This window comes from Hemitrygon akajei, chromosome 6 (genome assembly GCF_048418815.1).
Source record: "Hemitrygon akajei chromosome 6, sHemAka1.3, whole genome shotgun sequence".
NCBI lineage: Eukaryota > Metazoa > Chordata > Chondrichthyes > Myliobatiformes > Dasyatidae > Hemitrygon > Hemitrygon akajei.
In genome coordinates, this window is record NC_133129.1 from 174,169,043 (window position 1) to 174,666,435 (window position 497,393).

At 41.7% G+C, this 497,393-nt stretch overlaps 3 protein-coding genes and 1 long non-coding RNA gene across 5 annotated transcripts in view; 3 read left to right on the forward strand and 1 right to left on the reverse strand.

The window, feature by feature from the left end:
- The window catches only part of LOC140729700 (apoptosis regulator BAX), a 25,244-nt gene extending 24,507 nt beyond the window's left edge, over positions 1–737 (reverse strand). For both annotated transcript variants that reach the window (XM_073049785.1, XM_073049784.1), the window contains exon 1: positions 547–737. In XM_073049785.1, coding sequence (XP_072905886.1) covers positions 547–607 — 61 coding nt within the window. In that variant the 5' untranslated portion in view covers positions 608–737. The remainder of the gene's footprint in view (positions 1–546) is intronic.
- Positions 738–98,072: 97,335 nt separating this feature from the next.
- On the forward strand, positions 98,073–386,549 carry ano1a (anoctamin 1, calcium activated chloride channel a). The gene is made up of 27 exons (XM_073049786.1): positions 98,073–98,281; positions 135,355–135,539; positions 183,973–184,260; positions 202,511–202,609; positions 205,800–205,951; positions 215,572–215,626; positions 231,143–231,194; positions 231,568–231,623; positions 233,755–233,796; positions 273,285–273,349; positions 278,433–278,567; positions 284,443–284,603; positions 311,287–311,369; positions 311,486–311,497; positions 314,035–314,109; positions 314,826–314,903; positions 320,830–320,904; positions 331,035–331,236; positions 336,683–336,794; positions 337,783–337,840; positions 337,943–338,043; positions 347,733–347,878; positions 362,434–362,586; positions 370,384–370,436; positions 378,757–378,941; positions 384,582–384,687; positions 385,953–386,549. Exons 1-27 carry the CDS (start codon positions 98,224–98,226, stop codon positions 386,241–386,243), a joined length of 3,078 nt encoding a protein of 1,025 aa, XP_072905887.1. The 5' UTR covers positions 98,073–98,223; the 3' UTR covers positions 386,244–386,549.
- Positions 386,550–407,506: 20,957 nt separating this feature from the next.
- Positions 407,507–410,264, forward strand: fadd (Fas (tnfrsf6)-associated via death domain). Its single transcript, XM_073049787.1, has 2 exons — positions 407,507–407,958; positions 409,440–410,264. The coding sequence occupies exons 1-2, from the start codon at positions 407,643–407,645 to the stop codon at positions 409,709–409,711; spliced, it is 588 nt and encodes a 195-aa protein (XP_072905888.1). The 5' UTR covers positions 407,507–407,642; the 3' UTR covers positions 409,712–410,264.
- A 17,985-nt stretch (positions 410,265–428,249) lies between these two features.
- On the forward strand, positions 428,250–437,846 carry LOC140729703 (uncharacterized). The gene is made up of 3 exons (XR_012099401.1): positions 428,250–429,825; positions 433,591–433,641; positions 435,707–437,846. It is a non-coding gene; the product is annotated as an uncharacterized lncRNA (long non-coding RNA).
- Positions 437,847–497,393: the final 59,547 nt, after the last annotated feature.

The window sequence follows — 497,393 nt, forward strand, 5'->3', positions numbered from 1 at the left end:
ATCCTTACTACCGACACCAAGCTGCAAGTTAGGGAATCCCACATGAGGACACCCAAGTCCCTCCGCAGTTCCAGTCTCCGAATTCGCTCCCCGTTCAGATCTTGTGGGTCGTGGAGAGACCGGAACAGACTCAGCAAACACACGGTGCAGCCCAGACAGCCTAGAAATCAGGATGATGGGTCCCGGACCCGAAATGTCAACTGTCTACTTCTCTTCAGATGCCTGACTGAGTTCCCTCGGCATTTTACCGGTCAAGACCAGGTAAGGGGATCAGAATTTTATCCTCCAAGGCCCCGGGCGAACTAGATGAGTTTACCTCCCAGTTGGTGAAATTAGTTAACTCCAGCCCTACTTAAATACTGAATTTAAAATTACAGCGATTTACAGATCAACGCCTCCGATTACCAGCAGCTAGGAGTCTCAGACATTTGACCCGGTACAGTAGGGTTCCCGGCAACTCTGCTTCATTGCAGGGGGACGCCGGGCTGGCATCGGCAGCAGCCCATACCAGATCTACCCCGTGTCTTGCCCACTGGATTCACTCACCGGGACCCGGCGCTACCCTCCGATTGTCCCCACTGCCCGACGACCCATTGAAGCTGGCCATGGTCCGAACGCGGCTGCTTTAACACCAGGAAGCTTCACAAATAACAAGCTGCTTCCGTGCTGGAGTCTGTGTGAGATCACTTCTCACGTCACCGCACCGAAGGGGAATTTTCCCTCCGTCCAAACTTAAAACTTCGGTAACTCCTGGCCAACCCCACCCCGCCTTCCATTGGTTGCCGGCTCCGGGTTCGGCCCCGGTTTCCCCCCGTTTCATTGGCTCACAGAACTGTCAATCAGCAAGCTCTCAAGTCAAGTCCCAACAAGTCGGAGAAAATGGTTAACTGTCCGCTCTCTTTTACACACATGGAAAGAAGAAAATTCAAAATTACTGCGATATAAATAAAAACATTATAAGAAGGAATAGGTCCTGACAACTGATAAGGAAATAAGAAATCTACAAGAGACTGCAAATGCTGGCATCTGCAGCAACATTCAATATATGTAGGAACTCAGCAGGTCAGGCAGCGTCTGTGGAGGGAAACGGACATTCAATGACTGGCTGTACAAATGAAGGGCTTTGACCAGAAATGTTGTTTGAACACCCAAGTTAGTGCGGTCATTTTGGTTGTTATTCTATTATAGATTTATTGAGCAGGCCCGCAAGAAAATGAATCTCAGGGTCGTATATGGTGACGTGTATGTAGTTTGTTAATAAATTAACTTTGAACTTTTCTATTTTTCTCCATGTACGTTGTCTAACCCTCTTGAGTTCTTCCAGCTTTTTGCATGTTGCTGAAGGAAAGAAAGAAGTTTGGGTTCTAAAAAGATTTGTCCAGCAATGTGCTCAAGCCTTGATCGCTGACCCAATTTAACCACCTAGTCAGAAGCCTTCTAGCCATAACAAGGATTACCAATCAATTCTCTGGCTCAAACCCCATTTTAGTCCTGAGTGCCGATGAGTGTTGGCCTTTTATTCCTCTCCATAGATGCTGCCTGACCTGCTGAGTTTCTCCAGCATTTTGTGTGTGTTTCTCTGGATTTCCTGTATCTCTTGTGTTTAGCATCTGATAGTAGCAGTTTTTTAAAAAAAAAACTTGGTAATTTACTACTGTCACATACAACTATAAGATATAGGAGCAGAATTAGGCCATTTGGCCCATCAAGTCTGCTCCACCATTTCATCATGGCTGATCCAATTTTCCTCTCAGCCCCAGTCTCTTGCCTTCTACTTGTAACCTTCAATTTTTGTCTTTTTTCTCTCCCATTTAGAAAATAGACTACACTTTTATTTATTTCTACCAAATTACATGACCATATACTTCCTGGCACTGTATCCCATCTGCCACTTCTTTGCCCATTCTCCTAAACTGGATCCTTCTGCAGCCTGTCTGCATCCTCAACAGCACCTGCCCTACCACCTGTCTTTGTATCATCCATAAACTTGGCCACAGGGCCACCAATTCCATCATCCAAATCATTGACATACAATGTAAAAAGAGTGGACCCAACACAGACCCTGGGGAACACTACTAGTCACCAGTAACAAAGCAGAAAAGGCCCCCTTTACTGCTGCTCTTGGCCAACTGCTGATCAGCCAATGCCCTATCCAAACTAGAATCTTTCCTGTCATACCATAGGCTCTTAATTTGTTAGGCAGCTTCATGTGTGGCATCTTGTCAAAGGCATGCTGAAAATCCAAGTACACAACATCCACCGATTCTCCTCTGTCTATCCTGCTTGTTATTTCTTCAAAGAATTCCAACAGATTTGTCAGGAAAGATTTTCCCTTAAGGAACCACATCCTTAACAATCAACTCCGACATCTTCCCAACCTCTGATGTCAGACTAACTGGCCTTTAATTTCCTTTCTTCTGCCTCACTTCCTTGTTGAAGAGTGGAGTGACATTTGCAAGTTTGCAGTCTTCCGAAACTATCCAGAATCAATTGATTCTTGAAAGATCATTACTAATGCCTCCACAATCTCTTCAGCCACCTCTTTCAGAACCCTGAGGTGTACACCATTTGGTCCAGGTGACTTATCTACCTTCAAACCTTTCAGTTTCCCTAGTAAAGGCAACTTCACTCACTCCTGCCCCTGACACTCTTGAACTTCTGGTGTCTTCCACAGTGAAGACTGAAGCAAAATACTATTCATCTCTTCTGCCCTTTCCTCATACCCCATTCCTACTTTTACAGCATCATTTTTCAGCTGTCTGACAGCAGCTCCAAGATATAGTGAAAACCTTTTGTTTGAAAGCCAGATAGACCATGCTTAGTAGACAAGGGGGAAAAAAAAAAAGCAGAATTGAAAAGGTCGGGTACGGGCCAAATCCAGGTGGCAGGGCCCAGGCCCGAGAGCATATCAAAGCAGTGGTGTCTGCGTCCGAGATTAAGGAACAAACCGAGGTCTGCAAGATTTAAGCACCGGGCCAAATTGTAAAGGTCAAAGTGTTGGGGTCAGAGGCAAGGGCCAGACAGTTCAGGTTTACTCGTCTGGGCACCGTACTGAGGCTGTGGCCTGCAACCAATGAGCGCCTGAGTCATCAGTGGGGATGACTGGTTTCATGCCTGCGGGCTCCCTTCCGAGAGCTTCAGCTGTTTGCTTGCTTTTGTTTTATGCATGGCGCATGTTTGACAGTCCTTTTTAAAAATAGGATCTATTGTTCCTTTATTTTCTGGCTGCCTGTAAGGAAATGAATCTCAAGGTCATATATAGTATACGCACTTTGATACTAAGGGTTCTCTGAAATTTGAACTTTAAACTTTAAAAATAATGCAGGCCTGTGTGTTACTAGAATATAAAATGAGTAACAAGTCTTAACAGCACTTTACAGGAATATAATTAGATTTTAAGAACAAGCTGGCATTTGGCCAAACTCTGCAAGTCAGGAGGCACACTGTGAATGCGAAGGGAGAAACAAGCATGTGAAGTCCAGGATTTCTTGTCAGCACGAGGAATTCTAGTGTCCACCCCATCGCAAACATTAACTCCACAGTTGTTGTCTGTCCTGCTGAATTCCTGCAGCATTTTTTGTATTTTTTAAATTTCTGCCTATCGCAAATAGAGAAGGTGGATGGTTAACAGTCTTTTTCTTTCCAGGGTAGGTGTGTTCCAGACTAGAGGGCACAGGTTTAGGGTGAGTGGGAAAAGATTTTAAAGGGGTTTAAGGGGCAACTTTTTCACTCGGGCAGTGGTGGACGAAAGATTCAAGGATTCAAAGAACATTTATTATCGAAGTATGTATGCAGTACAGAACCCTGAGATTCGTCTTCCCACAGACAGCCACAAAACAGAGAAAACTATGGAACCCATTCAAAGAGAAACATCAAACCAGCACCCCCTACCCCTGTGCAAAATAAAACCAAATCACACAAACGGCAAAACAAAAGTGAAAAACACAAAATATAAAATACAAAATCGAAAGAGTCCAGGCATGTTTAGTTTAGCTCAGTTCTAGTTCAATCTAGTGCCAAGTCATTCAATATATGGTAAAACGGCCAGTAGGAGTGGTAAATACGGGTGCAATTACATATAGTCATTTCTACTATAGCACAGAATCATGCCTTTTGGCCCATCTAGACCATGTCAGACACGGCAATGAAACCCACATCAACTACTTGTATTGGCAGCTCGTTTCACGTTCACACCACCGTCTGAGTGAAGAAGATCCATCTCTGGTTCCCCAAAAATGTTTCATCTTTCATGCTAAGCCTTTGGCCTCTAGTTCTAGCCTCATACAACCCCAGGGGAAAATGCCTATCTATACAGCACATAATTTTGAATGCCTCTTTAAGAATTCCCCCCATTCTCCCGTGCTCTAAGGAGTAAAGGCCTGACCTATTACAGTTTTCCCGACAACTCAGGTCCTCAACTTGAAAGCATCATCCTCCTAGTTATCATCTAATTGTTCTAATTATTGTCAAATTGTTCTAATTAATGTCGAACACCTTCACTCCATCCACAACAAGCAGAATCTCTCAGTGGTCAGCCATTCTAATTCCGCTCCCCATTCCCACCCTGATACGTCAGCCCAGGGCCTGTGCTGCGTCAATGAGGCCACTCTCAGGATGGAGGAGCAACACCTCAAATTCCATCTAGGTAGCCTCCAACCTGATGGAATGATCAGCCATTTCTCCAGCTTCCAGTAAGTTTCTCCTTTCCCCACTCTGGCTCCTTTCTTACCTCTTGTCTTCCCCTCACCTGCCTATCACCTTCTCCCTTACCCTTCCTCCTTTCCTTTCTCCCATGGTGCAATCTCCTCGCCTATCAGGTTCCTTTGTCTCCATCCCTTTACATTTTCCACCTATCGTGCCTCCCCTCAGCTTCTCACTTCACCCACTGCCTCACCCACCTGGACTCACCTATCACCTTCTCGCCTGTCCTCCTCCTCCTCCCTCACTTTCTTATTCTGGCTTCTTTCTCCTTCCTTTCCAGTCCCGATGAACGGTCTCAGCCCAGAACCTCAACTATGTATTCCCTCCATAAATGCTGTCTGACCTGCAGAGATCCTCCAGCTCTCTATGTGTATTACTCTGGACTTTTAGCGTCTGCAAAATCGATTGTGTTAATCCTGACAATTACAATGTTTAAAAGACATGTTGACAGGGGCATGGACAAGGAGGTTTAACAGTATATGGACCAAATGAAAGGAAGATGGACAACCTCAAGTAGACAACGTGGTCAACTTGGGCAAGTTGAGTGAAGAGCCTGCTTCTGTGCTATATATCTTCATGAAAAAATGACAATCCCTCTGTCCTCTCCTTCGTACACCCTTCACAGCACTTTAAAATCTGTTTGATTTCTAAGTTTTCCATTGGCTGGAAGCATAAAATCATTTTGCTTTCTAACTTGCTGAGTATTTCCAACATTTTCTCAACATCTCAGGTTGCGAGCATGTCTGTTATGATGTGACCCGAAGCTTGGTCAAAGCAAAAGGTTTTAAGGAGTGGCTTGAAGCTGACGTGGCATCTATGTTTGGGGGGGGGGGGGAGGGGAGGGGTGCGGGGGAATTCCGAAGGACAGATTCCTGAATGATGAAAGAGACAGCTGGCTAGAATGCAGCAAAAGATGTTGGTATTTCCCAGAGTGTGGAATTGTCAGGTCATGGAATCTTTAGAGGACTGTGGAGCTGAAGGGAGTGACCAGGTTGAGTGTTAAAAATCTGAAGCATTAAGTTAAAGGAACCTTCTATTTAATGTGCTCAAGACGATCAGGAGCACTGTCCACGTGTCTGATTGAAACAAACTGAAGCTTATGTCACAATGACATTTTTAAAGATTTTAAGACAATGGAAGCGAGCCGCATTAAACTAAACATTCAACAAATTGCATTTCTCCACAGACCTCACTGTACATCTCGACTAGCCGCACGCAAAGACATTAGGACACGTGATGTTACACTGGTCACAACCTCGTGTTTTGGGGTTGCATTTCCAATGCTGAGTCTCCATGGGGAAGAAGCACAGTCTGGGCTCCTTCCACCACCTTGACACCATGAGTCAGGCGGGGCTGCCCCTCAAACAGGCCTATCACCACAGGGCTTTGGGCTCTGTCTCCCTGTTTTGTTCTGCAGTATTGAATGTAACAACTGCGAATGTTTTTTTTTGCACAGTTTTCTTCTTTTGTATATATATTTTTTATTATGGATAATGTTTTTTTTTGGGAAATAAGAAGTAAAGCCGGGCCCAGAATGGGAAAGTTTTTGCCCAGCCGTGTCCAAAGTGACAATGGGAGGTGACTTTCTCAAGTTGCTCAGCCTCTCTTTACTAGGTTTATTCCCAAAACTCACACCTCGACCACAGACTCTCGAAAACCACAAAAATCGTACTTGCTGGAAATGGAAAATAAAACAGAAGTTGCCAGAAATACTCAGCAAGATCAGACTCCTTCACTCAAGAGGCTGGTGCTACTGTGGAATGAGCGGAGTCAGGTTTAATATCATCCGACATTTATGTGACATTTGTTAACTGCCAGGGAAAATGGTAAATGCGGATTCGATTGAACATTGAGATAGGTTTTGATAAGTACATGAATAGAAGGGGTATGGAGCATTATGAGCAGAGTGCCGGTCAACATCCTGATGAAGGGTCTCAGACTGAAAGTCGACTGTTTCTTCTCTTTCGTAAATGCCTGACCTGCTGGGTCCCTCCAGCATTTTGTGGATTTCCGGTTTCTGCAGAATCTCTTGTGTTTATTACCTCTTCAAATAGATGCAGCATCACCAGTTTTTAAAAAAAAATTTATTTCAGGTTTCTTTATTTCACCATTCAGATGCATACATCAGGATTCTCTTCATCATCTACAGATCTGCGTTCAATACCATCTTCCCCAATCAATAAGCTCCAAGACCTTGGCCTCAATTTCTTCCCTTGCAGACCCCAGTCAGTCCAGATTGATAACAATATCTCCTCCCCAATCTCCATCAGCACAGGAGCACCACAAGGCAGTGTGCTCAGCCCCCTGCTCTTCTCACTCTACACTTATGACTGTGTGAATAAGCACAGCTCCAAAGCCAAATTCAGGTTTGCTGACAGCATCGCTGTTGTAGGCCGAATCAAAGGTGGTGATCCATATAGGAGGGAGATTGAAAATCTGGCTGAGTGGTGCCATAGCTACAACCTCTTACTCAATATCAGCAAGTCCAAAGAGCTGATTATTAACTTCAGGAGAAGAAAACCAGAGGTCCATGAGTCAGTCTTCACCGGAGGATCAGAGGTGGAGAGGGTCAGCAACTTTAAATTCTTCTGGGTTAATATTTCGGAGGACCTGTTCTGAGCCCAACACTTAGTGCAGTTACGAAGAAAGCACGACAGCACCTCTACTTCCTTAGCAGTTTGTGGATATTTGGCATGACATCTAAAACTTTTGACAGATTTGTGTAGATGTGTAGTGGAGAGTATATTTATTGGCTGTACCACAGCCTGGTCTGGAAACATCAATGCCCTTGAAAGTAAAATTCCACAAAAAGTAGTGGATACGGCCCAGTCCATGATGGGTAAATCCCTCCCCACCGTTGAGCACACCTACATGAAACACTGTCGCAGGAAAGCAGCATCCATCATCAGGGATCCCAACCACCAGCAATGCTCTCTTTCCACTGCTGCCAGCAAGCCCCAGGACTCACACCATGAGAGTCAAGAACAGTTACTACCCCTCAACCGTCGGGCTCTTGAACCAAAAGGGATAACTTCACTCAACTTCACTTGCCTCATCATTGAAATGTTCCCACAACCAATGGGCTCACTTTCAAGGACTCTTCATCTCGTGTTCTCGATATTTATTGCTTATTTATTTATTATTATTATTTCTTTCCTTTTGTATTTGCACAGTTTGTTGTCTTCTGCACACGGGTTGAACGCATAAGTTGGGCGGTCTTTCACTCATTCTGTTATGGTTATTATTCTATAGATTTATTGAGCATGCTTGCAAGAAAAGGAATCTCAGGGTTGTATATGGTGACACGTGTACTCTTATAATAAATTTACTTCGATATTCTGAATCTCAGATCTCTGCTGTGTTTTTTTAAATTTTCTATTTGTTATGTTGTTAAACTAATAAAGGAATGTCACACTATGCTACTTCTGGTAAGATGGTTGCACACAAATATACAATGGGTTCTACAGGGCCAACAAAGATGTTATTGTCCTTTTAAAATGTATTTTATATAATCACAAGACCCTCTAGATGTTAAGACTTAAAGTACTGCAGGCCTACCTCATTAGCGAGTTGCTCATTAGTGGAGAAACTGAAGGAAGTGAACTTGGTGAGGATTGTGCTACAGCCTGCTTCAGAGAGGCATTGGAGGAGTTGGTACGTGAAGGCGGTGTGTAGTCTAACAGTGTGTGATCATCTTAGTCACCTTTCTTGTGATCGCAAGACCCTGCTGGACATGATTAATGTGGGATGCTGTAAGTCCAATTCACTGGTTTATCGGCAGGCCACAAGGCTGCTTTGTGGCCTCAATATTAGCAAGGTTCAGGACTCAAGCTGCGGTCTTGCCTGTTTAGGCCGCCCAGGAGAGGCAGAGGCATCAGAGTCAGCCTGATTCACCAGAATACTGGAGGCAGTGTGGCATAGCATCCATGATAGAGTCAGTGCAGCCCCATCAGTGTTCGCTCAGCAGAAGACGAGCTGTATTGTGTTCAACTGCAGACTGCTGCAACATTCATGGACTCAGGGACTTGGACTATATATTTTTTGTTTGTGACTGTATTTTACTGCAATCTTATATATGTTGTATGTGCCTTATGCTATAGTATGTATGCCTGTTGGTACTGTGTTTTGCACTTTGGCCCCGCAGTAACGCTGTTTCGTTTGGCTGTATTCATGAGTATTCATGTATGGTTGAAAGACAATTAATCTTGAACTTGTAGTAATCCTAATGAATTAGTCATCTCCATCTTGGGCACTAGCCTCCGCAGTATCCAAGACATCTTCAAGGAGCGATGGCTCAGAAAGGCAACGTCCATTGTTTAGGTCCCCCATCACCCATGACATGCCACCTTCTCATTGTTACCATCAGGAAGGAGGTATAGAAGCCTGAAGGCACATACTCAGCGAATCACAAACAGCTTCTTCCCCTCTGTCATACAATTCCTAAATGGACATTAAACCCGCAGACACTACCTCACTTTTTAATATTTTTTTTCTGTTTTCCACTATTTTTAATCTATTATATATATATATATATATATATATATATACATATATATACACACACTTTAATTGGTTTACTTTTTTCTTCTTATACTATCATGTATTGCATTGAACTGCTGCTGCTAAATTAACAAATTTCATGATATATGCCTTTGATAATAAACCTGCTTCTGATTCATTCAACTCTTATATATTTAATTGTGAAATACTTCTTTCTACCACATGAGGGCACTCTCAGTTCACTTTACGAGCTGTTCCCCGCTCAAAGGACTCGACTAATCTATATTCAGAGGATTTCAAATTTTTTTATGTGTCCCTGTTAGCAACATTTACAAACTAGACAAATAGATTTTAAAACTAACAAAATGATACAAACATTAAATAAGAACAAATGATTGAACATATAAAGTAAATTAAGTTTATTAAGGAACAGTATCAACAAGTTTGAAAGAGTGCAGAGAAAATCTATATGGATGTTGCCAGAATTTGAGGACCTAAGTTATAGGGAAAGGCTGAATAGGTTATAACTTTCTTCTCTGGAGTGCAGGAGAATGAAAGGTATACAAAATGTTGAGAGGTATACATTATGTTAGGATTTTGTTCCCTAAAGCATAGGACAATGAAAGTGGATTTGATAGAGGTATACAAAATTATCAGGAATATAGTTAGGATAAATGCAAATAGATTTTTTCCTCTTAGGTTGGGAGAGACTAAAATTAGAAGTTTTGGGTGAAAGGTGAAATAGTTAAGGGGGTCTACGGGAAAGTATCTTCACTCAGAGGGTGGTGTGAGTGTGGAATGAGCTGCCAGTGGAAGTGGTAAATATGGGTTGAATTATAACATTTAAGAGAAGTTTGGATAGCTACGTGGATGAGAGAGAAACAGAGGGCATGTAGCTGGGTGCATGTCTGGTGCTCGTCTACATGACTGGATGCATATAGATGGGACTTGGCAGAAGATCAGGCTGACGTGGGCTAAATGAGACAAGTGTCCTATTTCTGTGTTATAATGTTCTACAACTCTATAACTTTAGTGCCTACGCTGGACAACAATCATTTTACTTCCTGTAATTTTGGGGGCATCTTAAGGATTTTGGGCTGCTGATCATAAAAATCACCATGAACTTTCCCTATCAGGCACTATTTTTTTGAAATTGCCCATATTTGTTATCTCTATTCGTGATTCAGCTCATTTAAAATGTTGCCCACAATGTAAGCAGAAAAGTTTTCTATCTTGTCCAGGCTTGCCTGAGCATTCTTAGACAGGACAGATGCTGCGTGGCAGGGCAGGTTTTAGCAAGGCTATAAATTTCCAAAAAGGATTTCGGAATTTGGGACAGATGTTTCCCAGAATAACTGATGCCAAGATTGAGGAAAGCATTTTTGTTGGTCCACAAATCAAACAGGTCATCAATGACAGGCAATTCAAAGAACTTGTAGTGGGACTGGAGAAAATCACATGGAAGGCACTCAAGGATGTTGTTGAAAAGTTTCTTGGCAACTACAATACTACTGATTAGCAACATGCTTCAAGCATACAAAACCATGCAGTACAGCATGTCACTAAAGATCCATTTTCTGCATTCCCATTTAGACATCTTCCTTGCAAATCTTGGTGCTGTCAGTGACGAGTATGGTTGAAAGGTCCCGCCAGGACACTGCAGTCATGGAGAAACGGAATCCATCAGTGCTGCCTGGTTATTGTCGGACACTTAAACAAGAGGCCTCCGACACCGAGTACAAATGAAAATCATCAACAAGATATTTGTAGCTTGGTTGATCTATTGTAAAGCATCAGCACCGTTATGCAATTAAACACATTATATTCAATAAAGGTTATTTTTTTGTTTCTCCAAATTCCTACATGATACAAGTTATCTGAAATTATATTTGTGTCCAGCTTCAAGCAGTCTATCATAAACACTTTAAAAAATTCTGAGGAAGCAACACTTTGAAAAAACTTTGTTGTCCAGTGTTGCTTGTATTTACGTTTTTCCACAGGCTTGACGATTCCCATTACAATGAACTGTTCGTAGGTCAGACCTGACATAGAGCCAATAGAAGATACAAAGGGTATCTGGTTCCTTTTTTCACAGATCACAGTTCGGCCACCAGGTTCGACTATGAAAGGGAGATCCAATCAGCAGCTGTCCTCCTGCTGAATTGGTTCATTTGCAGGAGTGCAAGACCCACTTGGGCCCAAGTGCTAACTTGGCATATAAAAGTAACAATATAGATAGATAGATAAATAGATAGATAGATACCGGTACTTTATTCATCCCCATGGGGAAATTCAACTTTTTTTCCAATGTCCCATACACTTGTTGTAGCAAAACTAATTACATACAATACTTAACTCAGTAAAAAATATGATATGCATCTAAATCACTATCTCAAACAGCATTAATAATAGCTTTTAAAAAGTTCTTAAGTCCTGGTGGTAGAATTGTAAAGCCTAATGGCATTGGGGAGTATTGACCTCTTCATCCTGTCTGAGGAGCATTGCATCGATAGTAACCTGTCGCTGAAACTGCTTCTCTGTCTCTGGATGGTGCTATGTAGAGGATGTTCAGAGTTATCCATAATTGACCGTAGCCTACTCAGCGCCCTTCGCTCAGCTACCGATGTTAAACTCTCCAGTACTTTGCCCATGACAGAGCCCGCCTTCCTTACCAGCTTATTAAGGCGTGAGGCGTCCCTCTTCTTAATGCTTCCTCCCCAACACGCCACCACAAAGAAGAGGGCGCTCTCCACAACTGACCTATAGAACATCTTCAGCATCTCACTACAGACATTGAATGACGCCAACCTTCTTAGGAAGTACAGTCGACTCTGTGCCTTCCTGCACAAGGCATCTGTGTTGGCAGTCCAGGCTAGCTTCTCGTCTAACTGTACTCCCAGATACTAGTAGGTCTTAACCTGCTCCACACATTCTCCATTAATGATCACTGGCTCCATATGAGGCCTAGATCTCCTAAAGTCCACCACCATCTCCTTGGTCTTGGTGATATTGAGACGCAGGTAGTTTGAGTTGCACCATATATACCTGGTGTCTAACATAATAAAATCCCAATGAACCTCACACAACCCACAGAGTACCGTAAGAACTCAGCTGGACAGGCAGCATCTAGGGAGGGAAACGAACTGTCGACTTTTCAGGTCAAGACCCTTTATCTGGACTGGATAAGTAAAGGGGATATAGCCAGATTATAACAAAAGAGAATGGTATTTTTTAAAAAATGGTATGTCAGTTATCTGCCCTCTAGCATTCCAGTTGAGATGAAGGGTCTTGACCAGAAATGTCAACTGTCCATTTCCCTCCATAAATTCTGCAGACGTGTTGAGTTCTTCAAACACTCACAAAATGCTGCAGGAACTCAGCATTGACGTTTCAGGCCAGGCACCCTTCCAAAGAGTTTCGGCCTGAAACGTCAACCGTTTTCCATAGATGCTGCCTGGCCTGCTGAGTTCCTCCAGCATTTTGTGTGCGTTGCTCCTGACTTCCAGCATCTGCAAACACTTGTCTCTCCAACGTATCTCATAGGAGTTCATCGTGGCAAATTTTACATCAAGGTAGATAAAATGTTGTTATGTGGACAAAAGCTTTGTTAAAGAGTTAGGTTGTAAGGAATGCATTAAGGGAGAAATAGGAGCCGTAGAAACAGGGGAACACACACAGAATGCTGGAGGAACACAGCAGGCCAGGCAGCTTCCATGGAAAAAGAGTAAACAGTCAAAATTTCCAGCATCTACACATTTTCTCATGTTTGTGGACTGCTTACTCTTTTCCATAGACGCTGCCTGGCCTGCTGAGTTCCTCCAGCATTTCCTGTGTGTTGCTCGGATTTCCAGCATCTCCAGACTTTCTTATGCTTATAGAAACAGGGAACTTTTAGACCATGAGACGTAGAATCAGGATCAGATGACGTAGAACATAGGAACAGAATTAGGCCATTCTTCCAAAATCCATCGAGTATAGGCCAAGAGCAATTAAACACTCCTCATGTGTTAACCCTTTCATTCATGGGATAATTCTCATCAACCTTCTCTGGGCCCTCTCCAAGGCCAGCACATCCTTTCTTAGACAAGGGGCCCAAAACTGCTCTCTAGACTCCAGGTGCGGTCTGACCAACACCTTATAAAGCCTCAGCATTACATTGCTGCTTTTATATCCTAGTCCTCTCGAGATCAATGTGCAAAACCCAGAGTTTTGGGGCTAAACAAGGTACATCTACTGTTGGAGGAGTCGTCTCTGGCAATGAAGTGTAAGAAGTCAGGAGTGGAGAAGCACACAGATAAAAAACAGATTAACGAAGGTGAGGAATGAGACAATGGTGGGATATGAAAGCAAGAACATAAGTTACTAGATTGGAATGTTGCCTCACTGTTTGGAATTAGTCCACTGTGTGCCTACTAGTTCTGTTAGATCAATTAGTGTCAAGAAGCTATCATAGAGCTACAGTACATATTCCTGCCAGAAGATGGCAGATTGTTAGATTGAGTCTCCTGTCACGTAGGAAAGGATTATTGTTTCCACATGCTCTCCAGTCTTGATATTACTGGATCTATCAGTTTGTGGAGAATAGGATCAGACCCTGTAATGGCTCTTTAGTCAAGTCATGGAAAAATACAGCACAGAAGCAGGCCTTCAGCCCAGCTAGTCAGTGCCGAAACACTGAAACTGCCTAATCCCATCCATACCATAGCCCTCCATACCCCAGCTATCCATGTACCTATCCAAGCTCCTCTTCAACATTGAAATCAAGCTTGCATGCACCACTTGTGCTGGTTCCACTCTCTCACCACCCCTCCAAGTGAAGAAGTTTCCTCTCATGTTCCCCTAAAAATTTTAACCTTTCACCTTTAACTGATAATCTTGTATACCTCTATCAAATCTCTCCTCTAAGGCCTTCTGAATCTAAGAGTCAATTTCTGTCTAACTGCTAACACAAGTATCAAAAGGGACATTGAACCCTACCTCACTTTCTTAATATATATTATTTCTGTTTTTTGGACAATTTTTAATCTATTCAATACACATATACTGTAATTTATTTATTTATTGTTATTATTTTTTCTTCTATATTATGTATTGCATTGAACTGCAGCTGCTAAGTTAACAAATTTCATGACACATGCCAGTGATAATAAACCTGATTCTGATTCCAATTCTGATATCCAAAGGCATAAAGTTCAAAGTTTAAGTAAAACTATTTATTAGAGTACATACATGTCACCACATACAACCCTGAGAATCTTTTTGCCGTGGGCATATTCTGCAAATTTACCGAACAGTAACTGTAAACAGGATCAGTGGACAACAAACTACAAATGCAGGTGTAAATAAATAGCAATAAATAATGAGCATGAAATAACAAGATAAAAGAATCCTTAAATGAGAGTAGTTGACTCTTCTTGTTCAAGAGCCTGATGGTTGAGGGGTAGTAACTGTTCTTGAACCTGCTGGTGTGAGTCCTGAGACGCCTGTACCTTCTACCTGATGGCAGCAGTGAGAAAAGGGCATGGCCTGGCTGGTGAGGATCTTTGATGATGGATGCAGCTTTCCTACAGCAAAGTTTCCTGTAGATATGCTCGAAGGGTGGAAGAGTTTTACCCCTGATGCACTGGGCTGAATCCACTACCTTCTGCAGGATTTGCCACTCAAAGGCATTGGTGTTCCCATACCAGACTGTAATGCAACCAGTCAGCACACTTTCCTCTACACATCTATAGTGGTTTAACAAGGTTTTTGAGGGCATGCCGAATCTCCACAGACTCCTGAGGAAGTACAGGTGCTGTCGGGCTTTCTTCGCAATTATATTTATATGATGGATCCAGGACAGATCCTCTGAGATAGGGACACCCTAAGATAGTAACAGGGAGCCCTGGGACTTGTAAACTATAATTTGGTGTTATTGGTACTGGAATTGGTTTATTATTGTCACATGTACCAAGACAGAGCAAAAACCATGCCTTGCGGACTGTTCATACAGATCAGATCATTACACAGTGCTTTGAACTAGAAAAGGGACTCCCAACCTTTTTAAGCAAGGTGTCTGTGGACCCCAGGTTGGGACCCCTGAACTAGGATAAGGTAAAGGTTCGACAGTCCACATGAAAGGTGCATAAAATGAGCTACCTTTAATCAAGAGGGCTATCGAGATTTTAAAAGCAATGTTTTGCAGCAGCTTCTCTGAGCTGAGGAGCGGCCAGTCAGCAAGGTGGATTCATTAGAGAGGGCCAATAAAAATAATTCAAGAGCAAGTGCAGCCGCCATTGTTTTGGAGTTTGCCAATGGCTTTGGCTCATCAGGTCTGGGTGAGGTCAGGTTTGCTTGAGGTTAATTGTCATGGAAGTTACTCTCTCACTGTCCTTATTTGTTCATTCCTCATCTGTTAGGGCACAGTAGATCGGTGAGAATGGCTCCAGGGACAGTGTTTTGTACTCTGTGTGGGATGTGGGAAGCCTGGGAGATCTCCAGTCTGCCAGATAAACACATCTGTACCAGATGCACCCCGATGCAGCTCCTGAGAGAATGCATTAAGGAACTGGAGCTGCAGCTCGATGACAATGGCCTCAATTCATATGGGAGGATGAGGAGGCGATAGGCAGGAGCTACAGGGAGGCAGTCACCCTGAGGATGCAGGAGACGGGTAACCAGGTGACTGTCAGGAGAAGGAGGGGAAATGCACAGCCAATGCAGAGTACACTTGTGGCCATTCCCCTCAATAATAAGCATACAACTTAAGCTACTATTGAGGGGAGTGACCTACCGGGGGGAACCACAGTGACCCGGTCTCTGGCACTAAGTGTGGTGCTGTGGTTCAGAAGAGCAGAGAGGTGAAGAGGACTGCAGAGTTGATAGGAGATTCTTTAGTCAGAGGAACAGAGACGAGGTTCTGTGGAGGCAATAGAGATACCCAGATGGTATGTTGCCCCCTGGTGCCAGGATCAGGGATGTCTCGGTTTGGGTCCGTGGCATTCTCAAGGGTGAGGGTGAGTAGCCATTAGTCTTGGTACATATTGGCACCAATGACATAGGTAGATAAGGTGAGAAGGTACTGAAGAGAGATTTTAGGGAGCTAGGTAGAAAGCTGAGGAACGGGATCTCGAGGGTAGTAATCTCTCAGTTGCTGCCTATGCCAATTACCAGTGAGGGCAAGAATAGAATGATTTTTCAGGTGAATGCGTGGCTGAGGAATGGATGCAGGAGATATATCCCAATATATCTCAAAGAATATATCTCAAGGAATATATCCCAAAGAAGAAGTGTTCTAAAGGCAAGATAACATAACCATGCTAACAAGAGAAGCCAAGGCCAACTTGAAAGCCAAAGAAAGGGCATATAATAGAGGAAAATTAGTGGGAAGTTAGAGGATTGGGAAGCTTTCAAAAACCAACAGAAGGCAACTGAAAAAAGTCAGTAAGAAGGTAAGGATGGAATACAAAAGTAAATTAGCCAACAATTTTAAAGAGGATACCAAAAGCTTTTTCAGATACAAAAAGTGTAAATGGGAGGACAGAGTGGATATGGGACCACTGGAAAACGATGCTGGAGAGGTGATAATGGGGGACAAGGAAATGGCGGATGAACTGAATGAGTATTTTACAGCAGTCTTCACTCTGGAAGACACTAGCAGAATGATGAAATTTCCAGGTGTCAGGGGTCATGAAGTGTGTGAGGTTACCTAACCAGAGAGAAGGTTTTTGGGAAAATTGAAAGGTCTGAAGGTAGATAAATCACCTGGACCAGATGGTGTACACCCTGGGGTTCTGAAAGAGGTGATGGAAGAGATTGTGGAGGCATTAGTAATGATCTTTCAAGAATCACTAGGTTCTGGAATGGTTCCAGAAGACTGGAAAATTGCAAATGTCAATCAACTCTTCAAGTAGAGCGAGGCAGAAGAAAGGAAATTATAGGCCTACTAGTGGTTGGGAAGATGTTGGAATCGATTGTTAAGGATGTTGTTTCAGGCTCATGATAAAATAGGCCATAGTCAGCATGGTTTTCTCAGGGGAAAACCTTGCCTGACAAGTCTGTTGGAATTCTTTGAAGAAACAGCAAGCAGGCTAGACAAAGGGGAATTGGTTCATGTTGTGTACTTGGATTTTCAGAAGGCCTCTGAGAAGGTGCCACTCATGAGGCTGCTTAACAAGCTAAGAGCCTATGTTATTACAGGAAAGATTCTAGCATAGATAAAGCAGTGGCTGATTGGCAGGAGGCAAAGAGTGGGAATAAAGGGAGCCTTTCTTGGCTGGCTGCCAGTGACTAGTGGTGTTCCACAGGGGTCTGTGTTGGGACCAGTTCTTTTTATGATATATGTCAATGATTTGGATGATGGAATTGGTGCCTTTGTTACAAAGTTTTCAGATGATGTGAAGATTGATGGAGGGGCAGGTAGTTCTGAGGAAGTAGAGAGGCTACAGAAGAGACAGACTAGGAGAATGGGCAAAGAAATGTTCATGCTCTTTTGTAGAGGAAATGAAAGGGTTGAATATTTTCTAAATGGCGAGAAAATACAAAAATCTGAAGCACAAAGTGACTTGGGAGGCCTTGTACACAATTCATTATAGGTTAACTTGCAGGTTGAGTCTGTGGTGAGGAAGGGAAATGCAATTTTAGCATACATTTCAAGAGGACTAGAATATAGAAGCAAAGGAGTAATGCTGAGAATTTATAAAGCACTGGTGAGGCCTCACTTGTATTGTGAGCCGTTTTGGGCCCGTTAGAAAGGATGTGCTGAAACTGGAGAAGATCAAAGGAGGTTCACAAAATATATTCCAGGTTTGAGTGGCTTGTCATATGAAGAGCATTTGATTACTCTGGGCCTGTATTAACCGGAATTCAGAAGAATGAGGGGTGATGTCGTTGAAACCTATTGAATTGTGAAAGGCCTCATAGAGTGGTTGTGGAGAGGTTGCTTCCTATGGTGGGAGAGTCTAAGACCAGACGTCATGTCCATCCTTTTAGAATGGAGATGAGGAGAGATTTATTTAGCTAGATGGTGGTGAATCTGTGGAATTTGTTACCACATACTGCTGTGGAGGCCATGTCTTTATGTATATTTAAGGCAGAGTTTGATAGATTCTTGATTGATCAGGGCATGAAGGGATATGGGGAGAAGACAGGAGACTGGGGCGGAGAGAGAAAATGGATCAGCCATGGTGAAATGGTGGAGCAGACTCGATGGGCCAAATAGTCTAATTCTGGTCTTGTAACTTATGGTCCAATCGTCATAAGACAATAATATTCCAGAATAAAGTGTAAAAGCTACAGAGAAAGCACAGTTCAGGTAAAAATATAAAGTGCAAGATCATAACATGGTAGACTGTGAGGTCAAGAGTCCATCTTATCATAGAAGAGGCGTGTTAACAGACCGATAGCAGTGGGATTGAAGCTGTCCCTGAGCCTGCTGCTTTCAGTCTCTTGTATCTTATCCCTGATGGGAGGGGGGAGAAAGAGAACATCTGGGTGGATGGGATCATTGATTATGCTGGGTGCTTTACTGAGGAGGCAAGAACTATAGGCAATTTCACCCTCAGTCAGACCCTGCGGGAAGAGAATTTCAAATGTCAACTTGTGTTGCCTATGAGCAGAGTGCACATCAAGGTTACTTCTTAATGTCCATCTCCAGTTACTGTGAAACCACAGATCCTGGAGGAATAATGACTTTCAGAAGGGGAGGATCTATAAAACGCGTAAGTGTCAAAGTGCTTACTTGAGTAAACAATTCATTCTTCAAATTTAAGCAGGCTTGCAAAGGCGCTACCAAAACATTATTGGTAAAGTGGTTTATCTCTGTCATATGTACTAAGATATAGTGAAAATCTTTGTTTTGCATTCATCCATACAGATTGACTCATTTTGAGAGGACTAGAATATAAAAGTAAGGATGTAATATTAAGGCTTTATAAAGCAAAGGTGAGGGGTCACTTGGAGTATACTGTATAGTTTTGGGCCTCTTACCCAAGAAAGGATGTGCTGACATTGATGAGGGTTCAAAGGAGGTTCATGAAAATGATTCCAGGATTTAAAGGCTCAAATGCACCTTGTCAAAATCTCTCAGGATTCTTAAATATTTTAGTGAGGTCTCTCACGTTTCTAAACTTTACTTATGCAAGCTGATCCTGTTCAGATCTTCTGCATAAGACAACCTTCCTATGCCAGGTATTGTAACATCCAGTTCAGGTAACAATGCATAAACATCCCTAAATTAGGAGACCAACACTGTGCACAGTATTCCAGTTGAGGAGTCACCAATACCCAATGTAATCTGCTTCCTTCTATATCAGCTCCCTGAAGCAACGTGTGTTCAATTTCCACCACTGTCTGGAAGGAGCTTGTACAGTCTCCCTGTAACCACGTGGGTTTCCTCCAGGTGCTCTGGTTTCCTCCCACCGTCCAAAGACATACCGGTTGGTAGGTTAATTGGTCATTGTAAATTGTCCCGTGATTAGGCTCGGATTAAACTGGGAGATTGCTGGGCAGTGCAACTTGAAGGGCCAGAAGGATCGATTCCATGCTTTATCTCAATAAAGAAAAATTGATGGCACTGGGCCTCTACTCACTAGAAATCAGTGGAATGAGGGGTGACCTCAATGAAACCTATCAAATAGTGAAAGGCCTTTTATAGTGCATGTGGAGAGGATCTTTCCTATGGTGGGGGAGTTTCAGAACAGGGGGCACTGCCTCAGAATAGAGGGATGTTTAGAATGGAGATAAGGAGGAATTACTTTAGCCAGAGAGTGGTGACTCTATAGAATTCTTTACTACTGGTGGCTGTGGAGGCCAAGTCATTGGGTAATTTTAAGGCAGAGGTTGATAGGCTCTTGATTAGTCAGGGGATGAAGGCAGGAGATTGAGAGGGAAATGAAAGTGGCAGAGCAGACGCAATGGGCCAAATGGCCTAATTCAATCCCATATCTTATGGCCTTATGGTCTAATTCATTGCAACAGAACAGCAAGGTGAAACAGAGGAAAACCAATAACTGACTGGAGAAAATCATGAACACAAGAGACTCTGCAGATTCTGAGGAAATCCAGAGTAAAACACCAACAAGAGAAAATCTGCAGATGCTGGAATGCTGGCGGAGTTCAGCTGGCCAGGAGAGAAATAAAGAATCAGGGTTTTTGGCCAAGAACCCTTCATCAGGGTCAGCAAGAAGTAGAGTCAATTTAACTCTCAGCCGAGTGAATGCTAGAAGAGGATTTCAGATGTCAACTTGTACTGTCTACGAGTGGAGTGGGCAACAAAATGACCTCTCAGTTACTTGAGTGTCTGTCTGCAGTCACCGTGAATTCACAGGGCAGTAGGAACCATTATTTACAGAGGGCAATTTGATGAAGGGTCTTGGCATGAAATGCCATTTGTTTATTCTTCTCCATAGATGCTGCTTGACCTACTGAGATCCTCCGGCATTTTGTGTGTGTTAATCAGAATGCTCTTCTTCGGTTGTCCATCAAATTTGACGTTGACTGAGGCCTGGGCAAGGTTGTATGGAAGACCGGCAGTTGCCCAAGCTACAAGTCTCCTCTCTCCACGCCACCAAAGTTATCCAAGGGAAGGCCAATACAGCTTGGCACTGGTGTCGTTGCAGAGCAATGTGTGGTTAAGTGCATTGCTCAAGGACTCAATACGCTGCCTCAGCTGAGGCTCGAACTAGCGACCTTCAGATCACTAGACCAACGCCTTAGCCACTTGGCTAATTAGAGTGTAGAATGTAGTGTTATAGTTACAGAAAAAGTGCATGGCAGGTGAACAATAAGGTGAAAATTCATGACAAGGTAGATTGTGAGGTCAAAGATCCATTTTACCAGAGAGGAGGTCCATTTAATAGCGTAAAAAACAGCGAAATAGAAGCTGTCCTTGAGCCTGGTGGTATGTGGTTCAGATTTCTGCCCGATGGGCGAGGGGAGAAGAGAGAATGCCCCGGATGGGGTCCTTGACTTACCAATGCAGTGAGGTGTAGTCTGAGCTTATTGACAGAGAGCTTATTTTCACAAAGTGCTGAGCTACTGTACGTCCACAGCTCTCTGCAGTTCTAGCAGTAACACGCAGTGCAGTTGCCATGCAAGCTGTGATGTATCCAGATAGGATGCATGTATAAAAATGGGTGGGCATCAACGGGGAAATGCCACATCTCTTTGGCCTCATACCATGTGGTTAATTTCATTTTCGCTCTTTTGTTTTTTTTTTGGGCTAATGATGACCTTGTGTGACTGCAGTAATTTTACAAAGCAGAACAAAAGTGTCATCTGTGCTGTGGAGGGCATGTCAGCAAAAACGACTGAAGGGAGCTTGAAAAAGATTTGGAGGCCAGTGGATTTCCATCAGGCTTGAAGCGAGCAGCAATCAGAATCAGGTTTAATATCACCAGCATAAGCCGTGAAATTTGTTAACTTTCCAGCAGCAGTACAATACATCATAATAGAAAAGAACCTGAGAATTACTGTAAGTATACGTGTGTGTGTGTGTGTGTGTGTGTGTGTGTGTGTGTGTGTGTGTGTGTGTGTGTGTGTGTGTGTGTGTGTGTGTGTGTGTGTGTGTGTGTGTGTGTGTGTGTGTGCGTGTATAAAATAGTTAAATTAAATGAATGGTGCAAACATAGAAATTTTAAAAAAGTAGTAAGGTAGTGTTTGTGGATTCAATATCCATTTAGGAATCAGATGACAGAGGAGAAGAAGCTGTTCCTGAATAGCTGAGTGTGTGCCTTCAGGCTTCTGTACCTTCTTCCTGATGGTAGCAACGAGATGGCATACCCTGCGTGATGGGGGTCCGTAATGTTGGGCGCTGCTCCTTGAACATGTCTTGAATGCTGGGGAGGCTAGGGCCCGTGATAGAGCTGGCAAAGTTCACAATGCTCTGGAGCTTACTTTGATCCTGTGCAGTAGCTCCCCCCATCCCAGCTCTCCATGCTACATTTGTAGATATTTCTGAGTGTTTTAGGTGACATTCCAAACCCCCTCAAACTTCTAATGAAACACAGCCGTAGTCATGCCTTCTTTGTAAGCTGCATCAATACGTTGCACATGTCAAAATCTTCAGAGATATTGACACCCAGGAACTTGAAATTGCTCACTCTTTCCACTCCTGATCTGTCTATGAAGATTGGTGTGTGTTCCCTCATCTAATCCTTGCTGAAGTCCACAATCCAGACAACAAAGCAAAGCTCTTCGGGTATCGGGCAGGCTTGCCTTTCCTGGGGCAGCTTCAAAATGAGCCAGCAAAGTGTAAAGATGACCCCATGGGGTCAACATCAAGAACTGTGTGTCTTTTTTTTTGAAGCAATTTAAAATGTACTACTTGCATGTGTAAGCATCAACTTGACACAGTTGGTGGCACTCTTGACTCAGCTATTGGAAAGATTCCCGTCCCAGGAGAGATTAGAACAGCAGACTTCACCGCGCTAATAAAGGGTTGCTGCAAAGCCCTGGCTTTCAAATGAAACTCTAAACTGTGTCACCATCTTCTTGCTGATCTGGTTGAAAGATCCCACAGCACTGTATCTGTGACCAGTAAAGTTCCTGGAAGCTATTCAGTCTTCAAATTTTAAAGTTCAAAGTTTAAAGTAAATTTGTTCTCAAAGTCGATTTATGTCACCATATACAGTACAACACTGAGATTTATTTCTCGCAGACAATCTCAATAAATCCAATAGCCATAATAGAATTAATAAAAGGCCACACCAACAGGCTGGACAACTAGAGTGCAAAAGATAACAAACTGTGCGAATACAAAAAGAAAGAAACATAAATAATACTAATAATAATAATACGAGACAAAACATGCAGAAAATGTCAAGAGAAACCAAATCCAACACATTACAGGATCCTGCAGCAATTTAACACAATCTGATTACTTACACAGGCACAATCAAGTGGCAAACATCATTCACCAAAATCTTGCTTTAAAATACAAATTCATAAAAGACACCATACCTTACTTTAAGTACAGGCCTGATCCAGTTTTAGAGTCAGAATGCTACAAATTATATTATGGCAGATCCGTTACTACAGATAGGACAATCCATAATAACTGCCTGGATATAATAATATGGATAAACAAGCAAGAACAACTTATTTAATTGATATCGCTATTCCAAACACACATAGCTTACAGAAATCAGTAAGAAAAAAACACCAGAAATATGCTGAATTAAAACAGGAAATTGAAGGGCTATGGAACAAGAATGGGGTATACATTGTCCCGATAGTAAGATCTACAACTGGCATCATCCCAAAGTCACTACAGAATAGCATTAAACAATTAGGGCTACACAGCAATAACTATGTAAATCTTCAGAAAGCCACAATACTAAACATCACGGGAATAGTCTGAAAGCTCCCAGCAATAGTGAGCTGAATCTGCTTATCTGTGACAATACCTCAGGTTTTAGCCAAGGAAAAATATAATAATAATAATAATAATAATAATAATAATAATAATAATAATAATAATAATAATAATAATAATAATAATAATAATAATAAATGTGGAGAACATGAGATGAAATATGTTTTCTTGCAGGCATTCACATTAGAACAAAGGAATATAGTAGAATCAATGAAAACTACAAACAAACGAGGACTGACAAGCAAACAATGTGCAATTGATAACAAACTGTGCAAATATATGCATAAATAAATAAAACTTCACCTAATTGTTGAATTGAACCCATGTCCACTACTTCCTCTGGCATCTCACTTCACAATCTCACCACCCTTTAAGTGAAGTGCTTCCTTCTCAAGTTCTCTTTAAACATTTCACCTTTCACCCTTAACCCATGACCTCTCATCCAACCTCGGTGGGAAAAACCTGCTTGCATTTATCCAATCTATAACCTCATTATTTACAGTATATACTATCAAATCACCCCTCATTCTCCTACATTTCAGGGAATATGGCCATAACCTATTCAGCCTTAGGTCCTCAAGTCCCATGCAAATGCAACCTTGCAATTTTTACTTTTTAAGTAAAGACCTCATTCCCAACTGAACTGTTTGAGTAGTTCTGCTTCCGGCATCCTTTTAAATACTGCAGATCATTAAGCTCATGAAAAATGAGATTTTTCATCTTTCTCATTTTATGAAAGGCTTTAAATCTCTGCCCAGTAGTTACTTATTTACACGTGGAAAGTGCTCTGGCTAAATGTTTGAAAGATGAAATCTCTCAAGAGCACTCTTGCCCATCAACACTGCACTGAGCTGGCTGCCAGTTGGTGCAAATCATACAAACTATAAAAGCAAGCAAGAGCGTTGGGAACGGAAGTGAGTCTATAGACCCAAAGCTCAGAGCGGCCAGAGAAAGCCCATGGCCCCAGCCTCAGTTCATCACACAGCGGGGCAGATCACCGTGAGGCATGCAGATACGAAACCTGGAGCAGCTGGAGCTGTCTCACAGCCTCAGCTTTAGTGCAGCAAAGAGCAAATCAAACATTATGAAGCAACGAGCAGAACCGGCCTGACCCGCGACTCCAGTCCCGACACCTTGCCGTTTCAGTCCATCTGGCCCGGCGCTTAAATTGTCCAAATACCAGGCCGCCACCAGCACTTGGACCTGGGCCACCTTGAATGGATGTCCAGTTATACTTGGCATTTCTACCCCAGAGAAAAGATTCTGTCTCTCATAATTCTATAAACTTTTATCATTTATATCACTTATACTTTTACCCATTTTCCCTCGGGATCAATAAAGTATGTCTGTCTTGTCTCTCCTCAGCCTCTGGTGCTTTAAAGAAAACAACCCACTTTAGTCCAGTCTCTTCTTATAGCTGCTTATACCTCTATTCCAGTCCACATCCTGGCTATCCTTTTCTGTACTTTTTCGAAAGCCGACACGTCACTACTAAAATGGAATTCTTTTTGAATACTGCACAGGGCTTTCAGCGTTCTCATAGAATTGGAAACCAATCTCATTAGTTAGTGGGACGTGCTACAGGTGATGTGATGGTAGCTACCCGGTTGATGGTGGGAACATTGCTCACTGGAGTTCAGAAGAATGAGGGGCGATCTTATTGAAGCTTATTGAATGTTTTACAGAGTCAATAGAGTGGGTATGGAGAGGATGTTTCCCATGGTGGGGAACTCTGGGACCAGAGGACACAGCCTCAGAATAGAGGGACATACATTTTGAATGGAGATGAGGAGGAATTTCTTTAGCCAGAGAGTGGAGAATCTGTGGAATTCATTGCCATAAGCAGCTGTGGAAGCCAAGTCTACATGGGTATTTAAGGCAGAGGTTGATAGATTCTTGATTGGTCAGGGCAGGAAGAGATATGGGTAGGAAGCAGGAGATTGGGACTGAGAGGGAAATGGATCAGCTATGATGAAATGGTGGAGCAGACTTGATGGGCCAAATGGCCTAATTCTGCTATGTCTTATGGTTTTATGGTCTTAATAAATCAATACAACATGAATGCATTGTTAATATTATCAATATCAATTTGTTTACATATGTTGCTTTTTCTCTTGATGTGAATACATATCAATAACCACTGACACCCAGTTTTGTCAATAACTAACAAAGTTTTCAAAAATAACCACAAACCGTAAATATCAGACTGAAAAGTCATGTCTAAAACATGCTGTGACATCTTATTCAACAAGGAAACATTTATTATTGAATTAAACAATCAATTGTTCAACATTTTTATGCCCTTTCATCTTGACACTTGAAATGAGGTTAGTAAAAAGCTAATTAACTTATTATCTTATTCTTATCAGTAACTGGTGCTGAAATGCTGAGGACTGGTTGGGTTGAGTTATTCTCTGCTCTTGGTATTTTGTCATCTTACAAGTAGACATCATCAGTATGCTGTTCATTTGTGGTGTGTCCTCAGAATGCTTGGCCTTTATATACTTGGCTTATATGCCTTTATATGCTTGGCCTATTAGGTGATTGGTCATCATTATGGAAACTCACTTGTGACATAGGGAGGGGTCTCGTCGCTGATTGGTTGCGTGGCGAACTTTGTGTGATGTGGTCTGGAATTTTGCCCACATTATCTCATAAATAGGATTGAGATCTATATGTCTGTTTACAGAATTGTTTGTGGAAAACCATGCTTCGAGGAATTCTCTTGCATGCCACGTGTTTGACATTTGATGTTTATGGATCCTCGTGGATAGTTTCCTCCCAGTTAGGCCAATGTAATATTTGCTGAAGTCCACTGAGAGACTATAAGACTGCATAGCCCAATAACTTGAGAGAATATATGGACCCTTTTTGAAAGTTTTTTTTTTGCCTTTTGCCATTGTACATGCTTTTCAGTACCGTGCAAATGGCTTAGGCTCCTTAGGTGTTTTATATGGGTTTCAGATGATTATGGTCTCTCTCGTGCCCTGACCTCAACTTCATCGAGGCTGTCTAGGGTTACCTGGAGAGAAGGAGAAGCAAGCAAGGCAGTGAAAGTCTGCAGAAGAACTGTGCCAAGTTCTCAAAGATGCTTGTGACATCCTCAGCTGATTTTCCTATAAAACTGCACAACAGTGGACCTCAGAGAATTGATGCAGTTTTAAAGGCAAAGGGTGGTCACACCAAATATTGATTTGATTTTGTTTTTTTACTGATTACTGCTCTTCATAGTAACTTTTTTGATATTTGGAAACATTTCATTTCATTATTTTTGGAAGCATCTTTGCTTTAAAGAATATTTTTTAGATGTGCCTAAGACTTTTGCACAGTGCTATAGGTATTTTAGGTATTATTCATTTGAACAAACAGTGAAATTACTTTTGTATGTTCTGCTTATGATGTTATTTAAATCCACACTTAGACACTTGCTGGAGTGTGTAGCACTGAGCAGCTGTCTGTCGCAACGAAGCCTCTGTTGGTCAGGGTTGACCATGGATTTTGTGTCCTAGCTGTCTAGATATTGCATATACTACAATATGAAGAGCAAGTTGTTGCCCGTGTAGCAAACTCCCCCTCTCCGTGCATCTGATGAACCCAAAGGAATGGCAGAGACCGATACAGTTTGACACCAGCAGGAGTTGCCAGTCAGCATTGAGCTCAAGGGACATCAGCTCCGGATTGTTCTCTTGGGGTTTACTCTCCATGAGTAGGCAGCAGAGTTTTCCTTCTCTGAGATCAGATGCCAACTGTGGCAGATGAGCCCCATCTGTCCGAAGTGACTGGTTTTAAGGATCCAGAAACCCGCCTTTGCCCCTTCTCCTACCAGAAGAAACGGCTCTGCCAGGCTTGGTAGCTGAGTCACATGTGAAAGCCAGGAGTTAGACTTGCTTGTCAGAGGTTATTTGAGATGCACGCCATTGGGAGCATTTAATAGGTACTGTGAGCTTGTCCCCATTATCATCCCCAGCAATAACAACAGCTGTCTAAATATAAACAGCACCATCATGATGCAGAAGAGGTTTAACAAGATGCTGCCTGGATTAGAAGGCAGGTGCTGTAACAAGAGGTAGGACAAATTTTCTGTGGAGCAACACAGGCTGATGGGATATCTGTTAGAGGTTTATAAGATTATGAGAGGCATAGAGAAAGTAGACAGCATGCTTCCTCAGGGGTGAAATGTGTAAAACCAGATGGCATACATTTAAGGCGAGAGGGGGTAAATTGAAAGGAGATGTGAAGGACAAATTTTTTTACACAGGGAATGGTGGTTGCCTGGAATGTGTTGCTTGGGGTGATGGTGGAGGGAGATACATTAGAGATTTTTAAGAGACGTTTAGATAGGCACATCAAAGTGAGGGAAATGGAAGAATATGGTCATTCTGTAGACAAAAGGCATTAGTTTAGTTGGCCAATTGATTACTAATTTAATTGGTTCAGCACATAATTGGCCAAGGGGCCTTTTCCTGTGTTGTACTATTTTATGTCCTATATGACAGAAAACTTGAACATCTAACATCCCAAAGGCGCTGATTAAATATTAGAACCATGGCTCTCCTCAGAGCATTGATGGAGGTTGTTTGACCCACCACTCTTCTGATGGCTTTCTCAAAATGTGGGCCAACTTGGTCCCATCAATTTACCCTTAGGCAGTTGGCACATTTTTTGACTGCTCCATATTTTGTGCTCAGCACTTCTTCAGCATTCTTTAGAAATCTGTTGCCTTTGGTTTAGATTCATGGGATTCACAATTCGTTTTTCCTATCTGAAATGTTCTGACTAATGGGTGACAACTAATCCCAGGTCAAACATCTTACAAATTCTGATCATTAATGATTTATAACTTCCAGCACGAATAGTTTTTAAAGCCGAGACATCGTTTTTCTTCTGGAAGGGATGGAGGTACACACTTCAGAGCAGATTAATTATTCCGTGCCTCAACTTTGTAATGTAAATGTGTTTGTTTAAGCAAATCAAGTTAACAGTTCATTATTCATAAATGCAGCCAATTTAAATATTATTGTACTTGGTATGCAGGACTATTTCTGTAAAATATCATTCTAACAGGGGCTTTAACTTCCTGGTAAAATCAGAAGGATCTTGTTTTGTTTTATAAATATGAGGTTTACACTGAAAAGTCTGTGACAGTTTTACATTACAGATCACATTTAGACTAAAAGCATTTTCTGACAGTAGATTAGAATGGGACTGGGTACATTTCCTGTTATTATTCCTGGGAAGATGAACTTGTGATCTGTCACCCAGATTTAGGGAGAAAGAACTCCCTTCACCTTTGCACGAATGCATTCAGCATTACCAAAGCATAGTGCCTTATATCAGAGTCTGATAGTAGTGGGCTCATGATAGTAAGACCCCCGCACTGGAAGCTAGCATTGAAGAAAGACTGCATTGCCAGATAGGTTATGTAATAGCTTCTCTGTAATGTTAACTGCTGAGGTAATGGTTTCTCTGCAGCAGAAATGTTTGGGTTTGACTAGAGATAACGGGACTTTGGAATTCAATGGCTATCCGATAAGAGAAATGTTATTCTTTCCTGTGTGTCTGGGAGCCGGGGTTTTCGCGGGGTTTTTCGTCAAGGAGAGAGGAAGAGGAAGGATGCGTGAGGAGAGTGCTGGTAGACCATCAGACAGCGTATACTGGGATCTGAGGGTCCGAGGGTCGGCGACGTTCGGTGGAGATCGATGGTGGAGGAATGCTTACTGAGTGAGCTCCAACTGATACTGTGACTTTAATTTGGGCCCTTTTTTTTGTTTGTTTACTTTCATACTAACCCTATATTCAGATTAAGAATCATAAAGTCTATCATTTAATTGCATATGGTGTACTGTCTGATATTTTGCATTGTGGGTTTGTAATTGGGGGTATCTTATACAGCATCCACACAAACATGAATACGCAGTTTGGCGGGGCCGAAAGCTGATCCCCCTAGAAGAACACAAGCGGGCCGAACATGAGGTTTACAGTTGTCTTTAGATTGGGGAAGAAACTTGGCTTTGGCTGTTCACTCTAAATGTGTGTGATGTAATTGACTTGGTAGTCACTTTCTTTTCCAACATTTGGATCCACTGAAGTCAATGATAGATATTCAGACACCAAAGGATTCAAGGAGATTGGATGGGAAAGCGGATGGGGCATAGATTCAGCACTTCTCTACAAAGGTCAAAAAGTTCAAAATAAGTTTATTATCAAAGTACATATATGTCATCATATATGACCCACAGGTTCACTTTCTTGTGGGCAGACTCAAAAATCCATAATAGAATAATAACCATAATAGAATCAATGAAAGACCACACCAACTGTGCTTTCAACCAATGTCCATAAGACAACAAACTGTGCAAATACAAGAATAAATAGTAAATAAATATTTAAATAAATATGCAATACATATTGAGAACATGAGATGAAGAGTCCTTGAAAATATGTCCATTGGTTGTGAGAACAGTTCACTACTGGGGCAAGTGAAGTTGAGTGAAATTATCTCCTTTGGCTCATGAGCCTGATGGTTGAGGGGTAATAATTGTTCCTGGACCTGCTGTAGTGAGTCCTGAAGCTCCTGTATCTCTTCCTGATGGCAGCAGAGAGAAGAGAGCATGACCTGGATGGTTAGGGTTCCCGATGATGAATGCTACATTCCTGTGACAATGCTCCATGTAGATGTGTTCAATGATGGGGAGGGCTTTATCCATGATGCACTGGGCCATATCCACCACATTTTGTAGGATTTTTCATTCAAGGGCGTTGGTGTTTCCATATCAGGCTGTGATGCAGCCAGTCAACATTCTGTCCACCACACACCCATAGAAGTTTCTCAAAGTTTTATGTGTCATTCCAAATCTTTGCAAACTCCTAATGAAGTACAGGTCCTGGGTATGATATTTTTTATTCACTCCTTTCCTCCCAGATGAAGGAAGGTCAGCTAGCCTCTGGTGGACAAAGGAAACATTTCAAAGTTTACATCAAAATCAGTCTGAAGAAATTCAACGTTACGTCTAAAAACTGGGAAGACATTGTACTCATCTGGAGGGAACTGTGCTATGAAAGAATAACCTCCACCGTGCCTGCAAAGAGCAATCAGCAGCTGCGAAAGGAGAGACGAAAAGACCCAGCCACCAGCCACATCCACTACTTACTCTTGACCACACTGCACCAGAATACGGGGGTCTCAGATTGGCCTCTGCAGCCACCAGTAGAAAACCCTTTAGGTGAACATCATACTCCACTCGAGCGATTGCATTACTAGTGTCAGTGATAATCAGCCTGATTCTGATTGTAATTCTGGTGGCACAGGAATGAGCTGGTCTAATATCCTACTTGCACTTCTGTTTCTTAAAAAATTCTCATCACTAAATTATGACCACACCTTTGTTCAAATGGATGTAAAATATCCCTTGACTTTTACTGGTAGAATAAGTAGAATGATTTTATCCAATGTGAGAAGCATGTTAACAACATCATTGGTAACTTGATAAATTGGTTCGTTATTGTCATATGTACCCAGGGGCAACTCACTCAACTTTAGTCCCCACCGGACACTCAGCTCTGACCTGTAGCTCCAAGTAGCTGTATGCAAGTTACAGCAACCACACCATGGTACACTGCTTCGACACGCGGGCCAAACGAGGTGAGGGTAAACCTGCCGCCTCACACCCTGGTGAGATAGGGACATGCCTGCCCTAGTATGTGAAGTGAGCTCCAGCAGGCTGGGTGGATGAGATTTACAGTGAGATCCAATGGCTAGGAAGATAGTTCTGCAATGCTTCATATTCACATGACAAGGCACAGAAGATGTCATGGTCATCCACTACAACTAAGCAAGACCCTAGTTTGTCACGCTTGTTCGAGTCACTGGATGTGGACATCTGAGGTTAAGAGAGTGGAACTGCCCCAGTGCAGCAATTTTTCTACTTTAGAAACTCTTCCCACAGTTTTTCAGTCAGTGTTGGACACATTGGATAACCACCAACAAGGTACTCTGGAATACTTAGTTTTGAATGCCATCCATACAGGACACTTCATTACATCAGTACATTGAGGTAGTACAAGAGAAAAGTAATAAGAAAATTTGGAATAAAGTGTTTCAGTTACAGAGAAAGTGCAGTGCAGGCAGACAATAAGGTACAAGGTCATGATGAGGTAGATTGTGAGTTTTAAGCTGCTGAGAGAATAATGTGACAGAATATATTAATTAAAGAAAGCCACAATACTCAGGAGTAATGTGAGTTCAGAGTCAGGATGTAGGAGAAGCTCAGAGTCTGGTCAGTGTTAATGGTGAGAAAAGATAGAGTTACGGATGGACATCGAGATTTATTACCATGTTATTACTTGTTGTGTACTGTTGTGAATTGTTGTGTATTTAATTGAAATGCAGACATCTGGTTTCATGATTTGTAATCATCTCAAACCATTGTGATTAAATGAAAGAAGTTTATTATTATAATTTCAGCCAAATTCCAGTCTATAAATCTTTAACTTTTGATGATGGAATGTTCACTTGCCAGACTTATTGATTCCATTGCATTGGACTATTGTGAGCAGTCGATACACTAACGAATATAGCTTCACTGCTCATCTCTCCTTAAATAAAATTCAGTCACCAACATTGGAATGCCAAGTGTTTTGTTATAGTGTTACGGTTGCCATTTAACTTTGCAGTCTTCTTCTGGACATTCATTTGGAACATAGACCATAGAACAGTGCAGCTCCTTCAACCCCCGAGGTTGTGCCAATCCTTTAACCTGCTCTTAGATCAATCCACATCCTTCCTTTCCACGTAGCCTTCCATTTTTCTTTCATCCACGTGCCTGTCTAAGAGTCTCTTAGGTATCAATAATGCATCCACCTCTATCAGCACACTGCAGGCATCTACCACTCCCCGTGTGAAAAACTACCTCGTACATCACCTCGATAACTTCTTTCCAATCAGATGTTGTCCAATCTGAAGAAGAATGTCTGTTCTACAGTTTGAACTGCCTGTTTTAATAGATGCCAAAACCAAAGTCATGCTCCCTTGTATTAGCCACTTCTGCCCTGGGAAGAAAAAGCCTCCACCTATCCACTCAATTTTAGCACCTTAAACTCTTATACACCTCCACCAAGACACCTCTGATCCTCCTTCACTCCAAAGAGAAAAGTCTTAGCTCGCTTAGCCAATCCTCATAAATCATGCTTTCCAATCCAGTCAGCATCCTGGTAAATTCCCTCTGCACCCTCGCTGAAGATTCCACATTGTCCTATAATAAGGCGACCAGAATTGAACAGAGTTTAATCTTATTTCAACCTTCAACAATCTATTAACTTCATCGACAAACTGATTTTACTGTTTTACTGACGTGTAATTAACGAGTTATCTATCTAATTAACTAATAAACTAAATATTTTCTCATTCCGTCCCAAGAGGGTTGATGGGGGTTTGCAAGATGAGCAATATAAGATGGCTGATAAAATGTCTTCTTATATATCTACACAGATGATTCAAAAGATCTAGTGGCAGGTCACATAGGGGTTTCTGTTTAGGTTCCTAAGTTTCAGGAGTCCATTAAGAAAAGATTATCAGACCAAGTATAAGTATTCACATCTGAGATGGTTGCTATCATTTTAGCCTTAGAATGGGCTGTAGAAATATGCCCTGATTATGTAGAGTACTTCTGCACTCTTATTTGTTTCTGGCTTTGGCATCTATTAAAACAGGTATTTTAAACTGTAGACCAGACAGTCTTTTTTAGATTGGACAACATTTGTTGGAGTTACAGGATTTAGGCTTGAGTATCCAGTTCTTATGGGTCCTTGCCTATGCTGGGGGTTGAAGAAAACAAGGTGGTAGACATGCTACCAAGTAATCACTTAAAGTTAAGTATCTACAGTAAATGTAATGGTGACTTTGCACAGAGCAGAGGTAAAAAGCATAATTACAAAGTCTATTCAATCACTGCTGCCATAAAGTTGGAATAAGGAAAAGAAAGGATGGCATTTATATAAAATTCAGATGGTGGCAGGAACTCAACTTGGAGGTGGGTGTAAAAGGCGGGAAGAAGTTATGTTTACACGTTTATATATTGGATATAAGAAGCTGAATAGTTTCTTGTTCAGAAATAATATGCATGGTACTGTCATTTGTAGGGAGTGCACTTGTCAGCAAACAGTGCAGCACGTATTATTTGAATGTAGTTCCTGTGATGTACAAAAGAAACTCCTAATTGCTAAATTGAGATCTTTGGGACAGACACAGTTTAACATGGAAAGTTTGTTCGGATATCACTGCTATCGTAATGCATTTAAGTGCATATCTGACTTGTTAATATTTTAATTTTTATGCGGACAGGAGTTTGGTGGGTGTGCTTCCAGTCTCTTTGCTCCACACACCATCTCAGTAGTTCATGGTAGTGCACTTTCTGTGGTCTGCCAACACCACTAAACTTTAGAAGAAGGAAATCATCAGAAGTTCAGATAAGCCAAGTTGAGGGAGTTCTTTCTGTGATTCAGAGGCATGGGGAATAGATTTTAAACTTCTGGTCAAAGACACAAGGGGAACCATACGAAAAACCTTTTTTTTCCTCAAAGAGAGAGGCATGAGGGAGATTTGCCAAGGTGCTGCCTGGGTAGGAATGTTTCATTTCTGAGGAGAGACTGGGTAGGCTGAATTTGTTTTCTTTGAAGCTGGAGGGTCAGGGGAGTTAAATGATGGCAGGAATGCAACGAGGGCCATGAATAATCAGAAACTCATCTGCAGAACAGAAACATCAAAAACTGGAGGGCATAGGTTTGGGATAATGGGTAAGAAGTTCAGTTATGATCTTTTATCCAGTCTGTGGCTGGAATCTGGAATGTACTGTCTGTGTGAGTGGTGGAGGCAGGTTCTCCAACAACATTTAGTAGGTGTCTGGGTGAGCACATGAATCACTAGGGTGTGGAAAGTCTTGGATCAAGTGCTTATGAGAACAATACAAATGGGTACCATCAGGTTCAGGAACGGTTACTACCCTCAACTATCAGGCTCTTGAAATAGAGGAGGTAACTTCTCTCAACTTCACTCATTCCATCACCAAAACATTCCTACAACCTTTGGACTCACTTTCAAGGGCACTTCATCTCATGTTCTCCATATTTATTGCTTATTAATTAATTTTTGTTCTTCCTTTTTGCATTTGCACAGTTTGGTGTCTTTGCACACTGGTTGTCCACACTGTTGGGTGTGGCTTTTCATTCTTTCCATATAACCATATAACCATATAACAATCACAGCACGGAAACAGGCCATTCCGGCCCTCCTAGTCCGTGCCGAACTCTTAATCTCACCTAGTCCCACCTACCCGCACTCAGCCCATAACCCTCCACTCCTTTCCTATCCATATACCTATCCAATTTTACCTTAAATGACACAACTGAACTGGCCTCTACTACTTCTACAGGAAGCTCATTCCACACAGCTATCACTCTCTGAGTAAAGAAATACCCCCTCGTGTTTCCCTTAAACTTTTGCCCCCTAACTCTCAAATCATGTCCTCTCGTTTGAATCTCCCCTACTCTCAATGGAAACAGCCTATTCACGTCAACTCTATCTATCCCTCTCAACATTTTAAATACCTCGATCAAATCCCCCCTCAACCTTCTACGCTCCAATGAATAGAGACCTAACTTGTTCAACCTTTCTCTGTAACTTAAGTGCTGAAACCCAGGTAACATCCTAGTAAATCGTCTCTGCACTCTCTCTAATTTATTGATATCTTTCCTATAATTCGGTGACCAGAACTGTACACAATATTCCAAATTTGGCCTTACCAATGCCTTGTACAATTTTAACATTACATCCCAACTTCTGTACTCAATGCTCTGATTTATAAAGGCCAGCGTTCCAAAAGCCTTCTTCACCACCCTATCTACATGAGACTCCACCTTCAGGGAACTATGCACTGTTATTCCTAGATCTCTCTGTTCCACTGCATTCCTCAATGCCCTACCATTTACCCTGTATGTTCTATTTGGATTATTCCTGCCAAAATGTAGAACCTCACACTTCTCAGCATTAAACTCCATCTGCCAACGTTCAGCCCATTCTTCTAACCGGCATAAATCTCCCTGCAAGCTTTGAAAACCCACCTCATTATCCACAACACCTCCTACCTTAGTATCATCAGCATACTTACTAATCCAATTTACCACCCCATCATCCAGATCATTTATGTATATTACAAACAACATTGGGCCCAAAACAGATCCCTGAGGCACCCCGCTAGTCACCGGCCTCCATCCCGATAAACAATTATCCACCACTACTCTCTGGCATCTCCCATCTAGCCACTGTTGAATCCATTTTATTACTCCAGCATTAATACCTAACGACTGAACCTTCTTAACTAACCTTCCATGTGGAACTTTGTCAAAGGCCTTGCTGAAGTCCATATAGACTACATCCACTGCCTTACCCTCGTCAACATTCCTCGTAACTACTTCAAAAAATTCAATAAGGTTTGTCAAACATGACCTTCCACGCACAAATCCATGCTGGCTACTCCTAATCAGATCCTGTCTATCCAGATAATTATAAATACTATCTCTAAGAATACTTTCCATTAATTTACCCACCACTGATGTCAAACTGACAGGTCTATAATTGCCAGGCTTACTTCTAGAACCCTTTTTAAACAATGGAACCACATGAGCAATACGCCAATCCTCCGGCACAATCCCTGTTTCTAATGACATCTGAAAGATCTCCGTCAGAGCTCCTGCTATCTCTACACAAACTTCCCTCAAGGTCCTGGGGAATATCCGGTCAGGACCCGGAGATTTATCCACTTTTAAATTTCTTAAAAGCGCCAGTACTTCCACCTCTTTAATTGTCATAGGTTCCATAACTTCCTTACTTGTTTCCCACACCTTACACCATTCAATATCCTTCTCCTTAGTGAATACCGAAGAGAAGAAATCGTTCAAAATCTCTCCCATCTCCCTTGGCTCCACACATAGCTGACCACCCTGATTCTCTAAGGGACCAATTTTATCCCTCACTATCCTCTTGCTTTTAATATAACTGTAGAAGCCTTTCGGATTTACTTCCACCTTATTTGCCAAACCAAACTCGTAACTTCTTTTAGCTTTTCTAATCTCTTTCTTAAGTTTCCTTTTACATTCTTTATATTCCTCGAGCAATTCCTTTACTCCATGCTGCCTATATCTATTGTAGACATCCCTCTTTTTTCGAACCAAGTTTCTAATATCCCTTGAAAACCATGGCGCTTTCAAACCTTTAACCTTTCCTTTCAACCGAACAGGAACATAAAGATTCTGTACCCTCATAATTTCACCCTTAAATGACCTCCATTTCTCTATTACATCCTTCCCATAAAACAACTTGACCCATTCCACTCTCTCTAAATCCCTGCGCATCTCCTCAAAGTTAGCCTTTCTCCAATCAAAAATCTCAACTCTAGGTCCAGTCCTGTCCTTCTCCATAATTATATTGAAGCTAATGCTATTGTGATCACTGGACCCGAAGTGCTCCCCAACACATACATCTGTCAGCTGACCTATCGCATTCCCTAACAGGAGATCCAACACTGCCCCATCTCTAGTCGGTACTTCTATGTATTGTTGCAAAAAGCTATCCTGCACACATTTCACAAACTCTAAACCATCCAGCCCTTTTACAGAATGAGCTTCCCAATCTATGTGTGGAAAATTAAAATCTCCCACAATCACCACCTTGTGTTTACTACAAATATCTGCTATCTCCTTACACATTTGCTCTTCCAACTCACGCTCCCCATTAGGTGGCCTATAATACACTCCTATCAGTGTTACTACACCTTTCCCATTCCTCAATTCCACCCAAATAGCCTCCCTAGAGGAGCTCTGTAATCTATCCTTCCAAAGCACCGCCATAAGATTTTCTCGGACAAGCAATGCAACACCTCCTCCTCTGGCCCCTCCTACTCTATCACACCTGAAGCAACTAAATCCAGGAATATTTAGTTGCCAATCACACCCTTCCTGCAACCATGTTTCACTAATAGCTACAACATCATAATTCCAGGTATCAATCCACACTTTAAGCTCATCCACCTTTCTTACAATGCTCCTAGCATTAAAATAGATACATTTAAGATACTCTCCACCTCCTCCTCTCTTTTCATCCCTAGCAATGCATTCAAATTTATTATCCTTTTCTTTCTTCTCCCCTACAACTTTCTATTATGATTATTAGATTTATTGTGTATACTCATAGGAAAATGACTCTCAGGGTTGTATATGGTGATGCATATGTACTTTGATAATAAATTTACTTTGAACCTTGGGGTAATTAATCTTTGGCAGGAACATGATGGAATAAGGGGCCTGTTTCTGTACTTTATGGCTGTGAGTCAATGACTCCATGAGTTGTTATGATCTGAAATTCACTAGTTGAACGATGATGGAAACAGAACAAATCAGTGCCTTTATTAGAGAATTAGTGGCCATTTCATTAGGTACACCTGTACACCTGCTCGTCTATGCAAATATCTAATCAGCTAATCATCTGGTAGCAACTCAATGCATAAAAGCATGCAGACATGGTCAATAGGTTCAGTTGTTGTTCAGACCAAACATTAGAATAGTGAAGAAATATGACCTAAGTAATTTTGACTGTGGAATGATTATTGGTGCCAGATGGGGTGGTCTGAGTATCTCAGAAACTACTGATGTCCTGGGATTTTCATGCATAACAGTCCCTACAGTTTACAAATAATGGTGCAAAAAATGAAAAAAAAAACATCTAGTGAGTGTCAGTTCTGTGGGTGAAAATGCCTTGTTAATGAGAGAGGTCAGAGGAGAATGGCCAGGCTGGTTCAAGATGACAGGAAGGCAACAGTAATTCAAATAACCACACAGTAGTGGTGTGCAGAAGAGTATCTCTGAACACACAACATGTCGAACCTTGAAGTGGATGGGCTACAGCAGCAGAAGACCGAACATACACTCAGTGGCCACTTTATTTGCCCCACTTGAACCTAATAAAGTGGCCATTGAGTGTATATGAAGCATTGAGGGGCAGTATAGCAGTTTACACAATCACTTTACAGCACCAGTAATCACTGGCCAGGGTTCAATTCCCGCCACTGTCTCTAAGGAGTTTGTACATTCTCCGGGTGATCTGGTTTCCATCCATGTTTCAAAGGCGTATGGCTAGGATTAGGTTCAGTGAGTTGAAGGCATGCTGTATTGGTACCAGAATTGTGATGACACTTGTGAGCTGCCCCCAGCACATCCTCTGACATTGTTGGTTGTTTCCTAAAAGGTGCATTTCACTATACAGAATGTTTTGATGTAGAGTACCTGTGACAAATAAAGCTAATCTTTAGAGTATATTACAGGGCTATAGGGAAAGAGCAGTGGAATGGTACTGAAATTAGGGAAATGCAGACTTTATGGGCAAAAGCTTTCTTCTCTTATCTAATAGCTCGATGATTTTATGAGTCACGTACAGAATACTATCTCAGAGCAGACTCTCATTTGGCTCAGTTTTGCTTCTATGTCTGATTGTGTTATGGTCCCTGCAACACAATTCCCTAGATTTTGTCTTCACCAAAACTATCCTCCAGAGATGTGTTATATTTACAGCAGTCGTGTGATCACCCAAGTTTTGTATGATGTTCTCCTATGAGTCTGTCAGTGGATTCTCTTAATGGAGAACACCTGTGCATGACTCTTTTTAAAGTGGGGAGGCTGATGCAAGGGCAGCCAGCACACAGCCCTTGACAGATCAGGGTCAGGATCCAGTGGCATGGAATGTAAGAGGATTAGGGACCCTCCACTGCTGCAGCCTTCCTCCACTTCCACTGCCATTGGGGCGCATCATCACCTCTGCCAACTCCACCACTGATATCTTGATTGGATATCTCTTTGTCTGGAACTTCCCCCTTGACCTTACCCCCATGAATCACCCTACTGGGAGCGAAATGGCTAAACTCTAGATGGCATATCTACTGCTTGATTCAGAGGGTGAAGTCTGTTCTTTGACAGTTCTTAACACCAAAATTAATAACACAGAGGACTAGAGAAATGAGACCTTGCCCATTTAAACAGTAATTGGTTACCATCATTAATCAGTACGTATTATCATTATAGCAAACAATATCAAAATAGGACCAATGAACACAATGATATTTGTAATAAGTGTACACAAGTTTCAAAATCTATGCTTAGAAAAATCTATTTGGTAATAGCAAAATCCTTCCAAGTTTCTCTAAACATTTCCACAGAATTTTGTATCAATTACATTAAATTTATTTAGCCCATCAGTCATACATTTCATTCCAATGAGTCTCAGGGCTTAGTAGGACATACCAGCAGCCTTTGATCTTCTCCACAGGTCTCTAGGCAACAAATAATGTTTTTACGGTAACAGGAAGTTGCCCGTGACCAGTGTCCATGTATGATAAGTGGTTTAAAAGTCTGATGTCTGTGATAATGTAAGCAGTTAGACCTTAAATTGGTGCTGTGTGTCAAGCTGACATCGATGGAAGGAATTCTTTTATTTTGAGGGTGTTTCTGGATATCACAGCCTGTCACACAGCTAGAATATGACTGAACACTGCTGAGATGCACCAGACTATTTATTGACAGCACAGTTCCACAAACAGCAGTGTGAGAGTCACCAGAAGTCCATTTTCCAGTTACATTAGGTTTGAAAGTTGCAGGGAAGAAACATTCCTACTCCTTGAAACAAACGTATTTAATATCAGGAGGAAAAAAACAAGGGGTCATGGGTTAAGGCTGAAAAGTGAAATGTTCTACACACACAGAATGCTAGAGGAACTAGAGGCAGCATCTTTGGAAAGACAGTAACAGTCAAATTTTCGTACCGAGACCTTTCTTCAGGACTGAAAGAGAAGGGGGGAGTTGCCTGAATTAAAAGGTGGTGGAAGGGGAAAGAGGCTAGCTGGAAGGTGACAGGTGAAGCCAGGTGGGTGGGAAAGGTCAAGGGAAGAAATAATCTGATAGGAGAGGAGAGAGGACAATAGGAGAAAGGGAAAGAGGAGGGGTCCAGGGAAGTAATAGGCAGAGTGGGGAATAGAGGAAGGGGAACATGTTTAAAGGGGACTCCTTCACTCAAAGGGTGATGGGTGTGTGGAATGGGCTGCTAGCCCAAGTGGTGGATCTCAATACTGAGAACAATTCCCTTAGTTACGTTGATGGGAGGGGTACGGAGGGTTATGGTCTGGGTTCAGGTTGATGGGATGAGGTAGAATAAAAGTTTGCACAGACTAGATGGGCTGAAAGGCCTGTTTCTGTGCTGTGTTGTTCTCTGTCTCTATGCTCTATCAGATGCCAATCTGAAATCCAGGAGATTCTGGACATGCTTAAAGTCCAGAGTAACAGGAACTCAGCAGGTCCAGCTGCATCAGTGGAGAGGACTACAGAGCTGACGTGTTGGTCTGAGATGCTTCATCAGGACTGGAAAGAAAAGGGGGAAGAAGCTGAATAAGAAGGTGGGGGGAAGAGGAAGGAGTTTAAGCTATGTGGCAATAGGAGAAACAAGTGAGAGGGATGAAGCTGGAAGGTGGAAGGTAAAGGGTTGGAAAAGAAGGGATCTGATAGGAGAGGAGAGTGGACTGTAGGAGAAAGGGAAGGGGGAAGGAGGCACCAGAGGAAAGTGATAGGCAAGTGAGGAGGTGAAAAGAAAGAGGGGAGATAGAATGGGGAATGGAAAAAGAGAGGGGGGAGAAAATTTGAATTTCAGTTAAAAAGACAGTTCAAAGATTCAAAGGTTCATTTATTATCAAAGTACACAACTCTGAAATTCTTCTTCTCTTGTTAGCCATGAAACCGGGAAAGAAAAGAAAGGCAGCACGACCATCAATCCCCAAATCACTCGTCCCCGCAAAAAAACCCAAATAAAACGGAACAGGGATATTAACCACCAAATCCCCATCCCCTGCACAAAACAAAGAGAAAGACTGGGCAAAAAGCACAGAATATAAAAAAGCTAAAAGACTGAAACAAAGTCTATAGTCCAAGTCCATAGCCAAAATGCAGAAAACCTGGCTAACATTCTCTGAGCATAGTGGCAGCCACTCTCCTCTCCGGTAGCAGAGCGATCGGAAAGGCAGGTAGCGGGCACTCATCTTCGTGTTTGCTTCGATGCTTCAATCTCCCTCGTCAGCGCACAATGGGAGCTTTAATCGGCAAAGCGGAGTCAAACTTCAGCTTGCATCCCATCCACCAGCCAGCTAGCCCCGAGGTTCACTCATGCTGCCTCTGTCTCTCGGAATTCTCTCGGAGAATGTTGAGTGCTGAAGCACCCAAACGATCTCCAAACTTCCGCACTCTCCTTGATGTTTCAATCTCCCTCGTCACTTTAATCGGTGAACAACGGAAGTCCTGAAGCCTGCCCGCTATGAGGTTCGCTCATGCTGCCTCTGTCTCCAGGAGTCCTCACAGAAAATGCAGAGCACTGGAATACCCAAATGATCCCCAAACAGCAAATCACAGGTTCCAACATTTCCAGAACCACATCCAAGACAGAAAACAAATGTAAAAGACATGACAGAAGTGAAATATATGGCTTCATGATCTATCCAGGAGATGTCAACCAAAGGAGCGAGCGTTTTATGCAGGCACTGTTTCATAAAGGGGTCCATGGTAAGTATTGCCTCAAATTCTCAGCTTCCCCACAGACTCTCCAGTGGGATCCAGACACACAGCATTCTGACAGTGTGCTGCATACTGAATAGCAGCTGATTCTGTACTGTGGGTACAGTGAGCTTGGAGTTTGCACCCTGCTATCGGCCAGTCCAGCAGTCAATACCATCAGGCGGAGGACACAGAAGCCTGAAATCACAAGTCACCAAACTCACAGGTAGTTTCAGATTCAGGTTCAGATTCAAGTTATCTGAATATCATCAAACTCTTGAACAGATCTCTCATACACTAAAAGATGACTACGTGAACTCTTGATCTTCCAGTTTCCTCACTGAGGTCCTTGCACTTACTTTGTCTACCTGCACTGCACCTTAGTTGTAATTGCAACACTGCACTTTTCATTCTTTTCACCTTGATGTAATTATGAGGGGTATTGATTGGGCAAGTACAAGCAGGGTTTTTCCACTGAGGTTGAGTGAGACCAGAGCTAGGTCATGGGTTAAGGGTCAAAGGTGAAACAATTGAGAGGGAACTTCTTCGATCAGAGGGTGGCGAGAGTGTGGAACAAGCTGCCAGTGAAAGTTGGGGGTTTGGGTTTGATTTTATTATTTAAGAGAAATTTGGATAGATTTTGGATAGGGGGGTACGGAGGGCTATGATCTGGGTGCAGGTTGATGGGACTAGGCAGATCAATAGTATAGAACAGATTAGATGGGCTGAAGGGCTTGTTTATGCAATGTGGTGTTCTATGACTCTATTACTCTAATTATGTATGGCATGATCTCAATGAAGGGCGCTCAAAACAAAAGCTTTTCACTTTACCTTGGTACATGTGACGATAACAATATGTTTAATAAGAACCAGGTACATTAGCAATATTTTTAAGGAAACTAGGAAAATACGTAAATGGGGAAGGTTTAGATGGGTATGGGGAAAATGTAGGCTAATGACATAAACCTAGATGAGCATCTGGGTCAGTATGGACCAGATGGGCTGAAGGGCCTGATTCCATGCTGTAAGACTCTATAACTGTAATATATACATCCACTATTAACATCAGCAGCAGTTAATACCATCTACAAGACATATGGCCACAGCTGATCAAGACTCTTTAAACAGGACTCTCCAGACACATCTACCAGCCAAAGCATAGGAGCACCTCTGCTTGGCAGACGCATCTCATCCTGACTTGGAAATATAGCACCATTCCTTCCCCATCGCTGTGTCAAAATCCCTCCCCAACAACGCATACTCTCATCTCAAGGACTGCAGCAGTTCAAGAAGGCAGCTCACCACCATCTTCTCAAGGATATTTAGCGACAAGCAACTTGCTAGCTTGGCCTGCAAACCCCACATCTACTGAATGAATATTAAAAAAATAATCAAACTTTATTAGAGACCTGTAGTGTGATGGATACTCACTGTCCAGGGCCAGGGGTCTTTCTTTTCTTTTTTGCCAAGCTCAGCTTTCTAAAGGTAGCAGCTGACACTTCTAAGGATCAAAGAATTAAGTTAAACTTCCAACCAATATTCTTTGTTCAGCTTTTTAGAAGCGTGCATACATTGTGCTTACCAACAGCGCCTACTGCCATCTGAAATGAGCACAGGAATCATGTGAGGCAATCCGTCCAAATACACATACAAGCTACCTATTTCCGTGTTTTTGTTCTCTGGACAATTCTAACATCTGCCTTTAAATAGTAAGACTGGCATTTATCATTTAAAACATCATCTAGCTGCAATGTTCTGCACATCATTCGTCTGCTTGAAAAACCCGAAGGGGAAGCATAGTTGGGGGACTTTGAATATTTTCCTGTGTGAGGAAAAGCAATCCATTATTTATTACTATTTATGGTGTTAACAGTGGCTGTTAACTGTGTCAATAGCCACTTCAGAGGTTTGAGCACAAAGATTTAGGGCGACATTCCAATACAGTATTATGGGTCCGCTGCACTGCTCATTGAGTTATACAGCATAGAAACTTGATGTAAAAGGAAGCCAATCTTCAGTTCTTCATGTAACTGGCAATAAATAATCAACCTGAATTTTAAAGAATAGCTTTGTAAACAAACAGTACTGTCTATAGAGCCACAGATTTGCTGGGCCACAGCACCTTGGCTGACAGCTCAAGAGACGTGAGGTAAGACAATGGGCTGCGTTAACTGGGCTTGTTTCAAACCAGACAATGCCAACTAAGTTGTTATTATATTAGATTGATATTAACACTTAGCATATCAAAGAGTTAATCCATTAATATTTGGAAAGTTTGTGTACTCAGAAAATTAGCTTCACAGCATGAATTGTGGGTACCTGGAAACTTTGTCCCTAGAAGCTTTAAGACCACCTGTGTAAAAAGGCATCAAAAAAAACGTATCACATGGCTCTAAAGTCACCCAAGTGGCACAAAAGCTGTATAACTATAGAGAGCAGTAAGGCTTTTTAAGAACTGACCAAGAACATCAAGAAAAAAGACATAAACTAGAATCCATTCCTCTGCTTTCAATTTCTCTGGCAGACGATTTGTTCATCTGCAACTCATTGGTATGTCTTTTTAGCTTATAGCCCGTGTTTTGGAAATCCATTGAGTTTTAGAAATCACTTATAATTTGGAAATCTTTTATAAGATACAAATCCTCTGAAAGTTTTAAATGGGGTTTTAAAGAATTGTATTTAAATTTAAATGTGTATCACTGAAAACAAGGGAATTGTGTTTAAACTACATTGTTAGCTGGAAGTGTGTAGGGAGCGGAGACCTACCACTCAAACACAGGGTATTGGCATAGATGATAAATAGGGAGGTGAACTAGTCTTTAAAGATTGGGTAGCTACAGTATAGTGAGGGAACCCTAGCTATTTATATCCAAAGGGGCTTAAGATCTTTGTTTGAGTTTAGAACTTTGCGGTCAGCAAACCCAATATCATCACAGTAGGAGGTAAAAAGTGAGATTGGAACAGAGAAATCGGTCGGTGTACAGCTTGAAGCTTAAGGATACATTTGTGGACTGTAAAGGAAAGTTTAGCAAAGCAACTTCCCCAGTCAGTGTTTTGTTTCTCCAGTGCAGAGAGACCACAATGTGAGCAATGGGCTTCATTACGCAGTAACAGCATGCAGGAACTGTCTGGAGTTGGTTGAGAACAGTTTTCAGATGTAAATAGTAATAATATACTGCTTGAGAAACTCAGCTGGTCAGATCTATGGAGAGGAATAAACAGGTGACATTTTGGGCTGATGTTCTTCATCAGGACTGAAAAAAAAGAAGATAGAATAAGATAGTGGGGGGGAGAGGAGAAGGAGGAGTACAAGCTGGCAGGCGATAGGTGATAATACACTGACATGACTTGTTTTCAGAAGATCAAACTTGCCGAAGAGTAAATGCAGATCCTAAATAGCAGGGCCTTCCAAACCAAACTTCAGGCAGTTGTGGACAGGCCTTTTGCTGGTCTTGAACCATAGCAGATCAATTAAAAGGATGTAGCAAGTGGGCATGTAGTTGACTGATTGTGTGCTGAATCGATGGGGCCTACTACGTGCAGAGGGCTCTCTCATTTTACTCATGTTTTTGTCTCAGCAGGCTCCGCTCATCACTGTAACTTGCCCAGCAGGCACCATTACTAAAATGACTCCGTAAAATCATTCAGTCTTACTATTCTGCTCTCATTCTTGCTCCAAGCATAACTTACACACCTGATTCAGGGCTTCAGCCTGAAACATCGACAAATAGGTGCAGGATTAGGCCATTTGGTCCATTGAGTCTTCTCCGCCATTCCATCATGGCTGATTTATTATCCCTCTCAACCCCATTCTTCTGCCTTTTCCTTTTAACACTGACTAATCAGGAACCTGCTTTAAATACTGTATACCAAATGACTTGGCCTCCATAACCATCTGAGGCAATGAGTTCTGCAGATTGACTGCCCTTTGGCTAAAGAAGTTCCTCATCTGTTTTCAGACTGGATGCCCCTCTGTTCTGAGGCTTGCCCTTTGGTTTTAGATTTCTTCACTGTAAGAAGCATCCTCTCCATGTCCACTCTATCTAGGCCTTTCAATATTCAGTGGGTTTCCACTTTGAACCCACCGACTTCCAACAGCAGATGGGCTGTTGTTCTAAAATCCAGCATCTGCAGCCTCTTGCACCTCTTAAAAAGAGCAGCTTAATATGTGACACACTGGGCCTTTGACTGCCCCAGTGGACTCCCAGAGACTGAGATCGTACATCTGAACCAAGGGAAATAACTTCACTCAACTTCACTTGCCCCATCATTGAAATGTACCCACAACCTATGAGCTCACTTTCAAGGACTCTTCATCTCGTGTTCTTGATATTTATTGCTTATATTACTGTTTCTTCTTTTTGCATTTGCACAGTTTGTTGCCTTCTAAACTAGTTTTGGCAGTCATTCATTGATTCTGTTGTAGCAACTATTTAATAGATTTATTTAGTATGCCCACAAGAAAATGTATCTTAGGGTTGGTTGCATAGGGTAACATATATGTACTTTGATAATAAAATTTACTTTGAACTTTAAGGGGTAGAGTGAATGTCTTTTTCTCTGCATTAAAATGTCAAATACCGGTTGCAGCTTGAAATGAGAAGGGGGAAATTATAAAGGAAGTTAGCAAGGTAACGTTTTGTGTATATAGAGTTGTAGGTGCCCGAAAAGTGCTGCCATTGGAAATAGCAGAAGTAGACAGTATTTCAAACATTTTAGAAGCATTTGGGTCAACATGAACAACATAATGAACAAAATAAACCAACATGAACAAGCAAAGAAAAAAGGGAAACAGATTATGTGTAGATAGATGTGATTGGTTAGATTGACATCATGTTTGGCACAAACAAGGTGGGCTGAAGAGTCTCTCCTACACTACTGTTTTATCTTCTGTGTAGGGTTAACAAACTTACTTACTTTGGTTTTGTGTTATTATAAACAATAGTAAAACACAAAGCCCATGCTAATTACTCCATTCAAAAATCTATCGAATATTGAAAGACATAGACAGAGTGGATATGGAGAGAACGTTTGATATAATAAGGGAGTCTAGGATGGAGGGCACATCCTCAGAATAAAGGGAGGTATTTCTTTAGTCAGAGGGTGGTGAATCTGTGGAATTCAATACCACAGATGGGTGTGGAGGCCAAGTCATTATATATATTTAAAGCAGTTGTTGATGGGTTCTTGATTAGTAAGGCTGGCAAAGGTTATGGGGAGAAGATTGGAGAATGGGGTTGAGAGGGATAATAATCAGACATGATTGATTGGCAGAGCAGACCTGATGAACTGAATGGCCTAATTCTGCTCATTTCTCTTATTGTATTCCAAGTGATCTGGGTTTTAACGGCCTGTGACTACCAGAGGATTCAAAAATAGACACTTACAAATCATCAATCCTGATAGACAGTTTAAGTGTTTGAATGGCATTTTTTCTGACACTTCTGTGCTTAAAATAAACCAAAGCTCAGCTCAATTAAATAATATTGCATAATTGAGTTAAACATGGACCTGTGAATATTGCCAAAATAATTTCTAGGGACAACAACTGGTCTGTCATATGTCAGCTATGCAATGAGGTACAGAATAGGATTTGAGATCAAATGCTAGTGGAAAAGATGTAATCATATCTTGGTGAGCCATTAAGCTCTCACACCTCCCATGTACAAAACATTTGGAGTTCTTAACGATCATTTCGTCATTCTTTCTTTTATGATAGTGTGGGATGTACATTCAGTGGCCACTTTATTAGCCCCCTCCTGTATGTAATAAAGTCACCTCTGAGTGTATGCGCATTGTCTTCTGTTGTCGTAGCCCACCACTTCAAGGTTCAACATATTGTGCATTCAGAGATGCTCTTCTGCACATCGTTGTTGTAATGTGTGGTTTGAGTTACTGTCACCTTTCTGTCAGCTTGAGCTAGTCTGGCCATTCTGCCCTAACCTCTCTCATTAACAAAGTGTTTTCACCCATAGGATTACTGCTTCCTGGATGTGTTTTTTTTGGGGGACTTTTTTTTTTGCACCATTCTCTGTAAACTCTAGAGACTGTTGAAAATATCAGGAGATCCATAGTTTCAAAGATACTCAAATTACCCCATCTGGCACCAACAATCAAAGTCACTTAGATCACATTTCTTCCCCATTCTGATATTTAGTCTGAACTGCAACTGAACCTCTTGATCATGTGCGATGCTCAGGATGTTGGAGTTCAGAGATCAATTCTGACCAATTCTGTAAGGAGTTTGTACATTCTCCCCATGAACATGTGGATTTCCTCCAGTGCTCAGGTTTCCTCCCTCAGTCCAAAGACAACCGGATAGTAGGTTAATTGGTTATTGTAAATTGTCCTGTGATTAGCCTAGGATTAAATCCATGGGTTGCTGGTGGTGCAGCTCAAAGGGCCAGAAGGGCCAATTCTGTGCCAAATCGCTAAATAAAATGATTTTATGCTGCCACATGATTAGCTGATTCGATATTTGCAATATTTGTACCTAATAAAGCAGCCAAGGAGTATAATTCATTTATTAATCCACCTTAATAGAACCTGGCTGATTTTCACAAGGTGTTCATTTCTTGTCCCACTAAGAATGTTCAAATTTATTTATTCACTTGTGTCTTATTATGGGTGATGGGGTAGAGATACGCCTCTACCAAAGGGGGTGTAAGGCCCTCCATCCTTCCATTAGCTTGCAGGACACTCTTGGGCAAGGTGTAGCACCTGCTTAGCCCCCCCCCCTCACCCCTGATTAGGGTCACGTGAGGCCATGGGAGAGGGTGGTGGATGTTCATATGAGCAACTGGTGCATATCACAAGTCCTGGTAATGCGTCCCCTGATGCCAGACAGAAAATCTCTGAAGTGTATTGATAATGGCTGGGGTCACCTGTCTTGTAAAGGCATTCCCAGAAAAAGGCAATAGCAAAACACTTCTGTAGGAAAGATTTGCCAAGAACAATCATAGTCATAAAGTGGCAACTAAGTGTATGTTCATCGTCTTCTGCTGTTATAGCCCGTCCACTTCAAGGATTGATGCGTTGTACATTCAGAGGTGGTCTTCTGCAAACTTCTATTGAAATACATGATTATTTGAGTTACTGTTGCCTTCCTGTTAGCTTGAATTAGTCTGGCCATTTACAAAGTATTTACTGCATAGAACTGGTCATTCAGCCTGGCTGGCCCAAGTTGATGTTACTGCATCAGAAAAAATCTCCACCACCCTTTCCCTCCCAGCTCAAGTCCTCATGAAGAGTCTCAGCCCAGAACATCGACTGCTTATCCCTCTCCACGCATACTGCCTGACCTGCTGAGTTTCTCCAGCATGTGTGTGTTACTATTATCTGAGTATCATCTCCTTGTGGTGGTTGAGAAGCTTGTGCATTCCCCAGATTCCGAGAGCACAACCCTCAGGAGTTTAGCCATCTGGCACTCAGTTCCTGGTTGGGTCACCCCTGACGGCAAGCGGGAGATTCCAGACAAAGATCAGTCCAATCAAGACCTCAATGATGGACGTTGCTGTTATGTCACTATGGCAGTGAAGGTGGAGGAAGGCTGCAGAAGTGAAGGGTCCTCAGTCATCTTACACTCTATGCCACTGGACCCTGACCCTGATATGTCAAGGACCATGTGGTGTCCTCCTGTGCATCAGCTTCCCCACATTAAACAATGTCACACACAGATATTCTTCATTAAGAATTTCCTCCCTAACATCCCATATTAAGTCCCATGCCGATCAGCAAATATTGTGAGGTCTATCAGAATATGTGGATTCAGCCACCAATTATACTAACCATCATATTCGACTCAAGTGATCACATTACTGCTACTACTACCAATTAGTTCAAGTTGTTATTGTTTAGAATCACTTTTGAGCGGTTTGCTCAGAGCACGAGTTCTTATTTTTGCAAACCCATATATTAGCACAACACAGCAGGTTTACCAATTCTATTTATTTATTTATTGGCATGCAGTGTGGAAAAGGCCTTTCCAGCCTTTCACGCCACCCAATAATCCCCCAATTGAAACCTAACCTAAGCATGGGACAATTTGCAATAACTAATTGACCTACCAGTTGGGAGGAAACCTATGTGGTCACGGGGAGAACCTACAAACTCCTTATAGGCAGCACAGGAATTGAACCTGGGTCGATGGTACCATAATGCGTTGTGCCAATCACTACGCTACTGTGCCATACCAATTTTCCCTCTGATACAAGAAACACTTGTGGATTGCAAAAAGGAAGAACCCCAGATGTTTGAACTTCAAACGAAAAAGACAGAGATTTCAAACAGGGTCAGGGGCCACATCTGTAGAAAGAAAAACAGAGTTACTGTTTCAGGATCTTCTGTAAGATGAGATATTAACACTGATCCTGTCCCTTCAGAACAGAGAGGAAGAATTTCCTTAGCCAGAGGGTGGCAGATTTGTGGAATTCATTGGATATATTTAAAATGGAGGTTGAAAGGTTCTTGATTAGTAAAGGCATCAAAGGTTACATGGGACAGGTAGGAGAATGAGATTGAGAGGGATAAAAAAATCAACCATGATGGAATGGCAGAGCAGAGTCGATGGGCCAAGTGGCCTAATTCTGCTCCCATGTCTTATGGTCCCTTATGATTCTTTCATTATAGATGATGCCTGAACTGGTGAGCATTTCTTATTAACAGTAACATTTACTCAATGTGTGGGCTGAGCAACTTGTTTCTAAAATCATATCCAATTTAACTTAAACAGCTAGGAAAATAAAGTTGTTCACAGCTGTTGTTGCTTGGAGTTAGACAAAATAGATATGAGGTCCCCCTAAAAGTTACGTGGTATTATAAAATTCTACGGCAATGAACGCTGAATGGGTGCTAGCAGTACGGGAAAGAGATGGATGGGAGATTGGGGTTCAAAGTTTACTTTAAAGTAACAGCAGCCATTTTAGCACCAGCAACATAAATCACATTTCTGGAATTATATGAAACAAAACAAGCCTTATCAGTGATTCAGGGTTAAAAAATCATTGACATAACTTACTGTAGAGAGCTGGTCCTTTGACCGCCCAAGTCTATTAAAGGAATTAATTCCAACAATCTTCAAATTCCTTTTCAGCCATGTACTTGTTTTCCGTTTTTCAAACAGATCTTTCTTTTAAATTTAAATCTCGTTTAACTTACCAATAAATCTACATTAACTAAATCTAATGTCATTCATACTATGTCATTACATCTCTCTACACCGGTTTGCTGGTCATATGGTCAGCAAAATTAAAATTCTCTCATCTGCTCCATAAAAACTTCGGATCTTTAAATCTCTGTATCTTGACAGAGCACAATCTCAGCTTGCACAGTCGCATGACGTGTGTCATCTTCAGTACCATTCTAAAATATTTCTGTCGTGTCTCCTTTCTCAACTTACTTTGGAGTTTGCAGAGATACAGTAAGACATTAAAAACATCGATAAACGTCTCCGGATATAGATGTGTAGTGGAGAGTACATTGACTGGCTGCATTAGAGCCTGGTATGGAAACACCAATGCCTTTGAATGGAAAATCCTACAAAAACCCTGAACTTCAAAAGAAAATTTCAAACAGAGTCAGGGGCAACCAAGGTGGATAACTTCACCTGCCTCGTCATTTAAACGTTTAAATGTTCTCACAACCAATGGTAAACAGGAGAAAATCTGCAGATGCTAGAAATTTGTGCAACGCACACAAAATGCTGTAGGAAATCAGCAGGCCAGACAGCATCTATGGAACCGAAGGGTTTCAGCCCGAAACGTCAACTGTACCCTTTTCCTTAGATGCTGCCTGGCCTGCTGAGTTCCTCCAGCATTTTGTGTGTGTTGCTCACAATCAACGGATGGACTCACTTTCAAAGGCTCTTTGCCTCATGTTCTTGATATTTATTGCTTATTTATTTATTGTTATTGTTTCTTCTTTTTGTATTTTCATAGCTTCTGCACTCTGGTCAAGCGCCCTTGATGGGTTGTCTTTCATTGATTTTGTTATAGTTATTATTCTATAGATTTGTTGAGTATGCCTACAAGAAAACGAATCTCAGTGTTATCTATGGTGACACATATGTACTTTGGGAACTGGATATTATTTCCTAAGTGTAGTGCCCAGACCTACAGATCTATTTGCCAGTACTGGCTCTGGATCAAAATATGGAGTAATTACTTATCTGGATTCACAAAGATCTCTCGCTTCATCTCCGCTTGATCAGTACGGAGGCCACTTCCAGACCTTTTGCCAGATTAATCCCTGCCTAATTCCTAATGTTTGGACCAGCACATTGCTGTCAACACATCCCAAGTAATGAGGGTACATGCAGAACCCTTGCAATAAAAGAGAGTTGTAGATGAAGCTGCTCCCAGAGGCATAGTGAAATTTTGATCAGTTTGGCTCAACAATGCTGAACAACAGAATATTCTTCCTCTCTGGCCTCTAGAGTTTGCACCAGCCTCTGCTGGATACAACTAGCACTGCTCCAATCCCATTCATCTCACAGGGGCCAGTGACCTTCATTAAAATATTTCAGATTTTTACCATCAAAGATTTCAATCCAAAGTTAAATTTCACTTCCATTTATACATGGTTCCAAACTATGAGGCAATAGGAATCATGAGGGGCGGTGACTCCCTAGGTAGGTGAATCGTGACCAAAGGTTAAGGCCAAGTGTTTAGTGTCCTGTCATTGGTGAGCCTGGAGTTCAAGGACCCCATTCAGAGTCCACATTCGTCATCATTAGTCAGTCCTGAGGTCAATACCAAAGATCGAAGCCCAAAAGTCGATCGGAAGCCCGGAAGTCAAGGACTGATGACTAAAGTCTGGGTCTACGAGTCACTGCGAGTCCATTGGGGAAGTTGAAAGCCCACTGTCAGTTGACCAGTAAGACTAGTGGAGGCTGAAAGCCCAGATTTGGCCTGTCTTGGGGTTAGAGGACTACCTGTACACCATGAATGCATTGGGTGGGTGGGTGATAGGGAGGAATGGAATTTGTTTTGCTATTGTTTGTTTTTGTTGTTGTTGTTCTATTGTTCTTGGTGTTATTGCTGGTGTTGTTCTGCTAAATACGGTGGGTGTGCCATGTTGGCACTAGAATGTGTGGCCACGCCGGTGGACTGCCCCCACCACATACTTAGGTTGTGCTGATTTTAATGCAAGTGATGCAGTTCACTGTATGTTTCGATGTATATGATCAATAAGTGAATCTGAATCAACTGGCTGCAATGGGCACCTTGCTGGATCGACCTCAACCCATAGTAAATGCCTGGATACGTGAGTCTAGATTTGTTCTAAGACCAAGGGACATTTCAGAGCTGAAGGCAATGTGAGAAGAGTAAACCATCTTTATTTTTAGGCATCAAAAAGTGACAGCCTGGAGGACAAGTCTAATTTCACTCCACTTTACTGGATACAAATGGTTCTTGTCATTAGGAATCTGGCTTAGAGTACAGAAGACAAATAGCAGACTGGGTTGGCTTCTACAGCCACCTGAGGACCCACCAATACACAACCCCTTAAGAGAACATCGGACTCGACTTGAATGATCGTACTACTACGACTACTAATTATTCTTTCTCAACCAGACATAGAACAAATAAACAGCCAGAGACATTTTCCCAGGGTGGAAATGGCTAATACCAGGGAGCATAAATTTAAGGTGATTTGGGGGAATGTATGAGGTGATGACATATGTATTTTTTTTTGACAGAGAGAGTGGTGGGTGTGTGAAATACACTGCCGGGGTGGTGGTAGAGGCAAACACATTAGAAACATTGAAGAGACTCTTCGATAGGCACATGGATGATAGAAAAATGAAGTCCTACATGGCGAGGAAGGGTTAGATTGAGTAGGTTAAAAGGTTTGGCACACCTTTGTGGGCCAAACGGCCTGCACTATGCTGTATTATTCTTTGTTCTATAAGTAAAAATGAAAGAAGGAGAAGTTCCCCAAATAAAATTTCCTGTTGTACTGGCCCCATAGGAAATCCCTTCTCTTACTGCCATATATAATCGTATTCTACTGCTTTCACTACCAGGCAAGATGAGGTGGAATTTCTTTAGCCAGAGGGTGCTGAATCTGTGGAATGTGTTGTCACAGGCAGCTGTGGAGGCAAAGGATGATAGGTTCTTGATTAGACAGGACATGAAAAGTTACAGGGAGAAGGCAGGAGACTGGGGCTGAGAGGGTAATGGATCAGCCATGATGAAATGGTGGAGCAGATTCGATGGGCCGAATGGTCTAATTCTGTTCTTATATCTTATGGTCTTATTGAACAGATTGCACTATCTCTGAAGAAAAGCATTGGGAACCTGGATTAGGCCTAAATCTCACATGTTTTCTGCACTGCTGTGAAATCCCTTGTTTATAATTTCATTATGGGTGAATTCCTGGCAACACCTTGATCCAAATGGTTTAGCTCCTTACATAGACAGCAGAAGTTGACCACTCCACTTAAAAGTGATATTTTTCAATTGAATTCCAGAGATATTTTCCAAACTTTCTCTATTTGTGCTGCTATAGCAACAAGTGAAGCTGAAAATCTAAAATCTAACAAGCAAAATACACAGAACACAGTGCAGACACACATTCCTTTCTCTCATACACAGCTGGACATTTTCAGCAACCTGTGAATACCAAAAGTAAACAATATAATGGTAGAAGAGAAATTAACTTCAGTACACTACAGTACTGTGCAAAAGCACATATATACTGTATAGCTGGGGTACCTAAGACATTTACACAGTACTATAGTGATTGTATGTATTGCACTGTACTGGTACCAACAAAAAAAATTCATGTCATATGTGAGTGATGATAAACTTGATTCTGATATGTGTCTTTATTGTGGACTGAGAGTGGGAAATGGGACAGGGAGAGGGGAATCATGGTTGAGAAAAGGGTAAGGGAGAGAGGAGGGGGAAAGGGAGCACTAGAGAGACATTTTTGTAATGATTAATAAACTAATTGATTGGAATTAAATGATGTTGCCTGATGTGTCAGGGCTGGGTCTGTCTGCATCCTTGCCACCTTCACCCCGCACCAACATTCTTTCTCTGCCACCTGTCCCACACCCCTCCCGCAGCATTCTACCCTCACCGTTCCCAACATCCTTCGCTCCTGCCAGATTTACAAACTTGTTTCCCACTCCATGTTGACAAATAGTCTTAGGTACCAAAGTCTTAGGCACCCTAGCTATATATATATATCTGCCCAAGACTTTTGCATAGCATTGTACCATTTAATGGAAAAACCTTTAGAAAGCTACCGGTATTCTAAATGTCAAATTCAAAGTCAAAGCAAGTTTATTATCAAAGTACATATACATCACCATGTACAACCTGGAAATTCATTTTCTTGTGGGCATACTCAATAAATCAAAGAAACAAAATAGAATCAATGAAAGACCACACCCAACAGGATGGACAAACAATCAATGCGCAAAAGACATCAAACTATGCAAACACAAGAGGAAAAATAATAAATAATAAATAATTTACAAATAAATAAATATTGAGAACATGAGATGAAGAGTCAGTAAGTTTTGAGAAGAGATTAGTGATGGGGCAAGTGAAGCTGAGTGACGTTATCCCCACTGGTTCAAGAGCCTGATGGTTAAGAGGTAATTGTTCCTGAACCTCGTGGTGTCAGTTCTGGGGCTCCTGTACCATCTTCCTGAAGGCAGCAGCGAGAAGAGAGCATGTCCTGGGTGGTGGGGTCCCTGATGGTGGATGCTGCTTTCCATGTAGACAATAGACAATAGACAGTAGGTGCAGGAGTAGGCCATTCGGCCCTTCTAGCCAGCACCGCCATTCACTGTGATCATGGCTGATCATACACAATCAGTACCCCGTTCCTGCCCTCTCCCCATATCCCTTGATCCCACTATCTATAAGAGCTCTATCTAACTCTCTCTTGAATGCATCCAGAGACTTGGCCTCCACTGCCTTCTGGGGCAGAGCATTCCACATATCCACCACTCTCTGGGTGAAAAAGTTTTTCTGCATCTCTGTTCTAAATGGCCTACCCCTTATTCTTAAACTGTGGCCTCTAATTCCGGACTCACCCATCAGCAGGAACATGCTTCCTGCCTCCAGGGTGTCCAATCCCTTAATAATCTTATATGTTTCAATCAGATCCCCTCTCATCCTTCTAAATTCCAGTGTATACAAGCCCAGTCGCTCCAATCTTTCAACATATGACAGTCCCCCCATTCCGGGAATTAACCTTGTGAACCTATGCTGCACTCCTTCAATAGCAAGAATGTCCTTCCTCAAATTTGGAGACCAAAACTGCACACAATACTCCAGGTGGGGTCTCACCAGGGCCCTGTACAGCTGTAGAAGGACCTCTTTACTCCTATACTCAATTCTTCTTGTTATAAAAGCCAGCATGCCATTAGCTTTCTTCACTGCCTGCTGTACCTGCATGCTTGCTTTCATTGACTGATGTACAAGAACACCTAGATCTCGTTGTACTTCCCCTTTTCCTAACTTGACTCCATTTAGATAGTAATCTGCCTTCCTGTTCTTGCCACCAAAGTGGATAACCTCACATTTATCCACATTAAACTGCATCTGCCATACATTTGCCCACTCACCCAACCTGTCCAAGTCACCCTGCATTCTCATAACATCCTCCTGACATTTCACACTACCACCCAGCTTTGTGTCATCAGCAAATTTGCTAATGTTACTTTTAATCCCTTCATCTAAATCATTAATGTATATTGTAAACAGCTGCAGTCCCAGCACCGAACCTTGCGGTACCCCACTGGTCACAGCCTGCCATTCCGAAAGGGACCCGTTAATCACTACTCTGTTTCCTGTCAGCCAGCCAATTTTCAATCCATGTCAGTACTCTGCCCCCAATACCATGTGCCCTAATTTTGCCCAATAATCTCCTATGTGGGACTTTATCAAAAGCTTTCTGGAAGTCCAGGTACACTACATCCACTGGCTCTCCCTTGTCCATTTTCATAGTTACATCCTCAAAAAACTCCAGAAGATTAGTCAAGCATGATTTTCCCTTCATAAATCCATGCTGACTCGGAATGATCCTTCTACTGCTATCCAAATGTGTCGTAATTTCCTCTTTTATAATTGACTCCAGCATCTTTCCCACCACTGACGTCGGGCTAACCGGTCTATAATTCCCTGTTTTCTCTCTCCCTCCTTTCTTGAAAAATGGGACAACATTAGCCACCCCCCAATCAGCAGGAACTGTTCCTGAATCTATAGAACATTGGAAAATGATTACCAATGCATCCACGATTTCTAGAGCCACCTCTTTAAGTACCCTGGGATGCAGACCATCAGGTTTCAGGGACTTATCAGCCTTCAGACTCAACAGTCTATCCAACACCATTTCTTGCCTAATATAAATTTCCTTCAGTTCATCCTTTACCCTAGTTCCTTTGGCCACTATTACATCCGGGAAATTGTTTGTGTCTTCCCTAGTGAAGACAAATCCAAAGTACCTGTTCTCATGTAGATGTGCTCAAAGGTGGGGTGGGCTTTACCCATGATGGACCCCAATGCACTCAATGCTGTTTCACTTTTGTACTTAGCTATGGCTGTTTATATGGCCCTAACATTTCACAAATTAGATTTGGCAGCAGCAGATCACAAGTAAGAGATGTCAACTGTAGTCAGCCTTCTAACAAAGCAGAAACAGATAATGAACAGGGATCTCTAAAGGATAAATTCATTAAGTGAAGGATACCATCATCCTCACGGACAATCTACAGAACTTCTCACTTTCAGTACCACACTCTTCCAATCATTGTATATTAGCAACGTTGAATTTAACCTTGCATTGCCTCGAGTTATCCAGCCAGGAAATAGGCCCTTTGGCTCAAAAGAGCTATTTGGAGAGGAACTCAGTGAGTTGGTCAGTATCTGTGAGAGAAGAGTCCTGATGAAGGGTCTTGGCCTGCAACATCAACTGTTTATTCTCATCCATAGATGCTGCCTGACCTGCTGAGCTCCTGCAGCACTTTGTGTGTCTTGCAACCGGAGGAGCCAACAAGGCCTCAAGCAGAACGTAAAAATTCCTTACAGAATCAAACCCCCATCTTACAGCTTTTGCTGTAACAGCATTATGCTAACCACTACACTATCGTGCTGCCCCTAAATACATTTTAGATAGATTTGGCCAGAAGCAGGAGATTATCAGCTTAATGTGCCTCAAGAACATCAGCACCTACTCTATCATAATGTCAGTATATCTCAGGACATTAAAATTAATAATTGAATGGAGTTTCTAATTGCTACTTCTGTATTTCTTTGACCTCTCTTTGAAGGGTTTGAACAATTAATCCAACATGACAGCCTTGATAAGCAAGAAGTTCAACACTAATCCAGCACAGTTTGCATTATCAGCACCTTATCTCTTGATTCTCAGTCCAGGACAGTTTGCGTTATCAGCACCTTACCTCTGGATTTGTTTTGAACATTTTACGAGTCGCTCTGGCGATGAAACAGATAGAAACATGGTTTAATGTTTTATGAAGGGCAACAGAGCCAATAATTTTGTAAACCCGAAACAATGTTCTGTAGTGCAATACACTCAACGTGCTAGAGGAGCTCAGCAGGTCAGAGAGCATCTATAGATGGGAATAAAGAGTCAATGTTTTGGGCTGAAATGTCACCCTGAAATGTCAACTCTTTATTCCCATCTATAGATGCTGCCTGACCTGCTGAGCTCCTCCAGCACATTGTGTGTATTGCTCCAGATTCCCAGCATCTGCAATACCTCTTGTGTTTGATGCTCCGTGGTGCTATTCTAGATTTAGTATTCCAGTCTTAGACCAAAAGCTTACTGCTCCCAAACTTCAGAGGAAAATACAAATCTCACTGATTCACTCAGAATAGAGATATTGGCAATATAGACAATCTCTGCAAGTTAAAAAAAAATCAAAAAGTAAAACCGAGAACGTGAGTTGCAGCACCCTGAAAGTGAGTCCACCAACACTCAGAGAACAAAACGTTTCTAATGACCTGATGTGTGAAGATCAGTTACCAGGTTTTGAGCAGGACTGTTTCAGCATCTCACAGGCTATTACTTTCACTAAATCTTGGGCAATTAGCTTTTTGACTGTGCCTGCCATGTGTGAAATTAAGGTATTATATGCTTCGGCACATATCTCCTTTTGTAAGGATTATTCCTTTGATTTTTTTTTGCATTCCACCAAGGCTCTGACTTTCATGGAAGTTTGTCTTTACTTGACCTCTCATCAGCAGCCCTGTATTTTTTGGTCAAACACTTCCTGACACCACGGGTGAAGAAATGACCTCTTGCAGTTTTGGAACAAAACGTTCATCAGGCTAATGTGTAGTGTTTCCATCTTTGGCTTCCTGACCAACCGACTCAGTGCCTCTACATTTTAGAAATTTGCACAGATTTGACATGTCATCTAAAACTTTGACAAACTTCTACTGATGCACAGTGGAGAAAGTATCCTCACTGGTTGCATCACAGTCTTGTATGGAAACACCAATGTACGAGAATGGATAAGCCTACAAAATGTGGATACAGCCCAGTTCATCATGAGAAAAGCCTTCACCACCGTTGAGCACAAAAATGTTGTCACAAGTGAGCAGAATCCATCTTCAACAACTCCCACCATCCAGGCTGTCTTCTCTTCTCACTGCTGCCATTAACAGAGAGTGCAGTGCAGGGAAGCAGTAAGCTGCAAGATCATAACAAGGTAGATTATAAGGTCAACGGTCTGTCTTATTGTACTAGGGAACTATCCAATAGTCATACCAGTGGGATAGAAGCTGTCCTTAAGCCTGTGTCCAGAGTGGGAGGGGTCTTTGTTTATGATGGCTACTTTACCGAGGCAGCGAGAAATATAGAAAGACTTGGACTTCAACTATTGGGACTTTCATTCCCGACATAAACAAAAGCAGAATCAGAATCAGGTTTATTATCACTGATTTTCTTTTCCAACTCTGTGTATTGTTCCCCCACCCCCTTCCCAGACAGTGATGCAACCAGTCAGAATACTCTCCACAATATATCTGTAGAAATTTGCTAAAGCTTTTGGTGACATAACAAATCTACTCCAACTGGCCACTGCTCCAACCAAACCAGCCAAAATGAGCTTTGCTGATATTGTGAATGTAATGCAGGAACATCTTAAACCAAAATCATTGTTGATTGTAGAATACTTCAGGTTTCAGAAGTAGAATCGAAAGGAAGGAGAGGATATTTCAGCGTACGTGGCTGAATTGAAGAGATTGTCAGAGCATTGTCAGTTCATGGGCTTAAAGATGCTAATGAGAGATCATATAGTTTGTGGAATCTTATAAGAAAGCATTCAAATACAGTTCTTTAGTGAATACAACTCTCATTTACAAAAGCAATTGAAATCGCTGTATCAATGGAAAAGGCAGACAGAGACACAATTGAATCGCAGTCAGGAATGAAAGTGAGCGTGAACAGAATTGCAATGTCTAAACAGGAGCAAGTCTGTCAAACAAATTGTGTTACTGTTGAGACAAGGGCTCACATACACCAGACCAATGCAGATTTAAAGGCAAAATTTGCAAAAAAATGCAACAAAGGAGAACACATACAAAGAGCATGCCTGGCAGACAAAAGTAAATCGACTGCTCAGAAAAGAGAAAAAGATACAAAGTCCAGTTGCAGTTTCAAAAAGAGTACTAATCTGCATGCTGGTGATGAAAAATCTGGTAACGATGGGAATGACGCAGGACTTGGGTAGCCTTGAGATTTACTATTTGAAAACTAACAAGAGACAAGCAATATGGCTTACACCAGAAATGAATGGCAAACTAATTAAAGTGGAATTGCAAACTGGCTCGGCTGTTTCATTCATCCCACAAAATGAGTTTGAACAGCGTTTCAAAGATTCTGAACTGAAGCCTGCAAATATCCGACTAAAAACTTATATTAGGGAAAAGATAACTCCAGCGGGAATGATATTTGTAACAATGAAATACAACAACCAACGAGCCATATTGGGTTTGTATGTGGTAAAAACAGGAGGTGACAGCATTGTGGGGTTTGAGCAGTTGGAGGTCCATCCACCATTTGAAGCCACGTCACCCGCAAAAGAGTCAACAGGAAGCAAATTAAGAAAGGTACTGGATAATGTCACAGCCATGTTCATGGACAGCATTGGAAAACTTAAACATATCAAGGGTAAAACAGTGTTAAATGAAAATGCCACACCCAAGTCTTACACAGCTCATTCGGTTCCTTATACCATCTGTGATAAAGTAGCCAGTGAGCTGAATAGCATGGAGGCTGAAGGAGTCCACTGGGGAAGTCAGAGGCCAATGTTTGTGAGTCTACATGTCCAATGGAGGCTGGAGGACCTGTCTGTCCCAAGGTTGGAGGACTGCGTGTGTGTATTCGGATGGGTGGGTGGATGCGAGAGAAGGGGGCTTATGTTAACGCAGTTGTTCTGCTGAACATTGTGGGCATGCTACACTTGTGCCAGAATGTGTGGTGACAATTGTGATCTGCGCCAGCAAATCCTTTGTTTGTGTTGGTTGTTAATGCAAACAATGCATTTCACTGTATGTCTCAATGTAAGCCTGATAAATAAATGAATCTGAAGCTGAGATTCTTTAACTGAGAGCTAGAGTTTGTTAGCAGAGGCGGGGACAATGAGGATTTGAGTGAGTCGGGACACAGGCAGGAGAAACCTGAAAGTTCCAAACAAGAAGGTCAGAGGAGGGAGTGCAAAGAGCACAAAGGTAACAGAAGTGGACGAGAGCTTCACGAGGAGACAAATATACGTAGCAACATATGATCTGCCAGAGGAACTCGGCAGGCTAATCATATCAAGCCTCTCATCAGTACTGATCAGGGATCCTAATGCAGGGTTTCAACCCATTTCAAAATCAGAATCAGGTTTAATATTACTAGCATATGTCACAAACTTTGTTGTTTCGTGGCAGCAGTATAGTGCAATACATAATAATTTTAAAAATATAACTACAATAAGAAATACATTTTAAAAATAAGTTTAAAAAGTAATACAAAAGAGAGCAAAAACAAAAGAAAAAACTGGAGCTGACGGTCCCATGGGAAGATCACTGGGAAGAGGCCTTTGAAAGGAAGCTGCCTAAGTATGCAGGTCTGGTCAGCAACTGCTGGCAGACTGGATGGAGAGCGATGTGTCTCCCAGCGGAGGTTGGTTGTAGGGGATTCGCAGCCTGTTCCTTAGCCCGAGCCTACAGCAATTTGGGCACTGAGGGAGAGAGAAAGAGGAGAACCATCCGCAGTACCACCGATGCGGCAGAGAGGGCCTCAAGGTGGCTGTGGCTCAAGAGAGGGGAGCCATGGAGTCATGTGTAGCTAGCCATCCGGACACAAGCTGGGGTCTGATCAGCCCCGGCTGGGTCACCTGGAGGAGGGTGTATGACGTTGAAAGACCTGAAACACCCGATGATTCCAGGAACATCACTGATGATGTGTCCAGAAGCATCAGTAGGTGTACGCCCACAGAAGTAGTGCACATGGGTTTATTGTTCTCTCAGAAACATGATGGCAGAGGGAAAGAAGCTGTTGCTAAAATGTTGAGTGAGTGTCTTCAGGCACCCTACCTTCTCTTTGATGGGATCAATGAGAAGAGGACATGTCCTGGGTGATGGGGTCATAAATGATGGATGCCGCCTTCTTGAGGTTTTGCCTTTTGAAGATGTCCTCAACCCCGGGGAGCAAAGTGCCCGGGATGGAATAGTCTGAGTCTACAACTTCCTGCAGCTTTCCAGTCCCGTGCTGTCACCTCCCCCATCCCCCCTCCAGACCAGACAGTGATGAAACCAGTTAGAATCTGTAGGAAACTGTGAGTGTTTGGTGTCATAACTAGTGAGCTCAAGCTCTGAATGAAATATAACTGCTCTCGTGCCTGCTTTGTAATCGTACCAATATGTTGGGACCAGAATAGATCTTCAGAGATGTTGACTCCCAGGAACTTGAAACTACTCTCCCTTTTCAATGCTGATCCCTTGATGAGGACTGGTGTGCGTTCTCTCAATTCCCCCTTCCTGAAGTCCACAATTTATTCCTTGGACTTAACTGATATTGAGTGCAAGGTTTCATTCATCCCGTCCTCAGCTCTATCCATCTGCCCATCACCCATACATTCTCCTCCCAGTCAGTTCCCTCCCACGTTGGTCCTACCTAACTTCCCCACCTCCCTTATTTGGTTCCAAGTACCAGAGGGCACAGCGTCAGAATACAAGGACGTCCCTTTACCACAGGGATAAGGATGGTAAATCTGTGGAATTCATTGCTGTAAACCACTCTAGAGGCTGTTGTTAGGTATATTTAAAGTGGAAGTTGATGGGTTCTTGATTATTAAGGGTGTCAAAGCTTATGGGGAGAAAACAGGAGAATGAGGTTGAGAGAGAAAATAAATCAGTCGTGATCAAATAGTAGAGCGGACTCGATGAGCCAGATGGCCCAATTCTGCTCCTATGTCTTATGTAGCACCTTCCACTCCTATAAGATTCCATCTTATATGGCATTATGGCTTTTTGTGATCACCACCCAACTTCTGTTGCTGTACACACTCTTCCTTCCTCCTTCTGGCTATCAGCCCTCCTCACCTGGATCCTCCTTTCACCTGCTAGCTTTTGCTCTACTCCTTTCCTTCCCCTTTCTTTACAGGTTAACTCCCCTCCACCTTTCAGTCCAGATAAAGGATCTCACTAGAAGTATCAACTGTCACATCGACACCCCCATAGATCCTGCCTGATCTGTTGAGTTCCTCCAGTTTTTATTTATATGTTGCTAAAAATCTTTATTTTAACTGCCTTGCTGACAGCCGCTACTTGATACTCCTTATCATCTGATCTGATTTGACCTCTCTCCATGTAGTCCATTATCTGACACATCACTCTCTCATCAGCTCTGCTTTGAAAATGGTAATCCCTCCACTCTTTTTCCCCTGCACCCCAGTTCTCTCCATGGACACTTAACTCTTCCAACATTTCTTTATTAGTTTCACAGTCCAGAGTTTGCGGTTTATTTATTTTCAAAAGAAAAGCCCTTGTTTGGTTATTAATCTGTTGCAATACAATGCTTAATTAAATTCAGCTCTCCTGTGACCACATAACTGGCCACAGATTCCCTCAAGTACCTCATGCCTCTAGACATCATCAATCAACCGTAAATTGCTCCTAATAAGCTCTTTAGAGCTTATTACACTCAGTGGCCACTTGATTAGGTACACAGCCTGTTAATGCAAATATATAATCAGCCAATCATGTGTCAGCCACTGTGTGCATAAGATCAGTTTAGAACAGGAAAAATCATGGAGAACATTTTACCTTGGTTGAAAACATGCATTCTCATTGTGGAAGACAATATTGAGATAACCCTCCTGTAGTTAAAAACTACAATTCAAAGTTCAAAATAAATTTGTTATCAAAGTGTGAGCAATTTCAAGTTTCTGGGTGTCACCATCTCTGGGGATCTATCCTGATTAAGCTACAAAAAAAGGCACTGAAGCAGCTATATTTCATTAGGAGTTTGAAGAGATTTGGGATGTCACCAAAGACTGCACAGGATGGCTACTGCACTGGATCAAAGTGAGCTGCAGAGAGTGGTAAACTTGGTCCGCTCCATCATGGGCATTAGACTCCGTAGTATCCAGGACATCTTCAGGGAGCGATGCCTCAAAAAGACACTGTCCATCATTAAGGATCCCCCCCCCCTCAATTACTCAAGACATGCCCTCTTTTCATTGCTACCATCAGGGAGGAGGTACAGAAGCCTAAAAGCACACACTCAGTGAATCAGGAACAGCTTCTTCCCCTCTGCCATAAGATTTCTGAATGGACAGTAAAACCCTCAACTTTTTTTTCACTTTTTGCACTACTTACTTAGTTTAACTTTTGTGTGTGTGTGTGTGTATGTACTTCCTGTAATTTACAATTTTTATTATGTACTGTAATGTACTGCCGCTGCATAACAAATTTCACAGCACATTTCAGTGATACTAAACCTGATTCTGATTCTATATCTCTCACTATATACTACGCCGAGATTGACTTTCTGCAGGCAGTTAATGGAATCAAAGAAAAGCTACACACAACTAAAGACTCTCAAGCAAATAATGTGCAAAAGAACACAAAAGACAAATAATAATAGTGATAAATAAATAAATAATACTGAGATCATTGGTTGCAGAGTCCACGAAAGTGAGTCCAAACGTTTTGTTCAGTGATCAGTCCAGTGTCGAGATGAGGGAAGTTATCCATGCTGGTTCAGGAGCCTGATGGTTGAAGGGTAATGCTGTTGCTGAACCTGGTACCATGGAACCTAAAGTATCTTGTAACTCCTTTCCAATGACAGCAGAGAGAAGAGGGATGATGGATGCTGCTTTCCTGTGTCATCCTCAAGTTTACCATCGAGAATTGACAAGTTTGATTAGCAGGGAATTATGTATTCAGGATTGGAGATGCTCCTGTAATTTATTGCATTAACCTGATTTACATTTAATCATCAGAGAATTCAGTACTTGATTTCTACACATATTCAAGATTCCAGATCAAGACTGAAGATTGTTTGATGTCATTTCCAGTACACAAGTATAAAAGAGAATGAAATAATTGTAACTCCTGATCTGAAACAGTAGATAAAAATACACACTAAGATAAAGAACAGAATAATAAATAAAACTCGATAAATGTAAATTAATAAGATAGCTTACATAAATAAATTTATTACATAAAGTGACGCAAGATATAGGAGTGTCTGTACATAAGGTGACTGACAGGAAATAGTAAACTATTGGTGGAGTTAGTGGATGGAGGTGTTGATCAGCCTTACTGCTTGAAGAAAGTAACTGTTAATGAGTCGGTGGTCCTGGTTCGATGCTGTGTAGCCTCTTCCCTGATGGGAGTGGGACAGACAGTTCATCAACAGAGTGGGTGGGATTGTTCATGATATTGCTGGCCTTTTTCTGGCACCTTTCTCTATATAAATCCATGATGGTGGTCGGCTGGTGCTAGTGACGGGATAGACAATTTTGATTACTGTTGTAGCGCCTTCCTGCATGCCACAGTGCAATTTCCTTATCATAAGTTGATGCAGCATATTAGGATGCTCTCTGCTGCATATCTGCAGAATGATGTGTACAGGTATATAGATACTCATTGTCCAAGTCTCTACAGCCTCCTCAGAAAGTAGAGGTGTAGGTGAGCTTTCTTGATTGTGTAGGATAGGTTCTGGGACCACGGGAGGTTGTGTGAGATGTGTGCACCCTGGAATCCACTACTGTGCCCCCGAAGTAAAGAATGGCCTGAGTTCTGAAGTTGATAACCATCTCCATTGTCTTGTTGACACTGAGAAAGAGATAATTTTCCTGGCACCAGGCTTCAAGCTCCTCTGCTTCCTCTCTGTAGGCTATCTCACTGTTGCTGCTGATGAACCACTGTCATGTCAGTTGTGAATTTGACCATGTGATTTCTCAGGTGTTTGGCCATACAGTCATATATGAATTAAATAGCACCAAACAAAGGAGAAGAAACATACACAAATGGGGTGGAAATAAAGTTGGTGTGGTGCTTTACTTCCTCAGGAATCTTTGCAAATTTAACGAAATGTAAAAAAAAATCTCTCATGTCTACTATCACCTCTCATTTACTCTTTATATATTTCAAAAATCTTTTGGTAATCTCGTTGATAATATTGGCTAGTTTCCCTTCATATTTTGTCTTTTCTCTCTTTATGGCTTTTTAAGTTGGTGTTTAAAGACCTCACAATCTCTGATTTTCCACTATTTTTTGTTCTATTATATGCCATCCGTTTTGCTTTAATGTTGACTTTGACTTCCCTTATCAGCCACAGTTGCCTCATCTTCCCTTTAGAAATCCTTTTTTGGAATGTATCTGTCCTGCACCTTCAAAGTTTCTCCCAGAAATTCCAGCCATTGAGGCTCTGCCATCAGCCCTGCTTGTGTCCCCTTCCAATCAACTTTGGCCAGTTCCTCTCTCATGCCTCTGTAATTCCCTTTACTCCGCTGTAATACTGATACATTTGACTTTAACTTCTCTCTCTCAAATTAAAGGGTGAATTCTATCACAATGATCACTCCTTTCTAAGGGTTCATTTACCTTAAGCTCCTTAACCAAATCAGGTTCACAACATCCAATCCAGAATAGCTGATCCCCTAGTGGGTTTACCCACAAGCTGCTTTAAAAAGCTATCTCCTAGGCCAGGAATGGCCAACCTATGGTGCATGCACCAAAAGTGGCGCATTGGATGATTAGAAGTGGGGCATTGCACCCCAGTGATAATAATAATAAAAAAGTAAGCCTACTCGTGCAAAAAGTATTAACCAAGAATTGATTTGTAGAAAAAAAATCTATAACAGTAATTTAAGTAGCTTAGAGCTAGAAATGGGTTTTACCGAGAATAAATCTAAAACTTAGCAATTATTTTTAGCGATTTTATTATTTTGTGCACATCATTTGCTAACTGTTATCTTCTTTCACATTAATCTGTTTTCAAATTAAAAAATGTTCAATGAGTCAAACTAGGAAAGAAGGACTTTTGTTCTGCAGTCTTTCCATAACTGTTCAATACACATTTGATAATTGTTTGATCCTGAGGCACCAGGCGCCTGCACCAGCGGTGCGTCGCAGGTTTTTGCCAGTCAGTTTACAATTGACACTCGTGCGCTAGGGAGTTGTGCTTTGTTCATCCTTTGTGAACATTTGCAGTTTTTTACTTTTTTGAAAATGAAGCCTTGTTTTTACATTCAGTTACCCATCACAGTCCAGAAGAAAATGAGCAAAAGAAAAGCAGAAAGTGATAGTAAGCGTGAATTCAATGAACAGTGGGAAAATGAGTTCTTATTTATAGCGGGTCCGTCAGGAAAATTGTTGTGCATTGTTTGTGAAAAAGCTATCTCACATAATAGATGACATGATCTTAATAGCCACTATAAAACACAACATCAGACTGAAATAGAAGAAAAACTGAAGCTAGTGCTTGAGTCTGAGTTATGGAAAGAATATGTGATTAAGAAAAAGGAAGAAATCAAAAGAAGACAAAATATATTTGTTAAAAGTCTCATTAAGGTAAGTAATGTTTATCTTGTTTTATATTAAATCAATATATCATGTAAAAATGCTAAATATGTCTATATTAACATATTTTCACAAGAATTGAATGGGGGTACAAGAGTTGTACGGTGCATCTGAACTCGTGCGTGAAAAAATTGACACATGGAATGTAAAAGGTTGGCCACCCCTGTCCTAGGCATTCTACAAATTCTCTTTCTTGGGATCCAAAATCAGCACAAACCTTATTTTCCCAATCTACTTGCATATTGAAATCTCCATGACTATTATAACATTCCCTTTTTAACATGCATTTTCTATCTTCCATTGTAGGTTATAGATCACATCCTAGCTACTGTTCAGAGGCCTGTATACAACTTCCATAAGGGTCTTTTTACCTTTGTAGTTCCTTAACTCTACCACAACAATTCTACATCTCCTGATGCTGTGTCACCTCTTTCTAAGGATTTGATTTTATTTTTTATCTGAAGAGCCACAGCACCGCCTCTACCTACCTGCCTGCCCTTTCAATACCATGTGTATCCTTGGATGTGAAGTTGCCAACTATAATCTTCTTTCAGCCACGAATCAGTGATACCCACAAGGTTATACCTGTCAATATCTAACTCATCATCCACCTTATTCCATATAATGTTGTGCATTCAAATGTAACACCTTCAGTCCTGTATTCATCACCTTTTTCAATTTAGTCCTTGTGGTGAACTACATATACCTGTCTGGACACGCCCCCCCCCCCCCCCCCCCGCTGACTGCTCCTGTGGCTCCTCCCACAGACCGTGGCTCCTCCCACGGACCCCGGTATAAAGGCGATTGGAGGCACAGCCCCGGCCTCAGTCTCCAGGATGTTGTGTGGTGATCACTTGCTGCTTGTTCTTTCTTCCAGCCAATAAAAGCCTATACCATGCCTCACGTCTCCGAGAGTTATTGATGATGCATCAATCCTTCCGTTACATTTCAACTCATCCCACTGTCTGCAATTTTGCCCTGTCATCTGCCTGTCCTTGCAGTCTGCTTGTATATCATTTGCCTCATCTTTATCTCTCTCACTCAGTATCCCATCTCCCTGCCTAATTTATGAGAAGTTTGGATAGGTACATGGATGGGAAGGCTGTGGAGGGCTAGGTTCCAGGTGTAGGTTAATGGGACTAGGCAGATTAATCGTTTGGCACAGACAAAGGGCCTGTTTCTGTGCTGTAGTGTTCTATGACAGGCAGATTGCTGGCTATGCAGCATATTTTTTTTCAAAATTCAGAGAACGTTAATCCATTTTAAATTAGAAAATATTGATGTCTCACTCTCATCATTTAAGCAGTGTGCAAACACAGTTCAGGGAGATCTTTAAACTTCCAGGATTAAAAATAATGGAAATTTGGAAGATATCTGTCCTGTACACACACATAATTAATGGTTTCTAATAGCTCTCCCACTAAACAATGTCCACAGGCTATATTTATCTCATTGTGGTAAACAAGAACAAGAGAGTAGGGATAGGGAATGATTCCTCAGATTTCTGAATATTTAACCCTGAAATATCTCCTGTAAACTGGTAGCTGTCACAATACCATTTATGGGTGCTTGCTGGCTGTGGAATTTCCTTTTTTATATTGTTTTGCTATAATACTGTACTACAAAAGCACTCCATTTTTTTTATCAAGAATCTTAGCATCTTTTGAGATAATGAAATGCAAGTCTTTCTTTATAACATTTAAGATCAAAAAACTAGTTGGAGGTTGGAGAAGGCAGCAGTTAAAATTAGATTAAAATTAAAGTTAGGAAATAAAATGAAAGATAAAGATTTGACGGAGAAATAACATAGAAATAAAGAAATAAAATGTTAAAGTTTTCACTGATAATTTAGGAAACATCTAGGAACAATTCATTACACTGAACAACAAAGATTTTGCTCCCTGAATACTTCTGTGTAAATCTCATGAATTTTGGGCTGCTGATCATGAAAGTTATCATGAAAATTCCCTATCATACACCATTTTTTTAAAAAAATTGCCTTTATTTGTTATTTCAATTCATAATTCAAGTCAGGATACTTGGTGCCAAGATTAAGGAAGGCATTTTTGTTGGTCCACAAATCAACAGGTCATAAATGACAGGCAATTCAAAGAATTTCTAGTGGGATGGGAGAAAATCGCATGGAAGGGATTCAAGGATGTAGTTGAAAATTTTCTTGGCAACTACAGAACACCAAGCTACATACAGCTGGTTGACAGCATGCTTCAGGCAACCATGAAGTGCAACATGTCACTAAAGATTCATTTTCTACATTCCCATTTAGACTTCTTCCCTGCAAATACTGGTGCTGTCAGTGACAAGCATGGCGAAAGGTTCCACCAGGACATTTCGGTCATGGAGAAACAGTATCCAGGCGACTGGAATCTATCAATGCCGGCTGATTATTGTTGGACACTTAATCAAGAAGCCTCAGACACCAAATACAAATTAAAATCATCAACAAAACACTTCTGACTTCATTGAATTATTGCAAAGCATCAGCACAGTTATACAACTGCATGCATTATCTTCAATAAAAGTTTCTTGTTTCTCCAAATTCCTGTGTGATTCACGTAGTCTGAAAATATACTTATGTTCGGCTTCAAGTGGTCTATCATAAACAAACAAAAAATCTGAGAAAGCAACACTTTCGAAAAAAATTCATGTACAGTGCAGCCAGCGGGTCCTAAGCATGTGCTGGGGGCAACCCACAAGTGTTGCCACACATTCCAGGGTTAGACTGAACAATTTGAAATGTTTTCTTCCTGGATTTCCAGGATTTCCAAGGTTCAGGTGACACTTCAAAATCATTATTCAGAGCATCAACAAGCCCTTGCCTGTATACAGCAAGATTTCGATGTGTGTCAGTACCTCCTGTTGAACTCTGTCTTTTTGTGTGTTTCCCCCTAGCCGTCATTCTGTGGGTTTGTATTGCCATGTGCTCGTTTGTTTTCATGCTCCATGTGCTCCTGTCCTCGCTCCTGCTCTACTCTGGCCTCTGTATTACTGAGTACTCTGTCTCTCACCCGTTTCTCACTATTACCCGTTTTGCTGCCACTTCTGTCTTATTGTGCTCCACCTATCATCTGCCTCTCTGTTTATTACTGTGTATTTTAGTCCTGTGTTTTCATCTATTTGTTGACAGATTGAGCCAGTGTGTTTTCCTGCGCCTTTCCAGCATTCAGGTCTGTACTCTGTCCGTCTGAATATCGACTCTGCCTGTTTCCTGATGCTGGATTTTCGATTTCTCTGGAAGTTTTGATCTCTGCCTGAACTTTGACGCCGACTTTGTTTGCACCTCAGGATTTGTTACTCAATTAATATCACTGTGTGCACAGTACTGTGTCTGCGATTGGATCCCTGCTCCAGTGTCCTGACAGTACAATCTGTCTCAAATGGATCCAGCAGACTCTGGTTGTCTGAGAGCTGCCCTGGAACAACAGTGAGTGATGCTGGGGAGACAACAGAACCAGCTGGAGTCCATGTTCAGGGCAGTGGAGTCACTTTCTGCCGATGTTGCCGATCTTGTAGCCCAGACTCAGTCACTCCAGCTGTCCCAGAGTACTGACCAACATTCTGCGACTGCATCTTCCACCCCACCCTTTGCATTCTCACTTACTCCTCCCATCTAAGAACCCTGTCTGCCTCCTCCAGAAAAGTACTCAGGTAAGCCTGGTACCTGACGCTCTTTTCTTTCCCAGTGCACCCTCATTTTTGAATTGCAACCAACAACATTCCCGACTGATCAAGCCAAGGTAGCCTATGTCATCACCTAATTGGCTGGTCGGGCGAGAGAATGGGGAGCAGCCACTGGGGAGGCAGGCTCACCTTTCTGCATCAGTTTTCAGTTATTTTCTGAGGCAATGAGAAAGGTGTTTGATCGCTCCAAACATGGGAGACAGGCTGCCTGTGAAATGCTGCACAGGGGCGCAGGTCTGTGTCAGATTATGCCATAGAGTTCTGGACCCTAGCCGCCTCCAGCGGCTGGAACTCAGAGGCACAGTACAATACCTTAATGAATGGCCTCTCCGAAGATGAGCTGGTCACCTAGGACACTTCGTCTCCACCTGCCCAGTAAAAGCCCAGCACTCAACAGTAGGACAAGGAGTACTGGTGAGCGTGACCCCTGGCCTGCCCTCCTTGACACCACTCGCTCTCATACCTGCTTCACTGGAGTCGGGTGTCCAACGGCGAGCGGTCTCCGTCTTGGTCGATCCTGGTGTGGAGGGGTGCCCATTGGGGGTTACTCACCTCTGCTCTCCTGTCACCATTGATGGCCAACGCCTTGAACAGTCAGGGACTAGCTAACATCACCCACTATCACAGCCCCTGTGAGTCTCAGTTTATCCAGCAACCGTCATGAACAGTTAACCCTTTATGTTATTGACTCTCCTCAAACTCCCATTGTCCTGGGCTATCTCTGGTCCCCACACAACCCCCACACTGATTGGCTCCGTCGCAAGATTGTAGGCTGGAGCCCATTCTGTCGCTCCCACTGCCTCTGCTATGCTCAGATTCCCTTGAATCTAAGCCCAGATCCCGCTGAGGAATTTCCGGACCTTAGTGCCATCCCTCCTAAATACATGGACCTCAAGTCTGTGTTCAGCAAGTCCCAGGCCACCTCCCTGCCACCTCATCATCCATATGACTGCACCATTGACCTCTTTCCTGGCACATCTCCCTCAAGGGGCCACCTGTATTCCCTGTCTGTACCTGAAACAGAATCCATGAGTAAGTACATTCAAGAGTCTCTGGCTGCAGGCAACATCCAGCCGTCTTCCTCCCCTGCTGGTGCCGGATTTTTCTTTGTTGAAAAGAAGGATGGCTCCTTGCGTCCATGCATTGATTACTGGTGCCTGAATGAAGTCACTGTTAAAAACCGTTACCCTCTTCCGCTCATGACCTCGGCCTTTGAACTACTACAAGGAGCCTTAGTTTTCACCAAGATTGATCTCCGTAACGCCTACCATCTTGTCTGCATCCGCAAAGGGGACGAGTGGAAGACGGTATTCAACATCACCTCAAGCCATTACGAGTATCTGGTCATGCCATTCAGTCTTACTAATGCCCTCGTCCTCTTCCAAGCCCTGGTAAATGACGTTCTCAGGGACATGCTGAACCAGTTTGCCCTGATAATAAGCTGATATGGGGCAAGTAACATTCACACCATGAAAGTGTCAGGCGATGGCCATCTTCAAAAAGAGAGTACAACCACTCGCTTGGCTTTTAATGGCAGTAGGATTGCTAAGTCCTCCACCATCTGTATCCTGGAGTTCCCACTGAGTAGAATGGTACGGCACATGCTATCTTGTGTGGCACGAGGGCTCCGACCAGCACAATCCTCAGACTGCGTTGGTCGCCTAGGTAAATAATGCATTTTACGGTATGTTTTGATGTACGTGTGACAAACAAAGCTAACCTCTATCTCAGGGTACAGGTAGTGGGGGGCTTAACAAAATGACCTGTAATGCAAAGTGAATATCTGGCTGCATGAGCAAATCAGAGGTTGGGTCGCTTGTGGTAAGTGACCCTCCCACTCCAAAGGGCTTCCACCATCTACAGTGCGTAGGTAAAGTGTGCGATGGAATACCCTCCACGTCTGGATTAGTATAGCACTCGGGAAACTCAACGCCATTCAGGGCTAAGATGCACCCATCAACCACACTAAATATTCATTCCCTACATCAACAGTGCATAATGTCCACATTGTCTTGGCTACTTGCCTCAGATAGCAAGAACAACACATGCACAGGAACACCACCACCCAGTTCTCCTCCAAGTTGTACACTATTCTGTTCTGAAAATATATTACCAGTTCTTTGTCCTTGCCAGGTCTAAACCCTGGAATTGCCTATTCACAGCCTGGAAGGAGTACCTTGACCAGAAGCATCTCAGTGGTTTAAGAAGTGGTGTAGAGAAAATTTACAAGCACGTTGTCGGGACTTCAGAACCTGAGTTATAGAGGAAGGATGAATAGGTTAAGACTTTACTCTCTGGAGCACAGGGGAATGAGGGGAGATTTGATAGCGATCTATGAAATTATGAGGGGTATTCATAGGGTAAATGTAAGCAGGCTTTTTCCACTGAGGTTAGGTGAGACTAGAACTAGGGTTCTCGAGTTAAGGTGAAATGTTTAAGGGAAACATAAGGGGGACCATCTTCACTCAGAGGTTGGTAAGAGTGTGGAACGAGCTGCCAGCAGAAATGGTGGATGTGGGTTAGATTTTAAAATTTAAGAGAAATTTGGATAGCTAGATGGATGGGAGGGCTATGGTCCTGGTGCAGGTCAACGGGACTAGGCAGAATGATAGTTTTGCATGGACTAGATGGGCCAAAGAGCCTGTTTCTGTGCTGTAGTGTTCTATGACTCTGTGCCGCTAATGCTCACCACCTCCTTTTCAAGGTCATTTGGGTTTGGGCAATAAATGTTGGCTGAAGTAAAAGCAAATCTTGCATACCAGAGTTTTGCACTGCACAAAAATGTGTAATCTTCAGAACAATGAAAGTTTTACAAGCACGAGTAACTCAGACAAAGATTGACCTCAAGTTAAAGAATAGATTAGCAAAGGTGATTGAAGTGGTTTTAAGAAAGATCTTAAAGGAAGTCGAGAGGGAGAGAGTTCATGGAACGAATTCCAGAACTTCGAGCAGAGCAAATTCAGGATTTGGCACTGATAATACAAAAGCAGAAGGTGGGGTGAGCAAGAGGTCAAAACTGTGGGAACACAGTATTTTCAGACAGCTGCTGAACTGGAGAATGTTACAGAAGTAAGTATGGCATGGACCAGGGAGGAAATTGAAGACTGGAATTTTAAACTTAAATCTCTTTAGGGTTGATCTATCTGGGCCCAGCAACCTCCTAAAATCCTTCCCACCACTCCCCCATTTATACATGGCAGATTCACACATTCAAAGTCACTTGATCTTTGCCCCATTTGGTAAGAAAGTTGTAGTGTGTTCAATATTTCAGTAATATTCGAGTAACAGAGGCATGGAAACAGCAGTCAGAAACAGAACTGAGTGCAGTCAAAAATGAAAGTGAGTGTGAACAAAATTGCTACATCTAAACAGAAACCTGCCTGGATGAACAAATGGAGTTACTGTTTGTTAGGGGCTCACGTACACCAGATCAATGCAGGGTTTAAGGTGAAACTTGGAGAAAATGCAACAAAGTAAGCCACATTCGAATAGTGTGTTTGGCAGACAAATAGAAATGGACTGCACAGAGAAGAGAAAAAGATGAAAATCAAGTTGCAGTTTCAAGAAGAACACTAATCTGTGCACGTACTTTGATGAAAAAGTGACACATGACTAGGCAGCCTTGAGATTTACAATGTGAAAACTCTCAAGAGACAAGAAAAATGGCTTACACCAGAAGTGAACAGCAAATTAATTAAAATGGAATTGGACATGGGCTCAGCTGTTTCAGTCATTCCACAAAATGAATTTGAACGGTATTTCAGCAATACTGAGTTAAAGTGTTGGAGGAGCTCTATGTTAGTCATCACGAGCATCCTGCCATCAACTGTTTGGGATGCCAACACGTCCAGAAGACATGTCCAGGGCTGTCAGAACCACTTCCTGCAGCCCTAAAGTTAATTCTTACAGCCACGACAAAGGAGGCCCAAATCCTGTATTTGCTCTGCTCAAAGTTCTGGAATTCGTTCCGTGAACTCTCTTCCTCTCAACTTCCTTTAAGATCTTTCTTAAAACCACTTCATTCACCTTTGCTAATCAATCTTTTAACTTCATCAGATCCGACTGCAAACAGCAGGGTATTCAGAACCGAATGCAGACAGTGGGTTCATCAGTTCCGAAATCAGACAGCAGGGACATCTGATCCGAATGTTAGAGTCATACAGCATGGAAACAGGCCCTTTGGCCCAACTAGTCCACGGTGACCAAGATTCGGATCTAAGCTGGTCCCCTTTCCCCATGATTAGTCCATATCCCTCTGAACCTTTCCTATCCATGTACTGTACCTGTCCAAGTACACTTTAGAAATTGTTAATGTACTGTGCTTGTCTCAACCTCTTCCTCTGGCAGTTCATTCTATGTACTGACAACTCTGATTTCATTTTGCATGAGATATCCTACAGACAGTCAAGCATATCTGAGCAAGAACAAATTTCTTCCACATAACTATGAAGTTCAAATAAATGAAGCTTTCAATACAAATCTGTATATTTTTGTTGAATTTGTTTACAAGGTACAGTACTAAAATGAAAAATAAATTTAAAAATACTAAATAATTCAAGAAATATTGTTACAAATTTATAGAGTATCTCACCTTTGACAGTATTTTCAATTGAAATTTTAAGAATATTATTTTATTGGTTCAGCAGCATCATCATTATCATCGTTATGTGCTGTATCACATGAAGTGGGCAATCTGATCAAAGTGTTGGCTCAAAGCTTTGTCTAGTAGCCTAGGACAGATTGGCAGATCGAGCATCCTGCCATCAACTGTTCGGGATGCCAACACATCCAGAAGACATGTCAGAAGCACTTCCTGCAGTCCTGGAGTCAATTCTTATAGCCACGACAAAGGAGGCCCAGAACCTGAGATTCTTTCACAGCCATGTCCTACCTACTAAGCAGAGTGCTCCTTCCCCCTGACAGAAAGTACTTTATCCCACAAGAGTAAGAAATCCTTCACAGCAAATAAGTCTTCAGGACTAAGTAGGACAATTTAAAATTTACTATGTTGTGGATGTCTATATAGTAGTTATACATACAACATACACAAGATGCTGGAGGAACTCAGCAGGCCAGGCAGCATCTATGGAAAAAAGTACAGTTGATGTTACAGGCCGAAATATTGACTGTACTTTTTTCCATAGATGCTGCCTGCCCTGCTGAGTTCCTCCAGCATTTTGTATGTGTTGCTCGGACTTCCAGCATCTGTAGATTTTCTCTTGGTTGTGATATATATATATATATATGGCATCCGTTAGTCTCACAAGACCATGGATCTGTGCCTGGAGAGTCTTCTCCAGGGTGTAGGCCTGGGCAGGGTTGTATGGAAGACCAGCTGTTGCCCATGCATCAAGTCTCCCTCTCCATGCCACTGATGTTGTCCAAGGGAAGGGCAAGGGCCGATACAGCTTGGCACCAGTGTTGTCGCAGGAGTTGCCAGAACGAGGTTGAAGGCAACGTCGGACTGCCTTAGGGACTCCAGCTCCGGATTTGTCCTCGGGGTTTACTCCCGAAGCCTTTCCCATGAGTGGGTGTGGCCGCAAGGCAGCGGAGGTTTGAAATCAGAGTTTTCCCTCTCTTAGATGGACTGCCTTCCCAGGCTGACGAGCTCCATCTACCCGAAATAAATTGGAGTGAATTGGAGTTTATAGCCAAGCAGGGAGGAGAGTGGTTTATTCAATATTTGAGTAATATTGTAAAGGTATGTTTGATTAAGTATTCTTGGAGTGGAGCATTGACAACAAATAATAATATGACAGATCTTAACAGTTTATAAATGCTCTGACGTTTGAAGGCATTTACAAGTTTAACTAAGTACACAAAGCATTATAAATAGTTCAAAATGGTTCATAAAATCACTTAAAATAATTACAATGATAAACTAAACCAATTAAAACTTGCAATGAACTTTGAACTTTTTAAAAATTTCCATTTCTCCAAAATCACTCAATCTAGATTTTGTTTTGAATTAAATTAAATTAAACTGGAAATAGAATTTTTGCACACAACCTGAAATAAAATGTAAAGGGTCACCGTAAATTTGCTTCTCTTCGTATATTCTGTTCTTATCCTGCACTTTTATCTAACCCAAACCTTTAATTAAATCTGCACTAATTGCTAACTCTCAAACAAGATAACACCGATGGTCTGTGGACCCTGTCTTCATAAAACTTTTCAAAAAGCACTGACTCTAAAACAGTCTTTCAGTCAAAGATATAATGTTACAACAGGCATTACTGGTTATCTTTTAAAACAAATCTTCTGACTGTGATTTGAACTGGAAGGGATTATGACGTTAGTGCACCAAAGAGTAGGGAAAAAGGAAAATTGGAAATTTGGGATCAGCTGACAGCAAGGCGACAGGGGCCTAAGTCTACTTCAGTGCGATGTGGGGTGGATGGCTTTGTCAAGCCCTGTTTCACTAGTGCCAAGAGAGTTGCTAGATTTCCTAAACACTTTATGACTTTGAATTAAAAGTTTTACAAGCAGACACTGGGTCCTTTCCTGGCTTTGAGAAATCAGCTCATATTCTCTCTGCTTTAGTGCTCTGAGATAAACATAATCATTTTACAGCAGGCAGATCAAGAACATTGCCTTGTACTGCATTTTCCTCCTTCGTGGTCCTGGCATCCTCTGAGAACTCCACTTCTTTAGCTCTCTAGCCTCTGTAAATTCATCACTCTTTTCACTCCACCATCAGTCCCTATCTGCTGTGGAAACTTGGCCTGAAATTCAGGAATTCCTTTGCCCAGTCTATTATATCCTGCACACTCAGGTTTTAACGGAAGTGCGAAAGCGGTTAAGACATAGTGGACCCATTGGGAGGAGTTTTCTATAACTCACTAAACTCCGGAAAGATACTATAAGACTGGAAAACAGACAAAGTGATTCCCTTGTTCAAAAACAGAGAGAGGCAGAAAGAAAAGAACTACAGGCTAGTTAGTTTTTAAAATTTTATTGAGATACAGCACAGAGTAGGCCTTTCTGGCTCTTCAAACCACGGCTCCCAGCAATCCCCAGATTTAACCCTAGCCCAGTCATGGGACAATTTACAATGGCCAATTAACCTACCAACTGCTATGTGTTTGGATTGTGGGAGGAAACCGGAGCACCCAGAGGAAACCCACACTGTCATGGGAAGAATGTACTAACTCTTTACAGAATTGAGCCCAGATCACCTATACTGTAAAACATTGTGTAAATCACTATTATACCATTCCTCTTTGACTCTAGCATCTTGCCAATAATAGCTATTAATAATTGGTAAAATGCTAGAATCAGAGGAAATAGCTAGTTATTTAGGAAATCTGTATATAATTAAATCTAATCCACGTTTTATGAAAAGTAAATTACGTCTGACAAATTTGTTTCAATTCTTTGAGCAGTTCACAGGGAGATGTAACATATTTAGATTTCCAAGAGACATTTGACAAGGTATTACCCGAGAGACTGAAGCATACATTAAATGCTTATGGTATTAGAGGAAGTGTATTAGAATGAATTGAAAAATGGCTGAATCATGAAAAAAATGGGAATAAATAGAGATATCAAGTGGAGTATCACAGAGGTCAGCTGTTTATTATTTATGTTAATGACCTTGAGAAAGGCACTACAGTTTACATAAGGTTTCTAAATTTGTAGATAATCTAAAAATAGGTGAAAGAACATATTGCGATAAGGATACTGTAATTTTGAAATGGGATATGGATAGATTAAGAGAGTGGGCAAAATAGTGGCAAATGGAGTTTAATGACGGAAGTGCAAGGCCATGCATTTTGGTATGAGCTATCAAAAGCTGGATTATTATTTAAAATAATTACTTAATAGAGAGAAACTAGAAGTGAAGTACAGTAAGATCTTTGTGTTACCATAGACCATAAGACCCTAAGATACAGGAGCAGAATTAAGCCACTTGGTCCATCGATGTGTTCTAACACATGAATCAGAAAAGGCTAACAGCAGGTCCAACAAGAAGGCAAATGGTACTTTAGCCTTCATTTCAAACAGTTTACAAATAGGGAGTCTTTGTTGTAATTTTATAGGGTGTTGGCGAGGCCTTATCTGCAACACTGTGTATTCTTTTAGTCCTCTTACCCAAAAAGAGATGTCATAACTTTGGAGGCAGTACAGAGGAGATTCACCACGCTAATTCCTAGGATGAGATGATTATCTTACCAAGGGAGTCCAAGTAGTTTGAGCTTGTGTTCTTTAGAGCTCAGAATAAAGGGTGATTTTGTTCAAACATATAAGAGTTCAAGGCAACTTGTCAGGGTAGATGTTGAGATGTTTTAACTAGTGGTAGAGTTATAAGCAAAAGGATACAACTACAAGATAAGAGATGGGTCATTTCAAACCGAGGTACATAGGAATATCTTACCACAGGGGGTGGTGAATCTCTGGACTTATCTGCCTTGGTGTATGGTGGAGGCTCTATCATCAGAAGTATTTCTAGTGTAGGTGGATAAATATTTATTACTTTGAGGAGTTAAAGGTTATGGAGACATGGTACAGAAAAGGTGCTGAGGCCAACATAGGTCATTCAAAGTCAGTGTTGGTTTGAAGGGCATGCTCTTACTTTCTTGTGCAGTCGTGTGCCCTCTTTAATAAAGTAAGGCTCCAAACATGGGGATTTGACAAACAGTTTGTAACTAAGGGCTTGATTGAGTGTGTTGCTTCCCTTATCCCAGGGTAATGGCTATCACAGAATAGGCACGGGACTGTCTGCAAGGAGGTGAGGCAACCAGGTTTCATGCTTCATGTGAGGAAAGCAGCTTGGAACAAAGTAACCATAACCTCAGTCTCTGAGTTATTTGCAATGTTTCACACTGCCCAATACAGAAACCCAAAGTCTGTGCAACTGAAATTATGGTTGTAGGGTCTTCAGACATCTGGGGCACTGGGACAGGAGCTGAGATATAAACCTCCTCTATGAGTCAGTTGGGCGACATCTGAACAAGGGTGAGGCCAGTGTACCATGGGGAGACCAACTGAGGCTATGGAAGAGAGCTCAAACCAATTTAAGGATTAGATAATGTAGAGCTCAGTGCAGGGCTATTACAGCTCTGTCAGAGTTTGGAGTTCAGTTCTGACACTGTCTGTAAGGAGTTTGTACATCCTCCCTGTGAATGTGTAGGTTTCCCCTGGGGGCTCTGGTTTCCTCCCACATTCCAAAGATGTACCAGTTGGTATGTTAATTGGTCATTGAGAAGTGTTCTGTGATTAGGCTAAGGTTAAATAGGAGGGTTGCTGTGTGCTGTGGCCTATTAGGATAGAGGGCACTGTTCCACATTGAACAAAATTAAAAAATTAAAAATCGCATGTACATTGAATTGTCAAAACACACAGTGAAATATGTCATTTGCATCAACAAACAATACAGTCCAAACATGTGCTGAGGGGAAGACGACAAGTGTCACCATGCTTCTAGCATCAACATAGCCCACAACTTCCTAATCCTAACTTGTACATCATTGGAAAGTGGGAAGAAACCAGAGCACCCGGCAGAAACACACGTAATTAGAGGGAGAACGTAGCAATTCCTTACAAACAGTGGCGGGAATTGAATCCCTATTGCAGATTGCTGGTGCTGTAATACCATTACACAAACCACTATGATACCACAGGGGCAGACCAGGGGGCACTGGGTACCTCAAAGACTTTTAGGAACCAGCTGACATCTGTATCAACAGAGGACAGAGACAAGATGCATCAACAGCTGGAAGAACCAACAAGCAGCAAAATAAAGAGTATAGAAAGAACAGGAATACAATGAGAGAAACAAGTGGAAAGGATGCATAGGAAGGCAGGTGTGCTACAATAAAAGGTAGATGACCTGCATCAGTGGTTGCTGAGGACTGCCTGTAAGACGATAATAGAAACCTGATTTACGCATAGGTTGGAATAAGAACATAAGAATAGGAGCAGAATTAGGCCATTTGGCCCAACAGGTCTGCTCCGCCATTCCATCATGGCTGATCCCTTTTGTCCCCTGCCTTCTCCCCATAGCCTTTGATGTCCTTATTGATTAAAGGCCTATCAACCTCTGCTTTAAATATATGCAATGATTTGGCCTCCACAGCCATCTGTGGCAATGAACTCCACAGATTCACCACGCTCTGGCTAAAGAATTCCCTCCTCATCTCTGTTCTAAAGGAGCATTCTTGCATTCTGAGGTTGTGTTCTCTTTGGTCCTAGCTCCCCACTAGAGGAAATCCAAGACCACTCGATCTAGGCATTTCAATACTCAGTAGGTTTCAATTAGATCCTACCCCTCTCCATTCTTCTAAACTCCAGTAAATACAGGTCCAGAGCCATCTAATGCTCATCATATGTTAAACCTTTCATTCCCAGGATTATTCTTGTGAATTTCCTCTGGACCCTTACCAATGCTGGCACATTAATTCTTAGATAAGGGACCCAAAACTGCTCACAATGCTGTGACTGCAGTCAGACCAATGCCTTACAATACTTCAGCATTACATCCTTGCTTTTATCTTCTAGTCCTTTCCAAATGAATGCTAACATTACATTTGCCTTCTTTAACACCAACTCAACCCACAAGGGAATGCTGCACGAGGGCCATGAAGCCCCTTTGCACCTCTGATTTCTGAATTTTGACCCATGTTTAGAAAACAGTTGATTGAGTGGCAAATAATCCTGCCAAAGAGGATTGGTGGTGACAGACACTGTAGCAACTGCTAGAATATCTTATCTTATCTCTTTAGCATCACTGGGAAGAGTTCTACTGGAGTCATCTGACAGAGTATATTCAATGGCATGCTGCAACAATAGACTATCAAGATGCACGGGAGGCATAATCATTTCCCAGCATCAGCCCCAAAAGAACTGCTGGAAACAGCAAAACAATTCCTGACCTGACGAAGGGTCTCGGCCCAAAACGTTGACAGTGCTTCTCCCTATAGATGCTGCCTGACCTGCTGCGTTCCACCAGCATTTTGTATGTGTTGCTTCCACCTCTTTTCTTGTGGATCTAGCCGATTAATTTATCACTGTGTCTAGAAAGCCTCTCAAAACTGCCCAGCATATTACGGGTATTAGCTAACACGCCATCAAAGACATACATACAGAAAGGTGCTGGAAAAGGGCCAGCAACATCATGAAAGATCCCACCCACCCTGCTTATGGACCATTTGGCCTATCAGAGAGGAGGCTATGTAGTATCCTCACCATGACCAACAGGGTCTAAAACAGTTACTCTTCCCAAGCAATAGGACTGTTTAACACCTCCACCCACTAATCCATCTCTCCACACCCCGCCACCACCACTACTTTATCATTTCCTGCCAGTCACCTTATGCACACACTACATTATGCACATAAATTAAATCTATGTATATAGGCTATTTTATGTATTTACATTTTTGTTTTTTTAATTATTGTGTTCTTTATCTTACATAGAAACATAGAAAACCTACAGCACAATACAGATCCTTCAGCCCACGAAGTTGTGCCGAAGATGTCCCTACGTTAGAAATTACTAGGCTTACCTATAGCCCTCTATTTTATTAAGCTCCATGTACCTATCTAAAAGTCTCTTAAAAGACCCTATCGTATCCACCTCCACCACCATTGCTGGCAGCCCATTCCATGCACTCACCACTCTCTGAGTAAAAAACTTACTTACATCTCCTCTGTACCTACTCCCCATCACCTTAAAACAATGTCCTCTTGTGGCAACCATTTCAGCCCTGGGAAAAAGCCTCTGACTATCCACACAATCAATGCCTCTCATCATCTTGTACAACTCTATCAGATCACCTCTCATCCTCCTTCGTTCCAAGGAGAAAAGGCCAAGTTCACTCAACCTATTCTCATAAAATGCTCCACAATCCAGGCAACATCCTTGTACATCTTCTCTGCACCCTTTCTATGGCTTCCACATCCTTCCCGTAGTGAAGCGACCAGAACTGAGCACAGTACTCCAAGTGGGGTCTGACCAGGGTCCTATATAGCTGCAACATTACCTCTCGGCTCCTAAATTCAATTCCATGATTGATGAAAGCCAATACACCATACGGCCTCTTAACCACAGAGTTAACCTGCGCAGCTGCTTTGAACGTCCTATGGACTCAGTGCCCAAGATCCTTCTGGTCCTCCACACTGCCAAGAGTCTTACCATTAATACTATATTTGGCCATCATATTTGACCTACAAAATGAACCACTTCACACTTATCCAGGTTGAACTCCATCTGCCACTTCTCAGCCCAGTTTTGCATCCTATCAATGTCCCGCTGTAACCTCTGACAGCCCTCCACACTATCCACAACATCTACAACCTTTGTGTCATCAGCAAACTTACTAACCCATCCCTCCACTTCCTTATCCACGTCCTTTATAAAATTCACTAAGAGTAAGGGTCCCAGAACAGATCCCCGAGGCACTGCACTGGTGACAGATCTCCATGCAGAATATGACCTGTCTACAACCACTCTTTGCCTTCTGTGGGCAAGCCAGTTCTGGATCCACACAGCAATGTCCCCATGGACCCCATGCCTCCTTACTTTCTCAATAAGCCTTGCACGGGGTACCTTATCAAATCTTATTGTGTTTTTATTTGTGCGGCATCAGATCCAGAGTAATAATTATTTTGTTCTCCTTTACATTTGTGCACTGGAAATGACATTAAACAATCTTGAATCTCAACAGTTTTCACCAAAAGTTGGCTTCCCCTAAACCGGAGTCTGATCTGTTACTTTCAGTGACAACATGCAGATTGCCATACAGTTAGATGGCTTTATTTTAACGGGTTGGAAGGAAAGTATGGGGGGAAATGTTGGAGGTAAGTTTTATACACATAGAGTGGTAAGGACATGGAATGCACTGCCAGGAGTGACGGTAGAGGCAGATAAATTCAAGACATTTAAGAGACTCTTAGACAGCTACTTGGATGAAAGAAAAGTGGAGGGCTATGTTAGAGGGTAGGGTTTTATTCATTGTTACCTCTAAGCTGTGAGAATGTGTGGCCGCACAGTAACTGCAATGCTCACACACACATAGTCTTGTTTGCAGTGCAGCTGAAAATTTCTTTTATACAATAATTTTGAAATCTATGATAATGTAATTGTGAAATACCCTATAAACAAATATGTTAATGAACAAAATATAAATTTTCTAAATAAGCATACCACAGCCTTAACTTTGAAACATTTAGAGCTTCAACGTATTTACATTGTCAGTGTTTCAAGTTACAACACTGTTAAAAATTGTAACAATAGACACAGAATGGAAGTCAGTTCTTCAATTCTTGTTGGAACTTGTTAAACCTCTAGTGCTGACTGTGAATGTAGATTCAGTCTTATGAATTCAAACAAATATAAATTCAGAAGCAATTGGAACATTTGGATGATCTAATAAGGATTAAGATGAATCTCTCATCTGGATGCAAAACAAATCTGGACAATGTTTATAGACAATGGATTTGTAATAAAGACAGATGAGATAAAGTTTATGAAAGCTGTAAGATTTTCTTTGTTGTACTGTATTTAATGATAACTTTCAATTAATAAATAAAATTTAAAGAACAGTATGTGATTTTTCCATTTTCATTCTGAATATTCACAGTGGGCATATTACAAAAAAACCTGTAAAATGCCACATAGTTTTCATGTCATGTAAAAATTTCCTGCTCAGAGCAATGGCTGGTCCACATAGCTGTAAAAATTTAGAGGGAATGTTGGATACTGATCGAGGGTTGGCACAATATCTTGATCCTAAGGGCCTGTACTGTGCTGTACTGTTCTACGTTCTTTACAACCAAAAAGACATGAGAAAGGTAATGATGTGTTTTGGCCCATTTTCTGTTTGGTATATCTTCATTTTCCTGTGATCCTGACTTACGTTTTCCCTGTAGACACAGAGACAGAACATCTTGGTGCAAAATCAGGCAGAAAGCTTTTTAACTAGTTAAGACTGCATGACAAAAGTGCAAGAAGCCCTCACCAAAAAGTGCTTCTGGGAAGATGATGTTGCGCTGGTTAAGTAAACAGAAGATTAACTTCACCAGCTCTTGCATTGTTTGCCATTGCCATACCATGATCCCCCTATTAGTGTTAAGATGGTTGTTATAGGACAGGGAGTTGTTGCTTCAACCGGGATCAAATTCAACAACATCTTACTGGAGAATGTCAACTCAATGTGCCAACTTGCCTCCCTTTCTAGTTTGCATAGTACTTCACAGAAGCAGTATTCCTCTTGATGGAGAGCTCCAAATGCACATTGCAAAACAGCTTCTAACCTTTGCCAATTAATGAAGTGAGAATAGAAGAATACCAAACATATCCCTAGGATTTTTGAACTGATCAATAAGAACGTCATTCTTAGCATATTTCTCCAAAGCAGTGAAACATAGATTAGAAAACCTGCCAGGAAAGAAGACTCAAAATCTTCCACCTTTGAAGATTCTAGCATATTTTTGGCATAGATAGATGGAAATAGTTTCTAAATGACTAGTCCTCTCAGAAGTAAAGATGCCAAAGGCCCTATCATTTATTGAGCAAATAAGACTTTGCTGGCTCAGGCCTGATTGTCCCATTCTCGATTATATGTTGTTTCGGGAAATAGGCATGGCCAATAGACCAGTAAGGCATGCAAAGCTCCACATTCACACTGGTACTAAATGGGAGAGGAGAAGTTCCATCAACCCATTAACATTACCTCACTAATGCAAATAAAACACTGGAGGAATTTAGCAGGTTGGGTAGCATATATAGAAAGGAATGAAGCATCAACACTTTGGGCCAGGACTATTCACTAGACCTGATGAAGTGTGTTGGACCAAAGCGTTGATGTTTATTCCCTTCCATAGATGCTGCCTGGCCTAGTGAGTTCCTCCAGCATTTTGTATGTGTTACTGTAGATTTTTTGTACAAACTTATTTAACACTACCTCTCTATTTTGCTCTCCTTTTACACTATTTTTATATACAAACCCCATTTCCAGAAAAGTTGGGATATTTTCCAAAATGCAATAAAAACAAAAATCTGTGATATGTTAATTCACGTGAACCTTTATTTAAATGACAAAAGTACAAAGAAAGGATTTTCAAATAGTTTTACTGACCAACTTAATTGTATTTTGTAAATATACACAAATTTAGAATTTGATGGCTGCAACACACTCAACAAAAGTAGGGACAGAGTTAAAATAAAATTGAAAAGTGCACAGAATATTCAAGTAACACCGGTTTGGAAGACTCCTCATTAAGCAGGCTAATTGGTAGCAGGTGAGGTATCATGACTGGGTATAAAAGTAGCGTCCATCAAAGGCTCAGTCTTTGCAAGCAAGGATGGGTCGTGGCTCACCTCTTTGTGCCAAAGTTCATGAGAGAATTGTTAGTCAGTTCAAAAGGAACATTTCCCAATGCAAGATTGCAGAGAATTTAGGTCTTTCAACATCTACAGTACATAATATTGTGAAAAGATTCAGAGAATTCAGAGACTTGTCAGTGCGTAAAGGGCAAGGTTGGAAACCACTGTGATCTTCGAGCCCTCAGGCGGCACTGCCTAAGAAACTGTCATGCTACTGTGACAATTATAGCCACCTGGGCTCGGGAGTACTTCGAAAAACTACTTTCAGCTAGTTTTTGGAAAAAAACAGGCATCCAGTTCTCCGTGCCAAAGATGAAAATGACCATCCTGATTGTTATCAGCGAAAGGTGCAAAAGCTAGCATCTGTGATGGTATGGGGGTGCATCAGTGCCCACGGCATGGGTGAGTTGCATGTATGTGAAGGTACCATTGACTCTGAGGCATATATTAGGATTTTAGAGAGACATTTGTTGCCATCAAGGCGACGTCTCTTCCCGGGACGTCCATGCTTATTTCAGCAGGACAATACCAGACCACATTCTGCACGGGCTATAACAGCGTGGCTTTGTAGACACAGAGTGCGTGTGCTTGACTGGCCTGCTGCCAGTCTAGATCTATCTCCTATTGAAAATGTATGGCGCATCATGAAGAGGAGAATCAGACGATGGAGACCATGGACTGTTGAGCAGCTGAAGTCTTATATCAAGCAAGAATGGACAAAATTTCCAATTGTAAATCTACTACAATTAGTATCCTCAGTTCCAAAACGATTAAAAAGTGCTATTAAAAGGAAAGGTGATGTAACACAATGGTAAACATGCCTCTGTCGCAACTTTTGATGAGGGTGTGGCAGCCATCAAATTCTAAGTTTGTGTATATTTACAAAATACAATTAAGTTGGTCAGTAAAACTATTGAAAATCTTTGTACTTTTGTCAGTTAAATAAAGGTTCAGGTGAATTAACATATCACAGATTTTTGTTTTTATTGCATTTTGGAAAATATCCCAACTTTTCTGGAAATGGGGTTTGTATTTCGTATTATAAATTACAGTAATATTTAGTGTATTGCACTCAACCGCTGCCACAGATAACAAATTTCTAGCTAAGGTGACTAAGTGTCTCAGTGAGGACTGACAATGACTGAACCCAGATGCAGAGGAACGACAGAGTCCCACATTGAGATGGAAACAAGAGTTTACACATAGGAATTCCAAAAGAATAATGGGGCACGACTGAATGACACCACAAGATGAATCACTCTCATCACGAGGACCCCGCGATAAATGCTAACCAGGAGTCCACTTTAAATAATCACAGAATATAGAAAGCTTGTGCCAGACGAAATAAATGCAACAAGATTAAACAGAAAGCACAAAGGCTTAAAGACTCTAGTTAAGACAAGAATTAATAAATACAGATGCTCGAGACACATAGGAGTCCAATGCTCTATGGCTCGCCATAGAAGACCACAGGGCTCATGACACTAAGATGTATGCACAATACTGTATATTGGTGAAAACAGGAAGGTGTTTGGGAAACAGAAATAAGAGTACTTAGCTTTCTATTAGCTCAGTAGTATTAAAAGTTATATATTGTAACTAGAAAGACATAATATACAGTACTGTGCAAAGGTCTTAGGCACCCTAGCTATATATGTGCCAAAGCCTTTCGCACAGTATTGTATGTCAGTGATAATAAACCTGATTCTGATTCTGTAAAGTGAGAAGCTAATGAGATAGATGAATATCAACCTTGGTGGCGGGTAGAGTTGGACCACCATGATGGTGCATTGTAGATGCCTACTCCACATGCAAAACAACAAACTGCAGAAAAGCCAATTCTACTGTGAATGCCAACAAGAAAATGAATCTCAGGATAGTACATTGTGATATATACACACTTTGATATTAAATTTACTTTGAACTTTGAATCACTCAGCACAGTCAGCTCATGACACTTTCAGCTGTGATTACATGCAGCAGAATCTGTTTCTCCAGATTTGGCCTCACCAAAGTTTGGCAGCTTCAAGTCCATCATCTCAAACAGAAAAATGGGGGCTAAAATAGAAAGCTTTTGTCATCTGTAATATTACCTGTTGTTTACTCCCGACAGTTTTAGCAGCAGATGGGAGGAGTGATCAGCATTTCAGAAGTCATTAGCAGATAAAGACTTCTGAGTTCTGGTGCCAGGAGCCGAGGTAGTGGAGGGTAATGTTCCCTCTAAGGTAATGCATGCACATACATCTTTTGCTACTAGCACACAAAAGGTTGTCACCCACTACCTCACTGGCATATTAAGTATATTTCACGGTCGTACACAATCACATTTCCTTTTCCAGTTTCTGATGCAGACAGTGTTGACAACATGGAGTTTGTGATATATTTGTAGATTTTAGAACTGGCTTATTTATACTGCTTTTACTGAAGAAATTATTCGGTGTGTACATGTTGATACTGGGCAAAAAAATCGCACAGCACTAGTCATTACAAATTAGAGGGACCATTGATAGAGGGGAGGAGCAGGTAATGTTTTAAAAGTTGTTTTCAAATATAAAAAGAAGGCCATGTTTGATATCTTTGAATATAAGTGCTGAGGCTTTGGCTCCAGAGATTTCATTTTGAATTTTGCTATTTGAGTCAATTAGGGCAGATGCCTGCCCCTCCTGAGGGATATAGGAGATCAGGGAGACTTCCTATGTCCCTCATAACTTCACCTGTAGGTGGTGCACCCAGCTTCAGCTCCTGACTAACCACATTAACGAACTGGAACTAGAGGTGAGGGCTTTAGTGAGGTAGTCAGCGGGTGACAACTTCGCCAGTGTAGGCTTGTGTCTCCTTAGAAGAGGTTTAGACAGGGCAGGATTTGTTAGGTTCAGCCAGGGGCTTCTGATAAAACTGTATGTAAATAATCCACAAAATTCTGCCATGGATGGTCCCAAACCTGGCTGTGAAGGGAGGAGGGTGAGGCATGGAGCGAACAACCACATCCTGAAGAAACTCAGAGCTACAGAAACACAAACAGAAGCTCCAAAGATCTCATCCTTGGGAGGAGAAGGATCTTTGAAAATGGGCTACGCTTGGGGACAACTTGAAAGACTGGTCCTGCATAGAAGACTCTGGTGAGTTGCTATCAGCGGCCTATCCCCCAGTAGTGATGAAGGGCTAAAGAAGAAGATGAAGAAGTAGTCTAACAAGAGGAGGGGCTATATTGGCCCTCATAGTGAATAATGAGACTGGCCATGTGACTGATTTTTCAGTGGGGGGGGGAAGCATTTGGGAAACACTGATCATAATTCCTAAAAAGAATAAGTCTGCTCCTTGCAGAAGAGTGCTAAATTATGGTAGGACAAATTAGGCAGGATCAAAGGAGGGTTAATTGGGAACAGCTGTTTTTGGACAAATCGGCATCTTCCATGTGGAAGGTGCTTGAAATGTGAACATAAAGATGGGAGTATAAGCTTGTAGAGTACATAAAATGTAACAATGTGATAAACAAAAAAAAATAAGGACAAGAGTAAATTCTCTACAGTCAGAAACAGGAAGTTATGATCATACTCAATAAATCTACTGGAGATTTGTCAGGGTGTAACTGGTAGAATTAATAAAAGGAGGAGCCAGTGAATGTAGTGCTTTTGGATATTGTTGATGTATTCCCAGATAAGGAGAGCTTCCAGCAAAAGGCTGCTGAACAAAATTAAAGTTCATGGAATTAGGGGTATAATACTGGCATGGATTGCCATAGGTTGACAGTCAGGAAGCAGACAGTACGATTGAACTGGTCCTTCTTCAGCTGGTCAACAATAACTAGTGGGTTGCCATAAAGCTCAGTGTTTCAGTCCCAGCTATGTGGATGAGGGTAGTAAATGTAGCTTTGCTGGGTTTGCCCCTGGGAATGTGAACTGTGAGGAGGATGCAAGGATACTTCAATGCAATTTAGATATGTTGGGTAAGTGGGTGAGTGGAAAGCAGATTCAGTTTAATGTGGAAAGTATGAGGATATCTATTTTGGTTCTAGAAACAGAAAGACATGCCTATCTGAATTGTGATGGAATGGGAAAAGGGAAGGTGCAACAAGAGGTGAATGTCACTGAGAGCAAGTGTTCAGGTGCAACAGGCAGTTAGGGAGGTAAGTGGGCTCTGAAGAGAGTGTAGCTCTCCCACAGCTCCGGTCAATTTGTGCTGAATGGAGTTTCCACATTCTCCATGTGAACTGGTTGTTTCGGTGATTTGGCATGCCCTGGAATGGATGCCAAGGATTGAAGACCAAGGATGAATCAGAGGTCAGGAATTTGAGGCCTGCTGAATCTCTGTGAGTCCGCTGTGGTGACTGCAGGCCTGAGTATGTGTCCACTGGAACTGGAGGCCTGTCCTGGGGTTAAAGGACTGTGTATGTGCATGGAAGGGAGGGAGGAACAGAGCTTGTTTTTGATGTTGTTGTTTTGTTGCTTGTTGTGTTCTACCTAGAATTGTGGACATGCTATACTGCCGCTGAAATGAGTGGTGACACTTGTGGGCTGTCCCCAGTGCAACCTTGGGTGTGTTGGTTGTTAATACAAACAATGCACTTCACTGTATGTTTCAATGAACACATGAAAATCTTGATTCTTACCCCCACATTATCTGGAATCATCCCACATCACAAGGATATGTAGATGTTTTAGATCAATTGATTGTCATAAATTGCGTAAGGGTGGTGGGAGAATCAAGAGGTTAATGGGCACATGAAACAGAATGGGTTACAGTAAATAAGAGAATGGCATTGCTCAGAGAGCTAGCAAAGACTCAATGGGCCAAATTTGAAATATGGTTTATTGGTCCTTGCTGCAAAAGGAATTGATTGCAAGAGTAATGATAAATTTTTGCAACTGTACAGGGCCTTGATTTAAAGATTCAAAGTACATTTAATATCAAAGAATGTATCAATTATACAACCCAACTAGAACAATAAAAATAGGACCAGCACCCAGTGCTCAGAGAAAGAGAAAAAAATACAAATCATGCAAACAATAGAAGTGAGCAGCAGCATTCTGAACCAAATTGAGTCCTTAGATCCGAATTCCCGCAGCAGCTGGAGTGGGCCCAAAGTCTCGGTCTTAAGTTCATCACACTACTGGGACAGATCACCATGAAGCTCACAGACATGAAGCACAGCAGCCAGGGCAATCTCACAGCCTCACCACAAAATTGGCCTGAATATCGCCTCCAGTCCCGACACCCTGCCTTTCCGGTCTATCTGGGTCGGCATTTAAATTCGAAACAGTGGCTTGTGCCTCGCGTTATGATCTGGGTCTGGCTGCAGTGAAATGCTCCAGGCCTAGACCACGCCAGCCCAGCCCAGAGCTATTCTCGACCTCTCCAAATCAGCTCAGCGCTTAGAGTGATCCAACCTCACACCAGGGTTAGTTGGACGGGCATTGATACTCACTCCTCTGCCTCAACTCCTCTTGTCCAAATTGCTCACTCCAATTCCACCTGCGTCAATTTTGCAACACTTCAGCATGACTCATCCCTCGAATTCGTTTCACCTTCACTCACCTCTTCATTGTTTGCAGTGATAGTTTACCGCGACTTACTTCAGAAAAGGTACTGTTAATAATGTTTTTAGTCACATTTCTTGCCTGAAGCAAGCTGTCGCTCGCCTTCAGTAGTGCCATCTTAAACTGGAAACGGATTCAACTCCATGCAGTTGATTTCAGTTGAGGAGCCGTAGGCTGGTCTCCACGCCTGAGGAACGGTGTCTTTGGCAAGTAGTGAGTGCAACAAAGGGTTACAATAGCACGATTGCTGAGATTGTTATGTCCTCTATACTGTGGGGTGTGGAAGAAAGAGATGGATCTCATGAAAAACCTTGGGAAAAAAAAATTAACATGACTAGAGAGATTAGATATAGGGAGGATACTTCCAGTGGCTGGGGTTGCAGAACCAAAGGTCACAGCCTCAACCACAGAGTCTAGTAAATTTCCTTATATATAAATAACATAGACATGAGTTAAGGGGAAACAGTTTCAAAACTCTTGCAACATAGTGACAAGAATATTGGAGAATCCAGGAACGGTAAGATGCAACAGAAAGTGTAAAGAGAGATATATATTTGTCACAGGGGAGGGGAGTGGAAGAGGAGAGGCAAACTCTGTACCGGAATGTTGACAGTGTTCAAAGACCTAAGAAAAAATGTGAACATCTTCAAAATAAATTGGAAAAGCCTAATTGTTTGATACAAACAGACGTTTAAAATTCTAAATGGTTAGATGCATACCCAACTCCATCACAGCCTTTTGCGTCCACTGAAAGGAATGTTCAAGTACTTTCTCCACACTACACACCTCGCTCTGGTTCCACTATCCAGTAGTGACATTGCACTGCCACAATATTTAACTTTATTTCTGTACATTTTATTCCATATCCATACTTTAGTCTTGAACTATTTGTAATATAATTCATTATGCTTTATAACTGTTGTATGTCATTGTTTGTTGTGTGTGGACCCTAACCAACACACTGAAGCACATTCCCAATTCCTGTAAATGTATATGACAAATAAAGTTGATCCTTGTGTCTTAATATCTGTATTCTCAAAGTACAGTGAGAAAAACATTTCTACTTTCTTTGAAGTTTGCACAGATTTGGCATGTTATCTAAAACTTTGACGACTTTATATAGCTGCACTGTGCAGAGTATTCTGACTGGTTGCATCATGACCTGGTACGGACTCACCAATGCCCTTGAACAGAAAAGTCTACAAAATGTGGATACAACCCAGTCCATCACAGGCAATGTCTTCCCCACTATTGAGCACATCTGTAAGGAGCTCTGCCAGAAGAAAGCAGCATCCATCATCAGGGGACCTCACTGTCCAGGCCATGCTCTCCTCTCTTTGCTGCCATCAGGAAGGGGGTACAGGAGCTTTAGGTCCCACACCACCAGGTTCAGGAACAGTTATAACCTTTCAGCCATTAGGCTCTTAAACCAGAATGGATAGGTTCACTCACCACAACACTGAACTGGCCACTGAACACAACCTGTGGACTCCCTTTCAAGACTCCACAACTCATGTTCTCAGTAGAATGGTGTGTGTGTGTGTGTGTGTGTGTGTGTGTGTGTGTGTGTGTGTGTGTGTGTGTGTGTGTGTGTGTGTGTGTGTGTGTGTGTGTGTGTGTGTGTGTGTGTGTGTGTGTGTGTGTGTGTGTGTGTGTATTTTTGTGTTTGCATAGTTTATCTTCTTTTCCACATGGTTGTTTGTCAGTCTTTGTGCGTAGTTTTTCATTGGTTCTATTGAATTTCTTTTCTCTACTGTAAATGACTGCAAGAAAATGAATCTCAGGATTGTATATGGTAAGATATACACTCAGCAGCCACTTTATTAGTACCCCTGTATTTAAGTCTATATATATATCTACCTTCTGGATTTTCAGAAGGCCTTTGACAAGGTCCCGCACTTGAGGTTGCTAAAGAAGAGCCCAGAGTATTACTGAAAAGGTAGTAGCACGGATAGAGCTTTGGCTGATTGGCAGGAGGCAAAGGGTGGAAATAAAAGGATCCTTTTTGGATTGGCTGTCAGTAACTAGTGGCATTCCACAGGGGTCTGGGTTGGGACCACTTCTTTTTACATTGTATTTCAACAATTTCGGTGATAAAATTGATGGTTTCCTGGCCAAGTTTGCAGACAATAGGTGGAGGGACAGGTAGTGTTGAGGAAGCAGAGAGAGAGGCTGCAGGATGACTTAGACGGGTTCGGAGAATGGGCAAAGAGGTGACAGATGGCATACACTGTCGGGAAGTATATGGCCATGCACTTTCATAGAAGGTATATAAGCATAGACTATTTTCTATACAAGGATAAACTTCAAAAATCTGAGGTGCAAAGGGATTTAGGAGTCCTTGTGCAGGATTCCCTAAAAGTTAATTTGCAAGTTGAATTTGGTGTAAGGCAAATGCTATATTAGCATTCTTTTCAAGAAGACTAGAATATAAAAGTAAGGATGTAATGGTGTAGCTTTATAAAGCACTGATGAGGCCCCACTTGGAGTATTGTGAGCAGTTTCAGGCATTTTATTTAAGAAAGGATGTGCTGACATTGGAGAGGTTTCAGAGGAGGTTCACAAGAACGATTCTGGGAATGGAAGGGTTATCATCAACAGCAATTGAAGGCTCTGGGCATGTACTTGCTGGAATTCAGAAGAATGGGGTGGTGGTGGATCTCATTGAAACCTATTGAATGTTGAAAGGCTTAGAGAGAATGGATGTGAAGAGGATGCCCCTTCATCCAGTGGGGAAGTCTAGGACCAGAGGAAACCACGTCAAAATAGAGGGGCAACCATTGAGAACAGAGATGAGAAGGAATTTCTGTCACCAGAGGGTGGCGAGTCTGAAATTAATTGCCACTGGTGACTGTGGAGGCCAGGTCACTGGGTGCACTTAAGACAGAGACTGATAGGTTGATTAGTCAGGATGTGAAAGGTAATGGGGAGAAGGCAGGAAAAAGGGGTTGAGAGGGAAATTGATCAAGCATGATGAAATGGCAGAACAGACTCAATGGACAGAATGGCCTAATTCTGCTCCTATGTCTTATGGTCTTTTTTTATATATATATATACTCTGACATTTGTACTTAGAAGTAACTCACTATACCTGCATTCCATTATATCACAAAATGTGGGGACAATTCAGGTCAATTCCTTTTAGTGATAAAATCTGTAAATGTTAGTAATCTGCTTAAGATCAGGCAGCTTCCATGGAGAAGTTGAGGCAGAAAGATAGTGCCAGCAAACACTGTGACCAACGGTGATGTTCTCCAGACAGTTCACAAAACTACTCCTTTTACTTCTTTCAAATATGATTCTGTTTCTAATCTGCGTGCAATTGGAACCTGTGATTTACATTTTGGAGTGTTTTTGAGCCCACTAGCTCCTAGGGAGTCCGGTGAAGTTTGGAATGGAGTGTGCAGCCTGGAGGCCTGGTGACAAGCCCATGATGGACTCCATTGCTTCTATCCCATCGAAGAGGGAGGATGAATCTTAGAGTTGTATTCTGTGTGCATACTTTGAATCTTTGAATTAATGTTTCCAGTCTATGTACTTTCACATGGACACCCAACTTTTCCAATGTCTCAGGTTCTGCTATATCCCATGTGTCTCTGAATACCCTTCCAGTGACCTTGGCTGAATAATAAATTCGTTCTTTTCCCTGGAATTGCCCAGAGGAATCCTTGGTAGTAGCTGAAAACTGACACCTCTGACAAGGTAGCACTCCTTCAACTAATCCAAACGTCGTCTGTTTATTCCCCTCCATAGATGCTGCCTCACCTGCCGAATTCCTCCAGCACAGCGCGTGTGTCACTCCTTCAGCGTTCCCTCGGTTGTTAACACTCTGAGCTGGAGAATGAGGCTTGAGCGGGAAAATAAATCGGCCATGATGGAATGGCGAAGCAGACTCGACGGGCCGAATGGTCTAATTTTCTTCCTCTGTCTTCAGCCCAATATTCCCTAGCTCAAGAGCGACGCTGCTACCAGATGAACCGTGCCGTAGCGTTGCTTGTTGTGCGGAAAGCGGCAAAGAACCCGCGGCGCTGATGGGCAGAGATCCGACCTGTTCCAGATTGCTTCTCGACTACACCTGCTCGCGTCGCTCAGCGCCAAGTCACAGCTTCGGTCAGCGTGTGTCCCGGATCCACTTTCATTAACCGGAGATGACCTCCGCTTTGCTGCTGCTTATTTTGTATAGATAGCGAGGTGCTTGTTTGTATATTAAAGGGGGTTGTGAAGCCTTTATAAATGAATGTCCCGAATTTCCGCCGCAAGGTTTGGACACTAGTTGGCAAAAGGAGCCGAAACCTCCCACACAGACTCTTCTAGGTAATAGATTGAATCTGGAGGAAGGCGAAGAAGTAAAACAAAAATCTAATGTAGCGGCATATAGTTTTAAAATGTTGGGAAAACATATTGAGTGTTCTACATAATTCGGGCGAACTTGCAGTATATCTATTTTCGTTTGCAACTGACCGGAAACATCACAACATTATTGACATTGTTGAAGTTGTATATGACGTTGGTAGTAGGCCTAATCTGGAGTATGGTGTACAGTTCTGGTCACCTACACACAGGAAAGATCAATAGGATTGAACCAGTGCAAACGAAATTTACCAGGATGTCACCCGGACATGAGGACATTGAGTTACGGGGAAAGGTTGAATAGGTTAGGACTTTATTCTCTCGAGCTAGTGGTTAACGATGAAAGGTGAAATGTTTAAGAGGAACATGAGGGGAAACTAGTTGCCAAAGAGGAGCTGAAACCTCCCAAATAGGGTGGCGAGAGAGTGGGGCGAGCTTCCTGCTGAAGGGGTTCGATTTCAACATTTAAGAGAAATTTGGATAGGTAAATGGATGGGAGAGTTATGGTGGCCTATGGTCGGGGTGCAGATTGATGGGTCCAGGCAGCATAATAGTTCGGCACGGACTGGATGGACCGAAGCGCCTCTTCCTGTGCTGTAGTATTCCATGATCTGTGACAATTTGTTTCACCAGACTCGTTCCAACCACTTGTACTTGAGCCCAGGAGCAGGGTGCACGGGGAGGGCAGGTGTATATTATGGGTGGACAAGGCAGGAAAACAGTGCCACCCACCGGTGGGACCCCTAGTCTGAGAGCCATTCCCTGTTCTCCTGTTACAAGTTCAGTTGTCTTATTTCTCAAAATATACTGCGTCGGGTTGGAATCCTCTCCAAGGTCCCTGCAGACGGTGCGTGAGGAAGTCTGCAGTTTGCTCCCTCCCCTCTCCCCCTCCCCCCATAGGGGATATAGGAGTGGCGAGAGGGGACACCATGGGAAAGCGTAAAAGGTTGGCTTTTTGTGTGAACACTGCACAGGCACCGACCCTAAAAAGGGAACTTACTGTTTTCTGCCAACAGTGCACGTTCACAGACCGGCAGACAGAAGAAGGTCGCCATGGACAGGAATGGCTATGATCTGCGGAGAGTCTGCGGCCACGGAAATACGCCAAAGAGTAAGTACCTCCACACAACTTTCGCCTCTCCGGGTTACAGGTGTGGTAAAATGCGGGTGCTGTGCGGTATCGCAGTCCCCTTGCGCAAGGACATTCGTTCGCACGGGTCTGCGGGTTCAGGTCACTTTGTACGTTGCGGCTGTCGCGTTTAATTCTGTCTGACAGGCGTGTGAAGAGGGCTGCGGCTTGAACTATCTCCTGCGCCGGTTTGCGCAGAACAGGTGCGGGATTAGACATGAGGTAGCAAGAGGTGCGGGTTCAACAATCAGCGAGTGCGCGAAGCGCATGATTTTGCTCTAAAATCTAAGATATTCCAGCGCCGGAGACTTAGTCTTAATATAACGCAGATTGAATATAAAACAAGAATTGTGTCTTAATTCGTGGCTGATGCTAAACTAACAGGACAGTGTTATATCACGTAACTACCAGCGCGATGTCTGATGCACTCAAGTAATTTCGTGAATTATACAGGAGGAGGCTGCCTCGCGGAGGAAGCGAGTTCTATTGACTATCCCGTCACGAAACAGTTGATAGAAATGACCGATACCTTAACCGTCCAACGAGGTTAATCACTGGCCGGGAATTTTAAAACATTAAAAAATATTGTCAAGAGACAGTGCGGTTAAGAGCTTAATCAAGAGGAACGGATTGAGATGGAATTCACGGCCTGGCTCTTTCTTTTCCACGGACCTCCCACGAAATTTAGGATGGGATCTTTATCCCCCAGTCTGCTTGTTTTCAACCGCAGGACGCGTGCTGGAAAGGTGCCTGCTTCTAAAAGTAACTTTGAACTGCTTTGGAAAGTGTAGCTGGTGGAGAGGCGGCGGGGCTCGAAGCTGCAGCGAAGCGACGGCGAGGACCTGACATTGGAAAGCAGCGCCGGTTGTCCGAACTGTTCCGAGAGGGGGAAATTCTTCATGTGAGCTTATTGGTACCGCAAACCCCAACGCGCATAAACTATCGTGCTAAAGTTAATGGTAAAACGGAACCATATTAATTCTCCGCAGACTGCGGAGTTGTATCGAGTTGTATCCTACTCTGTCGTATTTTTGGCTTTGTGAGAAAGTTGACAAACTTGAGTCTACTCTCGAAAGGTATATCGTAATTAAACTCGCGCGAACGAGTTTGGTTGCTGAGGCGTCACTTAAAGTTGAGGATAGAGCCAGCGTACTCCAGTAAAATGCCAGCTGGTGCTATCCAGTCTGTTTTGAAGGCATCCTTTATGCAGAGTTTAGGAGCAGGGAAGAGAGTACTTGTCTGACTGCATGTCATGGGTTAAGGGTGAACAGGTGAAAAATTAAAGGGGGAGCATGAGGGGGAACTTCTTCACTCAGAGTATCGTGAGTGTGTGGAACGAGCTGCCAGCGCAAGTGGTGCATGCCATCTCGCTTTCAGCGTTTAAGTGAAGTTTGGATAGGTACGCGGATGGTAGGGATGTGGAGGGCTATGGTCCCGGTGCAGGTCAATGGGAGAAGGCAGATTAAATTATTTGGCACGGACTGGATGGGCCGAAGGGCATGTTTCTGAGCTGCACTTTTCTATTACTCTACCCCCCTCCCCCCGTCCTCAGCACCCGGCACGTCCTCAGCCGCCGCAGAGCAAAGCTTGGTGCGAGGTTTGAGATTGGTTTGGCTGCAGCTTGACGCACCCGCGGGAGGATTGGTTATTTCCCGAGGATGAACGGAACACACAAAGCCACCCTGGTGTATAGCTTGGTGCTGTAAACCGGTTCCAGCTTGCTCCGCGCCCCTCTCCGCTGACTAGGAATTAGCGGGCTGCGTTACCCGAGCAGGTTGCTCAGGGGGTTGGTTTCACATGTCGCCACTATAAATATCGAGGGAGCGAGTTCTCTCATTCAAATGCACTTGGAGTAGGCAGACGTCAGCTAAAACGATTGTCCGGCCGCGGTCAATTGCTCCGTTTTCAAACCCGGAGGATGGTTCAGTTGCTGCACGAAGAAGCTGGGCTGATAATTCGTGGTTTTAGTGACTCCTGGTGTAGTTGTGGAGCGAACGGAAACGCGAACCTAATCAATCTAACTCAAATGCATTTATTGTTCTTGTCAGGAAATTATGAAAATCTTGGAGAAGCCTAGTGAGTAAATGTCGACTGGACTTCCAGTGCCCATGGAAATGCCGACTGTCATTACATCATGCAGTCACTGGCATACGGTTCCTTAAGGTTGTTATACCCGGTGGTGAGGGTTGGAGTGCGGATAAGATCCCACTTCCTATCGAGTGCTCCCAATAGTGTGCATCTCAAATAGCCTCTGACAACCAAGTCCAGCTCCTGACCTTCACGTGTGGTTTAGCTAGTAAGCCAGGCCGAACAGTTTCTACTGACAGAGGAGGCGAAGGCAGATGTGCTCGTCAGCAGTGATTGACAGCCTATCTAGCAGAGGGAAAACTGATTTCAAACCTTCGTTGCCCTGCAGCTATACCCACTCACAGGGAAGGCTTGAGGAGTAAACCCCGGGGGAAAATCCGGAACGGGAGTCCCTAACGTTGAGTTCAGCACGGACTGGCACAACCCTTGCGACGCCGCTGGTGCCAAGCAGTATCGGCCCCTGCTGTTCCTTTGGATTCATCAGCTACGTGGAGGGGAGGGGGGAGCCCACTATGCGGGCAACAGCTTTTTCTCCGCGTCTTACTGCCCTGGGTTGCGTAGACAGCTAGGACGACCCCGACCGTCGGAGGGCATCCGGACTACATAGTCTCTTGCCAGTCGGAGGATCTCAATTTCTATTTAACTTTAACCATTTCATCGCATGTGTGCAGAGTGGTGTTTTCAATACGGCATTGATCACTTCGAGTGATAAACCTAGTAGCGACGATAGCAGTCCAGTGCATCCGAGGAGGCTCCTTGGTACAAAGATCTGCGGCCTGTGATGTCTTCCTTAATTATTTACCCCATGCTTGGTGAAATGTTACTGACACTGTGCAGTGAATGAGCATGCATTACTGCAAGTGAGTTTGTCTAGCTAAGGGAATGGCATACCAAGGGAGAGAAGAAAAATGGAGGGCTATGTGAGAGGGAAGTGTAAGATTGATCTTGGAGTTGGTTAACAGGTAGACACAACATTGAGGGCTGGAGGGTGTGTGATGTGTTTTTTTTGTTCTATGTTCCATATTCTATAAATGAAAATGCACCATCAGCAGCAATCATCTGACCTCTTAACCTACCGTAGAGGGAAGGTCATTCATAAAGTTACTAAAGTGGTGCATCTAGGACACTGCCCACAGGAACTGATGAGGCCACATCTATCCAAACTTATCCTTCTTTGGATTCTAAGCATGCGAAGAGCTGAGCAACAGACGGGAAGTCCCTACAAAGGACTGTGAGAATGGCAGAGAGGATCAGATGGGTCTCCCTACCATCCATCGGACATTTAGCAGGAGCACAGCGTATGCAGGGCCCTTTGTATTATTAAGGATTCCAACCATCCATCCAACATCCCCTTTGACTTACTACCATCAGGCAGGAGACTCTGATGCATAAAAACAAGAGTGGTCAGGATGGGAAAAAGTTTTTCTTCCTCCAGGCCATTAGGCTTCTGAACTCCTTGGGCAACACATACGAATTGTCATTGGCTAATCTGTTCTATACTTTACAATATTTAATTTATGTATGTGTAATTTGTCTGTAGATTTTATCCTTACTTTCATAAGTTATTGTGTGTTATGTGTACAACTATGCTTTACTGCCTGGTTCAGAAAAATGTTTTGTTTGGCAATATACATGTATATAGTTAAACGACAATAAACGTAACTTGACTTGACTTTGTCTAGGCCCCACAGACTTAAGTGTTAGTGGGGCAGGTTGACGACAAGCATGGCCATCACCACTTATCCTCTTGGTTTGTACCAAGGCTGCATAAAATTTTATTATAATCGATTCTGGCTAAATCCAAACTGAACCTCAATGTACGGGTGAATAAATTCTGGCCTGATGATACTGCTGACTAATGATCAAACAGCGAAGGTTTGCTGGTAATTAGGAGGAGGTTTGGGCCAGAACAGCAGGTGCAGTGGTTCACATAATGCTATTGCCATGACACAACTTCAATTCCACCGCTGTCCGTAAGGAGTTCATACATTCTCCCATGGCTATGTAGGTTTCCTCTAGGTGCTCTGGTTTCTTCCCACATTCTAAAGATATAAAGATATAAGGTTAATTGGTCACATGGGTGTAATTAGGTGGCATGGGCTTTCTGTATCTCTAGATGAAAAAAAATGGGCTTCTTGCCCATTTTTGACTTAATGCCATGACACTTCATGATACCTCGAACAAATGTTGATGATTGATCTGACTTTACACAGTGACATCTCTTACTGAGTCTATTTTGTTCTTGAGATTGAATATATCCAGATATAGCAATCAAGGTGTATTGGCTTAGTGTTCAATTCAGTGACCATAACTATCTCATACCATTGTGAGCAGTCTGTGTGATTGCTATTGCAATTTAGACATCTGCACAGATGTTTGGCTATAAGACTGCAGAGTGAAATGGACAACATATGTCCGTTGTCATATCTGTAAAAAGTGCCTGAATATTTTTGTTCTAGAGCAACACACACAATTTGCAGGAGGAACCGAGCAGGTCAGTTAACATCTATGGGGAGGAATGAACAGTCAATGTTTCAGGCTCAGACCTTTCATCAAGCACTGGAAAAGAAGAGGAAAGATGCCTGAAAGAAAAAAAGAAGGAAGGACAACAAGCTCAAAGGTGATAGGTGGATGTAGTAAGAAGCTAGGAGATAATAGGTAGAAATTGTAAAGGACTGGAGAAGAAGGAATGTATTTTGAGAGGAGAGTGGACCATGGAGAAAGGGAAGGAGGAAGGTCACTAGGGGTGGGGGGAGTTAGTGATAGGCAGGTGAGGAGAAGAGGTAAGGGGCCAGAGAGGGGAATTGAAGAAGATGGAAAGGGGGAGGGGGAAAATATCAGAAGTTGCAAACATTGATGTTCATGCCATCAGGTTGGAAGTGATTCAAATGGAATATGAGGTGTTGCTCCTCCAACTTGAGAGTGGCTGAGAATTATTTTTAGTGTATTTACTCTTGATAAATTGAGCTATTGGTTAGGGATTAAGGTCAACTATATCCTTTATTTTTCTCTTGTGTCTGGTATCACATATAAACCAGAGTAAATAATGACAACAGATTTCCCTCCTTAAAGAACAGAAGCTTCTCAATTGAGTCTGGTATATGTGGTTAAGAGAGAATTGTCTGTGGTGGGTGAGGTCTTTGATTATGCTGGCTGCTTTACTGAGGCAGCAAGAAATATACATGCTGTCAGAGTCCATAGAGCAGAAACTGGTTCCTGTGATGTTTTCAGCCGTGCCCACAACTCTCTGCAGTTTCCTCTGGTCACATGAAGAGTGGTTGCCATACCAAGCCATTATGGATCCAGGTGATTGCTTTATATGGTGTACCATCTTAGAAGTTTGTGAAGCTTTGGCATTTCATCTAAAACTAAACTTCTATAGATGTGCGGTGAAGAGTATACTGACTGGTTGCATCTTGGCCTGATATGGATACACCAATGCACTTGAATGGAAAAGCCGACAGAAAGTAGTGGATACAGCCCAGTCCATCACAGGTAAAGCCCTCACCACTCTGAGCACATCTTCAAGGAGTGCTGCCACAGAAAAGCAGCATCTATCACCAAGAACTCCACCATCTAGACCTCTTCTCACTGCTGCCATCAGGAAAGATGTATGGTACCCTCAGGACCCATAACATTAGGTTCAGAAACAGTTATTACCCCTCAACCATCAGGTTCTTGAATCAGAGTGGATAACATCATTCAACTTCACTCACCCAAGCATTGAACCGCTCCCACAATCTATGGACTCTCTTATTCTCATTTTTCTTGATGCTTGTTTATTATTATTATTTTCTTTTTTATTTGCACATTGGTTGCTTGTCCATCTTGAGTGTGCTTTTTCATTGATTCTATTGTGTTTCTTTGTACTCACTGTGAATGCCCAGAAAAAAATGAATCTCAGAATTTTTTACGGTAAAAAAACTTGCTTTAACTTTGATATATTGTACCATAACTTCATTCTTCTCACGCTCTCCTAGTTTCCTCTATTATTTATTTTTATGGTACATTGAATGAAATACCTCCTTTTTTGATATGGTGATAGCTTTCCGGTCTATCTTGCATCGTGTTTTGTTTCAGAATCAGAATCAGGTTTAATATCTCCATCATATGTCATGAAGTTTGTTAACTTGCGGAAGAAACACAATGCAATACATCATAATAAAGAAAGAAAAGAAAACTAAATTAGAGTAAGTTTTATATATAGTTAAATAAGTAGTGCAAATAATAGGAAATGAGAAAAAGTAATAAGTTAATGGGTTCAATGGCCATTCAGAAATTGGATGACAAAGTGGAAGAAGGTGTTCCTGAATTGCTGAGTCTGTCCCTTCAGGCTCCTGTACCTCCCTCCTGATGGAAGCAATGAGAACAAGGCATGTCGTGGGTGATGGTGGTCCTTAATGATGGATGCCGCATTTATGAGGCACCGCTATTTGAAGATGTCTTGGAGACCATGGAAACGACTGCCCGTGATGAAGCTGACTAAGTTTACAACTCTCTGCAGCTTACTTTGATCCAGCGCAGTGGCCTCCCCCACCCCATACCAGATATCCGGTTGTAGCCAGTTAGAATGCTCTCCACGGTACATCTGTAGAAATTTCTGAGTGTTCTTGGTGACATACCAAATCTCCTCAAACTTCAAATTAAATATAGCCATTGATTTGCTTTCTTTATAGCTGCATCAATATGTTGGGTCTATGTTAAGTTTTATCCCTTCAGTTCTGACTTAATGTTTTATATTGGGCCAGTCCAAATATGACTGTCTCTATGGGGCAAGAAACCTGAAGTCAAAGGATGAAGATAAGTGGCAAAAGAGCCAAGGTTCACATTAGGATTTCTTGTTTGCATCCACATTGGAAAAAAAGTTGAATTTCCCCATGGGGATGAATAAAGTATCTATCTATCTATCTATCTATCTATCTATCTACCTAATACTTAGGGTCTGCAATACTATAGCAGCAACATCACTGGAGACTGATCAATGACTTTATTCAAAAGGAGGCTACATTAGGGTGGCATGGTATTGTAGTGGTTAGCACAAAGCTTTACAGTACCAGCAACCGGGGTTCAATTCCTGCCCGCTGTCTGTAAGGAGTTTGTATGTTCTCCCTGCCTAGGTTTCTTCCGCAATCTGTAAACTTACTGGTTGGCAGGGTAATTGGTCATCGTAAATTGTCCTGTGATTAGGCTAGGGTTAAATCAGGGATTGCTGGGTGGTGCAGCTTGAAGTGCCAACTCCAAGCCTTATCTCAAAAAATAAATATTATCTGAAAGGAAAGAACTTAAGAGATGTAAGAAAAGGGTCACAAGTGGACCATAGGGCCAGTATAGACTTAATGGGTTGAATCGCCTGCATCTGTGCTCTAACCATTCTGTGCTTATGTGAGGTTTTATAGAAATAAGAAGTAAGTAGAATGCTTACGTGAAGAGATGGGAGAAGGATTTTTTTTTAGTCTTCACTGTGTTATGTTTGAATGTACCACCAACCATTCATCAAATATGTTGGGTTCTTTTAATAACCAATATCCACATTCCTAGTGTAAAAATAACCCCAACCACATTGTTGGAATGTTTTGTTACCATTTAGTTAATTTGATCATTTAAAAAAATCTGAAGAATATAAAGATGTTTTTGCAGATTATAAATGCTCCTACAATGCCTTCATAAGTTGTATGGATTCACTTTATTTCTATGTGTAAAACTATGCTGTAGAAAGGCAAACTTACACTTGATCAAAACTTGATCCTGGGAATGAAAGGGTTAATGTATGAGGGGCACTTGAAGGCTCTGGACCTGTACTCACTGGATCTTAGAAGAATGAGGGGTGGGGATCTCACTGAAAACTGTCAAATATTGAATGACCTAGATAGAATGGAGGTGGAGAGGATGTTTACTATTGTGGGAGAGCCTGGGACCAGAAGATAAGGATGACCCTTTAGAATAGAGAAAAGGAGAAATTTCCTTAGCCAGAGGGTGGTGAATCTGTGGAATTCATTGTCATGCTGTGGAGCTCCATAGACAGCTGTGGAGGCCAAGTTATTGGATATACAGTGTTTAAAGCAGAGGTTGATAAATTATTGATTAGTAAGGTTGTCAAAGGTTATGGGGAGAAAGCAGGAGAATGGGGTTGTGAGTGATAATAAATAAGCCATAATGGAAATGGTCAAGCAGAATCGATGGGCTGAATTGCCTAATTCTGCTCATATGTCTTATGGGCCTATGAAGTTCTCAATGAAATTCTCTGTAACTCTACTCAAAATGCAATGATATCCATCTGTCTGTCAATGTTTTAGTGGGAAGATAAAAGCTGAAAGCTCTCATATTAATAAGTCCCCTGGGGAAGATGATTGTAATCTGAGAAAAAATTTACGTTTAGTTGTGAGTGACAAATTTAATTATTGAACTGAATTATTAACCTTCGCTAAAATAAATTGAGATATTGATTACAACAATAAGGATGATGGAAAATAAGTAGCTCAAGACACTTAAAGTGCTGTTTCTTAATTTTCAGCAAATCATTGAGAAAAAAGATTTTCTCTGTTGAACCAATCCATGAACAGTACCTCACTTTGTATCTTCATGTAATTCATATATTTTTATGTATCGCACTTTATTTATTGCTGCCACAAAACAACAAATTTCACGACGTGCGCTCAGTGGCCCCTTTATTAGATACACCAGTACACCTGCTTGTTCATGTAAATATCTAATCAGCTAATCATGTGGCAGCAACTTAATGAATAAAAGCATACAGACATGGTCAAAATGTTCAGTTGTTGTTCAGATCAAACAACAGCATGCAGAAGAAGTGTGATCCAAGTGACTTTGATGGTGGAGTGATTGATTGTTGGTGCAAGATGGGGACTGCTCGGAAACTGCTGATCTCCTGGGATTTTCACACACACCAGTCTCTAGACTTCACAGAGGAAGGTGTGAAAAACAAATGAACAGCCAGTGAGTGGCAAACAGATCACAAAAAAAGAGAAAAGCTGTAGCTGTTGGAAATCCGAGCAACACAGCCCGAAATGTCGACTGTATATTTTTCCATAGGTGCTGCCTGGCCTGCTGAGTTCGTCCAGCATTGTGTGTGTGTTGTCCAGTGAGTGGCAGTTCTGTGAGTGAAAATGCCTTGTTAATGACAGAGATCAGAGAAGACGGCCAGATTGGTTCAAGCTGACAGGAAGGTGGCAGTATCTTAATAAACCACGCTCTACAACAGCGGTGTGTAGAAGAGCATCTCTAAATGTACAACATGTCAAACCTTAAAATGGATGGGCTACAACAGCAGAAGACATGAACATGCACTCAGTGGCCACTTTATTAGGTACATGGTTTATCTAATAAAGTGGCCTCCAGGTGTACAGTATGTCAGTGATTTTAAACCTGATTCTGATTCTGAAAAGGCCGCAACATCCCATCTACTCCCCTCACAGCTTCTTCACTATTAGTATTGGCTATGCTGCTCACCACAACCCTGCCAATTGCTCAGTAGAGCTCATCTGCCCTTTCCTGCCATCAATCCCACACCATGCTGGTCCCTTCTCTGCATATCAGAAGAGATGATGTCAGTGTCAATAGCACACCCTCCAAGAATCAAGAACCAGTCTTCCAACTTGACACCCAAGACCTGATTCCCGAATTTCCTTTATTATAATGAACGTGGGAATAAAAATCTCTTCATTACAAGCTCTACCACTGTGTATTTTATGAACACCAGAAAATATTTTATAACTTGCATCATGAATCTTAATGCACAGTATTAAACCTGATCATTTATTTTGATTATATCCTGATGTACTGAATCCTTTTAATGAGGTTTGAAAATTTATTTTAGCAAAGTTTTCATTCATGGCTGCTGCTGCTGTTATTAATCTATCTCATCTTTCAGAGGAGGTGACGCTCCAGATTTTAAAAATCTGGAGCCTTCTAAGTTACTTTCCTTGTATGCTGCCACTAAATATGCTCAGTTCAAAGCCCTAAAAGGCAATACTGCACAATTACTCCTGAAAACTTTGAAGGATCACGCTTGAAGTCAGAGTACAAGGATTATTTATTTTTCAGGATACAGCACGGATTAGGCCCTTCTGACCCTTCGAGCTGTGCTACCCAGCTATCCCCTGATTTAATCCTAGCCTAATCATGGGACAATTCACAATGACCAACTAACCTACCGACCAGTACCTCTTTGGACTGTGGGAGGAAATGGGAATACCTGGAAGAAACCCATGTGGTCATGGGGAGATCTTCCAAATTCCTTCCAGGCAGCAGCAGGAATTGAAAGGTACTGTAAAGCGTTGTGCTAACCACTACGTACTATGTCAGCCCAGTGACCCCATTCTTAGTGGTGTGGAGGAACAGAGGGATCTGGAGGTCCAAATCCACAGATTTCTCAAAGTTGCAGCACAAGTTGATAGGATGGTTATGAATTTATGATGGTTATGATACTGGCCTTCATTAGTTGGGGGACTGAGCCAAGAGCCCTGGTGTAATGTTATAGTTTTACCAAACTCTGATTAGGCCACACTGCAGATCTAAGATTTCAGTTTCATTAACTTACAACATATATTTCAAAACATATGGTGTTCAGTTCCAGTCACCTCAATATAGAAAGGATGTGGAAGATTCAGAGAGGGTGCAGTGGAGAATTACCAGCATGTTGCCTGGATTAGAGACTGTGTCTCATGGGAAAAGACTAAGACATGGGAAAGTGAGCTCGGGCTTTTCTCTTGGGAGTGAAGGAGAATGAAAGGTGACTTGATAGATGTGTATAAGATTATAAGAGGCATAGATAGAGTGGATAGCCAGCACCTTTCTCCCAGGGTGGCAATGGCCAATATAAAAGGACATTGATGTAAGGGGAGTGCAGAAAAGTTTAGGGGAGATGTTCCGAAGTAGGATTTTTACACAGAGACTGGCTAGTCCATGGAATGTACTGCCAGAGGTGGTGCCAGTGGCTGATACAATAGGACCAGTTAAAAGACTGTTAGATAGGCACATGGATGGAATGAAAAGGTGGATTATGGGCTGTGTAAAAGGAAGGATTAGACTGGTCATGGAGTAGGTATTTATCAGCCAGCACAACATTGTGGGCCAATGGGCTATACTGTTCTATATTCACAAGAGATTCTGCAGATAATGGAAATCCTGACTAACACACTCATGATGCTAGAGGAACTCAGCAGGTCAGCAGCAGCATCTATGAAGAGGAACAAATGTCGACTGTTTATTCCGCCCACAGACGTTGCCCAATCTGCTGAGTTTGTCCTGCATTTTGTGTGCGTTACTGTTCAATGTTCTAAGTTCTTAAAAAAAATACAAGGACCACTCTGAGACAGTACTAGGCAGTTCTTAGCACAATCAGGCAGACTTTGGGGCAGTGTGTCTCTACTTTTGTTTCTCAAAGGAAGGTGTTGGTGGTGCAGATGGAGAGACCCGAAGGCAAAATCAGTATCTATCTTGCCAACGCTTCATTCAAAGTCACTGGTTCACCAGCTGCACTTTACTTTGATCAGTAATCAGATTGGGAATAAGTCTCTGCAGCTCTTCTCCATTGAATAAGTAGGCATTCTATTAATTGGTGTCAAGATTTTTTTTGCATCCCTGGATTTTTCTGGAAAACAAATTGTGGGTTCCTTAAATTGTCGGTGTTTCTGTGGATCCTGCATTTCCCCCGACCATCCCAGCACGCCAATTCCAGTCTTACTCAGCCAAGGGCTTCCCAATTGCAACCTGCCTTCTCTGCCTAACACCTACAGCCTTTCCCTGCATCCACACCTTCTCTGTCCCTCTCTGTCTCTAACTCTGTCTCTGTCTGTCTGTCTCAAACTCTCCCTCTCTCTTTCTGTCTCTTTGTCTGTCTGCCTCTGCCAATCCAACTGTCTTTGTCTCTGTCTGCCCATCTGTCTGTCTCTCTCTCTCTCACTCTGTATGTCTGTCTTTCTCACGCTCTTTGTCTGTCTCTCTCTTTCTGCCTCTGTCGCCATTTCTGTCTCTGTCACTCTCATTCTCTCTCGCTCACTCACACATTCTCGCTCCGTCCCTATCTTTCTCTCTGCCTCACACACCCTCTGCCTCTCCCTCCCTATCTCTCTCTGTCTTCTGCACTCGCTCTCTCTCTTTCGCTCCCCATCAGTAAGTAAAAAAATTCTCCCTTTCTAAACCGTGCGTTATTGAGATATTGCTCATATCATGTGGACATTACACAACACATTGCTATGCTGCTCTGCCTCTCATATTGGACCTCCTGGAAGGTTATACTTTATCATTCTATTTACATAAATAGAAAAAAATGCACAAACCACCTCTGTGGCAGTAGATCTTCCTTCCTTGTCTGATTTTACTTTGTTACTGTATCTGTTCAAAGCAAAGAAGTCTGTTATTAATGTTTAAAAAGACCAGTACATGAATTGCAGCAGAACTAAACTGTTACCCAGCTTGCCCGTAACAATGGGCTTTGTAGGTTATTTGTCTTTGTTTCAGCAAGCTGCTTAGAGCCAAGATAAAAGATTAGCTTTAAGGATTGGCTTTATCTGTCATGTGAAATCTTAAAATGTACAGTGAAATGCATCATTTGTGCCAAACCAGATCAGAGAGCATGTGCCGGGGGAAGCCCACAAGTGCCTCCGTGCTCCTGATGCTAACATAGCATGCCCACCACTCACTAACCCCAACCCTACATCTTTGGAATGTGGTCCTGGGAAGATTGCACAGAGATCCTTACAGACAATGGCGGGAATCAAACACTGATTGGTGATTGATGGTGCTGTAAAGGAACTGCTGTAACCGCTACACCACTGCACCTCCCGAACATGAATGAATCCCCCCACTGTGTGGGAATAACTGGGTTATAAAGAGAAAAGAAAGTAGTAGGGAATCATGGCACGTTGCTGCTGCACAATTCCAATGACCGTCTGGGTGGAGTTTGCCAGCTCTCCGTTCCTCTTGTTCCCTGTCATATCCAAAACAATGATCATAATAAACTGAAGAATGGCGGGGCAGTTGATAGGCATTTGAGGGAATAGATTACAATGGAAAACATCAGAATAGCCTTCAAGGAGTTGCTCTGAGAGCCGGCATACATTCAAAAGACCGAATGCCTTACCATATCAAAAGAAAATATGAGTAACACTGAGTTTCTTTTCCCTTAATCTTATAAAATATATATTTTATATTTAGGGTTTTCTATCTTGTAAGTGAATACAACAGGTTTTGTGGTGTAGTTCACAATCACAACTGCACCAAGGCTATCACCTTAAGTCCTTAACCAGCATGGTCTTAATCACCATTCTAACCCAATCATTTAATCTCCACTGCCATCCTCCATCCCAACTCCCAATGCCACAATCAGGATACAAGGAGGTGTTGGGATTTGCTTGATCTGTGCTATTATAAAAACTATACAACCTGGAACTCAGCAGGTTAAGCAGCATCTATGAGTTCAAAGTGCAAATTAATTTTATTATCGAAGTACATACATGTCACCATATATTCTGTAACCCTGAGATTTTCCTGTAGGCATACTCAATAAATCCACAGAAGAATAGAAATTAATGAAAGACCACACCCACTTTGGTGTTCAACCAGTGTGCAAAAGACAACAAACTGTGCAAATACAAAAAGAAAGAAATAACAATAATAATAAATAAGCAATAAATATCGAGAACAAGAGATGAAGAGTTCTTGACAGTGAGTCCCTGGGTTGTGTGAACATTTCAACGATAGTGCAAGTGAAGTTGTGAGAAATTATCCCCTTTGGTTCCAGAGTCTGATGTTTGAGGGGTAATAACTGTTCCTGAGCCTGGTGGTGTGAGTCCTGAGGCTCCTGTACTTTCTTCCTGATGGCAACAGTGAGAAGAGAGCATGTCCTGGGTGGTGGGGGTCCCTGATGGTGATGGATGCTGCCTTCCTGTGGCAACATTGACTAAACTGTTGACATTTCAAGCCGAGACTCTTCATCAGTATTGAGTGGTCATTGAACCAGAAGTTCCTGAGGAGGCTTCTGAGTTGGTGCTAAAGAAAATTTCTTCATATGGGAGATTATGGAACTGAGCGGTATATTCTCAAGATATGGGTTTAACTGGGAGATGGTTCCTCTCTCAAAGGACATGAAATTTTGGAATTCTGTCTTTGAAAGAAGGCCACAAATGATGAGTTGTTAAGTATAATCAAAGTGAGCTTGGGTTTTGGACGATAGTGGTTTCTAGGGTTATGGAAAACCAGCAAGAAAACAGAGTTGAGGTCAAAGACTAGTTCAGCCATTCTGTTATTGCATGACGGAAACTGGCTGAAGAGGCTTATGACATACGCTGCTCTTTGTTCTTATGGATCGCTGGATCAGTAGCATGTACAGACAACTTCCAAATGAAGTTTCATTTGACGTGATATTTATGCTGGAATCTGATCACATGTCTAAGTGGACTGAACGACAATGATACTTGTTCCTGGCCATTGCGTGGAAAGTGTGTCCAAGGGGAAGCCCATCTTATATGACAATCAAATGCTTTTGAAAGATAGATTTACAGATCTATTTTTAAATTGATATGCTGGTGTTCTGAGGACTACTAACAAAACAGCTTATGCCATGATCCAGTGATGCAGTTATCCACTGGTGTGTCCGTGCCAAGGTGTAGCTGTCATGTAGTATATCTCATAAAGACAATTAACATATCTTTGACATTCATTTCATGATCACAAGCCCATGTACAGGAGTTCAGGATTTCAATGTTGCCCAGTGCATCTGGAGATCTGGACTATGATATAAATAGCGCACGCAATAGTTTACATATTATTCCATTACTCCTACCAGAGAGCTTGTCCTTCATCTCAGATACTTTGTGAATATTGTGTACAGCTTATGTGTGAATGGAATAAATACTTGGCATATCTGTAAATTATTTTTATGTCATTTATTTGTAAATTTTAATTTTTGAGGTGATTTTGATGTGCTGAAAGTGGTTTAATATTTCCTGTCCACGCAGCAGGGAGAATTCCTGGAATAAATGGCAGAATACACTCAACTGAACACCACTCTGCTCCCTTTGCAATTTTTGCTCATTTCTTTCTCAATTCCTGATAAAACATTGTTTACATTGTTTATATTTACATTTACATCATTTATTATTTTATTGTAATTTGCTCTTTACTGTGCCTATTGTCTTGTTTATCAATCATTGTACAGTCTTGCACTGTTTTGTGCATTTTATGTAGTCCCATGTAGGTCTGAAGTCTAATGTAGTTTTGTGTTGTTTCATTTAGTGCCATGGTCCTGGAGGAACGTTGCTTCATTTTTACTGTGTGCTGTACCAGCAGTTATGGTTAAAATGACAACAAAAAGCGACTTGACTTGAGAAAAGCATTCATAGATCAACACACGGTCAGGCACAATTGGTTTCATCCAACTCAATCTGCTTGTAGTTCTATTTCAGCACAGAACATAAAAACATAAGAGATAGGAGCAGGAGTAGGCTAATCGGCCCCTCAAGCCTGCTCCGCCATTCAACAAGATCATGGCTGATCCAATCTTAACTCTAGTTTTCACCGAATCCCACAAGGCAACAGTGCCAACTAACAGGGCACCATGCCGCCCATTTTATTTTATTATTCATCCCGCCCAAACCCATGTGATCACCCGGGGGAAAAAACCCGGGGAAGAAATCTGGAAAATTCCTCTCCGACTCATCCAGGCTATCGAAAACTGGTCTAGGAGATCACATGGCTGATCTAAACCTAGCCTCATGTCCACTTACCTACTCACTCACCGTATCCCCTAATGCCATTTTTATCCAGGAAAATGTCTATGCTGTTAAGCATAGCTGTTAACGTAATGTTATCACAGAACCAGAGATTGGGGTTCAGTCCCTGCTGCAGTCTGAAAGGAGTTGGTACATTCTCCCTGTGAACACGTAGATTTCCTCTGGGTTCAATCCTTGCCTCTACCTGTAAGGATTTTGTACATCTCCCTGTTACCATGTGGTTTCCTCTTGGTGCTCCAGTTTCCTCCCACATGCCAAAGATGTATGGGGTAGGGTTAGTAAGTTGTGGGCATCCTTAAATAGAGATAAATTAGTTAATAGGCTACACATTTTAAATAATCACATCACGTGGGTAATGTGCTAATACTTAGGCCGCTGAAAAATGAGAAAGCTCAATCTCCCCTAAAATGTACTGTTCATTTTTGATATAATTCTTTTAAATTTTTTAAATTAATTTTTGCTTTCATCTGCTTTATATCATGATGACCAGAACTATACACTAGATAGGTCAAAGAACGTTTAACCTCTCAGCTTTTAGACCATAAGAGATAGGAGCCAAATTAGGGCAATTGAGTCTGCTCTGCCATTTTATCATGGCTGATCCAATTACCCTCTCAACCCCATTTTCCTGCCTTCTCCCCATATCCCTTCATGCCCTGACTAATTAAGAACCTATCAATCTCTCCCTTAAGTACACCCAATGACCTTCCCTCCACAGCAGCCTGTGACAATAAATTCCACAGATTCATCACCCTCTGGCTGAAGAAATTGGTCCTCATCTCCTTTCTAAATGGATGTCCCTATATTCTGAGGCTGTGTCCTCTGGTCTGAGACTCCCCCACTATAGGAAATATTCTCTGCACTCTATCTAGGCTTTTCCATATGCGATAGGTGATGGACCATCAATAACTCTTGGAGACGGGAGGCGAACAATAGGCTTTTATTAGCAGCAGAAGTGACCACAACATCTTGGAGACTGAGGGAGGAGCAGTGCCTCCAATTGCCTTTATACAGGGGTCTGTGGGAGGAGCCACAGGAGCAGTCAGTAGAGGGGCGTGTCCAGACAGGTATTCACATAGTTTACCACAAAAGGTTTCAATGAAATTACCTCTCATTCTTAAAAATCCCAGTGAGTACAGGCCAAGAGCCATCAAATGCTCCTCATACGATGAACCTTTCTTTCCTGGAATCATTCTCGTGAACCTCCTCTGAACCCTCTCCAATGTCAGCACATCCTTTCTTAGACAAGGGACCCAAAACTTCTCACAATGCTTCAAGTGGGGCCTCAACAGTGCTTTATGAAGCCTCAGCATTACATCCTTGTTTTTATATTCCCGTCGTCACAAAATGAACGCTAACAATGCATTTGCCTTCCTCACCAAAAACTCAATCTGCAAGTTAACCTTCAGGGAATCCTGCACAAGGACGCCCAAGTCCCTTTGCATCTCCAATTTTTGATTTTTTTCTCCACTTAGAAAATAATCTACACTTCTATTTTTTCCAGCAAGTTGCATGACCACAGACTTCCCGGTTCTGTATTCCATCTGCCGTTTCTTTGCCCATTCACCTAACCAAGTTCAAGTTCAATTGTCAATCAACAATACACATGAATGTAGCCAAATGAAACAGTGTTCCTCCGGGGCCTAGGTGCAAAACACAGTACCAACTGTCACACACAACACACATGGCACATACAGTTATGACAGCAGAAAAACATACAGTCACAAAAAGTATATATAGCCCAAGTCCCTGAGTGTCATGGCCTGTTGATTGATGGTGCAGCAGTCTTCATCACGCACTGGTGCAGTTGCAAACAAATGCAGTGTGGCAACCTTGAGTGATATTGTGGTTGAGCTGTGTACCTTTGCTCCTCCTCCTGCATTGTTTTCTAAAAATTTTATGGCTTTTTCCATTCTCCTTGTCTAAATGCACATCCTTTTTCCAAGTAAATTTATTATCAACGTACATATATATCACCATATACAACCCTGAGAGTCATTTTCTTGTGGGCATACTCAATAAATCTATAGAATAAACAACCATAACTGTTTCAGAATCAGGTTTAATATCACCAGCATATGTCATGCAATTTGTTATCTTTACGGCAGCAGTACAAAGAAATCCATGGTAAATTCTAGAGAAAAAACTGAATTACAGTAAGTATTTATATGTCTATTAAATAGTTAAGTTAAAATAAGTATTGCAAAAAAAACCCCACAGAAATAAAAAGTAGTGAGGTAGTGTTCATGGGTTCAATGTCCATTTAGAAATTGGGTGGCAGAGGGGAAGAAGCTGTTCCTGAATCGCTGAGTGTGTGCCTGCATGTTTTTGTACCTCTTTCCCAATGGTAACAATGTGAAGAGATTGTTAAGTCAACGAAAGATCACCCAACTAAGTTTTCAACCAGAGTGCAGAAGACAACAAACTATGCAAATACAAAAAGAAATAAATAATAATAATAAATAAATAACCAATAAATATCAAGAACATGAGATTAAATTGAGTCCATTGGTTGTGGGAACATTTTAATGATGGGACAGGTGAAGTTGAGTGAAGTTATCCCCTTTAGTTCAAGAGCCTGATGGTTGAGCAAAGTGGAGTTAATTTGACATTTACATTTCCATTCAAATTTGATCCATTAAGACAGTTGGAGAATCACAAGATTCCCAGATAACAATGAATTACAACTGATTAACTGAAAGGAGCCAGATGAAACTCCCATGTTTTGAAATCTGATTTAATACATTTCTGTTAACCACATATTATCTTTGCCAATAGAAGGACACAGACTGTAAACCTATCAACATTTTATTTTATGCATGCATATTTACAATGTGATGCAAACATTTTGCATCTCTGACTCTTCTTTTGTCCTTTATTTCCTCCCCAACCCGTTTCCTGTCACACACATCATGGACAACGTGGTCAGAAAATTTCTCACATTAAAATAATCTTTTGCATCTATTGTACGTTTGAAAATCTCAGCTGCCATTTTCAAGGCTATTGTGATACTGTGAATGCTGTACTTAATGTATAATTCCATCTATTCCATCTACAACACTCAGAAAGAAATAATCCAGAAAGTTACAGGGATACTGAGTGATCAGGTTGGATTGATATATATACATATAGCAATATCTGGACCTGAAGCTATGTTGCAAAGTCAGTATTTCTTCAGTAGTATTTTTTTGATGTGAAGAATTGAGATACCATTGTACCTGAAAATAATAGGCCAGAATTTACGATCCTTGTTTGAGTCATCCACATCCACTGAACTTAACTGAAGTGTGGTATCATCATACAGTTATCATCATCATAAGACCATAAGATATAGGACAGAATTAGGCCATTTGGCCTATTGAGTCTGCTCCGCTATTTCATCATGGCTGATCCAATTTTCCTCTCAGCCCCATTCCCCTCCTTTCTCCTTGAATCCTTTCATGCCCTGACCAATCAAGAATTGTTGCTCATCCAACACAGCCTAATGACTTGATTGTGTTGCAGAGACAAGTGTTACGAACCCCGTAACTGGGTTACTTACCAGCAAAGATAGAGACGTCCGTTGGAGTCTGATGATACTATTTTTAACAGTATTTATTAGTCAAAATACACAAAAATAATATCAATACAAATATACAGATAATATACGTCGTCAATACTAAACCTAAAAGTGCAGGTATAATAATAATCAATAAGAAACAAGCTCTATCGTTGTCTAGGGGATAATGAATTGTCCGATGGAAATCTAAAGTTCATTTCAGTTCATATAGGCTGCCATCGTTTGTTTGTCGCTGTGTTGCAATTGTTGGAGAGAGAGAGAGAGAGATAGAAGAATGGGAACAGTTACCGCTATTGTTTTTGCCAACCTTCCTTTATGATTTTGATCCGTCGGTGTCTCGTTGTTGTGGCCGTTCAAGTATGACCTCTCCTTTAGCTAAACCGTTCTTCCATGGTGAGCCCGCCACCCAGGCAAGGGAGGACGCACACGAGCTCCCACCAGCTTTCGCTATAAAACGCTGTCACTGGATTTCTAGCGTTTCTCCTGGTGCGTCTAAGGGGTGTTCCCCAGACCCGTCTTTTATCCTCACTCATGGGGTCTCAGATGTCAATCAGGTTGGGATGATGCAATCCCTCAACCAGCCCACTCTGGTTGTCCCCTGAGGGGTTTCAATGAATAGTACAGTACTCAATACACAATTCCGTCTCCAAGAGACAATAGCAGTAATCAGTGGTTCCGTTCCGCGTCTGTTAGGAGACATTCCAAACCTTGTGTATTCTGCGGTGTCTATAACAACTGCCTTTGCTGTTCCTGTGTCTCTCTCATTACTGACATGCTGTGTATCTCTCTCATCTCCTGGGTTTCATACCCGAAATACTAGCGATCTTGCGATTCTCAAAAAGGAGGGGGCGACTTTGCACCCTTCGGCCCCTCAGAGTTGCTCCACATTCGTAACACAAGTTAGCCCAGAAAGTATTTAATTTGAAGAGATCAATGATAATGTGAAATTACAAACATACAGGGACTGATATTAAGAGGCTTGTCCACAAAATTTTGAACAGGTAGCTCTACATGGATCTGGTGTATGTAATCGTCATTATCATTACGTGCTGCGTCGAATGATGTAGGGGATCATAGTCTTTGACCATGATTGTTCTTGGCAAATTCTTTCACAGAAGTGGTTTGCCATTGCCTTCTTCTGGGCAGTGTCTTTACAAGATGGGTGACCCCAGCCATTATCAATACTCTTCAGAGTTTGTCTGCGTGGTTGCATAACCAGGACTCGTGATATACACCAGCTGCTCATATGAGCATCCACCACCTGCTCCCATGGCTTCAAGTGACTCTGATTAGGGTGGAAAGGCTAAACCGGTGCTACATCTTGCCCAAGGGTGACCTACAGGCCAGAGGAGGAAAAGTGCCATACACCTTTTTTGGTAGAGATGTATCTCCACCCCGTATAGTATAGTATATAGTATGTATTCAGTAGACAACAGTGTACAATGGAGAGCCAATCCAGTCCCATGCTGGAAGTGCCATGCAATGATGGTTGGCTGATAGAGGGTGAAACTGAAAAAGGACCCTGCTGATTTAACCAGAATTATCAAACACCAAATTCAAAAATAATCAAAATCTTTCAAAGGCTTTGAAAGGGAATTAAAATCCCCCAAACTATTGAAAAGAGTATGCTATTTACAAATACCTCAGTTCAAAGTAAAATTTATTATCTAAGTACATATATACCTTGAGAGTCATCTGAGTTTTAGAGTCCAAGACCACAAGACATAGGACCAGAACTAGACCATTCAGCTCATTCTGCCATTTGATCCATTTCCCTCTCAACAGCATTCTCCTGCCCTCTCCCTGAAAACTTTCACACCCTGGCTTATCAAGAAAATATCAACCTCTGCCTTAAACACACCCAATGTCATGGCCCCCACAGCCATCTCTGGCAACAAGGTCCACAAATTCACCACCCTCTGGCTACAGAACTTCCTCCTTATCGCCATCCTGAATGAACATCCCTCTATTCTGAGGCTGTGCCCTCTGATTCTAGGCACCCCCGCTATAGGAAATATCCTCTCCACATCCATTCAATCCAGGCCTTTCAACATTCGATAGGCTTCAATGAGATCCCCCCCCTCACTCTTTGAAATTCCAGTGAGTAGAGGCCCAGAGCAATCAAACACCGCTCATACGATAAGCCTTTCATTCCTGGAATCATTTTTTTTTGTAAACCTCCCTTGAACCCTCTCCAATGTCTGCATATTCTTTCTTAGATGAGGGGTCCAAACCTGCTCATGATATTCCAAGTGAGACCTCACCAATGCCTTATAAAGCCTCAACATTACATCCTTGTTTTTATATTTTAGACATCTTGAAATGAATGCTAACATCACAATTGCCTTCCTCACCACAGACTCAACCTGCGTATTAACCTTTAGGAAATCCTGCATGAGGATGCCCAGGTCTCTTTGCACCTTGGATTTAAAAAAACTTTCTCCAGTTAGAAAATAGTCTACTCTTCTATTCCTTCACCAAAGTACATTTCCATACATTTCCTGACACTGTATTCCATCTGCCACTTCTTTGCCCATAATCCTAAATTGTTTAAATCCTCCTGTAGCCTCCTTGTTTCCTGAACACTACCTGCCCCTCCACCTATCTTCGTATCATCTGCAAACTTGCCCACAAAGCCATCAATTCTGTCATCCAAATCATTAAAATACAATGTAAGAAGCAGTTCCAACACCGAACGCTGCAGAACTTCTGTAACCAATTAGCAGAGGTTCTCTTTATTCCCACTCTTTGCCTCCTGCCAATTAACCAATGCTCTATCCATGCTGGTATCTTTCCTGTAATACCATGGGCTCTTAACTTGCTAAGCAACCTCATGTGTGGCACCTTGTCAAAGGCCTTCTGAAAATCCAAAAGCAAAACATCCACCAATTCTCCTTCATCTATCCAGCTCGTTATTTTCTCAAAGGAGTCATAGAACACTACAGCACAGTAAAAGGCCATTCAGCCCAACTGGTCCATGGCAATCTATTAATATGCCTAGTCCAATCACCACTTCTGCTGGCAGCTGACTCCACAGTCTCACCAGCCTCTGAGTAAAGAAGTTTCCCCTCAGGTTCTCTTTAAACATTTCACTTTTTCCCTTAACCCATGACCTCTAGATCTAGTTGCACCCAACCTCATGGTACATTCTGCTTGCATTTACCCTATCTATACCCTTTATTATTTTGTATACCTCTATCATATATCTCCTCATTCTCTTAAGCCCTAGGGAAGGAAATCCTCACTTATTCAACCTTTTCCTGTAACTCCTTTCCCTGCACTCTTTCAATCTAATTAATACCTTTCCAGTAGGTAGTTGACCAGAACTGCACATAATACTTCAACTTTGGCCTCATCACCGTCAACTTCAACATAACATCACAACTTTTGTACTCAGTACTTTGATTTATAAAGGTCAATTTGCCAATAGGTCTCTTCAGGACCCTATCTCCCTGTGTTGCCACTTTCAAGGATTTAAGGATCTCTATTCCCAGATCCCTCTGTTCTTCTGGACTCCTCAGCGCCCTGCCATTTTGACAACAGTCTTGTAAATTTTCTCTGCACTTTTTCAGTCTTATTGATCGTTCCTGTAAGTTGGTGACCATAATTGCACACAATACTTCAAATTAGGCCTTATCAATGTCAACGTGAACATAACATTACAAATCTTGTAGTCAATATTTTGATTTATGAAGGCCAATATGCTGAAAGGTCTCTTTAGGACTCGATTTACCTGTGACGCCACTTTCCAGGAATTATTGATCTCAATTCCCAGATTCTTCTGTTTTTCCTCACTCTTCAGTGCCCTACTATTCACTTGGTTTGTCTTCCCAAAGTGCAACACCTCACAAAGGGCAGCATCTCACATCTATCATATATAGCATCTCATCCAGAATGCCAAGTGACTGAACTTTCTTGACCAACCTCCTATATGGGACCTCGTTGAAGGCCTTTCTAAATTCCTTGTAGACAACATCCACTATCTTGTCTTCATCAACTTTCCTGGTAACTTCCTCGAAAAGTTCTATATGATCGGTTAGACATTACCAACCATGCACAAAGCCGTGTTGACTATCCCTAATCAGTCCCTTTCTAACCAAATATTTGTATATCTAGTCCTTTAGAATATCCTTTAGTACTGATGTCAGGCTCACCGGACTATAATTTTCCAGCTTATTCTTAGAGCCTTTCTAAAACAACAGAACAACATTAGCTATTCTCCAATCTTCCAGCACCTCACCCATGCCTAAGTACATTTTAAATATCTCTGCTAGGACTCCTGCAATTTTTGAACTAGCTTCCCACTATGTCCAAAGGAACACCTTATCAGGTCTTGGGGATTTATCCACCCTAATTTGCCTCAAGACAGCAAAAACCTCCTCTGTAATCTGTATATGATCCATGACCTTGCTGATCTTTTGTTTCACTTCTATAGATTCTGTGAGTGTTTCCCATGTAAATACAGATGAAAAAATCCATTTAAGAGCTCACCCATCTCTGTTGGCTCCATGTGGTGTTCACAGTAGAACAGAGAAATACAATAGAATCAATGAAAAACTACCACCAAAGACTGACAAACAACCAATGTGCAAAAGAAGACAAACTCTGCAAATAAATAAACAAATAAATACGTAAATAAATAATACTGAGAACATGAGTTGTAGAATCCTTGAAAGTGAGGCCATAAGTTGTGGAATTAGTTCACTGTTGAGATGAGTAATGTTATCCATGCTGGTTCAGGAGCCTGATGGGCGAAGGGTAATAACTTGCTGAACCTGGTTGTGTAGGACCTAAGACTCCTGTACCTTCCTCCCGATAGCAGCAGTGAGAAGAGAGCATGGCCTAGATGTCGAAGGTCCTTAATGATAGATGGTGCTTTCTTGTAGCAGTGCTCCTTAGAAATGTGCTCAGTTGTGGGGAGTGCTTTTCCTGCAATGGACTGGGCTATGTCCACCATGTTTTTTTTTCCCAGTTCCTTTCAGCTATTCCCTTCCATTGAATTGTGTGGCAGAATTTCATACAGGTTACTGTATACTGTACCTCTCCATTGTATTTGTAATGGATGTCTTCCATTTTGCACTCCTATCCATGAGGAGATGATGTTGAGCAGTTGAATGTAGCTGCAAGACTCCCCCATTCACATGTACATACATGAGAAGCTTGCAGTCCACAAGTTTGTCCAGAGCTTTTCAGTTGCCTGGAATAGAGATTTCTCCTACATAAAATTGGTGCACGTGAGTGAGCTCTTCAACACAGCGATAGATAGCATTTTAAACAAGCTCCACCCACATCTCTGTCACCTGAATTTATTTTTGCTCCCTGAAGTCAAATCCATCGATGTGGATGAGCACCAGAAAGGAAATTGTTTAAACCAGAACCAATCTTGCTGTGGACTCAAAATTCCATGAAAAGTAAGCAGGCTACAAAATATCAGTTTCCCAATGGAAGCCTACAAGCCCCCTTCACAATTACACATCTCCACCTCCACCTCAAACCCACATAAACTCTGTAGCCACTTTTTTTTAGTAATCTCCTGTACCTAATAAAGTGGCCACCGAGTGTATGTTTGTGATCTTCAGCTGCTGTAGCCCATCTGCTCAAGTTTTGACATATTGTGCATTCAGAGATGCTTTTCTGCACACCACTGTTGTAATGTGGGATTATGAGTTATAGTCACCTTCCTATCAGCCTGAACTAGTCTGGCCATTCACCTCTGAACTCTCTCATTAACAAGGCATTTTCATCAACAGAACTTCCATTGAGGGGATTCTTCTCTGTTTTTCACACCATTCTCTGTTAATTCTCGAGGCTGGTGTGCATGAAACTCCCAAGAGATCAGCAGTTTCTGAGGTACTCAAACCATCCCATCTGGCACCAACAATCATTCCATATTTAAAGCCTCTTAGGTCACATTTCTTCCCCATTCTGATTTTTGGTCTGAACAACAACTGAACATCTTGACCATGTCAGCATTTTTTCATACATTACATTGCTGCCACATGATTGCCTATTAGATATTTACATCAATGAGCAGGTGTACCTCAAAAGTTGGCCACTGTATGTCATCTTCCTTTGCCAATACTGGACTTACTGTATTTGTAACATGAATGATTAGTGTATTCTTCCATATCACTAGGCACTAGTATTCCCTTGTCTCAGGATTCTTAATTAAACCTTTCCCCTTATGACTCCCCTCTCTGCCACCCTCACTTCCCATTCTTATTAGGGATCAACGCTTTGCTTAAATATCTTATCTCCCTTTCTGAATTTCTCATTTGGCTCTGTGTCCATCTCTGACTCCGTAAAGAGGCCATAAAGTTGCAAATGTTTGCTGTTGTTTGATATTAATCACACCACATGGGGATGTAAAATAAAGGTCAAGAATATCTTTCCTCAACAACTTGTTTGTTGCTATTTGTGGCTTGAGCATAAACAAGAGCTTGCTCCTTGCTTGCATCTGTCCAGAATTCTCCAGTGAATGTAAATATTCTCACTGGGTACATTCCAACATACAGAAAATGATGCCAATATGCAAGTCAGCCAGATCCATAGAAAGAGAATCAGAGTTAAATGTTTTTGATTGAAAACCTTTTATCAGAACTGAGGAAGAGAGAAAACAAGTTATTATTAAGCTGCAGATAAGGTAGGGTAGGAATGGATGAGACAAAGCAAATTGTTGTCTCGTTTTGTTCTGTTGTTATTGTTGTTTCAAGGTTAAGATGGCATGATGGCGTAATGGTTAGCACAATGCTTTACAGTACAGGCGAGCCGGATTCAATTCCCGCTGCTGCTTGTGGGTAGTTTGTTGGTTCTTGTGACTCAATGGGTTTCCTCCAGGTGCTCCAGTTTTCTCCCACAGTCCAAAGACCTACTGCTTGGTAGGTCGGTTGGTCATTGTAACTTGTCCCGTGTTTAGGGTGGGGTTAAATTGGGGACTGCTAGTCGGCTTGGCTCGAAGGGCCAGAAGGGCCCGTTCCATGCTGTATTTCAATTAATTAATTAATTAATCAATCAATTAAAGATTCTTTAATGTCATTTCCAGTACACAAGTGTAAATGAGAATGAAATAATTATTACTCCAGACAAAACAGCACAAAACACACATACAAGAACACTATATTAATACTTGAACTAGCTCATATATGCATAGTTTGATTGCACATCCATAGAGTGAAGCCAGGAATTGGACTGTCTGTACACAAAGTGACTGACAGGAAGTGATGAAGAAGTGAACTGTTGCTTGTGTTGTTCTGCTGAGCTTTGCGGTCATGCTATGTTGGCACCGGAATGTGTGGTGACACTTGCCGGCTTCCCCCAACACATCCTTGGGTGTGTTGGTTGTTAATGCAAATGGCACTTTTCTCTGTATGCTTTGATAAGAAAGCAATAGATAAAGTTTAATTTGTCACACGGACATCAAAGTTTCGAAACATACAGTGAAGTGTGTCGTTTGCGTCATCAACCAACACAGTCCGAGGATCGTGCTTGGAGCAGTCTGCAAGTGCCTTCATGCTTCCAGTGACAATATAGTATGCCACAACTTACTAACCCTAACCCTGAACGACAACTGGCCATGTCCACATGCTCTTATGCATTGAGATGCTGCCTTACGATTGGCTGATTAGAAATTTGCATTAACAAGCAGGCATTTGGAATGTGGGAGGAAATCACAGAACCCAGAGGAAATCTACAGGATCACAGAAGTTGTGTGAAATTAACCCCTTTTGGTGTTTGCTGGCTCTGTAAAGTGTTGTGCTAACCACTACACTGCCATGCTGCGACCACATTCACTGCATATGATAAATAAATCTGAATCTGATATCTGCCCCAGGGTTGCTGCAGAGATAAGTTGCAAAGTCATCCAGCCCAACGGCGTGATGGAACACTTACAGTATTTTGATATGGACAATGAAGTGTCAGACTGTGGGACATGCCTACCAGGTCAAGCTGTGCTTACTGAGCGGAAAAAAAAATCTGAGCCAAAATCACAAATAGATAAAAAAGAAATGACCAGCATTTGAAGCCCTCCATTGGTCAGGGTGATCATGGATGGCACACAAACAAGGGCAGAATGGAGAGCAAGCTGTTGCCCATGTAGCAAGCTCCCCCGCTCGATGCAGCTGATGAATCCAAAGTAACGGCAGTTTGGCATCAGTGGCATTGCTGAAGTTGCTGGTCAGTGTTGAACTCAATGTAGGACTGCATTAGGGACTCCAGCTCTGGATTTACTTAGGGTTAACTTCCAAACACCTTCGACGTGAGTGGGTATAGCCACAAGACAGCAGAGATTTTCCTTCCAGGCGACTTACTAACCATGGCTGATGAGTCCCATCTGCCCAAAGCAAATGGCTTTAAAGTTCCAGTAAGCTATCATAAGGAAATCTGCAGATGCTGGAAATTCAAGCAACACACACAAAATGCTGGTAGAACACAGCAGGCCAGGCAGCATCTATAGGAAAAGCACTGTCGACGTTTCGGGCTGAGACCCTTCATCAGGACTACTAGTCCTACATAGTCCTGACGAAGGGTCTCAGCCCAAAACGTCAACAGTGCTTCTCCTATAGATGCTGCCTGGCCTGCTGTGTTCTACCAGCATTTTGTGTGTGTTCCAGTAAGCTATATTTGCCCCTTCCCCTGTCAGTTGGTTCTATTGACCAATGCCATTAGGCTTTACAATTCTACCGCCAGGACTTAAGAACTTTTTAAAAGCTATTATTAATGCTTTTTGAGATAGTGATTTAGATGCATATCATATTTTTTACTGAGTTAAGTATTGTATGTAATTAGTTTTGCTACAACAAGTGTATGGGACATTGGAAAAAAAGTTGAATTTCCCCATGGGGATGAATAAAGTATCTATCTATCTATCTATCTATCTACTGATCGAGAAATCAAGTTACCTGAAGTTGTGGAATTTGTTATTAAGCCTGGATATTTCATCATGCCCATATTGGAGATGAGTTGCTGTTCCTTGAACTTGTGTTGGGTCTCATTGTAACAGCATAGGAGACCATAGAAAAATATACTCAGTGGCCACTTTATTAGATACACCTGCTCGTTAATGCAATTACCTAATCAGCCACTCATGTGGCAGCCACTCAATGCATGAAAGCATACAGACGTGTTCAAGAGATTCAGCGGTTGTTCAGGCCCAGCAGCAGAGAGGGGAAGAAATGCGATCTAAGTGACTTTGACCGTGGAGTGATTGTTAGCGTCAGCCAGGGTGGTTTGAGTATCTCAGAATCTGCTGTGCTCCTGGGATTTTCATGCACAACAGTCTATAGAATTTAAACTCAAACAATCATGGGTAACAGTGGTGTGCAGAAGAGCATCTCTGAATGCAGAACATGTTGAACCTTGAAGTGGATGGGTTACTGATGCACCATCAATAACTCACTCTGAGATGTAAGAAGTGAGATATCGGCTTTTATTGACTGGAAGAATGAACAACACAACATCCTGGAGAATGAGGGCCGGCCTCAGGCCTCATTCGCCTTTATACAGGGGTTTGTGGGAGGAGCCACAGGAGCAGTCAGCAGGGGTCTGTTGGGACCAAACCACACTGGTATATGTAGTTCACCACAGTTACAGCAGCAGAAGACCACACCGGGTTCCAAGGTGTACCTAATAAGAGGCCAGAGAATGGAGGTCAAAGTTTGAGAGGGATGGAGAGCTCACATAGCAGGCAACAGGGCTGCCACCGCTGACTGAATACAGGCACTGTGCAATGCCAAACTGTGTTTGAATTTTCCGTTAAAGGAAAGACCACAGTATCTGTTTAACTTCTGATTTGCATTCCAGCCTACACTTCCCTTCAAGCAATTCAATTTTGGAAGCATAGGCTTCTGGCCAGACAGTGAAATTAGTCCACAGGCCCTCAGTCAGATTTTTGCCCACCATTATACATCAATACCACATAAATGGTAACACTTAAAGTGGCAGCAATAATCCATTGAAAATTGAGTGAATTAAGATTCAAGCATAAAACACATTCTTAAAATTTATTATGTCGTTTCTTATCAATACAGCAAAAAATGCTACTGATGAATAGTAAAGTCTCTAAGCCAGCAAACAATATATAAAATACTGTTTAGCTATTGACCATTCTCATTTTCAAGACCTCTTCAACTCATGTTCTCAGTATTATTTACTTGTTTATTATTATTTGCTTTTTTTTTGCAGTTGCACAGTTTGTCTTTTGCACATTGATTGTTTGTCAATCTTTGTGTGTAGATTTTCATTGATTCTATTGTATCTTTTTTGTTCTGGTGTGATTGCCTGCAAGAGAAAATAATCTCAGGGTAGTATATGGTGACATATACTAACTTTGATAATGAATTTATTTTGAACTTAATATTATGAATTTTAGAAATGTTAACAAATTTCTGCTGCTTCATAGTCTTAGTCTGAGTGCTGTATAGAGAGAAATAGGTGGGAGTACAGTTAGTAAATTCAAGCCAAGTGGGGCAGTTTCATGCAGAAATTAGAGTGAGAGTAAAAGCTGCTGTGACTGTAATCAGTCACGCCTGTTTGGAGCAGTGAAGAGCTTCAGCCGCAAAAGGAAAAGCCACATAGACTCAGTGCATAAAGTTAGACCCAGGAGTGGATGCCAAAGAACATCAGCCAAGTTGTAGTGGCAAGGCTTGTGGAAAGCCACAAAGGCTTGATAAATGTTGAAACTAATGAGCAGTATGAAAAGCAAATATTAAATAGGATCAATGTCACTAGTAGCAATAATGAAAAAATGCATTAATTTTAAAAATGGCTTCAAAGGCACGATTCAGTTTGCAAGATGTGTAGCTCGGGTGGTTGATGGTTGGATCAGGTTGTTCTCTGATCTTGGCGATTTACTTGCAAACATTTCAGCAGCATGCGAGAAGACATCGTCAGTGCACTGTTGATTGTGCTATGTCCTCCAAAAGCACGGCTTTTATATACTTTCCGATTAGCAGGTTGGACGTTATTTCAGAAACTCGTTTGTGATGTGGGGAGGAAATCTTGCCATTGTGGTTGTGTGGTGAATTTGTGCGTTGTGGTCTGGAATTTTGCCCGCATTGGCTCATAAACAGGATCAAGGTCTATGTGTTTGTTTACAGAATGGTTTGCAGAAGACCACACTTCTAGGAATTATCTTGCATGCTGCATGTTCTAATGTGCCATGATTTTAACTGATGTCCAGTTGAATTTGTGTCCCTCCCTATCTTCGGAGGTAGAGACCAAGGGTGAATTGGTCACGTTGCTTTATAGCCAGTTGATGTTCATGGATCCTCATGGATAGTTTTCTCCCAGTTTGGCCGATGTAATATTTGCTGCAGTCCCGGCATTGGATTTTGTAAACCACATTGTTCTTGTCTAATAACTTAGTCCAATCTTTGGTCCAAAGTACTCTCCTCAAAGTTGCTGTTGGCTTGTGCGTGACTGAAAGTCTATGTTCTTGAAGCAGTCAGGCCGTTATTTCCAGTTTGGTATTTTGTTTTGATTATTGACATTGTGAACATTGTCCAGTGCTCTAGATGTGCCTCCTCTACGTTGGTGACACCTGTCGTAATTTGGGGGACTGCTTCATCAAGCACCTCTGCTCCATCCTCCAAAAGCAGAGCTTCCCAGTGGCCAAACATTTTGATTCAGATTCCCATTCCGCCAAGATGGGCCATGGCTACCTCTTGTGCCACGATGAGGCCACCCTCAGGTTGGAGGAGCAACACCTTATTTTTTGTCTGAGTAGGCTCCGACCTGAATATCGATTTCTCCTTCTGGTTAAAAAATGTTTCCCTCCCCTTTCTGGCCTCTTACTTTTTTCACCTGCCTATCACCTCCCCCCAGTCCCCACCTCCTTTCCTCTCTGCTATGGTCCACTCTCCTCTCCTATCAGATACGATCCTCTCCAACCTTTCCCACTCTCCTGGCTTCATCTTATCACTTCCTAGCTATCCTCTTTCCACTTCCGCACCTTTTAAATTCTGGTGTCTTCCCCTTTCCTTTCCAGTGCTAAAGTGCATTCATCTGGGTTCCTCCATCATTTTGTGTGTGATGCATTGACATCGCTGTTGTCTTCCCAATTACAGGTAGAGATATTGACTTCAAAGACAAGGTATTGACTTCAAAGACGTTCAGTAAAGCCCCATCATTGTGAAGACACTTTCTGACAAATAAATAAAAACTGAAAATCTGACATTGAAAACTTGAACTCGTGTAATTTCTCATAATGGTTACCAATCATTAATAACCAACTCGATTATGAGATAAATGGCCCAAGGTGCCCGGCCAGTTAGTGTATCAGTTAGCGTAATACCTTACGGCACTAGCTGTAAGATCGGCGCTCAATTCCCTCTCCAGTTTCAGAATGGCCTTTCTAAGATAAGGGGCCCAAAACTGCTCACAATACTCCAAATGGGGCCTCACTAGTGCTTTATAAAGTCTCAACATTACACGCTTGCTTTTATCTTATAGTCAAGGATATAATGTTGAGACTTTATTAAAATGTGTTTAACGTAAGCAATTTGCAACTACATCTTGAATATCTCCTAGAGCAATATGTAGATCTGTTTACATTTTCATATATTCATTTTGATCTAACACACATAAGCACAGGATTACAAACAAGAGAATATCTGCAGACGCTGGAAATCGGAGCAGCAGAAGCAAAATGCCGGAGGAACTCAGCAGGCCAGGCAGCGTCTATGAAAATGAGTACAGTCAACCCTTCGAATGGAGACCCTTCGGCAGGACCCTTTGAAGAGTCTCAGTGTGAAACATCTACTGTACTTTTTTCCATAGATGCTGCCTGGCCTGCTGAGCTCCTCCAGCATTTTGTGTGTATTGTTAAGCACAGGATGATGTGGATTAACAAAGTCATTATCATAGAACATTCATAAGGGGATTTACACAAATACTAAGCTCTCTTTTGGTGCAATGTCATCAGCAAAACTATTTCAGGCCACTGATCAAGATGACAAATATTCAGTCAGAGAATTTGTTCACAGGAAAGCAGTAGCTCACATCATTGCCTCTTGGCCCAGCTTGCACATGCATGTTGAAGAGTTGGTCAGCAAACGCAGACTCCGCCAGGATCGTAAATCAAAGCCTTTGAAGAGCACCATCACAAATGTACAAAGCCACATCAGTGTATCCACATACTTGTTTCAGACTCTCCTGGTCTTGTTGGACTGTCAGTCAAAATGGACACAGGCAAAGCGTGTGGAATCCTACACTATGACAGTAGAAGATCTGAGATCCATTTTGACAATTCACAGTGTACCTGAGGAGACTGCCTGCCATAGCTGTATTGTTGACCATCACCCTGGCTACTTTGACAGCATCTCCCAAACCCACAGCATCTTCCAGCAAGGAGGATAAGAGGAGCAGGGGGACCCCAACACCAGCCGGTTCCCCGTCAAGGGCAGCACAGTAGCATAGTGGTTAGCACAAAGCTTTACAGGATGGGAGACCTAGGTTCAATTCCTGCCACTGCCTGTAAGCAGTTTGTACGTTCTCCCCGGGACCGTGTGGGTTTCCTCTGGGTGCTCCAGTTTCCTCCTACAGTCCAAAGACCTACCGGTTGGTAGGTTAATTGTCTCAGGATTGGGCTAGGATCAAATTGGGGAATTGCTGAGCAGCGAGGCTCAAAGGTCCATGAGGACATACTCTGCACTGTATCTCAATAAATAAATATAAATAAAGTCACACAAAGTAATTTGGGAGGAAATCATTGTGGCTGGTCTACATCTCCAGTAGAATGAAGGTGTATTTTAATTTTTATGTTTATACAGCACAGCAACAGGTCCTCCCAGCCCAATGAGCCTGCACTGCCCAGTGACACTCATGTGACCAACTAACCCGTAGGAATGTGGGAGGAAACTATAACAGCCGAAGGAAACCCACGTGGTCACGGGTGAACGTAAAAACTCCTTCCAGGCAGCAGCAGAATTCCAACCAGGTTGCTGGCATTGTAATAGTGTTACACTAACCACAATGCTACCTTACCACCCGCAGTTACATGGAAGAATAAGACTGATGGGGTTACTCTGAGAGCTTGTATTGACTAAATGGATTAAATAGCCTCCTTCAATGTCATAAAAATATGAGAACTATATGAATACGTATCTTACCAATCATAGCTTACTTACAGAGCACTTTTCATACAAACGACATAATTCAAAGTTACAAGGGGATAAATTGCAAACATGAAAATAAAATAAACAATAAAGATAAACATGAAAATAAAAGACAAAAAAATGTTAGTTAAAAGCAAGGTTAAATAAATACGTTTTGAGTTGGCGTTTGAAAGTGTAAACTGAGTCTGCATCCTTGATCATTTTAGTTATTGAATTCCACTGTTTGGGAGCATAGTTAAAAATAGCTGACCTGCCAAAAAGATCTCTCTCTTTTGAGGGAGATCATTTAAATTGAGGAGACCGACAGAAGAAGACCTGAGAGCTTGAGCAGGATTATAAAACCAAAATTATTCTGTGATGTACTCTGGTCCCAAACTATTAAGACTTTAAAAAAAAACAAGTAAAAGAACTTTAAAATCAATTTTAAAAGAAGACAAGAAACCAAGCCACATGCACAATCCAAGAGGGCCCTTCAATACATTTCTTGAATTGTCTCCATTCTCAAATTCTCTCCATTTGGAACACCCACCTTCCCCTCCTCTGTGTTTTCTATGTATAATTTGACACTATCTGTGTGTTACTCCACAATTGATTAGGAATTCACAGAATCATAAACGCTGAAGTTCCCAAGTACTATTTTCTATTAGCCATTTAGCTACTTAAGATAGAATATCTTTATAGCAGTCACCTATTCACCAAATTGCCATAAGCGAGGCGCCATGAGTCCATCACCACACGTCAGCTCCGAAGTTTCTTTCCTATATCTATTCGGCTTCTCAACAAAACTCACCCAGGTGGAATACCACAACTGTCCCTGCACAACTTCTGTTCGACAGTCTTTCCTACTCTCCTTGTTCTGTTGATAATTATTGAGTCTGTTCATATAATCACATTTATTTAAGTCTGATTATTAATGTTTGCACATGTGATGGTTTGATTGCTCATGGCTGTTTGCACTATTGTCTTGTAAATTGTTAGTTGCTGTTGTGTTGTCTGTTACGGTATTGTCCTGTGTTTTATGCGTGGTAGCAAACCACAATCAATTCTGGCATGTCTCACGTACTGACAATGGAGTGATTCTGACTCTGATCTTTACCATCACAAACTATCTCTCTTCAGTAATTCATAAAAATATTGTCATAGAAAAGGTTGTCAGAGACCAGCATATATCAGATGATGGGAGGGTTGGTCAAAGAGGAGAGTTATGGGAACTATCATAAAAAGACTTCAAAAACCAGGAAACATTCAGAGATGTAATTTTAGAGTTTAAGAGTCGTGGTAGTTGAAGCCAGCAAGGTGACGAAAATGAGTGGGCTGAGGTTCAGAAATGGAAGGTCATAGGTCTGAAGAACACTGAGATGGGGAGCAGTGAGATCAAAGTTGTGATTTTGAAAATCAGGAGATCAATTAACTAAGAACCAAGTCTGGCAAGGTAACATTTTGTGATAGCACCATCTGTAAGACTGGAGTTTGATTCCTGCAGCTGTCTGTAATGAGTTTATATGCTTTCCCCTTGCAGATAGTGAGCTGTTGGCATATGATGTTGGCACTGGAAGTGTGGTGACCTTTGTGGGCTGCCCAGCACCATCCGTGCTGATTTGATTTTATGCAAGTGATATATTTCACAGTATGGTTCAATGTACTCATGGCAAATAAATCCTTAACCCTTATGGGTTAATGAGCCTAAAGGTGTTGTTTTTAATAGGATGGTGTAAGTTAGGAGGTGGCAGCAAAGATTTGGATGATCTCAAGCATATTGAACAACTAGGGAGGTTGTTCAAGTGTGTGTGTTGAAATAATCATGTCCAGAAGCATTGGCAAGGACAAGGGTTTAAGCAACTGAAGACCTGAAGCCATGATGGAGTTGGACAATTTTTAGTAAATAGTTTAAGTCTAAGTCATTTGATTGTGTTAAACTATACTGCCGATGCAGTGGTGAGTATCCTGACTGGCTGCATCATGTCTTGGCATGGAAGCACCAACGCCCAGGAATGGGAATGTCTGCAAAAATTGTTGGATACAGTCCAGTCCATTACAGGCAAAGCCCTCTCCGTAAATGAGCACATTTACATGTAGCACTGCCACAAGAAAGCAGCAACCGTCATCAAAGACCCCCACCATCCAGGCCAAAAACTCTTCTCACTACTACTATTAGATAGTACAGAAACCTTAGATCCCACACCACCAGGTTTAGGAATAGTTATTACCCTACAAACATCAGGCTCCTGAACTGGCGTAGATAACTTCATTTATCACTGAACGGATTCTATGATCTACAGACTCACTTTCAAGGACTCTTTACATCTCATGTTCTCAGTATTATTTTTATTTGCGTAGTTTGTCTTTTGCGCATTGAAATTTTGTCATTCTCTGTTTATTTATTTTATTTTTATTTTGGCGTCAAGTTGTGCAATCCAGCAATCCAGCAATTTAACCCCAGCCTAATCACAGGACAATCTACCATGACCAGTTAAACTACTAAGCAGAACATCTTTGGACTGTGGGAGGAGACCGGAGTACTTGAACAAATTCCACGCACGTGGGAAAGAACATGCTACTTTGCTCACAGAGGACACCAGAACTGAGCCCCAAACTCTGATGCCCCAAGCAGTAATAGCATTACACTAATGATAACCATTTTGGTTTGTAGGTGCAGCAGGCTATAGAGAAGGCAAATAGAATGTTGGCCTTCATCGCTAAAGGGATTTAATTCAAGAGCAGGGAGGTCATGCTGCAACTATACAAGGTACTAGTGAGGCCACACCTGGAGTACTGTGTGCAGTTCTGGTCTCCTTACTTGAGGAAGGATATACTGGCTTTGGAGGCTGTGCAGAGGAGGTTCACCAGGTTGATTCCAGAGATGAGGGGGTTAGACTATGAGGAGAGATTGAGTTGCTTGGGACTGTACTTACTGGAATTCAGAAGAATGAGAGGAGATCGTATAGAAACATATAGAATTATGAAAGTGATAGACAAGATAGAGGCAGGAAAGTTGTTTCCGCTGGTAAGTGAGACTAGAACTAGGGTACATTGCCTCAAGATTCAGGGGAGTAGATTTAGGATGAAGATTAGGAGGAACTGCTTTTCCCAAAGAGTGGTGAATCTATGGAATTCTCTGCTCAATGAAGTAGTGGAGGCTACCTCAGTAAATACACAAGTTTGGATATATTTTTGCATAGTAGGGGAATTAAGGGTTATGGGGAAAAGGCAGGTAGGTGGAGATGAGTATGGCCAGATCAGTCATGATCTTATTGAATGACAGAGCAGGCTCAATGGGCCGGATGACCTACTCCTGTTCCTATTTCTTATTCCTTATGTTCTTATTACACTACCATGGTGCCCCACACTACCGTGGCACCTCCACAGTATACTTATGTATTGTTTTTCTTTTACAATTTTTTATTGTATTTCTTTATTTTCCTGTGAATGCCTGCAAGAAAATGAATCTTAAGCCAGCATAAGGTAATATATATGTACTTTGATAATAAATGTACTTTAAATTTAACATTTTACTTAGAGGTTCTCACTTCTTACCTCTTTTAGATACAAGCAAGGTTAACAGAGGCACTGCAGTTCTGCCTGAGTCAGCGGAGAAGCTACAATCATTCGATACCACCATGACGTTTCACAATGAGACACACTGCTTTAAACCAATAGACAAAAAAGATGTTGACATTATCAATATAAAAGGGATCGAAGATATAGGATATGCACAGCCAGAATCCGTGGTAAGTGGAAGGTTCTTTTCTTGAAAGGAAGTTGAAAATTATTTGTTTATCACCTGTGCTGTTTCATTGAGATTTTCCTTTCCCTCCCTCCTTTAACTTCAGTAGGGGGGGTTTCCTTTTTTCAGGAAGGGGGGTTTCAGTTCTATAATATCCTTTCAGTGAAAACATGGTTCCTAACTCAGCCCTGAACAACCAAGACCAAAAATTATGTTTCTTTGCTCTGAACTCCTACTTGAGAAATAATTTTTTTCTAATTATTTTATCCACTCTTTATTCATGTGTTATAACTTAGTTCATCTCTTATTTTCCCATAAGCTTGCTGGCAGCTATGGGTAGTGGTGGGTGGAGGGGTTACTTTTAATAAGGAATCAAATTTGGATGGGAGGCATTAATTAAGAGTAATACAAAATGCTGGAGGAACTCAGCAGGTCAGGCAACATTAATGGAGAGGAATAAACAGTCGATGTTTCAGGCCAAGACCCTTCCTCAGAACTGGAAAGGAAGGAGGAAGAAGCCAGAATAAGAAGTTAGGAGGCGGAGGGGAAGGAGTACAAGATTTGCAGGTGGTAGGTGAAACCAGGTGAGGGGGAAGGCGAGTAGGTGGGGGAGAGGGAGGATGAAGTGAGAACCTGGGAGGTGATAGGTGGAAGAGGTCAAGGGCTGAAGAAGAAGGAATCTGATAGGAGAGGAGAGTGGTCTATGGGATAGATGGAACCAGATGTAGGTAATGGGCAGGTTAAAATATGCATTTTGGTTGCTCATTCTACAAGCCACTGATGTTCAAGGTTTTGGGAGACTAATAGTCACATATTTAACCAACTTTAGTTGTTTTCCCATGACTGTACTTGCCCCAGTCCTCAGAGACACCAGACACTTAAATAAGAGAATTAGCTGAAATAAGGCTCCTTACTGCCATACCAAGGTTTTTTCCTATCTCCTACATAGACTGGGGAATGGAGCTCCATAGATCAGACCTCTCCCTGGGGCTGATGATTGAATACTTCTGGGACCCTTGGCCTCTGTCTGCTATAAGCTCCTCCTTGTCTGACTGGACCTTAAACTTGTCAGCCTGCTGACATCTTAGTAAATAACTTGTGAAGGGCAAATCCAAAAGATGCACACTGACCCATAGCATCCAGGGATTCCAAACCATAGGACATAGGAGCACAATTTGGCCCGCAAAGTCTGCTCCAGCTTTTCATCATGGCTGATTTATTTTCCCTCTCATCCCCATTGTCCTGCCTTCTTCCCATAAATTTTGATGCCAAGACTAATCAAGAACTTATCAACCTCTGCTTGATACAGTATATAACCATTGACCTGACCTCCATGGCCATCTAGGGCAATTAATTACGCTGATTCGCCTCTCTCTGGCTAAAGAAATCCTCCTCATCTCTGTTCTAAACAGTCATCCTTCTATTCTGAGGCTGTGACCTCTGGTCCTAGACTCTGTCACTATTGGAAACATCCTATCTACATCCACTCTATCTGGGCCTTTGAATATTTAGTATGTTTCAATTTGATTCCTCCCCCCCCCCCCCAAATATTAAATTCCAGTGCGTACAGGCCAAAAGCCATCAAACACTCCTCATATGTTAACCTTTCATTCCTAGGATCATTCTTGTGAACCTCCTCTGGTAGATTAGATAGATTCCAAGAATTCCATGCATCCCAGCCAAAACTTCACCAGGTTCATCAGAGCTTTATGGAAAGAATCAAAGAATCTTTGAAAATTTACAACATGGAGTGAAGCCATTTAGCCCATCACATTGACGCTAGTCAAAAGGCTTGCCACATGATTTAATCTCACCTTCCAGCATCATATCCTTAGCATTACAGCTTAGAATTCTACAGGAGCACAGATAGTTGTGAAAAGTAATGAGGGTGTTTGCCACCATGGCCCTTTTAGGAACAAGTGGAAAATATTTCCTCATCTCCTCTCTAATCTGTCAATGAATTACTTAAAATGAATGTTCCTTGATTGTTGACCCATCTGCTCAGATAAAAAGATCATTCCCATCCCAAAGAACTCTCCCTTCTGCTTCTCTAAACTAAGTAAAAATAACTTGAGATGATCCCATCTTTCATTTTAGAATAACACACACAAAATGCTGGAGGAACTCACTAGGCCAGGTAGCATCTATGGAGAGGAGTTAACAGTTGACATTTTGGGATTGCCTCAAAGAGGACCACAACCTTGTCATAGGGTTCGGAGGCTTGCATTCCTCAATGACCCGGAGAGCTATGTTGGCTGGAGTCAGGGCGTTATGCTTTGGCACTTGGAAGAGTCACCCATGCCAAACAGGTCAAAGGGTAGAGGACAGACTAAGAGTCATCCACCCACAGGTCCTCCAGGTTTGTAAGTTTATCTTACGGCTAACAACCCTCCTGGTTAAAAAAAAAATGCCATGGAAACAGCAATGAAAAATCCTTTTACCTCTGAGTACGACAGTATTCCTAAGAATCCACCCAGAATTTGCATGCCTGATAGTAGTGAAAACCAATAGGAAGCTATTGACATGATGAAGGAAGCCCTGAGCACCACCAGAGATGGAGGACCTTCACTGCTGCCCTAAATGCCAGCAGCGTAACAGGCAGTAAGTATGTTTTGGGATTGGATCTAGACCTGAAATGTCAACTGTTTATTCCTCTTCATGAATGCTGACTGAGCTGCTGAGTTCCTCAAGCATATTATTTTTTTCTTGTGTTACTCTTGATCACCGGCATCCATAGAACCTCTTCTGTTTATGTTTTTCTTTTAGATACAGTTTTAAAATCCTAGCAGCATCCCCATAAAATCTCCTTTGGCCACTCTCCAGTGCAATCACGTCTTTCTTGCCAAGTAATAAATTTTATCACCCAGCCTCTCAGCCCACCCACTAATCATGAAACAAATTCTATCTTGATCAACATCCAGGTCACAGTGCTTGCAATCTTCTCATAACCAAACTCGCTTAGCCTTTGTAATTCTACATTGTATGCTCACATGTGTCTCTAGTACTTATAACCATCTTGTTGTTGCATAGCTGCCATTGTTAGTGTCACTTTTCACTTCAGATTTATGAATGTACATGAACTTAAAATCTTCAGCTGCCAAGGAGGAATTTGAACTCATGTCTTTAGATTAATGGTTCAGGCTTTGTATGCCAATCTGTAATTTAACCGCAGTGCTCTGCAGCTATTTAGTTATAAATATATAAAATTCCTAATAAAGTGCCCGCTGCATGTACGCTTGTGGTCTTCTGCTGCAGGAGCCCATCCACTTCTAGGCTCAACATGTTGTGTGTTCAGAGTTCTTTACTGCACACCAGTGTTGTAAGGCGTAATTACCTGAGTTACTGTCGCCTTCCTGTTAGCTTGAACCAGTCTGGTCAATCTCCTCTGATCTCTCTCATTAAGAAGCCTTTTTTTGCTTCTGTTGCTCACTGGATGTTTGCTTGTTTCTTGCACCATTCTCTGTTAGCTCTACAGACTGCTGTGCATTAAAATCCCAGGATATCAGCAGATTCTGAGCTACTCACCCCCCCCCCACCCCATCTGGCACCATAAATCATTCCATGGTCAAAGTCACTTAGATCATATTTCTTCCCCACTCTGAGGTTTGGTCTGAACAACAACTGAACCTCTTGACCATGTCAGCATGCTCTTATGCTTTGAGTGTTTGCCACATAATGAGCAGGCATACCTAATAAAGTGGCCATTAAGGGTATATTGAGTAAACAGGAATGAATGAACAAATAAGTGAAATTTGGTTGATGAAAATGGTAACTATGTATGAGGAAAATGATCAAAAAATTCAAAAAGAACAGCAAATGTTTCACAAGTTTTTCAGCAAAAGGGCATGGTTCAATAAGCTACATAATCTATCATTACAACCAAATATAATATACTTTTTACCAACCAGCTCTATTCTATGTACACTTACATTGCTAATTATCTGTTGGGATATTTAAAAACTACTGAATGAATGAGTTGACCTTGCTGTCACTGAAACAGAAAATAAGAATGTGAATTAGAATTCCCTTTCAATCACACTGGAAGTAACAATAACGTAATTTTAAATAATAAGAACATTGCATTAAATGAACTCAACACCACAATACATTGACATGTATAACTGATACTGCCAACAGCTGAGATGACAGGGGCAAAGTATTACAATACTTTTGTATTAGCTATGCCTACAAGTTGATAATGTCAGCACTCAAGATTGATAAATAAATCAGGATGTTTGGTTTATGTAAAGTTGTTGGCACCTTCCCCATCCATCTTTTGAATGCTACTGTGATGAACTGCATTCAATAGCCTAAGAAACAATAATAGCTTCTATTTATTCACCCCCCCCCCCTTAATATAGTGAAATGTTCCAAAGTTCTTCAGTGGAAAATTAATAAACACACACATTAAGAAACATTTGAGTAGATCAACAGCTTGGTCAGAGGTAGGTCTTATGGATTGTCTTAAAGAAGGACAGGTGGGGGAAGTGGGGAGGATTTGGTAGGGCAATGAAGAGTTTTGGAGCTCTACAGTTGAAGCTATGGATGCCGGTGGAATTTCCAGTCAATTCAGGATATCCAGAGGCTAGAACTTACTGCCTGTTACACTGGCATTTAGGGCAGCAATGAAGGTCCTCCATCTCTGGCGGTGTTCACAGTTTACTTCATTGTATCAATAGCTTTCTCTCGGTTTTCACTACTATCAGTCATGCAAGACATGGGTGGAGACTCAGAAATATTCAGGAATACTGTCACACTCATTGCTGTGTTCAGTTCTGGTCACCTCACTACAGGAAGGATGTGGATACTATAGAGAGAGTGCAAGGGGAGATGTACAAGGATGTTGCCTGGAATGGAGAGCGTGCCTTATGAGAATAGGTTGGGTGAACTTGTCCTTTTCTCCTTGGAGCATCAGAGGATGAGGGGTGACCTGATAGAGGTGTATAAGATGATGAGAGGCATTGATTGTGTGGATAGCCAGAGGCTTTTGCCGCAGAGCTGAAATGGCTAATGCTAGGGGACATAGTTTTAAGGTGTTTGGAAGTAGGTACAGAGGGGATGTCAGGGGCAGGTTTTTTTACACAGGGAGTGGTGGGTGCATTGCTGGCAATAGTGGTGGACACGGATACAATGGGGTCTTTTAAGAGACTCTTAAATAGGTAAATGGAGCTTAGAAAAATAGAGCGCTATGTGGTAGGATGATTCTAGGCAGTTTCTAGAGTAGGCTTCATGGACAGCACAACATTGTGGGCCAAAGGGCCTGGAATATGCTGTAGATTTTGATGTTTTATGCTGCTTCCGTAACAATTTTGTTTTACCAGCCTGGGTTCTTAACCCTGAGCTGAACCCCCGAACCTGGAGGACTGGTGGACCACTGTTAGTCTGGCCTCTACCCTTTGGCCTGTTTGGCATGTGTGACACTACCAATAGCCAAAGCATAAAGCCCTGACTTCAGCCAACGTTAAGTAGCTCTCCGAGTCATTGAGGCATGCGATCCTCCCAACCACTTCAAGGTTGTGGTCCCCTTGGAAAAGAGACTAGAACGAGAGGAGGCGAAATGAAAGGGCTGGAGGAGATTAGTGAATCAGAGGCACAAATAGATTTGAAAACAAGCATGTGATGTATAAAGTAAGTGTTGATTTACCAGGATCAAATATTAAGATATGAGTTTGATTGTTTGACCTGTTCTTTCTAAGTGGGTCCAGCATTATTTTTCAGTTCACATCTCGGAATTATTTTCCTATCCATCTGGTTAATTATCCAGCCTTTCCTAAAAACTGACTCACTCAAAAGATTCTGTCCATCTCCCCCAGACCACTGCCTCCTTCTCCACATCCCTTGCATCATGGCCTCCATCTTATATACAACTGATATTTAAACTCCTTCAGTCTTGGTTCAATGAAGGCATGGTTGCAGGGATTCCCTTATTTGGGGAAAATATAGAGAGACATGTCAAATACTTAAGAGGAGTAATATTGTTTAATTAATTGAGAAAAACCAGGCCTATACATGGGTTGAAAACGCCTTTCATTTTGTCTACACTAAATAATGAGAGGAAGACAGGCAAGATAAGAAATAGTCTAGGAGAATTTTTGGTCAGGGAAACATTAACCTCCATTTGTTCTTGACAAGTCTTGGTTATTTACCATTGATTGGATCCAGCTGCTAACTAAAACTTTCTTTTGTCTTCAAAATACTCTCTACTCTCTTGGTGCCCATGGTTCCGAACATTACACTATAATAATTGGGAGCTTAACATCCAAGAATATACTTCATATTGAAAGGACAGGCAGGTAGGTCGAGGGGGTGGTGTAGCTCAGTTGGTAACAAATGAAATCAAATCCTTAGGAAGAAGTCATATAGGAACAGAAGATGTAGAATCCTTGTGGGTAGAGTTAAGAGACTGCAAGGGTAAAAAGACTCTGATGGGAGTTATATACAGGCCTCCAAACAGTAGCCAGGATGTGGGATATAAATTTCAATGTGAAATAGAAAAGGCATTTAATAAGGGCAAGTTAGATAGACACATACTTTATTGATCCCAAAGGAAATTACAGTGTCACAGTAGCATTACAAGTGAACAGATATAAATATTAGAAGAGAAGAAAAAAAGAGTAAAAAATAAGTTACCTCAAACAGTCTTAACAGGAGCGGGGGGAGTCATAATTTCTCTGGCTATAGGTTGACTCGTTATAGAGCCTAATGGCTGAGCGTAAGAATGACCTCATATAACGCTCTTTGGAGCAGCGCAGTTGTCTTGGTCTATTACTAACGCTGTCCAGAATTGCCAAGATTTTCCATAGGGTCCTTTGTTCTACCACTGACTCCAGTATGTCCAGTTTGACTCCTATAACAGAGACAGCCTTTCTAATCACTTCATTGGGCCTGTTGGTGTCACCCATGTTGATACATTGCCCTAGCACACCACCATATAGAAGATTGTACTGGCGACAACAGACTGGTAGAAAATGTGAAGGAGAGGTCTGCATACTCCAAAGGACCTCGGTGACTCTGGCCCATCTTGTACGCAGCCTCAGTGTTGGTGCTCTACACAAGTCTGTCATCCATGTCTACCCACAGGTACTTGGTCGGTCCTCACCACATCTCCATCCTCACCAATAACAGTAATAGGGAGCAGTGCAGGCTTAGTGTTTCTAAAGTTCAGCACCATCTCTTTTGTCTTACTGACACTGAGCTGCGGATGATTCAGCTTGCACCATTTGACAAAGTCCTCCACCATGTATTCATCCTCCCACCCTCCCTTTATACACCCAACTATGGCTGAGTCATCAGGGAATTTCTGCAGATGATATGACTCAGTGTTGTATCTTAAGTCCAAGGTATACGCGATTAAAAGCAAGGGAGCCAAGACATCCACCATGGGGCCCCAGTGCTACGTTTAACTATGTCTGACACACAGCTCTGAAGCTGCACAAACTGTGATCTGCCAGTTGGGTAGTCCACTATCCAGGATACAATGGAAGTGCCAAAATGCATTGAACGGAGCTTTCCCCCAGCAATGAGGGCTGTATGATATTGAAGGCACTTGAAAAATCAAAAGAACATGGTCCTCACTGTGCTACCCTGCTTATCCAAATGGGAGTAGGCACTACTTAGTAGGTAGATGACAGTATCATTGACTCCAATGTGTTCCCAGTAGGCAAACTGCAGGGGATTGAGGGCTGATCTGACCAGCCTCTCTAGGGTCTTCATGATGTGTGAGGTCAGGTTATAATAGTAATGCGGGAATTCAATATGCGGGTAAATTGAGAAAATCAGGTTGGTGCTGAATCCCAAGAAAAGGAATCTGTAGAATGCCTATGAGATGACTTTTAGAACAGCCCATTAGGGGAAAGGCAAATCTGGATTGAGTCTTGTGTAATGAACCGGATTTGATATGGGAGCTTAAGGTAGAAGAACCCTTGGAGGGTAGTAATTATCATAAGATAGTATTTACTCTGCAATTTGAGAGGGAGAAGTTAAAGTCAGATGTATCAGTATTACAGCAAATCAAGAACTGCAGAGGCATGAAAGAAGAGCTGGCCGAAGTTGTTTGGGAGGGGACACTAGCAGCAATGATGGCAGAACTGCAGTGGCTGGTGTTTCTGGGGGGAATTTGGAAGGTGCAGGATAGATACATCCCAAAGATGAAGAAATATTCTAAAGGGAGGATGACGTAACCATGGCTGACAAGGAAGGTCAAAGACAGCATAAAAGCGAAAGAGTGGGAATATAATATATCAAAAATTAGTGAGAAGTTGGGGTATTGGGAAGCTTTTAAAAACCACCAGAAGGCAACTTAAAAAACCATAAGGAGAGAAAAGATGAAATAAGAAGGGAAGCTAGCCAATAATAACAAATAGGATAGCAAACGGTTTTTCCAGACATTTAAAGTGTAAAAGAGTGCAAGAATGGATATTGGACCACTGGAAAATTACACTGGACAGGAGTAATGAGGGACAAAGAAATGGCAGATGAATTTAATAAGCATTTTGTGTCAGTCTTCACTGTGGAAGACACTAGCACATACTAGCAGTATGCCAGAGATTCAGGAGTGTCAAGGGGCAGAAGTGATTGTAGTTGCTAGAACTAAGGAGAATATGCTTAGGAAGCTGAAATATCTGGAGGTAGATAAGTCACCTGGACCAGATGGACTATACCGCACAGTTCTGAGAGAGGTTACTGAAGAGATTGTGTAGACATTAGTAATGATATTTCAAGAATCACTAGATTCTGGAGTAGTTCTGGAGGACTGGAAAATTGAAAATGTCACCCCTCTCTGTAGCAAGGGAGGAGGCAGAAGACAGGAAACTATAGGCCAGTTAGCCAGACCTCAGTGGTTCAGAAGAATTTGGAGTCCATTATTAAGGATGTGTTTTCAGACCTGGAAACACATGATAAAATAGGCCAAAGTCACCATGTTTTCCATCAGGTAAATCTTACCTGACAAATCACGGGCAGGATAAACAAAGGATGTTGTTTACTTGGATTTTTAGAGCGTCTTTAACAAGGTGCCACCCATGAGACTGAGACTTTTAACAAGATGAGAACCCATGGTGTTACAGGAAAGAGGAATAGAAGATTGGATAACTGCTAGGAGGCAGAATGGGAATAAAGGGATTTTTTTCTGGTTAGCTCATGGTGTTCTGCAGGTGTTGGTATTGGAACTGCTTCTTTTACATGTTATACGTCAATGATTCGGATGACGGCATGGATGGTTTTGTGTCCAGGTTTGCAGACAATACGAAGATAGGTGGAGTGACAGGTCGTGTTGAGGAAGCAGTGAGCATGCAGAAAGACTTAGACAGATTTGAAGACTGGACAAAAGGTAGTAAATGGAATATAGTGTAGGGAAATGTATGGTCATGCACTTGGTAGAAGGAATAAAGGCGTAGGCTATTTTCTAAGTGGGGAAAAGTCCTAAAATCAGAGGTGCAAAGGGACTTGGGAGTCCTCATGCAGAGTTCCCTAAAGGTTAACTTGCAGGTTGAGTCAGTAGTAAGGAAGGCAAATGCAATCTTTGCATTCATTTCAAGACGACTAGAATGTAAGTGCAAGGATGTGATAATGAGGCTTTATAAGGCATTGATCAGACTGCTCTTGAAGTACTGTGAACAGTTTCAGCCTCTTGTCTAAGAAAAAATGTGCTAACATTGGAGAGGCTCCAGATGAGATTAAAAATGACCCCGGGGATGCAAGGGTTAACATATGAGGGGTGCTTGATGGCTCTGGGCCTGTACTTGCTGGAGTTTAGAAGAATGGGGCGGTGGGGGGGGGGGGGGGGGTAGTGGAAATCTCTCGAATAGAGTGGATGTGGAGTGAATGTTACCTACGGTGGGCGAGTCTAGGACCGGATGGCACAGCCTCACAATAGAGGGACATTCTGAGAAATAAGAAGCATTATTTTGAAAATGTCCATTTATGAATCAGAATGTGGAAAAGCTTTTTGGTTTGGGTGGATGTGAATCTTCGGAATACTCCGCTGAAGTTCAGTCATGAAATATAATTGAGGATGAGACCAATAGGTTTTGGACTTAAGTCAATTAAGAGAAATGGGGATGAAGTGGGAAACTAGATGTGACACAATGATGTGACAATCATCTTATTGGTATGCAGATAAGTTCCATGTGGTTTCACCTACGTATTTCTCATGCTTACAGTAGGAATGCTAAAATCCAATTTGGGAAATATTTACGCAACTTTTCCAAAAATGTATGCTGTATGGATGATATCAAAAATGTTTATGCAACTTTGATGAAGAGCCCAGGCACTGGGAGATGCAGTATCTCTCCAATTGAGTGAGACGGGAGGCTTTCTACCATAGTCTCTAACTGACAAGATAACACCAATATTACAGTCAATTGTGCAAGATCCTTTCTCTGGAAACTATCAGGATTTACATGCTTTATATGCTGAAAGAATCATAAACTTCACTCATCTGAAACTCACACCTTTCTTTCTATGCTTGAAACCTCTATTAATCAAAATAAAAGGATATAGTTACACACTATTGATTTTATTCCCTGCAATCCTCTTTGCTTGTTAGGTTGATGATACCATACATTAAGCCTACAATTTTCAGTAGAGAGGAGTCACTTTCAAATGTCAATTTTTATTATCTTACTGTTGGATTAGTTTATCTAAAAGAGATTACTCTGGGGATTTGTAAAGAATGTACACTATCTGAGGATTTTTACATCAATATGCGAAAAACATTAAGATTAGACGAGACTAAATTGACGGCCTGGAGAAAATTAACCAGAGGTCAAATAGTTGACTTGAAGTGTGGGAAGATGTGTGACTGGAGTCTATGGACCACACAGCTATAGGTGGAAAACAAGAGGTTCTGCAGATGATGGAAATCTTGAGGGACACACATACACACAGCACTACAAGAACTCACCAGACCAAGCAGCATCTATGGGGAGGAATAAACAGTCGGCATTATGAGCTGAGACCCTTCATCAGTTTGAGATGGTTTATGGGTACAGAGTGTGCCACCTACAAAATGCATTGCAATTACTTCGCTTGAGCTCTTCTTAAATCAACACGTTTCCAACCAAGAACAGAGGCAGCAGGTGCAGGGGACCATAAGACATAGGAGCAGAAATAATTCACTGAGTCTGCTCTGCCATTCCGTCATGGCTAATCCCAGATCCCACTCAACCCCATACACCTGCCTTCTCGCCATATCCTTTAATGCCTTGACTGATCAGGTAATTATCAACTTCCACCTTAAATATACGCACGGACTTGGTCTCCACCACCGTCTGTGGCAGAGCATTTCACAGATGCACTATTCTCTGGCTAAAATAATTCCTCCTTACCTCTGTTCTAAAAGGTCACCCCTCAATTTTGAGGCCGTGCCCTCTAGTTCTGGATACCCTCACCATAGGAAACATCCTCTCCACATCCACCCTATCTAGTCCTTTCAACATTTGGTAGTTTTCAATAAGATCCTCACGCATTCTTCTAAATTCCAGTGAGTACAAGCCCAAAGCTGCCAAAACTCCTCTTATGTTAACCCCTTCATTCTCGGAATCATCTTCGTGAAATTCCTCCAGACTCTCTGCAATGACAATACACCCTTTCTGAGATATACTGCCCAAAATGGTTGACAATACTCCAAGTGCAGCCTGACTAGTGGCTTTTAAAGGTTCAGCATTAGCTCCTTGTTTTTATATTCTATTCCTCTTAAGATAAATGCGAACATTGCATTTGCCTTCTTTATCACAAGCTCAACCTGTAGGTTAACATTCTGGGAGTCTTGCACGAGGAGTCCTAAGACCGTCTGCACCTCTGATGTTTGAACCTCCTCCCCATTTAGATAATAGTCCGCACTATTGTTCCTTTTACCAAAATGCATTTTCCAACACTGTATTCCGTCTGCCATTTTTTTGCCCATTCTTCCAACTGCAAGACACCACTGACTGCAAGGTTCCTTCAAATACTACACCAAACTGACTGCAAAATATGCTATCATGTGTTCATGATCATCTAACAAGGGACCACACTTACCCAGCAGCACTCTGGGAGCACTTTAGAGGGTTTAAAGAAGGCCATTCTCCAGCAACCCCTGAAAGGTGGTTAGGGATGGGCAATAATTCCTGGTGAAGACCACACATGGAATCTGAATATAGAAACATATAACTTTTAATTACCAATCTATAAAATAATTCCAAACTTTTTTTTAAATAGTCAACCGCCACCACCCAAGATAGGCCTCTTCTCACTGTTACCATCAGGTAGGAGGTACAGAAGCCTGAAGGCACACACTCAGTGATTCAGGAACAGCTTCTTCCCCTCTGCTATCCGATTGGACATTCCTGAATGGACATTGACCCATGAACATTAATTCACTAGTTTTTTATTTCTATTTTTGCATTACTTATTTAATTTAACTATTTTATATATATATATATATATATATACACACACGCACACATATATATAGTTAAATTAAATAAGCAATTCACAGATGAAACCAAGGCCCTAACATTCAGTTTTTTTCTATATTATCATGCATTCCACTGTACTGCTGCCACAAAGTTAACAAATTTCAGAACATATGCTGGTGATAATAAACCTGATTCTGATTCTGAAGGAGCACATTTATATCATGGGTGACACAGTAATGTAGCAGTTAGTGCAATGGCTTAGCAGTGCCAGCAATCACCAATTGGGGATTGTTTCCTGCCACTGTCGGTAAGGAGCTTGTACGTTCTCCCCGTGACCATGCGGGTTTCCTCCCACATTCCAAAAGGCACACAGTTAGGGTTAGAGAGTTGGGGGCATGTAATGCTGGCACTGGAAGCATAGTGACAATCATGAACTGCCCCCAGAACATCCTGGGATTGTGTTGGTCGTTGACAGAAAACAAAACACTTTTCACTGTTTCAATGTGCACATAACAAATAAATCTAATCTTTAAGATTTTTGTCTTAGAAATATGAAACTGGCCTTTTCACCTCCTGAATAATTGTGGAATCTCTCTGTGCATAGAATGTCTATCACATATTTCACTGTGACAAATAAAGCTAATCGCTAATCTCTTAAATCTCCTTCGCATACTCAGGATTAGACTCAGGATTGGTTGTTGATCCAGACAGAAGGAGAATGCTGTTTCTTATTTTGAATAAACCTGGAGATAATCTCTGTCTGCCAGATCAGATTTTTAGGGCCTTGGTCTCATCTGTAGCGTAATGCCTGTGGAAAAAAATACTGAACTAAATTGTCAGCCTAGACTTTACGATCAAGACTTGGCAGGCACATTGACACATCCTTGCTGTTCTCAGAGAAGAGCATGGTAGCATTGGGGAAACCTAACTGCAATGAAACTGTGAAAAAGAATGTGGCAGAAATATTCAGCATGACACAACGGGCCAAATAGCCTCCTCTGCACTTTAAATTTATTTGATTCCATCATCTGCTTTAATTTTGTTTTGAAACCAAACCAGGTCTTCTTCAGAAAGATAGCTTTTAATCTGATTCTCCTAATATATCCCATCTTTCAAACTGCAACTAACAAGTTCTGGAAATGGATATTCTAAATAATGATGACTTTTTACCATTATTTGCTGTTAATTACGGAGTTTTCAAAACAAAAGCCCAGATTCCTCCTCCTTTGGCCCTTTAACTTTTCCACCAATCTCCTCCCAGATTCTCACAAACCCAGTCCCTCCCCCCCCCCCCCCCACTTGGCTTCACCAATCACCTGCCAGCTTGTATTGCTTCCCCTCCCCTGCACCTTCTTATTCTGACTTCTACCCCCTTTTATCCAGTCTTGATGATGGTTCTTGGCCCGAAACATCAACTGTTTATTCTGCTCCTTAGACGCTGCCGTAACTGCTGAGTCTCTCCAGCATTTTCTGTGTTGCTCTGAGGGACCTGAGTTATAAGGAAAGATTGAATAGTATTTTATTCCTTGGAACATAGAAGGCTGAGGGGAGATTTGACAGAGGTATACAAAATGTTAAGGGGTATAGATAGGGTGAATGCAAGCAGGCTTCTTCCACTGAGGTTGGGTGGGACTACAACTAGAGATCATTGGTTAAGGGTGAAAGGTGAAAAGTTTAAGGGGAACATGAGGAGAAACTTCTTCATTTAGAGGGTCATGAGAGTGTGGAACAAGCTGCCAGTACAAGTGATGCATGCAAGCATGATTTCAATGTTTAAGAGAAGTTTGGAGAGGTACATGGATAGTAGGGGTATGGAAGGCTACGGTCTGGGTGGAGATCAATGGGACTAGGCAGTTTCAATGGTTTGGCATGGACTAGTTGGATGGAAGAGCCTGAACTATGCTGATTGTTCAATGATTCTATTCTAATATAATCTATTGTGTTAAAAAATGTACCTCTCTTTAAATGTAAATGCTGATGAAAAATAGGTTGGATTAATGATCAACAATTTAACTTTTGGACAAGGGTATAATTTTCCTTACGTTCTGTACTTCTGGACAAAGCAGGGCATTGAGGGATGATTGACACATCCCTGGTCCACTATTCTCCCTCTAAGCAATAGCACCATTTGGATGTCTTCTCAACCATTGGACTCGGAGTATCATTGTAAAATTATGGCCCAGTGTTGCAAGTGCAACAAAGTTACCTCAATCTCGGAGGAGTATACGCAGTGGCCACATTATTAGTTATCTCCTCTATCTAATAAAGTGGCCATGAGTTCATGATTGTGGTCTTTTGCTGCTGTAGCCCATCCACTTCACGTGCTATGTGTTCAGAGATGCTCGTCTGCACACCACTATTGTAACACGTAGTTATGTGAGTTACTGTCACTTTCCTGTCAACTTGAACCAGTCTGGCTATTCTCCTCTGACCCCTCTCATTAACAAGGCATTTTCACTCACAGAAATGCCGCTGTGTTTTTGTTGCTTTTGGCACCATTTTCTGTAAACTGCTGACACTGCTGTGCATAAACATCCCAGGAGATCAGCAGTTCCTGAGATACTCAAAGTACCCCATCTGGCACCAATAATCATGCCACAGTCAAAGTCACTTAGATCACATTTCTTCCCCCATTCCAATATTTGGTCTGAACAACTGAACCTCTTAACCATGTCTGCATGTGTTTGTGCATTGAATTGCTGCCACATGATTGGCTGATTAGGTATTTTCATTAACGAGCAGGTGCATATCTGTTCCCAATAAAGTGGCCACAGAGTGCATTTTATTGTGGTTAAGAGAAAAATAAGGAGTATTGGATGTCGTACTTGGACAGATGTACTTCCTATGTATTATCTTCATCAAAGCCAAGGATGAGAAGAGATTTAGGGACTTAACAGGGTAAAATAAGCAACACTCAGCTGTCACAGTATGAAAATGTGATAGGGAAGCCACTGGTCTTTGAGTGTCAGTGTCAAATATACAAATAAGCATTATCCACCTATCAATCTCATCTCTAGTATATTCAGTCCGTCTAAAGGAAAGGCGGTGCAGAGAAAGTCCTTCATTCCTCCTTACATATTGTAACTAAGTCCAATGCAAAATGAAGGCATTGCCCTGTTAAACCAAATTCCCTTTGGGATACATCTTTGTAATTATAAGCACAAGCAGGCCTATGAAATGAACTTTCTGCAGATTCATTTGCAAAAGTGACAGGTGCCTGGGGATTATTAGTAAAGGCGATAATTAGTGGACTTCTAATAAGGTAAAATCTAACACACAGGGCACAATAACATCTGTTATTGGACTTCTAATAAGGTAAAATCTAACACACAGGGCACAATAACATCTGTTAGAGAATACCTTCTCCTGCAGTGGCAACTGGGGAAATTATTGTCGGCATCAGTAGACAGGGACCAGATTACTCAAACATCTTTCACAGTTCCTGTAATGGAGAAAGCCTTCTATTTCATTCTTCCAGTGATACCCCAGTGCACTTTTTCTAGAGTTATAGAATCGCAGAATCAAGGTTCAAAGTTCAAAGTAAATTTATTATCGAAGTATATATATGTGTCGCCATATACAACCCTGAGATTCATTTTCCTATGGGCATACTCAGCAAATCTATAGAATAGTAACGATAATAGGATCAGTGAAATGTCGACCAGAGTGCAGAAGACAACAACCTGTGCAAATGCAAATATAAATAAATAGCAATAAATAATGAGAAGATGAGATAATGAGATAAAGAGACCTTGAAAGTGAGCTCATTGATTGTGGGAACATTTCAATGATGGGATAAGTGAAGTTGAGTGTAGTTATCCCTTTTTGTTCGAGAAGCTGATGGCTGAGGGGTAGTAACTGTTCCTGATCCCGGTGGAGTGAGTCCTGAGGCTCTTATACCTTCTACCTGAAGGCAACAGCAGTGAGAAGAGTTCAGTTCAGCTTTCCAATGCTGTGGCAGAGGCTGGACTTATGCAATGGCTCTCCAAATGCAATTGAATAATCTCCCTTCAGCCGACTCTATAATTTTCCAAAGCTCTCACACAAAGAACTGCAGAGGTAACTGGAATATACAGATTTGTTGTCAGAATTGCAAGCTGCAAAAATGAGTGTTACCTAGTAGGACTGAGTAACTTAGACACAGCAAGAGGAATAATCCCTATAGAGAATAAACTCTCGAACAACATGCAAGAACAGTGGATAGCCAAAGGATTCAAGTGTAAGATGAAGCATCATGCCCCCCACCTACCAATTTCATTCTTTGTGGGACTTGTCTGCCACCATGCGGAAATGCCATCATGCCCCCCACCTACCAATTTCATTCTTTGTGGAACTTGTCTGCCACCATGCGGAAATGCCATCATGCCCCCCACCTACCAATTTCATTCTTTGTGGAACTTGTCTGCCACCATGCGGAAATGCGGGGTGATCCTAGTGTTAAGCTCTCAACTTCTGGCAGCACATAATTCAAATAAAGATCTCCAGCAAAAGCATGGAAAACCAAAACCTCTACCATGGTCAACAAAACTGAAGTATAGAACTCTGTCATGAACCTTGATTTGAAAAGCAGAGGATTCAGGGAAAACCCATTTGCAAACCAGAGATGCATTCTAAAAGTGCACTCAATATGTTTCCCATGTTGTGATTCGACAGCACACCAAGCAAAAGAGAGTGAAGCTATCATACATTACATTGAATGTAACAGTGACCAGCACATACCAGCATTTCATTCAAGGTCAGCACCTTGGGCTACTACTGATTCCAGCAGGACCGCAGCAGAGCACAGCAGGGAGCCTTATGAAGTTCCTCATGCACAAAGGTATGCAGGAAAGGCTTCTGAGGCAAATCCTGCTTTAAAATACATCTTGTCAACATCTACCCAAAAGGACATCTTGAGCAAAAAATAAAGGCATATGTGATATTGGATGATCAGAGCAATGTGTCATTGGCAACATCACCAGTCTTTGACACACTCATTATTCAAACTTCTGTGTCCTGACGAAGGGTCTCGGCCCGAAACGTTGACTGCTTATTTCAACGGATGCTGCCCGACCTGCTGAGTTCATCCAGCTTGTTTGTACGTCTTGATTTGACCACAGCATCTGCAGTGTACTTTGTGTTTTCTGTTTACCCATACACTCTTAAGGACATGTTCTAGAACATCAGAAGTTGACAGAAGAAGAGCCAGTGGATTTGTCAAGGAGTAATTAGGAGGGCAGTTCTGCTTACCCTTGCCAGCCTTCATTCCCAGCAACAGGGATTAAACCCCAACTCCTGAAGTTGCATAGAGTCATTCATATTTTAAGGCCATTGCTGACAAGATCCCTCCCCCTACCTCCACCGACTCCTCTGCTGAGATTCTCCAAATCTCACCACACAAAGCCTTGAACTCAGTGCTGCTGTTCTAGCAGTTGAGATGGCAGAGATGATAACCAAAGAGCTGGATAAAAAACCAGATGATATCAGATTCTTTACCAGTAAAAAGTTTGTGCACGATTATATATTTAAAGAAACAAGGAGATTCCATGTTTCTCTACATAATAGGAGCCAACATGTCAAGCGATCAATGAGAAGAGCCAGTGGAATTATGTTCCTACTGATCTCAACCCAAGTGATCATACCACAAGGGGGCTACCGGCTAATCAGCTCACCCTTTCCTCATGGTTAACTGGTCCAGTATTTCTTGCTGATCCCCACCAGGAATTACATCAAGGTCAATACTTTCAAAGTGAAAATGGCTGAAGGCTGTGTTGTAAGACTGTCTTCAAGACCAGTCTCTGAGACTATCCTTCTTTAGACAAAGGAGTGATCACTTGACTTCTAGTTTCAGTAGTTAAGTTTGACATCCCATGGATGCCAGAAGGGGAGTGTCCTGGCCTCTAGGGGCACAGTTCATTTTGTAAGCTGATCATCATCACTTCCTGTACAGAAGCTGTTTTTTTTATATCATTTTCTGCTTATTATTATTTTGGATTAAATATGAAGCACTCAGTGGAAAGGCATCCATCTCCATCCTCTCTTTATTTGCCCTTGAGACAGCAATATCTTTTCACAACTAAGATTTTATTAAAAACCATGAAGAAAGCTTCCGGCTTGGGTGATTTTTGAGAAGATGTTTAACTCACTGCATAGCTTTGTACTGTAAGGGCAGTAGAGTCACTAAGATGCTAAAGTACCTTGGATGTAGTCTAAGTTCAAGTTTATTATCATTGGCGTGGATACCCATGAGAACTGGCTTTTCTGCAGTAGTAGATAGATAGATAGATAGATACTTTATTCATCCCCATGGGGAAATTCAACTTTTTTTCCAATGTCCCATACAATTGTTGTAGCAAAACTAATTACATACAATACTTAACTCAGTAAAAAATATGATATGCATCTAAATCACTATCTCAAAAAGCATTAATAATAGCTTTTAAAAAGTTCTTAAGTCCTGGCGGTAGAATTGTAAAGCCTAATGGCATTGGGGAGTATTGACCTCTTCATCCTGTCTGAGGAGCATTGCATCGATAGTAACCTGTCGCTGAAACTGCTTCTCTGTCTCTGGATGGTGCTATGTAGAGGATGTTCAGAGTTATCCATAATTGACCGTAGCCTACTCAGCGCCCTTCGCTCAGCTACCAATGTTAAACCCTCCAGTACTTTGCCCACGACAGAGCCCGCCTTCCTTACCAGCTTATTAAGACGTGAGGCGTCCCTCTTCTTAATGCTTCCTCCCCAACACGCCACCACAAAGAAGAGGGCGCTCTCCACAACTGACCTATAGAACATCTTCAGCATCTCACTACAGACATTGAATGACGCCAACCTTCTAAGGAAGTACAGTCGACTCTGTGCCTTCCTGCACAAGGCATCTGTGTTGGCAGTCCAGTCTAGCTTCTCGTCTAACTGTACTCCCAGATACTTGTAGGTCTTAACCTGCTCCACACATTCTCCATTAATGATCACTGGCTCCATATGAGGCCTAGATCTCCTAAAGTCCCATGTAGCACAGTACATGGCAAGCGTGACAACATAAATTACAAAAAATTAAATTAACATAGATTATACATAACTTATACAATATAATCAACAAAAATAACATAATGATATTTTTGTAATAACACACACAAAATTCTGGACGAACTCAGCAGCATCCCTAGGGAGGAATGAACAGTCAAACTTTTACACCGAGACCTTTCATCATCATTATTGGAGTTGAGGGAAATATAGTCTGAGGTAGAATTAGGGACATTCAGGTCAGTTCAAGAACCTGATTGCAGTTGAGAAGAGACTGCTGTTGAACCTTGAGGTGTGCGTCTTCAGGGTGTTGTATTTCATACTTGATGGCAGCAATGAGTAGAGGTTCTTAATAATGGATGTTGCCTTCTTAAGTCATTACCCTTTGTAGATGTCCTTGATGATACGGGCAGCTGTACGCTCAAGGAAAGTGGCTGAGTCCACCACCCTCTGTAGCGCCTTGCATTCCTATGCATCAGAAAGCTCATACAAGCCCTGATGCAACCACTCAAAATGCCTTCCACAGATAAGATCTAGGTCATTTCTTCACAGACCATCAAACAATAAAATATTTCCACCTCAATGGATGCACGAGTTTACTTCAGCATTAGTTGGATCACCGCATATCCTTTACCACTTTTCAGGGCATATGGCTGTCTCTAGCAAGACCAGCATTTATTGGCCATCTTGCATTACTTTTCATGAAGTGGGCACTGAAGGTAGACTCCTGTGCTTCTATAGTCCTTCTTGTAAGTGTTCTCCCAACTTGAGCCTAGTGAGTTTCAGGATTTGGATCCAGCTGTTATAATGCTCTTTCATTGTAATGGAGTAGGCAATTGTAAATGAGGCGTGTAATTACTTTCACAAACTGATTCCAAGTTTTAACCACTTCCTCCAACTATTATCAACAACACCCACCAGTTATAAGGCTTATTTACTGACCTTAACCATTTTAAGTTGTTTCAGGGGAGTGTTATTGGATGCAATTTGGCATTGAGGCAATGAATGTGGCCAGTGAAAGAGGTTCTAAGGCAATCTAAAAGACTCACCCATCACAGACATTCCCCTAGTTTCCCTATCACTCCCCAAACTTCTCTCCTACAGAAAAATAGTATCTCTCTCACAGCTGTCCTCATCTTCACTCTGCTCTCCCCCACCTCCTCCCATCTGCCCTTTATTTGTCAGCTTCCACCTGTCATCCACCTACCTCTGCCTTCCAACTCCGTCCCTCTCCCGACTCCACCTGGGTCTGAAGGCTCACCTATCCTTCACCTCTCCCCAGTCCACCAATCATAAGTCCCTGCCTTACCCTCTCCACCTCTTCTTTTTAACGTGTTCAAAGGTCAAAGCACATTTAATATCAAATGGGTATACCATGTACAACCTTGAGATTTGTCTCCTTACAGGCAGCCACAAAACAAGCCCAATATGACCCATTTTTAAAAACAGAAGACCGTCGAACACTCAATGTGAAGAAACAAAACAAATTGTGCAAACAATAAAGTGAGCAAGTAATATTAAGAACTGAAGTTCATGAAATTGAGTTCACAATTATGAAGCCAATCATCACTGCAGCCAGTTCAGGAGCCCATTAGTTGAAGGTCACAGCCTCAGATCAGTGCAGAAATGAGTAAACATTGTGGAGCAGTGAGCTGAACACTGGGTCCGTTCCTCACCTCCGGCCCCAACACACTGACCTTTTCAATCCAGCCCGCACTTATATCTTCCGAACTTCAGGTCATTCTTCACTCTCGTACCCAGCCCTGCCACTTGGATAAGCTCTCAGGTATGGGTCCCACCGCCGAGATTTGGCACGGTGCTTCAATCAATCAAACATTGGGTTTTTTCTTGCTCTTGAGACCGGGCCTGGGTCCACTGTTTTATACTGGCAGCCTTCCCTCTCCTCTCGCTATCCTGATGCAGAGTCTCCAATTGAAACATCAACAATTCCTTTCTCCCCACAGACGCTCAACCACTTACTTCCTTTAGCAGATTATGTGTTGCTCCAGATTCCAGGATCTGCAGTCTTATTTATCTCTCTATTCCAGTGTTGCAACAAAGGATCGCAGACGCAAAGCATTGTGTGTTTCTTGTTTCAGGGTGGCAGAGTTGTGTTAGCAGTTAGTCCATCTCTTTATAGCTGTAAGGAATTTTTATGTTCTCCCCATGACCACATGGGTTTCCTCCCACATTTCAATGTGTAGTTAGGGTTAGCGAGTTGTGGGCATATTATATTGGCTCCAGAAGCATGGTGACACTTGCAGGCTGCCCAAAACAACCTCTGCTGATTTGATTTGACCCCAACATTGCTTTTCGCTGTATATTTCGATGTTTTGGTGTACATACATACAAGTTAAGCTAATCTTATTCTTCTCCATAGTTGCTGATGGACCTGCTGAGATTTTCCAGCATTTTCTGCTCTTTTTGTCCAATTCAATGTCTAGTTTATTGTCCAATACATGAACGCACAGGTGCATTGAAAAACTTACTTGCAGTAACATTACACGCATGTACTATAGCATTAGATCAGTAGCATTTATAAGAAAAACATAAATTAAACATAATTCTACACAATCTTTACAAGAAAGAACACAAAATTTAAAAAATCAATTTTAGTGCAATTTGAGTAATACATTGATTAGCACTGCATCCTATGAATACTGAATAAAATTATTTTTTAATTGACCCCAAGTTGATGAAAACTTTAACTGTTGCTGTGAAAAGTTCTCTTAGGCACATTTTCGTATTTAACCTCCCTTAACAAGCTGTCACAACCACGGTAGATACAGTAGATACGGCAATTGCGCTTGTGAATTTGCACGTGTCAGCTAATTATTACATAATCGTGATAGTATTTAACTCCATACTTGTTGTTGTAGTGCTTGTCGAGACTTGGACAGAGCACAGCAATGTTTCGCTGCCTGTTTGCATTTGGCCTTCCCTGAGAAATTGGACTTACGAGTCAACTGACTCTGAAGACTAGCGGTATTAGTTTAATATTTAGGTGTTCTTTTCACCCTCAGTGTAGGCTTCGTTTTCCATCTGAGAGTTTTAGTTAACAGCCCTTTTTGGCCTAGCATTTATTGTTTTATTTTCCCCTTTAACACTGCTCACATTAAAGTCTGTGAACTATCGACCTGCTTCAGTGTCTCTCACTCAGCACTTGGGCCATATCCGCACCTGGTAACACAAGCAAGTCATTAACGTGGTTTTTACTATCTGCTTTTCCTCTCGAAATCCCCCCCCCCCACCTGTCATTGGTCGGGGTCGACCATGAATGTTGCATCCTAGCAGAATGATATGGAGAGTAAGGTGTTGTCTATGCAGCTTGCTTTCCCTCTCCATGCAGCTGATGCATCAAAAGGAACAGCACAGCTTGGCACTTTCACACTTTTCGTGAAGTTCCTGATTCAGACGAAGTCCCTTTTACATGATTACATCTAGGCTGGAGGGGACTTAGGAACCAACAGTAACACTGGGCCAATTGGAAAACTTTCCATAAAGCAATTATCACAAGAGGTATTTTAATGCAGCCTATTTAATGACAAGGGTTACCTCCATGAAAATATTTTTGTAGGAGCTTTTCTTTAATCACAGATACTGCATTAAGTATAAAATGATACAATGGTAAAACGTTACATTCATAAAACAAGAAGTTGCCAGGGAAATTATGACGTGTAATTTTCATATTCATAGTGAAACTCATGGTGGTGGATGGTCATATGAGCAGCTGGTGCAACTCACAAGTCCTGGTTATGCAACCACTGATACCAGGCAGACAATCTCTGAAGAGTATTGATAATCGCTGGGGGGTTATCTGTCTTGTAAAGACACTGCCCAGAAGAAGGCAATGGCAAACCACTTCTGTAGAAAAATTTGCCAAGAACAATCGTGGTCATTGAAAGACCATGAATGCCAACATCATACGACGTGGCACAAAATGAACAAGCAAGCAATGATGAAGTTGCAAATGTTATTCCATGAAATTGACCTCATATTCAACATCCACAAGTGCTCAATTAAACATAGGGAATCCAGAGACTGAAAGTCTCTTGCTTTACCTTCTCATCTTTTTTCTAGTACTTCCTGTAATTGTCCCCCCTTTAACCATTCCCCCATTCCCATATCCCCCTCTCACCTTATCTCCTTACCTGCCCATCACCTCCCTCTGGAGCTCTTTCCCCTTCCCTTTCTTCCATGATTTTCTACCCTCCCTAATTAGATTCCCCTTTCTCCAGTCCTTTTTCTCTTTCACCGAACAGCTTCCCAGCTCTTTACTTCACCCCTCCCCCTCTCCTGGTTTCATCTATCATGTAGCACCATGAACTTCTTCCTCCCCTCCCCTCAACTCTTGCTCTAACTTCTCATCTTTTTTTTTCCAGTCCTGATGAAGGGTCTTGGCCTGAGACATTGACTGTTTACTCATTTCCATAGATGCTACCTGACCTGCTGAGTTCCTCCAGCATTTTGTGTGTGTTAGTTGGGAATCTTGCTTGGCTTGGGCCAGTTGGGTGAAAGGCCTGCTTTCTGACTCTATAAATAGAGATATTTTCCAGTAATAATTCTGCTAAAATTGATACATCTCACTCTAGAAGCTTGTACTTGTACTTGAACATATGACAATAAATGCAAGATTGACTTTTAGAAAAAGAGCAAAAAGTGCCGGAAAACTTCTTCAAGTCCATCAGCAACAATGGAGTTAAAAAAGATTGGCTTTATTTTCAGTAACAAACAAACTGATCTGCTGGAGTAACTCAGTGGGTCAAGCAACATGTCTGGTAGAAAGGAATTGTTGACTTTTCAGGTCAAAACTCTATAGTAGGGCCCATTGTGTCCTGTAGCAAATTGTTTGTTATTCCAGATTCTAGCATATGTAGCCTTCTGTGTCTGTATTTTCTGTGAGGCTTTGAAGTGAGTATAAAATTGAGGTTCATACAAATTTCTTGATTTTGCATTAAGAGACTTTTATAGAGACTACAATAATGCATGCTATGAAAAAGCAAAGTATCACAAATATCTGTTTTCCCTACCACCTTACTTCTGATGAAGGGTCTTGGTCTGAAACATTGACAGTTTATTCTTTTCCATTGATGCTGCCTGGCCTGCTGAGTTCCTCCAGCATTTTGTGTGCGTTGCTTGTATTTCCAGTATCTGCAGATTTTCTTGTTTTAAGATCCCCTACTAATTTAGTCTCATTTTTCCAGGTTCCCTGACAAAATTATTTTATGTTTGGATTCAAATTCCCAAAGAACATAACTAATACTGTAGATTTTAAAATATTTTCAGTATGTTTATGATACTTAACTTTTTGCCTTAATCCATGTGCTTCATCCAATCATTTTCCAATTTCCTTAATTGTTTAAAATACAAAGTGATTTGCATCCTGGTTTCTTCAGTCTAATATATGTATTGCTAAGTCAGCTGCTGAGATCACTGCTGAACATAACTCCAGAACTCATTTCCATCAATTTTTTGCAGTAAGTGCATTCCAGATTACAACAAGTTATTAGATCATAGGACAATAAGATTTAGGAGCAGAATTGGGTGACTTGGCCCTTCGAGTCTGCTCCACCATTTCACTGAGGCTGATTTTGTTTCCCTCTCAGCCCCAGTCTCCTGCCTTCTGCCCATATCCTTTCATGCCCTGACCAATCAAGAATCTATCAAACTCTGCCTTAAATATATATAAATATACATCAACCTCTGCCTCCAAAGCTGCCTATGGCTAAAGAAATTCCACCTCATCTCCATTCTAAAAGGACACCTCTCTATTCTGAGGCTGTGTCCTCAGGTCTTAGACTCTCTCACCATAGGAAACATCTTTTCCACATCCACTCTATCAACACTTTTCACCATTCGCTAGGTTTCAATGAGGTCACCCCTCATTCTTCTGAATTCCAGTGAATACAGGCCTGGAGCCATTGAATGCTCTTCATATGACAAGCCATTCAATCCTGGAATCATTTTTGTGAACCTCTTTTGAAAAATCTCCAGTTTAAGCGCATCCTTTCTGAGCTCAAAACTGTTCACAATACTCCAATGAGGCCTCATCAGTGCTTTATAAAGACTCAACATTACATCCCTGCTTTTATATTTGAGTCCTCTTGAAAAGATTGCTAACATTACATTTACCTTCCTCACCACAGAGTCAACCTGCAAATTAACCTTTAGGGAATCCTGCACAAGGAACCCCAACTCCATTTGCTCCTCAGTTTTTTTCTATTTTCTCTCCATTTAGAAAATAGTCAATCCTTTCATTCAAAGTGTATGACCATACTCTTCCTAACACTGTATTCCATCTGCCATTTCTTTGCCCATTCTCTTAATCTTCTGTAGCCACTCTACTTCTTCAAAACTACCTGCCCTCCACGTATCTTCATATCATCTGCAAACTTTGGAACAAAGCCAACAATTCCATCATCCAAATTACTGATGTGTAAAAAGAATAGGTCCCAACACAGACTCCTGAGGATCACCACTAGTCACCAGCAGCCAACCAGAAAAGGCTCCCTTTATTCGCACTCTTTGCCTCCTGCCAATCAGCCACTGCTTTATCCATGCTAGTATGCTTCCTGCAATACCACGGACTCATAGCTTGTTAAGAAGCCCCACATGTGGCACCTTTTTAAAAGCCTTCTGAAAATCCAAGCACACATCAACCGATTCTCCTTTGTCTATTCTGCTTGTTATTTCTTCAAAGAATTCCAACAGATTTGTCAGACAAGATTTTCCCTTGAGGAAACCATGCTGACTATGGCCTATTTTATCATTTGCCTCCAAGTACCCCGATACCACATCCTTAACAATTGACTCCAATATCTCCCCAACCACTGAGGTCAGACTAACTGGCCTATAATTTCCTTTCTTCTGCCTCTCTCCCTTCTTGAAGAGTGGAGTGACATTTGCAATTTTCCAGTCTTCTAGAACCATTCTAGAATCTAGTGATTCTTGAAATACCATCACTATTGCCTCTGCGATCTGGTCAGCCACCTCTTTCAGAATTCTGGGGTGTACAACATCCAGTTCAGGTGACTTATCTGCCTTCAGACTGTTCAGTTTCCCAAGAACTTTCTCTCTAGTTACGGTAACTTCACACACTTCATGACCCCTGACTCCTGGAACTTCCACCATCCTGCTAGTGTCTTCCACAGTGAAGAGTGCTTACTCAGTGTATCCACCATTTTGTTGTCTCCCAATATTACCTCTCCAGCATCATTTTCCTGTAGTCTGATATCCACTCTTGCCTCTCGTTTGCACTCTATGTATCTGACTAAACTCATGGTATCCTGATTAATATTACTGGCTAGCTTATATTTGTATTCCATCTTTACCTTCTTAATTACGTTTAGTTGCCTTCTATTGGTTTTTAAAAGTTTCCCATCCTCTAACTTCCCACTAATTTTTGCTCTATTATATGAATTATTTCATATATAAATATGAATTGTTACCATTTATATATCCACCACTGAGCACAGTCACATGGAGCACTTCCCCAAGAAGACATCATCCATCATCAACGACCCCACCATCCAGGCTCTGCTCTCTTCTCACTGCTGCCATCAGGAAGAAGGTACAAGAGCCTTATGTCTGGTGCAGGAACCTTAAGCCCCGCACCACCAGATTCAGGAACAGCTATTACCCTTTAAACATCAAGCTCCTGAACCAGTGTAAATAACTTCACTCACTCTGAACTGATTCCACAACCTATGGGCTCACTTTCAAAGACTCAACAACTCATGTTTCCAGTATTATTTATTTACTTACAGAGTACTTTTTTATTTGCACAGTTTGTCTTCTTTTGCACATTGATTGTTTGTCGGCCGTTGTGTGTAGTTTTTAACCCATTCTATTTTATTTCAATGTTTTACTGTGAATGTCTGCAAGAAAATGAATCCCAAGGTAGTATACACTCAGTGGCCACATTATTAGGTATAAGAGTGGAACCCAGTGTAGTCTTCTGCTGCTGTATCACATCCACTTCATGGTTCGATGTGTCATGCATTCAGAGATGCTCTTCTGCACACCACTGTTGTAACGTGTCTATCTGAGTTACTGTCGCCTTCCTGTCAGTTTGAACCAGTCTGGCTATTCTCCTCCGACCTCTCTCATTAACAAGATGCCACTCACTGGATGTTTTCCCTTTCTCGCATCATTCTCTGTAAACTCTAGAGATTGTGCATGAAAACCCCAGGAGATCAGCAGTTTCTGAGATACTCAAACCATTCCTTCACGCACCAACAATCATTCCACAGTCAAAGTCAATTAGACCTCATTTCTTCCCCATTGTGATGTTGTATCTGAACAACAAATTAACCCCTTGACCATGTCTGCATGCTTTTATGCAATGAGTTGTTGCCATGTGATTGGCTGATTAGATATTTGCATTAATGAACAGGTGTACAGGTGACCCTAATAAAGTGGCCATGAGTGTATGGTACTTTGATTATAAATTTACTTTGAATTTTGAATTTCATACTTAGCTTCCATATGAATAGTTATATTGTGAGCTGCACCAGGATTCTAGGTCCATTTTAAATGAATCAAAACAACCAGTTTAAATTATCCCCAAAAGTTTGACAGGGGCCTTGCGGCATATTTTGAAATTCATTTGAGTGTTTCAGTAGGCACATTTAATGTCAGAGAAATGTATGCAATATACATCCAGAAATTCTTTCTCTTCGCAAACATGTTCTGTTAGGTTATCAATTTTTTAACACAGTGGATCATGGAGAAGCACCTTAGTGCAAAGGTAAACAGAGGAAAGAAAGAAAAATCAACAGTGTCTTTAAGGATAGCTTCAAATAGAATAAATTCCACATCTTTTCATTGGTTGGAGTGACCATTTTCTCCAAAGGTCTGTAGTGCCTCCAAGGGGCAAGGGTGAACACAGAGATAATGAAATGCTTTATTAACCATTGCCAACTACATATTACCAAATACAAAGTAAAAGTACAAAGTAAATTTATTATCAAAGTACATATATGTCACCATATACAACCCAGGGATTTGTTTTCTTGCAGGCATACACAGTAAATCCAAGAATATCAATAGAACCAATGAAAGACTGCACCCAACAGAACGGACAATAAATATGCAAAAGACAGCAAAATGTGTAAATATAAAACGAATACAAAAATAAATAAATAACAATAATTTTCGAGAGCATGGGCTGAAGAGTCCTTGAAAGTGAATCCATAGTGATGGGGCGAGTGAAGTTAGCCCCACTGGTTCAAGAGCCTAGAGGGTTGAGGGGTAATAACTGTTCTTGAACCTAGTAATATGGGTCTTGAGGCTCCTGTACCTTCTTCCTGATGGCATCAGCAAGAAGAGAGTATGGCCTGGTTGGTGGATGTCCTTGATGATGGATGCTGCTTTCCTGTGTCAGTGCTGCATATAGATGTGATCAATGGTGGGGAGAACTTTACCTGTGATGGACTGGGTCTGTGTCCATTACTTTTTGTAGTAGGATTTTCCATTCAAGCGAATGGGTGTTACCATACCAGGCTATGATGCAACCAGCCATATACTCTCCACTACACTTACTGTCTATAGAAGTTTGACAAAGTTTTAGATGTCATGCCAATTCTTCGCAAACTTCTAAGGAAGTAGAGGTGCTACCGTGCTTTCCTTGTAATTGCACTTACATGCTGAGCCAAGGACTCATCCTTGAAATAGGACTGACTCAGGGACCTTTGCTTTCATCCTCCTGAAGCCAATAATCAGCTCCTTACCCTTTAACTGAATACCATAGGAAGTTCATAAAGCATCAGTGTTTTATAAAAGGTTCAAGCACTCTGTAGGTGAACTGTGTAACAATCTCAAAGCAGTATGGCAGAAGGATCTTGGAAGCGATATTGAAGATAATGAGCGGTCAAATATTTTATCAAATGTGGGTAGACATATTAGGGAAGCGAGAGGGAAATTTATTCAGTATAAGATAGTACACAGATATTATTGGACACCAACTGGACTCTACAAAATGGGGATTGTTGATAATTATGCTGGAAATGTAAAAATAAGGGTTGGCACATATTTTCACATGATTTGGGAGTGTTCCATGGTTCGTCCATTTTGGTGTAAAGTTCTTGATTTGTTGGGGAATTGGTCAGGTCCTACACTGCCCTTGTGCCCATGGCTTTGTCTCCTGGGTGATAGGACAATGATACTTAATGTAAACAATGACAAATTTACTATTTTAAAGGTGGGTCTCATCACTGCTGCAAGATTTATATTGCAAAACTGGAAAAAAACCAGATGTCCCACTGTGAGGGAATGGACTGAGGAAATGGTTAAGATTTCATCATATGAACATATATTGGGAAGAATTAACAGTGAGGGAAAAGTGCGAGATGCGTGGGATCAGTTTTGGTTGTATGTTAATTCAAACTTAAATTAGAAGTTTTTTTCTGTTTCTTAGTTTTATATGTTTTCCTGTCATGGGATGACTGTATAAATATGCTGTACTGTATCTGCTCTATGATATGCTGTGCTGCTTTGTAAAATAAGAATAAATAACAATAAAAATTTGAATTACAAAAATAATCAGCTCCTTGGTCTTGCTGACATTGAGGGAGAGTGTTGTGGCACCAGTCAGCCAGATTTTCAATCTCCCTCTTATGTGCTGAATTGTCAATACCCTTGATTTGACAGATGACAGTGGTGTCATCAGCAAACTTAAATATGGCATTGGATCTATGCTTAGAGTCATAGAGCATTACAGCACAATAAAAGGCCCTTTGGACAATCTAGACCATGCCAAACACTTACTCTGCCCAGTCCCATTGACCCACACCTGGACCATAGCCCTCCATACACCTCCCATTCAAATACATTTTCTAATGTCACTTCAAAATTGAAATTGAACCTGTATCTGCCACTTCCACTGGCAGCTCTTTCCATACTCACATCACCCTGAGTGAAGAAGTTTCTCTTCATGCTCTCCTTAAACATTTCACCCTAACCCATGACTTCGTTTTCTTGCAGGCATTCACAGTAGAAGAAAGAAATACAGTAGAATCAATGAAAAGCCACACACAAAAACCGATAAACAACCACCCTCTCAGTGAAGAGGTTTCCCCTCATGTTCGCCTTAAATATTTCATATTTCACCCTGAAACCATGACCTCTAGTGAAAAAAGCCTGTTTCCATTTACAATGTGTTATAGGTATGTTTTCCTAAAATCTTAATTAATTTCCTCCTGTTGTGCTTCTTGAAAATAAAAACCAGATGATAATGTCAATTGCAAAGATTAGCTTAATGTGCTAAGAGATTGAGATATACTTATTGCAAAGCAGTACAATCCCTGTATCTTGTTTAGTACAAATTCAGTTATTTTATCAAAAATTGCCCTCCTATAGGAAGCAGGACCTGATTCATTACAACAAACAGGATCCATCAGGTCTACAGTCCTCAAGAGCGTACAATAATTTATTTAGCAGATGAGTTTGACATTGCAATTAATGCAAAATGTTGTAGTAATATCCTGGGAGATATGTTCCCTCACTCCAGGGACATGAGGCACACAGCAAAGCATAATATCTATGTATGTGCACTGACCTGGTGCAGGTCAGTGCACATACACAGATGTTATACATCTGGTTTGGAGAAGACCTGTCACAAGAAAGCAACATCCATCATCAAGAGTCCCCCCCATCCAGCCCATACTCACTTCTCACTGCTGTCATCAGGAAGGAGGTACAGGAGCCTTCGGTCCCACAGCACTAGGTTCAGGGACAGATATTAGCATGGATAACTTCACTCATCTCAACCGTGAACTGATTCCACAACCTATGGACTCACTTTCAAGGACTCTACAGCTCATGTTCTCAGTATTATTTATTATTTATTATTGCATTTTCTTCAGCTCAATCTTGTAAAATCTGAGGTCTGAACAACAACTGAACCTTTTGACCATGTCTGCATCCTTTCATGAAATGAGTTGCTGCCATATGATTTGTTGATTAGATATCTGCATTAATAAGCAGGTGATTGTATGTTTCATGTGATAAATATCCTTAAATCTTGAATATTGAATCTAAAGAACAGAGGAAGATACAGAAATACTTTTGGTCTTCTAGCATTGTGTAGTTGTAGAACATGGTTTTAAAGTTCTCCACAGATGAATCTGCTCACCACAAATGTCTCAGATATTTATTGCTTCCCCGATAACACACAAATATTCCATGTCAGGGCTTTCAATGTACTAGAATAGTGTGCCTTGTCTCTGTTCAAACTTACAGCTCAGTTTCAAATAAAAAGCCATATTAAAAATTCATATCAACATTTCATATGATGGTCAGAGGTGAATAAGAAGACTTACGGGACTGTGCGCCAATGAGATTTGATTGCTGAAGCTTTGTCGAGGTGGGGGGGGGGGATGTGGGCAGAAGGGGTGTACTCCCATTTCACCATGTCTTGTCACAACATCAAACACAATCAGGGATAAGGGCAGGCTTTTTATTTATTTCATTAATTTTTATTTAGAGATACAGGATAAAACATGCCCTCCTCCCAACGAGCTGCACCAATTAGCAATCCACCTATTTAACCCTCGCCAAATCACAGGAAAATTTACAACAAGTCAGTTGAGGATATCAGTTACTGTTGAGTGGTGCAGAAAAGAATCCTTATGACTCCAGCCTCTAGAGAATTGCCTTTATCCAGAAGCCAGTTGTGTATACAGAGTCATAGTAAACAGAAGTCTCAGCCCAAATTGTCCATGCCAACTAACCAAATTAGTCCCATTGGACTGAGTTTGGCCGGCATACCTCTAAACTTCTCCTGTCTACTTACTTGTGTTTTGAATGTTATGTGTACCTGCCTAAACCACTTTCTCTGGTAGCTCATTCCATAAACAGATTGCATGAGGACACTGTCCCTTGGGTCCCTTTTTAATCCTTCCCCTCCTCCGCTTAAACCTGCGACCTCTAATTTTAGTTCCACCTTCCCTGGGAAAAAGTTTACATGCATTCACAATATCTGAGCTCCTTCTGATTTTATACATTTCTATAAGATCATCTTTGCACCAAGCAGTAAAGTCTTAGCCTGCCAACCTCTCCCTTCAACGCTGTTGCTGGAAGTTATTCAAAGCAACAAGTTACAGCAAAGTTTTATGAATACGACTCCCTTTAAAACATGAGCGCAGTCTGACACACTATAGAATCTACCTGCACAGAGGGAGAGCCGTGCAGTCCATTAACCATAATGATAGATGAAATTTAATGTAGGAAAATGTGAGGTGTTGCATTTTTGGAGGAGAAAGCAGGGTAGGAATTATACAGTTAATGGTAGAGCACTGAGGAGTGTGGTGGAACAGAGGCATCTGGGAGTACAGATCCATATTTTATCGAAAGTGGTATCATGGGTAGATGGGGACATAAAGAAAGCTTTTGACATGTGGGCCTTTATAAATCAAAGTATTGAGTTCAGGAGTTGGGATCTTATCTTGAAGTTGTATTAGATGCTGATGAGGCCTAATTTGGACAATTGTGTGCAGTTTTGGTCACCTCCCAGGATACTTGGTAGTGTGGAGGAGCAGAGGGATCTGGAGGTACACGTCGACAGATCCCTGAAAGTTGCCTCACAGGTAGATAGGATAGTTAAGAAAGCTTATGGGGTGTTAGCTTTCATAAGTCAAGGGATAGAGTTTAAGAGACGCGATGTAATGATGCAGCTCTGTAAAACTCTAGTTAGGCCACACTTGGAGTATTGTGTCCAGTTCTGGTCGCCTCACTATAGGAAGGATGTGGAAGCATTGGAAAGGGTACAGAGGAGATTTACCAGGATGCTGCCTGGTTTAGAAAGTATGGATTATGATCAGAGATTAAGAGAGCTAGGGCTTTACTCTTTGGAGAGAAGGAGGATGAGAGGAGACATGATAGAGGTATACAAGATATTAAGAGGAATAGACAGAGTGGACAGCCAGCGCCTCTTCCCCAGGGCACCACTGCTCAGTACAAGAGGACATGGCTTTAAGGTAAGGGGAGGGAAGTTCAAGGGGGATGTCAGAGGAAGGATTTTCACTCAGAGAGTGGTTGGTGCGTGGAATGCACTGCCTGAGTCAGTGGTGGAGGCAGATACTCCAGTGAAGTTTAAGAGACTACTAGACAGGTATATGGAGGAATTTAAGGTGGGGGGGTTATATGGGAGGCAGGGTTTGAGGGTCAGCACAACATTGTGGGCTGAAGGGCCTGTAATGTGCTATACTATTCTATGTTCTTTGTTTTATGTACCTACAGGAAAAATATCAATAAGATTGAAAGAGCGCCGAAAAAGATTTACAAAGATGTTGCCAGGACTTGTGGAACTGAGTTATATGGAAAGGTTAGCAGAACAGAAACAAGAGAAAGTCTGCAGAAGCTGGAAATCCAAGCAACACACACAGAATACTGGAGGAGCTCAGCAGGCCAGGCAGCATCTGTGGAAAAGTGTAAAGAGTTGATGTGTCAGGCCAAGACCCCTCGTCAGTCCTGATAAAGGGTTTCGGCCTGAAACATCGACTCTTTACTCTTATCCATAGATGCTGCCTGGCCTGCTGAGTTCCTCCAGTATTTTTTGTGTGTTATATGGAAAGGTTGAATAGGTTTGCACTTTATTCCCGGTGGATAGGAGGATGAAGGGTGATTTTATAGAGGTATACAAAATTATGAGGGATGTAGGTATGGTAAATACAAGCAAGCATTTACTAATGAAGTTCGAGGAGACTAGAACTAGAGATCATGGGTGAAGGGTGAAAGGTGAAATGTTTAAGGGGCACCTCTTTCAGAGGGCGGTTGTCAGTCTCTGTGTGTAGCTTTTCATTGATTCCATTGTATCTTTGTTCTGCTGAGAATGTCTGCAAGAAAATGAATCTCAGGCTAGTACATGGTGACACATACGTACTTTGATTGTATATATTTGCTTCGCAATGCCAAATCGACTGCCACTTTCCTCGGCAGCGGGCGATTTTGGTTCTTCCAGTGAACGGAGACTGTGCGGTTCCCGGCGAGATACACTGGACTCTCCGCTGGTTTCAGCAAGCTACGAGGGGAGAGGGAATAAGAAAGGTTTCCTTTCTGTTTCCAAATCACTTCTCTCTCCTGCTTCTGCCAAGATGTTGTTGTACTGATGTCGGCGTTATCCAACGCAGGGATTTGGGGCAAGGTGGACAACAGGTGTTGATGTGTACAACAACACCGTCAGGTGACGGCGCTGAGGTCTACCTTGTTTTTAATCAGCGGCGAGTGACAACACACAACAGCAAATGAGTAGGGTGATCCAATATAAAGAGCACAAATCTAACCTTATTATTCGACACGCACTCCCCTCAAAAATTTCCATCTGCAAATAATTCATATGTTCGCAGTTTGACACAAAATGTCTTTGGAAGAATTTGCGCTCGCCTTAGTTTACTTTCTTAATTTTTTTTTCCAGCGTATGATATGATATGATTGTGTTTTTGTGCTTTGCAATGGAAAGCAAGTTACATTTGAGCTCCCTAGAGAAATGCAATCTGCCCTGTTAATAAGTAGGCGGGTGGTGAGCAGATGCTAATTGTTCAATTAAGTATAGGGTGTTTGAGTGACTGAGGCACTGGTACTCTTGTCAAGTGGAGGTGACAGGGTTTCGCTCCAAGCTTAGCATTACTGAGAATGTTTCCAAACCTAATATCTAAAATCAAGACTCAATCTTGATCTAATTATAGAGCTGCTATAACCTAGAGTTTGTCTTAAGTATTGGAGTTTAAGAAGAACTTACTTGAGGCATCTCGTTGCTTGGGAACCATTCTTTTAGTAATGACAATTTAATAGGACACGACAGTCATATGAAAAGAACCATCTGTATTAAGGGGGAAATGGCAACTGACCCGTCTGAGGTTCCTACCATGGACACCGAGGAAACTACAGACGAGAAGGAGCCAGCTGCCGAACCGCTGACCAAGCAGGACACCGAGATCTCGAATGAAACTTTCCCAGACAGCCAGCTCCTCAATGGGAGCGACCCGGGGTCCGATCCTCTCCCGGAGAAGGATTCAAAGAGCGGAGACGCTGTTGTAAGTCCACTCTCTTCCCCCCGACCTCTTGCTTTCACTCTTTTCCCTGGAATGCAGCAATTGTGCACAGTTGGACTTGGCCCCTAGATTGAAACATGTTTTTAAAATTGGATTAAATTGTGTGTGGTGTCTGCGTGTTTGGGCTACGGTTGCAAGTTTTTCCATTATACCTGTATCCTACCTTGACAATAAACTCCACTCAGCCAGATCTTCAGAAACTATAGTTGTAGGCTTCACGCTCCTGATTAAATAAGCGGTATGCCATGCCTTTTTTTTTTTGTTTTGCTAAATAACGAATCAATTTCTCGTTTAGTTTCTCCTATTCTCAATGCCGGAACGATTGTTGGTCTGCTGGCGAGACTTTGCTTCTCACATCTAATCCGCTACTCAGCTTATCTTCTGAGCTATTCTGAACCTCAGTTCAAATTTTCCCAGCTTTTTCAGGATTTTGCCGTGATGTCTCCCGACCTTTCCGATTGACTGCACATCTGCTTCTAAAACCTACTGAATTTCTGTGTGATTTAACCGGGCTTTGAATGGGTGTTTGTAGAAAATCAGACAAAAATCCCAGTGCTGAGTATGTGTGGCAACTAACTAGGGCACCACTTGTTAGCTGCTAGGCAATAGTATCATCTATACCACCTGCAAAATGAGAGCCTCATGTTTTTTTAAATGGGGGAAGAGTTCAGGATTACATGTTATAGTTTGATGTTGATGTCACTGCCATTACTGACAGCACTGCAATATGCTGATTTATAACACCTCCATATCTCCAGCTAAAATGTGCTGAACATGCCAACCAAGTGATCATTACTGGGCGTTTTCATACTATCTCATGTTTATGCATTTTTGTGGAAGCTCCTGGTGCCCTCTTCTGCTACACTGGTCCATGTGTATCTTGTGGAGGCCAAGTCATTGGGTATATGTCAGGCAGAGTTTATAGATTCTTAATTGTTCAGGGCATGAAGGGATACAGGTGAAAGCAGGAGATTGGGGCTGAGGGAGAAAATGAATCAGCCATGATGAAATGGCAGAGCAGTCTCAATGGGCCAAGAGGCTTAATTCTGCTCCTATATCTTATGGCCTTGATTAAGGCATAAAGGAATATGGGGAGAAGGAGAAGAATGGCGCTGAGGAGGAAAATGGATCAGCCATGATGAAATGGCGGAGCTGGCTTGATGGGCCAAATGGCCCAGTTCTTCTCCTGTGGTCTTGTCTTATGGTCTTTATACTTTAAGGGATGTTTGTTGGTATCTGCTGATAATACATAATTTTCTCATAATTGTTAAAGGGGAAAGTTAGAACTACAGGCAGGTGGTTGTTATATAGTTATAATACTGGATAATTTAAGAAATATTTATGTCAATAATTTTAAAAACTAGCTGGAAGAAGAGAAAGCTGGATTGTGTACCATGTCATTAATGTGCAAAATTAGTGGATTCAGACTGGAAAGTTATTTTGTATTCGTGTCAAATGCAATATTTAATGTGAAGGATCATGAATAATGAAGGGAGAGTTTAAGTGGAAAGTGTGGCTGGCTGGATCACTATCTGTTTTCCTTCACAGCTAACAAAGTGTGCTTGAGATCCAATCATGAAAATTACTAAAATAAACTGTAAATGCTCAATCAAAAATAAAAAGAGAAAATGATTCCGGGATTGAAAGGCTTGTCATATGAAGAGTGTTTGATGGCTCTGGGCCTGCACTCACTGAAGTTCAGAAGGATGAGGGGTGACCTCATTGAAGCCTATCTAATGTTGTAGGGCATTGAAAGAGTGGACTCTCCCACCACTCTCCTGTGGTGGGAGAGTCTAAGACCAGAGGACACAGCCTCAGAATAGAGGAACATCCATTTAAAACAGATGTAGAGGAATTTCTTTAGCCAGACAGTGGTGAATCTGAGGAATCTGGTGCCACAGGTGGCTGCGGAGGGCAAGTCATTAGGTGTATTTATGGCAGGGGTTGATAGATTCTTGATTGGTCAGGGCATGAACCGATTCAGGGAGAAGGCAGGAAACTGAGAGGGAAAATGGATCAGCCATGATGAAATAGTGGAACAGACTCGATGGGCCAATGGCCTAATTCTGCTCCTATATCTTATGGTTTTATAAAATGCTGGAGGTACTCAACAGGTTGGGTAGTATTTCTAAGAAAAATAGCAGTTAACATGTCAGGTCAAAGACTCTTCATCAGAGCAATCCTTTCAACCAACCTGAAACACTTTTGCCACAGATGTGGTCTGGCCTGCAGAGTATTTCTAGAATTATCTATTTTTATTTGACTTGGAGACCAACTGTCTTGGATTATAGAAGAACGTCCAAGTAACCGTGTGTATTTAATGTTATAAGATTAACATTCTGCTGCTTGTCAATTGTTCATCAATCATGGATCCTGTTATTGCAAGCAAGGCAGAATTTTCCTGTTCCAATGTTTTATTCCCTGTCATTTGGTATAGTTCCCGATGGGTATCCTTCTATTTGTTTTTGATTACTGATTCCAATAGTTTTCTCATACAAGACAAATATGGATTGGAGAGCATTGACATGAGATTCTGTAGATGCTGGAAAGCTTGAGCAAAGCACACAAAATGCTGGAGGAACTTAGCAGGTCAGGCAGCATCTATGGAGGTGAATAAACAGTTGATGCCCTGAGCCATGACCCTTCATCAGGTCTGGAAAGGCAAGGAGCAGAAGGCAGAATAAGAAGGAAGGAAGGGAGAGTACAATCTGGCAGGTTGGTGGGTGAGACCAGGTGAGGGAAGGGTGAAAAAGACCAGGTGGAGAAGGAGATCGATGTGAGAAACTTGGAATTTGAGAAGGATAAGGGAAGATCGGAGGTGTCAGTGTTGCAGATGAACAGGGGAAACTATGGAGCCATGAGGGAGGAGCTGGCCAAAGTTAACTGGACAGATATCCTAGCAGAAAAGACAGTGGAACAGCAATGGCAGGTATTCTTGGGAATAATACACAAGGTGCAAAATCAGTTCATCCCCCAGAGAAGGAAGGATTCAAAAGGGGGAAAGGGGCCACAGTGGTTGACAAAGGAAGTCAGAGATTGCATAGCATTAAAAAAAAGGAAATATGACAGAGCTAAGGTGAGTGGGAGGACAGATGATTGGGATTTTTTTAAGGAACAACAGAACTTAACTAAAAAGGCAATACGGGGAGAAAAAATGAGGTACGAACGCAAGCTAGCCAGGAATATAAAGGAAGATAGCAAAAGCTTTTTTAGGTATGTGAAGAGAAAGAAGATAGTTAAGAACAATGTTGGGCCCTTGAAGAATGAATTGGGTGAAATTGTTATGGGAAACAGAGAAATGGCAGAAGAATTTAATAAGTACTTTAGATCTGTCTTCACTAGGGAAGACACAAGCAATCTCCCAGATGTATGGATGGGCCAAGGACATAGGGTAACAGAGGAAATGAAACAGATTGACATTAGGAAGGAAACAGTGATGAGTAGACTGATGGGACTGAAGGCTGACAAATCCCCAGGTCCAGATGGTCTGCATCCTAGGGTACTAAAGGTGGTGGCCCTGGAAATTGCGGATGCATTGGTAATCATTTTCCAATGTTCCTTAGATTCAGGATCAGTTCCTGAGGATTGGAGAATGGCTAATGTTATCCCACTTTTTAAGAAAGTAGGGAGGGAGAAAACAGAGAACTATCGTCCTGTCAGCCTAATATCAGTAGTGGGGAAGATGCTAGAGTCCATATTAAAGATGAAATAGTGGCATATCTAGATAGCAGTGGTAGGATTGGGCCAAGCCAGCATGGATTTACCAAGGGCAAATCATGCTTGACTAATCTATTGGAGTTTTTCGAGGATGTAACCAGGAAGTTAGACAAGGGAGATCCAGTGGTTTTCAGAAGGCATTTGATAAGGTCCCACATAGGAGATTGGTGGGTAAAATCAGAGCTCATGGCATTGGGGGGAAGATATTGACATGGATAGAAAACTGGTTGGCAGATAGAAAGCAAAGGGTAATGGTGAATGGGTGTTTCTCGGAATGGCAGGTGGTGACTAGTGGGGTGCCACAGGGCTCGGTATTGGGACCACAGCTGTTTATGATTTACATCAACGATTTAGATGAAGGCATTGAGAATAACATCAGCAAGTTTGCTGATGATACTAAGCTGGGTGGCAGTGTGACGTGATGAGGATGTTAGGAGAATTCAGGGTGACTTGGATAGGCTGAGTGAGTGGGCAGATACTTGGCAGATGACGTTTAATGTGAATAAGTGTGAGGTTATCCACTTTGGGAGTAAGAACAGGAAGGCAGATTATTATCTGAACGGTGTAGAGCTAGGTAAGGGAGAAATACAAAGAGATCTAGGAGTCCTTGTTCATCAGTCACTGAAGGTGAATGAGCAAGTGCAGCAGGCAGTGAAGAAGGCTAATGGAATGTTGGCCTTTATTACAAAGGGAATTGAGTACAAGAGCAAGGAAATCCTTTTGCATTTGTACAGGGCCCTGGTGTGACCACACCTGGAGTATTGTGTACAGTTTTGGTCTCCAGGGTTAAGGAAGGACATCCTGGCTATAGAGAAAGTGCAGCGTAGATTCACGAGGTTAATTCCTGGGATGTCTGGACTGTCTTACACAGAGAGTTTAGAGAGACTGGGCTTGTACACGCTGGAATTAAGGAGATTGAGAGGGGATCTGATTGAAACATATAAGATTATTAAGGGATTGGACAAAATAGAGGCAGCAAATATGTTCCAGATGCTGGGAGAGTCCAGTACCAGAGGGCATGGTTTGAGAATAAGGGGTAGGTCATTTAGGACAGAGTTAAGGAAAAACTACTTCTCCCAGAGAGTTGTGGGGGTCTGGAATGCACTGTCTCGGAAGGCAGTGGAGGCCAATTCTCTGGATGCTTTCAAGAAGGAGCTAGATAGGCATCTTATGGATAGGGGAATCAAGGGATATGGGGACAAGGCAGGAACCGGGTATTGATAGTAGATGATCAGCCATGATCTCAGAATGGCGGTGCAGGCTCGAAGGGCTGAATGGTCTACTTCTGCACCTATTGTCTATAACTGTTAGTGCCCACTCTTCTTTCCCCATCAGCTCTAATCTTCTCACATTGACACCCTTCCTCATCCTGGTCCCTCACCTGGTCTCACTTATCACCTGCCAACTTGTACTCCTGCCCCACCCCTTATTCAGTCCTGATGATGGGTCACAGCCCAAAATGTCAACTTTTTATTCCCCTCCTTAAATGCTTCCTGACCTCCTTGAGTGCCTACAGCATTTTGTGTTACAATGTATTTGATTAGCTAATTTCATTAACATGCCCTTCATCCCCAGCTGGCCTCTCGGACACTTCTTTCTTCTTCAAATATATTACCTTCCTTTTCCTTGCCTTTCCCATTGCAATTCTAATTTGGTTAATTGGGTGTCAGTCAAAGTTCTCAAATATTACAAATGTGCTTTCATTTTTATACTGTTGGTGTTTTCCTTTTAATTCCACATTTGGTCTATTTCCTATTTATTCTCGTGTTTTACTCAGTTCCTTTGAGATTATGACAATTAAGTTTCCAGTGAGTATGGCCAGTGAGTTGCAATTTGATTGCTAACCATCAAATGTGTACAATTGGAAGATTCCTGCAATCTTGCCCATGAAGCTCATCTCAACATAATCTAGACAAGCAGATATTTATTTCTTTGGATTAAAGTTTCTTCCAATTGCCAAATAATAAAACTTAGAAAAAATACAACATTGCCTAAAGCAGTACTAGGTGATTAAATCATTCGATGAATACCCGAAAGGTCCTTCTGATCCAGGGCACTTTGTGCATTCATATCCCACAATGACTGTACTTGGAGGAACTCAACAGGTCAGGCTTGTGTAGATCATGTTGAGATTAATTCTGTGTACTGCTCAGCCAAAGAAGTGCTTAATTGAAGGAAATTCAGTTAAAGTGTACACTAATAATTAATGAAGAAAATTTAGCTGGGCCACTAACAATAATACCTTATTCTGTTATGTAATGGTCATCCAAGAGAGCAGATTTGACCTTGGTTTAGCATGTCCTCACAGCATTCCTTCAGTAAAGCACTAGGACAGAAGCCTTCTCCTTTAGAAATTAAATCTATGGAGTGAGACTTGATCCCAAAACATTCTGACCCGCAGCCAATGGTCTTAACCATTGGACTACCATGCAGTATGTGAAATTCACATTTCTAATCAATGGTTGATTATCTAATCAATATTACTGTATTACTATTTTAGGATTTAAAGAAAAAGAAACAATTTAAGCCTTGGACTAGTGAAATGATCACCTTTCATCACTATGCAAAGTGTCAATGTCTTGTAGGGAGAGAAAATGAAACCTCTTGAGCTAGACTGGCAGTGGAACTAAAACAACTCCAGTAATCTGCCTCAGCTGCTTCCATTCATCACTCTGAGACCAGAAGTCCATGCACTTTATTCCTTTAATAAGATACCAATAAGATATATAAGAATATCTTGCATACCCAGAAAATAAATAATGCCTTCAGGTTAGAAGGTGGATGAGGCCACCATCAGAGTGGAGGAGTAACACTTTTTCTTCTGTCTGGGTAGCCTCTGACTTGATGGAATGAATATTGATTTCTCTTGCAATTCTAATTTGGTTAATTGGGTGGAATGAATATTGATAACTTTTTTCCAACCCCTCCCCTCTTCCTCTATTCCCCACTCTTGACTTTTTACCTCTTCGCACCTGCTGATCACTTCCCTCCTTCCCTTTCTCCTATGGTCCATTCTCCTCCCCTTCTTCAGATTCCTTCTTCTCCAGCCCTTGACCTTTCCCACTCACCTGTCTTCACCAACACCTTCCAGTTAGCCTCGTTCCACTTCCCCACCTTTTTCATTCTGGTGTCTTCCCCCTTGTTGCTGTATTTGAATGTGCACAGTAATTTGAATGTGCACAGAATAAGGTAATTGAACTTGCAGCACGGTTACAGATTGGCAGGTATGATGTCGTAGGCATCACTGAATCATGGCTGAAAGAAAACTTAAGGCAGGGGCTTAACATCCAAGGATACACACTTTACTGAAAGGACAGGCAGGAAGGCAGATAGGGCAGCATTGCTCTGTTCGTTTTAAAAAAATGAAATGTAACCATTAGAGAGAGGTGACATGGGGTCCGAAAGTGTTGAATCTTTGTGTACAGAGCTAAGGAACTGCAAGGGTAAAAAGACCCGATGGGAGTTGTACACAGAACCCCCCCCCCCCCAAAACAGTCATAGGATGTGGCCTACAAATTATAATGGGATACAGAAAATGTATGCCAAAAAGGCAATGTTACAATAGTCATGAGGGACTTCAATATGTAAGTAGATTGGGAAAATCAGGTTAGTGCTGGATTCCAGGAGGGGAATTTCTAGAGTGCCTATGAGATGGCTTTTAGAGAAGCCTGTGGTTGAACCCACTAGAGGATCAGCTATTCTGGACTGGTTGTCGTGAAATGAACCAGTATTGATTAGAGAGCTTAGGGTAAAAGAATCCTTAGGAGAGGGTGATTGCAATGTGATAGAATCTACCTTGAAATTTGAGAAGGAGAAGCTAAAGTCAGATGTATCCATAATGGAATAAAGGGAATTACAGAGGCATGAGAGAGGAGTTGGCCTGAATTGATTGGAAAAGAACACTGGCAAAGATGATGGCAGAGCAGCACTGGCTGGAACTTCTGGAAACAATTCAGAAGGAACAGGATATATCCATCCCAAAGAGGAAGGAATATTCTAAGTGAAAGGTGACATTACAGTGGGTAAAAAGCGAAGTCAAACCAACATAAAAGCCAGAGAGGACGTGTAATAGAGTAAACATTAGTGTGGAAGTTTGGGAAGTTGGTTTTTTGAAAACCAACCAAAGGCGACTAAAAATTCATTAAGAGTGGTAAGAAGGGATATGACAGTGGACCACTGAAAAATGATGCTGGAGGTAGTAATGGGGGACAAGGAAATGGCAGATGAAATGAGTAAGTATTTTGCATCAGTCTTCACTGTGGAAGTCACTAGCAGCATGGGAGAAGTTCCAGGAGTCAGGGGTCATGAAGTGTGTGAAATTACCATAACTAGAGAGAAGGTTCTTGGGAAACTGAAAGGTCTGAAGGTAGGTAAGTCACCTGGACCAGATGGTGTACACCCCGGAGTTCTGAAAGAGGTGGCTGAAGAGATTGTGGAAGCATTAGTAATTATCTTTCAAGAATCACTAGATTCTGAAATGATTCCAGAAGACTGGAAAATTACAAATGTCACTCCACTTTTCAAGAAGGGACAGAAGAAGAAGAAAAGAAATTATAGGCCAGTTAGTCTGACTTCAGTGGTTGGGAAGATGTTGGAGTTGATTATTAAGGATGAGGTCTCAGGGCACTTGGAAGCAGATGATAAAATAGGCAATAGTCAGCATGGTTTCCTCAAGGGAAGATCTTGCCTGACAAATCTGTTGGAATTCTTTGGGGGAAAAAATAACAAGCAGGATAGCCAAAGGAGAATTGGTGGATATTATGTACTTGGATTTTCAGAAGGCTTTTGACAAGGTGCCACAAATGAGGCTGTGTAACAAGTTAAGAGCCCATGGTATTACAGGAAAGTTTCTAGCATGGATAAAGCAGTGGCTGATTGGCAGGAGGCAAAGAGTGGGAATAAAGGGAGCCTTTTCTGGTTGGCTGCTGGTGACTAGTGGTTTTCCACAGGAGTCTGTGTTGGAACCTGTTTTTTTAATGTTATATGTTAATGATTTAGATGATGAAACTAATTACTCTGTTGCAAAGTTGCAGATAATATGAAGATGGGTGGAGGGGCAAGTATTTTTGAGGAAGTAGAGAGGCTACAGAAAGACGGACAGATTATTAGAATGGACAAACTAGTGGCAGGTAGAATACGGTGTCAGGAAGAGTATGGTCATGCACTTTGGTAGAAGCTATGAAAAGGTTGACTATTTTCTAAATGGAGGGGAAAATACAAAAAGAAACTGAGGTGCAAAGGAACTTGGGAGTCCTTGTGCAGGATTCGCTGAAGGTGAATTTGCAGGTTAAGTTTGTAGTGTTAGCATTTATTTCAAGACTAGAAAATAAAAGCAAGGATGTAATGTTGAGTCTTTATAAAGCACTAGTGAGGCCACACTTAGGCTATTATGAGCAGTTTTGGGCCCCTTATCATAGAATGTGCTAAAACTGGAGAGCGCTCAAAGGAGATTCACAAAAATGATTCCAGGATTGAATGCCTTGTCCAATGAAGAGTGTTTGATGGCTCTGGGCCAGTATTCGCTAGAACTCAGAAGAATGAGGAGTGACCTCATTGAAACCTGTTAAATGGTGAAAGGCCTTGATAGAGTGGATGTGGAGGGGATGTTTCCCTTGGTAGGAGAGTCTAAGGCCAGAGGTCACAGCCTTAAAATAGAGAGGTTCCCTATTAGAATGGAGATGAGGAGGAAAATTCTTTTGCCAGAGAGTGGTGAATCTGTGGAATTCTTTGTCATAGGTGTCTGTGGAGGCCGCCTTTATATAATTTTAAGGCAGAGCTTGATAGTTTCTTAATTGCTCAGGGCATGTAGGGACATGGGGAGAAAACAGTAGAATGGAACTGAGGAAAATTGGATCAGCCATGATGAAATGGCAGAGCAGTCTCAGTGGGCTAAATGGCCTAATTCTGCTCCAATATCATGTGATCTTCCTCCTCAGTCCTGAAGAAGGGTCTCGGCCCAAAATGTTGACTGTACTCATTTGCATAGATGTTGCCTGGTTCTGAGTTCCTCCAGAGGTAGGTAGCTAGGGGTGTGTGTGTGTGTGTGTGTGTGTGTGTGTGTGTGTGTGTGTGTGTGTGTGTGTGTGTGTGTGTGTGTGTGTGTGTGTGTGTGTGTGTGTGTGTGTGTGTGTGTGTGTGTGTGTGTGTGTGTGTGTGTGTGTGTGTGTGTGTGTGATAACACCCTATATGGTTTGTGTTTCAAGCCCCATACTTTGAAGAATGCCTGTGACCATTGTCCATCTATTACTTGAAATATGGATGAGACTTAATCATTTAGTTAAATAAATGTTAGAACATAAAACAGCAACTGGCCCTTCAGCTCATTGTGTCTGTGCTGACCATCATGCCAATCCAAACTATCCCCACCTCCCTGCACATGGTCTGTGTTCTTCTGTTCATTATCTGATTACATGTGTCAAAATGTCTTTCAAATATTGATTTTGTATTTGCCCCTACCAGAGCAGTGCAACAAGCTAAAAGAGGAGTTCCAAGTAAATTTATTATCAAGTACGTGTATCATCATATACAACCCGTAGTGTATTTGGACTTCCAAAAGGCATTTGACAAGGTGCCACACCAAAGATTATTACTTAAAGTAAAAAATCATGGGATTGGGGATAATATTCTGGCATGGGTGGAGGATTGGCTTTCTAACAGAAAACAGAGAGTTGGGATAAATGGTTTATTCTCAGACTGGCAGTTGGTGACTGGTGGTGTTCCGCAGGGGTCGGTGTTGGGACCCCAACTCTTTACAATCTATATTAATGATTTGGAGAAAGGGACTAAGTGCAACGTATCGAAGTTTGCTGATGACACAAAGATGGGAGGGAGTGTAATGAGTGCGGAGGACATTGAAACCCTGCAGGGGGACATAGATAGGCTGAGTGATTGGGCAGACATTTGGCAGATGAAATATAATACTGACAAGTGTGAGGTCTTGCACTTCGGCAGGAAAAATAATAGAGCAAGTTATTATCTAAATGGAGAGAAACTGGAAAGTGCTTCTGTGCAAAGGGATCTGGGGGTCCTGGTGCAGGAAACACAAAAAGTTAGTATGCAAGTGCAGCAGGTGGTCAAGAAGGCCAATGGAATGCTGGCTTTTATTGCTAGGGGGATGAAGTATAAGAACAGGGAGGTCTTACTGCAGTTGTACCGGGTATTGGTAAGACCACACCTGGAGTACTGCGTGCAGTTCTGGTGTCCATATTTAAGAAAGGACATACTGGCTCTCGAGGCAGTGCAGAGAAGGTTCACTAGGTTAATTCCGGGGATGGGTGGGTTGATGTATGATGAGAGGTTGAGTAGATTGGGACTCTACTCATTGGAGTTCCAAAGAATGAGAGGCGATCTTATTGAAATATATAAGATTGTGAAAGGGCTTGATCGGGTGGATGCGGGGAGAATGTTCCCAATGATGGGTGAAACTAGGACTAGGGGGCATAATCTTAAAATAAGGGGATGCCATTCCAGGACTGAGATGCGGAGAAATTTCTTCACTCAGAGGGTAGTGGGGCTGTGGAATTTACTGCCCCAGAGAGCTGTGGAAGCTACTACACTCAATAAATTCAAAACGGAGATAGACATTTTCCTGGATAAAAATGGCATTAGGGGATACGGTGAGCGAGCAGGTAAGTGGACATGAGGCTAGGTTTAGATCAGCCATGTGATCTCCTGGACCAGTTTTCAATAGCCTGGATGGGTCGGAGAGGAATTTTCCAGATTTTTTCTCCTCAATTGGCAAATCGTTTTTTTTTCCCTGGGTGATCACATGGGTTTGGGCGGGATGAATAATAAAATAAAATGGGCGGCATGGTGCCCTGTTGGTTGGCACTGTTGCCTTGTGGGATTCGGTGAAAACTAGAGTTAAGATTGGATCAGCCATGATCTTGTTGAATGGCGGAGCAGGCTTGAGGGGCCGATTGGCCTACTCCTGCTCCTATCTCTTATGTTATGTCTTATGTTATCCATAACAGAATTATATCCAAAATAGAATCAATGGAAGACCGCAACAACTCACGAATTCAATTAAAGGCACAAGATGTAAACAATTTTAGTATCTTCTCTGGAGAGGTTAGAGTAATAAAGCCATACTTTCTGCTGAAGTTTCTGAGATTCACAAGTGGAAGAATGATGGTTGCTGAAACCTCAGGAAAACTTCCCTATAGCAGTGCGATCAAGACAGAACACAATATGTGGCCTCACCAACAATGTGTACGACTGCAACATAACATCCTAACTGCTCTATTCGGTGCCCTGACTGATGAAGGTCAGCGTGCCGGAAGATTTATTCAGCACCCTCTCTACTTGCCATATTCAGCCTGTTGGCTTGTTTTTTTTCTCTCTTTATGCACTGTTCTGGAGTATGATCAGTGAACATCTATGCGACGGCTGCTGGGAATTGCAGAACTGAAGCCTCCCTTGCCGACTTCTAAACGGAAACATGAACCTACAGGAAAGATGCCAATAAAAATGAAAGAATACAGATAAAACTTACAAGGATGTTGTTGGGACCTGAGTTATAGGGAAAGGCTGAGTAGGTTAGGACTTTATTGGAGAATGATATTTCATAGAGGTATATAAAATGGAGAGGTGTATATATAGGGTAAATGCAGGCAGACATTTTCTTCTGAAGTTGGTTGAGATTAGAACTAGAGGTGATTTGGTAAGGGTGAAAGGTGAAAAATTTGAGGGGAACCTGAAGGGGATCGTCTTCACTCAGAGGGTGGAGAGAATGTGGAATAAGTTGCCAGCATAAGGGGTGGATGCAGGTTTATTTGCAGCATTTAAGAGAAGTTTGGTCAAGTACATAAATGTGAGGGGTATGGATGACCATGGTCCAGATGTGGGTCGATACCACTTGACAGAAAAACAGTTGGGCCAAGGTGTCTGTTTCTGTGCCGTAGTGCTCTATGGCTCTATCAAGTTTCATCAATGATCTGTTGAACTTTGAGAATGAACCACACAAGAATTTGATTGGATATGTTGCGATGAGAATATGGTTAAAAATGAATTCCAAAGCAATTCTGCTTCCAGTAATGAAGCAATGGAAATTCAGTTGTGTATGGGAGGCCAGAATAGGAGGAAAGCAGTTCTTGAAGAAATTAAAGATGGACTTTCAAGATCATGTAGGGTTTTGAACTCTACTTCATTTAACTTGCCCAGGCCATGAAATCTGTTGACTTAGCCTGTAATCATGGGCTGTGTAATCTTTGAAGAGAAATAGCAAAAAGGAATTCCCATGTGAATATTTTCTTTTGTCGGTTCTTTTCAGATTTTGAACACCTTTACCGCAGACCCGGATGCTCGTCAGACTACTGGCTTGTACTTCCAAGATGGAAAGCGCCACGTGGATTATGTGTTGGTGTATCAATACAAGAAATCAAACCGCAAAGGGTTAAGTTCACGCCACCGGGGTTCAGTCGGTAGTCGGCAGCAGGATCTGGACGTTGATGGCAATCTGCAGCCAACGGATTTCCCGGAGGATGACCGGAGGCTGCGCCGGGAAGAGTTTGAACTAAATCTCCTTGATGCTGGACTGGAACTGGAGAGCGATGAAGAGGTAATGTCCCATTTGCTCATGTTAGTACTGAGTTTCTGGGTTCTCTAGCTGGTTATGAGTTAACTTTCAAGCTATCTTTTTAGGGATGACTTTCATACTTTGTGTAGACATCTTAAATGGGGGAGTCCTGAGGAAGGAAGCCATTGCATTGGATATTCTGCTAATTATAATGAAGAACAGTTGGTCAAATTCTTTTGCTAAGCCTTTGTGGAAAATCTTAACAAGTCTGATCAGTAGATTAATGTGGTATATAATCTGGAATATGGAGAGTAGAATTTTAAAGGGCTAGAAAGGTGAACTAATTTTGACCTCCAATTAATCCATGTTTCTATCAGCCAAAACATGATTGAATTAAAATCCTACTATTTGCTACAGGTATTGAATGAATATTATCAGCCACATTTACTTCACGCCATAGTGCAGTTACGAATGTCCCTTAAATCCAAGGGCACAATAGTGAGCTGTATTGATAAGCTAAGTTCCCATAGCTAATTACGATGAGTTAATACCTCACTTAAAGAAAGAAGAATTTGCAATGTATTAAGCGTGTGCTTGTTCATATTGCTCAGTGTATTTTCCCTGCTGGTGTTTGATCATGTCAGCATTCCAATAAGTATGGACCAAAGACTCTGCTCTGGAAAGACACCATCCTACCTCACTGTTATTTTTCATACTTGGTCCAAATGCGTGGATATTTTCAGTCCGAACTGACTCAAGAATCTGGATTCTGGCACCCTCATGAAGCCAGTGGCTATTTTAAGATGGATTTTTTTAGATATACTATTGTCCAGCTGTGAACACTAATCCTCATTTTGAATTTTCCAGCTTATGCTCAGATATCCAATGGAAGTATGATTCAAAGTAAATTTATTATCAAGACACATTTGTTACCCTGAGATTTATTTTCTTCAGGCATTCTCAGTAGAACAAAGAAATACAATAGAATCAATTAAAAACTGCGCACTCTGACAAACGACCAGTATGCAAAAGAAGACAAACTGTGCAAATAGAAATAAATAAACAATACTGAGAACAAGAATTGTAGAGTCCTTGAAAGTGAATCCATAGGTTGTGTTCAGCGATCTGTTCAGTGTTGAGGTGTGTGAAGTTACCTACAGTGATTCAGGAACCTGGTGGTTGAAGGTAATAACTGTTACTGATTGCCGTTAACATTTCAACAGAATCAGCTTTCTGACAAATTAACAGAGATCATTACCTACACTCTCACACTACTGTCTATCTTCATCAAAGGACCATAAGGTATCGAAGCAGAATTAAGCCACTCAGCCTGTCATGTCTGCTGCACCATTCCATCATGGCTGATTCATTATCCTCCCAATCCCATACTCCTGCCTTCTCCCTGTAACCTTTGACACCCTGACTAGCCAAAAACCCATCGACCTCTACTTTAAATATATTCAATGACTTGACCTCCACAGCCATCTGTTAGAATGAATTCCACAGATTCACCACCCTCTGGCTAAAGAGATTCTGTTCTAAATGGACATCCCTCTACTGAGGCTGCAGACTCATCAACTATAGGAAACATTCTACTCCACTTTGGCCCTATGTAGGCCTTCCAATATTAGATACACTTCAATGAGATCCGCCCTTCCCCCTCCCACATTCTTAAAAGCTTCAGCTAATACAGGCCCAAAGTGACCAAACACTTCTCGTATATTAACCGTCTAATTCCCAGGATCATTCTTGTGAACTTCCTGTGGTCCCTTTCCTAAGCCAGCGTATCTCTTAGATAAGGGGTTCAAAACTGCTCACAGTACTCCAGTGCAAATTGATCAATGCCTTCTAAAGATACAGCATGCAGATATTTTAGTCCTCTCAAAATTAATACTAACGTTGCATTTACCTTCCTTACCACCAACTTAACCTGCAAGTTAACCATTAGGGAGTCCTGCACAAGGACTCCCCAAGTCCCTTTGCACCTCTGATTTTTGATTTTTCTCCCCACTTAGAAAATAATAGATCTCTACAAGTCCTTCTGCAGTCTCCCTGCTTTCTCAACACTACCTACCCGTGTAAAAGATGTCCTCCTCTTTTAAAGCATCAGAGATGTCCTCTTTCTTTAAAGAATAGGGTTTTCCTCCCTCTACTACTGACGCTGCCCTCACCTAAATCTCCTCCATTTCCCATACATCTGTGCTCACCCCATCTTCCCGCCATTGTAAAAGTGATACAGTCCCTCTTGTCCTTGCCTACCATCCCATCAGCCTCTGCATACGACACAATCTTCCGCAACTTCTGCCATCTCCGAAAGAATCCTATCACTAAGCATGTCTTTATCACACCCCTCCCTCCGTTTTCCACGTGGATCGTTCCTTCCTCGATTCCTTGTCCATTTTTCCTCCCCACTAATCTCCCTGCAGCACTTATCCCTGCAAGCGTCCTATACCTACCCATACACCTCCTCCCTCACCTTCATTCAGAGCCCCAAACATTCCTTCCAGGTGAGGTAATGCTTCACCTGCGAATCTGCTGGTGTTGTCTTTTATGCCCTGTGCTCCTGACTTCTCCCCTACACTGGTGAGACCCATCCTAAATTGGGGTCTGTTTTGTCAAGTATCTCTGCACCATCCTCCAAAAGTGGACCTTCCTGGTGGCCAAATATTTTAATTCCTATTCCCATTCCCATTCTGACATGTCAATCCAGGGTCTCAGCTTGTGCCCAGATGAATCTACCCCCAGGGTGGAGGAGCAACACCTTGTATTCCTTCTGGGTACCCTCCAACCTGATGGTATGAATAGTGATTTCTCCTTCTGATTATCAAAATTCCTCCCCACTCACCCATCCTCTTTCCCACTCTGACCTTTTTACTACTTCTCACTTGCCTATTACTTCCCCTTGGGTCCCCTCCTTCCCTGTCTCCTGTTGTCCGTTTTTATCTCCTGTCAGATTCTTTCTTCTTCTAGCTAGCCTCTTTCTCCTCCTCCCCACCTTATAATTCAGGGGCCTCTCCCCTTCCCTCTCAATCCTGAAAATGGATCTCAGCCCAAAACATTGATGGTTTACTCTTTTCTATAGATGCTACCTGACCCACGGAATCCTCCAGCGTTTTCTGTGTGTTGCTTTGGATTTCCAGCATCTGCAGAATTTTTTTTTTCATGTTTGTAATTTACTACCTGCCCCTCCACCTTTCTTTATACTTTCTGCAAACTAGAACACAAAGCTGTCATCAAAATTGTTGACATATATCGTGAAGGGAAGCTGTCCCTGTGGAACTCTGCTAGTCACTGGCAGCCAATCAGAATAGGCACACCTTATTCTGAATCTTTGCCACATGAGTCTGCCGATCTTCTATCCATGCTGGTATCTTTCCTGTAATACCATAGGCTCTTATCTTGTTAAGCAGCCTCATATGTGGCACCTTGTCTGTCAAAGGCCTTCTAAAGATCCAAGTAAACAACATCCGTTGACTGTCCTGTCTATCCTGCCTGTTATTTCCTCAAAGAATTCCAACATTTTTAAGGCAAGATTACCCCTTAAGGAAGCCATGCTGACTTTGGCCTACTTTATCACTGGCCTCCAAGTACCCCAAGATGTCATCCTTCATAATGGACTCCACTGAAGTCAGGATAACTGGCCGATAATTTTCTTTCTTCTGCCTCCATCCCTTAAGGAGTGAAGTGACATTTGCAATTTTCCAGTCCACCAGAACTGTTGTAATTTTTTGGAAGAACATTACTAATTCCTCCTCAATCTCTTTAGCTACCTCCTTCAGAGCCCTGGGCTAGAGTCTGTCTGGTCCAGGTGACTTACCTACTTTCAGATCCATCAGCTCCGAGCACCTCCTTAGTAATAGCAGCTACACTCATTTCTGCCCCCTAACACTCTTGAATTTCAGACACACTGCTAGTGTCTTCCACAGTTAAGACAGTCACAAAATAGTTATTAAGATTGTCTGCAGTTTCTTCATCTTCCATTACTACCTCTCCAGCATCATTTTCCAGTGGTACAATATCTACTCTCTCCTCTTTTACTCATCATATGTCTGAGGGTGGGGGGGGGGGGAACATTTTATAATCACTTCTGTATCACTGGCTAGCTTACCTTTATATTTAATCTTTTCTCTCATGTTTTTTTTAGTTCCCTCTGGTTTTTAAAAGTTCTCCCAATCCTCTAACTTCCCACTAATTTTAGCTATATTATATGCCTTCAAATGTTTGCTTTTATGCTGCCTTTCATTTCCTTTGTCAGCCATGTTTGCCTCATCCTCCCTTTAGAATGCTTCTTCATCTATCCTGTGCTTTCTGAATTATGCCCAGAAACTCCAGCCATTGCTGTTCTGCCAGCATCCCCGGTAGTTTTTCCTTCCAATCAACTTTGGCCAACTTGTCTCTCATGCCTCTGTAATTCCCTTTACACAATTCTAATACTAATACATCTGACTTTAGCTTCTATCATTTTATGATCACTACTCTCCTAAAGGTTCTTTTACCTTAAGCTCCCTGATGAAAACTGGTTCATTTCACAACACCCTGTCCTGAATTGCCTTTGCCCTGGTGGGCTCAATGACAAACTGCTCTAAAAAGAAATCTCACAGGCACACTACAAATTCCCTCTCTCGGGATATAGCACCAAACTGATTTTCCCAAAATAACTGCATTCTGAAATCCCCACATGACTATTGTAACACTGCCCTTATTACATGCCTTTTTACCTCCCATTGAAATTTATATTTCATATCCTGGCTACTGTTTGTGGGCTAACTCCCATTAGGGCCTTTTTACCCTTGCATTTTCTCAACTCTACCCGCAAACCACTGTTTTGGAAACAGGTGGTTGTTGCCTTTACTTTCCGCAGTGATAGAAGCCTTGTGATTTGCCTGACCAAAGTGTCTGCCACATGACCTTCCATCCCCTTGGTGACCTTCATCATCTGTTGCCAATTTCCTTGTCCTTGTCTGCCAAATACCGGACTAAATCTGTATGGATAACCCCTGAACTATTGGCCCATTCCATAATATTTTGGCCCGTTTTGTTCTGAGGCAAGAACACCATTTCTGATCCTCTGTCAAATTCCAATTTTTGATTTCTCAAATAAAAGCAAGTGCAAATGGCAAAGGGACAGGAAATGATTCATTTTTCCCAAAAAAGAACTTGCATCAACAGATGGATTATTGCAATCCTTTATTTACTCCCATGTAATATACCCCATGAAACTCATGAGCTTGTTTTTAAATTTACAAGTTCCCTTAGTCCCTTATTCCCCCTGTAAGCAAGCTCTTGATTTATTTATGCATTTGAAGATGATATATTTCAGTCCTGCAGCCTCCAGTTTAATGTTGGTGCATAACATTTGTTCCCAGGTCAGAGTGCACTATTTTACTAAGTGTTAACTTTTTAAAGATGTGGGCATTACTAGCAAGGCCTGAATTTAATGCCTGTGCCTAATTGCCCTTGTGAAGGTCGTGGAGAGCGACACTCTTGAACCATTACCAGACTTCAGGCAAAGGTGCTCGTGCTGTAGGGAACATTTTAGAAAGTAGATCCTGCGGTAATAAAGGAACGATGCTACTATTCCAGGCTCAGGGTAGTGCACAGCTTGGCAGGAAACCTGCATGTGATGATGCTACCTGGTCCTTGCATTGACCAGGCCAACTGGTTTGCACAGATTCACTTTCAAGGATCTCTTACAACTTGTGTTCTCAGTATTATCTGAGAGGAGCAGCACAGTAGTGTAGTAGTTAGCGCAATGTTGGACAGTACCAGCGACCCAGGTTCAATTCCCACAGCTGCCTGTAAAGAGTTTTTATGTTCTACTTGTCACCGCATGGATTTCCTCTAGATGCTCTAGTTTCTTACCATGGGCCAAAAACCAACTGGTTGATAGGCTAATTGGTCATTGTAACTTGTTGATTAATTAGGCTAGGATTAAATGAGGGGATTGCTAGGCAGGGTGGCTTGAAGGTCCTTTTCTTTGCTGTATCTGAATAAATAAATATTTTTTATTTATGCAAATAGTTTTTGAGATACACTCAAACTTCTATAGCTAGAAACATAGAAGATAGAAACATAGAAAACCTACTGCACAATACAGGCCCTTCGGCCCACAAAGCTGTGCCAAACATGACCTTACCGTAGAACTAACTAGGCATATGCACAGCCCTCTATTTTTCTAAGCTCCATGTACCTATCCAGGAGGCTCTTAAAAGACCCTAACATTTCCACCTCCACCACCACCGCTGGCAGCCCATTCCACACACTCACCACTCTGCGTTTTTTAAAAAAAAATCCATGACATCTCCTCTGTACCTACTTCCAAGCACCTTAAAACTATGCCCTCCTGTGCTAGCCATTTCAGCCCTGGGAAAAGGCCTCTGACTATCTACACCATCAATGCCTCTCATTATCTTGTACACCTCTATCAGGTCACTTCTCATCCTCCATCACTCCAAGGAGAAAAGGCCGAGTTCAATCAACCTATTCTCATAAAGCAGGCTCCCCAATCCAGGGAACATCCTTGTAAATCTCCTTTGCACCCTTTCTATGGTTTCCACGTCCTTCCTGTAGTGAGGCGACCAGAAATGAGCACATTACTCCAAGTGGGGTCAGACCAGGGTCCTATATAGCTGCAGCATTGTGGGGTCTGAGTAGGGTCCGATATAGCTGCAACATTACCTCCCGGCTCTTAAGCTCAATCCCACGATTGATGAAAGCCAATGCACTTTATGCCTTCTTAACCCCAGAGTCAACCTGCGTAGCAGCTTTGAGTGTCCTATGGACTCTGACACCAAGATCCCTCTGATCCTCCACACTACCAAGAGTCTTACCATTAATAAGTCTTACCATTATATTCTGCCATCATATTTGATCTACCAAAATGAACCACCTCACACTTATCTGGGTAGAACTCCATCTGCCACTTCTCAGCCCAGTTTTGCATCCTATCAATGTCCCGCTGTAACCTCTGACAGCCCTCCACACTATCCACAACACCCCCAACATTTGTGCCATCAGCAAATTTACTAACCCATCCCTCCACTTCCTCAACCAGGTCATTTACAAAAATCACGAAGAATAGGGGTCCCAGAACAGATCCCTGAGGCACACCACTGGTCACCAACCTCCATGCAGAATATGACCCACCTACAACCACTCTTTCCTTTCTGTGGGCAAGCCAGTTCTGGATCCACAAAGCAATGTCCCCTTGGATCCCATTGCCTCCTTACTTTCTCAATAAGCCTTGCATGGGGTACCATGGAGAGTATTCTGACAGGCTGCATCACTGTCTGGTATGAAGGTGCTACTGCACAGGACCGAAAGAAGCTGCAGAAGGTTGTAAATCTAGTCAGCTCCATCTTGGGTACTAGCCTACAAAGTACCCAGGACATCTTTAGGGAGCGGTGCCTCAGAAAGGCAGCGTCCATTATTAAGGACATCCAGCAGCCAGGGCATGCCCTTTTCTCACTGTTATCATCAGGTAGGAGATACAGAAGCCTGAAGGCACACACTCAATGATTCATGAACAGCTTTATCCCCTCCACCATCTGATTCCTAAATGGACATTGAAGCTTTGGACACTACCTCACTTTTTTTTAATATACAGTATTTCTGTTTATTTGCACATTTTAAAAATCTATTCAATCAATACATGTAATCGATTTACTTGTTTATTATTAGGTTTTATTTTATTATTATTTTTCCTCTCTCTGCTAGATTATGTATTACTTTGAACTGCTGCTGCTAAGTTAAAAATTTCATGTCACATGCCAGTGATAATAAATCGGATTCTGATTTTAAAATTATTTACCCAGTTTGTCATCTTTGGTACATTGGCTGTTTGTCAGTCTTTGTTCATGTATAGTTTTTCATTAATTCTATTGTATTTTCCCTGTAAGTGCCTGCAAGAAAAGAGCTCGCAAGGTTGTATATGGTGACATGCACATGCTTTGATAATGAATTTCCTTTGAACAGATGCATTCTTGCCTTGTTTTCAGAAGATGACTCCTTCAGCATTTATTAGTTGATTTAAGCCCTAGATTAAAACTTGGGATGAGATGGTGAGAAGGTAGCAGATGTACTATAAAGGGAGAAATTTGTTCTTGTTTGTGATCTATGGAGCAGTAAACACCAGATTTGTTGAGAGAGAGTTGGGAAATAATGACAAATAACTAAATTCTGAATGGAGCAAGAGTTGAATTTGTCAAAAGAATTAGGGTGGAAAATGGGAAGATAAGTAATTGACAGCTTATTGAAATATATTCCTTCATTAAGGAAGAAATAATTAATACTGGGCACAAGCATAAGGAATTCTGCAGATGCTGAAAATCCAGAGCTACATCAGCAGGTCAGGAAACTTCTATGATAAGGAAAACATAGTGAAATAGTTGATATTTGGGGCTGAATCTCTTCAGAACTGGAAAGGAAGGGGGAAGAGGCGAGAATAAGAAAGTGAAGGCAGTAAGAGGGAAAGGACTACAATCTGGCAGCAGGTGAAACCAGGTGAAGAGAAGAATGGGTAGGTGGGGGAGGGAGATGAAATGAGAAGCTGGGAGGTAGTAGGTGGTAATGGTAAAGGCTGAAGAAGAAATAATCAGATGGGAGAGAACAGCGGACTATGGGAGAAAGGGAAAGAAGAGGAGCACCAGAAGGAGGTGATAGGCAGATGAGGTGAAGAGAATGGGGAATGTACAAAGAGAGAAGGGGGATGAGGGAGAAAGTACCAGACATTAGAGAAGTTGATTTTCATGCCATCAGTTTGGAGGAAACCCAGACGGAATATAAGGTGGCTCATATAACACAACCAGAGAGGCCATGGACCAAGATGTCAAAATGGGAATGAGAAGTACCTGTAGAATTGAAATTGGTGACCACCGTGCAATTCTAGCTTTTGTGGTGGACACATTGAAAGTGTTTGACAGAGGGGACTTTGTTATCCTTTAATACATCAATTTATCCTCCATGTAAGGAAAAATGAAGCTTCTATTCCATATTAACTACTTAATTTTGCTACTAAACTGTTAATTAGTTTTTTAATCTCTCTCCTGTGTACAAGTTAATTGTAGAAAATAAATCCAGATACCTGTGGAAAACGGCAGATAAATCAGGGGCACCTCTGCAGAAAATCCATTTCTAATACCTTCAATTGATTGCTGATTTTTATTTTTGATCCAGAGGACAATGCACACTGTGTTCTGAATAAATTTGCTATTTCTGTGATGTCATTTTCTATGACTCAGATTGTTGAATGTTTAATTATAGCTGCTACATTTTTTTTCCTGATGTAACAGTTTTCCCAGAAGCTTTACTGTATTGAGCGATGTGTTGATTCCATATCTGTACTTTAACTCTAACTTCATCTTTAGATAATTGTTTATGCTTTGTAATTGTTGAACTTGCTGTTATTTTGGTGCGTGCACATTGTGACCTTTGAGTCATTTGTTTCCTTTTGCCACATTCACGTAGTAGGAGATCCCGTCGTCCACCAGTCCAAACCAGCTTCCAACAGAACAATCCCATTTCCCCCTTTCATTTAATTGGATCTCTGCAACTTATTTCCTCTTGCTATTTACCTACTCCCTGTTGCTTTCTTGCCACTACCTAGACTAGGAGCTAATTTACTGTTGCTAGTAATCGTTGGCATGTGGGAGGAAGCCAAAGCACCTGGTGGAAACCCATGAGGTCATAGGGAGAACACAGAGGCAACACCTGAGATCAGTATTAAAGCAAGTCCCTGGAGCTGAGACAGCACTAACTATTGTACCACCATTCTGTCTTTGAGCAGAAACCAGTTCGAAACAAAATTAAACGAATTCAATTGCAGTATTTCAGTGAATTATGGCACTTACTCGGTACATCTGACTGAGCATAAGGCCATTCACTTGCATCAACGCTGAACAAATTCCACAACTTATGGACTCATTTTCAAGGACTCTTTAACTCGTGTTCTTGGTATTGTCTATTTACTTATTTATTTTTCTTTGCACAGTTTGTCATCTTTTGCACATTAGTTGCTTGTCATTCTTGTATTTTTCATTGAAACTATTGTATTCCTTTGTTTTCCTGTGAGTGCCTGCAAGAAAGAGCATCTCAAGCTAGTATATGGCAATGTATATCTACCATAGAACATTACAACACAGAAACAGGCCTTTTGGCCCTTCTTGGCTGTGCCAAACCATTTTTCTGCCTAGTCCCACAAATCTGCACCTGGACCATATCCCTCTATACACCTCTCATCCATGTACCTGTGCAAGTTTTTCTTAAATGTTTAAAGTGAGCCCACATTTACCACTTCAACTGGCAGCTCATTCCACATTCCCACCACTCTCTGTGTGAAGAAGCCCCCCCCCCAATGTTCCCTTTAAACTTTTCCCCCTTCACCCTTAACCCATGTCCTCTAGTTTTTTTTCTCCCCTAACCTCAGTGGAAAAAGCCTGCTTGCATTCACTATCTATACCCACAATAATTTTATATACCTCTATCAAGTCTCCCCTCATTCTTCTATGCTCCAGGGAATAAAGTCAACCTATTCAACTTTTCTCTGTAACTCAGTTTCTCAAGTCCAGGCAACATCCTTGTAAACCTCCTCTGCACTCTTTCAATATCCTTCTTGTAATTCGGTGACAAAAACTGCACACAATACTCCAAATTCGGCCTCATCAATGCCTTATACAACCTCACCATAACATTCCAACTGTTATACTCAATACTTTGATTTATAAAGGCCAATCTACCAAAAGCTCTCTTTACTACCCTATCTCCCTGTGATGCCACTTTTAGGGAATTTTGTATCTGTATTCCCAGATCCCTCTGTTCTACTGCACTCCTCAGTGCCCTACCATTTACCTTGTATGTTCTACCTTGGTTTTTCCTTCCAAAGTGCAATACCCTGACAAACTTATTTTGAACTCTGAACATAAAGCACAGGAGCCAATTAGGCCATGGGCCCAACGTAATTGCTTCTCCACTGAATTATCCAAATATCTTTTGGAATCAAAAGTGCTTTAGCTTTTTACTCCGTGGAAAGTTATTGACCAAACTGCAATATAAAACTGGGTAGTTTAAAACATCACTCATTCCCCGGGATGTTTTTCTTTGTGAGGTAGTGTTTAAGCTCTCCTAAGCAAAAGCCATCCTACTTTTGACTTCAAATGACTCTTATCACGCCATTGCTGAAAAATATTGAACAAATATTACTTACCCTATTAAATTCATTAATGTTTTAACCATTGAAAGCTGTTTGTAGGTTCATTGAAATATTTGACAGAAAAGGCCATCTAACCAATTGTATCTAACCGATTAGGTCCTACCCTGCAGACGCAAAGCTATCTAGAGTACTGAAAGATGTGATGCATATTGAAGTACTTTTATTGATATTGTAGACCGTTCTCCCTCTCATGCACTTTATCTTCATGTCACCATTCTCTGGGAGGGAGGAATGGTTTAGAAAATACCTCCAACTCCTAAATATAATCAGCAGCTATAATAATTTGATCTTTTAATTAAATACGTGCATCTCTAACTGGTCACCCCTCTAATGGAAATGTATCCCAACTTATCAGCTCTGCCTGGGCACTCAAAATTCAAGATTTTTAAAAAAATCATGTATACATTGGAAAAATACAGTGAAGTGCATCGTTTGTGTTAACAACCAACATACCCGTGGGTGTGCTAGGGCACCCCAGCAATGTCGCCACAAATTTCAGCACTAATTATTGTACCGTAAATAAATTCTTAATTTCCCCCGCCTCCACCCACACCTTCTCCAAGCTCATCATCTGGTATCCAGCACCTTCGTTCCAAAGAGAATGATCCAAAATCCCAACCCCTCTTACGAGCGTGGTCGGAAGTTTGTCCATTTTTGCTTCTGAAATCCTGATGCTCAGTTTTGTAAAGTGGTTTTTCTATCAGATTGATAGGCTTTGCCTTCAATATTCTCAATAATTTTCAATATTATTATGTAAGATTGTCTTTAATCTTGCACTTTTGAAATGGCTTTGTATTTACTAATCTGTATAACTAACAGAGAATGACAAGGTTCAAAATGCACAGCAGCTTTTCGGAATTTGATCACAGTTCACTGGAACTTATTTATCATGTGTGTATGTATAACGTTTGATACTAATATTTTACTTAAGCACTGTGTGTCTTGTATGTTGCTTGTCTATTTTTTTATATATATTATTCCCCCCACTGCTATTTCACTGATATTCAGAATGACCTCAGCTGTGAATCCAGTCCAGTAATGAAAAGAGCTAATAGCTCTGACTCCGTGCAGCAGCAGGAAAATGGGGACCTGCAACAACTGGTAGGAGTAATTACATAGTCACATCATTACTGTGGTGTTGGTAGCTGTAGCCTTTGTAGTGGTTTAGTCAGTGTGTAGTTAGTTGTCCACTGCACAATTCAATCAACTGCTCCTTTCATTAGTGATAAAAATGATTCTTGCAAATCACGAACTGGGTACTTGATTCACAAGCCCCCAATTTTCCTGTCCTTTCATTCTCCTCCCACAAACAGTGACTGTTGGTGTCGGATTATCACCTCACTCCCGTAGGAGGGAGAAGTCTAACTTGCTGGGGAATGTTGAAGTCTATTACACTTTTAAAATTTTAATTTAAATAGTAGACTGTGAGAATTTTGAACCTCCATACTGGGACCCGAGGTGAGTATTAATGTAACAGGTCTTTTTTTAATTACTTAAGTTCTTGATGCTTTGTTGTGAACTACATATACCTGTCCGGACACGCCCCCTGCTGACTGCTCCTGTGGCCCCTCCCACTGACCGTGGCTCCTACCACAGACCCCGGTATAAAGGCGATTGAGGCCTGAGCCTGGCCCTCAGTCTCCAGGATGTAGTATGGTGGTCAACTACTGCTTGTTCTTTCTTCCAGTCAATAAAAGCCGATATCTCACCTTCACGTCTCAGGGAGAGTTATTGATGGTGCATCATGCTTATCGTGAACTCTATCATTGTTTAACATACTCTAAACCAGGGGTTCCCAACTTTTTATGCATGGATGCTTACCATTAACTGAGGACCCCAGGTCGGGAACCCTTGCTCTAAACTGTGGTTAGGATAACCACAGGTTGTCAGTGAAACCAGCAGCTTACTTGTGTGTATTATCTCCCACAGTGGAAAAGTTTCCAAGTAATTGGCTAAATTTATTCTAAAACAGCGAATGTTTTGAAACCACATACGAGGAATTGAGACAATTATTTTGAATTTGTCTGGCTGACCCTGGTCAGTTCCTCCAACAGGTTCATAGTTCTAAGGGTTTCAAGTCCCTGACCTGAAACATGAGGCCTGTTTCTCTTCCCGCAGCCGCAGCCTGACTGACACGCTGAGTATTACTGACATTTTCTGCTTTGTTTTCATTTTAAGCCTCTCCATTTGCAGTTCAAATTTCTTGATGAAAGTTTCCAATGAGGGGCCAGTAGGTTTACTAGTGAATCTTGGGTCAGACATGATCTCTGTAAAAGGGGGTAACAGTTATGTCCTGGTTTAGTCCCCGAGCCATACAGCATAGAAATAAGCTATTCAGCCCATCACGTCCATTCTGACTTTTGCACCCATCTGCACAAATCATAGTTATCCACATTAGGTCTATGGTTTTCTAACCCTTACTTGTCAACTCTAATAAAGAAGGAAACAGGCACTTTGAATATACAGACTGAAGGTACTGCTTTGTAAACAGGACTAATTTATGGATAATAAATAAGACACGCCATGAATACTCAGCTGGTCAAGGAATATCTGAAATTAGAGGAACGGTTAATGCTTCTGCTCTGATTGCAAACTTTGGCCACAGTATCTGATGCTCAGTAATGATTTTTTTTTAAATAGTTGAACCTCCCCTTTCTCTCACTGCCAAATCCAGTAACTTATTCAACAGACTATTTTTATGGGAGTGTCGTAGTGTAATCTGAAGAAGTTTGTCCCCAGTGTTGTCCAATGTACACATGAGCTTTTCCAGTGTACGTTGATGAAGGCGGGGGCCTGGCTCTTAACGCAACTTGTTGGCCATATCTCAGGCCCATGATATACATTCAGCACAGACCAGGGATCGGCATGACTTGGTGCCCATTACGCAATGCAATTATTTGGCTTGTAAGCAGCTTTTGAGGAATATCAGTTTACCTGCAGGTCTACAAGGAGAGAGTTGTCTCTGTCATGATCTGCAATGGAGCTGCCAAACTCTCACTGTCTATTTCTGATGTTCTTAATTTGCAGGTTCAGCCACACGTATTCAAATGCATTGTTTCCCAAAAGTGTACATATCTTGCTAGTTTTGAATGGAGTGGCGGTAGTGGACGTGGGAGTGGATGGACAGTGACCCGGCTGCTTCTGTCCATTTTTAGTGTATTAACTGACCAAAATGGCAGCTCAATATTTGTCAAGTGCATTTCCATAAATCTCATCTGGGGAAAAGATTATACGTCTGTCCTAACCACTTCAACTTGCTTGCACAGCAAGATCTTTTTATGTTAGAAATGTTAGTTGCTGAAGGCATGTTGCCAATTTAATGTCCAAATTTTCGTAACCCCTCAGCTGCTGTAACCAGTATTTTTATCCGACTAATGAGTTGCTCCACTTAAGTGGAATTAGTTAAGTTATAATTTGGCTTGTTGCAATTTGGATTAACTAGCACTGAAATCTATTTTGTCCTACCCTTCCACAAATAGTTACTACCAGTGAGGAGGAAGAACAGGAACCAAAGATCTAACTTAATACTTTAAGAAAGCCTTTTCCACTGTCAAGTTTTTGAACGATTTGTGAGTCCATGACCATGACCTCGTTTTTCGTATTTTGCACTAGTTATTTTGTAACTTATAGTCATTTTTATGCCTTGCACTGCTCTGCTGTTGCAGAACAACAAATTTCATGATTTAGAACAGCAAAACCAATTCTGATTCTAGAATTGCATTGGGTAAAGATATTTTAAATATAGTAGGTTAATACACAATGTAAAATACCACATTTCCATTTTGCTGCCTCTTTTTTTTTTGTGTTCCCCCCTTCAATCTCTTGAATGTCCAAACATTTCTTGCTTTCTTTCTAGAATGCAGTTGACTGAGCTTCCATGGCCTTGGATTAGAGAACTCCAAAGATCTTCACCTTTGTGGGGGGAAGAAAATAATACTCTTTTTGGCTTGCTCAGCCTGAACTCATCCTCTTGTTCTAGACCAGGGGTTCCCAACCTGAGGTCCATGGACTTCTTGCTTATTGGCACTGAGCCATGGCATAAAAAAGGTTAGGAATGCCCAAAGATCCAGCCTTTGGAAGTGACCTCTTAGCATGCAGCATGTTGATCATTCTCAGAATTCTGAATCCCATCTGAAAGTTGACCAATCTTGTTCAATCTCTCCTCGAAGAATAGCACTTCAGCAGCAAATATTTGTTTGGACACCAAAAATCCTTTTCTAAGCTTTATTTAAAATCTCAGCTAAAGATCACTTGGACAAGTACTAAACTTTCGGGTTGCACAGTTTGCTCTGTGGGAATGTGAATAAAATAGTTTTACTGTGTTATTTTATGTGGAATAGCCTTGTTGCCACCACAAAGAAAATTAAACATTATATATTTGAACCTTAAGTTTCAATGGCTCTGTATCTGAACATTTGACCAGTTAAGAAGAGCCTGTGATCGGAAAGGCCACGTTTGGCTGCAGCTCGGTATTTTCACTGTTTATGATGTGTTCCTTTTTGATCTGCCTTAGACTGCCAGGAATGTTAAAAGAACTTGAGATGAAAGTGGGTCATAAATGAAATAGCTGGATCTTTATATGAAGAGTACCCAGTTCATCATTTTGTTGAGTCATTTGGGTGAATAACAGTGCTTCTTTTAAAGAATGGAATTGGTTTGATAACTTTATTTCTAAGACTATAAATTTTAAATTTACACTTCGTTCCATACCCTAATAAAATGTGGTTTAAAAACAAAATCGGCTTGGTTTCTAAACATTAAACCATTACACTTTTGACATTACAAATCACACCTATTTATTGCTGTTATTCACACCATGTCATTCTGACTTGTTTCATTAGCTGCGGTTCCTGCAGTCTCCTCTTCTTATTACTGGTGATTCCTGTCTGGTGGTGGTGGTGATCTGTCAGACTTTGTACAGTGATTCTCGTGTTTCGTTTTCTTCTGTTGGTGTGGATTTTGGGATTTATCAATGTTGGAAAACTGACTGGATTTTTCTTGATAAATCTGGATGCATATATAAATGCCTCCCTGAACAGCAACTGTCGGTGTGTAGTTTCAGTTTGTCTTGTTATTTGAACATAAGCTTCACTATGTAAAGTCAATTTGCTTCAAGTCTTTTCTAAAATATTCACAAACATCAATTGTTGACAGGGACACACTAGGTTAATCTGCTAAGGGCGGTATCAAAATTGCTGACAAGTGAACTATTGTATTTCACTGGTATATCAGAAGAATGGAGCATTTCCCTCTATCTGTGCAAAATTACCAGGCATTCTCCTCCCAAAATCTTCCTCCCTACCTATGCACAGCTTATGTGAAGCAGGTAATGTTTTAAATTCACCTTAACATCTAATTGTGTTTTTCCCCCCCATTAGAGAGGGTTTATGATGCTTGAGAGAAGGCAGTAATTGTGAGAGTAAAAGGCCAGCTCAGAGAAACTGTTTAGTGTGTTACTTGGGTAGAGTTTGATTAGTTGGAGTGTTTGCATATAATCACCCAAGGTTTCCCATTTAGTTCAAGTTTATAAACACTCTTTCCAATTGGGCTTTTGTTTTGAGATTGTCAGCCCAATACAGTGAATTCCAGTTAATTAGGACACATTGGGACCAATGCATTTTGGCCCAGTTAAGCGATTGCCCGAATTAGCTGATGAGTCATGGAAATTGTTTTTTTAAAAAAGTATTATGCATTTAAATGAAATACAGAACAAATCGGAACACTACCAATATTACTTCAGTACTATAAAACTGTGTATTAGTTCCTTATAGCTATGGACAGAATTCATCCAGTAGACACTGCCATGTTTGCTTGACTGTCAGTGAACAAAATCAGTGTAGACAGAGATTGCCTTCCTGCATGAAGTAGTATCATAAGTGTCTGAAATTTTTTAAACCAAAAAATAAAATAACAAAATTATAAAGATATCACTGCTTTTTGACTCTGCATCCATCGGCCAAAATGGATAACATAACACAAGCATATGCAACCGATGCTATTTAAAAACGTTGCTCTAATTACAGTGTAGTGACCAACAGTCACACAAGTGCACGTGATGAATGCTAGCTAGAAACTGTTTGGCAACAGTCTTCTGTCCCAATTAAGTAGCATAGTGTCCCAAATAAAAGGAGTCCTGTTTGTTCTTTAGTTGTCCCAAATAAGCGGATGTCCCAATTAACTGATGACCCAATTGACTGGAATCCTCTGTGTTTTAATATAATGAAAAATAGAGCAAGTTCACTTTCTGATTCTGCATTTCTCCTTTGGGCTTAACCTCTATGTAATGGTGAATGGTCTCCGAGATTTATCATATTATCAATGCCTAGCTATTTGCTGAAGATTAAGCTCAAGGGAACTTTCATTTAAAATATCCTCAGATATTTGGAGAACTGGTAGTGGGGAAGAAACGGGGGATTGGGTGAAGTGAGGTGTGAAGATGTATGAAAATGAGGGAGATGAGATAGCATACTATTTTAGTCACAGTAACAATGAGCAACTGACTGTTCCCACTTGCACTGTGGGATAGCTTCCAGAAGAAAGGAGTGTTTCTGGCTCTTCAGTGGTATTGAGCACCACAGGTCTGGTGTAGCATATCTCAAGCAAGAAGTGTAGATCTGAGTTCTGACATCTAAATAGCTCAAATCGTGTGTAAGAAGCCTTGATTTGATCCAATTCATTTTCTGAAAAAGTTCTATGCATTAGAGAGCTGGTGTAGTGGCATCCACACTGGACTTTGAGGTGAGTGGTTCCAGGCTCGAGTCTGGCCAGCTCCTTGTGTGCTTTCCACCTGTGCTGGGTTGAGCCTCGAGCTAGCAACTCAGCCTTGTTTTTAAAAAAAAAAAAAGATTCATATAAGGAATCTGTAAGGTTGCTGCCCGCTGCACCACAAAGCACTGAGAGGAACCACGTCTACTATACATCAGAGAGTGGAGCTTGTGTACAAAACCGGTTTGCCATGACTGAGGAACTTCCAGGCCGTTGCTGGAACGGCACGTCAACACAGAATTTAAAGCATCGCCGCATCCCCAAGATGTAATTGAGGGTGAGGTCACCTTTTGTAATCTGCTGTGCTCTTCCTCCTCCCAGACTAAAGCTTATGGCCTAGGATTTGTGAAGATACACACACCGTGGCATGTGCTCTGTAGGGAGGCAGAATTTCTCAAGATTACGATGCCCACTAAAAAGGTAGGTTGAGATGACCTAGTATTATAATCATAGCTTTTAAGACATTCTAATTGTTTGGTTGAATTCCTGAAGAATCAACAATATTATGAAATTAATATTTAAGTTCTAACAAAAAGGGGCAACACAGTGATGTAGTGGTTAGCATAATGCTATTACAATGCCAGCGACCCATGGTCAATTCCCTCCATTGTCTGTAAGATATTTCTAAGTTCTCCCCGTGACTGCATGAGTTTCCTCCAGATGCTCCAGTTTTCTCGCACTGTACCAGTTACTAGGTTAATTGCTTCTAGTAAATTGTGCCGTGATTAGGCTAGGGTTAAGTAGGTGGGCTGCTGGATGGAGCAGCTCATTGGGCCAGAGGGGCTTGTTCCGCACTATGTCTCTAAGTAAAAAAAATAAATTAGCTACTTATCTGCATCTGTAATCCATACTTCAAGCAGATCTTTCAAAAGCTTACTATGAACATGTCTCCCTGCCAAAAAAAACACACAGTTAGCTATCATAGATAACATGCAGAGTTCACATTTCAAAGGCTTCTTCAGAGAGATCCGATTGAAATGAGGTTGTGAGAAATTCCTCTGAAAGAGAACAATCGATAGATATAATCCAGCCCGGCACAAACTCTAAGATCTCTGAGACACAGTAAGGGGGCATGTTTTCTTCCTACTGGGACTCTCGTAAGAGTAAGACAGAACTGTTGAGCTTCAGAAACAAAGGTTTCAGAGAATGGCGAGTATCTGGAAAGAGCTGCCAGATTGGAATATTTAAGAAGCATTTGGAGGGGAATGGTTTGAAAGGATATAGGCCAGACCTTAGCACCTGAGACCAGCAGGGATCGGCACTGAGCCATCAGGCTGCAGGGCCTGTTTCCATTGCTGTATCACTCTATGACTACTGTTGTAGTTGTACTGTTGTACAGTTGGGAGACTGTAGGTCTGACACGGTGGTCAGCAGCACAGGAGCGCCGCAGGGGACCGTGCTCTCTCCGGTCCTGTTCACCCTGTACACATCAGACTTCCAGTATAACTCAGAGTCCTGCCATGTGCAGAAGTTCGCTGACGACACGGCCATAGTGGGGTGTGTCAGGAATGGACAGGAGGAGGAGTATAGGAAACTGATACAGGACTTTGTGATATGGTGCAACTCAAACTACCTGCGTCTCAATATCACCAAGACCAAGGAGATGGTGGTGGACTTTAGGAGATCTAGGCCTCATATGGAGCCAGTGATCATTAATGGAGAATGTGTGGAGCAGGTTAAGACCTACAAGTATCTGGGAGTACAGTTAGACGAGAAGCTAGACTGGACTGCCAACACAGATGCCTTGTGCAGGAAGGCACAGAGTCGACTGTACTTCCTTAGAAGGTTGGCGTCATTCAATGTCTGTAGTGAGATGCTGAAGATGTTCTATAGGTCAGTTGTGGAGAGCGCCCTCTTCTTTGTGGTGGCGTGTTGGGGAGGCAGCATTAAGAAGAGAGACGCCTCACGTCTTAATAAGCTGGTAAGGAAGGCGGGCTCTGTCGTGGGCAAAGTACTGGAGAGTATAACATCGGTAGCTGAGCGAAGGGCGCTGAGTAGGCTACGGTCAATTATGGAAAACCCTGAACATCCTCTACATAGCACCATCCAGAGACCGAGAAGCAGTTTCAGCGACAGGTTGCTATCGATGCAATGCTCCTCAGACAGGATGAAGAGGTCAATACTCCCCAGTGCTATTAGGCTTTACAATTCAACCGCCAGGAGTAAGATATGTTAAAGTGCCGGGGTTGATTGTATTTAATGTATTTAAGTAAACTACTTAAGAACTTTTTAAAAGCTATTATTAATGCTTTTTGAGAGTGATTTAGATGCATATCATATTTTTACTGTTAAGTATTGTATGTAATTAGTTTTGCTACAACAAGTGTATGGGACATTGGAAAAAATGTTGAATTTCCCCATGGGGATGAATAAAGTATCTATCTATCTATCTATCTATCTGTTAGTCAGTGTTGTTTATCTGATGGTTGGGTGCCCTAATGCCATAAGTGTTCTATAATCATGGTTTGGCAATACACACAAAATGCTGGAGGAACTCAGCAGGCCAGGCAGCATCTATGGAAAAGAGTAAACAGTTGACGTTTTGGGCCAAGACCCTTCATCGGGTTCTGATGAAGGGTCTTGGCCTGAAATGTCGACTGTTTACTCTTTTCCAAAGCTGCTGCCTGGCCTGCTGAGTTCCTCCAGCATTTTGTGTGTGTGTGTGTGTGTATGTGTGAAGAAGTTCTTCAGCCCATCTAGTCCATGCTGCACTATTTATCTGCCTAGGTATATCCACTCTCACTACCCTCTGAGTGAAGGAGTTCCCCTTAAACATTTCACCTTTCACCCACGATCTCTAGTTGTAGTATCTCCTTATCTCAGTGGAGAAAACCTGCTTGCATTTACCCTGTCTTTGCCTCTGATAATTTTGTATATCTCTATCAAATCTCTTCTCACTCTTTGCTCTAGGGAATAAAGTTCTAACTTATTTAACCTTTCCATATAACTCAGGTTCTCAAGCCCCGGCAACCTTCCTTGTAAATTCTTTCTGCACTCTTTTGAACTTATTGACATCTTTCCTGTAGGTAGGTGACAAAATATACCAGATTGGACCTCACCAATGTCTTGTACAATTTCAGCAAAACATTCCAACTCCTGTACTCAGTTCTTTGATTTGTGAAGGCCAATGTGCCAGAAGCTCTCTTTCTGAAATAATCTACCTGTGATGTCACTTTCAAGGCATTTGTGGATCAGTATTCCCAGATCCTGCCCTGCAGCTCACCGTGCAGATCCCACCCCTTGTTTGTCCTCCCAGTCTGCAGCTCCTCACACTCATGAGCAATGACCAGATAATATGGATGCTTAATAATTACATCAGCAATAACATGCCCTTTTACATCATGTGTGCATGCAGGTGACTGGCATAATGTATAGAAGACTCGGGGGGGGGGGGGGTATATCAAAGTTATTTTATTATCAAAGTTGCATATATGTCCCCAATACTACCCTAAGGTTCTTTGTGATTGATTTTAAGATTACAAAGATAATCTTAAGGATTTTAATCTTAAATTCTGGGGCTTATTCAGATATAGTTTAGTTTTGTTGTCTCTGCATTAGTCGATTTATTGTCCCAGGATCTTGTAACTTAAATCTGTTACTAATTCCTCAGGTGTATGAAGTAAAGCAGAAAACCGGGATCCTCAGCAAAATCTCAAATATTTTGTATAAAATGACTTCACCTTTGCGAACAAAAGTGGAAGAACAGAACAATGTTACGTACAAGCATCTGTCCTATCCCTTCTCCAGAGAGAAGAAGCACTTGTAAGTATCTACGCACTAAATAGATGCAAAAGCTAACTTTACAGCTTTTTTTTATTGTTCGAATACAAAAGGAGGAAGGTCATTTTCAGATAATAAGACATTGTTGAGAACATGATGACTACTATATACACTCATCATCATCATCATGGTGTGTCTTGCACAGTATACATCACTGGTTTTATTTAAGAAATTATGCTAATATGTTGGAAGAGGTTTGAAGATTTGCCTGTAATGGTAAGAAAAGATTGGACAAACTAGAATTGTATCTTTTGGAATTCAGAGTGAGACGCGACCTTAATGAATCGTGATCCTGAGAGGTACTGACAGGGTGGGAGGAACACTTCATGAAGAGGATCTAGAACTAGGAATCACTGCTCTAAATGGGAAAATCTTTATCTTGAAACAAAAGTGTGGTGAAAATATTTTGCCAGTATTTTGAGTCCTCGCATTAATGCATTAACCCTAATGCGAAGGCAAAATATTTGAGTATTTTTAAGGCAAAGGTTGAGAAGGCCTTGATAAGCAAAGAGACCATAAGACATAGGAGCAGAATAAGGCTGTTCATCCAATCATGGCTGATTTATTGACCCTCTCAATCCCAATATCATGCTTTCTTCACATAACCTTTGATGCCATTGCAAATCAAGAAACTGTCAACCTCCTCTTTAAATATAACCAACGACTTGGCCTCCACAGCTGTCTGTGGCAGTGAATCTCACCAATTCACCACTCTCTGGCTAAAGAAATTCCTGCTCATCTCCGTTCTAAAAGTGGGGTCTCTCTATTCTGAGGCAGTGCCCTCTGGTCCTAGATTATCCTACCATAGGAAACATCCTCTCCACATCCACTCTATCGAGACCTTTCCATATTCGATAAGTTTCAATGAGATTCCCACTCATTCTTCTAAACTGCAGTGAGTACAGGCTCAGAGCTGTCAAACTCTCCACATATGTTCACCCTTTAATTTGCAAAGCAGTGAGTGGTTACTATGGGTGGATGAAAATATAGAATAAAAGTTGGATTGAGCTTAGACCATGCTTGAGGAGCTGATCTGCAGCCCTGCTGCTCGTCTATAGGTAAACACTGGGAAAGAGTAATTTGTATCTTAAGCAGCATAACTTAACTTGAAAAATTAAACTTGTTTAGTACAAGTTCAATTAAAGAGGCACAACAGATTAAAAACTATTCATGGGGCACCATCCTTGCCTGTACTTAAGAGTATTGTGAGCAGTTTTGGGCTCTTTAAGTGAAGAATTTAGGCTTTATTATCGATTCTGAGCTAAGTTCCAATCAAAATACTAAGCCTTATTATTCAGTATACTTTCTTTAATTTAAGGAACGTTGAAAGAATTTGATTTCTTGCAGAAAAATTGATCATTGTTTTGTTTTTAGCCAATTAGTCAACTGTACCACACTCTTTTCAGGACTGCGTTAGAAGGATATAAGTCAGCTATAGGTTGTTCAAAATGCAGCAACAAGAATCTTATCCAAAAAAAAAGAAAATCTGAAAACGTTTCACCAGTTTTGGCATCATTACACTGGCTGCCTGTGCCCTTTAGGATTAATTTTAAATGCCCTTATTTGTAGATAAGGCTCTGAATAATCTAGTTCCTCTGTATATTTTGGAGTGTCTATCCCCTCATGTCCCTAACTGTGATCTTGGATCCACAAATGCTGGTTTGTTTAGTGTTCCTAGAGCCATGCACATACAAACCGGTGATGCAGTCTTTTGCTCTTGCGCACCAAAAATCTAGAATGGTCTACTGACTGAGAATCACCAGACTAGTACTGAGGAATGTTTCATAACACTTCTTAAAAACCTACTACTTTTTTTTTAAATTTGGCCAATTTAGAAGATTACTCAATGCCTGTTGATGTTGATTGCATTTACATAATTTGGCATATCTGATTACATTTTATTCTATATAATGTTTGTCTTTACTTAGAATTTTTAATTTTGTCTCTTTTTATGACTATATTGATTTATCTTTACAATCTGTGTAAAACACTTTGAGCCTGCATTTTAATGTAGCTACATCTGTAAATAAAATTATTATTGTCCAAGAAAGGATGTGCTAACATTGCAGATGGTCCAGAGGAGTTTCACAAAAATGATCCAGGGAATGAAAGGGTTAACATGTGAGAAGCTTTTGCTGGTTCTGGGTGTGTATTCATCAGAGTTTAGATGAATGAGGGGAATCTCATTAAAACCTCTTAAATATTGAAACACCTACATAGAGGACAGGATATTTCCTATGGCGGGGGAGTGTAGGACCAGAGGGGACAGCCTCAGAGTAGAAAGTCTTTCCTTCAGAAAAGAGGAGGAGGAATTTCTTTAGGCAGAGGTGATGAATCTGTGGAACTCATTGCCACAGACGGCTGTGGAGGCCAAGTCATTGACTATATATTTAAAGTGGAGATTGATAGGATTTTGTTTAATATTGATATGAAAGGTTATGCGGTGAAGGCTGGAGTATGGATTTGAGGGATAATGAATTAGCCATGATGGGCTGGCAGAGCAGAGTCAATGGGCTGAAGGGCCTGATTCTGCTACCATGCCTTATGGTCTAAAATTTTCATTAATTACACTCTCCTTACAGTTCTCCATATAAAACATCACATTAACTGATTTTTAAATATTTATCCACAAACATTTTAATCAGAATCAGGTTTAGTGTCACTGATTTGCTGTTTTGCAGCAGTAGTACATTGCAGTACATAATAATAAAAAATATAAATTACAATAAATATATATAAAATGTTAAATAAGTTGTATAAAAAGAGAGTTTTTAAAAAAAACATTGGTAGTGTTCATGGTTTCATAGTCTATTCAGAAACTGAAGAAGCTGTTCCTGAAACATTGAGTGTGTGTCATCAGGTTTCTTTTTTTTTAAAAAACGTTTTTTTATTAGTTTTTCAAAACATTTTACAAATTAAAAACCCCAAATCCCAATGAGGAGCATTAATACAATGCAAAATTAAGCGTACAGTAACAATATGCAACAAAGGAAGAGAACTTAACCAAAAAAGCACCTAAATTAAAGACAGGTAAGCTTAGTGTCCTCCCCAAGCCCCAAAACACAAGATAAAAAACAACAACTCCAGACCGACCACAACACAGTATAAAGAGTATAGGTCAGGACAGTCAAACTCCCAGACTGTGAATACACTTAGTAACAGAGGATAATAATGCCTACTACCAGAAATAAAAAAGGGAGCTGAAAGCAAGGGACCGAAAAGAAGAAGAAAAAACCCTAGTCAGGAGGAAGGTTATGAAAGTACTCGATAAAAGGTCCCCAGACCTTATGGAACTTTAGATCCGAATTAAGAACTGAATAATGAATTTTTTCAAGGTCCTAGCAGGCCATAATGTCGTTAAGCCATTGCGCATGAGTGGGCGGGGCAACATCTCTCCATCTAAGGAGGATCAAGCGTCTAGCCAGGAGAGAGGCAAAGGATAGAATTCGGCATTTGGTCGGACCCAGACATAAATCTGTCTCGCCCCAAAAACCGAACAGAGCAATTAAGGGGTTTGGTTCTAGGTGCTGATTCAGAATACCCGATAATGTAGTGAAGACATCTTTCCAGAATTTCTCCAAGCTAGGACAGAGCCAGTACATATGGATGAGAGAGGCAACGCCCCTCTTGCATTTATCACAGAGCGGACTAATGCCAGGGTAGAATCGAGATAGTTTAGATTTAGACATATGGGCTCTGTGAACAATCTTAAACTGTAAAAGGCAATGGCGAGCACAAAGAGAGGTTGAGTTAACCGATTTGAGAACTGAGTCCCAGCTCTCCTCAGATAAGGAGATATTTAAATCCTGCTCCCAGGCCATTTTAATTTTATCCACAGGGGCCCGTCGTAAGGCTGCTAGTTTATCTCGGATAATTGATATTAAACCTTTACCTAGTGGATTAATGGAAAGAAATAGGTCCATAGCATTTTTCGGAGGCATTTCAGGAAAGTTAGGAATTAAAGGAGCAATAAAGTGTCGGATTTGGAGATATCTGAAAAAGTGAGCGTTAGGCAGGTTGAACTTAACAGAGAGCTGCTGAAAAGAAGCGAAGCGATTATCGATGAAAAGATCTTCAAAATGTCTAATGCCCTTCCTATACCAAACATGGAATGCTGAATCGTACGTAGTAGGTAAAAAAAAAGGTGATTGTGTGCGACAGGGCTAGAAACGGAAAACCCCTGGAAACCATAGCATTTCCTAAACTGAGCCCATATACGCAAAGTGTGTCTAACAAGAGGATTAGCTATTGATCTGGGCAGACTGCTAGGGAGTGCAGAGCCAAGAAGTGCAGATATAGATAATTCTTTAGTGGAGCTCAACTCCATTGCCACCCAGTTAGGGCACTCAGGTTGGCCGTGGAAGAAAGACCAGAAGGTAGCACAACGTATATTAGCTGCCCAATAATATAAGCGAAAGTTAGGTAAAGCCATGCCACCCTCTTTTTTAGATTTTTGGAGGTGGATTATATTAATTCTAGAGCGCTTATTCTGCCACAGATATGACAAAATAATAGAGTCTAAGGAATCAAAAAAAGATTTGTCTTCAGGTTTCTGTACCTCCTCCTTGGTAGTAGCAATGAGAGGAGGGAATGTCCCGGGTGATGGGGGTACTTAATGATGGATGCCAGATTTTTGAGGCATCGCCTTTTGAAGGTGTCCTCGATGCTGGGGAGGCTGGTGCCCATGATGGAGCTGGCTGTGTTTACAACTTCCTGCAGCTTTTCCAATTCTGTGCAATAGCCTCTCTATACCAGATGGAGATGCAGCCAGTCAGAATGCTCTCTACTGTACATCTGTAGAAATTTAGGAGTGTCTCTGGTGATGGCCAAGTCTCCTCAAACTCTTAATGAAATATAGCCTCTGTCATGCCTTCTTTGTAATTGCATTGGTATGTTGGGTGCAGGATAGATCTTCAGAGACGTTGAAGCCAGGAACTTGAAACTACTCGCCCTTTCTGCTGCTGTTCCCTCACTGAGGACTGGTGTGTGTTCTCTCAAACACTCCTTCCTGAAATCCACAATCAATTCCCTGGTCTTACTGTTGTTGAGTTCAAGGTTAATCGATTAAGGGTTGCTGTCTCCTCCACACTCCTGAGGCATTTAGCACTGCTCCCTTCCCTTTTCTTTTAAAAGATGTCCCTGAAGTCACACTCCTGTGAACAAGCATTGTGGTACAGAGAGGGAGAGGGCTGCTGTCTAAAACTCAAGGAACCCAGGTTCAAACCTGACCTGGAGTGCCATCTGTGTGGAGTTTGCATGGTCTCCCTGTGACCAAGTGAGTTTCCCCCACCCCCGGTGCTCCAGCTTCCTCCCACAACACAAAGCCTTCTGGATTGATGACTGACTTGACCACTAAATTATTGCTCCTAGTATAGGTTTGTGGTAGGAATGGGGAAGGGGGGGGGGGGGGGGGAAGGAGAATAGGAAGATGATTAGTGTAAGTGGGCACTTGATGATCAGTATGAACTAGATGGAGAGAAGTGCCTGCTTCCATTCTGTATCTTGTATGCGTGGGCTCCTATGCACAGCCTTGGAACGTATGAGGAAAAAATTGGGCTCGAAGACTTTTGCCAGAACAGCAAGGTACAGATTGAAGGATTTGAAAGCTTCAAAGAGCCTGCAACTGAATGGTGCCTTTGAATTCCTTGGACTGGAAGCCAGACTACAATTCCAATGTCAGCTGCTTCACTGCACTGATTCTGAAATGGGGATCTGAAAAGCCACGAGATGGAGGAATATCTAACGTGCTTGTCTTGAACTTGATGCTAGCCAAGCAATGACTGTTAACGATATCAGCAGATGAAGGCTTAGCACCTTCCGAATCTCCTACTATTTTAATGCAGGTGTCAATTTAATTATGCCTGCATTAAAATAGCATGCAGGGAAACATCTTGTGAATGCAGCAAGTATTTCAAGCCTTGTATCCTTGAAGTATAACATTTATGCCCTGCTATAATAGGGGAAAAAACATGGCTCTGCCCCTGACAAATAAACAGCCATCTGTGATCCTCGACCAGTATAAGTCAGCATTATCAGTTCTAACTAATCTTAAAATCTGCAGATGCTAGAAATCTTTATTTTTATAATCCTTTCTCTTTTCAACCTGCTTTCGGTCTCTGCCATATTTTATTTTTAAGAACTGCAGTATTTTCCTTTGGGAATTAACTGAAATTACAGTGTCAATTGGATGCTGAGTTTGGCCAGCCCACTTATTACTGTTACAGACAACCCCTACATTGCAACCATCGTGTTATGGAAATCCGCCCTTACAGAATTTACAAATCACTACCCAAAAACTTAAGATATGGAATGAAATTCATTCTCCTGGAATGTATGTGGAGAAGTAATCATAAACACTTTTGTTTTCAGTAGTTGTTCCTTTTATAGAGCTTTACATTATAGAAGATTGCAGTACAGACTGTCTTCTAGGGAAGGCAACCCACTCCAGTAACTTTGGGGTCTCCTGCACTTTAAACTCAGTTGGAGAACTTGAACTGCTTCCAGAAATTCGCTCAGATGGGAAGAGACAGGATGTTCTTGCAGATCTATTATCCTGTGACTGACTGACTAGGCAGGACACTGAGAAACACCTGCTTGCTGGCAGCAAAGAGCAGCAACGAGGTCTTTGAAACCAGTTACTCAGGAGGGAAGTCAACAAATGCTTTTCCAAATGGTAGTGGTGATTTGGAGCTGGCAATGGAAAGAGATTCATGGAGTTTATGTTTGTTGCAGTCAAGACAGCCCAGAGGTGGTAAATGGATTGATTACAATTGGATCAGAATCAGAATTGGGATTATTATCACTGACATATGTCATGAAATTTGTTGTTTGTGGCAGCAGTACAGCGCAATACCAAATACAAAATAAATGTATTATCAGAGTACATGTATGTCACCATATCCAACTTTGAGGTTCATTTTTCTTGTGAGCATACTCAATAAATCTAGGAAATATAACAGAAGCAGTGAAAAACTGCACCCAACAGGACGGGCAAACAGCCAGTGTGCAAAAGATATCAAATTCTGCAAATACAACAGATTTCAAAAAATAGTAAGAATAAATAAACAATAAATATCAAGAACATGAGATGAGTCCTTGAAAGGGAGTCATAGGTTGTGGGAAGAGTTGAGTAACGGGGCAAATGAAGTTATCCTTTGTGATTCATGATGAAGCTGACTGAAATTGAATTAAATGTGCAATAAATTGATGGGCTAATTAGCCTGTGGTTGTATTGATGCCAAAGTGACTGAACCCAATGTTTGGAAGGAGATTTGAGTGCAGGGCCGAATCAGAAAGCTCAGATAAGGGCCAAATCGAGATGGTAGGGTCCTGGCCCCACAGCATATCAAGATGATTGTTTAGAGGTTGATTAAGGTGCTGGGCCAGATTGAAAAGGGCAGGGTATCGGGGCCCGAGGCGAAGGACTTACCAGTTCCGATCGATGCTCCACGACTTGGCACAGCGTTGAACTATGGGACTCTCTTTGCAGACTTCATTTCAGAATGCTATATTCTTGCAGTTATCGTTTGCATGACTTGGGTTTTTTTCCCTCTCCATACATTGGGCTGCTTGGTCTTTTTTTTAATATATAGGTTCTTTTGGGTTTCATTGCTTCATGGCTGCCTGTTAGGAGATGAATCTCAAGGTTGTATAACGTAGACATACTTTGATACTAAATATACTTCGAACTTAGAACTTTGGTTAAGTAGGAAGAGCACTCCTGAAATGTAGACAAGCCACCTAATGAGATGTTAAGTCATTTGCCTTCTCGGCAGAAAATGAGCAGAAGAGTTATAAGGAGAGAAATTACATTCTCCGCTCTGTGTTTCCTTTAAATATTATTCCTTCTTGGATTAATAACATATATCAATACTATTTGGGCTGCCTCCTGTTTTACACTATTAATTATGGCGCTTTAGAAATTCGGCATCAGATTCTAATACACATTAAAATATTGTAGGACTGCTTCATTTAACAAACTAAATTTGCATCTATATGCTACTTATTTAACCTTAATGTATTGATTATTAGATGCAAATATTGACCGGCTGACATAATTACTATTGTGCAATGCCTGCATTACAACCATTGAGTCACTGAAATTCAAGTGCAGTCGTGGTTATCAAGATGAATTCTACTATGATGAGATTTCACAATTGCCAGAGAGATGAAAAAGCCAGTTTCATACTTCTAAGATAAAGATCTTAAAGATTAGCTTTACTTGTCATGAGTACATTGAAACAAACAATGTTGGTTTGTGTCAGTGACCAACACAGTCCAAGGTTGTGCTGAGAGCAATCTGCAATGTTGGTGCTTCCGGTGCCAACACTGTGTGCCCACAGCTCACTAACCTAACCCACAAGTCTTTGGACTGTGGGTGGAAACCGGAGCACCCAGAGGAAACCCACATAGTCACACAGAGAACGTACAAACTCCTTGCAGTCAGCAGTGAGAATTGAACCCAGATCTTATAGCTGGCGTTATAAAGTGTTTCACTAACTTCTACACTACCATGCCACCAATGAAATAAAAGGGAAATATAATGCATTTTATAAATTCCCCAGGCAGGGGAAAAAAATGGAAACTTTGACATTCCATTCACTTTGGATCTTGGTCAGTTTAGAAGCAGTCATGTTCCAACACATTTTTCCAAGATAGTTACTTTACCAATGGAATCTGACCAACTTCCATCAAAGTGCTGTTGCTGTTCTTGACGCATTCTTCCTTGTTCCTGAGGTGGTGCAAAGCTAGCTGGAAGGTTTTATAAATCCAACGCTTCGTTTTCAAAATGCTCTTGAACCAGTGGGGATAGCTTCACTCGCTCCATCACTGACCTCTTTCCTCAACCTTTGAAGGTCCCTTCATCTAACTTCTCTATTTATTGCTTATTTATTATTGATATTATTATTTCTTTATTCTTTTTGTATTTGCATGGTTTGGCTTTTGCACACTGGTCATCCACTTGATTAGTGCAGCCTTTCATTGATTGTGTTATGGTTATTGTATTTATTGAATATGCCCACAAAAATGAATCTCATGGTTGTATATGGTGATGTGTACATACTTTGATAATTTATTTTGAATTTAATTTCTGTAATTTGAATGAATGTTCAATTTTCCAAGTACAGAAATTGTCTTCTAAACATCTGATCCACTAATGAAATTAGACTGAATACTGTATCTGAATTAGACCTCATTAAGGTTTAATGTTCTTCATTTCTAAAGAACTCAAGATATTACTAAATCTTTTGTTCAGTGCATACAAGAGGATGGATTTCTAGACCCTGGTATTGAAATGAATGTTCAGCAACCATACATTCTCTTTTTCCGTACACATTGTTTGGATCTAAACTTACTCCAGATTTTCTGATTGTTGTTCCCTGGAGCTCCTGAAGTTTTAAATTTTGCATTCTTCATTTTTTGTGCATAAGAGAGAAGTAATTCATATTTTTTTTTGTATTCCTATTCATTAAAATGGTATTCTAAAATTTTGTACCAGGCTTGATAATTCCTTGACTACTATCATAATGATTTTTAACATGTAATCTGGTTATTCAAATCTTTTTTTCTTTTATTTAATTAAACAACTTTTTCTTCCCCAGATTTGATCTTTCTGATAAGGATAACTTTTTCAGCAGTACAACAAGAAGCACAATAGTGAGTATTGAAATTATTGTATGGTCTAATTGAAGCCAATAATTTGTAAAATGCTTAAATTTTTGTAGTTTAATTGAAATCAATTTGCAAAATGCTTCATTTTTTAACTTTTTTTGTATAAAATGACATTGTTTATTACTGTGCAAAACCTATAATATTTGAAATAATTTAAGTGTTTCTCCATATTCTATATGGTGGCGTGTGTGTCTGTGTGTGTGTCTACACATACAGACACACTTTGATAATAAACTTACTTCAAACTTTTGAACGTCGCGTAGATCCACACCACAACTTCAATATTTCTTTAAAAATCAAAACCTTCAGATATTCAGTCTTGAGCAAAGACAATAAAATGATGGGGAAAGACTCAAAGTCGGGTAGTACTACAGAAAGAGAGACATTAACCAATTTTCTTTCTGCAGTTGCTGTATTGTTGAGTTTTTTCCAGCATTTCCTGCTTTTGTTTCTACATTCTTTCTACTTTCTGTGGCTAACTGAAGGAGTTGGATGTTTCACTAATGATCCACAGTCACAGGGGAAGTTAAAATGTAATTTGGTGCTAAGTCAAAGAGAGCGGTAGTGGTAGGGAACTCGATAATGAGGGAAACATTAGGAACTGTAAACAATTCTTCCAGCATTTTTGAAGAATGTTGTCTTAGTCCCACCCTATTTCTTTAAAAGGGAACTAGAACAACATCTATCCGGACTAACTGGAACTTGAAAGGATAGATTGATCTGTGGAAAATGTCTTCCTGCAGCTTGTTTGTTACCACTCAGAGTTGGCAGGAAGTAAAAATAGACTCTGGGTGTTCCCCTTTGGGCCCAGTCTCTGTGGAAAATGTACCCAGGAGAGTAAGGCACATCAGTTAGCAGTGGCAATATTTTTAGCAGTATTATTGATTTGGAGAGCAAACATCCCCATTTGGGCCTCCCATCTGAGACATCAGATTCAGCTGATTCGTAGAGGCAGCGGTGAGCTGTTCAACAAATTGTAGGTAGATGTTGCCCACTCATCAAGATCTCATCCTGTAGAGCACATGAGATTTTTTTTTTTGGATTGAGATGAGGGATGTGGGAAAGATTCAATTGCACACGACACACAAAATGCACAAACACGAGATTCTACCAATGCTCAATTATAACCATATATATAACCATATAACAATTACAGCACGGAAACAGGCCATCTCGGCCCTTCTAGTCCGTGCCGATGCTTACACTCACCTAGTCCCACTGGCCCGCATGCAGCCCATAACCCTCCAATCATTTCCTGTCCATATACCTATCCAATTTTACTTTAAATGACAATACCGAACCTGCCTCTACCACTTCTACTGGAAGCTCATTCCACACAGCTACAACTCTTTGAGTAAAGAAATTCCCCCTCCTATTACCCTTAAACTTTTGCCCCCTAACTAACCGAACTGATGAATTGCCAATCAATTGAAATTTGTACTGTTAACTTGACAAGGAAGTCATGGTTGAATTTGTGCAAGCAAATTGGATTGGTTAAAATTGACATTGCGGTCTATACAGGGATTGCGGGCCGAATGGATTCTTCCTGTGCTGTATTGTACTGATTTATGAAGTACAAAATAGTAATGTAATGTGCATCCTGCAGTATAGTTGAATCCACATGCTCTGGAAATTGCTGGAGAAAGTGCAGCAATTTTGGTTTGTGTTTGTCCCCTTGCTCTATCTTGGATAGGGTATATCGACCATTGTAATTTTCTATTGTTGGTAATGACGATAACATGCCTTCAGACTTCAATGTTCAAAGTAAATTTATTATCAAAATATGTATATATAACCATATTTTACCCTGAGATTCATTTTCTTTCAGGCATGCACAGTAGTACAAAGAAATACAATAGAATCAACGGAAAAGCTATACACAAGCAAAATGGGGGAATGAGAGACACTGGTATGAGGAAAAATAAGTTTGAACCAAAATATTTATTAGAAGTGGAGAGCAAAAGTTTGAAATGTAAAGTGAATCTGGAACAAAAGAACTAGGATTTGCAACGGTGAAGAGATTTTTGAGGGAATTCCAGAAAATCTAACCTGGTTGTCAAAGATGCTGTGGCTAGTGATGGAATGAACTCGGGAAATGTGCAAGATCCTACTGATGAAGTAGCAAAGGTTTTTTTTTAGAGATGCCATAGAGTTGAAGGAAGATGGAGGTTGGTGAGGGAGGTAAAGGTAATTAATTCTAGGGACATTGGTTATAGAACTGCTAGACGGCAAAAGTGGGCTTCAGCTTTTGGGTTGTAGGAAAGACCATTTTTGTTGGGCAGGTATATGATCCCCATGACTTGCTATGGCCCAGGTACAACAGTGGAACTAGCAGTGATCTTATTAATTTTAAATGAATGTGTCTCTTATTTAGGCTGTGATGTCAGTGTCCTAAATAACCGAGCTTCATCAATATTGTGTGTTCTCCAGTGTTGCTGTTTGAATGAGTGGCATTTAAATTGTGTAAGTTTGTTTCAGGTGAATTGAATATTTTGGATTGTTACTATTACTCTTTGCTGTACTTACCATATACTAGAAATTCAAGTAATTACATGGAAAAATTCATAATTCCATTATATAATGAATTATTGCATGATTTATTTCCAAGAATGGACTACAGGAAGAGGAATCTCAGGGTTGTATACTATATATATACTTGGATAATAAACGTAATTTGAATCGGCGTTTAAATGGACAAGTTAATAGGGTGGTTTAGAAGGTGTATGGATGTTGGCCTTCATTAGTCAGGGGACTGAGCTCAAAAGCCGTGAGGTAATGTTCCAGCTCCATAAAACTGGCTGGACCAGACTTGGAATATTGTGTTCATTTCTGGTCACATCGTTATAGGAAAGATATGGAAGCTTTAGAGAGGGTGCAGAGGAGCTTTACTAGGATGCTACACAGATTCATGAGCATGTATCGTGGGATGGGTTGAGTGAGCTAGAGCTACTCATTTTGGAATGAAGGAGAATGAGAGGTGACTTGATAGAGTTGTACCAGATGATAAGAATGGTTAGCCAGAAACTTTTCCAAGGGTGGAAATGGCTAATCTACTGTAAAGGGGTGTAATTTTAAGGTAATAGGCGGAAAATATAAGGGTATGTCAGAGAGGAAAGAAAATCTGCAGATGCTGGAAATCCAGGCAACACAGACAAGATGCTGGCGGAACTCAGGAGGCCAGGCAGCATCTATGGGAAAGAGTACAGTTGATGTTTCAGGCAGAAATCCTTCAGTAGGACTGGCGGAAAAAAAGTTGAGGAGTAGATGTCAGGCACATAAATGATATTTTAAAAAAATGGAGGCCTGTGGAGGAAAGAAGATTTAGATTAATCTTAGAGTAGTTTAAAAGTTTGGAACAACATTGTGGGCTGACAGGCTTGTCCTGTGCTGTTCTATGTTGTAAACAAACTCAATACTGACTGTACTACAAGATGTGCCAGAGTTAACTCCATGAATGTAATGTTATCTCTGGAAATAACTTCATTCAAAATTGATTATGGGCAACGATTTAGCACCCAGTCAGAATTCAAAGTGCATGATTGTGGAAGGAAAAAAACTGAGGAGGTGAGACGATTGGAGTTATTGTTGAAACTATTTAATATATTGGTGTGTTTTTGTGCCATATTATCCCCGTAAAAATGCATAAAGCAGAGATTGTGCAGGATACTATGCTGATGGGATGTAGAGAAGATGTTTTCCTATAGTGGACGAGTCTAGGACCAAAGGGCACAGTCTCAGAATAGAGGGACGTCCATTTAGAACAGAGATGGGAAGGAACTACTTTAGCCAGATGGTAATGAGTCTCTGGAATTTGTTGCCACAGGCGGCAGTGGAGACCAAGTCATTGGTATATTTAAAACAGAGGTCGAAGGTGTCAAAGGTTTCAGGAAGGAGACAGGAAAATGGTGTTGAGAGCTATGATGGAATGGTGGAGCAGACTTGATGGGCCAAATGACTTAATTCTGCTTCTATGCCTTATGATCACATGGTCTTGTGATATTAACACTAATAGGACTTCAGTGCTGTGAAAAGAAAGCAATTTCTATTTCCCAGAGTTGTAAAGAAGCTCATTAATGTTGTATTTAATTTGCACCCCTGCAGAGATGATTGGTAAATACTTAGTTCAGCTGCTCTTATCGCACATAATTCCCATGATAAGTATGCTTTAATGTTTTATCATCATTTGGCAAATCAAAGAGATTTTTATGAGTATAATGACCTAAGGAAATCAAGAAATAAGTATGTTAATTACTAGGAAATCTAATGGTTTATTTACTTGACTTTGGAAGCAAGCACCTACCTACTGTGAGCTTTCACTTCACTGGTGGTCAGACAGCCCAGTCTAAACCACAGGGATTGCAATGCAAAAATGTCGCCTGATACCCCAATGCCACACTTGGGGCTGTAATATTGCAACCAAATGCAATTTTCAGCTGAGGTCCCACCTGCATCCTTGGGTGGCCATGCGAGTCCATGGATGAGTTCAGATGAAGAAGAATGGGGGAGGGTATCTCATTGGTCCTACAGAATATTAAAAGGCTTGGATAGAACAGACATGGACATAATTTTCCCAATAGTGGGAGAGTCTAGGAGCAGAGGACACAGCCTCAAAATACAAGTGTTCAGTTAGAACAGGGATGAGGAGAAATTTCTTTAGCCAGAGGGAGGCAAATCTGTGGAATTCATTGCCTCAGACAGCTCTGGAGGCCAAATCACTGGGTATGCTTAAAGCACAAATTGATAGGTTCTTGATTATTTAGGCTGTCAAAGGTTACAGGGAGAAAGCTGGAGAAAGGGCTAGAGAGGGAAAATTAAACCAGCTGTGATCAAGTGACAGAGCGGACTCGATGGGCCAAATGGCCTAATTCTGCTCCTATGTCATACTGTCCTATGGTCTTATTTTGAAGGAGAGGTGTCACTCATGTCTTGGGAATGCATCTGCTACTCAACAAGATCATGTTCTTAAGGTTACTGCAAGCAAATTCACTGCAGCCTTTCCGACATCACACAACTTTGAGTGACTGCACCTCAGAAATATTCTCTTTTAAAACCAAGAATCTTGTTGCAACATTCCTAAAGGGATGTGACTGGCATTGTGGAATTGTGAGTTTTTCCTGTTGGAACTCAGTTGCTTTTCTGTTTTCCACCCTCCTTACTCCACATAAGTACTCCCTCTAGTTTGGTGTAAAGACTGAAACAATATATTTTGCTAGAAGGGTTATCTTCTTGGTTCTTGAGCTTATACTCAGAAGCACACTGTAAAAGAAGTTCCTTTCACAACAAAACCCATCGTGCTTCGTTGTCTCTTGCAAGACCATTAATTAAAGTGGAGTAATTGTTTCTCATTAAGCATGTGGGAAATGCCAGGAGACACCATTTTCCATCCACATAGAGTATCTCCTTTGAAGGAGTTGCTTGGTTTTTGTTTCATCAGCTGCTAAATTAAGACAAGTCACTTGGACCAGTGTCATTATTATCCAGGGTTGTTTGCCTCATTCACTTTCTGGTAAATACACAACAGTGGGTTACAAGGCACCTTGAGATTATAACAATGAGGCTGGGTCAGACTGAGTTTTGATTAAGCCCAACTAATGAGTCTCTGAAGGTGGACATGTTTAAAGCTTAAATGTCTGCAAACCAAGGTGATGCTTGAGATATCTTAAAATGGTCACTGACATGATGTGCAGAAATCTCCTCATAAGGAGAGGCAGTATTTGGCAATTCTGACCTCCCTCTTTACTCTGTTGCACCTACTTCTAAAGAGGTGTGACAAATACAGTGCTTGTATATATAGCTAGGTTGCCTAAGATTTTTAAACAGTATTGTTTTGGTCAGTGTGGAGTGAAGGATGAGTTTGTAAGGATGGTGGCAATGGTGACGGTGGAGTGCCACAGGAGGGGTGTGGATCAGGTGGCAGAGGAGGAGTGCCAGGTCTGGAGGGAAGGATGGTGCAGACACACACAGCCAGGCAAGGTCGTTTGATCCCAAACAATTGGTTTATTGATTATTACAGAATGATTCTCTGGTGCTTCCCACTCTCTCACCTCTCCCTTTCCCTCTTCTCAACCATGATAACCCTCTCCCTGCCCCTGTGCTTCCCACTCTCAGTCCCCAATAGAGACCCATATCAGAATCGGGTTTATCATCACTCACATATGCCATGAATTTTGTTTTTTTTTTCTTTTGCAGCCACAGTGAACAATACTTTAAAATTATACAGGACTGTGCAGAAGTCTGAGGCAGCATAGCCCAAGTACTGTACATCTTGAGAACTTTTCACTGGCTATAGGGGATATTGAACAAGTTTCAGGAAAGGACAGATGAGTCATCTGGCAGGCCATAATCTGCCCTTAATGTTCAAGCATTGAAAATCTGAAAAAATGGAGATACTTAGTTGGTATAACTTCTGCTCTGCCTTCTGTTGAAAGACTTGGGGCATGGTACAAGATTTTCTGTGGAGAGAGGGAGGCCTGGAGAAAAAGAGAGATGACTTTAGATGGAGTTGATCAAAATATCTTGTGTTGGCTTCAAATTAGATTCCTGACTTGGAAGTACTTCATAGACACAAGAGTTTCTGCAGATGTTGGAAATCCAGAGCATCACACCCAAAATGCTGGAAGTATTCCGGTTGGGGAGCATTTATGGAGAGGGTTAAATAGTCAACATTTCAGGCTGAGACCCTTCATCAGGACTGGCAGGTTCATTTCTTTCTGCCTAATTTCCACTCTGAACACCACTGTTCATTACTTAAAAAACACAAAATGCTGGCAGAACTCAGCAGGCCAGACAGCATCTATGGGAGGAGGTAGTGGGCCTGCTGAGTTCTGCCAGCATTTTGTGCTTTTTATTTATTTCCAGTATCTGCAGATTCACTCGTGTTGCCTACTGTTCATTACTTGCCTTTTAGACCTGACAAATTCTCCTAACATCTGAGTCCTATCACCCGTCAGATCTTGCTCCACCATTTCTCTGCCACCAACCCCCCCCCCCACTTCTTATACTTGCTATCTTGCCTCCTTCCAGTCCCGAGAAGGAATCTCGACCAGAGATGTTGACTGTCCACTTCCCTGCATTGATTCTACCTGACTAGCTGAGTTCCTCATTTGTGCTGTTCTTTTATCAGTATCGTGTATTCAGAATAAATAAGATGTCTGGATCCAACAAATGGAAAGCCTTGGATGTCACTTGGCTTGTGACAAAGAGAATGGTCAGTGGGTGTTAGTGTGGGTTCTTGATCACTTCCGTATGCATTTATTTTTAGCTTTCTGTTGAGAACGCATTGAGAAAATTGTCCTGAGCCATTTTCCAGCTCAGTTTGGCAGCAGGGATCGTCTAGTCTCCAAGGAGCAAAGTGCATACTGTTAATGAAAATAGTTCTTTTTACTCTTATTGTGATTTACAGATTGCAATCAGAAAAATTGTTATTGAGATTTAACAATTTGTCTTTTTTCAAGCAATGCTGCAATTACTTGGCATCCATCTGCCGTGATTAGACATTATACTTTCATTGTTTAAGGCAGGGGTTCCCAGCCGGTGGTCCACAGACCCCTCTGTTAGTGGTAGGGGTCCATGGCATAAAAAAAGGTAAGGAACCCCTGGTTTAAGGTATCCTCTCTCTGGACATGTCTGTCCTCTCTGGGTATCAGTAATTCATTCTGCAGGCAATTTTTCATAACTGATTAATTCCCAGGTTTGCTAAGCTTTGACTGAATGAACAGTTTTTCATCACTTGCCTTGCCATCCTTTGGCCATCCTCATTTGGCCAAAGCCGTGCCTCGCTTGTTACTCATCAGCTTAGGCTGTTTACATTCTCTGCCATTTTTGCCTATCCTGATGCTATTGCTTTCTCACAGAATTTTAAGGTCTTCTGTAAACCTGTACATTCAAACACTTCAAGGGTGAATAATAAGAACTCATTTACAAATAATAAAACAACTCAAAATTAACAATTTGATCTGCTTTCTTGTTGAAACAATTTTACATGTGCTCTCTTGCCTTCTTCCCTGCAGGTATGCTTAAGAATATTCTGGCATCTTCCCCCTTCCTTTCCAGTCCTGATGAAGGGTCACAATCCAAAACATCAACTGTTTATTTCTCTCCATAGATGCGGCCTGATCTGCTGAGTTCCTCCAGCATCTTATCTGTGTTGCTCTGGATTTCCAGCATCTGCAGAACCTCTGTTTCTGCTCAGAGTGGAAATAAGTTGCATCTCAGATAACATTTAGATGTCACTTTCTTTACATACACACCTGATGTCATGTGTTTCTTCCTCATTCACATGGAGGTTATTAAAACTTTCAAGTCTCACTTTGGGCTAGGGCCCGCCATTTTTCTGTGTTTCCTGGTATCTGACCTGGCTCAAAGTATTCCCTAGTGCATATTATTCTGAACCTTTACCGAAGGTTTCAAATATAAATACTTTGCGTACAAACTCCTTTTATATTAACAAAAATCTCTTAAGTTGCTGAAGTTCAATTAATGTAGTGATTTCCAAGCAATGTGGAATATTGGGTGAGACTAGAACTAGAGGTCATAGGTTAAGGGTGAAAGGAACATGGGGGGGGGAACTTCTTCATTCAAAGGGTGATGAGAATGTGGAACGAGCTGCCAGCAGAAGTGGTGGCTGTGGATTTGATTTCAAAACTTTTTAAGAGAAGTTTGGATAAGTACATGGATGGGAGGGCTATGGTCTAGGCGCAGGTTGAAGGTGCTGTGCAGAATAATAGTTTGGCCCAAAGGGCCTGTTCCTGTGCTGTAATGTTCTATGACTAGATTTTGACTCCCAGATATCAACAATATTCAGTGAAGCTTGTGCCGTAATCATTGTTAATTGATCTGTAATTGGGTTTAATGCATCTTCTATCCTGATAAGTTTGAAACTCACTGCTTTTTAATAGCCAATTTATTAATAGCCAGATTAATAGCTGCTTTATTAATTGCTCCCTCTTCTATGCCAGGGGTTTCCAACCTTGGTCCCTGGACCCCTTGTTTAATTATGTTGGTCCATGGCATAAAAAAAGTTGGGGAAACCCTGTTCTACGTAGAGAAATGATGTACTAATCCATTGGAAGGTTATAATCTTGAGAGTTGTAACTGAGAACACAAAACCCATCACATTTCTCCTCTCTGCTATTTTCTTGCCCTATTACAAGGCAACAAATACCTGTGTCTCCAGGCTCTACTCACTTCCCAGAAATGAGGGAAGCTTGCAATTTATGCATTGTTTTATAGTGCCTCTGGTTAATGAAGTATCTCTGAAGTGTGTTCACTGACAGGTTGCAATCATTTTTCATTCTAGAAGTTGTGAGAGCACTGCAGCTTATCGGCTTAATGGGTTTGATTTCTGCTTCTCCCTGTGGGGAGTTTGTGCGTTCTCCCTGTGGCCGTGTGGATTTCTTCCAAGTGTTCCAGTTTCCTCCCATATTCCAAGGGTGTGTGGGATTGGGGGGGCGGGGGGCGGTGTTGGCGAGCATTGGGCTTGCTGTATTGGTGCTGGGGCATGGCAGCACTTGCAGGCCGCCCAGCACAGTTATCACTGATTTGATTTGCCACATATGATGCATTTAACTGCACATTTGGATATACATGTGACAAATAAAACTGAGCTTTTTTATAAACGACAACACGTTGGTGATCCCAAGTGTTCATTGGAGGTTAGATGTTGGCCAGAGTAATGTGATGCCTTTCCTGCTCTTCAAAGCAATGCCTTCATTTGCAACAAGGTCTGTATATCAAAATTCATTTGAAAGTCTGTGCAGTTTTCCTTCATCACTGCAATCACAATGTTGTTGTTTTTGGTATGCTCTACTCTCTGGAGTGAGGCTTGATTTGACCCTATGGGATGGGACTTGAGCCTGCGTCCTTCTGAATCATTTGCCAGCTGATCCATGGCTGATGTGGGAAGTGAAGGCGACCTTTTATTCCACCCACGCAACCCCCACTTACACTCAGCAGTTTTCCCATCAGCTTTTGTCAACAGACTTGGATTAGAAAGTTTCTCAATGTAGTGAATGAAGCATCTTTTCAAGAAGAAATTTTGCCTTGGAAGAAATGGTGACTGTTTTAACTTGATAGAAATTTCTGATTATAATCCAAGTTTGTTTCTGTCCCACACAGCTACTAATTTCTAAATAAATCTCCCTCCAGCCCCAATGTCTCCATTCTGAGGATACATAGGTCACTTTGTTGATGACATACCAGGTCCAGTAGTATCACTGTCTTGCTGTTGTCATTGGCTCAGTCCTTGACACATCTGCAGAGGGTGGTGGGGGAGGGGAGGGAGATGAAATTTAAAACTGATCTTCAAATGCAAATGTTTACTTTTGTAATTTTTAACCTCACTGAAACTACTGGTATTATCCCATTGGCTAAATAGCGATTTGCTGAGTAGATTTGTTTTGTGCATTTTTAATGTATCCAAATACTTAGCTTGTTTATGTTAATATTGCTAAACTGAGTAAATTATACAATAATTTTGCTTGTGTTTTAAAAATTACAAATATTGGAACTGGTGAGGAAAACTTAATACAAAACTATTTACTTTAAAAATTCACCTTGTAAATGTGCAGAGTCAAGTTCAAAATTTGTATTTATTAGTTTTTTTATTAGTTTTTCAAAACATTTTACAAATTAAAAACCCCAAATCCCAATGAGGAACATTAATACAGTGCAAAATTAAGCATACAATAACAATATGCTACAAAGGAAGAGAATTAACAAAAAAGCACCTAAATTAAAGACAAGTAAGCTTAGTATCCTCCCCAAGCCCCACAACACAAGGAAAAACAACTCCAGACCAACCGCAACTCAATATAGAGAGTATAAGTCAGAACAGTCAAACTCCCAGACTGTGAATACACTTAGCAACAGAGGATAATAATGCCTTCTACCAGAAAAAAAAGGGAGCTGAAAGCAAGGGACCGAAAAGAAGAAGAAAAAAAACAAAACCCCAAGTCAAGAGGAAGGTTATGAAAGTACTTGATAAAAGGTCCCCAGACCTTATGGAACTTTAGATCCGAATTCAGAACTGAATAATGAATTTTTTCGAGGTCCAAGCAGGCCATAATGTCGTTAAGCCATTGCGCATGAGTGGGCGGGGCAACATCTCTCCATCTAAGGAGGATCAAGCGTCTAGCCAGGAGAGAGGCAAAGGATAATATTCGGCATTTGGTCGGACCCAGACATAAATCTGTCTCGCCCCAAAAACCGAACAGAGCAATTAAGGGGTTAGGTTCTAGGCGCTGATTCAGAATACACGATAACGTAGTGAAGACATCTTTCCAGAATTTCTCCAAACTAGGACAGAACCAGTACATATGGATGAGAGAGGCCACGCCCCTCTTGCATTTATCACAGAGCGGACTAATGCTAGGGTAGAATCGAGATAGTTTAGATTTAGACATATGGGCTCTATGAACAATCTTAAACTGTAAAAGGCAATGGCGAGCACAAAGAGAGGTTGAGTTAGCCGATTTGAGAACTGAGTCCCAGCTCTCCTCTGATAAGGAGATATTTAAATCCTGCTCCCAGGCCATTTTGATTTTATCCACAGGGGCCCGTCGTAAGGCTGCTAGTTTATCTCGGATAATTGATATTAAACCTTTACCTAGTGGATTGATGGAAAGAAATAGGTCCATAGCATTTTTCGTAGGCATTTCAGGAAAGTTAGGAATTAACAGAGCAATAAAAGTGTCGGATTTGGAGATATCTGAAAAAATGAGCGTTAGGCAGATTGAACTTAACAGAGAGCTGCTGAAAAGAGGCAAAGCGATTATCAATGAAATGATCTTCAAAATGTCTAATGCCCTTCCTATACCAAACATGGAATGCTGAATCGTACGTAGTAGGTAAAAAAAGGTGATTATGTGCGACAGGGCTGGAAACGGAGACCCCTGGAAGCCATAGCATTTCCTGAACTGAGCCCATATACGCAAAGTGTGTCTAACGAGAGGATTAGCTATTGATCTGGGCAGACTACTAGGGAGTGCAGAGCCAAGAAGTGCAGAGATAGATAATTCTTTAGTGGAGCTCATCTCCATTGCCACCCAGTTAGGGCACTCAGGTTGGCTGTGGAAGAAAGACCAAAAGGTAGCACAACATATATTAGCTGCCCAATAATATAAGCGAAAGTTAGGTAAAGCCATGCCACCCTCTTTTTTAGATTTTTGGAGATGTATTTTATTAATTCTAGAATGCTTATTCTGCCACAAATATGACAAAATAATAGAGTCTAAGGAATCAAAAAAAGATTTAGGAATAAAAATTGGGATAGATTGAAATAAGTATAAAAATTTGGGGAGAACATACATTTAACAACATTAATATGACCTACCAAAGACATAGATAGAGGTGACCATTGTACCAGATTCTGTTTTATAGCATATGAAAGATTGGCAAAGTTTTCACGAAAGAGATATTTAAACTTCCTTGTGGCTGTAATTCCAAGATAAGTAAATTGATTATGGACTACTTTAAAAGGGAGATCACGAAATGTTAGTTCTTGTGCTTCTTTATTAATTGGGAAAAGTTCACTCTTATGTAAGTTAAGTTTATAGCCAGAGATCTGGCTAAACTGGTCAAGAAGTGAAAACATTAGAGGTAAGGACATAGACGGATTTGAGAGAAAGAGTAATAAGTCATCAGCATAGAGAGAAACTTTATGCTCAACACCCCCTCTCCAAATCCCAGTCAATTCAGGACAGTTTCGAAATGCTATCGCCAGAGGTTCTATAGCCAAATCAAAGAGAAAGGGACTTAAGGGGCATCCCTGACGGGTGCCACGTTTGAGATTAAATACTTGGGATTTCTGAAAATTAGTTAAAACAGAAGCAGTAGGACACAGGTACAGCAATTGGATCCAAGAGATGAAACTTTGGCCGAGGTCAAATTTTTCTAAGACTGCAAAAAGGTAGTTCCACTCTATACGGTCAAATGCTTTCTCCGCATCGAGGGAAATAACACATTCAGGAATCCCAGTTGGAGGTGAGTATAAGATATTGAATAAACGCCGGATGTTAAAAAAAGGGAGATGGTTTTTAATAAAGCCTGTTTGGTCATCAGAGATAGTGGAGGGAATAACGGTTTCTAGTCTATGAGCCAAAACTTTAGCTAAGATCTTTACATCAACATTGAGCAGAGAGATCGGCCTATACGAGGAACACTCTGTTGGGTCTTTGCCCTTTTTTAAAAGAAGAGTAATAGATGCCTCATTGAAAGAGGGTGGCAATTTGCCGTAATTAAACGAGTCAGATAATACTGAAAGTAACTGAGGAGAAAGAAGTGAAGAGAATGATTTATAAAATTCTACAGGGAACCCATCAGGTCCAGGAGATTTAAGTCCAAAATTAAATTGCCTCTATATTTTAATTTTTCAAGATTTTTGACTTTTAGATTTTAATGTCATGTGAATGTCACAGGCAATGCCGGCATTTATCTTCCAAACCTCGCTGCTGTGGTAGTTCAGGGACATTTAAGAGTCACCACTACTGGTGAGCTCAGAGTTCCATATATGCCAGCCAGGGTAAGGATGATATTGCCTCCCCCAATGGGAAGACTGGTCGTTTCATTATTACATTTGCAAAAAGAATCTTCTTAAAATTACAACTTGAATATCTTGAGTTTAGATTCCCCAGCTACAATAGTGGGATTTGAACTTCTCAAGAAATCAATAGTTCAAATTCAACTTTAATTGTCATTCAACCATACATGAATACCCATGAATACAGCCAAACGTAACAGTGTTATTCCAGGGCAAGGTACAAGAAAACAGTACCAACAGTTATATAAGCATAAGCCACATAGTAGGCGTGTACAAGGTATCAGTAAATACAGTCACAAAAAGAAAATACAGCCCAAGACCCCAAGTCATGAATGTTGCGGCAGTCTGCAGTCGAACACAATACGGCTTGTCTTCTGCTGAGCCGGCACTGGGGACAGCACCGACTCCAGCTTGGCGCCGCACCATACTGCCCCCAGCACTCCAGTGGAGCGCACCGATTGCAATGCTTCTCTCCTGGCCGGCTGTAAACAGGCGAGACCATGGGTTGAGGCCTAATCCCTGCTATGACTGAGCCATGCAGCTGTCCCGCCACCCGCCAATAAATCAGTGAATCAGACTTGCAGCGTTGCACGCTAACAATGTCAAACAGGATCTTATAATCAGAAGTAAAAGGGAACTAAGACGATCACTCAGTGTTAGACTGCACACTGCCTTCATGCCCCGAATTCTCCCATGCTCTCTGACACAGGCAGCATCACAATCTACACCAAGTCCAGCTCCTTCAGTTTTCCCACCAATGAGCAAAACACTGCTGGGGTAGACCTGCAGTACTTTAAGTGTTTAATATCCCGCAGGGTCTTGTGATCATAAAAAAATACATTTAAAAAATACAATAGCACCTTTGGTTGGCCCTTTCAAAGCTGCTGAGATCGAACACAATGCCATCTTACCAGAAAAGCACAACTCACTTCATTACTATGGTACTGCTGCTTTATTTAATACAAACTATTGATAAAATTGCATTAATTCATCAGGGTATTGATTTCAGTATCAAGGTTATTGTTTGTTGCCAGTCTTTAAATGTCTTCACCTTGGTCAGTCACTGTTTCTATTTCAGAGGTTAGTTAAGAGTCCTCCATGTTGCTGTGTATCTGGACTGGGTAGGAATTCAAGGAATTATGGATCTGTATGCCCATATCCCTTTGGGGCAGAGCAGAGGGATTTGAAAATACAGACAGATCCATTGTTCCTTGACAGGTAGATAGGGTCATAAAGAGAGCTTTTGTCACATTGGTCTTCATAAAATAGGGCATTGAATATTGGATGTTAAGTTGAAGTTGTATAAGGCATTGAGGCCAAATCTGGAATATTGAGGGCAGCTCTGGTCACCTACCTATGGAATGTTATCAATAAGATTGAAAGAGTGCAGAGAACATTTGCAAGGATGTTGCCAGGTCTTGAGGACCTGAATTAAAGGGAAAGGTTGAATAGGTTAGGACTTACTAACCCTAACCTATATGTCTTTGGAATGCAAAAGGAAAATGGAGCAGCAGGATGAAATCCACAAGATCACTGGAAGAACGTACAAACTCCTTACAGAGAGTGATGTATATTGAACCCTGATCTTACAGCTGGCATAGTGAAGCATTACGCTAACAACTATGCTAGTGTGAGTCCTCCAAGTACCTCGATGACTGGATATTTAGAGTAAGTTGGGATCATTTAGAGTAATTTAAATCATTTAGAATCATTTACCCATATTATCAAGCAATCAGACGTGGGAAATTTGCTTCTAAATATGCATACTTTTTTTTTAACACTTCGAATTTGCTCTGAGTTTACCGAGTATACTGTTGCAGTTGAAAAGCACCTGCTTGGTCATTGGAGTTGTACCTTGATTTCTTGATGTAACAAATAATCTGACACCCTTTACCACCAGGAGAAAAATAAATAATAATGTAGTTTCACCATGAAATAATCAACTTTCTCTATTTCTCTCCCAGGTTTATGAAATTTTAAAAAGAACAACCTGCACCAAAGCCAAATACAGCATGGGTAAAACAGATTTGCTTCCTAATCTTCATCATAAGATGCATGCCCATAAAGATTGATATTAAACTTTGTTGTGAAGTTGAGTACAAGTAGATGGCACCATCCCACCCCAGTATGGCGTTATTTGTCTCTATCCACATTCTTAGTCTACAGTTTAAAAAAGTTTAATAGCTTGTCTAATATTTGTGATTTTTTAAAAAACATTTATGATCAAAAAAGAAATTTTGTATTTAAGCACTTGTTTTGGCAGTTGATGCATTTGCTATTAGATTTTCCTTGCATTCTCCAATGACAAAACTCAAGAGTTGTAATCTGTATACATACTTTGATAACAAAATAGACTTTGAACTGAAACCAGCATTTTTTTTTTATGTAGGGATCACCAGTCTTCTTGCCAGTGGAGTTTATGTTGCAGCCTATCCTTTACATGATGTAAGTAATATTAATCTATAATACATGCCAAGGACAAGAAAAAGTGTTACAACATTACAGTATAAGCATGTTGAGTGAGGGAGACTTGTTAATACACCCTAGTCTTTTTGATAACATTGCATTTCATTTATTGTGTTTGCAATATGTGGCAATGCAATTTACAAGTAGAAATTCTAAATCTTCTTTCTAAATATGTTTCACGTCTTTAGTAAAGCTCATTTTTGCATTTAAGAACATGGAACATTACTGCACAATACCGTCCCTTCAGTCCACAATATTGTGCCGACCTTTTAACGTACTCCAAGATTAATCTAACCCTTCCCTCCCACAGAGTCCTTCATTATTCCAACATTCATGTGCCTATCTAGGAGTTTCTAAAATATCCCTAATGTATTTGCCTCTACTACCACCCCTGGCAAGGCATTCCATGCACCCACTGCTCTCTCTGTGATTTTTTTTTTTTAAAAAACACTTACCTCTGACATCCTCCAATCACCTCAAGGTTATGCCTCCTGGTATTAGCCATTTAGGTTCTGGAGGTAGAACTGCGGAGGTCGATTGAGCAGATGAATTTTGGAGACAATAGAGTGACCGTTCAGTGTTAACATCCTTGCTTTTGGAATTAACAATCTATCTACCCTTTTGGTAGTAGATATTATTTGTTGGTTGTCCATCGTGTTGTGACAATAACAGGAAAGCTGTGCGGGGGAGTTTTTAGAGTGGAAAGGGGGTTGCACTGGGGCAGTTCCACCCTCTCAACCTCAGAAGTCTGGGTCCAGTGGGACGAACAAGCATCACGTACTGGGGTCGTCTTTGGTTGCAGCAGATGACCATGACATCTTCTGTGCCTTGTCATGCCCTTTGCTCTCCACAAAGCATTGCATATCTGCCTTCCTGGCCATTGGCTCTCACTGTAGATCCCATCCGCCCAATCCACCGGAGCTGACTTCACATGCTAGGATAGGGATGTCCCAATCTCAGCAGGGTACCACCACCTGATTTAGCCTGCCAGTTAAAACTATGTACTTGGGTGTGGCTGCTGTCACTGCAAACAGCTTCTTGAGGCCACAGGTGAGAGCTGAGTGTCCGGTGGTGACCGAAGGTGAATGAGCTGCTCCAGAATAGACATGACAAGCCCCTTCACCAGAGGTACTACCCCTCCCTGGAAACCCCACACACCCCAAAGACATTTTACTGGCAGCTTTTATGCAAAGGGCAAATACTCTTGTTCTCCATATGATGAAAATCCCTGGTGTCGTCTGGATAATTCGCCTCTTGTTTCTCTACTGTTTAAAAAGAAAACAATGTGTTGGATTTGATCTAATAGAATTGCTGGAGTCAAAATATTCAACAGGTCAGGCAGCACCTGTTGGGAGCCTGATCTGTTGAGTAGTTCCAGCAGCCATTTTGTTTTGGGTTGATGGGGGCTGCCATGTTGTGCATCCAATTTCTCCCAGATTCTTTTATTTCTCTAATTGCTCTCCATCCATTAATTGGATGATCTCCATCACAGCCATTTCCTTTTATTCTCCCCGGTCTTCCTTCTCGGCAACTTAACTGGCTAATACCTGGGGGCATGCCTTTCAGGTGATTGCAGGAGAGTAGAGGGGGGGATGTCAGAGGCAAGTATTTTACACAGAGAGTGGAATGCGGTAGAGGCAAATACATTAGGGACATTTAAGAAACTCTTAGAAACAAGGGTGACAGAAAAATGAAGGTCTATGTAGAAGGGAAAGGTTAGATTGTTCTTAGAGAAGGTTGAAAAGTCAGCCCATCATTGTGGGCTGATGGGCGTGTACTGTGCTGTGGTGTTCCATGGTATATGTTCTTAAATGCACTCGGCTTTACATTGCTCCATCTTTGCTGACAGGTTGCCCCATAGAACACTGCCTATCCTGAGTACTTCTGACCATTGTTTTTATTTTTTTTTATAAAGTTCTGCTTGTTGTGTATTTGTAGTATGTTCCTCCTTCAGTTTTTCACTGGGCAAATTTGGAAAATGCGAAAACTTGCTGAAATCATTTGTTATAATGTAATGTATTAAATAATTTAATATAATATTGTAAAGAAGGGAAGCGGGCAAAGAATGCAATTTCTTACAGCTCACATGATCTACTTGAACTTTCTACAGGGCCATTACAGAGGACAGTCCATAGAAGAAAATGACAGGAAGGTAAGTGAAATTTAACTGTTGAAATGGAAATTTGAAATGTTTAGGAAATCGATTCCTGTAATTGACAACAGGATCCAGAATATTTGATACTTCCTCCAAGTGTCCCACCTACGTTAACCTTTTACCTGTGTTCATTAAGGTTTTTTTACACTTGGCAATGGACTTGAGGTTCAGATTCGTGTCTGTGAGACACAAGAAACTCAAAGTGCACATGGTTTATTCAAGAGGTACTTGCAGAGGAAATCTCTCTGCAAATTACAATGAACATTGTAGCCCAGGGTATCACATGATTCAATCCTTACAAAAGCCTTAAAGTAGCCAGTTCTTATTTATGACCTGTGTTGAATATACTAGTCTGAAACAGGTGTATTCCTCCAGTTTCTTCCTTTTATACTCTCCACTGAGCTTCTCATCCATTCAATAATTTTTCCCTAACCCTTAATGATGTTGAATAGCTCCAACTTCCCCAAGTCCTTGCAGTAGCTGACAATTCTCGCTGCTAGAACTCTGCTTCCCTTCCTCAATCAAACATGCTATCCTCACCATTCAGAACAAACCCTTAACCTTGCACCCCTTTTCCCCATCCCCTCCTTTGAAAATAGCTGCTCCACTTTCAATTGGTAACTTGGCTTATTATAGTCGCATTGCTCTGTGAAAAAGTGTTTTGTATTCTATCCATACAGGTTATTTCATTATAACAGTGCATTGAGGTAGTTGGATCTTCAATCTTGTATCTGGTACAAGGGGGAACAACAACATGATGTAGAATAAAGTGTTACATTTACAGACAAAGCACAGTGCAAATAGTCAACAAGATGCAAGAGCGTGACAAGGTAGATTGTGAGGTAGAATGTCCATTCTATTGTAGTAGGGATCTGTTCAATAGTCTTATAACAGCGAGATGGAAGCTGTCCTTGAACCTGATAGAATATGCATTCAAGCTTTTGTTTCTTCTGCCTGATGGGAGTGGGGAGAAGAGAGAATACCTGGCATGGGAGGGGTCTTTGATTATTTTGAATGCTTTACTGAGTCGGCAAGAAGTGTAGAGTTCTTGAGGAGGTTCTGTGATCTGCTGCGTTATGTCCACAGCTCTATGGTTTCTTGCACACACTGCGCCTGGCCCCACAAATGTCACTTCTCCCAAATCCACAGTTTCTCCTTCTGAAATGTAAAGTTTGAGTCTAATTGCCTGCCCCATACTAAAATATCTCTAGCCTTTCAGAAGATGTATATTCATATAATGAGGACAAACCACTCCTCATTGTTCCATAAGACGTAGGAACAGAATTAAGCCATTTGGCCCATCGAGTCTGCTGCACTATTTTCCCTCTAAACCCCATTTTTCTGACTTCTTCCAATAATCTTTGACACCCTTGCTAATTAAGAACCTATTAACCTCAGCTTTAGATATACCCAATCACTTGGTCTCTACATTAGTCTGTGTCAGTGAATTTCACAGATCGTTCCCATGAAGTTGTTGTCGTCTTAATTTATCTGCTTGGGTAAGACCAACTCCATTCCCATCCATTTACCTGCAGCTCAAGTATTGTGTGCAATTGCTTCTTTTCAGATTTCCACACACCCACTTCACTGCCGCTTCTGAACAGTATCTGAAACAAAGCCAGTTTCTATCTGTACACAGTGCTATGTGGTCCCTTTCTCAATTCTTTCACTACCTGCCTGAGACTAAATTCTGCGGTTTCTCCTTTAGGAAGACCAAAACCAATAATTTTGGCTCTAACCACACTATATTTCCTATCTATGGACTTTGATACCCTAATTCCTTCCTCAAATCCATCTATTCCCCTCCTTTTTAAGCCTGTACTTTAAAATCTACCTCAGACAGAATTGGTCATTTGCCCTAATATTTGAGAATTCATGTGCACAGATGACTGTGGAGGCCAAGCCATTGGGAATATTTAAAGTGGAGGTTGATCAGTTCTGTATCAGTAAGATTATCAAAGGTCACAGGAAGAAGACAGAATAATGAGGTTGACAGGGATGAATGATGAATGAGAAGACTCATTCATGAATGGCCTAATTTGCTCCTGTGTTTTGTGGTTACCTCAGTAAAAGTTCCAAATTGTTGTCAACAAGAATTTTATCTAAATATTTAGTTATACAGCGTGGACTAGGCCCTTCTGACCCTTTGAGCCACACAGCCCCAGACAAACCCGATTAACCCTAATCTAATCACAGGACAATTTACAATGAAAAATTAACCTAACTCGTAAGTTTTTGGACTGCGGGAGGAAATCGGAGGACCTGGAGAAAACCCGTGCATTCCTCAGGGAGGACATATAGAGCCTCCTTATAGAACTGCGTCAAAGTTGAACTCTGAATGGCAGGACACTCTGAGCTGCAATAGGGTTGTGCTAACCACTGCACTGCCGTGGCGCCCATTTAGAAGGTACTTCCTGCAATTTAAAATATAAAAATGTTTAATTGGTAACTTTAAGCACAGCTACTGTTTTGTGGTAATTTTGGGTAATGTGCATTTTATATAGAAACTCCTGGATGTTGGCAGCTAACAGTGAGTTTACTTAAAGTGCTGCTACTTACAATAGCTGTAGGCTGACGGGGAAAGCTTTCTTTATGCTGGTGTACTTGTTACAAGACCAAAACAGAAAAGACAACATACTAACTTGTTAAAATGTTGGAATCCTGTGTTGCTTAATAAATCTAGAATGTTATATTATTCCGGGGTCAGTTGGAACTCTGCTGCTGTGATAGACTTGCTCTTTTTAAAAATCTGCTATTTGACACTGCCAAGATTTATTTTGGAATATGTTGCTGTAGAACTTAATACAGCACCCTCGTCCAGAATTTCAACTTGAGTTGGTTTTACTGAATGTGCTATATAGTCACATGTGCTGTGCTCTGCTTCCAATGTTCATTTCCAGTGCAACCAAATTTTAGGAGCAGGATACAATCTGCTGTTGTGATATTATAGTGCATCTAGTATTACCAAAAGAGTCCTAATACCAAGCAATTGTGTATGAAGAGTGAATTTTTCCATCTTGAATGATTCACTTTAATGTAACAGCAGTGGTGTGTCAATCTCAAAAGATGGGATTATCCTTGAAGTTAATGGTCTCCAAGAATATCTGCAGCCTTTCTGGTAAAGGGATGCTGGGAATGATGTCCCAGTATTTAGATTCCAGTGAAGGAGTATATCTTCAAGTCAAGGTGGTATGTGAGTTGGAAATGATCGAGTATGCAGCGTGGTCCAATGTGCCTGCTCCCCTTGTCCTCGGTGGTAGAGATTTCTGCAAATCTAATTACACAACATCCACTGATTCTCCTTTGACTATACTGCTTGTTATTTCTTTAGAGAATTATTACAGATCTGTCAGGCAAGATTTTCCCTAAGGAAGCCATGCTAACTACAGCCCATTTTATCATGTGCTATCAAGTACCCCAACATCCTTATCCTTAACAGTCGACTCTAACACTGGGGTCAGACTAATTGGCCTATAATTTCCTTTCCTCTGCCTCTCTCCCTTTTTGAAATTGCCAGAAGCAATTGATTTTTGAAAAGTAATTACTAATGCCTTCACAGTCTCCATCACTTTCAGAACCCTGCAGTGTAGACCATCTGGACCAGGTGATTTGTCTCCCTTCAGACATTTCAGTTTCCCATTGATCTTCTCCCTAGAAATGACAACTTCACACATTTCTGCCCCTGACACTCTCAAACTTCCAGCATAGTGCTGGTGTCTTTCACAGTGAAGACTGATACAAAATACTCATTCACTTCATCCGCAGTTTCCTTGTTCCCCCATTACTACCTCTCCAGCATAATTTTACAGGGCCTGATACGTACACTCACCTCTGTTTTACACTTTAGATATCCGAGTATGTAAACAAATCTACAGACAGAAATATTACTGGCAAATAAATTTTGACAAATTTGGATGAATTTAAGACCATCTCATTACTTGGAAGATGAGAATTGAAATGAAGCCCAAGTGATTTTGAGAGTATAAATATACCAATTATATGTATCAGAATGTTATGCCCATAATAATGATATGGAGAGGTTGAAGTGGAATATGATCACTATCATGGACTAGTTGGTTTAACTTTTAAATCTACTACTCAACCTTTTCTCTCTAGTTCTGCCAAAGGGTTTCGGGTTGAAACATCGACTGTACTTTTTTCCATAGATGCTGCCTGACCTGCTGAGTTCCTCCACCATTTTGTGTGTGTGTGTTGCTCAGATTTCCAGCACCTGCAGATTTTCTCTTGTTTGGGTTTAATGGTCCATTTTTGCACTGTATGTTCTTTAAGTCTTTTCCCCTTGGATGCTTTTCAGTTCTTATCTAGGCCTTCTTAGCAATCATTTGCTGCTGGGTTAAAAACTTGTTACTCAAATGTCTTAAAATATGCCTTGTTTAGAAAAATATAATGAAACAATTGGTCTGTTAAATCATCTTTCCTGTTAATCCAACACTCTTATATATGTGGACTCTGAGATTTGTCTCAAAGGAAAATGGAGTTGAGTGAAAACTTAATAGGCTTTCTCACTTGTCTGTTGAACTAACCACAATGGTGGCATTCATGTGAAAGAAAGACTAGTTTCCCTGCTTCAGGATAAAGGAAACTACTGCAGGAAAAGGTCAATGCTCGCAATAAACTTCAGCATTCCACTTGTCTTCACAAGGACTACATATCTGTTTTAATCCCTTGAGGTAAATGTTCTGCAGGAATACTCCCGATCTCCAAAGCTAAGTGGGTAAAGTTATTTAATCCATCTCTATATACCCCCTTAATTATGATTAGCCTCCCAGGCACAGAACCACGATACCCATTATTTCTTATTTTGAGATGCAGCATGGCAACAAACCCTTCCGGCCCAATGGCACCTGTGTAATTAGCCACTGCCCAGTAATGCCTATGTGACCAATTAACCTTCAACCTGCATGTCTTTGTAAGGAGGGAGGAAACCAGAGTACTCGGTGGAAACTCACGTGGCCACAGGGAGAATGTACAAACTCCTTACAGATAGTAGCAGGAATCTTTAGTGAAATCTCTGACCACCGAGGTACTACCACTTGTATTGCTGAACAAAGACTTGGGATGATTCAATTTTTCTTTTAGCAAGGTTGTTGGCATATTCATTCCCCGCATCCCATATTTCTAAACGCTGAAGGGGGAAAATGGGGTAGGTCTTCTAGTCTCTGGCTCCACTGTCTCCAGCTCTGTATTTACTTTTGTGTATGCGTCATCTGTCACAAATAGCATTTTAAAGACTTGGATTTGTTTGCACCACTTTAATAAAAAGTTAAAAGTTTGTTAATGTTTCGCTAAGTGGGTTGAGTTGAAGGTGCAAATGCTTCATTCCTGAGATGATCAAAAGAGTCCATGCTTAAGTGCCCAGTACCTTTAGTCTCTACTGCAAGTGGCCCAGTAAACAGATGCCATCTGCTGGAATCCTTTCTGGTAGCAGAAAGAATTGGCACTTTTTAATCACCTGTCACAACCTTGACAGAACGCTTTATAACCAAAAAATAGATTTGTTCTTCCCATTAGCTACTTGTGGTGAGGGAGATTGTGGTTTACACAGTTCACATAAAATAAGGCATCCTTTCTCTGACAGATTAGATTTGGGCCGAGTGAAACTTTCAACAATAGGCTTTACACATTAGTGTCAAACGGAAATTAAAAAGCATTACCTAAAACAATTTCTCATGGGACAGCCCGAGACTTTTTCCCATGGCTGAAACAATTAATAAAGAGGGCATCATCATAAAGTGATTGGAGAAAAATATAGGAGGGATGTCGGATGTTAGATAGTGTGTAAATAAAACAACATACTGTGCAAATACAAAAAGAAAAATAGATAAGTAAGCAATAAATATTGATAACATAAGATGAAGAGTCATTGGATTATGTGTCAGTGATGAGGTGAGTGAATTTATGCCCTCTGATTCAAGAGCCTGATGGTTGAGGGATGATAACTGTTCCTGAATCAGGTGGTGTGAGTCCTTGGGCTCCTGTACTACCACCTTGATGGCAGCAGTGAGAAGAGAGCATCGCCTAGATAGTGTTGGATGATGATGGATGCTGCTTTCTTGCAACAGTGCTCCATGCAGATGTGCTCAATGGTGGGGAGGGCTTTACCCATGATGAGCTGAGCCATATCCACTACTTTTTGTAGGCTGTTTCATACAAAGGCATTGGTGTTTCCATACCAGGCCGTGATGAAACCAGTCAATACACTCTTCACTACATATCTATAGAAGTGTTCTGAGGTTTCAGATGATGAGCAAACCTTTGCAAACTTCTAAGAAAGTAGAAGTGCTGCTATTATTTCTTCATAATGGCTCTTGCCTACTTCACTCAGGAACAGACGCTCTGAAATGATAACACTGAGGAATAACCCTCTCCACCTCTGATTTTCCCCAATGAGGACTGGCTCATGGACCTTAATTTTCCTCCTCCTGTAGTCAATAATCATCTTCTTGGACTTGATGCTATTGAGTGAGAGGTTGTTGTTGTGGCCGGACAACATCTATGGGGGGAAAAATGTACAGTCATTGTTTTGGGCCAAGACCCTACGGCAGGACTTAAATATGGTATTGAAGTTTTTCTTAGTCATCAGTCAGTTGCTCGAAGCAGAGGTGCAGGAATTGGTACAGATCGTGCTGCCACCTGCTACAGGAAGGCTTCAGAGGCAGTAACCAGTCTAACATGGTGTGGCTGGTTGTCATGGACATTTTTCTTGTGATCGCAAGACCCTGTTGGACATTGGTGATGTAGAATACTGCAAGTCTGGTTCATTGACTAGACCGATAGTAGGGAAGCTGCATGGCCTCTGTTGTAGGGCAGAACAGGCCCTCGAGCCGCAGGGTCGCCAGTTGCAGCCACCCAGTGAAGCGGCACTGAAGGCAGTGTGGTGTGGCGTCCATGCTGGGGTGAGGGCTTGACTCCACCCATTGATGCTGCCTTTCGGCGTTCACTCGGTCAAAGAGAAACTAGAATGTGATCAGACTGCTGCAGGCTTGTTCTTGCCAACAACATCCCATGCACCATCAATCTGTAGGACAGGACACTTGGACCATGTTATTTTTGCATGATTGCTATCACACTTGTGTGTGCTACGTGTGCTGTGTATGATTGCTGGTAGAGTTTGGACCTTGGCCCCCGAGTAATGCTGTTTTGTTAGACTGTGTTCATGGGTATTCATGCAAACACGAGGAAATCTGCAGATGCTGGAAACTCAAGCAACACACGCAAAATGCTGATGGAACACAGCAGGCCAGGCAGCATCTACAGCAAGAAGTACAGTCGACGTTTCGGGTCGAGACCCTTCATCAGGACTAACGAGAAAAAGAGATACTAAGAGATTTGAGAGGGGGAGGTGGAGATCCAAAATGATAGGATAAGACAGGAGGGGGAGGGATGAAGCTAAGAGCTGGGAAGTTGATTGGCAAAAAGGGATACAAGGCTGGAGAAGGGAGAGTATCAGAGGATGGAAGGCCTTGCAAGAAAGAAAGGGGGAAGGGGAGCACCAGAGGAAGATGGAGAACAGTCAAGGAGTTATTGTGAGAGGGAAAGAGAGAATTTTTTTTTTAAATTAAAAATTAGGGATGGGGTAAGAAGGGGAAGGGGGGCATTAACAGAAGTTAGAGAAATCGATGTTCGTGACATCAGGTTGGAGGCTATCCAGATGGTTTATAAGGTGTTGTTCCTCCAACCTGAGTGTGGCTTCATCTTGACAGTAGAGGAGGCCATGGATGGACATATGGGAATGGGATGTGGAATTAAAATGTGTGGCCACTGGGAGATCCTGCTTCCTCTGGCAGACAGAGTGTAGGTGGGTATTCATGTATCCTTAAATGACAATTGAACTTGAATGGAACACCCTGCCAGGGATTGTGGTAGAGGCAGATACATTGGGGGCTATGGATGATAGAAAAATGACATGCCCATATTGTAGGGAATGGTAGATTGATTTTGTTGTTGTTGTTGCTCAGTCATTAGTCGAGTCAGACTCTTCGTGACCTTCGTGTTTTCGTGGCAAGATACGGAAGTAGATTGCCAGGCCTTTCTTCTACACAGATACTGCTGCTACTCAGGTTGGGACCCAGCTGGGTTTGAACTCAAGATCATCTGCTTTGAAGTCCAATGCTGATGCACCACCAGCCGGCCCAGATTGATTTTAGAGTAGGTTAAAAGGTCGGCACAACTTTGTGGGTTCTGTTATCTGTTATGTCTTTGAGATGTCAGTGCTCTGACAATTCAAATTGGAGTTGAGCTTTTGGTCTTTGTGTCTGATGTGATGCCTTCATAGGAGTAATAATGCCTGCAGAAATCTTAGCTTGCTGGCAATGTGTACAGATTTAAAGTTCAACGTAAATTTATTATCAAAGTACATAAATGTCACCATTTACAACCCTGAGATTCACTTTCCTGTGGGCAAACTCAGCAAATCTATACAATAGTAACTAAAACAGATTCAATAAAAGATCGGCTAGAGTGTACAGCCACTGCATAGGACTGTGCAAATGCAAATATAAATAAATAGCAATAAATACCGAGGAAAATTAGATAATGAGATAGTCCTAAAAGTGAGATCATTGGTTGTGGGAACGTTGCAGTGATGGGGCAAGTGAGTATAGTTATCCCCTTTTATTCAAGAGCCTGATGTTTGAGGGGTGGAAAGTGTACATGAATTTGGAGGATCTTGTGCTTTCCACCTGGTGGCAGCAGCGGGAAGAGAGTCTGATCTGGGTAGTGGGGATCTCTGATGATGGATGCTGCATTCCAGTGACACTGTTTCATGTAGATATGCTCAATGGTTAGAGGGCTTTACCCATGATGTACTGGGCCGAATCCACTACCTTTTGTAGGATTTTCCATTCAAGGGCACTAGAGTGGTGCAGCAGTGAAACAGGCCCCTCACCTCACCACATCCATTAACCAAACTTCTGTTTTAATATTTGGCCTAACCGCAAGGCAATTTACCATGACTCTTTAAGCTACTGACTGGTACATCTTGGGACTGGGAGGAAACCAGAGCACCCGGAGGAAACCCATGTGCACAAAGGCAAGCACATGCGAATTTTCTTACACAGGATGCCAGAATTGAACTTTGATGCCCTGAGCTGTAATTACGTCATGCTAGCCACTACACTATTGAAGTGTAAAGTCCAATATGAACTGCAGTCACTGTTGTTTAGTAGGACTGTTACAACCAGTTTGTACACAGCAATCTCCCATTAAGTGTGTAATAACAACCAGTAAGGTGTTTTTAGCTGACATTAATTCTGGTCAAGGCACCAGAACTCCCCTTCTCTGTACAACAATCCCATACTAAAACCAGAAAATTAGAAATGAGTGGAGGTTCCCTGGGGAAAGAAGAAACTGGTTACTGGTGTGGAAACTTACTTTAGGATGGAGGTTATTAATGTTCATAAAGGAAGAGTAAAGTAAGTAATGGAGGGGGAAAAAAAACAAAATTGAAGTCACAAGAACAAATTGCCAAAGTTGTGATAAATGTAAGTAATCACAAAAGTATGGTCGTGTAAAGGCAAATACTACTTTCTAAACAGGAAGCAAATTCAGAAATCAGAAGTGCAAAGGGACTTGAGAGTCCAAGTGCAGGTTCCCTAAAGGTTAAAGTGTAGGATGAGTTGGTACTAAGGAAAGCAAATGCATTCATTTCAAGAGGACTAGAACGTAACAGCAAGGATGGAATGCTGAGGCTTTCCAAGACATTGGGCAAACCACATTTTGAGTATTGCTGGCAGTTTTGGTCCTCATCTTATAAAAGATGTGCTGACATTGGAGAGGGTCGGGAGGAGCTCTACACAAATGTTCCTGGGAATTAAAGGATTAACATACTGTATAAGGAGCATTTGATGGCTCTGGGCCGGAACTCACTGGAGTTTAGAAGATGAGGGGGGATCCCATTGAAACCTGCCAAATTTTGAAAGGCTCAGATAGAATGGCTGTGGAGAGGATGTTTCCATTAGTTAGAGATTTTGGATCAGAAGGCATAGCCTCAGAACAGGATGTCCCATTAGACTAGAGATGAGGAGGGTTTCCTTGGCCAGAGGGTGGTGAATTTGTTGAATTTATTGCCATGGATTGTTCTGGAGGCTAAACCATTGGGCATATTTAAAGCAGAGGTTGATCGGGTCACGATTTGTAATGGTGTCAAAGGTTATGGGGAGAGGTCAGGAGAATGGGGATGGAGAGGGATAATAAATCAGCCGTAATTAAATGGTGAAACAGACTCAATGAGCCAATTGGTCTAACTCTGTTCCTATGTGAGCAGAATTCTCTGAGCAGTTTTGGGGCCCTTATTTAAGAAAGGATGTGCTGACATTGGAGAGGGTTCAGAGAAGGTTAACAAGAATGATCCTGGGAATAAAAGGAGGATCATATGAGCAGAGATTGAAGACTCTGCCCTGTACTCGTGAGAATTCAGAAGAATAAGGAGCAGATATCATTGAAACCTATCAAATGTTGAGAGGCCTAGATAGAGTGGATGTGAAGAGGATGTTTCCTTTAGTGGGGGATTTTAGGACCAGGAGGCACAGTCTCAAAGTAGAGGGATGTCCTTTTAGAACAGAGATGACGAGGAATTTCTTTAGCCAGAGGTTGGTCAATCTGCAGAATTTATTGTCTCAAGGGACTGAGGAGGCAGGTCTCTGGATGCATTTAAGGCAGAGGTTAATAGAAGTCTTGATTAGTCAGGTCATGAAAGATCACAGGGAGAAGCCAGGAGAATGGGGTTAAGAGGGAAATGGATCAACCATAATGAAATGAAAAGCAAAATCGATGGGCTGAATGGCTTAATTCTGCTCCTATGTGTTCTTGGTCAAATATCAGGTGGGTAAACAAAAATGAGCATGGCTGGAAAACATTGAGTGTAATAAATAGAGCAAAGGGGGCGATAAACACGAGATTCTGCAGATGTTGGAAACAGAGAGCAATGCATACAAAACCTGCGGAGTTCCTCCAGAATTAAAGAGCCTTGTCTGTTAGGGAGCAGCTTCCAGTATCTGACCCTTATGGAGATGACAGTGCGGGCATTATAGACTTGGTCTTCCTGTCTGGCATCATATTGCGATGGGTCAGCAGTAGCACCATTGCTCCTCTGATTTCCTGTGAGACGCATGTATAATTATTGAGTTACTGTCACAGCAGTAAGCTTGCGTTCCCTCAAGCTGAGAGCCACATAACAGATGCTGAGACTGAAACCTTGGCTCCGTCCCTTAGTGCTTTGTCCCCAAACGATGGGAACAAAATGAATGCTGACGTTGACGTTTCTGTAAAGCTTTCAATGCCCTCAATTACTGCGTTTGAAATTAATGCAGTTGGAAGCATTCTTTCTGGTTTGGTGCCAAATAGAAATGTTTTTTCTCAGACTTTTTTTAAAAAGTTAATGTAAGCAAAACCCTTTTTTTTCAATCTGGGCTCCAGAAAGTCTTGTTGCCAGTACCACCTCCCCCAATTCTCCCCAAGACCCTTCCGGGTCAGTGTCTTTGAGCAAAAGAGGTTATCCAATAGTTCAAGTTATTTAAGGCACAAGTATCCCAATTTAGTGCATTTGAGGAAATAGGATTTTATTATTCTTGGAGTGGATCTGCTTTGTAAACAGCCCTGGATCTGTTCAAATTCCAAAAGGTCTATTCCATCCATCTTTGTCAGCCCAAATTATTAGCAGTTGACAAGAATATGCAATGGCATTAATAAAGTGACTACAAAGTATTTAACATATACCAGCCACCTATCAAGTGTTGTGTAATGTAGAGAAGGCTTCCACTGTCTGTAAGCTGCTTTATTAGTGCTATTCCTAACTGCATTATTGCAGAAGCAATATATTTATTATGGGAGCTAAAAATAAAATTGTCAAACATGCGCTAGGAGAAGTCTACTGATGTTGTATTGCATTGATAACAACTGCACCCCAAGTGGCTGTTGAGATTATTGCAACTTTCAGTGTCAGGAAAGTCGACGCTGGTTTTGTTCACATTGATGAATTGCTTTTCAGTGAGGCTACATCAGTCGCCACGTACTAAGAGTTAACTGCAGTTGGAAAAGATGGATTAAGGAAGAGGCCATTTCAATAGTGGTTTTTAAAAACTGAATTTTCATAGGTTGGGCGTAAGATTTCTACATTCTTACTTCAGAAATTCATTCATTATGTGCTATGTTGTATGACATGGGTGATCATGGTCTTCCATCTGTCTTTAATCTGAGATGTTCTAATAAGCTCTTCAAAACTTTTACTTGTCCATTCCTTGATGTAACTTGTGAATGTCATGCACTGACTTTTTCTTTCATTGCTTCTTCCCATCACTGCAAGATGTTCAAGCTTCTCTTTCCTCAGTATGTGTCCCAGAAATTCAAACCTGCTGTTTCCCAATTGATGATATCAACTCTCTTTCTAGTCTGGCTTTTCACCACACTTCCTCATTTGTTACTTGGTATTTACACACTATTTTCATCATTCTTCTCAAAAACCACATTTCTGGAGCTTCAAGTCTTCTTTCATTTAGCTTTCATATTGTCCAACATACGATTCCATATGTTGGTGTGGAATTGAACATAGCACCACAGAACTGAGTTTCGTACCCATAGAAATTATGTTATTCTTTAGTATCTTGCTCACGCGCACAAACGTGTATTTAGCAATCCCAATCCTCCTCCTAATTTCAACATCAGACTTACTGTCGGATATTATTATATGTTATAATGTGCTCCCCAAGTAATTAAACTTCCATGTTTGTTTAATTGTTACGTTGCCTTCTTTTAATTTGCATTTCTGTATTTATTTCTACAAAAGTCTTCAGTTGGGTCTATTTTACCCAGCGCTATTGGTGCATGGAACCTGTTGTGTAGATAAGGAAAATTCCTCAGGGGAAGTATTTTTTTAAAAAAACATATGGAGGAGAAACAGGAACAGAAGGTGACTATTTATTGTTGTTTAAAGGATGAGTGAAGGCTCTGGTGCAGCAGGCCAATCCAAGCTAGCAGGGAGGAACGACTGGTTTCTATGTTACAAATACAGTGCTCTTCATTGGTTGTTTCTTCAATAACAATAGTACACAAGCAAAGTGCATTGAGAAATATGCACACCAAGAATGGTTGAAATGGCTCCCTGAATTATTTATGTTTTTATTTGGAATATGAATGGGTTGGAAATCAAAACTCTGCTGAAATCCACTGTGCAAAATACTAAGGGGTTTCCCAAGGAAGTTGTTTTATTCTGGAGAATCTAAATGTAGTGGATGTGAACTCATTTCAGGAGTCAGTGATTTGGGACAGTTGTGAGGAATGTCTTTCTGCACAAAGCTAGTAATCTGTGGAATTCTACACCTACCTGTTGTGGATGCTCAGTCATTGTCTGAAGCTTGGTTCTGGAGATCAATGGACCAGAAAACCTGGAGACTGGATGAGGAAAAGGATGTCAGGGGATTGGATATACTCTCATGCTATTTGGTAGTGGAACAAGCTTGAGAGGCCACTTCAGATTCAAATTAAATTGTGACGTGCATTGAACCATACAATGAAATGCACCTTTGTGTTTACAATTACACAAACTAATGGTGTGCTGGGGGCAGCCCACAAGTGTCAGCGCACATTCTGGGCCGAATTTAGCCATTTCCTGCTAGAATTTAAAGTCCTAGAAAAGTACAGCACAGGAACAGGCCCTTCAGTCCATCCAGTCTGTGCTGAACCATAAACTATTGTTCTGGTCAGAGGATTTGAGCTTGGAGGTCCAGTAAAAGTAGTCAAGGAATGGCTGACTAATAGGCCTCATCCTTGGTATTGTGAGTCTTGAGTGCTGTCAACTTGGGCTATGTTGACAGCAAATAACTTGGCCAATCTAAAAGACTTGGCATTTCTAGTTATGTTTGTTCCTTCTGGTCTTTTTTTAGTAACTTATCTTTGTTTTCAAAATTCTTACTGCTGTTGCTATTGAAATCGGCATTTAATGAACAATGGCATTGGAAATGTCGCCTGTATCAACAGTCGTGGGAGAATACAATCAAGTAAAATCTTTGCAACATACAAAGTGCTGGAGGAACTCGCCAGGCAGCATCTATGGAAGAGAGCACAGTCTACGTTTCAGGCCGAGACGTTTCAGCGGGACTGGAGAAAAAAAGATGAGGAATCAGAGTTAGAACGTGGGGGGAGCGGAGGGAGAAACACAAGGTGATAGGTGAAACTTGGAGAGGGGTGAAATAAAGAGTTGGGAAGTTGTTTGAAAGAGGTGCAGGGCTAGAGGAGAGGGAATCTGATGGGAGAGGATGGAAAGCCATGGAAGAAGGAAAAGAGGAAGGAGCACCAGAGGGAGGTGATGGGCAGGTAACATGAGAGAAGGTAATGGGAATGGGGAATGGTAAAAAGGGGGGGGAGAGGGCGGCATTACCAGAAGTTCGATGAATCAATGTTCATGCCATCAGGTTGTAGGCAACCCAGACAGAATATAAGGTTTTGTTTCTCCAGCCTAAGTGTGGCTTTGCACGACAGTGGAGGAAGCCACGGATGGACATGTCAGAATAGGAGTGGGGAGCGGAATTAAAATGGGTGGGCACTGGGAGATGCTGCTTTTTCTGGCAGACGGAGTGTAGGTGCTTGGTGAAGTGATCTCCCAATCTACATCTTTTCTTACTGATACATAGGAGTCCACACTGGGAGCACCAGATATAGTATTTGACCCCAAAAGACTCTCAGGAGAAGTGTCACCTCACCTGGAAGGACTGTTTGAGGCCCTAACTGGTGGTGAGGGAGGAGATGTAGGGCAGGTGTAGCACTTGTTCTGCTTGCAAGGGTAAGTGTGAGGAGGGATGAATGGACAAGGGAGTCGAGTAGGGAGAGATCCCTGCAGAAAGCAGATTGTGGGGGGGGGGGGGGGGGTTGGGCAGAGAAAAACGTAAAGATGTGCCTGGTGGTGGGATCCAGTTGGAGATGTTACGGAGAATTATGTCCTGGACGCGGAGGCTGGTGGGGTGGTAGGTACAGTGGAAACTCTGACTGTTTGAGCACAGAATGTTTTTAACTGTAAAACAGAGAAGGGATAAGGAATGTGAAAGAAGTTGTATTCCTCATGGTTTGGTGCTGCACTCGCTGTTCACAACTTCTTTTGACATTGTACACATTTGAAATAAGCTAATTTTTGAGAAGATGTCATGTTTTTGCAGAATGATAGATACATAGCTATTTAAATTACATTAATGTAGTGCATGGAGGCCTAGTGGTTAGCATATTCCCTTTACAGTGCTAGCGATTGCCAATCGTGATTGTGCGTTCCTCCCAACACTGTGGATTTCCTCTGGGTACTCCGGTTTCTGTCTACATTTCAAACACGTGCTTGGTGTTGGTGAGTTGTGGGAATGCTATGTTGGTGCTGGAAATGTGACGAAATCCTCAGTCACTGATGCAAAATGGTGCACTTTGCTTATTGTTTCAATGTACATACAACAAATAAAGCCAGTCTTTAATTCTTTCCACCTGAAAGTTCATTAAAGTACAGTACAAGACTGGGTTCCACTCCTGCACCTACTAAAGTGGCCACTGAGTGTAGATCTGGTGGCGGTCAGTCACCACGGAGAAACAGGTCTCTCCATTCCAAATCTGTAATGCTGTTGTTAGAGAATAATCTAACTTTTAATTATCAATTAAATGTTTTCTGTGTTTTAGCATCTGCGAGTAGTTATGAGGCAGAATCAACTTGACCTTGGTCACTGAAAAAGATTGGTAGAAATATCTATAATGGCAGCCAATTACAGGATCATCGAATATTTTGCATTTATGATTGGCACAGAACAGGAATTACTGCTTCATTATAGTAGATGGTGGCCAAAACCAAAGCCAAACAAGTTTTGCAATGTGAGTTCTCTGGAGTGTTGGAAAATTACAGCAGATTTGATAGAGGTATACAAAATTATGAAGGTTTTAAATGGGGTAAGTGCAAGCAGGCTTTCTCACTGAGGTTGGGTGAGACTAAAGCCAGAGGTCATGAGCTAAGGTTTAACTCAACCTGGTTACAGGGAACTTTGTCACTGAGGGCGACGAGAGTGTGGAATGAGCTGTCAGTGGAAGCTGTGGATACAGCTTCGATTGCAACATTTACGAGAAGTTTGGATAAGTATATTAAAGGGAGGGGATATATTGTGGTTCATCTTCACCTATGGGCTGATCTAGGCAGAAGAACAGTTCACAGGCATCCCACCTCTCCCGGAAGTTCCGGGAGTCTCCCACATATTGATAGTGGCTCCCTGACACCCACAAATTACATACAATATCCCGGAAATCGTTTTTTGTTTTTTTTTTTGCGAGAGAGTGAGAGACTATTGCCCATGGTGGGATAAAATGTAAGGGACATGTTGAGGTGAGTTTAACAGGTGTCATTCATTCATTAGCATAGGTAACGTTATTTAAACAAGCTGGCTAGCAGCTAAGGAGCAACTCTAATGCAGATATCCCACCTCTCCCGGAAGTCTCCCGCAAATTGATGGTGCTACCTCTCTGAAATGAGTTTTTGCAGGGTGGGATGTCTGAGTTTGGCATGGACTAGATAGGCCAAAGGGCCTGTATCTGTACTGTAATGCTCTGTAACTCTGATGCTGTTGGGAACATCAGAACCTTGGGGTCAGCCTTATGACAGTGAGACAATAGGATAAATTGCAAATTTCTGACATACAACTGATCTCCTGACCATGCCTGCGTGCTTTTCTGCATTGAGTTGCTGCCACATGATTGGCTGATTAGATATTTGCATTAACAACCAGGTGTGCCTAATAGAGTGACCACTGAGTGTACAATATGTCTTTCAGAAGTGATCTAACACTTCATAAGAAAAACTGTTAAAAGCTTGGATCAAATCAGTCCTCGGGTCTGTATACAACAGTGGATTCCAAAGTGGGTAATGTCACCCCCGGGTGTGCTGGGAACTTTTAAGGGAGTGATAAAGATGAGGAGGGCAGTGGGGGGGGGAGGGGGGGTTATCAGTAGCAAGGGAGGTAGCTGAGAGATTGCAGTCTTAATTTAAGAAATGAGTTACTTATTATAAGCATTTGATGCTCAGTGCCTCATAATTCATTAGAATGATCAAGTAATCTCTTGCTGATCCACTGCTCTCAGAAGTGTGTTTGTGCTTGAAGTGTGTTATAGTTGATGAAAGAAATGTGACACTTCTGCTTTGGCATATCATGAGAAATCGAGACTGAATAGATCGTGTTATTTCCGGGCCTGACCAGTATATTATCACTGTCATTACAGTATTGGCTAGTACAATTCCCATACTCTAATCGGGCAGGTTCACAGTTCCTATGAATTGGGGTATGGCATTCAACGAGGTTAAGTTCAGAATCTGGCTTTCCGAATGGTCTTAACCACATTTCTCTAGCCCGTGTCCCGATGAAGATATTGCTGTCCCACTTCATGTATCTTCAGGCAGAGAGTTGGGCTTTGCCTCAGCTATTATGCTGTCATAACCTTTCCCCTTCATTGGGTCTGAGATTAGACTTAAACAATAGGCAATTGACCCTGGTCATTAATCTTTACAACAACGGCAGAAGCAGACAAATGAGAAAGAAGTATAGACAGTATAGTGTGTAAGTATAGAAGTATAGACAGTAAATATGGATTTTTACCAGCACCAAGTGTTGTGTGGAAAAAGTTTTTCAAATGAGGTATGAAACTGTCCAGGCCCCTTGAAAATTTTCAGAGAATGTACTCTGATAAAGCAAATAAGAACTTGGCTTATTTTCAGCCGTTTCATGAAACCTTTCAGAAACAGAAAACACTTCAAAATATGTTTGCCAGCATTCCACAACAGAACAGTGGTGGTTTGCATATTTCATATAACATTTCTTTGCTCTTTACTAAATCTGGAAAGCTCCATACAGTTGGAGAAGAACTGATTCTGCCAGCAGTAAGTGAGGTTCTGAGTACAGCTTTCCATAACTCACCAGATGAAAGAATTAAAGTGATCCTGCTCAGCGACAACTCTGTTCAAAGATGAAATGTCTGACAATGTGGAAGACACATTGTGCAACATACTTGGGACAGTGGAATTTGCTCTGTGGTTGGATGAGTCAACTTTGCCAGGCAACGAATCTTTGCTCCTTGGTTACGTTGACTTCACAGAAGATGAAAGCATGGTTGAAGAGCTGCTATTTGCAGGGGGACTAAAAATAGGTATGAAAGGGGAGTCAATAGTTTGGGTTGTTGAGCAATTTTTCAAAGAGAAGGATATTCTGCTTACCAATATTCTTACCTGTGCAACAGATGGGGCATCATCAATGACAGGATACCACCATGGGGTTATTTACTTGAAAAAAGCTGTACCGAACATATTCACCATTCACTGTGTAATTTGCAGACAACTTGTCACAAAAACCCAAGTGATCAGGTGCATAAATCATTAAATACTGCTATCACAGTGACAAATAAAACCAAATCCCAATCTCTCAGTTTTCAACTGCTTTGAAAACTTTGTATTGAGAAGACGAACAGATTGAACACTTGCTGTTGCACGTAGAAGTCAGATGGCTCTTAAAAGAAAACTGCCTGAGATGATTTTATGCATTTTTTTTTAAAACTGTGATAAAATTTTTTGAAGACTCAAATGCTTCACTCAGAAATCAACTCAAGAATATTTGGTGTGACATTGCTTATTTGTCAGAATTTTTCACAATGTTTAATGAAATCGATCTTCAATAGCAAGGAAATTATGTAAATCTTATCAACGTCAAATCAGTCATCTCCACATTTCTGTCCAAGTTAACTCTATTTATGTATAACAGTGGCCTTTTTTCAATTTCTCAACCTCCCTGAGTGGGAAAGAAAGAATATCAGATGATGATATTCAAGTATACTGTGCCCACCAGTGTGAGCCGCATAAAGATGTGACTGAAGTTTCAGGATCTTCTCTCGATCCAAGTTGGGTAATAAATCCATTCCTGAACACCTGTAGTGATGAATTAACAGGAAGGATGGAGGAAGAACTGATCTCACTCCAAAATGTCTTCGAGCTAATGTCTAGATTTTAAAAAAATCATGATTTTTGGTTGCAGAAAGAAATCTCTGAATGCTATCCTGCTCTGTGGGAAAAGGTTATGATGTTCTTTATTGCCTTTCCAACATATTTTATGGAATGAGTTTCAGTGTTATCATCCCACTTCTTTAAAAGCAATGAAACAGACTAAGTTACTGAACATGGGGATCTGAGACACCTTCTGAGTGAAATTCAGCACAATGTTGAGATGCTGATATCACTGCCCCAAACCCATCCATCTCACTGAAACAGCTATATAATAGTGAATAGTTGGATTACTAATGTATCCTCTAAAATTGTTGATGAAAATTGTGATTAATTAAAGATATTTTATTTTCCATTTTAATCAGATTTGAATATTTTTTGCAATTATTTGTCACTGCTTTGAATTTGCAGTTACTTTTATTTCACTGTGCATCATGAATCAAAATTCTTTATGGTTTTTATGTAAAGGCTGGAAAGGGAGAGGGGGCACGGGATGTGGTCTTGGGGGCCAAGGGCCAGTAACTTTGAAAAAGGCCTAGATAGAGTGGTCATGGAGAAGATGTTTCTTGTGCTGGACAAGTGGAGGACGAGAGGGCACAACCTCAAAATAGAAGAATGCCCCTTTAGAAAAGAGATTGGGAGGTATTTCTTTACCCAGACAGTGGTGGATCTGTGGAATTCATTGCCAAGTCATTGGCTGTATTTAAAGCAGGTTGATAATTTCTTGCTTAGTCAGGGCATCAAAGGTTACTGGGAGAAGGCAGGAAAATGGTGTTGAGAAGGAAAATAAATCAGCCATGATGGAACAGTGGAGCGGATTTGATGGTAATTCTGCTCCCAAGTGTTATGGTCTAATGCTCCTTATGAAATTTATTGAAGCTAATTAATGCTGCAACTACTATAAGATGAAACATAACAAAAACATTACAGGAAATTGTAAATGAATTGTAGGAAATATTGTAAGATGTAAATAAGTTCCATGCCTTCCTGCAGCTTTTGTGCTCTAATGTTCTAGTGTAGCTTTTAACTTGTTCTATGGAACCTGGAGACACCGTTATTACCTCGAAGTCTAATTTTGGATGCATACCACTTCGGAAATCAAATTAAGGAACTGGTCAATATTGGTAAGGGTTGATTGGATTTGTCTGCAGTTTTATTGTAAGCTGTTGTAGTTTCGTCTCTCTTTTATAATACCAAGGAATTGAATGTGCAACTCTTGATTGATATATCCCCTCCCCTTGTAAATGAATGCATCACTTCAATTAGTACTTGAAAATAGCTTTTGCAGTTTTTTTTTTAAATGAGGAAGCTTTGACCTTATCAGCATCTTCAAAACATCCTACGTTACAGAAATTCGGGTGCTTCAAGACATAGAGTGAAATGCATCAAATCAGCAAGAATTATGCTTGCAGAGTAAGTGCTGCCACACTCCTGGCGCCACCATAGCATGCCCACAACTAACAAGCCCTGTGCCTAAATACGTGAAGAGGTATTGGAAGGATACTTAAAAGTGGTGTTGTGGTGAGGAAGTTATCATCTGACATTGTATTGAAAGGTGGACCACCCTCGGGGCTAAGTGACCTACTTCTACACCTTTATTTATCACCTGTATCTTGAAACGTACAGTAAAATGTGTCGTCTTGACGACCAAATTTGTAGTGGGGGGGGCAGCCCGCAAGTGTCACCATGCTCCGGCGCCAACACAGCACGCCCACAACTTACTAACGCTAACTGCGCTTCTTGGGAATGTGGGAGGAAACTGGAGAACCTGGTGGAACCCCATGCTGTCATGGGAAGAACATACAAGATCACTACAGCAGTGGGAATCGATCCCTGATTGGTCATCACTGGCACTGTAAAGCGAATGTGCTGACTACTAAACAACAGTGCTAATCAACGGACTGTCACATGGCAAGGGCTCTGTGGTGAAGACAATTAGAAACATAGAAAACTTACAGCACAATACAGGCCCTTCGGCCCACGATGCCACACCAAACATGTATAGTTATTCTAGGTTGAGCCAGAATCGGGTTTACTATCCCTGCCCTATGTCATGAAATTCGTCCTTAATTGTGGAGGGGAAAGCAAAACTATCTTACTCGGGCTCTGCAGTTTTCAACCAATATTATTAAAATAGTTTATTATTTCAGAAATATATTAATCATATATAAGAATAAACAGTGCAAAACTTATTAATGTCATAAGTTCGTAAGGATGCTGAGAGGAAATTTCTCCTTCTGGGGGGATCTAGAACTGGGGGAGCACTATCTCAGTCTAAGGGTCATCAATTTCAGAAGGAAATGAGGAAGAATTTCTTCCAATGTTCATGGAACTTTGAAATTCCCTACACGATAATTGTAGAGTAACTGTCAATACTTGAATGTATTCAGACACTTCAAGTGAATTGAGGTATGGGAAGCGTACATGAAAGTGGTGTTGTGGTGAAGACGTTATCAGCTGACTTTGTATTGAAGGGTGGAGCAGCCTTGGGGTTAAGTGGCCTCCTCGTTCCATGGCTTTATGTATCACATGTTTCTCAAAACATGCAGTGAAATGTGGTGTTCGTTATGACGACCAAGCACAGTCTGAATATTTGCTGGGATCAGCCTGCAAGTGCTACGGTGCTTCCGGCAACAACATAGCATGCCTACAAGTTACTAACCCCAACCGCACATCTTTGGAATGTGGGAGGAAATCGGAGCACCTGGAGAATATACAAAATCCTTACAGCCAGTGGCAGGAATTGAACTCAGATTGTCAATGCTGTAAAGTGCTATGCGAACCACTACACTACTGTGTTGCCCTTTTGTTTAATTCACTATCTGGGATTCCTGCAGTCCTTTTTCTTCTGGATTTAAAGGCTTGAAGATAGATGACTCAAAAGTGTCCATGTTGGTTCCATTATCATATTTACATTACATTTCTGGAATGTGGAGAAAACCTTGCAACAATTATATCTGGATCCTCACAGAACCTGCCTAATCTGACAAACACCCAGCTATCAATTCAACTGCTTGATTGACTTCAGTGTTAATCAAGCCACCTCGGGTCTGCTTTGCCTTTAGAGAGCAACCCTCTGAGTTTTACTCGCCTCATATTCCTGGGTAGTGAATTAAACAAAAGGGCAACACAGTAACGTAGAATTTAGAAGGATGAGGGGGAATCTCATTGAAAGGTTTTGAATATTGAAAGGACTAGACTAGTGGTCACCAACATTTTTAAGCCCAAGATCCCCTTCCTCGGCCTTAGTAAAAGGCAAGATCGACCCCAGATCAATTAGTTACAGGCATGCGCACCAGGACAGAAAAGACCGGAAGTAAAACCCCACAAACCAGAAGTAGAAATAATGTATAAACACCAGGGGTACCCACCCTTTTTTTTTTTTTGCACCACGGACCGGTTTAATATTGACAATATTCTTGCGGACCGGCCGACGGGTGGGAGGGGGGGGGATGTTAAACACGACAGGAATACAGCGATACTTGAAGCAGGTTCCTTATGTCCAGTCTATTCTGCAATTTAGTTTTCGCGGCTCTCTGCACTTAGCTTCTGTCCCCTGCTGTTCACGTTTTTTCCGCTGAAAAAAACTCAACGGGTTTGTCTTTAAGTGCTAGGTGCTCGGACTCAAGGTACCAAAGCAGTTTTGAGGGCTTCATTGCCTCATTAGACAGCCTCCGGGTCCGAACTCCAGCCCCCCGCCCACCCGCTGCCAGACACCTTGGCCAGGTGAGGTTGGTCGTGGGTGCAGTGAGAGGACAAGGTCAGGGCCGGAGGACCCCGTGCCGGGGCTGCGGCGGTCACAGTCCGGAGACAGCGACCGACTAAGCGAGGAGTGTGACAGGGCACAACCCTGCCCACCCTTGTAGGATCTATCGGCCGACAAAAGTTTGTTTCAGTAGATCGCAGCGAGGTAGCGGATCTGATACTTACGAAACCCTGAGCCCGAATTAGGTCGTCTGCGAATATTTTAGCACCGGGTTACCCACAAACATTTGGTGTGTTAAACATGTTTAGAGGCAGCGCTCCAGGCCAGTAGCGACAGCACTTCCCGCCGGTTACCCGAGGCCAACCAGTGATCCCTGGCGCGAGGGTATCACTGCGGTTAGGCGACTGATGACCTCGCGTGGGTTCAAGTTCAACAGTGGGTGTGACAGGGAATAAGGAAAGGTGCAGCTGACTCCTATCGTTTCCTCGCGGCCCAGTGGTTGGGGACCACTAACGTACACTGTAGTGCGGGGGGAGCTACACGCATGCGCACTGGGCAGAAAGAACGGAACTAAAACCCCGCAACCTGGAAACAATCTCTCAACAGTATTTGTGTATTTATTTTACATTTTCTTTCAGGAACTACTGGGAAAGTTTCAAAGATCGACGGGTTGGCGACCACTAGACTAGACAGAGTAGATGTGGAAAGAATGTTTCCCGTGGTGAGAGAGCCTAGGACAAGAGGGCACAGCCTCAGGCTAGAGGGGCATCCATTCAAAACAGTGAGGCAGAGAACCTTCTTTAGCCAGAGGGTGGTAAACTTGTGGAATTTGTTGCCACGTGTAGCTGTGGAGGCCAGGTCGTTGGGTGTATTTAAGGCAGAGATTGATAGGTTTTTAATTGGGCATGGAATCAAAGGTTACGGGGAGAAGGTCGGGAAATGGGGTTAAGGAGGAGAAAAAAGGATCAGCCATGACTAAATGTTGGAGCAGACTCGATGGGCCAAATAGCCTAATTCTGCTCCTATGTCTTATGGTCTTTTCACTCAACTAAATTCTGAACTGTTTCCACAACCTATTGGACTCGCCTTCAAGGATTCTACAACTTGTGTTCTTAGTGTCTATTTTTCTTTAGTTATTATGTTTTTGTTTGAGTGCAGTTTGTCTTCTGCGCGTTGGTTGGTCACCGAGCTTTCGGGGTCAATGTAGCATGCCCACAGCTTACTATCCGGTACGTCCTTGAGATGTGGGAGGAAACTGGAGCACCCAGAGGAATCCATATTCACATCCACATTCCTTACAGACAACAATAGAATTGAATCCAGGTTGCTAGTGATGTAAAATGTTAGCACAACAACAAGCTGCTCTGTCACTGAAAACATCTTTTCTTAGAAACGTAATTTCTTAGACTTGGGATCAGCAGACATTTTAAGTTCAGAAGTCCCGGAGAAGTGAAAGGCATAGCTCCTTCTGGTAATAATTTTCTCAGCAACTCTTCCTATATTATTCCATGATAATCCTGAGGGAATGTTATTCTGGGAATAAGCGTCTTCATCTAGACATCTACACTGAGTATCACCAGTCTCATTATAATGACAGAGCTGAGTGAGTGGTAGCTGAAGGGAAGGTCCAGCAGTGAAACATTTGCAGAGTTTGAGTGCTAAACAAACGCATGGTGTTTAGGATACAAGATGTTGAGGACTGGATCTACATTTATCCTGCAAACAGACACAGGAATTGCTGATTATCAAATGAGAAACATTTTTACTGAAATGCAAAAAGAAATGAAGTTGTATACACCACCTCCCTCACCTCTATTCAGAGCCCCAGACAGTCAGTGCAGGTGAGGCAACACTTCACCTGCAAACCTGCTGGGGTCGTCATTTGTGTCCAGCGCTCCCAGTGCAGCCTCCTCTACGCTGGTGAGACCCGTCTGAAATTGGGGGACTGCTTTGTTGAGCACTTCTGCACCTTCCGCCACAGGACTTCCCGATGGCCAAACATTTTAATTCCGATTCTCATTTCCATTCTGACGTGTCAATCCATGGCCTCCTCTTGTGCCAGGAAGAGGCTGCCCTCAGGGTGGAGGAGCAACACCTTTATATTCTGTCTGGGTACCCTCCAACCTGATGGTATGAATATCAATTTCTCCTTCCAAGGAACAAAACTCCCTTCTCTTCCACCCTTCCTCTTTACCCCACTCTGATCTTTCACTTCTCACCTGCCTATTACTCCTCCCTTCCCTCTCATTCCGAAGAAGGATCTCAGCCTGAAATGTTGACTGTTTACTCTTTTCCATGGATGTTGCCTAACCTGCTGAGTTCCTCCAGCATTTTGTGTGTGTTGCTTTGGGTTTCCAGCATCTGCAGATTTTCTCGTGTTTGTGAAGTTGTAACAGCAGCCTTTTCCAAATCTGATAAATACGATTATTTTTTCCCATTTATGTCAAATTGGCATAAATGTATATCTGTGCTCTTAATGTAGGAATCTGGGGAAATATATGGGTCACCATGGTAAGATAGTGGTTAGTGTAATGCCCCTTTCTAACATATTATGAATCCAGACATTTTGTAAAATAATTTCATGTTTTGTGTGTGTGTGTGTGTGTGTTTGTGTGTTGAGAGGGGAGAGGGTGACATGCTATCTTCAACGTAATCGAACTATCTCCCTTTCAAATGAGCAAGATGTAAATTTTATATTTTTAGAACTAATTTTAATCTAGAAAGCACAAACAACAAACAAGTTATTGGATTTATACCTTGCTTGGTGATTTAAAGAAAAACTAACATACTATTACAGTGTCAATAGTCCGGGTTTAATTTTACTGCTATCTGTAAAGAGTTTGTGTACTCCTCATTGGTCAAGGTCAACCATAGCTGTTGTATCCCAGCCTCCTACATGAACCAGAAGCCAGGGCAGTACAATATGGAGAGCAAGCTGTTGTCCGTGTAGCAGGGTTCCCCTCTCCACGCAGCTGATGAATCCCGAGGAGCAGCAGAGTCCACGGACAGCACAGGATTTGCCAATCAGTGTTGAACTCAACATATGACTGGCCTAGGAACTCCAGCTCTGGACTTTCCCTTGGGGTTTGCTCCTGAAGCCTTCCCCATGAGTGCAAGGTAGTGGAGGTTTGAGATCAGAGTTTTCCTTCTAGTTGAGCTGCCAGCCATGGCTGGTGGGCCTATCAGCCTGAAGCTACCGTTTTAAGACACCAATACCCCACCTTTGCCCCTTCTCCTCTCAGTAGAAATGGTTCTGCTGGGCTTAGTAGCTAAGCCCTAAGTAAAGGCTTGGTTGTCAGAGCCCATCTTTGACACACTCCACTGACAGCAGTTACGGGGTAGTGGGAGCTTATCTCCCCCAGCTATAACAACCTTAAGGAACCACATTCTTCCTGTGACCACATGGGTTTCCTCTCACACTCCAAAGACCCATGGGTTAGTTTGTTAATTGCTAACATGGGTGGAATTGGACAGTGCAGACTCATTGGGCCAGAAAGGCCTGTAACTGCATTGTTTCTCTAAATTAAAAAAAATCTGTAACTGTATTGTTTCTCTTAATTAAAAAATAATTTCTTTAATTAATGGATTTACATGGAACATAGGACATTGGTCCATGATGTTGTGCCAACATTTTAACCTAGTCTAAGATTTCCTCCTATGTAGCCCTCCACTTTCCCTTCAACCATGTGCCTAAGAGTTTCTTAAATGTCCCTAATGTATTTGCCTCTTCTCACACCCCAGAGGGTGTTCCATGCACCCACCACTCTTTTTTTAAACCTACTTCTGACATGCCTCCTATGCTTTTCTCCAATCTTTTTAAAATTATGCCCCCTCACATTTGCCATTAATTGAAATCAACTTTATTTAGTCAGGTGTGGTTGCAATGTTGATTTGTGAATCTACCCTTCCATCAACAAGTCAAGCTGTGCAGACTTTCAAATGTTCCCCAAACTACTGAAGATTTGTCCAACAGAAGCATAAAGTTTACCAGGCGAACACTTGTTCTCACATTTGATACTGTGCGTCTTGTCTTGGAACCAAGTGAGATGATGCACACAGGCTTGAGTATATGAGAGAGTTATAAAGGGTATAGTTGCTCTTCCTCACCACCCTAGATGCTCCACTAAATGTACATCAGCAAGGTCAGTACGAACTTTAATCTTGTGACTTTTTTTAGTAATGGAGAATGGCCTACTGTTCCAAAATTGGATTGACAGCTGGGAATATTCAGACCTTTTAAAAGCCCTTGCGTTTTGGAAACAAAACAGACTTCTTTTTGTTTACGGAGAAGTTAAAGATTGCAGATGTTTTTGTTTTAAACTGAGATCTTTTAATTCTATTTTCAAATTCTATGATGGGACATGTTTCCTATTGTACAGTCCACCACTGAAATGGTTCCAGTTCTATCTGGATTATTCAGAAGTAGTTCAGGTCACCTACCTACAGGAAAGATGTCAATAAGATTGAAAGAGTACAGAGAAAATTTACAAGAATGTTGCCAGCATTTGAGGACCTGAGTTTAGGGAAAGGTTGAATAGGTTTGAATTTTATTTCCTAGAGCGTAGAAGAATGAAGAGAGATTTGATGGAGATCTACAAAATTATGATGGGTATAGATAGAGTAAATGCACGTTTTTCTCCACCGAGGTTGGGCGAGATCAGCAGCAGAAGTCATGGGTTAAGGGTGAAAGGTGAAATGGGAGGGAACTTCTTCACTCAGAGGGTGGTAACAATGTGGAACAAGCTGCCAGCAGAAGTGATGAATCTGCGTCCAATTTCAATATTTAAGAGAAATTTGGATAGGTACCTGGATGGGAGGGGTACAGGTTGTTAGGACTAGGCAGAATAATAGTTCTTTAAAGTCTAGATGGGCCAAAGAGCCGATTTCTGTGCTTTTGTGTTCTGTGACTCTGAATAGTTCAGGCTTAACTGAATTATGCTAATAAGTGCTAAAAATAAAGGGTATACTTGGGTTCCAAGCAGAAAAGAGCTGCTAAGCTGTGCCCAGCAGTTTGGACATTGTTTTATCTTAAGCACTTTCAATAATTATAGTTCCTTTCTCTTCTGTGTTGACTTACTGCCCATAATTGTGGAAGGGAATGTTGTCTTTGTGCCATCTCGTACGAGAGAACTTCCTGCTTTAATTATGCCTGCAAACGTGCTTGGTTTTCAAATGTCAGCTGTGTGTGGATTCCAAGAGATGTAGTGTCACACCGTTAGTTATTTGGTATCCCTCTGTGTTAGTTATTTAGTGTTGGAATGAAGCTGAGCCAGGCTGAAACAGTATCCAATGGAAAAGGCAATTTTGAGCCCCTTCTCCATTTGTCAGTGAAGCAAAACAATCTGTTCTGCCAGCTTCTATTCCACCACCTTTACTTCCTGGTGGAAATCATGTCCCTGTCACCAGAAATGGTAGAAATTCAGAGTAACACACACCTGGCTTTGCCTATCACCTGCCTGCTGTATGGGTTTCCCCTCTCTCCACCTTCTTATTCTAGCTTCTTCACCCTTCCTTTCTAATCCTGATAAAGGGTCCCGGCCAAAAATGTCACCATTTATTTCTCTTCATAGATGGTGCCTGATCTGCTGAGTACCTCTAGCTTTCTATGTGAGCTACCCCAAAAGAGAGATCTTTTTTTAAGATTAGCTTTATTTGTCTCAGATACAGTTGGCCGCCCTTATCCGTGGGTTCCACATGCATGGATTCAACCAACTGCGGATCGGGAAAACCCTGAAATTCTCTCTCCAGCGCTCGTTTGAGCATGCACAGACTTTTTTTCTTGTCATTATTCCCTAAGCAATGTGGGAAGATGTGCCTGCAGGCTGTGGAAGTGAGCGAGGTCCTCAATGAATACTTCTCTTCGGTATTCACCAATGAGAGAGAACTTGATGACGGTGAGGACAATATGAGTGAGGTTGATGTTCTGGAGCATGTTGATATTAAGGGAGAGGAGGTGTTGGAGTTGTTAAAATACATTAGGACGGATAAGTCCCCGGGGCCTGATGGAATATTCCCCAGGCTGCTCCACGAGGCGAGGGAAGAGATTGCTGAGCCTCTGGCTAGGATCTTTATGTCCTCGTTGTCCACGGGAATGGTACTGGAGGATTGGAGGGAGGTGAATGTTGTCCCCTTGTTCAAAAAAAGTAGTAGGGATAGACCAGGTAATTATAGACCAGTGAGCCTTACGTCTGTGGTGGGAAAGCTGTTGGAAAAGATTCTTAGAGATAGGATCTATAGGCATTTAGAGAATCATGGTCTGATCAGGGACAATCAGCATGGCTTTGTGAAGGGCAGATCTTGTCTCACAAGCCTGATAGAGTTCTTTGAGGAGGTGACCAGGCATATAGATGAGGGTAGTGCAGTGGATGTGATCTACATGGATTTTAGTAAGGCATTTGATAAGGTTCCACACAGTAGGCTTATTTAGAAAGTCAGAAGGCATGGGGTCCAGGGAGGTTTGGCCAGGTGGATTCAGAATTGGCTTGCCTGCAGAAGGCAGAGGGTTGTGGTGGAAGGAGTACATTCAGATTGGAGGGTTGTGACTAGTGGTGTCCCACAAGGATCTGTTCTGGGACCTCTACTTTTTGTGATTTTTATTAACGACCTAGATGTGGGGGTAGAAGGGTGGGTTGGCAAGTTTGCAGATGACACAAAGGTTGGTGGTGTTGTGGATAGTATAGAGGATTGTCAAAGATTGCAGAGAGACATTGATAGGATGCAGAAGTGGGCTGAGAAGTGGCAGATGGAGTTCAACCTGGAGAAGTGTGAGGTGGTATACTTTGGAAGGACAAACTCCAAGGCAGAGTACGAAGTAAATGGCAGGATACTTGGTAGTGTGGAAGAGCAGAGGGATCTGGGGGTATATGTCCACAGATCCCTGAAAGTTGCCTCACAGGTAGATAGGATAGTTAAGAAAGCTTATGGGGTGTTAGCTTTCATAAGTCGAGGGATAGAGTTTAAGAGACGCGATGTAATGATGCAGCTTTATAAAACTCTGGTTAGGCCACACTTGGAGTACTGTGTCCAGTTCTGGTTTCCTCACTATCGGAAGGATGTGGAAGCATTGGAAAGGCTACAGAGGATATTTACCAGGATGCTGCCTGGTTTAGAGTGTATGGATTATGATCAGAGGTTAAGGGAGCTAGGGCTTTACTCTTTGGAGAGGAGGATGAGAGGAGACATGATAGAGGTATACAAGATATTAAGAGGAATAGATAGAGTGGGTAGCCAGCACCTCTTCCCCAGGGCACCACTGCTCAGTACAAGAGGACATGGCTTTAAGGTAAGGGGAGGAAAGTTCAAGGGGGATATTAGAGGAAGGTTTTTCACTCAGAGAGTGGTGGGTGCATGGAATGCACTGCCTGAGTCAGTGGTGGAGGCAGATACACTAGTGAAGTTTAAGAGACTACTAGACAGGTATATGGAGGAATTTAAGGTGGGGGGCTATATGGGAGGCAGGGTTTGAGTGTCGGCACAACATTGTACTGTTCTATGTTCTAATACAGTATAACAACTATTTACATAGCATTTACAATGTATTAGGTACTATAAGTAATCTAGAGATGATTTAAAGTACAGGCAGTCTTTAAGTCAGATTTGTACGTAAGTTAAACATTTATCTTAGTATATAGTATATATTTTTACCTTTCTATGCATATAAAACACTTAAGAACCGTGTGTATTTCAATAATTAAACCACTGCGTTGCTTAGTCATAATTGTAGCTTTCATCGGGGCAGGGCCTTTCACATCCTCCATTATTTTCACTTTATCCTTTTAAATTGTTCTGATCGTTGACCAACTGTAGCCTCACGCTTTTCCAATGACCGATGGCTTTTCACCTCCTTCCGATCACTTTATTAAGATCACTTTATTTTCAATCGTAATCAACGGAACATAAACGCTGCAGATTCAGCAGCAACTGCGGGTGGCGGGTCCCAAGCTCCGCCGAGTCCTAAAGTCCACCCACATTGAGACAGGTTAAATAAGGGACTTGAGCATCCACATTTTTTGGTATCTGTGGGGGATTCCGGAACCAATAGCCCGCGGATAAGGAGGGCCGACTGTAGATTGAAATGTACATTGAAATACATTACGAACACAAGAAAATCTGCAGAAGTTGGAAATCTGAAGCTGGAGGAACTCGTGAAGTCCTGACAAAGGGTCTCTGCCGGAACTTCGACTGTTTACTCATTTCCATAGGTGCTGCCTGGCCTGTTGTGTTCCTCCAGCACTTTGTGCACATTGTAGTGAAGTGCATTGTTGCCAACAAGCTCAAGTAGACCCCAGCCATTATCAAAACTCTTCAGTGTCAAGAAGAAGGGAATGGCAAACTACTTGTATATATAGATTTGTCAAGAACAATCATGCTCATGGATAAGACCACGATCACCCATATCAGACGATACGGCACATGATGATGAAATTATGTAAATCTGGGGCCCCAAGTTGGCATCATTGGTGGACACAAAACTAGTTCATTGTTGCCAAGAGACCCTGTCTGGTTTACATGCTCTTCAGGAAGGTAAATCTGCAACCTTTGGATTAAGGTAGATGTACTTGTCTCTTTACTGACCTTTCATGTGATCTAGCAAGCCACAGTTGTCCTTGACCACCACAACAAGCCATTTTAATAGACTACCATCTTAACGTGCATGACAATGGTTAAGGAGGTGGCTTGCCAATACATTGTTGAGGTAAATTTGGGATGCCTGGTGTTGGCCTTGTCAACTATGCCCACATTCCTGTTTCTCTAAACAGGGATCTTTCAAATTTAATTCACATTTTGCTGAATTCATTGTTACCTGATAGTATCCAAGGTAGCTGATACGTCCCCTTATAAAGCTGAAAGCTAACATGAAAATTTAAAAAAATGTAGATCCTACAAATCTAAAATAAAAGCAAAATATTCCAAATAAGGCCACAAACCATAGGAGCAGAACTCGGCCACTCGGCCTATTGAAATGCTCAGCAGGTCAGGCTGCAATGGTGGGAAGAGGAATGGTGCTAACCTTTCAGGTGGAAAACCCCTCCAGAACTGAGGGACAAAAGAGAGACTTTTAGATTCTCCTGTTTTCTACTTTGTCCATACCCTCCATCTTTCTTTCATCCATGTGCCTCTTGGGTAGGCAGATGAAGTAAGAAAAATGGAGAGTTACGGGCGATGTAGGAAGGAGATTTTAAATTGATCATGAAGTAGGTATATATAGGTCAGCACAACTTCATGGTCTGAAGGACCCCTTACTGTGCTATACCGTTCCATGTTCGATGTGGGAAGAGGTGAGAAAGAGATATCTCTATAGGGTAAAACCAGCATAACTGTGGGGAAATCATCACTTTGACCCTCCTATCATCAGGAAAGAGGTGCCATAAGCATTCAGACAAGAACTGTTAGGATTGGAAACAGCTTCTTCCTCCAGGCTATGAGATTACGGATCTCCCTGCCACCACGCTGGTCTCATCGCATATGAAATTCTAGAATCATTATACCATTTACTTTTTAACTTGTTGTGAATGCACCTTATGCCAACTGTCAATCTTCTGGAATATATTTTATTATTTGTTAATTTATTTGTGGCAATACGACTTGATGTGTGGTATGAGAGTTGGATGTACTGTGTTGTGAATCTTGGCCTGGAGAAATATTGTTTCGCTTGTTGGTGTTGTTACGCCTGCACCCCAACTCTGAGGGGCCGAAGGGTAGAAAGTAGCCCCCTCCTTTTTGAGAATCGCAAGATCGCTATTAATTCAGGTCAGGAGACCCAGGAAATGAGAGAGAGACGCAGAATCCACAGGGGGTTTGGAATGTCCTGGCCCTCAGTGATTTCAAAGCCACGGGAACCGGCCATTGTCTCTTGGAGACAGAATTGTGTATTGAGCACTGTGCTATTCATCGATGCCCTCAAGGAATGAGCAACGTGGGCTGGTTGGGGGGATGGCATCCTCCCCAACCTGATTGACATCTGAGACCCCGTGAGTAAGGATAAAAGAAGGTCTGGGGAACAACCCCTTTCAGACGCACCAGAAGAAACGCTAGAAATCCTGTAACAGCGTAATAACGAAAGCCGGTGGAAAGCCCATGTGCATCCTTTTCCATTTGCCTCGGAATTGGTGGGCCTTACCACGGAAGAACGGCTTTAGCTAAAACAAAGGAGAGATCAGCCCCAACGACTCTCGAAGGATTGACATCATAAAAGGAATGGGCAAGTTTTAAACTCTCTCTCTTGACTCCAACCAAAGGCTGCAGCCTGCAGCTTGAATGAACTTGAGTGACTTTTATATTTCCATCGGACAATACATTATCCCCTAGACAACGATAGAGTTATTTCTTATTGATTATTATTATACCCGCGCTTTTAGATTTAGTATTGACGACATATTATCTGTATGGTTGCATTGATATTATTTTTGTGTATTTTTATCAATAAATACTGTTTAAAAATAGTACCATCAGACTTCAACGGACCTCTCTATCTTTGCTGGTAAGTGACCCAGTTACGGGGTATGTAACAGTGTACATGTATACGGTTGAGTGACAATAAACTTGAATTTGATAAATAAAGTTATCTGTAAAATGAGTGAATGGGAGTAGCAAGAGAATGGTAACATAAACAAGACAACGTAGGTATGGTGATGCATGCTGTAATATCAGCTTGTTTGTTTTCCTGTTGGACTGGAGGATCTGCCAGCCGTGTCTTCCTGCTCTATGTTTTGCAACGCCTACATTCTTTTGTGCAAACAGAAAACTTTCTTGCAGCTTATCCCCTGGGGTCATTCTGGTTTTACACTATTTCCTGCCATCCTCCCCACACACACAGATTTCCACACTTCTAAAGCTCAACAAGCTTCTTTCCCAGTTCTGACGAAGACCTGGAACGTTAGGTCTGTTCTCTTCAAGCAGATGCAGCCTGACCTGTAGAGTATTTCCAGAATTTCTTGGAAGAACATAATAATGTTACAAAGTTAATGATTAGAATTAATTGAAATTTCTCACCTCCTGGATGCCCGCTAGAAAGAGGAAACAAATTTGTTTTAGTTTAATGTAAGAATGTCCAATTACAGTTCAAATTCTATTCATTATGAATTTAAGTTGATGCCAGCAGATCAGGTAATTCACATGTTATGTCCAGGGGCTAAATTCTGTCTCTGAGCAAACTCTTCTATTGCTTCATCAATTATGAGAAATGTCTCAAAAACATTTCACACACGATTTATAAAAAGAATAACGGTCGTTGTATGACAGCAACAAGTTTACACACTGAGTTCCCACAAATAGTGATGGAATGAGTAACTAGCTTTTTTTTTTGCTCGGGATATTTTATTGATGAAGGCAATGGGATTAACAGTATTAATTTAAGTGAAATAGTGTATCCTATTTTCCTTATGAAGCAAGCAAGCAATTGAGTTTAATTTCAAATTGAATTTTTTGTTGTTTGTACAATCACCTTGAAACGCAGGTACAGTGAAAACTTGCAGCAGCATCTCAAGTACCTATGTACAGACAACATTTATTTACTGCCCGTTATGGTGCTTAGGACAAATAATGAAGGGCCTCCATCTCTGTCCTTGGCCATCTAGATGTATAAGGATTCTTTATTACTATTTTCATGAGTTTTGTTTGACCAGTCTGAGTTATAAGCCCTGAGATGAAACCCTGAACGTGGAGGACCGGAGAACCACTCTTAGTCTGGCTTGTACTCACTATCTATTACCCCTCAAACACCGGGCTCTTGAACCAAAGGGGATAACTTCACTTGCCCCATCACTGAGCTGATCCCACAACCTATAGATTCACTGTCAAGGACTCATCATCTCATGTTTTCAATATTTATTCTTACTTACTTATTATTATTTTTGTATTTGCACTGTTTGTCTTCTGCAAACTGGTTGTCAATCCTTTTGAGTGTGGTCTTTCAGTAATTCTATTATGGCTATTGAGTTTGCCCACAAGAAAACTAATCTCAGGGTTGTCCGTGGTGATGTACATGTACTTTGATAATTTACTTTGAACATTGAACTTTGATCTTTCTGGTAAGGGTAACCCTATCAAAAGCCCAAGCATAAGGCCCTGACTCCAGCCAGCGTACTGTAGCTCTCTGGGACATTAAGGCTCATAACCCTCCAAACCATGACAAAGCAGTGGTTCTTGGAGTTGCAGACCACACAGAGTACAAATTATGCAAGACAGGGAAAAGACCCAAGCGCTAAGTAAAAAGACGCCATCAGAGACAATTCCATGAGATGGTCTATAATGTTCCAATGTAGAGATAGGGTTAGGTTTGTGTAGAATAGTTCAAGAACTTGATGCTTGTAGGAAACAGCAGTTTGTGAACCTGATGGTATGGGACCTTAGATGCCCATACTTCCTGCCCGATGTTCAAGAGGCCAGGTCTCAGGTGCAGGGGATCATTGATGATGTGTGTCAGCTTCTTGAAGCAGTGCTTCCTTTCGATGCTCTCAATGGTGGGGAGTATTTTGTCCAGGACGGACAGGGCTGTGCCAGAATCAGAATTGGGTTTAATATCACTGACGTACGTCGTGAAATTTGTTGTTTTGCGGCAGCAGGACAGTGCAGTACAGAAAAATAAATAATGCAGATAGGGAGCAAACATGATGAGGCAAGTATTATTGGTTTGGTTTTTTGTCCGTTCGGAAATCTGATGGTGAAGAGGAAGAAACTTTTCCTAAAACATTGAGTGTGCATCTTCAGGCTTCCTATTTGATGGTAATAAAAAGAGAGCATGCCCTGGGTAATGGGGGACCTTAGTGGTGAATGCCACCTTTTTAAAGCATCGTCTTTTGAAAATGTACTGGATGTTGAGGGAAGCGAGTGCCAATGATGGAGCCGGTTGAGTTTGCAACCCCCTGCAGCTTTTCCCGATCATGTGCACTGGCCCCTCCATACCAGACAGTGATACGACCAATTATAAAGCTCCCCATGGCAGAATTTATTTATTGATGTGATACGGCTTGGAGTAGTCACACTGCCCAGCAATCTCCCAATTTGATGCTGGCCTAATCACAGGACAATTTAGAAAGATCAATTAATCTACCAATCAGTAAGTCTTTGGACTGTGGGAGGAAACCTCCATGGACACGGGGAGCAGGCAGCGGCGTGAATTGAACCCGGTTCACCTGGACTGTAATGTGTCATGCTAATCACTATGCAACTGTGCTGCCCCTGCAGTCATGATAGTGTAATGGAGTCGACTAACGTCCGCAATCACTTGTGCTCCTGTGCATTGGAATGTAACAAACCGTGATGCAACCAGTCAAGATGCTTTCAATTGGGCTTAGCATCCAATTAAACACCTGTAACACTGGAGCATCAGTCCAGGTTTGGAGATTCTACCTAGGAAAGGCATGTGGTCTTAAATGCCAAAGACTTTCTAAGCTAGAGTTTATAACAAAATTAGGTGGTGAACTGCACCATTTGCTATTCTCTATATACAACAACTTAAAAAGGAGATTACAAAGGCATTTCATTTTTGTTAGATAGTGCACATTTCCTCTAGTTCAGAATAGATTTGATTAGTGCAGAGTTGGCAATCTCCTGTTAATAATTTATTCAAATAACTAAATTTTCTCAATGGTAGATTTTGTCCTGCTAGACTCGGCATTTTTTTGATTTGATTTGATAGCACGCAAGTACCATTACAAAGAAAGCACGACAGCACCTCTTCCTGCTTCCTTAGATGTTTGTGGCGATTCGGCATGTCATCTAAAAGTTTGACAAACCTTCATAGATGCATAGTGGAGAATATCCTTACTGGTATGGAAACATCAATGCCCAAGAACAGAAAAGACTACAAAAAGTCAAGTCCTTCAGAGACAAAGCCCTCCCCATCAATAAGCAAAATGTGCTGCCACAAGAAGGAAAAGTCCCTCATCGTGGACCCCACCATCCAAGCCATGCTCTCTCCTCACTGTTGCCATCAGGAAGGAGGTACAGGAGCCTGGTACACCACCGGGTTCAAGAACAGTTATTACCCCTCAACCATCAGGCTCCTGAACCAGCTTGGATAACTTCACTCACCTCAACTCTGAACTGATTCCACAATAAATGGACTCACTTTCAAGAACTCCAGAATTCATGTCCTCAGTTATCCACCCATCTATGGATCTATCCACCCATCCAGTATTTGCACATTGGTTTATTTGTCAGTCTCTGTGTGTAGTTTTTCATTGATTCTCTTGTATTTCTTTGTTTTACTGTGAGTGCCAGCACAAAGACAATTGTCAATGATTTGGACTATGGGATCAATGGATTTGTGGTTAAATTTGCCAGAGGAGCAGGTAGTGTTGAGGAAACAGAGCCTGCAGAGAGACTTGGATAGTTTAGGGGAATGGGCAAAGAAGTGACAAATGAAATACAATGTTGGAAAGTGTATGGTCATACACCTTGGTGGAAGAAATAAACGGGCAGACTATTATTTAGATGGGGAGAGAATTCAAAACACTGAGATGCAAAGGGACTTGGGAGTCCTTGTGCAGGATACCCTAAAGGTTAACCTCCAGGTTGGGTCGGTTGTGAAGAAGGCAAATGCAATGTTGCCATTCATTTCTAGAGGTATAGAATATATGAGCACTTTTAAGACCACACTTGGAGTATTGTGTGCAGTATTGGGCTCCTTATTTTAGAAAGGATATACTGACATTGGAGAGGGCTCAGAGAGGATTCACAAAAATGATTTCAGGAATGAAAGGGTTACCGTATGAGGAACATCTGACAGCTCTTGGGCTGTATTCCCTGGAGTTCAGGAGAATGAGGGGGGATCTCATAGAAACATTCTGAATGTTAAAAGAGCTGAACAGATTAGATATGGCAAAGTTATTTCCCATGGTAGGGGAGTCTAGGACAAGAAGGCACAACTTCAGGATTGAAGGACGTCCATTTAGAACACAGATGAGGAGAAATTACTCTGCATCAGAGGGTGGTAAATCTGTGGAATTTGTTGCCACGAGCGGCTGTGGAGGCCCAGTCATTGGGTGCATTTAAGGCAGAGATAGATAGGTTCTTGATTATCCAGGGCATCAAAGGGTATGGGGAGAAGGCAGGGGAGTGGGGAGGACTGGAAGAATTGGATCAGCTCCAGATTCAATGGGCTGAATAGCCTACTTCTGCTCCTATACCTTGTGGTCTTATACTGCCCTGAGATTTCCCATAATTGACATGTTGATGTTTTGATAATAAATTTATTTATTATTTATAAAAACAGCACAGTCACAGACCTTTCCAGCCCAACAAGCATGTACTGCCCAATTACACCCATGTGACCAGTAAATCTACTACCCATACTGTCTTTGGAATGTGGGAGGAAACCCACACAATCACAGGGAGAAAGTACAAACACCTTACAGAGGCACGAATTGAACTCAGGTTGCTGGTGCTGTAAAGCATTACACTATCCATGATGCTACCAATTTCTTTGAACTTTCAATTTTGATTTTTCCTTGTTGTGCATCATTGCAGAAAGTTTTTTTCTCAAATGTATTTTCCATCCTATCTCTACCAGCTGGTCTTCCTGAGTGACCAAAATATCCCGCAGGAAGTTGTGATGCTTGATTACAAAGATGTCCAAGTGGATGCAGCAATCTGTGTGTCACAGAAATATGTTTGACATAAGCTTGTGGAGTTGCTGCAGTGGTATTTCTTGTGGGAATTGTTAAACTCTTACTTGGAGCTCAAGGAATCATGTTGATAGCTTTGAGTTGGCATTTTATTATTTTCAGAACTGTTCAAAGCTTTATTGTGTTAGCTATTAGGGCCACAACCACACTCAAAAGGTCATTTATATGTAAATGTTCTCATGGTGAGATTCATTATGAATATTTTTTTACGAGATGTAGCTTTGTATAGAAAGGTCAGAAGTTCATTCTGTTCTCAGTTCAAAATATCTTCCCACAAAATGAAGGGAAGGCCAAGGTCATGTAAATCTTCAAATGTTCAAGTGTAAAAGGCTAATGATGCTTGTCTAGTTTACTTGGTCTAAAACTTGAGCTGTACACTGAAAGGCTTTCCTAAGTGTGGTCCTTGTTGCCTTAGTTAGGTTAGAGCCTTTTACATTTCCGTGTCATCTGCAAACTACATTTTGCAGAGCATTTGGTGGCTCTGGGCCTGTATTCAATGCCCTTATGTTAACTAAATGGTTAATGATCCCCGGTCATGTTCCAGACTCATTGATAAAACATGCCTTTGGGGAAAGTGTTGGGTGGCATTTCTGCCAAAGGTGGTGAAAGGTGCTCCTTCCCTCTACTAGCCTGCAGGTCAGCACCTGCTTAGGCCCCCCTTCCCACTCTGATCAAGATCACGTGAAACCATATATAAACCAACAGCCAACACTGAATTGATTTTCCTTTTGCTTTTTTGGGGGGATTGTTTTTGATGGGAAAAGCTTGGGCAAAGGGCCCATTTTCATCTACTTCACGTTCCTCTATTGTAATATCTTTTTTTAACCCAACTTTTCCCATGTTTTACGAAGGTTCTGTCCTTGCTGAGTCTTATTCAGTGTTACAGATCTTGCTAGGCTACAGTGCTGGGATCGGGTGGAGGGGTGGGGAAGGGAAGAATGAGGCATGTGTGTGGAGCTTTAAAATGGATGTGTACAACTTTGCTGCTGAAGGGTTTTGGGGAGGATTACCAGAAGCCTAGTATCCAAAACACCATGAAACTAGCTCAAGAAAGCCTCTGTTTAAATATTTATTTCAGTAGCATTATGAGGTAATTCCACTATGTGAATTGAGAATAACTCTACACAACCTTTTCCTTCAGCTTCTCTATGAACAATGGGCCAGCTATGGAATATTTTACAAATACCAGCCACTGGATCTCGTTAGGTAAGGAGCTTGTGATCAGGTAAATAATCTGAAGTTCATTCATCGTGTACAAAGTGAGATCCGATGACCTGTGAACAATACAGCTGGAGTCTTGAACATGCACACAAGATGCACATTTCCAGCATGCAGAATGCTCCCCCGAGCGGATGCACCAACTTTGAATTCACAGGGGCTTATGCTGCCACTCCTGAGACAGCATTACTTCTTGCTGTCCAGTTGCCACTGGTTCTACGGAATAGATTCCCTGTCAAGTATAAATTTTAAATGTTTATGCTGTATCATTGATGTAAATTGTATGCTTTTGGGACTTTAAACACACTAGTTCTACACATTAAAAAGCTATAAAGTATTTTTGGTAACAAGTACTAATGCTTAATTTAAGTAAACTGATTTATTTAAAGCAGAGGTTAATAGGTTCTCGATTAGTAAGGGTGTCAAAGGTTATAGGGAGAAGGCGGGGGAATGGGGATGAGAGGGGTAATAATTCAGCCGTGGCAGAATGATCCTTGTCTTGTGGTCTTAGGTTGTTTTAACTGGCTGCACCACCATCTGGTATGGTGGGTGGGGGGGTTAGTGGTGGGTCCGGCTACTGCACAGCATCAAAGTAAGCTGCAGGGAGTTGCTAAATTAGTCAGCTCCATCATGGCCACTAGCCTATATAGTATCCAGGACATCTTAAAGGAGCAGTGCTTCAAAAAGTCAGTGCCCATCATTAAGGACCTCTACCACCCAGAACATGCCCTCTTCTCATTGCTACCACCGGGAAGGAGATACTGAAGCCTGAAGGCATACAATCAAGGATTCAGGAACAGCTCCTTCCCCTCTGCCGTCCAATTTCTAAATGGACATTGAATACATGAGCACTACTACCTCACTACTTTCTTCTATGTTTTTGCACTACTTATTGAATTTTTTAAAAATATACTTTATAATTCAGTTTTTGCTCTATTATCATGTATTACGTTGTATTACTCCCACAAAGTTAAAACATTTCATGTCATGTGCCAATAATACTACATCTGATTCTGAAAGTAGATTTTAACAGCAATACTCTGTTTACAAACTACCTTTATTTGCTCCTTTGCCTTCTGCTATATAAACGCTCAGATCATCTGCTACCCAGGATGCACCTGGAGAACATGAGTGGGAAATAAAGTCATAAGTTCGTATAACCCCTTGAGTTATTACACCACTCAATAAGATCTCAGCTGCACCAATTATTGGCTTCATCTCCACTTTCCTGCCTGAGCAACATAAACCCTATTGGTTCTATCTTGTTTTCCAGAGTATGTTTTGTTAATTAGATTTCCAGACTCGGATCTGTGGTTCATCTTTTAATCTTCCAGTCATAGAGCCATGGGCAGGTTAAGTGATACATTTTGAAGGCTGTACAGGGGAAAAAATACATCATTCAATGGAGTGTTGTATGTCCATGAAATAGACATACCTAACAGTATAGATCTTTATTCAAAATTTAACCCTTACAGTAATATAAGCACCGGCAGATTTTTTTAAAATCAGTCTCACTTTTAAGATTGCCAATGGCTCAGCTGTCACTGCCCTGGGAATAAAGAACAACACTGGACACAGAATGAATTTGTCATTATCTTGGTAATTTATTCTGAGCCTGTTTGCCTGTTCTCTAGATTCCCTTGCAGTGGAATCACATATTCATCCTCTCAAAGTTGCATTCAAAAGTAGCAGTCTAGGGTCATAGGACACAACCTCAGAATAGAAGGAAATGCCTTTAGAACAGAAATGAAAAGACATTTCTTCAGCCAGAGGTTGGTGAATCTGCAGAGTTCCTGAGACAGCTGTAGAGAGTAAATCACTGGATAATTTAAAACAGAGGTTGATAGGTTCTTGATTAGTAGGGGTGTCAAAAGTTATGGGAAGAAGGCCGGAAAACAGGGTTGAGAAGGGAAGTAAATCAGCCATGATTGACGAGCATTGCAGATTCAATGGGCCAAATGGTCAAATTCTGCTCCATATTGAGAAATTCGAATTTTGTAAAACAAAATTAAGTAAGAAATGAAATTTGAACTGAACAATGACAGATTGCAAGGTGTATCTGTTAGCTATAGTTAAATCTCAAATGCCTTGATTAATCTCCTACTCTCCTTCCAGCAAGTTCTGTAGCAAGATATCACCCTCAGCCTTTTATCAACCACAAAGCCACACTATTTCCCTATGTTGTCTTTGAGTCTTTCGTCCGCTAGAATCAATTTACCCTCAGACACTGCAAGTTCACATTGCCTATTTGACTTGAGTCTGGGAAAGTAAATGAAGCATTCAAAATGTCAGCAGAGTGAACCCCTCAGGACCACCAGGGAGGTCTTGGGTTTTTAAAGATCTGAGTGGCTACAACAGGTTGTGAATTTTTTTTTGGATGTAAAACAAAAAGGCTAAATTTCCTAAAATGGTAACCATGAAAGGAGAAGCTTTGCAGCCTTCAGTTCAAAGGCAAGCAGTCAATGGAAGGGCTATTCAGCCCATCAATCCACTTACCCAGTTTGGGTCTTTACTGAGAAACTCCGATGGACAGTAAAGCCTGCGGGTAGAAAGCAGCACATTGAATGTTTGCTGCAATCCTCATAAAACCAGGAGGAGATGTTCTTCACTTAGAGGGTGGAGAGTGCATGGGACAAGCTGCTAGTGGAAGTGATGGATGTGGCTTTGATTTCAGCGTTTAAGAGAAACTTGGATAAGTACATCGATGGGAGGAGGATGGAGGGCTATGGTCCTAATTGGGGGGGGGGGTCAATGCGACTAGGCAGAAACATAGTTCAACGAGGACTAGAAGGGTCAAGGGCCTTTCTCTGTGTTGTAGTGATCTATGACTGTTTATGACCTGTGCAAGGTAAGCAAGGTAGGATAGGGTGGGAGGATCTTAGAACTGTTATTTGGAACTTGGGGGAGGTGAAGATGGGCATTTTGGAAGGTGGGTAATTGGGGTATGGATGGGTGGAGGGTGTGAGAGATCAGGAGACAAGAAGAATCAAGGTTCAGCAATCTTCAGGGGCAGTGGAGACTGCTATATTTTGAGAGGAGTGTTATCAATTTGGTCCAAGGAAGAGAGGTCCATTGGAAGAGAGCATTAGGTCTGGAGAAGAAGTTGTTTCCAAGGTTCTTAGGAAATCAAGAATGAAGCAAAGCTCTTGTGGTTACAGTTGTTTTATTAGATGTTCATCCTAGTACAGTTCAGACCGGCTCAGACTGTGTCAACAAGCAAGGCAGGTAAAGAAGCAACAAAGGAACTCAAGCACGTGATCTCATTTTATACTGCAAACCCATCTGAACCAGTTTAGATAGAAACCTATGAACAGGTCCTGATTCACACTTCAGCTTTACAATCTAACGATGGAAATCTAGAAGCAAATATACTACAAGTCGCTGGAGGGATATAGCTGGGCAGTACCAAACTTCCAGATTTGAATCCAGTCGGCTTCTTGCATGCTTTCCAGCCATGCTGGGTCGAGCATCAAGCTGAAAACAGACAACTGCTAAAGAAATGCCAAGGTTTGCTACCTGTTGCTCTGCAAGGTGAGGAGAGTAATATCAGCACTGAAAGGTAACAGATTATACCAACATATGCAAGCATAATGAATGGTAAAACTACAGGGAAAATGCAATAAAAATGGCAATCTGGCTGTTGGATTAGGATCATAGAGTCATAGAGCTCTGCAGCACAGAAATAGGTCCTTCTGACCATCTAGAATGTGCCAAACTCTTATCCTGTCAAGTCCCATCCACCAGCACCTGGACCAATAGCCCTCCATAACCTTCTTGTCCATCTGCATGTCCAATCTTCTCTGAAATGTTGAAATTCAACCTGCATCCATCACTTCCTCTGGCAACTTGTTCCACGCACACACACCATGCTCTGAGTGAAGAGGTTCTCCCTCAGGTGCCCTTAAATATTTTGCGTTTCACCCTTAACCTATGACCTCCAGTTCCAGTCTCATCCAAGCTCAGTGGAAAACTTATTAACCCTATCTATACCCCTCATACTTCTGTATACCTCTATTAAATTCCCCACCACCACTACCACTCCCATTCTCAAATATGTAACCCACACACTTTCCCAGCATGGGATATTGTCCAGTACTGTGCCAGGAAAGCACGTTATTCAAGATTGTCCAACGATGATTATTTATGACAAAAGATTACTCAATTCCTCCCAAATGTCCCAGAAAGAGTGCCACATAGAAAGTGATATCATTGTCCCACTCTCCCCAGAAGGGGAAATCTCACCAGAATGACTCATGTTAGGAAATACCCAACTCAAACTCAAGGATAATTCATAATAATAATTGCTGTTTCATTGCCATCTAGGGGAAAAGACTTACAGTTGTACAACACTGGCAATGAAAGGGCATTGTCTAATTGAACTTATTGCCATTACCTCACTTAATTATTATCAATATCCAGAGCACATGAACTCCATCAATCCACTACTCTCGTTTGATGACATGCTGCTACTTTTTCATTTTAACCCAATGGATTCTAGATGTACTGTCAATCTGTATTCAGGACTGAGATGTTTAGATTTTTGAGCATCAAGGATATTGACCAATACTGGAATTGAAAAGGGTTGTATAGGTACAGCCCTAGTTTTAAGCCACTATTCTGGATCAAGGGGACTTGTAGCCTCTTCTTATTTCGCGTGCTTTGATACACAAGAAGAACTCTCCAGATTCGTACTTCATGTAATAGTGTGATCACTCGAGTCGAGTGTGATGTTCTTCAGAGGCAGGGGTTGCCAACCTGGCATCCATGGACTCCTCGGTTAATGATAGGGTTCCATGGCATAAAAATGGTTGGAACTTCTTGTCCTAAGGGGTTGTTTATTAGTGGGGCCACAGAGGCTAATCCGGGATCCACATACTCTGGTGCAGAGTAAGCAAGAGTAGTTGGTGTCCCTGGTTAATGGCTGGGTCTTTTGGTTGTTCAGAGTCTCCTTTCGCAGCTGCCGCTTGTTTCCTGTGGGCAGTAGAGTTCAAGCCTGACTGCACTCCAGTTCTGGGGCTTGTCACCAAAATGTTGACACTGACACCCAATTCTTGTTTTTTTCCTTGTGCAGGAAGTATTTTGGTGAGAAGATTGCATTTTACTTTGCCTGGCTTGGAGTGTACACACAAATGCTGATTCCAGCTTCCACCATCGGGATCATAGTGTTCCTGTACGGATGTGCAACTGTTAACGAGAATATTCCCAGGTAAAGCCGGAGCCAGTTGTTTAAAAGGACTGCTCGTTTATAACTCTTGTATGAAATTGAGTTGCTGGGGATTTGCAACCTCCATCCATTAAGTTTTTTGTTTAAAATCTCCCCGAAAGGCTGTCAATATAAAATAAATAAACTACACTCTCTGAGACATTTAAAGCAAATACTTAGTTGAAAAACTTCATTCAGTGTTTTGCTATGTGGTTCACATTTCACGCTGGTTCTTGGCAAAAGTCTGAATTGATGACTGTTTTTTTCAAATGGCTCCTTCGGAGACCTTCCAGGGGTATATGAGGGTCAAGGGCTTTGCGACCTTTTGATAATTCTGCATGATGTTTACCTGATCATTGACGTTTATTTGTGAAATGAAAGAATTCCTGAAAGGACTCCAGCTTAGCAACAAAGTCCATCGTGGTTCAACAACCTTGTGAGGAAGTTCTTGTGGCTGTTTCTTGTTTCCTGACTGAGAAACTGTAATTGAAAAGCAGAAAGCAGCAGACACTGTGAACCTAAACAAAATGCAGGAAATACCTTGTATTTAAGCAGTTTTCTGAAGAAAGGAACAGGTTAGGCAAAGCCACACACACAAAATGCTGGAGAAACTCAGCAGGTCAGGCAGCATCTATGGAAATAAATAACTAATCAACGTTTTGGGCCGAGACCTTTCCTCAGGACTGAGAAGGAAGGGGAAAGATGCTGGAATAAAAAGGTGAGGGGAGGATAAAAAGGCTATCTGGAAGGTGATAGGTGAAGCTGGGTGGGTGGGAAAGGTCAAGGGCTTGAGAAGAAAGAATCTGACAGGAGAGGAGAGTGGACCACAAGAGAATAGGAAGGAGGATGGGACCTAGAGGGGAAGTTATAGGCAGGTGAGAAGAAGTAAAAGGTCCGAGTGGGGAATAGAGGAAAGGGGATGAAGTTTGTTCACTGGAAGGAGAAATTGATATTTATGCCATCAGATTAGACAAACATGGGCTGTTTTCTCGGAAATGGCAGAGACCTAATAGAAGATTATAAGCCTATGAGAGGCATAGATAGACTGTTTTTTCCACCAAGGTCAAAATCAACAATATTAGAGGACAGGGATTTAAAGTGAAGGGGAACAAGCTTTTCAACAGAGTAGTGGGTGCCTGGAATGCTCTCCTAGGGGTGGTAGTGGAGGCAAGTACGACAGATGTTTATACGGCTCTTAGATAGGCATGTGAATGGAGGGGTATGGACAATTGTGCAGGCAGAAGGGATTTGCTTACTTAGGCACTGAGTTATAATTTGGCACAACACTGTAGACAAAGGGCCCGTTCCTATGCTGTACTGTAATTGATAAATGTAACTGTCTACCGATGCTTCCTGACCCGCTGAGTTTCTAGCAGTTTCTGTGTTTTATCCGTTCTTAAGTCCATTTTTTTCTATTAACACTCATGTGGAACTGATGTGAAGGTGGAGTAATGTACCAATTTGGAAGGAGAGGGAAAAGAGAGCTGTTCTCCTCTTCTTACGGGTCCAAATGGAAGTAATGTGAAGATGGTAGATCAGAAGGCTGCTTTTCTCAAATAGTAAAAATATCAACCTGTTTCAGATATACAATCAGTAGCCACTTTATTAGGTGCACCTCTACTCCTGCTTGTTCATGCAAATATCTTGGTGATCAGTATTTTTATTGAGATATAGTGTGGAATAGGCCCTCCCAACTCTTCGAGCCACACCACCATTTCATCATAGCAAATCACGGGAGAGTTTACAATGGCCAATTAACCTTCCAACCAGTACATCTTTGGGCTGTGGGAGGAAACTGGAGCACCCGGAGAAAACCCCTGCGGTCACAGGAAGAAACACGCAAACTCCTTACAGGCAGCAGCGGGAATTGAACCCTGATTGCCTGTGCTGTAAAGCATTGTGCAAACCACTACACTACAGTGCCGCCCCATAAGACCATACAGACATGGCCAAGAGGTTCCGTTGATGTTCAGATCAAACAGCAGAATGGGGATGTGATTAAGTGACTGACCGTGGAATGATTGTTGGTGCCAGATGGGGTGGATTGAGTATCTCAGACACTGCCGATCTCTTGGGATTTTTACACACAATAGTCTCTAGAGTTTACAGAGAATGGTGCAAAAGCCAAAAAATACATCCAGTGAGTGGCAATTCTGTGGGTGAAAATGCCTTGTTAATGAGAGAGGTCAGAGGAGAATGGCCAAATTGGTTCAATAGACAGTAGGTGCAGGAGTAGGCCATTCAGCCCTTCTAGCCAGCACCGCCATTCACTGCGATCATGGCTGATCATACACAATCAGTATCCCGTTCCTGCCCTCTCCCCATATCCCTTGACCCCGCTATCTATAAGAGCTCTATCTAACTCTCTTGAATTCATCCAGAGACTTGGCCTCCACTGCCTTATGGAGCAGAGCATTCCACATATCCACCACTCTCTGGGTGAAAAAGTTTTTCCGCATCTCTGTTCTAAATGGCCTACCCCTTATTCTTAAACTGTGGCCTCTAGTTCTGGACTCACCCATCAGTGGGAACATACTTCCTGCCTCCAGCGTGTCCAATCCCTTAATAATCTTATATGTTTCAATCAGATCCCCTCTCATCCTTCTAAATTCCAGTGTATACAAGCCCAGTCGCTCCAATCTTTCAACATATGACAGTCCTGCCATTCCGGGAATTAACCTTGTGAAACTACGCTGCACTCCCTCAATAGCAAGAATTTCCTTCCTCAAATTTGGAGACCAAAACTGCACACAATACTCCAGTCCTGTGTGCAGGACTCTTGTCTGTACACAAGACTCCAATACTGGGATCTCACCAGGGCCCTGTACAGCTGCAGAAGGACCTCTTTACTCCTATACTCAATTCCTCTTGTTATAAAGGCCAGCATGCCATTAGCTTTCTTCACTGCCTGCTGTACCTGCAGGCTTGCTTTCATTAACTGATGTACAAGAACACCTAGATCTCATTGTACTTCCCCTTTTCCTAACTTGACTCCATTTAGATAGTAATCTGCCTTCCTGTTCTTGCCACCAAAGTGGACAACCTCACATTTATCCACATTAAACTGCATCTGCCATACATTTGCCCACTCACCCAACCTGTCCAAGTCACCCTGCATTCTCATAACATCCTCCTGACATTTCACACTACCACCCAGCTGACAAGAAGGTGACAGTAACTCAAATAACCACATGTTACAATAGTGATTTGCAAAAGGGCATCTCTGAATGCACAATACATCAAACCCTGAAGTACAGGAGGTCCCTAATATTGTGGCCACTGAGTGTGTAACAAAAAACATTTGAAAGGTTATCCTTGAATTATTAATATGGGTGGAAGTTGGAAAATTGTTATTAGCCCACTCAGATGCAGCTGGCCTGAGAGGTATTAATGTTGATGCTTTGGCTTTTTCTAAAGAGAAGAAATAAGTTGTTCCGGCTGTGCACATCTCTAAAAGGAATCAGTAAATGGTTCCTAAAGTGATTAGGAAAACAGACATCAAGTTATTATGTTTCTGGTGACATTCCATGAGTGTTGCCTGGGTGATACGAACTGTGTGTTCACAGGTCTCCTGCTGCTTTGCCAATGTTCCAATCATATCCTGTCCTGAGGGTCTGCAGAATTTGGAAGCTGGAGCAACAGGCAATCTGCTGGAAGAATTCAGCAGGTGGAGAAGTATCAATGGGAGGGAGAATGAATTCAGTCCCCTCCCAATACTGTTCAACACACTGAGTTCCTCCAACAGATTGTAACCCGTCCCTTACCAATCACTCCTAAACAAGTGAAAATTCTTTGCAAAAGAGATTATGCATTTTGAAGCACCTCTAAAGAGTGCAGCTCCAAGAGGACCACAACCTTGTCATAGGGTTTGGAGGCTTGCGTGCTTCAATGACCTGGAGAGCTATGTAGGCTAGAGTCAGGGCCTTGGATTTTGACTCTTGGTAGGGTCACCCATGCCAAAGAGTTCAAAGGGTAGAGGCCAGACAAAGAATGGTCCACTGGTCCTCCAATTTCGAGGGTTCAGCTCAGGGATAACAACTCTGACTGGTCAAAAACAACTGTTATGGAAACAGCATTGAAGAATCTGTCTATATTTGCTTACGACAGTATTCCTGAGTCTTCTCCTGGGATTTGCATAACTGACAGTTGTGAAAATCAGGATGAAGCTACTGGCACAATGAAGAAAGCCCTGAACACCACCAAGACTAAGCTTAGTTTTGAACCACATACGACACTGGCAAGCTAGCACAAGCATTGTGGCATAACCGTTAGCATAAAGCTTTACAGTGCCAGTAGTCGGAAGATTAGGGTTCTATTCCCATGCTGTCTCTGAGGTGTTTTCATGTTCTCCTCCATGACCATGTGGGTTTCCTGCAGGTGCTCCAATATCCTCCCACATTCCAAAAATGTATGGTTGGGGATAGGGTTAGTAAGTTTTGGGCATGTTACATTGGCACCAGAAGTGTGACAACTTTTACAGACTATGCCCCGTGCAATCCTCACTAACCTGATTTGACACAAATGACTCATTTCACTGTATGTTTCAATATACAAGCTAATCTCCTTTTTAAAAGAATGTTTAATCTTTAATTTCTTTTAAATGTTTCATTGCTGCTTCTTAAAACATCTGATTGGATGGAGTGTTATTCCTATTTTTGATATGAAATGTAGAGAATTATTTGTTGCAAGACACTTGATGGACAGAAGAGTAGTTGTAGTTAATATCAGGGTAATACAGCATTCTGGGTTGAGTTCAGCAAGACACTGAGGGTGATCCATTACTCCTTGTTAATAGTGCTCTTCTCTGCATTGAGTAGAGTTTCTCGTCATCTGGCACATCATAACTTTAAGCCCAGATAAAAGTTTATTGCATTTGAAGTGGGCGGAGGTGATCAAATGATGATGATTAATTACCATTTGTTTATGAGAATCAGTGATGAATTGTGTATTATTGCAAATAGGAATGGAAAATCCAATGTATATTCTGACTCCGTAATAAAATGTAGCCCACCCAAAAAACTATCTTATTTATATGGAATGTTTGTGTTCTTTACATACCCAATAAATAGCCAAATTCCAGATGTCGCAGTAAAATTATTTTCAGCTTATTGCTGTGTTAGTTCTTTATCTTTGTTTGGTATTCCTGTTCCACTGACAAGTAACTGAAACTCTTAATGAGCTTTAAAACGAGGGTCAGATTGTCAGTTCTTTTGCTGGTAGGCCTGGAGCCCTGGTGATGTCATCCTTCCCACGAATCATAGCTTTGCTCTGGCAGCGTCCACTTGGGCTGACTGCTGGTGGGTAGCGAGGCTTCCAAGTTCAAATGCCAAGCTCTAATTTTAAAATCAGAAGATCTATAACAGGACCGCAATAGCTATTTTTAGGCCTGAGCTGACTGGCAGACCTCCCACTTGGCAGGATCATCAGGAAGTCTGTTTGGGGAGCATCCTCATTATGCCATTGGGAATGAGAAGGGCGGGAAGAATCTTCAGGCCCTGCAAGCCCAGCCAGGCTGTGGTTTGTCCACCCTTTGCAGCCAACTTCCACCTGCCCTCTCCAGCACACCAGGGAGCTGCACCCTGACTATTAACAGAATGTTTGAGTGCACAGAGCTTAGCTTCCAACTCGGCCTGCCAGTTCAATGCAGCTGAGGCCTAGGGACCTAAAAATAGCCTGTTGTTTGGCACTGCTGTGAACCAGCCAGCGCCAGTCTACCAGCCAGTTGCCTGCAGCTACTCTCCGGGGTGTCCATCTTGCCCCTTGGTACATGCTGTCCACTGGGCCTGACTAGCTACTTTTAAGCACGATTGAGTTTAAATCCAGTCTTGTTTCTCATTTTCTTTTCCTCTCTCCATTCTGTCTCCCTCTCTCACCGCAGCATGGAGATGTGTGACCACCGTGCCAATATCACCATGTGTCCACTGTGCGACAGGACCTGCAGCTACTGGAAGCTGAGCACCACGTGTGCGACTGCACGAGCCAGCCACTTGTTTGATAACCCTGCCACGGTTTTTTACTCCATTTTCATGGCATTATGGGGTAAGGCATCTTTCTCAATCCTCTTTAAAGCATCTCTCAAAGGCTACACTGACTGCCAGGACATGGTGTTGATAAAATGCCCGGTCTTCCAAGTTATTGCTATGGCTCACTTGCGTTCCTGCAGCCGTTTGTATTAAGCATTGTGTCCTTGCACCACAGGATGACGGCCTCAGTATTAAAGGCAAATGGAGCTCGTTGAAGGGACTTGTCAAGTCAACTTAGATGTGTTTTATAAAAACTGCTGCTTCTGTATACTGAAGAAATTTTACAGGAGCAGAAATAAACTTAGAGTCAGGAAAATTTTTTAAAAAAAGATCCAGATCATACAGTTCTTGGCGAACAGTTATATACAATAGAAAAGTAGCTTGGTGAGCTGTAAGCATTTGTTTCCTTTGTATTTACCTGGTGTTTAAAGCTAACTATTTTTCCCAGTCTGTGGGAAATGGGCAAGCAGATTCTCCACTTTAGACGAAGATGGAATGCAGAGGCACCTTTGCCTTCCTGTCGACGAAAGCATCTGAGCTTCTTTCAGGCCACTTCTCATCCTTCCGCTAACTCTGTCTGCATAACTTCCTGCCATCTGAAAACTTTCTTCCACTAGGCAGTGAATCTGATCAGTTATTCTGGTTAATACCCCCCCCCCCCACCCCTCTCTGTCTCTAACATCAGACACTGCACTGCACTGAGAACACTTTAAAACACTGTTTACATTGTCAATACATGCTGGTATTTATGTATTTGGGCACATTTTATTCCATATCCATGCTTTAACCTCTAACTTATTTTAAAATAATTCTTTATTTTAAAAAATAAAAATTCTTTTAATTTGTTTAATAATTCTTTAATCCTTAGAATAGCTGAATATTGTTTTTTATTCAGCAAATTCCTAATACATTTAATTTAGAGATACAGCCTGGTAACAGGGCTTCTCAGCCCAATGAGCCCACACTGCCCAATTACACCTTTTATTACATCTTTCTTTGATTCTTCATCTTTGATGCTTAATAAGTTTCTGTTTACTTCTCCCTTACATAGTTCTTTAATCTTGCTGTGAACTAGTTAAAACATAAGAAATAGGAGCAGGAGTAGGCCATCCAGCCCATCGAGCCTGCCCCACCATTCAATAAGATCATGGCTGATCTGTCCGTAAACTCAGCTCCATCTACCTGCCTTTTCCCCATAACCCTTAATTCCCCTACTATGTAAAAACCTATCTAACTGTTTCTTAAATATATTTAGTGAGGAAGCCTCAACTGCTTCCCTGGACAGAGAATTTCACAAATTCACCACCCTCTGAGAAAAACAGTTTCTCCTCATCTCCGTCCTAAATCTTCTCCCCTGAATCGTGAGGCAATGTCCCCTAGTTCTAGTCTCACCTACCAAAGGAAACAACTTTCCTTCTTCTATCTTATCTATCCCTTTCAAAATTTTGTATGTTTCTATAAGATCCCCTCATTCTTCTGAATTCCAGAGAGTATAGTTCCAGGTGACTCAATCTCTCCTCATAGGTTAACCCCTCCATCTCTGGAATCAACCTGGTGAACCTCCTCTGCATTGCCTCCAAAGCCAGTATGTCCTTCCTCAAGTAAGGAGACCAGAACTGCACACAGTACTCCAGGTGCAGCCTCACCAGTACCTTGTATAGTTGCAGCATGACCTCCCTGCTCTTGAATTCAATCTCTCTAGGAATGATGGCCAACATTCCATTTGCCTTCTTAATAACCCGTTGTACCTACAAGCCAACTTTTTGCGATTCATGAATAAGTACTCCCAAGTACCTCTGCACAACAGCATGCTGCAATCTTTCAACTTTTAAATAATAATCTGCTCTTCTATTATTCCTTCCAAATTGGATGGTCTGGCATTTACCAATGTTGTATTCCACCATGGAAATTTACAGCAAAGAGAAGGCTGTTCAGCCCTTTGTGTTCATGCTTTGCCAAGAAACCTCTTCCCAGCTCTGTCTATAACCCAGTAGGTTACATCACTCCTTGGGCTCCATCCAGGGAATTCTTGCATTGTTACTATATGTCTCAGCCATTTCCTGTGCAATTCACATTTTTGATGAGATTCTCCTGAACTCCTTTTGATTCTATATTTGAATTTTATATTGAAGTCACATTGTTGACTTCCAGTTTTGTTCCCCTTACGAAGTGTCTGCCAATTACTTCAGATGTCTCATTCAGGGCAACCACCAGGTTTTAAGTTTCCAGTGGGAAAGAGACCCAGCACGACTCTAAAGTTAAAAGTAAATTTATTATCAAATTGCATATATGCCACCGTATGCAAACACTGAAATTCATTTTCATGTGAGCATACTCAATAAATCCATAGTAGAATAATAACCGTAACAGAATCAGTGAAAGACTGCACCATCAGGAGAGCAAAAGGCGACCAACTGTGCAAATAAAAAAGAAAAATAAATAAATAATATTCTAATTTTATAGCTTTCAAATTCTGTAATCTGTAATCTCACTATTTTTGAACTTATTTTTACGCGAGGATGATTCCCATTATGAAAGGGTTGATGTTTGAGGAGCATTTGACAGCTCTGGGCTTGTACTCACTGGAGTTTAGAATAATAATAGGGGGAATCTCATTAAAACCTGTCAGATATTGAAAAACCCCAACAGAATAGATGTGGAGAGGATGTTTCCCATTGTGGATGAGCCTAGGACCAGAGAACACAGACTCAGAATAGAGGGGACATCCATTTAGAACAGAGATGAGGAGGAATTTCTTTAGCCAGAAAGTAGTGAATCTGTGGAGTTCATTGCCATGGCTTTGGAGGCTAAGTCGTTGAGTATATTTAAAGCAGAGGTTGATAAGTTCTTATTTAGTCAGGGCATCAAAGGTTACAGTGAAAGGCAGAAAAAATGGGGTTGAAAGGGATAGTAATCAGCCGTGATGGAATGGCGGAGCAGACGCAGTGGGCTGAGTGGCCTAATTCTGCTCTTGTGTCTTATGGTTTAATAAATATGAAACTGAATCTGTCCACACTGAGAGGTGATGAAAGCAGAGTGAGTTTACAGCAAAACTATCTGAGATCAGTTGATCTGTTAACCAATAAATTTATTGCCTATTTTTCTGTTAGTGAGATGCCATGTTATTTTTTTTTTGAATTACCGGTACTTAAACCATAAATTTGTCTGTTGAATGTTATGACCTGGGTTAAGTATTCAGTAGCCACTCAAAAGCTTTTGACCAACTGCTGGTCACAGTAACTGGAGCCGAGAGAATAAAAGGTCTTTTGCTACCTGACACACAAAGTTGTGTGTTTTGTTTCAATCCATTGTTGCTACTGTCAGTGGTTTTCTGGCACCTGTTACTCTGGGTGAAGTGAATTTCTCAGTAAATTTTCATGCTGAAGACTAGCCTCAACCAACTGAAGCTAAAAATTCTGAAGACTGAAGCCAATTGTAACCTGAATTTAATGTTTCAAATTTGCTTCCCTCTGCAAAGTAACCAGATCAAGTTCAAGTTCAAATTTAACATGAGTGAAACTGCAGATGCTGGAAATAAATTTAAAAAACACAAAATGCTGGCAGAACTCAGCAGGCCAGACAGCATCTATGGGAGAAGGTAATAACGATGTTTCGGGCCAAAACCCTTCATCAGGAGTGAAGTAATACCTTATCTCCCGCCTAGGTAGCCTCCTTCCTGCCGGCATGAACATCCAACTCACTGACCTCCATTGATTCCCCTTACCCCCATCCCTATCTATTATTTTAGTCTGGTTCTCTTTCTCTCTCTTTTTCCCCCCTCACTATAATCTCTCCCCCCAGCCCTACCTTTCTTTCTCTTTTATTTCCCATAATTCTCCACCTTCCCCCTAGCCCATTTCCCTCCAGCCTATCACTTCCCAGCTCTCTACTTTATCCCTCCCCCCACTTCTTATCCCCCCTCGACAATCCCATGTTACTTCACTCCTGATGAAGGGTTTCGGCCCGAAACGTCATTATTACCTCCTCCCATAGATGCTGTCTGGCCTGCTGAGTTCTGCCAGCATTTCGTGTTTTTTTTTATCAAGTTCAAATTTATTGTCATTCGACCATTTAGAAGTGTACCACCAAACAGACAGCATTCCTCTGGACCAAGGTGCACAGCACCACCGTAGCGTAGCAGTTAGCACATCGCCATTGCAGCTTGCAGCATCTATGTTTGGAGTTCATTCTCGACGCCCTCTCTAAGGGGTTTGTACGTCCTGCCCGTGGAATGCTTGGGTTTTCTCCAGGTGCTCCAGTTTCGTCCCACAGTCCAAAGATGTACCTGATACAGGAGGTTAGTTGGCCATTGTAAATTTTCCCTTGATTAGGTTAGTTTTAAATCAGGGTTGCGGGGGCAGCTCCACTCAAAGGGCCAGAAGGGTCTAGTCTGCACTGTATCCCTAAATAAAAACTAGGTAAATAAGTAACTCACACATAATGCATAAAGTAATGTTACCATTAATAAATAATAAGGTGCATTTATGACCCAAGTTTTAAAAGTAAACAGTATAATGCTACTGGTGCTTCAAACGTGGTGAGACCTGGATGGTGGCAGACTCAGATTCAGCAGTCTCACGACCTGGGGAAAGAAGCTGTTTCCCATCCTAACAGCCCTTGTCCTAATACTGTGGTACCTCTTGCGTGATGTTAGGGGATCAGAGAGATTGTTGGATGGAAAGGAGAGATCACTGGCAATGCTAAGGGCCCTGTGTACGCAGTGCTCCTGACAAATACTTCGGATGCGTGGAAGAGAGACCCCAGAGATCCTCTCAGCAGTCTTCATGAACCTTTAGAGGAACTTTCGGTCAGATGCCTTGGAATTCCTGTACCAGACGGAGATGCAGCTGCTCAGGACACACTCAGTGGTGCTCCTGTTTAAAAAAAATTGGTTGGAATGGGGGGGTGGGAGGGTCAGGGGTCAGGGAGAGCATGGTTCACTTGCCTCAGACTCCTCAGCAAGTGGAGTTGCTGCTCTGATTTCTTGACGAAAGAGTTGGTGTAAGGGACCAGGTGAGAACTAATAGATCCTTCACCAAAAAAAAATAGTATCAAAGCTCCAATTCAAAGTTAGCATTTTGATTTAATTTAAAACAACCATAGGCAATTTACAATTCAGATGGAGAGTGCTCACATATATTGGGGAATTAATGTGCAAATCACACAATGAGTTTACAAGCGATGTTGTTTTACAGTGAGTTCTGGACAGTGCAGCGGAAGTTGAATAGCAACACCAGAAATCGCCTGAGTAATTCTCAGAGTCATACACTTTCAAAAATAATTTTCAAAAAACCCTCTCAACTTACTTGCACTATATCCTAGAGATCTGGGAATCCTTGTGTTCTCATTTTATTCCCTTAACTCTAGCCTAATCACAGGACAATTTACAATGAACAATTAATCTACTCACCGTCTTTGGACTATGAGAGGAAACAGGAACAGCCAGAGGAAACCCTCACATTCCTGTGGAGGATGTACAAACTCCTTACAGAGGAGGTCAGGATTGAACTCTGAACTCTGAAACCCAGAGCTGTAATAGTGTCACACTGACCTCTACACTACCATGGTGCCCCATTCTTGTGGCACTTATTCTTATGCCATTTACAGAGCAATGAGAAGTGAGAGATATTTTTTCTGTCATCCCCTGCGTCTTCTTATGTTCACTTCTAACCTCAGTCCTCGGAGTTCCAGACATCCTGTTTTCCTCACTGTTAGTTTTATTTTTATCTGGAGATGCAGCAGGGTACTGGGCCCTTCCAGCCCAGTGAGCTGGACATGTTACATGCTGGCCAGTTACACCCATGTGACCAATTAACCTCATAAATTGTACATCTTTGGAATGTGGGGATGTGGAAAAAGAAAGAAGAAAAAATGAAAGTACAAAAGGAAAGAAATTGGAATAGAGAGAGAACAGATAAAGATTAGCTTTACTTGTCATGCATACATCAAAACATACAGGGAAATGCACCATTTGGGTCTATGACCAACACAGTCCGAGGATGTGCTGGGGTCAGCCCAGGGGTCTAACACCAATATTGCATGGCCACAACTCACTAACTCTAACTGTACGCCTTGGGAATGCGGGAGGAAACCAGAACACCCAGAGGAAGCCCGTGCAGAGCATTCAAACTTCTTAAAGACAGCAGCAGAACTGGTATTGTAATAGCATTAAGCTAACCACTACACTCCCATACCTCCCCAGTCTACTCAGATATGTTGTGGTTGTGATGTGCTCATCTTTGTAACACTGCACTACCATGCCACCCAAAATGTTGCCATGTTGTTAATGGTTTGCACATAGGACGTTACTCTTGCAGGGTCGGGGGGGGGGGGTGTTGGGGAGAAAAGATTAAGCTGTAGCCAGCAAGGAAAGTCCTGAATATCTACACTGTGAGATGCCCCTCTTGAAGGATTTGGCTATTTTGTTCAGATCTGAACATGACAAATAACAGACACTGAATGACTGTTTGTCGTAATACTGAGGTCAGTGTTAGGGGTCCTTTTACCTCTGAGTCTGACGTTTCGTTTTATAAGAGTTGCAGTCAATTCCAATTGTGTATTGAAATGGGCGATACACCATCAATCATCCTTTTGTAATTGGAAAGTAATCAGTGCCCTTGGCATTAAAGTCCTGATGCTGAGGAGCAATTGGTTAAAGTAACAAAAGTGAGTAAAAAAAATCTTAAACTCTTAGATACATGGATGATAGAAAAGGGTTATGTAGGATGGAAGGATAAGATTAATCTTAAAGTGTGCTAAAAGGTCAAAATAATATTGTGGGCCAAAGGGCCTGTACTATATTCATCTTTTCAAACCCATTTCTTCCTTTGGCTGGGCACCACCTGTTATGAGATTAGTGTATTCTCCCTGAAAAAAACTGATTTCTCATAAATACTCCCTAATTCCCAAGGTAAATAAAAACATTTCTAGGATATTTGCCAGTATTCTACTTTGGCCTTTGACCTTCATGGAAGTTGTTACACCTCATTTTCATTTCTCCCTACTGCATATGAAAACTCGAGACCGGAACAGCACAAGAGGAGTAGAATTTGACCTGTTAGGTACCTCTACAAAATCCTGTATGTTGATTGGTATTTTTTCTGATCCCACACTTTCAAAAGCAACAATCAATTCTCCCAAACTCAGGTGCCTTTGTACCATGACCTCTGAATTCCATAGCTTTTGTAAAAACAGTACATCAGCCATGGTACAGATGTGGAAATGAAACCTAGTTAGATTTACTAGTAGTGTTTAAATAGCATAATTATTCAAGCTATTGTAAAGGCATGTAATGGCAAAAATACATTATAAACGATACCTGGTTTTATTTGCATTATTTTTATAGTTGTGTCCAAATGAACTGAATTATTTTGGAATGTATGGGAGAAATTTCATTAATAGATCATCCTTTTAAATAGAGCAGCAAAACAAAAATCATTTGTATTTAATTTTTCAAAAAAAGTGTTGATGCTTCTATAGTTAATGTTTTAATGGCAGATGTGTAAATGAGTCAGGTTTGGATGGTTGTGGACCAGGGCTTGGTTCCGTCCTGATTCTCTCAATGGACTTCAGTTGTCTAGTAGGAGAATTTTCTGGAGATATTCCATTTCTCTGGTTTCACCCACTCAGTTAATTTTGGGCCTGATTCAATGTTATAACGTGCAGTCACTGTCCGAAATTATAAGGAGTTGCACTAGAACCTAATTAGCAGCCAATGAATGGCAATTCACCATTGTATAGGCCTGTTGGTCTCTAAATGAATAGATGTTCCTTTGCCCAATCAATCAGCAGCAAAAATGAGGATTATATTTCAGAGGTGGTCTCTGGAACAACAGTGGAAAATGATCCTGGATTCTAAGCCAATATTGGCTGGTTCCCATCTTCATCACGGAGTTTGCATGTACTCCCAATGACCGTATGTTTTTTCCCAGGTACTTTGATTTCCTCCCACATCCCAAAGGTGTGCAGTTTCGGTAGGTAAATTGGATGTGGTTAAATGTCCCTAGTGTGTAAGTGGGGCGATTGTGGGGATGAGGAGAATAAATAGGATTAGTATAAACAGGTGCATGATGGTGAACACAAACCTGATAGACCAACAGGTCCTGATCTCCTGCTGTATCTCTTGATGTGTTCGTGACCCTTAATCATGACTTTTTGGTGACGGGGTGGAGATGCGTCTCTACAAAAGCAGGTGTACGGCATCCTCTATCAGCTATCCTGCAGGTCATCCTTGGGCAAGGTGTAGCACCTGCTTAGCCCTCCCCCAGTCATGGTCATTTGAAGCCTTGGGAGCAGGTGGTGGATGGTCATATGAGCAGCTGGTGACTATCACAAGTCTTGGTTTATGCGACCACTGGCGCCAGGCAGACAATCTCTGAAGAGTATTGATAATGGCTGGGTCACCCATCTTGTAAAGACACCGTCCAGAAGAAGGCAATGGCAAAATACTTCTGCAGTAAAATTTGCCAAGAACAGTCATGGTCATATGACACTGCACATAATGATGATGATAATGATGAACAATGACTTTAATTTGAGTCACGTAAAGAGCCAACTACATTATTATCATTCATGAATTCCCGGGGTTTGATCATTGATCATTTAAGTGAACATACATGAAAAGCTTTGGTTCTGTCACCTAACTGCATCACCTGTACCTAGTGTATCATTCCAGACCACGCTTTCGCTATCATAAACACAAGAAAGTCTGCAGATGCTGGAAATCCAAAGCAACACACCCAAGATGCAGCCAATGAGAATTTACTTATTTCATCTATTTATGATCACATGGCAACATTTAAAATACTAGGCAACCTGAGGTCGTGCCAACAAAGTGGCATCCTACCTACAAGTGAAACAAAAATAACCATTTCCTCAGCTTTTCAAAAGTCAGAACTATTCAGGTTAAAATGTCATGCTTGGCTCTAGACTGGTCAGTCAGTGCCCTAGATGCAGGAAATGACAGTATTATACTGATTATGAAAACAGAAAAAATAACCCTGAAGGTACTCAAGTCAGGGAGCATCTGCGAAAAGAGGGCCAGAGTTAAGGTTTCCATTCCCAAACCTATCATTAACATCTGGTTTCTTTCCCCTCCTGCTGCCACTCCACCTGCCTATCTCCCGTGCACTCTTTCCACCACTGGTTCCCCTCCAACTGCAGTTCTCATTTGTCTTCCTTGCCTCCATTATTTGGTTCCATGCATCACCTTCCTCTCCCAGCAGATTTCAGCGTCTGCAGCCCTTTGTCACCTCAACCTATCTCCCCTAGCCTGTCGCTAATCATGCACTTTCCTCATCACCTGGATCCTCTTATCATTTGCCACCTCTTGCTCCATCCCTTCCCCTCTCCTCTTTGTACTAGCCATCTATCTTTCAGTCCAGTTGAAGGGCTTGACCCAAAACATTGACCATCCATTTCCCTTTAAAGACATCACATTCCATGTCCTACCATCCAGGCCATGCTCTCTTTTCACTGCTGCCCTCAGGAAGGAGGTCCCACACCACCAGGTTCCAGAACAGTTATTACTCTTCAAACATCACACTTCTGAAGCAGCGTGGATAACTTCACTGACCTCAACACGGAGCTGATTCCACAACCTGTGGACTCGCTTTCAAGGCCCCTACAATGCATTTGTCAGAATTATTTGCTTGTTTGCCTTTTGTATTCATTTGCACAATGGCTGTTTGTCTGTCTTTCTTTGTGTAGTTTCTCATTGATTCTACTGTATTTGTTTGTTCAACTGTGAATGCCCACAAGAAAATGAATTTCCAGGTGACATATGTACCTTGATAATAAATTTTCTCTGAACTTTGAACTTTGACTTGCTGAGTTCCTCCAGCAGTTTGTTTTACTCCAGATTCCAGTATCTGCAGTTGCTAGTTTCTCCCTGCCAACGTATATTGATTATACAATGATATAAAGTATTCATAATATATTTTGAATATATAATGATTCTGTACACAGAACCCATTTGACTGACTTTCCCTCATTGGTAGAGATATCCATTTTGTCCCACTCCCTCCACTTATCCAATTCCCTTTCAAACCCTGCAAGCCTACTTTCCCCACTTTCTGACTGTGCATTTTGACAGCATCTTGCTCACTGTGACCCTTGTTAGCCAACATTTTTAACATTTCATTTCCTGCACCCAAAATCATAAAGCACTACAGCAGAGAAGCAAGACCTTCAGCCCGTCTACTCCATGCCAAACTATTATTCTACCTAGTCCCATCGACCTGCACCTGGACTATAGCCCTCCATACCCCTCTCATCCACGTACCTAACCAAATTTCTCTTCAGTGTTGGAAATTGAACCCACATGTACCACTCTGAGTGACAGCTTAGTCCACGTTCTCACCACTCCCCTTTCTCCCCTTACCCATGACCTGGAGTCAACTCTGGAAAAAGCTTGCTTGCATCTGTTGTTGAAGGGACTCCTGGTTATGCCATCAAGTCTGTTCATTGTTGCTAATATTAGAATAATTGCTCATCCAAAGATAAATTCGGAGTGAATAAGGGCATGTGAAAGAGGAGGAGAATTCAACTTTATTTCCTCACTGTTTACCTTGGTACATTCTTCCCATTATTACCTTGGGGGATTTTAAATGTTAGCTGATCGGGGGGGAAAAAAAAGATCACAGAGCTTTCTTACAATTTAAAGTCCCAATGAAGTGACTTGGCATGAAACATCAACTGTTTATTCCTCTCCATAGATTTGACCAAGTTCCTCCAGGATTTTGTGTCAATTACTCTGGATTTCCAGCATCTGCAGAATATCATGTGCTTTAAATTTAAAAGCAGTTAGCCACAAGAAAGCAGAATGGTGGGGGTGGGGGGGGGGTGGTGAACTGTTTGCTTAGTATTATTGTTGTAGGTAATGTTAATCTGGTCATTACTTCCTCCCTAACAGTTTCTGTAGTGATGCTATTTTCTTTGACTACCATTTCCACAGGATCTGTTTGAATGCTGTTTCTAGTTTGAGTACATTCAATGCAATGAGCAGTGTAAGCCAAATTAGTTTTAATTTTGATGTGTAGAGTGCAGGAGGTGAAGATGCAAACTCTGCACCACTGAAATGAATTAAGTCCTTACCTCTGGGATGGCACTTTACTTTGCCAGGTATTCTCTAACAAATAGACCACTGGCCGTAAGACATTAGAGCAGAATTGGGTCATTTGGCTCATCGAGTCTGCTCTGCCTTTCCATCATGGCTGATTTGTAATCCTTCCCAATCCCATTCTCCTGCCTTTTCTTTGCAACCATTGATGCTCTGCCTATTCAAGAGCCTATCAACCTCCACTTTAAATATACCCAATGAATTGCTCTCCACAGTAGTCTGTGGCAACGAATTCCACAGATTCACCTCCCTTTGGCTCAAGAAGCTCCTCGTCTCTATTCTAAATGGATATTCCTCTTTCCTGAGACTCTGGCCCTAATCACACCCACTGTAAGAAACATCCTCTCGGCATCCGCTCTATAAGTGCAAGTGAAATGCAATGCTCCCTGTCCAAAGATGCATTTTTTAAAAAACTCTATTTGTGTGCGATTCCTGGCAGATATTTTGAAATTTATCTTAACATGGTGAATCATTAAATTCTTTTTAAACGTTGGAACTTAACAATGAGAAGTATGGGACTGTTATATAGCCGACCAGATGCTCGAACAGGAAAATATTTTGTGCAGACATTCTTGTTGTGCTTGTTTTGCTTGTCTAGGCTAGCCTTTTTATTACCCCATGGACTCCTTCCCTTCTCCCTAGTGCACTTACCAACTATTTGGCAAATGTTTATAGAGCATCTGTGTCTAAACATTCCTTGGTAGAAGCAGCTTTATCTTATTCCTTACCCTGGTGGATCACTTTCCTTGCCTGTTGCATTTATTGGGCTGCAGTTGCTGTGGGATTCCCATGTAATACAAATAACCCTCCCCTTAAGATGAACCACCTCACTGGAGGACCCACAGTGTTTATACATTGTGTCTGGGATCTAGTGTAGTCTTTTATTGCAGTCCATGCAATTCTGTAACAGCTCTGCATCTGATAGAGCATTTGTGCAAGTATTTGAGCGAGGGACTCCGCTAAATTAATTTGGTGAAGGCAGTATGTAATTGTTGCCGGACATTATCTTTTTGCATCCCAACCATTCGTTTTTCATTTTCTTTATTTCTGTTCCGTTTTTGTTCTCTCTCACACATAATTTTCCCTTGTGGATAAGCAAACAGGTGAGCTGAATCCTTCCGCAGGGGCCCATAAGCTGCTGGGGTTAGAGGCACTTCTTCTCTCAATAGGATATAAAGCACAATCTCTTTTCCCTCTATAATCTAACCATGGCCATGGAGTTGTGGAAACATTTCTTCAGCTGCCGGTGTGGGATTAAAAAGATTTTTGAACTAGTGTACATTACAAACTCTTCATTAAACTTGTCTCTGTGTCTCTCGATAGACCTGTATCTCAGCACAGTAGTGTAGAAGTCAGAATCACTTAACAGTGCCAGCGATCATCGATTGGGGTTCATTCCCCACCACAGTCTGTAAGGAATTTATATGTTTTGCACGTGACCCCATAGGTTTTTGCTGAGGCCTCCACTTTCCTCCTATATTCCAAAGGTGTACGGCTTGGGATTCATGAGTTGTGGGCATGATATGTTGGCACCAGAAGCATGCTCAGCACAATCCTCAGTCATTGAAGCAGAACGATACATTTTACTGTATGTTTCGCTGTACACGTGACCAATAAAACTAGTCTTTGGTCTTTTACCAGGTGCTATAATGGTGTCAGTGTCTGACTTGCCATTTAAAGCTTGTGCACAACTCTGAATCAGAATCAGGTTGATCATCACTGACGTGTCTTGAAATTTATTGTTTGTTGGCAGCTGTACAGTTCAATACATAAATTGTTATAAAGTTACAATAAGAAAAGTGCAAGCTATGTAGTACAAAGGAGAGCAAGATAGTAAGGTAATGTCCATGCACCCTTCAAAAATCTGATGCCAGTGGGGCAAGAAGCTGTTCTGTGTCTTCAGGCTCCTGTACCTCCTTTGTGATGGTAGTAATGAAGAGAGAACATGTCCTGTGTGGTGAGGGTCCTTAATGATGGATGGCACCTTCTTGAGGCACCTCCTTTGCAGATGTTCTCAATGCTGGAGAAGCTAGTGCCCATGATGATAACTGGCCAAGTTTACAACCCTCTGCAGTTGTTTCCGATCCTTTGCATTGGCACTTCCATGCCAGATGATGATGCACCCAGTTAGAATGCTCTCCACAGTACATCTTGCTATTACATCAGTCAAGTGGTATAGCCGCAAACATGACAGTACTGCTATCAAGAGGGATATTGCCAACATAATCATCCATTGGTCTAAAGGCAGATAATGTAGCATGGCAGGTGGCACTTTGGCCTAGCTTGTGTCCAGCATGTGCGCATACATAGCACCATCCAGAGACAGAGAAGCAGTTTCAGCGACAGGTTACTATCGATACAATGCTCCTCAGACAGGATGAAGAGGTCAATACTCCCCAATGCCATTAGGCTTTACAATTCTACCGCCAGGACTTAAGAACTTTTTAAAAGCTATTATTAATGCTTTTTGAGATAGTGATTTAGAAGCATATCATATTTTTTACTGAGTTAAGTATTGTATGTAATTAGTTTTGCTACAACAAGTGTATGGGACATTGGAAAAAAAGTTGAATTTCCCCATGGGGATGAATAAAGTATCTATCTATCTAAACCCCTCCTATCCATGTACTTGTCCAAATGTCTTTTAAACATTCTTATTGTCCCCACATCCCTGCCTCAACTGTTTTATCTGGTATTTCATTCCATACACATTCCACCCTCTGCGCAAAGAAGATGCCCCTCAGATCCCTTTTCAATCTTTCCCCTTTCACCTCTGGACCTATGCCCTGAAGATTTTAGTTCGCCACCCTGGCTAAAAGCCGTGTGCATTTACTGTCTCTGTACCTTCCATGACTTTATACCTCTCCAAGGTACCCCTTAGTCTCCTACTTTCCAAGGAATAAAGTTCCAGCCTGTCCCAACCTCTCCACAATTTCAGACACCATCCTCAGTGTTCTTCACAGTTCACTATTCTCTTCCTCATAACAGAACAGCCAAGACTGTACACAGTACTCCAGTTGTGTTCAATACTCAAGCATTGATCATGACCATGATACGTGCCCATGATGGCACATACTAAAATGTTGGTTCATGGCATGCCACCCCTCAATTTCTTAAGCCTTACGCATAATAAAAAGATGCATAATCATTATCTTTACTACCAAATAAAAAGCAAATGATTTTGTACCATCCGAGAGCAATGAAGACATGGAAATAAGCAACAAAGTCCATGCTTATTGTTACTAATTCATTAATCAATGAACATCATTGCTCAAAATTACCATTTCCATGACACATCCGGTTCCAACCGAATCATCAAGTTTGTGGAAGACACAACAGTGGTTGGCCTCATTAACGATGAGGGAGAACAATGAGTTCTAACAATGAGTGGAGGGAGAACAACTGGTAGAACGGTGAGATCACAACAACTTGAATCTCACCACGGACAAGACTAAAGAGGTGATTGTGAACTTTTACAATGGTGCAGACTGACCACTTATCATTGCACATAAACTTCTCTGACACGGTGAGAGTTAGGATGTTTCTGGGTGTGCACATAACAGATGATCTCACCTGCTCCCTCAACACCACCTCCCTAGTCAAGAAAGCAGAGCAGTGTCTCCACATCTTGTCGAGACCGAAGCAAGCAAAGCTTGCGCCCCCCCACCCCACCACTGGATCGGCATTGACAGCTACATCTCTGCCTAATTAATATGGGAATTGCAAGACATCTGACCACAAGACCCTACAAAAGATTGTGAGGACTGCTGAGAGGATCACTGGGGTCTCCCTTCTACCTATCCTGGATACTGCATACACAGAGCCCTTAGCATTGTCAGTGTTTCCCCTCATCCATCCAACAATCTCTTTGACCTGCTCATCAAGCAGGAGATACCATAGCATAAAGATGAGGACTGTTAGGATAGGAAACAACTTCCTCCCCAGAGCATGAGATTAGTGACTCCCCTGCCACCACACAGATCTTACCATGTATGAAACACCAGTAGCATTATAGCGTTTATTTTCTCATTTGTTGCATAAATGCACATAATTGTTAATTTACTTGTAGTAGTATTATTTTGTTTTGTGTGTAAGTTACACATATTATGCACCTAGATCCAGAGAAAAGTTGTTCTGTTTGGCAGTATAATATATACAGTCGAAATAATTTCTGGTAAGATGGCAGTGGCTTCCATGTGGCTAACCAAAGATGTTATTGTCTTTTTTTAAATGCCTTTTTTATGATCACTAGATATTGCTGGACATTAAAAACTTAAAGTACAAGTATATCTCATCATCGAGTTGTTCATTGGTGAAGGAGCTGGACTTGCTGTGAACCATGTTGATGCCTGCTACAGAGAGGCATTAGCAAGAGTGCATCAAGGTGGTGTGCAGTTTAACAGTGACAAATTGTCTCAGTTGTTTTTTGTGTGATTGCAAGACCCTGTTGGACATTGGTAATGTAGAATACTGCAAGTCCAGTTCACTGGTTTATTGGCGGGACTGACAGCCGGGGGGGGGGGGAGTGGGTGGTGCTGCCTGGCCTCCGTTGTAGCAAGGGCTAGGCCTCATACAGTGGGATTGCCTGTTTGCAGTTACCCAGGAGAGAAGTGCTGGAGGTGGTGTTGTATGGGATCCATGCTGGTGTTGGTGCTGCCCTCCAGTGCTCGCTCGGTAGAAGATGAGCCGGATTGTATTCGGCTACAGATTGCTGCCAACTCAGGAGGGACTTGGACTAGATTATATATTTCTGTGTGATTCTGTGTTTACTGATGTATGTGTCTTGTGGTGTGTATGACAAATGGGACTTGTTCTGCACCTTGGCCCTGGAGGAACACTGTTTCTTTTGGCTGTATTCATGGATACTCATGTATGGTTGAATGACCATAAAACTTGAACTAATGTTTAGAAGTTTTGAAATATCTGCTTTGGACTCTTCTTGGCATGGGAGTAAATGTAGAAAGTTCATGGACGCAAGAGGATGAAAAATTTTATCAAGCCTAATAGGGTATCTTGTATGTATATAAGATATACTTCCTTTGGGAAAGAATCTCTGTTGAAAGTCGTGAGTTTCAACTAAAATTTGATAAAGGGACTAGCAAATTTTAAAAATCTAAGATGAAATATTATCACATATTTAAATTTAAACCTGAATTCTGTATGCCTCAGTGAGTTCCTTGTGTATAGTTAAGCAATACTTAAAAACCACAAAGAAAGATATCTTGCTCCTTTGAGTTCTTCTCAGACTACAGAAATGATTCATCAAATATCAAGTTCCTGGCTGTCAACATCTCTGAAGACCTATCCTGGGCTCAACGTAGTAATGCAATTACAAAGAAGGCATGACAGTTGCTATATTTGAAATTTGGGGAGATTTGGTATGTCACCACAGACTCGCAAATATCTACAGATGTACCATGGAGATCATTCTAGCTGGTTGAATCACCATCTGGAATGAGAAGCAACTGCACAGCTTCAGGAAGAAGCTGCAGAAAGTTGCAAATTCAGCCAGCTCCATCATGGGATCATGGGAGCTAGCCTTGATCTAGAGCACCCAAGACATGCTCTTCTCATTACTACCATCAGGGAGGAGGTACAGGAACCTGAGGACACATACTCAACATTTTAGGAACAGCTTCAAAGTTTTCTGCCGTCAAATTCTAAATGGACAATCAGCCAACCCATGAACACTACCTCACTACTTTTACTCTCTTTTTCAGTTTCAGAATCAGAATCAGGTTTATTATCACCGGCATGTGACGTGAAATTTGTTAACTTAGCAGCAGCAGTTCAATGCAATATATAATCTAGCAGAGAGAAAAAGAATAATAATAAATAAAATAAAAATAATAATAAACAAGTAAATCAATTACATATATTGAATAGACTTTAAAAAAACATACAAAAATAGAAATACTGTATATTGTTTTAAAAAGTGAGGTAGTGTCCAAAGCTTCAATGTCCATTTAGGAATCGGATGGCAGAGGGGAAGAAGCTGTTCCTGAATCGCTGAGTGCATGCCTTCAGGCTTCTGTACATCCTGCCTGATGGTAACAGTGAAAAAAGAGCATGCCCTGGATGCTGGAGGTTGTTAATAATGGACACTGCCTTTCTGAGACACCGCTCCCTAAAGATGTCCTGGGTACTTTGTAGGCTAGTACCCAAGATGGAGCTGACTAGATTTAAACCTTCTGCAGCTTCTTTCGGTCCTGTGTAGCAGCCCCCCCCCCCCCCATACCAGACAGTGATGCAGCCTGTCAGAAGTTTTTGAGTGTATTTGTTGACATGCCAAATCTCTTCAACTCCTAATAAAGTATAGCCGCTGTCTTCCCTTCTTTATAATTACATCGATATGTTGGAACCAGGTTAGATCCTCAGACACCCCAGGACCTTGAAGCTGCTCACTCTCTCCACTTCTAATCCCTCTGAGGATTGTTTACTTAATTTAATTTTTAATATATATTATTGTAATTTATAGCACTTTTTATGTATTGCACCATACTGCTACTGCAAAGCTACAGATTTCATGACGTACATTAGTCATAGTGAACCTGATTCTATATCATTTGGTGATATCACAGTAGGTGGCGGGTGCAGACACATCTCTCGATCCAGATTTTTCCTCGGGATTTACTCCCAAAGCCTTCCCCGTGAGTGAGTATAACCTCATGGCAGCGGAGGTTTGAGATCAGAGTTTCCTTCTGCACCTTCTGTCCGCAGCGACTGGTTTTAAGGCACCAGTAACCTGCCTTTGCCCCTTATCCTGCCAGTGGAAGGGCCTGCTGTGCTTAGTAGCTAAGACACGTGGAGGCAATGAGTTGTACCTGGTTGCAAGAGGCTATACACACCTTTGGGAGCACTTGGTAGGTAATGGGAGGTTATCCCCACTACTCTCCCAGCTATAACACATTGATTTACTCCTAGATCTACAACACTGAAACTGTGATTGAGAATACATTGAGTACATGTGTCTAAAAAGAAAGGTTGATAACTGACTGGAAAGATGAGGGGTTTTATTTGAGGTGACCAATGTAGGAGGCTGTAGACAGAGCAGAGTAAGAGTTGGCAAATAAACCAATTGTTCTCAATTGACTTTATTCCTCAGAGTTTATCTTGGAAAGCAGAAATGCATTTACATGCTACTTTTTTATTTTGCTCTGCATTTAGCCAAGTCAAAGATTAAAGATGAGCTTTATTTGTCATATGTACATTGAATCATGCAGTGACCTGCATCATTTGTGGCGGTGACCAACGCAGTCCAAGGATGTGCTTGGGTCAGCCCACAAGTGTCGCCATACTTCTGGCAGCATCATAGCAGACCCACTACTTACTGGCACTATCTCATCTTAGGAACGTGGGAGGAAATTGGAGCACTCAGAGGAAACCCACACGGTAACAGTGAGAACGTGCAAACGCCTTACAGACCATGTCAGAATTGAACCTCGATGAAAGAAAAGCCTTACGCTATCTGCTACACAATTGTGCTGCCTGTGCAACTTGAATCAAGAAGCCTTGTTCTGTTTTGTATTTCAGAATACAGTATCTTTCTTATGTACAGGAGCCATATTAGGAGTATTACTTGGATTTGTTATTGACATCGATAGTCATGTCAGAATTAAAATGTTACGGATGTCCCTATTGCTCAACTACTCCGCATAGGTTGATTTAAGGCAAGCTTACATAAAGTAATGGACTGTAAGCAAAACAAATGGTTTTAATGGATAGTTGTAATTGAAAGTTTGACTGGCATTGCACAACAGTTGCTAAGTATTAAACAGAGCTTATAATGTTTACATAAGTGTAAACATCAAGGCTACATGTAGAGGTTTCCTGGCCAGTTGTTTATCACTTAAGTTATTCCCATAAATCTTTTGGTGACATTCTAATTGTTTGAAAAGTAGGAATTTCTAAGCAAAAAAAAAACACTCTGGAAGTAATCATTTTGTAGAGTAATACTAAAGCTCTTAATCAATCCCTGCAATCGATTCTATAAAATGATTTACAAAATGGACAGCCAAGGTTACTGACTGCCATTAGGAACATTTGGTCCAAGTCACCAACTCCCTTTAAACAGACACCTAGATTACTGAAAGCCTAAGCAACTGAAGAGGAAAGTACCTGGCATACATATCAACAATAAATCTCTTTTATACCACCAGAATTACATTAAACTTAGAACAGCGCAGCACAATATAGTCTTTCAGACCACCATGTTGTACTGACCTGCTGTATATTCAGAAGTCCTACTTCTGATGAAGGATCTTGGCCCAAAACGTCAACTCTACATTCTTATCTATTGATGGTGCCCAACCAGCTAAGTTCCTCTAGCATTTTGTGTGCTCCTCTGCATTTCCAGTTCCTCGTGCTGGAGAGGGCAGGAACAGGGAGATAATGGATCTGAATGTGTGGCTGAGGAACTGGTGCAGGAAGCAAGGATTTACATTCTTGGACCACTGGGATCTGTTTTGGGGTAGAGATGAATTGTACAAAAGGGACGGGTTGCACCTTAATAGGCGGGGGACCAGCATTCTGGCAGACAGGTTTGCCACTGCAACACGGATGTGTTCAAACTAAGTAGTGGGGGGGAGGGGATGAACTGGAAATATAAGGAAGGAGTTAAAGGGAAAGTGAAAATAAGAAAAGTTAAAAAGGACAACAGGATCAATGGGGTAGAAAGCTCAAGAAGAGATCATACAGTATGGCCAAGTGAAATAGGAATTGATATGAAAGGAGAGGGGAGTAACAAATTAAAAGTATTATATATGAATGCACGAAGTATAAGGAATGCAGTAGATGAGCTTGAGGCTCAGTTGGAAATTGGCAAGTACGATGTTGTGGGAATAACAGAGACATGGCTTCAAGCGGACAGGGCCTGGGAAATGAATACTCAAGGCTTTACATCTTATCGAAAGGACAGACTAACTGGCAGAGGGGGTGGGGTAGCTCTGTTAGTGAGGAATGATATTCAGTCCCTTGCGAGGGGGGAGGACATAGAATCAGGGATGTAGAGTCAGTATGGATAGAACTGAGAAATTCTAAGGGTAGAAAGATCCTAATCGGAGTTATCTACAGGCCCCCAAACAGCAGTCTGGATGTAGGGTGTAAGTTGAATGAAGAGTTAAAATTGGCATGTCGCAAAGGTAATGATACAGTTGTCATGGGGGATTTCAACATGCAGGTAGACTGGGAGAATCAGAATGGTACTGGACCCCAAGAAAGGGAGTTTGTGGAGTGCCTCCAAGATGGATTCTTAGAACAGCTTGTTCTGGAGCCTACCAGGGAGAAGGCAATTCTAGATTTAGTGTTGTGCAATGAACCGGATTTGATCAGGGACCTCGAAGTAAAGGAACCATTAGGAAGTAGTGACCATAATATGATATGTTTTAACCTACAATTTGAGAAGGAGAAGGGAAAATCGGATGCGTCAGTATTACAGTTAAACAAAGGGAACTATGGAGCTATGAGGGAGGAGCTGGCCAAAGTTCAATGGAACAATACCCTAGCAGGGAAGACAGTGGAACAACAATGGCAGGTATTTCTGGGAATAATGCAGGAGGTGCAGGATTGGTTCATTCCAAAGAGGAAGAAAGATCCTAAGGGGAGTAAGGGGCAGCCGTGGCTGACAAGGGAAGTAAAGGGCAGTATAAAAATAAAAGAGAAGAAGTATAACATAGCAAAGATGAGTGGGAAACCGGAGGACTGAGAAGCTTTTAAAGAGCAACAGTAGATAACAAAAAAGGAAATACGCCAAGAAAAAATGAGGTACGAAGATAAACTAACCAAGAATATAAAGGAGGATGGTAAAAGCTTCTTTAGGTATGTAAATAGCAAAAAAATAGTTAAGACCAAAATTGGGCCATTGAAGACAAAAAACGGGTGAATTTATTATGGGGAACAGGGAAATGGCAGATGAGTTGAACAGGTACTTTGGATCTGTCTTCACTAGGGAAGACACAAACAATCTCCCAGATGTAATAGTGGCCAAAGGAACTAGGGTAAAGGATGAACTGAAGGAAATTTATTTTAGGCAAGAAACGGTGTTGGATAGACTGTTGAGTCTGAAGGCTGATAAGTCCCCGGGACCCGATGGTCTGTATCCCAGGGTACTTAAAGAGGTGGCTCTAGAAATTGCAGACGCATTGGTAATCATTTTCCAATGTTCTATAGATTCAGGAACAGCTCCTGCTGATTGGAGGGTGGCTAATGTTGTCCCACTTTTCAAGAAAGGAGGGAGAGAGAAAACAGGGAATTATAGACCAGTTAGCCTGACGTCAGTGGTGGAAAAGATGCTGGAGTCAATTATAAAAGAGGAAATTACGACACATTTGGATAGCAGTAGAAGGATCAGTCCGAGTCAGCATGGATTTATGAAGGGAAAAGCATGCTTGACTAATCTTCTGGAGTTTTTTGAGGATGTAACTATGAAAATGGACAAGGGAGAGCCAGTGGATGTAGTGTACCTGGACTTCCAGAAAGCTTTTGATAAAGTCCCACATGGGAGATTAGTGGGCAAAATTAGGGCACATGGTATTGGGGGCAGAATACTGACATGGATTGAAAATTGGCTGGCTGACAGGAAACAAAGAGTAGCGATTAACGGGTCCCTTTCGGAATGGCAGGCTGTGACCAGTGGGGTACCGCAAGGTTCGGTGCTGGGACTGCAGCTGTTTACAATATACATTAATGATTTAGATGAAGGGATTAAAAGTAACATTTGCAAATTTGCTGATGACACAAAGCTGGGTGGCAGTGTGAAATGTCAGGAGGATGTTATGAGAATGCAGGGTGACTTGGACAGGTTGGGTGAGTGGGCAAATGTATGGCAGATGCAGTTTAATGTGGATAAATGTGAGGTTATCCACTTTGGTGGCAAGAACAGGAAGGCAGATTATTATCTAAATGGAGTCAAGTTAGGAAAAGGGGAAGTACAACGAGATCTAGGTGTTCTTGTACATCAGTCAATGAAAGCAAGCCTGCAGGTACAGCAGGCAGTGAAGAAAGCTAATGGCATGCTGGCCTTTATAACAAGAGGAATTGAGTATAGGAGTAAAGAGGTCTTTCTGCAGCTGTACAGGGCCCTGGTGAGACCCCACCTGGAGTATTGTGTGCAGTTTTGGTCTCCAAATTTGGGGAAGGACATTCTTGCTATTGAGGGAGTGCAGCATAGGTTCACAAGGTTAATTCCCGGAATGGTGGGACTGTCATATGTTGAAAGATTGGAGCGACTGGGCTTGTATACACTGGAATTTAGAAGGATGAGAGAGGATCTGATTGAAACATATAAGATTACTAAGGGATTGGACACACTGGAGGCAGGAAGCATGTTCCCGCTGATGGGTGAGTCCAGAACTAGATGCCACAGTTTAAGAATAAGGGGTAGGCCATTTAGAACAGAGATGCGGAAAAACTTTTTCACCCAGAGGGTGGTGGATATGTGGAATGCTCTGCCCCAGAAGGCAGTGGAGGCCAAGTCTGTGGATGCATTTAAGAGAGAGTTAGATAGAGCTCTTATAGATAGTGGGATCAAGGGATATGGGGAGAGGGCAGGAACGGGGTACTGATTGTGTATGATCAGCCATGATCACAGTGAATGGCGGTGCTGGCTAGAAGGGCCGAATGGCCTACTCCTGCACCTACTGTCTATTGTCTATTATCTGCAGAATCTCTTGTGTTTATGTTATGTCCTGCATATTTAAAATGTTTGTATCTATTGTTAATTTATTAGTCTTACTGCATGTGTATATTTTTGGGCTTTATTAATAAATATTTGGACACTAGTCCATGGAATTGGTAAAATTGTTCTTCACCTGTGCACAAAGTGATTCAATGTTAATAGAACGTTGAAGCTGTTTTACTGTTCCTCGATGCTTGTTGTGATAACAGGTGTTGGGGAATATTTCTACCTCCCCAAGAAGTGACATATTTGATTAGTTAAAACAAATTGTTCATCAAAAGATTATCCTTGCTTGTGGAAATTGGAACAAATGGGAATCTTCTATCTTGAGATTTAAACTTTGTTTCTAATTTTATGCATAAATGGTTCAGGAAAGCTAACATTAAAGGAAACGTCTTCTTAATACTATCCAACATCTTGAAGGCAATGACAATTGCCTAAACACAAGAGAGTCTGCAGATGCCGGAAATCCAAAGCAATACACACAAAATGCTGGAGGAACTCAGCAGGACAGGTAGCATCTGGGGAAATGAACAAGCAGTTGGCGTTTTGGGCCGAGACCCATCTTCAGGACTGAAAAGGACGGGGGAAGACACCAGAATAAAAACGTGGAGGGAGGGGAAAGAGGCTAGGTGGAAGGTGACCAGATTTGTGATTTCAGAAGAACATAAACTAGCAAGATGGTGAAGCTCCAGGTGTCAGGGTTCATGAAGTGTGTAAAGTTACCATTATCATATTAGAAGGTTCTTGGGAAACTGAAAGGTCTGGAGGTAGATGAAACACCTGGATTAGATGGTGTACAACTTAGGGTTCTGAAAGAGCTGGCATAAGAGATTGTGGAGGCAATATTAATGATCTTTCAAGAATGACTAGATTCTGGAATGGTTTGGGAAGACTGGAAAATTGCAAATGTCACTCCACTCTTCAAGAAAGGAGCGAGTCAGAAGAAAGGAAATTATAGGCCAGTTGATCTGACCTCAGGGGTTGGGAAGATGTTGGGGTTGATTATTAAGGATGTAGTTTTGGAGCACTTGATAAAATAGGCCGTAGTCAGCATGGCTGCCTGACAAATACGTTGGAATTCTTTGAAGAAATAACAAGCAGGATTGGCAAAGGAGAATCTGTTGATGTTGTGTACTTGGATTTTCAGAAGGCCTTTGACAAGGTGCCACATATGAGGCTCCTTACAAGTTAAGAGCCCATAGTATTAGAGGAAAGATTATAGCATGGGTAAAGAAGTGGTTGATTGGCAGGAGGCAAAGAGTGGGGGAAAAAAGGGAGCCTTTTCTGGTTGAATGTCAGTGACTAGTGCTGTTCCACAGGGGTGTGTGTTGATTCTTTTTACCTTGTATGTCAATGATTTTGATGCTGGAGTTGATGGCTTTGTTGCAAAGTTTGCAGACGATGTGAAGATAGGTGGAGGAGCAGATAGTTTTGAGAAAGTAGAGGGGCTGTAGAAGGATAGTGTTGGCGCTTTGGTAGAGGAGATGAAAGAGTTAAGAATTTTCTAAATGGAGAGAAACTACAAAAATCTGAGGCACAATGGGACCTGAGAGGCCTTGTGCAGGATTCCTTAAAGGTTAATTTTGCAGGTTGAGTCTGTTTGTGAGGAAGGCAAATGCAATGTTAGCATTCATTTCAAGAGGACTAGAATAAAAAAGCAAGGATATAATGTTGATATAATTATAAACATTATAATATAATATAATGTTTATAAAGCACCAGTGAGGCCTCACTTAGAGTATGATGGCACTGGGCCTATATTCACTGGAATTTAGAAGCATGAGGGGTGACCTAATTGAAACCCATCAAATGGTGAAAGGCCTTGATCGAGTGGATGCAGAGAGAATGTTTCCTCTAGTAGGAGTAGAAGTGTCTTAAGTCCAGAGGTCACAGCCTCAGAATAGAGTGGCATCCTTTTAGAAGGGAGATGAGGAATTTCTTTAGCCAGAGAGTTGTGAGTCTGTGGAATTCGATGCCATAGGCAGCTGTGGAAGCCAAGTCCTTCTGTATATTTAAGGCAGAGGTTGATAGATTCTTGAGTGGTCAGGGCTAAAGGAAGATGGTGGGGGGGGGGGGGGGGTGAGGCAGGAGATTGGGGCTGAGGGGAAAACTGGATCAGCCATGATGAAATGGCAATGCAGACTCGATGGGCCAAATAGCCTAATTCTGCTCCTATAAAGAGGAATAAGGATGGGTAATTAGCAGTCCGGGTAATGGGTAGAAAGTTGATTTTCAAAGCTCAAATTATATTTATTATCAAAGTATATATCACCATTTACAACCCTAAGATTAATTTTCTTGTGGGCATGCTCAATAAATCCATAAAAGAATAATAACCATAATAGAATAAATGAAAGACTGCACCAACCTGGGCGTTCAACCAGTGTGTAAAAGACAGCAAACTGTTCAAATACAAAAAGAAATAAATAATAATAAGTAAGTAAGCAGTAACTAACGTGAGCATGAGATGAGGAGTCCTTGAAAGTGAGTCCATCGGTTGTGGGAGCATTTCAATGATGTGGTAAGTGATGTTGAGTGAAGTTATTCCCATAGTATATGTCACCATGTGCTAACTTGAGATTCACTTTTTTTGCAGGCATTTACAAAAAAATGAAATACAATAGAATTTATGAAAAACTAGACATAAAAAGACTGACAAACAACCAATGTACAAAAAAAGACATATTATGTAATTTTTTAAAAAATAAGTAAATAATACTGAGAACTTGAGTTGTTGAGTCCTTGAAGGTGAGTCCACAGGTTCTGGAGTCAGTTCAGTGTTGAGGTGTGCGAAATTCCCCATGTTGATTCAGAAGACTAATGGTTGAAGAGTAATAGCTGTTCCTGAACTGGATGGTGTGAGACCTCAAGCTCATGTATCTCCTTCCTGATGGCAGCAGCAAGAAGAGAGCTTGGCCTAGATGATGAGGGTCCTTGATGATGGATGCTGGTTCCTTGTACGTTTACTCAATGGTGGGGAAGGTTTAGCCTGTGATGGACTGGGCTGTATCCACCACTTTCTCTCGACTTTTCCATTCCTGGGCTTTGGTGTTTCCATACCAGGCTGTGATGCAATCAGTCGGGATGTTCTCCACTGTGCATCTATAGAAGTTTGTCAAAGCTTTTTTGTCATGGGGTATACCATCAGTATGAACAGATTGGTCCTAACTTGGGCAATTATTCAGAATATTTCCAGCTGCCATGCTTTTGGAACACGAGAAAAAGTGTCAAATGAGGCTGAATTATAGGTGGGATCTTGCTTGATTTGAAGAGGATGAGGTTAGCATGGAAATGTAGTGATCAGCACAACACTTTACAGTACCAGCAACATGGGTTCAATTCCTGCCACTGCCTGTAAGGAGTTTGTATGTTCTCCGCATAAATGCATGGGCTTCCTCTGGATTCTCCAGTTTCCTCTTACAAGACAAAGATGTACTGGATGGTAAGTTAATTGGGCACTGTAAATTGTCCTGTGGTTAGGCTAGGATTAAATCGGGGGATTGCTGGGTGGCACAGCTCGAAGGCCAGAAGGGTCTATCCCACACTATATCTTATTAAATGAATGTTAATGGTGACCAGGAACTGGAGTTTGTGACAAAGACCATCAGTGGTATCCGTAGTCTCACTGAGATAACAGCTGAAGAATGAAAATCCTTCCTTGTATCTCTATCTACATCTAAGCGCCCGTCACATATCACGATTCTGGCATGGCAAACTATCTGCAGTGTCTACAACTGAAGGGCACTTTTATCCCCCAAAGTCAGCGCACTGTTGTGTAGGAATGTGGAGAAATTATTTAAAGAAATTCTTTATATTTGACAAGACTCTTATTAATTTGTAGTCATTTTAATTTATTGCTGGAAAAATAATAATCATTTTAATAAAAGCTGATTTTATTTCCAGCTGCCATGTTCTTGGAACACTGGAAAAGGTGCCAAATGAGGCTGAATTATAGGTGGGATCTTACTGGATTTGAAGAGGATGAGGTTAGACTTTAAGATTCATTCCTTAAAAGTCCCTAAATTTTCATTGAACAATATTTTGCCATTAATTTTTGCCATTAATAACTCTTCTTTCTTCTTCTGTTGCCGTCGGCCTGAAGGAACGATTAAAGGTTTGGATTTTTTTAAAATTATCTCCTGTACATCTTTCTGAAGCTTGCCTAATTATGACGTTTCTATTGCTGTATTGGTGCTGGGTGGGGGAGGGGGCTGGGCTTAATCCAATACAATTTTATGTTACGCTTCAGAGCTTTTTCCTTTCTACATGTTGTAATGTTGTATTGTCAAAACAAATCATGTTTGCCATAATTGATCTTAATTCTTTTCATGAGAGCTGTTGTTCGAAAGAGAATTTCTCATCAAGCTACTCAGTACTTGTACTTGTCTGCCATAAATGCCTCTTTCCATTTCATCCCAGGTACAAAAATGACTCTTCCAAATTTGGCAAGTTTATGCTAATTAGAAGTGGGGAAAGCCCAAAAGAGCTTTTAGTCATTTAAGGTAGTTGTATACATTCATTGGCCCATTTTATTATTAGTTACCTCCTGTACCTAATAATGTGGCCACTGAGTGGATATTCATGGTCTTCTGCTGCTGTAGCCAGTCCACTTCAAGCTTTGACAGGTTGTGCATTCACAGATGCTCTTCTCCACACCAGTGTTGTAACGTGTGGTTACTTGAGTTACAGTTGCCTTCCTGTCAGTTTGAACCAGTCTGGCCATTCTCCTCTGACCTCTGTCATTAACCAGGCATTTTCCCCCACGCCGAACTTGGGTGTGGCAGTTAACACGAGGCTATTACAGCGTTGGGCATTGCGTTTCCACGTTCAATCCCGGCATCCTCTGTAAAGAGTCTCTGTACATCCTTCCGTGGAATGTATGGGTTTTCTCCAGGTGCTCTTGTTTACTCTTGCAATTTATAGGCTTTCCGGCTAGGTTAACTGGTCATCGTAAATTGTCCCATGATTAAGTTAAGGTTAAATCGAAGTTGTTGGGAGTTTCTGGGTGGAAGGGCCTATTCTGCGCTGTCACTGTAAGTAAATAGACTGCAACCCACTGGACTTTGTTTTTGTTTTCACACCATTCTCTGTAAATTCTGGAGGCTACTGTGTGTGAAAATCCCAAGAGATCAGTAGTTTCTAGCTTACTCAAATCACCCAATTTGGCATCATAATGGGGTGATGCAATCAATATCACTTCAATCACATTTCTTCCCCACTCTGATGTTTGGTCTGAACAACAGCTGAACCGCTTGACCATGTCAGCATTCCTCTATGCATTCAATTGCAGCCACATGATTGGCTGATAAGTTACTTGCATTAATGCGCAGGTGTACAGTTATACCTAATAAAGTGACCACTGATAGAATTTGAGATGTTTTGTAAATGAGAACCAGTAAATAAAATGTTTAGTTCAGAGTCGTTTTTAGTAAAAAGTTAACTAGAAAAGTTTACTTTTAACGTTTTTGGTCATTTTAAACTTCCATTTCCTTAATCATTGGCAATTTTGCAATTGAGACAACTATCTTGATTGAATTGAGGTGCTTTTAGTCTCCATCCAATGGTAAATGATAACTGCAGTTGCTTTCCCACAAAACCACCTGACAATTGTTTGCTTCTATCCTTGGTAAAGCATTACAGAATTAGATTGGGGAAATTCAGCATCCAATAGATATGAGCCTGAATATCTATCCCCACTTCAAAAGAAACAAGTACACTGGCATTCCAAAAAAATGTGAGCCTTCTGGAGGTGGCATTTGTTGGTAGTCATACAAGTCAACTGTGTTACAGTGTCGTGAAATGTTCTTGTATTGGGGAAAACAAAAGGTTCATTGTTCAATGGGTTAATTGGGTAAATGCTGGGGTAATCTTACAAACATATAAATACTAAGTTGAATCTTGATATATATTTGAATATTCTCAAAAGCAATCAAACTTTAGGTTCAAGTTTATAACATTTGGATAGTTCATAAGATCGTAAGTCATAGGAGCAGAATTAGGCCATTTAGCCCAAAGAGTCTGTTCCACCATTGCATCATGGCTGATTTATTATTTTGCTCAATGCCATCCTCCTACCTTCAACTCGTAACCTTTGACGCCCTTACTAAGCACGAGCCTATCAACTTCTGCTTTAAATATACCTGATGTCTGTGGTTATGAATTCCAGAGATTCACCATCCTCCTCATCTCCTCATTCTTCCTTGTCCTTGTACTCTGAAGTTGTGCTCTTTTGTCCTAAACACCCCCACAATTGGAAGTATCCTCTCCATATCATTCTATGCAGGTTATTCGATATTTGATGGGTTTCAATGAGATCTCCCTTCATTCATCTAAGCTCCAGCAAGTACAGGCCAAGAGCCATCAAACGCTCCACATACATTAACCTCTTCATTCCTGGGATCATTCTTGTGGCACTGTTCTAGACTCTCTCCAATGCCAACACATCAAGATCAAGGCCCAACACTGCACACGACTCTCCAGTACTTGTGTAATGATGTTTTGTGCATAAGGGCTAGAGAAAATGTGGATTATTTCTAGCAGAGTTTAACTGAGTAAAAAGCAGTTGAGCTTTGAATAACTTCTATTAAATGTAGCTTTTTAATTATGACTAACGTTTCTGCTGAATGTTTTCTTCCCTTTTGAAATAAACAGGATCATCCACGTCCTGAGTATGAGGCTAGAGTTCTGAGTAAAGTTTTGAAAAAAGAGCTTCAACAGAAAGAAGAGGTATAGATAAGCCTTCAATGTAAATAATGCTTACTTTTAGCTAAAGACCCAAATTATTCTTAGTAGTTTTTTGAGCAATACACACAAAACGCTGGAGGAACTTGGCAAGTCGGGCAGTTTTATTCCCTTCCAAAGCTGCTGCCTGACTTATTGAGTTCCTCCAGCATTTTGTGTGTGTTCCTCAAGATTTCCATTGCCTGCAGAATCTTGTGTGTTTATGTTCTGCATATTTTTTTTATTTTTGTACTTGTTCATTTTTTGTAATTTTCTTCAAAATTTAGTCTTACTGGATGTGTATATTGATGGGCTTTATTAAATTAATGTTTGGGCACTAGTCCATGTAATTGTTGGTAAAATTGTTCTTTACTCCTGCATCTGGGATTATGTGTTAAATAGAGTATCTTTGATGGTAACACAAGATTAAGGAATTACTGAGATCGACCATGCTAATGACTGTTAAAAGGGGAACATCTATTCTCTTGTTAATCCAAGGTGCTTTTTGATGATTAAAGCACAATAGAAATGAATGGAAGAGATTTCATGTAATTAAGTCCATCAAGTTTGAGGCTGGTCCTGGGTTTCAAGATGATTTTCAGCATTTCACTAATGCAATGAAATAGACAATAACGTGCACTTTATATTGAATCCCTAATGTTAGTTTATATTGATATGTTTAACACTCTGCCTGTATGGTCCTTTTCTCTACCTGACATCAGAAGGCAGCGGAAGGCGTGGAGGAACAGCCAAACAAATGGAAAAACAGAGTTTTGAATGCCATGGCTGGGGTGAAATTGGTACCAGTTGAAAATAAAACTTTCTTGTTTATTTTTCAAAGTTTGTTTAGAAGGACATGGAGCCATTTAGTTTTTTTTCCATCATAATTGCCATGTGCACATCTAAATGTGCAATTTATTGTCATAAAGTACACTAGTTATTGCAATTGTGCATTATGTCAATAAACTTGCTCATTTAATTTTCTGTCAATTGATTAACCAAGTGGAAAAGAAAATGCTTTCTTCAATTTATAACTGGTGAATATTATGCTGGATTGTCTGACTGATTATCAATGTTCTCAAAGTATTGAATAGGCACAACTGGAAGATGGTGTATCACCATAATGTCTTCTGCTTTTTTTTCCAAAAATTACATTAGCTGGAAAAATTGTTCCCCAGATAAATCTATCCAAATTTTAATGAAATTACTTGGAAGTAGCACATGCAATTTGAAGTGGCAGTCTTTCTCAACAAGCTAATAGATATGGTATTGCCAAACTTTTGTCACTTTATTAAAAGCATCCGATAGTTGGTAAAGCGATGCATTAGAATGGCTGTGCATGTCATATTAGTTAAAGGCACTCTAATTCAGTTTTGTTTTCAGCCACCTTAGTATGGTTATCACTGTGCATGTGATTAGTGACTTTTGTGCACCATGTGATTTATCCTGTGATGCTTAACAAGTAGTAAATAGTTGTAGTAACTGTGGTCGATCAGGGCATTGATGTGCTAAGCTTCTAGTTTTGAAGTTTGTCCTTATGAAATATTTCCCATTGATAATGACCAACTGATTTAATTCATGTTCACTTTGTAAGGACTCCTAAGCAAGATCTGTTATTATATAAGTTTAGATTACAAAGAATGTTTTTAAAGTAATTGGGTGTTTGAGGGTCCAACCAGCCAAGCTACTTCACAAAGAGGTTACTTGCATTCATTTAGTTCAAAATGTGATTAACTTTTATTCATCAGCCTCACGTGTAGTGGGCGGTCTTAATTTAGTTTTGGTTGTGACACCTCTGCTGACAGTTATTGATTTAAAAAAAAAAGATTTAAAATAAAAATTGTTTAATTTATTATTGTCGCAAGTACCAAAGTACAGTGTAAAACATTAGTTTTGCACACCATGCAGATAGATCATTTCAACACATCAGTACACCGAGGTAGTACAGGAGAAAGCAGAATGCTGAGTTATCAGTGCAGCCAAACCATGTCATGATGAGATTGACTGTGAGGATCCATCTTATTGTAAATAAAAACACCTTCAGAACAGACACAAGACAGCAGGAAACCTTTTCTCCCATATGTGGCAGATAAAACTCAAGACGTGGATTTAGGGTGAGAGATTTCGAGGGAGCCTGAGGGAGTCCTTTATTTTTAACTCATGAGTGGTGAGCACCTGGTATACACTGCTGGGGAGTGATTGAAACGGAATCACTGACATCATTTAGGATGAGCACTTGAACCTTGCGACACTGAAGGCGACGGCGCCAGAGTTTCAAAATAAATACAAATTTATAAATACAGATAAATACAAATGGGTGCCCACCTTGTCATTGTGAACACAGTGAGCCCCATGGTCCACGCTGTTTGACGCTCCACACCCTGATTCTTGATTGACAAGCTAAATGTTACTAAAAGTGATTTTTTTTTTAGGAGGGCTCAGGGTATCATATAATGCCTGAATAATAAGAAATAAAAGGGCCAATGATCTCAAACCCATGTTTAGGATGAGGGATTGTAAGGAGCAACGAATTCCGACTGGGCTTATGCCACGTAGAAAAATCAAAGATCATTTCACTAAAACGTAGACCATTCTCTCCGTTGTCATGAAAGCATTGACGCAGGGTAGTATTTCCATTCACATGGATCTTTACACCAATGGACCAGGGTCCCATTAAGGTATCCGCCATTCAGGATGGTAATGGCAGAAACATCCTCTTCCAAGGGAGGCTGAATCGTCAGAAATCTCTACCATGGTTGCTTCACAACTCTCACAATTTCGGTTGCTGACTGTATTCAATATACAGATTAAGATGTTTTTGGGTCTCAAAGGGGTCAGGAGGTGTGTTAGTGAAGCAAAATGGCACCAAGGTAAGAGGTCAACCCTGATCCTTATGGAATGGAAGAAAAAATGGCCCCTTATTAGTGTTTTCTTTGTACTAATATTCTCTTCTTTCATCTCCAACCTTAAAACTGGCCATCCTTTTCACAGCTCCCTGAAATCAGATGCTGGGGAGGCTAATGCTCAAGATGGAGTTGGCTGAGTTTGCAAATTTCTGTAGTTTATTCCCATCCTGTGCATTGACCCCTCCATACCAGATGATGATGTACCCAGTTAGAATGCTCTCCATGGTACAACCATAAAACTTTGTCAAAAAGTTTTCTGACTTTCTTTGTCAGAATCTTTGTACCAAGTCTCCTCAAACTCCTAATGAAATGTAGCCATTGTCGTGCCTTCTTTGTAAATGCATCAATATGTTGGGCCTAGGATAGATCTTCTGAGATGTTGATACTAAGGAACCTGAAATTACTCTCCCTTTCCACTGCTGATCCCCTGATGAGAACAGGTTTATGTTCCCTCAATTTCCCCTTCATGAAGTCCATAATCAATTCCTTGGTCTTACTGATGTTGAGTGCAAGATTGTTGTTGCAACACCACTCAACCAGCTGATCTAGCTCGCTCCTGTACACCTCCTTGTCACCATCTGAAATTCTGCCAGCAATAGTTGTGCCATCGGAAAATTCATAGATGGTGTTTGAACTGTGCCCAGCCACAGAGTCAGGTGTAGAGAGACGGAACGTAAAGCAGTGAGCTAAGCATGTATCCTTAAGGTGCACCAGTATTGATTGTCAGAGAGGAGATGTTATTTCTGATCCACACTGACTGTGGTTTCACAATGAGGAAGTCAAGCATCCAGTTGCAAAGGGGGGAGGTACAGAGACCCAGATTTTGGAGCTTGTTGGTTAGTTCTGAGGGTATGATGGTGTTAAATACTGATTGAACATGTATATGTTGAATACACATACACTCAGTGGCCACTTTATTAGGTGCCTCTTGTACTTAATAAAATGGCCACTAAGTGTATGTCATGGTCTTTGGCTGCTGCAGACCATCCACTTCAAGGTTCAGCTGGTTGTGCATTCAGAAATGTTCTTCTGCACACCTCTGTTGTAAAGCATGACTATTTGAGTTACTGTCGACTTCCTGTCAGCTTGAACCAATCTGGCCATTCCCCTCTGACCTCTCTTATTAATGAGCTGTTTTTGCCCACAGAACTGCCACTCACTGGTTGTTTCTTTTTTCCGCATCATTCTCTGTTAACTCTAGAAACTGTGCGTAAAAATCCCAGGAGATATGAGGTTTCTGAGATACTCAAACCACCACTTCTGGCACCAACAATCATTCCTTGGTTAAAGTCACTTAGATCGCATTTCTTCCCCATCCTGATTTTTGGTCTGGACAACAACTGAACCTCTTGACCATGTCTGCATGCTTTTATGCATTGAGTTGCTGCCACATGATTGGCTAATTAGATATTTGCATTAACAAGCAGGTGTACAGGTGAACCTCATAAAGTGGCCACAGATGTTAAAGACCACATATTTGCGAAGAATTGTACATTGATTAACTTTTTTAGTGGTGTGTGTGCACTATTTCAAAAGCCAGTCTCAATACCTATTGTATCTTGTCACCTTGTGTCTGCTAATGTAAAGGAAAATTAAACTTTGTTCCCATTTTTGTTTCCAATTGACCCAAGGCACCTGGTTGCTGGGAGTCCATTTTGAATCTTCGATTCTTTTTTGAATTTTCAATGTGTTCAATAATACAGACCTTGATAAAAGCTTAGAAATTGGATGAACTGTCCATTTTGTACATAAAGCTTGTTTGTAAACCTATGTCGATGGAACTATATACGTATCGGTTTCTTGAAAACAAACTAAAACTGCTCCGAGACTCTGTAAAGGCGGGGGGGGGGGGGGTGGTCCTTACACTGTATGACATGCTTCTAAAATAATTACTTATGTATCCACTACTTTCTATAGACTTTTTCCATTCCTGGGCATTGGTGTTCCCATACTAGACCATGATGCAACCAGTCAATATACTTTCCACTGTGCATCTATAGATGTTTGTCAAAGTTTTAGACAACATACTGAATTTGCACAAACTTGTAATGTCTTCTTTGTGATGACACTTGCATCAGATCCTCTGATATGATAATACCAAGTAATTTAAAGTTACTGACCCTCACCACCTCTGATCCCCTGATGGGGGGCTGGCTCATGGACCTCCAGTTTCTTCCTCCTGTAGTAAATAATCAGCTCTTTGGTTTTGCTGACATTGAGTGAGAGGTTGCTGTTTTGGCACTATTCCAACAGATTTGCAATCTCCCTCCTATATGCCAATTCGTCGCCACTTTTGATTTGACCATCAACAATGGTATCTTAAACAAACTTAAATATGCCATTGGAGCTGTATTTAGCCACACAATTATGGGTATAAAGTGAGTAGAGCAGGGGGCTAAGTACACAGCCTTGTGGTACACCTGTGCTGATGGTGATTGTGGAGGAGATGTTGTCGCCAATCCATACTGATGAGGGTCTCCAAGTGAGCGAAGTGAGGATTTTGTTTCGGGGAGGACTCGAGAACAAAATGTTCAAATATTACTGGGTGTGCTATAAGGTTTTTAAATGAAGCTTGGGGTTTGTAGACACACCTACAGTAACTTCAATGGGGTGACTATTGGATTGTTGGTCCAACCCATTTGGGTATGATCATAGTTGAATAGTGTAAAAAAAAGTTAAATCCCAGAATGAGAGAAAATAATATATATGAATCAGAATCAGGCTTATTATCACTGATATAAGTCATGAAATCTGTTGTTTTGCTCCCACAGTGCAGTGCAATACATAAAGTAAATTAACTTACAGTGAGAATTTTTAAAAAGTAAACAGTATAAAAATAAAGCAAAATAGTGTTCATGGTTCATGGACCATCAAGAAATCTGATGACAAAGTTTGTGTCGTCAAGCTCCTGTACCACCTCCCTGGTGGTAGTAATGAGAAGTGTCTGTTCTGGATGGTAAAGTACCTTGATGATGGATGCTGCTTTCTTATGGCATTGCCTTTTGAATATATCCTTGATGGTGGGGAGCTGAGTGTCCATGATGGAGCTGGCTTATGCAGCTTTTTCTGATCCTGTGCATTGGCACCTCCACACCAGATGGTGTGGCGACCGGCCAGAATGCTCTCCATGGTACATCTGTAGAAATTTGCTGGAGTCTTTGGTGACGTAACAAACCTCCTCAACTCCTAATGAAATTTAACCCACTGACATGCCTTCTGTGTAATTGTAATGACACGTTGGGCCCAGGATAGATCTTCAGAGGTTTGATTCCCAGGCACTTGAAGCTGCTCACCCTTTCCACTGCAGGCCACTCATTAAGGACTGTTGTGTTTTCTCCTGACTTCCCCTTTCTGAAGTCCACAATCATTTCCTTGGTCTTACTGAAATGCAGAATGCCCAGACTGAACTGCCATAATGACCAAAGACCCATTGGGCGAATAGAGAGTTAGTTTTGTAAATATAATCTTTTTAACAACACTTTGGAAGTTATTTGAATTACAGTTGAGAGATGCAGTCTCATAATAGAGGAGTTTGTCAAGCATTGTGAACTAAGCACAGTGTACTCTCAGATATAGATCAAACATTTAAGTAGGTTGGTTTTTGGTCCAGCATATAGTTCCTGAGACACACAAGGTTTGCAAAGGCATTGCTTGTGTCTGACAGTTCTGTATTATTTAACCACCTTCTGTCCAGGTGAAACCTGATGGACCTCATGGTTTCAGATAAGGACTTATTTTGAGCAGAAGCTCCTAGCACATATTACAGTTAAAAGGTTAGCTTGAGGGATTAACTGTTTACTGATTCTGCTTGTGTTCATAGACTGAAAAGGAGAAACTGACTTGGAGGGACCGCGGCCCAGCTTATCTGACAAATATAATCAGCATCCTGTTCATGGTAAGACTGAAGATAACTTTTCGGCGGAATTATGGATGAAATTTGGTTTTAATGGGGATTCTGTAATGTTATGCATTCTCAAAGTAATGCGGACGTCAAAGGTATTAAAGAATGATCAGGACAACAGATAAAAGGCTTGCATTTCAAGCAGCACACACAAAATTCTGAAGGAACTCAGCAAGCCAGGCAGAATCTGTGGAAACGAGTACAGTCGATGGTTCATGCTGAGACCCTTCATTGTTGCTTTCCAATCCAATTACAAAGTGCTTTGTTAGAGTTGATATAATATTGTTACATGTACCAAGATATAGTAAAAAGCTTGTTTTGTATACTGTTCATACATAAGGCATGAGAGTATTTAGGCCTCTTGGCCTTTTGAGGCTGTTCCACCATTCCATCATGACGTCCCTTCTAACCCCATTTTCCTGTCTTCCTTTATGCCCTGACTAAGCATAACCAATTAACCCCTGCTTTAAATAGACATGATTACTTGGCCTCTGCAGCATCTGTGGCAATGAATTCCATGGATTCAGTATCCTGTGGCTAAAGAAGTTCCTCTTCATCTCTTTTCTAAATGGATATCCCTCTATTCTGAGGCTGTGCCCTGCTTCTAGACTCCCCCACTACAGCAAAAATCTGCTCTGTCTAGGCCTTTCAATATTCAAAGGGTTTCAATGAAATCCCCTCTCATTCTTCTAAACCCTAGGTGTACAGGCCCAGAGTCATCAAACTCTCCTCATACATTCACCCTTTCATTCCTGGAATCATTCTCATGGACCTCCTCTGGATTCTCTCCAATGCCAGCATAATTTTTCTTAGATACTGCTCACAGTGTTCCAAATATAGTCTGACCATTGCCTTATAAAACCTAAAAATTACATCCTTGCTTTTATATTCTAATCCTCTTGAAATGAATGGTAACATTGCATTTGCCTTCCTCACCACCAACTGAACCTGCAAGTTAAAACTTTGGAAAATCCTGCATGAGGACTCCCTAGTCCCCTTGCACCTCTGATATTTGAATATCTCCCTGTTTAGAAAATAATCTACACCTTTGCAACTCAGGCCATCATCTGTAAGGAGTCTGCACTCCTCCCCATGAATGCTTTCATTTCCTCCCACAGTCTAATGATGACCATATACTTTCCCACACTATATTGATCTGACACTTTGCCCATTCTCTTAATCCATCTAAGTCCTTCTGCGGACTCCTCAGTTCCTCAACACGACCCGCCCCTCCACCTATCTTTTTATTATCTGCCACCTTGGCCACAAAGCCATCAATTCTGTCACCCGCAGCCCACCAGAAAAGGCCCCCTTTATTCTGACTCTTTATTTCCTGCCAGTCAGCCAAACTTCTATGCATGCTAGTATCTTTCCTGTAATTCCATGGGCTCTTACCTTTTTAAGCAGCTTCATCTGCCACACCTTGTCAAAAGCCTTCTGAAAATCCCAGTGGACAACATCCATTGACTATCCTTTGTCCATTTTTTTATTTTCTCTCAGAATTCTGACAGATCTGTCAAGCAAGATTTCCCCTTAAGGAAACCATGCTGGCTTTGGCCTACTTTATCAAGTGCCTCCAGGTATCCCATAACCTCATCCTTTGTTGATGGACTCCAAAAACTTCCCAACCACTCAAGTCAGGCTAGCAGGTTTATAATTTCCTTTCTTCAGCTTGCTTCTTTTCTTAGAGTAGAGTTGCATTTGCAATTTTCCAGACCTCTAGAAACATTCCAGAATCTAGTGATACTTAAAAAAGATCATTACTAATGTCTCCACGATTTATTTCGCTACCTCTTTCAGAACCTTGGGGTGCACACTCTCTGGTCCAAAGGCTAGTTCAAGTTCAAAGTAAATTTAAAAAGTACATATATATTACCATAAACAACCCTAAGGTTTATTTTCCTGGTGGGCATAGGCAGTAAATCTACAGATTCAATGAAGACCACACCCAACAGCATGGATAAACAACCAATGTACAAATACAAGAGAGAAAAAGATAATAAAAAAGAAACTAAGAGTCCAGGTAACTTACCTACCTTCAGACCTTTCTGTTTCCCAAGAACCTTCTCCTTAGTATTGGCAACTACACCCACTTTTACCCCCCAACACTCTTGAATTTCTGGCATACTACTAGTGTCTTCCACAGTGAAGACTGACACAAAATACTTATTAAGTTCATCTGCCATATCTTTATCCCCCATTATGACTGTACCTCTTCAATGTCACTTTCCAGTGGTCCAATATCACTTCCTCAAACTTGTGTCTTCAGCATAAGAGGCAAAGGATTCAGATATGTGGGAATGTCACTACTGTCAGTGGTATCATTTCTAAATGGTATTGTCCTTGATTTTTACTGGATCTAAATCCCAGTTTTTCACCAGAAGAACATCAGTGATTCCAACAAATGGCTTTCCACCATCTGATCATAAGAAATTAGACATTTAGCAGAATTTAGACATTTGGCCCATAAACTCTGCTCCACCATTTCATCATGGCTGATCCAATTTTGTCTCTCAGCCCCATTCTCCTGCCTTCTCCCTGTATCCCTTCATGCCCTGATTAATCAAGAATCTATCAACCTCTGCCTTAAATGTACATAAAGACTTGGCTTCCATAGCAGCCTGTGGCAAAGAATTCCACAGATTCACCACTCTCTAGCTAAAGAAATTCTTCCTCTAAAAGGACACCCCCTCTATTCTGAGGCTGAGTCCTCTGGTTTTAGATACTCTCACCATAGGAAACATCCTCTCCACATCCACTTTATCAAGGCCTTTCATCAATAGGTTTCAATGAGATCACCCCTCATTCTCCTGAATTCTAGTGAACACAGGCCCAGAGCCATCAAACACTCTTCATATGACAAGCTATTCAATCCTGGAATCATTTTCATGAACCTCCTTTCAACCCTCTCCAGTTTCAGCATATCCTTTCTAAGATGAGGGGCCCAAGCCTGTTCACAATGCTCCAAATGAGGCCTCATTAGAGCATTATAAAGTTTCAACATTACATCCTTGCTTTTATATACTAGTCCTCCTGAAATGAATGCTAACATTGTATTTGCCTTCCTTGCCACAGACTCAACCTGAAAATTAATCTTATGGAATCCTGCAACAAGGACTCCTAAGACCCTTTGCACCTTAATTTTTTTTGTATTTGATCTCCATTTAGGAAATAGTCAACCATTTCTTCTCTTCCACCAAAATGCATGACTATACACTTCCCAACGCTGTATTCCATCTGCCACTTCTTTGTCCATTTCCTAACCTATCTAAGTCCTTCTGTAGCCCCTCTACTTCCTCAGAATTATCTGCCCCTCCACTATCTTCGTATCGTCCGCAAACCTGACCAGAAAGCCATCAATTCCGTTACCCAAATTATTGACATATAATGTAAAAAGAAGAGGTCCCAACATAGATGTCTGTGGAACACCACCAGCAGCCAACCAGAAAAGTCTCCCTTTATTCCCTCTCTCAATTCTGATTCCCTCAATCAGCTAATGTTCTTTCTATGCTAGTAACTTTTCTGTAATACCATGGGATCTTAACTTGTTAAGCAGCCTTAAGTGTGGCATGTTGTCAAAGGTCTTCTGAAAGTCCAAGTACACAACATCTACCAATTCTCCTGCTTGTTATTTCTTCAAATAATTTCAACACATTTGTCAGGAAAGATTTTCTCTTAAGGAAGCCATGCTGACCACAGCCTGTCTTATCATGTACCTCCAACTACCCCGAAACCACATCCTTACAGTCGACTTCAACATCTGCTCAACCACTGAGGTCAAATAAACTGGCCTATAATTTCTTTTCTTCTGCTTCTCTCCCTTCTTGAAGAGCGGAGTGACATTTGCAATTTTCCATTCCTCCAGAACCATGCCAGAATCAATTGATTATTGAAAGATCATTTCTAATGCCTCCAAAATCTCATTAGCCACCTCTTTTAGAGCCCTGGTGTGTAGACCATCTGGTCCAGGTGATTTATCTACCTTCAGACCTTTCAGCTTCCCATGAACCTTCTCCCTAAAAATGACAATTTCACACACTTCTGCCCCTTAACACTCTTGAACTTCTAGTAAACTGCCCATCAATCCTTATTTAACCCTAACCCAATCACGGAACAATTTAGAATGTCCAATTAACCCACTAACCGGTATGTTTTGGATTGTGGGGGGAATCTGGAGCACCCAGGGAGGACCACAGGGAGGACGTACAAAGACTCCAAAGACATACAGAGGATGCCAGAATTGAACTCTGAACTCCGACATCCCAAGCTGTAATAGCAGTGTGCTAACCGCTCTGCCTGAGGAAACAATTCCTTCTTATCTACTTATTATAAAGAGACTGTGGTTAGAACATGGAGAGTGGGCAGAGGCAGCCATCGAGTATATTGTCTTGCTGTGACATTGTTAATTTTTAACCAAATGTCTTTGAAGTAACTGTTCAGCCACAGTTGCCGTACTGCATACAAAATATTAAAGCACTAACCCTGACTTGTGTAAAAGTACAAGCTGGAATAAAGGTTAGCAAACCTCACAATCTGAATTAAATTATAAAGGCCTTTGAAGTAAGGATGTCAGACCAATATAACTAGAACCATTGTAAGTTAATGAAATGAAATTGCAAACTGGTATTAGAAAAGTTTAAACAGGAGAAAATCTGCAGATTGTGTCTTTATTCACTCTTCCTGCTAATGAAGGGAATATTGAAATACCCACTTAAACGATATCTGAGCACTGTGTGTTTGTCCTGATGAAGTGGTTTGATCACTTCATTTCTAACATCCTGTCCTGCACAAACATGAGAAAACCTGCAGATGCTAGAAATCCAAAGCAACACACAGCAACTATGGACAGGAATCGAGTCAACGTTTCAGGCCAAGTCTCTTCATCAGGCCTGCAAAGGAAGGGGGAAAATGCCAGAATTAGAAGGTGGGGAGGGGAAAGAGGAAAAGTTAGAAGGCGATGGGTGAAGCCAGGTGGGTAGGGGAGGGGGAAATGAAGTAAGGCACCAGGATCTAATAAAAGTATGCTGTCGTATCCTATAAATGCAAGAGATTCTGCAGATGCAGGAAATCCAGAGCAACACACATAGAATGATGGAGGGACTCAGCAGGCCAGGTAGTATCAATAGAAAAGAGTAAACAGTTGATATTTTGGGCAAAGACCCTTCTTCAGGACTGAGGATGGGAAATGTTTGACAGAATTCCCAAAGCAGGATTTTGGAAAATCCTGACGCAGTTATGTAATGTTTCAGTTACTGGTCTCTCACTCATTGATCCGGGTACATGAGATAAAATCCCACCATGGTGGCTGGAGAGTTAACTCGCATGTTCATGTGTCAGTAATGGTAGCCTACAGTCTGTGGCAAGGGCCTGCCTGGTTCAGGGGAGGAACTGTCCCATCCTTGCCCATTGCACCAACTGTGGCTGCTTCTGCCCTGATTTGGAGATCGTGAAAAGGCAGCAAATGCTGGTCCTACCACTGGCATCTATGACCTCATAGAAGATTGAGAACCCTACAACATTTTTTAAATAATGTAAAAGTGGTGATGGAATAACCTCATGGTATCTCCTAGTTCTGTTTCTAATTAATGCCACCTATCCTCTTTCCACACAACCTATCTTCATCGGATCCAAATGTTTGCAAAGGAAATAGATGAGTCATGGCATTATCATATCTACACAAATTTCAAGAGTTCTACCTTGCTGAAGCCAGTCAGCAATTCTCAGACACCTCCTCACACCTACCCTCAAAGAGGAACCCACTCTGGACAACCAGAAAACTGTCTCTGACACTGTCACTGACCTCATTAGGTCTGGAGAACTCCCATCCACTGTGACCAAACTCATAGTTCCCTTATCCCACATTCCTCACTTTTTCATCACCTACCCAAGATCCACAAATGTTACTGTCTAGTTGGGCCAATTTTCTCTGCTTGTTCCTGACCCACTGAACTCATATCGTCATACCTCAACTCCATTTTATCTCTCTTGGCTCAATCCATTCCCACCTATATCTGCAACACTCCTCATGCTCTCAATCTCCTCATTAACTTTAATTTCCCTGGCCCTGACCACCTCATTTTCACCATGGATGTCCAGGCACTCTACACTTCCGTTCCTTGTCACCTTAAATCTCTCCACTTCTTTCTCAATAAAAGAACCAACCAGCTCTTCTCCACCACAACCCTCCTCCATCTGGTAGAACTGATCCTCGTCATCAACAATTGTTTCTTTGGCTTCTCCCACCTTCTCTAGACTTGAGGGATAGCCATGGGCATCCATATGGGCCCCAGCTATGCCTGCCTCTTCGTTAGTTATGTAGAACATACATGTTCCGATCTTTCCCTGGTAATGCTCTTCAACTCTTCCTCTTCTACACTGGCAGCTGCACTGATGATGCATAGTGCTGCCATGCTGAGCTCGTCAATTTCATCAACTTTGCCTCCAACTTCCACCCTGCCCTTGCATTCACTTTGTCCATTTCTGATACCCCCTGCCCCTTTCTCGATCTCCCTGTCTCCATCTCTGGAGAGAAACTATCAACCAACATCTTTCATAAACCAGCCAATTCCCATAGTTGTCTTGGCTATAACTCTTCACACACTGTTTTCTGTAAAAATGCTATTTCCTTTTCTCAGTTCCTTCATCTCCGCTACATCTGTTCCCAGGATGTGACTTTTCTTTCCAGGATGTCAGAAATGTTGTCTTCCTTCAAGGAACTAGCTTACTCTTCCTCCACCATTTCTCAAACATCCATGTTCACCCCATCTTCCCGCCGGCTGAACAGTAATAGAGTTCCTCTTGTCCTCACCTACCACCCCATGAGCCTTCACATCATCCTCTGCAATTTTGGCCATCTTCAAAGGGATCCTACCACCAAGATATCTTTACTCCACCCCCCACCCTCTCTCTGCTTTCCACAGGGATTGCTCCCTCCATGATTCCCTTGTCCATTTGTCATTCCCCACTAATCTCCCTCCTGGCACTACCCCTGCAAGTGGCCTAAGTACTACACATGCCCATTTGCCTTCTCCCTCAGCTCCACTCAGAACTCCGGGCAGTCCTTCCAGGTGAGGCAACACTTCACCTGTGGATCTGCTGGGGTTAACTATTGTGTCTGGTGCTCCCAAAGCAGCCTCCTTTACATTGGTAAGACCCATCATAAATTGGGGGACCGCTTTGTAGAGTACCTCCGCCAATTCACCAAAAGCAGAGCTTCCCAGTGGCCAAGCATTTTAATTCCAATTCTTATTCCCATTCCAGCATGTTGGTCCATGGTCTCCTCTTGTGCCACAATAAGGCCACCCTCAGGTTGGAGAAGCAACACCTTATGTTCCATCTGGGTGTCCTCCAACCTGATGGCATGAATATCAGTTTCTCCTTCTGGTTTAGAAAAAAATTCCCTTCCCATCCCCACTTCTTCTATTCCGTACTATTGCCACTGCCTATCACCTCCCTGTGGGTCCCCTCCTTCCCCTTCTCCTAATGTCCATTCTCCTCTCCTAACAGATTCCTTCCTTTCCCATCTATCTGGCCTCACCTATCACCATCTAGCTTTCCTCTTTCCCCTTCCTTTCCAGCCCTGATGAAGTGTCTAGGCCTGAAACATCGACTATTTATTTATTTCTGTAGAAACTGCCTGACCTATTGAGTTTCTCCAGCATGTTGTGTGTTTTGCTCAAGAATTCAAAGTTCAAAGTTAATTTATTATCAAAGTACATACAGTATATATCATCTTATACAACCCTGAAATCCATTTTCTTGCAGGCATTCACAGTAGAACAAAGAAATGCAATAGAATCAATGAAAAACTACATGCAAACAAAAACAGTCAAGCAATCAATATGCGAAAGACAACAAATTTTGTAAATACAATCAAAAATAAAACAACATAAAAAAATAAATAAGTGATATTGAAAACATGAGATGTAGAGTCAGTAAGCCATAGCTCGTGGAATCGGTTCAGTTTTGGGATGAGTGAAGTTATCTACTCTGGTTCAGGAGTCTGATGGTTGAGGAGTAATAATTGTTCCTGAACCTGGTGGTAAGGGACCTAAGGCTCCTGTATCTCCATCCTGACAGCAGCATTGAGAAGAGGTGGAGATCCTTGATGATGGATGCTACTTTCCTCCGATAGAGCTCCTTGTAGATGTGCTCAACAGTGGGGAGGGCCTTGCCTGTGATGGACTGGGCTGCACCCACTACTTCTTGTAGGCTTGTCTGTTCAATGACATTGGTGTTTCTGTGCCACACATGACACAACCAGATATATTAAAAAAAAAGTCCTAAGGTTGATTTGGATTGGGTTTTAATTTTGTACCTTAACAGATGTGTAGAGAGCTTTCATAAACAGCAGTGGTCTTTTCAGTTCATTTTGGTAATGCTGACAGAAATATGTAATTGGAAGCATGGCCACACTTGTGGGCTACCCCAGCTCATCCTTGGATTTTGTAGCTCATTAATAACAAGCAACACATTTCACTGTAGGTTTTGATGTGCATGTGACAAATAAAGCTAATTTTATCTTTATCTAACTGGTACTCTGTAAAATGGTCTACCATGTCACTGACAAATTTAACCAACTTCATCGGGCAAGGCCAGTGATCCAGGCAAGATGCTCATCTCAAAGTTCCATTCTTGCAGATTTGTCAGAAGGCAGACTATGTATTTGCAGCACGTGGGTTGCTCATTGAGCCATGATGAGTTAACTTAAGCACTGAACTTGAGACCTGCAATATTGCAAGTGATATTGTGGAATTCTTTGCCACAGGCAGCTGTGGAAGCCAAATCTTTATGTATGTTTAAGGCAAAGATTGATAGATTTGTGATTGGTCAGGACACGAAGGGATTACGGGGAGAAGGCAAGAGATTGGAGCTGAGAGGAAAATTGGATCAGCCATGATAGAGCAGACTCAATGACCTTATTCTGCTCCTATATCTTATGGTCTTAATATGGATTAATACTAGGTGCCAGTTTTCCTTCTAAGTTAATTGATAGAGTTGTAACATCCACTATAGTTGCATTCATCTCTTTAAAAATTCTTGTGAATAAAACCAGTGCTTGAGGTGCACAGAAAGTTTGACAGCATCTATGAACAGAGAACTGGTTAAACTTTCAATATTCAAATAGCTAAGAATTAATTTTCAGTTACATATTATTCAATTCAGACTGTTAGATTGTTGGAAGACTGGGTACTTACTTAGTTAAGTGCTTTGTGTACCTAATAAAGTGGCCACTTCATTATGTTTGAGGTCTTCTGCTGCAGTGGCCCATCCATGTCAAGATTTGACATGCGCATTCAGGGATGCTCTTCTCTACACCACTATTGTAACATGTGGTTATTTGGGTTATTGTTCTCTTGTCAGCTTGAACCAATCTGGCTATTCTTCTCTGACCTCTCTCATTAATGAGGCTTTTTTGCCCACAGAACGACCGCTCACTGTAAACTCCAGAGACTTTGTTTATTTATTTATTGAGATACAGCACAGAATAGGATCTTTGTGCCACACCACCTGGCCAATCCCCTTATTTAATCCTTACCTAATCATGGGATAATTTTCAATAACCAATTAACTCACGAAACCAGTATGCCTTTGGACTGTGGGAGGGAACTGGAGCACCCGGAGGAAACCCACATGGTCACAGGGAGAACGTACAAACTCCTTACAGGCAGCAACAAGAATTAAACTCGGGTCACTGCTACTGTAAAGTGTTGTGCTAACTATTATGTTAGCGTGCCATGCTGTTGTGTGTGAAAATCCCAGGAGATCAGCAGTTTCTGAGATACTCAAACCACAATCATTCCACTGTCATAGTCAAATTTTTCAATATCTTCCCCATTCTGATGTTTGACCTGAAAACTTCTTGACCATGTCCACATGCTTTCCTGCATTGAGTTGTTGCCACATCATTGATTAGATATTTGCAGTAACAAGCAAGTGTGCAGACATACCTAATAGCTGCTGAGGGTATACTTAGTGAGTAGCATATTGGTGCATTCAGAAACCCGCCATCTCTTGGTATGTGTTGCAACATATCCATATCAACAACTCCAGTTTGCCAGTGATAGGCTTCCAAAGATATTAGAGATCTTGGATTTTTAACCAAAGCTCTCTGCTTTCTCTAGATCGGCCTGACATTTGCAATCGTCTTTGGAGTGATCCTGTATCGAATCTCCACGGCAGCAGCTATGGCTGTGAGCCCTGATCCATATGCCAAAGCTAACGTCCGAGTCATTGTCACGGCTACTGCAGTCATCATAAATCTGGTGGTCATTCTCATTTTGGATGAAGTCTATGGTGCTGTTGCTCGATGGCTGACAAAAATTGGTAAGTATACATTTTTTCCAAGGTAAACTTCATCTCTGGATCTCTGTTTATTTTGCTGATCCTTGGGGTTCTTTCAGGAGTTAGGAATGATGAGCAGTCTTTAATTTCAATTATTATTTACTTTATAGTACAAACAAACATACAAATATTAAGCAAGTGAAGTAAATAGCTGAGAAACAATGCAGAGAGGTGAATGTGAAGACAAAAGAATAAAGATGGCACCTCTGTAAAATCCATCTCTTTTATAGATAATATAAGGAAAACCTTTAGATAGAAATAAACTAGTTAATAGGCTAGATAATTAAAACAGTTGCATCACTTTGGTAATGTGCTAATACTTAGCCAATGAAAAATGAGAAAGGTGATAAGACATTAGTTTAACTGCTACACCGCTTTCTGCTAGTGAGTGAGGATGAACCATGACATACTATGGAAAAATACTTGAGTTTGCTAAAAAGTATCTTTTTTTTAAAAAGGTGTTTTCAAACACCACAATACTGATTCCTAAACATTTTTAGGTATTTGTTTATCAACATACCGAGAAATTTCAAGACTGACTGGAGCTATAGATGTTTGAAGTGCCATTCAACTCCCTTATCTGAGTTTATATTTCCTCATGAAGTCCAGAATCACTCGTTTCAGATGAATAGTCAAAGACAGTGCTTGCTTTCATTTCATGTACTTCAGATTTTAATTTTCCCTCCCAAAACTCGTGGATACAGCACTGTACATCAGAAGGAAAAAAACCTTCCCACCATTGAGCACATCTACCAGGAACACTGCCACAGGAGAGCAGCATCCAGATGCAAGTGCCCCACCCCCCACTCTCCAGGCCATGCCCACTTCCCACTGCTGCCACCAGGAAGGAGGAACAAGATCCTCAGGTCCCACACCACCAGGTTCAGGAACAATTATTACCTTTCAACCATCACTATCCTGCACTATCGTGGACAATCTCATTCACCACAACACTGAACTGATTCCACAAGCCATGACTCACTTTCAAGGACTCTCCAACTCATGGTCTCAGTTTTATTTATTTATTTTCTTTGCACTGTTTGTCTTCTTTAATGCATTGGTTGCTTGTTATTCTGTGTACGTAGTTTCTCATTTATTCTATTGTATTTCCTTATTCCACTGTGAATGCCTGCAAGAAACGTTGATGATAAATTTATTTTGAACTTTTGAACTTTGGGATAAATCACCATCAATTGCTCCTCAGTTCCTCAACAAAGAGCTTAGTGATCTCAGGAATGTTGTACCATGGTTTATTGCATATCCCGGATTAAATATTTGCTTGCTTTCTTTGGACCATTTTGTAGCTGTTGAGAATGTCATTATTACTAGCAATGTGCACTGCATGAGCAGTCACCCACCGATATTCCCAAAGATCACGGTGCAATTACAATTCCTCTTCCCACAGCCCTCTGGCCCCCCCCCCCACCCCCATTAGGCTGTTGGGAAGCTGTGGGAGTCATGGTTATAAAGGTATCTGCATGCTTACAAGTTGAAGGAGGCAATCAACAGTGTTACTTTATGTCAGTACTTGCTGAAATTACCCAGTTCTTGCCAAAAGACGGCAGGAGCGCAGAGATCATAGTCTATTTCCTTTCCCATTCCCTCATTTCCAAACAATCCATTTGATATAATTGACTTGTTATTGAATAAGTTATTTTAATGTACCTGTCACTTTAATGTTTACATTGAATGTACTAAAATGTCATTTCAAAATTGTCCCTAATTAAACCTACGATGACTTGGTATTTTAAAAACAATGTGTGTGTGTGTGTGTGTGTGTGTGTGTGTGTGTGTGTGTGTGTGTGTGTGTGTGTGTGTGTGTGTGTGTGTGTGTGTGTGTGTGTGTGTGTGTGTGTGTGTGTGTGTGTGTGTGTGTGTGAGAGATCATTGATGAGGTACAAGAGCTTGAAGAGAGAGACTCAACATTTTTAGGAAGAGCTTCTGCCCCTCCACCATCAGACCTCTGAACAGACAATGAACCCATGAACACTACCTCACTATTTTTGCTCTCTTTTTACATTGCTTAGTTCATTTAATTTTCATATATTCAGAATATTTCTTACTTTAATTTATAGTATTTTTATTACACATTGTGCTGCACCACTCCTGCAAAACAATGACTTTCACTGTATTTGTTGGTGATAATTAGTCTGATTCTGATTTTGATTCAGACACTCCAGCCCAGGGATTGCCAACTTTTTAATGTTATGGACCAATAGTGTTAAGCAAGGGCTCCATGATGGGAACCCCTGCTCGGACCTGTCCTCTGAAGGCAGCTGTTCTGGGCACAGCCCTGCTGCAGGTACCTGGCTTTCCTCCTCATCATCTTCCTGCAGCCAAGTTTGTGTCCAAAGTCTAGGTATTCTTTGATAAGGAAAGTTTTCCGGTTGCTGGTTCTTGTAAATGTTTGGCACCAGGTCAGGAAAAAATTGTTTTTGATTTTTTTAAAATACCATTGCTGCTTTAAAGTAGGACATATACTCCCTGCTTCTTTGAATTGGCATACATTTCCTAATGGCAGGAGACTATGTGTAGTTGATGTTCAGAAAGGGATACCAATTCACATAGCTGCTCCTTACATAAAAGTGCACAATGTCCATTGATACAGCATTATTAAATATGGTGAAATTTCCTGGATACCTTCTAATAGCAAAGGCATTTGATAATTTGACACCAAGCTGCATGAGGCTATTCAGACAGACTATCAGAATCGGGTTAATTATAAGGCTATAAGACGTAGGAGCAGAATTAGGCCATTTGGCCCATCAAGTCTACTCCGCCATTCTATCACAGCGGATTCCATTTCAATTCAATTCATTTCAACTCAATTCAAGTTTAATTGTCATTCAATCATACATGAATGCCCATGAATACAGACAAATGGGACAGCGTTACTCCAGGGTCAAGGTGCAAGATACAGTACTAACAGTCACACACAGCACAAAGCACATATTGCACATACAGGATAGCATAAACCTGTAAGATATCAATAAAATACAGCCGCACAAAATAAATAGTCTAGGCCTGAGTCCATGAATACCAGAGAAATCTGCAGCTGACCACAATACAGCTTGTCTCTCTCACCCCATTCTCCTTCCTTCTCCCCTTACTAATCAGAACCCATCAACCCCCACTTTAAACATACATAATAGTTTGCCCTCCACAGCTGTCTGTGACAATGAATTCTATAGATTCACCACCCTCTGGCTAAAGAAATGACTCCTTATCTCTGTTCTAAAGGGACGTCCTTCTATTCTGAGGCTGTGCTCTTCAGTCCTCGACTTCACCACAATTGGAAATATTCTCTCCTTATCATCTCTGTCTAGGCCTTTAGATATTCAGTAGGTTCCAATGATTATCATAGACTTACTAAAGATTCAGAATTGTTTCATGTCATTTCCTGTACACAGTAAATGAGAATGGAGTAATTGTTACTCCGGCTCCAATACAGTGTATATAAAAAAAACACAATAAATGTAGTGGGATGGGTAAGTGGGTGGAGAGTTGATCAGCTTTACTGCTTGGGTAAAGTAATTGTTTTTCAGTCTAGGGATCCTGGTGTGGATGCTACATAGCCTCCTCCCTGATGGGAGTGGGACAATCAGTCCATAGCAGTGTGGGTCAGATCCTTCAAGATGTTGCTGGCCTTCTTCTGGCACTTTGTGTGTATATGTCCTTGATGGCGGGTAGGCTGATGCCTGCGATGTGTTGGGTAGTTTTGACCACCCGTTGTAGAGCCTTCCTGTCAGCCACAGTGCACTGTACACACAAGGCAGTGATGCAGCTTGTTGGGATGGTCTCTACTGCACATCTGTAAAAGGTTGTGAGCATAAATGTTTACAGTCCATTCTCCTCAGGAAGTAGAGATGTGGGTGAGTTTTCTTGATTGTGTAGGATGCGTTTGGGACCATGAGAGGTTGTGCAATTATGTGCACTCCCAGGGGTTTGAAACTTCCCAGTTTCCACTGCTGTGCCACTGATATAAAGAAGGGTGTAATCCTAGACAAAAGTGTCGATAAGTATATCCTTTGTCTTGTTGATGTTGAGGAAGAGGTTAGTTACCTAGCACCAGGACTCAAGCTCTTCCACCTCCTCTCTGTAGGCCGTCTCATCGTTGAAGATGATGAATCCTAGCACTGTCATGTCATCAGCAAACTTGACAATGTGATTACCCCGGTGTTGGGCCCTGCAGTCAAGCGTGAGCAGTTATTTGATGTGAAATTTCTTTTACAGCAGCAATACAGTGCAAAGACATAGAATTACAAAAATAAAGTAGATTACAATACAAATCATGAATTACAAAAATAAATTATGCAAAATAAAGCAATAACAAGGTGGTGTTCATGGACCATTCAGAAATCTGATGGTGGAGTGAAAGGAACTGTTCCTGATTCATTGAGCGTGGGTCTTCAAGTTGCTGTGCTTCCTCCCCCAATAGTTATAACAAGAGGAGGGCATGTCCCAAATGGAGAGGGCCTCCAAAAGCCTAGTCAAAGGATTGGTTTTAAGCAAACATCTTGAAGGCACATAGGCACTGACATTTTTTTCTGGATTGAGTTAGAGGGCATTGAGTTTAGGAAGCCAAAGGGAATTGTGTGCTGGCCAGAGCTGAAGAAGCATTGAGGCCTTGGTGGAGAATGCAGTGAAGTACAAAGGGGCGGGCATTGCAAACAATAATTTCAGTGAGGCAGTATGAATTGGCATGTGGATGGAAAATGATATATTATGGATTAGGATATAGTTTTGGATTAATTTATGGATGTTTAACGATGGGAGACTGGTCAGGAGTATATTGTAATAAATTGTATGAGAGACTGCATTAATTGTAATTATGGTACATTAGTCTAATAATGTTAGCAGACTTGCTCACCATGGCATCTGGCTGGCAACTGAAAGTCAATCTTGGCAACCAGTTGAAGTTACCTGACTTCATCGCATCATCATCACTGAGGCCTGACATAGTCATTCTGTCAGAAACCTTGAGGCAGGTGGTCATGGTAAAACTGACAGTTTCTTGGGAAGATTGAATTGAGGAGGCATTTGAGCATAAGAAAGCCAAAATCAGGAGTTTGTAGACCAGTGACAGAGACAGGGGAGCAGGGCATGATGTGAGCCTATAGATCTGGGGCGTAGAGGTTTTGCTGTGCAGAACCTATCTCTGCTTGTTATTGGAGGGGCTGCAAAGAAAAGGGCCTCCAGATGGCTTTGGATCAAGAAGTGTGACCTGTGGACCAACGCTGCAGGGATTCAACCATTGCTGAGTAATCTGGGTGGGGGTCTTTCTTGATGTTGAAAGACCCAAAACATCAGATGACCCCAGCTTACGTTGATGGTGTGTCCCAGTGCATCCTGTGATGTATTTCAGGATCAGAGACTTAATTTTTGGTTGTTAACTCATAATCACACTTGTGTTTCATTCCTTCCACAGAGATCCCAAAAACAGACAAAAGTTTTGAGGAAAGATTAATTTTTAAGGCTTTTCTGTTGAAGTTTGTGAATGCCTACACGCCAATCTTTTACGTTGCGTTCTTCAAAGGCAGGTGAGTTACCCATTTTCCTTACAGCCATGTGCTTGTCTAATAATCTTTTAAATGTTCCTGATGTAACTGCCTCTACCATCACCACTAGCAGTGCATTCCAACCACCTATCGCTCGCTGTGTGCAATCAAACTATCTCTGACATCTCCACTGAACTTTGCTCCACACACCTTAGAAGGATGTCCTCTGGTATTGGCCATTGAGAAAAAGGTGCTGGATGTCCATTCTGTCTATGCCACTTATAATCTTGTACTTCTCCGTCAAGTCACCTCTCATCCTCCTTCAGTCTAAAGAGAAAAGCCCGAGCACACCCAAACTTTCTTCATAAGACAAGATGTACAGTAAATATAAACATAAGATTCTGTAGCTGCTGGAAATCCAGAGGAACACCCGCACAAAATGCCGGAGGAAATCAGCAGCTCAAGCAACATCCAGGGAGGGAAATAAACAGTCATTATTTCAGGCTGAAACCGTTCTACCAGATTGAAAAGGAATGGGGAGGAGCCAGAACTATTGGACTGCAAGTTCCCTTTCAATTCTCTCCAACTTGCAAATATATTGCTACCTTCCATTAGTTTGGGCTGTGAATCCTGGGACTCCCTGCCTAATGATGTGGAGAGCACTTTAACCAAGTAACTCCAACAATTTAAGAATGTCCTTGCATGACAGATAGGATTGGACCGCAAATTCCAGCATTGTTTTTATCACACAAGTAAAAATCAACTAACAAAAAAGTAGGATTGGTGAGTGATAATGTGAACCCAAAGGGCCTTTCTTCCGAACATGGCTATGTGACAACTATGTGACAATATGAATTTTTTTTATGTTTTTTAAGAAATTGAACAAAATTGGGGAAGTGTGACTTGAAACTGAATGATTGCTTCACAATAACAAGGGCTATTCACCCTAATTTGGCCATAACTTCTTCAGTCTGAATAGTATTTGATGCTCTGCGTAAGTGAAGCTATACTTACTATCATTTGCTTCCAGGTTCACAGGTCGACCTGGAAAATATATAAATATCTTTCACAGCATGCGCATGGAAGAGGTAGTGTAATTTCTTGGGCCTTCTCATATTTAAATGAAAATTTAGCTCGAGCGTTTGCCATCTGATTTAAGACTAATAACTTTTGTTTTTCATTTTGATCAGTGTGCTCCAGGAGGCTGCCTAATGGAGCTGTGCATTCAACTGAGCATCATCATGCTGGGAAAGCAGTTAATACAGAACAACCTGTTTGAAATAGGCATTCCGTAAGTATCTAACTGTATCTTGGCATGTTGACGGACCACTTAAAATTGCAAATAAATTGCTTGAAGCTCATTTTCCTCCAATGACATTTAGGCTTTCCATCAAAAGACAGGGCCAGTTGATTCTCTGGCTTTCAGTGTTGACTGGTAAATGAGCATTAGTAAGTACTTGAACAGTCCTACTCCTTGAAATCTGTGGGAAAGGTCTTGAGGAGTGCAGTAGAACAAAGGGATCTGGGAATACAGATCCATAATTCCTTGGAAGTGGCGTCACAGGTAGATAGGGTCATAAAGCTTTTGGCACAATATCCTTCATAAATCAAAGTAATATGTACTGGAGTTGGGATGTTATGTTCAAGTTGTTTAAGATGTTGGTGAGGCCAAATATGGAGTATTGTGTGAAGTTCTGGTTACCTACCTTCAAGAAAGATTTATTTAGAGATACAGCACAGAATTGGCCTTTCTGGTCCTTCAAGCTGTCCTGCCCAGCAACCCCCGACATCCCCCTGATTAACGCTAATGTAATCACGAACAATTTACAATAACCAATTAACCTTCGGGTACATCTTCGGGCTGCGGGAGGGAACCAGAGTACATGGTTCCCTGCAAGGAGAACTGGAAACCCACGCATTCCACAGGGAGGACGTTCAGACTCCTTACAGAGGCCACCAGGATTGAACTCTGATCTCCAGAAGGTCCCAAGCTCTAATAACATCGCGCTAGCTGCTACATTGCAATGGTGCCCTAAGATATCAATAAGATTGGAGGAGTACAGAGAAAATTTACAAGGATCTTGCTGGAATTTGATGACCTGAGTGAAAGGGAAAAGTTGTATAGGTTAGGGCTATTCCCTGGAGCAGAGGAGAATTATGAGGGGGATAGGTAGGGTAAATGTAAACAGGCTTTTCCCACTGAGGTCAGGTGAGACTAGAGCCAGAGGTCATAGGTTAAGGGTGAAAGGTGAAATCTTTAATGGGAATCTTAAGGAGAAGCTTCTTCACTCAGACGGTGGTGCATGTTTCAATAGGTACACTTAATGTTTCAATAGGTACATTGGTGTACATTGGTATGAGGTTCATAGGTCAGAGAAATGTATGCAATGCACATCCTGAAATTCTTTGTGGAAAGAGCTGCCAACAGAAGTGGTGGATGCAGGTTTGGTTGCAACTTTTAAGAGAAATTTGGATAAGTATGTGGACGGGAGAGGTATGCAGGGCAATGGTCCAGGTGCAGTTCGATGGAACTAGGCAGAATAATAGTTTGGCATGGACTAGATGGGAGAAAGGGTCTCCTTCTGTGCTGTAGTATGACTCTAACTCTGCTCAGATCCTCTTGCTGATAAAAGGAGAATTACCTGCTCGCATTTACCATATCTGTTCCCCTCATAGAAAGAATAATAATGTCACTCAAAAGCTCTTGTACTCTTTGTGAAATAACAAGCTATTTCTCCAACATCATGGATCAACTGATTATTTGGTTCCTTTGAGGTCAACGTGTCCATATGCTGCCATATGCTGTATAATTGGCTTTCTTTTCACCCTTGACACACTTCTAACTCAATAAGGCTTCAGTATTTCTGTGGTGTGCATTTCAGTCTTCAGATTTTCACCAGAGAATATTATAATTTTGTTTTGTATTTCAAAAAATTGGCATGGAGTCTGGTAATTTTTTCTTCAGTCAAAGGATGTGGACGTGAAAGCTAGAGCAGTATTTATGATCACCCCTAATTCCTCTGTTTAGCTCAGAGGATCTGGGTATGCATGAGAGCAGATGATTTTAGAATATTATATATTATTTTAGAGGTACACCACAGTAAAAGGCCCTCCCTCCAATGAGTCTGCGCTGCCAAATTACACCTGTGACAAATGAACCCACTAACCTTCATGTCATTGGTTTGTGGGAGGAAGCAGAAGAATCCAGAGCCCCTGTGGTCCTGGGGAGAACATACAAACCCCTTGCAGACAATGGCGAATGGAACCCAGATTTCTGCAGCTGTAATAGCATTATGAGCACTGCTACCGTGCCACATAAATGTAAACAAATGTCTTGTTGTTGTGATGTTGATAGTTTCTTGATTGGCCAGGGCATCTAAGGTTACAGGGGAATTGGGGTTGAGAGGGATAATAAATAAGCCATGATAAATGCTGCAGCAGACTAGATGAGCTGAATGGCCTAATTCTGCTCCTGTACCTTATGGAGAAGTACAGAGATGCATCATGACCTGGATGCTAAAGCTTTGAGCTCCAGCACAAACAAGATGGACATTATAACTCACATCTGTGTGATACCATGACTGGTGTCTTCAGTTTTTCTGGATTTTTAGAAAGCAGGTGAAACCACACTTAATGCTGGGATACCAGAATGAGACTTCAAGCATCACTGACTAGGAATGTCCCTTCTGACTATAACCTATGTCATTCAAATCTCATTGCAGGCATTACTCTCACTGATAGAGAACAAAGAGCTATTTGCTAACTTTTGTCTTGTTCTACTGGGCCGGTGAACATTCTTTGTCCCCAGAAGCTCCTCTGCCTTTTCCTGGAGAAAGCAGTGGAGAGGAATAATAGAGTATCTCTGGGCAGGGCAGCTGATTAAAAAAGATGAACCATATCGCCTGAAGCATCTTGTCTCCTTCAGCGTGTTATTTTGATTCCCTTCCATTGCCAAGAACAGTGACCTCTTGCAGTTGTTTCCTGTGATGTTATCAACACTTACGGTTAAACATGTACATTTTCAAACAAATAAGGATTACAAATTTGACAAAATAGCTTGAGTTATTATTCATTTGGTCCACATCCTCATCTAGACACAAAAAAACCAGCAATATACAGTATCATCTCGCTAAACAGATCGCTGAACGCATCTTTTGTTGTGTTATTCCTGGAATCTTTGGAAGCTGTCAAAGAAAGTCTGAACCTACTCCACATGGCAGTCACCCAGGCAGGGTATTCTGCAGCACAGGAGAGAGGGAAAAGTACAGGACCTTAGAAACTACTGTCCTCACAGAGGTAAGAGTACAGGGACAGCCGAGAGTGGCCTCGAAAATATTAGGCAAGCCTCACAGATTGGAACTGCAGTCTCCAGCCTATTACCTGCATTTCAAAGTCTTGTCTCTCTTTTTTCACTTGGCGGACAGTCCACTGAAAAGGCACTGTTCCCACCCCTGCAACACAAGCTCCAGAATTTCGGCTGGAGAGGTGATAAGCGGAAAGGGATGTACACTGTAGAACACTCGATTTGAGGCAGTGAGGGCAAAAGTTTCTCTTCCCTCTAAGCAGGATGAAGATAGGGACTAGTGTAGTCTTGCTAGGAACATACAATATACAACAGTACAGTAGGCTCGTTGGCCCACAAGATGTTATGCTGACCTTTTAACCTACTACAGGATCATTCTAACCCTTCCCTCCCACGTAGCCCTCCATCTATTGTCCATCCATGTGCCTATCTGAGAGTCTTTTAAATGTTCCTAATGAATCTGCCTCTAGAATCATGCACTTATCACTCTCTGTATTTTTTTTAAAAACTACCTCTGACATTCCCCCAATACTTTCCGACAATCATCTTAAAATTATGCCCTCTCATATTAGCTATTGCCACCTTGGAGAAAAGAGCACTGGCTGCCCACTCTCTCTATGTCTCTAGTCTTGTACACCTCGAGCAAGTCATCTCTCATCCGCCTCCACTCCACAGAGAAAAGCCTTATTCCCTCATAAGACATGTTCTAGTCCAGGCAGCATCCTGGAAAATCTTCCCTGCACTCTCTCTAAAGCTTCCGCATCCTCCTTATAATGAGATGGCCAATACTCAACAAAATGCTCCAAGTGTGGTCTAACCTGGCTTTTACAGAGCTGCAACATTACCGTGTGGTTCTTGAATTCAGTCTGCTGACTAAAGAAGGCTAACACACCATACACCTTCTTAAGCACCCTATCACCTTGTGCAGCAACCTATAGATGTGGACCCCATGATCCTTCACACTGCGAAGGAAAGGAAAACTTGCCTCATGCAAGCAGCTCTGCGTGAAGCTCCTGTGTCCTGCCAAGGAGCTTCAGCATAATGGCTTTTTGTGCTGGGGTGCCTGCTTCCAACCTACACAGTATCTTTTGCCAAACTGTTGACCAGGTGTGATGTCTGTGAATGCTGTTAACTAAATTGGCCCTATGATCTGTGATGTGGTTTAGTAGCTAATTATATTTGGAGAATGGGAATTTGATAATGTGGTTAAGAAAGTGTATGATGCATTGGCCTTAGTTGGGGGATTGAGTTCATCAGCTGTGAGGTAATTTTGCAGTTCTAAAAACCTCTGGTTGGAGTATTGAGTTTAGTTTTGGTCGTCTGATTATAAGAACAGTAGAGAAGCTTTAGAGAGGGTGCAGAGGAGATTTACCAGGATTCCTGGATTAGGGAGCATGTCTAATGAGGAAAGGTTGGGTGAGTTGGGCTTTTCTCTTCAGAGCAAAGGAGAATTAGAGGTGTATAAGATTATAAGAGACACAGAAAGCATTTTCTCCCCCAGTTTAGCAAACTCGTACCAGAGGACGTCCCTTAAGGTGAGTGGAGGAAAGCTTATGAGACTTGTCAGAGGTAGATTTTGGGTTGATACATTTGGAGCATTTTAAAAAAACCTTTGGGGATAGGCACATGGATGTAAGAAAAATGGAGGGTTGTAGGCTATGTAGGAGGGAAGAGTTAGATTGATCTTGGAATAGGTTACAAGGTTGGCACAATATTGCAGGTTGAAGGGCTGTACTGTATGTCACTGTTCTACATCCACTTCTGGATTTGCTGTCTTTGACCAGTCCCATAATCATAAAATAAAGGATGTGACAAGATCTGTGAAATTGGAGTGACTTTGCTTTGGGGGCAGTGGGAAGGAGAGGGGTCTGTAAAATAGTTAAGCAATTAGCTCCTCCTCCACATCTGTTAGGGCTATGTATTGTGATGGTCCTCGGGACACTTCCCTTCATAGCCTTGTGTAGCTTGGACTGGAAAGACAAAATATTGCAGTATCCTCAGTTGTTGCACTTTTTCCAACATTATGGAAAGCAGGTGAACCCATGTTTCTCACACGGGAACGTGAATGAGCCTTCCAGAGCCACTCTAAATCTTACAAGACAAAGAGTCACAAGGTATTTAAACTCATGTAAATCATCCATGTTATTTACATATTTTAATGTAGATTGTTGATAAAGGGAAATTATCCAGGTTCTCTGACCAGGAAATGTTCTGTAACAACATAAATCAGAAAGCTAAGTTTACAGGAGCAATGAGAAAATTGTTTCTCAGATGCACACAATCCAGGTTTAAGAAGATCTTTTGTTATGATGATTGTTTGAACATTCAGTAATTTGAGACTGAAGGTTGCAGCTGGTTTGGCTTGGTTCCAGTCGATTAAACTGTTTGTCCAGAACGTACTTTCATTGCTTTCTGTTTCCCAAACGGTTCCCTTAATCAGTTCATTTTTTACAGTTTGTTAGAATCTGTACTGTAAATGTCGCAAATTTACATTTTTATATATTCCAGAAAATGACTGATACAACATCAAATTTCCCCATTCTCCCATTCCGCAGCCCAGCAAAGGTCACTCTCCTTCCAGTACTTTGGATGCAATCATTTAGAACATAGATCAGTACTGCACAGGAATAGAATCAAGATCAAAATCAGGTTTAATATCACTGGCATATGTCATGAAATTTGTTTTGTTGTTTTTATTACCAATATACGGTAATAAAAACTATAAATTACAATAAGTAGATATATTAAATAAATTAAACTAAAAGAGAGGGAAAAGGTACTGATGTGTTCATTGGTTCACTATCCATTCAGGTGTCATGCCAAACCAATTAAATTAGTAATCAAATGGCCAACTGAATGAAATCTTTCTTTATACAATGTCCATATCTTCCATTTTCTTCACATTCATGTGCCTATCACTTAAAAATCCCTAATGTGTCAGCTTCTACCACCACCCCAGTCAGCGCATTCCAGGAACCTGCCACTGTGTAAAAATCTTGCCCCTCACATCTCCTTTGAACTTGCCCTCTCTTACCTTAAATGCATGTCCCCTGGTATTAGATTTTCAACCCTGGAAAATAGACACTTCCTGTCTTCTCTGTCTATGTGCCTCTCATAATCTCGTAAATCTCTATCAGATACCCCTAGGCCTTCGCCGCTCCAGAGGGAACAAGCCAAGTTTGTCCAGCTTCTTATAGCACATGCCCTCTAATCCAGACAGCAAACCTATTTGAGGGGCAGGGCTAATTTTCATAATTCTCTTAGAAGCTTCATCTGCTTGCTAACAAAGACGTTCTGAGTCACAAGTCGTACCTCCTGAACTTTAGGTTTATTCCTGGTGAGACATTGTGCTAAAGTTTTGCTTTATGTATTGATTTGTCACTTATTGGAGAGAATAACCCTCCTCTTTATGGACTCTGTCTCAGTCAAGCAGACAACATAATCACAGAGCCCAACCACCCCAGACGTTCTCTCCAATCCCCTCTCCCAGAAGATACAAAAGTCTGAAAGCGTGTATCACCAAGCCCAAGGGCAGCTTCTTATCCACTGTTATCAGACTCCCGAATAGACCTCTGTACAGTCTTACCAGTTTGTTGACTTGCATTTCGCTAAATGTTAACATCAAGGTGGAAAATCATTACTGTGTCATTCTGCTGGCAGCAGTGTTCAGCTTAACTGTGACCAACCAGACAAATCAGTGTAGTGCTAACTTGCTTTCCTTTGTTAAAATCCCGTTCTGGTAGATCATGATATTGCATCCAAAAATATTAGTTGTTGGCAAAAGACCAGAAGCTGTTGTTTTGGACAAAAAGAACTGAACTGAATACGCCTGGACTAATCAGATGAATTGTGGTTTGGTGCTTTATGTTCTGTGTTTTTCACGCTTTTTGTTTGGGAATGGAATTGAATTGACTTTATTACTTAAATCGGTCATATACGTGAGGAGTAAAACTCTTTATGTTATGTCTCTGTCAAAATGTGCAATGTGGAATTTATAGTAATTTGTAATAAATAATGTAGTACGTATAACAGGACAGTCAATATAGCATAGAAATACAGCTGTGTCAGCATGAATTAATCAGTCTGATGGCCTGGTGGAAGAAGCTGTTATGGAGCCTGTTGTTCCTGGTTTTTATGCTGCGGTACCGTTTCCCGGACTTGGGTCCCCAATGATTCTTCAAGATCATCGTGCAATTTGTTCTTATTTTGTGCATTGGGAGTTGAAGATTTCCTTTAAACAGGTTCCATGGTTTCTCTTTCTTTATTTTGTGGCTGTTCGTGGGAATACGAATCTCAGGGTTGAATACTGAATACATACTTTAATAATAAATGTACTTTGAATCTTAGAATCTGGTTCATTAGTAACCTCAGAATACAAAACCTAATCCTGCCATATCTATTTTGCGTGTGACTGCAGTATGGATGATCTGTAATGTATTCTGCACTGGCCTAGGGATGGTCATAGAGTCATAGATAAATACAGCATAGAAACAGGCTCTTCAGCCCAACTCAACCATGCCAAACAAAACGCCCATTCACCTATGTTTGAACAATAACCCTGTAAACCTTTTCCACCATTTACTTGTCCAAATGTCCTTTAACCACCTCAACTACCTCTTCTGGCAGCTGAATTCATATATGGATTACTCATTGCAAAAAGAAATTTGCCCTCACATCCTCTCCAAATCTTTCCACTCCCAACCCAAACCCATGCACTTTAGTCTTTGATTCCCCCACTGTTTGCAAAAAGACTGGATTTGTCCCAATTATGATTCACCCCTGTGGTGAACTAGATATACCTGTCTGACTGCTCCTGTGGCTCCTCCCACAGACCCTGCTGACTGCTCCTGTGGCTCCTACCACAGACCCCTGTATAAAGGCGACTGTGGGCTGCTGCTCTCGCTCATTTTCCCCAGGATGTAGTGTTGTTTATTCTTCCAGTCAATAAAAGCCGATATCTCGCTTCCTAAGTCTCAGCGTGAGTTATTGATGGTGCATCAACCCCCCCCCCAATGATTTTATATGTTCCTACAATGCTATCCCTCAATCCAACACGCTCCAGGGAATCACACTACCAGGACCCATACCACCAGATTTAGAAAGAGTTATTACCCCTCAACCATCAGGCTCTTGTATCAGAGTGGTAACTTTACTTACTCCAACACTGAACCGATTCCACAACCACACAACCAATGGGCTCTCTTTCAAGGACTCTACACCTCATGTTCTCGATATTCATTTATCTGTCTATCTATGTATCTATTTATTTATTTATTGATTGATGTTTTACGATGTTGGGACCACTGCTTTTTACGATGTACGTCAATGATTTGGACTATGGGATTGATGGATTTGTGGCTAAATTTGCCAATGATACAAAGGTAGGTGGGGGAGTGGGTGTTGTTGAGGAAACAGAGAGCCTACAGAGAGACTTGGATAGTTTAGGGGAATGGGCAAAGAAGTAGCAAATTAAATACAATGTTGCAAAGTGTGTGGTGGAAGAAATAAACGGGCAGACTATTATTTAGATGGGGAGAGAATTCAAAATGCAGAGATGCAAAGGGACTTGGGAGTCCTTGTGCAGGATACCCTAAAGGTTAACCTCCAGGTTGAGTTGGTGGTGAAGAAGGCAAATGCAATGTTAGCATTCATTTCTAGAGATATAGAATATAAGAGCAGGGATGTGATGTTGAGGCTCTATAAGACACTTGTGAGACCACACTTATTGTGTGCAGTTTTGGGCTACTTATTCTAGAAAGGATATACTGACTTTGGAGAGGGTTCAGAGAAGATTCACAAGAATAATTCCAGGAATGAAAGGGTTACTATATGAGGAACATAGGCAGTTCTTGGGCTGTATTCCCTGAAGTTCAGAAGGGGTAATCTCATAGAAACATTCTGAATGTTAAAAGGCCTGAACAGATTAGATATGGCAAAGTTATTTCCCATGGTAGGGGAGTCTAGGACAAGAGGGCACGACTTCAGGATTGAAGGACGTCCATTTGGAACAGAGATGCAGAGAAATTACTTTAGTCAGGGGGTGGTAAATCTGTGGAATTTGTTGCTACAAGCGGCTGTGGAGGCCAAGTCATTGGGTGCATTTAAGGCAGAGATAGATAGGTTCTTGATTAGCCAGGGCATCAAAGGGTATGGGGAGAAGGCAGGGGAGTGGGGATGACTGGAAGAATTGGATCAGCCCATGATTGAATGGCAGAGCAGATGTGATGAGCCGAATGACCTACTTCTGCTCCTATATCTTGTGGTCTTATTATTTCATTCCTTTCTTTTTGTATTTGCACAGTTTGTTATCTTTTGCACACTGGTTGAATGCAATCTTACATTAATGCTATTATGATTATTATTCCATTATGCCCCCAAGAAAATGAATCTCAGGATAGTATATGGTGACATATATGTATTTTGATAATAAATTTAATTTGAACTTTGAATAAATCAGAAGTCTGTCCAACCTCTCCCTATAACTCAGGCCCTCAAGTCCTGGAAAAATTCTCGTAACTCTTCTTTGTGCTCTTTCCAGCTTAATGATATTCCCAACTAATCTCACGTGAAGTGGTGTATTACTTCCACTATGACATCTAGGCATGATTGGCACAACTAGCCTGTTCTAGCTGCAGTTCAAGTGTGCTTGCAAACTTACCATGTGTGCTCTGTTTCAGAAAACTGAAGAAGCTGATTCGATACATAAAGGCAAAAAGAGAGGCCAAATTGGAGGCAGAAAGCAACTGCAAGGTCCCTCGCCAGTATGAATCAGACTATAACCTCGAGCCATTTTCTGGACTGACTCCAGAGTACATGGAAATGAGTAAGAATATTTCTTTAAAATCTTCTGCTTGATCCTATCCTATGTCTGCATCACCACAGGTAGGAAGAACATCTCTGTCCATGTCAGTAACCCGTTGTTGATCTTGTGTTGATTTTATTCGGTAACATTTACACTGAACTCTTTGCTGCTCAATATTGCCATTTCTATAGTATCTTTGGCATTGCACAGGCATTCAAAATACTCCCCATAAAGTATTATGGGGCAGTCACTGAACAAAAATTGATGAGGCATAAGGTGAGAAAGAGACAGACGACAGATGGCAGAAGTGGGTTTTAAGGAACAACTTACAGAAGAAGGCAGTAAATGTTAGATCACCCTCTTATTTTCTTAGATTAAACTATAGAAACTAAAAATTCTCTTAGTTTCTCACCTAATAATCACCAAGTCTGGCCTAACTTGATGATTGAGATCCAGAAGCCAATTAATTGTAAACACAAAGGTCCTTGGACTGGAATCTTAATCAGATCTTTTGAAATCTGATTGCTGAGATCCATCCGTAGACTTGGTAAGTGGGTAAAAAGAATCAAAAACACTTTATTGCCAGTATGTGAAACATACCACAATAGATTTTGGTTTGGTGCCAAGCATAAAACACAGGATAATACAATTACAGACAACACAATAGTGACCAACAACTTACAAGAGTATGGAAAATAGCCATGTGCAATCGATAATTAGCAGAGCAGTCACATGCACAAATATCAATAATCAAACTTAAATAAATATGAGCATATGAACAGGCTCAATAATTGTCAGCAGAACAAGGACAGCAGGAAAGGCCATTTAATGGATGTTGTACAGGGACAGTTAGAGTATTATACCTGAGAGAGTTTTGTTGAGAAGCTGGATAGCTACAGGAAAGAAGCTTCAGAGATCATATCTAGTCCTGGTAGTGATGGATTTGTAGTGTCTCCCTGATGGCATGAATGGAGACAGTATAGCAACAAACTGATGGGCCTAAGATGTGTGGCTTTTTCATGCTGCAGACAGCAAGAGACCTAGAGCCAGGATTGGAGAAGAACTTGGAAAACTCTTTGTGTAAAAACCTACCTCTGACAACTCCCCTCTACTTTCCTCCAATCATGTTATTAGCTATTCCCACCCTAGGAAAAAATCTCTGGATTACACACAAAATGCTGGGGAACTCAGCAGGCCAAGCAGCATCTATGGAAGAGTAAACAGTCAATGTTTAGGGCCAAAACCCTTCTTCGGGACACTTTTCCATGGATGCTGCCTGGCCTGCTGAGTTCCTCCAGCATTTTGTATGTATTGCTTTGATTTCCAGCATCAGCAGATTTCTCTTGCGTGTGAAAAGTCTCTGGATGTCCATCTATGCCTCTCTCCATCTTGTACAACTCTATTAAGTCACCTCTTACCTTCCTTCACTCTGAAGAGAAAAGTCGTAGCTCACTCAACCTGTCCTCATAAGACGTGCTCTCTAACCCAGATAGCAGGCTGGTACATCTCCTCTGTGCTGTCTCTAAAGCTTTCACATCCCTCTTATAATGACCAGAACGGAACACAGTATGCTGAAGGACTACCTCAGAATAAATGCAAAGCACCACCGTCCCGTATACAGCTCCCTGAGTGAAAAGGCAATTTAAGATAGAAAGAATTATCTATCTATGAGGAAATTAGGGCAGTACAATGCCTGTCTCTCACCCCTTCTCTTAATCTGCATCTGAAATGTTTGAAACCCGCTTGCCCATCACACCTGTTATACTCAGAGCTCACATCTTTGTATCTTAAAGTAGAACCTTCTTTGTATCTATTTCATTTATATTTATAATGCACGTAGATAGTCATGAGCTCAGAAGATTTGTTTGCAGCTGCGAGGATGAAAGAAATTCAGAACATTGTATCTGTACTGGCTAATTGAAACCGATATCCAGTTAGCCGCAATCCCTGTACCACTTAAGGTAATTCTATTTCAAGGATCCATCCAACTTCCTTTTGAAAGTTATTGTTAAATTTCCTGTGCCACGACTTCCGGCAGGTCATCCCTTGCTGAGATTCCTGCCAATACCTGATGAGGTAACTGTAGCCTTTGGCCAGGAATAGATGTTGTCAACCTTCAGAGAGAGTTTCGACCCTTGACCACCACACTCTCCAGACAGCAGGCCAGCAGTCACTGCCTACCTGCTCCTGATTTCCAGCTCAGCTCCTCTTGCCTGCTCCATATCCAGCGAGAGGCTCTCTCTGCTTCCTCCCCCATCCTGCGAGTTGCTTAGGTCTTGCCCTTTTCATCAAGGTCCAGTGCAGACGGTAACCTCCATGCCGATCTTGCTAGCAACCCTCCACAACCAATCTCCATAGGGACTAGCCACATCTGCCATCCTTTGTCCCTGCACTCCTGGACTAAGGACTGGTACTTCAGGGCCTTCCTCTCGTTAGTCTCCTTGCATCCTTTCTCCCGTCGTGCTGTGAGCTCCACCAGGATGATTTTCTTATCTTTGTTGGCCCACAGTACGATGTCTGGTCGAAGTGTGGTTTACACCACCTCCGGGAACTGCAGCTTCCTCCCCACATTGACTTCCCCACATCCTCTTCTCCCAGGATTTGGCAGTTTGCAGCAAATTGGATTTAGGCCTCTTCGATATGACTGGTGTGGCCCTCTCCTTCATGAAGGTGACTTCCCTCTTCGCCTTTGCCAGTTGGTCTCTTTTTACACCTCTGTTGCTCCAATTAGTCAGCAAGGGACAGCAGGACCTTGTGGCACCACCTATACCATCCTTGTGATAAAGCTGTTATGCATCCTGACAGTACATGTGCCAGTGACCACAAAGCTTGCAGTTCGGGTCCCCTCTCAGTCCCCATGTGTGCAGCTGTGATGGAGTAGGGAAAGTGATGTACATGGACCACAGGAGGAAAGAAATGTGGAAGGCCCATAGTCTCCAAAGCTCTACCCAAGTCATCTTGCACTTGGGAAGATCCCATTTCGTTCAGGCGTATTGTGACCCCAACTCTACTGCCTTCGATACCCACCTTTCATCCCTGCGGTTCCGTTCCTCCGCCTGGACCATGTCATGCCTATCCCTTGCACTTGCACTTCCCCACCATTGGAAGTATGCAGAGCCAGGGCCTTGCCGTCCCAGGCATGGGTTGCTAATGATGTCTCACAATTGCAGGGAGCATACTGCCTGGTCTATGGCCAAGTTGGCAGCCCACTTTCGACCCAGTCTTGTTATGTCTCCTGCTTAGTTTATTAGCTTGTCATTGGAGTCCCTCAGTGTTAACACAGCTCTACACTATGCCATCTTGAACTCCTTCACTACCAATGACAAAGGAAGCTATAGCTAGCCTGACCTTATGTAGAGCCCCACTGATGGAACACTTGAGGGGATCTCTACAGTGGTTGTTGACCTCCCTCTCAATGCCTTCTCCAATGATCATGGGGAACTTGTACACCATGAAAAGCCAGAGCAGCCTTGGTAGAAGACCTTGTTGGTAAAGGAATGTCTTAAAATTACCAGAGAGTCTGGGTTTTATCGATCTTCTTTAGCCACTCTTCAGTCTGCTTTACAGTGCCGTTGATGTTTGCGCTGTCCATCATTGCTGCATTAAACCACATTCCAAGACACTTTACTGGCTTGTCCTCTACAACTGGAATGACTTCTCCCTGTACTTGAAGACTGAACTTGCTTGTAACCTTGCCCTTTTTGATCACCATGCATCAGGACTTCTTGGCCTTGGAGATCATCCTAGCACAGGTCTTTACATTGTCCAGAGTTTCCGATACCCAATTTGCTTGGACATGAGTTACTGTGTCATCCATGAAGCCCCATATTGCAGGTTGTCGGATGCCAGGCTCCAACACTGGGCCTTAGGTTACGTCTGCTGCTGCTTATATGAGGGGGTTCATACCCATGACAAATAAGGTGGGGGCAAACTGTATTCCGCAAATTATTTGAGCTGTGCATATCCATATTGATGGAACAAGGCAGATTAATAGTTCAGTATGGACTAGATGGGCCAAATGGCCTGTTTCTATGCTGTTGTATTCTCTGACTCTATTGATTTTTTATACTTTCTTTGAAACTTGAATTGCAAATGTTTGTTTCTTTCTGTTATTCCATATTGTGAACTATTTTTAGTGCTAATCCCAGCTTCCTAGAACCTTGCTCCTGACCCCCAGATGCTAACCCAGAGACCAGACATGGGAAAGAGATTCTTGACCTCATCTCCCTGACCTGATTCACTCCACTATCAGAATGATATCCAAGTAGCTGAACTAGTTACCGCCAAATCACTCAGTAAACGCAGAAAAACAAAGGGGTTGAATGAAAAGTCATCGTCCTTATTGTCAGGACTAAGCCTTTGCCAAAACGTATTTAAGTGATCATTAGTCGACTGTGTGTAATTTCAGCATTACTTTGAACTTGTATCTTCCCCCATGAGAATAAATGGGGACATAGTATGTTCTTGATCATATTAAAAGGCCAAGATGGATACGTGCAGAATGAATGGTTGTTCATTGGTACATATGTAACTCATCAGAACCATTTGCTCTTAAAACCATTGTTGTGCTGTCATTACACCAAATGGAGCAAACTAGTCTGTTATTCTATACTGCTGGTGGATTTACTGAACAACTTTTTAAGGAGAGTTCTGAGAAGCAGACGTTGACACCCACTCTTTCTAACATTAGATTATGACTGTGAGTGTGACAGCACTCTCAGCATGTGTACAGTCCCTTGCTAGTTTATTAAAACCACATCCTTGGTAAATCACTTGGGAGGGAAGAAAGTCTTTCTCAAAACAAGCAGGACCATGTGAAATTCCCAACCAGTGACCTATCACTGAAGCCATCTAATTCTTTCAGTGCTAGAAAAGAGTAATGCTGATTATCTCTAGAAATTGTTCTGCGTGGAGTTTCTTCACCAAGGCTCTGAGGTCGGGAAATATCTCTTTCATCCTCACTACCTCTCCTTAAACCTGGTGTCTGCAATCGTACAGCTTGGCTGTCATTCTTTTTCCGTTATCCCCATGGTTCACTTTGTGATCTTCTACACTCAGTGGCCACTTTATTAGGTACCTCCTGTACCTAATAAAGTGGCCACTGACCGTGTGTTCATGGTGTTCTGCTGCTGGTGTAGCCCATCCACTTCAGGGTTCAACGCATTGACACACCACTGCTGTAGTGCGTGGTTACTATCGGCTTGAGTCCAGCCATTCTCCTCTGATCTCTCTCATTTTTCCCGCAAAACTACTGCTCACTAGTTGCTTTTTTGTTTTTTGTACCATTCTCTGTAAACTCTGGAGACTTCTTTGTGTGAAAATCCCAGGAGATCAGCAACCTCTGAGACACTCAAGCCATCCCATCTGGCACCGACAATCATTCCTCCATGAAAGTCACTTGGATTACATTTCTTCTGCACTCTGATGTTTGGTCTGAACAGCAACTGAACCTTTGACCATGTCCTCATGCTTTTATGCATTGAGTTGCTGCCACATGATTAGATATTTGATTCAGTGAGCAGGTGTACCTAAGTGACCACAGTGTGCATTTACTCACATCGAATGTGGTCCAGTAATCCTGCACAGAGCATTCTGGGCATATGAATTGTGCTTCTGTTTCTCTTTTCCTATACACACTGACATTTTTCACACCACTGTCTGCAAATAGAGGGTCCTGATAAATCAATACTGCTTTCCATGGATATTGCTCATCTTACCTTGTACTCACTGCCTATTACACCACTGGCATTTAGGGCAGTAATAAAGGGTCCTCCATCTCTGGCCATGTTCAAGACATCTTTCATCGTGTCAGTGGCTTCCTTTCAGTTTTGCTACTGTCAGTCATACAAGTCCCGGGCGGAGACAGGAATACTGTCACACGCAGATGTAAAAGGATTCTTCATTGCTGCTTCCGTAACAATTTTGTTTTACTAGTCAGGGTTGATGGCCCTGAGCTGAACCCCAGAACCTGGAGGATCGGTGGACCACTCTTAGTCTGGCCTCTAGCCTTTGACCTGTTTGGCATGGGTGACCCTACCAAGAGCCAAAGCATAAAGCCCTGACTCCAGCCAACATAGCTCTCTGGGTCACTGAGGCATGCAAGCTTCCAAACACAATGGCAAGTTTTGGAGAACTTTCCCTTGTGCCCTCATATCTTTGAAACCCCTACCTTGGGAATAAGACTATCTGTTCTTTGTCCACCTCTCCTAAGAACACAAGAAATAAGAGCAGGAGTAGGCCATCTGGCCCGTCAAGCCTGCTCCGCCGTTCATTAAACTCATGGCTGATCTGGCCATGGACTCATCTCCACCTACCTGCCTTTTCTCATTAACTCCTAATACCCCTAATCTCATCTCCATCCTAAATCTACTCCCCTGAATCTTGAGGCTATGTTCCGTAGTTCTAGTCTTACCTACCAGTGGAAACAACTTTCCTGCCTCTATCTTATCTATCCCTTTCATAATTTAATCATTTCTATAAGATCTCCTTTCATTCTTCTGAATTCCAGTTAGTACAGTCCCAGGTGACTCAATCTCTCCTCATAGTCTAACTCCCTCATTTCTGGAATCAACCTACTGAACCTCCTCTGACCTCCAAAGTCAGTATATCCTTCCTCAAGTAAAGAGACCAGAACTGCACACAGTACTCCAGGTGTGGCCTCACCAGTACCCTGTACAGTTGCAGCATAACCTCCCTGCTCTTAAATTCAATCCCTCTAGGAATCAAAGCCAACATTCCATTTGCTTTCTTGATAGCCTGCTGCACCTGCAAAGCAACCTTTTGTGATCCATGCACAAGCACTCACAAGTCCCTCTGTATAGTAGCAAACTGCAAATTTTGCCATTTAAATAATAATCTGCTCTTCCATTTTTCCTTCCAAAGTGGATGACCTCGCATTTACTGACATTGTACTTGATCTGCCAGACCCTTGCCCACTCACTTAAGTTATCTATATCTCTCATAACCTTATATGCATCCATCAAGTCTCCCCTTGGCTTCCTTTGCTCCAGGAAAAACAAGCCTAGCCTATCAAAGAATAAACGATCAATGTTTTGGACCAAGACCCTTCAGTAGCCCAAAACATTGACTGTTTATTCCTTTCCGTAGATGCTGCTTGACCTGCTGAGTTCCTCCAGCATTTTGTGTGTGCTACCCTGGATTACTAGTATCTGCAGAAACTCTTGTATTTATGATTTCCAGCCGATCCAGTCTCTCCCCATAACTTCCAGATCCAGGCAACATTCAGGGTGAATCTCCACTGCACTTTCTCCGTCAAAACCACATCCATTTTGTTGGACGCCCCCATCTCCATGTTTAGCACCTACTCTCGGATTTTGAAACTTCAGCAAGCTAACATTTTCTCTGTGGGACTAATTAGTTCCAGATCATCTTTGGTGAATTCAAGATTCCATGACGCTATCGGGAGGAATTCTGAGAGATCCCCTGCGATGTTTCTGGCTACATCATCTCCATGTCTAAATAATTGTTTGTTTATGATGTTCTTTATCTAACTTTCCTTTTGCAGACTAGTTGCTATTTTTAGATAACAAGGGTTAGGACTATCTTGGGGCTGGCCCATTGCCCAAATTCAGTGCTGGCTATGCTAGCGTGTTCAGTGTATGGAGAGGGAAATAGGTTGATCCTCAGTACCTGAAGTATCCCTTCAGGTAAAGCAGATTAGGTGCCATTGACTAAGCCTCAGGTGGCAGAGCTTACCAAGGCCCAAATCTCAGAGAGAAAAATTGGTAGATGTTGAAGGCCTCAGAATTGTTTTGCCTAAGGCAGCATCTGTATACCATTATTTATGGTACATTTCCAAATGTACTCTAGTCATAAGCTTATATACACAATAAATATAATCTTTTCCTGTGTTTTCCCACAATCATTCTTGCACCACCCAGTTCAATAATATTCCTTTGCAATGTATTGATGTCACTTGAATTGTTTTAAAGGTGGTTGCAGAGGGCCAAAGCCTCAGTATCCAGTGATGCAGGACCCTAGACTATTGTCTTTCTCCACAACAGCTTTCCAGTGATTGTACTGAAATTCAGTGTTTCCCTCAGTTTGGAAGGAGCTGGAGCAAGCTTGCTGAGGAGGTGGTGGGCAATGTTCCCTCTAAGGTGTGTGCATGCACACATCTTTTGTTACTAATACGCAAAGGAATTTAAACTGCACACAAAAGGTTGTCACATTGGCATGTTCAGTATAGTTCACGATTGTACTCAATCACATTTCCTTTTCCACTTCCGATGCGGATGGTGTTGACGACATGGAGTTTGCGATGATTTGTCTACAGATTTTAGAACTGGTTTATTTATAGTGTCTTTATTGAAGGAATTACTGATTCACTATGTCAAATTCCAAAGAAGCAAAGGACATGATGCTCAAAGAACTGCTAGTTCATTTGAAGCAGAATGGCTTAGTGAAACAGTAGAAACTGCTACACTAAAAGGTCTTGAGGTCAGGAACATGCAACTACAAGAAATACTCATGTACAATACAGAAATTGGTGTTACCTGTGTTTATTGTTGCAATGAAAAAGATGCTGGAGAATTTGCAAGTGGGAAGAAGCAGAGTGATATTTAGAAACTTGTCTTTTTAAAGCTTCATTTAGCAAAGAAATCACGTATGGACAGTGTACAATAGCTCCGGTGGGAAAATCCCTTCAACACCTGCTACATATGTTTTGTGAGAGTGTTGATAAATTAGAGCGAAAACGATCAAACCCTGAGGAGATCAAAGTTCTTATTGACAGGTCTTTTATTTCTTTTAAACAGCGAACAATGAACTGGACTTGGTAGTTTGTTATCCTTAGAATAGCTTCAGGTTTACTTCAGTGTGCACATGCTGTTCACTGGGCAAAACAATTGCACGGCACAAGATTTTTGCGCACACTGGTCATTACAAATTAGAGGGAACACAGGTGATGGGTGCAGGTTCAATTGTGATATTTAAGAGAAGTTTGGATATGTACGTGGATGTGAGGGTTACAGAGTCCAATGGTCTGCATGTACAAAGATGAGACTAGGCAGAAAAACAGGTTGGCATGGACTGGCTGGGTTGAAAGGCTTATTTCGGTGCTGTGATGCTCTATGGCTCTATGTTTACGTCCAAGAACTGAATTAGACACAAACAAATAAGAATATTTCCTACAAATTTTACTCCAGATGGCCGCCCCAGTTGTGTTAAATTGGCTTGCACCAGCTGTCCCAGTCAGCCATGTCATAAAGTAAGGGATTGGTTGCAAAGTGCACCCAGCTCCTCTCCTCAGCCCGTCAGTGCTCCTCCAGTGTACTCAGTGGAAAGACCAGGGAAATCTTGTCTCTGGGCTTGTTTCTGAAACAGAATCAGGTTTATTATCACAGACCTATGTGGTAAAATTTGTTGTTTTGCGGCAGCAGTACAGTGTAATACATAAGGGACCCTCCATTGGTGGGGGTTGACCATGCCAGCTGTCTGCGTGATATACAAGCCATGGCAGTAGAATATGAAGAGCAAGCTGTTGGCCACGCAGCAGACTCCCCCTCTCCACACAGCTGATGAACCCAAAGCAATGGCAGAGACCGATAGAGTTTGGCAGCAGTGGCATTGCAAGAGTTGCCAGTCAGCATTGAACTCAGCATAGGACTGCCTGAGGGACTCCAGCTCCATGCTTTTCCTCAGAGTTTATTCCCGAAGCCTTCCCCATGAGTGGGTGCCACTGCAAGGCAGCAGAGATTTGAGATCAGAGTCTTCTTTCTCCTAGATGAGCTGCCAACCACGACTGACGGGACCCATCTGCTCAAAGTGACTGATTTTAAGGTGCTGGTATCTTGCCTTTGACCCGTCTCTTGTCAGTAGAATGGTTCACCAGGCTTAGTAGCTAAGCCACACATGAAGGCTGGGAGCTGGACCTGGTTGTCAGAAGTTATTTGAGATGCGCGCCAGTGGGAGCACTGGGAGTTTAGCCCCACTGCTCTTCATCATCTGTATGTGCCGTGTCACATGACATAGAGGATCGTGATATCATGGCCATGATTGTCCTGACAAATCTTTCTACAGAGCAATTTGCAATTTCCTTCCTCCAAGCAGTGTCTTTCCAAGACGGGTGACCCCAGCCATTATCAATACTCTTCAGAGATTGTCTACCTGGTGTCAATAATCGCATAACCAGGACTTGTGGTATGCACCAGCTGCTCATATGACCATCGACCACCTGATCCCATGGCTTCACTTGGCCCTGATCAGGGGTGGTAGGGGCTAAGCAGGTGCTACACCTTGCCCCAGTGTGACCTGCAGTCTAGTGGAAGGAAGGAGTGCCTTACACCTTCTTTGGTAGAGAATCTCCACCCTGCCACCCAAACAGTACAACAGTGTTACTGTTTCTGGCGCTGTCATAGGTAATGTATATTGGGTGGTAGCAGGGAGTTCAGAAGTTTCACAGTCCTTGTTCTTGTACCACAGTACCTTCTGCCTGATGGTAGGAGGTCAAAGAGACCGTGGGATGGATAGGAGTAGTCCTTGACAATGCTGAGGCTCTATGAACGTAGTGCTTCTGCTGGATGCCCTGGATGAGGGGGTGGGGGGGGGGGGGGGAGAAACCCATTATGGCCCAACTGTGCAACTACTTTTGTTTAACGAAGTACATGAAAAACACTTCATAAATGTTACTTTCTTTGTTATTTCGGTGATGGGTTTTCCCCACACAGACGGTAAATTCCACCACTGACTGCTCTCTCCTCATCTACTCGGGACCACCTTAAACTGTGAAGCTTCACAGTCTGTTGCCAATTTAACCACATCCCATTCACAAAAGCACTTCCCAGTAACTGTGTGACTTTGGTAGTATCCTGTCTCATCCGGCTTTCTGACATTCCATTCTCCAGAGTATCTGCCTAACTATTTATAAATTGTCTGTCAAACTTGAAATAATGCTCTGTTATGAAATGTGTGATGAGGATTGGCAACCCTGTGGGATTTGTCCAATTTTTTTTTTCTGGATAAGAGGGAATTCAGTAAAGGATGACACCAATTAGAACACAAAACTAATCACTTTGTTCTCTCTGAAGCTTTTTTACTGTCTTGGTTTAAGGTGAGGGCAACCCCACTGATATTATCCAAGCATTTCTGCTGTTTGACTAGTTATACACCTATGCAATATCTTTTTATTTTTTACTCCTCTGTTCCATAAATACTTATTTTCTGTTCAAAAGTTTTATCATTTACTTAAATTATGAATTTTTAGTACATGACTTAATGCGTTGTTTCAGAAAAGCAAATTGTGCAGAATACGGGGAGTCTGCAGAAAGATGTACTGTAGATGGAGTAATTGAGTGGGCAAGAGTCCGGCTAGACAAATAAAATGTGAAAATAACCATTTACTGCTTACAATGTTTGTTTTATTGACTTGGTTTAAAATGAGGGCTGTCCCAGTGATATTATCTAAACACTCCCACTGTTTGACTTCTTTTTATACCTTTGCAATAGCTTTTTAAAAATTTTTACACTTCAGTTCTCTGGATACTTTCTTGCTGTTCAATTTAATAATGAATTATCAGTTCATGACTAAATGCCCTTTATTGGAAATGCAAATTGTGCAGAGGATGTGGAGAGTCTGCAGAGAGATAAAGAAAGATTAAGTGAGTGGGCAAGGGTCTGGTAGATGGAAGACAACATTGTTAAATACGAGGTCATCCAAATTGGAAGATAATATATTTAATGTGAACTTTGAACTTGTAATAGGGAACTGGCACAGAAGGGAAGTTGAGAACAGCGTAGACCAGTCGTGATCAGGTTGAATGGTGGAACAAGCTTGAGAGGCTGGTGGACCACTCCTGTAGCTTTCATTGTGCCTTTGAAATGTGTTAGTCACTAGCTGCCTGCTGTAAAGTTAATGAGTTCCACACCCTCTCCTGTGTCTGCAAAACAAAATGCAGGTGGATTGTAACTGAATGGAGATCATTCAGATACTTCGCCACACAGGAACCAAGCTTTTAAAACTGCAAGAGTCCCCTTTTTTAAGCAAAAACTGTTGTGAGCAATAAACTAGAAAAAACAATGCAGGAAAACCTTGATCATCTGATACATGTGGATTGTTGCCACTGTATTGGTAGATTTTCTAAATTAAGGATCAACTTTATTTGCCATATACAGTTACATGCATAACTATTCACTGATATGTTGCTGTGACATGCAACAGAAAACAACATTCAACAGTTATAAAGAATAAAGATTTATAGAAAAATAAAGTTAAAGTGCCAATATAGAATAAAATGTGCATAAACACATAAGTGCAGTATGTATTTATAATGGTATTTACGTATGTCTATATATTTTATTCCATATCTGTACTTTAATGGATGCCGTTCATATACCATGTGCCACATTGACAGACTGTCATACTTTATTGATCCTGAGGGACCAACCAAGAATAGTGTAGAAATATAGCAATATAAAACCATAAATAATAAGTTAATTATGCCAAGTGGAAATAAGTCCAGGACCAGCCTATTGGCTCAGGGTATCTGACACTCCGAGGGAGGAGTTGTAAAGTTTGATGGCCACAGGCAGGAATGACTTCCTATGATGCTCAGTGTTACATCATTACATTACATGGGTGATCTTGGTCTTTCCATGATCATAATTGTTCTTGACAAATTTTTCTGCCATTGCGTTCTTCTGGGTAGTGTCTTTACAAGCCATTATCAATACTCTTCAGAGATTGTCTAGTGTCAGTGGTCGTACAACCAGGACTCCTGATGTGCACCATCTGCTCACATGACCATCCACCACCTACTCCCATGGCTTCATGTGACCCTAATCGGAGGGTGGTCAGGGTGGGGGGGGCTAAGGAGGTGCATTACACCTTGCCTAAGGGTGACCTGCAGACTATTGGAGAGAAGGAATGCCTTACACCTGCTTTGCTAGAGACATATCTCCACCCTGCCTCCACTCTTCCTGTGGCTGTGTGTTCTGCTCCCAACACATCAGCTGTATTTATTTAAAAAAAAGTTTATTTTACAAATCAGCTTTATTTTATGAAAGCAAGAGTGAAGATTCTGGAAATGTGAAATAAAAATAAGAAGCTAGAAATACCTGACAGATCAGTCAGCATAAACTGAAGGAGAAACAGGGTTCTAATGTTTAAGGGGCTTGAAATATCAACAGTTTTGCTTTCCCTGATGCTGACTATGTTGCTGAGATTTGACCACACTTTTTGTTTGCTTCTCTCCATTCTAGAGCCACTTCTTGTCATTGACCCCCTCACCAATGGGAGCACTATCAATTCCACTGGTGATTTCACATACATCTATGAGATCTTGCAACCACTTCTGCTCCAAGGACATCAACCCCATGTTCAGCCTATCCAGCATAATTAAAGCCTCTTGTCTCTGGAGCGACTTTAGGGCATCTCTTCTGCAACTCCTTCAACACCTGTTCCATCTTTCAACATTATTCTAAGTGTGAAAAAACCAGTGTTTAATGAAGGTTTCTAATGACTCCCTAGCCCTTGAAATCAATAGCTCCATTTGTACATAGCCCAGGAAACTGTATGCCGTATGAAACAATTTCTTAGCCCGGGCTGCCACTTCAGATCATAGACCATAAGACATGGGAGCAGAATTAGGCCATTCAGCACATCAAATCTGTTCTGCCATTCCATCATGGCTGATTTATTTTTCCTCTCAACACCATTCTCTTGCCTTCTTCCTGTAACCTTCGACAATTTTACCAATCAAAAATCTATCTATCTCTATCGATCAACCTTCACTTTATATACACCCAAAGACTTGCCTCCACAAATCCAGCACCCACTGGCTAAATAAATTCCAACTCATCTCTGTTCTACGGTGACATCCTTGTATTCTGAGGCTGTTACCTCTAGATCCAGACTCACCCCCTATTGGAAACATTTTCTCCATGTCCATTCAATCTAGACCTTTCGATATTCAATTGGTTTTGAAAGATATTCCCCCTCTCCATTCTTCTACTCTCCACTGAGTACAGGCCCAGTGCCATAAAACACTCGTTCATCACCAGGGCATGCCCTCTTTTCATTGCTACCATCATGGAGGAGGTACAAGAGCCTGAAGATACACACTCAATGTTTCAGCAATCTCTTCTTCCTCTCTACGTTCAGATCTCTGAATGGATCATGAACCCATCTACAGTACCTTAATTTTTTGCTCTCCTTTTACACTACTTATTTAATTTAATTAAATATATATTATTTATTCATATAAATAATATTGCAATTTCTAGATTTTTCATTATATATTGCAATGTACTGCTGAAACAGAACAACAAATTTCACAACACGTGCTAGTGTTATTAAACCTGATTCTGATTCCTTCTACATTAACCCTTTCTTTCCTGGGATAATACAACAAGCAATGCACATGGAGGATTTTACAACGTGGTTTACAGTGCTGAGTTCTTTGATGCTATTCTATATTACTACATTTGATATCTGTATATTGCTGCACTTTATGTTCTGACCTCAGGATAGGATGTAGCTCTGGGTGCAACTTGCTATTTATGGATTTTCAATAAAAGAAAGTCTTCCTGCCCTGACTATTGATATACCCTTTCTGCAGTTATCCAGTTTGGATTTGTTACGCTGTTTGTGGCATCCTTCCCACTTGCCCCATTGTTTGCACTGCTGAACAATGTCATTGAAATCCGACTGGACGCTAAGAAGTTTATCTCTGAACTCCGAAGACCCAACGCGGCAAGATCAAAGGACATCGGTCAGTAAATCTTAACTACCGTTAACTATCTGCAAGGCTGAGTTTGTAATTTGACTTGTGAACAATATCTATGTGCATTTCGCAGTAACTGCTAAAGAAATATCTTCCTTACAACATATTGTTAATGCTGAAAGATGATGCAACCAGGTTCAACGACAAATGGTATTGATGCCGCCCCCCCCCCCCCCACTCCGCACTCTGACATTTCACTTCTTCTCACCTGCCAATTACTTGTTTTTGGGTCCCTCCTCCTTCCTTTTCTCCTATTGTCCACTCTCCTCTCCTATCAGATTCATTCTTCTCCTGCACCTGGCTTCACCTGTCACCTTCCAGCTAGCCTCCTTCCCCTGTGCCCATCTTTTTATTCAGACTTCTTCCCTTTTCCTTTACAGTCCTGAAGGAGGGTCTCGGCCCAAAATGTCGGCTGCCTGAGCTGCTGGTTTCCTCCGGCATTTTGTATGTGTTGCAATGGTCATGTTTATTTTTTATTTATTTAGAGATACAGCACAGTAACCGGCTCTTCTGCACTAATAAGCCCACACCACCCAATTAAACCCATGTGACCAATTAACCTACTAGCTCATACATCTTTGGAATGTGGGAGGAAACCAGAGCACCCGGAGGAAACCCATGTGGTCTGGGGTGAATGTATAAACTCTTAGACAGCGTTGGAATTGAACAGAGGTTGCTGGAGCTGCAGAAGCATTATGCTAACTGCTACGCTAGCATGTCAATCTGCATTGTGTAATTACTTAATGCAAGATATTGCAAAGTTCTGGAATAAACACAAGAGGAGTGGAACTAAGTAAAGGTCTGGTGTGAAGGAACAATTGGTTATTTCAACATGCACATGACCCCAGCAACTGCAGAGTGTTTAGTTATTTCATTCTGAGATCCATGTAGAAAGCCAAGTTCACAAATGAACCAGCCACTGCCATATATTCTCCAACTAAAATATTACCTCCAAAAAATCCCTTTGGAAAGCTTTTCCATTTTTGCATACTTTTGGTGGTACTGATTCCATTAACAACCCTAGAAATATGCTTAGTAATTGTACCCATTTTAAAATTGTTAATTGATTGTGATGCCACTGGGAGGCCTTTTGTATATTATCCAGTCTTGAATGGGCCCCGAAGTGAGAGGTGGTTAAGACCATAAGACATAGAAGCATAGGCCACGTGGACTACTGATTCCATCATATCTCATTTATTAACACTTTCTCCTGCCTTCTCCCTATAACATTTGATGCCCTTACTAATCAAGAACCTATCAACGTCTGCTTTAAATATATACCCAATGACTTGGCCTCTACAGCTGTCTGTGGCAATGAATTTCACAGATTCACCACCATCTTGCTAAAGAAATTCCTCCTCATCCCTGTGTTAAAGGGATGTCCTTCTATTCTGAGGCTGTGCCCTCTGGTCCTTCACTCTCCCACTGTTGGAAACATCTTCTCCATGTCCACTCTATATCGGCATTTCAATATCTGATAGGTTTCAATTCCAGTGAGTACAGGCTCAGAGATAATAAGTGCTCCTCATACATTACCCCTTTCATTCCCAGGATCATTCTTGTATACTACCTCAGGACCCTCTCCAATGCCACGTACCCTTCCTTAGATAAGCGGCCCCAAACTACTCATACTACTTAAGAGACCATCAGTTTGAATACCTAGAGTAGCATATGAGCCAGGCTGGGTAAAGGTGGCAGATTTCCTTCCCTTAAGGAGATTGGTTGACTGGATGGATTTTTACAATAGTTCAGAAGTTTTTGTAGTCACTATTACTAATGTTAGCATCAATGCATTGGGCTGAAAGGCCTGCTTCCATATTGTATGAAATTAGGAATCTAAAATGTTGTCGCAAAAACAAATCCTGATGTGATGGAGCTATTGACATTGATCCTGTTCTATTTTTCTGCAGATAAACAGTGCCAAAACTTAAGACAATTTGGCTTCAAACCATTTTGTTGTATCACAAGCAATGAGTTAATACATTTGAAATTAGCGTAGCTGTTTGTGCTTCAGTAATATCCATAAGTCATGGAAACTAGTTACTAACGTAATTCCCAGATCGTATTGTCTGGGACATAACAGTCATCAAGTTTACTGGCATTGTATATATGCACCATATGTTGGGGTGTTCCAGAAATAGATATTATACAAAAACTGGTCAACAAAACATTAACTCTCGTATGCCGCAGAGTAATTTTCTTAAATTAGCAACAATACTGATCCAGTTTATTTAGTTCTGAGACAAGTGGAAGTACTCACATGATTAAAGTTTGCTGCAGGCCTGAAGATGGAAATCTAATGAGAAAGCAGAAAAACAGAGTGATTCCTAAATTAATTTGATTGCGGGATTGTGGAATAATTGGCATCCAGCCATTTATAATGGTCAAGGGAAAAACACGGTAGCTGTTTGGCCAGGGAATGTGGGAACTGGAGTCGGATGTGCATTTTAAGTCTGCTGCAGTGTACACTTAAGTCAGGGTTTATCTGTATCTTATTGTATCTCCACCTACTATTTCTCCATAACAATCGCTAGCTTAACAAGAAGCCATCAATCTCCATTTTGAAAACTTCAAGTGATCAAGTCTCAGTTTATTTTTTTTTAGGCTGATTTCAGATTTCCACCTGACTCTGTGCCAAGGTATATTGTACTTTACGATGTTGTTCATTTTCAACTCCTCCCACACAAGGAATTGAATTTTATTTATGGCATCGGACACTCAGCTCTCACCTGTGACTCCAAGTAGCTGTTTGCATGCGACAGTGGCCACACCCTGGTCTCCCGCTTTGACAGGGGGACTAAACCAGATGATGGTAGCTGGTGGCTTTATACCCTGCTGAGATAGGGACATGCCTGTCCCAGCAGTCGAAGTCGGGTCTGGCAGACTGGGCAGATGAGATCTACAGTGAGATCCAATGGCTAGGAAGATGGTACTGCAACACTTAGTGAAGAGTGAAGGACATGACAAGGCATAGAAGACATCATGGTCATCCACTGCAGCCAAGGAAGACCTCACTTTGTGACACTTGTTTGGACCCAGACTCCTGAGGTCGAGAGAGTAGAACTGCCCCAGTGAAACGGCATTCCTTTGGACATGGTAGACAACCACCACTACATCAAATCTTTAAACCATCTTGATCACCTCTTAATTTTCCATAATGATTGGGACTATGGGCTTGTTCTAGGTAGGCTATTAATGTGTTTTAACACAGCATTATCTGGCCAGTCTCTGCTGCAGCTCCTCAAGCCCAATATAAATGTACTCAGAGTGCAAAGTCTTTTAAAGAAGCCTAAGCCTGAGGGCGGTATCATGTCATTGTCCAACATCACAGGAAAAGGCTCGTTAAATCCAGGCTGACCACCCACACCAATCCTCACCCCTCCCAGATTGTGCCATTCACCCACACACCAGGAGAAATTTACAATGGCCACTTGACCCACTACCCTGTCAGCCTTTGTGATGTGGAAGGAAAATAGAACACTGGAGGAAAACCACACGGTCAAGGAGACCATAAGACATTGGAGCAGAATTAGGCCATTCAAAGTTCAAAGTACATTTATTATTGAAAGTATCTATACCATATATAGCCTTGAGAGTCATCTTCTTGCAAGCAGTCACAGAACAAAGAAACACAATAGAATCCATGAAAAAAATAGCACATATTCAGCTAAACATACAATGTGTGGGAAGGAAAAAAAAGTGCACTTTTTTTAAAAACAAAAGCAAACAAACAATCCACAGAACATGAACCAGAGAGTCCCCGAAAGTAAGGCCACAGCCACCATTCCGTTTTGGCTGATTTATTATCCCTTTCAACCCCATTCTCCTGCCTTCCCCCGTAACTTTTTGTGCCCTTTACTAATCAAAAACCTACCAACCTCTGCTTTAAATATACTCAATGACTTGGCCTCCACAGCTATCTGTGACAGTGAATTTCACAGATTCACCACCCTCTGGCTAAAGAAATTCCTCCTCATCTCTATTCTAAAGGGACATCCTTCTAATATGAGGCTGCTGCCAGTCCATTATAAGAAACATCCTCTCCATGTTCACAGTATATAGGCCTTTCAATATGTAATAAGTATAGATTCAGGAAGAACAATCAAATTCCACACAGTGGTGAAGATCAGTTGAGATCTCTGGAACTGAGAGACAGGATCTGTGCCGGGGGTGCCCCCACTGTTATACCACACATATTACTCTTTGTACTCCAACTCCCTATGAGATGGCCAACCTTCCCCTGACTTTGCTAAATTGGTTCTTTTCAACCGAGTAGCTAACCATGAGCAGAGCTGATCAAACCCATGAGAATCTAGACTTTTTGAATCCAAAAATGTGAGCACACAATTCATTTTTTGTAATATCAGGACTATATCAAACTCACATTTATCATCCTAACTTTCAACTTTGAATTATATTGGGAGCATTCTTGCCAACCTTTTCCATTTCATTGAATGCAAGTATAAAAGCTTCAATTGGAGAGCTGTTTTAGCGATGCTCCTGCCTCATCCTATCGATGGAGTTGAGCATTGCCTACAGACTAGAGTTGGTGAAGAACACATTGAGATCTCAAATAAATGGTCCACTGTGTCAGTAAAGAAATATAATTGTCAAAGCACAGCAGGAGGTCGGTTTGACCAACCCTTCACCCAGGTAACTCCTGACAGCTGGGAGAGCAACTCTGTTAACTCAGTCTTTTTTTCCCTAGAGTCCTGGAAATGATTCCCTCCTAGATATCTGCCTTTTACTCTTTTGAAAGCCCTATTTGTTTCTGTTCCCATAATCTCTGCAGATCGTGAATTCTAATGAAGGTTTGAAATGAACTTTTCCTTGTGTTTTTTCATAGAAACATAGAAAACCTACAGCACAATACAGGCCCTTTGGCCCACAAAGCTGTGCTGAACATGTCCTTACTTTAGAACTACCTAGGCTTACCCATAGCTCTCTATTTTTCTAAGCTCCATGTAGCCATCCAGGAGTCTCCCCTATCATTTCCAGCTCCACCGCCATTGCCGGCAGCCCATTCCACACACTCACCACTCTCTGTGTAAAAATTTACCTCTGACATCTCCTCTGTACCTACTCCCAAGCACCTTAAAACTATGCCCTCTCGTGCTAGCCATTTCAGCCCTGGGGTAAAGCCTCTGACTATCTTTTTGGTTTCAGGATTGCAAATCTGTGTCCCTTAATCACTGAACCATCAAATAAAGGAAACTGATTCCTGCTTATAAACATTTGATGACTTTGTATGCCCCCATCACATCTTCCCATTAACCTTCACCTCCCATTTCACCCACCATGCTCCTTCTGTTTCCCTCTTCTTCCCACCTGTCTCCATGTATCTTCCACCTACCATTATCTCCTAACTCTACCTCTCCTTCTCCCCACTACACAAAGCCCTCCCCCACCTGGCACCACCTGCCATCACCTTTTGCCCTGCCTCAGCTTAAGCTCTTATCTCACTATCCCCCCCCCCTCCCCACTTTATACTAGCCATCTTCCTTCTTTACTTTCAGTCCTAATGTAGGGTTTTAACTGGAAACTTTGACAGTTCCTTCCATGTCCTGCCTCACAGATACTGCTTGATCCGCTGAGTTCCTCTAGCAGATTGTTAGCCCAGATTCCAGCATCTGTAGTTTCTTGTGTTGTCTCATTATTCTGCTTTGCTTCAAGGAGATCAAACTGACTTCTCCCCCATATAACCTAATACTTGAGACCAATCATCCCTGGAACCATGCTTGTAAATGGCCTTATCCTCTGCACCTGTGGCACATCTTGGAAACCTGCACAGTGGTGATGGAATAACCTGATTTTATTGCATCACCTGCTATGTAAGGTGCAATAAGAATGGACTTGGACTTTTCAAAGGTTACTTTAGAGATATGGCATGATAAATGATCATGGTCCCATGACCATGATTGTTCTTGGCAAATTTTACTACAAAAGTGCTTTGCAATTGCCTTCTTCTCAACAAGAAAGGCGACCCGAGCCATCATAAATACTCCTCAGAGGTTGTCTGCCTGGTGTCCATGGTTGCATAACCAGGACTTGTGATAAGCACCAGCTGCTCATACAACCAACCAACACCTGCTTCCATGGCTTCACATGACCCTGATTTTTTTTTTTTGGAGAAAGGGAATGGTTGCTAAGCAGGTGCTACACCTTGCCCAAAGGTGACCTGCAGGCTAGTGGAGGGAAGAAGCGCCTTAGTCCTCCTTTGGTAGAGCCGTATCTCCAGCCTGCCACCTGAATTCAGCATGGTAACCACAAGGCACATGATGATGATGATGATGACGATAACATGGTAACACGCCCTTCTGGTCCAGCGAGCTTGCACTGCCCAATTACACCCCTGTGACTAACCTGGACATCTTTGGAAAGTGGGAGGAAACCAGAGCACAGGAGGAATCCATACAGTCACGCAGAGGACGTACTATTTCCTTACAAACAACGGCAGAATTGAACCCAGGTCACTGCCACTATAATAGTGTTATACTCATTGCACAGCCACCACGCCATCTCATTTCTTACAATGCATAAGTGACATTCTACATATTGTCATATACTTCTGCTCAAACTGCTACATTCCTCCAGCAGGTTGTTTAATTGAGGAAGCATTCGGGCATAAGAAAGCCAAATATGAGGAGCTGGTAGAGCAGTGCCAGAGACAGGTGGAGGACACGATGTGAGCCTATAGGGAAGGGTGTAGAAGTTTTGCTGACTGCTCGCTCTGCATTAACTACTCCCTCCTTGGCATTATGGAGGGTTGTGAAGAAAACAGTCATCAGGACCATCCCAGAGGCTGCTGAGCAAGACTCTAGATGGCTCTGGATCAAGAAGTGTGACCTGTGGACCAGTGTTACTGGGACATGATCTGGGGACTGATCAACCCCGGCTAGATCGCCTGGGCAAGGGAGTCTGATGTTGGATGACCCAAAGCACCCGATGACCCCAGGTTACATCACTGATGATGTGTCCCAGTGCATCCTACAATGTATCTCAGCATCACTTCTCCAGATTTCAGCCCCTACAGTCTCTTGCATCTCATTCTCATTAACCTGCTTATTCCCCTGCCATACTGTACATGTCTGCTCTGCTAGCAAGTCCATAGGTGTGCTGGAATCAATAAAATTAGTAAATATAGTGGCAGAGGTACCCGTAGGTTGCTGAATCCTGGAATCACCATGGGCAGTAGCTGCCATAGTATTCAGGACATCTTCAAGGAGCATTGCCTCAAAAAGGCAGCATCCATCATTAATGACCCCCATCACCCAGGACATGCTCTGTTCTCATTGCTACCATCAGGAAGGAGGTACAGAGCATGAAGGCACACACTCAATGATTCAGGAACAGCTTCTTCCCCTCTGCCATGCAATTTCTGAATGGACATTGAACCCATGAACACTAACTCACTACATTTTTATTTTTATTTTTGCATTACTTATTTAATTCAACTATTTTATATATATATACCTTAATTTGTGTTGTTTTGTTATTATGTATTACATTGTATTGCTGTTGCAAACACAGCAAATTTCACAATATATGCTGGTGATATTAAACCTGATTCCAATTCTAATTCTGAATCCTTCAGTGGTTTAAAGGCTAAACAAGCAATTAAATTGAGTTACTTCTGAATGTGTGAATAACTACCAAGAATTCAGTCTGGGTGTGATTTGTCATTTTGAAACAGGAACTGTTTCAACATATGGGAATAGCCTGGAGCTAGTCTGACAATAGTTAGAATGGTCCAAAATAGAGTAACCATTCTCCTGTTGTTTTTAGGTATCTGGTACAACATTCTCAGAGGCATTGGGAAGTTGGCAGTCATCATTAATGTAAGTTCATATTATTTATTTAACAGAAAAATGTTCCTTTGGGAAATTTTCCATCTTACCATTTAATAAACAAATTCGGAAGTGACTAATTCTTTGTATGTGTTTGCTCTAAGTGTCTTAACACTTGTCTGCCAACTACTTTGGTTGTGTTTTATGAAAGATTTCATAAAGGACTTGAGGGCTTTCCTGTTCAGCTGAAGACCAATCAAGTTAGAGCCAAGACGGTGTCCAAACAGTACAGTGAAAGTGAGCTGTTGGAGTTTGGGATGAAAATTAAGTTGTCAAGAAGGGAGAGTGGTCACTTGTTAAGTTAATCATAACACTTCAAATAGAATTAACTTCTCACAAAAGCCAGGGAATTTTGGAGGTGAGCCAAAATTGATGTTCAATGAACACCTCCTGGTATTCTCCCGAAAGTATCAGAGACTGAGGGGAGACCTGAGAGAGATCTTTCAAATTATGGTAAGTATTAATAGGTACCATAGTCAGAACAACACACACAAAAAGCTGGAGGGACTCAGCAGGCCAGGCAGCATCTATGGAAAAGAGTACAGTCAACGTTTCAGGCCGAGACCCATCAATCTTTCTGCCAGGTATTTAAAGAATGTCAAATTCTAGAGGACATATTTTTAAGGTTGGGAGTGATGGGTTGGGGCATCAAGTGTGATGTGATGGGCAAGTTTTTACATGGAGATTCGTAGATGATCTCAATGGTTGCAGTTTGGTGGATTTTAAGAGGCTTTTGGGTAGAAAGGAATGGAGGTAAATGGATGAAAGAGGACATTTAGTATGAATTGGCATAAAGACTGGTGCAACTTTGTGGGCCAAATGACCTATTCTGTGCAGTACTGTTCTTTTAATTAACTTGCTGAGTCTTCCCAGTAAAATGGAGGGACCTTTACTATCACCTTCTGCAAACTCAGAATCGTAGGCATTGATAATACACAGGAGCACCTTGCAATGAAAGAATCTAATTGAAAGACACAGTGCATGCTGCCTAAATATGACCAGCTCTGGGCTTCCATATGTAACATTCTTGACAAGTTCCTAGGAGAGATGCAAGTTCTCTTGACCCTAGCTTTTCAAATGCTTCCTCACATTTCTGTTGTGTATTTAATATTCCAGTAATTTTGAGTGATCTTTTTGATATATACTATATATATTATTTGATTTAGCATTTCTGTTTGTTTAAATAATTCATTATGGGTTGTATGTATAAATACATGAACTACATACATCATCACGCTACCACATGATACGTGTGCACCTCACTTAAAGTAAACACGAAGTCAGACCCGTATTTCACTCTTCCTTTGAATTAGTTTAAAGTTTTGAAGTTACAAAACATAACAATTTCTCTTGTGATTTTCCTAGAGTGATATCTCTATGTTCGAGAGTTCTGAAGGGAAGTATCGTCCAACCTCTTCCCAGTGTTCAGAAGAACCCCTTTTATTTGTGGAATTTATTACCACAGGCTGCCTTGAAGGCCAGGTCATTGGGTATATTTAAGGCAGAGCTTGATAGGTTCTTGATTGGACACCGCATCAAAGATTACGGGGAGAAGGCCAGGGAGTGGGACTGAGGAAGGGAAAAAAATGATCAGCAATGATTGAATGATGGAGTAGACTCAATGGGCCAAATGGGCTAATTCTGCTCCTATGTCTTATGGTCTTATTTTATTTATTTTATTTGTTTTCAAGATACAGCATGGTAACAGGCCCAACAAGCCTGCACCACCCAATTACCCCCATATGTCCAATTGACCTACTAATCCGTATGACTTTGGAAAGTGGAAGGAAACGGAGCGGACAGGGATGTGGTTACGGGGAGAATGTACAAATTCCTTAAAGACGGCAGCAAGGATTGAACCTGGGCAGCCAGTGCTGTAATAACTCCATGCTAACTGTTAGTGTGGAGCTAATTTTAAAGAAGTGAAGATAGCTCCTTGAACTGTGACCACTGCTCATTGACATTGGATCAGGCAAATAAGAAATATCATGTGGGAGTTCAGTTTTCTTTTGAATGTAATGGATGTCTGCCACTTGCATTTTTCCCCTTTAGGCTTTAAGTTTTAAAACTTGATTGATTGAGACGAAATGTAGCTTTTTGTATAAATAATAGCATAGTGTATATACAACCAAGTCTGATGATGCTTTTATTGAATTAGATTTATGAACTGGAGCCAGTCAGTTCATGGGTCTTTTTGATCCAACTTTAGTTTAGATCTGAGTATTTTCAAAGTAATTGTTTTACCTTAATTGGAAGTTGCCTTAAGTGTAAAATGCAACTCCTCCATCTGCTGAGCTCAGGACAAGGTTCACGGCAGTGATGCTGTTGGATTGTTAAGCGAGGTCTCTTTGGTGGCCCAGTATGCTGATGGAAATCAATTTTTGCCATTTGGAGTGTTGGGTATAAGAGGTCATGAATTTTTTCTCAAAGAAAATTACAGGAACGCATGGCATGCAGCAAAGTAGAGAATACAATTGAAGATTAATCCATTGCATTTTTTTTGGAAGCTCAAATTTACCAGTGATATTTATTCAATATGTTGGCTTATTGGTGTCACCTTTACCAAGATATTTTTGAAAGGAAAGTAGAATTTGAAGTACAAACAGCACATGCAAATTGATTGGAAATGGAGTACTGCTTGGACCAGTAGCAGGATTGAGTTCAAGTGCAGAATTTGCAATATATCTAGCTGCGCTATCACCTTGGATGGTCTATTAGTTCAATGAACAGTAACATATTATTGTGCTTTATGTGACTCTCTGGTGTTCCAAAATATTTCATAAAGTTAGCCACTTGGGCAAATTTACACTGGTTCAGTCTTCATAGCTGGATGGTCTTTCAAAGGCAGTAGGCAGCTAGGAGTGTGAAGATAGAAAAATCAGCTTGTCAAACGTACATCGAAACATGCAATGAATTACCTCGTCTGCATCAAATCAAATCAGTGAAGACTGTGGGGACAGCCTGCAAGTGTTGCTATGCCTCCGGTGCCAACAACTTACTAACCCTAACTGTACATCTTTGGAGTGTGGGAGGAAACTGGACTACGCAGAGGTAACCCATGCAGTCACAGGGAGAGTGTACAAACTCCTTACAAACAGCAGCAGGAATTGAACTCCAATTAGTGATCGCTAGTGCTGTAAAGTGATTGCACTAGCCCCACTATGCTACCATGTCATTTGGTTGCTTCTCCCAGCATTTAGTATTGTATTGAGCTAGAGAGTTGGTACAGTGCTTTGAATTTTCGAGTGGAAGGAATATTAAACCAAATCCATCTGTAGGATTTCATTTTAACTCTCAACAGCAGAGAGGGCATAATGTTAAGGTAATTGGAGGAAAGGGGGGAGGATGTCAGAGGTAATTTCTTTACGCAGAGTTGTGGGTATGTGGAACATCCTGCCACAAATGGTTGGGATAGACAGATACATTCAGAGCATTTAAGAAATTTTTACATTGATACATGGAAAATAGAAAAATTGAGGGATATGTAGGAGGGAAGGGTTAGATTGATGTTTGGATAGGTGAAAAGGTCAGCACAACATTGTGGATCATAGGGCCTGAGCCTGTACCGTGCTATTATGTTCCTCCATTTCCAGTATTGTGTTCACTTCTGGTCACCTCATTATAGGAAAGATGTGGAAGCTTTAGAGAGGATGCAGAGGAGATTTACCAGTATGCTGCCTGAATTAGAGAGCATGTCTTATGAGGATATGTTGAGCAAAGTAGGGCTTTTCTCTATGGAACGAAGGGAGATGAGAAGTGACTTGATAGAGGTGTACAGGATAATAAGAGGCATAAACAGAGAGGACAGCTAGAAACCTTTTCTCAGGACTGAAATAGCTAATACGAGGGGCCATAATTTTAAGGTGACTGGAGGAAAGTATGGAGGGCGACAGGGTTTTTTTTTATTTCCAGTGGTGGAAGGTGCTGCCAAATGGTACATTAAGGACTCTTAAGTAGGCAATGGATAAAAGAGAAATGGAAGGCTATGTGAGAGGGAAAGGTTAGATTTTTCTTGGAGTATATTAAACGTTGTTAGCAGGAAGGCCTGTAGCATGGTGTAGTCTTCTACAGTACAACATGCTTTCGGAAAAGGCTGACACTGTCATTGTGTTCAGTGGCAGCTGGAAATGGACAACCAATGCTGGCCTTGCTTTTGTCACCAGATCCAGTGGCAAAATTGCATTGAAGTTCTAGCGCCAAGTGTGGCCAATTTGTACACCTTGTCTTGTGTTGCCAGCTCTCATTCCATCCAGAAACAAAAGGACAAGTATGTTGGCTCCTTGTAAACTCTGAGAAACTCAAGCCGCTTGTGGGAGAGTTGCAATCCAAAGGCTGTTGCTGCTTTGTCTTCCCACCAATGGTCAGCACATTCGGTAAATAAGTGGAGATGACGTCTGAGATCTCTATGTAAAGCAATACAAAAAATAACAACATTTGAAACAGAAAGGAGAGAATAGAATTCCAAGGATCTGTGAGGATTTCAATTTTCTGCTTTGGAGTACTATGGTCTAACTTTTTTTTTTTCTTTAAATTGATATTTTGTTAGATCCAGGGTGAAGCCAGACAACTAAAATGGTGAAGGAACTTAGCAGGTAAGGCAGCATCTATGGAAAGGAATAAAGAGTCAATGTTTCAGGCTGAGACCCTTCATCAGGACAAATAGTCAACATCAAGTCCTGATTAAAGGTTTTGGCACAAAACATAGACTCTTTATTCCTTTCTGTAGATGCTGCCTGACCTGCTGAGTTCCTCCATCACCTTGTGTGCGTTGTTCTGGATCTCCAACATCTGTAGAATCTGTTGTGCTCATGTTCTCCTTTAAGACACTAGCGTTGGATGGTGATTCTGGAATTTACTACCTCCAAGCTCAATAATGATTTATTGAACCACTGAATGCTTGGCGTTAAAGGAAATATTTCCAAGGCAAATGGCTTTCTGCAGCTGTTGTGCTTCTCTTCTAAATCAAAGTTTCTACTGGGAAGGGAACAAAGCCTTCTCTTCGACTTTTTAATCGTCCTGTGGGAAAAATGCCAGATCTTTTGGAACATTGTTGGTTGCTTCACTCCTTGACTTATTCTTCTGCTCGCTTTCTCAAATCTCGAACCTCTGATCAGCAGCCAAAATGAGGGAGCCACAGACCGAACAGCAGAAATGTCCTTGCAGCTTAAAAAACAGCGGCTTGAGGTTACCTAAGAAGTTTGACCCTAAGACTCCAAAGCAGACAACTCAAAATTTTACATTCCCTGCCAATGCTATTTAATTAATTTTGCAGACAAGAGAAAATCTGCAGATGCTGAAAATCCAAGCAACACATACAGAATGCTGGAAGCCAGGCAGCATCTATGGAAAAGAGTACAGTCAACGTTAGGCAGTGACTGGGCAAGGAGATATGGTGAGAGAGGGAAGAGGGGATAGGAAATGGTGAAGTGGGGTGTGGGGAGTCATTACTGGAAGTTTGAGAAATCAATGTTCATGCCATCAGATTGAAGGCTGCCCAAACAGAAAATAAGGTGTTGCTCCTCCAACCTAAGTGTGGCCTTATCCAGACAGTGGAGGAGGCCATGGACGGACATATTGGAATGGGAATGGGAAGTGGAATTAAAATAGGTGGTCACTGGGAGATCCCGCTTGTTCTGATGGACAGAGCATAGATGCTCGGTGAAGCAGTCTCCCAATCTACTTCAGGTCTCATCGTTATACAGGAGACCACACCAGGCACACCGGACAAAGTAGATGACCCCAACAGACTCACAGGTGAAGTGTTGCCTCACCTGAAAGGACTGTTTAGGGCCCTGGATGGTATGAGGGAGGAGTTGTAGCACTTTTTCTACTTGCAGGGGTAATTTTGCATCTTTCTATATACAGCACCAGAAGACTCTCAGTAAATGTCACCATATATTCTGAGATTCATTTTCTGCTCCTAATTCCTGCCTAATTGGTCTAATTCTGCTACTACATCTTATGGTCTTAACTTTTACAGACAAGTGGGGATTATACAAGCATAAAGAAAGCTAAACTGAAGAAAAATAACAATTACTAACAATTTAGACCTTAATCTTACAGGAGCATAGTAAATTTCATTACTGGATTAATACCCAAAAGCCTCCTTTATTCTATGAATAAAACTATTAAAATATCATTTATGGCAAATTAACTTTGGGCAGAACAAAGTGCTACTGCCATGCTGCTTCAGTAGGCTGGATTTGATCCTGACATCTTTTTGTCTGGAGTTTGCAGCATCTCCTGTGACTGCATGGCATTCCACCATCAGATCAGGTTTGCTCCTTGCCCCACGGATGTACTGGAAGGTTAATTACCCACTATAAATTACCCACAGCGTTACCGAGCAGTGGAGCGGATGAGCATCTGAGAGATTAGATTAGCAGGGGAAATTATCCGAATGGGATTGGATTTCATTTAGAGATACAGCATTGTTCTGAGAACCAGCCTAAAGAACTAAATAGTTTTCTTCCATTTTGTAAGAAAATGAAAAAATAATTGAGACAATAAGAAAAAATATTGAATATAATTTTGTTGTAGCAAGATTTATTTTGTCCCCCTGCTAAAACAGCAGATTATTATAACATCCTTGTGCCGTGATGAAGGCACCCTCAGGGTGAAGGAGCTGCATCTTGTATTACGTCTGGGTGACCTCCAACCTGATGGCATGAATGTTGATTCCTCCTTCCAGTAAAAAAAAACCTCCCAATTCCCCTTCTCTTCCCTTTTACCTCTTCTCTACCTGCCTATCTCTTTCCCCTGGGCCCCCTCCTCCTTCCCTTTCTCCGATGGTCCACTGTCCTCTCCTATCAGATTCCTTCCTCTCCAGCCCTTTACCTCTCCCACCCACCTGACTTCATCTATTATCTTTTAACTTGCCCTCCTTCCCTCTCCCCCCCCCACCCTTTTGGTCTGGCATCTTCCCCCTTCCTTTCCAGTTCTGAAGAAGGTCATCAGCCCGAAACATTGACTGTTTATTCCTCTCCACAGATGCTGCCTGACCTACTGAGTTCCTCCAGGATTTTGTGTGTGTTGCTCTGGATTTCCTGCATTTGCAGAATTTTTTTGTGTATATGATTATTATAATGATATCAGACCCTATTTTACAAATATCTTGCAGGATTTTGCATAGCACATAAGAACTTGTACATCAACTCTTCAACAGTAGGGGTCCTTCTCAACAAACAGTATAACAGTCTGCAACAGTCGTTATCATTTATATTAAATTCTAACCTGATGTGCAACTCCATATTTGATCCTGAGCAAGCTGGCTTCAATTTGCCAGCTAAGAAATTATCAAGTTAGGAAAATACACCATGTACATTCAGTGGCCACTTTACTAGGTACAACTGTACACCTGTCTGTTAATGCAAGTAAAAAATCAGCCAATCATGTGACAGCAACTCAATGCGTAAAAAACATGAAGATATGGTCAAGAGGTTTAGTTGTTGTTCAGGCCAAACATCAGAATGGTGATGAAATTTGATCTCAATGAGTTTGACCGTGGAATGATTGTTGGTGCCAGCTGGGATAGTTTATGTATCTCAAAAACTGCAGATCTCCTGGAATTTTCACACACAAGTGTCTAGAGCAGAAGGTCCCCAACTTTTTTTATAACATGGACCTCTACCATTAACTGAGGGGTCCATGGACCCGCCCCCCCACCCCAGGATGGGAACCCCTCTCCAGAGTTTACAGTGAATGGTGTAAAAAAAACTGCAAAAAAAAAATCTGGTGAGTGGCAGTTCTGTGAGGCAAAAACACCTTATTAATGAGAGATCAGAGGATAATAGCCTGACTGGTTCAAGCTGACAGGAAGGCAGCAGTAACTGAAATAACAACATGTTACAATATTGATGTGCGGAAGACATTGAACCTTGAAGTGGATGGACTACAGCAGCAGAAAACCACCCCGGTCTCCACTTCTGTACCTAATAAAATGAGTGTATTTTTATGTATTTCACTTGTGAATTGTGTTTTTTACTTGTGAATTGTGTTTACCATGTCAACTGTTAAAGAATTGATAATGCTGAAGGTGGGCAGGGGGCACTGAGTGATGTAGGGTGGTGGGGTGTGACTTCAAAGGTGCTGAGAATTGATTACAATTATTCAACAAATTTGGATGTCATTGGGGTGGAAATGAGATTTGTTCTGGGAGGAAAGAGAAAGGATTTTCTTTCATAAATTCCCACTACTGGCAGACTTCTCAAAACCTTACTGAACATTTTGTATCTTTTCATGCATTTGTTTTTTTTTACTTGGTCATAATTCACACGGCTGTTAGAGTTGAACTCTTTGTTTCTTTCACCAGGCATTTGTTATCTCATTCACTTCTGACTTCATTCCACGCTTAGTCTTCATGTACTTGTACAGTCCAGACGGCACATTGAATGGGTTCACCAATAACACTCTGTCTTACTTCAACGTGAGCCACTTTGAACCGGGTTCAGAGCCACTTGAGCCGATGGCACTTGGATACAAGGTTGAAATCTGCAGGTAGATTAAACTGTTGAGAGTGAATTTTTCCTCTCCATGTCTTTCTCTCATTATATGTCTAGAAATGCTAAATAGTTTAACCTCAATTTCTTGAAGTTCAGGAGAATGAGGGGTGATCTTATTCAATATACAGAATCTTTAGTGGACTTGGCAGGGTGGGCACTGAGCTGTTCACACAAGTTGGAGAGACTCTGACAGGGCACCATAAGTACAAAATTAAAAAAATTGATCATTGAAAACTGGGAGGACAGAGGATCTTGTGAATTCACTGCTTTAGAGTGTTGTGGAGGCTACATTACTTAAATTGGAGATGAATAAATACCTGAAAAGATCAAGAAACTGAGCACAATAGGAAACTAGTTCAGCAGAGGCCATCACAAATCAGCAATGATCATATTGAATGGTGGGGCAGGTTTGAGGGGCTGGTGATCTCTTCCTGCTCCTTTTTTCATAGATTTAGACCAAATTCTGAATGATTTCCAAAAGCTAAATACAAGAAAATAGTAAAACAATACCAAAGATTTGTTGAAATGAAGCTAAGTAATCTATTTGATATACCAGACTCACGGTGACTGAAGAATGTCACTGATCAATGGTACATGTCTGGTAGGAACATAAAGTCACAACAGCTCGTACTTTATAATTAGAATCAGAATCATGTTTAATATCTCTGACATACAGTATACCATGAAATTTGTTGTTTTGTGATAGCAGAACAGTGCAATACATAAAAAGTACCATAAATTAAAATATGAAATGTATTTTAAAAATTAAATTAAATAAGCAGTGCAAAAAGAGAGCAAGAAATTGTGAGTTAGTGTTCATGGATTGGTTCATTCTCCATTCAGAAATCTGATGGTGGAGAGGAAAAAGCTGTTCCTACAACATTGAATGTTTGTCTTCAGGCTCCTGTACTTCCCTGATGCTTGTAATGAGAAGAGAGTATCTTCTGGGTGATGTGGTCCTTAATAATGGATGCCACCTTTTTCAGGCATTGCCTTTTGAAAATGTCTCAGTGATGGGGAGGCTACTGTCTATGATGAAGCTGGCTTAGTTTTTCAACCCCGTGCAGATTTCTCCATAGTGGTCTCTGCATACCAGATGATGCAACCAGTTAGAATGCCCTCCATGGTAGATCTATATAGTCATACCAAATTTCCTCAAACTCTTAATGAAATATGGTTGCTGGACTTCCTCCTTCATAATTGTACCAGTATGTTGGTCCCAGGATAGATCTTCAGAGATGTCGAATCCCAAGAACTTGAAACTGCTCACCCTTTCCACTGCTGACCCCTTGATGGGGACTGATGTGCGTTCCCTGAAGTCCCCAACCAATTCCTTGGTCTTACTAACACTGAGTGCAAGGTCGTAGTTTTGTGACACCATTCAACCTGCAGATCTATCTCACTCCTGTACGCTTCCTCATCCATCACCTTCTGAAAATCTGCCAACATCAATTGTGTCATCGGTAAATTTATAGATGGCATTTGAGTTGTGCCTAGCCTCATAGTTATGGGTGTAGAGAGAGTAGAGCAGTGGGCTAAGTACACATCCATGAGGTATGCAGGTGTTATTGTCAAAAATGGGGAGATTGTTATTTCCGATATGCACCATCCATGGTGTCCTGGTGAGGAAGTCAAGGATCCAGTTGCAGAGGTAGGTACAGTGGCCCAAGTTCTGAAGCTTGTTGATTAGTACTGAGGAAATGATGGTGTTGAACAATGAGCTGTAATCAATAAACAGCAGCCCGACATGGATATTGCTATTGTCCAGGTGATCCAGAGCCGAGTGGAGAGCCACTAAGATTGCATCCATGATAGGCCCATTGTGGTAGTAGGGTAACTACAATAGGTTTAGGTCCTTTGTTTAGGCAGGAGTTAATTCTAGCCATGACTAACCTCTCAAAGCACTTCATCACAGTAGATGGTTATAGGTTTATCGTAACCAGGTGCTATGGTAGCACAGGATAGAGGTTAGCACGACGATATTGCAGCTTGGTGCATCAGAGTTCAGTGCTGATGTTATCTGTAAGGAGGCTGTACATCCTTCCTGTAAAATGCATGTGTTTTCTCGGACTGCTCCGGTTTCCTCCAGTCCAAAATCAGACTGGTTAGTCTGTAATTGGTCATTGTAAATTGTCCTGTGATTAGGCTAGGGTTAAATCGGGGATGTTGGGCGGTGGGACTTGTAGGGCCAGAAGGGCCTATTCTGCACTGTATCTCAATAAATAAATACAGTACATAATTTTTTAAAATTATTAAGGCCATAGAGGATTATAATGGTTATTATACGGGGCTAGTAACTTTAAATATTATACTGAAACTGATCATTTTTGTTCACTCATTTTGTTTTCAATTGGTTCACTATAAGATTTTGTAGAAGCCATCCAGCTTACATTGATGTTGTCTGAAATGCACAAAATGGAATTAACCTAGCAGGCAATGGACTGAAGTGGGCTGAAAGACTTAGTGTGCTTTTAATTTCCTTGGTTTTGTAAGTAGCCTAGCTACATAGTTGGTCAGATTTTAAAAAAACACTAATTGCCTTTCATAAAGATTCAAGGTGAGCCCCATGATTTTAAAATTGATGTCTCGCCTAGCATCTAAACCAGGGTGATGAATTGAAGCTGTTTCATTTGTGTCCACATAGTCTGTCTGATCATTTAAAAAAGGACAACACACACACCTTTGCACTTTATTAAGCTCAAAGCTAAAGTCATGGATGTAAAGTTAACTGAATTATAGAATTTACAGTGCAGGAAAGTGATCTTTGCAAATTGGATTTAAATGTGCAATCAGAATCAAGTATTTCTATCACTGAAATATGTTATGAAATTTGTTGCTTTGTGGCAACAATGCAACATATTACAAATTACCATAAGTTACAAAATAAAAATAGAGCCGAAGTCAAATAGTGAGGTAGTGTTATGGATTCCTAAGTTCAGAAATTTGGTGCAGGGGTAGAAGCCGTTCCTAAAGCATTGACTGTGGGTCTTCAGACTCCTGAAGCACATCCCCAATCATAGTAATATGATGAGTATGCATGTGTATTAATTTACTAAAAAAAATAACTCTAGGAATATAAACAGTCATCCAACCCCTCTCTTCCTAACCATTTCAATATTGGGCTGCATTCTTGATTTTTTTTATTTAATAAAATTTCCTTGGATGCAAATGAGTCTCTGCCATTCCAATTTCTGAATGGACATTAAACCCATGAACATTACCTCTTTACTTTTTTTCACACTACTTATGTAGTTTAACTGCTTTAATTCACGATTTTCTCTATTATTATGTACTGCTGCCACAAAGACAACAAATTTCTTGACATATGCTGCTGATATAAAGCCTGATTCCAATTGTGACTTAATCCCAATATCATTAAAATACTTTATTCAACTGTGCTGCTGCCAGAATGGGAGTTATAAGCTACATTATCAGCATGACATAGAATCATAAAGCACAGCAGTACAGAAGTCCCTTCAGCCCATTCAGTTCATGCCAACCTGATCATCTGCCTTATCCCATCTACCTGCACCCGACCAGAGCCCTCCATAACCTTCTCATCTATGTACAAACCTTTCTTAAATGTTACAATTGAACTCGCATCCTTTACTTTTATTGCCAGCTTGTTCCACACTCCCACTGCCCTCTGAGTACCTTATGTTCCCCTTGCATATTTCATCTTCCACCCGAAACTTAAGACCTCTAACTTCAGTCTCACCCAAGCTTAGAGGAAAAAGCCAGCATGCATTCACCCTTTATAATTTTGTGTACCTATATAAGATCTCCCCTTGTTCTCCTCTGCTCAAAGGAATAAAATCATAATCTCTCTAACCTTTCTCCATAACTCAGGTCCTCCAGTGTCAAGAACAATCCTATAAATTTTCACTGCACTCCTTTAAAAATAATCTTTTATGAATCATTGGATTGGAAAATTGTAAAGGTCGCTCCACTCTTTAAGAAAGGGAGAAGGCAGTAGAAAGGAAATTATAGACCAGTTAGACTGACCTCAGTGTTTGGGAAGATGTTAGAGTCAATTATTAAGGACAAGGTGATGGAGTGCTTGGTGACACAGGACAAGATAGGACAAAGTCAGCATGGTTTACTTCAGGGAAAATACTGCCTGACAAACTGTTGTAATCTCCTCAAATAATTCCAAGTAGGATAGATAAAAGAGATGCAGTGGATATTGTATATTTGGACTTTCAGAAGCTTTTGACAAGGTGCCACACATGAGGGTGCTTACCAAGTTAAGAGCCCATGGTATTACAGGAAAATTACTAAGATGGTTAGAGCATTGGCTGATTGGAAGAAGGCGGCGAGTGAGAATAAAAGGATCCTTTTCTGGTTGGCTGCCAGTGACTAGTAGTGTTCTGTAGGGGTTGGTGTTGGGACCACTTCTTTTTATGCTGTATGTCAATGACTTAGATGATGAAATACAGACAGACAGACAGACATACTTTATTGATCCCGAGGGAAATTGGGTTTCCTTACAGATGGCTTTGTTGCCAAGTTTGCAGATGATACGAAGATTGGTGGAGGGGCAGGTAGTGTTGAGGAAACAGGTAGGATGCAGAAGGACTTAGACAGTTTAGGAGAATAGGCAAGAAAGTGGCAAATGAAATATAATGTTAGAAAATGCATGGTCATGCACTTTGGTAATAGAAATAAATATGAGGACTATTTTCTAAACAGAGAAAAAATCCAAAAATCTGAGGTGCAAAGGGACTTGGGAGTCCTTGTGCAGAACACCCTAAAGGTTAACTTGCAGGTTGAGTCGGTGGTGAGGAAGGCAAATTCAATGTTAGCATTTGTTTCGAGAGATCTAGAATACAAGAGCAGGGATGTGATGTTGAAGCTTTATAAGGCACTGGTGAGGCCTCACCTTGAGTATTGTGAACAGTTTTGGGCTCCTCATCTAAGAAAAGATGTGCTGGCATTGGAGAGGGTCCAAACTAGGTTCAAAAGGATGATTCCAGGAATGAAAGGGTTATCATACGAGGAACATTTGATAGCTCTGGGTCTGCAGTTGCTATAATTTAGAAGGATGAGGGGGGAATTTCATTAAAACCTTTTAAATGTTGAAAGGACAAGACAGAGTAGATGATTCCCATGGTGGGAGAGTCTAGGACAAGAGGGCACAGCCTCAGGATAGAGGGGCATCCATTCATAACAGATGCGGATAAATTTCTTTAGTCAGAAGGTGGTAAATTTGTGGGATTTGTTGCCACATGTAGCTGTGGAGGCCAGGTCATTTGAGGTATTAATGCAGAGATTGATATGTTCTTGATTGGACATGGCATCAAAGGTAAAGGAAGAAGGCCAGGAAATGGGGCTGATGAGGAGAAAGAAAGGATCAGCCATGATTAAAAGGCAGAGCAGACTCGATGGGCCAAATGGCCTGATTCTGCTTCTTTGCCTTATGGTCTCTTAAGCTTATTTATATTTTTCCTGTAGGTAGATGACCAGAACTGCACACAATATTCAAATTTGGTCTCACCAACGTCTTGTACATCTTTAACATGACATCCCGACTCCTGTATTCAATGCCCTGATTTATGAAGTCCAATGTCCTAATGTGATCGTGGCAGTAGGATTAATTGTTACATATTTAATTCATTTTTAAATGTCATCTTAGGTACAAAGACTACAGGGAACCTCCATGGTCTTCTCAACCATATGACCTGTCAAAGGAATTCTGGTCAGTCTTAGCAGCAAGGTTGGCATTTGTCATCATTTTTCAGGTAAGTGGTTGGAACTTCTGCCCCATTTAGATAAATTATGCAGAACCATTGGAGCAAGTCAAGAGAGATGACAATAGGGGGGAATGAGGACTGTCTTTAGAAAGTCTTGCAAGTATTTGATCTGTGACAATATGTTTAATGAAGAAGATGTCCCTTCCATTTTTGAAGGTGGCTGATCCATGTGAAAGGGTAATTAATGAGATTGGCAACCGGAAGCTCTCAGTCACTTATGGATTAAATGGGGGTCTTCTGTAAAGCAGTCTGTATTCCTTCTCCCCAATTTCATGAGCAGAAATTGCAGGACACTAAATTAGAAGAGATGCACTATTACCTACACTCAGTGGCCACTTGATTAGGTAGGCCTGTAGACATGGTCATTAATGCAAATATCTAATCAACCAATCATGTGGGAGCAGCTCAATGCACAAAACCATGCAAACATGGTCAAGAGGTTCAGCTGAATAGGGAAGAAGAGTGAACTAAGTGACTTTGACCGTGGAATAATTGTTGGTGCCAGACGGATGTGGTTCTGACTTACTGATATTTTCACATACAACAGCATCTAGGGTTTACAGAGAATGGAGTGAAACACAACAAAAAACGTGGTGAGTGGCAATTCTGTGGCCAAAAATGCCTTGTTAATGAGAGAGGTCAGAGGAGAATGGTCAAACAGGTTCAAGCTGATAGGAAGGTGACAGTAATTCAAAAAACCACACATTAAAATAATAAACACGAGGAAATCTGCAGATGCTGGAAATTCAAGCAACACACATAAAATGCTGGTGGAACAAAGGGTCTCGGCCCAAAACGTCGACTGTACTTCTTCCTATAGATGCTGCCTAGCCTGAAGGGAAGGGGTAAGAGGGGAAGCTGAATGGGAGTGGAAAAAGAAAGAAGGTGGTGGGGGGGGGGGGAAGAAATTACAGTATTGGAATTCTAGAGAAATCAATGTTCATTATCTCAGGTTGGAGGCTACCCAAACAGGATATGAGGTGTTTCTCCTCCAATCTAAAAGTGGCCTCTTCGTGGCAGGACATGGACCAACATGTTGGAATAGGAATGGGAAGTAGAATTATAATTAAAAACACCTTTGTGGCAGGTGAAGCAATGATGTTTGACAAAGCAGTTTCCCCTGGGCAATGTTGAGTCTCAAAGATGTGGAGGAGTCCACACCAAGGCTTGTTCAGATGAATCTATTCATCTCTTTGAAACTAACTTTTTGTAGTTTGGTTCTACTAACTGCCCTTCTCCCGTTGTCTTTACAGAACCTAGTTATGTTCATGAGCGATTTTGTAGACTGGATGATCCCAGACATTCCAAAAGAAATCAGTGAACGCATATCAAAAGAGAAGTCATTATTGGTAGATCTCTTCCTGAAAGAGGAGCAGTCGAAGCTGCAAATAGTGGAGGCACTTTCATCGCAAGAGGAAGAGAGGACAGAGGAGAACTTTGACGAATGTCCCACGGAAAATCCAACGAAACTGTCTGGACACTGCACAGCTGAAGCAGATGCTTCCCAATCCAATTTTATAAATACAGAAAAGGAAGTAATTTAGAGAACTGATTTTAAAGTAACAAGTTTCTTTAGTTTGGGGCATTCCACAATATGGCAAGGTGTCACTCTAATGGAGCAGCAATATCTTGACAGGCACACCTTCAATGGACAGCTTAAGTTTGCTGTTGTTCATGTTGCCATTTTGAAAATGTTGATGCTAGAATCACTTTCTTTACAGATGAAGTGGACCATGACTTAACTGTAAAAATATCTATTTTTACACAGTAAAAATGCAGGGAATATCACTGTTTTGTATTCTACAGGAATGTTCCAGATATTTTCCATTTCTTACACAATAAAAGCAAGTTTAGCCTGAAGCTTGCTGTGGGGGTGGGGGTGGGGGGGGGGGTAGGGGTTATAGCAATGTATTCAATAGTTTGAGCTTCTTTTGGCAAATTATTTTAAGTTCTGTGTTTTAAATTTGATATAATTATTCAGCATTTGACTTTCCTCTGTTGCTGTTTGGTTCTTTGGGTAAGGGAAGATATCAGCCTTCTAACATGTAGTCCTTGCTCCTTCTAACTCTTACACCCTCCATCTGAAGCAACCACAGCTTGAGCAAACAACGCAAGTTCACTTCAGATTGAGGTTTCCAATCCGTAGGAACTCTCCACTAGCAATTTGAAAGAGTGCCCATTTTGGATAATGCGGCTGAGAGGGAAATGGGGAATACTGACAAGGAGCTTGAAAACTGTTTCTGTAGTCACAGTTAGAATTAATAACCTCAAAGCAGCTTGGTACTTACCTATCCTATTACAGACATACGTTTATGTAATTAATGGATAATCCTGGAACACTTTCCATAGCAGTACTGTCCTTTTGCCTTCATCAGCACTGCTAAAATGAGCATGTGAATGAAACCACGGCCTAGCTCGTGACAGGACTCGCCAATGCCTGGATATCTTGCAATCTCAGTTTCTTCTCATGACAATGTCATCTGCCTTATGATGGTTTTTCACAAAAGGGCTCTAGAGTCTTTGTAGTTAGCTTCAAATCGTGCACCTTAATTTTCACAAATGCCAGCAGGATCCTGATTAAAGTATAAACCATTTACTATCTTGAGTAGATAGGTTATTCGCATCCAGTGATTTGATTGGCTGAATAAAGGGGATTAATTCCTGGTGGAGTCCCAAATTCTAAGAATTGTTTCTTACGGAAAAGTAGTGGGGACACGTTTTAGGATCCCAATCCGAACTGAGACAGAATTGTATTCAGTAGACTTTCTGGATGCTGCTTCTCTGATTCAGGAGACTAAACTGTATGAACAAACACCTAGAGTCATAGTTCGACAAAATCCTTTTTTTCCCCTTTCTTTACATTTCTTCATTTTTGCCCTTCCCCCCCAACCTGTTGTAGAAAGGGATCTCTCAACTGTTGAATTAAGATAGTGCCTTTGGCAAACTATTACATTGGGGATTGGGTGTGGTAGGGAGGGACATAATTTGATTTATTTGTTTAGGCACTAGATCAGAAGTGTAATTTTAGGTTTCACAGAGCTTTAATATCAAAGTTAGAAATATGCACTATTTATGTATCATTTTTGATTTTTAGGAATTTAAGAGCACTTTAGTGTTTAATGTTCTTGCAATAATAGAAAATGTTGAAGCACAATATTATACATTGTATTTGGAGTGAATTTCCCTATGTAAAGGTTTTCAACCTGTAACATGTACATTGGCTATATGGAATTTCCTTTTAATGCATTCTGTATAATTACCTCAATATCATTGCTTGTCAGTTGATTTTTACTTTTGCAACACTTTATGCATTTTTTTGGATTGGAGCATATTTATCTGATATTTTTCTTCCATATTTCTGCACTTCTCTACCCAGGACACTGTGCTGAGCTTTGATGCCTGATTTTATCTGTGTGATCTTTCTCTATAATGTAAAGTCTCTCAGTACGCTTACAAATTCTGGTATGCAGTCACCTTGAGTTCCCCATCTGCCAATGTTTTTATGTAAACTGGCAGATTCTAATAATTCTGTCTGAATTGACAGTCTTAAAATTTAAAAATATTTTAATTGGTTCATACTTTTCCCAACATTTTTCACACTAACTTGTAACAAACTTGATCATCAGTTTAATGCATTGGTTAACTTACCGTCAATCATCCCTAAACCATGGTCAAAGCCTCACTGGAAAACACATTCTCCCATAACCTCATAGGATGCACAATTAACACTCTCCCAGATTATATAGGCTTGCACACATAGAGAGATTTAAAATTAAGTCCAATTAAATTATCAAAGGCAAACTAAAATACACCACAAAAATCAAAAGATATGCACATTAGATTGACTATTTAAAACAAAATGCTTCAATAATAATAATAATGCCAGTGTGTTTTGTTGAAAGTTAAAATACAATTGCTCCCTTAAATGCTAAACAACAGAGAACAGTTGAATGAAAGGCTTCACTCGGGTGATCTTTGGAAAATTATTTTCTTGAATGGTGTACTGTAGGAGGATTTTACACCAACATAAAGAAAAACAAATGACTTGAAGTAGTTTCTTTTTACATTTTTCAATTTCTCTCTGATTTTACAAACACATAGTAATGACTTTTCCAGGCTTCCCCGCATTGTCTGCCTTTGTTGGATTAAGGATATTCAAGTTTAAAACTGAAGGGAGTGTTGTTCGGAGTTTGCGTGGATGCCAGGTAGAACAGGTAGCCCAGTTTCCATCATTGCGCTCGTATGGTCTTTACTTTCATGTTAACCCCACTGTTGTCTTTTTTGCCACTTTCAACCTAACCTCCACTGAACAAATTTGTAAAAACATCTTCAACAAAAAGATTTTTCCCCAATTTACTGTTTCTGTCTTTGCACCTGTTCAATTCTCCAAATGATTTTCCTTTAGATCAAATGCTTCTTTAAAGTTCTTCCTTGCATCATACTGTGCCTCTTACTCCCAACCTTCCAATGAAGGAATTAATACTGCAGGAGGTAATTCATCCAAAATAAGAATATGAAGGAATTGTTTTTAAAAAAACTATTCAATAATTCCTTTATGTTCTTACTATGGAGCAATTACCAGTACAGTAAGAACATGAAGGAATTCATGTCTGTGGGACAGATTTGCTGTAAGAGTGAAATAGGTGATTTATAAAGTTATGATGCATAATTTGTTTCTGAGGTCAAAGCCTAAAGAAAACATCAATTAATATGTTCAAAATGCTTAGAGGACAGAGGGGAGCAAAATTTGAACTAATTAAGCAGATTTTTTAAATTGAGGAAAAAGTCTAAATTTCCCTAAACGTGAAATTCAACAAGTCAAATGGTGAAACCTATTTGAGAATGCATTGGGTCAAGGGCATTTCGCATGCACGTATTCTGCACAGTTTGGAAGTTTGCTTGTATGTAATCAGTTCAAATTTACTCTTAAATGAATTTAGATGTTTTTTGAACAAGGTTCCCAGGGATCTTATTTATATAATAAAAAGGGAGAGGGGACTTTCGGTTCAACTAAGTGCTGGAAGAGGATTGTAATGTGGAAGATGCACATACAATCAGCAGTTGCTATATTACTATTCAAATGCAGGTGGCTATAGATCCTGGTTTCCATTCTAGTAGTGCACCCTGGTTTTCAAAACTGCTGTAGCTCTGAAGATATAGATTTCTGCATCACCTTCTGAAAGTGGTAATTGCTTTGGAGTAAATGTTTTATTTTAACATATTTTTGCTTGTTAGAAATTATGATTGGGACACTTTTTCACAGATTCTCTTCCTTAACAAAAATGTGTATTTAGATCACTTCCTTACACTCCACGATACACAAGGGAGCGAAAATAAATATGCTTTTGAAACAGAAGTCTAGCCTACTCTATATGCAAGCATTTCCAATCACATGTATGTGTGTCATGTGTATTTTTATGCAAAAGTATATTCAAAATTGTGGAAAAATGGTGGGAACCTGAAAATAATTTTAAAGACCCAGAAGTCTTATCCAGTTATACAATACATGTAAAATGATTTATGGTCCTTGAATATTAAAGGCTATAATTTGTATCTCAACCATAAAACCATTTGACTATGTTGGAATGAAATATTGTTTTAAAAAAATGTATACATACAATAATCCTACTTAAACGTACACTGGACATTTTTTTTGCCATGTTCAACTTGTTACCAGTGTCTCAATGTTGTTCTTTACATAATCAGTGTACTAATTTAGCCAAGTTTGTTGTAAGGAATTCTGCTTATAAGCAATTACTTTTGTCGGTCTATTGTGTGTCACAAAATACACTGTAGTAGTACACTAATGATTTTGACAAGTTTATCTCTGCATACTATGGGAAAATAATATGAATAATGAAAAAGCTGAGAAAAAAATTAAAAGTTAGTTTTAGGGTTTTTAATCTGAGATGTTCTTTATCCTATTTTGTGCCATGGTTCCCTTCATATATTCTGTAATGACCACACACCATTCAAAGATTCAAAGCACATTTATTATCAAAGTATGCATGCTATATACAACCCTGAGATTTGTCTTTCCACAGATAGCCACAAAAGAAAGAAAACCATGGGAAATCACTTCATATTAACTTTGCTTCATTACAGGGCATGTGCTGTGCACGTATGTTTCAGCTGTCATCCTCCAAGTACAATCTCTTATGTTCAATGTCCCCTTTATGTTCCCTTTTGGTGTATCAATCTCCATGAGAAAATCAATGTATCCAATGTTATTGAGGGAAAAGTCATTTTCCCTTAAGAATTTAGCTTCTCATTTATGTCTACATTCTTTTTGAATGTCAAAAATTCTTGCATTGTTTTGTCAGTAGTAATCGAATTAAATAAAAAATTGGTCCTGATCAAACATTGTAAATGTAATTATATTTAGTAAGGCATTTTCTAAGTTTAAAATTTTCTTTTTAGAAAAACAGACTAGTACGTCCACAGTGCTCCTTTATTTCAATTTACTTTTGACTGTCTGCTTGAGTAATCATTTACTTGTTTCTAATTAGCATACCCTCTTGACTGAGAGGATGCTGACTCTCCCTTCGCTAGTCTATTTAAAGAGTCAACATTTTGAGCTGAAGCCCTCTTTAGTCCTTTCCGTAGATGCTGCCTGACCTGCTGACCCAGCATTTTATATGTGTTACACTAGATTTCCAGTATCTGTAGAATATCTTGTGTTTATATAGAACCAAGTAGATCCTTGAGCCAGACTGAGTGACTGAGTGGATTATTACATCTAAAAGGGCAACTCCCCTTTGACAGAAATTGATGGGAGATTAAGAACAGTTCATTAAAGGTTCACTAGAATTAGGGCTGAGGCAATTTTGTATCTCAGAGCACACCCATTCCTTCAATATACTGTAGTTCTCATGTTCATCGTCATAGAATTTGACCAAGTACAAGGCCTGATAAAGATGACATCTTGCAAGCAAAAGGCAAATTAAGAAGTTGAGTTGCTTCTTGTTTTCTTCCATATATTAGTGTGCTTGCAAGTGTGTGTACAGATCACTACCTTAGAGTTTCTGGGTCATTATATGAACTGGGTGATTCTGCCCTTCAGAAACATTCAAGGACAGCCCTATTAAAGACTTGGTTTGGCACAACCCAATGTCAATTATTAAGTCTTGCTTTGTAGTGCAATAGCACGTGGCCATAATTATTTATCTCGATCCTTTGCATGATGCAAGAATTACAAATATGATTTGCTGTCTCACAATGATCCTGTGATTAAATGTTGCCTGAAGTCAGCCAGAGACTAAGAATGGTAAACATAAGACTGTGAAGTTAAATGCTACCATGACAGAGGATGGGAATTCACCTTCCAGGAAACTCTGTTCAATTTATAAACTGATACTAAGATAGTCAAATTAGTGAAACAATTGAATTTTAAAGTTCTTACCCAGTTGTGTCTATTTATGACATCAGACTATCATCAGTCTGAGCATTTCTTAACTTCTGTTTGAAGCATCCTAACAAATTGATTTAAACCATTTACATCTGAAGAGCTTCCTAGTACTACCACAAAGCTAAAGGGGAGGGACAACAACTTCACAGTAATAGTAGAAGAAATGTGATTTTCAGAGTAATATTACCTAAGCATATAAACTTGGACTTGGGCTGCCCGGGCTCGTGTTCACTATAGCTATAAGCAACATCTCACTGAAGTATTTTTAACTCAATAAGCAACAAAGCTAACCACAGGTGATCTCCAACCTATTTAATAGGAAGTTGAGTTTTTGTCACCAGCTTTCAAAAATAATTGAGGAATACATCTTCTGGGCTACAGTATGTCTCTGAACACAACCTGGCTGCTTTTAGCAAATAATATTTCAACAGTTTTGGCAGATAATCAACTGACTGAAAAGAAATTTAATTATTTAGATATTCAACAAAGGTAGATCAGCATTTTATATGCTGCGTACTCGGGACATTAGCACAACATATAATTTTATCGAGGAGAAATAAACTGTCGATGTTTCGGGCTGAAATTCTTCATCAGGAAGGGGAAGAGGTCAGAATAAGAAAGGGGGATGGGGGAAATATAAGAAGGCTGATGGTAGGTGAAGGCAGGAAAGGGGCGAAGGTGGGAGGTGATAGGTGGAAAAGGTAAAGGGCTGAACAAGAAGGAGTCACAGATTGGTACAACAACGGCTCTGTCCATAATCACAGGAAATTGCAGAGTTGTCAGCACAGCCCAGTCCATCACACATACTGGCCTTCCCTTCAGTGACTCTATCTACACTTCCCATCACTTAGGGAAAGCAACCAACAAAATAAATGACTTCTCCCACTCTCTCCTGTCAGACAGAAGATACAAAAGTATGAAAGCACATAGCACCAGACTGGAGAGCAACTTCCATCCTGCTGTTACCAAACTCTTGAATAGACTTCTCATAAGGAAAATACGAACTCTTGATCTCCCAGTCTACCACATTGTGTCCTCTAACCTCTTCTCCTCACGTGCTTATCACCTCCCCAGTGCCTCTCCTTCCCCTTTCTCTCATGGTCAATTCTCCTCTCCAATCAGATTCCTTCTTCTCCAGCCCTTTACTGGGATTCTATTGCAGCAAGAAGTTAACACCTTCAGGAGAAAGTAGTAGCAGTTGAGTAGTAGAGTATAATGTTCATCTAAAGGGTTGTCTATTGTTGGGTCCTCAGGTGGCTGCAGAGGCTAATCTAAGATACGTCCTGTTGGGTGCTCTCCTTCATTGATTCTATCCTGTTTTTTATATTTACTGTGATTGCCTGCAAGAAAACGAACCTTAGGGTGATAGATCCTTTGATAATAAATTCACTTTGAACTTTAATTATTTTCTGTGATGCAGTGTGGGCAAGAGTTGGTGGTTGGATCTTCTGGTTTTCATTCTCTCTTTAGCAGGTGCTGCTTGTTCTGTGTGGCTCTCATGTAGCACAGCTCCCTCTTGAACAGATGTCCTCCTGGTTCATCGGGAGGGTCAGAAATGCTAAATAAGTGAATCATTCCAGGGAGTGGTCAACTAACATAATATAGTGGAACGGATCCTCCCTCCTGGGGTGCTAGGCTTTAATTAGAATCAGTAACCAAAGATTCCACAGCTTACTAAGCAATAGTTCTGTTAAAAACACAAGAAAATCTGCAGATGCTGGAAATTCAAGCAACACACACAAAATGCTGGTGGAACACAGCAGGGCAGGCAGCATCTATAAGGAGAAGCACTGTCGACGTTTTGGGCCGAGACCCTTCGTCAGGACTAACTGAAAGGAAAGATAGTAAGGGGGGAGGGGAAAATGCAAAATGATAGGAGAAGACCGGAGGGGTGGGGTGAAGCTGAGAGCCAAACAGGTGATCGGCAAAAGGGATACAGAGCTAGAGAAGGGAAAGGGAAAGTTACGGAGAATTATACGTTGGATCCGGAGGCTGGTGGGGTGGTGGGTGAGGATAAGGGGAACCCTATCTTGAGTGGGGTGGCGGGCGGATGGGGTGAGGGCAGATGTACGGGAAATGGGAGAGATGCGTTTGAGAGCAGAGTTGATGGTGGAAGAAGGGAAGCCCCTTTGTTTAAAAAAGGAAGTTTAAATCTGGGTTTATGTCAGTACCTCCAGTTAAACTCTGTCTTTTTGTGTGTTTTCTCCCTAGCTGTAAGTCTGTGGTTTTCTATTGCCACGTGCTCCTGTCCCCGCTCCTGCTCTACTCCGGTCCCTGTATCACTGAGTACTCCGTCTCTCATCTGCTTCTCATAATTACCTGTATTGCTGCCACCTTTGTCTCATTGTGCTCCACCTGTCATCTGCCTCTCTGTTTATTGCTCAGTGTATTTCAGTCCTGTGTTCTCACCTGGTTGTTGCCAGATTGAGCCAGTGAATTTTCCTGAGCCTTTCCAGCATCCGTATCTGTACACTTTCTGTCTGAATATCGATTCTGCCTGTTTCCCGATTCTGGTTTTCGGATTTCACCTGGATGTTTTGATCTCTGCCAGAATTTTGATGCCAACTTTGTTTGCATCTCGGGTTTGTACTCTGACCATCTGAATATCGACTCTGCCTGTTTCCTGATTCTGGATTTTGGATTCCTCTGGAAGTTTTGATCTCTGCCTGAACTTTGACGCCGACTTTGTTTGCACCTCAGGATTTGTTACTCAATTAATATCACTGTGTGCACAGTACTGGGTCTGCGATTGGATCACTGTTCCAGCACTCTGACAGTTTACTCCCATAGCCTTCATCTCTCCGGAAGCTGCCCGTGAGGCTATTTACCCATAATGGATGAAATCAACGAGTCCAGCACACCAACGCAGTCGTCAATGTAGCCTAGAAACCTTTCTCGATCTCACTGTCTCTAGGTTGGAGGAACAACACTTTATATTCTGTTTGGGTGACCTCCAACCTGATTGCATGGACAATGATTACTCAAACTTCCAGTACTGCCTCCACTCCCCTCCCCCTTCACCATTTCCCATCCCCTCGTCCCTCTCTCATGCTATCTCCTTGCCCACCCGTCGCCTTCCTCTGGTGCTCCTCCACGCTTTTCTTCCTTCCATGGCCTTCTGTCTCTTTCACCAATCACCTTCCTAGCTCTATGCTTCATCTCCTCCCCCCCACACCTCAAGTTTAACCTATCTCCTGGCATTTCTCTCTCCCCTCCCTCCCCCCCACCCCCCCCCACCTTTCAAATCTACTCCTCAGCTTTTTTTCTCCAGTCCAGTCGAAGGCTTTCAGCCGAAAATGTCAACTGTACTTTTTTCCATAGATGCTGTCTAGCCTGCTGAGTTCCTCCAGCATTTTGTGTGTGTTGCTCAGATTTCTAGCATTTGCAAATTTTCCCTTGTTTCTAAATATTTTGAAATGTGTCTATTATGTAGCCTGAATCCTGTTACTTCACTGTATATATGAAATTACATCTCTGTACTTTTCAATTCTAAGAAATACTATTTGTAGCAATATCAGTCTAGAACACACTATTTGTAATATCTTTTATAAAAGTTAAATCATTTGCAACACACACAAAATGTGGGAGGAACTTAGCAGGTCAGACATCATCTATGGAAATGAATGTCAGCCTTCTGTGCCAAGGCCCTTCTTCAAGACTATAAAGGGGGAAGATGGCAGAATAAAAATGTTGGAGGAGGGGAAGAAGGATAGCTCGAAGGTAATGGGTAGATTGGAAAGTTAAAGGGCTGGAAAGGAAGGAATCTGAAAGGAGAGGAGAGTGGGCCATAGGAGACAGGGAAGGAGGAGGGGAACCAGGGGGAGGTGATAGGCAGGTGAAAAAAGTAAGAGGCCAGAGTAGGGAATACAACAAGGGGGGGGGGAGGAATTTTTTTTAACTGGGAGGAGATATCAAAATTCATGCCATCAGATTGGAGGCTACTGAAATAGAATACAAGGTGTTGCTTCTCTACCCTGTGGGTGGCCTCATCTGCCTGACCTGCTGAGTTCCTCCAGCATTTTTTGCGTTTTGCTTTGGATTTCCAGCATCTGCAGAATTTCTCATGTTAATTAAATTCTGTATTTCAGTTAAGTTCTTTTTTTAATGTCAATTTGTCACTTTTTATTATCACTTTTTCATGAATACTTTACAACCAAGAAAATAATGTTCTTGAAAATATTGTAACATGTAGAATCAGAATCAGGTTTAATATCACCAGCATATGTTATAAAAAAATTTCTGACACTACGGCAGCAATACAATACAATGCAATACATAATAATAGAAAACTGTGAAATAAATAAATATATGTTAAATTAATAAAGAAAACAAAATAATAACAAATAATAACAAAATAGAAATTTTAAAAGCAGTGAGGTAGTGTTCTTGCGTTCAATGTCCGTTCAGAAATCAATTGACAGAGGAGAAGAAGCTATTCCTGAATCATTGAGTGTGTGCCTTCACACTTCTGTACCTCCTTCCTGATGGTAACAATGAGAACAAGGCATAACTTGGGTGATGGGGGTCCTTAATAATGGACGCCGCCTTTTTGAGGCATCGCTCCTTGAAGACGTCCTGAATACTACTGGATCATGGCTAGTACCCATGATGCTAGTCAATTAATTTGATCACAGGTTCCTGAAAAGAGCAGTATAATAATCACAAGACATTGGTTGAGGGATAAATACTGGTGATGCTTCCCTATTCTTCTTTAAAATAGCGTCAAAGATTTTGTTAATGCACAGCAGAGAGGACACTAGATTTAGATTAGTACTTCATCTGAAGAATGGAAGCATGAGCGGCTCCCTTAGAATTCACTGGAGGTCTGCTTACCTTTCTTGAACAAATCTGCGGAGTGAGATTTAACCTCACCACCTTTTAACTCAAAGACAAGAATGTTTGTTACCTACTGAAGCACGACATGTTGATAGATCATTCAACTTTGTACAGTAAATATGATAGAATTTAATCCTTCTTGATTCCTTTCGGTGCCTGCTATTCATTTCAATTCATCTTAACAGAGTATAAAATAAATGAGGTTGACTGAATAAACAGTGGGAGTGATTTGTGCCACGAGGGACATTTTTAGTAAAAGACAGATTTAAAACTGCGGTTAAAAGGTTGACGTTACCTAAATATTTGCTTAAATTACTTTTGTTAAGTCTACTAGAATGACATTCTTTCATACAGTCTATCCTTGGCTGCACCTTCACACTTTTATTTAATTCTCTGTTTCCTCTGCTATATATCACATTGCTGCTGTTTTTCTTTCACTGCTAGTGTTCCTGCTATGGCTTTGCTCATCGCAAATATAAATATAAAATTATATAATTATAACAAATATAAAATTGTTAAAATTTGAAAATAAATTAGGCACTATTGTCCTGGAAACCACCAAGTGGGGAACTCAGCAAGTCAGACAGCATCCAGGCAGGGGTTCCCAGCCCCTCGGTTAACAGTAGGGGTCCATGGCATAAAAAAGTTGGGAACCTCAGATGCAGAGAAATAAAGAGCCAACATTTCTGGTTCTATATACTCTCAGGTCTCAGCCCGAAAATTAGCTCTTTATTCCTCTCCATAAATGCTGCGCGACATGCTGAGTTCCTTCAGCATTTTGTGGGTGTCCCATTATCTTTATCTGACCACATCGCTTGAGACTCAGTTGGTGAAAGATTTTGAGAAATATTTGGAAAAAATTTTGTATCTTCCTGGAGGTTTCTCAGGCACAGTTTTCTGGAAACTAGCAAGTGGGGAAAATATTATATGTGGTGAATGATATTGAGAAATTTTTTTTTAAAACTTCACACCTTCTGGGAGGTTTATACACTTGGTAGGACCCAAGATTTAGGATCAAGGATCAACTTTATTAGTCATGTATTACAAATTAGTTGTAGTGTGATAGGTAAAAACAACAACATTCAACAATTTTAAAGAATTATATAAAAATAATTAATGGGTTAAAGTATGGAAATGGAATAAAATGTGGATAAGTAAAAATAGCAGTTGATATTTACAATGAAAACAGCATTATAAAAAGTGGTCTGATGTGCTTACAGTGCAGTGCCATGACTGAGGGAATAGAGAGGGATGGGGAGGATAATTAGAACGGTTGATCAGCTTCACTGCCTGGAGGAAGAAACTTTAAAGATAGCATGAAGTTTTTTTTTAATTTTAATGGCTCTATAGTACTATCTAGAAGGAAGCTTTTGGAAAGGACAGCTTTTGGGTGGGTAGTGTGGGTCTACCAATTCTGCAAAGTTCAACAATTACGCTCAAACCAGCCACGGAATATGCCTGCTTATGTTTATTTAAACCTTGTCATAGAGGACAACATCTCACCCCAGTTGCAAAATCATACATTATAGATAAAACAGTAAAGTTCCATGGTCTGTGTAAATCAGTGCAAGTGTTATACTTACCACGAGACTTGGGTTTAGTGGTGCTATTGTAACTTCTGAGTCAGAAGATGTGTGATTCGAGCACTGTAACCACGATGCCTGAAGTTACAGCTCTGGACTGTGCCTTGGCACCCAACAGTTAGTTGCAAATCATAAACACAAAACATTCTGCAGATGCTGGAAATCCAGAGCCGTACACACTAAAAACAGTTGAGGAACTCAGCAAGCCAGGCAGCATCTATGGAGGGGAAATAAACAGTCAACAATAATCTCTGTCATTACGGCATGCCGACGATGCTGTATGTAAATATATCAACCAATGGTCCACCTTCGATTCCATACCCTAAATGGGCATTGATAGAGACAGCAACACACAAAATGCTGGAGGGACTCAGTAGGTCAGGAGAGGAATAAACATTCAATATTTCAGACTAGGACCCTTCATCAGGACTGGAATGGAAGAGGGAAGAAACCAGAATAAGAAGGTGGGGGAAGGAAATAGTAAGAGCAGGCAGGTGATAGGTGAAGCAACATACACAAAATACTGGAGGAACTCAGCAGGCCGGACAGAATCTATGGAAAAGAGTAAACAGTTGACATTTTAGGCCAAGACCTTTCATCAGGACTGGGAAAAAAGATGAGGAGCCAGAGTTAAAAAGGTAGGGGGAGGGAAGGAAGAAGCAGAAGGTGGCAGGTGATAGGTGAAACTGGGAGAGGGGGAGGGGTGAAGCAAAGAGCTGGGAAGTTGATTGGTGAAAGAGATAAAGGGCTGGGGAGGGAGGAATCCAATAGGAGAGGGTAAAAAACCATGGAAGAAAGGAAAGGGAGAGGAGCACCAGAGGGAGGTGATGGACAGGTAAAGACAGTAGGTGAGAGAGGGAAGTGGGCATGTGAAATGGTGAAGGAGAGGAGGAGGCAATTACCAGAAGTTTGAGAAATCAATGTTCATACCATCAGGATGGAGGCTACCCAGACAGAATAAAAGGTGTTGCTCCTCCGACCTGAGTGTGGCCTCATAGCAGCAGTGGAGGAGGCCATGGATTGACATGTTGGAATAGGAATGGGAAATAGAATTGAAATGGGTAATCAAAGGAAGATCCCACTTTTTCTGGTGGACGGAATGTAGGTGCTCGGCAAAGCAGTCTCCCAATCTACGGTGGGTCTCATCGATATACAGGAAGCCACAGCAGGAGCACTGGATACAGTAGGTGACCCCAAAAGACTCACAGATGAAGTGTCGCCTTGGCTGGAAGGACTGTTTGGGGCCCTGAATGGTCATGAGGGAGGAGATGTAGGGGCAGTTGTGACACTTGTTTCATTTGCAAGCTTAAGTGCCTGGAAGGAAATCGGTGCGGAGGGTTGAATGGACAAAGGAGTCGCGTAGGGAGCAATCCCTACAGAAAGAGGAAAGTGGGGAGAGGGAAAGATGTGAGCAACACACAAAAAATGCTGGAAGAATTCAGTAGATCAGGCAGCATCTAGATCACTCTGATGAAGGGTCTCGGCCCGAAACGTTGACTGTACTCTTTTCCATAGATGCTGCCTGTTCTGCTGAGTGCCTCCAGCATTTTGAGTGTATTGCTTGGATTTCGAGCATCTGCAGGTTTTATCTTGTTTGAGAGGGAAAGATGTGGTTGGTGGTGGGATCCCATTGGAGATGGCAGGTGATAGGTGAAGCAAGGGGGATGGGGGAGGGGGATGAAGTCAGAAGCTGAAATGGAAGAGGTGAAGGACTGAAGTAGAAAGAACCTGATAGTTGCAAAGAGTGGATAACACTCCCATACCGATCGTCCGAGGATCTCACCACTGACTGGCACGAATCCAGGCTGGGTAGATGCCATTAAGTAGCATCTCAAATGAACATAGCTACAAACACATTAAGAGATGTGCATCAACCAAAAAGAAAACTTGCACTTTGTTTATCTGGAGTCAGTAAGCAGCAATCCCTCCACTCACAACCTTCCCCGAGATTCTTTCTTTTGCTCTAGAAAGAAAGGCTGCAATTGTTATAGCAACTATTATGTCATCTCAAGATGCCTTAAAATTAATGAAGTGTCTTATCCAGACAGGAGATTCAGCAGATGCTAGAAATCCTGAGTAACACATGCAAAATGCTGGAGGAACTCAGCAGGTCAGACAACAGCTATGGAAAGGAATGAAAAGTGTATCAGCTCGAAATGTCGATTCTGTTTTCCTTTCCATAGATGGGGCCAGACCTGCAGAGTTCCCCCAGCGTTATGTGTGTGTTACTCTGAGGTCTCTTATGCTGTCTCTGCAGTAACATGGGGAACACAGCGGCCAAGTTGCTCACAGTACTATTGACCAGAATATCTGACTTCATAATGGATTTACATTGGATAAAGCACTGAGGCTAACCATACCTTGCACTTTTTCAGAAATACCGCCACAGAATACGTGGAAAAAAAATTCAGAGTACATTTATTATCAAAGTACAGTATGTATACAGAATACAATTCTGAGATCTGTCCTCCCACGGACAGCCCAAAACAAAGAGGCACCATGGAACCCATTCAAGAAAACATCAAACACCCAACGTGAAAAAAGAAAAAAATGCACAAATAGCAAAAAGCATGTGAACAACACATAGAATAGCATACATCAAAGCAGGAGTCTCTCAACAAGGCCAGAAAGTATGTCAATTAGACTGTACGGTCATAACACATGGGATCAGAATCAGGCCATTTGGCCCTTCGAGTCTGTTCCGCCATTCAATCATGGCTGATTTATCATCCCTCTCAACCTCACTCCTTTATTAATCAAGAATGTATCAACCTCCGCTTTAAATATACCTAATGACTTGGCCTCCACAGCCATCTTTGGCAATGAATTCCATAGATTCACCACCCTCTGCATAAAAAAATTCCTCCTCATAGCTATCTAATGGGATAAAAATGGCACCTTTATTATTACTATATTGGGATATCAGCTTAGACTTTTAAGCTAAAGTCTTATTATTGGGATTTGAACCTGTAATCTTCTTAGTCAGAGATAAAAGTGCTACTAATTGAGTCACCTACAAATTTGGAAACATTGCTGAAATTTTCCTGAGAAGTTACCAGCACTGCCTTCTTCAATTTGTCAGAAACCATGGGTTGATTTTCAATGCATTCTCATTATTGATTTTCTAACTGTGTTGTAGCTTGAGAATATGTCAACAGAACTGGCAATTCCTGTAATTTTCCAAAGGATGCGCTGGAATTTGTGCCTGCTGGACCTTTGCCAGAATGTACCTGGAACAGACTCATTTCAATGGAGTGGAACAATTGCACAGAAAGAGGTAGGTTCCATCACACTTTGGTGTAGTTTATTGTCTTACACACCAGGGTGCAATGAAATTCCCTGCTTGCGTGAGGCTCAGCGTAACCAGCATACACCTGCTCGCTTATGCAAGTATCTAATCAGCCAATCATGTGGCAGCAACTCAAAACATAAAAACATACAGACATGGTCAAAAGGTTCAGCTGTTGTTCAAACCAAACATCAGAATAAGGAAGAAATGTCAATTCTTCAGAGAAGATTCACTAGAATGGTTCCGGGAATGAGAAAGTTAACATATGAGGAATGTTTTAACCACTCTTGGACTGTACTCCTTGGAGTTTAGAAGAATGAGGGGGGACCTCATAGAAACATTTCGAATGTTGAAAGGCATGGACAGAGTGGATGAGGCAAAGTTGTTTCCCATGGTGGGGAGTCTAGTACAAGAGGGCATGACTTAAGGATTGAAGAGTGCCCATTCAGAACAGAGATGTGAAGAAATTTGTTTTAGCCAGAAGGTAGTGAATCTGTGGAATTTGTTGCCACAGGCAGCAGTGGAAGTTAAGTCATTGGGTGTAGTTAAGGCAGAGATTGATAAGTATCTGAGTAGCCAGGGCATCAAAGGTTATGGTGAGAAGGCGGAGGAGTGGGACTAAATGGGAGAATGGATCAGCTCATGAGAAAATGGCAGAGCAGACTCGATGGGCCAAATGGCCAACTTCTGCTCCTTTATCTTATGGTCTAAATGTGATCCAAGTGACTTTGACCATGGAATGATTGTTGATGCCAGACAAGAAGGTTTGAATATCTCAGAAACTGCTGATCTGCTAGGATTTTCACACACAACAGACTCTAGAACTGTTCCCCAACCAACCATTAACCAAGGGGCCCATGAACTGCAGGTTGGGAACCCCTGCTGTAAAGTGTACAGAGAATATTGTGACAAACAAAAAATATCCAGTGAGTGGCAGTTCTGAGACCAGAAACACTTTGTTCATGAGAAAAGTTAGAGGAGAATGGCCTGACTATTTCAAGCCAACAGGAATTGTTAACATTTCAGGTCAAAACTCTGTATCAAGGCTGATGTAGAATCTCAATGAGACACATCAACAGTTCCTTCACCAACCCCACTGATGTTGCTAGACTTGAATTCCTCCAGTGGACTATCAGTCCTCCAGATTCCAGCATCTGCAGTCTCCTGTGTGTCTCTATAAATTAAACAGAATAAGTATTGTGTAGAATCTGCTGGCCTTAAGTAACCTTCACCAAGTACAACTTGATAAACTAATGCCAGGCAGCTAGCTGCTGTAGACTGCTGGAGCTAGAGGCAATTTTGCCTTAAGGGGAAGAAAACTAATCTATATTATGATTGCTGGCATCTTCAGCATTCATTTTATGAAGCAGAACCCTAGGATCAGCCAAAAATCAGCTCTAAAGCTTACAGTGTTTTGATGAGGAAAACCCAATAGGAATCTCTAACAAAGCAGCCGTTGTCCTTGCCAAGTACATCAGAGTTGAACTGCAAATGGCTTTGACATTCCTTAGGCATCTCCACCATCTGCTGGAGATTTTAAAAACCGTTTGCAAGACTGGATTAATAAATGTGCAGCTGCAATTAACAGTGAAATTTTAATCTCAAGACCAGCAGGGTTAACTACCTACAAAGTATGTTTATGGTAAAGATTGAAAAATCATTAACCATTTTAACACTACGTCCAGAAGCATTCAAACATACAAATTAGAGACAAGAGAAGGTCACCTAACTTTAAACCCACTCCTCAGTTAATCAGGTCATGAGTGATCTAATCATAACCTCGCTTGACTTTGCCATCCACATCCAATAAGTTTCACCTCCTTGTTATTTGTAAACAGAATCGCTATCCTGCAGCTCACTAGTGGTTCAGACCTGCAGTACGTGATGTTCTTGATGACCAGCAGAGTCATAAAGGAGGAACAATTACACCTTTGGTACACCCAGCGTGACTGTTGTGCTTGAGTGCACCACCACCCTTCTGGAAGCCCTGGTACCCTTATAAATACCTGGTTTACTACCCTGAGATACATTTGCTTGTAGGCAATTGCAGTATGACAAAGAAATACAATAGAATCAATGAAAAACTACACTCAAAGACTGACAAACAATGTGTTTAAGAGAAACTGTGCAAATAGAAAAATAATAATAAATAAATAAATCATACTAAGAACTTGAATTGTAGAGTCCTTGAAAGTAAGTCTATAGGTTGTGGAATCAGTTCAGAGTTGAGGCGAATGAAGTTAGCTACACTAGCTCAGGAGCCACAACCGCTTAACATGGTGGAACAGCATTCTAAATGGTCTCCAGAACCTCAAGTCCATTTAAGAAGTACTTAGATAGATAAATGGAAGGACAAGAGCAGGGTTTACAGGGATATGGGGAGAACATAGGAAATTGGGATTAGATTGGTGGTCAGCATGGGTGCAAAGGGTCATAGGGCCTGTGTTTGGGCTGTAATTCTCTATGACTTTGACCATGCAACACAAACATATAGAACTCCAATAGAAAGGGCAGAAGGAACCTCAATCTACCCATCTGTCTGCCCTATCAGCTACCTCCTGCCCTATCTGTTCAGGAGTCTACTGACCCATCAGCCACCCCAACCAGGTGTTGTATTGCTACCTTCTGAACAGCTGACCTTTTTACCTTTGAGCTTATTGTGAATCATAGAATCTTTACAGTGCAAAGAAAGTCATCATATTGATCTCCTTGCTTAGCACAATCATGCACAGTGGGAGAAATTGTCTCTTTTGCACCCATCAGGAAATTGGGCTAACTGACACTGTGTTTGAGAAAGCAAGGGTGCTCTGGAGTACTACTAATATCTTGATGGAGCATCTTGGCTTGATACGTCAACTGTTTATTCCTCTCCATAGATGCTGCCTGATCTTCTGAGTTCTTCCAACATTTTGTGAGCAGGTGTGTCACTCTGGATCGACAGAATCTTATGTTCATGATTAGCCAACTCAGATTCCAGTAAACTGGAGTGAAAACAAATCATACACCACCCGAAGGCACTGCGTAAGATAAGACAACCCATCTACGTATAAGATGATGAGAGGCATTGATCGTGTGGATAGTCAGAGGCTTTTTCCCAGGGCTGAAATGGCTGCCACAAGAGGACACAGGTTTAAGGTGCTGGGGAGTAGGTACAGAGGAGATGTCAGGGGTAAGCTTTTTACTCAGAATGGTGAGTGCATGGAATGGGCTGCCGGCAACGGTGGCACAGGTGGATACGATAGGGTCTTTTAAGAGAATTTTGGATAGGTACATGGAGATTAGATAAATAGAGGGCTAGTAAGCCTAATAATTTCTAAGGTAGGGACATGTTCAGCACAACTTTGTGGGCCAAAGGGCTTGATTTGTGCTGTATGTTTTCAATGTTTCTATGTTTATTCCAGACCCCACCACTTCTGCAGTTAGCAGCCAACTTTATTTCATTGACCAACCTGTATTACATGTGCAATAACTCCGTACTGATTTACATAATATATAACGTACTTAGTAAATATATTCAAGTTTGATGATGACACCACTGTTGTGCGCCATTTATCTTTATGATTCAACATACAGGAGGGAGATTTTAAAAACCAGCTGAGTGGTGTAATAACTCGCAAGGCTCATTTACATTCAGAATCCTTTGATAATTGTGACCACAACTTCCGTTTTATATATATATATATATAACAACAAATTGATTAGCCTGGTGAAAGAACTATTTCCTTCACTTCTCTAATCTTCTGTGATGTTGGAGGAATGGTCACCCAGTGACTGGAACAGTGATCATTAAGTTATGAGCCATGAATCGGCTCCAGTTTAATTTCTCATTGGAAAGTTAGCACCTCCAGTGGGGTAGTACTCACATAGTACAGCACTGCAGAGTCAATTGAAATGCTTTACAAGACTGTGAAGTAGGATCTCATTGATCATCTTCTTGGCCCCAAGAGTAGAAAATCATTTATTTCATTATATCCTATATACTTTAGATCAATAGAGCATAGGACAGGCCCTTTGGCTCACGATGTTATGCCGACCCTTTAACCTATTTCAAGATCAATCTAACATTTCCCTACAGTATAACCCTCTATTTTTTCTTTCATCTATGTTCCTATCTTAGAGTCTCTTTAATGTCCCTGATGTACCTGGCTCTACCACCAACCTTTGTAGGGCATTCCATACACCCATCACGCTCTGTGTAAAAAACTACTACTGATATCCCACCCACCCATACTTTCCTCCATTTTCCTTAAAATTATGCCCTCTCATAATAGCCATTTCCACCAAGATATAAAAGTGTCTCTACGTCTCTTATCATCTTGTACATTTCTATCAAGTCACCTCTCATCCCCTTCGCCTCAAAGAGAAAAGTCCTAACTCGCTCAACCTTTCCTTACAAGAAGTCCTCACATTCTTTGTTTGCCTGCAACGCTCTTATTCCCACATGACTTCCTACCCGTTACACCACTGGCATTTAAGGCAGCAAGGAACTTCTTCCACCTCTGATGGTGCTTAGGGCTATGGTGGTCATCGTGTCATTAGTTCAGTTTTCACTATTGTCAGTCGTGTAAGTTCTGGGTGGAGACTCAGGAATACCGTCACATTCAGATATAGAAGGATTCTTCATTGCTGTTTCCGTATCAATTTTTTTGACCAGTCAGGGTTGTTAGCCCTGAGCTGAACCCCCAAACCTGGAGGATCAGTGGACCACTCTTAGTCGGGCCTCAACCGATTGATCTGTTTGGCATAGGTGACCCTACCAAGAGCCAAAGCCCTGACTTTAGCCTTGACTTCAGCCAATATAGGTCATTGAGGCACACAAACCTCCAAACCCTACAAAGTTGTAGTCCTCTTGGTAGACATTAATTAAAAAGTAGACTTCAGTAGACATTAATTAAAAACTTGAAACTCCAGTTCAGTTTTAAGACTAGTTGGCCTGATTCCATTGCAGCTACGTACAAAGTACAGGAGGAACTCAATGCATTGGGCAACATCTATGCAAGGAAATGAACGATTGATATCTTAGGTATAGACTGAAAGATAGTTGAAGGAAGGGTGGGCCAAGAGCTGGCAGGTGATTGATGGGGGGGGGGGTGGTAGTCACATAATGGATGCAGAGGAGAGTGGAAATGATGTAATTGGAGGTGATAGGTGGTTCACCAAATAAATAGGATGTTGGGAAGGGCAGTGTGATAAGGAGTAAAAAAAAATGTATTCAGACGGGAATGGTTACCATATCTTAGAGAGCTCAATATTCAAATTCCATTGCCTTCTTCTGGTCTGGTGTCATTAGGTCAATTTGCATTGAAGGTTCAGAAAGTACGGTGACTCACTCATTGTTGAATACTCTCTGCAGATCTACTTAGCACTTCTATTATAATTGTTCTACTCTTTCACATTAGACATAGAAACAGAATTAGACCAATAATCGAGTCTGCTCCATTAGTAAGGGTTTAATATCCCTCTCAAACCCATTCTTCTTCCTTATCCCTGTAACCTTTGATGCCCTTACTCATGAACAACCTGTCAACCTCCAGTTTAAACCTCCAACGACTTCGCCTCCACAGCCGTCTGTGCAAATGAATTCCACAGAATGAAACGCCGGCTGGTGTCCGTGGGCGCAATACCACCTCCCGGCCGCTAGGGGGTAGGGCGATCTGGAGTCCGGACACCCGGAATTTCCGGAAAAGAAAGGCGGCACCGCGGCAGCCATTTCGGGCGGGAAGAGGGAACGGCCGCTATAATTTCGGTTCTGGTCCCCCCAGACCCACTTCTAGACATTTGCATTCTCAGTCCCTAACTCGCGTCTTCAGTAGCAGTTTCCGCCCCCATGGCGGCCAACGAGGGCATGAGGTTCAAGGTGCTGCTCAGTGACATCTCCCAGAACCTGACCGAGGAGAATATGAAAACACTGAAGTTTCTGTGCAAGGATTACATCGGCAAGAGAAGGATGGAAAGGTTAGAGAGCGGCATCCAGCTGTTCCAGGCGCTGGAGGAACTCAGTTTGCTCTCCGAAGAAGACACCAAATTTCTGGGCCAGCTGCTGAAGAACATCAAGAGAACCGACCTGGAGAAAAAGTTGTCTGATTTCCAGCGGGGCGGTGAGCCGCTCCAACAACCGATGTGCGAAGTTGGCAGAAACTCGGGTAAGACGGCTCGAAGCAACTTTGGAAGGGGACGGCACCTCGCTGCAGTTAAAGTTGTAAATGGGTAGCCCTCCTATCTTGGAGCCGTGCCAGAACTCGGAGCGCGTCTTTCACAAGCGTGTGAGACCAAAAATATTGGGAAATGGAGCAAAACTAAACTGGTGGAGGAACTCGGTAGGCTGAACAGCATCTGGGAAGGTCGATGTTTCGGCTCAGGACTGAATTGAGGGATCGGGGTGGGGTTGGGAAGATGGCTGGTAGAAGGGAGAGGGCGGGATGAGCCAGAGGCTGGTGGATGATAGGTGAAACAAGTTAACGGTGCAGGGAGTAATTAAGCGGACGGATGCAAGTAGGTGGGTGTAGGGAGATGGGGTGGTTGGAGATCTGGGGTGTTAGGTGGTGGGAGAAACTTGTGAGGGTGGTTGTGGGTTCTGGGGGAGGGATGGCATGTTGTTGTGAGGTGGTGTGGTTTCTGAGGATAGGAGCTTCTGCGGGGTGGTAGGAGCGGTGGTGGGTGTAAGGGTGTGGGTAGGTTTACAAAACTGCCCTTCCAGGTGAGGTAGTAATTCCTCAAGCAGTTTGTTGACTGCTTTAACAAATGTTCAATGGCCAGAATAAGTAACTGGTTTGAACTTTAAAGCAATGTGCAGTTCCAATCCCTTGTGATAAACTATAGAAATTGGAGAAGAAGATGGTGGGAATCTGAGCTGAAAACTGAAAATGCTGGTAACTTTTCATGCCAACTAGTTATTAGTGTTCGGCCAACTACAAAGTCTTGGAGTAATTAATGTGACCAGTTGAATGTAGTATTGAAGTTCTGAACTACCAGTGCCATCTTTGGATGGGTTGTTGGCATCAAGATGAAAATCACAAAAATTGAGAATCTGAAATAGAAACTCAGCTCAAGAAGGCTGGAAACATGAAGAGGACTGGTATCTGAAACTTTTACTCTGTTTCTTTCCCCATAGATGCAGCCTGACCCACTGAGTATTTCCAACATTTTCTGTTTTATTTCAGATTTCCAGGAGTTCTTTTCAAGGACTCAGTAAGTCGAGTAGCTTTGAGAAAAGAAAAAAGTTAACATTTTGAGACCAAGACCCCTGTGAACTGTCTCTTTCCACAAATGCTGAGTCTGTGGCAATGAATTCCACTGGTTTCTTGCCCTTGAGATATGTTTGATTTCTCTGGGCCTGTACCCACTGGAGTTTAGAAGAATGCAGGGACATCTCATTGAAACCAAGAATATTGAAAGGCCTGGATATTAAAGTGAGTGAGTCTGGGACCAGAGGGCACAGCCTCAGGATAGAAGTATGTCCCTTTAGATCAGAGATGAGGATTTGCTTTAACCAGAGGATCGGGAGTCTGGAATTCATTGCCACAGACAGCTGCTGGAGCCCAAGTTATTTGGTATACTGCTGATTAAAATTTGAAATCCTGATTTCTTTTACCTTGCCTCTTTAAGAATTCACTTTACTTTCCAGATGTTAATGTTGCAATTGACGTAATTTGTGGTAACATCGGAAGAGACTTTTGGATGTTTGCGAGAAAGCTTGGATTCAAAGAGGCTCGTCTTCAGGAAATTGAATACAGGCATCCGCGTAACATGCAGCTTCTGATTTTGGAAACACTGCAGGAATGGCAAGAGGTAAAAGGGCAAGAAGCCACTGTAGAGAGTCTGGTAACTGCCTTACGGAGCTGCAAACTGAATATGATTGCAGATAGCGTGGAAGAGGCGGTAAACAAGACTGGGTGACTTTTAAGTGGGGAGCATAAATTAATGTCAACTGCAACTTGCTAGGTTGTATCCGGAGCAAATTATGTAGTCCTTTGAAAGTTGAAACTAGACCTATCATTTGATGAACAGTTCTGGTTCTGTGATTGATATCAGAGCTCTGCATTTTCCTTGATCATGACCATGCCTGGGCTTGCCGGAGTGAAGGATCCATTCCCAACATGGGCTGACACTTCCCTGTAGACTTCACTTCAAGAGTCAACCTCCTGAGTCACAGATTGAAGTCTTGACTACATTTGGATGCAAGTTGGTGCAATTGTCTCCTCCAGGTGATGCCACGATCTGCTCCCCTTGGCCACGTTGACACCGTAAATGTAGGATTGATAAAATTGCATCACGGGAGTGTCAGAGTGTGCATACAGCCTCAGTCAAGTTGAAATCAGTGTTCTGCTCAAAGCCATTTGAGAAAAGAGTTTACAAAGAGAGCACTAATAGAGTTTGTCTTGGGGAGTGCTTCAAAGTTTATTTTGTACAAACCAGATTATGATTCAGTAAAATATATATTTTATTGATATACTTTATATTCATGCTGAAGGGGCCTTCTGTGTGACTTCACTACTAATCCAACAACACAAACAGTTAATATTTGTACCTTTTAACCCGGTGATGAATTAACAGGTCTGAAGTGTGTGACGTTCTGGCTTGTTTCCTGACAGCAGGACCATTCGATGGAAAGGCAAGGCTGATCCACATCTGCTTGCATTGTTGTGTTTTTTGCTAGTGTTTTTTCTTCTTCCCTGAAAGACTGGAGAGCGAGTACTGACAGCAATATCTTCTGTATCTCTTTCCTGTGCTGGTTTTCCAATCGAGTCAGGATCTCTCTCCACACCCCCCCCCTCCCCCCCCCCCGATGCTGGGTTCCTTCCCTAACAGCTATATATCTTGCATTCACTTCAGGGACTGAAGTGACACAGATTCCAGCGCATGTCATTTTAAAGACAAGAAAGTCAATTTCTGTGAATTTATGGGCAGTGTTTGGAATGCTTTGTGGTATATTGCTTGTGAAATTCATTCTCAGTTGGAGAGAAATGACAGTCTGGTCATGGCAGGGTTTCACAGCTGAGATAAATGACTCAGATAATCTAATATGTGGTGTTGGTTGAGAGCTAAATATCAGCTAGGACACCTGGAAAACCACACTGCTCTTCAGGTATTAGTGTGAAATTTATTACATGCTGGAATGGGAAGTACATTGAAGAAGAAAGGGTGTTTAATACCTCATCCCAAACCTAGTGAGATAAAAATTTTGTGTTCTACTTTCTGTTGTAAATCCCCAGCATAGTGATTTTTCTCCCTCTCCTTTCTCTATTCTTCCATTCCCCACTCTAACTCCGCCCTTGCCTCTTCTCCTCACCTGCCTAACACTTCTCTCTGGTGCCCCTCCTCCCCTTGTCCACTCTGCTGTCCTATCAGATTCCTCTTCCTTCAGCCTTTTACCTTTTTGACCTATCAGCTCCCAGCTTCTCACTTCATTCCTCCCTGGCTTTACATATCATCTTCCAGCTTGTGCTCCTTCCTCTCGCCCCACCTTATTCAGGCTTCTTCCCCCGTCCTTTCCGGTCCAGATGAAGGGACTCAAAATGTCAACAGTTTATTCTTTCCCATAGATGCTGCCCAACCTGCTGAGTTCCTCTAGCATTTAGTATGTGATACTGTAAATTTCCAGCATCTGCAGAATCTCTTGTGTTCATATTTAACTGCTCAAGTTGGAGATTTTTCATCAGAAGGTAAGACGTAACAGGGTTCAGAATCAGGTTCATTATCAATCATGTACCTCGTAAAAACTGTTTTGTGGCAGCAGTACGGTACAATTCATAAGATGCTATAAATTGTAATAAATATATATTAAATATGTAGTGCAAACAGAACAAATATAGTGGGGTAGGGTTTATAGTTTCAGAGACTGTTCAGAAATCTAGTGCTGGAGGGGAAGAAATTGTTCTAAAAACAAAGTGTGTGTCTTCAGGCTCTTGTACATTCCCACTGATGGTAGTAATGAGAAAAGGGTAGGTGGTGGGAGTCCTTAATGGTGGATGCCACCTTTTGAATGGTTTACAACAATAACAGTGGCAGGACGAGAGGCAGAAAAAAATAACAGAAAAGGTTTGCCACATTGAAAATGCTGGAGAAGGGTATCTGATAGTCAAAAATGTCAACTATCTGACCTGCTGAGTTTGTCCAGAATTTGTGTGTGTGGCTCTGGATTTCCAGCATCTACACTATCTCATGTCCAAAAGGTATGCCACATGGTCAGTGACAGAGCAGGATTCAAAGTTATACTGAGGGAGGTAGAAATGACACAACAGAATCAACACCTGCTACCCCAAAGCCATGGAAACAGTTGCCAATAGATTCTCTACTAGACCTGACCTGGGAACAATAAACTTTTTGATGGATGAGAGTTTACCCACTATATCAACAGACACCACGTGGTGCTTACACAAATGGCTTCTTGTGATCCATGTTAAACAGCATTTCATTAGCAAGGGCGGATAAAAATAAGGCAGGGGCTTTGTTGAGTGGACCAGTGATAGGGTGGGGAAGTACTGGCTCATCAGGCTGGGGCAAGGTATGTACCTGGTAAGTTTGTTCTTCATTCTTCATCTAGCTAGTTAGATCGGTGGGGATGGCAACAGGGGCTGTGTTGAGTTCTTTATGTGCGATGTGGGAATTCTGGGAGAACTCAGGTCTCCTGGATAACCACATCTGCACCTCACTGACCTTCAGTTTATACAGGAAACTGAGGTGGTGATAGATCGGGAGTTACAGGAAAGTAGTCGCCCCTAAGCTACAGGAGGCAGATAACTGGGTGACTGTCATGAAAAGGAAAGAAAATGGGCAGCCAGTGAAGAGTACACCTGTCGCCATTTCCCTCTAATAAGTAAAAAAAAACACAAAATGCTGGCAGAACTCAGCAGGCCAGACAGCATCTATGGGAGGAGGTAGTGACGACGTTTCGGGCCGAAACACTTCATCAGGAGTGAAGTAACATGGGATGGTTGAGGGGGGATAAGAAGTGGGGGGAGGGATAAAGTAGAGAGTTAGGAAGTGATAGGCTGGAGGGAAATGGGCTAGGGGAAAGGTGGAGAATTATGGGAAATAAAAGAGAAAGAAAGGTAGGGCTGGGGGGAAAAAAGAGAAAGAGAACCAGACTAAAATAATAGATAGGGATGGGGGTAAGGGGGGGGGCAGGGGTATCAACGGAGGTCCTTTCAGGTGAGGCGCCACTTCACCTGCGAGTCAGCTGGGGTGATATACTGTATCCAGTGCTCCCGATGTGGCCATTTATACACTGGGGAGACCTGCCGCAGACTGGGAGACCGTTTCGCCGAACACCGGCGCTCAGTCCTCCAGCAGTGGCGGGATCTCCCTGTGGCCACACACTTCAATTCCACAGAACACTCCCACTCCGATATGTCTGTCCATGGCCTCCTCTACCGTCAAGATGAGGCCACACGCAGGTCGATGGAGCAATACCTTATCTCCCACCTAGGTAGACTCCTACCTGCCGGCATGAACATTCAACTCACAGACCTCTGTTGATACCCCTTACCCCCCACCCCTATCTATTATTTTAGTCTGGTTCTCTTTCTCTTTTTTCCCCCCTCACTATAATCTCTCCCCAGCCCTACCTTTCTTTCTCTTTTATTTCCCATAATTCTCCACCTTCCCCCTAGCCCATTTCCCTCCAGCCTATCACTTTCTAGCTCTCTACTTTATCCCTCCCCCCTCGACCATCCCATGTTACTTTACTCCTGATAAAGGGTTTCAGCCTGAAACGTCGTCACTAACTCCTCCCATAGATGCTGTCTGGCCTGCTGAGTTCTGCCAGCATTTTGTGTTTTTATTTATTTCCAGCATCTGCAGATTCACTCATGTTCCCTCTAATAAGTATACTGCTTTGGATACTGTTGAAGGGGACAACCTGCCATGGGGAAGCTGCAGCAAACAGGTTTTTGGCGCTGTGGCTCAGAAGGAAAGGGGGGAGAGGCGGATTGCAGTAGTGATAGGGGATTCCATAATTATAGCAGTGTGCACAAGATTTTTTGGATGCGATAGAAACACCTGGATGAAATGTTTTTTCCCGGTTGCCAGGGTCAGGGACGTCTTGAATCAGGTCTATGGCATTCTAAAGGGGAAGGCTGAGCAGTCAGAAGTCTCGGTACATATTGGCACCAGTGACATGGGTAGGAAGTGGGAAGAGGTCCTGACGAAAGAATTTATGGACCTAGTTAGAAAGCTGAAAAGCAGGACCTCCGGGGTAGTGATCTCTGGATTTCTGCCTCTGCCACACGCTAGTGATGATTTGGTAGATGAATGCGCTTGAGGAACTGGTGCAGCAGGCAGGTTTCAGGATCATTAAGATCTGGTGAAGGTATGACCTGTACAAAGGAGGTTTCAGGATCATTAAGATCTGGTGAAGGTATGACCTGAACCTAAGGAGGTCCAATATCTTTGCAGGCTGGTTTTCTAGGACTGTCGGAGAGGTTTTAAACTAATTTGGCGGGGCCTAAGGGTAGGGCAGTTGGCATACAAGTAGAGCAGTGTATTGAATGCCTGTCGGGATGAAAGGGCACATGATAGGGCAAAATTGCAGTCAAAGGGATGAGTTGCAGTGTAACATGGGGACAAAATCAAAAAGGGTGACAAATACAGGACTGAAAGTGTTATATTTGAATGCATGCAGCATGTGGAATAAAGTATATGATCTTGTAGCCTAGTTAAGAGATTGGCAGATAAGATGTTGGCATCACTGAGTTGTGATTGAAAGAAGATCATAGTTGGGAGCTTAACATCCAAGGATATATCGTGTGTTGACAGGACAGGCAGGTAGGCAGAGAGGGTAGTGTGGCTCTGTTAAAGGGATCTTTGAAAGAGGTGACCAAGGATCGGAAGATGTGGGTAAAGTTAAGGAACTGTAAGGGTAAAAATATCATCATAGGAGTTATACACAGGTCTGAACATTACCCTGGATGTGGGCTACAAATTACAGCAGAAGATAAGAAAATGCATGTCAAAAGTGCAATGTTGCAATAATAAGAGGATTTCAATTTGCAGGTAGATAGGAAAATCAGTTTGGTGTTGATTTTGGATCCCAAGAGAGAATTTGTGGAATGCCTACAAGGTGGCTTTTTAGAGCAGCTTGTGGTTGACCCCACGTGGGGATCAGCTCTGCTGGATTGAGTGTTGTGTAATGAACCAGATTTGATTAGGGAGCTTTAAGTAAAAGAACCCTTGGGAGGCAGTGATCACAATATGATTGAGTTCAATTTAAAATTTGATAGTGAGAAGGTAAAATCTGATGTAGCAGTATTTCAGTGGAGGAAAGGAAATTACAGTGATATGAGAGAGGAGTTGGCCAAAGTAAATTGGAAGGAGATGCTGGTAGCGATGACAGCAGAACAGCAATGGTGTGAATTTCTAGAGAAAATGAGGAAGGTGCAGTATAGATGTATTCCAAGAACAAATACTGAAATGGCAAAATAGTACAATTAGGGAAGGCAAACTAATGTAAAAGCAAAAGAGAGAGCACACAACAAAGCAAAAATTAGTGGGAAGACAGAATTGGAGAGCTTTTGAAACCCTACAGAGAGCAACTAAAAGAATCATTAAGAGGGAAAAGATGAAATATGAAAGCAAGCTAGCAAACAATACAAAGTGGATAGTAAAAACTTTTTCAAATATGTTAAAAAGAGAGAAATGAGAGTGGAGTGGATATAGGACTGCTAGAAAATGAGGACGGAGAGATAGTAAAGGGGGACAAGGAGGTGGCAGACGAACTAAGTGAGTATTTTGCATCAGTCTTCATTGTGGAAAGCACTAGCAGTGTGCCAGATGTTGAAGGATGTGAGGGAAGAGAAGTGAGTGCAGTTACTATTACAAGGGAGAAGGTGTTCAAAAGACCTAAGGGTACATAACGCACCTGGACCGGATGAACTGCGTCCTGGGGTTCTGAAAGAGGTAGTGGTGAAGTTTGTGGAGGCATTAGTAATGATCTTTCAAAAATCATTGGACTCGGGCATGGTGCCAGAGGATTGGGAAATGCAAATGTCACTCCACTCTTTAGGAAGGCAGCAGAAAGGAAATTATAGACCAGGTATCCAGACCTCTGGTTGGTAAGATGGAGTCAATTGTAGAGGATGAGGTGATAGAGTACTTGGTGTCACAGGACAAGATAGGACAGAGTCAGCATGGTTTCCTTAAGGGAAAATCCTGCTTGATGAACTTGTTGGAATTCTTTGAAGAGATTACACGTAGCGTACATAAAGGGGATGCAGTGGATGTTGTATATTTGGACTTTAAGAAGGCCTTTGACAAGGTGTAACAGGAAGCTGCTTACCAAGTTAAGAGCCCATGGCATTACAGGAAAGTTATTGACATGATTAAATCAATAGCTGATTGGTAGGTGGCAGTGAGAATAAAGGGATCCTTGTCTGGTTGGCTGCCAGTGACTAGTGGTGTTCTGCAGGGGTCAGTGTTGGGACCACTTCTTTTTATGCTGTCTATCAGTGATTTAGATGATGGAATAGATGGCTTTGTCACCAAGCTTACAGATGATATGAAGATTGGTGGAGGGGCAGGTAGTCTTGAGGAAACAGGTAGGCTGCAGAAGGACTTAGACAAATTAGGAGAATGGGCAAGAAAGTGACAAATGAAATACAAAGTTGGAAAATGCGCAGTCAAGCACTTTGGTAGAAATAAATGTGCAAACTATTTTCTAAACAGGGAGAAAATTCAAAAATCTGAGATCCAAAGGGCCTTGAGAGTCCTTGTGCAGAACACACTAAAGGTTAACTTGCTGGTAGAGTCAGCAGTGAGGAAGGCAAATGCAATGTTAGCATTCATTTCAAGAGGTCTAGAATACAAAAGCGAGGATGTAATACTGAGGCTTTATAAGGCACTGGTGAGGCCTCACCTTGAGTATTATGAACAGTTTTAGGCTCCTCATCTAAGAAAAGATGTGCTGGCATTGGAGAGGATCCAGAGGAGGTTCACAATATGATTCCAGGAATGAAAGGGTTGTCATACGAGGAACATTTGATGGCTCTGGGTATGAACTCATTGGAATTTAGAAGGATGGGGGGGGGGGGGGGGGGCTCTCATTGAAACCTTTCAAATGTTGAAAGGCCTGGACAGAGTAGATGTGGAAAGGACGTTTTCCACAGTGGGGGAGTCTTAAGACAAGGGGGCACAGCCTCAGGATAGAGGGGCATCCATTTAAAACAGATGCAGGTAAATTTCTTTAGCTGGAGGGTGGTGAATTTGTGGTATTTATTACCACAGGCATCTGTGGAGACCAGGTCGTTGGTGTATTCATGGCAGAGCCTGATCGTTTCTTGATTGGACATGGCATCAAAGGTTGCGGGGAGTGGGACTGAGGAGGGGAAAAAAGAATCAGCCATGATTGAATGGCGGAGCAGACTCGGCGGGCCAAATGGCCTAGCTCTGCTCCTGGGTCTATGGTCTAAGATTGGGAAGCTTTTAAACAAAAACAACAGAAGGCAACTTTTTTTAAAAAAAGCCATAAGGAGGGGAAAGATAAAATATGAAGGTAAGTTAACCAATAACATAAAAGAGGATACCAATTTTTTTCAGATACTTTTAAGAGTAAAAGAGGTGAGAATAGATATTGGACCACTGAAAAATTATGCTGGAGAGGTAGTAATAGGGGTGAGGAAATGACAGACGAGTTGAATAACCCCACTATGAACCCTCAGAAAACGGTCTCCCAACACATCACTGACCTCGATTCTGGAGAAATCCAATCCACTGCCACAAAACTCAGTTAACCTGCAGTGCTTGCTTCTACCTCCTGCTAAAGATTCACAGACCTGGCATTTCATTTTAAAATATTTTAATTAATTATTATTGGAGATTAACAAAAATCAATGTCATTATATACAATAAGGAATTAAATTAGCAAATAACTGATTAACAAAGCTAAGCAATATATCAATAATACTAAGAGAAATTAAAGTGTTGTAGTGGTGTGCTACACACAGCGCTGGAATAACAACACGCAGACGGTGAGTTGCAGTTGCGTTAAAGCTTTATTCAAACTTCACGGCCTCGCTTTTAAGCCTTCCCGTTTCTGCCCTCCCCGGGCAGGAATACTGTAGAGGGCACATATTCACAGTCCCGTCCCGCGCGCGGGCTTTTCCCTTTGCTGGTGAAGAAGGCCTGGCGCCCTTTTTGGGGCTGGCCTCCCTGCTGGCGCGCACCGTTTTGTGAGCCGGTTCGAGTGCGCTGGAAAGTGGGTCACCACAGTGTTAATATTTTTTTGAAAGAAAGAAGGAAAAAAAAAACCCCTACTAACTTAAAAAAACCCCATTGGGAGCACAACCTTGGAGCTATACATCATACAAGCTTCTATTTTTAAAAAAAAATCAATCTGCCAACTCAAATCCACTTAAAGATTGGAAGGAAACCCTAATATCAGATGATGATAGTGGGTGAATGAACCCCACCTTTTCTCAAAATCAAATCGAGGATCGAAAGTTAGACTTGTGTTTCTCCAAACTAAGACATAACATCACCTGAGAAAACCATTGTATCGAAGTAGGAGCAGAAACATCTTTCCATTTCAACAAAATAGCCCTTCTGGCCAATAATGTAACACATGCAATTACATGTTGGTCTGATGGAGAAATACCATGAATATATCGAGGGATTATACCAAAATAAAACTATTAAGTTGTAAATTAATTTTTAAAACTTTAGAAATTGTAGAGAAAATAGATTTCCAAAAATGTTTCAGTGCAGAACACGACCAAAACATATGTGTCAATGTGGCTGTCTCGGTTTTACATGTCACACTGACTATCAACATTAGGAAACATTTTAGACAGTCTGTCCTTTGTCAAATAGTAACGATGTACAATTTTAAATTGAATTAAAGAGTGATTAGCACAGATCGAAGAAGAGTTCAACTTCAAAATCCGCAACCAATCTTCTGTTATCAGGGTCATGTTAAGCTCTTTCTCAGTAAACCTACAGATTCCCATGGTTATCTTGACTATACCTCTTACCACACTATCTCCTGTAAAAATACTATTCCCTCTTCTCAGTTCCTTTGCCTCTACCGCATCTGTTCCCAGAATATGACTTTCCAGGACATTAGAGATTTCTTCCTTCAAAGAACGGGGTTTCCCTTCCTCCTCTATCAATGCTGCCATCACTTGCATCTTCACCATTTTCCAAACATCCACGCTCACCCCAACTCCCTGCCGCCCTAACAGTGATAGTTCCTCTTGCCCTTGCCTACCACCTGATGAGTGTCCACGCCCAACACATCATCCTCCGCAACTTATCTTTACCTCCCCCGCCCCATCCACTTCCTGCTGGATCATTCCCTCTATGATTCCCTCGTCTGCCCTGCCCATTTGTCCCTCCTCATTAATATCCTTGTGGATGATGCGATGATTCTGGTAAACCTGTGATAGTGAATTTGAAACCCCTCCCACCAACAAACTCCATGATCGCTGGTATTTGAAACCTCATCCAACCTACATCTAGTAGGTAAACCTACCTTTGTGTTTTTTTTAAAATCACGTCTACCCTCACCTTGAAGACGGGTTGAATTTGTTCTTTAAGTTATTGCGAGTGAAGATGCCCTCATTGTGAGACATGACCTTGTTTTCTGAAGTCAACATTGGAGCCTTACATTCTTAGATCTTATGCTCACCCAAAATAAGGTATTTTGGTTTCTGTTTCTATTTTACTCTACTGAATTGGGTCTGCATTAATTTCTCTGCTTCTCATATCCAGGTAAGTTTTTGAAAAGTACTTTTGAGTAATGTAAAAAGATTCTTTCACCCACACAAATGCTGGAGGAACTCAGCAGGTCTGGCAGCGTCTATGGAAAGGAATAAAGAGTTGACGTTTCAAGCTGAGACCCATCATTAGGAGTCCTGATTTTTTTTTTTGTGGAATTGTTTTTGAGATAAAATGTATTTGTGTATCCACACAGAGCTATTGTGTGTCTGGCAAATGGTGGGTTTCATTATATATACAACCATTCAAACAGTAATAACTAACTGCACAGATACCAAGCACTATATTAACAAACATATTAATAATCTCCTTGAAAGAGGGGGTCCTGGTTTTAGCACAAACTGGGCATTGTTGAAGAAGCTATTGGTGAGTAAGTGTCTCTTGATAGCATCATCAATTACACGATCCATCAATGTCCTGGATTTCATCTGCTTTTGTGAACAGGGCATACCCAGATTAATTTCTGTGTGTAGCTGTACTGACAGCTGCTCTGGGTACACCCTGTTCATTTGGCTTGGCTAGAGCTGTAGCTCATTCCGAGTTAGAACATAGAACAGCACAATACAGGCTCTTCACCCATAATGCTGTGTTTGTTCAGTCTCAGCAAGACTTCCTTGCCTATGTAGCCCAAGACACTTGCAGTGCACGCGCACGTTTGCCTTCCTCATTGCTTCTGTACCTGCATGTTACGTGAACAAGCACACTAAGATTTCATAGAACACCAGCATTTACTCAGATAAAAACAGCGCTGAAGTCGGCCCTTCATCCCCTCAGTTCCAAAACTATCAACCACCAATTGACACGAATCCCAATTTTTATTCTCCCCACGTTCCCATTAGCTCAGCACAATACCAGTGAGAAAGTTCTCGCACTCACATCGTACATCGAATCAGGCTTTGAACTCAAAAAGAAAAGTGGAACAATTTTATCGATGTATCCGCTGCATACGTCGCAGTTTGGAACCAAGGCTTTTAATGTTAAATACTAGCCCGAATTATCCCATGTGAAAAGATCCTACATCTCCACAGTCACCCGTTCTTTTTAAACACAAAGTACACTGCAGATGTTGTGGTCAAATCAAGACGTACAAAAAAGCTGGATGAACTCAGCAGGTCAGACAGCATCCGTTGAAAGGAGCAGTCAACGTTGACGAAGGGTCTCGACCCGAAACGTTGACTGCTCCTTTCAACGGATGCTGCCCGACCTGCTGAGTTCATCCAGCTTGTTTGTACGACTTGATCCGTTCTTTTTATACCTGCCAAAGAAGTGACACTGGTGGCATTATGAGATTCTGCAATGGTGTCACACAGGGTCAGTTCAGGCTCCTACCTTGTTCAATCTGTACCTCAGTGACCTCCCTGAAACCAAATCTGCTACATTTGGATACGCTGATGACTTAAGTCATAGCCTTCCAATCGTACCATTGGTGGGGGGGGTGGGGTGAAATTACCCAACATAATCAACTTCCTATCCAAGTGGTACCTAAATATGAATGTCAACCAAACAGTAACTTCCATATTTCATCTGCACAACCGACTAACCAAACAATATAAAACTAAGTGACAAACAGGTACCAAAGGATCCACACCCAAAGTACTTGGGAGTCACACGAGATCGAACTCTCTCATACAAGATCCGCCTTCAAAATGTAGCAAAAGATCTAATAGCCAGAATAGCCATGACCAGGAAGAAAGCAGGAACTAAATGGGGTGCTAACCAGTCAGTCCTACGAACATTAGCCAAGCACAATGTTTCTCAGTCCCCGAATATTGAGCATCCACCTGGGAGAGAAGGGCTCACACAAACATCGTCAATACACAGTTCCGTACTTCTATGAGAATAATGTCAAGAGCCTAAAACCCACACCTGTCCAATGGTTCCCGACAATGAACGGAATAGCACCCCCGGAGATCTGTGGGAAAGCAGCTTCAGCAAAATTCTACAAGCGTATCCAAAATATGCCCAACATTCCAGTTAGTAAACTCATCGAAAATGCTTCTCCAATTTCCCGATTCAAATCCCGAAAACCTTTCTACAACTTGAGAAACCTCGACTCCTTTGACGAACCCGTAGTGCCAGTACGAACACACCAACCACCCCCAATCCCCCCCCGGGATCTGATTGACAACCCCACTCAGCTCTTACCGGGCTTTACAGCCACCAGAGAGAAAAAAAAAACTGGGCAGCCGCAATTAGACTCAAGTCGACCTGACAAAACAGTACGCCGATGGGGCACCCGGCAAACCCCCCAGCTTACCCCAACCTGGTCCAAACGTGCCCTCTCACTAAGATCCGACACGGCTTTGCCGCCGTTCATCGATGCTGCCACGACCTGCAAGAGCGATTTGACAAAAACACGAATATAATTGTGAAGAGAACAACGTCTGCAATACGAACAACGACGGCAGGTAGTAGTGAATAGCAGGGTAGCGTTATGGTTAGCTTGACACTATAACAGCACCATCAGTTGTTTGTGGGAAGTTGTAAGTTCTCCCCATGGCCGTGTGGGTTTCCTCTGAGTGCTTCGGGTTCCTCCCACAGTTCAAAGGCACTCGGGTTAATTGGTAATAAGGCGGTGTGGATTCATTAAACTGGAAAGCCCTGTTACCATGCTGTATCTCTAAATAAAATTAAAACCCTGTAACTAATTCTAAAGGTTAATCTAATCCTTCTCTCGCGCATAGCCCTCCATTTTCCTATTATCCACGCGCCTAAGAGTCTCTTAAATGTTCCTGGACTGTCTGCCGTTACCACAACCCTGGCAGCACGCTCGATGCAACCACTCTCAAAACAAACTTGCCTGTTCAATGTAGCAGCCAGCCTGTTTCCTGACTTCTGACCTTTAATAGTTTTCTCAGCCATCTCTTGATAATGTGGAGTGAATTGAATTGGCTAAAGACCTGTCAGTTTGGGGATGTTTGGATCAGATATTTAGCACTTACAACATAGTACAGTACAATACAGAACCTTACAGTTCCTGACATTTCTACTGACCATGATGGCAGATTATTCTAATCCCATCGTCCCCCATGTCATCCATATCCCTCTGGTTGCTTCTGGTTGGACTTTGGTTGTGAAAGTTTAACTTTGGTGTTTTAGCGCCAAGGTGCTGGGGTCCACCATCCTTCCATATTCCTGGGGCCCTTCCCTGCAGTTGTTTCCTTTCCCCCACACAATGTTTGGCAGCCACTCAGAGATCTCCTGGCCCTTGTTTTAAGGTGGCAAGGCAACATAGTGGTTTGCACACCACTTTCCAGTCCCAGCAACATGTGTTCAATTCCTGCCACTGCCTGTAAGAAGTTTGTACATTCTCTCCATGACCGTGAGGGTTTCTCCAAATGCTCCCACAATCCAAAGAGGTACCGGTTGGTGGGGTAATTGGTCATTGTAAATTGTCTGATGAATAGGCTAGGGTTAAATTGTGGGAATGTATCCAAGTAAATAAATAAATTTGTGGTGCAGAAATGCTTCTATTCCACTCTGACTCACAAAGCTGCACTCCTGTCCTTGCTATAAGTTGGGTGACTGATTGTGCCATCAACTGCCCTCCCTGGCAAAACACCCACAAAATGCTGAGGAAACTCTGCAGGTCAGACAGGAAGAAACAAACGGTTTTGGGTTGAGACCTTCATCAGGACCAAGACCATAAGACATAGGAGCAGAATTAGGCCACCTGACCCATCGAGTCTGCTCCACCATTTAATCATGGCTGATCCTTTTTTTTTCTCCTCCTCAACCCCAGTCTCTGACCTTCTCCCTGTAACCTTTGGCACCATGCCCAATCAAGAACCTATCAATTTCTGCCTTAAGTGCACCCAACAACCTGGGCTCCACACCTGCATGTGGCAACAAGTTCCATAAATTCACCACCCTCTGGCTAAAGAAATTTCCCCATATCTCTGTTTAGAACCGGCGCCCCTCTATCCTGAGGTTGTGCCCTCTTGTACTAGATTCTCCTACCAAGGGGATTAATCTTTCAGCATCTACTCTGTCTAAGCCTTTCAATATTCAAAAGGTTTCAATGAGAACCCCCTTCATCCTTCTGAATTCCAGCAAGTACAGACACAGAGCCATCGAACATTCCTCATATGATAACCCTTTCATTCCTGGAATCATCCTTGTGAACCTCCTCTGGACCTTCTCCAATACCAGCACATCTTTTCTAAGATGAGGGGCCCAAAACTATTCACAATACTCAAGATGAGGCCTCACCAGTGACTTATAAAGCCTCAGCATCACATCCCTGCTCTTGTATTCTAGACCTCTCGAAATGAATGCTAACATGGCATTTGGCTTCCTCACCACCAACTCAACCTGCAAGTTAATCTTCAGAGTTTTCTGTACAAGGACTCCCAAGACCCTCTGCATCTCAGATTCCTGGATTTTCTCCTGTTTTAAAAAAAAGGTTCGCACATTTATTTCTGCTACCAAAGTGCTTGACCATGCATCTTCCAACATTGTATTTCATTGCCACTTTCTTACCCATTCTCCTAATCTGTCTAAATCCTTCTGTATCCTACCTGTTTCCTCAATACTACCTGCCCCTCCACCATTCTTCATATCATCTGCAAACTTGGCAACAAAGCCATCTATTCCATCATCTAAATCATTGTTATACTGTACAGCATAAAAAGAAGTGGTCCCAACACCGACCCCTGCATTACACCACTAGTCACTGGCAGCCAATCAGAAAAGGATCCTTTTATTCCCACACACTGCCTCCTACCAATCAGCCAATGCTCAAACCATACGATACCATGGGCTCTTAACTTGGTAAGCAGCCTCGTGTGGCACCTTGTCAAAGGACTGAAAGTCCACATATACATCCACTGCATCCCTTTTATCTATCCTACTTGTAATCTCCTCAAGGAATTCCAACAGGTTCTTCAGGCAGGAGTTTCTCTGAAGGAAACCATGCTGACTTTGTACTATGTTGTCCTTTGTCACCAAGTACTCCATCACCTCATCCTTAACAATTGACTCTAAAATCTTCCCAACCACTGAGGTCAGGCTAACTAGTCTTTAATTTCCCTTCTGCTGCCTTCCTCTTTTTTTAAAGAGTGGAGTGACATTTGCAATTTTCCAGTCCTCTGGAACCATGCCAGAGTCCAATAATTTTTGAAAGATCATTACTAATGCCACCACAATCTCTAACCCTACCTCTTTCAGAACCCTAGGGTGCAGTTCATCTGGTCCGGGTGACTTATGTGCCTTTAGGATTTCCAGCTTTTTGAGCAGCATCTCTCTTGTAATAGTAACTGCACCCACTTCTCTTTCTTCACACACTATAGTGTCTTCCACTAGCAGTATGATGCTGAAGACCAATGCAAAATACTCATTTAGTTCATCAGCCATCTCTTTGTTCCCCATTATTATTTCTCCTGCCTCATTTTCTAGCAGTCCTATATCCACTGTCATTTCTCTTTTATTTTTAACATACTTGGAAAAAACTTTTACTATCCACGTTGTTAATATTTGCTAGCTTGCTTTCGTATTCCATCTTTTCCTTTCTAATGATTTTTTTAGTTGCTCTCTGTAGGTTTTTAAAAACTTCCCAATCCTCTGTCTTCCCACTACTTTTTGCTTTGCTGTATGCCCTTTCTTCTGCTTTTTACAATAGCTTTGACTCCCCTTGTACTATCTTACCATTTGAGTATTTCTTCATTTTTGGAGTACATATGTCCCGCACCTTCCTTATTTTTCTCAGAAACACATACCATTGCTGCTCTGCTGACATGATTGCCGGCAGCTCCTTCTTACATACTTTGGCCAACTCCTCTCTCATACCCTGTAATTTCCCTTACTCCACTGAAATACTGCTACATCAGACCTATCAAATTTCAAATTGAACTCAGTCATATTGTGATCACCGGTTCCTAAGGGTTCTTTACCTTAAGCTGCCTAATCGCCTCTGGTTCATTACATAACGCCCAATCCAATATAGCTGATCCACTAGTAGGCTCAACAACAAACTGCTCTAAAAAGCCATCACGTAGGCATTCAACAAACTCATTCTCTTGAGATCCATTACCAACCTGATTTTTCCAATCAAGCTGTCTGTTAAAATCTCTCATGACCACCATAACATTGCCGAAAGCAACAAAGCCCGAAACGTCAATTGCTTATTCCTCTCCATAGATGCTGTCTCACTTACAGAGTTTCTCCAGCATTGAGTATGTGCTGCTCTGGATTTCCAGCATCTGCAGAGCCTCTTGAGTTTATGTCCTTCCTGAGGAGCTATTCAGTAGTGAATACTTCGTAGAGTGTTTGATGCTCTTGGGATTATCTGGCCGGCCCTTCTGATCCACCCAGTGGTTGCTGATTCACTGTTGAGGCCCTCTATAGGTGACGTGTTGGACCCCCACAATTGCTGCTCCATGTCCAAGGTCTGGAAAGTGAGATCATGCAGTTGTCCAGGACACAGGAAGTTCCGTGTATTTCTCATGACAGGGAACATGTTTTCAACAGGGGTGGAGTTACCTGCTTTGTTCCTGTATACTGGATAAAGCCAAATATCCAACCATGTCTTAGGTTAATACTTGGATAATGACGGGCTGGTTTACTTAATTGTTTCATATTGATCTACAGATCAAACAGCCTAACCTGAACACCTTGCCAGTTGTCTCTGAATCCAGGGCGAATCCAATTAAATTAGTAATCAAATGACTGACTAAACTAATCTCTTTTGCCTATACAATGTCCATATTCTTCCATTTACCTTACTCTCTTAAAAGTCCCTGGTGTATCTGCCTCAACCACCACCTCAGGCAGTGCATTCCAGGCAGCCACCACTCTCTGTGTAAAAAAAAACTTGCCCCTCACATTTCCTTTGAAATTACTCCCTCTCACTTTTTGTGAATGCTCTCTGATATTAGACATTTCAACCCTGGAAAAAAATACCGTCTGTCTACTCTATCTATGCCTCTCATAATCCTATAAACCTCTACCAGATCTCCCCTGTTCCAGAAGAAACAACCCAAGTTTGTCCAATCTCTCGTTGTAGCACATGCCCTCTGGTCCAGGCAGCAACCCGGTAAACCATGATCTCACTCCTTTAATGGGCGACTAAAATTGAGTGCATTACTCCAGGTGCAGCCTAACTAGAGTTTGATAAAGCTACAACATAACTTCCTGACTTTTGAACTTAATGCCTCAACTAATAAAGGCAAGCATGCCATATGCCTTCTTAACCACCCTTTCAACCTGTTCCCTTTTTTCACTTTGTCCAATCAGACACCCTCCATCCTCAAATAATCAGAACAACTAAATGCTTTGTTTAATAACCTCACCTTCAACCTCTTTGGACCTAATTAAGGTTTATCCCACAATAATCCAACCTCCTGAATTCTTATCACAGGCATCTGCACTTGCTCTTTTGATAATTTAATCCTTTGTTCTGTACCTTGTGATTTCCTTCCACACCAGAAATTCAGACCAAAATTCCCAAATTCCTACCTCCATAAAAGATTATTCTAAAAGGCTGTACAATAGATTGCCCATGAGCTCAATATATCCCAAAATATTCTACAGCCAATTAAAAAAAATACAGGTGCACTGAAATACGAAAAAAAATGCTGAAAAAGATCAATACATTAGGGATTGGCAATGCAGAATGAAACAGTTTTAATATTTCAGGCCAGTAATCTATTATCAAAAGGATAATCTGCTGTGATACAGGAATCTTGGCAGTCAATTAAAGTGACAGGTGGTATAGCTAGTCAAACCACAGCCTTACAATTCCACTAACTGTGAGAATAGAACACTACAATTCAAGTGCAAAGTAAAATTAGTATCAAAGTACATATATGTCACCATATACAAACCCGAGATTCATTTTCTTGCGGGCATGCTCGACAAATCCAATAACCTCAATAGAATCAATGAATGACCACATCAGCTGAGTGGGTAACCAGTGTGCAAAAGACAACAAACTGTGTAAATACAAAAAAAAAATGCATTAAATATTGAGAACATGAGATTGAAGAGCTTAAAGCATTGACTATGAATGTATGCATGAAAAGTTATTGCACTGCCTCAGAATAGGAGAACAATGCTCTAGAGCAGAGATGAAGACAAGTTTCTTTAGATGGAGGGTGGTGAATTTGTGGAATTCATTACCACGTTCAGCTGTGGAGGACAAATCATTGCATATATTTAAAGCAGAAGTTGATATGTTCTTGATTAGTAAGGGTGTTGAAGGTTATGGGGAGAAGGCAGGAGAATTGGGTTGAGACGGATAATAAATCAACGATGATGGAAGGGTGGAGCAGACTTGCTGGGCCAAATGACCTAATTCTGTTCCTACATCTTATAGGCTGTTTTTAAGTGTTGGCTAAGGAATAAATACTGGCTAAGAATTAAAAAATCAAATCCCTGTGCTTTCACTTCGCAATTGTGACGCAGGTTCTATTAGATCAACATGGAAGGCAGATGGGACTGCAGTTTAATGTTTTAACAAAGAAAGCCCATTACTGGGCTTCCCAAAGTACAGCATTGAAGAGTCAGCTCAACTTTTATGTTGAATTCTATAGTGCAGTACCTGAACCCAGTGTTCTGACCCAGAGCAGAATTAGGCCATTCAGCCAATCGAGTTTGCTCCACCATTCCATCATGGGTGATCCCAGATCCCACTCAACCCCATACACCTGCCTTCTAGCCATATCCTTTGATGTCCTGACCAATCAGGAAACTAACAACTTCTGCCTTAAATATACCCACAGACTTGGCCTCCACCACAGTCTGTGACAGAGCATTCCACACATTCACTACTGTCTAGCTTAAAAAATTCCTCCTTATCTCTGTTGTAAAAGGTCACCCCTCAATTTTGAGGCTGTGCCCTCTAATTCTGGACACCCCCAACATAGAAAACATCCTCTCCACATCGACCCTACCTAGTCTTCTCAATATTCAATTGGTTCAATGAGACCTCCCTGTATTCTTCTAAATTCCAGTGAGTACAGGTCCAAAGCTGCCAAACGCTCCTCATATGTTAACCCCTTCATCCCCAGAATCTTCCTTGTGAACCTCCTCTGGATTCTCTCCAATGACAACATATCCTTTCTGAGATATAGGGTCGAAAGCTTTGACAATACTCCAAATGCAGCCTGACTAGCATCTTATAAAACCTCAGCATTATCTGTTTGCTTTTATATTCAATTCCCCTTAAAATAAATGCCAACATTGCATTTGCCTTCTTTACCACAGCCTCAGCCTGTAACTTAACCTTCTGGGAGTCTTGCACGAGGATTTCTACATCCCTCTGCACCTCTGATGTTTGAACCTTCTTCCCATTTAGATAACAGTCTGCACCATTGTTCCTTTTACCAAAATGCATTATCATACATTTCCCACCACTGTTTTTTGCCCATTCTTTCAATTTGTCCAAGTGCTGCTGCAATCGCATTGCTTCCTCAGAACTACCTACCCCTCCACCTATCTTCATACCAGCTGCAAGCTTTGCCACAAAGCCATCAATTCCAATATCCAAATTGATTCCTCTTGTACATTAATAAAACAAGAAGGAATATTGTGAAGGCCACTCAGCCCCTCACACATGGCCCAGTATTCAGTATGATCATGGCAAATCATACCCCCTTCATCTTCCCTTCAGTTCCACACAGCCTGTGATCTCCCAGTCTTTCAAAATTGTTCTGTTTCCTCTAACCAAACAGAAATGTTGATTTTAGACTACACATTTAACATGCTCATTTACTGGCAGTGTTAAACACAGCCTCTGTGTTTCCTCCATGCTGCACACTGTCAAATTAAATGCCTGCCCAAATTAACTATGATGAGACAATCCTCAAGGAGCAATTTGTGCCATTGTTATTATGCTTCACAGCTAATCAGTGGGTGCCACTCTTCCACCCGGTTTAATTATTAATTTGGCCAGATCTTCATAAACACTGCAAACTGACTGGTTGTTAAGAATGTTTCAAACTTCAAAGCAGCCTTGCCTGAACTGATTTCACAACCTATGGACTCACTTTCAAGGACTTTACAACTCATGTTCTCTATATTATTTTCCTTTTTTTAGTATTTGACAGTTTGTCTTCTTTCGCCCTTTGGTTGCTTGTCAGACTTTGTATGTAGTATTTTTAATGATTCTGTTGTATTTCTTTGTTCCACTGTGAATGTCTGCGAGAAAATGAATCTCAAGGTCATATATCACAAAGAAGAGAAAATCTGCAGATGCTGGAAGTTCAAGCTGGAGGAACTCAGCAGGCCAGGCAGCATCTATGGAAAAGAGTAAGCAGTCAATGTTTCATGCTGAAACTGTTCATCAGGGCCGGAGAAAAAAGGTGAGAAGTCAGAATAAGATGGTAGGGGTAGGGGAAGAAGAAATACAATGTAGTAGGTGATAGGTGATTTTGTGCATGTTTCAAGGTAGTATATGGTGACTTAATAATTTGTATTACAGAAAGCTGATTATGTTTAAATTACACATTACAATATACAGGTTGAAGATGGAATGAATTCAGATCATATGTCAGAGCTTAATTCGTTCAACTTTAAAATCTAATCAGGTGATTAAATCTCCATTGATATTGGTTTATTATTTTCACATGTCCCTTGGTAGTGTAGCAGCCAGCACAACGCTGTTACAGCTCAGGACGTCGGAGTTTGGAGTTCATTTCCGATGTCTCTGTAAGGAGTTTGTATATTCTCCACATGGAATGCATGGGTTTCCTCCAGGTATCCCAGTTCCCACAGTTCAAAAGTGTACCAATTTGTGGGCTGATTGGTCATTGTAAATAGGTTAGGGTTAAATTAGGGCTCCAGGGTTGCTGGTGGCACAGCTTCAAGGGCTGGAATGGCCTATCCCATGCTGTATCTCTAAATAAAATAAAATAGATACAATGAAAAGCTTGTCTTCCAACTCTTTATACAGATTAAATTATTACACAGCGCATTGAGCAGGACTGCCGAAGGGTCTCAGCCTGAAACGTCGACTGTATTTTTTTCCATAGATGCTACCTGACCTGCTGAGTTCCTCCAGCATTTTGTCTGTGCTGCTTGGATTTCCAGCATCTGCAGATTTTCTCTTTTTTGTAAAACAGTAACAATTCAGAAAAAAGTGCAAATGCTACCAGAAACAGTGCGGTGATAAAGTGCAAGGTCATAATGAGGTAGTTTGTGAGGGCAGGAGTCCATTTTATTGTACACGAGGTCCATTCAACAGTTTGATAGCAGTGGGAGTGAGATGGAAACTGTCCTTGAGCCTGGTGGTGTGTGCTTTCAGGATTTTGTATTTGGAGAGGGGAGAAGAGACAGTGTCCGGGGTCTTTGATTATACTGGCTGCTTTACTGAGGCAGTGAGAAGCATAGACAGAGTCCATAGGGGGGGGGGGGGGGGGGCTGGTTGCTGTGATGTGCTGAGCTGTGTCCACACTCTCTGCAGTTTCTTGCAGTCACATGCAGAGCAGTTGCCATACCAACCAGTCAGAACTCTGTTCATCATACATCTATAGAAATTTGTAAGAATCTTCAGTGACATTCTTCAAACCCTCCGTCCCTCCCTCTCCCTCCCCTCTCGCCCCTTCTCCTCCTCTCCCTCTTTTCCTCTCCCCCCTCTCCCTCATCCACCCTCTCTCTCTCTCACCTACTCTCCCCCTAACTCCCTCTTCTTCTCCCCTCCACCATAGGCTAGGCCAAATTGTGCAAAAGAATGTTAATTAAATTTTAATGCAAAGGGATAGTTTGCTGTACACCAAGCTAGCAATTGAGATTGTCAACCCCGAAGAGCTCTCAATTGTAACAAATCAGACATTGCAATGGATCCCATGACGGACAGTATCTGTAAGGAGGATTACCTTGCTTGATATCAATGCAGCATTTGACAGCGAGGAGTCTGGCTAACATCCAAGTAATTTGTGATAATAGGAAGCCTCTCCACTTGCCAGGGTTGCAACTTACACAAAGGAAAGCAATAGAGTTCTCTTCGGCAACACGAGTGAATCTGCAGATGCTGGAAATAAATAAAAACACACAACGCTGGCAGAACTCAGCAGGCCAGACAGCATCTATGGGAGGAGGTAGTGACGATGTTTCGGGCAGAAACCCTTCATCAGGAGTCACTTCCAGAGTTTTCTTCCATTTTTTCACTTTTTGTGATCTGGGCATGACTGGCAATGCCAAAGTTCATTGCCAATCCCTAAATGCTCTTAAGAAACTGCTGGTGAACCACCTCACTTCCCTCAAGCAATCCAGCCTTCTGGTGACCACCCTCCCACATTTCTGGAAATCCTGTGTAGCTCACACAAAAAGCTGGAGGAACTCAGCAGGTCAGGCGGTATCAATGTAAAGGAATGCTTCAGGCCAAGGGACTTCATCGGACTGGAAAGGAAGGGCCAAGAAGCCAGAATAAGAAGGTAGGGAAAGGACAAGGAAGCACGGTTGTGTAGTGGTTAACACAACACTTTACAGTACCAGTGTCCTGGGTTCAATTCCCACCACTGCCTGTAAGGAGTTTCTACGTTCTCCCTGTGACCTCGTGGATTTCCTCCGGGTGCTCCAGTTTTCTCCCACATTCCTAAGACCTACCGGTTGGTAGACTATTTAGTCATTGTAAATTGTCCTGTAATTAGGTTATATTTAAATCAGGGGATTGCTGGGTGGTATGGCTCAAAGGCCCAGAAGGGCCTATTCCATGCAGTTTGGACCTCAACCTCAATAGACAGGATGGTGGGCAACTCTGAGGAGAACCTACAGGTGGCGCTGTTCCTCTGTACCTGATGCCCTTGTCCTTGTTGGTAGAGTTCATGGGTTTGGTGATGTGACAGCAGAGAACCTGCACTGCATTTTGTAAGCAATACACAGTTCCACCACTGTGCGTCAGTGATGGAGGGAATCTAACACTACAAGGTATTGAGCTCTCAATTTAGCTCGCCATGGCTCTAGACCATATTTATCTATCCGCACTACACTTCCTCTGTAATGCTATATTCTGCATTCCATTATTGTTTTTGTTCCTTTGTACTAACTCAATGTAGGAAATGACCTGTCTGGATGGCATGCAAACAAAAAGCCTTCACTGTATCTTGATACATATGACAATAATAAACCAATTATCAGTTACGGTTCTCACTGCTTAATTTATATTGAGGGAGAATTTCTTCTCTCAAAGGGTCAAGAATTGTTGGAATTCTCTGCCTTGGAGTGCTGTGAAACTTGGGATGGTCCGATTTCAGGATTTTAGTAATCAAAGGTGATGGGGACTTGGTGATTGGACCAGTTTCATGGATTGATGTATAATAGCACAGTGATTAGTGCGACTATTACAGTTCAGGGCGTCGGAGTTCAGAGTTCAATTCTGACACCGTCTGGAGGGAGTTTGTACGTCCTCTCCGTGAAGGTGTGGCTTTCCTCCGAATGCTTAGGTTTCCTCCCACAGTCCAAAGATGTACCGGTTAGTAGGTTAATTGGTCATTGTAAACTGCCCAGTGAATAGGCTAGGGTTAAATACTGGGTTGCTACACAGCCAGGCTTGTTGGGCCGGAAGGGCCTGTTCCGTGCTGTATCTCTAAATAAACATAAAATATGTTCACTCTCTTATTTCACATATGAATGTGTGTTTGTAGCTGCATGCAGTAACTTTAGTCTTTGCAATGTCAAGCAGGTGTCTTTGTAATATACTGGTGCAGTTGATAAAGTGGCCATTAATTCTGCACTCAGTGGCCACTTTATTAAGTACAACTGTGCACCTGCTTGTTAATGCAAATTTCTAATCAGCAAATCATGTGGCAGCAATTCAGTGCATAAAAGCTTGCAGCCATGGTGTTGAGATTTAGTTGTTGTTCAGATCAAACATCAGAATGTGGAAGAAATGTGACATAAGTGATTTTGACCATGGAATGATTGGTGGTTTGAGTGTCTCAGACACTGCTGATCTCTTGGGGTTTTCAGTAAATTGACTCTAGAGTTTACAGAGAATGAAGAACAAAAAAGGGGGAAGAGGGCGGCTAAAGTCAATGTAGGTCCCTTGGAAGATAAGAAGGGGAAATTGATATTGGGTGATAAGGAAATGTCTGAGGCATTGAACGACTATTTTGTGTTGGTTTTCACAGTGGAGGACACATCTAATATGCCAAAGGAGGATGTTATGGACAAAATGGGAGGTGAGTACCTCAATAAAATCACTGTTACTACCGAGAGTGATGAGCAAACCAGAGGGCCTGAAGGTAGATAAGTCTCCTGGTCCTGATGGGATGCATCTAAGGGTGCTGAAGGAATTGGCGGAGGTTATAGTAGACGTGTTGGTAATCATTTATCAAAACTCTCTAGACTCTGGGCAGGTCCCGGCAGATTGGAAGACAGCAAATGTCATGCCACTTTTTTTAAAAAATGATGTAGGCAAAAGACAGGCAACTATAGGGCAGTTAGCTTAACATCTGTAGTCAGTATAATGCTTGAAGTTGTCATTAAGGAAGAAATAGCGAAACAGTTAGAAAGGAGTGGTTCCATTAGACAGATGCAGCATGGATTCAGAAAGGGCAGGTCCTGTTTAACAAACTTACTGGAGTTCTTTGAGGACATAATGAGTGCAGTGGATAGAGGGAAACAGGTGGATGTTGTATACTTGGATTTCCAGAAGGCATTTAATAAGGTGCCACACAAGAGACTTGTAAATTAGATATGGATGCATGGAGTCGGAGGAAGTGTATTGGCATGGATAGTGGATTGGTTAACCAACAGACGGTAGAGAGTTAGTATAAATGGGTGTTTCTCCGGTTGGCAGTCAGTGGTGAGTGGGGTGCCGCAGGGGTCGGTGCTGGGCCCACAGCTGTTTACCATTTACATTGATTATTTGGAAGAGGGGACTGAGTGTAGTGTAGCAAAATTTGCTGATGACACTAAACTGAGTGGAAAAGCAAATTGCACAGAGGATGTGGAGAGCCTGCAGAGGGATTTAGATAGGTTAAGTGAGTGGGCCAAGGTCTGGCAGATGGAATGCAATGTTGGTAAATGCGAGATCGTCCACTTTGGAAGGAATAATAGAAGAGCAGATTATTATTTAAATGGTGGAAGATTGCAGCATGCTGTTGTGCAGAGGGACTTGGGAGTGCTTGTTCATGAATCGCAAAAAGTTGGCTTGCAGGTACAGCATGGTATTAAGAAGGCAAATGGCATGTTGGCTGTCATTGCTAGAGGGATTGAATTCAAGAGCAGGGGGGTCATGCTGTAACTATACAAGGTACTGGTGAGGCTGCACCTGGAGTACTGTGTTCAGTTCTGGTCTCCATACTTGAGGAAGGATATATTGGCTTTGGAGGCAGTGCAGAGGAGGTTCACCAGGTTGATTCCAGAGATGGAGGGGTTAACCTATGAGGAGAGATTGAGTCACCTGGGACTATACTCTCTGGAATTCAGAAGAATGAGAGGGGATCTTATAGAAACATACAAAATTTTGAAAGGGATAGATAAGATAGAAGTAGGAAAGTTGTTTCCATTGGTAGGTGAGACTAGAACTAGGGAACATTGCCTCAAGATTTAGGGGATAAGATTTGGGATGGAGCTGAGGAGAAACTGTTTTTCCCAGAGAGTGGTGAATCTGTGGAATTCTCTGCCCAGGGAAGCAGTTGAGGCTTCCTCACTAAATATAATTAAGATACAGTTAGATAGATTTTTACATAGTAGGGGAATTAAGGGTTATGGGGGAAAGGCAGGTAGATGGAGCTGAATTTATGGACAGATCAACCCTGGTCTTTTTGAATGGCGGGGCAGGTTCGATGGGCCGGATGGCCTACTCCTGCTCCTATTTCTTATGTTCTTAAAAAAACATCCAGTGAGTCGCAGTTCTGTGGGTAAGATTGCCTTGTTGGAGAGGTCAGAGGAGAATAACCAGACTAGTTTGTTAATTCAGTATATCGGGGTAAAGCCCTCCCCACCACTGAACACATCTATACACATTGTTGTCATTGGAAAGCATCGTTAGGTATGTCCACCACCCAGAACATCAGGAAGAAGGTACAAGAGCCTCAGGACCCAAACCACCAGAGTCAGGAATAGTTATTGCCCCTCAACCATTAGGCTCTTGAATCAAGGGGGATAACTTCACTCAACTTCACTTCATCATTGAAATGTTCCCACAACCTATGGACTCGCTGACAAGGACTCTTCATCTCATGTTCTCGATATGTATTGTTTATTTTTATTATAATTCTTTTTTTTGTATTTGCACAGTTTGGTGTCTTTTGCACAGGCTGAACAAAAGACAAATGGTCTTTCACTGATTCTGTTGTGGTTGTTATTCTATTATGGATTTGAGTATGCCTGCAAGAAAATGAATTTCAGTGTTGTCTACTGTGGCGTATACACTCGACCCACTGTCTGCATGAAAACACCCGCCGGATTTTTAAACTCCCCTTGAAGACAATCTCGAGCAAACTGTCTCTTTCGGGAGTATTGCCCTTCCTCCTTGGAGCCATTCATCTGCACAAAGCACCTTGCAATGGGAACTCTGCTTCCAACAGCATTCTGTGGCACCTTCCCTTCTGTCTTGCTCTGCAGCTCCCACCAAAAGACCCAAAACCAGACTGCTGTCCTTCAAAAAAAAAACTCTTCCCCACAGCACTCTGGAGCCTTCTCTCACATCCTGATTGGCTGACTCGTATTCCTAAGCTGGACAACATGGGTCCTCATCTTAGCTGAAGCCTAAACTCACTTTCCAGCATGATGTTCTACTTTTACAGAAAGCTGCTAATATAAATTACCTCACAGCAGAGCAGTGGAAATCTTAACCAGGGCATTACATATGTACTTTGATAATAAACTTACTTTGAACTTTGACAGGAAAGCAACAGTAACTGAAATAACCATGCATTACAACAATGGTGCACAGAAGAGCATCTCTGAACACAACACGTTGAACCTTGAAGTGAATGGGCTATAGCAGCAGAAGACCATGAACGTACATGCAGTGGCCACTTTATTAGCTGCAGGAGGTATGTAATAAAGTGGCCAAGGTGTGTATATTAAACATACAGTCAGACAGCACAGTCCCATTCAACAAATAGCGCTGAGTCAGGCAGATTGAATCTAGCCCTAATTTCTTTTACACTGTAAGCCACCCAGATCAAATTTTGATTGAAAGACTTTTATCCGGAGTCCAACAGAGAGCAACATCCGCAGTTCCTAAATTAATTTATCATGGAGCAATTTGATGTGGTGTCACTTTTCTTCATGGCCTTCAAGAATCTAAACTTATGATGCTGACATCATTCAATATGATCAAAATTGTACTATATAATCGAGTGTGACGGAACTTGACCCTTCTCAATGTTACCTTGCCTTCTCTGCAGGAAGATCAAAATGTTTATGGGACTTTAGATGGTCCACTCACAGTTGGTTGAGCTTGGGGCATTATCAGATATCCATCGGGAAAATCTGCTGCTGATTAGCAGCAGTTTAAGAGCACTCGCAGCTGAACTTTATAAACCTTCACGCCGCCGGCTCAGTTCACTGTCTTAAAGTAAAGACACTGCTTGCAATTTCACTTGTTCTCACGATGTTCTGCTTTAGCTCCAGAGCAGCAGTGACAATACTTCCAAATTAATCCCACATTGGTTGTGAGGCCCTCAGGGACATCCTGAGGAACTGAAGAATTCTGTATGTGAGCACACTTATTCCTTACAGTGAGGAGTAGCATTAAAACAAGTTTTCAGCCCAATTTAGCAACGCATGTCTACATGCAATCTCTTCATCTCGTTCTAATAATAAAGCAAATCCAATTACTATATTGCAGATGATAGTAAACTTCACAGAAATGCTGTTGGTATTGGTTCGTTATTGACTCAGGTACCAAGATACAGTTGGAAGCATCTGCTTGCCATCCAGGCAGATCATCAGGCATAATTACTCTGGGATAGTAAAAAGAAAATAGAATTTAGGACACGGTGTTTCAGTTACTGAGAAAGTGCAAGGACCACAATGAGGTAGATCAGGAGCCCCTTCAACCACCAGGTTCTTGAACCAGCATAGGCAACTTCACCCACCTTATTATGCTTGTAACTTCAAAATGTTAAACTAATTCAAAGGAAGACATGGGAGTCCAAAATGTGGGTCTAACTTCATGTTTACTTTAAATGAGGCACATAGTTTCACTTGGTAGCGTGATGACATATGCAATTCATATATTACTGGCACAGGTGATGTCGCAGAGCAATGTGTTGTTAGGTGCCTTGCTCAAGGACACAAACACGCTGCCTCAGCTGAGGCTCGAACCAGTGACCTTCAGGTTACTAGTCTGATGCCTTGCCCACTAGGCCACCCGCCAACACAACATACCTTTTTATGTATATATATTTAATCAAATATTATTGAAATAATAAAAATAAAACATACCTGAATATTGAACTGATTCCATAACCCATGTATTCACCTTCAAGGACTCTACAACTCACGTTCTCCATATTATTTATTTATTGTTTTAATTTGCATAATTTACCTTCTTTTGCATATTGGTTGCTTGCTAGACTTTGCTTATGTACAGGTTTTCATAAATTCTATTGTATTGCTTCATTTTCCTGTAAAGGCCTGCAAGAAAGTAGATCTCAAGGTAGTATATGGTGAAATATGCATACTTAGATGATAAATTAATCTTTGACTATTTCATCGTCATCATTCAAGCACCTGGTAACAGTAGCTTAGAAAAAGACCAAGTCAGGTGATTTACACTCTCAGGCTTTTGTATCTACTACCTAACAAGAGGTGGGAGAAGAGGGCACCATGGAAGCCTAGTGATTAGTGCAAAGCTATTATAGTCGGAGTTCGGAGTTGCATTCTGACATCATCTGTAAAGAGTCTGCACATCCTCCATGTGGAATGTGTGGGTTTTCTCCAGGTTCTCCAGTTTCCTCCCACAGTCCAGAAGCATACCAGTTGGTAGGTTAATTAATCAGTATAAATTGTCCTGTGATTTGTCTGGGGTTAAATCAGGGGTCGCTTGATGGCCCGCCTCAAAGTGCTGGAAGGACCTATTCTGCGCTGTGTGTCAATAAGTAAGTGCATGCATATATACATACATACATATATAGATATGTACACATATATGTACATACATGTATATATACAAACATATATATATATATACACATATATGTATGTACATACATACATAAATCGAAGTGAGAATGACCAGGATGGGAGGGTTCCTTGATTACGTTGGCTACTTTCCCAAACTAGCAGGAAGTAGAGACGAAATCAGTGAAGGGGAGGATGTTTTTATGATAGATTAGACTGTGTTTACAACTCCATGCAATTTCTTGCGATCTTGGGCATAACATTTGCCATACCAAACTGTGATGGATCTGAATAGATTTTGTTGCCTGTTCTCTCCCGCTGACAGTATTGAGTTGAGGGAAATATACTTCCCTCCTTTTTTTCTCATGTTGCTATGGTGCCAGACCGTCAGTATCACTGTGAAATTGTTCACCACCTTCTGCACAGGTGACCTTTTTACCTTCCAGCCTTTTGTGCATCATCCAATCTTTACTGTGTGGAAGAAAGTCATCACATTGTGCCCACTGTTTAACACAATAATGCACGGTGGGAGAAATTGTCCTTTTTTTCACCCATCAAAAAATTGTGCTAAAGCTCTCTTGCTAGCCACGTGACTGAGAAAGCAAGGGTGCTCTGGAGTACCGCTAATGTTGCAGGAGTTAAGGGATTGGAGTGGGGTAATGTAATTGAACAGATTGTTTCTCATGGAGTAATCACATTCCATCATTCCTACCGTATAGTCCTGCAAATTGTGTGCAAAAGTGTGCAAACTTAAAGCACACGGTATTGGGGGTATGGTATTGATGTGGATAGAGAATTGGTTGGCAGACAGGAAGCAAAGAGTGGGAGTAAATGGGACTTTTTCAGAATGGCAGGCAGTGACTAGTGGGGTACCGCAAGGCTCAGTGCTGGGACCCCAGTTATTTACAATATATGTTAATGATTTAGACGAGGGAATTAAATGCAGCATCTCCAAGTTTGCGGATGACACGAAGCTGGGTGGCGGTGTTAGCTGTGAGGAGGATACTAAGAGGATGCAGGGTGACTTGGATAGGTTAGGTAAGTAGGCAAATTCATGGCAGATGCAATTTAATGTGGATAAATGTGAGGTTATCCACTTTGGTTGCAAGAACAGGAAAACAGATTATTATCTGGACAGTGGCCGATTAGGAAAAGGGGAGATGCAACGAGACCTGGGTGTCATTGTACACCAGTCGTTGAAGGTGGGCATGCAGGTACAGCAGGCAGTGAAAAAGGCAAATGGTATGTTGGCATTCATAGCAAAAGGATTTGAGTACAGGAGCAGGGAGGTTCTACTGCAGTTGTACAAGGCCTTGGTGAGACCTAGAGTATTGTGTGCAGTTTTGGTCCCCTAATCTGAGGAAAGACATTCTTGCCATAGAGGAAGTACAAAGGAGGTTCACCAGATTGATTCCTGGGATGGCAGGACTTTCATATGAAGAAAGACTGGATCGACTAGGCTTATACTCACTGGAATTTAGAAGATTGAGGGGGGATCTTATTGAAATGTATAAAATTCTAAAGGGATTGGACAGGCTAAATGCAGGAAGATTGTTTCCGATGTTGGGGAAGTCCAGAACAAGGGGTCACAGTTTAAAGATAAAGGGGAAACCTTTTAGGACCGAGATGTGGAAAAACATCTTCACACAGAGAGTGGTGAATTTGTGGAATTCTCTGCCACAGGAAACAGTTGAGGCCGGTTCATTGGCTATATTTAAGAGGAAGTTAGATATGGCCCTTGTGGCTAAAGGGATCAGGGGGTATGGAGAGAAAGCAGATACAGGGTTTTGAGTTGGGTGATCAGCCATGATCATACTGAATGGCGGTGCAGGCTGGAAGGGCTGAATGGCCTACTCCTGCACCTATTTTCTATGTTTCTATGTAAAATGTTGGAGGAACTCAGCAGGTCAGGCAGCATCCATGGAAGTGAATAAACAGTCAATGTTTCAGGCCGAGGTCCTCCAGCATTTTGTGTATGTTGCTCTGGATTTCCAACATCTGCAGATCTCTTATGTTTAATATTTTTCTCATGTTCTCCTGTGTCTTTTACCCATCACTTTCAGTCTGAATCCCGTGATACTTGAACCGTCTGCTAATTGGAACAGAATCCCTCTAAACTTGTTATCTAAAACTGTTACAATCTCTTTCAAGTTTGATCTCAACTGTACTTGCTCCAGTGAGAAGAAAAGCTGACCACACTTCCCAAACCTGCCATATTGCTGTGGAGAAGGCACGTCATCTGCTTGTTCAGATAAAAATTAAATATGAGGAAAGTTTCTGCGTCCAGACCCTTTCCAGTCTTCCAGAGGAACAAAAAGTTCTCAAGTGCTTTGCTAATTCTTTTAATAATTCTCTTAAATTTATGCTGGCTTGTTATTTACTCTCTTTTAAAGGAAATTAGTCCTTCCTGTAAATCTAGGATGGGCCTCTCATATGATTAAATCTCCTCTCCCTTCCTTTATTCCAACAGAAACAATCCCAGCCTAGTCAGTCAGTCCTTGGGACTTAAGTAGAAAACAAGAGCACCCGTGTTTTCTCAGGTACAGATAGTGATTGAATCATTGCATCCTTTATCTCTGTCACTTAGCCCCATTTTCTAGAGTCATAGTCATAAACTTCTGCAGCACAGAAACAGGCCCTTTGGCCCATCTAGTCCATGCTGAACTGATCTTCTGCCTAGTTCTATGCAACTGGACCATATTCCTCCAAACCCTGCCCATCCATGTCCCTCTCCAAACCTCTTCAATGTTACAATTCAATCCACATCTATCACTTCCACTGGCAGCTTATTCTACACTCTCACCACTATCTGCATGAAGAAATTTCCCATCAGATTCCCCTGATATATTTGACTTTTCACTCTAAACCAGGGGTTCCCAACCAGACCCCTTAGTTAATAGCAGGTGCCCATGCCATAAAGAAGGTTGGACTCTCCTGCTCTAAACCTATGATCTTTAATTCTAATCTAGCACAACAGGAGGAGAAAAACTCCCTGCATGCATTCACCTTATCTACACCGCTCATAATTTTATATACCTCATAAGATTTCCCCTCATTCTCCTGCACTCCAGGGAATAAAGTCCTAAACTATTCAATATTTTTCCAATAACTCATTTCTTCAAGTCCCAGCAACATCCTTGTAAATTTTCTCTGCATTCTTTCAAACTTATTGATACCTTTCCTGTAGGTAGGTGATTAGAACTGTACACAATACTCAAAATTCAGCCTCACCAACATCAGAATCAGAATCCAGTCTATCATCATTGACCATATGTCATTAAATGTGTTGGTTTGTGGCAGCAGTACAGACATATACAATAACAAATTATTATGTTACAATACAATACAGTGCTAAAATGGAGTAGTGAGATAATAGATATGGGTTCATGGATCATTCCAAAATCAAATGACAGAAAGGAGAAGAAGCTGTTCCTAAGATATTTAGTGAGGCTCCTGTACCTGCTCTGATGGTAGTAATGAGAAGAGAGCATGTCCTAGTGACACCTTGAGGCACCACCTTTTGAAGATGACCTCAGTGGTGGGAAGGTTTGTGCCACTGATGGAGCTAGCTGAGTCTATAACCCTTTGATCTTCTGCACTGGAGCCTCCATGTTAGATAATGATCCAACCGGTCAGAATGCTCTCCACCATACAGCTGTAGAAATTTGCTACAAACCTCCTCTGAATCCTAATGAAATATAGCTACTGGCATGCTTGCTTTGTGAGAATAAAAATGGTGTGTATTCTCCCTCCACTCATGCTGTACCTCATGTAGGTGTAGAATGTATGACACAGGAAGGGCAAGCTTCCACTCGAGCCTGCACAAGCAATCCTTATATCTGCTGATTCCCTTGGTTTCCACAAGCTTGAATGGACCCAGCGACTGAGCATCCACAGACCGCTGGAGCAGAGAATACAACTACAGTCAGCAACTCTCAAGGATCACCTTGAGGTCTCCAAGAATGAAAGCTCACTTTCCTGAACATTGAGTAAACTCTGGAGGACAGTTGTAGAGCCATTAGAACATAGAACGTAGTATAGTACAACATAGGAGCAGACTCTTTGACCCATGGTTTTTAAAAAAGTTTATTTAGAGGTTCAGCACAGTAACAGTCCTTTCTGAGCTAACAAGCCCACACTGCCCAGTTACACACATGTGACCAATTAGCCTACTAATCTGTTCACCTTTTGGACTGTGGGAGGAAACTAGAACACCCGGAGGAAACCCACGTAGTCATGGGGAGAATGTACAAACTCCTTATAGACAGTGGTGCTGGTATTGTGCCTCCTTCTTTGCTTATTTATTTATTTTGGTGATTTTTTAAAAAAGTGATTCCACTGTAATTGTTATTTTGTGTCTATGGCACATTGGGCAGCATTTTTTTTTGCCATTTCCTCTGCTTTTTTTTGTATTTTACGAGGCTGAGTTACTAATTCGACGCTCATCCCAGAATGGATGGAAAACGTGCAAGATGCTGGCTGGATTCGAAGCTGGAACCATTTGCCTCAAAGTCCATTGCTGATGCCTGTACATTGCAGGTCATTTGCACCATAATACTGCCACAAAACAGCAAATTTCATGTTATATAAATCAATAATAATTCTGATTTTGAACTAATTAAGCTAATGACCTAATTCCTTCTGCCTGCATATATTCCATCCGCCAATTCTCTGCATATTCATGTGCCTATCTAGGAGCCATTTAAAAGCCTCTATTATATTTGCCTCTGCTACCACACCTAGCAGTGTATTCCAGGCACCCACTATTCTCTGTGTAAAAAAAACTTGTCCCACACATCTCCTTTGAACTTCTCCCGTCTCACCTTAAAAGCATGCTCTCTAGTATTAGATATTTTGACCCTCAGGAAAATATTGGCTGTCTACTCTATCTAAGCCTCTTACGATTTTATAAGCTTCTGTCAGGTCTCTCCTCTGCCACTGCAGAGAAAACAAGCTAGTTTGTTAATTAAAATTGCCATAGTAATATAACTCGTTAAGCTCCCAGATCCACAGTGACCCAAGTTGAATCCTAAACTCCGACATCTGTGTGAAATAGGTGCAATCCTGCTGTGAACAGCTGAGAGCTCCAGTTTCCTCCCTCATCTCGGAGTGGGTTGGTAGGTCAATTGCCCACTGTTCGCTGCCCTTAGTGTGCAGGTGAGATTTTTACTCAAGAGTGGTGAGTGTGTGGAATGCACTGCCAGGGTGGTGGTAGTGGTATATTAGGGGCATTTGAGGCGCTCCTCAAGTTCAGTTTTTATTGTCATTCAACCATACACATGTACACAACTAAACAAAACTTTGTTCCTCTCAAAACATAGTATATATAATCACACAAAGCACATATAGTTACGATCCAGATAATACATGGATGAAAGAAAAATGGAGAGCTATGTAGGGAAGGGTTAGATTGACTTCCAAGTAGGTTAAAGGATTGAACAACATTGTGGGCCAAAAGGCCTGTACTGTGCTGTAATGTTCTATGACGGTCAGAATCTCGGAGCAGTTGATGGGAATTCAGGGAGAATAAAATGAGTTAGGGTAGGATTAGTGTAAGAACACATAGATAAAGATCAGCATGAACTCAGTGGGACAAAGGGCCTGATTCCAAGCTGTTTCTCTCCAAGACAATGAAAATTGAAATGTTTTTTTTATTTTCTTTGGATCATTATTAATGACAGGTTTGGATGGTTAGCTGATTTTTGATGACATCTTCCAGGAGCTCATGCAACGGTATGTGGGAATGTAGACCCAAAAGGAAAGTGCATTATTTTCAATAAATACAGAAGAAACAAAGTTTTCTGTTAGCAATACAGCCCTTTGAGCCACGTGCCCCAGCAACCTTGATTAACCCTAACCTAATAATGGGCCAATTTACAATGACCAACGGTATGTCTTTGGACTGTGGGAGGAAGACAGAGCACCCAGAGGAAATCCACGCAATCCACAGGGAGGACGTACAGAGACTCCTTACAGAACAGCACCAGAATTGAACTCTGAACTCTGGAATGCCCCGAGCTATAATAGGGTTGCACTAACCACTGCACTATGGGGTACAGTTATCTTGAGCCTGGAATAGTCTGCGAAATAACTGTCTGTAAGCAATCTGGCTTGTGGTGAAATCTAATTACATTTTCATATTTTTTTGCTTTTTCTCCAGGGTAAATAATACTTTCACCTTTTACCCTCAGGGAACTACTTAACCCACCATAAGCTGCCACAAATGTTTCAGTTTAAGCAAACATCAGAACTAAACCGTGAGAGGAGGGGAAATAGAATGGGGAAGTGAGGGTGAATTTCTTGATTGCTGGGGGCTCTGCTGTCAAATACTATACGCTGTAGCTGAACAAACACCAAACAGATTGACTGAATTCCCAAAATGTTTACTTTTGGCAGGCACTCTTTCCAACATACATTGAATTTAATCTTGATCTTTATACGGCTTGACTTCCTGTTTCCATTCTGAAGTTTGTCAATCACTGAGTGTTTGGTGCCGGGAGTAAAAAAGAAAACAAGTTTAGTTTCACTTCAATTTTGGGGAAAAAAACTGAATTACGAAGTGGCAGCGCCCAGGCAGAATAAAGCGGATGAACACTGTGCTAGGATCCACAGCGGGCAAAGGTTCTTTACTGTGATCAGATCCTGTCAAAGCCTTCAGTTGTACGGCTCTCAGAAGCAATGACCTGCGCACTGTCTTGAACCTTTGCAAGTAATTTCCGCAGCAGTTCTCACTCTTAAGAATTTGAACCAGCATTGTGACTGTATGCAGCTTCAACCTGAAACAAAAAAAGACCTAGATATGGAGGGACTGATGATGGTGGAACAATCTATTTTACTTTTTTCATTTAGAGCAGGGTTTCGCTACCTGGGGTCCACAGACGCCTCGTTTAATGATAGGGTCCATGGTACAAAAAGATCGGGAATGCCTGATTTAGAGATACAGCACAGTAATAGGCCCTTCCAGCCCAAAGATGCTCGATTACACCCCTGTAACTAATTAGCCTACTAACCTATAAGTCTTTTTGGAGTTTGAGAGAAAACTGGAGTACCAGAAGGAAACCCACATAGTCACCAGAGAAAATACAAACTCCTTGAAGGCCTGTTCCCTATTTGTTTCCCCTTTTCAAGGTGTAGACAATATGAAAAATTTAAATTAAATTTTAATTAATAATTATGTTCATTAATAAATAATAAAGTATTAATTACATTTAGAATTAATTCAATTTTAATTAAATAATTGAAAAATCACAACAAGGCAACAGTGGATAAGAATGGTAGGATTCCTTCCAAGAATGCAGTACTCTTCCTGGTTACCTGGTTCCAATAATACAGTACAAAGCTGAGAAAATCTGCAGATACTGGAGATCCAAGCAACTCACACAAAATGCTGGAGGAACTCAGCAGGCAAGGCAGCATCTACGGAGAAGAGTAAACAGTCGACTTTTCAGTCCGAGACCCTTCATCAGGACTGGAACAAAAAGCTGAGAAGTCAGAGTAAGGAGGTGGGAGGAGAGGATGAAGACGTAGAAAGTGTAGGTGATCGGTAAAACCACAGGGGTGGGGGGGGGGAATGAATAAAGAACTGGGAAGTTGATTGGTGAAAGATATAAAGGGCTGAAGGAGGGAGAATCTGATAGCAGAGGGTAGAAGACCATGGAAGAACACCAGAGGACAGGTAAGGAGATAAGGTAAGAGAGGGAAAAGGGAATGATGGGGGGGGGGGGGGGGGGAGGGGAATTACTGGAAGTTCAAGAATTTGATGTTCATGCCATCAGGTTGGAGGCTACCCAGATGGAAATTAAGGTGTCGCTCCTCCAACCTGAGTACAGCCCCGTTGTGGTAATAGAGCAGGCCATGGACTGACATATTGGAATGGGAAAGGGAATTAAAATTTAAATGGGTGGCCACCGGGAGATCCCACTTTTTCTGGCAGTCTCAGCCTAAAACATTTACTGTTCCATAGATGCTGCCTGGCCGGCTGAGTTCCTCCAGCATTTTCTGTGTATTGCCAATAATGCAGTAGTTACCATTACAGATGTTAGTTTATTTGGTTCCAGATTTACTTAATTAAATACATTTAAAGACCTAGATAGGGTGGACAGGGAGAGGATATTTTCTATAGTGGGGGAGCCTAAGACCAAATGACACAGCCTCAGAAAAGAAGGATGTCCTTTCAGAAAAGAGGAGGAGGAATTTCTTTAGACAGAGGGGAGAAAATCTGTAGAATTCATTGGCCCAGACAGTTGTGGAGGCCAAGTCATTGGGAATATTTAAAGCAGAGGTTGATATGATCTTGAATAGTAAGGGATTCAAAGGGTACAGGGAGAAACCAGCAGAAAGGAACTAAGAAGGATAATATATCAGCCATGATGGAATGGGAGAGCAGACTCAATGGGCCAAATGGCCAAATTCTGCTCCTATGTGTTAAGGTCTTAAATTGCTGGAGTACTGTGGTGGGGGTTTGGATCACGACTCTGGATCATTGATCCAAGGTTTTGAATGTTAATCAGTAGCTGTGGTTGGGACATTAGTGTAGCAGTTAGCGTAACCCTATTACAGCACCAGCGACCTGGGTTCACTTCCTGCTGCTGTCTGTCAGAAGTTAGTGCCTTCTTCCCATAACTGCGTGGGTTTCCTCCCACATTCCAAAAACGTACGGGGTAGTAGGATAATTGATCACATTGGTGAAATCAGGCGCTGCAGGCTTGTTAGGCTGGAAGGGCTTTTTACAGTGCTATATATCAAACTGAAATAAACGTCATAAATAAACTTGCCCACTATAACTAGAAAGAGGAGAGAAAGATAAGGATTTCCATTCACGTACAGTTTGACACGGAATCACGAGCTCTAGTGTTACTTGTGCTCACTTCCAGGTTTTGGAGGTTGTGGATTAGAACTGAGAGTATGACTATGCTGAATGCTGAGCTGTAGTTAATAAACAGCAGCCTGATGTGAGTATTACTATTGTCCAGGTGATTCAAGGCCAAGTGGAAAGCCAGTGAGATTGGATCCACTGTAGACCTATTGTGGTAATAGGCAAATTGCAGCAGGTCCAGGTCCTTACTTAGGCAGGAGTTGGTTCTAGCCTTGACCAAACTCTAAAGTAATTCATCACAGTAGATGTGATACCCATTGAGGCAGCTCCACCTGCTCTTCTTGGACCCTGGTATGATTGCTGCCCTGTTGAAGCAGGGGGTGGGAACCTCTGGCTGCGGTCATGAAAGATTGAAGATGTCCAGTTGGTTGGCATAGATTTTCAGGTACCCCATCAGGGCCTGATTTTGTGTGGGTTTGCTCTTTTGAAGGATGTTCTGAAATCAGCTGCCAAGACAGAGATCAGAGGCTCACCAGATACTGCAGGAATTCATATAGGTGTAGTTATAGTCTCCCTTTCAAAGGGTGAGTAAAAGGTATTGAGCTCCTCTAGGGGTGAAGCATCACAGCCATTCAGGATGTTAGGTTTCTCTTTGTAGGAAGAAATGGCCAGAGCTGACATGCATCCAATTCCACCGGGGGCCGTTGCTCTTAAAATAGCCTCCCATAGGTTGTAACTGTACTTCTTGTGTAGTTCCGCATCACTGATCTTGAATGCTGCAGATCTAGCCCTCAGCAGACTATGAATTTCATGGTTCATACACGGCTTTTGGTTTGTCTATATTTGATATGTTCTTGAAGGCACACAGCCACACAGGTCTTGATAAAGTTGGTGATAACTGGACTACAGGTGTTCCCCCCCACCATGAAACCTTTCTTAGTCGAAATGGTGTAAAGCAAAGAACCATTAATTTATATGGGAAAATTTTTTGTAAAAGCGAAAATCCTCTTTGTAATGTGAAAACTGGTTACTAATGTAGGTCTTTTGTAAAAGCGAACATTCGTAAAGCAGGGGACACCTGTATTCATTCAGATTCAAAGATGAATCCCTGAATATTGTCCAATCCATGGACTCAAAGCAGACCTGTAAGTGCTTCTCCACCACCTCCCTTGACCAAACCTTCTTGGTCCATACCGCTAGTGATGCAGTCTTTAGTCTTTGCCCAGTAGAAGTACAGCCAAGTGATTGGACTTTCCAGAGTGTGGTTGTGGAATGGCACAGTAAACATTCTTGATGGTGGTACAGCAGTGGCCAAGTGTGCTGGTTCCACAGGTGATTTGTTAGTGGTAGTTGTTCAGGGACTTCTTCAAACTGACTTAGTTGAAAATCCCTCACAATGATAGGGAAGGCATCAGGATATGCAGTTTTGTGCTTGTTGATTACGTTGCTCTGTTCCTCCAGTGCCTGCCTGATCTTGGGCTGATGTGGAATGTGCACCTCTACCAGGATAATGGTAGAAAATTCCCTCAGCAGATAAAAAGGGACAAAATATGACTGCTAGATCAGGTGAGCGGGACTGAGTCAAAACCACCGTGTCTGTGCATCATGATGAGTTAATCATAAAGCATATTCCATCTCCCCTGCCTTTAAAAGTCTGAGCTGTCTTGACTTTGCGGAGAATGGTGAAGTCATCAAGCTGAAGTTCAAAATAGCAGGGGATAGCCATGTTTCCATGAAGCAAATTAGAAAGCAGTACCTGATGTCCTTCTGGTGTAGCAATCTTGCTCTGAGGTCTTTGATTTTATTTTCCGAAGACTGCACATTTGCCAGCAGGATAGTTGGGAATGGGGCTCTAAAGCCTCTGTGTTTCAAACGTAGCTTTGCTTTCCTGCTTCTGTTTTCGTAAAGGGGAACTGCACTTGCAACCTGAGTCTGCAGGCCAGGATTCATCAATTTTGAGTATCGATAATTTTAAAAAATGTTTTAAAACGATGTTGCTTATAATAGTACCCATGGCTGTGACTGTGGATTTCAGCTGTGGTAGTCCACATCGGGAATATTTGATAATTCCCATCGGAGCTGTATACAAACAATCACCCTTTATCAGCTGGTGAATTTCCTGCAAATCCCTCTATTCCTTTCCTATCCGCTTACCTGTCCACATGCTTTTTACACACTGGGATTGTACCTGGCTCTTATCACCTCATCTGACAGCTTCTTTCATGCCCCTACCATCCTCTGTGTGAAAAACCAGCGCCTTTGATCTCCTTTAAATATTTCTGATTTTGCCCAAAACCTATGACCAATTTTAGAATTTCCTACCCTTGGATAGACGACCTATTCTGCCCATCCCCTTGTATTATTCTACACTTCTATAAGGTAACCCCCTCAGCCTCCTGTGCCCCAGGAAAAACAAACCCAGCCTATCCAATCTCTCCTTGTAATTAAAGCCCTCCATTCTGAGCAACTTCTGAGTGAATCGAGCAAAAATCATTTTAACTACCATGCATTTTATGTTTTTATGAACTAGTCTTTGTTTAGAAAACTGCAACTCCTTACAATTTGTTACATGAGGTGTATGTACATTTCTAATAAAAATCGACCCATAATCAGTAGGTACTCAGACATAAGAAATTCTGAAGATGCTGGAAATCTTGAGCAATGTACATAGAATGCTGGAGAAACTCAGCAGGCTAGGCAGCATCTATGGAGGGGAATATGCAGTCGATGTTTTGTCCCAAGACTCTTCATCAGGACTGGAAGGAAAAGGGGCAGAAGCCAGAATCAGCACAAAATCTGGTCTGAAAAACTTGGTCCGATGTGACAAGTCCACTGTAATGCCTATTGTCTCAAAATAACCAATTTTTCAACACATTTATTTTTTGTATTTTCTATCTATATTTCAAACTTTATATTCTTACTTAAACTTTAAAATGTATGTGAAACTTTTTCCTTTGGTCTGCTGGGCGTGAGTATGCTCTAATGAAATTCTCTGATGTCGTCTTGGTGACGCCGCAGCTGTTGGGCACCGGAAGTCCTGATGCTTGCCAGAGCCAAAGAGAAGAATGAACTATAGTCAAGGTTGGATCTTTATGGACAAGTTCCTTTGAGGTCAACAGCAAGTAGGAATACTTCACAAAAAGTCTGGAGGAATTAAAACACAGGACATGTTATAACTTCTCAGCTTTTTAATTATCTGCTTAAAATTACTCATTTCTCAATTAGTTACCAAATATACCGCTGCAAGGATCACATTATCCATGGTCATTATTCACTAATTAATGGTTTGGATGTGGAGGTCAGGTCAATGAGTGTAATTAGGAAAGAGATTGATAGGTTCTGTGTTGGTAAAAGGGTTAAAGATTATGGGGGGAAGATAGAAAAATAGGGCAAGAGAAATACTGATAAGACCATAAGACACAGGAACAGAATTAGGCCACTCACTTCATTGAGTATGCTTCACCGTTTCATCATGGCTGATTTATTATCCCTCTCATCCCTATTCTCTTTCTTTCTCCCCGTAACCCTTGATGCCCTAACTAATGAAGAACCTTTCAACCTCCACTTTAAATATATCTAATGCATGGCCTCCACAGCCATCCGTGCCAATAATTGCTATAGATTCACCACCCGCTGGTAAAGAAGTTCAACCTCATCTCTGCTCTAATGGGACATCCTGCTATTCTGTGGCAGTGCTCTCTGGTCCTAGACTCCTCCGCTGTAGAAAACATCCTCACCATGTCCACTCTATCTAGTTCTTTCAATATTCAATATGTTTCAATGAGATTTCCCCCTCATTCTTCAAAACTCCAGCAAGTATAGGCTCACAGCCATTAAAATTCCCTCATACATTCATCCTTTCATTCAGAGGATCATTCTCGTGAACCTCCTCTGAACCCTCTGCAATGCCAACACATCCTTTCCTAGAAAAGGAGCCCAAAATTCCTCACAATGCTCCAAGTGCAGTCTGACCAGTGCCTTATAAAGCCCAATCTTATGATTGTGACTACCACTGGCAAAGACCAGCATGCATTGCCCAAATCACAATGATATCCCGATGTGAATGGTCATTTCAAAGTCGGCCACATTGAAAGGTCATCGTCCTGGAACACCCTCCCTCAGCAGATGTAAGCATTTTCTGTTTCTATCAATCACATCACATAGACACCAGACCGGAGAATAGCAGTACATGCCCCCATTCCTGAAGACCATTACCTTCAAGGTGCTCTGGTTTCTCCCACAATCCAAAAGATGTACAGGTCAGAGCTAGTGAGTTGTGAGCATGCGACATTGGTACCAGAAGTGTGGCAACTCTTGCAGGCTGCCCAGCACAGTCCTCGCTGATTTGATTTGATGGTGACGATGCATTTTGTTGTACCATCGAATGGCGAAGCAGACTCAATGGGCTGAATGGCCCAAGTCTTATGTTTTAATGTACGTGATAAATAAGGCTAATCTTTTATCTCTTTTTAAAACATACCATGGGTAGACATGGTAATGTTGCAGTTAGTGTAACACTAATGTAGTGTCAGCAACCCGGGTTCAATCCCTGTCATTGTCTGAAGGAGTTTGAACACACTCCACATCTGGGTCCACTGGATTCCTCCCACATTCCAAAGACATACAGGTTCGTAGGTTAATTGTTATCATTATCAATATGATAATAATTTAGACTATTGTGTACAGTTCTGGTCACCAAATTATAGGAAAGATGTCAACAAAATAGAGTACAGAGAAGATTTACTAGAATGTTACCTGGGTTTCAGCACCTAAGTTACAGAGAAAGATTGAACAAGTTAGGTCTTTATTCTTTGGAGCGTAGAAGGTTGAGGGGGGACTTGATAGAGGTATTTAAAATTATGAGGGGGATAGATAGAGTTGACGTAGATAGGCTTTTTGCATTGAGAGTAGGGGATATTCACACAAGAGGACATGAGTTGAGAGTTAGGGGGCAAAAGTTTAGGGGTAACACGAGGGGGAACTTCTTTACTCAGAGAGTGGTAGCTGTCTGGAACAAGCTTCCAGTAGAAGTGGTAGAGGCAGGTTTGATTTTGTCATTTATAGTAAAATCGGATAGGTATATGGACAGGAAAGGAATGGAGGGTTATGGGCTGAGTGCAGGTCGGTGGGACTAGATGGGAGTAAGCGTTCGGCATGGACGAGAAGGGCCGAGATGGCCTGTTTCCAAGCTGTAATTGTTATATGGTTATATGGTTATATCATGGATGTAATTGAGCAACACAGGCTCACTGGGCTGGGAGAACCTGTTACTGTGCCATATCTCTAAATAAAGTAATAAATAAATACCAATTGGGTCTATCACTCATGCTTGCAAACGATACAGGTGATTCTAAAGATACTTTTAACTAAATTAAACTTCTAATTAATATTCCTTACTCACCTTCTTGGCCCATTATAATCCAGAGAACAATGGGTCCCAGATTGCCCTCATTAAACACTGCAATTACTTGACCTGACCAACATCATTGAAAAACATCACATGCAAATGATGTCATGTCATAGCAAGACGGTATAAATGTCAGAAAACAGTCGGGATTGTTAGAAACGACAAAGATGGAATGACTGAAAGACAGAAAGAAAGCCTGGAATTCATTCCTCAGCCTTCGGTTTCTGCAACTTATTGGTATGTCTTTTTAGTTTGTAAGAATTGAACCTGTGAATGGAAATCCTTTGTAATTTGGAAATACATTAGGTTAGAAATCCTCTGTGCATTTTAAATCTATGTCAAGAATTATTTGTCTAAGTAATGTGTATCCTAAAAATAAACTAAACTGTTTAAAGTACTTTGTTAGCCAGACGTATCTCCTCCTTTTTAGGGAGGGAGGACCCATCACTCTAATACTGATTAGTGACAGCTAGATCTCACCATGCAGCCTAAACAGTGAATTAAACTAGTCTTTGAAATGCAGGTTGATACAGTTTTGCTGTGGTATGGTAGCCAGCAATCTGGTTACATTCTGTGAGGTCTTTGTACATTCTCCTCATGATCTGCATGGGTTTCTTCCAGGTGCTCTGGTCTTCTTTCACTGTCCAAAGACATACTGGTTCGTAGGTAAATTGGTCACATGGGTGTAATTGGGCAGCATGACTCTGGGGGCCTGAAGAGCCTTTTACCATGTGTATCTCTAAATAAAACAAGATAATCTCCCTACAGTAATCAAATCACAAATATGAGAACATCTGCAGATGCAGGAAATCCAAGCCACACACACAAAATGCTGGAGGAACTCAACAGGCCAGGCATCATCTTTGGAAAAAAAGTACTCTTGACATTTCGGGCTGAAACCTTTTGGCAGGACTAGAGAAAAAAAGCGGAGGAGTAGATATAAAAGGTGGGGGGAGGGCAGAGAGAACCATCAGGTGATAGGTGAAACCTGGAGGAGAAGGGATGAAGTAAAGAGCTGAGAAGTTGATGGGTGAGAGGAGATGAGAGAGGGAAAAGGGGATGGGATATGGAGAAGGTGGGGGGCATTACCGGAAGTTTGAGAAATCGATATTCATGCCATCGGGTTGGAGGCTACCCAAACGGAATATAAGGTGTTGTTCCTCAACCTAAGTGTAGCCTCATCACAACAGTGGAAGATGCCATGGATGGACATATCAGAATGGGAATGGGAAGTGAAATTAAAATGGGTGGCCACTGGGAGATCCTGCTTGTTCTGGCAGATGGAGCGTAGATGCTTGGCGAAGCGGTCTCCCAATCTACATTGGGTGTCACCAATGTATTGGAGGCCACACCAGGAACACCAAACACAGTAAATGACTCCAACAGACTCACAGGTGAAATGTCATCTCACCTGGAAGGACTGTTTAGGGCCCTGAATGGTAGTGAGGGGGGAGGTATAGGGGCAAGTGTAGCACTTGTTCCACTTGCAAGGAGGGAGATCAGTGGCGATGGACGAATGGACAAGGGAGTCACGTAGGGAGTGATCCCCGTGGAAAGCTGAAAGTGGGGGGAGGGAAAGATGTGCCTGGTGGTGGGATCCTGTTGGAGATGGCAGAATTTACGGAGAATTATGTGCTGGATGCAGAGGCGGGTGGGGTGGTGGGTGAGGACAAGGGGAACCCTATCCCTGGTAGGATGGCGAGAGGATGGGGTAAGAGCAGATGTGCGTGAAATGGAAAGGATGTGGTTGAGTGCACCATTGATAATGGAGGAAGGGAAGCCCCTTTCTTTGAAAAATGATGACATCTTCTTTGTTTTAGAATGAAAAGCTCCATCCTGAGAGCAGATGTGACAGAGTCAGAGGAATTGCGAAAAGGGCATAGCGTTTTTAGAAGTAGTAGGTGGAACAAGGTCTAGTTAGGTAGCTGTGAGAGTCCGTGTGTTCATAATAGACATCAGTGGACAAGTTGTCTCCAGAGATAGAGACAGTGAGATCAAGAAAGGGACAGGAGGTGTTGAAAATGGACCGGGTGAATTTGAGGGCAGGGTGGAAGTTGGAGGCAAGGTGGATGAAGTCGGCGAGTTCAGCACAGGTGCAGGAAGCAGCACCAATGTGGTCATCGATGTAACGTAGGAAAAGTGCGGGATGGTCACCAGTGTAGGCTTGGAACAGAGACTGTTTCATGTAGCCGACAAACAGGCAGGCATAGCTGGGACCCATGCAAGTACCCATGGCTACCCCTTTTGTTTGAAGGAAGTGGGAGGAGCCAAAGGAGAAATTATGGAGAGTGAGAATGAGTTCCACTAGGTGGAGGAAAGTGGTGGTGGAGGGGAATTGGATAGGTGTGGTGTCCAGAAAAAAACGGAGAGCTTTGAGGCTTCCTAGTGGGAGATGGAGTACAGGGACTGGACATCCAAAGCAAAAATGAAATGATGGGGGCCAGTGGGCCAGTGCATAGTAAAAATGAGATGATGAGGGCCAGGGTAACGCCCCCAACAGGTCAAAGGTTAAACCTAAGAGTGGTCCACCGGTCCTCCAGGTTCTGTGGTTCAGCTCAGGGCTAACAACCCAGACTAATAAAGCAAAATTGATACCAAAACAGCAATGAAGGATCCTTCTGCATCTGAATGCAACAGTATTCCTGAGTCTCCACTAGAACTTGCATGACTGTCAGTAGTGAAAACCAAGAGGAAGCTACTGACACAATGAAGGAAGCCCTGAACACCATCAGAGATGGAGGGCCTTCATTGCTGTCCTAAACGCCAGCGGCTTAATGGACAGTAATTAAGTGAGTCTATGTTGGTCCACCGAGTTTATTCGTACTGCTGTTCTGGGGTTGTTTTGTTCTCCAGCAGTAATACTGATAACACAAATGCTATATAAAGCCACTTCTCCATTGATCTCACTGTGTTGACTTCCTCTCTGTGGCTTTTACTGTGAAACCCCCTTCTGTGAGGAACCACACAACTGGAGCAGAAGACGAACTTGGAGGAACCCAGAAAGTCAGACAAGATCTGTGGTGGGAAATAGATAGTTTAAGTGGCGACTCTTCATCTGGACTGCAAGATAGAGGGGAGATGGCCAGTATAAGTAGGTGTGGTGAATAGCTGGAGCAAGACCTAGCAGGTGAAAGATGATCTCAGAAGACAGAGGATCCACCTACTAGGCTCACTGACTCCCACAGCTACCTGGGTTACACTTCCTCTCACACTGTCACTTGTCCATTCTTTTTTCTCTGTTCCTCCACATCCACCACATCTGTTCTGAGATGAGGCTTTCCACTCCAAGACATCTGAGATGTTCTCCTTCTTCAGTATCACCTATTCCTTGCTAGATCGTACTCCAGCCCTTCCCTCCACCAATGTTATACTGGCTATTCAACCTCTATTTTTCAGTCCAGATGAAGGGTCTCTACCCAAAATGTTGAATGTCCATTTCCCTCCATGAGTGTTGCCTGACCTGCTGAGTTCCTTCAACATCTTACATTTTGCTCTGGATTCCAGCATCTGCAGTCTCTTGTGACAATCACTCAACTTGAGTGGTCTCGAATGTCTCTCTCTGCTTTCCACCTCCCTACTGAGTCTGTGCTGTGACCTGTCTCTCACTTTGATATCTGACCTTCAAAAATATCCATGGCAGGCAATGGCATGACTCAATATACAAAGAGTGACATTCTTTTTCATTGAAATAAAGAGATTTCTTTTGAGGAACTTTGAAATGTTGAGCAGTTAATGATGAGCAGATTCTGACACTGCTTTGCATTTTGGGGGTAGATGATCTGACCAGTGGGTGCAAAGGGGTGCATGGGGATATGAATTACAGATAGAAGTGCATAAATCCATTTAATTACATATTTCACACCACTGGATAAAATTAGCAATATTCCTTTATAACAGAATAGAATTAGAATCAGAATCAAGTTTAATATCACTGGCATATGTCATGAAATTTGTTGTTTTGCAACAGCAATACATTGCATCATTATGTTAGGCCTAGCAACTTGAAGCTGCTTACCCTTTCTACTGCTGATCCTTCAATGAGGACTGCTGTGTGTTCCCTCGACTTCCCCCTCCTGAATTCCACAATCAATTCTTTAGTATTACTGCCATTAAGCACAAGACTGTTGTTGTGACACCACTCAACAAGCTGATCTATCTTACTCCTGTGCACTTCCTCATCATCATACGAATTTCTGCCACAATAGTTGTGCCATTAGCAAATTTATAAATAGCGTTTGAGCTGTGTCTAGACACACAGTGGTGGGTGTAGAGACAGTAGAGCAGTGGGCTAAGCACACATCCTTGAGGTGCAACTGGTGAATTCTTAGAAATCAAGTCTATTCTTCCTGTTGTGCCCAAGTTTTAAAATGGTTCTCTCTCTCCACTCCTTCTCCCACTCTCCTGAATTTGTTTTCGAGTAATTACTTAGTTCCTTCTGAACGATGTGATTCGATCTCCTTCCTCCACCCATTCAGGAAGTACATTCCAAATCATAAACATTTTCTGTATGTTTAAAATTCTCTTCAACTCCCCTCTAGTTATGCCAACTTTCTTACAATTGGTGTACCCTAGTTACTGATTTCCAACCTGAACAGACACTTTTCCTTATTGTCCTTCTCCAAACCCCTACCTCATTTTCAACATTTCTGTTAAATCTCCTCCTCTGCTTCTTGGGGAGAATCTTTCTGCTTAGAATCATAGAGCTCAGAAACAGGCCTTTTGGCCCATCCAGTCTGTGCTGATCTATTATGCAGTCTAGAACTGCCCCAGACCATAGCCCTCCTATCCATGTAGATATCCAAATTCCTTTTAAACGTTGAAATTGAACCATATCCACACTTCCGTTGAATGCTCATTCCACACTCTCACCACCCTGTGATTGAAGAAGCTCCCACCCCCACGTTCCTCTTAAACACTTCACCTTTCACCATGACCTCTAGTTCTAGTTTCACACAACCTCAGTGGAAAAAGTCTGCTTTCATTAACCCTATCTATATTCTTCGTAATTTTATATACCTCTATCAAATTTAACCTCATTCTCCTACACACCAAGGAATAATGCCCTTGGCTTCTCCATACTCTCCACACAACTATATTGTGTCATCCTTTGTATCTCTCTGCTGTTCATTGCATCATTAAAACACAGAACATAGGAGCAAGGGTGGCCTATTTGTCCCCAGGGGCCTGTTCCACAGTTCAAAAGAATCAGTCCGACTATCCACTTAAGTACCCTCTTCCTGACTTCACATATCTCTTGATCGCTTTAGCATTAAGAAATCACTGACTTCTTTCTTGAGTATATCCACGACTCGATCTGATTTTGATTTGGAGAAACCTAGGAGCCTTGGTGAACTTGAGGCTTACCACATCTAACTAGTGCAACGCACCTATTCAATAAAAAGAGTAAAACTTGGAATCAGCGCAAATACTGCCAGTTGGGGTGGTTCTGTAGTGTGGCGGTTAGCATACGGTATTACAGCAGCAGTGACCCAGGTTCAAATCCCGCCCATATGAGTAAGGAGTTTGTACGTTCTCCCCATGACCATGTGGGCTTCCTCTGGGTGCTCCCACATTCCAAAGACATACCAGTTGGTAGATCACTTGGTGTAATTGGGTAGTATGGGCTTGTTGGGCTGGAGGAGTCTGTTACCATGCTGTATTTGTTAATGAATAAAATTACATAAATAAAAATCTATCCATTATCACATTGCCATTGCTGGGACATAAACACAAGAGATTCTGCAGATGCTGGAAATCCAGAGCAACACACACAAGATGTGGAGGGAACTCAGCAAGTCGGGCAGCATCTATGGAGAAGAAACCATCAACTTGACAAGTGAAGGGTTGGTACAAATGAATAATAATAATGAAAGAAAGAGCTACGTTGATATAGTACCTATCATTACTCCAAAATGTCTCAAAATACAACAGCCCGGGTGTCTAGACTTCAGCCCAATAAGTCAACTCTTTAGTCAGGGGGTTCCCAACCTGGGGTCCATGGACCCCTCGGTTAATGGTAGGGGTCCATGGCATAAAAAAGGTTGGGGAATCCTGCTTTAGTCCTTTCTATTGATGCTACTGACCTACTGAGTTCCTCTGAGTGTGGCTTGCTGTGTCCAGACCGGGAGTCCAGCTTTCTACATGCAACAATGATACCACTTCAGATACTGTTTTATTTACTACAGAGTATGTTGAGACACTTTGAAGTTGTGATAGGCACTATATAAATGCAACTTTCTTTCACAATTATTATCATTTTGTACCATCCTTTCACTTGTCAGGTAGATGCTTTCCACCCACTGCAAATGTAATCCTGTCTGAACTGCTGCCATTTTGTGCTGAAGTGTGTCCGCTGAACAACTGCTGAAAAGATTCAGGGATGAACAATGAAGATGCTTCATTTGCTGAGAGATAGTTTCAGACATATAACAAAACACTCATAAAATGCATGCCTTTCTTAAATCTTCCTAACAAAATAAAAATAGCAAAATGTCTCAGCAACGGATCACCCAATGATAAAATTTAAATTGAGTAATCGGACTGAATATGAAAATTTTGTAATCTTTGAGGTGAATGTATGTACCCACTGCACTGACAGGTCCTGGGTGATTCCATTAGAAATAATGTCTCTGCGTTAGAAAGAACAGTTTGCTAATAATTTATAGAAGTTCAATACTGAGACACTCAGCAAAAAATTCCAATAATCTTTCTGACTGTACAGTCTGCTGAATACTGCTCTTACCTTAATTATTAATGTTCTTTTATTGCAATATCCCGACCTCAGTTTTCATTGGGTACATTTCTGACCAGAGTGGTCTGCGTTGGCTCTGAATCATTTGTGAAACAGAACTTGTAATGAGCTCGCAATCTTCAGCCGTTAACTGCTTTCACTTTAACCTTCATATTATTTATGGTGGTGATCTGTAGCAAACGCATGAATCCAGTGCAAGAAGGAAAGTGCTGTTAAAGTAGCCTCAGGGTTTGAAAAATAGGGTATTTTGATTGGGAAAAAATGTCATTTGGTCAGTCTATCAATCAGTAATGGACCTTTATAGAAGTGGATGATGCTATGCCAAGGAAGACGTAATATGTTGGCTCTAAAAATTGTTACTGATTGGTTATTGGTTTATTACTGTGCGCTCACTCGTGTTGAGTATGATGTTCTCTAAGTGCTTATTCCCTTAATGAAAAACGCCTGGGAGTGACTTTGTTAAATCTGGGGAGGCTGATGCAGGGGTAGCCACCACAAGGTTCTTGACAGATCGGGGTCAGAGTCCAGTAGCATGGAATGCAGGACAGCTGGGGACCCTTCACTGCTGCAGTCATCCGCCACCTTCACTGCCGTTGTGATGTGTCATCGTCTTCCGTCACCTCCACCACTGAGGTCTTGTTTGGATCGTTTTTTGTCTGGAACCTTACCGTCATGAGTGACCCTACGAAGAGCTAAAGTCCAGATCTCGGGATGCCAAGAGCCCACAAGCTTCTCCAGCATGAAAGGGTGAAGATCCTCGGAGAAACGTTTATTGTTGCCACATGTTTTGAGATACAGTGAAAGACTTTTCCTTTCGTGACATCCAGAGAACTCATTCCATACGTAATGACATTCAGATATTACTAAAAGTTTTTAAAAAAAAGCAGAATATAGTGCTATAGAGAAAAAAATTAAATGCAGTGTAGTTAACAAATAGAATGCAAGGACCACAATGGAGTAGATCAAGAGATCAAGAATTCATCTTTGACGTATAAGAAGTGTACCCAGTTGAAGATTACGCAAACAGAATATGAGGTGTCACACTTCCAACCTGCGTTTGGCCTCCGTCATGTCTCTGATGGACTCAGTGAACCTGTTTCCACGCAGTGTCTCTCTATGACTCTATTACTAGGTTCACTGGTGTAGTTTTAGAAAACCCTGAAACATTCCTCATTAAACTTTTGATGATCCTTTGGCTTGAATATAATGGTAGAGAGTGGGAGACTCCAAGCTAAGAGTATACATTTCCACAGATTGATGAAGGGTCTCGGCCTGAAATGTTGACTCTATTCCTCTCTGTAGATGCTTTCTGACCTGCTGAGTTCTTCCAGTATTTTTGTGTTACTCTGGATTTCCACCATCTGCAGAATCTCTTGTGTTTATACATTTCTGTTGTTGCTGATGCTCTGTATCGATTCTTAGTTCTGAGCTGTCAGATCTGTTCTGAGTGCATCTATTTATCCCGCTGATGGTGCCACAGTGTTCAATGGAAAATGCCTTCAAGGTGAAGGTAGGGCTCTGTCATGGTCATCATCTGCCACACAGAAATTGATGATGATGACGTCTGGTAGGCTTAACCTTCATGTTCATTCACACTTAATGTTGGGATGTTTTGTTGAGGTTGTATAAGATGTTAGTGAGATCAAATTTGGAGTATTGTGCACAGTTCTGGTCACCTACCTATAGGAAAGCTATCACTAAGTTAAAGGAGTACAGAGAAAATTTACAAGGATATTGATAGGACTTAAGGACCTGAGTTATAGGGAAAGGTTGAATAGGTTAAGACTTTGTTCCCTAGAGCATAGGAGAATGAGGGGAGATTTGATAGAGGTTTACAAAATTATAAGGGGTATGGATAGGGTTAATGCCAGCAGGCTTTTTCCACTACAGTTGGATGAGACTAGATCTAGTGGTCATAGGTTAAGGGTGAAAAGGATAACCTGAAGGGGAACTTCTTCACTCAGCGAGTGGTGCGAGTATAAAACAAACTGTAAGCTGTTTGATTCCAACATTTAAAAGAAGTTTGGATAAGTACATGATCGGGAAAGGTATGGATGGCTATGGTCCATGTGTGAGTTGAAGGGATTAGACAGAATAATAGTTCAGCATGGACTAGATGGGCTGAAGAGCCTGCTTCTGTGATATAGTTCTCTATGACTCAAAGCTCTATGGTTCTAACAGCCTCAGACTCAATCCCACACCTGTTTTCTGAACGACTTGGCCAACTCCATCCTTGGAGATGCTTGCGAGCCACCCTTGGTAATAGATATTAAAACTCCTCCCTCCAGAGCAGACTCTGCCCCTTTGCTACTCTCAGTGCTTTTTCTAATTGCTGCTCACCGTGGAGCAGAACTGATCCGGCAGCTGGGGAAGACTAGTTGGAGTAATCAGTAGAAGGGATCCTTCACTCATGTTATGGCGCCATGAGATTTCCTGGGGTCAGTTGTCAATGTTAAGGGTTACTAGTTAATGTCGAAGAGCATGAACAGCTACTCCAGCCTAACCTACGATATACAATTGTGCGTTCCTATCTATGACCCCCTCTGCGGAGTCCATTCTGTTGATGGTTCAGGATGTACCCAGGCATTTTGACGGAAGAGACTGGCATGATGTATGCAAGAATGATCCTGGTACTTGAATACTCCACGGGACAATTTGTCCATATTAGACAATCGTCCCCAGATAGTCACGAGGAGGACAGTTCCCTAGGACAGAGCTTATCGTAGAATCATAGAATGTAGAAATCTGCAGCACGTTACAGGCCCTTCAGTCCACAATGTTGTGCCGACCATGTAATCTACTCGAGAAACTGCTTAGAATTTCCCTACCGCATAGCCCTCTATTTTTCTAAGCTCCATGTACCTATTTAAGAGTTTCTTAAAAGATCCTATTGTATCCACCTCTACCACTGTCACTGGCAGTGCATTCTACACACCCACCACTCTCCTCTGTACCTACTTCCAAGCACCTTAAAACTATCCCTCCCTCATGTTAGCCCTGGGAAAAAAGCCTCTGGCTATCCACAAGAGCAATGCCTCTCATCATCTTATCAACCTCTATCAGGTCACCTCTCATCCTCCATTGCTCCTGAAGAGAAAAAGCCAAGTTCACTCAACCTGTTTTCATATGGCACGCTCTCCAATCCAGGCAACATCCTTGTAAATCTCCTGTGCACTCCCTCTATAATATTGACATCCTTCCTGTAGTGAGGTGACCAGAACTGAACACAGTACTCCAAGTGGGGACTAACTAAGGCCTTATATAGCCTTAACATTGCCTCATGCTTAGTCCATGTGTTCCTCTATTGACCAGAAGAGTTGTCTCTCTGATGCAGTTATGATGAATCTAAATCCTGTAAAATATTATATCAAAAATTAAACCAACATCAGGTCCCTAACTCTTCCTCATTTGTGTCTCTACCTGTATTGTGTGCTCCCCCCCGCCAGTAGAATATTGAGTTCTTTCTAATTAATTACTTCCAAATGATGGAGTAAAATGTTGATCCTACCCCCTCGATCTAACACATTAAATGTGCACCCAGCCTTTTGTCTACCACTGCACAAGACTAGGATCGGAATACCAGAGAGAGACTGAGCTTAAGGGTCAAGAAGGACCTAAAGAGAGTTCATTTCCTGCCTGGTCACACGGCTGATCACAGGGAATTTAACTGCAGATAATGGCACCAGTGTTACTCCAGTGTTGTAAGGAGTAGATGTGTCTGGCTAAAAGCATTGCACTGATTTGAATTTTCTTAGAATGAGATTAGAGGGGACTCTAGCGAAAGTGAAAGAAGTAGAGGTCGTTGGACAGCCAAATCAGATGCTGACAAAGGTGTGGAAGGAAGGGTGGGGGAGGGGAAATCTAGGCGGTGACTTTCTAAAGCTTTGATTTATCTGTTCACTGGACTGTTTCCGCTTTTGCTGTTTAAGTGTTTTCCTCTCCAGATTAGACTGTTTACCACTTCATTACATAGGCTGCAGGGACTCTAATGAATAACTTGTGCTCAAGCTTTGAAGAATTAATTCTGATTCCTAAAATACCCAATCCTGTGGAATGAATTACTAGTTCTGAAAACAAAATGATATTTGAACTGTGACATGGTTTAAAACAACATTGGTGCCTGGATTAGAGACGATGTCTTCTGAGGAACTGTTGAGCAAGCTACGGATTTTCTCTTTGGGGTGAAGTAGGATGAGAGGTGACCTGATAGGAGCATAAGGATGTCAAGGGGCATTGATAAAGTAGACAACCAATGGCTTTTTCGCAATGGGTAATACAAGAGGGCATAATTTTAAGGTGATTGGAGGATTACAGTAATGGGGAACACATACAAACTCCCAACAGACAGTGGCAGGAATTGAACCACGATCTTACAGCTGGCACTGTAAAGTTTTATGCCAACCACTGCGTTACCGTGCCACCCTAAGAAAAGTAAGAAAGCACATGGCAGGTACAGGTAATGCCAATCAAGTGCACACCTTGAGGATATAGAGAGTGTTAGAGAAAACTTAAGTGAAAAAGGTAATAGGGCAAAAACAGACTCTGAAATATCCTTGTCAAGTAAGATTAAGGAGATTCTAAAACATTCCTTAAGTATATTAAGAGAAAGAGTGGCCCCCCTTAGGGATCAGAGTTAATCTTTAAGTGGAACCAGGAGATGTGGGAGAGGTCCTAAAGGAATACTTTGCTTCCGAATGAGGATAGGTTGAGCAAACCAGGGCTTTTCTCTTTGGAGCAAAGGAGGTTGTTAGTTGTCTTGGTAGACATGTACAATATGATAAGAGGCATTGATAGAGTTGGCAACCAGAGACTTTTTTCAGAGCAGAAATGGCTAATACGAGAGGCATAATTTTAAGGTGATTGAAGGAAAGTCACAAAGTTCTTTACAAAGAGAGTAGTGTGTGCGTGGAATGCCCTACCAGGGATTGTGGTAGAGGCAGAGACATTAGGGACATTTAAGAAACTCTTAGGTAGGCACATAGATTATGGAAAAGTGAAGAGTGATGTGGGAGGAAAGGGTTTTAACGACTCTACAACTCACATTCATGTTCTCAGTATTATTTATTTATATATATTATTTGCACAGTTTTGTCTTGTTTTTGCGCATTGGTTGTCAGTCTGTTTCTGTGTAATTTTTCATTGATGCTATTGTATTTCTTTGTTCTGCTATGAACAAATGCAAGAAAATGAATCTCAGGGTAGCATATGGAGACTAAATATACTTCAATGATAAACTTTACTTTGAACTTTGAAATCAGATGTTGGAGGAGAAGAAGCTATTGCTAAAAAGCTGAGTATGTATCTTCAGGCTCCTGTACCTCACCCCTGATGGTAGTAATGAGAAGAGGGCATGGCCTGGATGGTATGGGTCCTTTATGATGCTTCTTGAGGCATTGTATTTTAAAGATGTTCTTGATGGTGGGGAGGATAGAGGGTTGCTACAAGGAGTGAGTGCATAAAGAATACCCTAATGTACACTAGAAACTGGGGGTCTGGGTCCCACGTAACAAAGTATGTATTCTCCAGTGAAGTCACAAATATTAAAAAAGCTAGATAGCACATACCATCAAGTTCATGGGCAGCTTCTAGCCTGCTGTTATAATACTATTGAATGGACCCCTAGTATGATAAGATGGACTCTAGACGTCACAATCTACCTCATCATGATTGTTTGCCTGCACTTCACTTTCTCTGTAACTGTAACACTTTATTCTACATTCCTTCATATTATCTTAATGTACTGATGTAATGAAATTATTTGTATAGATGGCATGCAAAACAAAGGATTTCACCGTATCTCAGAACATGCAGCAATAATAAACCAATTGAAATTGGCCGGCATTGGTGTGTTGTACATAGAATGTATCAGCTTAATGACACTGCAAATGTATAAGCCTATCAATACTATGAAAGTATAGACTGGACAATACTGTTAATATTTAAAAAATACACACTGATTTTTTTGTATTTCTTGTATATACTTTTAGGAATAAAGTTTTTGTAACAAGAATACTCTGGTAGACAATCGATGGAGGAACAGAGCAGGCAGCTTTAGACAATTGTATCTAAAGTTCGAATGAAAGGACCTTGGCTTCAACACCATTTCTCTCCCATTAGAAAGTGCTTGACATGCTGAGCATTTGTGGCATTTTTTGTTTTTATTTCAGATTTTGTTTTTTTTTCAAGGATTTCAGGCAAAATCTACCTTTTGTAATTAATCTGCAGTTGCTGGAAATCCAAAGTAACACATACAAAATGCTGCAGAAACTCAGCAGGTCAGGGAGCATCTATAGAAGTAATAAAGAGTCGATGTTTCAGGCCAAGGCCCTTCATTGGACACTGTAACTTTACTGATTAAAATTATTAATACTGCCATTTTGGCTGTATTGAACATTTATGGGTAAACAATGGAGACATATGTAGATAATACCATTGTAGATGGTTACAAACAAGAATTCATAATTGTCAAAAATATTTTTGTTGGCTCAGTCCACAATTGCAACAGGGACTTTGACAGGTAAAGTACTGGTAGGTACCACATCTAATTCACATAATCTTCTTGGAAAAATGGCAAGGCATCATTGACAGCCCTCTGAGCGAAAAGAATGGGCATTTGGTTTACCAGCTCAAAATTTTGAAGTGCGGCATCTCAGTAGACACTGAGATATGAATGTTCAATTTTCATGCTCCTGCTCATGAAGAATGATAATGACAAGTCAAGTCCAGTTGATTGCCATGTGCACCAGTGAGATGAGATACAGTTACAATGAAAGCTTGCTTGCTCAGCATCTCCGAGACGAGTCCATGGTAGTCTTAGGTGTGCCTGTCCTGAGGTTGTGCTGGTGGTTCGAATGCCCGATGGTGGTCAGCCACCGCCCTCTGACTCAGAGACAAGGGAGTTAGCCTTTGGAGCATCACAGCCAATGCAAGGCACAAGACAATCACTTACTTTAATTTCATCTTTATGTTATTTTTCTCAAATAATGAAATGAATCCTCTATTTACAATATGCTTTTAGGCTGACAATTTAAAATTAAAAATAAATTATTGTTGTGGAAAATATGTTAGGTATTCATTGAAATAAGTAAAAAGGGTATCACACACATATAAACTTTACAAGGATATTGATAGTACTTGAGTTATAGGGAAAGATTGAATATATTAGACAGGTATATGGAGGAATTTAAAGTGGGGGGTTATATGGGAGGCAGGGTTTGAGGGTCAGCACAACATTGTGGGCCGAGGGGCCTGTAATGTGCTGTACTATTCTATGTTCTATGTTCTATATTAGGATTTTACTCACTAGAAAAAGGAAGCAATTAGTTATGTTTGTCAACTGAACTGAACATTCCTGGACTGTTTCGATGACTTTGTGATCTGATGTTTTATCACTCGTTTTTTTGCCATTTGCACAATTTATTCTTTTCTTTGCGATTTCGGGGTTTGATGTTTTCTTTGTTTCGTTGCTGTCTGTGGGAGGATGGATCTCAGTGTTGTATGCTGCATACATACTTCAATAATAAATGTTCTTTGAATCTTTGTCACATATATATCAAAACATTGAAACATACAGTGTCGTATTTTTGCATCAGTGACCAACACTGTCTGAGAATGGCGCTGCCAGCAGACTGCAAGCATCACTACACTTCCAACCCCAATGTAGCACGCCCACAACTCATTAACCCTAACCGTGTGTCATTGGAACATGAGAGGAAACCAGAGCAGTGGCAGGAATCAAACCTTGATCAGTGATTGACAGTTCTGTAATCACTGATTACAGCGCCAATGATCTTTTGAGCACAGGAGAATGAGGGGCGATCTTGTAGAGGTAGTCAAAATTATGAGGGGTATTGATAGTATGAACACAAACAGGCTTTTTTTCCACATGTTGGATGAGACTAGAACTAGGGGTCATGGGTTTAGGATAAAAGGTGAAATATTTAAGGGGAATCTGAGAGGGAGCTCCTTCACTAAGAGGGTGGTGCTAGTGTGGAATAAACTGCTATTGGAAGTGCTGGATGCAAGTTCAGTTGTGACATTTAAAATAAATGTGGATAGGTACTTTATGTGGGGGGTGATGGGGTGGAGATATGTCTCTGCGAAAGGAAGTATAAGATACTCCTATATCTTAGGAGTACCCTGCAAATCACCCTCGGGCAAGGTGTATCACCTGCTTAGACACCTCCTCCCCCGATCAGGGTCACACGAAGCCATCGGAGCAGGTGTACATGGTTGTATGAGCATCCAGTGCAAATCACAATCCTTGGTAATGCGACCACTGACACCAGGCTGACAATCTCTGAAAAAACATTGATAACAGCTGGGGTTACCCATCTTGTAAAGTCACTTCCCAGCAGAAGGCAATGGCAAACCACTTCTGTGGAACAACTTGTCAAAAACCATCTCGAAAGACCATGATCGCTCGCGTCATACAACACGGCATGTAACGAACAAATGGACGTATGTGGATGAGAGCGGTATGGAGGGCTATGATTCATGTGCAGGTCGGTGGACGAGACAGAGGACCAGGTTGGCGTGGATTAGATGTGCATTTGGGTGTTCATCAATATTTGATATAAGCTGCTTATTTTTGTTCCAGTTACCAATCAAACAAAATTCCAGTATTTATAATTACTCACTCATGGTGGCCATCTGTCGCTTAATGTGGCTGAACATTACGTCCACGGAATTACAGGAAGGCATAATATAGGCTCCATGTTCATTTTGACAAAGAGTAATAGATAGCTTGTTGTGCCAACTCCTGATTGCAAGCTGGATTACAGAATGAGAGTGCAGGAACAGCAGGAAGAAAGTTGCTCAATCTGTCATCATCACTGATCTGGATCTTTGCCACATCTACCTGCCTTTGTTCCATTGCTTGTGATACCTCCAACTAACATTAACGGTGTGAAGCAATACCACACTGATGTTGCAGGCCACACAATAACAACTGCACAAAGCAACTGCAAGTCTCTTCCTTCAGGACATAGAGTTGTGGAGCACTACAGCACAAAAAAGACCCTTCTGCCCATCTAGGTCATGCCAGACTGTTATTCTGCTTAGACCTATCGACCTGCATCGGGGCCATAGCCTTCCATACCCCCTTCCATCCATGTAAATGTCACAATAAAATCCCCATCCAGAACTTACACTGGAAGCTTGTTCCACACTCGCTCTACCCTCTGTGTGAAGAAGTTCCCCCCTTAAATACTTCGCCTTTCACCCTTAACCTATGACCCCAGTCTCAGCCAACCTCAACTGAAAAGCCTGCTTGGATTTACCCCATCTATACACCCCATGGATGAAAAGGGCACAATGATTTTGTCTATGAGTTGGTTACCATTTGATTTTCCAATTGAAACTGCAGATACCACAACCTCCGTTCTCACCTCCACCAACCCAACAATTGCGAAGCCTTCCTTGTGAATTGAATGGGCAACCGATCATTGCCTTTCTTTCACTCTACAACCTGTTCTCAGTATTATTTATTTACTTGTTTGTTTTTGTACTTGCACATTTGTTGTTTGTCAGACCCCAGTGGCTACTTTATTATGTAAACGTGCTTGTTAATGCAAATATCTAATCAACCAATCATGTGACAGCAAATCAATCGATAAGAGCATGCAGACGTGGTCAAGAGGTTCATTTGTTGTTTAGACCAAACATCAGAATGGGGAAGAAATGTGATCTAAGTGACTTTGAATGTGGACTGATCGTTGGTGCCAGATGGGGTGGTTTGAGTATATCAGAAACTACTGATCTCCAGGGATTTTCATGCACAACAGTTTCTAGAGTTTACAGAAAATGGTGTGAAAAACTAAACAAAAACATCCAGTGAGTGACAGTTCTGTGGGCAAAACACCTTGTTAATGAGAGGGGTTAGAGGAGAATGGCCAGGCTGGTTCACGCTAATAGGAAGGCAACAGTAACTCAATTAATCACGCATTACAATAGTGGTGTGCAGAAGAGTATCTCTGAATGTACAACACGTTGAACCCTGAAGTGGATGAGCTACAGCAGCAGAAGAACACAAACATACACTCAATAGCCACTTTGTTAGGAACACGAGGTACCTAATAAAATGGCCACTATATGTGTGATATTTGTCAGCAATCATTATTTTAAGGATTATGCTAGGCAGCTGCTCTCTGGGTCGTAATATTGTTTAATGTCTCTGGGGAGGATAGCCATCATAAAGATGTTCAAGTCAAGTCACTTTTATTGTCATTTCGACTGTAACTGCTGGTACAGTACATAGTAAAAACAAGAGCGTTTTTCAGGACCATGGTGTTACATGACACGGTACAAAAACTAGACTGAACTAGTTTTTGTTCCATTACTACAAGCTTTTCTCCGATTCATTATGATTGAAACTGCTGACTTTTCTCCAGTTTCTTTGAGCGAAATACCGTAACAGAACTCACCCACTGTAAGGAAGCAAATAATTTTGCATTTATTTGGCATGGGATTTATCAAAGTTCAAAGTATGTATACTTTAAGCATCCTTGAGATTTGTCTCCTCGCAGGCAAAACAAAGTACCCCAATAGAACCCATTAAAAACAAAAGAAGACTGTCCAAACACCCAGTGTGCAGAGACAGAGGGAAAAAAAAACAAATTTTTGCAAACGATAAAAGCAAGCAAACTGCATTCAGAACTGAAGTTCATAACGCCAGGCATCACTGCAGCTGATCCAGAAGTCTACTAGTTACAGGTCACAGTCTCAGTCCAGCATAGAGACAAGCAAACTGCCCTCAGAGCAGCATCTAAAACTGCGTAAGGGGAAAAGATACATATCAATATTTGGTGGCACAGTGCTTCTCTGCCAGAGAGCTCAGAAAACCACCAGCGCTGTCTGTGTGGAGTTTGTACGTTGTCCCTACGACCAGCTGCTTTTACTTCCAGTGCTCCTGATTCCATCCACATTCCACGGAACGCTGGTTGATCAGTTATTTGGCCTCTGGAAATTGTCTCAGGTATAGGTGGGTTCTAGGATTGATTGAAAGTGAAGAGGCAGCACGACAGCGTAACACTTCACAGCGCTACCGATCGGGATTCAACCTCTGCCGCTGTCTGTAAGGAGTTCCTACATTCTCCCTGTGACCACGTGGGTTTCCTCCGGGTGCTCTGGTTTCCTCCCACATCCCAGTGATGCAGGAGTTAGGGTTAGTGATTTGCAGCAGACAACGCTTAAGGGCTGTCCCCCCCACCCCCCCCAAGCACATCTCGGGCTGTGTTTTCCTTGATGCAAATGACTCATTTCACTGTGTATTGATATTTCAGTGCACACGTGACAAATAAAGCCAATCTAACCTAGAACAAAATTAGTGGTATAGCATCAATGGGCTGAAAGGCCACCTATGTTATAAGGAATATGGAAATATATAATCGCTTTCAAAATAAGCTGAATAAAGGCTTGTTGGGTGTTGAATCTCTGCATCACATTGTCATTTCCTTTACGTTAACAATTATCAACACCAAAAATTGCTTTTATGTAGCACCTTTAACATGTGGAATATTCCTTCATCCTTCACAATCAAACAGAATGTAAAGCGTGGCCACTGAAGCAGATGTTAGGTGACCAGATGCTTGGTCAGGTAAGTGGACTTGAAAGTGTGTTACAAAGAAGGAAAAAGGGGTAGTGAGGTGGACAAGTTCAAGGAGGCACTTACAGAGTTTAGAGAAAAGTTCTGCAATATAGGGAAAGGAAAAGGTTAGGACTTTAGTTCCTAGAGCATAGGAGAATGAGGAGAAACTTGACAGAGGTATACAAAATATGAGCGGTAAATGCAAACAGGCTTTTTCCACTGAGGTCGGGTGAGACTGGAACTAGAGGTCATAGGTTAAGGGTGAACAGTGAAATACTTGAGGAGAACATGAGAGGGAACTCCTTTGCTCAGAGCAGGGGCTTCCTAAACTTTTTCATACTATGGACCAATACCATTAAGCAAAAGCTCTGTGGGCCCCAGGTTGGGAACACCTGGCTCAGTGGGTGGTGTGAATATCGAACGAGCTTCCAGCAGAAGTGGTGGATGTGAGTTTAATTTCAGCATTTAAGAGAAACCTGGATAAGTACATGGATAGCAGGGGTATAAAGGGCAGGTCAATGGAATTAGGCAGGACTGGATGGGCCAAAGGGCCTATTTCTGTGCTGTAGTACTTTAGGACTCTATGACTCTATAACACAGGAAGTACTGCTACCAGTAATGGAGCAGTAGAGATTTGGAGCAGGTGAGGGTTTTTGAAGGATTGTTACAGAGAACAGAAAGAATAATTGACCTTAAACACGTGAATGTCTACAGATGCTGGAAATCCAAAGCAACACACACAAAACACTGGAGGAACTCAGCAGGTCAGGCAGCACCTATGGAAAAGAGTAAGCAGCTGACATTTCAGCCAAAATCCTTCTTCGGGCCTGAGAAGGGGGAAGATCCAGAATTAAAAGGTGAGGGGAGGGGAAAGAGTCTAGATGGAAGGTGATAGGTGAAGCCAGGTGGGTGGGAAAGGTCAAGGGTTGGAGAAGAAGGAATCTGATAGGAGAGGAGAATGGACCATAAAGTGGAGGGGACCCAGGGGGATGCAATGGGCAGGTGAGAAGAGGTAAAACGTCAGAGTGGGGATTGGAGGGGGGGGGGGGCATGGAAATTGATTACCAGAAGGAGAAATTGATATTCATGCCATCAGGTTAGAAGCTACCCAAAATTAGCTTCTTTTGGTGTTGCTCCTCCACCCTGAGGCTTTAGAAAAGCATCCGGTTTTAAGTGCTTACGCTCATTTCCTTCATAAGTTCACAGACATATTTCAGAATCCTTCCTGAGATACTTCTCTCTTTTCTGATGAGAAAAGTAAGTTTTAAGGTGCTAAAATATTCATGTCAAAATATCTGACTCCCAAACATCTTCACAGATTTCAAGTCCCACAGTTTCTTGATACTGTCAGAGTGTAAAAATTAAGTGAATCACAGATTCTGAAATTATATACTCCTGCTCAGTGAATTTAGTGAAAGCTTTAATCTAATGCTGGGAATCAGTACAAAGGTGACTCGATGTCTTTTTTTTTATATATCTGCCTGCAATCAGCAATTGTAACATTCAGGCAAGGGCAATGGAAAGTGAAGGAGTGTTTCAGGCTGACAATGTTACTTGTTCTCTGTGCCTGGAATCATCATCACTCTCTGTGAGATGAATGTCTTATTACATCTGATGTTTGAAATTCAAATGAGTGAGTTATCACTGCTTGGTGAGAAAAGAGGCCTACATTGCTATTTTTATAGTCATGAACATCCATTTGTATAAGTTTCTGAAATGCTTCTCTGCCCTGAAACATAGCTATTATTCAGTAAAAAAAAACACGTCCATGCACAATGTGCTTCCTATTAGCGGGAGATAATGGGAACATTTAAGAGAAGATCGAATAAGTACTTAGATGGGAGGAATATCATAATGATCACAAGAATCAACTTTAATTGCCATATACATATACACTCAATGGCCACTTTATTAGGTACATTTGTATACTTGCTCACTAATGCAAATATCTCATCAAACATGTGGCAGCAACTCAATGCATAAAAGCATGCAGACATGGTCAAGAGGTTCTGTTGTTTTTCAGACCAAACATCAGAGTGGGGAAGAAATGTGATCCAAATGAATTTGACCGTGGAATGCTCGTTGGTGCCAGGCGGGGTGGTTTGAGTATCTCAAAAACTGATGAACTCCTGAGGTCTGCACACACAAGTCTCTACAGTTTATAGAAAATAGTGCGAGAAACAAAAAAATTACATCCAGTGAGCAGCAGTTTTGTGGGTGAAAACGCATTGTTAATGAGAAAGATCAGAGGAGAATGGCCAGGCTGATTTAAGCTGATAGGAAGGCAACTGTAACTCAAATAACTATGTGTTACAACAGTGGAGTGCAGAAGGGCATCTCTAAATGCACATGTTGAACCTTGAAGCAGATGGACTACAGCAGCAGAAAACGACAAACATACACTCAGTGCCCACTTAATTAAGTACAAGAGATAACCAATAAGGTATTTATTTGGTACAGGAGATACCTTTTAAAGTGGCTACTGGGTATAAGTTTCTGAAATGCTTCAATCCCCTGAAACATAGCTATTATTTGGTAAATCCAAGCACATACACAATGTGATTCCTGTGAAATAATGGGAACATTAAAGAGAAGTTTGGATGAGTGCATGGATATGAGGATTATCATAAGGATCATTAGATCAATTTTATTTGCCATGTACGTACTGGATACGTGTTAGGAATTTGCTGTGGAATGTTGAAGTGACATACAAGAAAAACAACATTCAACAATTATAAAGAATAAAGAAGTATATAGAAATAAAATTAAAAGTACAGATATGATATAAAATGTGCACGGATATCATCATACTAAAAGGTGGTTTAAAGTGTTTGCAGTGCAGTGATGGGGATAATACTTAGGGTGAGGGGGGGCCGAGCTAACTAGAATGATTGATCAGATTAACTGCCAAGGGGAAAGACTATAGAGAGCTATGGTGCAGGTGTGGATCAATGGGACTAGGCGGAATAACAGTTCAGCGTGTTCAGGTGGGTTGAGGGACCAGTTTCTGTGCCGTAGAACTCCATGACTCTGAGACTACTGACTACTGGACAACGGTTTGCAGAAAAATCACAAGTGCCTGTTGGATTCTTGTCCAAGCTCTTAAACTGAGTTAATGGCTGTGATTGCTATTTAATGGGGGGGTGGGGGGGACCCAAACTGCACCATTAACTCTGTCCAATTTTATTCTGCCTTGCTGTGGATGAAGTTCGCAGATCCATAAATGTAATTAAGGAAGACACAAAAAAAAAAATGCTGTGCTTTCTGGAAAGCAGTGAGGAAACAGTAAAAAATATCAGGGATTTGACCCAAAATGTTAACCATTCCTTTGCTTCCGCAGATGAAGCTTGGCCCACTGAATTCTTCCAGTGTTTATCTTTTTTTGCTCCAGATTCCAGTTTCCTTGTTTAGTCTAAATCAGAGTTGAGTTTATTGTCACATGCACAAGTACAGGGGCGGTGAAAACTTACTTGCAGCAGTATCACAGGCACAAAGCATCAGATAAGCAGCATTCACAACAGAAACATAAAAAAATTATGCACGATCAGAACAAAAATAATTAAAGGCATCATATTAAGCAAAATTTATAAGGAGCTCCGACCTGCACTTGTCTTCTAGTCAAGACCACTTACCCAGCTGAAATTGGGCTGACACAGTGGCACAGCGATTAGCATAATGGTATTACAACAGCAGTATCAGTCTCAGAGTCATGGAGTTCTACAGCACAGAAACTGGTCCCTCGACCCATCTGAACACGCTGAACTGTTATTCCGCCTAGTCCCATTGATCTACACCTGCACCATAGCTCTCTATAGTCTTTCCCCATGGCAGTTAATCTGATCAATAGTTCTAGTTAGCTCGACCACCCCCCCACCCTAAGTATTATCCCCATCACTGCACTGCAAACACTTTAAACCACCTTTTAGCATGATGGTATATTGCTATGAAGTGCTTCAAGCTATTGGTTATGGCACACATCAACCATAACCTACCGGTCAACCTCGACGCTTTGCAATTTGCCTACCGGAACAACAGGTCAATGGCAGATGCCATCTCTCTGGCACTACATTCCTCCTTAGAACACCTGGAGAATAAAGACGCATATGTAAGGCTTCTTTTTATTGAATACGGCTCTGCCTTTAATACCATCATTCCAAATAAACTGACTCCTAAGCTCCAGAACCTGGGTCTCAGCACTCTGATCTGCAGCTGGATCTTCAACTTCCTCACAGACAGGACCCAGGCTGTAAAAATAGGGGCAAGCTCTCCTCTACAATCACTCTGAGCACCGGTGCCCCACAAGGCTGTGAACTCAGCCCCCTGCTGTACTCATTGTACACCCGTGTAGCCAAGTTTCCATCAAACTCAATATATAAGTTTGCTGATGACACCACAATTGTAGGCCGTATCTTGGATAATGATGAGTCTGAGTACAGAGAGGAAATTAAGAACCTGGTGGCATGGTGCGAAGACAATAACCTATCCCTCAACGTCAGCAAGACGAAAGAATTGGTTGTTGACTTCAGAAGGAGTAGAGGACCGCATGACCGCATCTACATCGCTGGTGCGCAGGTGGAACAGGTCAAAAGCTTTAAGTTCCTCGGGGTGAATATCACAAATGACCTGACATGGTCTAACCAAGCAGAGTCCACTGCCAAGAGGGCCCACCAGCACCTTTACTTCCTGAGAAAGCTGAAGAAATTTGGCCTGTCCCCTAAAACCCTCACTAATTTTTATAGATGCACCGTAGAAAGCATTCTTCTAGGGTCCATCACAACCTGGTATGGAAGTTGTCCTGTCCAAGACTGGAAGAAGCTGCAGAAGATTGTGAACATAGCCCAGCACATCACACAAACCAATCTTCCATCCTTGGACTCACTTTACATCGCATGCTGTCGGAACAGTGCTGCCAGGATAATCAAGGACACGATCCACGCAGCCAACACACTTTTTGTCCCTCTTCCCTCTGGGAGAAGGTTCAGGAGCTTGAAGATTCGTATGGCCAGATTTGGGAACAGCTTCTTCCCAACTGTGATAAGACTGCTGAACGGATCCTGACCCGGATCTGGGCCGCACCTTCCAAATATCCGGACCTGACTTGCACTACCTTACTTTTCCTTTACTATTTTCTAATTATGATTTCTGATTTAAATTTTTATTATATTTACTTCAATTTGTATTTCAGGGAGCACAAAGCGCAGAAACAGATATCGCTGTGATGATTGTATGCTCTAGTATCAATTGTTTGGTGACAATAAAGTAAAGTATCCAGGTTCAATTCCCTTCACAGTCTGTAAGAAGTTTGTATGTACTCCCTGTGACTCCGTGGGTTTCTTCCAGGTGCTCTGGTTTCCTCCCACATTCCAAAGATGTGCAGGTCAGTAGGTTAATTGGTCACGTGTGTGCAATGGGGTGGTGCAGGATCGTTGGGCTGGTGGGGCCTGTTTCTCGACAAGTATGATGTTCTCCTCAGGGGTTATTCCCTTAATGGAGAACCCCTGTGCATGACTTTGTTTAATGTAGGGAGGCTGATGCACGGAGAGCCACCACGCGGTCCTTGACAGATCAGGGTCAGCGTCCAGTGGCATGGAATGTATGGTGACTGGGAACCCTTCACTGCCACAGCCTTCCTCCCCCTTCACTGCCGTTGTGATGCGTCATGTTCATTCACCACCTCCACCAGTGAGGTCTAGCTTGGATTGCTCTTTGTCTGAAACCTCCCTCTTGACCTTGCCACTGTGGGTGACCCTACCAGCAGACGGACTCAATCTCAGGATCTCAGGAACTCACAAGCCTCTCCACCATGACAAGGTGATGATGCTCGGAGAAGATCTCTAAGCAACAAAATAAATAAATGATTTCAGCCATGCAACACAAGCTACTTGCCCCTGGCATGAAGCTAAGGGGCCGCATATGAATTGTTTGTTGTTTTTCCACCCTCCACCATTAAGGGCACGGAGGAGTGTGGTAGTACAATGGCATCTGGGAATACAGGTTGATAATTAATTGAAAGTGGTGTCACAAATTGATAGGGTTGTAAAGAAAGCTTTTGGCACACTGGCCTTCATAAATCTAAGTATTGAGTACAGGAGATGGTATGTTATGTTGAAGCTGTTTAAGACATTGGAGAGGCCTAATTTGGAGTATTGTGTGTGGTTTTGGTCACTACCTACAGGAAAGATGTAAACAAGGTTGAAAGTGTACAGAGAAATTTTACAAAAATGTTGCTGGGCCTGAAGGACTTAAGTTATAATTAAAGATTAAATAGGTTAGGAATGTAGAAGATTGTGAGGAAATTTGATAGAGGTATACAAAATTATGAGGGGTATAGATAGGGTAAATGTAAGCAGGCTTTTTCCACTGAGGTTGGATGGGACTACAACTAGAGGTCATGGGTTAACAGTGCAAGGTGAATAATTTAAGGTGAACATGAGGGGAAATTTCTTCACCCAGAGGGTCATGAGAGTGTGGAATGAGCTGCCAGAGCAAGTGGTGCACATGAGCTCGATTTCAATGTATAAGAGATGTTTGGATAGGTACATGGATGGTAGGGGAATGGAGGGCTATGGTTGCTGTGCAGATCGATGGGAGTAGGCAGTTTAAATGGCTCGGCACGGGCAAAGGGCCTGTTTCTGTGCTTTACTTCTCCATGACTCTATGACACCCACTCTGTTGCTGCACTCAGTACTGGAGGAACTCGACGGAAACATCAGTTAGCAAGGAGCGCATTTCTAAGAATGAGTAAATCAAACCCTTAGGATCCAGAAGATAGAGATAATGTCGGCAAAATGTGTAAAGTGCACATTGCAGACATTCAGTGCCTTGAGACATATAATTAAGAAAACAAAGAACACCACATTATCTTGTTATAGTACATTCAAAGCATGTAAATTGTGACTTGGGTATTCAGCACAGCATAATGGACAAACCTCTTCTTTCATATGCAGCTCTACATATTGCTTGACAGAATATGAATGGAATATTAATGAGACCGAATGATTGGGATTGTTTTATTTTTGGAGCAGTGGTATTTCTGAGAGGTGTTTTTTTTTGTGTGCCACCACTATCTGTGGTTGCAGGGGACGATCTACGCATTTAAATGATAATAATACAGAGATTCATTTTTGACAGGAATTACTGATAAATGTTTGGGAGGCGGCTCTGGCTCAGAATGTGTTCAGATGCTGTATTCTGTAGATAAGGAGTGAAGCCAAGAATGTGGGCAGTTCGACCACTGCACTCAAAGAGAATGTGGCATTTCAGTAAATTTCAGAAATATTTTCCATGGACTTAAGCTGTTATATATGTGTGCATGTCTTTAGTTAGTTATCTTTATTTTTGAAAAATAAAATTGAGTGTTTGCTGCATAAAGGCAAAATTGAAAAGCAGTCTCACTGATAATCAATGCCCTTTGCTTATCAACCAACTCATCCAAGCTGTTATATTTATTTATGTAAGTAAAGGATGTTAGGCTACTATTTTGCATGATTTTGATGATTTCTCCCCTCTCTCTAGGCTACCTCCCTCAACATCATTAACATACTTAATCTTTTTTAAAAATTTCATACTGCTGTTTGTGGTAGCCTGCTTAGTCAAAATCATTATACAAATGGTTCTGATTCAGATCACATCAGATCAGATTATTGTCATATGCACCATGGATAACTAGGGGATAACTTGTCCATCCATTGACCTGTTCTCACAACCAATGATCTCACTTTAAGGACTCTTTATCTTGTTATTTCATGTCATTATTTATTGCTATTTATTTATATTTGCATTTGCACAGTTTGTTGTCTTCTGCTCTGTGGTTGATCTTTCATTGATCCTGTTATAGTTACTATTCTCTAGATTTGCTGAGTATGCCCACAGGAAAATGAATCTCAGGGTCGTATGTGGTGACATATATGTACTTTGATAATAAAAGTTACTTCGAACTTTGCAATGAATTTATTATTGTATGCACTTTGGTAGAAGGAATAAAGGCATAGCCTATTTTCTAAATACCGAACGAATCCGCAAAGGGATTTGGGAGTCCTATTGCAGGATTCTCTAAAAGTTAACTTGCAGGTTGAATCAGTAGTAAGTAGGGAAGGAAATGCAATGTTAGCATTCATTTCTAAACAACTAAAATATGAAAGCAATGACGTAATGCTAAGTAACTCACACAAAATGCTGGAGGAATTCAGCGGTCAGGCGGCATCTACAGAGAGGAATAAAGGTAGACGTTTCAGGCTGAGACCTTTCAGTGCATTTTGAGACATTATTTGGAGTATCATGAGGAGCTTTGGGCTCCTTATTTATGAAAGGACGTGCTGGCATTGGGGAGGGTCCAGAGGAGGCTCATGAGAATGAACCCAGGAATGACAGGTTAATGTATGAATAGCATGTGATGGTTCTTCACCTGTACTCACTGGAGTTTAGAAGAATGGGGGGGGGGGGGAGAGTCCTTTGTTGAATATTGAAAAACCTGGATAGATTGGACATGGAGGGGATATTTTAAATAGTGGGAAATTCTGGGACCAGAGGGTACAGTCTCAGAATAGAAGGACATTCTTTTATAACAGAAATGAGGAGGAATTTCTGTAGCCAGACAGTGGTAAATCTGTAGAATTCATTGCAACAGCTGGCTGTGGAGACCAAGTCTCTGGGTGTATTTAAAGCAGAGTTTGATATGTTCTTGATTAGTCAGAGTGTCAAAGGTTACAGGGAGAAATCAGGAGAAAGGAATTGAGAGAGAAAATAAATCAGCCATGATTTAATGTAGAGCAGACTCGGATATCCAAATCTGCTCTTATGGTCCAATTTCCTTGCTTGCATAAAGTTCACATAGAAAGCAAACTGGGGTGGTGCTGAACGAAATGCCAAAGAGGCCGGAATGTAAGAGGTTGAGTTAACCAGCTGAGAACGAGGCAGCACTTTTGGGAAGGGGATGTGAAAGAGGTGGTTGGCTCCGATAGCAATGGAGGAGAGGCTGTCACCTGAGTTTTCTGGAACCTATATAGGAGTAAATGGAATGACTGGAATGGCAGGCATCCTTGACAATACTGTTAGCCTTCCAGATGCCTCCCACTGTGAAGATGGACTGGATGGAAGGGAGTGATGAGATTGTGTTGGACTGGGCAGTGTTTGCTACTCTCAGCAGGTTCTAGTGGTCCAAAACAGAGAGGTTTCCACACCAGGCTCAAATGCAACCTGCCATATCTACTGGAGCATATTTCTGGAAGTTCAAGAGAGCCCTTGTGGATAAGAAGAATTTTCTCAGACCCTCAGAATGTACATATGCTGATGATCACCACATCAAAATGGAGGGACAAAGAGAGATTGCTCGTGACATGGGTAGATAGAACCTGAAGCAATCCCCATGTTTCAGTATTATTGTCTGTTAAACCTTTTAAGGCTCAACACAGCAAACCTTTTAAGTGAGGCACAGTTGTGAGGTGCTTTACAGCGCTAACAGTCAGCGATCAGCGTTCATTTCCCACTGTTGTCTGTGAGGAGTTTGTACATTTTTCCCATGACAGTGTGGGTTTCCTCTGGGTGTTTCGTTCCACACTCCAAAGATGTACTGGTAGGGTTAGTGAGTTCTGTCCCTTCTATGTAAACACTGAAAGCATGGACTGCCCCCAGTGCATATCTGGACTGTGTTGGTCGTTGACACCAAACGACGCATTTCACTGTATGTTACAATGTACAAATAAAGACCATCTTTAATCTTAATAGATTGGGTAAGATACAATTTAAATGTAATTCGTTCATTCTTTCTTTTCATTTACATCAATCTCCTACAAAAACTACGATGTAGACAGCTTGCTCCTCAGAAACACCCTTTTAGATACGCAACTCATTTTTAATTTAAAAACTGAAAATGTCAGAGGCGTTCAGCAGGTTAAGCAGCACCTGTGAAAAGAGGAAAAAGTATTCTCATTTCAGGTCAAAGACACCTGCGATGTTACCTCTGCTTCTCTTTCCGCAAACCTTTGAGTCTTTCCACATTCTTCTACTTTTAATTCAAATGTTCAGCGTCTGGCATTTTGGTTTTGATTTCCATCTCATTTTTATTTTATTTGAATCCTCGGAATTCAGAGTTAGTAGCTCCCCATCAAGTGTGTAATTTTCCTGACAGCAAGATTGTTCGGGTATCTTAATGAAACGAAATTATATTCAAAACGCTTCCAGTAAGTGCCTTGGAAATGTACCTCCAGCTGAGCACTGGGTCGCAAGTCATAGCTCAAGGTGTTTTTAGTCAGGGCCACAGCAGGTGGACGAAAACAGCATAGAATCACATTGCACACTGATGCCACATACTCCCTCCTTCACAGACTTGACTGCCTTTTGTTTGCGTTTTAAATTTTCAATGCATTTACTTCAATAGAAATTATGTCCCTTCAAAGTGTGACTGAATTCTGTTGATTTTTCTGTTCAAGTATATCCAATCTTTATAAGCCTCAATTGAAGTTACACAAAAAACCTTTGCAAATCTCAGACAATGACAGAAAACATTTAGTTAGCATCTATGAAGATACATTTATATTTATATATTATTTGTTACTGGCCCTTCACCAGATTCAAGATTGTGTGTTGTCATGTTTCAGCTCAGAATTGTAAAGGAGAACAAAATGATTGTTCCTCCGAGTTTGTTGCAGCAAAAATATATCTATAAGTACATAAGGTTGGCTTATATACATAGACTGAATATATGTACATAAAGTGATCCCAGGTACAGGAGTGTCTACTTAACGTAACTCTGGCTGGAAATGATAAAGTAGGTATGTTAATGGACAGATGTGTTGGTCAGCTTTCTGGCTTAGGGCAAGTGGATCAGATGCTGCATTTGTATTATATTTTATGTTTTATACCGACTGGGTATCGAAAGGCCCGGATAGAGTGGAGTGCAATATCATAAACACTTCACGGGGTACCTTTCTATCAAGATTTTTTTTATTAAACAAAATATACTTTATTCAAAAATAAATTATATACAATAAACCATTCAATGACTTTCAATCCTTTACAACTGTTTCCATTGCTGTCTTTACATTTTCACACTTTTTGCCACCCTCGTGGCACTCTGTTATTCCATATTTACATACGCTTATTTAGGGGTATACACCTCACCCCACCCCCCACCCCTCAACTCCCGCGGGAGAAGAACCCTAGACTGTGGTCCTTCCCCACCGGGTCCTTGCGGTGGCTGCACCGAGTTTGAGTGCGTCCCTCAGCACGTACTCCTGCAGCCGAGAATGTGCCAGTCGGCAGCATTCCCCCACGGACATCTCCATGTGCTGGTAGACCATCAAGTTTCGGGCCGACCAAAGAGCGTCTTTCACCAAGTTGATGATCTGCCGGCAGCACCGGATGTTGGTCTCGGTGTGCGTCCCCGGGAACAGCCCGTAGATCAGAGAGTCCTCTGTTACGCAGCTGCTGGGGATGAACCTCGACACTGTCCCTTCCATCCTCCTCCACACCTTCTCCGCGAACCCACAGTGTGCAAAGAGGTGGGTCACCGACTCCTCCTCACTGCAGTCCTCCCGTGGGCAGAGGGGTGTGGAGACGACGTTCCAGGTGTACAGAAGGGATCGGACTGGGAGGGCCCCCCTCACCGCCAGCCAGGCGAGGTCTTGGTGCCTGTTGGTGAGGTCTGGCGATGAGGCTTTTTGCCAGATGAACTGGACGGTCTGCTCAGGGAACCACCCCACTGTGTCCATCACGTCCTTCTCCTGCAGTGTCTGCAGGACCTTACATGCTGACCACTGCCTGATGGCCCTGTGGTCAAAGGTGTTGACCTGAAAGAACTTCTCTATGAAGGACGGGTATGGCAGCAACGACCAGCTGACAGGGGTGTTGCGCGGTAAAGGGACCAGACCCATCCTTCGTAGCCAGGGCGACAGGTAGAACCTGGGCACGTAGTGGTACTTGGTGCCCGCGTACCTGGGATCCACATAAGCTAACCAACATGCTGCCAAAGCAACTTTAACTAACTCTAATGCAATGCCTAGAATTTATCATTTTCACTTTCATTACCTCACTACCCCATTTAAGTGAGAGTAGTGACAAAACTGAACATTTTTATCACTGAAGCATTTCCCAATGAGTGACAAAGGGTCATAACAAAAACTAGGTACCCACACATCCGGGTTAAAAAATGTTCCTATTTCTGTTTGACAGACCAGTAAATGTTAGTGTTGCTAATGATGCATGGGGAATGCACCAAGGGGTCTCTTTTCCTGGATGGTGAAGGTAACCAATGGATACGGACTGATTTATTTTCCTGAGCATGGTGAAGGAATGCAAACTATGTGAGGAATAACAGTCATGTGGAACCTGCAGCATGTTACTGAAAACAGTACGTTTCTGGAAAGGTTTTATTTTGTATGCAGTTTTAGTTGTTGTCGGAAGGTTGAGAGTGGTTTGCTATGAATAGTTTGATAGATGGTCTTCCTCAGTAAGGTTAAACTAGCAGCACTGATTACCAAAAGATCTATTTTCAATTGTCATCATTGACTTGACTTTTCCTGAACATGTAGGAATTTAAATGTGCTTAGCTTTGGAGGGATACACACACATATACAGACTTAATGTTCTGCAAAAAACTTCACGCCATCTTACAAGCTTCTTCCCCCAGGCAGTTAATCTGATCAACCATTCTAGTTACTTCCCCACCACCACCATCACCCTCTGCCTATTACCTCAGTCACAGCAATGCACTGTAAGCATTTCAAATCACTTTTTATAATGCTGTTTACATTGTAAATATACAGTGGTGTTTGTGTATTTATGCATAATTTATTCCATATCTATACTTCTATGTTTAATTTTACATAGCTCTTTATTCTTTGTAATTGTTGAAGGTTTTTTTTTTGTCGTGCCCACACCACAGAGAAAGATCTAATATATGTAAATGTATATGGAAAATAAAGTTGATTCTTGATCCTTGAACAGCTCTGAACAGAGAAGTCAACATCTCCGAAAATCTATCCAGGGCCCAGCATATTGATGCAACTACAAAGAAATTGGCTATTTTTCATTCGGAGTTTGAGGAGAATTGGTATGTCATCAGAGACCGGCAAATATTTACAGATGTACCCGGATAGAGCATTCTAACTGGTTGCTTCACCATCTGGCATGGAGGGGTGGGGGGGGGGGGCACTACACAAGATTGGAAAAAGCTGCAGAGGGTTGCAAGCTCAGTCTGCTCCATCATGAGCACCAGCATCGAGGACTTCTTAAAAAGGTGGCATCTATCGTTAAGGACCCCATCACTCAGGACACGCTCTCCTTATGACTACCATCACAGGCGATACTGGAGCCTGCGGTTTCACACTCCACATTTTTGGAAAAGCATTCCCTCCACCATCAGATTTCTGAACAGTCAATGACCCTATTATTTTGCTCTCCTTTTCCCTTATCTATTTTTTAATATATTCCTTAGTGTAATTTATAGTTTCTTTATGTATTGCATTGCACTGCGGCCACAAAAAAACAATTTTCACTATATACATCAGTGATATTAAACCTGATTCTGATTGACAGTGGATGTGTCCATCAGTACTCATACTTGCCAGGATTATTTGGGAGGGGAAGAATCCTTGACCCTGCTAGACTCCATTTTGGGTGCCCATGATGAGAAACAAAGTGACCAATGTGATTTTCATTGGAATAATTACAGTAATTTTGGAGATTCCGGAGACTGCAGATGCTGGGATCTGGAGCAAAAAATAGAAACTGCTGAAGAAATTCTGTGGAGAATAGTTAACATTTCAGCTCAGGAGCATTCTTCAGGACTTTACATTTTCCACCAATCGCCTCCCAGCTTCTTCCATCAACCCCACCTGCCTAACTTCCTCTTCACCTATCACCTGCCAGCTTGGACTCCTTCCCCTCCCCTCATCTTCTTCTTTGCATAAAATGGGAAAACATTTATATTTTTTTAGTAACACATTCAAAATACTGGAGGAACTCTGCAAGTCAGGCAGCATCGGTGGAAATCAATAAACGGTTTGTTTCAAGACCCTTCATCGGGACCAGAAAGGAAGGGGACAGAAGCCAGCAAAAGAAGGTAGGAGGGTGAGGGCAAGAGTACTAGATGGCAGGTGATAAGTAAGACCAGGTGACGGGGAAATTGAATAGGTGAGGGGTGGGGAGGATGATGTAAGAAGCTGGGAGCTGATAGGTGGAAGAGGTAAAGAAGAAGGAATCTGATAAGAAAGAAGAGTGGAACGTGGGAGAAAGGGAAGGAGGAGGGAAAGCAGAGGGAGGTGATGGACATGCGAGGGGAAGGGGTAAGAGGGTAACTAGAATGGGAGATAGAAAAAGGGAGAATGGGGGAGGGAGGACAGAAGTACCAGAAGTTGGAGATGTTTATACCATCCGGTTGGAGGCTTCCCTGATGGAAATAATCTCTCGTGTTTATGTATTTCTTTACTGCCTTTCAGCTCTTTCTTGATTGAATGAAGCATTGTATATTTAATAAAGAACTACTAAAGTGAAGTTAAGCTATACAAGCAATTTAAACACAGGGATCTTCCACAACTGTAGAGATAAAAATCAATAATGAATGGATAGTTGATGTTAGGTATGTTCATTGATGAATAATTTTGTCTAAAACATGGGAATAACTCCTGCTCTTCAAAATAGCACAAAGGGATATTTGCTTCCACTAAGAGGGGATATGATATGGATTGTTATCTCATCCAGAAACAATAGTCTCGAGGAGACACCAGATTGCGTTGAGGGAGAGAGAGTTTAAAAGAAGCGAGCGGGGGCAGTCAGCACTTTTTGTGCACCACAGTTTCTGAGGAGACGTTGGATTGTGCATAATTAGGCATTTGACAAGATCCAATAAAAACAAGTTAGGATTAAGCGGAGCGGCCATTGTGTGAGTGGGCCAGTGTTGGAGTGGGCCGTTGAGACTTTGGCTCATTGAGACTTAGGAGAGACATAGGCTGTAGGTAGATTTTTTTTCATTATTTATGTCATGGCAGTGCTCTATCAGGACAGATTGGAAAGCTCATCTAGTGAGGCTTTATGAGTAGAACAGGGGAATAGGAAAGATATGACCATGTAACTGGGATAACATATACCACCCAACAATCCTGCGGGATTTAGAATTGCAAATTTTTAAAGATAGATCACCGTCATTGCAAGGATCATAATATTGTTAAAGTAGGTGATTTTAACTTTCCACATATTGACTGGAACTCCCATACTGTAAAAGGACTAGACGGGAAGGAGTTTGTCAAGTGCGTTCAAGAAAGTTTCCTCAATCAGTACATAAAAGTTCCAACTGGAGAGAGTGTGATACTAGATTTCCAATTAGTGAATGAGACAGGGCAGGTGACAGAATTTTGTGCAGGAGAACACATTGCATCTAATGATTATAATGCCATTAGATTCAAGGTAATTATGGGAAAAGATTGTTCTGGTCCTTGGATTCGGATTCTAAATTGAAGAAAAGCTAATTTTGATGGTATCGCAAAGGATCAGGCAAGTGTGGATTTGAAACAGGTTGTTTTCTGGCAAAAGTGCACTTGGTAAGTGGAGGGCCTTCAAAAGTGAAAGTTCAAGAGTAAGAGCTTATATGTTCCTATCAGAATAAACGGCAAGGGTTAACAGGTTTAGGAACCTTGGTTTTTGAGAGATATTGAGGTCCTGGTTAAGAAAAGAAGGAGCTACATAGCAGGTATGGGCAGGCAGGAACAAATGAGATACTCGAGGAGTATAATAAATGCAAGAGAATAATTAAGAAGAAAATCAGGAGGACTAAAGGAAGACATGAGGTTGCTCCAGCAGACCAGGTGAAGGAGAATCCTAAGGGCTTCTACAGTTATATTAAAAGTAAGGGACAAAATTGGTCCGCTGGAGGATCAGAGTAGTTATCTATGTGTGGAACCAAAAGAGATAGAGAAGATCTTAAATGACTTTTTTTGCATCTGTATTTACTCAGGAGATGGACACAGATTCTATAGATGTGAGGCAATGCAGCAGTGAGGTCATGGACCCTTTCCAGATTACAGAGGAAGAGATGCTTGCTACTTTGAGGCACACTAGAATGGATAAATCTCCAGGGCTTTGACAATCTGTTCCCTCAGATCCTATGGGGGGCTAGTGCAGAAATTGGAGGAGCCCTAGTAGAGATATTTAAAACATCCTTAGCCATGGGTGAGATGCCAGAGGATTGGAGGATCACTAATGTTTTTCTGTTGTTTAAGGAAGGGTCTAAGAATAAACCAGGAAATTATAGGCTAATGAGTCTGACATCGGAAGTAGAAAAGCTATTGGAAGGTATTCTAAGGTACTGGATGTATAGGTATTTGGATGGACAGGGACTAATTAAGAATAGTCATTATGGCTTTGTGTGTGGTCAGTCATGTCTAATCAATCTTATAGAGCTTTTCCAAGAAAGTTGCCAAGAAACTTCGTGAAGACAAGGCAGTGGATGTTGTCTATATGGACTTCAGCAAGGCCTTTGACAAGGAGGCGCATGGGAAACATAGAAACATAGAAAATAGGTGCAGGAGTAGGCCATTCAGCCCTTCGAGCCTGCACTGCCATTCAGTATGACCATGGCTGATCATCCAACTCAAAACCCTGTACCTGCTTTCTCTCCATACCCACTGATCCCTGTAGCCACAAGAGCCATATCTAACTTCCTCTTAAATATAGCCAATGAACCGGCCTCAACTGTTTCCTGTGGCAGAGAATTCCACAGATTCACCACTCTCTGTGAAGAAGTTTTTCCACATCTCGGTCCTAAAAGGCTTCCCCTTTATCCTTAAATTGTGACCCCTCGCTCTGGCCTTCCCCAACATCAGAAGCAATCTTCCTGCATCTAGCCTGTCCAATCCCTTTAGAATTTTATACGTTTCAATAAGATCCCCCCTCAATCTTCTAAATTCCAATGAGTATAAGCCTAGTCGATCCAGTCTTTCTTCATATGAAAGTCCTGCCATCCCAGGAATCAATCTGGTGAACCTTCTTTGTACTCCCTCTATGGCAAGAATGCCTTTCCTCAGATTAGGGGACCAAAACTGCACACAATACTCTAGGTCTCACCAAGGCCTTGTACAACTGCAGTAGAACCTCCCTGCTCCTGTACTCAAATCCTTTTGCTATGAATGCCAACATACCATTTGCCTTTTTCATCGCCTGCTGTACCTGCATGCCCACCTTCAATGACTGGTGTACAATGACACCCAGGTCTCGTTGCACCTCCCCTTTTCCTAATCAGCCACTGTTCAGATAATAATCTGTTTTCCTGTTCTTGCAACCAAAGTGGATAATCTCACATTTATCCACATTAAATTGCATCTGCCATGAATTTGCCCACTCACCTAACCTATCCAAGTCACCCTGCATCCTCTTAGCATCCTCCTCACAGTTAACACCGCCACCCAGCTTCGTGTCATCCGCAAACTTGGAGATGTTGCATTTAATTCCCTTGTCTAAATCATTAATAATATATTGTAAACAACTGGGGTCCCAGCACTGACCCTTGTGGTACCCCACTAGTCACTGCCTGCCATTCTGAAAAGGTCCCGTTTACTCCCACTCTTTGCTTCCTGTCTGCCAACCAATTCTCTATCCACATCAATACCATACCCCCAATACCATGTGCTTTAAGTTTGCACACTAATCTCCTGTGTGGGACCCTGTCAAAAGCCTTTTGAAAATCTAAATATACCACATCCACTGGCTCTCCCCTATCCACTCTACTAGTTACATCTTCAAAAAATTCTATAAGATTCGTCAGACATGCTTTTCCTTTCACAAATCCATGCTGACTTTGTCTGATGATTTCACCTCTTTCCAAATGTCCTGTTATCACATCTTTGATAACCGACTCTAGCATTTTCCCCACCACCGATGTCAGACTAACCGGTCTATAATTCCCCGGTTTCTCTCTCCCTCCTTTTTTAAAAAGTGGGGTTACATTAGCCACCCTCCAATCCTCAGGAACTAATCCAGAATCTAAGGAGTTTTGAAAAATTATCACTAATGCATCCACTATTTCTTGGGCTACTTCCTTAAGCACTCTGGGATGCAGACCATCTGGCCCTGGGCATTTATCTGCCTTTAATCCCTTCAATTCACCTAACATCACTTCCCTACTAACATGTATTTCCCACAGTTCCTCCATCTCACTAGACCCTCGGTCCCTTACTATTTCCAGAAGATTATTTATGTACTCCTTAGTGGAAGACAGAACCAAAGTAGTTATTCAATTGGTCTGCCATGTCTTTGTTCCCTATGATCAATTCACCTGTTTCTGACTGTATGGGACCTACATTTGTCTTGACCAATCTTTTTCTTTTCACATATCTATAAAAGCTTTTACAGTCAGTTTTTATGTTCCCTACCAGCGTTCTCTTATAATCTTTTTTCCCTTTCCTAATTAAGCCCTTTGTCCTCCTCTGCTGGTCTCTGAATTTCTCCCAGTCCTCAGGTGTGCCGCTTTTTTTTGCTAATTTATATGTTTCTTCTTTGGACTTGATACTATCCCTAATTTCCCTTGTTAGCCAAGGGGGCACTACCTTCCCTGGTTTATTCTTTTGCCAAACTGGGATGAACAATTGTTGTAGTTCATCCACGTGATCTTTAAATGCTTGCCATTGCATATCCACCGTCAACCCTTGGAGTATCATTTGCCAGTCTATCTTAGCTAATTCACGTCTCATACCCTCAAAGTTACCCTTCTTTAAGTTCAGAACCTTTGTTTCTGAATTAACTATGTCACTCTCCATCTTAATGAAGAATTCCACCATATTATGGTCACTCTTACCCAAGGGGCCTCACACGACAAGATTGCTAACTAACCCTTCCTCATTGCTCAATACCCAATCTGGAATGGCCTGCTCTCTAGTTGGTTCCTCGACATGTTGGTTTAGAAAACCATCCCGCATACATTCCAAGAAATCCTCTTCCTCAGCACCCTTACCAATTTGGTTCACCCAATCTATATGTAGATTGAAGTCACCCATTATAACTACTGTTCCTTTATTGCACGCATTTCTAATTTCCTGTTTAATGCCATCCCCAACCTCACTACTACTGTTAGGTGGCCTGTACACAACTCCCACCAGCGTTTTCTGCCCCTTAGTGTTATGCAGCTCTACCCATATCGATTCCACATCCTCCAGGCTAATGTCCTTCCTTTCTATTGCATTAATCTCTTCTCTAACCAGCAATGCTACCCCACCTCCTTTTCTTTCCTGTCTATCCCTCCTGAATATTGAATATCCCTGGATGTTGAGCTCCCATCCTTGGTCACTCTGGAGCCATGTCTCTGTGATCCCAACTATATCATATTCATTAATAACTATCTGCACATTCAATTCATCCACCTTGTTACAAATGCTCATCGCATTGACACACAAAGCCTTCAGGCTTGTTTTTACAACACTCTTAGTCCTTATACAATTATGTTGAAAAGTGGCCCTTTTTGCTTTTTGCCCTGGATTTGCCTGCCTGCCACTTTTACTTTTCACCTTACTACTTTTTGCTTCTACCCTCATTTTACACCCCTCTGTCTCTCTGCACTTTTTACCATCCCCCTGCCTCATTAGTTTAAAGCCTCCTGAACAGTAGTAGCAAACGCTCCCCCTAGGACATTGGTTCCAGTCCAGCCCAGGTGCAGATCGTCCTGTTTATACCGGTCCCACCTCCCCCAGAACTGGTTCCAATGCCCCAGAAATTTGAATCCCTCCCCCTTGCACCATTTTTCAAGCCACATATTCATCTGAAATATCCTCCTATTTCTACTCTGACTAGCACGTGGCACTGGTAGTAATCCAGAGATTATTACCTTTGTGGTCCTACATTTTAGTTCATCTCCTGACTCCCTAAATTCACCTTGTAGGACCTCATCCCGTTTTTTACTTATATTGTTGGTACCTATGTGCACCATGACCTCTGGCTGTTCACCCTCCCATTCCAGAATGTCCTGCAGCTGCTCAAAGACATCCTTGACCCTTGCACCAGGGAGGCAACATACCATCCTGGAGTCTCGTTTGCGGCCGCAGAAGCGCCTATCTATTCCCCTTACAATTGAATCCCCTATCACTATAGCTCTCCCACTCCTTTTCCTTCCCTCCTGTGCCGCAGAGCCACCCATAGTGCAATGAACTTGGCTGCTGCTGCCTTCCCCTGATGAGACATCTCCCCCAACAGTATCCAAAACAGTATATCTGTTTAGGAGGGAGATGACCCCAGGGGACTCCTGCACTACCTGCCTACTGCTACGCTGTCTAGTGGCCACCCCTTCCCTTTCTGCCTGTGTAGCCTTTACCTGTGGTGTGGCCAACTCACTGAACATGCTATTCATGACTTTCTCAGCAGTATGAATCCAATCGCAGCTCCAGATACTCAATGCGGTCTGCCAGAAGCTGCAGTTGGACAGACTTCCTGCACACATAGTCGTCAGGGACACTGGAAGAATCCCTGATTTCCTACATGCTGCAGGATGAACAAACCACGGGGCCGATCTCAGCTGCCATGACCTACCCAATACTTGCCTCAACTTTTGAAACTTTTTCCTTTGAAAGGAACTTACCCGACCTTACCGCACTTGGAGTGAAGCTCGTCCTCAGCCTCTTCTCGTCAAAGCCTCAAATCTCCACTCCTTCACTGGCCCACTCTCTCACTGGCCGCTCCGCTTGAGGTAACCCTCTATTTATTTGTTTGAGCTTTTCAAACTGCTTGGTCACCTGACCTCGATTGCCCAATCAGCTGCTTTCTGTTGAGTCTGAGCTATTCAGATCTTGATTGTCTAATCAATGGCTTTCTGCTGAGCTATTCAAATCTTGATTGACTTGATTGCACAGTCCAACTGCCAGAATCTCTCGAGTCAAAGCCTCAAATCTCCACTCCTTCACTGGCCCACTCACTCACTGGCCGCTTTCCAGTGGGAGGTTAGTCATGAAGGTTCAGTCGCTTGGCATTCAGGATGAAGTAGTAAATTGGCTTAGACTTTGGCTTTGTGGAGGAAGCCAGAAAGCGGTTGAAGACAGTTGCCTCTCTGACTGAAGGCCTATGACGAGTGGTGTGTTGCAGGGATTGGTGCTGTATCCGTCATTGTTTATCACCCAGGTCTGGATGATAACATGATTAACTGGAATTACAAATTGGCAAATGACTCCAAGATTGGCTGGTGTGGTGAACAGCAAGGAAGACCGTCAAAGCTTGCAGTGGGATCTGGATCATCTGGAAAAATGGCAGATGGAATTTAAAGCAGACAACTGTGACATGTTGCATTTGGGGAAGACAAACCAGGTTAGTTCTTACAGGGTGAGTGGTAGGGCATCAAGAAGTGCAGTGGAACAGAGGGATCTGGGAATACAGATCCATAATTCCTCTTAAGTGACATCTCAGGTAGACAGGTTCATAAAGAAAACATTTGGCACATTAGCCTTCAGAAGTCAATGTATTCATTACAGGAGATGGGATGTCATGTTGAAATTGTATAAGACATTGGTGAGGGCTAAATTTGGAGTACTGTGTCCAGTTTTAGTCATCTACCTACGGGAAAGATGTAAATACGATTGAAAAAGTGCAGAAAGAATTTACAAGGATTGTACTGGGACTTGAGTAAAATGAATCATTTTGTTTCAACTCAGTGCAAGGAATGTACAGGGGGCAGCCCACAAGTGTTGCCACACTTCCGGCACCAACATAACATTTTCACAACTAACTGTAACTGAGGGTCTTTAGAATGTGGAGCATCCGGAGGAAGCTTACATGGTTACAGGGAGAACGTACAAACTCCTTACAGGCAGGTACTGTATGGGAATTTGACCCTGATTGGTGATTGCTGACATTGTAAAGCAATTTTGTTAAGTGCTGCACTACTGTGGTTAAATTCTATATTACTTACACAACACAATAACCAAATATTACCAAATGACATTTAGAGCAAGTCTGCAAGTTGAGGGAAGTATAGTTGGAGGTAGAATTAGGGTTTTCAGACCAGTTCAAGAACAAGATGACAATGGGGAAGAAGATGCTGTTGGGTCTTCAGGCTCCTATACCTCCTGCCTGACGGCAGCAATGAGAAGGGGGTTTGGCTCGGGTGGTGGGGATCCTTAATGATGGATGCCACCTTTTTGAGACATCTCCTTTTGAAGATGTCCGCAATGCTGGGGAAGCTCGTGCACATGATGAGAGGTGGCCTTTCGTAGATGCCCTTAATCGTGTGGAGAGCTGAACCCAAGATGGGACTGGCTGAGTCCATCAATCCCTGCAGCCTTCTGTGTCCCTACGCGTTGAAATGCCCATCCCGGCCCACGAGGCAACCGGCTTTCCACGGTACATCTGGAGAAGTTTGTCAGAGTCATTGGTTGTTTGTCAGTCTTTTTGTGTAGTTTTTGATATGATTCTATTGTATTTCTTTGTTCTACTGTGAATCTCAGATAACATACGGTATACATACTTTGATAAATAAATTTACTTTGAACTTTGAACTACTTTGTGTTAGAGTTGGAATTTATCTGGCAGCCAGGGCAATATTTAGCTCTTAGTCAATACTTAAAACAATGGTTTACCTGCCCACCATAGCACTGCTGTGAATGGGAACCTATTATGCACAAGTTGGCTGCTTTTCATACATAACATATAAACACTACTCAAAACTAATTCACTGGCTGTTAAGCACTTCAAGAAATACCATGTAATCTAAAGTCTGGGCACTTTGTAGTCAGCCATATTATGGGCTTTTAAATTTCTAATGTAAAAAAGTTAACAACTACTTAAGAAAGCAGAAGTCTATTTGTTGCATTATAAAACAGCACTACAGATTTGAAGCTATTACTGCAGTATGTAATTGGATGACCAACATCAAAAACTGCAGCTCAAGATAGAACACTGTCAGCAAATAATTAAACATGCTGTCAACTAAAGCATCCTAGGGTGCAGAAGAGATATACTGTAATGATGGCCACTGCAACCACTGCAGAAGCTTTCTGGGGATGAACCCCAGTTTAAGGTCCTGCCACCATTGGCCTGTGATTACTCAGAGTGAAAGAGGTGAATTCAGGATGGTGTAACAACTTCTCAGCTGCTCAAAGAGGAAACACAAATGGCATTGGTTAATTTGACAGTACAACTACTATAGAAAGATGATCTGATTATTTTTATTCATATGTATTTTTAAAATAAAATAATTACCCAACCATCCAAAGCCTTAACTAGTTGGAATGGGCTGAGGGTGTGATGGAGGCCGAAACTCATAACATTTAAAATATATTCTGTTGAGTTGGGAGGTTGTAATGAATGTAATAAAAAGTAATGGTAGAGCAGGGATTTGCAACATTTTTAGGCAATGGACTCCCACCATTAACTGAGGGGTTGCTGGACCCCAGGTTAGCATCCTTTGGGACAGATAGTGAGAAAGATTTCCCCATAGCATAGGGGATAGATTTAGACCGTTAGACATAAGATTTATTTATTTATGGAGACACAACACGGAGTAGCCCCTCATGGGACAATTTACAATGACCAGTTACCTACCAACCAGTATGTCTTTGGACTGGAACTGGAACACCCAGAGGAAATCCACACGGTCATAGGGAGAACATACAAACTCCTTACCGATAGCAACGGGAAATGAATTCTGGCACTGCAAAGCGTTGAGCTAACCACTATGCTACCATGCCACCCCATATAAGACACAGGAGCAGAATTAGGCCATTCGGCCAATTGTGTCTGCTCCAGCATTCCGTTGTAGCTGATTTGTTATTACTTTAAACCACATTCTCCTGCCTTCTTTGAAGCCCTTTTCAATCAAGAACCTGTCAATCTCCACTTTAAATATATCCAGAGACTTGGCCTCCACAGCTGTCTGTGGCAATGAATTTAACAGATTCACCACCCTCTGGCTAAAGAAACTCCTCCTCATCTCTGATTTATAGAGATGTCCTTGAATTCTGAGGCTGTGCCCTCTGTCTCTAGACTCCTCCATCATGAGAAACATCCTCTCCATGTTCACTCCATCTACGCCTTTCAATATTCAATAGGTTTCAATGAGATTCAGCCTCGATCTGCCAGTGAGTGCAGGCCTCAGAGCCGTCAAGTGCTTGTCATACATTAACCCTTTTTAATGAACCTCCTCTGGACCTTTGCTAAAGCCGGCAAATCCTGTCTTAAACAAGGGGTCCAAAACTGCTCACAATGCTCCAAGTGTAGTCTGACCCATGCCTTATAAGCATTATATCCTTAACCTTTAAGGTTAGGTGTGTTGGATTTAGGGAGGTTTGAGGAAGAGTTCCTTCACGAAGGGTGAAACATTGTGATGAACACTTGAAATACGTTGCTACAGAAGGCCCAGGGCTAGTGCTGGAAAATTAGATTCTTACAGAGAGAGGTACCTGGACATGGGTGGACAAGGGGTCTGCTTCTCTGCTGCATAATGCCATTGACTAAGATCTGATCTACTACTCTGCACTGGCAAATAGTTTACAAAATCAGTCATGGAAGGTTCAATGTGGTGCTCAAAACTTTTCTGAAAGAAATGCTATATCTCCAATCATTCCTGGGAACCTCTGACAGAGTGAAAGAGGTGAATTCAGGGTGGTATTGAGAAGCAAACCACACAAAAAGCTGGAGGAATTCAGCAGGTCAGGCAACCCTTCTTCAGGATTCTTTCAGCCTGAAACGTTGACTATTAATTTCCATAGTTGCTGTGTGTGTTGCTTTGGATTTCCAGCATCTGCAAACTTTCCTGTGTTCATTTATCTATTGAAGTACAGCGCAGATTGGGCCCTCCTGGTCCTTTCAGCTTGTTTTTTATTAAACAAAATATACTTTACTCAAAAATAAAATTACATACAATAACCATTCAAAGACTTTCAATTCTTTACAGTTGGTACCATTACTGTCTTTACATTTTCAAAGTTCAAAAGTTTTGCCACCCACGTGGCACTTTGTTCTTTCATATTTACATTCAGGGAGTATACCCCCAACACCCCTACCCCTCAACTCCCGCGGGAGAAGAACCCTAGACTGTGGTCCTTCCCCACCGGGCCCTTGCGGTGGCTGCACCGAGTTTGAGTGCGTCCCTCAGCATGTACTCCTGCAGCCGAGAATGTGCCAGTCGGCAGCATTCCTCCACGGACATCTCCACGGACATCAAGTTTCCGGCCGACCAAAGAGCGTCTTTGACTGAGTTGATGATCTGCCAGCAGCACCAGATGTTGGTCTCGGTGTGCATCCCCGGGAACAGCCCGTAGATCAGAGAGTCCTCTGTTACGCAGCTGCTGGGGATGAACCTCGACACTGCCCCTTCCATCCTCCTCCACACCTTCTCGGCGAACCCACAGAGTGCAAAGAGGTGGGTCACCGACTCCTCCTCACTGCAGTCCTCCCGTGGGCAGAGGGGTGTGGAGACGACGTTCCGGGCGTACAGGAGGGATCGGACTGGGAGGCCCCCCTCACCGCCAGCCAGGCGAGGTCTTGGTGCCTGTTGGTGAGGTCTGGCGATGAGGCTTTTTGCCAGATGAACTGGACGGTCTGCTCAGGGAACCACCCCACTGTGTCCATCACATCCTTCTCCTGCAGTGCCTGCAGGACCTTACGTGCTGACCACTGCCTGATGGCCCTGTGGTCAAAGGCGTTGACCTGAAAGAACTTCTCTATAAAGGACCGGTATGGCGGCAACGACCAGCTGACAGGGGTGTTGCACGGGAAAGGGACCAGACCCATCCTTCGTAGCCAGGGCGACAGGTAGAACCTGGGCACGTAGTGGTACTTGGTGCCCGCGTACCTGGGATCCACACACAACCTGATGCAGCCACACACAAAGCTGGCCATCAGGGTGAGGGAGACAATGGGGACGTTTTTGCCCCTGTTGTCCAGGGACTTGTGCATGGTGATCCGTGGTCCTTTCAGTTGTGTCGCCCAGCAACACTCTGTTTAACACTTGCCTAACTCAGGGGACAATTTGCAATGACCAATTACCCTACCAACTGGTACATCTTTGGATTGTGGGAGGAAACTGGAGCACCCAGAGGAAAGCATGTGGTAACGGGGTGAATGTAGAAATTGCTTGAGAATCCCAGGATTATTCATCTGAAACACACTGCAAAGTTGCCTAAGTGATGGAAAGAATGCACTCACTGTCCAATCTACAGTTCCCACACTTTTGAACCCACAGGATTCCAATGGATGTAACTAATCTACAATCTTGAAGGCTACTCAATAAGACTGTAGAAGTGAGGTATGCGATTCAGAAGTGAAGTTATGAATTTATAGGTGAAGAAGGCTCTAAGACATATAAGTATAATTTAGTATTGTCGATCT

Excerpts from the sequence above, each read along its gene's own strand:
- ano1a (XM_073049786.1), top strand. The coding sequence starts at position 98,224 with ATGGACAGGAATGGCTATGATCTGCGGAGAGTCTGCGGCCACGGAAAT. Across the intron at positions 331,237-336,682 it reads TCGATGGCTGACAAAAATTG|AGATCCCAAAAACAGACAAA; the intron begins GTAAGTATACAT and ends TTCCTTCCACAG. Across the intron at positions 347,879-362,433 it reads TCCAGAGTACATGGAAATGA|TTATCCAGTTTGGATTTGTT; the intron begins GTAAGAATATTT and ends CCCTTTCTGCAG.
- fadd (XM_073049787.1), top strand. The coding sequence starts at position 407,643 with ATGGCGGCCAACGAGGGCATGAGGTTCAAGGTGCTGCTCAGTGACATC. Across the intron at positions 407,959-409,439 it reads CGAAGTTGGCAGAAACTCGG|ATGTTAATGTTGCAATTGAC; the intron begins GTAAGACGGCTC and ends TTTACTTTCCAG.